This window comes from Aythya ferina (genome assembly GCF_964211825.1).
Source record: "Aythya ferina genome assembly, chromosome: W".
NCBI lineage: Eukaryota > Metazoa > Chordata > Aves > Anseriformes > Anatidae > Aythya > Aythya ferina.
Window position 1 is genome coordinate 17,386,893 of NC_140313.1, and position 576,716 is coordinate 17,963,608.

Consider the following 576,716-nt stretch of genomic DNA (forward strand, 5'->3'; position numbering starts at 1 on the left):
AGCCGCAGGAATTAGCTGTGCTGGAGATGCTTTATAGTGATTTAAACAATGCCCAGACACCTAAAGACCCTGATGAAGTCCAATGCACAACATCCATGTGGCGGAAGTTTGTACGGGCTGCACCCTCATCACCTGCCAGCACACTGGCAGCAATGGATTGGGAGGAGGGGATGTGGATAACGTGTCCAACCAACACTGTATTGAACCTAGAAATAGTGAAAGAATTTACTAACTTTTTAGAAAAGGGGGGACTGAGAGAGGGAGTGAGGAGAATCTTATCAAGTAGAGATAGAGCACCGATGGCATTAAACTAGGCTGCTACTTAGTGCCTTTGCATTGTCTATGGTGCATTGTGCAAATTAACTAAAGCAAGAAGCCTTGGGCCCCTTACCAAGGTCAGCCTCCTAATAAGAGTGTGAGCCTATCTTAAGAAACTGGCAGAAACTGGTCCTGCAGATGGACAAGAGCCAAGGAGCAACTGAGTCTGCGCAAAGACAAGAGGTCAACCATCAGTGATGAGGAAGAGTCATCAATCTTCATCCCCACGACCCCCGAGGGCCACCACCAGGAGACACTGCACAAGTGCAGATGGGAGGAGTTTATGGAATTGACTCCTTGGAACTAACTTTAATACGAAGCGGGGACAGGTTATGAATATGTACAGCCGTATTGTGAAACTTCATGCATATGTAACTCTTTACTGCATAGAACCAAGGCAAGTTGCCGCGTCAGGTGCGCACGACTTTGGCGGGACTGCCCCCCCAAAGCTGGGACTACCCAGCCCAGCACTGAATAAACATACCTACTTTACAATCTTACTGATTGTGGAGTCCGTTTTTCGCAAGTCGGTTTCCTCTGCCTTGCACCACTCGCTGGAAGGGACCTCTGTGGAGTCACGCTCTGCTTCCCACTGCACCCAAGGCTGGGCATCACCGGCCTTTAGGAGCAAAAATAAACAATCAACAGAAACCAACCATAAAGCACAGAAAAGCCCCAGACAGCCAAGATGTTCGGTGTCCCAGGAGATGACCTGAGATGGAGATGACCTCTCATCCAAGGTTTCCTGATGAGGTTTTCCATTTTGTGACTCCTCACTCAGAGTCCTGGTTGCTCTAAGTCAGGCCGAAGCGGGAATTTGGGCAGGAGTGACATTTCTTGGCCCTTCCGCCTGCCCCCTGGTGGGACTCAGCTGGGGCTTTGGTTTTACTTGTCCTTTCCTGGAGCTCCAGGAACCCCAAGACGTGTGGGATGATGGAGGGGTCAAGCCCCTCACCAAGCCTGCGTGAGTCTTGGGAATAACCGCAGGCTTATCCAGGTGGGAGCACAGCACCCAGCCTGGTGCTAGCAGAGCAAGAGAGACAAGGAAGGAAAAAGGGGTGAAAGAGAAGGAAATCGCTCCCAAGCTGTCTCTGGAGGAAAGAAATTCACAGGTTGCACCGTGCAGCTCTGCACAGGGTCAGTCCCTCCTATGTCTGCCCTGCTCATCCCCAAATGTGTAAGGGTTGTGAGCAGCGGGACCAAAAATACGCAGTCCTATTGCTGGGGGATGGTGCTGTGCTCTGTCTCCTTGTAGCTCATCTCCCCACTGCCTTGGCAGGGAAGGCTTCTCATGCCCTCCTGTTTTTGTGTTTTCCTGGGGTTTTGTGTTTTCCACTCCTGTTGGTGTGGTGGCATTTCATACCGAAGTATGAAACCTGCCTCACTGCTTGCTTTATGTTTGTCTGTGCTCAGAGAATTAAAAATGTCCCTGCAGGCAGTCTGCATGATTTAGAGAAAGCCATTTTAAACCTTCTGATGTTTTCTTAGTGACTCCTTGTGCATCCTGACACTGTTTGCCTTTAAACATCACTACACACTAAGCAAAGCCAATTCAGGCTGTTTCCAGTGGCACTCAGCTCTGTTGTTCTTTGACAGGCAGGCCAGCCACAGATAGCCCATCTCTAAATGTTCATTCCCATCACAATGTTTGTCAACACTGGCTCAGTTGCTGAGCTGCCACCCAAAAAGTTTGAGTCATTTCTGTAGCACTTCAGAAAATCATCGTCCCAGTTTGGAATTTGTTCTGTTTCCATCGCGTAGCTCGTTTCTGAAGTGTTGCTTCATACCCAGCAATTACTTGTTCTTTTATCTTCTGGTAAAGGCCTGTGAGCAGATGTAGGCAATCTTTTTAATATTATTTTGGCGGATGCTTTTCTAAAGTCCAAATAAACTCACTTGGTTCTCTGTCATGCAGAGAATAGTAGTATATTAAAAAGGTAAGGGTTTCCTTTGCAGAAACATTGATCTCTTGTTACCGTTGCGTTCATTAAGATGTTTAACAGTTTGTGGTATATTGTTTCAAGCAATAGAATCTGAAATGAAGCTAATTGGTTTGTAGTTTGCTTTTCTAATGTTAGTGATAAACTCAACCATACTCAAGGTAGATCACTCGTTAATATCGCTGATAGCGTTTGTTGAATGGCTTCGTTTTTTTGTTGTTGTTAACATGGCTGCCTATTTTCATGTGACACAGTTGGCTGGGCAAGTGATCAAGGGATTGGAGGATTTGGAGACGCACCAGGAATTAAAGCACAGCTAATGAACCTCGTTCAATCTGTACGAACCGTTATGAGAGGTAAGATGATGATGATCGTTTGTTTAAACTCTCATCTGTGAAGTTTTGTTTCTGTGCTTTAATGACATAATGCCGGCATGTGTCTCTTTCTTTTACCAAACAGCTGCTCTCTCTGCTTGTCATCCAGTCTGTCCTTCTTTTTTCTCCACTTCCAGAAAAAATCCCAGTTTCCTTCTTTTTCTAATACTGGTGTGGTACGAGTTCACAGTCCAAAGCTATGGTGGTGGAAGGGAAGTGGGGCACATCCGTCCATCACACACCAGCATACACCCCTGAGCCCTTTGTGTACTTTTCTCTCCAGAAGAAAGCTGCTGACGAGACAAGCTGGGGGCTGTCACTGCTCTGGTGGTGAATCCAGGGGTGTTATCGAGACAGAGAAGGAGAAGAACAGTAACACAAAAATGGAAATTGTCTCTTCAGAGTTGGCGAACTCTGTGGATACAGTGTGCCTGTCAGAAATGTAACTTACACACACCGGGCCAGTCAAATCCACTGTTGAAATCTTATCAGAGCTTTTGTTCATCACTGCAGTATTTTCCAGGACCACTGCATGTGTACCAAGGTCTTTGGAGGAGTAATGTGAGGTGCAGTGCCTGGTGCGACAGAAATGGGATGAAACAAATCATTAGGTATTAGATTAAGCATGAAGAGCTGAAGGGATGAAAGACACGGACTCCTGATGGCTCTTGAACAGAAGACCTTTATTGCCATTTTCCTCCACTACATATACTTTCCCCGTAGCCCCATGCGCTGCCCACACGCCCGAATCTGTCATACAATTGGTTAGAGACCCTCAGACATGCGCCTCAAGCCAGCCAGCAATTGGCCATCTTTAACACTGTAGCCAGGTTAATTTATCTCGACCTTGCTCATGTTTTTGTTTCTACCACTTATTTCCTCATTATCTCTAATTCAGGGACGTGTGAAACAGTGCAAAGCCATCTGTGAATTCCTTTCCTGCAAAGAGCCATTTGTATTTGAAGCCAAACCAATTAATAACAGGATATAGCTAACAGCAGTACAGAACTGATAGCTGGGGTGCTGGTGATAGAGCTGATTTAATTAATTATGGAGGTGTCCTTTTACACTGCCTCTTCTCTTTTCGTCCTTTAACATTAAAAGGGTCTTATCCTCTTCTCCATTTGGCTAGTTGCATTCAAACTAAAGCTGAACAAAATTTTTATTTGAAGGGATTTCTCAAAATATATTACCTATTTCCTCATTATAGAAATACACATCTCAAGGAATGTCTCTTATCTTGTGATTTCTGGTTGTTCTTCCAAAAATGAAAATGTTGTCAGTAGTGAGAAATTAGGGGCTTGGGTCTCTTAATATTCCTTAATAAATTTTCAATATACATATACATATATAAAATCTGGGGAGAGGTCAAAGAATTTGGTTCAGATATAAAACAAAACCAAATGTCATTTCCCTAAAATGGTGTTACCCAAACAAGTGCCCTAGCAGTTCTCTAGCCACCGTTAATGCACCCCACTGTAAGGCTGATGGAGAAAGAATTTGTGTAACCGAGGACCCCAAGACGCAATGGGTTTTGGCAGGCTCTTTCCATGGGCTCCCCTGATTATACTTGGCTCCTGCAGGAATTCCTCACTGCACACATTTCCTTGGTGACCCTGGGTCCTCCCCTGCTGCCACTCACCTCAGGAGAACTTTCACTGCTATGCTGATCACAACCAACAGTAACAGACTGCCACTGAGAGACACTATGATAATGTTATAAGTAATCAGTGATGAACCTTGAAAAGCAGATGGAAACCACAGGTGAGTTTTGCCAACAAGCAGCTTTAGGAAATGCAACCTTTTGCAAAAGGACCCCAGGTTGTCACAGGTTGCACACAGGTCCTTCTGCTGCAAACCATGGACTGAGAGGGGTGACTGACCATCTGTGAGTTAGGAGGGCATTCCTGTCAACTAGTTTTTCTTCAAAAATCTTGCAGCTCAGTTAATTAACTCATGGGTGTTTATCTACCAAAGGACAATCCCAAACTGCTTCACAGAGCTGATGCTGAAACCCAGCCCTATGGATCTAAGGATGGAATAGTGTAGCCCCACACTGCTAGACCACAGCACTGTCATTTCAGATATTATTCACTTTTTTGCAGTAAAGTCATTGCAGGATCCCATATCTTACTGCTTCTCTTGCCAGCACTCTCCATCCACTTCCACCCTTTTCAATTTCAGTTTCCATCCTTTTTGGCTCTTGGGTTTATTTCAAAAATTAATGGTCTGAAATCTGGCTTAGATTTCCCCTTCTACATCCATTTTCGAGTTCCCCACTCCTCTCTTCTGCCACAACAGCTCCTTTCATTTCCATCGTTCTGCCCTCTCTAAAATCCCAACAGCAACAGATCTATGGCTAATTCCTTCCTTCCTTTTGAGCTCATTCACAAAGCTGTATCTGTTAAATCTTGTACATTTGCTAACATTTGATAACATTGCTATTACCTAGAGCCTCTCACTGCTGTTGTCACACAAATAAACACTGCAAAACTGATTTTAAATGCTAATGAAAACAAACAGGAAAGTAAAGCACCTTCTTCCTTGGAAACTAAGGTGGTGTGAAAGCCTTCTTCAGCATCATGGAACATACTGAAAAGGAAAGCCAAAAGACATTCAGATCACAGTTCAAAATAATGTTTATTTTAGATCCGTTTATGACCTCTGAATATTTCACCATCTCTAATGTGAATGATCTTTACAACTTCCTAGTGATATTGGAACTTTATGCTATTAGACATTTTGCAGATTGGGAATCAAAGCATAGAGGGGACAAGTCCTAGAGACAGAATTTAATCTGACATCAAAAAACTGAATGTTTCTCTTAAGGTAATAAACCTCCCCAGCTGCCTTGAGTTTGACTGCATGTTTCCCTACATCATCTAATCTTGGCACGGCCAAAGGCCAGGCATCACACTCTAGCCCAACCCTAGCTGCGACATTGTTCGTCTATACCCCTCAAATGGATGCAGTCAGGTAGGCTCCTAATAAAGCACACTGACAGCTCCAACACTTCTAAAATGATGGTGGACCAATGTGCAGAACTTCTTCCCCCTCCACCCAGTGAGCACGGGCTTGGCACACATGGCCAGGATGTGAGAAGCTCGGGCTGAGGCCACACAAACATCTCCACCTGCGACAAAGCCAGATGGGAAGCTTTGCCCTTCTCTTCTGTGCTGCCCCTACAATTTGCTAGTGAGCCTTCAGTGCTGCTAGTGGAGTGATTTATGGGGTCAGGGCTGGAAACAAGACTGCATGAAGCAGACAGACCCCAAACATGCAAAAGCCATAGAATACAATACACAAGCAGTGCTGCAAACAGACATCACAACTTCAGCTCACTTTTACCTAATCCCAGCCAATTTGCCCCAGGATACAGAGGGAGACTTTAGGAGAAAAGGTAACTGAGTCCAGGTTTCTCAAGCTCAGGTTTATACATTTTCCTTTACTGTCTCTAGAGGTTTTACTGCCTAACTCCTCTAAAAAAGCTTCAGCCATCACATAGGAAAGTAAGAAGGAATGAACAGCAACTAGACAGAAAGATAATGGGGGCTCAACATGCAATTTCTTGCTCTCTGTCAAACAATAACATTATTTTACCACAGCCACATTGCCTATTACCAACCCCTCGCCCAAACACTGAATTTCTCAGAATGGTGAGTGAAGTTCTCTTCACAGCAAGTCTGGGAGGTAGGGATGTGTTATTAACCCTACTGTCGAGGTGGGAAAACTGAGCCTAACAATTGGTCTTGTATCCGTCAGAGATACCTTTCTCAAGTCGGATTCAGGTGTCACTTTGTATTCATATTGCCACACTAACACATAGACACAGACATGCTGTTGTGGTTTAACCCGGCCGGTTAAACACCAGCTAAACACCACACAGGTGTTCGCTCACCCTCCCCCCTCCCTATCTGGGATGGGGGAGAGAAATAGGAAAGTGAAGCCTGTGAGTTGAGATAAAAACAGTTTATTAAGACAGGAAAATAATAATAACAATAATAATGATAATAGCACTACTACTAATAATGTGTAAAAAACAAGTGATGCACAGTGCAATTGCTCACCACCTGCTGACCGATGCCCAGCCTAACCCCAAGCAGTCCGGCCCCCTCCCCCGGCTAGCCACCCCTATATATTGTTTAGCATGACGTCAGATGGGATGGAATACCCCTTTGGCTAGTTCGGGTCACCTGTCCTGGGTCTGTCCCCTCCCAGCTCCTGCTGCACCCCCAGCCTGCCCGTTGGCAGGACAGAGCAAGAAGCTGAGACGTCCTTGGCTTGGTATAAGCACTGCTCTGCAACAATTAAAACATCAGGGTGTTATCAGCACTCTTCTCATCCTAAGCCAAAACATAGCACCCTACCAGCTACTAGGAGGAAAATTAACTCTGTCCTAACTGAAACCAGGACACATGCGCACGCTATTTCCACTTGCATGTGTGATGTACAGACTTCCGTTCATTATTTCATTCTATTCTAGCCCCTTTTCTGAATAGAAATGGGGAACCACAGGTTGTTTGTATCCTGATGACATCCAGTTAATAAATACATTAATAAATTGTCTGCCACTGTGTTCTTAGGTATCAAAAGAACTTGTATCTAAAGTCTTATATCTTGCACTTTCAATTCTACTCTCTTTAATAACTGCTCTCAATAAACTTGCATTAAAATATAATTGTTGTGAAAAATCTGTGTAGCCACAGGTTGCGTAAGAAAATGTAGATGCCTGAATAAAATACAACCCCATAGGAAAAAATATCCAAGCCAAAGCCATGCTCACATTTATATGAGGAATGATATCACCTCTGAAATGATGCTTAGACTTGAATTACTGCATATGACAAGCATCAGCATATGACAAGCAGCAACTCCTTTCGTAAAGCTTGGACAACAAAACCAAGCAGCGTAATTTTGCAGCTAAAGAGACTGTCCAGGCTTTGCCTCTTCTCAGTTCATGTATGTGTGCATGTCTGTGAACAAGATGAAATGTCGTCTGAGGAGCTGTTTCAGGATGTCAGGTGAAATTTCCCCTGTGTGGTGGTTTTACTTGGGTGGGCGGCCGAGCTCCACCACAACCGCTCTCTCACTCTCCCTCCTCAAAGAGGAATGGGGAGAAAATATGATGAAAAGGGCTCAAGGGTTGAGATAAGGGCAGGGAGATCACACAGTAATTATCGTGATGGGCAAAACAGACTCGGCATAGGGAGATAGTAAGATTTATTGCCTATTACTAACAAGCTAGAGAAGTGAGAAACAAAGTAAAGAAAACAAAAGCACCTTCCCCCCATCCGCCCTCTTCCACCTCCTCCCCCCGAGCGGCACAGGGGAACAGGGGTTTATGGTCAGTCTATAGCGCTTCTTCTCCTCCGCTCTTTCTCAGTCACTCTCATCCCCTGTGCTGTGGGGTCCCTCCCACGGGATGCAGTCCTTTCCAAACAGATCCAGCGTGGGCTTCCCACAGGCAGCAGCTCTTCAAGAACTGCTCCAGATATGGGTCCATACCACGGGGTCCATCCCTCAGGAGCAAACTGCTCCAACCTGGGTCCCCCACAGGCAGCAGCTCCTGCCAGGTCACCTGCTCCTGCGTGGTCTCCTCTCCATGGGCTACAGGTCCGGCCCAGAATCTGCTCCAGCAGGGGTCCTCCACAGGCCGCAGCCTCCGTCAGTGCAGGTCCACCTGCTCCACTGTGGTCCTCACCACAGGCCGCAGGGGACTTTTGCTCCGGCACCTGGAGCACCTCTCCCCCTCCTTCTTCACTGACCTTGGCGCCTGCAAGGCTGTTCCTCACTCCTCTCACTCTCCCAGCTGCTGTGTGGTGCAGCGTTTTTTTCCCTGTCTTAAATATGCTCTCTCAGAGGTGCAAACAACATCACTTATTGTCTTGGCTCTGGTGATATAGTATAAACTCATTTTAGGATAGAATAAAGCTTGTGGTTTGATATTGTATAAACTTACTTTAGGATAGAATAAAACTTGTGATTAAAAGTTAGCAAGGACAAAGTAAACAACATCTTGTTATCCGTAGACCTTCTGTTACGTTTAAGCATTTTGTTATTTGAAAACACCCCATTATCCGTTAACACTCAGTCAGGCTGAGACTTGAGATAACTTGAGTCAACTGTCTGTTATGTCCTGTTAACTGAGACATCCTGTTATCTGCCGACCCCCAGTTAAACCGAAAGACAACTCAGCATTTTTACAGCCTGGAAAACAACTGATTAAGAAAGTGCATTACGAGGAAGACCTACGGCCTTCCTCCCAAAGACCACTGCCCACATCCTGGAGACCCTGGCCCACAATTCTTGGAAGGCTTTGGGCAAGCGCAAGGACTGATAAGCTAATTAGCATACGAAGCGAGGGTAGGCGGGGTTAGGTAATGAATATATATAGGTGCTAATTGAATATTCATTGTTTCGCTGTATAAATACGAGATAGTTTGTCACTTCGAACATGCACGATAGGCGGAAGGATCCCCTATGCATCCAGCGCTGCAATAAAGAATATACCACTTAAGGAAATTCGGCTTTGATCTATAAATCAATTTGGCACCCCAGATGGGACAACCTCTCTGCAGGACCCGCTGGTCTGCAGGACCCTCCACAGGACCCGCTGGGGACAGGACTCCCTAGGGTACCCCCGGGATTTCCCGGAGGGACTCCTCACTGCGGAGGCAGACAAGGACCCCATCATTGTAAGTGAGTATATTCTTTATTCTGGTTTGGTTTTCTGGTAGACCAGTCATCTGGAACTGTCCGTTAAGTCGGAAGGTGATCTTCTGCAGGACAGTATTTGGTATATACTTTGTGGTTAGTACCACAAGTATATCTGGGGACCTTAAGGTCCATCTGGATCTGGAACTGTCTGTAAGTCGGAAGGTGATCTTCTGCAAGGCAGTATTTGGTATATACTTTGTGGTAAGAACCATAAGTATATTTGGGGACCTTAAGGAAAGAGCTCGCTTTAAGGTCCATCTGGAATTGTGTTGCCTATTTTGGTTTTCTGTCTCATGGAGTATGGTATTTAACTATGGTTATTGTTACTGCGATTTTGGCTGCATTCTTGGTGATAATAATAAGTTTCGTGACGTTGTTATAAGAAAGATATCGTTACAGTGTTACATATTTCGGTTTTCTGACCTATCGCATGTGGAATTTGACTCTGATTATTGTTATTGTGACTTTGGCGATATCTCCTGGTAATAATAGTAGTTTTGTGACATCGCTATTGAAAGATACCTGCGTGCCCACATTTCTGTAAGTGATACATATATTCTGAAATTGTGAATTAGAAAATGGGGGGGCAAGAAAGCAGTGAAATTCCGAAGAAAAGTACGTTGGGCTGTATTTTGAGTCATTGGAAGGATATAGGAGGGGTCCCGGGTGTAGGTGAAAATAAGAATACTCTGATAAAATATTGTAATCAATGGTGGCTGCTTTATAAGTTGTAATATGGGAAATAAAAAAGAAAAAAAAAGTGGCCTTTTAATGGAGCTTTAAACTATAATACTTTGCTACAGTCAATGTTGTCTTTGAGAAAGAAAATAGGATGGAATGTTGTATACTGATGTTGTTTCAGCATCTGGGAGGGAAAAGGTACGGAATTAAGTTGGTCCCTGACTGAGCCTTTGATGTTGGCATTAGAAAAGTACAGGCTGGAGAAAGATAAAGGAAGTGTTAAAAGTGTTGTTGAAGGTGGTAAAGGTTGTGTGGCATGTAGTATTTGACAGAGCTGTTTGAAGTTGAATGAGCAGGGAAAGAGGATGTAGAAATGTTAACAGTTCTGCCTCAGCCCAGGGCTGAGTGTTGGTGTTGGTGGAGCGTAGACTCCCCGCACACCCAGCACTGTTTACTTGCTTTTTATATACCTTTTAGAAATATTTGTTTTACAGATATTACAAAATTCAGATTGAATTCAGACCTCATTTATAACAGGAAACAAATGGGGATACATAGGTTTTTATATCCACCTGGATCTCCAAAATCTCTATTAGGTCGAGATTTGTTAGAACAATTAGAAGCAGAAATTATCTTTGAAAAAGGGAAAATGGAATTAAGGATAGGAGAAGAACAACTAATAAATGTGTTAAGCCTGGTACTAATATAAACAGACCCTAAAAGTGAAATACCCTTAGAGATCATAAATCAAGTATATCCAGGAGTTTGGGCCACTGAAGTTCCTGGAAGAGCTAAAAATGTGACCCCAATAATTGTTAAATTAAAGCCAGGAGAGAAACCCGTTAAGGTTAAGCAATATCCTTTGAGGATAGAAGATAGGAAAGGAATTAAAGAGATAATTGATAGATTTATACAGTATGGATTATTGATTGAATGCGAATCAGAATACAAAACACCCATATTGCCAATTAAAAAGGCAGATGGAAAAAGCTATAGGCTAGTTCAGGATCTGAGGGCCATAAATAAGATCACTGAGGATATACATCCAGTAGTGGCAAACCCTTATACTTTGCTGACTAAATTAAAGAATAGTCAAGTCTGGTTTACCGTACTGGATTTAAAAGATGCCTTCTTCTTCCTACCTTTAGCCACTGAAAGCCAAAAGCTATTTGCCTTTGAATGGGAAAACCCTGACTCAGGCAGAAAGACACAGCTTACGTGGACAGTGCTACCTCAAGGATTCAAGAATAGCCCCACCATTTTTGGAAACCAATTAGCAAAGGAACTTAAAACTTGGATACCTCCAGACACTGAAGGGGCTTTGTTACAATACGTAGATGATCTCTTAATAGCTACCAAGACTAAAGAGAGTTGTATTCAATGGACTATAAGTCTCCTTAATTTTCTGGGTTTAAATGGATATCGAGTCTCTCAACAGAAAGTCCAGCTGGTTCAACAACACGTGACCTACTTGGGATTTGAAATTTCGGGAGGTCAGCGAGAACTAGGAACTGAACGTAAGGAAGTCATTTGCCGGTCTCCAGAACCCCAAACGGTAAAGGAGCTACGAACCTTTTTAGGAATGACAGGTTGGTGTCGCCTTTGGATTTATAATTATGGACTAATGGTAAAGCCTCTATATGAATTGATAAAGAGTAACCAGTCAAAGTTAGTCTGGACTGGAGAAGCACGAAACGCCTTTAAACAACTTAAACGAGAATTGATGCAAGCTCCGGCTTTGGGATTACCAGATCTCTCGAAACCCTTTTGGTTGTTTTCTCATGAGAGACAAGGGATAGCTTTGGGAGTACTAGCACAAAGATTGGGTCCCTATAAACGAGCAGTAGCTTACTTCTCTAAACAATTAGATGAAGTAAGTAAAGGATGGCCTGGATGCCTTTGAGCTGTTGCAGCTGTTGTTATCAATATACAAGAAGCTCGGAAGTTTACAATGGGACAGAAAATGACAGTGTTAGTCTCCCATACGGTCTCAACAGTTTTGGAACAAAAAGGAAACCATTGGCTTTCACCACAAAGATTTTTAAAATATCAAGCAATATTAGTAGAACAAGATGATGTGGAAATTGTGGTCACTAATGTCGTAAATCCAGCTTCTTTCCTTAGCGGAACTCTGGATGAACCTATAACTCATGATTGTATAGAAACAATGGAGACTCTGTATTCTAGTTGACCCTATCTTAAGGAAGAACCTTTAGAAGATGCTGATGAATCTTGGTATACTGATGGGAGCAGCTTTGTAAAACAAGGACAACGTAAGGCAGGATACGCTGTTACAACTGCTCAACAGGTAATCGAGTCCAAACCATTACTCCCTGGGACGTCCGCCCAGAAAGCAGAGGTAATTGCACTTACATGAGCACTGGAACTAGCAGCAGGAAGGAAAATAAATATTTGGACAGATTCTAAATATGCATTCGGCGTGGTACATGCTCATGGAGCGATTTGGAAAGAATGTGGATTGCTGACTGCTCAGGGAGAACAGATAAAACATGCTGAAGAAATTTTAAAATTGTTAGAGGCTGTAAAACAAACAGAAAAGGTAGCTATCATGCATTGTCAAGGACACCAAAAGGGGAACGCTGATTTTGAAATTGGAAAGCGATTGGCAGATCAGGAGGCTAAACAGGCAGCTGAAATAACTGAGGTGAAGGCATCGTCTTTAATACCAGACGGTAAAATCCAAACTATATACATGAACCAAAAAGCCAAATTATACAAAAGAAGACTTAAAATTAATTGAAGATTTGAAAGGTAAAATGAAACCAGATAGATGGGCATATTTGAAAGATAACTGCGTAATAATACCCTCTAATTTGACATGGCCCATAGTTCTTACAGAACACAATAAAACACATTGGGGAGCTGACACATTGCATAAGAGCATGAGTCGGACATTAGCGGGACGAAATTTATACATAACAATAAAACGAGTAACTCAACAATGTAGCATCTGTTTACGTAACAACCCCAATACTAAGAATAGAATAAAATTTGGAATAATTGGTAAAGGAAATTATCCAGGACAACAGTGGCAAATTGATTTTTCAGAACTCCCTAGAAAAGGGGGGTATCGTTATTTACTGGTTCTGACTGACACTTTTTCAGGATGGCCCGAAGCTTTTCCCTGTCGAACAAAGCAAGAGAAGTGGTTAAATTCTTGTTAAATGAAATAATACCACGCTTTGGGATTCCGGTAGCAATGTCTTCTGAGAGGTTCACATTTTTGTGCACAAGTGGTACAACAGATAAGTAAGATCCTAAAGATAGATTGGCAACTACATACTACTTATAGACTGCAGGCAAGTGGACAGGTAGAAAAAATGAACCATTTAATTAAAAAACAAATAGCTAAAATTGGACAAGGGGCTAATTTGTCATGGCCTCAATCCCTTCCTTTAGCATTACTTGGAATCAGAGTTAAACCTAGAGTAAAAGAGAATTTGAGCCCCTTTGAAATCTTATATGGAAGGCCATATCAATTTCTATTTAGTGGAGAGGATCTAATGCAGTTGGGATCAGAATATTTATATGCTTATATGACTAAACTTCAGAAACAATTAAATAAAGTACATAAATTTGTGTTAGGGACCAGGGCTAGAGGGTTGGATCAACCCATCCACCCCTTTAAGCCTGGGGAATATATATATAGAATAAAGACTTTTTCAAGACAACCCCTCGAGGAAAAATGGAACGGACTGTATCAAGTGTTGCTGACTACTCACACTGCTATCAAGATTAGAGAACAAGCCACTTGGATCCACTGTTCCCGAGTGAAGAAGGCTCCAGGAGCTCCTTTTAAAGTAACACTAGGTGATGATGAACTGAAACTAAAGCTTAGTCGAACAAAATGAGGACATTATGGTCGGGAGTATTTGGTAATACGGTTGGCAGAAAATTTGTTCATAGAATTGTTTTGTTTTTATGGCTTATAGTTGTAATTGTGATTCAAGAAGGTGCCTCTGTGATAATAGAGAATGGAGGGTGGCCTTGAACTAAAGCCGTAACAACAGAGGATAAGAACTTTAATGGAAAGTTAGCAGTTATGGTCATCTGGCGAACAAATGGTAACTATTTATATAAACCATCAGAATGGCGAAAATTAGGAGAAGAGTGGACACAAGATAATGTATCCTTAGCTCTTAGTTGTATGCAAGCACAGTTATGGTTACAGGCAACGGCTGCCTTGATCATTAGGGAAGGAAGTGAAGGCATTTTTCTGGCTAAAGTCCGAAAGGCTGTTTGGGACAATGCCAATGATTTTGAGAAGTTCCAGTCCTTGTGGACCTTGGTAAATTGTACTTATGATCCCATTGTTAACATGGCTACTGCCTTCGTGCTTACTATACGTAATGCCACAGTTTATGTTATCCATCTGATCATTGCACTAGGATTAAACCATGAGAAGACAGTGCTCTATCCTTCGGAGCATAGAACATGGGCACGGATGGAGAATGGGAAATGGCAGTCTGTAAATCTAGAATCATGTGCTACCCAGGAACAACAAGGATTTATTTGTGAAAGCAATACAATTGAGGCTCAGGATGCATGTTTTGACATGGAGCAAGGTATCTGTCACTTTGAAATTCATCCAAATACTAGTCAAAAGACTGTGCTTGTATATGTTGGTCAAGGGGGTGTGTGTTTAAGAACTGCTTGTGATTTTGTAAAAGTAGATAAGGAGAACATAACTCTCCATAAAAGAAATCATTCTAATTTCTGTATTTGTAACTTTGTTAGAATCGTCGGGTGTGATATTCTATATCTGGCACCAGTGGTATCCCATCAGCTGATCAAGTCTAACAACACAATGTATCGTAAGTTATTCACACTAGTGAAGCAACTAGTTAAAAAACAAGACACAAGTCACAACTGGTGGGATACACTCTTTGGATGGTCACCAACTGCAACTGGGATTTTGAACACACTGTGTCACCCGATTATTGTTTTATTGATATTAGTTGGTATAAGTTTAATAGTAGTCTTTTGTATTACTTGTTTGGAATTGGAAATTGTTACAACGAATGTCCATGTTAGCCTCCTTGACAATTGTGCATGGCAAGGTATTGAGGGGTACATATCATAAGACTGGGAAGAAAATTTTCGTATTAAGTAAAAGAATTTACTAGATTTTCCAGAAAAGGGGGGAATGATATTGTATAAACTCACTTTAGGATAGAATAAAACTTGTGATTAAAATTTAGCGAGAACAAAGTAAACGACATCTTGTTATCTGTTGACCTTCTGTTATGTTGAAGCATCTTTTTATTTGAAAACATCCCGTTATCTGTTAACCCTCTGTTGAGGGATTTCTTGAAACAGCAAAAATCCCATGGCTTGCTGCAGCTGAGCAAACCAAGCTACCAGGGCAACTATGAGAAGTTCCCATGACAGTGTTCCCACATCGCCCAATTGAGGAATTCAGAAAAATATTGTTACCAGTAGCTGGCTTCAAGGACAAGGTCTATGTGACTGCTAATCACAAGGGGGTTGTTTTCTTGCAGGTGGGGTTGTTTTCTTGCAGGTGGGGTTGTTTTCTTGTAGTTGTTTGTCTGAGTGCTTTTGACCAATAATCTTGTGTGAGACACTATCCGCCCCTGTTAAGTTCACTATAAAAGTTAGGCTATTCGGGCAATAAAATGGAGCATGATCTGACTCTACTGGTGTCTGTCGTGCTTTCAGCCGTGCTTCCTGCAACATATGGCGCCCGAACAGGCTGAGACCCGAACAGGCTGAGACCCGAACAGGCTGAGGCCGGGACATCGGAGCGGCGCCGGGACATCGGAGCGGCGCCGGGAGACCCGAGGCACACGGCAAGCCTACCACCGCACGGACAGAGCACTGACTGACGCTGCAGGGCTACGGCCAACTACGAGAGACAAGGACAGACCTGGCGGACGCCGGAACACCTGAGAGACGTTGAAACACTCTACACACCGACCTGTGAGAAACACTCCGTAGCCAATAACTTAGGCTCAGGCGAGGATCTCAGTGAAGTAGTAATTTATTCGCGATTGCAATGGCGGGCGCCCCACAAGCAGGAGAGAGCGCATCTACTAGTTCCAAAACACAGTTTATATACCTTTTGATGGCAGGACCCTCCCCTGTTTCCCCACTGAGTGGGTAATCCAGATTCACAATCTATCTGATGCTTCACAAACAATGCATGGCCTTCAGTCGCTGGCCTGTTAAATTTCAAATTTCTTTTGACATTTTTACTGCTTGAAGTGGTAATGTTTCTTCACTTATCTGACTTGACTTGACACCGTGATTTTCACCTAATTGTCCTAAGGAGTCTGGTTGTCTGCATTTTACAAGGTCGCCTGCTAAACTTTCTTATCACTGTAAGCATATCTCAGTACCACATTCCCTCCTTCTAAACAATGTAACTCTGCAAAAACAACATTTCTATTCCCACAATTCCCCCCTTTTCTTTTTTTTATAAACTGTTGATTTTTGCAAAAACTCTTTTTATTTTTATTTATTTATTTATTTTAAGTGTAATTTGGTAAATATCTTCCTCTTCTTCACTTTCTTTGCTCTCCATTTCCTCTAATATCATTTTATCTGAGTAGGGTGGTGGATCTATGGTCATTTGTTTCAATAATGTGGTTTCAATTAACCGCTGGACAAGTCCCCTTACACAGGGGATAACGCAACAGCCAATAGCTGTCAAAACTCCTGCTACTATAATCAAGGATGTAAATATGGACATTACCATCCCTTTCCATTTACCAAACCAAGATTTCAACCATCCTGTGATGGAAGTGTCTGCTCCCGAATTTTCTGCCAATTCATTGGCAAGGGTGGTAAGCCCTTGCAATGCTCTTGTTACTGTGCCATCCGGGGCAGTATTGTTACGGATAAAAGTACAATGGTTGCCCAGCATCACGCATACACCACCCTTCTCCACGAGCATCATATCTAATGCTATCCTGTTTTCCCAAGCCATTTTGCTGATGGCATCTAGTTGTTCAGCGATTCCTCTCATCGCATCCTTGGTATAATTGATGAATCTCTGCTGATTATAATAGAAATAATTAATCCAATCCACATTTTTATTGATTGTTACCCACCAGAACAGTAACTCAAACCCTGCAGCAATTTAATTTCTGGCTTTATATTCATCCCGAACTCCTCTAGGTACCCCAACAGAATCTATGTATACTCTATCATCAAATGATATTCCTAAGCCTCCTTTACTTCTTCTGGGTATTTGTGATGTTTCTCTTTCAAATGCCAGGGTGAAGGGTATAGCTGATTGAACAAGTGCACAAGTGCCTTCCCAATTAGATGGTAGGGTGGACCGTAAGATCTTCCCTCCACTGTACCACCAGAGATCTGCCCTGGGGATCTCTAGTCTTGAGCAGTTTCCCATCAAGTCCTTGGTAGCACAAGGCAAATTCTCCCAGATGCCAGGTAGCACTCACACCCTGCCGTGAGAGGCAAGCTGTATGGTTACCTATAGCTGTAGAGAATGCAGGGGGAACTGTGATATTGTTATCATGCAAGAAACAGCAAAGAGAGACTTACAGGCCTCATTTCCCCAGGCAGTCTTTTCTTGGTACAATGCAATCATACATCGCATCCCTTGGGAGTCTTTGGTCCACCCCCATGGGAAGGGCACTATCTGGGCAATCGGTCATCCCGAGGCACAAGCATAGCAGTAGCTACAGTTGAGACTCTGGACGGTATATTTGACCCATTCTATCCAGGCATTCACGTCCCCATACCCTGTTTGAATCTCAAATGTTTGAACTGCCACATTTCAGAGGGCCTCCTGTTTACTCTCCTGTTTTCTCCTTGAGTTTCTCCCTTTCTCTGATGGCAATAAAGGATTGTTTCCATACAGCTATTCTCAATCTGGCTGTTGTGTCTCTCCCAGTTATTTGTTCTTTCTGCTCAATTGTAATTGGGCATTTAAATCTCCACAAGCTAACACCTCACAAGCATCAAATGTGACGGCTTGTGGTACATAACCCTCTGTCACAGTCACCCATATTTTGATGGGGTATCCCGTTTTTGCTATTATCTGGTCATGCCTTTTCCAAGTTGCCAATGGAACGAGGCCTTCTCTGAGGCCTAGAATCACTAAAAACAAAATTAGTAATCGATTTTTCCCTGTCATTATTTTTAAACCTTAGGTTTCCAAATAATTATCGATACAAAAAAAAAATAAGATGTACACTACTACTATAACAACCCCCCCCCTTGGGAGCACTGCAGTTCGCTATAGGTCTGTCCTTTCTCTCAATCACAAGTCACACTTGTTAGTTACCTGTGAAAATAAAAGGTTAGTTTACAATTGTAAGCTCTTATCCTGCTCAGAGTCCACTATGAGATTTTTCTCTTCAATTTCAACTTCCAACAAGTCTTTTGTAGGAACAGCTTCCCAGGTACTAGCGTCGACAGATGCCTTCACTCGAGTATAGTGAGTCCAACCTTTTTCCGCAGTTCTTACGGCTGTTTCAGTGGTCAGTAATTGTCCTTCCCATTCAGGCCGGAGTTGACTCTTTCCAGGTCCGAATCAGGACCCAGTTTCCTGGATGATGGTGGTGAATGGGGAATTCCAAAGGTGGGGTTTGAGCCAACAACCCACAGGTCCTGAGAGATGACAAAGAAGAGGACAACCCCAGAATGCAGTTCTTAAGGAAACTCTCTTATTTTGAATTGTGGTATCTCATCCCTTCTGCCCAGATAGGGCAATCTGAACAGCATCTCATATGGTGAAATTCCTATATCCTTTCTTGGTGCTGTTTAAACCTGTAGGAGTAAGCATTTTACCAGAGGAAGTTGGGTTTCTAACACTAGTTTAGTTAATTGCTTCTTTAATGTCTGATTCATTCGCTCCACCTTCCCAGAAGAGGAGGGGTGCCAGGGGCTGTGAAAATCCCACTCAATCTCTAAGGCCTGCTTTAACCCTTGCAGTAAAGCTTACACCCATCTAGTCACGTGGTCAATTAGGACAAACAAGTAACTCAGTAAAGTTTACCTGTATACTTTGGAAAGGTCAAACCCCTGGCTCCCGTCCCCCTCTAGATGGGTTACAGAACACCTTTTTATTTACCTTTTGACATATGGTACATCCTCTACATATGTGCTTCCCTAAAGTGTATATTCCTACACAGACATACTTTCTTAGCACAACATCACACATTGCTTGCACCTCCTAATGACTCTTCTGATGTAAAACAGTTAATATTTGCCTCATTATCACTTTATTCAGCATTTCTCTCCCATCAGGGAGTATCGATTTTCCTTCAGACTTCATGGCTCCTGATTCCTTAAAAAAATCTTTCTTTTAAAACTTTTTAGTTCTTTCTTAATTTTCAACAATTCCCTGAATCCTCTCTGCATTTATTCTGTTTTCCTTCAGACATTAGATGCCTTAAATACCTGACTTCTCTTTCTCCATATTGTAATTTATTTATTTATTTATTTATTAATACTCCCAAGCCCTGCTTTCCCAGAAAGTTGAATAGCTTGTTAGTAGCTTTCTTCACAACTCTTTTCTCCTGTCCTGACAATAGAAAATGATCCACATATCTGTAACATTAATACCTCCTTGGGAGGTTATAATTGCTCCAAAATCTTTTGTTATTTAAACTGACCCAAATAGATAGGTGTCCCTGTAAACCCCTGAGGTAAAATTGACCACCTATATTGTTGCTTCCGCCCCCATTTAAGGGTCTTTCCAGTCAGAGGTGAATATACATGTATGTTTGCTCTCAGGGCCAGAGAGCACTCCATTCATAACACTGTTATTCCAGTCTAACAATTTACTATTTGAATGCCCAATTTAATCATCAAATCCCTTCCCAACAAATTAGTCCTTGCCTTGGGTACATACAATAATTACCCAGTGATCATTTTATCCCCTAGTCTCAGCTTGGTATCCCCCCCAAAGTGGCACTGTTATCCCAGCCCCATCACTTTTTAGGGTTTCATTAGTTAATTTAATCCCTGATACTTTACAAGTCAGTAATGACCTATCTGTTCCCCAGTGTATTGGGTTTGATGGCAAGGTTCGGGGGCTGTGAGTAGGGGGGTGGGAAACTGCAGTGGCAGCCCCCGTGAGAAAAAAAAAAAACAGAAACCTCCCCGTGGCAGATAAGGGACAATTTCATCTGGCCCTAAGGGGCCCACTGCTGCCCAGAGCCAAGCCATGAGCAATACAGTCCGTGGCTCTGTGAGAGCACATCCACGAAAACAAACAAACAAAGAAACAAACAAAAACCTGCTGCTCAACAGCAGTTGGGAGAGCGAGAAACCCCCCCGCAGACACCAAAGTCAGTGCAGGAGGGGGAGGAGGCGCTCCAGGCGCTGGAGCCGAAGCCCCCCTGCGGCCGCTGGAGAGGCCCCTGGTGGAGCAGGCTGTTCCCCCCCACCGTCCCCCTCCCCGATGCTTGGGAAACTGACCAAACACCACAGCAAATATGCAAATATACCAAAACTTCTAGACTGTTACTTAGATAATGCCTACATCCTCTTTCCCTGCTCATTCAACTTCAGACAGCTCTGTTAAATATTACATGCCACACCTTTAACACCTTCAGCAACCCTTTTAACACTTCCTTCATCTTTCTCCAGCCTGTACTTTTCTAATACCAGCACCAAAGGCTCAATCAGGGTCCAACTTAATTCCATACCTTTTCCCTCCAAGATACTGAAACAACATATCAATATAGCATATTTCATCCCATTTTCCTTCTTTCCTCCTTCTTCCACTCCAGATATTCCTATTCGAAGTGGCCAGCCTGGCCACACTTAAAACATCTTATCAAAGCCTGTCTCTGCTAGGACTCGGGCCACAACATAGGCAGCCTTCTTTGCCTGCCATTCCTTCATCTCTCTTCCTCTCCTTTCCATCCTGGCCCTGACTCCCCCTGAAGATTTTCTTCATCTTTCTCCAACCCTCTGCCTCACTACCCGCTGCACTGTCAATACCATTAGTTTCGCTCTCTGCTTTTCCTTCTCATCTCCCCTCCGGACACACCCCTCCAGGGCCTCCCGCAGGAGGGTCCCCCAGTGACTGTTCACTACATCCCCCCACCTTCTGAAGCATTTTCTGCATATTTTTCCAGGCTTTAATCACACAATGAACTTTCAAGAGCCCTTGTGTCCTGGTTGTGCCGGGTTAAACCACGACACCTTGGGATACTGGGTCCTCAGGTCTCATCCCCAAGTACTTTCTCATTCTGACCCCAAGTCTCTCATATGATTTCTGTGTTGCACACTATTATTATTCCAGCCAGGATTGGCAAGTGGGTATTTCTGCCCTGCCGGTATTACCCCTGGTCCTGGAGGATGAGCTCTTTCCCATTCTTGTATAGCAGCTCTCCTCCTGATCATTCCCATTTCTTTCCCTGTAAACAACATACTTATAGACATAATTCCCTCCCCCAAGAGTATAAATCAGGTCGTAGGAACTGGTCTAATTGTTCAGCTAGGCTGTTGGGGTCCTTGAATAAAGACTTCCTCTCCTTCTTAAAAAGTCCTAACCTCTCTGCTGGTAAGGAGGAGGGGGTAGTTCACCTAAGAGGATACACAGTTAGTGTTAGTACTGTTAGTATCAGGGAAGGCAAAATTCTCAACATATCTTCTACCTTGTTCTAATTCTTGCCAGAGCCTAGAGTACAATACTTCTTTAGGGACAGTGTTAATTCCAGTCCCTGTCTCCCTTCCTGGAGTGACTGCTGCTGCCACCAGTTCAATATTAAGATTATAGGGAGCATAACTTGGCTCCTTCTCTGAAAAAGGAATCTTATTGTTTACACATAAATTTAAAGCCTGAATTTTCATCAGACCCGTATTTTGGCCAAAATACTGCTGTTTCCTTAATTGATTCTTTTGTCCAGACTGATACACAATGTTTAACCTGTGGTGTTTTTTTTTTTTTAATTACTTTTCTTTTACAATCCCTCTAATTTTGGGATTATGTTTCCAATTTCTTATCATTTTTCAGGAAGAACTATTAGTAGGCACTCCCCCAGGGATATCTCCCTGTCCCCTGGAACTCATATTTTCCCATTTTTCCTAACCCTCGCCAGTATGTGCTACAGAAATTTCCCTTCTGCAGTGTACCACACACCAACGTACTGAAAAATGGGGGTGTACCGCCAAGCACTTCCCCGTGCCAGCGTTACCGCACACCTATGAGTTTACCAGATTCCCTGGAACTCGTACTTCCCATCTTTCCTAACCCTCGCCAGTATGTGCTACAGAATTTTCCCTTCTGCAGTGTACCACACACCAACGTACTGAAAGATGGGGGTGTACCGCCAAGCACTTCCCCGTGCCAGCGTTACCGCACACCTGAGTTTACCAGATTCCCTGGTATACTTCCAAGCACTTCCCCGTGCAAGGATTACCGTACACCAGATTCCCCTGGTGTAGTGCCAGCACTTCCCCGTGCAAGGGCTTACCATACACCAGATCACCCGACCCCCAAGGCAATACTCAATATTTCTTACCTTGGTCTGTGCACAGAGTTACCGGATCGATTCTTAAAAACCCGGAGTGCCTACCTTCTTCCTTTCCCCACTACTTCACGGATCCTGCCTCTTTAACCAGTCTCGGGCCCTCTGTCAGCTTTCCGCAGAACCGCCACCGTCGATGCACAGGACCGCTGAAATCAGCGGGGCATGCCTTCCTGCTGCTGCAGCGGTGGGGCTCCCCAGTAGGTGACTGGATCCCGGACGAGCCCCCAAATTGTGAGAAACACTCCGTAGCCAATAACTTAGGCTCAGGCGAGGATCTCAGTGAAGTAGTAATTTATTCGCGATTGCAATGGCGGGCGCCCCACAAGCAGGAGAGAGCGCATCTACTAGTTCCAAAACACAGTTTATATACCTTTTGATGGCAGGACCCTCCCCTGTTTCCCCACTGAGTGGGTAATCCAGGTTCACAATCTATCTGATGCTTCACAAACAATGCATGGCCTTCAGTCGCCGGCCTGTTACATTTCAAATTTCTTTTGACATTTTTACTGCTTGAAGTGGTAATGTTTCTTCACTTATCTGACTTGACTTGACACCATGATTTTCACCTAATTGTCCTAAGGAGTCTGATTGTCTGCATTTTACAAGGTCGCCTGCTAAACTTTCTTATCACTGTAAGCATATCTCAGTACCACATTCCCTCCTTCTAAACAATGTAACTCTGCAAAAACAACATTTCTATTCCCACAGACCTGAACAAAGGAACCGCGAGGGGAACGCGGGAAAAGGAACCACGCGGGGACGCGGGAAATTGACGTAATCGCGGTGCGATGCGGGACATCCGAGATCGAGTTGCTACGGGAGACCAGAGGCGTCAGTGGACAACGGCAGCCGACCCTCACCGTGTGGCGAGTCGGCACATAGCAGAGGGGCAGACATCAGGACCCTGCAGCCTGTCTGACGTAACCATGGAGGCAGCGGCAGCGGCGGCTGTGCTGCTTCTCTCTGGCATTCTTTTTATAAGAGGTTTATCTTGCAATGCAAAAAAGACTATTCGTCCCCAGATCGGTGTTATAACTATGTTTCTGGATAACATTCCGTGGGGTGCCACATTAGGTGCGTGTGTCAATCTGCTTGAGGGTAGGAAAGCTCTGCAGGAGGATCTGGATAGGCTGCACCGATGGGCTGAGGTCACCTGCATGAAGTTCAACAAGGCCAAGTGCCAGGTCCTGCACCTGGGGCACAATAACCCCAAGCAGAGCTACAGGCTGGGAGAGGAATGGTTGGAGAGCTGCCAGGCAGAGAAGGACCTGGGAGTGATGGTGGATAGTCGGCTGAATATGAGCCAGCAGTGTGCTCAGGTGGCCAAGAAGGCCAACAGCATCCTGGCTTGTATCAGGAACAGTGTGGCCAGCAGGGCTAGGGAGGTGATCGTCCCCCTGTACTCGGCTCTGGTGAGGCCGCACCTCGAGTACTGTGTTCAGTTTTGGGCCCCTCGCTACAAGAAGGACATCGAGGTGCTTGAGCGGGTGCAGAGAAGGGCGACGAAGCTGGTGAGGGGCCTGGAGAACAAGTCCTACGAGGAGCGGCTGAGGGAGCTGGGCTTGTTCAGCCTGGAGAAGAGGAGGCTCAGGGGCGACCTTATCGCTCTCTATAGGTACCTCAAGGGAGGCTGTAGAGAGGTGGGGGTTGGTCTGTTCTCCCACGTGCCTGGTGACAGGACGAGGGGGAATGGGCTTAAGTTGAGCCAGGGGAGTTTTAGGTTAGATGTTAGGAAGAACTTCTTTACTGAAAGGGTTGTTAGACATTGGAACAGGCTGCCCAGGGAAGTGGTGGAGTCACCATCCCTGGAAGTCTTTAAAAGACGTTTAGATGTAGAGCTTAGGGATATGGTTTAGTGGGGACTGCTAGCGTTAGGTCAGAGGTTGGACTCAATGATCTTGAGGTCTCTTCCAACCTAGAAATTCTGTGATTCTGTGATTCTACGGATTACTAATGACGACTTAGCTCTATTGCGGGGTGGGAGTGCAGAGCCGCAGATTACACTGCCAAATGACCACCAGCAGGCTCTGTCACAAACCGCTTCTAAGGTTGCAGCTGGCACTGCCTGCAGCCGTATAGCAGACGTTACACTCTCTTTCCTAACTAGTAATCATGTGTCTCATCCATTTGTGGTGAATGGTCAGTGGCAAAAAGAAAAGGGGGAGAGTAAGGGGCGACAAAGACAGAAACGGTACCAGGAGGATGCCACTGACACTAACAGCATGGGTAATAGGAGTAGTATAAGTGACACAGGTGACGGTGCGGGGCGGTGGCGGGCGCTGCTGCGCTGGGGGGCACTCTGCCTGCTGCTCCCCCTCGCCTGCCTGTGCACTGCTGCCGACGGTGCTAGAGCAAAATGTGAAGACTACTCAGATGGCAGTGATGAGAGTGCTTGTGTGAAGAAGACGTGTGCTGAATCTGACTTTGTGTGCAACAGTGGTCAGTGTGTGCCAAACAGATGGCAGTGTGATGGGGATCCGGACTGTGAAGATGGGTCTGACGAGAGTGCTGAGCTGTGTCATGAGAACATGCCAGGTAAATGAAATCAGCTGTGGTCCTCAGTCAACCCAGTGTATCCCAGTGTCCTGGAAATGTGATGGTCAAAAAGACTGTGACAGAGATCCTGATTGCAAGGATGGAAGTGATGAAATTAACTGCCCTTCTCGGACCTGCAGGCCAGACCAGTTCAGATGTGAAAATGGCAACTGTGTCCATGGGAGTAGGCAGTGCAGTGGTGTGAGAGACTGTCTGGATGGCACTGATGAAGCAAACTATAACAATGTAATTCAGTGCTCTGGACCTGGCATATTCAAGTGCAGAAGTGGAGAATGCATAGATATCAATAAAGTGTGTAACCAGCAGAGAGACTGCAAGGACTGGGGTGATGAGCCCCTGAAGGAATGCAACATAAATGAATGTGACTGTCCAGCTGAGTTTGAGTTTGTAGACAAGAGAACCTGTGGAGATACTGATGAATGCCAAAACCCTGGTATCTGTAGTCAAATCTGTATCAACCTGAAAGGTGGCTACAAATGTGAATGTAGCCGTGGCTATCAGATGATTCCTGCTACAGGAACCTGGAAAGGGCTATACGGGTATAGAAATACAAATAACACCCGTGTTTACAATGACACTGCTAAGCAGGGTTTAGGGGTTTATGGCACGGAGACAAGGGGTAACAACTACAGTGTTTGGAACAATTGTACAGCTTTGGCCTTACCTCCTGATGTTTTTCTGATTTGTGGGGATAGGGCCTGGCAAGGTATCCCTGCAAATGCTATCAGATGTCCATGTTACTTAGATAAACTCATTGTATTTGCTCCTAGCTTGTCACAGTTGAATGAGATCACCAGACATAAATGGGCATTGCTCGCACCGGATTGCAATGATAATGTTGAATTGCTTGGTGTTGCAGCTAGAGCGGCATTGGCAATTTTAGTGCCAGGAGTGGCATCTGCGGCCGCACTTAACAACTTAGAAAAATTGGTATGCTGGGACGAGAATCAAGCCTATGCCATGACAGAGATACTTGAGGAGATGTTACCAGATCAAAATAGTCTGCGACATCTGCTTTTACAGGATCAAGCTGCTATTGACATCTTGCTTTTGGCTCAAAGGCATGGGTGTGAGGACTTTAAGGGAATGTACTGTTTAAACCTTTTTGATCATAATGAGTCAATTCACAAATCCATTACTTTCCTGAAAGAGCTCATGAGAAAGATTCAATATGGTATCAATCGTTTCAATCAATGGTTCACTGATTTGTTTGAAACAATGCATAGATGGTTACTGGGATTAGTCAAAGAGGGATTAAGGATTCTGTTTGCTGTGGTGTCAATCATCATTGCATGTGGTATTGTGATAAATGTGGTTAAAGGGTTACTTGCAAAACTGTTACATTGGGTGTGGTTTGCTCAAAAAAGAAAAAAAAAGGGGGGGGGGAATTGTTGAGGGATTTTTTGAAAAAGCAAAAATCCCATGGCTTGCTGCAGCTGAGCAAACCAAGCTACCAGGGCAACTATGAGAAGTTCCCATGACAGTGTTCCCACATCGCCCAATTGAGGAATTCAGAAAAATATTGTTACCAGCAGCTGGCTTCAAGGACAAGGTCTATGTGACTGCTAATCACAAGGGGGTTGTTTTCTTGCAGGTGGGGTTGTTTTCTTGTAGTTGTTTGTCTGAGTGCTTTTGACCAATAATCTTGTGTGAGACACTATCCGCCCCTGTTAAGTTCACTATAAAAGTTAGGCTATTCGGGCAATAAAATGGAGCATGATCTGACTCTACTGGTGTCTGTCGTGCTTTCAACCGTGCTTCCTGCAACAACACTCAGTCAGGCTGAGACTTGAGATAACTTGAGTCAACTGTCTGTTATGTCTTGTTAACTGAGACATCCTGTTGTCTGCTGACCCCCAGTTAAACCGAAAGACAACTCAGCATTTTTACAGCTTGGAAAACAACTGATTAAGCAAAAGGTGAAAAGTGCATCACGAGGAAGACCTACGGCCTTCCTCCCAAAGACCACTGCCCACATTCCGAAGACCCTGGCCCACAATTCTTGGAAGGCTTTGGGCAAGCGCAAGGACTGATAAGCTAATTAGCATACGAAGCGAGAGTAGGCGGGGTTAGGTAATGAATATGTATAGGCACTAATAGAATATTCATTGTTTCACTGTATAAATATGATATAGTTTGTCACTTCAAACATGCACGATAGGCGGAAAGATCCCCCGTGCATCCAGTGCTGCAATAAAGAATATACCACTTAAGGAAATTTCGGCTTTGATCTTTAAATCACAGGAATGACAGGGACCTGGGAATTCTACCCTAGCAGGTCCACTGGTACTCTGACCAGGGGACGCACTTCACATCTAAGGTGTTACAGGATTTAACCACAGCCTTAGGCATTAAATGGGAATACCATACTCCATGGCATCCACAAAGTTCAGGTCGAGTTGAGAGAATGAATCAAACGATTAAACAACAATTGGTAAATTAATGATTGAAACCCAACTATCTTGGATAAAATGTTTGCCATTGGCATTACTGAATATTAGGACTATGCCACATAGTGAAACGGTTATCCTATGAGATGTTATATGGAATGCCATATTCCCAAGGAATGCCATGGGATTATTCTTTGATAGAGAATTATGAAAGCCAGAAATATGTGATCATGACAGGGAAACAACTACAACAATTAAGGGAGAAGGGAATTTTAGCACAAAACACCCCACTGGGGTTTGCTATTCATAAGATACAACCAAGAGACAAGGTCTTAATAAAAAAACCTGGAGGGAAGAATCATTGAACCCCCAATGGGAGGGACTGTACCTTGTTTTACTACTGAAACAGCTGTGAGAACAGCAGAAAGGGGTTGGACCCACACATCCAGAGTAAAGGGACCAGTAACTACCAAAGCTTGGAGGGTTGAGTCCATTCCTGGGGAACTGAAACTAAGGCTAAAGAGGGACTAATATCCTGGCAACGAGGCTCTGCAGGAATTAAGGATGCCAAATAAAGGGGACAAGCCTGAAGGGAGGAAAGGGAGAAGGCAAGACCGGGGCAGGACCCCCCACTGCGGTGTGTATGGTCTACCGAGGGAGGCAACCCCTATGGGTATTGACTGCTGAGTGAGAGGGCCTCGACCGGACTTCTCCCGCACTAAGGTCAGGTTGTTTTAAACCCATATAAAATTGTGATTCGTTTTCCAGGAGCTGGATCACCCCGAAAGGCTGAACGGTAACACAAGCCCAAATCAACCCTGAAAGCGGGCCCAACCCCTTGATTGAAAGCATTTGCGTATTATAATCCAGCTACATGGGCAGAAGACGGATCCTGGGGCTATAGGACCCCAATATATATGCTTAATAGAATAATTAGGTTAGAAGCTGTAGTAGAAATAGTTGTAAATAAAACCGGAGATGCACTTATGTTAATTGCAAAGCAAAATACCAAGATGAGAACAGCTTTGTATCAAAATCGCTTAGCTTTGGATTATTTACTAGCACAAGAAGGAGAAGTCTGTGGAAAATTTAACTTTAGTAATTGCTGTTTAGAGATTGATGATGAAGGAAAAGCTGTAAATGAGCTTGTAAAAGAAATTAAGGAAATTGCACATGTCCCAGTTCAAACCTGGAATGGAATTGATCTAGGAGGATTATGGGGTGAACTTTATGGGCGGTGATTGGCTTGATAAAATAGGGATGGTTGTATTGGGGATATGTGGAGGATTGTTAATAATTCCATGTTTAATACCTTGTATTACCAGATTAATACACTCGGTTATACAAGGAATGCAAATATCTGCGGTACCTGTTGACCCAGAACCAGGGAAAGAGAAAACCCATTCCTTGATGATAATAAAAACAAACAAAGATCCAAAATTGGTATCGATTCGGCAAGTATTAACTCGACTGGAAAGGAAAACACGGATCAATACCATGAAAAAGGAGATGGGGGATTGTGAAATGTGTTGATCTGATTCGTGTCGATATGGAACAATGCTAGGGCCACATGATGAAATATGACCTTCTGTCTTACATACCCTTGTATAAGCACAAGTCTAAGAAGAACAGAGTGGTTAATGTATATAGTTCTTGTATCTTGCAAAGGAACGGTCCAGCAATTTGTGTCAATAGAAGGTTTGAAGGATAAACCTTGAGACTTGGGTCTAGAAGATAAGAGAACAAAAGGGTTTCAAAATAACTGCTGATTATTGCAGGAGACGCTGCGCAAGTCTGACATCTGGCCCAGAGACTACCAAATAAGGAGAGAAGGGAAGCTGAAGGACAACTGAAGGACAAAGCCTGGGAAGAAGACTACGAGCCTTCAGCACAAGCGACCCCCAGAGGGACCACCAGAGACTAATACGCATGCACCAGTGGGAGGGTTCAGATTCCGGGAACTAATTATAATAACCCTGCCTTTTCTAGAAGTATTAATGAATATGTATTATCCTAGGAGCATAAAAACCAGCCGCCTGATGTAATACATGTGCGTCTTGGTGGAGCAGAGACTCCCGGCGCACCCAACACTGTTTGCTTGCCTCTATTCGTTTAATAAATTGTGAAATTTGATTGCAATCCTATTTGGGACTCAGTCATTTATTACAGCATAGACTGACGTTATGATATTTTCTCATACTTTCTGTGAAGAATGAACTCTTCTGTAGTGTTGTGGTAAAATATCTTACCGCTACAGATCAAAAATTTTGCCCAGACATGAAGTAATCATGCTGCTCAATAAGAAATTACTGCTCTAATGGCTTTAGAGTGCCAAAGCTCCTGGATGTGGTCAGGCAAGCACAGCAATCCCTTGTCCCTCACCATTTGAGAGCCAGCCTGTTGATTAAGGAGGTATTGGGGAGGCATTGGGGAGGCAAGGACAATCCCCAGACATGGACTGTATATCTCGAAACAAGACACTGAAACTCATGATAAGGAAGCGGCAGACGGACAGAGAAACAAACGTAAGGACTATAAATCTCAAAACTGGACATTGGAATTCATTATAAAGATACAACAAACGGAAGAATTGGCAACAACCAGCTCTCGCAATTAAGAAACATGCCAATTCAGCAGATTCCTGACCAAAGGTGAAAAGTACACTGTGAGGAAGACTCGGGGTCTTCCTCCCAAAGACCCCTGCCCACGTCCCAAAGACCCCTGCCCACAATTCTTGGGAGGCTCTACGCAGGCGCAAGGTGCCAAAAGGCTAATTAGCATGAGAAGCGAGGGAAGGCGGGGATAGGTAATGAATATGTATAGGCACTTGTAGAATATTGATAGATTGATTGTATAAATTCAAGACTGCTTTCCGCTTTAGGTATGCACGATAGGTGGAGAGATCCCCCGTGCATCCAGCGCTGCAATAAAGAATATACCACTTAAAGGAATTTCGGCTTCGATCTTTGAATCAATCTGGCACCCCAGATGGGACGACCTCTCTGCCGGACCGCAGGACCCGCTGGGGACAGGACTCCCTAGGGTACCCCCGGGATTTCCCGGAGGGACTCCTCGACTCACCGGATCACTGCGGAGGCAGACAAGGACCCCATCATTGTAAGTGAGTATATTCTTTATTCTGGTTTGGTTTTCTGGTAGACCGGTCATCTGGGACTGTCCAGTAAGTCGGAAGGTGATCTTCTGCAGGACAGTATTTGGTATATACTTTGTGGTTAGTACCACAAGTATATCTGGGGACCTTGGGGTCCATCTGTATCTGGAACTGTCTGTAAGTCAGAAGGTGATCTTCTGCGAGGCAGTGTTTGGTATATACTTTGTGGTAAGCACCATAAGTATATTTGGGGACCTTAAGGAAAGAGCTCGCTTTAAGGTCCATCTGGAATTGTGTTGTCTATTTCGGTTTTCTGACTCATGGAGTATGGTATTTAACTTTGGTTATTGTTACTGTGATTTTGGCTATTTTTCTGGTGGTAATAGTAGGTTCGTGGCATTGTTATAAGAGAGATATCGTTACGGTGTTACACAGTTCGGTTTTCTGACTTATCGCATGTGGAATTTGACTCTGACTATTGTTATTGTGATTTTAGCAATATTGCTGGTAATAGTAGCTTTGTGACATCGCTACTGAAAGATATTGCGTGCCTGTAATTTTGTGAGTGATACGTTTTGTGATACGCTTTTGTAAGTAACATGTGTATTCTGAAAGTGTAAACTGGAAAATGGGGGGGCAAACAAGCAGTGAAATTTTAAAGAAAAGTGTGTTAGGATGTGTTTTAAGTCACTGGAAGGATATTGGAGGATCTGCCGGTGGAAGTGTGAACAGGAAAACATTTATAAAATATCGTAATCAGTGGTGGCCACTTTATAAGCTGGAATGTGGAGAAAAGTGGCCCCTAAATGGAACTTTAAACTATAATATTTTGCTACAGTTAGTGTTGTTTTTTGAGAAGCAGAACAGGATGAAATGTTGTATACTGATGTTTCAGCATCTTGGTGGGAAAAGGTACAGAATTAAGTTGGCCCCTGACTGAGCCTTTGATGATGGCATTAGAGAAGTACAGGCTGGAGAAAGATAAAGGAAGTGTTGAAAGGGTTGTTGAAAGTGTTAAAGGTGTTTGAAGTTGAATGAGCAGGGAAAGAGGATGTAGGAATGATAATAGTTCTGCCTCTGCCCGAGGCAGAGATCTTAAAATCAGGGGTGTTAGCCCTTTGGGGCAAAGGGACCATGATGGGTCCGAGAGAGTTGTCACAGAAACAGAAAACCAGTTAACTCTTAAAACAACCTGAGTTCATGTGCGAGCTCAGATTGCCGATGGGACCGCTCAGGGAACTGTGGACAATTGCATTCCCCTGACCGACCCCCACTAAGACCCGAATCATCCTGAAAATTATGAACGGTTAAGTAAATACTAAAACCTGGATGAATTGGGAACTGAGAATATGCTTCCAACAAGGTCTAAAAGAAACCCCTATGGAATTTTTGGACCAACTCTGAAATGTAATGAAAATAAACAAATAAATAAATAAATAAAACAAAACGGTTTGGACCTGGCTTCGGAGGACAAATTGACTAGCCTTTTCCTAGGGTAATCGACCCCTGATTTCAACAGGAATAACGGGGACGTGGGGAATCTACACTAGCAGATCCTCCACTGGTTATAATGAAGCTAGGGGAGGAATGGAAGTGAAATTTCTTATTGATATGGGGCAACGTATTCAGTTCTAAATCAAGCATTAATGCCTTCACAGAATTATTATGTTAGGGTAAAAGGTGTGTCGTGGTTTAACCCGGCCGGCAGCTAAACACCACGCAGCTGTTCGCTCCCCCTCCCCCTCCCTCTCTGGGACGGGGGAGAGAAATGGAAAGTGAAGCCCGTGAGTTGAGATAAAGACAGTTTAATAAGACAAAATAATAATAATAATAATAATAATAATAATAATAATAATAATAATACAATGATGATAATAGTACCACTACTAATAATGTGTACAAACAAGTGATGCACAATGCAATTGCTCACCACCTGCTGACCGATGCCCAGCCTAACCCCGAGCAGTCCGGCCCCCTCCCCCTGGCTAGCCACCCCTATGTATTGTTTAGCCTGACATCAGATGGTATGGAATACCCCTTTGGCTAGTTCGGGTCACCTGTCCTGGGTCTGTCCCCTCCCAGCTCTTGCTGCACCCCCAGCCTGCCTGTTGGCAGGACAGAGCAAAAGGCTGAGGTGTCCTTGGCTTGGTATAAGCACTGCTCTGCAACAATTAAAACATCGGGGTGTTATCAGCACTCTTCTCATCCTAAGCCAAAACATAGCATTCTACCAGCTACTAGGAAGAAAATTAACTCTGTTCTAACTGAAACCAGGACAAGGTGTAACCGAAAAGGCTTATTTTTGTGAACCTTTGAAGTACAAGTTACGGAAAAAATGGGGCATACACAGATTTTTATATATGCCTAGCTCCTCATGGGCACTCTTAGGTAGAGATTTATTAGAGCAAGTAGGAGCAGAAATTGTCTTTGAAAAAGGGAAAATGGAATTAAGTATAGGAGAAGAACAACTAACAAATGTGTTAAGCTTGGCACTAATACAAACTGACCCTAAAAGTGAAATACCTTTAGAGACCACAGATCAAGTATGTCCAGGAGTTTGGGCTACTGAAACCCCTGAAAGAGGTAAAAATGTGACCTTAATAATTATTAAATTAAAGCCAGGAGAGAAACCCATTAAGGTTAAGTAATATCCTTTGAGGATAGAAGATAGGAAAGGAATTAAAGAGATAATTAATAAATTTTTACAGTATAGATTATTGAATGCGAATCAGAATACAATGCACCCATATTGCCAATTAAAAAGGCAGATGAAAAAGCTATAGGCTAGTTCAGGATTTGAGGGCCATAAATAAAATCACTGAGGATATACATCCAGTAGTGGCAAACCCTTATACTTTGCTGACTAAATTAAAGAATAGTCAAGTCTGGTTTACCGTACTGGATTTAAAAGATGCCTTCTTCTGCCTAGGCTTAGCCACAGAAAGCCAAAACCTATTCGCCTTTGAATGGGAAAATCCCGACTCAGGCAGAAAGACACAGCTTACGTGGACATTACTACCTCAAGGATTCAAGAATAGCCCCACTATTTTTGGAAACCAATTAGCAAGGGAACTCGAAACATGGATGCCTCCGGACACTGAAGGTGCTTTGTTACAATATGTAGATGATCTCTTAATAGCTACCGAGACTAAAGGGAGTTGTATTCAATGGACTATAAGTCGTCTTAATTTTCTGGGTTTAAATGGATATCAAGTCTCTTGACAGAAAGTCCAGCTGGCTCAACAAAGTGTGACCTATCTGGGATTTGAAATTTCGGAAGGACAACGAGAACTAGGAACTGAACATAAGGAAGTCATTTGCCAGACTCCAGAACCTCAAATGGTAAAGGAGCTACAAACCTTTTTAGGAATGACAGGTTGGTGTCGCCTTTGGATTTATAATTATGGACTATTGGTAAAGCCTCTATGTGAATTGATAAAGATTAACCAGTCAAAGTTAGTCTGGACTGGAGAAGCACAAAAAGTCTTTAAACAACTTAAACAAGAATTGATGATTTTGAAATATCAAGCAATATTGGTAGAACAGGACAACGTGGAAATTGTGATAACTAATATTGTGAATCTAGCCTCTTTTCTTAGTGATGCTCCGGCACAAGCTGTGATTCACGATTGTTTAGAAACTATAGAGACTGTGTATTCCAGCCGACCAGACCTTAAGGAGGAGCCTATGGAAGATGCGGAAGAAACTTGGTTCACGGATGGGAGCAGTTTTGTTATGCAAAGACAACGTAAAGCTGGATATGCTATAACAACTACTCAGCAGGTAATCGAGTCTAAGCCTTTACCCCCTGGAACATCAGCTCAAAAGGTGGAGATAGTTGCTCTCACGAGAGCATTGGAACTGGCAGCGGGAAAAAGGGTAAATATTTGGACAGATTCTAAATATACATTCGGCGTGGTACATGCTCATGGAGCAATTTGGAAAGAACATGGATTGCTGACCGCTCAGTGAAAACACAAAGTATGCTGAAGAAATTTTAAAATTGTTAGAGGCTGTAAAACAACCAGAAAAGGTAGCTATCATGCATTGTCAGGGACACCAAAAGGGGAACACCGATTTTGAAATTGGAAATCGATTGGCAGAGGCTAAGCAGGCAGCTGAAATAACTGAGGTGAAGGCATTGTCTTTGATACCAGACGGTAAAATCCAAACTATATCCAAATTATACAAAAGAAGACTTAAAATTAATTGAAGATTTGAAAGGTAAAATGAAACCAGATGGATGAGTATATTTAAAAGATAACCACATAGTAATACCCTCTGGTTTGACATGGCCCATAGTTCTTACAGAACACAATAAAACGCATTGAGGAGCTGGCACACTGCATAAGAGCCTGAGTCAGACATTAGTGGGACGATATGATAAAACAAGTAACTCAACAATGTAGCATTTGCTTACACAATAACCCCAATACCAAGAATAGAATAAAATTTGGAATAATCGGTAAAGGAAATTATTCGGGGCAACAGTGGCAAATTGATTTTTCAGAACTCCCTAGAAAAGGGGGGTATCATTATTACTGGTTCTGACTGACACGTTTTCAGGAAGGCCTGAAGCCTTTCCCTGTCGAACAAACAAAGCAAGAGAAGTGGTTAAAGTCTTGTTAAATGAAATAATACCATGCTTTGGGATTCTAGTAGCAATGTCTTCTGATAGAGTTTCACATTTTTGTGCACAAGTGGTAGAACAGATAAGTAAGATTCTAAAGATAGATTGGCAACTGCATACTCCTTATAGACCACAGGCAAGTGGACAGGTAGAAAAAATGAACCATTTAATTAAACAATAAATAGCTAAAATTGGATAAGAAGCTAATTTGTCATGGCCTCAATCCCTCCCTTTAGCATTACTTGGAATTAGAGTTAAACCTAGAATAAAAGGGAATTTGAGTCCCTTCAAAATCTTATATGGAAGGCCATAGCAATTTCTATTTAGTGGAGAGGACCTAACGCAGTTAGGATCAGAATATTTATATGCTTATATAACTGAACTTCAGAAACAATTAAATAAAGTACATAAATTTGTTTTAGGGACCAGGGCTAGAGGGTTGGATCAACCAATCCACCCCTTTAAGCTCGGGAATTATATATATATATAAAGACTTTTTCAGGACAACCCCTACAGGAAAAATGGAAGGAAAGTGGATGGGACCATACCAAGTATTACTGACAACACACACCGCCATTAAGATTAAGAAGCAAGCAGCTTGGATCCACAATTCAAGGGTGAAGAAGGTCCCGGCGAGGATATAGACTTAAAGGAATTTCGGCTTCGATCTTTGAATCACTGTGCAGCCCCAGGAGCAGACATGAGGGATCTGCAGCAGATTTGTTTTCTATGTTCTGTTCTGTAGAGCTCAGACCATCAGGTTTCCAAGTGACTTTCCAAAGCAAGTTGTGCATCCACATATTGTTTTTGTGAGCTGCAGAAGTGACGAGCTGTGCACTAACTATACAGTTCACACAGATAAAGGATTGGATGTATAACCTGCGTGATTCTAATTGAACATTCAAACCTCAGATGTTCAGTTTGCACTCTTACTTAGTTACTTAGGCTAAACTCCCCAATCAGGAAATGGAAACACCACTTGTCTGGTTTGTAACTAACGTGCAGACCACAACTGCAACAGTTAAGGTGGAACATAGGTCTCAGAATGAAGCATGAAAGAAGTTTCTCAAATTAAAAAATCATCCCTCACACTGATAAAGCTCAAGAACATGATCCTAGAAAACAAACACAGAACAGCCACCGTCTAACCAAATCTACTTCAGTAAACAGCCAAGGAAGCTTCGTATCAGCTGTTGGTTCTTGTTTGCTCTCCTCTTGTGCCAAAGTTTGTCCGTGTTAAAGCGATGAGGACCCCACTGTAGTGTTAAACTGTGTTATAAGTTAGACCACACAATTTACTGGTCTATTGAAATTATTTTATTAATCAAGTAAGCAGACACAAGCAAAACAGCGCTGGGCGGCTGGGGAGTCTCCGCTCCACCATGGCACGCAACTTCCCCTTTCCAGTGTCGCTGTTTTATAGCATTGAAGTTCCGGCTTGTTGAGACCTGTCGAGACCTGTCGACTTGTCGAGACTTGTCGAGGCCTGTCGACTTGTCGAGACCTGTCGACTTGTCGAGACCTGTCGAGACCTGTCCTGAGACTGCGCAGTCTGTTGTTGGGGGTCGTTATTCTTCCTCCAGTGATCATGCGTTGTGCTTGTGTTCAGGTGGGGGCAAAACAGGATGTCTTGCGGTGGGTGGGTGGTATCTTACAAAATCTTTGTTTTAACAAGGATGTTCACCCAACCCCCCTTCCCCATTTGTCCCCATGTTACAATGCCGTGAGTTGTGAAACCTTATCTCCTCAGTAGATTCTTTAAATTCTCAAGGACAATGAACAAACCCCTACTAATTCATCACAATCCCTCCTTTTTCTTTTTCTAACATATTTTGTTCATTGAATTTTTGCAATATCTGCTTGCTGAGCATCAAAGTTTCTGCGTTGTCCTCCTCCTGCTCAAGAGATTCATACTTAGCACGCACAAGCATAAGATGAGCAGCTTCTAATCAACTTTTCACAATTGCGATTACTTGCTTGAATATACATGGTCCAAAAGTCAGTGCTAATGTAAGTAACAACAAGGGGGCCCTGCTATGGTTGATAGCAGGGTAGTAAGCCAAGGTGAGTAATTAAACCAGGATTCATACCAATTCTGACGAGCCTCATTTTCCCTTTTGTGTTTTTCTAATCCTTCCCGCAATTTAGTCATTGTATCTCTTACCACCCCAGTATGATCTTTACTAGATGGTATTCAGCCACTGTGTGATGGGTATACATATACTCTTCAGTATGGTATAGAATCCTTGGTACAATGACCACCTGTACACAAAAATCATGAGATGTGTTAAACAATTTTAAAAATAGGCAAGGAGTGACTCCCAACAATGAACATACCCACCTAGTGTTATTTGCAGGAATTAACCATTTGTGTGTTTGGTACATTTTTTTTTTTTTTCAGTGGCATGGCACAGATCATTTTTATCTCTTGGAACTGTGCCGATACATCTACCTTTTCCCGTAACTTGGGTCAAAGTTATCCCGATTTCCTGACCCCAACTGCACTTGGAAGAATTTGAATATGGGGGCTTAACACTTACACATAGCCAGCACCCTTCAGTTATCTCCTCGGGTACAACCCCTGTCTTTTTTCACAATGCTTGGAAGCAGTGTGGGAAAGGATAACTCTGTCAACTTATTAGAAAACACTGTAGTAGGTTGGGCAGTCCCAGGTATCTTTATAGTCTGGACAACCAAACCTTCCCCTATTAACTCTTTATTAGGGCCTGACTACCTTGGAAGTCTCGGGTTTTTCCTTCTTTATTAGTATGAGTCCTCCCCTATCTGTTCCATGTTCGTAAAATCTGACATGTTTCCTAGTACCCAGCTAGTATCGTCCAAGTTTGTTATATTTATATATAGAACCTTGCATATTTCTTTATTTCCGTGGAAGGTTCCTGTATATCCTATACCATGCCCTCGCCACCTGTAACAGGGATCCAATTATCGGTTACAACCTTGCAGCCCATATCCTACTTGTAAGAATTTATCCCGACCAGCCCCGAGTGTCCAGTCTGTAGCAATGGTTTCACACCCCCGGTATGCACAATAATACACGTTCAGGCATTTACAGTACCCCTTTCCCAGGTTAGAACTTGGGCAGAAATAAAATCCCATATATTCCCAGCATCGGGGCCTCGAGATCAGCTGACATAGTGTAGAAGTAAAGCTTGCCCCCCCCAATGTTATCTGGGTTGCAATAACCTGTTGATCTTCGAATCGACTTAAAGTCCATTTAAAATGTTGGTGGGGGTGGTGTTGAGTCGCTATGCAGGATGAAATCAGTGCGAGAACCCCCAAATACCGATAGGAATGGCTGAGGCCCATTTCTTTCCCCACTTATTCACTCCTCTGCCTCACTCGTCAGTTGGGTTGCAGCCAACTACGAGGTTTTAGTTCTTCTCGGCAGCAGTAGTGTTCTTCAGGGGAGAGCCTCTACCTTAACCCACGGTACCTATCGAGTTCGTCGCAATGTGAGCTTCAGGTCTTTGTTTCCTGGAGCGATCTCCCACTTCTCGTCACAGATGGGTCCTTTAACACGGCTGGCATGTGTCCATCCTTTCTCCGCAGTCCGAACAACTGTTTCTGTAGTAAGCAAAACAACATAGGGGCCTTCCCCATCGTGGTGTTAAAAAAAAAGTCTCTTTCCAAGTCTTAATAAGAATTGAGGGTGATCAAGTGGCAATTCCAAGTCATAGGGCATACCATATAGCATTTCAAAAGGAGAAATTCCTACATCAGTTCTGGGCTGCATCCATATGTTTAACAGTGCAAGGGGTAAGCATTTTACCCAAGAAGCCTTAGTTTCCAGCATAAGTTTTGTTAGTTGTTTCTTAATTTCACCATTCATTCGCTCTACCTTCCCAGAAGAGGAGGGGTGGCAGGGGCTGTGAAAATCCCACTCAATCTCTAAGGCCTGCTTTAATCCTTGCAGTAAAGCTTTACACCCATTCAGTCACGTGGTCAATTAGGACAAACAAGTAACTCAGTAAAGTCTACCTGTATACTTTGGAAAGGTCAAAGCCCTGGCTCCTGTCCCCCTCTAGATAGGTTACAGAAGACCTTTTTATTTACCCTTTGACATATAGTACATCCTCTGCATGTGTGCTTTCCTAAAGTGTATATTCCTACATAGACATGCTTTCTTAGAACAACATCACACATTGCTTGCACCTCCCAATGACTCTTCTGATGTAAAACAGTTAATATTTGCCTCATTATCACTTTATTCAGCATTTCTCTCCCATCAGGGAGTATCGATTTTCCTTAAAATGATCCACATATTTGTAACATTAATACCTTCTTGGGAGGTTGTAATTGCTCCAAAATCTTTTTTAGAATTTACCCAAATAGATAGGTGGCCCTGTAAACCCCTGAGGTAAAATTGTCCACCTATATTGTTGCTTCCGCCCCCATTTCAGGGTCTTTCCAGTCAGAGGTGAATATACATGTATGTTTGCTCTCAGGGCCAGAGAGCACTCCATTCATAACACTGTTATTCCAGTCTAACAATTTACTATTTGAATGCCCAATTTAATCATCAAATCCCTTCCCAACAAGTTAGTCCCTGCCTTGGGTACATACAATAATTGCCCAGTGATCATTTTATCCCCTAGTCTCAGCTTGGTATTCCCCAAAAGTGGCACTGTTATCTCAGTCCCTTCTACCCCTATCACATTTAGGGTTTCATTAGTTAATTTAATCCCTGATACTTTACAAGTCAGTAATGATTTAGCTGCCCCAGTGTATTGGGTTTGATGGCAAGGTTCGGGGGGGTGTGAGGGGTGTAGGGGTGAGAAACTGCAGTGGCAGCCCCCGTGAGAAAAACCCAGAAACCTCCCCGTGGCAGATAAGGGACAATTTCATCTGGCCCCAAAGGGGCCCACTGCTGCCCAGAGCCAAGCCATGAGCAATACAGTCCGTGCCTCTGTGAGAGCACATCCACGAAAACAAACAAACAAAGAAACAAACAAAAACCTGCTGCTCAACAGCAGTTGGGAGAGCGAGAAACCCCCCCGCAGACACCAAAGTCAGTGCAGAAGGAGGGGGAGGAGGCGCTCCAGGCGCTGGAGCCGAAGCCCCCCTGCGGCCGCTGGAGAGGCCCCTGGTGGAGCAGGCTGTTCCCCCCTCCCCGATGCTTGGGAAACTGAACAAACACCACAGCAAATATGCAAATATCCCAAAACTTCTAGACTGTTACTTAGATAATGCCTACATCACCTTTCCCTGCTCGTTCAATTTCAAACAGCTCTGTTAAATACTACATGCCACACCTTTAACACCTTCAGCAACCCTTTTAACACTTCCTTTATCTTTCTCCAGCCTGTACTTTTCTAATACCAGCACCAAAGGCTCAATCAGGGTCCAACTTAATTCCATACCTTTTCCCTCCAAGATACTGAAACAACATATCAATCAATATACCATATTTCATCCCATTTTCCTTCTTTCCACAAAAACAACATTGACTGTAATATGGTGTTATAATTAATAGTTCCATTTAGGGGCCACTCCGCTCCATCCTCTAGTTTATAAAGTGGCCACCATTGATTACAATATTTGATAAGAGTTCTTTTACTTTCTGTACCCTCTCACCCCACTATATCCCTCCAATGTGTTAGTATACATCCTAGAGGGCTTTTCCTCTGGATTTCTTTGTTTTGAACTTTCCTATTGTAATCTACAGTGGTTAATATTCTACTGTTTTCCTAGAAGCTCTTTACTAGTCAATCCCAATCCCTCCAAAATCCACAATATATAGATACACAAGTAAAATCAGACCACTGTAAATTAACTGCCTGTTGACAATTATACTGAGGACATTTAAACCTGATGAGCCGATAATATGCCTGGGCAAATTTTGTTCCCTTAGACATACACCTCAATGGCAGTTCTTATATTTACATATTTACATATTAACATATGTATAAAAGAATACTTTAACAAAAATGCCCGGGCTTTTATACATGCAATTGTCGTGGTTTAACCCGGCCGGCAGCCAAACACCACGCAGCCGTTCGCTCACCTTCCCCCCTCCCTCTCTGGGACGGGGGAGAGAAATGGAAAATGAAGCCCGTGAGTTGAGATAAAGACAGTTTAATAAGACAGGAAAATAATACTAACAAAATAATAATAACAATAATAATAATAATAATACAATGGTGATAATAGAAAAATAATAATAATATGTACAAACAAGTGATGCACAATGCAATTGCTCACCACCCGCTGACCGATGCCCAGCCTAACCCCAAGCAGTCCGGCCCCCTCCCTCCAGCTAGCCACCCCTATATATTGTTTAGCATGACGTCAGATGGGATGGAATACCCCTTTGGCTAGTTTGGGTCACGTGTCCTGGGTCTGTCCCCTCCCAGCTCTTACTGCACCCCCAGCCTGCCTGTTGGCAGGACAGAGCAAAAGGCTGAGATGTCCTTGGCTTGGTATAAGCACTGCTCTGCAACAATTAAAACATCGGGGTGTTATCAGCACTCTTCTCATCCTAAGCCAAAACACAGCATTCCACCAGCTACTAGGAAGAAAATTAATTCTGTTCTAACTGAAACCAGGACAGCAATATACAATGTACAGTTATTATTCCAGTTAGAATTATTCTTCAGCAGCTGCAAACATTATGCCAGTTGCCATTAAAGCTTGCTTACCCTCCTCCTGTCCTTTTCTTAAAATCTCAGACATCCCCGGAGTTAATGGGGATGGCCACATATTCCATTCCTGACTGGGGTCTCCCCATCGCTATTTCTCGTAGGGGATATAATCCCTCCCATAAAGCAGATTTCTGATTTCTTGCCCTGCTTCTGGTTACCGGCCCCTGTGTTTCATGATCCGATTCCAATTCTCCTGGATTAGCTAATTCGGGGAGTCCATTAAGGACGGGAGCCGTTGGTGCGGGCGGTGGAATATAGGGCGGGGGCGGTGTCGGGACTTCTAAGTCCTTTCTCTTTTTATCCCGCCCTCCTTTTTCTTTTAGAGGATATAGATGTGTCTTCGTATCTGAATTTATCCAGAGGTGTGCATACTTACTTTCTTCCAGACTAAAGGGTTACTTTGAGTTTACATAAATATTTAGACCTGACAAACCCAATCTTCAAAAGACCCAAATACAGGTCAGTAAAGGTGGTCTCCTCGAATCTGTTTACCACCCCAAACTTCAACACAATAATGTATCATTTTTACTTTATTCCTTCCCCGCCTAAAAGGGGAATCCTCCCAATTTTTAATCATTAATGCCAGGGTAACCTAACATCAGACGTTACCCCACCCATGGGACCAGAAGGCTTACTCTTCTTCTGTCCCATCTTCCGGAACACCTTCACACACACACACATGGATCGCTTCCCCCTTTTCGTGGCCCAGTCCCTCGCGGGATGTGGGAACCGCACTACCGAGGGGTCCACACTCGCTTCGTCCGCAATTGGACGTCTCGTTTGTTGTGTTCCGGGATACCCAACCCCAACCGAACGGATCACCGGCCTATACTTACCCACCCCGTGGGTCTTTGTTCGGGCTTCGTGCACAAAGGTTGCCTGGGGTTTACCGGTTTTATTTGCTTGTGTCTAATTTTGGGTTCGTCGGTGAAGAATTTGAATGAAAATAGTCCTAGCGAAGGCCGCTGAAATCAGCGGGGCGCCCCCTCCGAAGGTCTTTCAATCAGATTGCCTTCATCCGAGTCACGGCACCAAATTGTTATAAGTTAGACCACACAATTTACTGGTCTATTGAAATTATTTTATTAATCAAGTAAGCAGACACAAGCAAAACAGCGCTGGGCGGCTGGGGAGTCTCCGCTCCACCATGGCACGCAACTTCCCCTTTCCAGTGTCGCTGTTTTATAGCATTGAAGTTCCGGCTTGTTGAGACCTGTCGAGACCTGTCGACTTGTCGAGACTTGTCGAGGCCTGTCGACTTGTCGAGACCTGTCGACTTGTCGAGACCTGTCGAGACCTGTCCTGAGACTGCGCAGTCTGTTGTTGGGGGTCGTTATTCTTCCTCCGGTGATCATGCGTTGTGCTTGTGTTCAGGTGGGGGCAAAACAGGATGTCTTGCGGTGGGTGGGTGGTATCTTACAAAATCTTTGTTTTAACAAGGATGTTCACCCAACCCCCCTTCCCCATTTGTCCCCATGTTACAATGCCGTGAGTTGTGAAACCTTATCTCCTCAGTAGATTCTTTAAATTCTCAAGGACAATGAACAAACCCCTACTAATTCATCACAAACTGTCATGTTCTGCAGACTCAACCCTCAACATTTTCTTCCACCAACTGGCATCATAAAGAAAACAAAAAGAGTACCAGAAAATTTACCTAGTAGTCGATATGGTTGTGTATGCCTATCCTAATGTTGCCCTGTACTTGAAATCAATTCTGTAGATAAGTTGTGGTAGTGTCTCTGACAGGGCTGTGTGTGAGCCCACTGATTCCCTGGGGAGCAGTTCCTGGCACGGATGGCAAGTCGGCCAAGACCTGCAGCCTTTCCCCACTGGCAGCCTGGATGTGGCCACCTTGAGCTGAAAGGTGAGTGCTTCGTGGTGTGGGCACAGCTCTTTTGCACCGTGTGGCCGTGGGGAATGGTCCAGCCACAGTTAATTTACGGGTGCAGAGTAGCCTGTATTGTTGCTGTCTGTTGCAGGAAGCACGGCCGAAAGCACAACAAACACCAGTATGGTCAGATCATGCTCCATCTTATTGCCCGAATAGCCTAACTTTTATAGTGAATTTAACAGGGGCGGATCGTGTCTCACACAAGATTATTGGTCAAAAGCACTCAGACAAACAACTACAAGAAAACAACCCCACCTGCAAGAAAACAACCCCCTTGTGATTAGCAGTCACGCAGACTTTGTCCTTGAAGCCAGCTGCTGGCAACAATATTTTTCTGAATTCCTCAATTGGGCGATGTGGGAACACTGTCATGGGAACTTCTCATAGTTGCCCTGGTAGCTTGGTTTGCTCAGCTACAGCAAGCCATGGGATCTTTGCTGTTTCAAAAAATCCCTCAACAGCTGTCCTTAATATAAAATGAATTCTATATTAGAGTGGAAAGTACACATTCAGCTTTTGTTATGTGCAGCCTGTCAATGCCTTTAAGAAATCTATATAGTTAACCAAATGTCAACTTCTACAGCCACTACCATGAGAGGCAAAAAGTATAGTAGTATTACAGATCTTAGTTTTAGCCTTTCTATTGTCAAAATCCCCTCAGAATGGAAAAAAAAAAAAAAACACATAGCACAGACTATGCACTGACCTGTGATTTGATTTTTTCTGGGTGTTTGGATGAAAAATAAATAGGTGCAGAAAGCTTGGTAGCAATTGACTGTCCATTTTTCTTCCACAGAGTTGGTCTTCCCTGTACCACGCACATGTTCAAACCATTTTGAGCTCTGTCCTTCAGATGTAGTACTACTTCTCCAGGACTTACGCCTCAACCATTTGTCTCTGTGATACTTTAGCACAATTATTTTTGTTGATAAGGAAGTGCACCAAGCAAAAGCATGGAGGTATGTCCCTTACTCAGGGACATAGGAACAAACCTTCTCCAGGAACAGTAATTTTAGGTCCCTTCAAACCATATCTCTCCAAGACCTTTTTTACCTTTTGTTGATCCTGTTCTGAAATGGCTGAAAAGTGAGTTAGAGGAAGGTAGTTGAAAAGGACGGTTTATCTGAGCGTTTACTGCACTTGAGATCAATCTTACTGACAAACAATACCTGGATAATTAAAAAAAAAAAAAAAAAAAAGTTATCTCAGCATGAATAGGGCCAATTAAATTAACAAATGTGTTACAGTTGAGAGAGAGGTGGAAGTTTTGTCTGAACTGGGTCTGGCAAACAGGCTAAGGCGCAGCTAATGAACTATCAGGCTTGTGTTTTTTGTTTGTTTTTTTTTTCTTATCCTGAAAGTTAGACAGCATCTGGGGTTACAGTGCTGGCCTGCCATCAAGTCTCTTTTAGTTTATAATCTCATAAGAAATTTATTGCTGGGTATTTTTGATTTCTTAATGACTGGTGAGGAATCTGTTCAAAATCAAGCCAGATGTCCTAGAATTCTGAGCATCAAATATTAGAAAAGCCCAGGGAAGAATGAGATACTACCACTGTATTTTTTTGCAGGTGGTAATAAATAAAATCTCTGCATAATTTTTCACTGCCAATCAACTCCCAACTGTTCCTGTGTCTTTTGTCTTCTGTGAGGGATTAAAGTTACAATTTCCTCAAAATGTATTCTTAATTTACCATATTTTTAATGTAAAACTTCAAGGTAGTTGTGCCAAAAGTTTTGGATAAATGTTGTAGTGTACAAAAAATAGCAAATCTGGATGTTTTAGGCTTTATCAACAAGGAATCAACAAAAACAAAGACCAGCATTTGCTCTAATAGACTGTTTTAGACAGCTGCTTCTGCCCCACTGGCTTTCAAAGCAGAATGACTCTACTAAAGTAAAACTGTAGGGAGTGCTCTTTTAGGATGAAGTCTCATAATTTTCTAATTATCTTTTGTAACTTTTATTTCTTATAAGGAGTTTATCACTGCAGTTTATGCTCAGATGAGCAAATGTATTTTGACACAATGTTAACTGGCTTGGATTATAGAGAACATTTTTGAGAGGGCTCTGTTATCCAGCTCAGGAAGAGGCTTTTTTTTTTTTTTTCTAACTATAGTAAGATTATACTTGATACACCCCCTAATATGATATCTTTCATCTCCAAACTACTAGGCAAGCATTCACTAATAAATCTCAGTGCTGGTAAATAGCCTACAGTCATGCTAAGAATCTCAGATCTTGCTTCTGGCTCAGGTCCTTGAGTCCTGCAGTGTACGGTGTATCTTTGGGGCCACATCCATGCTTGGCTGGTCGCTCTGGTCTCATTGGCTTTGTTTTTTCTATGCCAGCAATTCGCAGAGGTGCTTTGCATCCAGACCCACAAGGTAAGATGTTCCTGCAGAAAGGAGCTCCACACTGTGATCTCAAGCTTCTCCACAAAACTGAGTGTAGAGTGAGACAGACACCACTAAAAAAAAAAATAAAAAAAAATTGAAAAAAAAAACACTTTGAATTATAATGTAATAGATCCCTGTAAGGGATATTCAAAACCTTCAAAGCCTCCTGTTACTTTGTTTTGCAATGTCTCTGAAAGTTCATTCAAAGTGAATTTCTGTTCACAAGAAATGTTTGCAGAGAAGAATCACAGAATTTCTAGGTTGGAAGAGACCTCAAGATCATCGAGTCCAACCTCTGACCTAACGCTAACAGTCCCCACTAAACCATATCCCTAAGCTCTACATCTAAACGTCTTTTAAAGACTTCCAGGGATGGTGACTCCACCACTTCCCTGGGCAGCCTGTTCCAATGTCTAACAACCCTTTCGGTAAAGAAGTTCTTCCTAACATCTAACCTAAAACTCCCCTGGCACAACGTTAGCCCATTCCCCCTCGTCCTGTCACCAGGCACGTGGGAGAACAGACCAACCCCCACCTCGCTACAGCCTCCTTTAAGGTATCTGTAAAGAGCAATAAGGTGGCCCCTGAGCCTCCTTTTCTCCAGGCTGAACAAGCCCAGCTCCCTCAGCCGCTCCTCGTAGGACTTGTTCTCCAGGCCCCTCACCAGCTTTGTCGCCCTTCTCTGCACCCCCTCAAGCACCTCGATGTCCTTCTTGTAGCGAGGGGCCCAAAACTGAACACAGTACTCGAGGTGCGGCCTCACCAGAGCCGAGTACAGGGGGACGATCACCTCCCTAGCCCTGCTGGCCACACTGTTTCTTATGCAAGCCAGGATGCTGTTGGCCTTCTTGGCCACCTGAGCACACTGCTGGCTCATATACAGCCGACTATCCACCATCACTCCCAGGTCCTTCTCTGCCCTCATCCAGATCATCAATGAAGATATTAAAGAGGACCGGCCCCAGCACCGAGCCCTGGGGAAAGCCACTAGTGACTGGCCTCCAACTGGACTTGACTCCATTCACCACGACTCTTTGGGCCCGGCTATCCAGCCAGTTTCTAACCCAACGAAGTGTGCGCCAGTCCAAGCCAAAAAACCTCCACGCTCTCCAGAAACCTCCTAGACAGGGACAAGGCTAGTGTCCTGGTCGGGGTCTGCTATAGACCGCCGAACCAGGATGAGGAGATGGATGAGGAGTTCTATAGGCAGCTGACAGAAGTTGCGAAATCTTCAGTGCTTGTTCTTGTGGGGGACTTCAACTTCCCTGACATATCCTGGAAGGACAACACAGCCCTGAGAAAGCAGTCTAGGAGGTTTCTGGAGAGCGTGGAAGATAGCTTCCTGATGCAGCTGGTTAGTGAACCTACCAGGGGTGGTGCCCCGCTAGACCTTCTCTTCACAAACAGAAGGACTGGTGGAGGATGTGATTGTCGGGAGCTGTCTTGGGCAGAGTGACCACGCAATGGTGGAGTTCACTATTCTTGGCGAGGCCAGGAAGGGGACCAGTAAAACCGCTGTATTGGACTTTCGGAGGGCTGACTTTGAGCTGCTCAGGACACTAGTTGGCAGAGTCCCTTGGGAGGCGGTTCTGAAGGGCAGAGGGGTCCAGGAAGGCTGGGCGCTCTTCAAGAGGGAAATCTTAATGGCGCAGGGACGGTCTGTCCCCACGTGCCCAAAGACGAGCTGGCGGGTGAGGTGGAGAGGTTGAGGGCCATCAGGGAGTGTGAGTGAGAGATAGACTTGTGGAGTAACTCCCTGCAGGGCCTCAAGGAGAGGTACCGAGGTGAGACACCCCAAATGGGGGTGGACCCCCTGCCCTGTAGCCGTCGGGCAGAGGGAGGGAATCTGGGAGTTGAGGAGGAATGGAAACAGGTCCCTGCTCGACATCGCAGGCGATGCCCTCCCCTTCCGGCCCCGCCTTCCCAGGTGCCCTTACACAACAGGTTTGAGGCCCTGGAGCTCGACAGACCAGTAGCTGAGGAAGAGGTAGCAAGTGTTCCCAGGAGGATGCCTAGGGAGAGGAGGTCGACTCCACGCCTCAGGACTGCCTCCATCAAGAAAGACAGGAGAGTTATTGTTGTGGGAGACTCTCTTCTTAGGGGAACAGAGGGCCCTATTTGTCGGCCTGACCCTACCCGTAGGGAAGTCTGCTGTCTCCCTGGGGCCAGGGTCAGGGACGTTGCCAGGAAGCTTCCCAACCTGGTACGCCCCTCTGATTATTATCCTCTTTTGATAGTCCAGGCGGGCAGTGACAACATTGAAGAGAGAAGCATGAAGGCTATCAAACGAGACTTTAGGGGGCTGGGTCGGTTAGTGGATGGAGCGGGAGTGCAGGTGGTGTTTTCATCCATCCCTACGGTGGCAGGGAGGGGTACAGAGAGGACACGGAAAACCCACCTGTTAAACACATGGCTCCGGGGCTGGTGCCAACGCAGAAATCTTGTTTTTTTTTGATCATGGGGCACTTTACTCAACACCTGTCCTGATGGCCGCAGATGGGTCCCTATCTTTTAGGGGAAAAAGGATCCTGGGCCAGGAGCTGGCAGGGCTCATTGAGAGGGCTTTAAACTAGGTAGGAAGGGGGATGGGGCTGAAGCAAGGATTGTTGGGGCTGTGCCAGGGGGAACAATGGCAAGGCTGGGGGATAAGGCAATGGCCCAGCTGAAGTGCATCTACACTAATGCACACAGCATGGGTAACAAACAGGAGGAGCTGGAAGCCATCGTGCAGCAGGCAGGCTACGACTTGGTTGCCATCACGGAGACGTGGTGGGACCAGTCTCACGACTGGAGTGCTGCAATGCCTGGCTATAAGCTCTTCAGAAGGGACAGGCAGCACAGAAGGGGTGGTGGTGTGGCTCTCTATATTAGAGAGTCTTTCGATGTTGTAGAACTTGAGGCTGGGAATGACAAGGTCGAGTCCCTTTGGGTTAGGATCGGCAGGGACAACAAGGCTAGTGTCCTGGTCGGGGTCTGCTATAGACCGCCGAACCAGGATGAGGAGACGGATGAGGAGTTCTATAGGCAGCTGACAGAAGTTGCTTCAGAACAGTTGCAGAAGAATCTTCAGCGCTTGTTCTCGTGGGGGACTTCAACTTCCCTGACATATCCTGGAAGCACAACACAGCCCTGAGAAAGCAGTCTAGGAGGTTTCTGGAGAGAAGAGCGCGTCCTAGACATTTCCATAATATCTTCACATCTGTGAAGGACAGAGGGCTTTCAGTACCACACAGGAGATGTTCAACAGCTTGCAAGATGGAGTTCTGCTGCATATTTAGCATCTTTCCCCACAGAGTGAAGTCTGAATGCTAGATAACGTAGTAAAGAAACTCCCATTGACTTCGGTGAGCTTTGGTTCAGATTCAAAATCACAGACTGGTTACAAAGCAGTTTAGGTTTTAGTTAGCAGTGAGCTTTCTGTTTGTCTGATAAAGAAGAAAAGCACTTCCCAAGTACAAAATCCTCACTTCTCAGGAAGTCTTTTACATCATATGCAACACGGAATCCATTTTTAACACCATGAATCTGGCTCAAAGCCAAATAAAAGGCCACCGATATCCTGTAGGAGAGAGAGGAGGTGCTTATATACATACTTGTTATGTGGATGGTGCAGAACAGAAAATTGGTGTGTGGCTTAACCAAGCCCTGCCCGTGTGTATGCAGACCTGCTCTCCTCTCCACTGTTCACCTCTGTAAAGTCTATTTAATATAGTACCTTCAGTGGTTTCTTACGCTGCAGAGAAAAATACACAGCTATGGTCATAATCTAAATGTGCTCAGTGATTGGACTGTGTATATTGAAACCCTGCCAAACAATCTCCAGGGGATTTGGAGAGGTGCTTTGGCATTGTTTGATACTAGAAAGAGGAGCTGTAAATGCTTTGCAGCTATTTATCTACCTACAGCAGAAAAAATGTGTCAATCCCCTGTTAGTTGCTTACCTGCCAGTCTAGAGTGTGTAAATGTACTGATGGAAAAAGGAGTCTCCACCCTAGAACGCCCCACCCTCTCTGATCACAGAGCACAATTTGAGCAGCAGTTGCAGTTTTTTGCAAGTTAACTCAGTGCAGTTACCAGCTCAGCTCCAGCCTAGTAGTAAGGACAAGGGTTTTGTTTGTTTGTTTGTTTGTGTTTTTTTTTCAGAGAAAAACGAGGTCTCGATCTGCAGGGATGTCACTTCCTTACAGGAGGTGCGGTAAGAGATGGGTGCTACAGAGCAAGGTTCATGACGTGAATCCTGTCCTGCCCACTGAGCAATGCACTACACAATGTCCTACCCATGGTGCAATGAAGAATAAACTAAGCCAGGCTCCAAGAAACTCCAAAATGAAGTATGTTTGACACCCAGCCCCTCTCCTGCAGCCCTAAACTTGGCCATTGTGGATTAACAGCACAACAAAGCAGGTTGTCACCTGCTCAGCAAGCAAGCTGGGAAAGGAATTGCTTAACAAGAGGATGGTGATTAAAGGCTCTGTTTGATCCACCTCCACGCTGTATTGACTGACCATGAAAGGAAGAGATTATTCTGCCATAATAAAAACCACTGAGAAAATAAAGTAATTGACAGAGGCAAATAAAGTGAGCAATTAGTCTGAAACCCTTCTGTTATAAATGAAGTCTCATCTCAATCTGAATTTAGTAATATTTATAAAAGGTATAAAAGGCAAGTAAACAGCTCTGGGTGTGCGGGGAGTCTACGCTCCACCAACACGCACACACAAACATCGAACTTTCTAAATATACAGAACATTGCTTTTACATACTAAACTCGAGTATGCCTATACAATCAGAAAAGGTAACAAACAATCCTTTAAGTTCCATGACTTACTAAACTTGACTACGCCTATACATATGTACAATCAGAAAAGGTAACAAACAATCCTTTAAGTTCCATAACTTAACAGTCTCCATTTTCCATGCCTTTTCTTGACTACAAACAAGTCTCCATTTTCCATTCCTTTTGAATAATATGTCTTGCTTTAAGTTGTCAAGCAACTTGGCCTTTGGGCCTTATGTATCCCGTTCTTCCCAGATCGAAGAAAAGCATATCCATCTCCTTTTCAAGGCCAATAGGGCCTGGGTCAAAAGGCACGTCCAGGTCAGCAGGGGGCGTAACAGCAAAAGCCTTCGATGGCTGTAGCAGCAGAGGGGCTGATGGCGTAGCAGTCGGATCAGTAAAGGAGCCCATAGCTCCCTCACTATCTGGCAAACCACACGTTTCTGACTGTGGTCCCACATAGCTCTTTAAGGCCTCAGAGACTGCTCGCCAGGTGCTGAGCAATCCCAATGCAACCTTGTCATTTTTAGCTGCAGAGTCCCACACCTTGACCTCAATTTGGTCCCATGTTTCAGGATCATAAACTGTCCGATTGTTAATAAGGAGAATAAGCTGTAAGGTTACCAGGACAGTCTTTGTTTCTTAGGACGTATGATTCCCCCTAATGCGCAACTGCTTACCAGCGAGAGGCAGTTGTGTGCGTGGGTCCGCTTCTCTCAGCTCAAGCTTCTCTCCAGCTCCAGTGCGCCCATTTCCAGCGACTTTCTGTATGAGCTTCTGTACTGGGTCTGGCTGGAATGTTAACTTTCCCGGCAGCAGCCCATACAGTGCCGTACTCTGTACTTGTAGCTGGAACAGCAGTGTTATCACACCAGTGTTGTGTCTACTGCTGAGCAGCAGTGGAACAGCATTGGGCCTTTCTCTAACCCTCCTAGGGGGTGGGCAAAAAGTGAGGAGAGAAACATCACTAGGGCAGCTGACCTAAACCAATCAAAGGGATATTCCATACCATGTGGTGTCACACTCAGCAATAAAAGGTGGAAACAGGAAGAAGAGGGGAGGGATGGGCTCTCGTGGAGAAGACGTCGGTCCGCGTGCGTTGAGGCCTTGCTTCAAGGACGTGGTCAATCATCGCTCATTTGTGGGAAGTAGAGAGTAATTTCTTTCCTCTGCACTTCCATATAGCTTTCATTTATTTTGTTTGTTTGTTTTCCTCCCTTTTTCCCCTTTTCCCTTTTACTTCCCCTTAGTTAAATTGTTTAGTTCATGGTAGTCTTTATTTAATTATTATAATTATTTCCCTTTAATTAAATTATCCTTATCTCAACCCGTGAGTTGTTCTTTGCTTTACTTCTCCCCCTCCTCATCTAAAGGAGGGGGAGTGAGAGAGCGGTTGTGGGGTTTAGCTGCCCAGCACGGTAAAACCACCACAGCTTCTCTGAGCAGTTTGCTGAGTTTGGCCGAACCTATCTTCATGAGGCAATCAAAGTGCCTGTTCCCGTCCTGGTCTCCATTCTGCCAGCCTGTTCCTCTTCACTTCTTTTTCCTGCTTCTTTATTGATGACGTAACTTCATTACATCGTGTTGCCTTGTTGTTTTTTTTTTAATCTTGAGGACAGGCTCCCCTCTTATACCCTTCTCCCCACAGCAGTTCTTTTCAAAAAACAACTTTTCACTGGTCAAACAACTTTGCAAATAACAGCAACGGCAAACACCCAGAAACATCCATGCCTTTCTTCAGCATGTTTTATCTGTTTTCCCTGAGCAGTCAGCAATCCACGTTCTTTCCAAATCACTCCATGAGCATGTACCACGCCGAATACATATTTAGAATCTGTCCAAATATTTATTTTCCTTCCTGCTGCTAGTTCCAGTGCTCATGTAAGTGCAATTACCTCTGCTTTCTGGGCAAACGTCCCAGGGAGTAATGGTTTGGACTCGATTACCTGTTGAGCAGTTGTAACAGCGTATCCTGCCTTACGTTGTCCTTGTTTTACAAAGCTGCTCCCATCAGTATACCAAGATTCATCAGCATCTTCTAAAGGTTCTTCCTTAAGATCGGGTCGACTAGAATACAGAGTCTCCATTGTTTCTATACAATCATGAATTATAGGTTCATCCAGAGTTCTGCTAAGCTGATTTACGACGTTAGTGACCACAATTTCCACATCATCTTGTTCCACTAATATTGCTTGATATTTTAAAAATCTTTGTGGTGAAAGCCAATGGTTTCCTTTTTGTTCCAAAACTGTTGAGACCGTATGGGAGACTAACACTGTCATTTTCTGTCCCATTGTAAACTTCCGAGCTTCTTGTATATTGATAACAACAGCTGCAACAGCTCGAAGGCATCCGGGCCATCCTTTACTTACTTCATCTAATTGTTTAGAGAAGTAAGCTACTGCTCGTTTATAGGGACCCAATCTTTGTGCTAGTACTCCCAAAGCTATCCCTTGTCTCTCATGAGAAAACAACCAAAAGGGTTTCGAGAGATCCGGTAATCCCAAAGTCGGAGCTTGCATCAATTCTCGTTTAAGTTGTTTAAAGGCGTTTCGTGCTTCTCCAGTCCAGACTAATTTTGACTGATTACTCTTTATCAATTCATATAGAGGCTTTACCATTAGTCCATAATTATAAATCCAAAGGCAACACCAACCTGTCATTCCTAGAAAGGTTCGTAGCTCCTTTACCGTTTGGGGTTCTGGAGTCCGGCAGATGACTTCCTTACGTTCAGTTCCTAGTTCTCGCTGACCTCCCGAAATTCCAAATCCCAAGTAGGTCACGTGTTGTTGAACCGGCTGGACTTTCTGTTGAGAGACTCGATATCCATTTAAACCCAGAAAATTAAGGAGACTTATAGTCCATTGAATACAACTCTCTTTAGTCTCGGTAGCTATTAAGAGATCATCTACGTATTGTAACAAAGCCCCTTCAGTGTCTGGAGGTATCCAAGTTTCAAGTTCCTTTGCTAATTGGTTTTCAAAAATAGTGGGGCTATTCTTGAATCCTTGAGGTAGCACTGTCCACGTAAGCTGTGTCTTTCTGCCTGAGTCAGGGTTTTCCCATTCAAAGGCAAATAGCTTTTGGCTTTCTGTGGCTAAAGGTAGGCAGAAGAAGGCATCTTTTAAATCCAGTACGGTAAACCAGACTTGACTATTCTTTAATTTAGTCAGCAAAGTATAAGGGTTTGCCACTACTGGATGTATATCCTCAGTGATCTTATTTATGGCCCTCAGATCCTGAACTAGCCTATATCTTTTTCCATCTGCCTTTTTAATTGGCAATATGGGTGTTTTGTATTCTGATTCACATTCAATCAATAATCCATACTGTATAAATCTATCAATTATCTCTTTAATTCCTTTCCTATCTTCTATCCTCAAAGGATATTGCTTAACCTTAACGGGTTTCTCTCCTGGCTTTAATTTAATAATTATTGGGGTCACATTTTTAGCTCTTCCAGGGACTTCAGTGGCCCAAACTCCTGGATATACTCGATTTATGATCTCTAAGGGTATTTCACTTTTAGGGTCCGTTTGCATTAGTGCCAGGCTTAACACATTTATTAGTTGTTCTTCTCCTATCCTTAATTCCATTTTCCTTTTTTTTTTTTTTTTTCAAAGATAATTTCTGCTTCTAATTGTTCTAACAAATCTCGACCTAATAGAGATTTTGGAGATCCAGGTAGATATAAAAACCTATGTATCCCCATTTGTTTCCTGTTATAAATGAGGTCTGAATTCAATCTGAATTTTGTAATATCTGTAAAACAAATATTTCTAAAAGGTATATAAAAAGCAAGTAAACAGTGCTGGGTGTGCGGGGAGTCTACGCTCCACCAACACGCACACACAAGCACCAAACGTTCTAAATACATGTATACAGAACATTGCTTTACATAATAACCCGAGTATGACTATACATACATAGAATCAGGATAGGTAACAAACAATCCTTTAAGTTCCATAACTTAACAGTCTCTATTCTCCCAGCCTGTTCCTCTTCACTTCTTTTTCCTGCTTCTTTACTGATGTAACTTCATAGTGTTGCTTTTTTTTTTTTTTTTTTTTTTTTTTTTTTTTCTCCCCTTGAGGGCAGGCTCCCCTCTTATACCCTTCTCTCCACAGCAGTTCTTTTCAAAACAGCTTTTTTATTGGTCAAACAACTTTGAATGTAACAACAACAACAAACACCCAGAAACATCCATGCCTTAACGGCTGGAGAACAAGAAACCACCTGGAGAACAAGAAACCCCAGACTGCATGGAGTCTCCTGAATCACCCTTCTTTGTTAGATAACAGGATGTCTCAGTTAACAAGACATAACATACAGTTGACTCAAGTTATCTCAAGTCTCAGCCTGACTGAGTGTTAACGGATAACGGGATGTTTTCAAATAACAAAATGCTTAAACATAACAGAAGGTCTACAGATAACAAGATGTTGTTTACTTTGTCCTTGCTAACTTTTAATGGTTCCAAAAAATGAACCAAATGAATCCCTCCCTTTAGCATTACTCAGAATTAGAGTTAAACCTAGAGTAAAAGAGAATTTGAGCCCCTTTGAAATTTTGTATGGAAGGCCATACAATTTCTATTTAGTGGAAATGATCTAATGCAGCTGGGATCAGAATATTTATATACTTATATAACTGAACTTCAAAAACAATTAAATAAAGTACATAAATTTGTGTTAGGGACCAGGGTTAGAGGGTTGGATCAACCCATCCACCCCTTTAAGCCTGAGGGAATATATATATAAAGACTTTTTCAGGACAACCCCTCAAGGAAAAATGGAATGGACTATATCAAGTGTTGCTGACAACTTACACTGCTATCAAGATTAAAGAACAAGCCACTTGGATCCACTATTCCCGAGTGAAGAAGGCTCCAGGAGCTCCTTGGAAAGTAACACTAGGTGACCATAAACTGAAACTAAAGCTTAGTCGAACAAAATGAGGACATTATGGTCGGGAGTATTTGGTAATACAGTTGGCAGAAAATTTGTTCATAGAATTGTTTTGTTTTTATGGCTTATAGTTGTAATTGTGATTCAAGAAGGTGCCTCTGTGATAATAGAGAATGGAGGGTGGCCTTGAACTAAAGCCGTAACAACAGAGGATAAGAACTTTAATGGAAAGTTAGCAGTTATGGTCATCTGGCGAACAAATGGTAACTATTTATGTAAACCATCAGAATGGCGAAAATTAGGAGCACAAGATAATGTATCCTTAGCTCTTAGTTGTATGCAAGCACAGTTATGGTTGCAGGCAACGGCTGCCTTGATCATTAGGGAAGGAAGTGAAGGCATTTTTCCAGCTGAAGTCCGAAAGGCAGTTTGGGGCAATACCAATGATTTTGAGAAGAAGTTCCAGTCTTGGTGGACCCTGGTGAATTTTACTTATGATCCCGTTGTTAACATGGCTACTGCCTTCGTGCTTACTATACGTAATGCTACAGTTCATGTTATTCACCCGATCCTTGCACTAGGATTAAACCATGAGAAGACAGTGCTCTATCCTTCGGAGCATAGAACATGGGCACGGATGGAGAATGGGAAATGGCAGTCTGCAAATCTAGAATCATGTGCTACCCAGGAACAACAAGGATTTATTTGTGAAAGCAATACAATTGAGGCTCAGGATGCATGTTTTGACATGGAGCAAGGTATCTGTCACTTTGAAATTCATCCAAATACTAGTCAAAAGACTGTGCTTGTATATGTTGGTCAAGGGTGCGTGTGTTTAAGAACTGCTTGTGATTTTGTAGAAATAGATAAGGAGAATATAACTCTCCATAAAAGAAATCATTCTAATTTTTGTATTTGTAACTTTGTTAGAATCGTCGGGTGTGATTTTCTATATTTGGCACCAGTGGTATCCCACCAGCTGATCAAGTCTAACAACACAATGTATCATAAGTTACTACCTACACCTATTGGGATGAACCTCACACTAGTGAAGCAACTAGTTAAACACCAAGACCTGATTAAAATTTTAAAAGTGTCCTGGTTTCAGTTAGAACAGAATTAATTTTCTTCCTGGTAGCTGGTGGAATGCTGTGTTTTGGCTTAGGATGAGAAGAGTGCTGATAACACCCCGATGTTTTAATTGTTGCAGAGCAGTGCTTATACCATGCCAAGGACACCTCAGACTTTTGCTCTGTCCTGCCAACAGGCAGGCTGGGGGTGCAGTAAGAGCTGGGAGGGGACAGACCCAGGACACGTGACCCAAACTAGCCAAAGGGGTATTCCATACCATCTGACGTCATGCTAAACAATATATAGGGGTGACTAGCCGGGGGAGGGGGCCGGACTGCTCGGGGTTAAGCTGGGCATCGGTCAGCGGGTGGTGAGCAATTGCATTGTGCATCACTTGTTTGTACATATTATTAGTAGTAGTACTATTATCATCATTGTATTATTATTATTATTATTATTATTATTATTATTATTATTATTATTTTCCTGTCTTATTAAACTGTCTTTATCTCAACTCACGGGCTTCATTTTCCATTTCTCTCCCCCGTCCCAGAGAGGGAGGGGGGAAGGTGAGCGAACGGCTGCGTGGTGTTTGGCTGCCGGCCGGATTAAACCACGACAGTCTTTTTGGCGCCCAACGTGGGGCTCGAAAGGTTGAGATAACGACAGATCTGACCAGAGTGTGTTAAACTAAAATTGGTTTAAGTATTAGACCTGCTTAATAGTCACTTGTCATAATGCTGATTGCTTTAATCTCAACTCTGCTGCGCCTGTTTTCCAAATTGAGTATTATAGCATGTTATTTTCCGTATGTGCTCTCTGTCATGTTGTTTATCCTTTCCGGGCCCTGGTTTCAGACCATTATGGTACTGTGTGTTGTATCAGTGGCTTATGAGATGATGAAATATCTGGCCATGACTCTAACCTGGTATTTGTACTCAGTAACATCTTCGATTCTATACTTTGGAAACTGTATTTTGGAATTAGCAATTATATCTGTTGCCTTTTTTCATTAGGGAGTCAATCTGTGGAGGGGAAAGGGGAAGATTTTTTTTCTTACTTGATCACTCACCCTTTCTCCTTCACCACCCCTGTATCCTCCTTGATCACTCTCCCTTCCTCCTTCACCACCCTCTTATCCTCCGAGTTTATTACAATAGCTCTCCAAGATATTGAATATCCTTGGGATACTCAGACCAGCATAGTCTTGTTGTTCTGCCTCCTGAATGCGCTTCAGGTTCTGCTTAAAGTTAAACAACTACTTAGGAAGCTCATCCGGAGATCTGTCCGGACGCAGTATAGTTGTGGGTGGCAGGGAGTATGGGAGGATATGGGCAGGCATCTAGAGCAGTTGGCACCCCCAGCCTAGAAAATTAAACCTAAAGAAAATTAATTCTGTTCTAACTGAAACCAGGACAAAAAGGCATTCAGGAAAATGGAGAGAAGACTCTAATTACTGTCCATCAAGATACAAAGGAAATAAGCAGAGTTTTGCAAAGAGTAAAACGAGACACAAGTTACAACTGGTGGGATACACTTTTTGGATGGTTGCCAACTGTAACTGGAATTTTGAACACATTGAGACACCCAATTATTGTTTTATTGATATTAGTTGGTATAAGTTTAATATTGTCTTTTGTATTACTTGTTTGGAATTGGAAATTGTTACAACGAATGTCCATGTTAACCTCCTTGACAAATGTGCATGGTAAGGTATTGAGGGATACATATCATAAAGACTGGAAAGAAAATTTTTGTATTAAGTAAAAGAATTTACTAGATTTTCCAGAAAAGGGGGGAATGATATAGTATAAACTCACTTTAGGATAGAATAAAGCTTGTGGTTTGATATTGTATAAACTTACTTTAGGATAGAATAGAATTTGTGATTAAAAGTTAGCAAGGACAAAGTAAACAACATCTTGTTATCTGTAGACCTTCTGTTACGTTTAAGCATTTTGTTATTTGAAAACACCCCGTTATCCGTTAACACTCAGTCAGGTTAAGACTTGAGATAACTTGAGTCAACTGTCTGTTATGTCCTGTTAACTGAGACATCCTGTTATCCGCCGACCCCCAGTTAAACCGAAAGACAACTCAGCATTTTTACAGCCTGGAAAACAACTGATTAAGAAAGTGCATTACGAGGAAGACCTACGGCCTTCCTCCCAAAGACCACTGCCCACATCCTGGAGACCCTGGCCCACAATTCTTGGAAGGCTTTGGGCAAGCGCAAGGACTGATAAGCTAATTAGCATACGAAGCGAGGGTAGGCGGGGTTAGGTAATGAATATGTATAGGTGCTAATTGAATATTCATTGTTTTGCTGTATAAATACGAGATAGTTTGTCACTTCGAACATGCACGATAGGCGGAAGGATCCCCCGTGCATCCAGCGCTGCAATAAAGAATATACCACTTAAGGAAATTCGGCTTTGATCTTTAAATCACTAAGAACATAGTGGCAGACAATTTATTAATGTATTTATTAACTGGATGCCATCAGGATACAAACAGCCTGTGGTTCCCCATTTCTATTCAGAAAAGGGGCTAGAATAGAATGAAATAATGAACAGAAGAACCAGCTGGAGAACAAGAAACCCTGAGACTGCATGGAGTCTCCTGAATCACCCTTCTTTGTTCCCTCTAAGCTCTTTTATATTCCTGATGGCCTCGTCGTAAAGAGTCTAATTTTATCTCAATCATGGGGTTTTCCAACCCCCACGGCCACATTCCCAAATCTCCCCCTTCTTTATTAATATCAACCATTTTCTCGACATGAATTACCACTCCATATATAACATTTCTCCAACATGTACTTAAAAGGTTCACAAAAATAAGCCTTTTCAGGTTGATCGGTTGCACCTTTTACCTTAACATAATCATTCCATAGAGGCATTAGTGCTTGATTTAAAACCGAATATGTTGCCCCATATCAATAAGAAATTTCACTTCTGTTTCTCCCCTAACTTCATTATAACCAGTAGAGGATCCGTTAGGGTAGATTCCCCAGGTCCCCGTGTCGTGGTTCCGCTCGAGTGGGCAGCCGAGCTCCACCACAGCCGCTCTCTCACTCCCACTCCTCAAAGAGGAATGGGGAGAAAATATGTGAAAAGGGCTCAAGGATTGAGATAAGGACGAGAAAATCACGCAATAATTATTGTAACGGGCAAAACAGACTCAGCATAAGAAGATAGTAAGATTTATTGCCTATTACTAACAAGCTAGAGAAGTGAGAAACAAAGGAAAGAAACCAAAAGCACCTTCCCCCCCCATCCACCCTCTTCCACCTCCTCCCCCCAAGCGGCGCAGGGGAACGGGGGAATGGGGGTTATGGTCAGTCTACAGCACTTCTCTGCCGCTCCTTCTCGGTCACTCTCGTCCCCTGTGCTGTGGGGTCCCACCCACGGGATGCAGTCCTTGATGAACTGATCCGGCGTGGGCTTCCCACAGGCAGCAGCTCTTCCAGAGCTGCTCCAGATATGGGTCCGTACCACGGGGTCCATCCCTCAGGAGAAAACTGCTCCAACCTGGCTCCCCTACGGGCAGCAGCTCCTGCCAGGTCACCTGCTCCTGCGTGGGCTCCTCTCCACGGGCTACAGGTCCGGCCTGGAATCCGCTCCGGCAGGGGTCTTCCACAGGCAGCAGCCTCCGTCGGTGCAGGGCCACCTGCTCCACCGTGGTCTCCTCCACGGGCTGCAGCATGGAACCCTGCTCCACCGTGGTACTCCATGGGCTGCAGGGGGACATCCTGCTTCACCATGGTCCTCACCACAGGCTGCAGGGGACTTCTGCTCCGGCGCCTGGAGCACCTCTCCCCCTCCTTCTACACTGACCTTGGCACCTGCAAGGCTGTTTCTCACTCCCTTCACTCTCCCAGATGCTGTGTGGCGCAGTGTTTTTTTCCCTGTCTTAAATATGCTCTCAGAGAGACGCAAAACAACATCACTTATTGGCTCAGCTCTGGAAAACAATGGGGCCCTTCCCAAACATGGGGCAGCTTCTAGATCTTTCTCACAGAAACCACCCCTATGGCCCCCTGCTACCAAAACCTTGCCACGAAAACCCACTACACCCCGTTAGATCTGTTGAAATCAGGGGCTGATGATTACCCTAGGAAAATGCTAGTCAATTTGTCCTCTGAAGCCAGGTCCAAACCGTTTTTTTTTTTCCCATTACATTTCGGGGTTGGTCCAAAAATTCCACAGGGTTTTCTTTTAGACCTTGTTGGAAGCATATTCTCAATTCCCGATTTGTCCAGATTTTAGTATTTACTTAACCGTTCATAATTTTCAGGATGATTAGGGTCTTAGTGGGGGTCGGTCAGGGAAATGCAATTGTCCACCGTTTCCTGAGCGATCCCATCGGCAATCTGAGCTCGCACATGAACTCAGGTTGTTTTAAGAGTTAACTGCTTTTCTGTTTCTGTGACAACTCTCTGGGACCCATCATGATCCCTTTGCCCCAGAGGGCTAACACCCAAGATTTTAAGGTCTCAGCCCCAGGCTGAGGCAGAACTGTTAACATTCCTACATCCTCATTCCCTGCTCACTCAACTTCAAACACCTTTAACGCTTTCAACAACCCTTTTACCACTTCCTTTATCTTTTTCCAGCCTGTACTTTTCTAATGCCAACATCAAAGGCTCAGTCAGGGACCAACTCAATTCCATACCTTTTCCCTCCCAGATGCTGAAACATCAGTATACAACATTCCATCCTATTTTCCTTCTCAAAAACAACATTGACTGTAGCAAAGTATTATAGTTTAACGCTCCATTAAAAGGCCACTTTTTCCACATTCCAGCTTATAAAGCAGCCACCATTGATTACAATATTTTATCAGAGTTTTCTTATCTTCACTTCCAACCGGAGCCCCCCCTATATCCTTCAAATGACTCAAAATATAACCCAGCGTACTTTTCTTAGGAATTTCACTGCTTACTCGCCCCCCCATTTTCCAGTTTACACTTTCAGAATACATGTATCACTTACAAAAATGCGGGCACGCAGGTATCTTTCAATAGCGATGTCATAAAACTACTATTATTACCAGGAGATATTGCCAAAGTCACAATAACAATAATCAGAGTCAAATTCCACATGCGATAGGTCAGAAAACCGAAATATGTAACACTGTACCGATATCTTTCTTATAACAACGTCATGAAACTACTATTATCACCAAGAAAATAGCCAAAATCGCAGCAACAATAACCAGAGTTAAATACCACACTCTATGAGTCAGAAAACCAAAATAGGCAACACAATTCCAGATGGACTTTAAAGCGAGCTCTTTCCTTAAGGTCCCCAAATATACTTGTGGTGCTAACCACAAAGTATATACCAAATACTGCCTTGCAGAAGATCACCTTCCAACTTACAGACAGTTCCAGATGACCGGTCTACCAGAAAACCAAACCAGAATAAAGAATATACTCACTTACAATGATGGGGTCCTTGTCTGCCTCCGCAGTGATCCAGTGAGTTGAGGAGTCCCTCCGGGAAATCCCGGGGGTACCCTAGGGAGTCCTGTCCCCAGCGGGTCCTGTGGTCCAGCAGAGAGGTTGTCCCATCTGGGTCGCCAAATTGATTTAAAGATCAAAGCCGAAATTTCCTTAAGTGGTATATTCTTTATTGCAGTGCTAGACGCACGGGGGATCTTTCCGCCTATCATGCATGTTCGAAATGACAAACTATCTCATATTTATACAGCGAAACAATGAATATTCCATTAACGCCTATACATATTCATTACCTAACCCCGCCTACTCTCGCTTCTATGCTAATTAGCTTATCAGTCCTTGCGCTTGCCCAAAGCCTTCCAAGAATTGTGGGCCGGGGTCTTCGGGATGTGGGCAGTGGTCTTTGGGAGGAAGGCCGTAGGTCTTCCTGGTGATGCAGTTTTCACCTTTTGCTTAATCAGTTGTTTTCCAAGCTGTAAAAATGCTGAGTTGGCTTTCGGTTTAATGCGGGTCAGCAGATAACAGGATGTCTCAATTAACAAGACATAACAGACAGTTGACTCACGTTATCTCAAGTCTCAGCCTGACTGAGGGTTAACAGATAACGGGATGTTTTCAAATAACAAGATGCTTCAACATAACAGAAGGTCAACAGACAACAAGATGTCGTTTACTTTGTTCTCGCTAACTTTTAACCACAAGTTTTATTCTATCCTAAAGTGAGTTTATACAATATCACCTGCCTGCAGCCCAAGACAATTTCTTTCTGATATCAGGGGCCATTTGCCCTAGAAAGAGGCTAGCCAATTGCCTCTGTTTGTATTCTGAAGCCAGGTCCAAATTCTTTTTGTTTTGTTTTGTTTTCCATTGCATTTTGAAGTTGGTCCAAAAATTCCATAGGGGTTTCTTTTGGACCTTGTTGGAGCAGATTCTCAATTCCCAATTTAACCAGATTTTGGTATTTACATAACCGTTCATTATTTCCGGGGTGATTAGGGTCTCAGTGGGGGGTCGGTCAGGGGAATGCAATCGTTAATAGTTCCCTGAGCGGTCCCACTGGCAATCTGAGCTCACACATGAACTCAAGGTTGTTTTAAGAGTTAACTGCTTTTCTGTTTCTGTGACAACTCTCTGGGACCCATCATGGTCCCTCTGCCCCAGAGGGCTCACACCCGTGATTTTGAGATTTCGGCCTCGGGTTGAGGCAGAACTATTAACATTCCTACATCCTCTTTCCCTGCTCATTCAACTTCAAACAGCTCTGTCAAATACTACATGCCACACCTTTAACACCTTCGACAACCCTTTTAACCCTTCCTTTATCTTTCTCCAGCCTGTGCTTTTGTCATGCCAACACCAAAGGCTCAGTCAGGGGCCAACTTAATTCCATTCCTTTTCCCTCTAAGATGCTGAAACAACATATCAGTATATTACATTTCATCCTATTTTCCTTCTCTCCTCAAAAACAACATTATTTGCAAGATAGTGTTATAGTCGATTACTCCATAAAGCAACCATTTAGTTTATATAGTGGCCACCATTGATTGCAATACTTAATTAAATTATATATACAAGCGGCGGGCGATTCCGTTAGTCCCAGCCAGGCTGCAGCATACATGTATTTGCTATCTTCCGGATCCACAGGTATTCTACTATTAACAGGAATGTTCAAAGCCTGACAGACCCAGTGCTCCGTGGACCCAAATGTTGAGGGATTTTTTGAAATAGCAAAAATCCCATGGCTTGCTGCAGCTGAGCAAACCAAGCTACCAGGGCAACTATGAGAAGTTCCCATGACAGTGTTCCCACATCGCCCAATTAAGGAATTCAGAAAAATATTGTTACCAGTAGCTGGCTTCAAGGACAAGGTCTACTTGACTGCTAATCACAAGGGGGTTGTTTTCTTGCAGGTGGGGTTGTTTTCTTGTAGTTGTTTGTCTGAGTGCTTTTGACCAATAATCTTGTGTGAGACACTATCCGCCCCTGTTAAATTCACTATAAAAGTTAGGCTATTCGGGCAATAAAATGGAGCATGATCTGACTCTACTGGTCTGTCGTGCTTTCGGCCGTGCTTCCTGCAACATATGGCGCCCGAACAGGCTGAGACCCGAACAGGCCGAGAGACCGGAGCGGCGCCGGGAGACCGGAGCGGCGCCGAGGGACCGGAGCGGCGCCGGGAGACCCGAGGCACACGGAGGGACTACCGCCGCACGGAGAGAGCCCTGAGAGATGCTGCAGAGCCACGGACGGCTCTGAGAGACACGGAGAGACCTGGCAGAAGCCGGAACACCTGAGAGACATTGAGAAACTCCAAGCACCGACCCGGAGAAAGCACCCGCGGTGAGATGCGGGGAAAAGAAACCGTGGGGGGACGCGGGGAAAAGATCCGCGGGGAGATGCAGGGAAGGAAGCCGCGGGGAGACGCGGGGAAAGGAAACCGCGGGAAACGCGGGAGCCGCAGGAAACGCGGGAGCCGCGGAAAACGCGGGAGCCCCGGAGGGACGTGGGAAATTGACGTAATCGCGGTGCGACGCGGGACATCCGAGATCGACTTGCTACGGGAGACCAGAGGTGTCAGTGGACAACGGCAGATGACCCTCACCGTGTGGCGAGTTGGCACATAGCAGAGGGGCGGAGATCAGGACCCTGCAGCCTGTCTGACGTAACCATGGAGGCAGCGGCGGCTGTGCTGCTTCTCTCTAGCATTCTTTTTATGAGAGGTTTATCTTGCAATGCAAAAAAGACTATTCGTCCCCAGATCGTTGTTATAACTATGCTGTTACATAATTTGATAAATGTACAAATGTTCCTGGATAACATTCCGTGGGGTTGCCACGTTGTACGGATTACTAATGATGACTTAGCTCTATTACTACTTTTATTGCAGGGCAGGAGTGCAGAGCCGTGGATCACACTACTGTGAGAAACACTCCGTAGCCAATAACTTAGGCTCAGGCGAGGATCTCAGTGAAGTAGTAATTTATTCGCGATTGCAATGGCGGGCGCCCCACAAGCAGGAGAGAGCGCATCTACTAGTTCCAAAACACAGTTTATATACCTTTTGATGGCAGGACCCTCCCCTGTTTCCCCACTGAGTGGGTAATCCAGATTCACAATCTATCTGATGCTTCACAAACAATGCATGGCCTTCAGTTGCCGGCCTGTTAAACTTCAAATTTCTTTTGACATTTTTACTGCTTGAAGTGGTAATGTTTCTTCACTTATCTGACTTGACTTGACACCGTGATTTTCACCTAATTGTCCTAAGGAGTCTGATTGTCTGCATTTTACAAGGTCGCCTGCTAAACTTTCTTATCACTGTAAGCATATCTCAGTACCACATTCCCTCCTTCTAAACAATGTAACTCTGCAAAAACAACATTTCTATTCCCACAATTCCCCCCTTTTCTTTTTTTTATAAACTGTTGATTTTTGCAAAAACTCTTTTTATTTTTATTTATTTATTTATTTTAAGTGTAATTTGGTAAATATCTTCCTCTTCTTCACTTTCTTTGCTCTCCATTTCCTCTAATATCATTTTATCTGAGTAGGGTGGTGGATCTATGGTCATTTGTTTCAATAATGTGGTTTCAATTAACCACTGGACAAGTCCCCTTACACAGGGGATAATGCAACAGCCAATAGCTGTCAAAACTCCTGCTACTACAATCAAGGATGTAAATATGGACATTACCATCCCTTTCCATTTACCAAACCAAGATTTCAACCATCCTGTGATGGAAGTGTCTGCTCCCAAATTTTCTGCCAATTCATTGGCAAGGGTGGTAAGCCCTTGCAATGCTCTTGTTACTGTGCCATCCGGGGCAGTATTGTTACGGATAAAAGTACGACAGTTGCCCAGCATCACGCATACACCACCCTTCTCCACGAGCATCATATCTAATGCTATCCTGTTTTCCCAAGCCATTTTGCTGATGGCATCTAGTTGTTCAGCGATTCCTCTCATCGCATCCTTGGTATAATTGATGAATCTCTGCTGATTATAATAGAAATAATTAACCCAATCCACATTTTTATTGATTGTTACCCACCAGAACAGTAACTCAAACCCTGCAGCAATTTAATTTCTGGCTTTATGTTCATCCGGAACTCCTCTAGGTACCCCAATAGAATCTATGTATACTCTATCATCAAATGATATTCCTAAGCCTCCTTTACTTCTGGGTATTTGTGATGTTTCTCTTTCAAATGCCAGGGTGAAGGGTATAGCTGATTGAACAAGTGCACAAGTGCCTTCCCAATTAGATGGTAGGGTGGACCGTAAGATCTTCCCTCCACCGTACCACCAGAGATCTGCCCTGGGGATCTCTAGTCTTGAGCAGTTTCCCATCAAGTCCTTGGTAGCACAAGGCAAATTCTCCCAGATGCCAGGTAGCACTCACACCCTGCCATGAGAGGCAAGCTGTATGGTTACCTATAGCTGTAGAGAATGCAGGGGGAACCGCGATATTGTTATCATGCAAGAAACAGCAAAGAGAGACTTACAGGCCTCATTTCCCCAGGCAGTCTTTTCTTGGTACAATGCAATCATACATCACATCCCTTGGGAGTCTTCGGTTCACCCCCATGGGAAGGGCACTATCTGGGCAATCGGTCATCCCGAGGCACAAGCATAGCAGTAGCTACAGTTGAGACTCTGGACAGTATATTTGACCCATTCTATCCAGGCATTCACATCCCCATACCCTGTTTGAATCTCAAATGTTTGAACTGCCACATTTCAGAGGGCCTCCTGTTTACTCTCCTGTTTTCTCCTTGAGTTTCTCCCTTTCTCTGTTGGCAATAGAGGATTGTTTCCATACAGCTATTCTCAATCTGGCTGTTGTGTCTCTCACAGTTATTTGTTCTTTCTGCTCAATTGTCATTGGGCATTTAAATCTCCACAAGCTAACACCTCACAAGCATCAAACGTGACGGCTTGTGGTACATAACCCTCTGTCACAGTCACCCATATTTTGAAGGGTTATCCCATTTTTGCTATTATCTGGTCATGCCTTTTCCAAGTTGCCAATGGAACGAGGCCTTCTCTGAGGCCTAGAATCACTAAAAACAGAATTAGTAATCGATTTTTCCCTGTCATTATTTTTAAACCTTAGGTTTCCAAATAATTATCGATACAAAAAAAAAATAAGATGTACACTACTACTATAACAACCCCCCCCCTTGGGAGCACTGCAGTTCGCTATAGGTCTGTCCTTTCTCTCAATCACAAGTCACACTTGTTAGTTACCTGTGAAAATAAAAGGTTAGTTTACAATTGTAAGCTCTTATCCTGCTCAGAGTCCACTATGAGATTTTTCTCTTCGATTTCAACTTCCAACAAGTCTTTTGTAGGAACAGCTTCCCAGGTACTAGTGTCGACAGATGCCTTCACTCGAGTATAGTGAGTCCAACCTTTTTCCGCAGTTCTTACGGCTGTTTCAGTGGTCAGTAATTGTCCTTCCTATTCAGGCCGGAGTTGACTCTTTCCAGATCCGAATCAGGACCCGGTTTCCTGGATGATGGTGGTGAATGGGGAATTCCAAAGGTGGGGTTTGAGCCAACAACCCACAGGTCCTGAGAGATGACAAAGAAGAGGACAACCCCAGAATACAGTTCTTAAGGAAACTCTCTTGTTTTGAATTGTGGTATCTCATCCCTTCTGCCCAGATAGGGCAATCTGAACAGCATCTCATATGGTGAAATTCCTATATCTTTTCTTGGTGCTGTTTAAACCTGTAGGAGTAAGCATTTTACCCAAGGAAGTTGGGTTTCTAACACTAGATTAGTTAATTGCTTCTTTAATGTCTGATTCATTCGCTCCACCTTCCCAGAAGAGGAGGGGTGCCAGGGGCTGTGAAAATCCCACTCAATCTCTAAGGCCTGCTTTAACCCTTACAGTAAAGCTTACACCCATCCAGACACGTGGTCAATTAGGACAAACAAGTAACTCAGTAAAGTTTACCTGTATACTTTGGAAAGGTCAAACCCCTGGCTCCCGTCCCCCTCTAGATGGGTTACAGAACACCTTTTTATTTACCTTTTGGCATATGGTACATCCTCTACATATGTGCTTCCCTAAAGTGTATATTCCTACACAGACATACTTTCTTAGCACAACATCACACATTGCTTGCACCTCCTAATGACTCTTCTGATGTAAACCAGTTAATATTTGCCTCATTATCACTTTATTCAGCATTTCTCGCCCATCAGGGAGTATCGATTTTCCTTCAGACTTCATGGCTCCTGATTCCTTAAAAAAAATCTTTCTTTTAAAACTTTTTAGTTCTTTCTTAATTTTCAACAATTCCCTGAATCCTCTCTGCATTTATTCTGTTTTCCCTCAGACATTAGATGCCTTAAATACCTGACTTCTCTTTCTCCATATTGTAATTTATTTATTTATTTATTTATTAATACTCCCAAGCCCTGCTTTCCCAGAAAGTTGAATAGCTTGTTAGTAGCTTTCTTCACAACTCTTTTCTCCTGTCCTGACAATAGAAAACGATCCACATATTTGTTAACATTAATACCTCCTTGGGAGGTTATAATTGCTCCAAAATTTTTTTTTTTTTTTTTTTTAGAACTTACCCAAATAGATAGGTGTCCCTGTAAACCCCTGAGGTAAAATTGTCCACCTATATTGTTGCTTCCGCCCCCATTTAAGGGTCTTTCCAGTCAGAGGTGAATATACATGTATGTTTGCTCTCAGGGCCAGAGAGCACTCCATTCATAACACTGTTATTCCAGTCTAACAATTTACTATTTGAATGCCCAATTTAATCATCAAATCCCTTCCCAACAAATTAGTCCTTGCCTTGGGTACATACAATAATTACCCAGTGATCATTTTATCCCCTAGTCTCAGCTTGGTATCCCCCCCAAAGTGGCACTGTTATCCCAGCCCCATCACTTTTTAGGGTTTCATTAGTTAATTTAATCCCTGATACTTTACAAGTCAGTAATGACCTATCTGTTCCCCAGTGTATTGGGTTTGATGGCAAGGTTCGGGGGCTGTGAGTAGGGGGGTGGGAAACTGCAGTGGCAGCCCCCGTGAGAAAAAAAAAAAACAGAAACCTCCCCGTGGCAGATAAGGGACAATTTCATCTGGCCCTAAGGGGCCCACTGCTGCCCAGAGCCAAGCCATGAGCAATACAGTCCGTGGCTCTGTGAGAGCACATCCACGAAAACAAACAAACAAAGAAACAAACAAAAACCTGCTGCTCAACAGCAGTTGGGAGAGCGAGAAACCCCCCCGCAGACACCAAAGTCAGTGCAGAAGGAGGGGGAGGAGGCGCTCCAGGCGCTGGAGCCGAAGCCCCCCTGCGGCCGCTGGAGAGGCCCCTGGTGGAGCAGGCTGTTCCCCCCTCCCCGATGCTTGGGAAACTGAACAAACACCACAGCAAATATGCAAATATACCATAACTTCTAGACTGTTACTTAGATAATGCCTACATCCTCTTTCCCTGCTCATTCAACTTCAAACAGCTCTGTTAAATATTACATGCCACACCTTTAACACCTTCAGCAACTCTTTTAACACTTCCTTTATCTTTTTCCAGCCTGTACTTTTCTAATACCAGCACCAAAGGCTCAGTCAGGGTCCAACTTAATTCCATACCTTTTCCCTCCAAGATACTGAAACAACATATCAATATAGCATATTTCATCTCATTTTCCTTCTTTCCTCCTTCTTCCACTCCAGATATTCCCATTCGAAGTGGCCAGCCTGGCCACACTTAAAACATCTTATCAAAGCCTGTTTCTGCTAGGACTCGGGCCACAACACAGGCAGCCTTCTTTGCCTGCCATTCCTTCATCTCTCTTCCTCTCCTTTCCATCCTGGCCCTGACTCCCCCTGAAGATTTTCTTCATCTTTCTCCAACCCTCTGCCTCACTACCCGCTGCACTGTCAATACCATTAGTTTCGATCTCTTTTTTTTTTTTTCCCCTTCTTATCTCCCCTCCAGACACACCCCTCCAGGGCCTCCCGCAGGAGGGTCCCCCAGTGACTGTTCACTACATTCCCCCCACCTTCTGAAGCATTTTCTGCGTATTTTGCCAGGCTTTAATCACACAATGAACTTTCAAGAGCCCTTGGGATACTGGGTCCTCAGGTCTCATCCCCAAGTACTTTCTCATTCTGACACTAAGTCTCTCATATAATTTCTGTGTTGCACACTATTATTATTCCAGCCAGGATTGGCAAGTGGGTATTTCTGCCCTGCCGGTATTACCCCTGGTCCTGGAGGGTGAGCTCTTTCCCATTCTTGTATAGCAGCTCTCCTCCTGATCATTCCCATTTCTTTCCCTGTAAACAACATACTTATAGACATAATTCCCTCCCCCAAGAGTATAAATCAGGTCGTAGGAACTGGTCTAATTGTTCAGCTAGGCTGTTGGGGTCCTTGAATAAAGACTTCCTCTCCTTCTTAAAAAGTCCTAACCTCTCTGCTGGTAAGGAGGAGGGGGTAGTTCACCTAAGAGGATACACAGTTAGTGTTAGTACTGTTAGTATCAGGGAAGGCAAAATTCTCAACATATCTTCTACCTTGTTCTAATTCTTGCCAGAGCCTAGAGTACAATACTTCTTTAGGGACAGTGTTAATTCCAGTCCCTGTCTCCCTTCCTGGAGTGACTGCTGCTGCCACCAGTTCAATGTTAAGATTATAGGGAGCATAACTTGGCTCCTTCTCTGAAAAAGGAATCTTATTGTTTACACATAAATTTAAAGCCTGAATTTTCATCAGACCCGTATTTTGGCCAAAATACTGCTGTTTCCTTAATTGGTTCTTTTGTCCAGACTGATACACAATGTTTAACCTTTTTTTTTTTTTTTTTTTAATTACTTTTCTTTTACAATCCCTCTAATTTTGGGATTATGTTTCCAATTTCTTATCATTTTTCAGGAAGAACTATTAGTAGGCACTCCCCCAGGGATATCTCCCTGTCCCCTGGAACTCATATTTTCCCATTTTTCCTAACCCTCGCCAGTATGTGCTACAGAAATTTCCCTTCTGCAGTGTACCACACACCAACGTACTGAAAAATGGGGGTGTACCGCCAAGCACTTCCCCGTGCAAGCGTTACCGCACACCTATGAGTTTACCAGATTCCCTGGAACTCGTACTTCCCATCTTTCCTAACCCTCGCCAGTATGTGCTACAGAATTTTCCCTTCTGCAGCGTACCACACACCAACGTACTGAAAGATGGGGGTGTACCGCCATGCACTTCCCCGTGCCAGCGTTACCGCACACCTGAGTTTACCAGATTCCCTGGTGTACTTCCAAGCACTTCCCCGTGCAAGGATTACCGTACACCCGATTCCCCTGGTGTAGTGCCAGCACTTCCCCGTGCAAGGGCTTACCATACACCAGATCACCCGACCCCCAAGGCAATACTTAATATTTCTTACCTTGGTCTGTGCACAGAGTTACCGGATCGATTCTTAAAAACCCGGAGTGCCTACCTTCTTCCTTTCCCCACTACTTCACGGATCCTGCCTCTGTAACCAGTCTCGGGCCCTCTGTCAGCTTTCCGCAGAACCACCACCGTCGATGCACAGGACCGCTGAAATCAGCGGGGCATGCCTTCCTGCTGCTGCAGCGGTGGGGCTCCCCAGTAGGTGACTGGATCCCGGACGAGCCCCCAAATTGTGAGAAACACTCCGTAGCCAATAACTTAGGCTCAGGCGAGGATCTCAGTGAAGTAGTAATTTATTCGCGATTGCAATGGCGGGCGCCCCACAAGCAGGAGAGAGCGCATCTACTAGTTCCAAAACACAGTTTATATACCTTTTGATGGCAGGACCCTCCCCTGTTTCCCCACTGAGTGGGTAATCCAGATTCACAATCTATCTGATGCTTCACAAACAATGCATGGCCTTCAGTTGCCGGCCTGTTAAACTTCAAATTTCTTTTGACATTTTTACTGCTTGAAGTGGTAATGTTTCTTCACTTATCTGACTTGACTTGACACCATGATTTTCACCTAATTGTCCTAAGGAGTCTGATTGTCTGCATTTTACAAGGTCGCCTGCTAAACTTTCTTATCACTGTAAGCATATCTCAGTACCACATTCCCTCCTTCTAAACAATGTAACTCTGCAAAAACAACATTTCTATTCCCACACTACCAAATGACCACCAGCAGGCTCTGTCACAAACCGCTTCTAAGGTTGCAGCTGGCACTGCCTGCAGCCGTATAGCAGATGTTACACTCTCTTTCCTAATTAGTAATCATGTGTCTCATCCATTTGTGGTGAATGGTCAGTGGCAAAAAGAAAAGGGGGAGAGTAAGGGGCGACAAAGACAGAAACGGTACCAGGAGGATGCCACTGACACTAACAGCATGGGTAATAGGAGTAGTATAAGTGACACAGGTGACGGTGCGGGGCGGCGGCGGGCGCTGATGTGCTGCGGGGCACTCTGCCTGCTGCTCGCCCTCGCCTGCCTGTGCACTGCTGCCGACGGTGCTAGAGCAAAATGTGAAGACTGCTCAGATGGCAGTGATGAGAGAGCTTGTGTGAAGAAGACGTGTGCTGAATCTGACTTTGTGTGCAACAGTGGTCAGTGTGTGCCAAACAGATGGCAGTGTGATGGGGATCCAGACTGTGAAGATGGGTCTGACAAGAGTGCTGAGCTGTGTCATGAGAACATGCCGGGTAAATGAAATCAGCTGTGGTCCTCAGTCAACCCAGTGTATCCCAATGTCCTGGAAATGTGATGGTCAAAAAGACTGTGACAGAGATCCTGATTGCAAGGATGGAAGTGATGAAATTAACTGCCCTTCTCGGACCTGCAGGCCAGACCAGTTCAGATGTGAAGATGGCAACTGTGTCCATGGGAGTAGGCAGTGCAGTGGTGTTAGAGACTGTCTGGATGGCACTGATGAAGCAAACTATAACAATGTAATTCAGTGTTCTGGACCTGGCATATTCAAGTGCAGAAGTGGAGAATGCATAGATATCAATAAAGTGTGTAACCAGCAGAGAGACTGCAAGGACTGGGGTGATGAGCCCCTGAAGGAATGCAACATAAATGAATGTGACTGTCCAGCTGAGTTTGAGTTTGTAGACAAGAGAACCTGTGGAGATACTGATGAATGCCAAAACCCTGGTATCTGTAGTCAAATCTGTATCAACCTGAAAGGTGGCTACAAATGTGAATGTAGCCGTGGCTATCAGATGATTCCTGCTACAGGAACCTGGAAAGGGCTATACGGGTATAGAAATACAAATAACACCCGTGATTACAATGACACTGCTAGGCAGGGTTTAGGGGTTTATGGCACGGAGACAAGGGGTAACAACTATAGTGTTTGGAACAATTATACAACTTTGGCCTTACCTCCTGATGTTTTTCTGATTTGCGGGGATAGGGCCTGGCAAGGTATCCCTGCAAATGCTATCAGATGTCCATGTTACTTAGATAAACTCATTGTATTTGCTCCTAGCTTGTCACGGTTGCGTGAGATCACCAGACATAAATGGGCATTGCTCGCACCGGACTGCAATGATAATGTTGAATTGCTTGGTGTTGCAGCTAGAGCGGCATTGGCAATTTTAGTGCCAGGAGTGGCATCTGCGGCCGCACGTAACAACTTAGAAAAATTGGTATGCTGGGACGAGAAGCAAGCCTATGCCACGACAGAGATACTTGAGGAGATGTTACCAGATCAAAATAGTCTGCGACATCTGCTTTTACAGGATCAAGCTGCTATTGACATCTTGCTTTTGGCTCAAAGGCATGGGTGTGAGGACTTTAAGGGAATGTACTGTTTAAACCTTTTTGATCATAATGAGTCAATTCACAAATCCATTACTTTCCTGAAAGAGCTCATGAGAAAGATTCAATATGGTATCAATCGTTTCAATCAATGGTTCACTGATTTGTTTGAAACAATGCATAGATGGTTACTGGGATTAGTCAAAGAGGGATTAAGGATTCTGTTTGCTGTGGTGTCAATCATCATTGCATGTGGTATTGTGATAAATGTGGTTAAAGGGTTACTTGCAAAACTGTTACATTGGGTGTGGTTTGCTCAAAAAAGAAAAAAAAAGGGGGGGGAATTGTTGAGGGATTTTTTGAAAAAGCAAAAATCCCATGGCTTGCTGCAGCTGAGCAAACCAAGCTACCAGGGCAACTATGAGAAGTTCGCATGACAGTGTTCCCACATCGCCCAATTGAGGAATTCAGAAAAATATTGTTACCAGTAGCTGGCTTCAAGGACAAGGTCTACTTGACTGCTAATCACAAGGGGGTTGTTTTCTTGCAGGTGGGGTTGTTTTCTTGTAGTTGTTTGTCTGAGTGCTTTTGACCAATAATCTTGTGTGAGACACTATCCGCCCCTGTTAAGTTCACTATAAAAGTTAGGCTATTCGGGCAATAAAATGAAGCATGATCTGACTCTGCTGGTGTCTGTCGTGCTTTTGGCCGTGCTTCCTGCAACACCCAAATATCGGCCAAAATACAAGGGGTCTTAAGGGTTCTTTTGGTCATTCTATAATATAATACTGGACCATTTTTAATTTACTCTTTCCTTTTCTGGGCCCCCTATCATTCCAATTTCTAATCATTATTCCTAATGGACTTTCTGGTGGTATGTCTGGTAATTTGCTCCCTTTCTTCTGGTCCCTGGTCTTCGATTTTGTCTGACCCATCTAGGAATATTACTATGGCAATTCCCACAGCCCTTGGTTACCTTAGTAAGAGTGTCTTGCAGGGGGTTTAGGACCTATCACCCACCCACGAATCCTATAGGAATCGCTTCGGTCTTTCACTGGCCAAGTCCCTCGTGGGAGATTGGAACCGCGGTTAGAAGACCTCCACACTTGCTTCGGAACTAAGTTCCGTCTCAGTCACACTCTTACACACACAGGCAACCAGATCCCACCCAACCGAACAGTATATGCCTTAAATACTTACGACTCCGTCGTCCTCATTCAGATCTTCGCCCACAGAATTACAGGCAAAATATAGTGCTGCAGCCGGCAAGGGAGCTCATAAAAAATCAAAATCTTTGCTTGCCTTTATTCAGGTTCAAGATGGCGTTAGTCCCGACCTGACTCGAACAGGAGCCACCAAATGGTGGGGTGCCTCTCCTAGATCAAGTCAGAATTCAGGAACCAAAGCCATCCCGGACGAGCCCCCAATTGTAATAAACAACTGAGTCCCAAATAGGATTGCAATCAAAGTTCACAATTTATTAAATTATTTATTAGATGAACACATTTCATATATGCTGTGACCTATATAGTATCCTGTATCCTGAATACTCTGCACTGCTATTTCCCCATCTCACAAAGGATATAGCTGATCAGGTAAAGGTACAGGAAAGCTACAAAACTATGGGACTGCTTCTGTTGGCAGAATGACTGCAACTCCTCAACCTGAAAGAAAGACAACCAAAGAAGCTCATGGGGTGCCTATGAACCCATTTTGGCATGGAGATGGTGGGCACGATCGACAGCAGTCAACTGCCAACTGGTCTCACTCACTACAAGAGGCAGGGGGCATAAAATGAGTCTAACAGGTGGCATCTCTGAACACCAGGAGCTGTTTTTCCTTGACACAACAGGTATTTCAGCTGTGGAACTTACTACCATTGGGTGTTGTAGTTGCCAAAGTGTACCTAGGTTTAAAATGTCACTGGACAAGTTCATGAAAGATAAAAATCCATTAAGGGCTATTAAAAACAAGACATCCTGTCTAGATCTGAAAACCCATGAGCTGTAAATCATTAGATGCTAAAACAATATTCTGGAAACATATGCCTAACTGCTTGCATGATTTTACAAAGTTATTTGATTTCATCTACGATTGGGAGCAGGGTATGGCACACATGAACTTTTGGTCTGACCTGGTCCAGCTCTTCTGTCACTTTCATTGCTTTTTCCATGCTACAGAAGGTATCGTGCAGCCAGTTCAGAGTCCTGTATTTGAGACTTGTAAGCTCACCTAGGACAGGAGCAAACTATGCAGGGCAGTGCGTGTAAATGGAAACAGGCTGCACACTTCTCCTGTGTTCCAGCTCTGTTGGGCTGCACCAAGGATCTGTAAAACCAGCTGATCTGACCTCCCAGGGATTTGCTGGGAATGAGAGGAATATTGAGAGAACAACTTGGTGACATATCCAAATGCCAAGGGTGGCTGAAACCGCTTTCAAATACTGGTGGCTCTGCAGTGGTGAGGAAGATCGATCTTCTATGCTGAGGGATGGCCTGGTGCTCGGGACTCAGATCATCTGAATGAAGACAACTCCAGCGGGGAAGCCCCAGCAATCAGGATGTTGCGCAGGATCAGGAAACGACCTAGAAGACTATGGCTGTGGTTTTTGAAAAGGTGACTGATTTTGGCTCAGACCTGTTCCCTTTATTTCTGTAGAAGCAGAGTTTAAACAAATGCACAAGGCACTTCCTGAAAGCCCACCAAATCTACTTCCACACTTTTTCTAATAACCAGAGGCAGAGGATTTCTTCCATAAAATACTTCAACACATTAATATATCTGTGAACTAAGATGCTTCTAAAAAGATATTATTGGGGATAAATTTCTCCATTCTTTTTTTTTCTTTTTTTTTTTTTCAGTGGAATAAGCATAGCATTGAAGTACAGGGAAGCTCAACTATTATCTCATGGTTTTATTTTTTTAATTATAGACTTTTAATCCACATGAATGATAAAGAAATTACAACAGAGTTAAATACCTTTTTTGATAACAGTGATTATATTCTTAATTACACTCAATATTAAATTGTAAAATATTTCCAGAGGAGTACAATCTTAATTCATACAGCAGGCAAAATACCAGAGGAGGAAGGGGCTGAGGGAGAGGGGTGTGAGAGTTTCCAGTCTGCTTTTAAAAAGCACTGTGTATGGCTAACACTTTTTTATCCATCCATCCATCTATCCGTTGTTCTGGCCCATCTGATAAGACGCTCATTTCTTTCCATAAAACAATCACTATCCGAAAGCAAAAGATGAACTAGCAGATGTCAAATGTTTGTGGCATTGAAAGGATCATCAGTTCCCTTCACAGCTTATCTGTATGATTCATCAAAAGTATTTTCTCTATCAAGTTCAGTAGTCCTAAAAACATAGACTTAAACTTTGGTACCACCAAAAAAGATCCATGACAGGCTTTTTTTTTTTAATTTTTGTTTTGTTTTTACTAATAAATGGATGCTACATTCTATTTTACCTGGTTGTCCATGATACTTTGAGGTCACTTGTCCTTGGGTTCAGAGGAACCTGATTTGTTTTGTTTGTTCTTTAAATTTCCAAGCCCTTTCATTGTCTCAGTCTTTATACAAGTCAGATTTCTGAGTGGTGGGTTATAACTTACAAGGTAACAGCTGCAAAAGATACTGCTCTTCTAAGAATAAGACCTGGTCCGCATGGTGGCAGAACTCAAGGAGGAGGTGGAGAGGTTGAGGGCTATCAGGGAGTGTGAGTGGGAGATAGACTTGTGGAGCAACTCCCTGCAGGGCCTCAAGGAGAGGTACCGGGGTGAGACACCCCAAATGGGGGTGGACCCCCTGCCCTGTTGCTGTTGGGCAGAGAGAGGGGACCTAGGAGTTGAGGAATGGAGACAGGTCCCTGGTCGACATTGCAGGTGAAGCCCCCCCTGCTGGACCCACCTTCCCAGGTGCCCTTACACAACAGGTTTGAGGCCCTGGAGCTTGAGAGACCAGTAGCTGAGGAAGAGGTAGCAAGTGTACCCAGGAGGATGCCTAGGGCGAGGAAGTCAACTCCCTGCCTCAGGACTGCTTCCACCAAGAAAGAAAGAAGGGTGATTGTTGTAGGTGACTCCCTTCTCAGGGGAACAGAGGGCCCTATTTGTCAGCCTGACCCTACCCGTAGGGAAGTCTGCTGCCTCCCTGGGGCCAGGGTCAGGGACATTGCCAGAAAGCTTCCCAACCTGGTTCGCCCCTCTGACTATTACCCTCTTTTAATAGTCCAGGCTGGCAGTGATGACATTGAAGAGAGAAGCCTGAAGGCTATCAAACGGGACTTTAGGGGCTGGGACGATTAGTGGAGGGAGCAGGAGTACAGGTGGTGTTTTTGTCTATCCCTACGGTGGCAGGGAGGGGTACAGAGAGGACACAGAAAGCCCACTTGATAAACATGTGGCTCAGAGGCTGGTGCCAACACAGAAATTCTGTTTTTTTTTTGACCATGGGGCGCTTTACTTGGCACCCAGCCTGATGGCTGCAGACAGGTCCCTATCTCTAAGGGGAAAAAGGATACTAGGCCAGGAGCTGGCAGGGCTCATTGAGAGGGCTTTTAACTAGGTAGGAAGGGGGACAGGGCTGAAATGAGGCTTGTTAGAACTGTGCCAGGGGGAACAATGGCAAGGCTGGGAAAGAAGGCAATGGCCCAACTGAAGTGCATCTACACTAATGCATGCAGCATGGGTAACAAACAGGAGGAGCTGGAAGCCATCGTGCAGCAGGCAGGCTACGACTTGGTTGCCATCACAGACACGTGGTGGGACTGCTGTCATGACTGGAGTGCTGCAATGACTGGCTATAAGCTCTTCAGAAGGGACAGGCAGCACAGAAGGGGTGGTGGTGTGGCTCTCTATATTAGAGAGTGTTTTGATGTTGTGGAACTTGAGGCTGGGAATGATAAGGTTGAGTCCCTATGGGTTAGGATCAGCAGGAACGCCAACAAGGCAAGCATCCTGGTGGGGGTCTGTTATAGACTGCAAAACCAGGATGAGGAGACTGATGAGGAGTTGTATAGGCAGCTGGCAGAAGTTGCAAAATCGTCAGCGCTTGTTCTCGTGGGGGACTTCAACTTCCCTGACATATCCTGGAAGCACAACGCAGCCCAGAGAAAGCAGTCTAGGAGGTTTCTGGAGAGTGTGGAAGATAGCTTCCTGATGCAGCTGTTCTGAACCTTCTGTTCAGAACCTGCAGCTGTTTGTGAAGCTTCTGTTCACAAACAGAGAAGGACTGGTGGGAGATACTGTGGTTGGAAACTGTCTTGGGCAGAGTGACCGTGAAATGGTAGAGTTCTCCATTCTTGGAGAAGCCAGGAAGGGGACCAGTAAAACCGCTGTATTGGACTTCCGGAGGGCCAACTTTGAACTGTTCAGGACACTGGTTGGTAGAGTCCCTTCGGAGGCAGTTCTGAAGGGCAGAGGAGTCCAGGAAGGCTGGGCGCTCTTCAAGAAGGAAATCTTAATGACACAGGAACGGTCTGTCCCCACATACCCAAAGACAAGCCCGCGTGGAAGAAGACCAGCCTGGCTGAACAGAGAATTGTGGCTTGAGCTTAGGAGAAAAAAAGAGGGTTTATAATCTTTGGAAAAGAGGGCGGGCCACTCAGGAGGACTGTAAGGATGTTGCGAGGCTGTGCAGGGACAAAATTAGAAAGGCCAAAACTCATCTGGAGCTCAATCTGGCTACTGCCATTAAAGATAACAAAAAATCTTTTTACAAATACATCAGCGCAAAACGGAGGACTAAGGAGAATCTCCATCCTTTACTGGATGCGGGGGGAAACTTAGTTACAAGAGATGAGGAAAAGGCTGAGTTGCTTAATGCCTTCTTTGCCTCAGTCTTTAGCGGCAATACCGGTTGTTCTCTGGATACCCAGTACCCTGAACTGGCGGAAGGGGATGGGGAGCAGAATGTGGCCCTCACTATCCATGAGGAAATGGTTGGTGACCTGCTACAACGCTTGGATGTATGCAAGTCGATGGGGCCAGATGGGATCCACCCGAGGATACTGTGAGAACTGGTGGAGGAGCTGGCCAAGCTGCTTTCCATCAGTCCTGGCTACCGGGGGAGGTCCCAGTTGACTGGCGGCTAGCAAATGTGACGCTCATCTACAAGAAGGGCCGGAGGGTAGACCCGGGGAACTATAGGCCTGTCAGTTTGACCTCAGTGCCAGGGAAGCTCATGGAGCAGATTATCTTGAGTGTCATCACACGGCACTTGCAGGGCAAGCAGGCGATCAAGCCCAATCAGCATGGGTTTATGAAAGGCAGGTCCTGCTGGACAAACATGATCTCCTTCTATGACAAAGTGACGCACTTAGTGGATGAGGGAAAGGCTGTGGATGTGGTCCACCTTGACTTCAGCAAGGCTTTTGACACCATCTCCCACAGCATTCTCCTCAAGAAACTGGCTGCTCGTGGCTTGGACTGGCATACGCTTCGTTGGGTTAGAAACTGGCTGTATATCCGGGCCCAAAGAGTTGTGGTGAATGGAGTCAAATCCAGTTGGAGGCCGGTCACTAGTGGCGTTCCCCAGGGCTCAGTGCTGGGGCCGGTCCTCTTTAATATCTTCATCGATGATCTGGACAAGGGCATTGAGTGCACCCTCAGTAAGTTTGCAGATGACACCAAGCTAGGTGCGTGTGTCGATCTGCTTGAGGGTAGGAAGGCTCTGCAGGAGGATCTGGACAGGCTGCACATATGGGCCGAGGTCAACTGCATGAAGTTCAACAAGGCCAAGTGCTGGGTCCTGCACCTGGGGTGCAATAACCCCAAGCAGAGCTACAGGCTGGGAGATGAGTGGTTGGAAAGCTACCTGGCGGAGAAGGACCTGGGAGTATTGGTTGATAGTCTGAATATGAGCCAGCAGCGTGCTCAGGTGGCCAAGAAGGCCAACAGCATCCTGGCTTGTATAAGAAGCAGTGTGACCAGCAGGGCAAGGGAAGTGATCGTCCCCCTGTACTCGGCTCTGGTGAGGCCGCACCTCGAGTACTGTGTTCAGTTTTGGGCCCCTCGCTACAAGAAGGACATCGAGGTGCTCGAGTGAGTCCAGAGAAGGGCGACGAAGCTGGTGAGGGGCCTGGAGAACAAGTCTTACGAGGAGCGGCTGAGGGAGCTGGGATTGTTCAGCCTGGAGAAGAGGAGGCTCAGGGGTGACCTTATTGTGCTCTCTATAGGTATATTAAAGGAGGTTGTAGTGAGGTGGGGGTTGGTCTGTTCTCCCACATGCCTGGTGACAGGACGAGGGGGAATGGACTGAAGTTGCGCCAGGGGTGTTTTAGGTTGGATATTAGGAAGAACTTCTTTACTGAGAGGGTTGTGAGGCATTGGAATGGACTGCCCAGGGAAGTGGTGGAGTCACCATCCCTGGAGGTCTTTAAAAGACGTTTAGATGTAGAGCTTAGGGATACGGTTTAGTGGGGACTGTTTGTGTTAGGTCAGAGGTTGGACTTGATGATCTTGAGGTCTCTTCCAACCTAGAAATTCTGTGATTCTGTGAGCCAGGGGAGAGAGGGAAAATTTAAAAAAGAAGTTGATTTCAGGCAACAACGCAGCTGCTGTGACCCGGGCAAGGGTGGCGGTGCCGCGCTCCTCTCCCCAAATTGTAATTGTTAAAAAAAAAAAAAAAAAGACGGACCCGGTTCGAGGTTCTCGCTGAGGAGCCCACAAAGAGCAACATGGCGCAAATGGGATTTTTCTAATTGCGTTATGCCCCCAACGAGGGGCGGGGGGGAAAATCCCTGCAAATCGTCTGCAGTACGGCTGCCAGGTCTACCTCCTTCCCCCCCCCCCCCCCCAAATAGGTGAAACAGATATTTCACGGTCTTGCCGAACCCCTGCAGGGAGCAGGGTTAGGGAGCAGGGGGCTGCCAAAGGTCCCATCCCGGCGGCAGGAGAGAGCGAAGAGGCCAAATCCGCCCACTGCCATCTTTTGGGCAGAGGAAAACTGTGGAACCGGCTAAAAACCGCTTAACAAAAAAAAAACAAAACAAAAAAACAAACAACTCTCTTCTAGCTAAACCGGGGGGAAATATGGACTGTCAGGTGTTTTATAATACTCTTTTTTTTTTTTTTCCCCTTTTCACAAAAATTAATCCATCTCCGTCTTTCTCTTCATCTACACGAGCAACGCCAAACTATTTCTGCGCGTTTACCCACGAAAAAGTGATGTGTGTTTTCCCTTTTTCTTTCTCTTTTTCGCTTGGCCGTCCCAGAGCCAGGTGAAAATCCCAGCGCCGACCAGGACACCCGCGGGCATCTCCGGCTCTCTCCGCTCTTTGTGCTGGGCAGCAGAACAGCGGAGCCCCCCCCATCGCTCGGGTCCGCGCTAACATGGCAAAATCACACCTCTTCTTATTACTTCTGTCACTTCTTATTAAACTCCGCTCACCCCCGTTCTGCGACTGTCACACAGAGCGTGAGTCCCTTTCTCCCTCCCTCCTGCTTTCCCGAGCCTCTTCTGCACGGAGCCCGCTGCTTTCGTATGAGCAATAGCTGTAAGCCTCACATTGGTGACATTTTAATCGATGCTTCCTAGCCATACTTACATGAATTTTACACTTCAAAACTCTCCTCCGCCAGCTAACTGATTCAAATTGTTTTATTGGTTAAACCCGTGTAACAAATTGTATGATCTATTACCACGCCACAGAGGGGGGGAAAAAAAAAATAAATAATAATAATAAAAAAATTTCCCTTCCTTGTCTTCTCTCCCTCGGTGCCTAGCCGGCACCGGGAGGGACGGGGGGGATACCGGGAGAAGCCGCCGGCCCTTGCGGGAGCTCAGTGTGTGCATCCCTGCAGAGGCCGCCAGGCTGCCCGCTCCCCGGTGGTGGCGGGGCCCTGCCCTGACGGTTTCTGGGAGAAGCGGGTATGTGTAGCTTCGCTTTGGGCTCTGAGCCCTGCGATGGAGGAGGGTTACAAGCTGTTTTAAGGGGCGAAAGGGACGCGTGGGTCGTGCAACGTGCCTTCAACGAATGTCCCCCCTCAGATCGAGCCTCGCAATCCGAGAGAGGCTGAAAGCACAGGCTCGGTCCGGGGGAGTCATCAGCCAGTGCTTGCCTCTCATTTCATGGTCATTAAACAAAAAGCAAAAGTAAGCTTGTTCGTTCATCTGCTCAGCTCCATTGGTCTCTTCACAATCCATAGCAGAAATTGAAGGGCTTCCTTAATTTCTGCTGTAGGGAGAGCTGAACCCCATGGGGACTGTCCCCGTGGACAGGAGAGTGCCGGACAGTTCGTGTGACACAGCACAGCCACATCGAGGGGCCTCAGCTCGGCGGAGCTCTCCGAGGTGGGAGCAGACCGATCCGCTTCAGCGCCGGGGCGAGCAGATATACCTTTCTACTTTTTCTCCATGTAAACCTGTTGGGAATCCTCGCGGAGCAGCGCGACAAGGGCGCGGGATGAGGGTGATGGAGAAAGGTCAGACTGCCCAGGGGCCGGGCGGATCCCGCAGGTGGCCCCGAGGAGGGCGCGTCCCACGGGGCTGCGCCGGCCGCCAACGACCCCACAGACACTACCGGGGCCGGCCGGAGCCCAGCCCAGCCCGCACCCCACTGTGGGGGGGGGGAGGGGGGGCGGCCATCCCGACTTGGAAGGTGTGTCCGCACTCTTCCCTCACGCCCCCAAGTAGCTGCAAAGCCGGGCTCCCGTCCTGCAACTGCCTCCACCTAGTCCCCTTCGTCTCCCCCCCCCTTTCTCTCTTCTGTTGCCGTTTGCAACAGCTGGGTCGGAGCCACCTCCTTAGAGGAGAGAGGGGAAAGTGGACAAACTTCTCCCAGGAGCTTGAGAGGGATAAGTACAAGTCCTGGCTCCTTTTCCCTCTTCCCTTTCCTATCGCGATCCTGCCCTGGAGTGGCTGGAAGAGAGGCGAAAGCAGATCTCGTTGCAAATTGCTTCGTGCAAAAACGAGCAGCAGAGAAAAGTGGCCAAGTTTAAACCACCCCATCTTATCCTTACGGCCTTTATTTACTTCCATGGCACTTAAATATCGTAGCAGACAGGCCACAAGGAACGAGATAACCTCACTGCCTTTAAGAAACTACAAAGAAAACCACCCCCAACGCGGACCCATTCCCTCCTCATCCCATTGAAACTTACCTCGTATGCCTACTACTTTCACGGCTGTATTGTTATAAACCCGTTTTTCCTAACAAAATTTAGGCGGCAAAGGAGGCTTTAAAAAGAGTTTTGGGTACATTTTGCTGAGCTACTTGGTCTACAGCGAGGCCATTTTCAATATATATATATATATATTCCTTAATCGCGTTTTGTTATATTAAGCAGAAAGCAGAGGGGCAGTTGGAATAGAGGTGGTCCCATCTGGAAAATCCCAGAGCTCATTTAGATCACATCACTTCGGGCTTTTGTCTCTGCTCTTTTATAACCCAGCTAGGGACAACAAAAGGGCAGAGATCTACGCGGATTTTTTTTTTTTCCAGTGGCAAAAGGACACCTCGAAAAGATGCGGCTACAATCATTACAACAGGAAGGGAAAAAGACTCAAGCGATCTTCTCCCGGCGCTTTACAGGCACTAGGAGAGTTTAGGGCTCGGACACTTCGGGGGAGTTTGATACCCCTCCAACAGCTGAAAGCCAGCGAGGCAGCTGAAGGAAAGGAAGCGCGAACAGCATCATCTTTTGTCTGAGGGAGCCCTGTTAATTTCCCAATTTAATATGCTCCGAGTGATGAAAACCAAGTTGGCCATTGCTGAAGGTACGTGCAGACCCCCGCCAGCACATGCCAGGACCCCCGTCGGGGGAAGGGGCCCCACCGGCCCCCAGCACCTACCCACCCGAAACAGCACAAAAATCGCTGTTTGCAATCTTGCTTTCCTCGGAGAAGAAGCGACTCGCAGCCCACAAGCACTGTGACGCAGCCCATCCTCACCCTCCCCAGCGCCTAAAAGCGAAAAAAAAAAAACAAAACAATTTTTGTCCTGTCTGGGGATGCAGTGGCATGAGACAATATCTGCACCTTTAGAGGTGGGTTAATTAACCCCCAGGGTAGGGAAAGATCCCAAACGAAAGACACCTCAACTATTGATTTTGCTTTCCGATGCATAGATCAAAGCGCTCTGAACATCTTCCATTCTTTAAATATTTATACGCACATTCTTTAAATATTTAAATGAGCAACAAACTTCCACGACAGTAAACCGAGGCCCCGACCGGGCTTAGGACCGACGACCCCAAACTTCCGAGGGAAACGTGATGTTATGGGACGAAGACTCATCGCGTCAGTAAATAATTCAGTTTTGCCTCTTCCAGAACCCAGTAACCTTGGGTGTCTTAGAAAGCAGCTCATACAAACAGGCAATTAAGATGAACGCTGAGAGGAGATATAATGAACTAGCTTTAATTACTATCTTGAAATTAAAAATGTAATATACAGATTTAAATTTATTTTCACCTAAATTGTGTATATGGCTTTTTTTTTCCATGCTAAGAAACTAATTGCCACCAAGCTTGCCACTAAAAAGTCTGAAGTACTTTCCAAACCCCGTTTCCCAACACACAGTAATGATGATACATTTATCACTACTGATGAACACCCACTGGTTTATTATTACTTTGTTGCAACTATTGCAATCAAGAGGTTTATTTACTGTTAACATTCACTTAAAGCTGAATGTTAACAACTCTTCTGAATTCACTGAAGAGTTTAGTTATATTTCAGGAGTAGTTATGCTTCGCGTTTCAGAAATGGCATAAAAGGAGGAGAAATGCTGGGTGATTTTTTTTTTTTTTTTTTAAAAGCTGCTTCTTAAGAGTCTGTTTGAGAGTATTTGTCGGATTTTCAACAAAAAGTTGAAAAAGGCTTGGCACAATGCACGAACTTGACTGTAGCTAGTTACGTGAGTATTTTATTACAGGAGATTCATTCATTATTGATAAGTGTCTGCAGTAACTTCCTACTATGTGGAGTTGTAACTTCTGCGGAACACACCACAACTTCTGCGGAACACACCACAACTTCTGCGGAACACACCACAACTTCTGCGGAACACACCACAACTTCTGCGGAACACACCACAACTTCTGCGGAACACACCACAACTTCTGCGGAACACACCACAACTTCTGCGGATTGGGAGCATTTGGCTTTTACACTCCTGCTCTCCTTGACAGTTCACATTACCCACTTAGGGGTCTGGCTCATCACCTTCTACCTATCTCCAACCAAATGGAACATCTTTCCCCTTCTACCACCACATCACCCTCTCCCCCTTCTTCCTCGCCATGATTCCATCACTATGTTAAGTGACTCGTCAGGGAGGATGTTTTGCTACAAGTGCGCTTTCCCTACAGCCAGCTCTATATGGGTGGTTTTCAGAAGTTCGCATACACCGCAGTGAGCCCCTGCTCCGGGGCAGCTGACGGGCAGGAGCCGTGCAACAAGCATGCAGCCGTTGAGCAAGGGTTTGGGGGGAAGAGGGCTTTCCCCAGGGCTGCTCCCACCTGCATCTATCTGTTCCCCCCCCCCCCCGCTTTGGCCGCAGCTCTCCGGCCCCCAAAACCCTCCGGGCGCAGTCGGTAAAAATACTAATAAAAATGCATCGTCTTCTCTCCCCACAACGTTAAACCTCGGAGCTACTGGTAGAGGCTGTTGCCGTTTCCTATCCCACCTCTTGGTGTTTCCCAGCCCCTCCCCCCCAACATGAGCCCCCTCCCAGCGGGAGCGGTGGAGGCCGAGCCTCCCGAGGGGTCCCCGCTTTGGGGAGTACCCATGCCTGCACCTCCCGGCCGTTCCCTAAACCCAGCCCGAACTTCACGATCTCGAACAGAAATTTAGAAAAGACATAAGAATTATATACGTAGCTATGTGAGAGAGAAGACGACGCACATCCCCAATTAATTGCCCTTCCCCTCCACTACAGCCCAAATTTGCGGGAGACAAGGCAAGGGGTCCTCCTTGGGCCCCCTTGCCCCACCATCAGGTGCCGAACACTATCCTTCCCCTACCCCATGGCCGCACGACCCATCGCGACAAGCGACGATATCTCCTCGTTCTCAGCCCTAGGAGGTGGGTTCCCCACCTCTGTCCCTCCCAAGCTCCCCCCTCCAGTCCAAGCCCCACGGGCTTACCTGGACGCCCGAGCTCCATGGAGGCCCCCCCGGGCCACGCTCCGCGGAACTTTGGCTCTTGCCTCTGTCACGGCGGCTGTGCCACAGGTGGCTCAGGTCTCGGACGCCTTCTAGCAGGCAAGCAGTGCCCTGCAAGCGGCATGGGAAAGCCGCCCCCTCCCCCAGCCCCCCCTCCCTCGCCGGGGGGGGGCAGCAGTCGCCCCCACTCCGCCACCGTCGCCCCCAGGGCAAGTCCACCCCGACGGCTGCAGAGGATAGAGGGGGTGCCCCACACTTTATGAAGTGGGACTAGAGGGGGGCAAGAGGCACCCTGGTGTGGGGGCGGGGTGGGCTCTACTTTCCCAGATCCCCCCCCCTTCCCCTAAAAAAAAAAAATAAATAAAAAAAATCCCTGCACCCCTTCTCTGCCTCTCCCACTGAAAGCCGAGCACCTCTGCAACACAGGGTACCCTGTGGGACTGCAGGAGAGTGCACCCCCCCCCCCCCCCCCCCAAGCAGGGCCAGAAGGGAAAAGGAGAGATACAGCTACCTCCGCAGAGCCCCCAGCAAGCACCCCTTCCTCTTCTCACCCCCAATCACTCAACATACAAAACAAGGTGGCTGCTTAAAAACACAAAGCCAGAGCCCTAATGAGTTCAATTACAATGTGGTAAACACATTTTCTCTATGCTTTAATTAAGCCGGCTGTCCAATTTTAACTCATTAGTAATTCATTAAGAGAACAGCCTGTAGCTGGCTGCAAGGAGAGGAGCACCAGAGCTTATGCTGTTAGACTGCGTGCATACCCCAAGGTATTGGGGGACAGGAGAGTGTCATGTCCCAACCCCCCCCCCCCTTCCCCCACAACAAAGGGGGCTCCCGGCCTCCAGAGCGGAGTCACCAGTTGTCCCGCTGCTGTGTCCTTCACCCATCAAGGATAAAGACTCTGAAGGAGCTGGGCTGGGGAGGAGGAGAGGAGGCCTGGGGGGGTTTGTCCACATCCGTGCCCCCTTGATCTTCTTTGCTGGGAGAAGGGTGACAAGCTTATGGGGTGGGGGTGGGGCACAGCCAGGGCTCCTGCGGCCCCCTTGGGCCGGGATGGCCCCAAACCCAGCACCGGGAAAGCTTTGCACACCACATTGCGCTCCCAACAGAGGCACTTCAGTGCCCACAAAGCCTGTGTTGTTATTATTTTAATTTTAATAAACCTTTTTTCCTTTCTCTTTTTCTTCCTTTTTCATCTTTTATTTATTTTATATATATATATGTATATATATTAAACAGAAAAAGTCTTTGAAATGTATCTGGGCCAAGAAACAGGTCAAATTTACCTGGGCACCAAATTCGCTTTGGTGCATGCGTGAAGCCAGGGGTCCGCTGGGCAGGATCCTGCTCCCCACGGAGCTGGAGGGGTGCAAGGGGCTGAGGGGTCTTCAGGTGCTGGGGGGCTCCCCCAAGCCCTCCCTCAAGCCCTCGTGCCAAAGCCCTCCCTGCCAGGCTGCTGCTCGCCTTTGTGCTGCGCTTTGGCGCAAAACCAAAACGGTTTGTGTGTGTGTGTGTGTGTGTGAATTTCCCTGTGTTTTGCCCTGAAGGTCCCGAGGAGCTCGGGACCCTCACAGTCCCAGGTGGTCCCCGTGGATCTGTCCCTATCCCTGGGCTGGGGGCGGCGATGCCAGGATTTTGGATTTCCGTGGAGGTCTGAAGCACTTTTTCTCCGAAATACAATGCCTGGGGGTGGCTCTGAGGGGGTATGGGCTGGGCAAGCCCCCCCTTTCTCCCAAATTCCCAAACTAGTATTTTTATTATTTACATTAGTAGCGTTGTTACCATTTTATCAAAGCTCCATCACACCGGGGGTTGCAATTATTTCTTTGGACCGACTGAAAGTTTATTTATTTATTTGGCAACTATTTGACATTCTAAATCTGAAGATGCAAATAGGATTTAGCAGATTGGAGCCGGCTTGGTCCAGTCCCCCAGGCTTACTGTGAGTTCAGAGAAAAGCACCTCTAGGTGCTTCAGAGAATGCCACAGAAAAGTGCCAAAAACCTTTCAGAAATTTCAAGAAGTTATTTTCTGGCCATGGCCTGATTTTCCGTCCCCTCCAGTTTGGTTGAACCCCCCAGCCTGGCAGGGCTGCAGGTGGGCACACGCTGCCTCTGCTCTCTCCACACCCAAATTCAGGTGCAGTAAGAGGGGGCTTCAAACTCCAGACCTGAGTTGTAAACAACCAAATCCCTTCTGAAGAAGCCTCTAGGCAGATCTCTCAAGAAGAAACTCTTAATAAGGGTCTCCTTCTTTGAGTAGATTTTGAGCAGTTATCTAAGACATATTTTTTATATGTTTCCCAAATAGCAGGTCCTCTCCTGGAGTTTTAATTTTCTTTTGGCTTCAGGCTTATAAAATTGGATTGTCTGGAATTAGGATATTTGGATATTGTTTCTCTTGATGTCAAAGGATTTTATTTTATTTTATTTTATTTTATTTTATTTTATTCCCCCCCCCCCCCCCAAGAGAATATGACAAACTCAGGATCAGGTCCTAGGGGAAGGCAAGACTGTGGGCTCCCTACCCAGGGCTCACAAGCAGCATCATTTAACCTGTTGCCTTGTTGTTGTTGTTACCTCCTTTGTATTTCTTGATCATAAAAGTACTGTCCCAAAAGCTGAAAGAATATTTTTTAGCTATTTCCAGAAGCATCCCCGACTCCTTTGTCTTCACTAACAAAGACTTCTGGACACACAGGGGAGAGTTTCTCTCTAGAGTCTCCTGGTATAAATCTAAAAATCATCTTGAAGCCAGTGGGCTACAATTCATTTTATTACCCTAGTGTTAATCAAATATAGGTACATAAAGACTGTTGGGACAATTAATCTGAATTAATTTCTAAAGTGAATTAAATTAAATTGAATGAAGACCACCTGAATTCTGAATAGGAACACCCTTCACAGGGGTTTCACGGAGTTTAATCCACTTTTAAATTCTCACCTTCAGCTAATTTGGGTTATTTTCCTGCGTGTAGGTAAAATCTTAAAGGTAAACGTGGCTCATGGGAATTCTTCTGGATTTACCCAGATGTAATTTAGAACAAAACATATCCTCTAATACTCTTTGACCATGGTACAGAAATGATGCAGAAATAAAGGGGCTACACATTGTGCTGCTGCGTGAAGCCAAACTTTATAAAGGAAACCTTTTCCCAAAATGTTTTGGATGTTTTACCTTTTCCTCTCAGCCTGTACCTCTGTGTGTATAACTGCAGGTACATGTGTATGTACACCCACAGACATGCAGGCAGGCTGTAGATGTGCATACCCTACAACTGTTTTCTTTCACCTGAGGCTCCCATTGAAGTAAGTGAGGTTGGGAGCCGAAAGAACAGCGGGATCAGCCAGTCACAAGGAAGGTTAGCACTGCAGGTTCAGAGCTGAAATAGGATGACAAATCCTAAATTCACGGCCACTCAGGGCCCAGCAATCTAGGACAAATTTATAAAGGAAAGGCTTTCTTTCAAAGACCAAAGCCCCTTCTTCTGGATAAGGAAGCTTCACTGGTTTTATAAAGGTTGTAAGTGCAATTTTCAAGCAATGTTGTTAAATTATTGCTATACTGCTGCTCTCCTTTTAATGATGCCTGGTGAGTTAGGAAGAGGGACCGGAGATAACACAGGAACATTTTATTTCTCTCCTTTAAAGCCATTTCAAACAGTGTAATTTCTATCTCAGCATGTCAAGCAAGTGCACCATGCAATAGGTCTCTTTGAAAACTTATTTTAAAGAGAGTGGAAATTACTTTTCCTTCAGAAATCAGTAGGATGGGACACATGGGCTAAAGATCTCTATACAGCTTTTCTTAACCAACACTGCAAGTGACTTTTGGGGGTTCTGAAGTCAGGTTCTCCAGGTCAGCGATGATCAGATCAGTCTGCTCTAAGCATTTGTGCTAGAAGTCACAGGTTCTCATGCCAGGAGCCATGGACCAAGCAAATGGAAATGCTTTTGGGCAGTGGCTCAGGTTGCAGTGGAGAAATCTGCTGTTTTTTCTACCCGGAATTCTCTGTTTCGGTCTGAAATAGAATCTCTGAAATAATTCCTTAAATAACCATATTTGTAGGGTAAGGTATAATGGTGTGATCATGTCAGAGAACACCCAGCATCCTGGAATTTTAAGTCTTCAGTTCAATGAATTACTGCATGACCTTGCAGAGAGCCATTTATAGACCAACATTTTAAATCATAGAATCATAGAATGGCCTGGGTTGAAAAGAACCTTAAAGGTCATCTAGTTTCACCCCCCCTGCTCTGGGCAGGGTTGCCAACCACTAGAGCAGGCTGCCCAGAGCCGCATCCAGCCTGGCCTTGAATGCTTCCAGGGATGGGGCATCCACAACCTCTCTGAGCAACCTGTTCCAGTGCCTCACCACCCTCTGAGTGAAAAACTTTCTCCTAATTTCTAACCTAAATCTCCCCTGTCTTAGTTTAAAACCATTCCCCCTTGTCCTATCGCTACCAACACATGTAAACACAGACGCTCCCCCTCCTGTTTATACGCTCCCTTCAAGTACTGGAAGGCCGCAATGAGGTCTCCCTGGAGCCTTCTCTTCTCCAAGCTAAACAAACTCAGTTCCCTCAATCTTTCTGCATAGGAGAGGTGCTCCAGCCCTCTGATCATCTTTGTGGCCCTCCTCTGGACCTGTTCCAAGAGCTCCACATCCTTCTTGTGCTGGGGGCCCCAGGCCTGCACGCAGTATTCCAGGTGGGGTCTCACAAGAGCAGAGTAGAGGGAGACAATCACCTCCCTCTCCCTGCTGGCCACCCCTTTTTTAATGCAGCCCAGGACATAGTTGGCCTTCGGGGCTGCAAGCGTGCACTACTGGCTCATGTCCAGATTAATAAGGGTGCCCTGTGAGTAATCTGTTTTGCAGCCCATCTGTCCAGATTGAGTATTTCCAAAAATCAATCTACTTTGAATTGATAATTCTCAGCTGAGATACCTAAGTTTGAAAAATATGACCAGCTACTTATTAGTCAAAACCCAAGCCAAAAGCCCCTGTGACACTAGAAGTCAGTCAATAATATATATCTATCTCAGTCTCTACCGTTAACTCAGCCAAGTGGATCCTATGCACTTATCTATTGGAACAATCCAATTTCAGGGTTGTGGCTGTAAGATCAATCTACCTTCTGATCTGTTCCCTTCATAAATTTGGAAACATTTAAAGGAAAACACTCCTACCAATTTCTTTGTGAAATTTAGGCACCTATCATCTACCCATCAGAGAGTCAATCACCATAATGGACACAGGAGATTTTCAAAGCAGGCTGCAGCATATTTTATGGCACCTACACCTGTTTCTCCAACTCGACTTGAAATTTTCATTAAAAGAGAAATATTTTTGTCTTATGCTATCTTGTCCCTCCACTTCAGGCAGTTCACAAATGCTATATTGGTGATGAAATATGTGGTTGGATTATATATGGAATAACTTGACATACGTAATTTTAACAATACATTATTAACCGTAACTCAAGCACTTATCTGCCTTGCCATTCAGATGACATGGAGTTCATTTAGATTAGTCTAGCCACTGATTCACATTCAATATCACAATAAAGGCTATCTGAGAGCACTTGGAAATACTGAATTCATAGGAATGAAGATTTCTTTAAAGTCATACAATTTCCAAGTACAGTTGTCACTGTACACTCTTTTGGTATTACTGCTGTTACTCCTATGATCTGACTTGCTGCTATTATTTATTTTACTGTTGTTATTAACACTCCAGTCTTTAGATGGACTGTGCTGCCACATCCACCCAATTTACCACACTGCTGTAATCACTTTCAAGCAGCCCCCGTTCCTGCTCCCTCAGGAACCACTGTGTGGCTTTGAGCTCTTTCACTGTGGGATCCCTGTTTTCACCCTTCCTATATACTCAAGGTTTACATTTTTTTCCTAGAGGGAACTCTTGAGGAGCCTGGTGTGAAACAGAAAGATGGTTGCTCATGATACATCAGATATGCTGCTCCCATTTCTTGTAGTGATTACTAGCAAAAAAAAAAAAAAAAAGAACAAAGCTCCCCTTTCTACTGCCCAGGGCTGAGATCATCTACTTATTTGGTGTTAATAGTGAGTCCAATCAATGGAAGTCCACATTTCTCAACCTACCTGCAGTAATAACTTCTCTTTAGACCATATGAGAAAAGCCAACAGAGATAGCTTTTGATAGGTAAATGTGGAAGTGTCAACAGGAAGGTTTGCCCCCTCTCCTCCTGTCTATCAATTCAGATACATCTTAATGGATTTCCCCATGCGTGTGCTACAGATTCAGGACAACACTTATATCACAGCCCTCTAAACTGCAGTTAGATGTGACGTCTTTCAAGAAACAAAATAGGGAATGCGATGGGGTAGAAGGTGCGATGATATTCAACTGAAGTACTCCCAAATTAGGCTCCTGGTTAAATTTGCCTGGGTGAATGCCCAGTGGGGATGCCTGGGCACCTTACCTACAACCTCTGTCCTCTTGCATCTGCCCTTCCTGAGAATTCACGTTCCATATGTTAGAGCCCAGAGATTTCAACCCTTTCTCAGAGCCATCTCTGTTCCTCAGTGTCTCATTGCTACCCCTAAAATAGCCCCTGTTCCTCCATGTCTGAGACTTTCCCAGCTCCATGGATGTTCCTTCTGCCTGGTGTTCCCACCACCTCCCACCTGGGGTTAGGACCACTCACAGAAGCCTTGCTACCACCGTGCCAAATCACATCTATTTCCACCTTGCTGTTTCTTTTGTTGCTGTCAACCCAGTAATTATCATTTAGGCATTTCCAGAACCCAGGACTTTGGTGGCAAGGAGCCATGATCTTTCACCAGTGGTAGAACCAGTTTAATTCCCATCTTCATTTTCTCTTCTCTTGCTTCACCCCCTACCTCTTATTCCACTCCTCCACTACAGTTTAGCCTCCGTTTATCTGTGATAGCACATCTGCAGGTTCATCCTCCAATGCAGAATAGTGGAAAGCTCCAGAGCAAACAAAATTTTCTACTTTCATAAGTTGAGAGTTCCTCATCACAATAGAGAAATGAAGGGAAGTCTTAAAAATGCCTTCAGCTGCTCTTGACAGCAGATCCTGACAAGGATCTGTCCCTAACTTGTCCCCATGAGGAAGTTTGTGCCGTAAATAAAGCTGCCTATTTCACAGCAGTGCTAAGATACATTGTTGAGCTGATGTTTAGATATCAAGCAAGCACATAACTAATTTCAAAGGAGTACCATTACAGATAAGTTTGGCCCAGAAATTAGTGTTTCCCATCTGCTTTTGTTCCTGATTATTAATTAATTGGTATGTAATTAATTGATTTGGGTTGAGAACTGGCTGACTGGCCGAGCTCAGAGGGTGGTGATTGGCGGCGCAGAGTCCGGCTGGAGACCTGTGACTAGCGGTGTTCCCCAGGGCTCAGTGCTGGGTCCGGTCTTGTTCAACATCTTCATTGATGACCTTGATGAGGGAACAGTGTCTGCCCTCAGCAAGTACACCGGTGATACAAAGCTGGGAGGAGTGGCCGACACACCAGAAGGCTGTGCTGCCATTCAGCAAGACCTGGACTGGCTGGAGAGCTGGGCAGGAAGAAACCAAATGAGATTTAATAAGAGCAAGTGTAGAGTCCTGCACCTGGGAAGGAACAACCACATGTATCAGTACAGGCTGGGGGACGACCTGCTGGAGAGGAGCTCTGAGGAGAAGGACCTGGGGGTCCTGGTGGACGACAGGTTGACCATGAGCCATCACTGTGCCCTCATGGCCAAGAAGGCCAATGGGATCCTGGCGTGCATAAAAAAGGAGCGTGGCCAGCAGGTCAAGGGAGGTGATCCTCCCCCTCTACTCTGCCCTGGTCAGGCCTCACCTGGAGTACTGTGTCCAGTTCTGGGCTCCCCGGTACAAGAAAGACAGGGATCTCCTGGAAAGAGTCCAGCGGAGGGCCACAAAGATGATACAGGGCCTGGAGCATCTTCCCTATGAAGAAAGGCTGAGAGACCTGGGTCTGTTCAGCCTGGAGAAGAGAAGACTGAGAGGGGATCTCCTCAATGTATATAAATATCTGAGGGGTGGGGGACAGAAGGATGTAGCCAACCTCTTCTCAGTGGTTTGTGGGGATAGGACAAGGGGCAATGGCTGCAAGTTAGAGCACAGGAAGTTCCGCACTGACATGCGAAAGACCTTCTTCATGGTGAGAGTGACGGAGTACTGGAACAGGCTGCCCAGGGAGGTTGTGGAGTCTCCTTCTCTGGAGATATTCAAGGCCCGTCTGGACGCCTACCTGGGCAGCCTGCTCTAGGGAACCTGCTTTGGCAGGGGGGTTGTACCCCATGATCTCTTGAGGTCCCTTCCAATCCCTACAGTTCTGTGATTCTGTAATAAACACGGACACCAGCTTTGACAGCTCTGCAGCAATAGGAACATGAAGAGAGTACGGAATGAATTTCCTGGTGTTATTTTAAAACCACAGCCCAATTCCCAGGAAAACTCAATGGCAGCCACTCCAGAGAAGATGAAGAGATGGGTTTTGAAGAAGTACCTTCAAGCCATTTGTAGTCCTGCTGCTTTTTGTATCACAAGACATTTTCCTTTGAGCCTGGCCTTGGCTGGTTACTGTAGAGCTGTCTGTTTTCATAGTTCCAGCCCCAAACTGGTTGAAATCTTAGGCCAGAGTTGTGATATACACCAAACCTGCAAGACATCCCAATTCAAATCCTTTTGTTATTAGCAATCATGCATGATCTTGTGTAAGCTATGCAAGTAAATTCTTCTCTTCTAGTATTAAATGCCCAAGTTCTTCCCACAGTACACCTAAGTGCCATCATTTCATGACTGCATGGCAGGAGGAAGCAGCTCTGTAGTCTAGATCTCTGCTAGACTAGAAAGCTTGAACTTAAGGTGGCTAAATTTGGGAGATACAGATTCACCCATAGGACAAATTCTCATAGAAATCATTTAGAAATTGGATAAAAATATTTTGGAGGCTCAGTGCCTTAATTTCATTGTACTTCAGTTTGCGCTAAGTGCACTAACAAGTGGGTAAGTAAATAATCATGATCATGAATAAGTGGAAAAGTGCAATAAAAGTTGCCGGGATAAAAAGTTGCACTGGGATACAGTGAGGTTGCAGATGGCTGGACAATGGGCTCTGCTCTTATCCCATGAATTCCTGCCTCAGGAATTAAAATCAAAATAATACACAGCATTGTGAGACCCACCCTGCTGTTTCCTTTTCTCAAATCTGCCAAGTGCCACTTCTCCTGCACACAAGGCAGATGTTTGTGTGCTCTGGGGAGCCAAGACAGGCAAGTGCTGGTCCCATGGGGACAAACTCAGGATCACCTGGACATGCAATTGGCCTCTGCTTGCTTGAGGAGGAGGCACTTTCCCAGACCTCATTATCTGAAGAAACATTATAAAGGCATTCCTTTGGCCAAGGTTTAAGAAGGTCCAAGTTGGAGCATCTACTTGGCTTATTTATATTTCCTCCAGGCAAAGGAAAGGAAAGACCATTAGCAGCTCTTCTTGTCTTTTAACATTGGATCTAAACACCCATACCTCCAGAAGGTTTCACAGCAGTAGGAAAAGCCCCAAGTTTGTAAGGTCTCCAGCCATTTATTACTTTTTTCCATCATGATTACCTTGGCTCCAGAAAGTTTTAATACCATTCAAAATTCAATCCAGTTTTATTGACATCTCTAGTTTTGCCAAACAGTTAAACTGAAGCAGATGGCATGAATTTCAGTCAATCAATATTAATTTAAAACTGGACACCCATATGTAAGCATACTCTCATTGGCAATGAGTGAGGAGGCTGAACAATCAATCAACAGTTGTATTTAAACTCGGCAACTGTGTTTTCAAAAACCCATGCATAAGGTAAAATTGAATGGTTGAATAAGGCAATGTGATTTCTGTTATGTTACTATTAATAATCAGTAATTCACTTAATAACGCAGCAAGAACCTAATCCAAAGCCCACTGATGTCAATAGATTTCTTTGCAGTGCACTCGGTAGCACCAGAACAGACAAAGGCCCAGATTTTTCATGGTGTTTAAGCTCTGACCTCCTATACTGAACCTTTACGAAGCTGTGCTGCTGCTCATGGCCGCTCAGCTCTGTACTGGGTCTGGCTGGGATGTTAACTTTCCCTGCAGCAGCCCATACAGTGCTGTGCTCTGCACTTGTAGCTGGAACAGCAGTGGTATCACACCACTGTTGTGTCTGCTGCTGAGCAGTGCTGGCACAGCATCAGGACTCTTTCTAACCCTCCTAGGGGGTGGGCAAAAAGGTGAGAAGAGAAACATCACCAGGGCAGATGACCTAAACCAACCAAAGGGATATTCCATACCATATGATGTCACACTCAGCAATAAAAGGTGGAAAAAGGAAGAAGAGGGGAGGGGTGGGCTCTCATTGTGAAAATGTCGGTCCTCCTCCCGATCACCAGCTACGTGCATTGAGGCCCTGCTTCAAGGACGTGGTCAAGTATCGGTCATTTGTGTGAAATAGAGAGTAATTTCTTTCCTCTGCACTTCCACATAGCTTTTATTTATTTATTTATTTATTTATTTATTTTCCCTTTCCCCCCTCCCTTTTCTTTCCTTTTTTTTTCCCTTTAGTTAAATTGTTAATAATAGTTAATAATAATCTTTCCTTAATAATATTTTTTTTCCCTTTAATTAAATTATCCTTATCTCAGTCCGTGAGTTGTTCTTTACTTTACTTCTTCCCCTCCTCATCTAAGGAGGGAGAGTGAGAGAGCGGTTGTGGTGTTTAGCTGCCTAGCATGGTAAAACCACTACAAGCTCACAACAAGGCAACGAAGTGATGGCAGCAAAATATTTGGTGACTAACAGAGAGCAGGCTGAGAGTAGTCTCCATGTAAGAGACTCAGAGAGAGATTCAGTGCCACAGATTTAAATTTTGGATTTACAGCAACAGATTGAATATGCCTACCCATTCAAATATATATTTACACCCTATATGTATGAATTGTGTTTATTTTACTGTACTCCTACATAACATGCAGATCGTATGAATTATTTATAGCTATCATGCAGTGTCTGCATTCCCATTGTAGGCTCTGGCTGTGTGCTACCAGGGGCTGATGTGTAAAAGACAAGAAGATCCAGGAAATGCCAAGCTGATAAGTTTATTTAAAACTTTCTCTGGCCTTTTCCTGGCTGCTGTTAGCATCTTTAAGGTAGCTTCTGAGAAGTCCTGTGGCAGCCAGACACCCAGGACCAGGGCAGCTGGACCTTCAAGCAAATATTACTGTTATTATTACTGTTTTACCTCCCTAATTAACCAGTTGGGCACTTGCCAGCTCTTTATATCTATATTATAAGGGTTGTTTCCATTGAGTTTAGGCAGACAGTCTTACTTTAAGATTTCTATTGATCAGCTGCCATTCTCACGTGGTTAAAGCACTCCTCTAGGGGAACTCTCTCGTGTTTTAAGTGCACACAGTTACTCTCATGACTGGCTTGTAAACAGGTTTTAATGGGGCTATTAGTGTAAAAGGACAGGAAACTTTCAAAACCAGCCTTTTAAATATTAATGAAGATGTTTAATTTGGTGCTTAATCACCACTGTTTGCATATTGGGGGGACGGGATGCAGCAGTGCTTCACTGTTAGCTATCAACAGGGCATTAATAAAAACTTTTAGACCCATGTTTAATGCCTGAGTGACAGCCAAACTTTTAACAAAGCAATCCCCACTTTTTGCAGAAGAGCCCCCCAAAATGGGTGTCCAAGGAGGGCACTAGCTCCCAGGAGAGGAATTTGGGGACTGGGCTCTGCTCTTGCCTGTGCTCAGTGGGGCTGGGTCCATACCTCCTGCTCTACTGCAACAACCACATGCTCCTGAGCCTGACCGACCACACAGGGACATCAGGGTGGACATCCCCACCTGAACATGAGGTCCTGAATCCCAGAGGGATCACCTGAAGGTGAGGATGTGCTGTGTTCTGTGGCTGTCCCCTACCACAGCTGGATGGACCCTACTCATAGTGATGGGTTGGTTCATTCAATCCTTTTATTCTTTCCAGCAAAGCTCTGACCCAGACTATCAGCCAATTCACTGGCTGAATTGCTGCAGGAGCATCAGAGACCTTATGTTTAACTGATTTAACCTGTGCTTTTGTCCCAGTGTACCATTCTTCATGATGGCCTTTCCTGGCTGTGCATGTGGTTATACCCATTCCTTCTCTGTTATGATCTGCCCCAGGAGCTCTAGGACTGGGGTAAAGGAGGAGTGAGCTAAACAGAATTTCAGCCCAACCTCTGTGTTGCTTTGGGGGTGGATTTTAGCCATTTCTTTGGTAATTTTTTTAATATATGTTTTATTTTCATTTAAAAAGTAAAGGCAGAAAGGATAGCATTACCCCAGTGGGAGAGACTTCATGCAATTTAAAACATGTACATTATTTAATCCAATAGGCATTAAGATGTTTTGAGCTGTTAACATCTGTTATGGAAATCCATAATACACAGGCTTAAAAAAACAACAACCCTGAGAGACCCATAAAGGTTCCTGCAGAGCTGTCATCACCTCTTGTGTCAATGAGTATTTAAGGACCCTGAAATCTGTGGGTGAACTCACTTACTGAGCACGTGCTTTCTCTTCAGCTCAAAAAAAAATCCTTAGGATAATTTCATTGGAGAATAATTCAAGTGCTACTTGACAGGGAAGGTCTCCTCACAGACAATGACATAGGCAAGTGTAGTGGGTTTACGTGGCAAGGTTTTGGTAGCAGGGGGCCATAGGGGTGGTTTCTGTGAGAAAGATCTAGAAGCTGCCCCATGTTAGGGAAGGGCCCCATTGTTTTCCAGAGCTGAGCCAATAAGCGATGTTGTTTTGCGCCTCTGTGAGAGCAGATTTAAGACAGGGAAAAAAACGCTGCACCACACAGCAGCTGGGAGAGTGAAGGGAGTGAGGAACGGCACCAAGGTCAGTGTAGAAGGAGGGGGAGAGGTGCTCCAGGCGCCGGAGCAGAAGTCCCCTGCGGCCTGTGGTGAGGACCATGGTGAAGCAGGATGTCCCCCTGCAGCCCATGGAGTACCACGGTGGAGCAGGGTTCCACGCTGCAGCCCGTGGAGGAGACCACGGTAGAGCAGGTGGACCTGCACGCCTGTGGAAGACCCCTGCCGGAGCAGATTCCGGGCCGGACCTGTAGCCCGTGGAGAGGAGCCCACGCAGGAGCAGGTGACCTGGCAGGAGCTGCTGCCCGTAGGGGAGACAGGTTGGAGCAGTTTTCTCCTGAGGGATGGACCCCGTGGTACGGACCCATATCTGGAGCAGCTCTGGAAGAGCTGCTGCCTGTGGGAAGCCCACGCCGGATCAGTTCATCAAGGACTGCATCCCGTGGGTGGGACCCCACAGCACAGGGGACGAGAGTGACCGAGAAGGAGCGGCAGAGAAGAAGTGCTGTAGACTGACCATAACCCCCATTCCCCCATTCCCCTGCGCCGCTTGGGGGGAGGAGGTGGAAGAGGGTGGATGGGGGGGGGAAGGTGCTTTTGGTTTCTTTCCTTTGTTTCTCACTTCTCTAGCTTGTTAGTAATAGGCAATAAATCTTACTATCTTCTTATGCTGAGTCTGTTTTGCCCGTTACAATAATTATTGCGTGATTTTCTCGTCCTTATCTCAATCCTTGAGCCCTTTTCACATATTTTCTCCCCATTCCTCTTTGAGGAGTGGGAGTGAGAGAGCGGCTGTGGTGGAGCTCGGCTGCCCACTCGAGCGGAACCACGACAGCAAGGCAGAGACATTTAATGCCTTCTTCGCCTCTGTCTTCAACACTGATGATGGGCTTCGGGACCCGGGGTGCCCTGAGCAGGAGGACTGTGATGGTGGGAATGGCAAACTCCCAACTGACCCTGAACGTGTGTGGGATTTGCTGCTCCACCTGGATCCATACAAGTCCATAGGTCTAGATGGGATTCATCCCAGGGTGCTTAAAGAGCTGGCTGATGTCATCGTGGGACCTCTCTCAATTATTTTTCAATGATCTTGGGAATCTGGAGAGGTCCCAGTAGACTGGAAGCTGGCAAATGTTTTGGCAATTTTCAAGAAGGGTAAGAAAGAAGACCCTGGCGATTACAGGCCTGTTAGTCTCACGTCAGTGCCTGGTAAAATTATGGAGAAGATGATTCTTGAAGTTATTGAGGCACACCTGGGGGACAATGCAGTCATTGGTCCCATCCAACATGGGTTCATGAAGGGTAGGTCCTGCCTAAAAAATTTGATTTCCTTTTATGATAAGATCACCCATCTAGTCGATCAAGGGAAACCAGATGATGTGTTCTTTTTGGACTTCAGCAAGGCTTTTGACACTGTTTCCCATAGGATCTTACTGGACAAAATGTCCAGCATACAGCTAAACAAAAACATCATACGATGGGTGAGCAATTGGCTGACAGGCAGGGCTCAAAGTGTTGTGGTTAATGGGGCCACATCTGGCTGGCAGATGGTCACTAGTGGGGTCCCTCAAGGGTCCATTTTAGGGCCAGTCCTCTGCAATGCTTTTATAAACAATTTGAATGTAGGACTAGAAGTTGTTCTGAGCAAATTTGCCGACGACACCAAACTTGGAGGAGCTGTGGACTCGGATGAGGGTGGAAAGGCCTTGCAAAGAGATCTGGACAGATTGGAGAGCTGGGTGATCACCAACCACATGAAGTTTAACAAAAACATGTGCTGGGTCCTGCACCTGGGACCGGGCAACCCTGGCTATATGTACAGACTGGGCAACGAGACGCTGGAGAGAAGCCCCGCAGAGAGGGATCTGGGGTTTGTGGTTGACAGCAAGTTGAATATGAGCCAATAGTGTGCCCTGGAAGCCAGGAGGGCTAACCGTATCCTGGGATGCATCAAGCACAGCATCGCTAGTCGGTTGAGGGAGGTGACTGTCCCACTCTACTCTGCGCTGGTCCAGCCTCACCTCGAGTACTGTGTGCAGTTCTGGGCACCACAGTACAAAAAGGGCATTAACCTGCTGGAGAGTGTCCAGAGGAGGGCGACAAAGATGGTGAAGGGCCTAGAGGGGAAGACGTATGAGGAGTGGCTGAGGTCACTGGGCCTGTTCAGCCTGCAGAAGAGGAGGCTGAGGGGGGACCTCATCGCGGTCTACAGTTTCCTTGCGAGGGGGAGTGGAGAGGCAGGTGACCTATTCTCTGTAAACACCAGTGATAGGACCCACGGGAATGGTGTTAAGCTGAGGCAGGGGAAGTTTAGGCTGGACATCAGGAATAGGTTCTTCACCGAGAGGGTGGTCACACACTGGAACAGGCTCCCCAGGGATGTAGTCACTGCGCCAAGACTGTCTGAATTTAAAAAGCGATTGGAGTGTGCACTTAGTCACATGGTCTAAACTTTTGGGTAGACCTGCGTGGTGCCAGGAGTTGGACTTGATGATCGTTATGGGTCCCTTCCAATTTGGGATATTCTATGATTCTATGAAAAAAAAAAACACAAACAAACCAAAACTAGAGTAATGAATACAAAACACCAGTGAACTACATTTCTTACACAAACCTCTCATGTATATTTCATACATTTCCCCACCCAGATGCCTAAATGCACCAGCTTTCAGTCTATACTTATAGACTCTCTCTATATAGAGTCTATATATAGTAGTATATCTCCTTTTCGGTTGTAGTATAGCAGGTCTCAGATCCTCTGTATCTCCGACTCCAAAACCCCAGGGGTCGACCTCGAGTTTCCCCAGGTTCTTTCTGCCAGAGGCTCCAGGTGGGGCCATTCTCCCCAGCTGCGGTGTAGAGCACATTCTTTACATCTGGTCCTGTTCGGACTGGCCCAAGGGCTACTGCATGAACTATCTCCCGTTTAATCTGTTCAAAGGCTTGTCATTGCTTGGAACCCCATTCAAAATCATTCCTTTTTTATGGGTTACTTGGTAGAGTGGGTTTACAATCAGACTGTAATTTGGAATGTGCATTCTCCAAAACCCCATGACACCTAGGAAAGTTTGTGTTTCTTTTTTGCTAGTTGGTGGAGACATAGCTGTTATTTTGTTGATCACATCCATTGGGATTTGACGACGCCCATCTTGCCATTTTATTCCTAAAAGCTGGATCTCTCGTTCAGGTCCTTTGACTTTATTTTGTTTTATGGCAAAATTGGCCTTCAGAAGGATTTGGACTATTTTCTTCCCTTTCTCAAAAACTTCCTCTGCTGTGTCACTGCACGCAATGATGTCATCAATGTACTGCAGGTGTTCAGGAGCTTCCCCCTGCTCCAGTGCAGACTGGATCAGTCCATGGCAAATGGTAGGGCTGTGTTTCCACCCCTGGGGCAGCCGATTCCAAGTATATTGGACTCCCCTCCAAGTGAAAGCAAACTGTGGCCTGCACTCTGCTGCTAGAGGGATGGAGGAAAATGCATTAGCGATATCAATTGTGGCGTATCACTTGGCTGCCTTTGACTCTAGTTCGTACTGGAGTTCCAGCATGTCCAGCACTGCAGCACTCAGTGGTGGCGTCACTTCGTTCAGGCCATGATAGTCCACCGTTAGTCTCCACTCACCATTAGACTTTTGCACTGGCCATATGGGACTATTGAAAGGTGAATGAGTCTTGCTGATCACTCCTTGGCTTTCCAATTGACGAATTAGTTTATGGATGGGAATCAGGGAGTCTCGGTTGGTGCGATATTGCCACCAGTGCACAGTTGTGGTAGCAATTGGCACCTGTTGTTCTTCGACCCTCAGCAACCCCACAACAGAAGGATCCTCTGAGAGACCGGGCAAGGTAGACAACTGTTTAATGTCCTCTGTCTCTAAGGCAGCTATGTCAGAAGCTCACTAGAACCCTTTTGGGTCCTTGAAAAATCCTTTCTGGAGACAGTCTATGCCAAGGATGCACAGAGCATCCAGGCCAGTCACAATGCGGTGCTTTTGCCACTCATTCCCAGTCAGACTCACTTCAGCCTCCAGTACAGTCAACTGCTGGGATCTCCCTGTCATTCCATAAATACAGATGGGTTCTGGCCCTTTATAGCTTGATGGCATTACAGTACGCTGTGCACCATTGTCTACTAAAGCCTTATACTTCTGTGCGTCTGATGTGCCAGGCCATTGAATCCACACAGTCCAATAAACCTGATTGTCCCTTTTCTCCCCCTGGCTGGAGGCAGGGCCCCTCTAATCCTGGTCATAATATTAATCACTATGTCTGGGGGACTGCCTGATGGAAATAGAGAACCACTTTTTTGTGATTGTTTTTCCTTGCAACTCATGTACCCGTGCCTCTAGGGTCACAGTAGATTTTCCATCCCATTTTCTCATGTCGTCTCCATGGTCACGTAGGTAAAACCACAGGGTGGCACAGGGTGTGTCCCCACTATATCTTCTTCCTTGAACAGAAGGACACTTGCCCCTGATAGATGAGACACTGGTTTGTACAGCTGGGGAGGAATGTGAATTCTTTCTAAGTTGGTTGGAAACTTCAGAAAGTTTCTCCAGATTATTCTCTTTTAGTTGGTGAAACTCTTGAGAAAGTTTCTCCACAGCCGAGATACAGGCCTGTAGTGAAGAGGAGAGACTTTCTTCGTACCTCCGGAGTTGTTTAGCCAATTCATCCACCATGGTTCCTCATGGTCTTTCCAGGTCATTACTGCCAATGAGCTGGCATATGATGGTGCACTCTGTGCAAACTTCCGCCACATGTGTGGTGTACATTTGACTTCATCTGGATCTTTGGATAGCTGGTCATTGCCTAGGTCCTCGTAAATCACCTCCTGTACACATAATTCCCTCAGGTACTGGATTCCCTTCTCCATGGTGGCCCATTTGCCTGGTTGACTTACAAGATCTTCCTTGAAGGGATACCTTTCCTTCACACCTGACAGGAGATGCTTCCAGAGGGTGAAGACTTGTGGTCCATTTCCAATTACTTTGTCAATGCCTGCATCCCTAGCAAGGCATCCCAGCTGCTTGGCTTCCCTGCCCTCTAATTCCAGACTATTGGCTCCGGTGTCCCAGCACCGGAGCAGCCAGGTGACAAGGTGCTCACCTGGACAACGACCGAAATCCTTTAGCATATCTCGTAGCTCACGCTGGGATAGGTCTTGGGTAGTTATTGATGCTTTTATGGTATCTTCCTCTTTATCTTCCCGTTCGTATGATGGCCCAGTCACTGTGGAATAGCCCATCTCATCATCGTCTTCCTCCCCTGTCTGAGGAGGAATTCCTCTGCATTCTAAGTGACCTGACTTTCTCATCCATTGTTTCGTCTTCATCTCGAGTACTGCATTCAGTTTTGGGCCCCTCACTACAAGAAGGACATCGAGGTGCTCGAGAGAGTCCAGAGAAGGGTGACGAAGCTGGTGAGGGGCCTGGAGAACAAGTCTTATGAGGAGTGGCTGAGGGAACTGGGATTGTTCAGCCTGGAGAAAAGGAGGCTCAGAGGCGACCTTCTTGCTCTCTATAGGTACCTTAAAGGAGGCTGTAGTGAGGTGGGGGTTGGTCTATTCTCCCACGTGCCTTGTGACAGGACGAGGGGGAATGGGCTAAAGTTGCGCCAGGGGAGTTTTAGGTTGGATATTAGGAAAAACTTCTTTACCAAAAGAGTTGTTAGACATTGGAATGGACTGCCCAGGGAAGTGGTGGAGTCACCATCCCTGGTGACTCCTACTGAACAAGTAGGAAAAAATATCTCCCCCTGCCCCCTCCCTGTAGATTGTCTCCCTGAAGAAAAAAGGTAATAGGTGTAATTGTTAACAGTTTCTGAGATATGATTTCCAAAGTATAGAGTTGACGGCAGTGCTGAGTACAAATACCAGGTTAGCCTCATGACCATCAGTTTTATTATATCATAAGCCAGTGTTACACCATACAGTAAAATAATGAGCTTAAACCAGGCCCTGGAAAGGATAAACAGCATGACAGGGAACACATACAGTAAATAATGTGCTATATAACTTAATTTGGAAAACAGGCACAGCAGACCTGAGATCAAAGCAATTAACATTGTGACTAACAACTATTAAACAGGTACCAATTTTGGTTTAACACACTCTAGTCAGATCTGTCGTTATCTCAACCCTTCGAGCCCCACTATTATGGTTTAATCCGGCTGGCAGCTAAACACCACACAACCGCTCGCTCACCCTCCCCCCTCCCTCTCTGGGATGGGGGAAGAGAATTAGAAATAAATGAAAATCTGTGGGTTGAGATAAAGACAGTTTATTAGGACAGGAAAGAAATAATAATAATAATAATAATAATAATAATAATAATAATAATAATGTGTACGAAACAAGTGATGCACAATGCAATTGCTCACCACCCGCTGACCAATGCCCAGCCTAACCCCGAGCAGCTGGCCCCCCCAACCTGGCTAGCCACCCCTATATATTGTTTAGAATGACGTCAGATGGGATGGAATACCCCTTTAGCCAGTTTGGGTCAGCTGTCCTGGGTCTGTCCCGTCCCAGCTCCTGCTGCACCCACAGCCTGCCCACTTGCAGGACAGTGTGAGAAGCTGAAAAGTCCTTGGCTTGGTGTAAGCACTGCTCTGCAACAATTAAAACATCAATGTGATATCAACATTATTCTCATCCTAAAACCTAAACACAGCACCCTACCAGCTACTAGGAGGAAAATTAGCTCTATCCTATCGGAAACCAGGACAGGTACCTGGGGGCATCTCATAGGAAGAGGATGGGGGGGGGGGGATAATGTCTCTCTGGAGCAGGAGCTAAGGCCAGGTGAGATGACCAGGGTCATCTCCAATGATCTGGACACTTGAATGGAGGCAGCAGGATCAAGCCCAGCGTTTCTGCATGTGGAACTGAATCCCACCCACTGGGCTGATCCCACACAACCTGAGCTACACAAGATGGGTCCCACCTTGCTGCAGGGTAAGACAGATCTTGCAGCTGCACGTTGGGAAGATGTGAGAGTTTTATAACAGGAATAATTAGAAACTTTCCTACCTGCCTTTAATAACTAAATAATTTTATAATTATTTTGCAGCACTTGAGCCATTTCAGCAGCAGACATGGAGATCTCTAAGGAATGCAGAGAATAACAAGATTGTTTATTCATGGATTCTAGGAACTTTTTAACTGCAATTGTCTCCCTTGGCGGACTCCTTGGGGATGAATGACAGTTTCAGTCATTTTTTGAAACCTTACTTAACAATCTGCCAGCATTAAGATGAGGAGCGCAATAGGAAGGAGGATGGGGGACAGCAGCCAAAAGAAAGTCAAAGGTAAAGCTGTCTCTGACATGAGGAATGCCTTGGTCAGATTCACACTGGGAGCTTGTGCTGGTTATATATGCCCAGCACACAACCTAGGAAAACTGTAGTCCAGTTCAGTTTTCATGCTCTGCTGAATTAAATGGATTTTTTACATCAGAGTATGAGTTATATATTTTTCAATGTTATTCTTCATTTCTAGACAATGGTGTCTCAGTAATGCACAGATTATGTACTGCTTAGCTTTTGCTTGAGTTTTACAAGAGAAGAGAGAAGAGAAGAGAAGAGAAGAGAAGAGAAGAGAAGAGAAGAGAAGAGAAGAGAAGAGAAGAGAAGAGAAGAGAAGAGAAGAGAAGAGAAGAGAAGGGCAAAAGTGAATGTAAAGGATCAAAGAACAGACCATTTTTGGAAAGATCCCTAAATAGATTTTTATTGTTAACCCTCACACACAAGCCTGGAAGATACTGTTCTTTCTGCAGGAGTTGTGTATTAATGCTCCAGCTGAGGAATGTACATTAACAACTCTTAGGCTCTTGTACTGAGCGTTATGTCTCATCTTTGAAGTCAGATTAATAGAGATTAGTGGTACCACTTAAGAGTTTAAACATCACACTGACCCAAATTAGTTGTGCAAGCCCAATGTATAATGTTGCACATGCAGGGCTCTTAATATACAGAAAACGATTTCACTAATTGTTTCAGAGAAGAAAGATTGTGTTACTTTCTGTTCTAATCCTGAGGTACCCCCCATGCTTTTCACACCCACTGTCAAACACATCTGATAATCCATCTACATATAGATCCATTTAATAATCAAAGATCATTTTGCTTTAGCTCCAGTTGATCTGTTACCTTGCCTTCAACCAAGAGAAAGTGGAGTGATTTGATTTACGCCTCTGATTTGTGATCTGTCAGATGTCTGTTCCAGTTCCCACTGGGAGTGACATTGGACTTGAGAAATACACACACAAAAAAATGCACAGGCAAAGCACTACAGAAACTGCTTCACTGTATTAAAACAAATGGTTTTAATTATTTTAAATGAGATGTCTGGGCATAAGCCATGCAGAAACTAAAAACAGAGGAAGCAAAAATACTCTTGTTTAAGACTACAGAGATTGAATTGATCCTAATAATTCAAGTTTATTTTTGTGCAATAATTAAAGAAAACTTCTTGCATTTCTCTGGCTGTGTTACCAAAACCAATTTGGAAACATGCTGAACTTTTCAAGAAATCATTCACTTAGCTGGATTTGGTCTTGATTCAATAAAAAATATGAAAAAAATAAAAGAAAAACACTTTCCAAGTGTTGTTTTTATCAGTTCCTGTGAGACTTTCTACTGATGTCAGATGGTTTTGGATGGAGCTCTATGAAAACTCTCATTTCCTTGTTCTTGGGCCTGGCAGCCCTTGGCTGGCTTATAGGCTTTGTTCTTCTGCAAGGCTCTACACTGAAACATCTGGGATCAAGACTCAATTTATGCCCATGTTTCAATAAAGCTGCTGTTCTAATGCATGTGACCAACTTCTCAATCCACTCAATGGAACACATATATCTTTGCAAGAGATTGAGCACCTGAGTTAGGCAGACAGGTTCTCCCTTGGTTGGCTTTCAAGAGCACCTCCCCCTCTCCACTAAGCAGTAGAAGAATTTATGTACTTCTTTTAAGAGGACTTCCCTTGCCTAAATAATGAAGATGGAGGTACCCGAGTTAGGCAGACTAAATTACCAAAGTGGTATGTCTTCTGGCTTTGAAGAAGAGCAGCAAGTGTTGAGATGCCATGGTTTACTGTCTCCCCATGGTGACTAGTCAGATGTGTGCTCTACTTGAAATTAAATTAACCCAGGTCCAGGAGACAAATTCCCACCTCTCTCAAGAACTGCTCAGACAGCACTTTTAATAGCTTATGTCCAACATAAGCTATTATGTCCAACATAAGCTATTTAATAGCTTATCTCCAACAAGATGTTAGAAAGACTTTGCTTCCAACATAGCCTCAGCAAGGAGAACACTACCTATTAACCATCACCCCTTCCTGCAGCACCTGGGTTTCTCCCTTGGGATTTCTCATTGAAACACTGACCCATCCTGACCCTGCTTAGCTATCGAGATCTGACAAGATCACAGCCTGAGGTGGTATGGCTGAATTTACATGTGCTTAACAAATTGCTTGTTCATTCAATTACATTTTATTTAATCATCTGTAATTATATAAATTATGCATGATGGTAGTAAATGTTCATGTCAGTTCCTAATTGCAGATTGATTAATTGACTGTGGTGATTTGTATTACTTATGTAGGAATATATGAAGATGATGATAAATAATGATTAGTATGCAACTTTTCATATGACACATAGCCAGAATCAGGGGAAACTTTCCTCTCATTGACACTTATGTTCAGTGTATCAAAGACATTTTGCATTATTCCATGCCACAAACAGGGACACTTTGATTAACTTTAAAAAAAGTATGGTGTGCTCTGCTTTGTGACTTGGATGAAAATTCAAGCAAATAAAAAACTCTTGAAAGATTTCCAGCCCTCAGGAATTTGCCTGTGGCTTTCTACTCACTTCAGTACTGATCTGGATGTCTCATTAACTCTGGTTTTAGTATGAAAGTCTAAAGAAAGGGGGGTGCTGATTTACTTTTGAGGAGATAAACTCTCTTGCTGTATAGTTCAGGTTGGTCACACTGATGTTCTGAGAATTGCTTAAAGTTCAGAGGGCTGATGGTGTAAGCCCAGATTTGCCAGTAAAAAGGAACAGCATTTGCTAAAGAACATCTACATTTCCAGAGAAATCCTGGGCAAATTAATGACTTGTTCAGATCTCTGGCCTTTGTGAAGATCCTGTATGGTCCTAACCCTTCTCAGTTCACTTCTTAAGCAGGAAGAAAACCAAAACAGAAATTGTATCTCACCAACACCATGCTTATTTTTCTCCAATGACAACACACCTGAAGTTTAGATCAGATGAAGACCTGAGTTTTGCAACTTAATCCCGTGACTGTTTGCAGTCCTGGTTCAGAGAGATTGGCCATTTCTTTACTGAAAAGTGTCTTTTTATGTAAGTATTTATGTATGTATGTATTTAAATCAAAATGGAAACAATTCAAAGTTCTCTGAATTTGCAGAGTCTGGTAAGGGGAACCCAGCCTAGCTTCCCACATATTCATCCATGGGATTCATTGGCTCACTGTTTTGCTGTCAAGACAATACCATGAAATCCTCCCAGTCACAGGTGCTGGTCCTTTTCCTCATCATGGCCTCATAATTTTATAATGGGTTTCTTTCTGAGAGAGCTGTTACCCTATTGACTATCTCAGACCACTCCTGTTCTGAGGTGTTGCTCCCATGGAATCCCCTCTGTGACTGGGAGAGCCTGGGCACCAGCCTTTGGGACTGGCTTTGGCTGGGATGTGTAGTGGTGAAGGCTGGATGTTGCAATACTCACCACAGCAGGACTCCTCCATTATGGAAGGCTCTTGCAAGACTTTCTGGAAATGGTACCCAAGTCTTACAAACCTCATTTGGCTGAAGGTACTCACAAGCTTGCAGTAAACAGGTCAGAAATACTCTGATGGGACAGTTACCCATTAGTCATATTGCATTCATTTAATAAAGACACCAAGTTAGGTCTGAAAACAGCTCATTAGGTCTATTTTTGGCAGACATTTTGGCTATATGGCCCCTCTAAGCCATATGTAGCTCTATACAATAAATTATATCTTTGTACAATAAGCCTTTAGGCCATGAAGCACTCTAAACATATTCAATACCTTTTGCTACAAGAACTGGATTTATTTATATGATTTGTCAGGAAATCCCAATTCTGTTCAGGCAAATGCTAGGAACATGAGCCTGGGAATTGCTGCCTGTGTCGCTGAGTAGGGTCCTCTGCTGTGGCTGGCAACTGTACTGTACAGCCACTTTCAGCAGGTGACCACGTTCTTCCTTTATTAAGTTTTATGCTTTCAGGAGAAAGGCTCTAATATCCCCATTTTAGACAATAAATCCTGCAACATCAGTTTTAGTTTTAATAATCTAATGAAGAATGTTCAAAATGAGTGTTCCAGATGATCTAATCTCTCCCTTATATAAAGTAGTAACACTATTTTTGTTGCTCTCCTGAAAATCTCTCTTACATTGTAAATCTCATTTGCATTTTTCATGACCATATCAGTCCCAAGATCTGCTAACATGCCCGAGTATATTTTCTCAGTCATTCCCATAAAACAGCAGTTTTTAAACTTGTCTCTCAGCACTGTTGCTCCATTTCTGTTAATCCAGTTCTCAAGGTAACCTGATTCCTCCTGCACAGTATGTCAGTTCTCCCCAAAACAATGTCTTTTGCACTTTCAGCAAGCACCATTTAAAAATATCTACTTTTTGTACCAAGGTCACTCAGACATTTTGAATATGGCTACTGAAAAAATGATCCTTGATGAGCTCCACAAACAAACTGTTCCCAGTCCAGCACTTCTGTTACTAGAAGCTCTTCTTTTCCCCTCAGGTAAACCTTACAATTTATATTCTAATCCCCAGTTTCTTCAGTTTCACTAATCCAGATAATCCCTCTCTGAAGCAAGGATAAGTGACACCTATTCCATTTTCTTTTCTAAACTCAGCCTCTTATCAATGGGGTATGCTAAACACAAGTGACACTGTATCTTTGGAAAAGTCAAGCTATATTTAAGATGATAGCCCTGAGTTTTTCCAAATTTTGTTCTGATTTTGTCACCTCACTCAGATCAAAGCATTTTTTAAACTGTAGAATTAATGGTCCATAATTATTTTTCTGCCACTTGGTATCTGCGTGGAGATTGTCCAGTGCCTTCACCATGTTATGATCTTCATTATTTTCTTACATCTCAGGGGTGGTAATTTCCATTCTTCTGCTTTCTTCTGCAGTATCCTTCCTGCCTACACTGATACAATCCCTCCCTGAACTGTGAAGCTGGATACGTGGTTGAATGTTGAGAAGGAAAATCAGCTTTTGTCAGATAGTCATCTGGTAAGTAGCTTTTCTTTAAAAATGCCTCCACTACCCTGTGTCTTCCAGGAACCCATGTACACTGACTTGCAATGGTCTTTTCCAGTTCTGAGCCAAAGTGGGTATTTGTCCTCGTATCCACAGGATGAGCAAGGACAAACACATTTGGTTATGGCCCATTCAGGGAGCCTTCTCTGAGTTATTACTATTATCAGCTGGGAGACCTCAGCTCTTGGGAGAAAAAAAAAGATAATTCCCTTTCTATGGTCCTCTCCCAAGAGGAGACTCTGGTCTGTGAAGGTTAAGAGACAGATGCCACCCCAAGAGAGAGCAAGGACAGGTGCTCTCCTGCAGCGTGGATCCTTTCTCCCTCAAATCCCTGGCAGAGGCTGGGCAGGGCAGGGCAGAGGTATTATAGCAGATGGCACTATCATGCTTTCCTCCAAAAGCAGAAATTCTCTTTGTTTGCTATTTGCCATTTTCCTGTTATGACAGTGAAGGCCTTTTTTTTTCTCTTTTTTTTTTTTTTTTTTTTTTTTCCCCCCAGATGTGTGCATCTCACTGGGACCATTCACTGCGAGCTGAAACCTTCATTCTCTTGCCTAGGTGTATGCAACCTTGGCTAAATTACTTACCCATCAATGCCTTGGCTTCCTTACTAGAAAAATTAGTACAAAGCCAGTTATGCATTGATGTCTATTCAGCTAATGTTTATAAAGAGCCACAGGACCCAGGCATGGAACATGCAGTAGAAATATCTACCATATTGCTGTTGCTAATGTGGTCACTTACATTTCTGTGCATAAATAAATCTTGAAGGGAAAACACAAATGCTGGAAACGTCTCATTCATTTACAGTGATCTGAATTTCTAAGCTCTATCGTAAGTGGAGTTGCTCAGTTTTATTTTCACTTAGGCCTTTAGGCTTAAGGCTTTATTTTCAGGCTTGACTGTGCGCCCTTTGGGACAGAGACCATCTTGTTCCATGATTTTGCCCTGCTGACTGTGGCTGCCTGTCCCAGACATTGCTGCTAGTGAATGGGACACCATTCCATCCATTCACCTCTTCTTTTATCCACGCATGTGCAACATAGTGAACCAAGCTAAAAAACAAAACAAAACAAAACAAATTTCCCATTAGCTTTGAGCTTCCTCAGCTCAGGACCTGCCAACAGACTTGCCGCAATTGACTCCTGTTACAAGTTTAAGAGGATTTGACCCTCCTTTTTTGACAACCCTCTAATGTTTTCCATGAACAGGGTGGAAAATGCTACCTGGCAGCTCAGTAACCATTTCCATAACCAGTGGTTTAAATCATTATAATTGTTTTTACAAAACTAATCTGTGTGGGCAAACAACTAGATGAATTATGCTGGTGCCTTTTAAAAATGCAACAGATCTGTAGCTGATGCCTTAGTATCAGTTAATTCTCATAAAAGGTGTGTACAGTGAGCTGCAGACCTGTGCGAGCTGGGCAGAGGCAGTATCCCCATGACTGATGTGCAACACTCAGGGGTCAGCGCATTACAAAACGATTCTCTTCAATTATTTGCATCCATCTATTGTATGGTGGGCTCGGGCCTGCTGCAAGGAGCTTCTGCCATCCTTACGCTGCTCTGCAGGCTTTTTCTGTCTCCCTAGGAATGGCATTCACTTAAATAAAAACTGCAGTCCTTTCCTACTTTCTGTGCTTGACAAAAATATTTGGGAAGAGGGTGGGTGGTACCAGTGCAGCTGCTCAGCACTTGGGGAGCCCTGTGCTCCCCAGCATCCTAACCAGTGCCTGTGAGCCCTGCGAGTCTGTCCTGGATGAGCCCCTAGAGAGGGGATCCCATGGTGTGCTATAAAGATGAGGCTGGGAAGAAAGATGCCAATTTCATAACCGATTATCTGTCCTTGTTAGCAGCAGCAGAAGCAGCAATGAAGTTTAAATGTTTCACTCTCTCTCTCCCCCCACCTCCAAACCTTCAGCAAAAAATCCAACTTTTTTTTTCTTTTTTTTTTTTTTTTTTCTGATGGCAACATAGTATCAGGCGTGCCATATATCAGACATGATGTATAGCCTTACAAGCTGACTGTCGTCAATTTGTGGTCTTTTGTCTGGGTTTGCCTACTTGTTTAATTACGTGAAGTACCTGTTGTCTGCTGACATTCATACTAGCTGGAATTCGTGGATGATGCTGTTTACATTAGCCATCAAGATGATATTCAAACACATTATCATGACCATAGTGTAAAATATATGGTAGGTGGAGTTGCTATTGTGGTACTTTGGTACATCTACATGAGCTAAATTAGCCAGAAGAATATTTGCTAGAATAAAGTGTTTCTTTTCATGTTTTCAATACTTTCCTGTAACACCCCTCCTTCCATTTCTTTTTTACATTGATTAAATTTAAATTAATGACCATAGCAATTTCATTTTTGATGCAAATTGCAATTAATAGAGAGGACAGTAGAGAAGAGTCCTGATATTTTATAAGTATAGATTACTCTAAGGCTACATAATAAAACGAATAGATTGGACTAGGAGATATATTTCATGTTTCTGCTCTCTTTAATCTACACATGGTGCTTATGAAATTATATCAGCTGAGTGGACATCTTATCTGATGAAAAGCTGAATAAAGTGTCATCTCTTAGGCTTACTCAAATGAGCATATTTCCCTTTTTTTCTGTATATGAAACAGAATAAAATTTCTCTGTTTTGGCTTTGGGTCTTTGAATACTCTTTTAAAATGAAAGGTAGGCAACTGAAATGAAAATTGAAAAAAAAAATCATTTTGAAGCCTTTTAACTCCACCTGAATGTCCTGTTTCAGTTAGAACAGAGTTAATTTTCTTCCTAGTAGCTGGTAGAATGCTATGTTTTGGCTTAGGATGAGAAGAGTGCTGATAACACCCCGATGTTTTAATTGTTGCAGAGCAGTGCTTATACCAAGCCAAGGACATCTCAGCTTCTTTCTCTGTCCTGCCAGTGGGCAGGCTGGGGGTGCAGTAAGAGCTGAGAGGGGACAGACCCAGGACAGGTGACCCAAACTAGCCAAAGGGGTATTCCATCCCATCTGACGTCATGCTAAACAATATAATATTTCTCTCCCCCGTCCCAGAGAGGGAGGGGGGAGGGTGAGTGAACGGCTGCGTGGTGTTTAGCTGCCGGCCGGGTTAAACCACGACACTGAAAAATGAAAGTTTGTTTGTTTGTTTGTTTGTTTTGTTTTGTTTTGTTTCTTGAAATTTTGGGCTAGGTCTTGTGTTTGAAACAGTCACTCAAATCTACCATGAGTGCGCCAGTAGCACTGGTTGCCTTCCAGTGCTGCTATTTTGGTATCAGATCTTAAAAGAAACTCTTCCTGCTCCACCTGGGACCTAAATTGCCCCATCTCACTTCTACTTGAGATCTCCTGTTCCCTCTCATCTTTCATGTCCTCCCTTGTTTCCATGTGCTGCACCTATCCAGACCTCTCAGTCTGACAGAAGGTGGTAGCCTTTATTGACCATCCTCATGGTAGCACTTGGTGACTTTCTGGCAAGGGCAAAATGTGCCCCTCCACTCTGGACATTCCTATATTACCACACTAGTGCAGTTAAAAACACTGTTTCTATTAGCCTGTAATAGGACTTAGGCCCTTAAATCACTTAATCCTAGAAGGATTTAGGAGTAACTCTGCTGAACATTGCAAAACTCAAGTGATTTTCACTTTTGAAAGTCACATAGGTACTTATGGGTTTATCTTATGGAAGATGAATGGGATGCAAATCCCAACAGCCTCTCTCTTCCTCAAGAGTGGGGCTTGGTTCACCCCTTGCAATGATAAACAAAGTGATGCCCAAATGTCTTAAACTGTCAAAAAAATCCCACCTTACATTCTATTACATAGCCACAAACGCTCGTTTCCCATTTTAATCTCTGTCCTGAGGATGAGCAGGCATAAGGCATATAATTTCAATTAATCTGAGATCTGCCAGTATAAGAAGCTATAAAAGAGATTATTATTATTTATTTCTCCAGGCATTTTAGTCATATGCCATTAGAGATATATAGTTAAATGTACCTCCTATGTCAATGGTAGTACTGTGTGAAATAGCAAATATTAAAAACCCATAGGAGAGGTTATTTTGTTAATATCTGATGGAGGTCTAAATAAAATGCTCTGCTAGTGTTTCATCTGCATGCTGGAGGGCAGTTTATGGGCACACAGCTAGGCTGTCTTCCATAACATGGAGCACGATTGCGTTTCTGAGACCACACACAACTCTGTCCATCAATGTATTTGGCACCTATGGAACCTGTTGCCACACCACGGCCAGCCTGACTGCTGGAACAGGTGAATTTTTTTTTGTTGTTTTTTAAACTTTCAAATACTATAGCAGGTTAGACTGGAGCTTTTTAGGTCAGGGGAGCAAAAGTTCTTCCTCTAATTTTGTAGAAAATTAGGTAAGTGAAAAGAAGCAGATGTCTGCAGCTTTCCCCCTGCAACTCTATGTCCAAGAACTGATGGTATTTTACAGGCTCATGCTCCTTTCTCTGCTTTAGGCTTGCTCTCCATTTTGTGAGCTGTAGGTACCCTGCCCAAGCACCTGGTTGGCACTGACTGAAGCCTCCCTCATATCACTATCTGTCCATTATCTGTGTACCTACAAAATCCACATGCCATATCATCCTCATGCTTGGGCTTACGTGTGCAGCACCTTGATATCGTACAAGAGTGACAGTCAATTTCTGTGCTTCGTTCCTGGATGGAAACTCACTGCATGGATATTACATTAGCTGCTGCCACTCCTAATTGTTGTTGTTGTTGTTATTATTATTATTATTATTATTATTATTATTATTATTATTATTTTCTCACTCTCTCCTCTTTTTAATGATTAAATGACTGCATTTGGTAAAGGCACAATAGGAAAAAAATTAATAGAAGCTCCTTCCTCCCCTGCTGAGCAGGGCAACGGCACAGAGGCATCTCTGTGTGTGTTTAATGGGTTCAATTTCCTTTCCCTGCCATGGTTTGGTGGCTGGCAAGGGAATATAGCAAGATGGTGGTTACTGCTGCTTTATTGAACGGGACCCCACGAATGCTCACCTGGGGATACGGTGAGCAGTGCCCAGGCTTCCCATGCCTCAGCATCTGTGCACGTGGCCAAGGGCAAGTGCTTCTTTGGGAAGGATCTCCCCCCCTTTCCTCTCATCTTCCCCCCTCCCCCCTCCAAAGTATCCGAATTGGCACAAAGGATGCTGGCAAACTGGATGTGCTGGAAAAGCAGCACTCCTAGAATGCTCCTTGGAGCACCATAAATGTGTGTTGAAGAAAATTAATTGAATGCTGTGTATCAAAGGAAATAACAATAATAATGCACATCCCTAGAAACTGGAGAGGGAAGAGATTTATGTGGTTCTTTTGTCTCTTCCCTGACAAGGAATCATCATTCTCTTCTCCAGTTAATCCCACAGTGGTCAGGCAGATATTTTGAAGAAGGGAGGTGTTTATCCAAAGGAAGGTAGGTGCTAGCATCAGAATTAGAGGCCAAACCCTTCTGCATACTTCAGCAGAGATGCTGAAGGTCTCACAGTGGTGGCTGTCATTAGAGGTCGTGGTCCTGATTCCTGGTGGCACTGAGGACTGGAGCAAGGAGGGCACAGTGCTCACTGTCACATGTGGGCAGCACAGCTGATATGTTGCAGGGCTGAAGCAGCTCTGCCAGCATGGACTGAGGTCTTGTCAGGCTCTCTGCTTGGGGTGCTTTTGAGGCCAACATGACCGATTTTCATAAATGAACTGCACATCCCACATGCACAACATTTTTTTGCTCATTGGTTGAGCTGCTATCCTTAAATTTGTTCTCTGTCCCCAGCATTTAGCCAGGCCTTAGCATTCAGCTGCATACAGTTGTCCTTTCCTTCCCTTGCATGATGCCTCCTTCATTCAAGACCTCAGACCAGCCCTAGATGAGACATCCTCCCCACGTTCAGTATCTGATGAGCAGTCCTTCCTTTGGGGAAGGAGGCTTGGAAGAAACTGATGGCCAGTGTCATCACAGGAGACCATGGGACCTGCCTGGAAGAGCTGTGTTGACTGGGGATGGGATCTGATTTCCAGGATGGTCTTCAAGCTTCAGCAAGGAGCAGGAGGTCTCAGGCTGAACCAAGTGCCAGCGACTAGAGCGGACTAAAACCAGCTCTTACCTTGAAACCCTACAGCTTCTCTGCCTCTGCACCTTCATTCTGATGAGGATACACCTCTGCTCTCCCACACTGAGGTTTCATTCATTAATACTTGCAAAAGGTTTTGAGATCCTCAGATGGCCAGTGCAAGAGAAGTAATTATTTATTAACAGCCTCCATGAAGGTGTGGGCAGCCATATTACATCTCTCCTGTTTTTTTCTGGGTATTTAATTTAGGTACTGAGCATTTATTGTGGGTCTGAGAAAGTAATTGCTGATCTGGGCTGCTGGAGGTGGTAAGATTTTCTTTTTCTTTTTTTTTTTTTTTTTTTTTTTCTCTGTACCTGAATGAAATGCCTATAAACGCAGATAATGTTTCTTACAAATGAGATAAAAAGTGGGCACCTGGGGACTTCACCAGCAGTCCTTGAGACCTCGGCTGAGGCAGGGATATGTCTCTGTAAGACTCCCAGTGGGAAGAGGATGGGCTGGCAGAGCAGGGGCATGGCGCTGTGCTCCCCCCAGTGCCCCCCGCATGTTGAGGATGGTTTGCTCCCATCCAATGAGGTGATGGCTGGGCACGGGGAGCATCCCCTCCCCAAATTCCCCTGCTGCTCAGATCTGCTCCAACGTCCAGCATCTCCTGCTCTCCCTCCCATCCCACCGTGCCCTAGGGTGGGTCCCCAAAACCACCCTGTCCCCCTCGCCCCGTGTTCTCACCAGGAAAGGCAGCACAACGCCGGGCCCTTGCCATTAAGCATCTTCCATCTCCTTTCTTTTGTTAAAGCCAAATGGAACAATGTAATTAGCTTGTTACAATTAAAGTGACTCGACTGGATAGATTGTAATCACCCAGACTGAAGTTAGGCATCCCTGCAGGTCCTGGACAGAGCAACTGAGCTGCCTCATTTGCATAATTAAAATATACAAATTATAATGGATTTTGTACTCAGTTTCCAGCTGCTGTAAATTCGAGAAACTATGAAATTAGAATAACTGAGATGGAATCCGCCTTGAGGTAATGAGGATGACAAGTTCTGACAATAGGGGTGTTTATAACACTAGTTTCTCGCTACAAAATAAATAAGTACAAAAAAGATTAGACAGTGATATTAGTTAATAGTTCCACAGCAGTGGAGAGAGGAGATAGACTGGTGATTACCTCTGTAAATTTATGCTGCCTTTTCGACAAACTCTCTCCTAAACTTAGGGGACATCTTTCATCTGATTATGAAAAATTGAGAATGAATTAAATTGCATAAAAAAGGATTGTCACGGATAGACAAACTAAAGCAAAAGAAATGAAATTAGTCCTGCCATTTTAGCTGACTGCAGGAGGAGGAGGGAAAGGGAAGGGGAGAAGGCTGGGAGAGAGGTTTTAATGATCTGGGAAGGAGGAAATAAAGAGACTGAGGTGTCCTGAATTGAGGATAATTTCACAAAAAATGGGAAGTCCTCCAGGACGCAGGTAAAAATGAGAGAAAAAAATAACTGGGAGTCAGATAATATCCTGGCAAGGTCAACTCCAGGTTGTGCGTGGGAACAAGGTGTTGTTTTTCCACGACTAATATTCTTTCCTTTCCTTTCCATTGCCTGGCACTTCTTCCACCTCTCTTTGAGCATACAAACCTCAGAAATCACATCTGGTTTATGAACATACAAACATAAACTTGTTCACAACTATTTTGCAATGCCAGGTTAAAAAGAGGAGTTTCTGTTCGTGTTGACTTTTACCCTTGTCAGTAAGAATTCATTAACAATTGCACATGGTTACTAATTATCTTCTGCAACACTCCTCTATCTGGATTCAGGAGCATAAGGAAAGCTATACCTGGTGAGACTGAAGCAGAGAGCAGCGGATACCCCTGGAAAGGTATGAACAGGGAGAACAGAGGGTTGAAGGGTGGGCAGGATTTTCCCACCTCCAAATCCTGTGAACTGGCCCTTGGATGTGCCAATTTTACTCTTTTCCCCTTTTTGCTCTGATGGGAACCGTGGTGGCCAGCTCAGGTGGAAAACTCCATCAGCCAGCCGGGTTTTCCTAGGGTTAAAAAATTGAAATTTCCTTGCTGTAGGAGGAGGGTACAGAGGAGAGGGAGGAAGGGGTGGCAGAGGTGTACCTGGAAAGCAAAGGGAGCAGAGGTGCAGGGAGTGGGGGGCTGCATGGACCCCAGGGGTACCTACCACCACCTGCCCATAGCAGCAGGAGCCCTTTCACACACTGCCTAGGCATATTTTTGCAGCAACTGCATGTTCCCTTCTGCTCACCTGTAGCCTCAGGTCAAAACAGGCCAGTGCTCCATATTTATCCTTTGAAATGTCACCCAGATGAATCCTATGCTCCACCACAAGGTACTGCTGGTTTTCAGGCTATGGCTTCCTTTCCTCTCTCCCTTCTTTTTCTAGCCTCCAGTGTATTTTCAGTTCAGGTACAGCTGTTGTAGCAGGAAGAACAGCTGAAGTCATGACACACACCAATATGGTCAGATCATGCTCCTTTTATTACCCGAATAGCCTGATTCTTATAGCAATCTAGCAGGGGCAGATAGCGTCTCACACAAGATTATTGGTCGAAAGCACTCAGACAAACAACTGCAAGAAAACAACCCCCTTGTGGTAGCAGTCACGTAGACCTTGTCCTTGAAGAAATGCCGGCTGCTTGCAACAATATTTTTAATTCCTCAATTGGGCGATAAGGGAACATCATTATGGCAATTCCTCATAGTTGTCCTGGAAGCTTGGTTTGCTCAGCTGAAGAAAGTCATGGCCTCCTTGCTGTTTCAAAAATCCCTCTACAATTCCCCCTTTTTCTTTTTGAGCAATCCAAGCCTCATGTAACAGTTTTGCAAGTAACTTTTACATTTATCACAACACAACATGCAATGATGATTAACACCACAATAACGAGGAACGGAGCTTATAAGAAAGATAGTATGTGATAGCAGTAAATTGCCAACCTCTACAGCAACATGCTCTGAGGAACCTGCTTTGGCAGGGGGTTGTACCCGATGATCTTTTGAGGTCCCTTCCAACCCCTACAGTTCTGTGATTCTGTAATAAGCAGAAGCCTTAATCCCTCTTTGATTAATCCCAGTAACCATCTAGGCATCGTCCCAAACAAATCAGTGAGCCATTGATCGAAAGGACTAATATCGTGTTGAATCTTTCCCAGGTGCTCCTTCAGGAAAGTAATGGATTTGTGAATTGACTCACTGTGATCAGAGAGGTTCATACAGCACATTCCCTCAAAGTCCTCACACCCATGTCACCCACAGATTTTGTCGCGGCTCAATCTTGGTCACAAGTGCAAGCCCTGCTGGCAGTATTAGAATCACCATCAGCAACTTCCCTGTCCCTTGAGACATCTTGGGCAGCCTCCACAACTCGGCTTGGCACTCAAACTGGTCCTGCTCAGCATACTGCGAGTCTGATACAATATTGCATCCTGCGTCTCTTTGCGTCCCACGTCTCTCCGCGTCTCTCCGCGTCTGTTCCGCATCTCTCCACGTCCCGCGTCTCTCTGTGTCTCTGTTCCGCGGCCCACGTCTCTCCGCATCTCAGTTCCACGTCTCACTGCGTCCCTGTTCTGCATCTCACCGTATCCTGCGTCTCACTGCGTCCCTGTTCCACGTCTCACTGCATCCCGCATCTCACCGTGTCTCTGTCCCGTGTCTCACTGTGTCTCTCCTTTTTTTTTTTTTGTTGTCCATTATAATTGGCATCAATTATCCTCAGCAAAACAAACAATCTGGTCAAAGTTGTACTTGATCGTCCTAGCAGCAATACACTACAGTCATTCCCAATTGGTCCTTTGACATTCAATGGAATTTTATGAATGTGAATACCCCACAAAGTGGCGTCTGTTACTATGGAGACATCCACTCCAGCACTCCCTCTGGTTCTTGCTGAGAGGGTGTCCACAGTGGTAACCGTGGCAGCGAGCTGCAGCACGGAATCCTGCTCCACTGTGGTACTCCATGGGCTACAGGGGGACAGTGTGCTTCACCATGGTCCTCACCACAGGCTGCAGGGGACTTCTGCTCCAGCTCAAACAACGTCGCTTATTGGTTCAGCTCCGGTCAGTACCGGAACCCTTACCTCACATAGGGCAGCTTCTAGATTCTTCTCATAGAAGACACCCCTATGGCCCCCTGCTACCAAAAGCTTGCCAATGTAAACCCACTACATTCCACCCCTCGCCTTTCTGAAAAGCATATTTAAGAATAATCACAATATACTCTTTACAATTATCACAATCTTCACAAACTTCACTTCCATTAAAAAAGAAAAGGAATTCCCCACATGTGGTGGTTTTACTCAGGTGGGCAGCCAAGCTCCACCACAACCGCTCTCTCACTCCCCCTCTCCTCAAAGAGGAAGGGGGAGAAAATACAACACAGAGAACTCGAGATTTGAGATGAGAAAGGTTTAATTAAAGGGAAAGGGAATGGGGAGAAAAAAGAAACAAAAGAAACAAAAAGTCTGCGCGGAAGCACAGAGAGAGGGGAAAATTATTCTCTACTTCCCATCAATGAGCGATGTTCGGCCACGTCCTGGGAAGCAGGGCCTCAAAACGCATAGTGGTTGTTCAGGAGGAACAGCCCCCTCCCCCCCGAGAGCCCCCCTTTTTATTGCTGAGTGTGACATCAGGTGTTATGGAATATCCCTTTGGTTGGTTTAGGTCAGCTGCCCCAGCAATGTCCCCTCCCCATCACTTGCCCACCCCCAGCCTGCTGGCTCTTGGGGGCTTGGAAGGAGTCCTGATGCTGTGCCAGCACTATGCAGCAATAGACACAACACTGGAGTGATACCAGTGCTGTTCCAGCTATGAGTGCAGAGCACAGCACTGTGTGGGCTGCTGCAGGGAAAAGGTGACTCCAGCTCAGACAGACCCAACACACCACACCACAATAAACGTAACATCATCACAACACTGATGAGGTGGACAGTTTACACACACACCACCCCTCGTCCCTTCACCACACTAATATGAAACATATTCCTCACAATTGCTGCTTTCTTAAATTCTTCACAACTATTATATTCATGAAAAAAATCCAGTCCATGTTTTGCCCGTTACTTCTCTTGACTATCATCCTTATCTCAAATTCCTTGAGCCCCAGGTTGGGCTAGTAAAAAACAGTAAGTTATCATGGATTTGGGATAGGAGATTTCAAGAAAACAATCTTCCAGCAGTATCGGACAATAAATGGCACAGAAACTATAGTAATGCTGATTTGTACTGGAGCAAACAATTTGCGAATAGCATATGCCAACAGAAATGTGCCTGTACCAGCAGCCCTTTTAGATTGCAACGATTTATGGCTTAGTGGAGGACTTGTTAGTGTTAGGTCAGAGGTTGGACTAGGTGATCTTGGAGGTCTCCTCCAACATAGATGACTCTGCGATTCTATGATTCACTGAAACCAAGTTTGAAGAGAACTGCAGTCATATCCACACCACTTGACACAGCCAGGTAGAAGATTCCTAGAAATACTAATGAAATTCCAACATGGAATGAAACCCCTACAGCACCACACTCTTTGAAAACTTTTTTTCAGCTGCTGGGATTTATTGAGTTTCTTGTTTTCACTGCTGAGATCTGTGGCCGCCTTTTCAGGGGATCCACCCACATCCTTGGCCGAGCTGCCGGCGGCGGTCCGCAACGCCAGTAGAGGGGCCGGAGGGCTGAGTGGGGGGGGCAGCCCGAGGGTGGGGAGTGGTGAGGGGAAAGCAGCGGTGGTGGCGGCGAGCGGGGGCCCACGGGGCGGCAGGCCCGGTCGCAGCAGCAGGCGGAACATGGAAACGCCCGATGCGTGCAGGCGGGCGCTCAAACCGGAGAAACGCAGCAGCCGGCAGCGGGACTGGCGACGCTTTGTACCAGGCGTTCTGTCAGTCCCAGGCAGTACTGCTAGAGCTTGCGCTGCCGCCATCACCTCCTGCTGATCGGCTTTCATACTGCACAGCGCATTAATCACTGTCTGCCATGTCCACTCACTTCTTTATCCAGCTTTCCACTTGAGATGGCTTTATCCCATAAGCGATCTCCTACCTCCCGCCACTCTTCTGGGCTCACAGCGCTACTCGTCCTGATATTGTATAAACTCACTTTAGGATAGAATAAAACTTGTGATTAAAAGTTAGCGAGAACAAAGTAAACGACATCTTGTTATCTGTTGACCTTCTGTTATGTTGAAGCATCTTGTTATTTGAAAACATCCCGTTATCTGTTAACCCTCAGTCAGGCTGAGACTTGAGATAACTTGAGTCAACTGTCTGTTATGTCTTGTTAACTGAGACATCCTGTTATCTGCCGACCCTCAGTTAGGCCGAAAGCCAACTCAGCATTTTTACAGCTTGGAAAACAACTGATTAAGCAAAAGGTGAAAACTGCATCACGAGGAAGACCTACGGCCTTTCTCCCAAAGACCACTGCCCACATCCCGAAGACCCCGGCCCACAATTCTTGGAAGGCTTTGGGCAAACGCAAGGACTGATAAGCTAATTAGCATACGAAGCGAGAGTAGGCGGGGTTAGGTAATGAATATGTATAGGCACTAATAGAATATTCATTGTTTCGCTGTATAAATATGAGATAGTTTGTCACTTCAAACATGCACGATAGGTGGAAAGATCCCCCGTGCATCCAGCGCTGCAATAAAGAATATACCACTTAAGGAAATTTCGGCTTTGATCTTTAAATCAGTCCCCCAACTCCTCCGTTCTCCCGTAGAAGTTTTGAGGTCCGGCTCGATCACCGATGTCCTGGGTCCCACCGTGTTCAGGTGCCATTTGTCGCAGGAAGAACGGCCGAAAACATGACACACAACAATATGGTCAGATCATGCTCTCTCCTTTATTACCCAAATAGCCTGACTTTTATAGCAATCTAGCAGGGGCGGATGTGAAATATGTTCATCTGATTCGTGTCAATATGGAACAATGCTAGGGCCTCATAATGAAATGTGACCTTCTGTCTTACATTCCCTTGTATAAATAACCACAAGTCCAAGAGAAACAGAGTGGTTAGTGTATATAGTTCTTGTATCTTGCAAAAGAATGGTCTAGCAGTTTGCGTTGATAGAGGGTTTGAAGGGTAAACCTTGAGACTCGGGTCTGGGAGATAAGAGAATAGGGGGGAGTTTTTTGAGATAACTGCTGACTATTGCATGAGACACAACTTTCTGACATCTGGCCCAGAGACTACTAAATAAGGAGAAGGGGGGGAAGCTGAAGAATGACCGAAGGACAAAGCCTGGGGGGAAGACTAGAAGCCTTCAGTATGAGTGACCCCCAGAGGGACCACCGGAGACTGATACGCATGCGTCCGTGGGACGGTTCGGGTCCCGGGATACTAATTATAATAACCTTGCCTTTTCCAAAAGTGGCGATGAATATGTATTAGCCTAGGAGCATAAAAACCAGCCGCCTGATGTAACTGGTGTGCTTCTTGGTGGAGCAGAGACTCCTGGCGCACCCAGCACTGTTTGCTTACCTCTATTACTTTAATAAATTGTAAACTTTGATTATATTCCTATTTGGGACTCAATCATTTATAACAGCGGATAGTGTCTCACACAAGATTATTGGTCAAAAGCACTTAGACAAACAACTGCAAGAAAACAACCCTCTTGTGGTAGCAGTCACGTAGACCTTGTCCTTGAAGAAATGCTGGATGCTTGCAACAATATTGTTAATTCCTCAATCGGGCGATAGAAGAACATCGTTATGGCAACTCCTTGTAGTCATCCTGGTAGCTCGGTTTGCTCAGCTGCAGCAAGGCACGGCCTCCTTGCTGTTTCAAAAATTTCTCGACAAGCTGTCATTTACATTTTATAGTTTTACAACATCTTTTTATGCCATTATCTGTTAAATAATGTATTTTTAATGTGTTTAATAGCGTGCTTTATAAATAAGTTATTAAAGAATGTACCTGCAGCTAGTGATCACTTAATAAATATTAATAAAGCAATTCCAGATGAGGCCATCATTAAGAGTGTTGGAGCACACCCACGCTAGTTACCTAGAAAGAGTTTATGTGCTGGATCCAGAAAAGTTTGGGAGGGTTGTGATGGGAAAGTGATGGGAAAGGTGTTGGTAAGTAGTGGTAGGAAGGAAACAGTTTTGCAAAGCCCTTTTGGCCTTGAGCTCCAGACTGAGTAATTTATTTATTTATTTATTTTCCTCCATGAAATACCAGTGGAAGGTGGGGAAAGGGGGTTAAATAGGGTATAGTGACCCTGAAGATGTGCCCGGGTTATTGTCCATGGAAAAGGAGCAGACCAAGGGTGGCTTTGCAGGAAGGCAATGGTTAGTTCACCTCACTGGCTTTTCCTCTCATGACTAAAATATTAACTTAGCCTTGAGAAATGTGGAAATTTGGTCTGAAAATTTTGACTGAATCTATGTTTTTTGATGTTTTCATTTGGGAACTGGTGCAGCCAATAGACCTGCAGCTTTGGGGTAGGTACACTTGCTCTCCAACAAATGCATTTTTGTTCTAGCTAGGGAGTCTAAAAAGCACCCATGGGTGTGTGAGAAACACTCCGTAGCCAATAACTTAGGCTCAGGCGAGGATCTCAGTGAAGTAGTAATTTATTCGCGATTGCAATGGTGGGCGCCCCACAAGCAGGAGAGAGCGCATCTACTAGTTCCAAAACACAGTTTATATACCTTTTGATGGCAGGACCCTCCCCTGTTTCCCCACTGAGTGGGTAATCCAGGTTCACAATCTATCTGATGCTTCACAAACAATGCATGGCCTTCAGTCGCCAGCCTGTTACATTTCAAATTTCTTTTGACATTTTTACTGCTTGAAGTGGTAATGTTTCTTCACTTATCTGACTTGACTTGACACCATGATTTTCACCTAATTGTCCTAAGGAGTCTGATTGTCTGCATTTTACAAGGTCACCTGCTAAACTTTCTTATCACTGTAAGCATATCTCAGTACCACATTCCCTCCTTCTAAACAATGTAACTCTGCAAAAACAACATTTCTATTCCCACAATTCCCCCCTTTTCTTTTTTTATAAACTGTTGATTTTTGCAAAAACTCTTTTTATTTTTATTTATTTATTTATTTTAAGTGTAATTTGGTAAATATCTTCCTCTTCTTCACTTTCTTTGCTCTCCATTTCCTCTAATATCATCATTTTATCTGAGTAGGGTGGTGGATCTATGGTCATTTGTTTCAATAATGTGGTTTCAATTAACCACTGGACAAGTCCCCTTACACAGGGGATAATGCAACAGCCAATAGCTGTCAAAACTCCTGCTACTACAATCAAGGATGTAAATATGGACATTACCATCCCTTTCCATTTACCAAACCAAGATTTCAACCATCCTGTGATGGAAGTGTCTGCTCCTGAATTTTCTGCCAATTCATTGGCAAGGGTGGTAAGCCCTTGCAATGCTCTTGTTACTGTGCCATCCGGGGCAGTATTGTTAGGGATAAAAGTACAACAATGGTTGCCCAGCATCACGCATACACCACCCTTCTCCACGAGCATCATATCTAATGCTATCCTGTTTTCCCAAGTGATTCAAAGATCGAAGCCAAAATTCCTTTAAGTGGTATATTCTTTATTGCAGTGCTGGATGCACGGGGGATCTCTCCACCTATCGTGCATACCCAAAGCGGAAAGCAGTCTTGAATTTATACAATCAATCTATCAATATTCTACAAGCGCCTATACATATTCATTACCTATCCCCGCCTTCCCTCGCTTCTCATGCTAATTAGCCTTTTGGCACCTTGCGCCTGCGTAGAGCCTTCCAAGAATTGTGGGCAGGGGTCTTTGGGAGGAAGACCCCGAGTCTTCCTCACAGTGTACTTTTCACCTTTGGTCAAGAATCTGCTGAATTGGCATGTTTCTTAATTGCGAGAGCTGGTTGTTGCCAATTCTTCCGTTTGTTGTATCTTTATAATGAATTCCAATGTCCAGTTTTGAGATTTATAGTCCTTACGTTTGTTTCTCTGTCCGTCTGCCGCTTCCTTATCATGAGTTTCAGTGTCTTGTTTCGAGATATACAGTCCATGTCTGGAGATTGTCCTTGCCTCCCCAATACCTCCCCAATACCTCCTTAATCAATCCCCCCTTTTCTTTTCCCATGCAAATTCTTTTGCATCAGATACTTTCATTATTTACAGTAACACAACAAAGCAGGCATCTAAACAACATGCACACAAATATTCCTAATACTACTAATACGATTAGAGCAATGAACACTTGTTTCAACCATTGGAAATTGGGCAACCAGGAGGTTAACTTATTCCATATTTCACTAAAACTCCACGAAAGATCATCTTTACTGATATCATGTAGGATCCTTGTCTGCTTCCATATTTCTTCCAGGTCGGTAGAGATCCTTCCACTCTGATCTACATACATACAACAACTTGTGCTTATTACTGTACAGACTCCCCCTTGAGTGGCCAGTAACAAGTCTAGGGTCATCCGATTTTGTAATACTACCTGTGATAAACTAGATATCTCTTCTTGTTGAGCCTTTATAGCATCCAGAATTTTGTTTTCTAACTTCTCTATAATTGCAGAAATATTAACTATTGCCTTTTCCAATTCACTCACTCCTAACCATGTGATAAACCATCACACAAAACTATGAAAAGGGGTGTGTCTCTCTACCATTGTATTGTTAATTTTTCATCTGATTCTCCGGATATGATTTCTCAAGTAACCTCGAGGCACTACATCATGTACTGTCATATTGGGGACTACCGCTCCAAGAGTGCAAGTTCCCTTCCAATTCTCAGGCAAGACCTTACAGGCTGTATCATTGCATAGCCAATACCACCCTTTTCCTTCTGGAACCGTCCAGCTGGTTGAATTTGCCCAGCCGCTAGTCGTACTAATATCAATTGTTCAATTACAAGATGTCTGATTTCCCACATAAGTAGTATCTGTATTTATACAATCCTATTTCCCCATACCCCTAGGTGGGTTACACCTTTGTACACATACATAGTAAGATTCCAACAGCACAAAGCTATTCACTTCTAGTTCCAAAACTTCTTCATATTTTCGACCCCAAGATGTGTTTTCCCACAAATTAGTCCAAGATAAGTTTGCAGGCAAGGGAATCCCGATTAACGATACACCCTTATTCCCATGCTGTGGCAGATGGGTGCATACCCAACAGTTCGTCTTATTAGTTACTTGAGAAATTGTTTGTATTAAGGTCAGGTGTAAGTTCTCATCCCAAGTTGCCCACCCCGAATCCGAGAACCGCACCCCTGCAATCATTAGGATCTGGAAAACCGTAATTTTGTTGGTCCAATTGGAGTGGTGGTCTATATCCTCGCCGGGACCTTCTTCACCCTTGAATTGTGGATCCAAGCTGCTTGCTTCTTAATCTTAATGGCGGTGTGTGTTGTCAGTAATACTTGGTATGGTTCCGTCCACTTTCCTTCCATTTTTCCTGTAGGGGTTGTCCTGAAAAAGTCTTTATATATATATAATCCCCGAGCTTAAAGGGGTGGATTGGTTGATCCAACCCTCTAGCCCTGGTCCCTAAAACAAATTTATGTACTTTATTTAATTGTTTCTGAAGTTCAGTTATATAAGCATATAAATATTCTGATCCTAACTGCATTAGGTCCTCTCCACTAAATAGAAATTGCTATGGCCTTCCATATAAGATTTTGAAGGGACTCAAATTCCCTTTTATTCTAGGTTTAACTCTAATTCCAAGTAATGCTAAAGGGAGGGATTGAGGCCATGACAAATTAGCTTCTTATCCAATTTTAGCTATTTATTGTTTAATTAAATGGTTCATTTTTTCTACCTGTCCACTTGCCTGTGGTCTATAAGGAGTATGCAGTTGCCAATCTATCTTTAGAATCTTACTTATCTGTTCTACCACTTGTGCACAAAAATGTGAAACTCTATCAGAAGACATTGCTACTAGAATCCCAAAGCATGGTATTATTTCATTTAACAAGACTTTAACCACTTCTCTTGCTTTGTTTGTTCGACAGGGAAAGGCTTCAGGCCTTCCTGAAAACGTGTCAGTCAGAACCAGTAATAATGATATCCCCCTTTTCTAGGGAGTTCTGAAAAATCAATTTGCCACTGTTGCCCCGAATAATTTCCTTTACCGATTATTCCAAATTTTATTCTATTCTTGGTATTGGGGTTATTGTGTAAGCAAATGCTACATTGTTGAGTTACTTGTTTTATCATATCGTCCCACTAATGTCTGACTCAGGCTCTTATGCAGTGTGCCAGCTCCTCAATGCGTTTTATTGTGTTCTGTAAGAACTATGGGCCATGTCAAACCAGAGGGTATTACTATGTGGTTATCTTTTAAATATACTCATCCATCTGGTTTCATTTTACCTTTCAAATCTTCAATTAATTTTAAGTCTTCTTTTGTATAATTTGGATATAGTTTGGATTTTACCGTCTGGTATCAAAGACAATGCCTTCACCTCAGTTATTTCAGCTGCCTGCTTAGCCTCTGCCAATCGATTTCCAATTTCAAAATCGGTGTTCCCCTTTTGGTGTCCCTGACAATGCATGATAGCTACCTTTTCTGGTTGTTTTACAGCCTCTAACAATTTTAAAATTTCTTCAGCATACTTTGTGTTTTCACTGAGCGGTCAGCAATCCATGTTCTTTCCAAATTGCTCCATGAGCATGTACCACGCCGAATGTATATTTAGAATCTGTCCAAATATTTACCCTTTTTCCCGCTGCCAGTTCCAATGCTCTCGTGAGAGCAACTGTCTCCGCCTTTTGAGCTGATGTTCCAGGGGGTAAAGGCTTAGACTCGATTACCTGCTGAGTAGTTGTTATAGCATATCCAGCTTTACGTTGTCTTTGCGTAACAAAACTGCTCCCATCCGTGAACCAAGTTTCTTCCGCATCTTCCATAGGCTCCTCCTTAAGGTCTGGTCGGCTGGAATACACAGTCTCTATAGTTTCTAAACAATCGTGAATCACAGGTTGTGCCGGAGCATCACTAAGAAAAGAGGCTAGATTCACAATATTAGTTATCACAATTTCCACGTTGTCCTGTTCTACCAATATTGCTTGATATTTCAAAATCATCAATTCTTGTTTAAGTTGTTTAAAGACTTTTTGTGCTTCTCCAGTCCAGACTAACTTTGACTGGTTAATCTTTATCAATTCACATAGAGGCTTTACCAATAGTCCATAATTATAAATCCAAAGGCGACACCAACCTGTCATTCCTAAAAAGGTTTGTAGCTCCTTTACCATTTGAGGTTCTGGAGTCTGGCAAATGACTTCCTTATGTTCAGTTCCTAGTTCTCGTTGTCCTTCCGAAATTTCAAATCCCAGATAGGTCACACTTTGTTGAGCCAGCTGGACTTTCTGTCAAGAGACTTGATATCCATTTAAACCCAGAAAATTAAGACGACTTATAGTCCATTGAATACAACTCCCTTTAGTCTCAGTAGCTATTAAGAGATCATGTACATATTGTAACAAAACACCTTCAGTGTCCGGAGGCATCCGTGTTTCGAGTTTCCTTGCTAATTGGTTTCCAAAAATAGTGGGGCTATTCTTGAATCCTTGAGGTAGTAATGTCTACGTAAGCTGCGTCTTTCTGCCTGAATCGGGATTTTCCCATTCAAAGGCGAATAGGTTTTGGCTTTCTGTGGCTAAGCCTAGGCAGAAGAAGGCGTCTTTTAAATCCAGTACAGTAAACCAGACTTGACTATTCTTTAATTTAGTCAGCAAAGTATAAGGGTTTGCCACTACTGGATGTATATCCTCAGTGATTTTATTTATGGCCCTCAAATCCTGAACTAGCCTATAGCTTTTTCATCTGCCTTTTTAATTGGCAATATGGGTGTATTGTATTCTGATTCGCATTCAATCAATAATCCATACTGTAAAAATTTATTAATTATCTCTTTAATTCCTTTCCTATCTTCTATCCTCAAAGGATATTACTTAACCTTAACGGGTTTCTCTCCTGGCTTTAATTTAATAATTATTAAGGTCACATTTTTACCTCTTTCAGGGGTTTCAGTAGCCCAAACTCCTGGACATACTTGATCTGTGATCTCTAAAGGTATTTCACTTTTAGGGTCAGTTTGTATTAGTGCCAAGCTTAACACATTTGTTAGTTGTTCTTCTCCTATACTTAATTCCATTTTCCTTTTTTCAAAAACAATTTCTGCTCCTACTTGCTCTAATAAATCTCTACATAAGAGTGCCCATGAGGAGCTAGGCATATATAAAAATCTGTGTATGCCCCATTTTTTCCGTAACTTGTACTTCAAAGGTTCACAAAAATAAGCCTTTTCGGTTACACCTTGTCCTGGTTTCAGTTAGAACAGAGTTAATTTTCTTCCTTGTAGCTGGTAGAATGCTATGTTTTGGCTTAGGATGAGAAGAGTGCTGATAACACCCTGATGTTTTAATTGTTGCAGAGCAGTGCTTATACCAAGCCAAGGACATCTCAGCTTCTTTCTCTGTCCTGCCAGTGGGCAGGCTGGGGGTGCAGTAAGAGCTGGGAGGGGACAGACCCAGGACAGGTGACCCAAACTAGCCAAAGGGGTATTCCATACCATCTGATGTCAGGCTAATACCATCTGATGTCAGGCTAAACAATACATAGGGGTGGCTAGCCAGGGGGAGGGGGCCGGACTGCTCAGGGTTAGGCTGGGCATCGGTCAGCGGGTGGTGAGCAATTGCATTGTGCATCACTTGTTTGTACACATTATTAGTAGTGGTACTATTATCATCATTGTATTATTATTATTATTATTATTATTATTATTATTATTATTTTGTCTTATTAAACTGTCTTCATCTCAACTCACGGACTTCACTTTCCATTTCTCTCCCCCGTCCCAGAGAGGGAGGGGGAGGATGAGCAAACGGCTGTGTGGTGTTTAGCTGCCGGCCGGGTTAAACCACGACACATCTTTTACCCTAACATAATAATTCTGTGAAGGCATTAATGCTTGATTTAGAACTGAATATGTTGCCCCATATCAATAAGAAATTTCACTTCCATTCCTCCCCTAGCTTCATTATAACCAGTGGAGGATCCGCTAGGGTAGATTCCCCAAGTCCCCATTATTCCTGTTGAAATCAGGGGTCGATTACCCTAGGAAAAGGCTAGTCAATTTGTCCTCCGAAGCCAGGTCCAAACCGTTTTGTTTTATTTATTTATTTATTTATTTATTTATTTTCATTACATTTCAGAGTTGGTCCAAAAATTCCATAGGGGTTTCTTTTAGACCTTGTTGGAAGCATATTCTCAGTTCCCAATTCATCCAGGTTTTAGTATTTACTTAACCGTTCATAATTTTCAGGATGATTCGGGTCTTAGTGGGGGTCGGTCAGGGGAATGCAATTGTCCACAGTTCCCTGAGCGGTCCCATCGGCAATCTGAGCTCGCACATGAACTCAGGTTGTTTTAAGAGTTAACTGCTTTTCTGTTTCTGTGACAACTCTCTCAGACCCATTGTGGTCCCTTTGCCCTAAAGGGCTAACACCCGGGATTTTAAGATCTCTGCCTCGGGCAGAGGCAGAACTATTAACATTCCTACATCCTCTTTCCCTGCTCATTCAACTTCAAACACCTTTAACACTTTCAACAACCCTTTTAACACTTCCTTTATCTTTCTCCAGCCTGTACTTCTCTAATGCCAACATCAAAGGCTCAGTCAGGGGCCAACTTAATTCCGTACCTTTTCCCACCAAGATGCTGAAACATCAGTATACAACATTTCATCCTGTTCTGCTTCTCAAAAAACAACATTAACTGTAGCAAAATATTATAGTTTAAAGTTCCATTTAGGGGCCACTTTTCTCCACATTCCAGCTTATAAAGCGGCCACCACTGATTACGATATTTTATCAATGTTTTCCTGTTCACACTTCCACCGGCAGATCCTCCAATATCCTTCCAGTGACTTAAAACACATCCTAACACACTTTTCTTTAAAATTTCACTGCTTGTTTGCCCCCCCATTTTCCAGTTTACACTTTCAGAATACACGTTACTTACAAAAGCGTATCACAAAACGTATCACTCACAAAAATACGGGCACGCAATATCTTTCAGTAGAGATGTCACAAAACTACTATTGCCAGCAATATTGCTAAAATCACAATAACAATAGTCAGAGTCAAATTCCACATGCGATAAGTCAGAAAACCGAACTGTGTAACACCGTAACGATATCTCTCTTATAACAATGCCACGAACCTACTATTACCACCAGAAAAATAGCCAAAATCACAGTAACAATAACCAAAGTTAAATACCATACTCCATGAGTCAGAAAACCGAAATAGACAACACAATTCCAGATGGACCTTAAAGCGAGCTCCTTCCTTAAGGTCCCCAAATATACTTATGGTGCTTACCACAAAGTATATACCAAACACTGCCTCGCAGAAGATCACCTTCTGACTTACAGACAGTTCCAGATACAGATGGACCCCAAGGTCCCCAGATATACTTGTGGTACTAACCACAAAGTATATACCAAATACTGTCCTGCAGAAGTCACCTTCCGACTTACTGGACAGTCCGAGATGACCGGTCTACCAGAAAACCAAACCAGAATAAAGAATATACTCACTTACAATGATGGGGTCCTTGTCTGCCTCCGCAGTGATCCGGTGAGTCGAGGAGTCCCTCCGGGAAATCCCGGGGGTACCCTAGGGAGTCCTGTCCCCAGCGGGTCCTGCGGTCCGGCAGAGAGGTTGTCCCATCTGGGGTGCCAGATTGATTCAAAGATCGAAGCCGAAATTCCTTTAAGTGGTATATTCTTTATTGCAGCGCTGGATGCACGGGGGATCTCTCCACCTATCGTGCATACCCAAAGCGGAAAGCAGTCTTGAATTTATACAATCAATCTATCAATATTCTACAAGCGCCTATACATATTCATTACCTATCCCCGCCTTCCCTCGCTTCTCATGCTAATTAGCCTTTTGGCACCTTGCGCCTGCGTAGAGCCTTCCAAGAATTGTGGGCAGGGGTCTTTGGGACGTGGGCAGGGGTCTTTGGGAGGAAGACCCCGAGTCTTCCTCACAGTGTACTTTTCACCTTTGGTCAAGAATCTGCTGAATTGGCATGTTTCTTAATTGCGAGAGCTGGTTGTTGCCAATTCTTCCGTTTGTTGTATCTTTATAATGAATTCCAATGTCCAGTTTTGAGATTTATAGTCCTTACGTTTGTTTCTCTGTCCGTCTGCCGCTTCCTTATCATGAGTTTCAGTGTCTTGTTTCGAGATATACAGTCCATGTCTGGGGATTGTCCTTGCCTCCCCAATGCCTCCCCAATACCTCCTTAATCACAAGCCATTTTGCTGATGGCATCTAGTTGTTCAGCGATTCCTCTCATCGCATCCTTGGTATAATTGATGAATCTCTGCTGATTATAATAGAAATAATTAATCCAATCCACATTTTTATTGATTGTTACCCACCAGAACAGTAACTCAAACCCTGCAGCAATTTGATTTCTGGCTTTATGTTCATCCGGAACTCCTCTAGGTACCCCAATAGAATCTATGTATACTCTATCATCAAATGATATTCCTAAGCCTCTTTTACTTCTTCTGGGTATTTGTGATGTTTCTCTTTCAAATGCCAGGGTGAAGGGTATAGCTGATTGAACAAGTGCACAAGTGCCTCCCCAATTAGATGGTAGGGTGGACCATAAGATCTTCCCTCCACTGTACCACCAGAGATCTGCCCTGGGGATCTCTAGTCTTGAGCAGTTTCCCATCAAGTCCTTGGTAGCACAAGGCAAATTCTCCCAGATGCCAGGTAGCACTCACACCCTGCCGTGAGAGGCAAGCTGTATGGTTACCTATAGCTGTAGAGAATGCAGGGGGAACCGCGATATTGTTATCATGCAAGAAACAGCAAAGAGAGACTTACAGGCCTCATTTCCCCAGGCAGTCTTTTCTTGGTACAATGCAATCATACATCGCATCCCTTGGGAGTCTTCGGTTCACCCCCATGGGAAGGGCACTATCTGGGCAATCGGTCATCCCAAGGCACAAGCATAGCAGTAGCTACAGTTGAGACTCTGGACAGTATATTTGACTCATTCTATCCAGGCATTCACATCCCCATACCCTGTTTGAATCTCAAATGTTTGAACTGCCACATTTCAGAGGGCCTCCTGTTTACTCTCCTGTTTTCTCCTTGAGTTTCTCCCTTTCTCTGTTGGCAATAGAGGATTGTTTCCATACAGCTATTCTCAATCTGGCTGTTGTGTCTCTCCCAGTTATTTGTTCTTTCTGCTCAATTGTAATTGGGCATTTAAATCTCCACAAGCTAACACCTCACAAGCATCAAATGTGACGGCTTGTGGTACATAACCCTCTGTCACAGTCACCCATATTTTGATGGGGTATCCCGTTTTTGCTATTATCTGGTTATGCCTTTTCTAAGTTACCAATTGACCAAGGCCTTCTCTGAGGCCTAGAATCACTAAAAACAGAATTAGTAATCGATTTTTCCCTGTCATTATTTTTAAACCTTAGGTTTCCAAGTAATTATCGATACAAAAATAAGATGTACACTACTACTATAACAACCCCCCCTTGGGAGCACTGCAATTCGCTATAGGTCTGTCCTTTCCCTCAATCACAAGTCACACTCGTTAGTTACCTGTGAAAATAAAAGGTTAGTTTACAATTGTAAGCTCTTATCCTGCTCAGAGTCCACTATGAGATTTTTCTCTTCGATTTCAACTTCCAACAAGTCTGTTGTAGGAACAGCTTCCCAGGTACTAACGTCGACGGATGCCTTCACTCGAGTATAGTGAGTCCAACCTTTTTCCGCAGTTCTTACGGCTGTTTCAGTGGTCAGTAATTGTCCTTCCCATTCAGGCCGGAGTTGACTCTTTCCAGGTCCGATTCAGGACCCGGTTTCCTGGGTGATAGTGGTGAATGGGGAATTCCAAAGGTGGGGTTTGAGCCAACAACCCACAGGTCCTGAGAGATGACAAAGAAGAGGACAACCCCAGAATGCAGTTCTTAAGAAAACTCTCTTGTTTTGAATTGTGGTATCTCATCCCTTCTGCCCAGATAGGGCAATCTGAACAGCATCTCATATGGTGAAATTCCTATATCCTTTCTTGGTGCTGTTTAAACCTGTAGGAGTAAGCATTTTACCCAAGGAAGTTGGGTTTCTAACACTAGTTTAGTTAATTGCTTTTTTAATGTCTGATTCATTCGCTCCACCTTCCCAGAAGAGGAGGGGTGCCAGGGGCTGTGAAAATCCCACTCAATCTCTAAGGCCTGCTTTAACCCTTACAGTAAAGCTTACACCCATCCAGACACGTGGTCAATTAGGACAAACAAGTAACTCAGTAAAGTTTACCTGTATACTTTGGAAAGGTCAAACCCCTGGCTCCCGTCCCCCTCTAGATGGGTTACAGAACACCTTTTTATTTACCTTTTGGCATATGGTACATCCTCTACATATGTGCTTCCCTAAAGTGTATATTCTTACACAGACATACTTTCTTAGCACAACGTCACACATTGCTTGCACCTCCCAATGACTCTTCTGATGTAAAACAGTTAATATTTGCCTCATTATCACTTTATTCAGCATTTCTCTCCCATCAGGGAGTATCCCTTTTCCTTCAGACTTCATGGCTCCTGATTCCTTAAAAAAATCATTCTTTTAAAACTTTTTAGTTCTTTCTTAATTTTCAACAATTCCCTGAATCCTCTCTGCATTTATTCTTCATTTTCCCTCAGACATTAGATGCCTTAAATACCTGACTTCTCTTTCTCCATATTGTAATTTATTTATTTATTTATTTATTTATTAATACTCCCAAGCCCTGCTTTCCCAGAAAGTTGAATAGCTTGTTAGCAGCTTTCTTCACAACTCTTTTCTCCTGTCCTGACAATAGAAAATGATCCACATATTTGTAACATTAATACCTTCTTAGGAGGTTGTAATTGCTCCAAAATCTTTTTTTTTAAACTTACTGTCGTGGTTTAACCCGACCGGCAGCTAAACACCACGCAGCCGTTCGCTCACCCTCCCCCCTCCCTCTCTGGGACGGGGGAGAGAAATGGAAAGTGAAGCCCGTGAGTTGAGATAAAGACAGTTTAATAAGACAGGAAAAAAAAATAACAAAAATAATAATAACAATAATAATAATGATGATACAATGGTGATAATACGAAAGTAATAATAGTATGTACAAACAAGTGATGCACAATGCAATTGCTCACCACCCGCTGACCGATGCCCAGCCTAACCCCGAGCAGTCCGGCCCCCTCCCCCCGGCTAGCCACCCCTATATATTGTTTAGCATGATGTCAGATGGTATGGAATACCCCTTTGGCTAGTTTGGGTCACCTGTCCTGGGTCTGTCCCCTCCCAGCTCTTACTGCACCCCCCAGCCTGCCCGTTGGCAGGACAGAGCAAAGGCTGAGATGTCCTTGGCTTAGTATAAGCACTGCTCTGCAACAATTAAAGCATCGGGGTGTTATCAGCACTCTTCTCATTCTAAGCCAAAACACAGCATTCCACCAGCTACTAGGAAGAAAATTAATTCTGTGCTAACTGAAACCAGGACATCTATCCACCCCTTATTCCATACCATTTATGTCATGCTCAGGTTACACTCTTTTCCATACATTCTAATTAGTCACCTATAGTAATCATGGTAGTGATAACATACAGTATAATATACTATTTAACATGGTGCAATTCAGTTCATGGGCTATTCTCACCCAGTATTAAATCTCCTTGAGGTACACACCGGACCTCTCCGTTCTTTTGCATCACCCACCAAGTATATCCAGGTCCCTGAGCGAAAACAATTCCACGAATAGGTTTGCCTTTTCCTGAGGCAGGAGTAGCCCAGACTGTTTTACCCAGCATATTTTTTACATGCACTACAGGAACTTTATCCCCATCTACAGTACGTAACAGGTTTGATTGGGCAGGTCCAGCTCGGTTGGTAGATCCCCTAGTATTGACTAACCAGGTGGCCTTTGCCAAATGCGTATCCCAGTTTTTGAACGTCCCAGCGCCCATTGCTTTCAAGGTAGTCTTTAACAGGCCATTGTATCGTTCAACTTTCCCGGAGGCTGGTGCATGATAGGGGATGTGATACACCCATTCAATACCATGTTCTTTGGCCCAAGTGTCTATAAGGTTGTTTCGGAAGTGAGTCCCATTGTCTGATTCTATTCTTTCTGGGGTGCCATGTCGCCATAGGACTTGCTTTTCAAGGCCCAGGATGGTGTTCCGGGCGGTAGCATGAGGCACAGGATATGTTTCCAGCCATCCGGTGGTTGCTTCCACCATTGTAAGTATGTGGCGCTTGCCATTGCGAGTTTGAGGGAGTGTGATGTAATCAATCTGCCAGGCCTCTCCATATTTATATTTCAGCCATCGTCCTCCATACCAAAGAGGCTTTGACCGTTTGGCTTGCTTGATTGCAGCACATGTTTCACAGTCATGAATAACCTGTGCTATAGCGTCCATGGTCAAGTCCACCCCTCGATCACGAGCCCATCTGTATGTTGCATCTCTACCTTGATGGCCTGAGGTGTCATGGGCCCATCGGGCTATAAATAATTCACCTTTATGCTGCCAATCCAGGTCCACCTGAGCTACTTCAATCTTAGCAGCCTGATCCACCTGCTGGTTGTTTTGATGTTCTTCAGTAGCCCGATTCTTGGGCACATGAGCATCTACGTGGCGTACTTTCACAGCCAGGTTCTCTACCCGAGCAGCAATATCTTGCCACAATGCAGCAGCCCAGATAGGTTTGCCCCTACGCTGCCAGTTGTTTTGCTTCCATTGCTGTAACCATCCCCACAGGGCATTTGCTACCATCCATGAATCGGTGTAGAGATAGAGAACTGGCCATTTTTCTCGTTCAGCAATGTCTAAAGCCAGCTGAATGGCTTTCACTTCTGCAAACTGACTCGATTCACCTTCTCCCTCAGCAGCTTCTGCAACTCGTCGCGTAGGACTCCATACAGCAGCCTTCCATCTCCGATGCTTCCCCACAATACGACAGGACCCATCAGTGAACAGGGCATATTTCTTTTCATTCTCTGGCAACTGGTTGTACAGTGGGGCTTCTTCAGCACGACCCACCTCCTCCTCTGATGATATCCCAAAGTATTTGCCTTCTGGCCAGTCCATGATCACTTCCAATATTCCTGGGCGACTGGGGTTTCCTATTCGAGCCCGCTGAGTAATCAGTGCAACCCACTTGCTCCATGTAGCATCAGTTGCATGATGCGTAGAGGGGACCCTTCCCTTGAACATCCAGCCTAGTACCGGTAATCGGGGTGCTAGGAGGAGCTGCGCTTCAGTACCGACCACCTCCGAAGCAGATCGAACTCCTTCTTATGCTGCCAATATCTCCTTTTCAGTTGGAGTATAGCGGGCCTCAGATCCTCTGTATCCCCGACTCCAAAACCCCAGAGGCCGACCTCGAGTTTCCCCAGGTTCTTTCTGCCAGAGGCTCCAGGTGGGGCCGTTCTCCCCGGCTGCAGTGTAGAGCACATTCTTTACATCTGGTCCTGTTCGAACTGGCCCAAGGGCTACTGCATGGACTATTTCCTGCTTGATTTGTTCAAAGGCTTGTCGTTGTTCAGGGCCCCATTCAAACTCATTCTTCTTACGAGTTACTTGGTAGAGTGGGTTTACAATCAGACTGTAATTTGGGATGTGCATTCTCCAAAACCCCACAACACCTAGGAAAGTCTGTGTTTCTTTTTTGTTAGTTGGTGGAGACATAGCTGTTATTTTGTTGATCACATCCATTGGGATTTGACGACGTCCATCTTGCCATTTTATTCCTAAAAACTGGATCTCCCGTGCAGGTCCTTTGACTTTATTTTGTTTTATGGCAAAACCGGCTTTCAGAAGGATTTGGACTATTTTCTTCCCTTTCTCAAAAACTTCCTCTGCTGTGTCACCCCACACAATAATGTCATCGATGTACTGCAGGTGTTCAGGAGCTTCCCCCTGCTCTAGTGCAGACTGGATCAGCCCATGGCAAATGGTAGGGCTGTGTTTCCACCCCTGGGGCAGCCTATTCCAAGTATATTGGACTCCCCTCCAAGTGAAGGCAAATTGTGGCCTGCACTCTGCTGCTAGAGGGATGGAGAAAAATGCATTAGCGATATCAATTGTGGCGTACCACTTGGCTGCCTTCGATTCAAGTTCATACTGAAGTTCCAGCATGTCCGGCACTGCAGCACTCAGTGGTGGCGTGACTTCGTTCAGGCCGCGATAGTCCACTGTTAGTCTCCACTCGCCATTAGACTTTCGCACTGGCCATATGGGACTATTGAAAGGTGAATGAGTCTTGCTGATCACTCCTTGGCTCTCCAATTGACGAATTAGCTTATGGATGGGAATCAGGGAGTCTCGGTTGGTGCGATATTGCCGCCGGTGCACAGTTGTGGTAGCAATTGGCACTTGCTGTTCTTCGACCCTCAGCAACCCCACAACAGAGGGGTCCTCTGAGAGACCAGGCAAGGTAGATAATTGTTTAATGCCCTCTGTCTCTAAGGCAGCAATACCAAAAGCCCACCGGAACCCTTTTGGGTCCTTGCAGTATCCTCTTCTAAGATAGTCTATGCCAAGGATACATGGAGCATCCGGACCAGTCACAATGCGGTGCTTTTCCCACTCATTCCCAGTCAGACTCACTTCAGCCTCCAATACAGTCAACTGCTGAGATCCCCCTGTCACTCCACAAATATAGAGGGGCTCTGGTCCTTTATAGCTCGATGGCATTATAGTACATTGTGCACCGGTGTCTACTAAAGCCTTATACTTCTGTGCGCGTGATGTGCCAGGCCATCGAATCCACACAGTCCAATAAACTCGATTGTCCCTTTCCTCCCCCTGGCTGGAGGCAGGGCCCCCCTAATCCTGGTCAGAATCTTCCTCGTTTCTGTGTTTGAAGGACTGTCTGCTGGAAGTTGGAGCAGCAAACTTTTCGGAGAATCCCTTTTTCCTGATTGTTTTCTTTTGCAACTCACGTACCCGTGCCTCTAGGGTCGCGGTAGATTTTCCATCCCACTTTCTCATGTCCTCTCCATGGTCTCGTAAGTAAAACCACAGGGTGGCACGGGGTGAGTACCCACCATATCGTCTTCCTTGTGTGGGTGAACGCCTACCCCTGACAGCTGAGACACTGCTTTGTACAGGTGCGAAGGAGAATAATCTCTCTTCAAGTTGGTGAACCTTTTCAGAAAGTTTCTCCCAAGTGTTCTCCTTTGGTCGGTGGGCACTGGTTGGTTCAGGTGGGGAGGACAATAGATTCTCTTCAAGTTGGTGAACCTTTTCAGAAAGTTTCTCCACAGCTGAGACGCAGGCCTGTAAGGAAGAGGAGAGACTTTCTTCGTACTGCCGGAGTTGTTTAGCCGCTTCACCCACTGTGGGTTCCTCATCCTCTTTCCAGGCCATTATTGCCAATGAGCTGGCATATGATGATGGTGCACTCCGTACAAACTTCCGCCACATGGGTCGTGTACACTTGACTTCATCTGGATCTGTGGATGTTTGTTTGAGGTCTGGATCCTCATAAATCACTTCCCGTACGGCTAATTCCCTCAGGTACTGGATTCCCTTCTCCATAGTGGTCCACTTGCCTGGTAGACATAAAATATCTTCCTTGAAGGGATACCTTTCCCTCACAGCTGACAGGAGACGCCTCCAGAGGCTGGTGGGTCGTGCTCCATCTGCAATTGCTTTGTCAATGCCGGCGTCTCGAGCAAGGGATCCCAGCCGCTTGGCTTCCCTGCCGTCTAATTCCACACAATTGGCTCCAGAGTCCCAGCACCGGAGCAGCCAGGTGACAAGCTGCTCACCTATACAGCGACCAAAATCTTTTCGCACATCTCGTAGCTCGCGCTCGTTTAGGCTTCGGGTAGTTACTGTTGCTCTTTCGGCATCCTCATCTTCCTCCTCCTGAATCCTTGACGGCCCAGCGTCGTCATCATCTTCGTCATCTCTATACTTAGTTTTGGCAGAAGCCTTACCTGGATTGGCAGAAGACTCTCTGCGTTCTAAACGACTTGAATTTCTATACCATATTTTCACCTTCTCTACAGGGGCAGCTTGCACTGCTACTGCTCGTTTCTCTGACTTTGTTACAGGGTCTGCCACAGGGGTTGGAATGCCCTCTGCAGGGTCAACTTGCACTGCTACAGCTCGTTTCTCTGACACGGCCACAGGAGCTGGAGCGGCTACAGGAGCTGGAGCAGTTGCAGGAACCGGAGCTGTAGCGGCTTCAGGAGCTGGAGTTGGAGCTGGAGCAGTTGCAGGAGCTGGGACTGGAGCAGCAGTAGGAGCTGGAGCTGGAGTGGCTTCAGGAGCTGGAGCTGGAGCGGCTTCAGGAGCTGGGACTGGAGCAGTTGCAGGAACTGGGACTGGAGTAGCGGCCGGAGCTGGAACTGGAGCGACTGCAGGAACTGGGACTGGAGCAGCTGCAGGAGCTGGAGCTGGAGTGGCTTCAGGAGCTGGAGCTGGAGCAGCTTCAGGAGCTGGGACTGGAGCAGTTGCAGGAACTGGGACTGGAGTAGCGGCCGGAGCTGGAACTGGAGCGACTGCAGGAACTGGGACTGGAGCAGCTGCAGGAGCTGGGACTGGAGCGGCTGCAGGAGCTGGGACTGGAGCGGCTGCAGAATCCACCGTAGGGGTCACAGTGGCCGTTGGATCTGTCACAGGGTTTGGAGTGGCCGCAGGGTCTGTCACTAAGTTGACAGCAGTATCAATGGCAGCTCGATAGGCATGAGCCAGGCCCCAGCACGTTACAATGATTTGTGTTACTTTGGAACTGCCAGAATCATTACACCTTTTTTTCAAGCATTCTGCCAGTTTTTGAGGATTTTGCCATTGTTCAGGGGTGAATTTCCAACACACTGGGGGTGCCAACTGCTCTAGATGCCTGCCCATATCCACCCATACTCCCTGCCACCCACAACTATACTGCCTCCGGGCAGATCTCCGGATGAGCTTCATAAGTAGTTGTTTAACTTTAAGCAGAATCTGAAGTGCATTCATGAGGCAGAACAACAAGACTATGGTATTCTGAGTATTCCAGAAATATTCAATATCTTGGAGAGCTATTGTGACAAGCTCAGGGGATAAGAGGGTGGTGAAGGAGGAAGGCAGAGTGACCCAGGAGGATACAGGGGTGGTGAAGGAGAAAGGGAGAGTAAGCAAGTAAGGAAAAATATCCTCCCCTTTCCCCTCCACAGATTGACTCTCTAATGGAGAAAAACAATAGGTATAATTGCTAATAGTTCCCAAGATGCTGTTTCCAAAGTACAGAGTCCACGATGTTACTGAGTATAAATACCAAGTTAGAGTCATGACCAGATATCTTATCGTCTCATAAGCCATTGCTATAACACTTAGTACCATAATGGTCTGAAACCAGGGCCCGGAGAGGAGAAACAACACTACAGAGAGCAAATACGGAAAATAATGTACTATAATACTCAATTTGGAAAACAGGCGCAGCAGAGTTGTGATTAAAGCAATCAGCATCATGACAAGTGACTATTAAGCAGGTCTAATCCTTACACCAATTTTAGTTTAACACACTCTGATTAGATCTGCCGTTATCTCAACCTTTCGGGCCCCACGTTGGGCGCCAAAAAGACTGTCGTGGTTTAACCCGACCGGCAGCTAAACACCACGCAGCCGTTCGCTCACCCTCCCCCCTCCCTCTCTGGGACGGGGGAGAGAAATGGAAAGTGAAGCCCGTGAGTTGAGATAAAGACAGTTTAATAAGACAGGAAAAAAAAATAACAAAAATAATAATAACAATAATAATAATGATGATACAATGGTGATAATACGAAAGTAATAATAGTATGTACAAACAAGTGATGCACAATGCAATTGCTCACCACCCGCTGACCGATGCCCAGCCTAACCCCGAGCAGTCCGGCCCCCTCCCCCCGGCTAGCCACCCCTATATATTGTTTAGCATGACGTCAGATGGTATGGAATACCCCTTTGGCTAGTTTGGGTCACCTGTCCTGGGTCTGTCCCCTCCCAGCTCTTACTGCACCCCCCAGCCTGCCCGTTGGCAGGACAGAGCAAAGGCTGAGATGTCCTTGGCTTAGTATAAGCACTGCTCTGCAACAATTAAAGCATCGGGGTGTTATCAGCACTCTTCTCATTCTAAGCCAAAACACAGCATTCCACCAGCTACTAGGAAGAAAATTAATTCTGTGCTAACTGAAACCAGGACACTTACCCAAATAGATAGGTGGCCCTGTAAACCTCTGAAGTAAAATTGTCCACCTATATTGTTGCTTCCGCCCCCATTTCAGGGTCTTTCCAGTCAGAGGTGAATATACATGTATGTTTGCTCTCAGGGCCAGAGAGCACTCCATTCATAACACTGTTATTCCAGTCTAACAATTTACTATTTGAATGCCCAATTTAATCATCAAATCCCTTCCCAACAAGTTAGTATCCGCCTTGGATACATACAATAATTGCCCAGTGATCATTTTATCCCCTAGTCTCAGCTTGGTATCCCCCAAAACTGGCACTGTTATCCCAGCCCCTTCTGCCCCCATCACTTTTTAGGGTTTCATTAGTTAATTTAATCCCTGATACTTTACAAGTCAGTAATGACCTATCTGTTCCCCAGTGTATTGGGTTTGATGGCAAGGTTCGGGGGGGGTGTGAGGGGTGTGGGAGTGGGAAACTGCAGTGGCAGCCCCCGTGAGAAAAACCCAGAAACCTCCCCGTGGCAGATAAGGGACAATTTCATCTGGCCCCAAAGGGGCCCACTGCTGCCCAGAGCCAAGCCATGAGCAATACAGTCCGTGCCTCTGTGAGAGCACATCCACGAAAACAAACAAACAAAGAAACAAACAAAAACCTGCTGCTCAACAGCAGTTGGGAGAGCGAGAAACCCCCCCGCAGACACCTAAGTCAGTGCAGAAGGAGGGGGAGGAGGCGCTCCAGGCGCTGGAGCCGAAGCCCCCCTGCGGCCGCTGGAGAGGCCCCTGGTGGAGCAGGCTGTTCCCCCCTCCCCGATGCTTGGGAAACTGACCAAACACCACAGCAAATATGCAAATATACCAAAACTTCTAGACTGTTACTTAGATAATGCCTACATCACCTTTCCCTGCTCGTTCAACTTCAAACAGCTCTGTTAAATATTACATGCCACACCTTTAACACCTTCAGTAACCCTTTTAACACTTCCTTTATCTTTTTCCAGCCTGTACTTTTCTAATACCAGCACCAAAGGCTCAGTCAGGGTCCAACTTAATTCCATACCTTTTCCCTCCAAGATACTGAAAGAACATATCAATATAGCATATTTCATCCCATTTTCCTTCTTTCCTCCTTCTTCCACTCCAGATATTCCCATTCGAAGTGGCCAACCTGGCCACACTTAAAACATCTTATCAAAGCCTGTCCCTGCTAGGACTCAGGCCACAACACAGGCAACCTTCTTTGCCTGCCATTCCTTCATCTCTCTTCCTCCCCTTTCCATCCTGGCCCTGACTCCCCCTGAAGATTTTCTTCATCTTCCTCCAACCCTCTGCCTCACTACCTGCTGCACTGTCAATACCATTAGTTTCGCTCTCTCTTTTTTTTTTTTTTTTTTTTTTTTCCCCTTCTTATCTCCCCTCCGGACACACACCTCCAGGGCCTCCCGCAGGAGGGTCCCCCAGTGACTGTTCACTACATCCCCCCACCTTCTGAAGCATTTTCTGCGTATTTTGCCAGGCTTTAATCACACAATGAACTTTCAAGAGCCCTTGGGATACTGGGTCCTCAGGTCTCATCCCCAAGTACTTTCTCATTCTGACCCCCAAGTCTCTCATATGATTTCTGTGTTGCACACTATTATTATTCCAGCCAGGATTGGCAAGTGGGTATTTCTGCCCTGCCGGTATTACCCCTGGTCCTGGAGGATGAGCTCTTTCCCATTCTTGTATAGCAGCTCTCCTCCTGATCATTCCCATTTCTTTCCCTGTAAACAACATACTTATAGACATAATTCCCTCCCCCAAGAGTATAAATCAGGTCGTAGGAACTGGTCTAATTGTTCAACTAGGCTGTTGGGGTCCTCGAATAAAGACTTCCTCTCCTTCTTAAAAGTCCTAACCTCTCTGCTGGTAAGGAGGAGGGGGTAGTTCACCTAAGAGGATACACAGTTAGTGTTAGTACTGTTAGTATCAGGGAAGGCAAAATTCTCAACATATCTTCTACCTTGTTCTAATTCTTGCCAGAGCCTAGAGTACGATCCTTCTTAAGGGACAGTGTTAATTCCAGTCCGTCTCCCTTCCTGGAGTGACTGCTGCTGCCACCAGTTCAATGTTAAGATTATAGGGAGCATAACTTGGCTCCTTCTCTGAAAAAGGAATCTTATTGTTTACACATAAATTTAAAGCCTGAATTTTCATCAGACCCGTATTTTGGCCAAAATACTGCTGTTTCCTTAATTGGTTCTTTTGTCCAGACTGATACACAATGTTTAACCTTTTTTGTTTTTAATTATTTTTCTTTTACAATCCCTCTAATTTTGGGATTATGTTTCCAATTTCTTATCATTCTTCAGGAAGAACTATTAGTAGGCACTCCCCCAGGGATATCTCCCTGTCCCCTGGAACTCATATTTTCCCATTTTTCCTAACCCTCGCCAGTATGTGCTACAGAAATTTCCCTTCTGCAGTGTACCACACACCAATGTACTGAAAGATGGGGGTGTACCGCCAAGCACTTCCCCGTGCCAGCATTACCGCACACCTGAGTTTACCAGATTCCCTGGTGTACTTCCAAGCACTTCCCCGTGCAAGGATTACCGTACACCAGATTCCCCTGGTGTAGTGCCAGCACTTCCCCGTGCAAGGGCTTACCATACACCAGATCACCCGACCCCCAAGGCAATATTTAATATTTCTTACCTTGGTCTGTGCACAGAGTTACCGGATCGATTCTTAAAAACCCAGAGTGCCTACCTTCTTCCTTTCCCCACTACTTCACGGATCCTGCCTCTGTAACCAGTCTCGGGCCCTCTGTCAGCTTTCCGCAGAACCGCCACCGTCGATGCACAGGACCGCTGAAATCAGCGGGGCATGCCTTCCTGCTGCTGCGGCGGTGGGGCTCCCCAGTAGGTGACTGGATCCCGGACGAGCCCCCAAATTGTGAGAAACACTCCGTAACCAATAACTTAGGCTCAGGCGAGGATCTCAGTGAAGTAGTAATTTATTCGCGATTGCAATGGCGGGCGCCCTACAAGCAGGAGAGAGCGCATCTACTAGTTCCAAAACACAGTTTATATACCTTTTGATGGCAGGACCCTCCCCTGTTTCCCCACTGAGTGGGTAATCCAGGTTCACAATCTATCTGATGCTTCACAAACAATGCATGGCCTTCAGTCGCCGGCCTGTTACATTTCAAATTTCTTTTGACATTTTTACTGCTTGAAGTGGTAATGTTTCTTCACTTATCTGACTTGACTTGACACCGTGATTTTCACCTAATTGTCCTAAGGAGTCTGGTTGTCTGCATTTTACAAGGTCGCCTGCTAAACTTTCTTATCACTGTAAGCATATCTCAGTACCACATTCCCTCCTTCTAAACAATGTAACTCTGCAAAAACAACATTTCTATTCCCACAGGTGTCAAATCTGGGGAGAAGCATGGGGTTTTCCAGTGGAAAAAGCCACCCAAAACCAGTCAATTTATAAGCCTCCCTCCAAAAAACTCAGTTTGCCTACACCATGGGATTATGGGTGGCAGATGAGTTATCCACAACACCACTGGACATTGTGCAGGGGGTTGAGCAAAATTTTCCTTAGTGTTGGAGACTGGAGCAGACAGGTACGCAGTCACTTCTGGTCAGGTAGGCACTGGCAGAGAACACCAGCCCTCCTGGGTTACCTGTGTGGATATGGAGAGAAAGATGGTCCTTTAAAGCACTCTTCATAGCCCCTGTCCACGGTCACCTTCTGGAGCAACAAAACATTCTCAGCACTGTGTTTTCAGCAGAGTGGAGATGCTCTCCAAGGGGAGAAAGTTCCTCATGGAGGAAAAGGCAGAAAAAGCAGCTTTTTCTTTCCACCTCCCCTTTTCTGCTCTCATTACAGACCAGGTGCTCTCCCACAACACAGGAAGCAAAGGAAACATTTGAAAGATCCCTCCTCTTTCTGCAGCTCCCATAATTGTCTTTGACACTGTTTATCATCTGTGATAATACAGCTGTGCCCTGTTAGCTCCAGTTGCCCTAATTCATGTTATCAGTCTGGCACCAGGGAGAGGAAGGTGAGAGGTAGGGAGGAGAGGTGAAGCCATTACAGAGCTGACAGGACAGTGAGAATGGAGCGTGGTGATGGACTAGCCATCACTTGACCTGAATGCAAACATACATCTTATTGGATTGACCTTTCCCTGAGAGTAATGGATCACCTCATGTATCATTTTTGCTTCACTGCTGGCCATTCCAAGAAGATAGTTTCTGGTAATTAAGATAGATTCCTCATATAATCCACCCACAACAACAATCAATAGGTGCCTCTAGAGGGATATTTCCAGATTATTGCTATGTCAGCACAATTTTTGGAAGTTTTGTAGATCTTATCATGAGAGGCATAATCAGCAGAGCGACATGGGGGTGATTTCTGGGGAGGCAGAGTATTTGCAGGAGCCATGCATCTGTTTGTGTGTATAAACAGGTGACTGCCCTCTCTTGCTTAGGATGAGAAATATGTAAGACTTACAAACCCTAATACCACTGCAATGAAATATCATAGCAGAAACTTTGCAGTCCTGCATGACTGCAAGCCTATTGTGGCAGCAAAACACATCTGTGATTCTGATTTTAAGAATTACTGCAGCTACCTATACCAGACTCCTGCTCCCACTCTGCTCAGTGCAGCAGGCACTTATTCTCTCATGCTTCATCTTTTTTTAGTTGTGATGTTTGAGTTGCTGGAAATTATGGAGCAAAGGTCCACAGCACTGTAAACAGATAGCAGGTTGTACTTGCAAAGGTGGAACCAGGTGAAAATGTTTTGTCTTCATTTGCAAATTGAGCACGTTTGATGGAGATGTCCACCTGGAAGCCTGCATGCAAAAGATACAAGGGCCTCTTGCTTCTCTTCATCCAGTCACTTCTCTGGCTGATAGCCAGTCCCAGTGTCATGATGTCTCTGAAAACCAGGTTTGGATCTGGGAATGGAAAAGCCTGCACGGTACAGCTGCACAAAGCAAGAAGCTTCCCAATTTGTGCAGCCCTCTTTAGTGGAAGATACACTGTCAGTGAAAAGAGGAAATTCCAGATTTTCAGTGGGGGGCAATTCCTTGTCCACATGTATTTGACCTAGCTAAGTGAGGACGCTTTCTCTAAGTTTAAGTCTAATGTAATAATTTCAGAGAAGAGCTGAGAGCCAGAGTCCTTATTTCAACCTTGCATTCCTCCACCAATTCCTGACGTTAAGATCATTCCTTTCCATCTCTTAGACTCATTTTACAGGAGTTTTGGCTATATAATATGTGTTCATATCCCACCACAGAATTTGAAAGAGAAATACAAGCCCTAAGGAAATATTCTGAGACCTCAAAGTACCAAGGAAGACAACATGCAATGTATGTTATTGTAATAAATGGCTCAGTCTTCAAAAGTGGACTATAATCAAAGTTTACAATTTATTAAAGGAATAGAGGTAAGCAAACAGCGCTGGGTGCGCCGGGAGTCTCTGCTCCACCAAGATGCACACCCGTTACATCAAGCAGCTGATTTTTATGCTCCTAGGCTAATACATATTCAGTACTACTTCTAGAAAAAAAAACAGGGTTATTATTATAATTAGTTTCTGGAATCCAAACCCTCCTACTGGAGCATGCGTATCAGTCTCCGGTGGTCCCTCTGGGGGTCTCTCATGCTGAAGGCTCATAGTCTTCCTCCCTCTTGTCCTTCTCCTTTGTCCAACTTGGCTGTATGTCAGAGACTTGTGCAGCATCCCCTGCAAGCTTTGTCTTTTAGTTGTTCTTCAGCTCTCCCCGTCTCCTTAATCTCCTGGCCAGATATCAGAGACTTGCATAGTGTCCCATGCAATAGTCATAATAGTTAGCAGTTATTCTGAACCCCCCCAGATATCAGAGACTTCAAGGAAAAGCCTACAAATACATTTCCCTTCGAGCTCTCTATTGACACGAATTGCTAAAACATTCCTTTGCAAGATACAAGAATTATATACATTAACCACTCTGTTTTTCTTAGACTTGTGGTTATACAGGGGTATGTAAGACAGAAGGTCACATTCATCATACCATGCGGCCCTAGCACTGTTCCATACTGAGATGAATCAGATGAACATATATCACATTATGGCCTCCCAGCCTGTTTCTGGTTTGCTATAGGCAGCTAGAGAAAAAGCTGTGCTCTTGAATGACCAGGGCTGTTCCAGTGCTTGTTTGGGGAGTTCAGTAACTCACCTAATAAGTGGGATGGATGACAGCGTTGGTGTGTTAGAGCTTCAGAGTGAGGGTTGGCTTTGCAGTCTCTTGAAGTGGGTGGTAAAACCTGGGCCAATGTTGAGAGGATCTGAAATGTGTTCCCTTAGTCATATTGATCTATGAAAAGCAGCCAAATATGAGTTGGGATATGTGCTTTAAAAAATGTAAATTATTTCAAGCTGTGAATATAAATAAAGTTAATAACTTGACTCTTTCCATTTCCCTTTTTAGCTTTTACTCTGGTTTGGTGACCTGATTTTCCAGAAAGGGATATTTGGTAGGTCAGTGGTGGAGAGGGATGCAGATGAGTCCCTGTAAGGTTGAGGCACCATTACCATTTCTGCAACCCCAGTCTGGGTCTTCTTGCACAGACCTCTGAGGGATCACATACCAGATGACTTCTAGTCAGAGACAAAACCTCCAGAGAATGACATTTTTTTTCTTACTGAACATTTCACATTTACCTGATAAATATTTTCCATCAGAGTCATCTTCTAGTCTGTGTCTGCTCTGGAAATTATGTCACTGGATGTTGTGGTAAAAGGCAAATGCAGAAAAACCCTCTTGCAAGGGAAAATCTCTTACGGAGCTCCCCAAACTTTGAATTGCAAATTGCATTTCTAACATTGAGAGACAGTTACTCCCTTTTGTCTCCAGATTTTGTTGTTAAGATTTCCATGAACATGTGGAACATTTTTGTTCCAGCATCCTTCCTAATATTTTAAATCAGCTTTACATATCTTCTATGCCCCCTCTGATCTTCATGGCTTTTCAATTTTTTTTTCTTATTTTTTTTTCATTATAGCTTTCCATTTCACATTAGCACATAAAGAAAAGTGCATTTTATTGGAATAGCTATGTTACAGCTAAGATGATTCTTCTCCCTGTGGATGAAACCAGATAGTGTTGTGCCATGTGGCCTATGTTATAACAATCTCACTTTGGCTGTATGACCAAAACCTAATCATAGGATTTTGAGAGGAAATTATTATTATTCAAATGCAGTTTCACCCCTGATACATTTTAGAGCCATAAAAGAACATTAACTGGTTCTTCTTTTATTTGTTTCAAAATACTAAGGTTTTATAAAAATTGATCAAGCTTTTAAAAAATCAATTATATTTGTACTCCCCCACACTACTGCATGTAAAATTTTTAAAAACAAAAATAAAAAGAGATCTGTCCACAACTAAGCCAATGTAATAGCCTTATTAAAAGGTATGGGCTGCTTTTCTGGATGACTAGGAAAAGCATCTGATTGAGGATTTCTGTTAGCGCAGATCAGCATTGCCACTTTGGGTGTACAGAGGCAAATTCCAGAAGAGCAGAGGGACAAGGTTTTAAATATGAGTATCTCTAGCTGGGTTTGGTTTTCCGTTTAGGTGAAGATAAGTGATACAAAACCACACAGCTGTTTAGGGAAAGTACACCACCAAGGTTTTACTGAGAAATGCAAGAGCTGAGAAGAGTTTCTAAGTTTTTTAATGATTGTTTTTCCTTATTAATACAGTAAAAGAACTTTGAGAAACTTCTGCCAACTCACTTGACCATGGAATTAGTAGGTCTCCGTTGTTCAATGTATGTTACGGAGTCAATGAAGTGCCACCACAGGCTATTGCCAGCAGGTACAAGCCCATCAGATCAACAGTTGGCTGGAAATAAGGGAGAGCTTTGGAAAAAATCCCCAACCTCTTCCATGACTCACTCCTTTAATCTGATCTTGAAAATAGTAAATAAGAGATCTAAATCTGGTTTTCAGAGACATCATGACACTGGGACTGGCTAGTAGAGTAAATAAAAGAATACGAGTATCTTCTGGTCTTAAGGATCAATGCTTTTGTGTGTGTGTGATTGTGGATTAACATCTTTCTGAGCTCCATTGAAATGGCCCATTATAAAAAATGAGGTTGACTAAGATGATTAAACATTATTTACAGAAAGGACATGGGTCTGATTAAATCACCAGGAGGGAGGTCTCTTTTATGGTGACAGGAAAAAATACACATCATTCATCAGAGGTGCTTGCTTCATTTCAGTAATTTGGGACTAAAGTAACTTGGATGGTCTGTCAGCTTCAATACAGTGGAGCTAACTAGGAGATCATGTAAATAAAAGCTGATGATTAGATCAAAAATTAAAGGGCCATCATTTTTCTTGTTATGTTGCAATTTACTGATGAGGTCTTTATAATACTGTCACCAAGCACACGCCCCCAACAGTACTTACTTACTGGGCTACATTTTTTAAAAGTATTTTAATAGCTTCCCTCTAGAACCTGGATAACTGGCCAAATTTTGAGAAGTTCTGGCTAGACATCTCCACAAGGAGACCTGATTTTAGCAGGGCTCAGCATCTGAAATTCCTATTAACTGCTCTTTTCAAAATCAGATACTAAAAAAATTTGCTATAAACTTTTTTTTACCTAGTCTTGGGTCCAAGTTCATTTTATTAGTGAGGCCAAGAGAGAAACAGATTTTAGTGCCTGTTGCAGGAAGCACGGCCGAAAGCACGACAGACACCAGTAGAGTCAGATCATGCTCCATTTTATTGCCTGAATAGCCTAACTTTTATAGTGAACTTAACAGGGGCGGATAGTGTCTCACACAAGATTATTGGTCAAAAGCACTCAGACAAACAACTACAAGAAAACAACCCCACCTGCAAGAAAACAACCCCCTTGTGATTAGCAGTCAAGTAGACCTTGTCCTTGAAGCCAGCTACTGGTAACAATATTTTTCTGAATTCCTCAATTGGGCGATGTGGGAACACTGTCATGCGAACTTCTCATAGTTGCCCTGGTAGCTTGGTTTGCTCAGCTGCAGCAAGCCATGGGATTTTTGCTGTTTCAAAAAATCCCTCAACAATTCAGACCCCCTTTTTGTTTGTTTGTTTGTTTGTTTGTTTGAGAAAACCAAGCCCAATGTAACAGTTTTGCAAGTAACCCTTTAACCACATTTATCACAATACCACATGCAATGATGATTGACACCACAGCAAACAGAATCCTTAATCCCTCTTTGACTAATCCCAGTAACCATCTATGCATTGTTTCAAACAAATCAGTGAGCCATTGATTGAAAGGATGGATATCATATTGAATCTTTCTCATGAGCTCTTTCAGGAAAGTAATGGATTTGTGAATTGACTCATTATGATCAAAAAGGTTTAAACAGTACATTCCCTTAAAGTCCTCGCACCCATGCCTTTGAGCCAAAAGCAAATAGTCAATATCAGCTTGATCCTGTAAAAGCAGATGTCGCAGACTATTTGGATCTGGTAACATCTCCTCAAGTATCTGTCATGGCATAGGCTTGCTTCTCGTCCCAGCATACCAATTTTTCTAAGTTGTTAAGTGCGGCCGCAGATGCCACTCCTGGCACTAAAATTGCCAATGCCGCTCTAGCTGCAACACCAAGCAATTCAACATTATCATTGCAATCCGGTGCGAGCAATGCCCATTTATGTCTGGTGATCTCACGCAACTGTGACAAGCCAGGAGCAAATACAATGAGTTTATCTAAGTAACATGGTGTGGTGGTTTTACTCAGGTGGGCAGCTGAGCTCCACCACAACCGCTCTCTCACTCCCCCTCTCCTCAAAGAGGAAGGGGGAGAAAATACAACACAGAGAACTCGAGGTTTGAGATAAGAAAGGTTTAATTAAAGGGAAAGGGAATGGGAGGAAAAAACAGAGACAAAAGAAGCAATCAGTCCGCGCGGAAGCACAGAGAGAGGAAAAATTATTCTCTACTTCCCATCAGCGAGCGGTGTTCGGCCACGTCCTGGGAAGCAGGGCCTCAAACGCGTAGTGGTTGTTCAGGAGGAACAGCCCCCTCCCCCACGAGAGCCCCCCCTTTTATTGCTGAGTGTGACATCAGGTGTTATGGAATATCCCTTTGGTTGGTTTAGGTCAGCTGCCCCAGCAATGTCCCCTCCCCATCACTTGCCCACCCCCAGCCTGCTGGCTCTTGGGGGCTTGGAAGGAGTCCTGATGCTGTGCCAGCACTATGCAGCAATAGACACAACACTGGAGTGATATCAGTGCTGTTCCAGCTACGAGTGCAGAGTACAGCACTGTGTGGGCTGCTGCAGGGAAAAGGTGACTCCAGCTCAGACAGACCCAACACAACTTCCACCCCTTATTCCATAACATTTGTGTCACAATCAGGTACAGTTTAGTATATAGATGTTCTCATCACCATTGTTCTCTGTCCATTGAAGCATTTTTATGTCTGTACTTCTCTTTATTCTATAGGTCTTTTCCCAAAATGCTCATAAAAACTGTTGATGGTTTCGCCTTCATCTGTCAAAGTGGTCACTCAGGGCAGGCGACGTTGGTTTTCTTGACACCAGCACCAGCTTAGCTCACATCAGTGTTGCACTTGCCCGGTTCCTTGCAAAGTTGACCTGTCATTGGTTCTGCAGTGTCCTCCTACAACACATAACTTGGATGATAGATTAATTTTCTCCCACTGTTAAATCTCCTTGAGGCACACACTTGATATCCCCTTCTTTCTGCATTACCCACCAGGTATACCCTGGTCCTTTGGCAAAGACAATCCCATGAGTGGGTTTGCCTTTTCCCATGGCAGGGGCAACCCACACCGCCTTCCCCATCCACTTTCCCACACGCACTACAGGGACTTTAGCTTCTCCCACAGTGTGTAGGGGTTTTGTTTCAGCAGGACCAGGACGGCTTTCAGACCCCCTGTTGTTAACTAGCCAAGTGGCCTCTGGTAGATTTATATCCCAATGTTTCCATGTCCCAGCACCCAATGCTCGCAGCATAGTTTTTAACAGTCCATTGTACCTCTCAACCTTCCCAGAGGCTTGTGGGTGGTAAGGGATGTGATACACCCATTCAATGCCATGTCTCTTGGCCCAGGAAGTGACCAAATTGTTTCGGAAATGACTCCCATTGTCAGACTCAATTCTCTCCGGTGTACCATGTCGCCACAGCACTTGTCTTTCCAGGCCCAAGATAGTGTTTCGGGCCGTGGCATGGTTTACAGGGTATGTTTCCAGCCACCCAGTAGTTGCTTCTACCATGGTGAGTATGTACCGTTTGCCTTGGCGGGTTTGTGGAAGTGGTCCGATATAGTCAATCTGCCAGGCCTCACCATATCGAAATCCAAGCCATCTCCCCCTATTCCAGGGAGACTTTACCCTCATGGCTCGTTTGATTGCAGCACAGGTCTCACACTGATGGGTAACCTGTGTGATGGCCTCAATGGTCAGGTCCACCCCTCGATCACGAGCCCATCTATATGTGGCATCCCTCCCCAGATGTCCTGATGTTTCATGAGCCCAGCGAGCTACAAACAGTTCACCCTTACGTCCCCAGTCCAGGTCCACCTGAGCTATTTCAATTTTTGAAGTTCGATCTACTTCTTCGTTGTTCTGATGTTCTTCGGTAGCACGATTCTTAGGCATATAGGCATCTACATGATGTACCTTTACAGCCAGGTTTTCTACCCGGGCAGCAATATCTTGCCACAGGGTAGCAGCCCAGATAGGTTTACCTCTGCGCTGCCAGTTGTTCTGTTTCCATTGTTGCAGCCACCCCCATAGCGCATTTGCCACCATCCATGAGTCAGTGTAGAGATACAGTACCGGCCACTTTTCTCTTTCAGCAATTTCTAGGGCCAGTTGTATAGCTTTCACTTCTGCGTACTGACTTGACTCACCTTCCCCTTCCATGGCCTCCACAACTTGTCTTGTGGGACTCCACACAGCAGCTTTCCACTTCCGATGGCTCCCTACCACACGGCAGGATCTGTCAGTGAACAACACATACTGCTTTCTGTCTTCTGGCAACTCATTGTATGGTGGTGCCTCTTCAGCACGAGTTACTTCTTCTGTCGGTGCTCCGAAATCCCTGCCCTCTGGCCAGTCCATAATCTCTTCCAGGATTCCCGGGCGGTTGGGTTTCCCCATTCGAGCCCGCTGTGTAATTAACGCTACCCATTTACTCCATGTAGCATCGGTTGCATGATGTGTAGTGGGGATTTTCTCTTTGAACATCCAATGTAACACAGGTAGCTGTGGGGCCAAGAGGAGTTGTGCTTCTGTACCAACAACTTCTGAAGCTGCTCTAATCCCCTCATATGCTGTTAATATTTCCTTTTCAGTTGGGGTGTAATTGGCTTCTGATCCTCGATAGCCCCGGCTCCAGAACCCCAAAGGTCGGCCTCGAGTTTCTCCTGGGGTCTTCTGCCAGAGGCTCCAGGTGAGCCCATGCTCCCCAGCTGCAGTGTACAGTATGTTTTGCACAGCTGGTCCAGTACGGACAGGCCCAAGGGCTACTGCACGAGCTATTTCTTGTTTGAGTTGTTCAAAGGCCTGTTGTTGCTCGGGGCCCCACTCAAAAGAGTTCCTCTTTCGAGTCACTCGATATAGAGGACTCACAAGCTGACTATAGCCTGGCACATGCATTCTCCAAAATCCCACAAGACCTAGGAAAGCTTGTGTTTCTTTTTTGCTAGTTGGCGGAGACATAACTGTTATTTTGTTGATCACATCCGTCGGAATGTGGCGACGTCCATCCTGCCATTTTACCCCCAAGAACTGGATTTCCTGTGCAGGTCCCTTGACTTTATTCCGTTTAATGGCAAATCCAGCTTTCAGGAGAATTTGAATTATTTTCTTCCCTTTCCCAAAAACTTCTTCTGCTGTGTTACCCCATACGATGATATCATCAATATACTGCAGGTGTTCAGGAGCGTTCCCCTGTTCCAGTGTCATCTGGATCAGTCCATGGCAGATGGTAGGGCTATGTTTCCACCCCTGGGGCAGTCGATTCCAAGTATACTGAATGCCCCTCCAAGTGAAAGCAAATTGTGGCCTGCATGCTGCTGCTAGAGGGATAGAGAAAAATGCATTAGCAATATCGATTGTAGCATACCACTTGGCTGCCTTTGACTCTAGTTCGTACTGGAGTTCTAGCATGTCTGGCACTGCTGCACTTAGTGGTGGTGTGACTTCATTCAGGCCCCGATAGTCCACTGTTAGCCTCCACTCGCCATTGGACTTCCGCACTGGCCATATAGGACTGTTAAAAGGTGAATGAGTCTTGCTGATCACTCTTTGGCTCTCCAGATGGTGAACTAACTCATGGATAGGAATCAGGGAGTCTCGGTTGGTGCGATATTGCCGCCGGTGCACAGTTGTAGTCGCAATTGGCACTTGCTGTTCTTCAATCCTCAGCAATCCTACAGCAGAAGGGTCTTGTGAGAGACCAGGCAGGGTAGACAGCTGCTTAATCTTCTCTGTGCTCAAGGCAGCTATGCCAAAAGCCCACTGGTACCCTTTTGGATCCTTGAAGTACCCTTTCCTGAGGTAGTCTATGCCAAGGATGCACGGAGCCTCTGGGCCAGTCACGATGGGGTGCTTTTGCCACTCATTCCCAGTTAGACTCACTTCAGCTTCCAATATGGTTAGCTCTTGGGATCCCTCCATCACTCCGGAGATAGAGATGGGTTCTGCCCCTTGGTGGCCTGACGACATTAGGGTACACTGTGCGCCTGTGTCCACTAAAGCTTTATATTTTTGCGGTTCCGGTGTGCCAGGCCATCGAATTCACACAGTCCAGTAAATCCAGTTGTCCCTCTCCTCTACCTGGCCAGAGGCAGGGCCCCACTAGTCCTGGTCGGAGTATCTATCAATTATTTCTTCCAAACGTGAAGCAGAAATCTCTTCATCAGGGTCAGGAGTAATACTATTCCTTCTACTGCCTCTGGGGGACTGTTCAACAGAAACTGGGGCAGCAATCCTCCTAGGGGCCCTCTTTGTTGCTGTTGTATCTTTCCGTAGCTCATGTACCCGAGCAGCTAGGGCCGAGGTTGGTTCACCATCCCACTTCCTCATATCTTCCCCGTGGTCACGTAAATAAAACCACAAGGTACCTCGCGGTGTGCGTCCTGGATTCTCCCTTGTTTGAGCCGGGGACTGCTGGCGCTTGATGGCCGAAAGATTTTTCCGTTTAGGTGAGGACGAAGCTATGTGTTCATCTAACCGTTGGGACAGTTTCTCCACAGCTGAAATGCAGCCCCGTACTGGGGGAGAGAGATTTTCTTCATATTTATGAAGCTGGTTGGACACGGTATCCACAGTTGGCCCCATCCCCTCGTCCCAACCCATGACTGCCAGTGTGCTGGCATGTGTTGGGGGTGCAGCCCGTACAAACTTCCGCCACATGGACGCTGTGCATTGGACTTCATCGGGGTCTTTAGGTGCCTGGGCGTTGTTTAAATCACTATAAAGCATCTCCAGCACAGCTAATTCCCGCAGGTGCTGGAGGCCCTTATCCATAGTGGTCCATTTGTTTACTTGGTAGACAATATCCTCTTTGTGGGGATACCTTTCTTTCACAGCTGTAAGGATTCGCCTCCAGAGGCTGATAACTTGTGCCTCTCTTCCAATTACTCTATCAATGAGTCTTTCTCTAGAAAGGGATCCCAGCTGCTTGGCTTCATTGCCTTCTAGCTGTTGGGTATTGGCCCCACTATCCCAGCATCGAAGCAGCCAAGTGAGGATGTGCTCACCTGGATGGCGACTGAAGTCTTTACGTATTTCTCGCAGCTCACTCAGAGATAGAGACCGAGTAGTTTCTGATTCATCTATGATTTCAGTCTCTTCTTCATGATGTTGCCGTGATAACGCTGCTTTAGAGCCACTTGCCTTTTCCTCTTCTCCCTCATCCGTAGAAGGAGCTTCTTCCCTTACTAAACGACCTGATCTCCGTTTCCATTGTTTCGTCTTTACTACAGGGGCGACTGATACCATAGATGGTCGGTCCTCTAGGGTGGTCATAGTGTGTGCTGTCTCATCATCAAATTCAGGAACCTCCCTATTCCCTTGAGGGTGCTGGGCAATGTTAATTGACATCTGATAGGCATAAGCCAGACCCCAGCAGAGTGCAGCCAGCTGGTGGAGTTCTCTAGTATTGCCAGGGTCAGGGCATACATCTTTCAAACATTCCACCAGTTTTCTTGGATTTTGTACTTGTTCAGGGGTGAAATTTAGAACCATTGGAGGAGAAAACCGTGATAGGTACCTGCCCAAATCCCCCCACACACCTTGCCACCCACAACTTTGTCTGGGGACAGGTCCTTGAATAATATTCTTAATAAATTGCTTTACTTTGGGGAAGATGACAAACACTAGACCTAGTGATAGGAGGATAATATCTGACCAGGGGTATCCAAGATACTGAAAAGCTGCTGTAATTAGCCCACAGGGAGAAAAGTAGAAGGCACTGTAATTCTTAATATTTTCAATAAGATAATCTCCATGAGACCAGGAGGATAACAATGCCGGGTTTGAATACCAAACAAAACTGAAGGCCAGTATGTTACAGCACAACATGATAAAAAAAACAAGCACAGACTTCAACACTTTCTCCGATCGGATGTAAAGGAAAAAAGAAAACAGAGAGTGGGCTATATACAACATATCCACACAGAAAAGTATTACCAGAAGACCGAGCATTATGACTACCAATATGTTAGTTGTAAATACTTCAATCAATGCTATTGTTATCTCAACCCTCGAGCCCCACGTTGGGCGCCAAAAAGGACTGTGGTGGTTTTACTCAGGTGGGCAGCTGAGCTCCACCACAACCGCTCTCTCACTCCCCCTCTCCTCAAAGAGGAAGGGGGAGAAAATACAACACAGAGAACTCGAGGTTTGAGATGAGAAAGGTTTAATTAAAGGGAAAGGGAATGGGAGGAAAAAACAGAGACAAAAGAAGCAATCAGTCCGCGCGGAAGCACAGAGAGAGGAAAAATTATTCTCTACTTCCCATCAGCGAGCGGTATTCGGCCACGTCCTGGGAAGCAGGGCCTCAAACGCGTAGTGGTTGTTCAGGAGGAACAGCCCCCTCCCCCACGAGAGCCCCCCCTTTTATTGCTGAGTGTGACATCAGGTGTTATGGAATATCCCTTTGGTTGGTTTAGGTCAGCTGCCCCAGCAATGTCCCCTCCCCATCACTTGCCCACCCCCAGCCTGCTGGCTCTTGGGGGCTTGGAAGGAGTCCTGATGCTGTGCCAGCACTATGCAGCAATAGACACAACACTGGAGTGATATCAGTGCTGTTCCAGCTACGAGTGCAGAGTACAGCACTGTGTGGGCTGCTGCAGGGAAAAGGTGACTCCAGCTCAGACAGACCCAACACACATGGACATCTGATAGCATTTGCAGGGATACCTTACCAGGCCCTATCCCCGCAAATCAGAAAAACATCAGAAGGTAAGGCCAAAGCTGTATAATTGTTCCAAACACTATAGTTGTTACCCCTTGTCTCCGTGCCATAAACCCCTAAACCCTGCCTAGCAGTGTCATTGTAATCACGGGTGTTATTTGTATTTCTATACCCGTATAGCCCTTTCCAGGTTCCTGTAGCAGGAATCATCTGATAGCCACGGCTACATTCACATTTGTAGCCACCTTTCAGGTTGATACAGATTTGACTACAGATACCAGGGTTTTGGCATTCATCAGTATCTCCACAGGTTCTCTTGTCTACAAACTCAAACCCAGCTGGACCTTCATAGCCAGTAATGAAATCTCTGCAGATGCGGGAGCATCCACCGTTGTTCACCAAACATTCATTTATGTTGCATTCCTTCAGGGGCTCATCACCCCAGTCCTTGCAGTCTCTCTGCTGGTTACACACTTTATTGATATCTATGCATTCTCCACTTCTGCACTTGAATTTGCCAGGTCCAGAGCACTGAATAACATTGTTACAGTTTGCTTCATCAGTGCCATCCAGTCTCTCACACCATTGCACTGCCTACTCCCATGGACACAGTTCCCATCTTCACATCTGAACTGGTCTGGCCTGCAGGTCCGAGAAGGGCAGTTAATTTCATCACTTCCATCCTTGCAATCAGGATCTCCATCACATCGCCACTTCTTGTGGATACATTCACCTGAGCCGCACTGCACCTCACTCGCAGAACACTTCACCGGAGGTGCAGGCTGGCGGCCACACTGCTCCAAAGATTCATCCGAGTGGTCAGAGCAGTTAGCATCATCATCACATACCCAGCTGATAGGGATGCAGGCAGAACTCTTGCACTGGAACTCATGAACACCACAGGTAGGAGGTGCACACTCCAGCTCATCGCTACCATCACTGCAGTCACCTTGACCATTGCAGACAAAGCTTTTGGAAATACATTGCCCACTACTGCATGTGAACTCTGCTGCACTACAAGTCACATTGCCACAATTCTCTTCATCTTCTCCACTGACACAGTCTTTTTCACCATCACATTTCCAGGACACTGGGATACACTGGGTTGACTGAGGACCACAGCTGATTTCATTTACCCGGCATGTTCTCATATGACACAGCTCAGCACTCTCGTCAGACCCATCTTCACAGTCCGGATCCCCATCACACTGCCATCTGTTTGGCACACACTGACCACTGTTGCACACAAAGTCAGATTCAGCACACGTCTTCTTCACACAAGCACTCTCATCACTGCCATCTGAGCAGTCTTCATCGCCATCGCATTTCCAGAGTAAAGGAATACAGTGTCCATTACTACACGGGAACTGGGATTCTTCACATTTTGCTCTAGCACTGTCGGCAGCAGCGCACAGGCAGGCGAGGGCGAGCAGCAGGCAGAGCGCCCCGCAGCGCGGCAGCACCCACCGCCGCCCCGCACCGTCACCTGTGTCACTTATACTACTCCTATTACCCATGCTGTTAGTGTCAGTGGCATCCTCCTGGTACCGTTTCTGTCTTTGTCGCCCCTTACTCTCCCCCTTTTCTTTTTGCCACTGACCATTCACCACAAATGGATGAGACACATGATTGCTAGTTAGGAAAGAGAGTGCAACGTCTGCTATACGGCTGCAGGCAGTGCCAGCTGCAACCTTAGAAGCTATTTGTGAAAGAGCCTGCCGGTGGTCATTTGGTAGTGTGATCCGCGGCTCTGCACTCCTGCCCTGCAATAAAAGTAGTAATAGAGCTAAGTCATCATTAGTAATCTGTACAATGTGGCAACCCCACTGAATGTTATCCAGGAACATTTGTACATTTATCAAATTATGTAACAGCATAGTTATAACAACGATCTGGGGACTAATAGTCTTTTTTGCATTGCAAGATACGCCTCTCATAAAAAGAATGCTAGAGAGAAGCAGCACAGCCGCCGCTGCCTCCATGGTTACGTCAGACAGGCTGCAGGGTCCTGATCTCCGCCCCTCTGCTATGTGCCAACTCGCCACACGGTGAGGGTCATCTGCCGTTGTCCACTGACACCTCTGGTCTCCCGTAGCAACTCGATCTCGGATGTCCCGCGTCGCACCGCGATTACGTCAATTTCCCGCGTCCCTCCGGGGCTCCCGCGTTTCCCGCGGCTCAATAAAAGGATGCTGGAACTTATTTCTTGTAAATGCAAGTAGGTCATTATCAATGGCATGGAGAGCCTTGCACAGTGCTTCAGAGAGACATTTTCTCTCTTAGCTCAGTCATCAATTAAAAATCTGACAATGAATCTTGGAAAATGTGAACAAAGGCATTTTATGACTTACCTCAATAAAAGTCTAGCAGGCTGCAGTTCTTCCTTGCTGCTGTTAATTGTCTTCCTCACAGTGCCTGCTGCTGGCTTTTAATGTCCAACACCTGAGGGAGATAGAGTGAAATCTTGTCAGGTAAGTCAGGTGGCTGGTACTGTTAATCAAATTCTTCTTGCTTTATCTGTTGTTAATACCTATTTTATACATAGCATATGTGAAGAGCTCATGTATGCTAACAACAAATGCAGTTTTGGGAAGAGATGAAGGGTGAGTACAAATTTCAGTGCCCCAGCTTGTTTTGCTCTCCTAAATGAAAAGAAGTCAGACCCTTGGCTCAATCACACAGTCCATCATCTTCATCATCCTGCTCCTGTCAGTAGGTTTTTGTCTGGTATCCGTGTTTGAAAGATTGGTTGCAATCTGATGGACAACCAGAAAACAAAGCCTCTTTTTATTCTGAGGAACATGCAATATTAACTTGTCACCAAGTGCTGAAATGGTATAGCAAGAATGGGAATTGGGAAGGTCCATTAGGGGAAATTTGTACCCAGCTTGGTTTCATTAGCTCTTTTTCTTGTCAGGTGATTAAGAATCTTATTTTCCTGGTCATTTCTGATCTATGATATTCTCAATACTGTACTCATAAGTTTGTGTCTTGAATTCTTGCTCAATATTTACTCAAGACAGTTCCCACTGGAGATATCAAGCAGCTTTACTCCAGCAGCCCACAGAAATCAAAGCCACACTGAACAGCATTTGAGTGTGAAACTTAAACAGCAGTGGATAATTTTCTTCAGCATCTTTTCCTGTATAATAACGAAGGAGTGCCAGAAATTTCAGCATTCTCATGTGTTTCCTTACTTGAGTCAGCATGCCAAAGAGATCAGATAATCAGAATTGGATTGATGCACGATGAGGGAACTTTTCCCAGCCCTGCCAAATGACTCCTGACAAGTCTCTTAACCAGTTATTTGCTCTGTATGTAGTAAGGATGCTGCTGCCTCCTGATTTTAATGCAAGAGAAGTTAAAAAACTTCTTCCTTAGTGGCATCCTGAAGATTACAGCTCATGCTGAAACAAAATCCACCAACACTTGTGATTCAACTAGCACTAACAAATCTGTGCATTAATGACAAATAGTCAAGTCACTACAGATGCAAGTGATGCTTAAGGATCTATTCAAAATGTCATTTGCCTTTACTTACCTGTAATTTTTCAATTATCCTTTTTTTTTCCTAAAGAATTATCACTGATCTGCTATTCATACTCAATGGATAGCTTTATTTCAGTGCAAAAGCAACACCACTTTAGTAATATCTGTACATTTGTAAATTAGTAATATTTGTATATGTTTGTATACATTCTGGGGAGTATAAAGACATTTAAAGGGGATAAAGTCTCATATGAGGCATTTTGTTTAAATTAAACACACTCTTGTTTTACAAGGACAGAGATGGAGAAATGAAGTTCAGCGTGAAGTTGTCAAGCTTGTCTGGCAAGATGCAAACCCAAATTTCTCAACTGATTGCTCTTCTCTGCCTACAGGGTAAATGTTCCAAATGATGCACAGGAGGTGTGTGGACAAAACCTATTAATAAATAATTGTTTTTGTACCCCTGCCTCCTGCACACTTTCTTGAAAATTCCCTTTTCTTCCTTGTCTCCAGGAGTCATTCATGAGAGTCTACTGAAAATAAGACTGAAGAGTGAATGCAGAGTAGGAAGCCATGCTTAAGTGAAGAACTCTCAGCTGTCTTCCTCTCCATCTGAGGTTATGAAAGCAGACAGGATATTTCCTCACAGTGAAGGACATTTCTGTTGAACGCATATCCAACATCATGTAGAATTTTTCTTATCACGGCACAGTAACAATCCCTAGAAAGAGGAATATGCCCCCCAGGCCTCATAATATCATCTTTTATTAGAAATAAGAACAAAGGATGCAATTAAAACACAATTTTTTTACATCCCAATGGTCTGGAAGTTGCTTGGCAGCACCCTGGTGGTTCCCCCTTTGAAGAAACATCACAGATGCAGCAGCTTGGGAAGGGTAGCACCACCATAATGGGAATGGGAATGTGGCTAAAGAGGTACACGTACACAGCTGGGGAAAAGAGGAACAAATGTTTTAAGGAAATTATCTCTATTTGGAGCCTTTTAGGTTTTGCATTGGGCAGGAACAGGATAGATTTGCCTGTGTCTCTCCACTCTCTGGGCTGTAACCTTGCTGGAGCTGAGGCTCTGTGCAGCCCCTGGATGAACACAGTCCTGGACTTTAGAGTACTGATTAAAAATTATCTTCCCTTTGATTTGAAACCTTCACGTATAAGTCAATATGAACATTTTCTACTAGTTTTGCTTTTTAAAAATTATTTGTCAAGTTCTTAAGAGAAAAACAGCCACCTCCTGGGTTGTGCTTGCCCAAAAATATTCAGACAAAGAACCAAGCCATTTCTGGTACTTGCAACTCCAAGAGATCAGTAATACCATGGTCTGGAACACTACTGATAAATCATTACCCTGTAATGTTGCAAGTATTATTTTATTTCAAGTTTGTCAGGATTGGCAGCCTTCTGCCCTGCAGAAGCTGGTGTTCACTCCCAGGTGAAGAATGCTTTTTTACTCTAGGTATCTTTAAAGTGCTGGTTAAAAAAGCTCTAAAGCCTAAAGAAATGAAGTGCATTTCTGGAGGTTGTTATCCCAACAGATCTCCAAATATTTCTGTCCATGTCAGCCCAGGCTGGGGAAAGGCCTGGACCCCACTGCACTCTGTGATAGCCACACACCCTGATTTTGCCTGGCACGTGACAAACCTCACAAGGTTTGTTGTACTCAAAGGGAGAAAAAGTCTTAGATTTGGGGAGGACTCCCTTGGAGGAAAAAGGGAAGATGTGTGTATTTTTGCTCTGTGAAGGTATTCCTTACCTTAGGATCCTCTGTGCTGGCAGCCCATCCAGCCCTGGGAGGTCCCTGCACAAGCGTCCACCACTGCAGATCTGAGATTACCTCTGCCTATGTTTTTGTGTTCCTATAAAATTCAAGATTTATCATCCCTTGATGATTGATTGGCCATTCCTGGATCAATAGTGTCCTGTTTCAGTTAGGACAGAGTTGGTTTTCTTCCTAGTAGCTGGTGCAATGCTGTGTTTTGGCTTGGGATGAGAAGAGTGCTGATAACATGGTGATGTTTTAATTGTTGCAGAGCAGTGCTTACACCAAGCCAAGGACGTCTCAGCTTCTCACTCTATCCTGCCAACGGGCAGGCTGGGGATGCAGCAAGAGCTGGGAGGGGACAGACCCAGAGCAGCTGACCCAAACTAGCCAAAGGGGGTATTCCATACCATCTGACATCATGCTAAATAATATATAGGGGTGGCTAGCTGGGGGGGGGAGGGCCGGACTGCTCGGGGTTAGGCTGGGCATCGCGGGTGGTGAGCAATTGCATTGTGCATCACTTGTTTTGTACACATTATTATTAGTAGTACTATTATCATCATTATTATTATTATTATTTTTGTTATTATTATTTTCCTGTCTTAATAAACTCTCTTTATGTCAACTCACAGGCTTCACTTTCCCATTTCTCTTCCCCATCCCAGAGAGGGAGGGGGGAGGGTGAGCGAACGGCTGTGTGGTGTTTAGCTGCCGGCCAGGTTAAACCACGACAGTCCTTTTTGGTGCCCAATGTGGGGCTCGAAGGGTTGAGATAACGACAGATCTGACCAGAGTGTGTTAAACTAAAATTGGTATAAGTATTAGACCTTCTTAATAGTTGCTAGTCATAATGCTGATTGCTTTAATCTTAAGTCTGCTGCGCCTGTATTCCAAATTGAGTATTATAGCACGTTACTTTCTGTATGTGCTCTCTGTCGTGTTGTTTATCCTTTCCGGGCCCTGGTTTAAGATCATTATAGTATTGTGCAGTGTAACAGTGGCTTATGAGACAATGAAATTTCTGGTCATGACTCTAACTTGGTATTTGTACTCAGCACTGTCATTGACTCTATACTTTGGAAACTGTGTCTCGGAAACTTTTAACAATTACACTTATTGCCTTTTTTCATCAGGGAGCCAGTCTGTGGAGGGGAAAGGGGAAGATATTTTTTCCTCCTTGTTCACTCTCCCTTTCTCCTTCACCACTCTCTGATCCTCCGAGCTAGTTACAATCGTTCTCCAAGATGTTGAATATCCTTGGGATACTCAGACCAGCATGTTCTTGTTGTTATGTCTCCTGAATGTGCTTCAGGTTTTGTTTAAAGTTAAACAGCTACTTAGGAATCTCATCCAGAGATCTGTCCTGAGGCAGGATAGTTGTGAGTGGCAGGGACTGTGGGAGGATATGAGCAGGTTTCTAGAGCAGTGGACACCTCCAGTGTTTTGGAAATTCACCCCTGAACAACTGCAAAATCCTAAAAAACTGGTAGAATGTTTGAAAAAAGGGTGTCATGACTCTGGCAGTTCCAAAGTGACACAAATCACTGTAACGTGCTGGGGCCTGGCTCATGCCTATCGAGCTGCAATTGATACTACTATCAATTTAGTGACAGACCCTGTGGCCACTCCAAGTCCTGTGACAGGCCCAACAGCCACTCCAACCCCTACGATGGATCCTGCAGCCGCTCTAGCTCCTGCTACTGCAGCCGCTCCAGTTCCAGCTCCTGCAGCCATTCCAGCTCCTGCTCTTGCAGCCACTCCAGTTCCAACTCCTGCAGCCACTCCAGCTCCGGCTCCTGCAGCAGCTTTAGCTCCTGTTCCTGCAGCCGCTCCAGCTCCTGTTCCTGCAGCCGCTCCAGCTCCTGTGGCTGGGTCAGAGAAATGAGATGTAGCAGTGCAAGTTTCCTCTGCAGAGGGTATTCCAACCCCTGTGACAAACCCTGTAGCTGGGTCAGAGAAACGAGTTGCCCCTGTAGCGAAGGTGAAAAAATGGTATGGAGATTCAGGTCGTTTAGAATGCAAAGAGTCTTCTAAGTCTAGGTATAGAGATGATGATGCTGAGCCATCAGGGATTCAGGAGGAGGAAGATGAGGATGCTGAAAAATCAACAGTAAATACCCGAAACCTGTACCAGCGTGAGCTACGAGATGTGCGAAAAGATTTTGGTCGTTGTATAGGTGAGCAGCTTGTCACCTGGCTGCTCCAGTGCTGGGACACTGGAGCCAATTGTGTGGAATTAGACGGCAGGGAAGCCAGATGACTGGGATCCCTTGCTAGAGATGTAGGCATTGACAAAGCAATTGGAGATGGAGCATAATCTCACAGCCTCTGGAGGCGTCTCCTCTCAGCTGTGAGAGAAAGGTATCCCTTCAAGGAAGAACTTGTATGTCTAACCAGGCAAGTGGACCACTATGGAGAAGGGAATCCAGTACCTGAGGGAATTAGCCATACGGGAGGTGATTTATGAGGACCCAGACCACGAACGAACATCCACAGATCCAGATGAAGTCAGGTGTACACAACCCATGTGGCGGAAGTTTGTATGGAGTGCACCATCATCATATGCCAGCTCATTGGCAATAACGGCCTGAAAAGAGGATGAGGAACATAGACTGTCTCCAGAGAGGATATTTTAATATTTTAAGTCTAATGGTGAGTGGAGACTAACAGTGGACTATCGTGGCCTGAACGAAGTGACGCCACCACTGAGTGCTGCAGTGCCAGACATGCTGGAACTCCAGTACGAAAAGGTATCGAAGGCAGCCAAGTGGTATGCCACAATTGATATCACTAATGCATTTTTCTCCATCCCTCTAGCAGCAGAGTGCAGGCCACAATTTGCTTTCACTTGGAGGGGAGTCCAATATACTTGGAATCGACTGCCCCAGGGGTGGAAACACAGCCCTACCATTTGCCATGGACTGATCCAGTCTGCGCTGGAGCAGGGGGAAGCTCCTGAACACCTGCAGTACATCGATGACATCATTGTGTGGGGTGACAAAGCAGGGGAAGTTTTTGAGAAAGGGAAGAAAATAGTCCAAATCCTTCTGAAAGCCGGTTTTGCCATAAAACAAAATAAAGTCAAAGGACCTGCACGAGAGATCCAGTTTTTAGGAATAAAATGGCAAGATGGACGTCGTCAAATCCCAATGGATGTGATCAACAAAATAACAGCTATGTCTCCACCAACTAGCAAAAAAGAAACACAGAATTTCCTAGGGGTCATGGGGTTTTGGAGAATGCACATCCCAAATTACAGTCTGATTGTAAACCCGCTCTACCAAGTAACCTGTAAGAAGAATGAGTTTGAATGGGGCCCTGAGCAACGACAAGCCTTTGAACAAATCAAGCAGGAAATAGTTCATGCAGTAGCCCTTGGGCCAGTTCGAACAGGACCAGATGTAAAGAATGTGCTCTACACCGCAGCCGGGGAGAACGGCCCCACCTGGAGCCTCTGGCAGAAAGAACCTGGGGAAACTCGAGGTCGACCCCTGGGGTTTTGGAGTCAGGGATACAGAGGATCTGAGACCCGCTACACTCCAACTGAAAAGGAGATATTGGCAGCATATGAAGGAGTTCGATCTGCTTCGGAGGTGGTCGGTACTAAAGCGCAGCTCCTCCTAGCACCCCGATTGCTGGTACTAGGCTGGATGTTCAAGGGAAGGGTCCCCTCTACACATCATGCAACTGATGCTACATGGAGCAAGTGGGTTGCACTGATTACTCAGCGGGCTCGAATAGGAAACCCCAGTCGCTCAGGAATCTTGGAAGTGATTATGGACTGGCCAGAAGGCAAATACTTTGGGATATCATCAGAGGAGGAGGTGGTCCGTGCTGAAGAAGCCCCACTGTACAACAAGCTACCAGAGAATGAGAAGAAATATGCCCTGTTCACTGATGGGTCCTGTCGTATTGTGGGGAAGCATCGGAGATGGAAGGCTGCTGTATGGAGTCCTTCATGACGAGTTGCAGAAGCTGCTGAGGGAGAAGGTGAATCGAGTCAGTTTGCAGAAGTGAAAGCCATTCAGCTGGCTTTAGACATTGCTGAACGAGAAAAATGGCCAGTTCTCTATATCTCTACGGTTTCATGGATGGTAGCAAATGCCCTGTGGGGGTGATTACAGCAATGGAAGCAAAACAATTGGCAGCGTAGGGGCAAACCCATCTGGGCTGCCGCATTGTGGCAAGACATTGCTGCTCAGGTGGAGAACCTGGTTGTAAAGGTACGCCACGTAGATGCTCATGTGCCCAAGAATCGGGCTACTGAAGAACATCAGAACAACCAGCAGGTGGATCAGGCTGCTAAGATTGAAGTGGCTCAGGTGGACCTGGATTGGCAGCATAAAGGTGAATTATTTATAGCCCGATGGGCCCATGACACCTCAGGCCATCAAGGTAGAGATGCAACATACAGATGGGCTCGTGATCGAGGGGTGGACCTGACCATGGGCGCTATAGCACAGGTTATTCATGATTGTGAAACGTGCTGCAATCAAACAAGCCAAATGGTCAAAGCCTCTTTGGTATGGAGGACGATGGCTGAAATATAAATATGGAGAGGGCTGGCAGATTGATTACATCACACTCCCTCAAACTCGCAATGGCAAGTGCCACGTACTTACAATGGTGGAAGCAACCACCGGATGGCTGGAAACATATCCTGTGCCTCATGCCACCGCCCGGAACACTATCCTGGGCCTTGAAAAGCAAGTCCTATGGCGACATGGCACCCCAGAAAGAATAGAGTCAGACAATGGGACTCATTTCCAAAACAACCTTATAGACACTTGGGCCAAAGAACATGGTATTGAGTGGGTGTATCACATCCCCTATCATGCACCAGCCTCCGGGAAAGTTGAACGATACAACGGACTGTTAAAGACTACACTGAAAGCAATGGGTGCTGGGACATTCAAAAATTGGGATACGCATTTGGCAAAGGCCACCTGGTTAGTCAATACTAGGGGATCTGCCAACCGAGCTGGACCTGCCCAATCAAACCTGTTATGTGGATAAAGTTCCTGTAGTGCACATAAGAAATATGCTGGGTAAAACAGTCTGGGCTACTCCTGCCTCAGGAAAAGGCAAACCCATTCATGGAATTGCTTTTGCTCAGGGACCTGGATACACTTGGTGGGTAATGCAAAAGAACGGGGAGGTCCGGTGTGTACCTCAAGGGGATTTAATACTGGGTGAGAATAGCCCATGAGTTGAATAGTATCATTGTTAATTATTATATCACAGAATCACAGAATTGTCTAGGTTGGAAGAGACCTCCAAGATCATCGAGTCCAACCTCTGACCTAACACTAACAAGTCCTCCACTAAACCATATTGCTAAGTTCAACATCTAAACGTCTTTTAAAGACCTCCAGGGATGGTGACTCCACCACTTCCCTGGGCAGTCCATTCCAATGCCTAACAACCCTTTCGGTAAAGAAGTTCTTCCTAACATCCAACCTAAAACTCCCCTGGCGTAACTTTAGCCCATTCCCCCTCGTCCTGTCACCAGGCATGTGGGAGAACAGACCAACCCCCACCTCGCTACAGCCTCCTTTGAGGTACCTGTAGAGAGCAATAAGGTCGCCCCTGAGCCTCTTCTTCTCCAGGCTGAACAACCCCGGTTCCCTCATCTGCTCCTCGTAGGACTTTGTTAGGAATGTTTTAACAATTTGTGTCAATAAAGAACAGTCCTGTCTGCCTCTGGGTCCTGCACTGGCAATTTAATTCTTGAACCACAGATGCAGTGTGTCCCAGTCTCCCCCTCATTCTAGTCAATTTATCAAGTCTTCAGAAAATACTCCTCAAATTTATGAACCTGTTTGCCTTTGTTATTCCAGACTTCTATTTCTAACAGTTACAGCCTTTTGTTTTTGTCTTCTTCGAGATTAACTTAACACTGCTATAGGTGTGACTGTCCCTGTGAATGGCTGGTGAGGAATGTTTTAATTACTCGTGAAGTGTCAATAAGAAAGCTATTTGTGTTTGTATGAAGTCTTTGATGTCTGGGGGTTTCAGAACAACTGATAACAACTAGTGACCGTTATGGGATACTATGCAAGCCTCTGATATCTGGCCAGGTGGCCAAGAGATTAAGAAGAAGAAAAAAAAGAAGCTGAAAGACAGCTAGGAGACGAGACCTGCAGGGGATGCTGTATAAACTTGACACGGTGCCAAGGAGTACAAAGGGGAAGGACAAGAAAAAAACTTGGAGAGGAAGACTATGAGCCTTCAGCATGAAAGACCCCTAGAGACCCCCAGAGGGACCACCGGAGACTGATGCGCATGCTCCAGTAGGAGGGACTGGACCCCAGAAGCTAATTATAATAACCTATTTTTTTTAGAAGTAGTAATGAATATGTATTAGTCTAGGAGCATAAAAATCAGCTACTTGATGTAACTGGCGTGCGTCCTGGTGGAGCGGAGACTCCCGGTGCACCCAGCGCTGTTTGCTTACCTCTATTCTTTTAATAAATCCTATTTTTTTATTTAATCCTATTTTGAAGACTGAGCCATTTATAACAACTTGTTCTCCAGACCCCTCACCAGCTTGGTCGCCCTTCTCTGGACTCGCTCAAGCACCTCGATGTCCTTCTTGTAGCAAGGGGCCCAAAACTGAACACAGTACTCGAGTTGCGGCCTCACCAGAGCCGAGTACAGGGGGACGATCACTTCCCTAGTCCTGCTGGCCACACTGTTCCTGATACAAGCCAGGATGCTGTTGGCCTTCTTGGCCACCTGAGCATGCTGCTGGCTCATATTCAGCTGACTATCAACCAATACTCCCAGGTCCTTCTCTGCCAGGCAGCTTTCCAACCACTCATCTCCCAGCCTGTAGCTCTGCTTGGGGTTATTGTGCCCCAGGTGCATGACCCAGCACTTGGCCTTGTTGAACTTCATGCAGTTGGCCTCAGCCCATCGGTCCAGCCTGTTCAGATCCTCCTGCAGAGCCTTCCTACCCTCGAGCAGATTGACACACTCACCTAACTTGGTGTCATCTGCAAACTTACTGAGGGTGCACTCGATGCCCTCATCCAGATCATCGATGAAGATATTAAAGAGGACCAGCCCAAATACCGAGCCCTGGGGGACGCCACTAGTGACTGGCCTCCAACTGGATTTGACTCCATTCACCATGACTCTTTGGGCCCGGCTATCCAGCCAGTTTCTAACCCAACGAAGCGTATGTATATATAATACTGTATGTCATCACTACCATGATTACTATATACCCTAGATGAAAATGGTGATTCATTAGCATGTATGGGAAAGAGTGTAACCTTAGCACGACATAAATGGTATGGAATAAGGGGTGGATATATGTCCTGGTTTCAGTTAGGACAGAGTTGGTTTTCTTCCTAGTACCTGGTGCAATGCTGTGTTTTGGCTTGGGATGAGATGAGTGCTGATAACACCCCGATGTTTTAATTGTTGCAGAGCAGTGCTTACACCAAGCCAAGGACGTCTCAGCTTCTTGCTCTGTCCTGCCAACAGGCAGGCTGGGGATGCAGCAAGAGCTGGGAGGGGACAGACCCAGAGCAGCTGACCCAAACTAGCCAAAGGGGTATTCCATACCATCTGATGTCATGCTAAATAATATATGGGGTGGCTAGCCGGGGTGGGGAGGAGGGCCAGACTGCTCGGGGTTAGGCTGGGCATTGGTCAGCGGGTGGTGAGCAATTGCATCGTGCATCACTTGTTTCGTACACATTATTATTAGTAGTACTATTATCATCATTATTATTATTATTATTATTGTTATTATTATTTTCCTGTCTTAATAAACTGTCTTTATCTCAACTCACAGGCTTCACTTTCCCATTTCTCTTCCCCATCCCAGAGAGGGAGGGGGGAGGGTGAGCGAACGGCTGTGTGGTGTTTAGCTGCTGGCTGGGTTAAACCACGACAGGTTTTTTTTTCTCTCCCCTTGTGGTTGAATTGCAGGGATGAAGAGTCACAGCAAAACATCACCAGCAGCTTCAGCTGGCGAAAGATCACAGAATCACAGAATCACAGAATCACAGAATCACAGAATCACAGAATTTCTAGGTTGGAAGAGACCTCAAGGTCATCGAGTCCAACCTCCAACCTAACGCTAACAGCCCTCCACTAAACCATATCCCTAAGCTCTACATCTAAGCGTCTTTTGAAGACTTCCAGGGATGGTGACTCCACCACTTCCCTGGGTAGCCTGTTCCAATGCCTCACAACCCTTTCTGTAAAGAAGTTCTTCCTAACATCTAACCTAAAACTCCCCTGGCTCAACTTAAGCCCATTCCCCCTCGTCCTGTCACCAGGCACGTGGGAGAACAGGCCAACCCCCACCTCGCTACAGCCTCCCTTGAGGTACCTAAAAAGAGCGATAAGGTCACCCCTGAGCCTCCTCTTCTCCAGGCTGAACAAGCCCAGCTCCCTCAGCCGCTCCTCGTAGGACTTGTTCTCCAGGCCCCTCACCAGCTTCGTCGCCCTTCTCTGCACCCGCTCAAGCACCTCGATGTCCTTCTTGTAGCGAGGGGCCCAAAACTGAACACAGTACTCGAGGTGCGGCCTCACCAGAGCTGAGTACAGGGGGACAGAAATAAGCTGCAAAGGGTCTAAAAGGATTTCAAAAGTTTCAAAATAGGTCTTGTGTCTCTTCTTTGAAAAGTGTTTTGAGGTTGCTTTACTGCTTGAGCTGCCCCCCCCTTTTTTTTTCTGGTTTAACACATTTTTATTTGCTTTCTTACTGCAGGTATGTGGGTCAAAGCCAACTTGGGCTGTAGAGGGAATCCTAAGGGATAGCCTGAAAGCTGTGAAAGCAAAAACATGAGGATTTTTTAGTTAAGAATTTTTGGGAATCTTTTGGTTATGAAATTGTTGTTAACATAACTCTAGTGCTTTGTGTACTCTTGACAGAAAAGTTCCTCTTGGTACGGCTGAAAAACACACATTGCTCAGTTGTGGCACATCACCCAGCAATGTTGCATGAGAAAATGTGCTGTTTTCAAAGCACAAAAGAAACAAGTAAGTTCCACCAGTGCTACCAGAAACGTTTTAGATTTTTACACCTAAACTCATCATTTTGTATCTACCTCTATACCTTTTTCTCTTTTGTAGCACAACACACATCTGAAAAAGCACTTCTCCACCTGAGAGAGGATTCTGGGATGTTAATTTCCCATTAATTAAAGTGGGAATCAAATAGTCACTCTCTTGGACTGCTGTACAAACAACACCATGAGTGGGTCATGCTTTGCAGGCACAAATGCAGAGCTGAGGGACTCGAGCCACCCATGTCCATCAAGGGCAGGCTTAGGTCTGAATCATGTTGCCAACTGAAGCAAGCTGGAAAACCCCAACTCTCAGTAATTTGCATTAATTTTGCTGAATCTGTTATCCCTCAATCACACCCACCTGATTTTCTGTCTTTGAATTATATTGATTTCCACTGTTACTCTAATTTATTTCTCATCTTTGTTTACCTCTAATGATTATGGCATTGTTAATTGATATTTCTGTTGTGTTTCTTAAAAGCATGATTGAAAAACAATTCAAATTGATGGCAAAATTGCCATAAATTTACCTGCATTTTCAGGTTATAATAGAGTTTTTTTTTCCACCTCCTCTTTTTGTATATCAAAGGAAAAACAAAACAAAACGAAACAAAACTGTAGTCCTTTAAGTCGTGTATTTCTTTCTGGAAATATTCTGTACATATGGTACCTTCTCTAAATCCTAATCATTTTGATTGCCTTTGGGTTATCAGTCACACTGGTTATTTTATTTTCAGACTTAAGAGAATTATTGGGACTGGATTTTGTACTTTGTCAGTATTACAGAGCGACACCTCTGCGGTCAGGGCTCAGCTGCAGCCTGGCAGGGAGCCTGCGTGCCTTCCCTCTCACCGAAACCACCCCCAGCTCCCCCCAGCCTCCCAGATTGCCCAGATTACCACAGTGTCCAAGCAGAAAAGTCAATTAAAGCCCCTGGGAAACAGGGAAAAGGACAGATTTCAACCAGATGAGCAAGCGATAACACTTGGTTTTCCTTTTTGAGACCCTGGTCGAAAGCAGCTGCCTACAGCAAAGCAGCTTTGAGATCGCTGTAACTCATATGAATAGGATGAAAGCAAAAAGATATTTCACTGTGTGTCAAACTGATGAGTGAATGTGACCCCAGCAGTCCTCTATAGCAGAGCTTGTGGGGCTTTTTTCAAAGAAACGCATTATTATAAGATTTCTCTGCTATGGAGGTAAACCCACATTTCCTTTCCAGTTGTGTCTAGCCTTGTTTTATTTATCTGTATGGATGTACTCTGAATTTCTGTAGCTTTTTTCCCCAGCCTTTCCTGAGGCAGAGGCATCAACTGCACTTTGGCTCTTCTGTTTGGCCCCAGGTTATTTGTCTCCTAAGGACGCAGGAAGGGCTCTGGGGCTCTGGGAATATCTCTGTGGGACATCTTGCAGCTCCCTATATGGTAGGTAGGGAGAAGCAGTTTCTGTATATGCAGGGGAAATGCTCTTCCACATGGAACAGAGCTGGGCCAGGTTTGCACTCCAATCACATAAGTTGCCCAACTTGTCTACCTGAAATGCAAGAGCTGAAATATGTACTTAGATGTCCAAATCACCACAGAAGCAAGGACCTGTGTCTTAAGCTGTTGTGGGGTGAATTTATGACCAATTCCCATTGCTACTACAACCCTAAACGAGACCTAACTCACTATGGACAGGACTTTCAGGGGTGCACTGCTGTAATCCATTTAATCCCCCATATGTCCATGGTGATCCCCGGCATACAACACCTCCTTTCTCCTCCTGAAGGGATCAGCGCTGTTGCCAGGCCCCTGTAGAGCTCCACTCTGTTGGAGATAACTGTATCCATCAGGTGCTTTCACCAAGCATTCCTGCAGGTCTGGCCTGGGGACTCCTCTAAGCCAGGACAAATATTGCAGCTTTTGCCATTCAAAACCATCCTGCCATACCCAGGATTGCTGTGTTAATTGAGCTGCAATTGCCAGCCCGAAAGGATGCAGGATATAGATACATTTTGTTTAGGATTGCTATTAGTTTTTCTGAGTTGCAAAGAAGCCTTGCATGGAAATTGAGCCCATTATGTATTTAGGTCTTGCTTAATGAGGTGCAGTGCAAAAGACAGTCCATTACTTTGGAACTAGAGGCTTTGCCTCCTTTCCAAGATTGATTTTTATTTCACAAATTATTACTGTATGGATTAATGATCTCTCTGCATGCAAACGCTCTCAGCTGCTACCCAGGTACATTAACCTTTCATAGAACAAAGAATTCCTCCTCCTCAATGTTGCTTTGACCAAAGCATTTCTCTTCTAAACATGGAATATTAAATATACGGGCATCACTGCCTTGCCATTACCAACAAGAGAGGAACTGAATTCAGAAATCGCAAGCCTGTTTGTGAACCTGTGACCTCCTCCAGGTGTTTTTTGCACTGAAGCACTACAGGCTCACAATGCTCAAAGACATAGTTGTAGCCCCTAAGTTAATGAAATAATACTTTGCACTTATAGAGCATTTTTAGTGCATGAGTGCAGTAAGCACACATCTTAAACCAGGCAAAGTGCACTTTTATAAGTTTATAGGCAAGTAAAATGGGACTTAGAGGAGGAACAAAATGCATCCATGAAGTTCCCAGAGTGAAGACTCCAGATTCCTGAAGCTCATCTTCATTCTTGCAAAACAAGAAATACAGTTTTGTTAACAAAAACTGTTCTAGTGAGTCCTGATCTCCTACAGTCTGTGCAAGGATGTGCTGATCATGTAAACTCATAATAAAGGGCTCAGTCTTGTGACAGCTTCTGCAGAGAGGTACCACAGATATGTTTAAGCTGTTGCAGGGCCGGGGCCTCTACTATAATTTAGGTTGACCAACATCCTTAATCTAGTCCCCTCCTGGTCATTCTTTCCTGGCAAGCTGCTCATTGAGATGTGAAAAGTCTGCTCTGCTGGCGGGTTGCTGCCTGCACTCAGTAAATAGCATGAAATGTAGCTAGCTTTGCTGTATTTGTGAAAATTTCCCCACAGCTCTAATTATGCCTAGGCAGTACTAACATTTAGTCAGGTTAAATTATTAAACTCCTGCAGCCTCTGCAGGTAAAAAACTGTTTAATTAATGGCTAATTAGTTAAATCATTTTGTGTCCTGATATGAATCATAATAATTTTTATAGTCCATATTATCATTTTAAAGGGATGCTAATTTATTGAAGGATTTTTTTTTTTCTAAAAGGGACAGAAATGGGCATACCTTAGGTCTAGGGAGAAACCACCTCCTTTATAAGGACAAAACCTAACTGCATGAATCTGATGTAGAAAGATATTCCCTAGACAGTCCCAAATGCTCTTTAATCCATCTAGAAGCTGAAGCTGCTCATCCCCTAGAGAAAGTCTTTCAGGTTTGTATATTTATATGCTTAAACCTGTGGTTCTTGTTACTTGCATGTTTTGGGGCAAATGCTGGCACAACTGAATCATCTTCAGTAGATGTTTTCAGTGCTGCTACCAATAATAGAGTCCTTATCAACTTTATGTCATTGTCTTTCTGTCCTGTTGGTACCTTCTGCCCACCAGAACCATCTCTCTGGCAACAAAATCCCATGTTTAGAAGCAACGACTTTTGGTGCTGCTTTGGACTAAAATGGGGCATCGCTATTTGAATGGATTCAGCCAGGTAGCTTTTAGCTTTTTCCAAAACAGTAAATATTTTGGAACCATGCTGGCTGTTTTGACAAGCCTGGCAGCATTCTGTTAGTCCATGGCACCACAATATCTGCCAGGACATAAACTGACATGTCCATATGTTATCCTTTTCTAGCATATGACCCTGCCTGCCAAATGGCTGGCTAATGCGACCTTTGACTGTGGCCCCAAGGCAGAAATCTGGTCCTGGGCCAAATGCTAGTGCTTGCAGCTATGCCAGAAGAATAAAGAAATTTAAAGAAAACAAAACCAAACAAAAACCACATGCACAAGCCAAACCAAAAAAACAAACAAACCTGCCACTCCCCTAACAAAAAAGCCAATGAAACAAAAGCAAACAAATAAAAACAAACAAACAAACAAAAAAGAAAAAAAAAAGAAGAAAAAAAAAGAAAAAGAAAAAAAGAGCCACCAGAACTTATTCTAGTTCTGACACATCATTGACCCCAGATCCCCTGCAGGTGCTCAGACACTCAATCCCCCTGACTTGTTGCTAGAAGTAATAGCAGACTCCAGGAAGTTCTCCATACTGCCTGTGACAACAATAATTTCTGTAAGAAAGCTCCTCTTCCAGGAGCTGAAGGAAATGTCGTTTTCTTTTTGAATGGAAACAGTGGGCATAAACTGCAGACTTCCCCTACTAAGCCTTGGTTGGCAGTGAAGAGGAGTGGATTTGCAGAAGGTCCCTTTTTTCAGCTTGTTGCTCAGCAGAAGGCATCAGTGCTCTCCCAGCAGGAGCAGAGAGCTCCCCGGGGAGCCATTGGGAAGCATCAGCCCTTGCTGCCATGAGGGGTGACAGGCTGGGGGAACATTTTATTTAGTGACATAAATAATGTAGCACTGCCTCACTGCAGAGGTCTGTGTGAGAAACACTCCGTAGCCAATAACTTAGGCTCAGGCGAGGATCTCAGTGAAGTAGTAATTTATTCGCGATTGCAATGGCGGGCGCCCCACAAGCAGGAGAGAGCGCATCTACTAGTTCCAAAACACAGTTTATATACCTTTTGATGGCAGGACCCTCCCCTGTTTCCCCACTGAGTGGGTAATCCAGATTCACAATCTATCTGATGCTTCACAAACAATGCATGGCCTTCAGTTGCCGGCCTGTTAAATTTCAAATTTCTTTTGACATTTTTACTGCTTGAAGTGGTAATGTTTCTTCACTTATCTGACTTGACTTGACACTGTGATTTTCACCTAATTGTCCTAAGGAGTCTGATTGTCTGCATTTTACAAGGTCGCCTGCTAAACTTTCTTATCACTGTAAGCATATCTCAGTACCACATTCCCTCCTTCTAAACAATGTAACTCTGCAAAAACAACATTTCTATTCCCACAATTCCCCCCTTTTCTTTTTTTTATAAACTGTTGATTTTTGCAAAAACGCTTTTTATTTTTATTTATTTATTTATTTTAAGTGTAATTTGGTAAATATCTTCCTCTTCTTCACTTTCTTTGCTCTCCATTTCCTCTAATATCATCAGTTTATCTGAGTAGGGTGGTGGATCTATGGTCATTTGTTTCAATAATGCGGTTTCAATTAACCGCTGGACAAGTCCCCTTACACAGGGGATAATGCAACAGCCAATAGCTGTCAAAACTCCTGCTACTACAATCAAGGATGTAAATATGGACATTACCATCCCTTTCCATTTACCAAACCAAGATTTCAACCATCCTGTGATGGAAGTGTCTGCTCCCGAATTTTCTGCTAATTCATTGGCAAGGGTGGTAAGCCCTTGCAATGCTCTTGTTACTGTGCCATCCGGGGCAGTATTGTTACGGATAAAAGTACAATGGTTGCCCAGCATCACGCATACACCACCCTTCTCCACAAGCATCATATCTAATGCTATCCTGTTTTCCCAAGCCATTTTGCTGATGGCATCTAGTTGTTCAGCGATTCCTCTCATCACATCCTTGGTATAATTGATGAATCTCTGCTGATTATAATAGAAATAATTAATCCAATCCACATTTTTATTGATTGTTACCCACCAGAACAGTAACTCAAACCCTGCAGCAATTTAATTTCTGGCTTTATATTCATCCCGAACTCCTCTAGGTACCCCAACAGAATCTATGTATACTCTATCATCAAATGATATTCCTAAGCCTCCTTTACTTCTTCTGGGTATTTGTGATGTTTCTCTTTCAAATGCCAGGGTGAAGGGTATAACTGATTGAACAAGTGCACAAGTGCCTTCCCAATTAGATGGTAGGGTGGACCGTAAGATCTTCCCTCCACTGTACCACCAGAGATCTGCCCTGGGGATCTCTAGTCTTGAGCAGTTTCCCATCAAGTCCTTGGTAGCACAAGGCAAATTCTCCCAGATGCCAGGTAGCACTCACACCCTGCTGTGAGAGGCAAGCTGTATGGTTACCTATAGCTGTAGAGAATGCAGGGGGAACTGCGATATTGCTATCATGCAAGAAACAGCAAAGAGAGACTTACAGGCCTCATTTCCCCAGGCAGTCTTTTCTTGGTACAATGCAATCATACATCGCATCCCTTGGGAGTCTTTGGTCCACCCCCATGGGAAGGGCACTATCTGGGCAATCGGTCATCCCGAGGCACAAGCATAGCAGTAGCTACGATTGAGACTCTGGACAGTATATTTGACCCATTCTATCCAGGCATTCACGTCCCCATACCCTGTTTGAATCTCAAATGTTTGAACTGCCACATTTCAGAGGGCCTCCTGTTTACTCTCCTGTTTTCTCCTTGAGTTTCTCCCTTTCTCTGATGGCAATAGAGGATTGTTTCCATACAGCTATTCTCAATCTGGCTGTTGTGTCTCTCCCAGTTATTTGTTCTTTCTGTTCAATTGTCATTGGGCATTTAAATCTCCACAAGCTAACACCTCACAAGCATCAAACGTGACGGCTTGTGGTACATAACCCTCTGTCACAGTCACCCATATTTTGATGGGGTATCCCGTTTTTGCTATTATCTGGTCATGCCTTTTCCAAGTTACCAATTGACCGAGGCCTTCTCTGAGGCCTAGAATCACTAAAAACAAAATTAATAATCAATTTTCCCCTGTCATTATTTTTAAACCTTAGGTTTCCAAATAATTATCGATACAAAAATAAGATGTACACTACTACTATAACAACCCCCCCCTTGGGAGCACTGCAGTTCGCTATAGGTCTGTCCTTTCTCTCAATCACAAGTCACACTCGTTAGTTACCTGTGAAAATAAAAGGTTAGTTTACAATTGTAAGCTCTTATCCTGCTCAGAGTCCACTATGAGATTTTTCTCTTCAATTTCAACTTCCAACAAGTCTTTTGTAGGAACAGCTTCCCAGGTACTAGCGTCGACAGATGCTCGAGTATAGTGAGTCCAACCTTTTTCCGCAGTTCTTACGGCTGTTTCAGTGGTCAGTAATTGTCCTTCCCATTCAGGCCGGAGTTGACTCTTTCCAGGTCCGAATCAGGACCCAGTTTCCTGGATGATGGTGGTGAATGGGGAATTCCAAAGGTGGGGTTTGAGCCAACAACCCACAGGTCCTGAGAGATGACAAAGAAGAAGACAACCCCAGAATACAGTTCTTAAGGAAACTCTCTTATTTTGAATTGTGGTATCTCATCCCTTCTGCCCAGATAGGGCAATCTGAACAGCATCTCATATGGTGAAATTCCTATATCCTTTCTTGGTGCTGTTTAAACCTGTAGGAGTAAGCATTTTACCCAAGGAAGTTGGGTTTCTAACACTAGTTTAGTTAATTGCTTCTTTAATGTCTGATTCATTCGCTCCACCTTCCCAGAAGAGGAGGGGTGGCAGGGGCTGTGAAAATCCCACTCAATCTCTAAGGCCTGCTTTAACCCTTGCAGTAAAGCTTACACCCATCTAGTCACGTGGTCAATTAGGACAAACAAGTAACTCAGTAAAATTTACCTGTATACTTTGGAAAGGTCAAACCCCTGGCTCCCGTCCCCCTCTAGATGGGTTACAGAACACCTTTTTATTTACCTTTTGACATATGGTACATCCTCTACATATGTGCTTCCCTAAAGTGTATATTCCTACACAGACATACTTTCTTAGCACAACATCACACATTGCTTGCACCTCCTAATGACTCTTCTGATGTAAAACAGTTAATATTTGCCTCATTATCACTTTATTCAGCATTTCTCTCCCATCAGGGAGTATCGATTTTCCTTCAGACTTCATGGCTCCTGATTCCTTAAAAAAATATCTTTCTTTTAAAACTTTTTAGTTCTTTCTTAATTTTCAACAATTCCCTGAATCCTCTCTGCATTTATTCTGTTTTCCTTCAGACATTAGATGCCTTAAATACCTGACTTCTCTTTCTCCATATTGTAATTTATTTATTTATTTATTTATTAATACTCCCAAGCCCTGCTTTCCCAGAAAGTTGAATAGCTTGTTAGTAGCTTCCTTCACAACTCTTTTCTCCTGTCCTGACAATAGAAAACGATCCACATATTTGTTAACATTAATACCTCCTTGGGAGGTTGTAATTGCTCCAAAATCTTTTTTTTTTTTTTTTTTTTCTTTTTTTTTTTAGATCTTACCCAAATAGATAGGTGTCCCTGTAAACCCCTGAGGTAAAATTGTCCACCTATATTGTTGCTTCCGCCCCCATTTCAGGGTCTTTCCAGTCAGAGGTGAATATACATGTATGTTTGCTCTCAGGGCCAGAGAGCACTCCATTAATAACACTGTTATTCCAGTCTAACAATTTACTATTTGAATGCCCAATTTAATCATCAAATCCCTTCCCAACAAATTAGTCCTTGCCTTGGGTACATACAATAATTACCCAGTGATCATTTTATCCCCTAGTCTCAGCTTGGTATCCCCCCCAAAGTGGCACTGTTATCCCAGCCCCACTTTTTAGGGTTTCATTAGTTAATTTAATCCCTGATACTTTACAGGTCAGTAATGACCTAGCTGTTCCCCAGTGTATTGGGTTTGATGGCAAGGTTCGGGGGCTGTGAGCAGGGGGGTGGGAAACTGCAGTGGCAGCCCCCGTGAGAAAAAAAACCCGGAAGCCTCCCCGTGGCAGATAAGGGACAATTTCATCTGGCCCTAAGGGGCCCACTGCTGCCCAGAGCCAAGCCATGAGCAACACAGTCCGTGCCTCTGTGAGAACACATCCACGAAAACAAACAAACAAACAAACAAAAGCCTGCTGCTCAACAGCAGTTGGGAGAGCGAGAAACCCCCCCGCAGACACCAAAGTCAGTGCAGAAGGAGGGGGAGGAGGCGCTCCAGGCGCTGGAGCCGAAGCCCCCCCTGCGGCCGCTGGAGAGGCCCCTGGTGGAGCAGGCTGTTCCCCCCTCCCCGATGCTTGGGAAACTGAACAAACACCACAGCAAATATGCAAATATACCATAACTTCTAGACTGTTACTTAGATAATGCCTACATCCTCTTTCCCTGCTCATTCAACTTCAAACAGCTCTGTTAAATATTACATGCCACACCTTTAACACCTTCAGCAACTCTTTTAACACTTCCTTTATCTTTTTCCAGGCTGTACTTTTCTAATACCAGCACCAAAGGCTCAGTCAGGGTCCAACTTAATTCCATACCTTTTCCCTCCAAGATACTGAAACAACATATCAATATAGCATATTTCATCCCATTTTCCTTCTTTCCTCCTTCTTCCACTCCAGATATTCCCATTCGAAGTGGCCAGCCTGGCCACACTTAAAACATCTTATCAAAGCCTGTCTCTGCTAGGACTCGGGCCACAACACAGGCAGCCTTCTTTGCCTGCCATTCCTTCATCTCTCTTCTTCTCCTTTCCATCCTGGCCCTGACTCCCCCTGAAGATTTTCTTCATCTTTCTCCAACCCTCTGCCTCACTACCCGCTGCACTGTCAATACCATTAGTTTCGATCTTTTTTTTTTTTTTTTTTTTTTTTTTTTCCCTTCTTATCTCCCCTCCAGACACACCCCTCCAGGGCCTCCCGCAGGAGGGTCCCCCAGTGACTGTTGACTACATTCCCCCCACCTTCTGAAGCATTTTCTGCGTATTTTGCCAGGCTTTAATCACACAATGAACTTTCAAGAGCCCTTGGGATACTGGGTCCTCAGGTCTCATCCCCAAGTACTTTCTCATTCTGACACTAAGTCTCTCATATAATTTCTGTGTTGCACACTATTATTATTCCAGCCAGGATTGGCAAGTGGGTATTTCTGCCCTGCCGGTATTACCCCTGGTCCTGGAGGATGAGCTCTTTCCCATTCTTGTATAGCAGCTCTCCTCCTGATCATTCCCATTTCTTTCCCTGTAAACAACATACTTATAGACATAATTCCCTCCCCCAAGAGTATAAATCAGGTCGTAGGAACTGGTCTAATTGTTCAGCTAGGCTGTTGGGGTCCTTGAATAAAGACTTCCTCTCCTTCTTAAAAAGTCCTAACCTCTCTGCTGGTAAGGAGGAGGGGGTAGTTCACCTAAGAGGATACACAGTTAGTGTTAGTACTGTTAGTATCAGGGAAGGCAAAATTCTCAACATATCTTCTACCTTGTTCTAATTCTTGCCAGAGAGTAGAGTACGATCCTTCTTTAGGGACAGTGTTAATTACAGTCCCTGTCTCCCTTCCTGGAGTGACTGCTGCTGCCACCAGTTCAATATTAAGATTATAGGGAGCATAACTTGGCTCCTTCTCTGAAAAAGGAATCTTATTGTTTACACATAAATTTAAAGCCTGAATTTTCATCAGACCCGTATTTTGGCCAAAATACTGCTGTTTCCTTAATTGGTTCTTTTGTCCAGACTGATACACAATATTTAACCCCTTTTTTTTTTTTTTAAATTATTTTTCTTTTACAATCCCTCTAATTTTGGGATTATGTTTCCAATTTCTTATCATTCTTCAGGAAGAACTATTAGTAGGCACTCCCCCAGGGATATCTCCCTGTCCCCTGGAACTCATATTTTCCCATTTTTCCTAACCCTCGCCAGTATGTGCTACAGAATTTTCCCTTCTGCAGTGTACCACACACCAACGTACTGAAAAATGGGGGTGTACCGCAAAGCACTTCCCCGTGCCAGTGTTACCGCACACCTATGAGTTTACCAGATTCCCTGGAACTCGTACTTCCCATCTTTCCTAACCCTCGCCAGTATGTGCTACAGAATTTTCCCTTCTGCAGTGCACCACACACCAACGTACTGAAAGATGGGGGTGTACCGCCAAGCACTTCCCCGTGCCAGCGTTACCGCACACCTGAGTTTACCAGATTCCCTGGTGTACTTCCAAGCACTTCCCCGTGCAAGGATTACCGTACACCAGATTCCCCTGGTGTAGTGCCAGCACTTCCCCGTGCAAGGGCTTACCATACACCAGATCACCCGACCCCCAAGGCAATACTCAATATTTCTTACCTTGGTCTGTGCACAGAGTTACCGGATCGATTCTTAAAAACCCGGAGTGCCTACCTTCTTCCTTTCCCCACTACTTCACGGATCCTGCCTCTTTAACCAGTCTCGGGCCCTCTGTCAGCTTTCCGCAGAACCGCCACCGTCGATGCACAGGACCGCTGAAATCAGCGGGGCATGCCTTCCTGCTGCTGCGGCGGTGGGGCTCCCCAGTAGGTGACTGGATCCCGGACGAGCCCCCAAATTGTGAGAAACACTCCGTAGCCAATAACTTAGGCTCAGGCGAGGATCTCAGTGAAGTAGTAATTTATTCGCGATTGCAATGGCGGGCGCCCCACAAGCAGGAGAGAGCGCATCTACTAGTTCCAAAACACAGTTTATATACCTTTTGATGGCAGGACCCTCCCCTGTTTCCCCACTGAGTGGGTAATCCAGATTCACAATCTATCTGATGCTTCACAAACAATGCATGGCCTTCAGTCGCCGGCCTGTTAAATTTCAAATTTCTTTTGACATTTTTACTGCTTGAAGTGGTAATGTTTCTTCACTTATCTGACTTGACTTGACACTGTGATTTTCACCTAATTGTCCTAAGGAGTCTGATTGTCTGCATTTTACAAGGTCGCCTGCTAAACTTTCTTATCACTGTAAGCATATCTCAGTACCACATTCCCTCCTTCTAAACAATGTAACTCTGCAAAAACAACATTTCTATTCCCACATCTGGGAAAACACTTGAAAAAAGGAAAGGAAAAGGAACGAAGGGTCTTTTGAGCTAAATATTCACACCAGAGTGTAATTCACTGCAAACTATTGCTCACTTCCTCCGGTTTACATAAAAACTGCAGTCATGGTTTGTAACAAATACAAGGCAAAGAGAAGAGACTGCATTTTTTTTTTTTGCAGCTCTCCCTCTTTCTCTCCCTCTTTTCTATCATATTGAATTATCAGGGTGTGAAAAATAATAAAGCACTGTACCATTCAATCTGTCAGCTGTACCTTACAGGTGTACTCCAGGTAAATATCCCCTTGGCTGGTGAAAAATGAGCTTACCTGAAACAGATGACTTTGATGACTTTCAGTAGCTGGGCCTTTATCACTCTTTTCCAATTGGCTTTCCCAGCAAAGCATGGTTACCCAATGCAAATTTGTCTTACTGAAGGAAAGATATTCTCTAATTCACTTTGTTCCCAGTGTCTTGCCCCCATGCTGATGCCTTCACTTCATCTGGCATTTCATAAAAGTGTAAATGGCAGGGCCTGTCGTCTCTTCCACTTGGTGTCTCTGGGAAACAAATTAATTATTTACTAGCATATTGCATGCCCCATTGCTTTGATAAAACTGGGATATAAGTACAAATGGCTGTGTATTAAAAGGTGCCATTTCCTGGATGCAGCAGTGGCATGTAGGGGATCACAGCAGAGGCTGCTGCCCCCCAGCCTGCCCTCCCCAAGTGGTCCCTGCTCATTGCCCAGCAGGCAGGTGGTGCTCGTAGCAGAAGCAAGGTGGACAGGCATGCAGATGAGCTTCCTGTACCTGCGAGGGCTTTTACTTCTCACCTTTAGCATTTTAGATAAGTGCCAAATGCCTCTTTACTCTCAAATATGAAAAAATATAGGAGATTAAGTCCTGCCTGACTAGGAATAATCGAGGGCAGCTATTCTGGGGGGTTGAATGTTAGTTTGCTTCTCTCTTTTTTTGCTCATTTCTAATTTTATCCCTTTATTTTAGATTCCCTTTTATTCAGGACAGACCTCTGAAGAGGAGCAGGGAAAAGCCAGGAGATGATTTGGAGGGGCCTTGGGTCAGAGACAAGGCTGCGTGCAGCTGGATCCAGAGGAAAGGCCACACCCTGCTTCATCTGTAAGCAAGTGTGGGCCAGGGTGTCGAGTAATGCATTTCTCTCCCTCTTTCTTCCATCTGGGTGAAAGCCACGCTGTGACTGCCAAAGCAAGGCATTGATTTAGGGAATACAGGAGGTTGTTTTTTTTGTCCAAGGTCTTAAAAAATCTGTCTGAACAGTTCAAAAAAATGCACATTGCAAGAGGGATTGGCTTGTCAAATGGCAGGAAATGACCCTTCCACTGAAGAACCATTTTGTGCATCATTAATTGTCATTTGCAGTAGCATGTGCTGCTTTTCCTCTTTAAATGACTTATGAAAGTTAACTACTTCATCCTAAGAGGCCTTTAACAGGGATGTTTAGTGTTTCCTTTTCATGACTGGAGAAGGTGAAAGTGATGAAGAGACCTGTTTCCAGTCATGAAACCACGATTTTTAAACCCTTGAGTAATCACACCAAGCACAACACCCATCCTGATGCTGTGACAGCATTTCTCTCTGAACATCTTGTTGGTGCTGTGAGATCTCATCTCCCACAGAATAAATAGGATATATGGATTTTACCAATGCATCTCTCTCTCCCACATGGATACCAGAAGAAACTTTAAACTGTGAGTACCTGAGTTTGCTTCTTTCCCAGACTGGGACCTCTGGGACACTGGGGTGAATTTTCTCTTGTGATACACAGAACTGGATAGGCTGGATTAAAGCAAGAGGCTTTGGGGTGAAAGACCCCTTTTCTTTTTTTTTTTTTTATTTGTTTTGAATTTTCTACCCACCTAAGACTGTTTCACTAAGTGGTTGAAAAGGCAGAGCAATGAGGCTGTTGGGGGGGGGGGGAGGCTCCACATGAGTTTGTGCATGAAGATAGCAAGTTACTTTAGAAGATACAGAAAAAGCAGGATGCCAAAGGATGCCCAGAGGAGAACTTCCTAAAATCTTCAGAGCATAAGCAAGGTTATTATGTCTACTTAAAAGTTAAGTGATCTGTTGATCTGTAAGGTGGACAGATACCATATTTCCTCTCTTTTTATAAACTTCTACAAAGTCCCGGTAGACCCGAGCCATTAAACAGTACTTCCCCAGGACCAGCAAAGCCCTATTAATCACAGAAACCCTATGCTCAATCCAGTGCCATCAGAAGCATACCTCAACATCTCCTTCGTTTCCTTTTTTTTTTTTTTTTGTTGTTCTTCTTCAAGGCAATGGGCAGGTGTCCTGGTTTCAGTTAGAACAGAATTAATTCTGTTCTAACTGAAACCAGGACAGCAGGGAGAAGAAGCCCTTCACTAGCCACAAACTCTATTCAAACATGAATAATTACAGCAAACCTGAATATATATATATATATTTTTTTTTCCCCAACCATTAGGGAAAGTATTAATCTGCAACCACAGCCCAAACTGTGATATGTTTTAAAGTCTTCAGAGCTGAATTGCACTCATATTCTGTAGCTCAGGTTTTATTTGTGTCTTCCTCCTTCTTTCTCTCGTTTTTTTCTAAATGGTACCAAGTAATAAAAGCACCATCATGTTTCAGATGCATGCAAAATAAACTATAGAAGGAAAGTGGCAGGTAGATTTAACAAGCATTAAAGTTATATATAATTTAAATATGTATAAAATTATTTGGTATATCGATTAGAAAATGGGCTGTTGACCATTTAAAGGCAACAATCAATTTCATAGTTCACAGGTCAGGTCAAGTTTTGTTCTAATGATCTGAAAAAGCAAATAGCATTAAGAGATAATGAACTCCACAGGATTACAGATGTGATCTATAGCTCTGTTGTGGCACAAGACCCAGAAAATGAGAAAGGGCATCATCTGAAGTGCCCTAGCCTCCACAGACTAAAACCATGTTTTTCTATCTTGGTAAGGTGTCAATTTATGATGTAATCAAAGGTAGCCGGTGGGATTACTTTGCTCCTAAAATACTACATGGTTAGGCTCAATGTCATCAATGAGCAAGAGAGGTAGATCCCCATTAATATGGTCTACAAAGTTATCTTCCTTATTCTGGTAAGTGAATGTCAAGCATACCCACCCTGTTAATCAAAGGGAGATGATGATAGCTCTCTCTGCTCCCAGCAAGGGGTTGGCTTACATGAGGGAAATACTGCAGGGCTACCTTCAGGATCTTTTCTGGTGCACTGGTGAACAGAAAAGAAGGGGCTTCCCTAAATTTGAGTGCAGAAAAGAAGAAAAATAAATATGTGCCTATAGAGAAGATGAATTTGTACTTATATCCATGTAAATATATGAATGTTTGGATATGCATTTGTATGGGTAAACATATCTTCATTGTGACATGGAAAAGAGGCTATTTGAACTTCCAATAAGATATGTAATGGACAGTTACTTTTGAAAAACATTGTGTAAGTCTGATATACATCTTGAGGCTATTTAGGTGTTATTTTGTGAAAATTGATGCAACCTGTTTCTGAGGAACCATCAGCTTTTAGCTTGGGTGTTAAAAATTGACATCTTCAGTTCATGTTTTATGGACCATATATCTCAGTCTTTACTTCTTGCTTTGCTTCAAAATTTGAAATGAATATCAAATCCATTTAGATTTGGGGTTTGGGATGGGCTCAAGGACATCCTCATATGGTATTTATGCAAGGTTTATTTCTCAGTTCCCATTTTGGCTTGGATGCAGAAGAAATCTGGCAGTTTCTGAGTGGATGTCTGAAATGTGAGAGAATTTTGCAGATGGCAAGATGCCTCTGAGCATCTGTTAGAGGGGAAAAAGGGAGCAAACTCCAGTTTTGACAGTTTTTCACCTTTACTCACGAAGGTGCTTTGAGTACATCTGAGCACCACAAATGGCAGCGAGTACCTGCATTTCAACAGCCAAGTCCCAGTCTAATGTTTATGCAGAGCCTGTTGACTAGCCATATGATTCAGCTTGGCTGGGATTCATTACCCTAAAAGAGACACCCTGAGACATTTTGATCCAGTTTCTATCTCTCCTTGATGTCAGTGGCAACAGTGTGTAGGCTTTGGCTCGCAGATTTAGGGTCTAGTTCAGCAAGTCACGTAAGCCTAAGGATGGACATACATTAAGCAAGTACTTCACAACTGAATCTAATAGGGTCCAGCATCTTGTATACCCCACATTTCTACAAACTCTCAGATAAGCAAATGGATAAATGAAGAATCAGGCCCAAGGCTTTATGCTTTTGAAATTCAGCAATATAAAGGCAACAGCAATCCCAAAAGCAGAGAGCAAGCAAGAAAACTGAAGGTGATAAACCTAAAAGAAAAGGTACTTTTCAGGAGTGATCCTGCTATGAATGATCTTACTGAAAATCTTACATACAAAAATCTATTTTAGCTTATTACAGTACAATGGTAAAAATGGTTCTGTGAATCTGTGCTGTTCATTGCAGTCCTGGATCATTGCTTATCTATTTTAATAGGCAAGAAATATAACAGTTAAATTATAATTATATTCTGTACACAGCAGTGTTAACAAAATAACATGATATCTGGTACATTTCCCATCATCTTCTTAGGAGGTACAGTGAGCTGCAGGTTCATAACAATCTTCTGTTTCTTCACCTCATTAATCTCCCGAAGTGGAGAGAGAGCAATACAAGCAGGGGGAGCCCAGAAATGTACGTACATTACTGAATTAACCAGGTATGTAATTAGTGCTCAAGTGCTTAGTCAAGGAAGAAACATGCAGGATTATTTAGATTTGAATTTAACACCCCAAAGTTTTCATAGTGTTAGTATGTTGCATGATCTTTTCAATCAATCACTCTGGCTGCCTTTGAAATAGGGATTCCTGCTCTCCCACTTCTGTCTGTGGCACAGCATGTTTCCTATGCTCAGTACTATTTATGGGAGTTTATGGAAGTGTAAGCATGCAGTACATCATGATCCATCCTAGGAATGGGGAGAACAGAGTTGGTGCAATGCCAGGAGCACTCTTGTCCATCGAGGAATGTGTACAGTGCTGCTCACCATGATACAGGAGCCTGGCATAACCCAGGCTATACCTGCATCCTTCTTTTCTGATGGGTACCAGAAGGTAAGGATGGGGATCTACTTTCTCATTGTCTTAGGGGCTGCTGCTTTGCCAAAGTAAATCAATTCCTTTGTGGTGCTTTCTGCCTGATAGTGGCTACTACTACATCTAACATCTACTCTTTAAAGAGTATTTAGTGTCCACAGGGTCCCGAAGGCTGATGAGTCCTGCACAACCCACAAGACACCCACAACATTTGCAAGGTGTTCCCCAGAATACTGGTTGTTTGATCCAGCTTGAGCCTGGGCTTGCCCTACTGTGAAGTGTGTTTTGGGCTCTACAGCACCCTCTGCTTCTAGCTCACATCTGGTGAGCCTTTCACCATCTTCCTAATATGCCTAATCTGACCCACACTGGATAGAGCTGGCCAAAGTGCATGACTCAACCAACAGAAACCACCCAAACCAGGCAGTGAGCAGCTTCGCCCCAACACTCATCTCCAGCCCTTTTCAAGCCCAACTTTCTCTACTTCCCAACCATCCCCTCAATCCATCTCCTCAATCTCTGCATATCTACGCCATCCCATAGCAGGCACAGGGCTCTGCATGCATTTTCTTGCTGGCTTCGATAAGCACAGTGAGAATCTGTATTGCAATATAGTAGCCTTGAGTTACATTTATCTAAACACCACCAAGAAACAGAGATAAGGGAAAGAGGCACATTCATGTACATTGGCTCAGCAGGGTTATTTGCTGCTCATAGCTGGTAAATGAGAGACAGAGCTCCCTGGAACACCAGCATAATGATAAACTTGTGATGAAAATATTTTCTGTATTGCTTTTCATTGAAATATTGTCTTGGCAGGAAGCAGATTTGTAACACCAGTGAGCAGAAGGAGTGAGTGGGTTTTAACATCCTATAAGCTCATCACGGCAAACTCAGGCCATGATGTGTTAGGCAAATAGCCCTCGTGCTTAATTTTGAAAGCTGAGGAATATTTGGCTGGAATAGTATAGGAAATGTACATGCGTGAAATGTAGAATTGGTGGAAGCAGGCTTTTGTTATGTAGAAGACCTCCAAGATTGTCAGGACAATAAGGTAAAACCCACTAAAAAGAATAGCTTAAATATTTCCCTCACAAGATTAGCATTTTCCTAGAAGCATGCACAGAACACTTCTGGGGGTTGTTGTCACTCCACAGTTGGGATTTCAATTATGTAGATGGGAAAAAGTTCCTGTTAAAGCCAAATCTCAAAGCAAACTTTAATCCATGCAGAGTTTCTCTGGTGCAGTTGTTGTTACAGGGTTATGACTTCTACGTGCATCAGGTGATCTGCGCACACACACACGTGCCTGTAATGCATTCTCCCTAAAGACCTAATAAAATCCTTTAAATAAGCTAGATTAAATAAAGTCTAAAGGAAAGAATATTTTATGTACATATGGCTAAACTTCCGCAGTCTATAACTATGTTTACAATCAGAGAAAAGCTAATTTCCTTCAACAGTCTCATGTTAGAAATAATATTTCAGCTGAAATAAGGTTTTTTTCTTCCTTATGCAGGCATGAGACAGTGAAAGGGGTCACAGGGTGTAATTCCAGGGCAAAACCCCTGCCTCCTGCTTATGCTCTCAAATCTTGTCTCCTCTGCTGGTAAAACAAACAGGATTAGCACTCAATAAGACCAGCGGAGATAGTAATTACACCAGCTATGAGCAAACTGCAGAACCACTGAATAAATCCCCAAACAATTATTAAAACGGCTCAATGCATTACACAAATTGGAAAAGACTGGGACATTTTGGGGGGGGCGAAGGGAGGTAAGACACATTATTTAAGTGTTCTTGTAAGCCTTCTAAGATATTAATGTTGCAAAGCTTCTTATGAATATTTAAGAACATAAAAAGAATATTTAAGAACATAAAAAGAACATAAAATGGAGATATACTTCAGCCCAGCATTACCGCAGAAGCCTGTAATACAGTTGAGTCCACTTAAGAAGACAATATCTGACATCTGTGACAGATTTAAACATGATAAGGCAAGGGTTGTGTTTATAGCTGAAAAGTCCATGCAAACTAGTTAAATATTGCTGCAGTTAAATCTGTTATAGCTATTTGTCTGCTTTGGTGCATGCTTTTATATAATTTTCTTAAAGATGCAACTTTGCCTTGAGGGTCTTTTACTTTTGGAAGCATTATATATATATATATATATAATTATTATTGAATGATGCGATGCTTTCTGGAGGAAGAACAAGTACTTTAGTGTTAAGAAGGAAATGAGCTTTATTTCTTGCTCTCTAAGCAGGTGCATGGGAGCATGATTCCTTTAAGCTGTTAACTGACATGAATCAGTTTTTATAGGACTGGTTTCAACCAAATCTTCCATGGAAAACTGCTTTCTGTGGATAAAAGGAATGGATGTGGAAATGTTTTCTTCAGAGATGCTACAAAGTTCATAAGACAAAAGAGAAATGCTTTTCACCTTGGAATTAATTTTCCCTCCTCAGTTCTTAATGAAAATATTTTAATTACTCATTTTTATTTTTTTTGGCTAAGATTCTTCCATTTTTGTCAGCATCTTCCCTGAGAGAATAAGTTGTTAAGCAACTGTGATATTCACTGTGTCCATTCAAAATGTCTAAATCACTATGCCTATGTAAAATAACTACCAGGTTATTCTTGTTCTTACAGACATATTAAAATATTTGTGAATGCAGAGATTTTGGCTGTCCAAGGAAAATTGGATGGCTTGACTATACTTTTATCACCAAAAAATCCCCCAAAAAAACTAAAGGATCGAAATCAGAAGTGGCCTCTGAAAAAGAGCAAAAGGACCAATAAAGCTGTCGTATTTTACAGGAAACTTGACTGTAAGAGAGCTTTATAAACAGCAGATGGCTCCCATATAGAAGAGGCTGAGCAATCTGAGCAAACAATAATCAATATGAAAAAGAAATGCTGGGCTTGACACACAGGGAAATGTAAGACACGCTGAAATTAAAAGATATATTGGAACATACTGTAAAGAAAGAAATGTCTCTGTTTTGGTTGTTTGGATCTCGGTAGCTTATCAGATTAACAAAAGTATTTAAGTGGTGAAAATCTTGGTGATGGAGCTTATTTGATACCAGTACATGTTATGGGATCTCAAGGTACTGCTTTTATTTTTTTTTTTTAATTTTTTTATCACTCCATGTAAAGAAGAAAAATGATTACTAAGGGGACATGACAGCACAGCCCTGGTGCCCTCTCCAGGATACAGATGTGCTGTCATCAGAGATCTCTCTCATGCACAGCTATTCCATTCACAAGCACTTCTTTCTCTTTGGCTGTCAATTTCTCCCCATAGAAGGGTGTAGAAAAGAGAAACAGTTTTCTTTAGTATAAGTACCTACTGAAAATGTGATATAAAAGTGGGTAGTTTGAACAGGTTCAGATTTTACCCTTATTAAAGGATAGAAAGTGCAGAAAACTTGATCTTGTTTTTTCTCAGTAGTTCTCTACTGTACAGACCCAGTCAGCTACTGAACAGAAATATATTGATACATTTTATTTATTGATTTTTTCCCAGTGTTTTTCTAAGAATCCAAACAAATTCCAGGTGCCAGCAGGGGGATGACATGCACAATTATTGTACAGACAAAGCGAGAAAAGACCAAGATAGTTTCACAGTGCTCAGGTTCCCACATATTAAATGCAAGATTTCCAGCACATGGATTTTTATGGCACTTATCAAAATGACACATAGACAAATAAATAAAAAATAATTAAGGAAGGCAGAGATAGTAAGGAAGGGGAGAGGCAGAGAGGAGAAGGGAATGGGGATAGAGGTTGGTTTCTCCCCTTTTCAGGCTAACCTTCTGCAGAGATGTATAATGAAGCAGCTCCAGGAAAGTGTCCCAAGTAGACTCCAATTTTTCCAGAGTTTGCAGTGGATGTAATCCTTTCCTTCACACTTAGATGCACGGGGCTAATAGAGCAGCCTTTGTGCTGTTGAATGGAGGATCTATTTCCCCAACATAGCAAAAAAAAAAGGAGCATTTTGTAACCAGTAAAGCACCAAGGAAGCCTTCTTCTTTGGAATGTGAACTGGTTGCATTCACTGAAGATATGATGTGCCCCTCAAGTGACTACTGTAAAGCTGTAGTCTGTCCTGTGATTTGGTCTCTTCTAGCTTTATTATCACACCTAAAGCTGGAAATGACAGTGACTGAAATAAACGTGTGAGAATTGTTCCCTCTCTTTAAGCTCTGGCTCAGTTCAGTTGGAGCAGCGTTAATTTTGTAGGACTGAAAAAACTGAGATGGAAGGTCTCAGAGCTAAGTGTTTTCCATAGCCCCTCACACTGCATTGCTCCATTTTACTGTGTCTAAGATATATATATATATTCTGTTTTAGCTCCTATTATAACTTAAGTTTCCATCCCTCGGGAGAAATAGGAATCTGTGTTTTGTAGCTGCTATCTAGGAGAAATAATACATTTTTCCTCAAAACTTAGGGTATATTCCAACAAGAAGTTACAGGAATATTTTGACTGAATTACAATTCTAGTGTCCATTCTGTTAATTTATTAAAACATTCTGTAGTGGAGGAAAAAACATATTTGGCATTTCTCTGTAAAGTTGCCAGAGATTATCAGGCATTTTAACCCTCTGATTCCAGTGTTTTAAGTACCTTATGTCAGTACCACAGTAATAATGCATGAAAATACTACTTTATTTCTTGAGCCAGTTACAGACATAGGTCTTTGGTATGATACAGAGAAGACCAAATGAAGCCACCATATATATCTATATGTATTATGAACAGACATTTATTTTTGTTTCTACAGGAGAGGTACCCCTTGGCTGGGTCCTTGGATTCAGTTGGAGGCAGCTGAGTAAATGCACGTGAGGAGATGCAAAGTGGGAAATGAAGTTAAACATGCTCTCCCCCAGTCAAGCACCATATAGGGTGAACCAGAGGTGAGATGCTGCCCAGATAAAGGCCCCTGTATGTAGGTATCCAAATATGACCTGGGTGTCTGCACCTCCAATGTAGTCAATAAAAGGACACCTAGCTGAGATGTAGACACACAGGTATAGACACCTAAACCTGGATGCCTTGTTTTGAAGCTGACTCCAGCTTCATGTGCTTGCTATTTTAATTCTTTTATATATAGGGCTTCCTTGAGAAAAGGGTGATCTACAACTTTTGCTGGTTTCATAATTTTCATTTTGTGAAAAGCAAGAGCTAAAGAACAAGACCCAAAAAATTAATTTAACAAAGTATTTGCTTATAGTGCACTTTATGTCATACTGTCACAGGTTGGTATTGTGAGGGGCTAGTCTAGAGAAAATCAATTGATCTTGTATTCAATACCATCCTAGTCATCCCTTGACCTTTTAATCAGACACAGACAGTATTTTTTTTTCTGTTTGTTTGTGATGACCGGATAACTCATTGGCTGTCTGACAGTCTTTTACAATGAGGTTAGTTAACCTTTCCCACTGTCACTGTGTATTGAAACCTGTTGACAGATGAATTAGGGAACTGAAAATCTGTGTATTTACAAAGGATTAGCATAAAAACCTCCTTTGCAGACTGAAACATCTTCTTCTTCTGCTTAGAATAAGAAAACTAAATATTATTGGAGCTAGGGGCCATCACATAGTTTCAGTGAGAGACAGGAATAAATTCTATGAAGTGCAGGCTCACAACAATTTAATCATGAAGCTCTTTACTATTTTTTGCTCACACTAAACCAAGACATTTAATATCTAGGGCTTGGAGATCAACTGATTTAGTCATTCCACATTTTCCCAGTTGCAAATTAGCTGTGATTTACTTTCCAATTTGATTATCCTTGCATTGCCATCCTGGTGCCTTATCCAATCCACACTGAAGTAAATGGGAAACTTTCCATGGACTTTAATAGGTTTTGGATGAAGCCTTATCTGTCTCTGTAGCTATTAGGAGAGGCCCAAGTTGTGCAGTGATGTGTAGGTGTTTGTGCTGCTGGGAGGAAGACCTTATACTGTATTTAATGTTCCTTAATTAATTGAGCCCAGAGGTATAGAGTGGGCTTATATTCCCAGAAATTGCATTAAGGTAACACAGCACCTTCCATTTGCAGCAATCCAAATACAATATTAAAGTTTTATGTTTATTGAACAGGGTCCAGGAATCCGCATACAGGAACACTTCACCTTCCACTGGAAAGCAGCCACGTGTGGAGAGAAACACAACAATCATTTAACAAGGCTAGGTAAGCTGTAGGAAGGAAAAGGTGTTAAATTCCAGTGAAAGTATCAGGTAAGGGGCCAATGTAATGATCTTAACCAGAATTTTCTCAGTGGTTTGACCTTGCTGAAATAACATACTATGAGAGCTTTGTGCAGCAACCATGCTATAGGGTTGATCCAAGAGGATGTACTTCCAACAGCAGAGTGTCTTCACATTATGTTGGAAAACTTAGGCCATGTGCCCATGTTTCTAAAGTTAGATAGGCAAGGTTAAGGAGGCTGTGTGGAAATGGAAAGAAAGAGGTACTTCCAGTGGGAAGGTATTTTCTTTTTAAGATAGGTGGTTAAATTTGGTTGGGTAATTTTGCCTCTGGAGTTGCCTATTTCTCTTTGCTGACTGCAATAGAGCCCAGCTATCTGGTCTGGCTTGAGGTGCTATTCAGGTGTGAAAGTGAGATAAATCCCACCTTCAGCTAATGAAGTCTCAGGGGAAGCCTACCTCAAGCTCCTTTGATACCAACAGCTCTGAGGAAGGATGCCAGAGTGAAGGAGGATATCTGAAATGCTCTTGAAACTAAGACTGTGAGAAGAGGTTTGGCTTTAAAAACTGTAGAAAAAGAACAAATCTAAATGCTTTAAAAGGAAGAAGTGATCGCTGCAGTTTCCAAACTATTTTATAGACTCAGAAGAAGAGGTGGCAGAAGAAGATTGGCCTTGATAGATTCAATACATCTGGAAGGAAAAGTACAGACTGTATTTGTAGGAGAGGGCAGCTGGCATGAGGAGGAGAGTGATGGGGCAGGGGAACACTGGGTGCAGAGTGATGGGTGGCTAGCAGATGGCTGGGAAAGCAGCTGGAAAACCACACGGACTGAATTGCTAGGGCTTAGCCCCATGCAGGAGGAGGTCATGGGTCTGGGGTAAGCAGGGAGATAGAAAACGAAGTGCAATTGGGGAGTTTGTGGCAGGGAGAAGGCATTTACCAATGTGGTGAGGTGCTCCACGACCCAATGGATATGAACAAACCAGGTGTTGCAGAGCTGAGTAGCAGCAAGGAAAGGCTTCTGAAGCTGGCAATCCCTGTTAGAGGAATCCAGCCCCCATGGAGTGTTTCCACAGATATCAATAGTTGCATTGGGGGGGGGGGGGGGAAGAGCCCAGAGCACCACATTATTGGGGTTGTGGAAATATGTGCCAGAAGGCCTCTTAATTGGATTATAAATGTGCATTCCTCTGCAGAACAACCCAGCCATCCCTGCTCAGTGATATTTATTGCAAAGTCAGTAAGTTATTAGGTGGCAGAGTTCAGATTTCCAAGTGCATGTTTAGTATAGCAAGTCAATATGTTTTTGTGTTTTTTTTTTCTTAATTTAACTTATTGACTTATTATGTACATTGGCACTTTTAAGAGCTTCAAATAAAACACAGTGAGAGTTCAGAACAAATGTAAATGGCCTAAAAGAAAAGGAAAAAAATCCTATAATCTTTTTTAATGGCTATAAAACGTGGGAAGGATATATCATAAGCTCCCCTCATGGGGTCCTTGTCTGCGTTCAATCCAGTATTGTAATTTAGACATTACTTTTTATTTAATTTCTGACTGAGAAAGGGAAATTAGAAAACAACATTATCTCAGCTGTTCCATTATAATGAACAATATTTCACAGTTCCAGCATAAGTTACCTTAAGAACTTATTTTACGAGAGAAACATTGGCTGAATTCCATGAACTACTGGGTGTTCTGGTATCTTTTGTCTGCTAAGAAAGCTAAACTTAAGTTAGGTTTTTAATTTTAAATAACCCCTTCCTTACGGTGATCTGCATGTTAAGTGTGTGTATGTGTAACCTGTGGATCTCTGCAGCAATGGAAGTGGTGGCAGCAGGCTTCAGGTTGGCATCAGGGTATTATTTCCTGCTGAGGTGTAAGCAGAGGCTGCTTTGTTTCATGGTAGTCATTGGTTTCGTGCTTTCTTCTCTCACATGTACCAGTGTGCGTCTCTAGCTGTGCAAGATGGTATTCGTATGACAGAACCTCTTAGAAACATCTTTCCCTTTCTCTTAGAGAGAAAAAAAAAAACAAACAAAAAACACTACAAAAAAAAAAAAGTCAAGACCCATATTGTGTCAAAAAAGATGGAGAGAAGTCCACTGACAGCGGAGCAAAGTGGAGATATGAATGCCTCAGACAATCTCAGAGGTGGCCAGAGTGAGTGCACTCTTAACAAACTCCTCCAGATATTTCACCAGGTCCAGGCTATGAAACTGCCTCAGATGAGCAACCATCTCTTTTGTTTTGATTCTGTAAATCTTTTTGATGTGCAAAAAAACATTCTTCTCTCTTTAGCTATCATGTAAATGTTGATCATGGATATAAAATATTGAATCTAATATTTTTTTTCCTATAGGGAATTCCTAGATCAGGATTATGCAGCTGAGTGATTATTTAGTTGTAAATAACACATTAATGTTATTGTCCTGTTAATGTCCATATCTACGTTTTTTTGTTTGTTTGTTTGTTTGTTTGTTTGTCAAGGAGATTTTTCTAGTCTGTAATTAACCGTTTTGCATGACAAAATGCAGGATTGTCTCGTCTCCCCCAGCCACTAAATACATCATGTTCTGATAAATATTTAAACAGTAATGAGGGACGTAATGCATGGTAATCCATTAGTGCTGTGTTCACGGGAAGCGGCACGGTGCTAAAATGGATGCCATAAGTGCTAAAATCCCAGATTGAACAGAAGGCCTGCTGACCACTGTGGGATTTAGCTTTGAACTACACTACAGGTTGGGAAATCCATCTGAAGGTGCAGACATGCTTTATCAGCCTGCTACAAAAAAATTCCTTAAAAAAAAAAAGAAACAAAACCCAGCCATCTTTGGTTCATGCCCAGGCATGAAGGGTGCAGCCAAATATTTCCTGATCAAGACTTCTGAAGACCAAGAGTGGGAAGGCAGAGCCTGAACCAGAAATGCACTAAAGAAGGCTTTGAATTTATAAGCAGAACCACTCCCAGTAATGGCTAAAACCAGGCAAAATCATGGTCTATGAGAACATTTTCATTTGGGGTAGGTCAACTATCTTGTTTTGCATTTTTCCTCTCAGTCATTAAGCCTTAATGTCCAATTGCAATTACGCCTATGATAGATGTCTGCATAATGACAGTCCCCTAAAAGAGCAAATAGAGCAATAGACAGGGACTTTCTTCCTACTTTGTTTTTGCAGCAGGGTCTTGATTCACACCAAGGGCAGGGAAAGGTGAGGTTTGGTACCCATCTCTCTGTGCAGAGAGCAGCTGCAGATAATGTGTGTGCTCACTTCCATGCAGAAAAACAGCAATAGTCTCTCCAGTCATCTGTGTACAGCGAGTAACGGTAAGTGGCTCTGAAGCGATGTCCCGCTGGGGTACATGGCTGAGCAGGATGGTGACTTAGTGCCTTAGTAGAAGCTGATGGGAGTCAGTAGAAACCAGCAGTGTTTCTTTGAGGTCATGGCAAAGGAAGTTTTCTGCAATATCTGTGGATTTGCACCTGGATCAATAAACATTTTTTTTTATTGTTATTCATTTTACACCTCAATAAAGCTTAATTATAAGTAAGCAGTAAGAAATCCAGGAGACATGTTCCAATATTGCACTTCTCCAAATCATTCTTGTGGGGCTCTGTCAGTTTTGTTACCATGAAGCAGAATAAAACAAATTAAGAAAACTATTCAAAATTAATTTAAAAACATAATCCAAGGAGCATCATAATAAAAGCACAATGAAAGAGACACGCTCACTTGGCTAATTTCCTTCATGTGCAGTGTATGTTTATAGTGTGTCTCTTAGTATGTTTTAATTAGCATCACAATCATCAAACATTTTAGGTTGGAAGATGTAGGCCATCTATTAGGAGTAGAAAAGGGGCTGAAAATCTTATCTTGGCTTTGTGGACACTGTTTAAGGTCAACACAGACCACTGCTTTGTGGCAAAGCAGGGCTGCAAAGCCCCAAGTCTTGTCAAGAGAGAATATACTTGAGCATGGGACAGGCTTCTGAGACTCCCCATCCCCCGACCCAATTTCTACCCTTCTGCTTAATGCTGGACTCTGATGGGACAGATAGTCTTATGGATCACATTGCTTTCTGCCAGCCTGAAACTCATCTTCTTTTATTTCTCATGGATGTAACCCAACAATATGGTCTCCCCCCCCCGCATTTCTGCAGATGTGCACCTGTCTTTTCTTTTCTTTTCTTTTCTTTTCTTTTCTTTTCTTTTCTTTTCTTTTCTTTTCTTTTCTTTTCTTTTCTTTTCTTTTCTTTTCTTTTCTTTTCTTTTCTTTTCTTTTCTTTTCTTTTCTTTTCTTTTCTTTTCTTTCCTTTCCTTTCCTTTCCTTTCCTTTCCTTTCCTTTCCTTTCCTTTCCTTTCCTTTCCTTTCCTTTCCTTTCCTTTCCTTTCCTTTCCTTCCCTTCCCTTCCCTTCCCTTCCCTTCCCTTCCCTTCCCTTCCCTTCCCTTCCCTTCCCTTCCCTTCCCTTCCCTTCCCTTCCCTTCCCTTCCCTTCCCTTCCCTTCCCTTCCCTTCCCTTCCCTTCCCTTCCCTTCCCTTCCCTTTCCCTTTCCCTTTCCCTTTCCCTTTCCCTTTCCCTTTCCCTTTCCCTTTCCCTTTCCCTTTCCCTTTCCCTTTCCCTTTCCCTTTCCCTTTCCCTTTCCCTTTCCCTTTCCCTTTCCCTTTCCCTTTCCCTTTCCCTTTCCCTTTCCCTTTCCCTTTCCCTTTCCCTTTCCCTTTCCCTTTCCCTTTCCCTTTCCCTTTCCCTTTCCCTTTCCCTTTCCCTTTCCCTTTCTCTCTCTTTCTCTTCTTTTTTCTTTCTGAAAGCCCATGTATGGCCCTCACAGCTACATAAGGTGAGAATAACACCGCAACTTCCTGCTCCTTGTTTCTCTTGCCTTTTTTTGCTGTGAAACCTCTGCCTCCACTCAAGGCCTCCTGGCAGTGTGGGAAACACTTCAGATACCTGAGGTTGAGACCACAGCTGAGCAAGGTGACCTGCTCTCACAAGGGCGATTGAGGTGACATTGGTTGTGATTAATGGGATGGAGTCGAGTTGGAGTCCTGTATCTAGTGGAGTACCTCAAGGGTCAGTATTGGGACCAGTATTGTTTAATGTATTAATCAATGACTTGGATTAAGGAATGGAGTGCGCCATCAGCAAGTTTGCTGATGACACTAAACTGGGAGTAGTGGCTGACATGCTGGAAGGCTGTGCTGCCATCCAGTGGGACCTTGACAGGTTGGAGAATTAGTCGGGGAGAAACTTAATGAAATATAATGAGAGAAAACCCTGCATCTGGGCAAGAACAACCCCAGACACCAGTATAAGTTGGGGACTACCTTGCTGGAAAGCAGTGAAGGGGAGAGGGACCTGGGGGTCCTGGTGGACAGCCAGATGACCATGAGCCAGCACTGTGCCCTTGTGGTCAAGAAGGCCAATGGCATCCTGGGGTGTATCAGAAGGGGGGTGGTTAGTAGGTCGACAGAGGTTCTCCTCCCCCTCTACTCTGCCCTAGTGTCCTGGTTTCAGTCAGGACAGAGTTAATTTTCCTCCTAATAGCTGGTAGGGTGCTATGTTTTGGATGAGGATGAGAAGAGTGCTGATAACATGCTGATGTTTTAATTGTTGCAGAGCAGTGCTTACACCAAGCCAAGGACGTTTCAGCTTCTTGCTCTGTCCTGCCAACAGGCAGGCTGGGGGTGCAGTAAGAGCTGGGAGGGGACAGACCCAGGACAGCTGACCCAAACTAGCCAAAGGGGTATTCCATCCCATCTGACGTCATGCTAAACAATATATAGGGGTGGCTAGCCGGGGTGGGGGGGCTGGCTGCTCGGGGATAGGCATCCAGTTCTGGGTGCCTCAGTTCAAGAAGGACAAGGAACTGCTTGAAAGAGTCCAGCGCAGAGCCACAAGGATGATTAAGGGAGTGGAGCATCTCCCTTATGAGGAAAGGCTGAGGGAGCTGGGTCTGTTTAGCTTGAAGAAGAGGAGACTGAGGGGTGACATTATTAATGTTTATAAATATGTAAAGGGCGAGTGTCAGGAGGATGGAGCCAGTCTCAGTGACACCCAATGATAGGACAAGGGGCAATGGGTGCAAGCTGGAACATAGGAGGTTCTGCTTAAATATGAGACAAAACTTTTTTACAGTGATGGTGACAGAACGCAGGAACAGGCTGCCCAGGGGTGTTGTAAAGTCTCCTCTGGAGACTTTCAAAACACACCTGGACGCGTTCCTGTGTGACGTGATCTAGGTGTTCCTGCTCTGACAGGAGGATTGGACTAGATGATCTTTCAAGGTCCCTTCCAATCCCTAACATTCTGTGATTCTGTGTGATTTCTAAATGGGTTCCAGAGGAGCTCTGACCTGTCTTTCCCAAGACTGGGACCTGGTGTGAACTATTTGACCAAGTTTGGCAAGCTGTGAGATAGCAGCCACCTACAAAAGGGACGGAAGAGTTGAGATAATGACATGCTTAGTGACCTTGAAAGTCTTTAGGATCCTGCTGACTCTGCTTTCCTGCACTATCTCTGTCTGGAAAAGCAGGGCTCTTCACCTGGTCTCCTGCACAAGAGCATGCTTAAGTGTTTCTGCCTTGGTAGCCCCATTTAAAAGGAATTTCCACTCATAAGCTGCTTCAGATATAGTCACTAGAGTAGTGGACACTGCTGTGACAATATGTACTTGCAACATCCCATAGCTATCCTACAGGTCTCGTGGTTTGTACTCTGAAATGTTGACCTTTGCAGCAAGGGGCAAAGAAGCACATCCATCTAAGCAGGTTAGTAGAGGAAGAAAAGGTTTGGGCTTGTTTTCATCTTAAAGTACTTTTTTTTTTTTTTTTTTTTTTTTTTTCTGAAGGCTTTGCCCAACCCAATTCTGTTATTTTTAGAGTATCTTTTCTAATTATTTTTTTCTTAAAAAAAAAAACATTTCACTTCCCCTTAAGAATATGTTATGAACAGCACTTTAGCAGTGTGATAGTTCATAACAGAATCAAAAGGAGCACAAATTATGTCAGAACTACATTACTAATGTATAATCTGCAGCATTGGTTAATTTGTTTTGATATTAAAGTTTTAATAGGAAATATAATTTGATCACATTTTTAAATAAAAAATGATTTTATGTGTTATAGAAAAATATTATGAATAATAAGCAAAAAAGGGACTAATATAGTTAGGCATTTCTATTAACAAAATGAGTATGCTTCATATGCTCTTTGTGTACTAATTCAAGTCATCTGATGCCAGTTCAAGCTGATTTAACATAAACTATGTCCTTGTTCCTTTGCTCTGCATTTTGCAATACTGCTAACATTAACTTGAAGATGGGATCAAAGTTTTGCAATCTCAGCTCCTGATATACCAGTCGTAACTCAATTATTAGCAACACCTTGTAACTGCACTTCCAACACAGCAGCAGACTCTGGTCAGTATTTAGAGAAGTTTTCCAGTTGGACTCAGAATAATTAAAACACACAACTGTGCCAGTGATGGGTTCTCCACCTCTTAAATCAGCGTAAGTGGCTGATGCTGGTGGCAATATCCTAATGGATGTGTAACTAGGATTATTCCAGGGGAGAGATCTTCTCAAGAACAGCACAATATTAAGTGTGACGAGTGCAATGGGATGATATGACAATGTACAAGAAACCACTGTGGGTCAAATGAAAGGTCCATCTAGTCTGATTTCAGCAGTGGTGCCCATAGTGCTTCAGGAAGTCGGTAAGAACAAAGTGAGCATATAGGATTTTTTGACTGGGTGCTTTCTAGCCTCCAGCCACTGCCCATCCTGCCTGTTTTTCCAGTTTAGCAGCCTTCAGAGGATTTCCCTACTAGGCTGGAGCTGAGACTCTAGAGGGCAAACTGTTACTGTGGTATTTTGGCACCTCTGATGAGCTGTTTTGGTCCTTATTGCTCTGTCCTTATGCTGCAGTGACCTTGTTTACAGTGAATAAAAGCCTCAGGGCACTTTTAGTAAAGAATGTGAGTTTAAAGAAATGGAAGGGTAAAAGTGGCCCCATTGTGAACAGCTGAAGGAGCATGATCTATTCAGCTTATCAGAAAGATATAGAGGACAACTGATGAGAGTGCTTATTTCCTTCCTGGATATCTCAGTGGGTACCAAAGGACTCCTCTTCTAGTGGGGAAAGACATAACAAGAGCCAAGGACTGGAGACTAAAGCTGTAAGATTTCAAATTGGAAACAAAACACACATTTTTCTCAGTGAGGATAATTAACTATGGCTAATAATCATCAGGGGGAAAAATAGATTTCTGCCTTCTTGATGTTTTAAAGAAAAAAAAAAAAAAAAGCCTGGCTTCCTTCCTTGAAGAATGTTTTAGTCAAGCACAACATATTGACTAATATCTTCAGTCAAGCACAAGATATTCAAAAGTTTTACAGGTGAATACTCAGTTCAGCTTTCTTCCTTCTCTGTTTCTTGGCTTGAGCACCTTCCCAATTGACATGTAACTGTTCCCATCTTTCTGCTAATGTCTTTAATTGTCTACATAATGTTAACCTACACAATGTTAAGTGAGGTTTCTAAATTAGATAACCACCCATATTTCCTAAGAGAGAGATAAACAGATTCACCTCTGGCAGGGGATCAGATTTTGCTTGATAAATGCCAATTTCTGTGGGAAAAGGTAGGAAAATTAAGTACTTATTCAGGTCTCTCTGGTAAGATGAATCCCAGCCCTTGCCTTTACCTACTTATCACTTGCCCTCACCCTTCTTTGACACTAGTGAAAAAAGTCCTCTCTAGCTGGCTGCAAAATGTTGTCTTTGATTTTGCAACTTCTGGGGAGTCACTTTTGTCTGGAGCTTATTCCTTTCTCCATGGCATTTTCTATTATTTTCTGTCTCAGTACAGATCTGTTATAAATGAAGTCTCAACTCAATCTGAATTTTGTAATATTTATAAAACAAATATTTCTAAAAGGTATAAAAGGCAAGTAAACAGCGCTGGGTGTGTGGGGAGTCTACGCTCCACCAACATGCACACACGAACATATCACAGAATCACAGAATTTCTAGGTTGGAAGAGACCTCAAGATCATCGAGTCCAACCTCTGACCTAACACTAACAGTCCTCCACTAAACCATATCCCTAAGCTCTACATCTAAACGTCTTTTAAAGACCTCCAGGGATGGTGACTCCACCACTTCCCTGGGCAGCCTGTTCCAATGTCTAACAACCCTTTCGGTAAAGAAGTTCTTCCTAATATCCAACCTAAAACTCCCCTGGCGCAACTTTAGCCCATTCCCCCTCGTCCTGTCACCAGGTACGTGGGAGAACAGACCAACCCCCACCTCGCTACAGCCTCCTTTAAGGTACCTGTAACATCAAACATTCTAAATATAAAGAACATTGCTTTACATACTAAACCCGAGTATGCCTATACATACGTACAATCAGAAAAGGTAACAAACAATCCTTTAAGTTCCATGACTTAAAAGTCTCCATTTTCCATTCCTTTTCTTGATTACAAACAAGTCTCCATTTTCCATTCCTTTTGAACAATATGTCACGCTTTAAGTTGTCAAGCAACTCAGTCTTCGGGCCTTATGTATCCCGTTCTTCCCAGATCGAAGAAAAGCATATCCATCTCCTTTTCAAGGCCAATAAGGCCTGGGTCAAAAGGCACGTCCAGGTCACCAGGGGGCGTGACAGCAAAAGTCTTCGATGGCTGTAGCAGCAGAGGGGCCCATGGAGTAGCAGTCGGATCAGTAAAGGAGCCCGCAGCTCCCTCACTATCTGGCAAGCCACGCGTTTGTGATTGTGGCTCCACATGGCTCTTTAAGGCCTCAGAGACTGCTCGCCAGGTGCTGAGCAATCTCACTGCAACCTTGTCGTTTTTAGTTGCAGAGTCCCACACCTTGACCTCAATTTGGTCCCATGTTTCAGGATCATAAACTGTCCAATTGTTAATAAGGAGAACAAGCTGCAAGGTTACCAGGACAGTCTTTGTTCCTAAGGACGTATGATTCCCCATAATGCACAACTGCTTACCAGCGAGAGGCAGTTGTGTGCGTGGGTCCCCTTCTCTCAGCTCGAGCTTCTCTCCAGCTCCAGTGCGCCTGTTTCCAGTGACTTTCTGTACGAGCTTCTCTGAGCAGTTTGCTGAGTTTGGCCAAACCTATCTTCATGAGGCGATCAATGTGCCTGTTCCTGTCCTGGTCTCCATTCTGCCAGCCTGTTCCTCTTCACTTCTTTATCCTGCTTCTTTATTGATGACATAATTTCATTGTGTTGCCTTTTTTTTTTATCTTGAGGGCAGGCTCCCCTCTTATACCCTTCTCTCCACAGCAGTTCTTTTCAAAACAACTTTTCATTGGTCAAACAACTTTGAATATAACAAAAACAAACACCCAGAAACTTCCATGCCTTAATGGCTGGAGAACAAGAGACCAGCTGGAGAACAAGAAACCCTGAGACTGCATGGAGTCTCCTGAATCACCCTTCTTTGTTCCCTCTAAACTCTTTTATATTTCTGATGGCCTCATCGTTAAGAGTCTAATGTTATCTCAATCACGAGGCTTTCCAACCCCCATGGCCACACTCTCAAATCTCCCCCTTCTTTATTAATATCAACCATTTTCTCGAATTACCACTCCATATATAACAGATCTCAGTCTTCAGTGCCCTTTATCTCTGGGTCCCTGTTGCCCTATGGGGAAAAAACTGTTCAGCACTTCACATCATCCTGGACATTGATGTTCACAGAGAAAAAGCACTGGGTTTGGGGAATGGACAGCTGGAGGAATGGATATTTTATTAAGCCTGATTCATGCTTTGATAGTTTGACTTTCTATACCTAACAGAGATGCTTTAAATTTTGTGGTGTGAGACTAATACTGTCAAATCAAAACTAATAAATAAGAGCATATAAATTTAATGGCGAAGAAAGAATTATATCTTTGTTTGTCCTTGTGGTGCAGAAACAAGCATATCTTGTACAATAATCCTGCATGCATAAATTAAAAAAAAAAAAAGGTAAAATGAGAGGATTAAGGTTATGCAAAAAACTAAGACATGGTTAAAAGGTTGGAAACACAGTTTAAGGAACATATGACCAATTTTTGCCATGGAGAGGAGATACAGCAGTGTCCCAGAAGCATGGTGCTGGGATCTCTGTTAAAATATTCTTAAATGAGCCAAAAAGCAAGGGCACACTAAGGGTGTTTATAATATGAAATTACTCAAGTAGTTGTCGTGGTTTAACCCGGCTGGCAGCTAAATACCACGCAGCCGTTCGCTCACCCTCCCCCCTCCCTCTCTGGGACGGGGGAGAGAAATGGAAAGTGAAGCCCGTGAGTTGAGATAAAGACAGTTTAATAAGACAGGAAAATAATAATAACAAAATAATAATACAATGATGATAATAGTACTACTACTAATAATATGTACAAACAAGTGATGCACAATACAATTGCTCACCACCCACTGACCGATGCCCAGCCTAACCCCGAGCAGTCCGGCCCCCTCCCCCCGGCTAGCCACCCCTACATATTGTTTAGCATGACGTCAGATGGGATGGAATACCCCTTTGGCTAGTTTGGGTCAGCTGTCCTGGGTCTGTCCCCTCCCAGCTCTTACTGCACCCCCAGCCTGCCTGTTGGCAGGACAGAGCAAGAAGCTGAGATGTCCTTGGCTTGGTATAAGCACTGCTCTGCAACAATTAAAACATCGGGGTGTTATCAGCACTCTTCTCATCCTAAGCCAAAACACAGCATTCTACCAGCTACTAGGAAGAAAATTAACTCTGTTCTAACTGAAACCAGGACAGTAGTCAAAGTAACACTGATTACTGAGATTAGTAGAATTGTCCTGATGTTGAATGATAAGGTGATAAATAGCCAGCTGTCAATAAATGGGGAAAATCTATGGGGAAAAAAATCTATGGGGAAAAGCAGCTTTTGCCCCTATATAGAAATGGGCTTTAAAATTAATTGCTGCCACCTGGGAGTGGGAACTTGGAGCTATTCTCTGAAGAGTTGACTCGCTGCCCAGCCAACTATATTAAAGGTAAAGAGGGATGCTTGAAGTCTGAGAACAGACTAGAAAATATAATGCTGGCTCTATACAAATCTATGATGTACGTGCCTCTGGATGCAGTGGGGTTGCTGTGCACAACCTGATTGCGCTCTTTCTAAAAAGGATATTTTGGGAAGCAATAGTGAACATTTTAGGAGTTGCAATAAATTTTCCATATCACAGGCATTTTTCACCGAGATGTCTTACCATGTCAGTCATCCACATTGAGCTGGCAGATACTGGAGTGCAGTTAATTAAGATTTTCCATGACAGGTAATGAAAAACAAACAGTTATTAGAGGTGCATCATGGTGGCATGGGGAACTGGGGTTGCTTCCCACAGAGACAATGCTTTTAGCCAGCCAGTGCCAGGCAGTTTACTGAATTTATTTCAACTCTTTTGGAAAAAGCACTGACTCCCAGAGGGCAGGGTGGCTTCCTTGCATTTCTCCTGTGTTCTTTTAATCACGGCTCTTGTCCTCTTGGGAAATGCACTTCACACCATGGAACAAAGGGCAACCCACAGCCTGTTTCTCAGTGTTTCCTGAGATGGTAATGCATTATGGTGATTTCCAATAGCTCTCCACCAGCCTTGGGCAAGTGGAGGACCTCTTGGATCACTCTCAACCCCTCAGACTGCCCTGATGAAATCCTTACAATGCTGGGGCTTTTCAACATAAAAATTAAGTCTAATCACCCCACCCCACGCCTTTATTAGGCAGGGCTATTTTATGCAATTCATCTGTTTCTATGGTTGTGGATATTTTTATTTTTGCTTTGTTTCCTACTAATTTCTACCTTTTTGCTACCCATGAGTTAAAAATCAGCTATATCTGCTCTTGTTGCCAGATTTTTAAACTCTACTTTATCTATCAACTGTGTTGTGTTTCTTCTTTTATATACACCATTCTTGCAATAAAGATTGGGGAACCAGAGCTTGCTGCGCCTTTATCTCCGTCTATATCAGCTTTGAGGCTGTAAAATCTCCATTCCCTTTACTGAACTGGCAGGATTAGCTCTTGGGAAGTAAAAGCCCCCTCAGAAACAAGGGGATGTTTCATAGCAGCACCTCTCTGTTAACAGCTGCATTTTAAAAACTCTTACACCCCCCCCCCCCCCAGTTTCTTCAAAACTATAAAGTGGCATCAGTAGCAGATACAAGTAGCAGATTAACTATATATTTTGCACATCATCTTTCTGACCAGAGATACAGCATGTGTATGTTTGATTGTCTCTGAAGTACACTGGGATTCTTCAGAATGATGTAAAATTTGAATAATCAAAATATATATTAATTTTGTTAAACATCAGGTATGGAAACAAGGCACATTCGTAATACGGTTGCTGAAATCCTGACACAGAGGCTGAGGGAAGTCCCATGCAGTGGAAAGCTGAAGATCCCATATAACATCACTAGCATTAACCCCCCCAATCCTTATCCAGAAAAGCAAGCTGTGTCTCTGAACATGCTCCTGCTGCTCTGATTTCCAGCCTGTAAGCAGAGCTGTGGCAGAAGCCCTGTCCCAGGAGGTGGCCGGCATGTTCAAATGGCAGAGGGAGGCTGATCTTGCCGGTGCTGGCGCCTTGGGCAGCCGCTCTTTGTGCACATGTGGTTCAGTTCCACTAATCACACCGCCACTCTGACATGCCTCCCAATATTTAGCTTTCCTGGGACCTCTGATAGTTTATTAGCATTTTCAGGCTACAGGTATCGCTGTTTCTTCCTTCAATTACTCGGACGCTTTTGCTGCGTGAGAATTCCCTGCCCCAGGCTAAGCAGTGACCACGGTGATAGGAATGATCATTTGTGGGTGATGTTTCAGTAACATGCACAGGGAAGTGGAAGATGATCTGTGACAAACAAGATGAATAGTATCAAAAATCAATTGTACTCCTGCTGCAAGAACGAACGAACGACAGAGAAAAGGCAATTCAACATCCCTTTAGAGGGGGGAGGACTCAAAGAGAGAAGAACATTAAAAGGAATATTCACTTTGCTATTGTACAAAAAGACATGCCACTTGAAAATTTTTGATTTTTGATCTGGGTCCAGGTGTGTCTGAGCATTTCCAGCATCACCTTTGGCGCTGGCAAATCCATGCAGTGCTTGGTCTTGAGCCCAAACATGCTTAAGGACCCCGGTGGAAGCCAGACTGTCACACACGTCCTGTTCTTGTCTGTGTGTACAAACGTGGCATGTATGCACATGTGTTTGCATGCTCACACGTGCACACGTGTGTTTCTTTGCTCTTAACACTCTGGTGCCTTGTTATCACAGGGTCTGAGGGCTATTTAAACTCTTAGATCTCTATATGATGCCAAGAAGACTTGATCTAAAGCCATGGCCAAAGCAGCACACCAATACCTCCCACACCTATCAAGAGCAATTGTGTTTTTCTTTGGCTGAGGTATCTGCTTTGGCTATAAAAGCAGTTGATTTGTGTAGACCTGTGCCTGTAATAAGAGCAGGAGTTGAAATTACTCTGGCTTTTGGAGGTCTGAGCATTGCCATGAATTTTGCCAAAGCACTTTCTGTCATAATCTGAAACTGTTCCTTTGTGTAGGAACAGGGGAAAAAAGCAAATGAGAACAAAGGAGAGAAAATGAACACAGAGGGTGGCTTCCTCTTTACCCTCACATGCTCCCTCCATCTCAGTCTGAAACCATGGAAGTTAAAGGCCAAACATCCCAAATTCTACATTAACAGGAGATTTTACCCTGAAAAAAATAGCTTTGACAGAGGAGAGGATGTTGATTAGGGACTTTGTTATTGTTACAGAGTCAATCTGAAGGCATGTAAAAGAAGACGCATCGTTTCCACCACCAATAAATGGGATGGGAGGAGAATTTGGTGTGTGAGTTCTGGCATGTGGCATCCTCCTGCTCCTGCCACAATGCTCCAGTGCAGCCCCCAACACCATCATTGTGCTGGCTGGGGTCTTCACCTCCCTGACTTCTAAAAGGAGACTATTTCAGATATTCATGGCTCTGATAATTAGAAAACCTTCTTCTAATTTTCAGCCTAAATTTATTCATGGCTGATTTATATCTATTTGCACTTCAATAACTGACTCCCAGAAGGAGGGAGGGATTGCAGTGCTGCAGATGGAGGTGAGCAGTTTGACCCAGAGAGGAACCAGGCTCCTGCAGCCTCCACAAGAGTCCCTGTGATGGCATTGAGCAATGTGCATTTGCAGTCAGTGAACAGGGCTGAAAAGTTAACAGGATCAGGCCTACAGGCAGTGAAGTTCAGAGCTGGTCATCATTTCTTAGATTAATTATTTGGTGGTTCCAAAATGACTGCTGCAAACTCAGGCTGGGGCTCGGTACCATCTGTTCCCCCATTGCTCAGTGCCACCAACATCGCTCTGGAGTTACACCCCCACTACTCCAGAATCTGCCCATGCTGCTCCAGGCTCCACATGATGCTGCAGCCCTCCAGGACCACGCAGGAATGAGCAGCTTGCCCAGGCTGGGGGCATGGAGGTCTCTAACCAGTGAGGAAGGAGAACCCAGTGTGCCAGCACCCAACCCTGCGTGCATTTCCCATCTGCCAAAAAAGAGCCACTCAGCATAGCCACTGCATTAGCCATGCTTAACTGGTCTCTAAATAAACTTCAGAGCTCTTTAAATAAACATATGAAAATTATGAGTTTATTGCAGTTTTCTTTTAAATAAAGGCCTGTTGCTGCTAATACACAAATTCCACTAATGATTTGAAAACAATTAGTGCCTTTCTGGGTGATAGAAAGGGTTGATAGCTGTTGCCTTTGCCCACTTTTGGTTTTATTTATGGCCTTCCTCTCCCTTGTCTTGACATTTGCCACACGACAGTGGGAAAGGCTGAGGAGAGAGGAAGCAATACCTGATCATGTAAACAATTAGATCTTTATCCATCCTGCCCAGAGAGGTCCTTTATCTGATGACAACCTCTGCAGAACGGAAGAGTAGTTATCTACCTCTGGGACCATCCTAACTATTCAATCAATTCTCCTCAATTACTAACAAATCTAAATGTGATTTATCTGCCCAGGAATCATTCTAATATCAAGCAAGTATCTATCAATAAAACCCCCAAAGACAATCTTTTTCTTTTTCAGAGCTGTCAATAGAACCTTTAAACCACAAAGAGAGTGTTATAAATGATGAGAACTGATCTAAATGAGTTATAAAGATGAGGACTGCTTTGTATCAAAATTGCCTAGCTTTGGATTATTTACTAGCACAAGAAGGAGAAGTCTGTGGAAAATTTAGCTTTAGTAATTGCTGTTTAAAGATTGATAAAAAGGGTGTTTCTTCCTAGTAGCTGATAGAATGTTATGTTCTGGTTTAGGATGAGAAGAATGTTAATAATATGCTGATGTTTTAATTGTTTTTAATTGTTACAGAGCAGTGCTTACACCAAGCCAAGGACCAAGCCAAATTCAGCTTCTCACTGTCCTGCCAGCAGGCAGGCTGGGAGGAGGGCTGGACTGCTCGGGGTTAGGCTGGGCATCGGACAGCAGGTGGTGAGCAATTGCATTGTGCATCACTTGTTTCATACACATTATTAGTAGTAGTACTATTATCATCATTATTGTTATTATTATTATTGTTATTATTTTTATTGTTATTATCTTCTTGTTTTTATCTCAACTCACAGGCTTCACTTTCCCATTTCTCTCTCCCATCCCAGAGAAGGAGGGGGGGGAGGTGAGCAAGCAAACACAAACCTGGAAGGATATGGAATGGGATTTATTTTCATGGCTGCCTGGTGGACCATGGGTTAAAAGAGTGTTATTTTTATTGTTATGTGGTATAATGACGTTATTATTTGTACCTTGTATGATACCTTGTCTTACACTATTAATACGCCGGGTGATAAATAGTACATTGGTAATAACTTCATTAAAAAAGAAGGGAATATGTCAATTATGATGCTTAAGAATTGGACCCTCCAAGAACGGACTGATGAAATCCAATTATTAACAACAGAAGAGACACGAATTGGGGATATTAAAAAGAAGATAAGGGATTGTGAGGAATGTTTTAACAATTCGTGTCCATAAAGAACAATTCTGTTTGAATCCTGTCTGCCTCTGGGCCCTGCACTGGCAATTTAATTCTTGAACCACAGATGCAGTGTGTCTCAGTCTCCCCCTCATTCTAGTCAATTTATCAAGTCTTCAGAAAACACTCCTTAAATTTATGAACCTGTTTGCTTTTGTTATTCCGAACTTCTATTTCTAACAGTTACAGCCTTTTTTCCTGTCTTCTTCGAGATTAACTTAACACTGCTATAGATGTGTCTGTGAATGGCTGGGGAAGAATGTTTTAATTACTCGTGAAGCGTCAAATAAGAAAGCTGTTTGTGTTTGATGTCTGGGGGTTTCAGAACAACTGATAACAACTAGTGACTGTTATGGGATACTATGCGGATCTTTGGTATCTGGTTAGGGGGGCCGAGAGATTAAGAGGAAGGAAAAAGAAGCTGAAGGACGGCTGGGAGACAAGACCTGCAGAGAATGTTCTATAAACTTGGTATGGTGCCAAGTAAGTACAAAGGGGGAGAGGAAGACTACGAGCCTTCAGCATGAAAGACCCCTAGAGACCCCCAGAAGAGACCCCCAGAGGAGACTGCGCATGCTCCAGTAGGAGGGATTGGACCCCAGAAGCTAATTATAATAATCTATTTTTTTAGAAGTAGTAATGAATATGTATTAGTCTAGGAGCATAAAAATCAGCTGCTTGATGTAACTGGTGTGCGTCCGGGTGGAGCGGAGACTCCCGGTGCACCCAGCGCTGTTTGCTTACCTCTATTCCTTTATATTCTTTTAATAAATACTATTTTTTTATTTAATCCTAATTTGAATCCTGAGCCATTTATAACAAGAGTGAGCCAACAATTGAGATATTTTGCCATTTTTTTATTTTTTTTTCTTTTTTGAGCACTTAATTAAGTTGAAAAGAAGCTGTCAATGACAATTTTCAAAGCACACGGCCTCAGCATCTGACATTTGATAATACTACATTCCATGTTGATTGAAATTGATTTTTTTCTCCCCCCCCCCTTTTTTTTTTGGTGGAAAGCTGAAAAAAAGAGGGACATTTGTCGTGGTTTAACCCGGCTGGCAGCTAAATACCATGCAGCCGTTCGCTCACCCTCCCCCCTCCCTCTCTGGGACGGGGGAGAGAAATGGAAAGTGAAGCCCGTGAGTTGAGATAAAGACAGTTTAATAAGACAGGAAAATAATAATAACAAAATAATAATAACAATAATAACAATAATGTTACAATGGTGATAATAGGAAAGTAATAATAATGTGTACAAACAAGTGATGCACAATGCAATTGCTCACCACCCGCTGACCGATGCCCAGCCTAACCCTGAGCAGTCCGGCCCCCTCCCCCTGGCTAGCCACCCCTATATATTGTTTAGCATGACGTCAGATGGGATGGAATACCCCTTTGGCTAGTTTGGGTCACCTGTCCTGGGTCTGTCCCCTCCCAGCTCTTACTGCACCCCCAGCCTGCCTGTTGGCAGGACAGAGCAAGAAGCTGAGATGTCCTTGGCTTGGTATAAGCACTGCTCTGCAACAATTAAAACATCGGGGTGTTATCAGCACTCTTCTCATCCTAAGCCAAAACACAGCATTCCACCAGCTACTAGGAAGAAAATTAATTCTGTTCTAACTGAAACCAGGACATCTATCCACCCCTTATTCCATACCATTTATGTCATGCTCAGGTTACACTCTTTTCCATACATTCTAATTAGTCACCTACAGTAGTCATAGTAGTGATAACATACAGTATTATATAGTAATTAACATGGTACAATTCAGTTCATGGGCTATTCTCACCCAGTATTAAATCTCCTTGAGGTACACACCGGACCTCTCCGTTCTTTTGCATCACCCACCAAGTGTATCCAGGTCCCTGAGCGAAAACAATTCCACGAATAGGTTTGCCTTTTCCTGAGGCAGGAGTAGCCCAGACTGTTTTACCCAGCATATTTCTTACATGCACTACAGGAACTTTATCCCCATCTACAGTACGTAACAGGTTTGATTGGGCAGGTCCAGCTCGGTTGGCAGATCCCCTAGTATTGACTAACCAGGTGGCCTTTGCCAAATGCGTATCCCAATTTTTGAATGTTCCAGCGCCCATTGCTTTCAATGTAATCTTTAACAGTCCGTTGTATCGTTCAACTTTCCCGGAGGCTGGTGCATGATAGGGGATGTGATACACCCACTCAATACCATGTTCTTTGGCCCAAGTGTCTATAAGGTTGTTTCGGAAATGAGTCCCATTGTCTGACTCTATTCTTTCTGGGGTACCATGTCGCCATAGTACTTGCTTTTCAAGGCCCAGGATAGTGTTCCGGGCGGTGGCATGAGGCACAGGATATGTTTCCAGCCATCCGGTGGTTGCTTCCACCATTGTAAGTACGTGGCTCTTGCCATTGCGAGTTTGAGGGAGTGTGATGTAATCAATCTGCCAGGCCTCTCCATATTTATATTTCAGCCATCGTCCTCCATACCAAAGAGGCTTTGACCGTTTGGCTTGCTTGATTGCAGCACATGTTTCACAGTCATGAATAACCTGTGCTATAGCGCCCATGGTCAGGTCCACCCCTCGATCACGAGCCCATCTGTATGTTGCATCTCTACCTTGATGGCCTGAGGTGTCATGGGCCCATCGGGCTATAAATAATTCACCTTTATGCTGCCAATCCAGGTCCACCTGAGCTACTTCAATCTTAGCAGCCTGATCCACCTGCTGGTTGTTTTGATGTTCTTCAGTAGCCCGATTCTTGGGCACATGAGCATCTACGTGGCGTACTTTCACAGCCAGGTTCTCTACCCGAGCAGCAATGTCTTGCCACAAAGCAGCAGCCCAGATGGGTTTGCCCCTACGCTGCCAGTTGTTTTGCTTCCATTGCTGTAACCATCCCCACAGGGCATTTGCTACCATCCATGAATCGGTGTAGAGATAGAGAACTGGCCATTTTTCTCGTTCAGCAATGTCTAAAGCCAGCTGAATGGCTTTCACTTCTGCAAACTGACTCGATTCACCTTCTCCCTCAGCAGCTTCTGCAACTCGTCGTGTAGGGCTCCATACAGCAGCCTTCCATCTCCGATGCTTCCCCACAATACGACAGGACCCATCAGTGAACAGGGCATATTTCTTTTCATTCTCTGGTAACTGGTTGTACAGTGGGGCTTCTTCAGCACGACCCACCTCCTCCTCGGATGATATCCCAAAGCATTTGCCTTCTGGCCAGTCCATAATCACTTCCAATATTCCTGGGCGACTGGGGTTTCCTATTCGAGCCCGCTGAGTAATCAGTGCAACCCACTTGCTCCACGTAGCATCAGTTGCATGATGCGTAGAAGGGACCCTTCCCTTGAACATCCAGCCTAGTACTGGCAATCGGGGTGCTAGGAGGAGCTGCGCTTCAGTACCGACCACCTCCGAAGCAGATCGAACTCCTTCATATGCTGCCAATATCTCCTTTTCAGTTGGAGTATAGTGGGCCTCAGATCCTCTGTATCCCCGACTCCAAAACCCCAGGGGCCGACCTCGAGTTTCCCCAGGTTCTTTCTGCCAGAGGCTCCAGGTGGGGCCGTTCTCCCCGGCTGCAGTGTAGAGCACATTCTTTACATCTGGTCCTGTTCGAACTGGCCCAAGGGCTACTGCATGGACTATTTCCTGCTTGATTTGTTCAAAGGCTTGTCGTTGTTCAGGGCCCCATTCAAACTCATTCTTCTTACGGGTTACTTGGTAGAGCGGGTTTACAATCAGACTGTAATTTGGGATGTGCATTCTCCAAAACCCCACAACACCTAGGAAAGTCTGTGTTTCTTTTTTGCTAGTTGGTGGAGACATAGCTGTTATTTTGTTGATCACATCCATTGGGATTTGACGACGCCCATCTTGCCATTTTATTCCTAAAAGCTGGATCTCTTGTGCAGGTCCTTTGACTTTATTTTGTTTTATGGCAAAACCGGCTTTCAGAAGGATTTGGACTATTTTCTTCCCTTTCTCAAAAACTTCCTCTGCTGTGTCACCCCACACAATAATGTCATCGATGTACTGCAGGTGTTCAGGAGCTTCCCCCTGCTCCAGCGCAGACTGGATCAGCCCATGGCAAATGGTAGGGCTGTGTTTCCACCCCTGGGGCAGCCTATTCCAAGTATATTGGACTCCCCTCCAAGTGAAGGTAAATTGTGGCCTGCACTCTGCTGCTAGAGGGATAGAGAAAAATGCATTAGCGATATCAATTGTGGCGTACCACTTGGCTGCCTTCGATTCAAGTTCATACTGAAGTTCCAGCATGTCCGGCACTGCAGCACTCAGTGGTGGCGTGACTTCGTTCAGGCCCCGATAGTCCACTGTTAGTCTCCACTCGCCATTAGACTTTCGCACTGGCCATATGGGACTATTGAAAGGTGAATGAGTCTTGCTGATCACTCCTTGGTTCTCCAATTGACGAATTAGCTTATGGATGGGAATCAGGGAGTCTCGGTTAGTGCGATATTGCCGCCGGTGCACAGTTGTGGTAGCGATTGGCACTTGCTGTTCTTCGACCCTCAGCAACCCCACAACAGAGGGGTCCTCTGAGAGACCAGGCAAGGTAGATAATTGTTTAATGCCCTCTGTCTCTAAGGCAGCTATACCAAAAGCCCACCGGAACCCTTTTGGGTCCTTGCAATATCCTCTTCTAAGATAGTCTATGCCAAGGATACATGGAGCATCCGGGCCAGTCACAATGCGGTGCTTTTGCCACTCATTCCCAGTCAGACTCACTTCAGCCTCCAATACAGTCAACTGCTGAGATCCCCCTGTCACTCCACAAATATAGATGGGCTCTGGTCCTTTATAGCTCGATGGCATTACAGTACATTGTGCACCGGTGTCTACTAAAGCCTTATACTTCTGTGCGTCTGACGTGCCAGGCCATCGAATCCACACAGTCCAATAAACTTGATTGTCCCTTTCCTCCCCCTGGCTGGAGGCAGGGCTCCCCTAATCCTGGTCAGAATCTTCTTCATTTCTGTGTTTGAAGGACTGTCTGCTGGAAGTTGGAGCAGCAAACTTTTCAGAGAATCCCTTTTTCTTGATTGTTTTCTTTTGCAACTCACGTACCCGTGCCTCTAGGGTCGCAGTAGATTTTCCATCCCATTTTCTCATGTCCTCTCCATGGTCTCGTAAGTAAAACCACAGGGTGGCACGGGGTGAGTACCCACCATATCGTCTTCCTTGTGTGGATAAACGCCTACCCCTGATAGCTGAGACACTGCTTTGTGCAGGTGCGGAGGAGAATAATCTCTCTTCAAGTTGGTGAACCTTTTCAGAAAGTTTCTCCCAAGTGTTCTCTTTTGGTCGGTGGACACTGGTTGGTTCAGTTGGGGATGAAGATAGATTCTCTTTAAGTCGGTGGAACTCTTCAGAAAGTTTCTCCACAGCTGAGACGCAGGCCTGTAAGGAAGAGGAGAGACTTTCTTCGTACTGCCGGAGTTGTTTAGCCACTTCATCCACTGTGGGTTCCTCATCCTCTTTCCAGGCCATTATTGCCAATGAGCTGGCATATGATGATGGTGCACTCCGTACAAACTTCCGCCACATGGGTCGTGTACACCTGACTTCATCTGGATCTTTGGATGTTTGTCTGAGGTCTGGATCCTCATAAATCACTTCCCGTACGGCTAATTCCCTCAGGTACTGGATTCCCTTCTCCATAGTGGTCCACTTGCCTGGTAGACATAAAAGTTCTTCCTTGAAGGGATACCTTTCCCTCACAGCTGACAGGAGACGCCTCCAGAGGCTGTGAGATTGTGCTCCATCTGCAATTGCTTTGTCAATGCCTGCGTCTCTAGCAAGGGATCCCAGTCGCTTGGCTTCCCTGCCGTCTAATTCCACACAATTGGCTCCAGAGTCCCAGCATCGGAGCAGCCAGGTGACAAGCTGCTCACCTATACAGTGACCAAAATCTTTTCGCACATCTCGTAACTCACGCTCGTTTAGGCTTCGGGTAGTTACTGTTGATTTTTCGGCATCCTCATCTTCCTCCTCCTGAACCCTTGATGGCCCAGCGTCGTCGTCGTCTCCGTCGTCTCTATACCTAGATTTGGCAGAAGACTCTCTGCGTTCTAAACGACCTGAATCTCTATACCATTTTTTCACCTTCTCTACAGGGGCAGCTTGCACTGCTACTGCTCGTTTCTCTGACCTTGTTACAGGGTCTGCCACAGAGGTTGGAATACTCTCCGCAGGGTCAACTTGCACTGCTACTGCTTGTTTCTCTGACCTTGTTACAGGGTCTGCCACAGAGGTTGGAATACCCTCTGCAGGGTCGACTTGCACTGCTACAGCTCGTTTCTCTGACCCCGTTACAGGGTCTGCCACAGGGGTTGGAATACCCTCTGCAGGGTCAACTTGCACTGCTACAGCTCTTTTCTCTGACCCAGCCACAGGAGCTGGAGCGGCTGCAGGAGCTGGAGCAGCTGCAGGAACCGGAGCTGGAGTGGGTGCAGGAACTGGAGTTGGAGCAGTTGCAGGAGCTGGGACTGGAGTAGCAGCAGGAGCTGGAACTGGAGCGGCTGCAGGAGCTGGGACTGGAGCGGCTGCAGAGTCCACCGTAGGGGTCACAGTGGCCGTTGGATCTGTCACAGGGCTTGGAGTGGCCGCAGGGTCTGTCATTAAGTTGATAGCAGTATCAATGGCAGCTCGATAGGCATGAGCCAGGCCCCAGCATGTTACAATGATTTGTGTTACTTTGGAACTGCCAGAATCATGACACCTTTTTCTCAAGCATTCTGCCAGTTTTTGAGGATTTTGCAGTTGTTCAAGGGTGAATTTCCAAAACACTGGGGGTGCCAACTGCTCTAGATGCCTGCCCATATCCTCCCATACTCCCTGCCACCCACAACTATACTGCCTCCGGGCAGATCTCCGGATGAGCTTCCTAAGTAGTTGTTTAACTTTAAGCAGAACCTGAAGTGCATTCAGGAGGCAGAACAACAGGACTATGCTGGTCTGAGTATCCCAAGGATATTCAATATCTTGGAGAGCTATTGTAGCAAGCTCGGAGGGTAAGAGGGTGGTGAAGGAGGAAGGCATAGTGATCCAGGAGGATACAGGGGTGGTGAAGGAGAAAGGGAGAGTAATCAAGTAAGAAAAAATATCTTCCCCTTTCCCCTCCACAGATTGACTCCCTAATGGAAAAAAACAATAGGTACAATTGCTAATAGTTTCCAAGATACAGTTTCCAAAATACAGAGTCGACGATGTTACTGAGTACAAATACCAAGTTAGAGTCATGACCAGATATCTCATCGTCTCATAAGCCATTGCTACAACACTCAGTACCATAATGATCTGAAACCAGGGCCCGGAGAGGATAAACAACATGACAGAGAGCACATACGGAAAATAATGTACTATAATACTCAATTTGGAAAACAGGCGCAGCAGAGTTGAGATTAAAGCAATCAGCATTATGACAAGTGACTATTAAGCAGGTCTAATACTTACACCAATTTTAGTTTAACACACTCTGGTCAGATCTGCCGTTATCTCAACCTTTCGAGCCCCACGTTGGGCGCCAAAAAAGACTGTCGTGGTTTAACCCGGATGACAGCTAAATACCACGCAGCCGTTCGCTCACCCTCCCCCCTCCCTCTCTGGGACGGGGGAGAGAAATGGAAAGTGAAGCCCGTGAGTTGAGATAAAGACAGTTTAATAAGACAGGAAAATAATAATAACAAAATAATAATAACAATAATAACAATAATGTTACAATGGTGATAATAGGAAAGTAATAATAATATGTACAAACAAGTGATGCACAATGCAATTGCTCACCACCCGATGACCGATGCCCAGCCTAACCCCGAGCAGTCCGGCCCCCTCCCCCCGGCTAGCCACCCCTACATATTGTTTAGCATGACGTCAGATGGTATGGAATACCCCTTTGGCTAGTTTGGGTCACCTGTCCTGGGTCTGTCCCCTCCCAGCTCTTACTGCACCCCCAGCCTGCCTGTTGGCAGGACAGAGCAAAAAGCTGAGATGTCCTTGGCTTGGTATAAGCACTGCTCTGCAACAATTAAAACATCGGGGTGTTATCAGCACTCTTCTCATCCTAAGCCAAAACACAGCATTCCACCAGCTACTAGGAAGAAAATTAATTCTGTTCTAACTGAAACCAGGACAAGTGTCAATAAAGCAAGCTGTTCAGCAGTTAGCAAATATCTCAGCAAGATCAGAAGCACTGGGATTAGAAATAATAGTAAATTTATAGGGTTGGATTCTGATCTCAGTTAATACCACTGTAAATCCAGAGAGAACTTCATTGACTTCAATAGGTCTTGATCCAGAATAGTCCAGATGTGGTCATTTTCTGAACTTGTTACAGGAGATGACAATTGTATCATTGCCTGGGATTTATTTGTATTTAGTTTTCACCCTGTTGGGAGCTGGGTATTTCCTTTCCCTTTCACACTGTAAAAGGCGCTACTGTAAATCTCTCTGAATGATCATCTGTTTATATGCCTAAAACACTTTGTAAACCTATATAGGCAGTAGTTGCCACTTCCATGCCTTTGGAACAAGAACAAGTGCCACTCTACAAAAGTGGAGCAGAATTTGGGCCCTGTCATTGCTCAGACAACTCAGAAAAAAAAAAAAAGGCTGACAAAATTCAGGTTCCAGGTTTATCTTGCTGTTCAGATCTCCAAGCAGAGACTGTGATCAGTATTTAGTATTTGCTGGTTAGCACCCCACACAGAGAAACAACGCAGGCTCTTGGCAAATTTATTTGAAAGATAATATTTTATTAAAGTTCTGTACTTTGGTGCTCTTGCAGCTGCAGCTGAGCAATTACGGCTTTTCAAGAACAATTTATTGGTTATTGAAATCCAAGACATTACTTCTTTTGTCTTGGCTGCAGAAATAGACTCCATAGCAGGGCAATTGCATGAGAGGCCAGGAAAGCTGAAGATGTTCTCCCTGGCTTCTGGGCAGAACAGCAGCAACCTGCTGAAATTGGTGGGAGTCAGCAGGGGTGATTTGTGCTCAGGCACAGGGTACCATGTGCCTCGAAGAGGAGCTCCAGGAGCAGGTTAGACCCTGTCCCTCTTATTTGTTTTGAACTCTTGCACAGGATGAACTGGAGTTGCACCAACATCACGTTGCAGCAAACTTCAGAAGACCCAGTTCTGGAGGGACCAAGGCTCCAGCAGTGGTGATGGGGCCATCTCATCAGAAACCAGCTATAACATGGCACGTCTGCCTTAAACAGATAGATCATTCCTCAGGAGTGCGCAATTTAGACACCAGGCAGCTTTTACACATCAGAGAACCATAGCGAGACAGCAAGCTGAATTAATTTTTTGAATTGCCCAAGATCATTGAGGAAATCTGTAGCAGAAGCCAGCAGTGGGCACAAACACCCTTAGATCAGCATCTCCTTTGTCACTGGCACATTGTTTCAAGCACATGGGTTGAGAAGTGTTAAGCTGGGCTAGATTGAGCAGAGATAAAATTATCCCAGGTAAGAATTAACTAGGAGGAATTGGGAACAAAGTACCACCTGACTCGAGTGAAATGATCTAAATCTGTCTGTCCCACATCGATCCCCACATGGCTCTCCTGCAAGTGGTGCACCAGAATTAACCGAGCGCATGTTGCAGTAGGTACGTTTCACCCCTCGGAGGAATACTATAAATGTTGGTCTTGTGGATGCCACTTCTGCAGCACCCTGAGATGGAGAGAGAGAGAGGCTCAGATACAAATCTGTCAGTGCTGTCTCTGGAAAGCTCTCACAACCATTAGCTGACTGCTTCTTGTTTCACAAAGTGTTTTTTTTTTTTTTTCCTTTTCTTTTTCTTTTCCTTTTTTTTTTTTTTTTTTTTTTTTCCTGAAAAGCAGTTGTGTCACTGTCAGCCCCAAATATCACCATGGCCATGAGTGGATGAGGGTAGCTTCAAACCCTTGCCTGGGTGTGCAGGAGGGAACTGGCCTCCTGTCATCCAATCAATCATGATGCTTTGTCTGCCCATCTGTGCTGGTTTAAAACCCCGTGGTGGCCACTTTCCCATCTGGAAAGGCCAAATCTTGCCAGCAGTGGGATCCTCTAACACTTGGTGATCAGTTCCATTCAAACCCTCTTGTTCGTCATCATTTTCAGAAATGTTGCAGGGACCAAGCAGTGACAGATGAGAAACTGAGCACTATCTTCTGGCAACAGCCGTCTTACAAAGTGATAAGTATGGCTAATTCCCTTGGTTATTATTTGTACACAGTGCATAGATAGGGGTGAATTATTGCTGTTCCTGATTGTCTAATGATTTTTTTTTCCTTCTCATATGATCTCTTTTTTTCTTACCTGGTATTTTTGACATCTGAGAAATTCATATTGACAGGTTGCTCTATATTATCTAATATAACACAGAGTGTAATCAATCATGAATCCTGCCCATCTTTTTTCAGTAACTTGAGTTACAGTGAAATCTGTCTGAGGTCTGTCCCAAGGTAATGAAAATTGCATGACTAATTTCCACAAAAACTTGCCATATAGACCAAATACATTAAATAATAAAAATACTCAGCCCTTAACTTACTACTCAGCATTTACCACTGCAAGACCAGACCAGACCTGAGACGCAGGGATGTTATATTTCTTTCTCCATATGGTGTCTGTTCAGAGAAAGCCAAGCTTGGATGGACCTTCATCTGCCTCTCTTCAGCCATGGACAGTTTAGCTGACCATAGCCAACTGGGTATGATGAGGAGACATTTATTTTTCAGATGTTTTGGGTGGGATGGGGACTGTGCTGCCAGTGCAAGGATGCCACAGAAAAGCTCCTGAGGGCCTGTTTTTGGGGTGGGTCTGGTGTTGCAGCCCAGGAAGTGCCAATGGCATAGGATGATGTACTGGGTCTAGCTGGGATGTTAACTTTCCCTGCAGCAGCCCATACAGTGCTGTGCTCTGCACTTGTAGCTAGAACAGCAGTGGTATCACACCAGTGTTGTGTCTGCTGCTGAGCAGTGCTGGCACAGCATCGGGACTCTCTCTAACCCTCCTAGGGAGTGGGCAAAAAAGTGAGAAGAGAAACATCACCAGGGCAGCTGATCTAAACCAACCAAAGGGATATTCCATACCATATGATGTCACACTCAACAATAAAAGGTGAAAACAGGAAGAAGAGGGGAGGGGTGGGCTCTCGTTGCAAAAACGTCGGTCCTCCTCCCGAACACTGGCTATGTGCATTGAGGCCTTGCTTCAAGGACATGGTCAAACATTGCTCATTTGTGGGAAGTAGAGATTAATTTCTTTCCTCTGCACTTCCACATAGCCTTTACTTATTTTTTTTTTTTTCCCTTTCCCACTCCCTTTTCCCCTTTCCTCTTTTTTTTTTCCCTTTAGTTAAATTGTTTAGTTAATAATAATCTTTCCTTAGTAATTATTTTTCCCCTTTAATTAAATTATCCTTATCTCAACCCGTGAGTTGTTTTTTCCTTTACTTCTTCCTCTCCTCTTTTGAGGAGAGGGAGTGAGAGAGCGGTTGTGGTGTTTAGCTGCCTAGCATGGTAAAACATGGATGAGACATGCTGCTGTGGTGCTGCTTTCAGAGGAAAGGGGCACAGTCTCCATGAAAGCATAGAATCATAGAATATCCCAAGTTGGTATGGACCCACAAGGATCATTGAGTGCAACTCCTGGCTCCACACAGGGCTATCTAAAAACCAAACCCTGTGTCTGAGAGCACCGTCCATATGCTTCTTGAACTGTGGCAGTCTTGGCACCATGACAATTTCCCTGGGGAGCCTGTTCCAGGACCTGACCTCCCTCTTGGTGAAGAGTGTCTTCAGACTCATAATTAGGGGTTGAGAAAATAATGCACAAAGAGGAATTTTCAACAGAAACTGGGAAACTTTTGGAGAAGAAACAAGAAAGGCTTTGTCAAAGCCAGAGCACGACTCAGCCTTGCAATCCAAATGTTTATAGAAGAGTTTTCTACATTAAACTCAGGGAAAGCTGACAGAGGAGAAAAAATACATACTTCAGGATGAAGTATGTATTTTTATACATACACATGGCCCGATGGCTGCAGACGGGTCCCTATCTCTAAGGGGAAAATGGATCCTGGGCCAGGAGCTGGCAGAGCTCATTGAGAGGACTTTAAACTAGGTAAGAAGGGGGATGCGGCTGAAACAAGGCTTGTTGGAGCTGTGCCAGGAGGAACAATGGCAAGGCCGGGGGATAAGGCAATGGCCCAGCTGAAGTGCATCTACACTAATGCACACAGCATGGGCAACAAACAGGAGGAGCTGGAAGCCATCGTGCAGCAGGCAGGCTATGACTTGGTTGCCATCACAGAGACGTGTTGGGACCAGTCTCATGACTGGAGTGCTGCAATGACTGGCTATAAGCTCTTCAGAAGGGACAGGCAGCACGGAAGGGGTGGTGGTGTGGCTCTCTATATTAGAGAGTGTTTTGATGTTGTGGAACTCGAGGCTGAGACTGGGAATGATGAGGTTGAGTCCTTAGTGTCATCAGGGTATTATAGGGCTGATATATATATCAGTGCTAAATGGTCTTAACAAAAAAAAAGATTATATCTGGAAGAAGGAAATAAAGCTCAGGGCAGGGTTCATCTGTAAATCTATAAATATACAGTAGGGGAATCTGAGGGGGCAAAATAGTGATGATGGGAGATGGTGCTTTGCAAGGCAGAACTGTGCTTTTGGTCTTGACAGAACTTGCCCTGCCCTACTACTGACTTAGGGAAAGCTACATCAGCTTTGTGCCTTATTCTCGTCAGCAGGCAAACCAGCACGGCTGAGAGAAGCCTTGTAACTCTTGATCCGCAGTGCCTGGAAGTAGGCAGTATGGATGGAGGCCTGTTGGCTCCATCAAACTGAACTCAAGCTAGATGCCCTGCTGGAAGTCACTTTTCTGAAGATCTTGGGAGCTACACTGAAGAGGCTTGAGCTTTTCAAGCCTGCCCTGCCGAGCAGAGGGAGGGGACCTAGGAGATGAGGAGGAATGGAAACAGGTCCCTGCTCGACGTCGCAGGCAACCCCCCTCCCTACCGGCCCTGCCTCCCCAGGTGCCCATACACAACAGGTTTGAGGCCCTGGAGCTTGAGAGACCAGTGGGTGAGGATGAGGTGAACAGTTTACCCAGGAGGCTGCCTAGGGTGAGGAAGTCGACTCCATGCCTCAGGACTGCCTCCACTAAGAAAGAAAGAAGGGTGATGTAGGCAACTCCCTTCTCAGGGGAACGGAGGGCCCTATTTGTTGACTTGACCCTACCCGTAGGGAAGTCTACTGCCTCCCTGGGGCCAGGGTCAGGGACCAGAAAGCTTCCTAACCTGGTTTGCCCCTCTGACTACTATCCTCTTTTGATAGTCCAGGCTGGCAGAGACGATATTGAAGAGAGAAGCCTGAAGGCTATCAAACAGGACTTTAGGGGACTGGGACGATTAGTAGATGGAGCAGGAGCATAGGTTGTGCTTTCCTCCATCCCTACAGTGGCAGGGAGGGGTACAGAGAGGACTCGGAAAGCCCACCTGATAAACAGGTGGCTCAGAGGCTGGTGCCAACACAGAAATTTGGGGGTTTTTGACCACGGGGCGCTTTACTCGGCCTGATAACTGTAGATGGGTCCCACCTGTCTTGAAGGGGAAAACAGACACTAGCACAGGAGCTGGCAGGGCTCATTGAGAGGGCTTTAAACTAGGTAGAAAGGGGGACGGGGACAGGGACGGGGACGGGGAGGGAATAAGGCTCGTTAGAGGTGTGCCAGGGAGAACAATGTCAGGGCCAGGGGAGCAGGCAATGGACCAGCTGAAGTGCATCTACACTAATGCATGCAGCATGGGCAACAAACAGGCAGAGCTGGAAGCCATCGTGCAGCAGGCAAGCTATGACTTGGTTGCCATCACTGAAATGTGGTGGGACCACTCCCATGACTGGAGTGCTGCAATGACTGGATATAGGCTCTTCAGAAGGGACAGGCAGCACAGAAGGGGTGGTGGTGTGGCTCTCTATATTAGAGAGTGTTTTGATGTTGTGGAACTCGAGGCTGAGACTGGGAATGATAAAGTGGAGTCCCTATGGGTTAGGATCGGCAGGAAGGCCAACAAGGCATGCATCCTGGTGGGGGTCTGTTATAGACTGCCAAACCAGGATGAGGAGACTGATGAGGAATTCTACAGGCAGCTGGCAAAAGTTGCAAAATTGTCGGCCTTTGTCCTTCTGGGGGACTTCAACTTCCCTGACATATCCTGGAAATGCAATACAGCTCAGAGGAAGCAGTCTAGGAGGTTTCTGGAGAGTGTGGAAGATAGCTTCTTGATGCAGCTGGTTAGTGAGCCTACCAGGGGAGGTGCCCCGCTGGATCTTCTGTTCACAAACAGAGAAGGACTGGTGGGAGATGTGGTGGTCGGGAGCTGTCTTGTGCAGAGTGACCACGAAATGGTAGAGTTCTCTATTCTTGGCAAAGTCAGGAGGGGGACCAGTAAAACTGCTGTATTGGACTTAGAATCGTAGAGAGTAGAGTATCTCAAGTTGGAAGGGACCCACAAGGATCATCTAGTCCAACTCCTAGCACCACACAGGTCTACCCAAAAATTCAGACCATGTGACTAAGTGCACAGTCCAAATGCTTCCTAAACTCCAACAGGCTTGGTGCTGTGAATACTTCCCTGGAGAGCCTGTTCCAGTGTGCAACAACCCTCTCAGTGAAGAACCTCTTCCTGATATCCAGCCTAAACCTCCCCTGTCGCAGCGTGACACAATTCCCTCAGGTCCTTTCACTGGTGACTGAAGAGAACAGATCAGCACCTGCCCCTCCACTCCCCCTGGTGAGGAAGCTGTAGGCCGCAGTAAGGTCTCCCCTCAGCCTCCTCAAGGAGAAACGCTTTTGCTCTTCTGTCCTTTGGAAGAAATGCTTTTGCTGTTCTGGAGTTTCAAATTGTTACTCTAAGTGTGGCTGACAGATACAGAAATAAACTTGTTCTGATGGAAAGGATTTCACACACACAGAATCGCACACAGAATGGTTGAAGTTGGAAGGGATCTCTGGAGATCATCTGGCCTATCCCCACTGCCAAGCAGGGTCACCTAGCATATGTTGCACAGGATCTCATCTGGGTGGGTTTTGAATATCTCCAAAGAAGGAGACTCTGGGCAACCTGTTCCAGTGCTCTGTCACCCTTACAGTAAAGAATGTTTTCTCATATTCAGCCAGAACTTCCCATGTTTCAGTTTGTGCCTGCTGCCTTTTGTCCTGTCACTGGGTACCACTAAAAAGAGTCCAGCCCTATCCTTTTGTCACCCTCCCTTCAGATATTTGTACACATTGATAATATTCCCTCTCAGTTTTCTGTTCTCCACGCTAAACAGACCCAGCTCTCTCAGCCTCTCCTCATATGAGAGGTGCTCCAGTCCCCTCATCATCTTCACAGCCCTCTGCTGGACTCGCTCCAGGAACTCCATGTCCCTCTTGTACTGGGGAGCCCAGAACTGGACACAGTACTCCAGGTGAGGCCTCACTAGGGCTGAGAAGAGGGGCAGGATCACCTCCCTCGACCTGCTGGCAACACTCTTCCTAATACACCCCAGGATACCACTGGCCTTCTTGGCCACGAGGACACAGTGCTGGCTCGTGGTAAACCTGCTGTCCACCAGGACTCCCAGGTCCTTCTCCACAGGGCTGCTTTCCAGCAGGTCAGCTCCTAACCTGTACTGGTGCATGGGGTTATTCCTCCCTAGGTGCAGGACCCTGCAGTTGCCTTTGTTGAATTTCATCTCCAGCAAGAAAATATCAGGTTCATTGCTTGTAAAACCTGGATCTGGATCTCCTAAGCCAGAGCACCCTGGAGAGTGGGGCACACATGGAGTGTCAGCGAGTGCAGGTTTTGCTCCACCACCGTTTCTATATGTGCCAAGAACAGCTGCCAGCATTCAAATCAGTACTCAGGATCCCCAGCAACATCCCAGAGCCATGTACTGCTTCCTGCTGGCTGGGCGGGTGGTACATGTGCCACCAGCCGAGGATAAGGGCAGGGAATCGATCCAAGCAGTCCAAGCTAGCCAGGGTGCATTAGCAGAAAAATGCACAAGGAAACAGAATTTGCTATCTTGGTCTCCCTTTATTCCATTCAGTACCTATTGTCTCCCAGGGAGTCTCTGAGAAAGAAGCTAACTTCAGACAATGATGATGCCTACTAGATTTTGTGTATCAAAAAATGCAATCACCAAGGAGGTCACCAAGTTGTTCTTGCCTGCTCTGTCTTTTGCAACAAACAAACAACTCTTTGGATGGGATATTGATTTTGGTCACAACAGATTCTGGAAATGGTTTGAACTCCCAGGACCATTATATAAGTCCTAACAATTTTTCCTTATCATAAGCAGAAATCAAGGATCTTTAGCATAGCTTTACAAATATGACTTTGCTGCTTCAGAACTGCCTGAGGAAATGCTGAGCCAGGGACCCATGCTGCCCCAGCACCACACCTGGGGAGAACCAGGAAATTAAGCAATTTCTGGAAATGCCACAATGAGTGGATGTCCACCCACACCATCTAACAAAAACTTCTGATTGGACAGCTGAACCTGGACACGCTCCCCATTTAAGGGAGGGATATTTTTTACTCTAAGCTGCAGAGAGTAAATCTATATCCTACTTCAGATGCTGAACTTTGAACTTCTCTCCTGAAGTGGTACTTTCAAAGAAACAATGGTGATTCAGAGCTTTCCTAGAAGAACGAACAGTGTAAAACTTCTGTAGGACTTCTGGAGGGCAGACTTTGAACTGTTCAGGACACTGGTTGGCAGAGTTCCTTGGGAGGCAGTTCTGAAGGGCAGAGGAGTCCAGGAAGGCTGGGCACTCCTCAAGAAGGAAATCTTAAAGGCTCAGGAGCGGTCTGTCCCCACGTGCTCAAAGACCAGCCAGAGTGGAAGAAGACTGGCCTGGCTGAACAGAGAGTTGTGGCTAGAGATTAGGAAAAAAAGAGGGTTTATGATCTTTGGAAAAGAGGGCAGGCCACTCAGAAGGATTATAAGGATGTTGTAAGGATGTGCAGGGACAAAATTAGAAAGGCCAAAGCTCATCTGGAGCTCAATCTGGCTACTGCTGTTAAAGGTAACAGAAAATGTTTTTATAAATACATTAACATAAAAAGGAGGACTAAGGAGAATCTCCATTCTTTACTGGATGCGAGGGGGAACTTAGTGACGAGAGATGAGGAAAAGGCTGAGTTGCTTAATGCCTTCTTTGCCTCAGTCTTTACTGGCAAGACTAGTTGTTCTCTGGATACCCAGTACCCTGAGCTGGCGGAAGGGGATGGGGAGCAGGATGTGGCCCTCACTATCCACGAAGAACTGGTTGGTGACCTGCTACGGCACTTGGATGTGCACAAGTCGATGGGGCCAGATGGGATCCACCCAAGGGTACTGAGAGGACTGGCAGAGGAGCTGGCCAAGCCACTGTCCATCATTTATCAGCAGTCCTGGCTATCGGGGGAGGTCCCAGTTGACTGGCGGCTAGCAAATGTGACGCCCATCTACAAGAAGGGCCGGAGGGCAGATGCGGGATACTACAGGCCTGTCAGTTTGACCTCAGTGCCAGGGAAGCTCATGGAGCAGATTATCTTGAGAGTCATCACGCAGCACTTGCAGGGCAAGCAGGCGATCAGGCCCAGTCAGCATGGGTTTATGAAAGGCAGGTCCTGCTTGATGAACCTGATCTCCTTCTATGACAAAGAGATGCGCTGGGTGGATGAGGGAAAGGCTGTGGATGTGGTCTACCTTGACTTCAACAAGGCTTTTGACACCATTTCCCACAGCATTCTCCTCAAGAAACTGGCTGCTCTTGGCTTGGACTGGCGCACGCTTGGGTTAGAAACTGGCTGGATAGCCGGGCCCAAAGAGTCGTGGTAAATGGAGTCAAGTCCAGTTGGAGGCCAGTCACTAGTGGCGTTCCCCAGGGCTCGGTGCTGGGGCCGGTCCTCTTTAATATCTTCATCAATGATCTGGACGAGGGCATTGAGTGCACCCTCAGTAAGTTTGCAGATGACACCAAGCTAGGTGCGTGTGTCGATCTGCTCGAGGGTAGGAAAGCTCTGCAGGAGGATCTGGATAGGCTGCACCGATGGGCTGAGGTCAACTGCATGAAGTTCAACAAGGCCAAGTGCCGGGTCCTGCACCTGGGATGCAATAACCCCAAGCAGAGCTATAGGCTGGGAGATGAGTGGTTGGAGAGCTGCCAGGCAGAGAAGGACCTGGGAGTGATGGTGGATAGTCGGCTGAATATGAGCCAGCAGCATGCTCAGGTGGCCAAGAAGGCCAACGGCATCCTGGCTTGTATCAGGAACAGTGTGGCCAGCAGGGCTAGGGAGGTGATTGTCCCCCTGTACTCAGCTCTGGTGAGGCCGCACCTCGAGTACTGTGTTCAGTTTTGGGCCCCTCGCTACAAGAAGGACACCGAGGTGCTTGAGCAGGTCCAGAGAAGGGTGACGAAGCTGGCGAGGGGCCTGGAGAACAAGTCCTACGAGGAGCGGCTGAGGGAGCTGGGCTTGTTCAGCCTGGAGAAAAGGAGGCTCAGGGGCAGCCTTATTGCTCTCTACAGATACCTTAAAGGAGGCTGTAGTGAGGTGGGGGTTGGTCTTGAGGTCTCTTCCAACCTAGAAATTCTGTGAAATTCTGTGAAATAAATCTTACTATCTCCCTATGCTGAGTCTGTTTTGCCCATCACGCTAATTACTGTGTGATCTCCTCGTCCTTATCTCAACCCTTGAGCCCTTTTCATTATATTTTCTCCCCAGGAGAAATTATATTCATTATATTTTCTCCCCAGGAGGGGGAGTGAGAGAGCGGTTGTGGTGGAGCTCGGCTGCCTACCCGAGTAAAACCACCACAAGCTCCTCAAGAGCGAGAAGGTGTCCTGGCTGCAGGACATACCAAATGTTTTGTCCTACTGATTCAAAGATCGAAGCCGAAATTCCTTTAAGTGGTATATTCTTTATTGCAGCGCTGGATGCACGGGGGATCTCTCCACCTATCGTGCATACCCAAAGCGGAAAGCAGTCTTGAATTTATACAATCAATCTATCAATATTCTACAAGCGCCTATACATATTCATTACCTATCCACGCCTTCCATCGCTTCTCATGCTAATTAGCCTTTTGGCACCTTGCGCCTGCGTAGAGCCTCCCAAGAATTGTGGGCAGGGGTCTTTGGGACGTGGGCAGGGGTCTTTGGGAGGAAGACCCCGAGTCTTCCTCACAGTGTACTTTTCACCTTTGGTCAGGAATCTGCTGAATTGGCATGTTTCTTAATTGCAAGAGCTGGTTGTTGCTAATTCTTCCGTTTGTTGTATCTTTATAATGAATTCCAATGTCCAGTTTTGAGATTTATAGTCCTTACATTTGTTTCTCTGTCCGTCTGCCGCTTCCTTATCATGAGTTCCAGTGTCTTGTTTCGAGATATACAGTCCATGTCTGGGGATTGTCCTTGCCTCCCCAATACCTCCCCAATACCTCCTTAATCAATCCCCCCTTTTCTTTTCCCATGCAAATTCTTTTGCATCAGATACTTTCATTATTTACAGTAACACAACAAAGCAGGCATCTAAACAACATGCACACAAATATTCCTAACACTACTAATACGATTAGAGCAATGAACACTTGTTTCAACCATTGGAAATTGGGCAACCAGGAGGTTAACTTATTCCATATTTCACTAAAACTCCATGAAAGATCATCTTTACTGATCTCATGTAGGATCCTTGTCTGCTTCCATATTTCTTCCAGGTCGGTAGAGATCCTTCCACTCTGATCTACATACATACAACAACTTGTGTTTATTACTGTACAGACTCCCCCTTGAGTGGCCAGTAACAAGTCTAGGGTCATCCGATTTTGTAATACTACCTGCGATAAACTAGATATCTCTTCTTGTTGAGCCTTTATAGCATCCAGAATTTTGTTTTCTAACTTCTCTATAATTGCAGAAATATTAACTATTGCCTTTTCCAATTCACTCACTCCTAACCATGTGATAAACCATCACACAAAACTATGAAAAGGGGTGTGTCTCTCTACCATTGTATTGTTAATTTTTCATCTGATTCTCCGGATATGATTTCTCAAGTAACCTCGAGGCACTACATCATGTACTGTCATATTGGGGACTACCGCTCCAAGAGTGCAAGTTCCCTTCCAATTCTCAGGCAAGACCTTACGGGCTGTATCATTGCATAGCCAATACCACCCTTTTCCTTCTGGAACCGTCCAGCTGGTTGAATTTGCCCAGCCGCTAGTCGTACTAATATCAATTGTTCAATTACAAGATGTCTGATTTCCCACATAAGTAGTATCCGTATTTATACAATGCTGTTTTCCTATACCCTTAGGCGGGTTACACCTTTGTACACATACATAATAGGATTCTAACGGCATGAAGCTACTCACTTCTAGTTCCAAAACTTCTTAATATTTTCGACCCCAAGATGTGTTTTCCCACAAATTAGTCCAAGATAAGTTTGCAGGCAAGGGAATCCCGATTAACGATACACCCTTATTCCCATGCTGTGGCAGATGGGTGCATACCCAACAGTTCGTCTTATTAGTTAGTTGAGAAATTGTTTGTATTAAGGTCAGGTGTAAGTTCTCATCCCAAGTTGCCCACCCCGAATCCGAGAACCGCACCCCTGCAATCATTAGGATCTGGAAAACCGTAATTTTGTTGGTCCAATTGGAGTGGTGGTCTATATCCTCGCCGGGACCTTCTTCACCCTTGAATTGTGGATCCAAGCTGCTTGCTTCTTAATCTTAATGGCGGTGTGTGTTGTCAGTAATACTTGGTATGGTCCCATCCACTTTCCTTCCATTTTTCCTGTAGGGGTTGTCCTGAAAAAGTCTTTATATATATATAATTCCCAAGCTTAAAGGGGTGGATTGGTTGATCCAACCCTCTAGCCCTGGTCCCTAAAACAAATTTATGTACTTTATTTAATTGTTTCTGAAGTTCAGTTATATAAGCATATAAATATTCTGATCCTAACTGCGTTAGGTCCTCTCCACTAAATAGAAATTGCTATGGCCTTCCATATAAGATTTTGAAGGGACTCAAATTCCCTTTTATTCTAGGTTTAACTCTAATTCCAAGTAATGCTAAAGGGAGGGATTGAGGCCATGACAAATTAGCTTCTTATCCAATTTTAGCTATTTATTGTTTAATTAAATGGTTCATTTTTTCTACCTGTCCACTTGCCTGTGGTCTATAAGGAGTATGCAGTTGCCAATCTATCTTTAGAATCTTACTTATCTGTTCTACCACTTGTGCACAAAAATGTGAAACTCTATCAGAAGACATTGCTACTAGAATCCCAAAGCATGGTATTATTTCATTTAACAAGACTTTAACCACTTCTCTTGCTTTGTTTGTTCGACAGGGAAAGGCTTCAGGCCTTCCTGAAAACGTGTCAGTCAGAACCAGTAATAATGATACCCCCCTTTTCTAGGGAGTTCTGAAAAATCAATTTGCCACTGTTGCCCCGAATAATTTCCTTTACCGATTATTCCAAATTTTATTCTATTCTTGGTATTGGGGTTATTGTGTAAGCAAATGCTACATTGTTGAGTTACTTGTTTTATCATATCGTCCCACTAATGTCTGACTCAGGCTCTTATGCAGTGTGCCAGCTCCTCAATGCGTTTTATTGTGTTCTGTAAGAACTATGGGCCATGTCAAACCAGAGGGTATTACTATGTGGTTATCTTTTAAATATACTCATCCATCTGGTTTCATTTTACCTTTCAAATCTTCAATTAATTTTAAGTCTTCTTTTGTATAATTTGGATATAGTTTGGATTTTACCGTCTGGTATCAAAGACAATGCCTTCACCTCAGTTATTTCAGCTGCCTGCTTAGCCTCTGCCAATCGATTTCCAATTTCAAAATCGGTGTTCCCCTTTTGGTGTCCCTGACAATGCATGATAGCTACCTTTTCTGGTTGTTTTACAGCCTCTAACAATTTTAAAATTTCTTCAGCATACTTTGTGTTTTCACTGAGCGGTCAGCAATCCATGTTCTTTCCAAATTGCTCCATGAGCATGTACCACGCCGAATGTATATTTAGAATCTGTCCAAATATTTACCCTTTTTCCTGCTGCCAGTTCCAATGCTCTCGTGAGAGCAACTATCTCCGCCTTTTGAGCTGATGTTCCAGGGGGTAAAGGCTTAGACTCGATTACCTGCTGAGTAGTTGTTATAGCATATCCAGCTGTACGTTGTCTTTGCATAACAAAACTGCTCCCATCCGTGAACCAAGTTTCTTCCGCATCTTCCATGGGCTCCTCCTTAAGGTCTGGTCGGCTGGAATACACAGTCTCTATAGTTTCTAAACAATCGTGAATCACAGGTTGTGCTGGAGCATCACTAAGAAAAGAGGCTAGATTCACAATATTAGTTATCACAATTTCCACGTTGTCCTGTTCTACCAATATTGCTTGATATTTCAAAATCATCAATTCTTGTTTCAGTTGTTTAAAGACTTTTTGTGCTTCTCCAGTCCAGACTAACTTTGACTGGTTAATCTTTATCAATTCACATAGAGGCTTTACCAATAGTCCATAATTATAAATCCAAAGGCGACACCAACCTGTCATTCCTAAAAAGGTTTGTAGCTCCTTTACCATTTGAGGTTCTGGAGTCTGGCAAATGACTTCCTTATGTTCAGTTCCTAGTTCTCGTTGTCCTTCCGAAATTTCAAATCCCAGATAGGTCACACTTTGTTGAGCCAGCTGGACTTTCTGTCAAGAGACTTGATATCCATTTAAACCCAGAAAATTAAGACGACTTATAGTCCATTGAATACAACTCCCTTTAGTCTCAGTAGCTATTAAGAGATCATCTACATATTGTAACAAAGCACCTTCAGTGTCCGGAGGCATCCATGTTTCGAGTTCCCTTGCTAATTGGTTTCCAAAAATAGTGGGGCTATTCTTGAATCCTTGAGGTAGCACTGTCCACGTAAGCTGCGTCTTTCTGCCTGAATCGGGATTTTCCCATTCAAAGGCAAATAGGTTTTGGCTTTCTGTGGCTAAGCCTAGGCAGAAGAAGGCATCTTTTAAATCCAGTACAGTAAACCAGACTTGACTATTCTTTAATTTAGTCAGCAAAGTATAAGGGTTTGCCACTACTGGATGTATATCCTCAGTGATTTTATTTATGGCCCTCAAATCCTGAACTAGCCTATAGCTTTTTCATCTGCCTTTTTAATTGGCAATATGGGTGCATTGTATTCTGATTCGCATTCAATCAATAATCCATACTGTAAAAATTTATTAATTATCTCTTTAATTCCTTTCCTATCTTCTATCCTCAAAGGATATTACTTAACCTTAACGGGTTTCTCTCCTGGCTTTAATTTAATAATTATTAAGGTCACATTTTTAGCTCTTTCAGGGGTTTCAGTAGCCCAAACTCCTGGACATACTTGATCTGTGGTCTCTAAAGGTATTTCACTTTTAGGGTCAGTTTGTATTAGTGCCAAGCTTAACACATTTGTTAGTTGTTCTTCTCCTATTCTTAATTCCATTTTCCCTTTTTCAAAGACAATTTCTGCTCCTACTTGCTCTAATAAATCTCTACCTAAGAGTGCCCATGAGGAGCTAGGCATATATAAAAATCTGTGTATGCCCCATTGTTTCCCTAACTTGTACTTCAAAGGTTCACAAAAATAAGCCTTTTCGGTTACACCTTGTCCTGGTTTCAGTTAGAACAGAGTTAATTTTCTTCCTAGTAGCTGGTAGAATGCTATGTTTTGGCTTAGGATGAGAAGAGTGCTGATAACACCCCGATGTTTTAATTGTTGCAGAGCAGTGCTTATACCAAGCCAAGGACATCTCAGCTTCTTGCTCTGTCCTGCCAACAGGCAGGCTGGGGGTGCAGTAAGAGCTGGGAGGGGACAGACCCAGGACAGCTGACCCAAACTAGCCAAAGGGGTATTCCATGCCATCTGACGTCATGCTAAACAATATATAGGGGTGGCTAGCCGGGGGCCGGACTGCTCGGGGTTAGGCTGGGCATCGGTCAGCGGGTGGTGAGCAATTGCATTGTGCATCACTTGTTTGTACATATTATTAGTAGTAGTACTATTATCATCATCATCATCATCATATTATTATTATTATTATTATTATTATTATTTTGTCTTATTAAACTGTCTTTATCTCAACTCACAGGCTTCACTTTCCATTTCTCTCCCCCGTCCCAGAGAGGGAGGGGGAGGGTGAGCAAACGGCTGTGTGGTGTTTAGCTGCCGGCCGGGTTAAACCACGACACATCTTTTACCCTAACATAATAATTCTGTGAAGGCATTAATGCTTGATTTAGAACTGAATATGTTGCCCCATATCAATAAGAAATTTCACTTCCATTCCTCCCCTAGCTTCATTATAACCAGTGGAGGATCCGCTAGGGTAGATTCCCCAAGTCCCCATTATTCCTGTTGAAATCAGGGGTCGATTACCCTAGTAAAAGGCTAGTCAATTTGTCCTCCGAAGCCAGGTCCAAACCGTTTTGTTTTATTTATTTATTTATTTATTTATTTATTTTCATTACATTTCAGAGTTGATCCAAAAATTCCATAGGGGTTTCTTTTAGACCTTGTTGGAAGCATATTCTCAATTCCCAATTCATCCAGGTTTTAGTATTTACTTAACCGTTCATAATTTTCAGGATGATTCGGGTCTTAGTGGGGGTCGGTCAGGGGAATGCAATTGTCCACAGTTCCCTGAGCGGTCCCATCGGCAATCTGAGCTCGCACATGAACTCAGGTTGTTTTAAGAGTTAACTGCTTTTCTGTTTCTGTGACAACTCTCTCAGACCCATTGTGGTCCCTTTGCCCTAAAGGGCTAACACCCGGGATTTTAAGATCTCTGCCTCGGGCAGAGGCAGAACTATTAACATTCCTACATCCTCTTTCCCTGCTCATTCAACTTCAAACACCTTTAACACTTTCAACAACCCTTTTAACACTTCCTTTATCTTTCTCCAGCCTGTACTTCTCTAATGCCATCATCAAAGGCTCAGTCCGGGGCCAACTTAATTCCGTACCTTTTCCCACCAAGATGCTGAAACATCAGTATACAACATTTCATCCTGTTCTGCTTCTCAAAAAACAACATTAACTGTAGCAAAATATTATAGTTTAAAGTTCCATTTAGGGGCCACTTTTCTCCACATTCCAGCTTATAAAGCGGCCACCACTGATTACGATATTTTATCAATGTTTTCCTGTTCACACTTCCACCGGCAGATCCTCCAATATCCTTCCAGTGACTTAAAACACATCCTAACACACTTTTCTTTAAAATTTCACTGCTTGTTTGCCCCCCCATTTTCCAGTTTACACTTTCAGAATACACATGTTACCTGCAAAAGCGTATCACAAAACGTATCACTCACAAAAATACGGGCACGCATTATCTTTCAGTAGCGATGTCACAAAACTATTACTATTACCAGGAATATTGCCAAAATCACAATAACAATAATCAGAGTCAAATTCCACATGCGATAAGTCAGAAAACCGAACTGTGTAACACCGTAACGATATCTTTCTTATAACAATGCCACGAACCTACTATTACCACCAGGAAAATAGCCAAAATCGCAGTAACAATAACCAGAGTTAAATACCATACTCCATGAGTCAGAAAACCGAAATAGACAACACAATTACAGATGGACCTTAAAGCGAGCTCCTTCCTTAAGGTCCCCAAACATATACTTATGGTGCTAACCACAAAGTATATACCAAACACTGCCTCGCAGAAGATCACCTTCTGACTTACAGACAGTTCCAGATGACTGGTCTACCAGAAAACCAAACCAGAATAAAGAATATACTCACTTACAATGATGGGGTCCTTGTCTGCCTCCGCAGTGATCCGGTGAGTCGAGGAGTCCCTCCGGGAAATCCCGGGGGTACCCTAGGGAGTCCTGTTCCCAGCGGGTCCTGCGGTCCGGCAGAGAGGTCGTCCCATCTGGGGTGCCAGATTGATTCAAAGATCGAAGCCGAAATTCCTTTAAGTGGTATATTCTTTATTGCAGCGCTGGATGCACGGGGGATCTCTCCACCTATCGTGCATACCCAAAGCGGAAAGCAGTCTTGAATTTATACAATCAATCTATCAATATTCTACAAGCGCCTATACATATTCATTACCTATCCACGCCTTCCATCGCTTCTCATGCTAATTAGCCTTTTGGCACCTTGCGCCTGCGTAGAGCCTCCCAAGAATTGTGGGCAGGGGTCTTTGGGACGTGGGCAGGGGTCTTTGGGAGGAAGACCCCGAGTCTTCCTCACAGTGTACTTTTCACCTTTGGTCAGGAATCTGCTGAATTGGCATGTTTCTTAATTGCAAGAGCTGGTTGTTGCTAATTCTTCCGTTTGTTGTATCTTTATAATGAATTCCAATGTCCAGTTTTGAGATTTATAGTCCTTACATTTGTTTCTCTGTCCGTCTGCCGCTTCCTTATCATGAGTTCCAGTGTCTTGTTTCGAGATATACAGTCCATGTCTGGGGATTGTCCTTGCCTCCCCAATACCTCCCCAATACCTCCTTAATCACTACAAGCAAACTTTAACCAGTGATCCTCAGTGATCCTCAGAGAAACAATATCCAGGAGAAAGGAAATAAAATGCAAAATTTTCTAACAGAGGGAGGAGGATTTGGGATTCTGGTTGAGGCCTTAGTTCCATGTCAGCAGACATGGTGAAAATTGCGAACTCCAAGTTCCTCCTGGAGTTTTCATATCACTGCTTTGTCTTTTGTTTCCAAGGATGGGTCCAGGATACATGGGTGGCACAGGTAAGCAAAAAAGCACAGGGAGCCCAACACTATGATTGCTTTCTGCTGTTAACAAAGGAATAAGCAGGAAAACCCCTCTACTCTAATGTATGTGACATTTACGTGCTTATCCTGCCAGTACCACATTTCTCAGCATTCCTAGGCAAAAATTGTACATGAATTTTAATTGTGGCTTCATCTGCTGAAGGTTATTTAACAGACATAACTTGTCCTGTCTAATCAAAATCAAACCTGTTTTATTTAGAGGAACCTCGTTTGCCCCCTGACTGGGTTTTCTTGACATTTTCAGCACTGTTACCACTTCCAGACATATGTAAACACCAGCAGTGAGTTTTGTATGGATGGTTTTCCCTAGGGAATAACGTTTGGGACAGCAGGAGCAGTTTTTTCTCTATGCAGGGGGATTTCTTACTGCTTGCTGAAAGACAAGCCGCAGAAGCACTTAAAAAAGAAAAAAAAAAAAAAAAAGCAAAGCAATGCTGAGCAGCACATTAGCCATGTGGTTTCACCTCCTGTTGCAACTGTTTTCATCATCATGTTCTGCTCCATTGACCAATGGATTTTTTTTTCAGCTTTGTACTTTTATATATATTGTCCATATGCATACACACCACTATTATTTTTATCTTCATAGTGCTGCTTTTCATGCCATTTAGACATGAACCTCATTTGAACCCTAAAGCCCCATTTGTGACACACAAAAATACTGTCATTTACATTCTGTGTCAAAGTATTATATAAAGGCATTAAATGGGAGGAGAGGCAGGAAGCTGGGAGTAAAGATATATAGTCAGCAAAGTATATAACTTCTGGCATATTACTGCTGAATCCTAACATAATTATTCTCATGCTTTTATTTGATTAACTTCTAATGGTTCCTCTTGGTGTTAAAGGTCCCAGCCTGATCATTTGATTTTAGTGTCTGCTATAATTACCGATAATGTTCTTTGCAAGACAATTTAATGATAACCGTATAATGGCCTATATGAAGAAAGCTGCAGGGTTTCAATGCTTTTGAGTAATATAAAATATATTAGACTAACACAAGCTATCAACATGACAGGGAATATTTGATTTACACCAAGGACTACGTTATAAAGTCGTGGAATTTTTTTTTGCCCTTCTTCTTCTTCCTTTTTTTTTTTTTTCCCAAACCGCTTACAATAAATGACAGAACAGTTGGACAATCTGCAACTTTCTGCGAGCAATAAAGCATATCACAAAGTTAGAAGTGACATGGAGCTGGGCTTGAAGAGCAGCACTGAAGCATCTACCAGGCTGGCGTGGCAGCAGAGGATGTTGCCTCCAGTTTTTCAAAAACAAACCTAGGCAAAGTTTCCAACCTCCCTTGTCTTTCCTGGGTAACTAAGTAGTTCATATTTCCAGCCTGTCTTTTTCATTGTATTTAATACTGCTGAACAGCAAACAAGTCACCCCAATATTTATTGTCAGGTCTTTACACCCTTTTCCCAAACCTGACATAAAAATAAATTTGATTTTAGTCCAGTCAGCCTGCCGTTCACATACGCATTTTGCTTCACACTGTCATATTTTCACAGCTAAATATTGCATTGATCTAAGTGGTTCAAGCTTAGAAAACAGACCTTCTCTTGAAATTAAGCAATTACTCATGGTTCTGGCAAAATGCAGCATAATTTATGGTGTGCACGTAGGAGAGAAAATTTCCTGTCAAAAAAGGTTATCGGTGGACATATTACATTTGCTGTTCTCTTTTATTCCAGGATAATGGCATTTGGAAAAAAAGTAGACCTGTCCTGTTTATAGTGCTTTATGCCCCATTAGTATTATTGCAAGTCTGTGGACTCACATGTTAAAGCACTTAATCAAAAGCAATGGGTTGAAAATCATGTCCCAGCACTTCTCACATTTGATGCGTACCTCCCAGACAGAAAGAAGTAAAAAAAACATTACTGGCATCAAAACAGCACATGCATTATCTGCTAAGCAGTTGAGAAGTTATCATTGGGTTTTATCCTTTTGGGTACTAGGATAGACAGGAATTTTCCCCACTCATCCATTCAGAGATCCGAGACCACTATTTTTAATTTTTCACCCTTTGACAGACAATCCTTTCGTTTTCCATAGATCTCTATTTTAAAGACACCTTCATGTCTTCATGTCACTTATTTTAATTGCAGGCTGCAGGCACCAAGCCTTAAAAAAAAAAAAAAAAAAAAAAAAAAAAGGAAAAGCTGACAAAAAAGGAAAAAGTGACAAATGCTAGATCCATGTCCAGTGAATTTACAAGCACAAAAGAGGGCAATAGTGTGATGTGGGAAGGAGGCAGCCAGTGGAGGGAGGTGGGCTGGATGCATGCAAGGTGGCAGGCAGCAAAATTCTGCCAGATCCCAGGGGACTGGGAGGTGACAACAATTATGGCACCTTTTCTGCTCTTTCCATGCCATGCATTTGGTTTCATTTAGGCATTGCTTAGCCAGAATGACTGAACTGTGCCTGGATGCTCTGCAGAAGCAGGGTGAGGCTGGGGCTGTAACTCTGCTGATGTCAGTGGAAGTGTTCCTCATCTGCAGCAGGATGAAACGGGAAAATGATCCTAGGGGAAAAGGAGGAAGAAATAAAACAAAATTAATTATTTATGACAAACTGTGATTATATGAAGTGCAATAAAGGATACGATCCATTACAAACCTACATTTTAGTATTCTGGTCTGATAATATTTTGTTCTAAGCACTTGACATTTGGACCAAAGTGCCAGCTTCTGGCCTTTATTTTTCACTTCTGTAAATTTTTCTAAACTATCCAACTAAGAGGAATAGTCTTCAAAATGAATTCACTAAACCACCACCTCCTCATTCAAATGTTTCCTTTCAGCTCCAGAGAAGTGTCAAAGAAAAGAGGCAACAGAGTCATTTCTATACCTTTATACCTCCACAAAAGCTAGGGATGCTCCCTGCCTGTTGTTTGACACAGAGCAATTTTTAGGTTGAAAAGCCAAAATAATTTGATAGCTACTGCTTACATCTGTCTTTGGATTTCCCAGTGCACTGTGTTTTCTGGATGGCCCCAGCCCTGCAGTCTTCTTTTCAGCATTGTTTCTTTCATGCAGAACCAAAATCCTGGGTGAAGGGACTTTCCTTACAAACGTTTTGGTTCCTGTACAGCTCCAAGCACATTTTGCTTTGTAAATAAAATACAAGTGGCTAGATGTCCTGGTTTCAGTTAGGATACAGTTAATTTTCTTCCTCCTAGTAGCTGGTAGAATGCTATGTTTTAGCTTAGGATGAGAAGAGTGCTGATAACATGGTGATGTTTTAATTGTTGCAGAGCAGTGCTTACACCAAGCCAAGGACGTCTCAGCTTCTCGCTCTGTCCTGCCAACGGGCAGGCTGGGGGTGCAGCAAAATCTGGGAGGGGATAGACCCAGGACAGCTGACCCAAACTGGCCAAAGGGGTATTCCATACCATCTGATGTCATGCTAAAAAATATATAGGGGTGGCTAGCCGGGGGGAGGACGGCTGGACTGCTTGGTGATAGGCTGGGCATCGGTCAGCGGGTGGTGAGCAATTGCATTGTGCATCACTTGTTTGTACACATTATTAGTAGTAGTACTATTATCATAATTAATGTTATTATTATTATTATTGTTATAATTTTCCTGTCCTAATAAACTGTCTTTATCTCAACTCACAGGCTTCACTTTCCCGTTTCTCTCCCCCATCCCAGAGAGGGAGGGGGGAGGGTGAGCAAACGGCTGTGTGGGGTTTAGCTGCCGGCCAGGTTAAACCACAACAGTCCTTTTTGGTGCCCAACGTGGGGCTCGAAGGGTTGAGATAACGACAGATCTGACTAGAATATGTTAAACTAAAATTGGTATAAGTATTAGACCCGCTTAATAGTTGCTAGTCATAATGCTTATTGCTTTAATATCAAGTCTGCTGTGCCTGTTTTCCAAATTGAGTTTTATAACTTGTTACTTTCTGTATATGCTCTCTGTCGTGTTGTTTATTCTTTCCGGGCCCTGGTTTAAGATCATTATGGTACTGTGTGTTGTAACAGTGGCTTATGATATGATGAAATTTCTGGTCATGACTCCAACCTGGTATTTGTACTCAGCACTGTTGTCGACTCTGCTTTGGAAACCATATCTCGGAAACTATTAACAATTACACTTATTGCCTTTTTTCATCAGGGAGCCAGTCTGTGGAGGGGAAAGGGGAAGATATCTTTTCCTCCTTGTTCACTCTCCCTTTCTCCTTCACCACCCTCTTATCCTCCAAGTTAGTTACAATCGTTCTCCAAGATGTTGAATATCCTTGGGATACTCAGACCAGCATGTTCTTGTTGTTATGTCTCCTGAATGTGCTTCAGGTTTTGTTTAAAGTTAAACAGCTACTTAGGAATCTCATCCAGAGATCTGTCCTGAGGCAGGATAGTTGTGAGTGGCAGGGACTGTGGGAGGATATGGGCAGGTTTCTAAAGCAGTGGGAACCTCCAGTGTTTTGGAAATTTACCCCTGAACAACTGCAAAATCCTAAAAAACTGGTAGAATGCTTGAAAAAAGGGTGTCATGACTCTGGCAGTTCCAAAGTGACACAAATCACTGTAGCATGCTGGGGTCTGGCCCATGCCTATCGAGCTGCAACTGATGCTACTATCAACTTAGTGACAGACGCTGCAGCCACTCCAACCCCTACGATGGATCCTGCAGCCGCTCCAGCTCCTGTGATGGGCCCAGCATGTATTCCAAGCCCTGTGGCAGGCCCTGTAGCTGGGTCAGAGAAATTAACTGTAGCAGTGCAAGTTGCCCCTGTAGAGAAGGTGAAAAAATGGTATAGAGATTCAGGTTGTTTAGAACGCAGAGAGTCTTCTGCTAGGTCTAGGTATAAAGACAACAATGCTGGGCCATCAGGGATTCAGGAGGAGGAAGATGAGGATGTCAAAAAATCCCAGAGAGGGAGGGGGGAGTGTGAGCGAATGGCTGTGTGGTGCTTAGCTGCCGACCGGGTTAAACCACAACACCTAAGCAGCAGTTATTGCCCACTGGAAGAGAGAAAATACTGAAATAACTGGATTTCTTGGCCTTACCAGACATGCCCTGGGCACATCTTCTGAAAATTGCTACTTCAAAAGTCAGTATCTGTCAGGTTAATGAGTAAGTGCAAACTGGATCTGAGCAAGCTCTCTCCACCTGTTGCGTGATATAAAAACTTCTGTTTATTCACATAAAATGGATGTAAAAAAGGAAAAAAATCTGATGATTGCTTCTAGTGAGCCAGGCAATCACCTCAGTGGTCAATAGATAATTTGACATCTGGTAAATCATTGCTCTTTTCCAAGGCATATCCCTTGTAAACTCATAGAGGCAGTTGGGTAAGTTGGCTTTTATTAGCAGTTCCAGCCCTTGACATATAGGGTTGTCTTTCCTTTGTCAGCTATAGTGTCTGACACTGCACTTCGTGGTCAGTAATAAAAAATATAAAAATCCATCAAAATTTGAAGTCAAACATCTTTGACTTCAGCCATATTATCCCTACGTAGGACATGGAAATGGAACTGTATTTTGTCCTGAGACCATCCTTATGTGACAAGCCTGTAGGTCTATGCAAAAAGGTGCTCTGAATTAGACCAATCAAGAAATAGTCACAGCAGATTTTACTTTTCATCTGGAGAAAATAAATAGCTGGAATGACTCCAGCTTCACCCACCTGCAACCACTGTCCACTTTGAATAGATATTCAGGCAAAGAAGCTTCAGAAAATATCAGCTTTTCTTGCCAGTGTGCACATGCTTCTTGGCAGCCCATATCCATTTAAATAGTCATGGATCAAACCAGAAGGTGATCTGATGGTGCTTAGGACTCTTCATGTTTCCTGCTGCTGCTATCAAAGTGAGGAGAATGATCCAAAGACAAAAATACTCAATGTGAGATGCAATTTTAAGCTATATCAAGACTTGTACGGACTTTTCTATAAATCCAAAATAATTAAAATAGATAATCCCAACAGCAGAGCTTTATAAACAAGAATTATTACATCCAGTTCCCATTTTCCCAACAGGATGAGGGTCCTATCTACTCACATTATGTGGCTTGGATTCATCCAGGTTATGATTTAGCCATGTTTTTCTGAGGTCTGGAGATCTGCCCATGCCCATGGGTGGTCTGTGCTCACTCAGCCCCCTGCAGTGGGCATGTGGGGCTGCCCTCGCAGTTCCCTTGCAGGCACATGATGTTCTGCCTGGTGCTCAGGAATTGCACCGGAGGAAGTTGGTTATTGCTGATGCTCAGAGCAAAACCTGAAAGTTAAGCAAACTGCAGAAGATAAATATTACATTGCAAGACGGCTTCATAAGTCTGACCATTCAGCAACCAGTTGGGGTTAAAAGAGGACCTAGGAAATGAATGGAGAAGGATAGAAGGATTTTATGACAACTTGAATTGCAGGAGTTGTCCTTGTCAGCCATGCAACAGAGCAATGATCTGTCACCCTTGGGCTTCATATTTAGCAGAGAAATCAAGCTGCTGGCCACTGCTGCATGGCTCTAGAAGAGAAAATTTCAATATCAAAACAGCCTGATTTTTCTGTTTCCTGATGACCCTCTCAGAGAAAAACAAAACAAAACAAAACAACAAAATACACATATTGCATTTGTATTGAATTTAATCAAATGTATGCAGTAGAGGGTGGGTTTGTTTGTTTCATTTCCTACTTTCGTACTTCATACTACGTATCTCTCTTCAAGTTGGTGGAACTTTTCAGAAAGTTTCTCCACAGCCGAGATGCAGGCCTGTAAGGAAGAGGAGAGACTTTCTTCATACTGCCGGAGTTGTTTAGCCACTTCATCCCCTGTGGGTTCCTCATCTTCTTTCCAGGCCATTATTGCCAATGAGCTGGCATATGATGATGGTGTACTCCGTACAAACTTCTGCCACATGGGTTGCGTACACTTGACTTCATCTGGATCTGTAGATGTTTGTCCGAGGTCTGGGTCCTCATATATTACCTCCCTTACAGCTAATTCCCTCAGGTACTGGATTCCCTTCTCCATAGTGGTCCACTTGCCTGGTAGACATACAAGTTCTTCCTTGAAGAGATACCTTTCCCTCACAGCTGACAGGAGACGCCTCCAGAGGCTGTAAGATTGTGCTCCATCTCCAATTGCTTTGTCAATGCCTGCGTCCCTAGCAAGGGATCCCAGCCGTCTGGCTTCCCTGCCCTCTAATTCCACACAATTGGCTCTGGTGTCCCAACACTGGAGCAGCCAGGTGACAAGCTGCTCACCTATGCAACGACCAAAATCTTTTTGCACATCTCGTAGCTCACACTGGTATACGTTTCGGGTAGTTGTCTACTTGTCTACCAAAAAGCTAACCACAGACCTGCAAGGCTCACTGGGATACCCAGGATTTAAAAAAGAAAGAATCCACAACCAGCTCAAAAATGATGTGAAAAAAAACTGGGAGATTGTCCCGTGATTGCTCAGAAACCCGTAGGGTGACATAAGTCTGACTCATTATCCCCAGTCAAAAGCACATTCCAAGTTTCAACTAACCACAGATCTCCATGGTGTACACTTCATTTTAAAACAATTAAAACATCTGGTTGGGAAGTTGAACAGCAGTAGAGTGCATAGAAACTGTAAGATCATTATTTATTTTTTAAAAAACAAACAAACAACAACTATCAGTTCTGTCAGAGGGAAGTTCTGTTTGCAACGGCGTGGGCTGTTGTGATAAAAATGAGAACATATGGGAAGCCAATATTTTATGTTTTAACAGCTTTGCCCTTTCAACAGGGACTTCTGCTGAGGCCCCATCCTCCGCAGCCAGGGAATAATAAATGACCAATAAAGCTTTCCTTGCTCTGTGGACCACAGGGATGGATTTACTGGATGGAATGTGGTCCATATGGCTAGTAACCCTCTCCCCATCAGGGAGAGCAGGCCTGTAAGGAAGAGGAGAGACTTTCTTCATACTGCCGGAGTTGTTTAGCCACTTCATCCCCTGTGGGTTCCTCATCTTCTTTCCAGGCCATTATTGCCAATGAGCTGGCATATGATGCCTTTATGAAAGGCAGGTCCTGCTTGACGCACTTGATCTCCTTCTATGACAAAGTGACGCGCTTGGTGGACGAGGGAAAGGCTGTGGTCTACCTTGACTTCAGCAAGGCTTTTGACACCATTTCCCACAGCATTCTCCTCAAGAAACTGGCTGCTCTTGGCTTGGACTGGTGTACGCTTCATTGGGTTAGAAACTGGCTGGATATCCGGGCCCAAAGAGTCGTGGTGAATGGAGTCAAATCCAGTTGGAGGCCAGTCACTAGTGGCCTCCCCCAGGGCTCGGTACTGGGGCTGGTCCTCTTTAATATCTTTATCGATGATCTGGATGAGGGCATCGAGTTCACCCTCAGTGAGATTGCAGATGACACCAAGTTCGGTGAGTGTGTCGATCTGCTCGAGGGTAGGAAGGCTCTGCAGGAGGATCTGGATAGGCTGGACCGAACAGGTAAACTGTATTGTTGAGGGAATCTGGAAACAGCATAGATCCCATGTCCTGCTGCAGCTGAGCAAACCAAGATACCAGGATAACTGTGAGAAGCTTCTATGACAGTGTTCCCACATCGCCCAACTGAGGAATGCAGGAAAATATTGTTACCAGCAGCGGATACCAAGGATAAGGTCTACGTGACTACTAATCACAAGGAGGTTGTTTTCTTGCAGGTGGGGTTGTTTTCTTCTAGTTGTTTTTCTGAGTGCTTTGACCAATAATCTTGTGTGAAACACTGTCCACCCCTGTTAAGTTCTCTATAAAAGTTAGGCTATTCGGGCAATAAAATGGAGCATGATCTGACTCTACTGGTGTCTGTCGTGCTTTTGGCCGTGCTTCCTGCAACACTGTATGAAGTTCAACAAGGCCAAGTGCCGGGTCCAGCACATGGGGCGCAATAACCCCAAGCAGCGCTATAGGCTGGGAGATGAGTGGTTGGAAAGCTGTCTGGCAGAGAAGGACCTGGGAACATTGGTTGATAGTCAGCTGAATATGAGCCAGCAGTGTGCTCAGGTGGCCAAGAAGGCCAACAGCATCCTGGCTTGTATAAGAAGCAGTGTGGCCAGCAGGGCTAGGGAAATGATCGTCCCCCTGTACTCGGCTCTGATGAGGCCGCACCTCGAGTACTGTGTTCAGTTTTGGGCCCCTCGCTACAAGAAGGACATCGAGGTGCTTGAGCAGGTCCAGAGAAGGGTGACGAAGCTGGTGAGGTGCCTGGAGAACAAGTCCTACGAGGAGCGGCTGAGGGAGCTGGGCTTGTTCAGCCTGGAGAAAAGGAGGCTCAGGGGCGACCTTATTGCTCTCTATAGATACCTTAAAGGAGGCTGTAGTGAGGTGGGGGTTGGTCTGTTCTCCCACGTGCCTGGTGACAGGACGAGGGGGAATGGGTTAAAGCTGCGCCAGGGGTGTTTTAGGTTGGATATTAGGAAGAACTTCTTTACCGAAAGGTTTGTTAGGCATTGGAACGGGCTGCCCAGGGAAGTGGTGGAGTCACCATCCCTGGAAGTCTTTAAAAGACGTTTAGATGTAGAGCTTAGGGATATGGTTTAGTGGAGGACTTGTTAGTGTTAAGTCAGAGGTTGGACTCAGTGATCTTGGAGGTCTCTTCCAACCTAGATGTTTCCGTGTTTCTGTGAAGCAAAATGGGTGACATTGTTTCTGGAAAGAGCTGGTGAGTGGTTTTTGCATGCAGATTTTCCCATCAGTGCCAAAATAACAAGGGCAGGAGGGACTCTCAGCAGGTCTAGCCTGACTTCACACAGGCAATTTTCCTATAGGAACTAAAGATTCCCTATAGGAATCTCCATCAGACTGGAGATTGCATACAGTGTATGCACGGTGGCAAGGCTGGATGCCCACCTTGAACACAGAGTTGCAGTAGTCCAATACCAAGACAGGGCAGCTGGTTGTGGATTCTTTCTTTTTTAAATCCTGGGTATCCCAGTGAGCCTTGCAGGTCTGTGGTTAGCTTTTTGGTAGACAAGTAGACAACTACCCGAAACGTATACCAGTGTGAGCTACGAGATGTGCAAAAAGATTTTGGTCGTTGCATAGGTGAGCAGCTTGTCACCTGGCTGCTCCAGTGTTGGGACACCAGAGCCAATTGTGTGGAATTAGAGGGCAGGGAAGCCAGACGGCTGGGATCCCTTGCTAGGGACGCAGGCATTGACAAAGCAATTGGAGATGGAGCACAATCTTACAGCCTCTGGAGGCGTCTCCTGTCAGCTGTGAGGGAAAGGTATCTCTTCAAGGAAGAACTTGTATGTCTACCAGGCAAGTGGACCACTATGGAGAAGGGAATCCAGTACCTGAGGGAATTAGCTGTAAGGGAGGTAATATATGAGGACCCAGACCTCGGACAAACATCTACAGATCCAGATGAAGTCAAGTGTACGCAACCCATGTGGCAGAAGTTTGTACGGAGTACACCATCATCATATGCCAGCTCATTGGCAATAATGGCCTGGAAAGAAGATGAGGAACCCACAGGGGATGAAGTGGCTAAACAACTCCGGCAGTATGAAGAAAGTCTCTCCTCTTCCTTACAGGCCTGCATCTCGGCTGTGGAGAAACTTTCTGAAAAGTTCCACCAACTTGAAGAGAGATACGTAGTATGAAGTACGAAAGTAGGAAATGAAACAAACAAACCCACCCTCTACTGCATACATTTGATTAAATTCAATACAAATGCAATATGTGTATTTTGTTGTTTTGTTTTGTTTTGTTTTTCTCTGAGAGGGTCATCAGGAAACAGAAAAATCAGGCTGTTTTGATATTGAAATTTTCTCTTCTAGAGCCATGCAGCAGTGGCCAGCAGCTTGATTTCTCTGCTAAATATGAAGCCCAAGGGTGACAGATCATTGCTCTGTTGCATGGCTGACAAGGACAACTCCTGCAATTCAAGTTGTCATAAAATCCTTCTATCCTTCTCCATTCATTTCCTAGGTCCTCTTTTAACCCCAACTGGTTGCTGAATGGTCAGACTTATGAAGCCGTCTTGCAATGTAATATTTATCTTCTGCAGTTTGCTTAACTTTCAGGTTTTGCTCTGAGCATCAGCAATAACCAACTTCCTCCGGTGCAATTCCTGAGCACCAGGCAGAACATCATGTGCCTGCAAGGGAACTGCGAGGGCAGCCCCACATGCCCACTGCAGGGGGCTGAGTGAGCACAGACCACCCATGGGCATGGGCAGATCTCCAGACCTCAGAAAAACATGGCTAAATCATAACCTGGATGAATCCAAGCCACATAATGTGAGTAGATAGGACCCTCATCCTGTTGGGAAAATGGGAACTGGATGTAATAATTCTTGTTTATAAAGCTCTGCTGTTGGGATTATCTATTTTAATTATTTTGGATTTATAGAAAAGTCCGTACAAGTCTTGATATAGCTTAAAATTGCATCTCACATTGAGTATTTTTGTCTTTGGATCATTCTCCTCACTTTGATAGCAGCAGCAGGAAACATGAAGAGTCCTAAGCACCATCAGATCACCTTCTGGTTTGATCCATGACTATTTAAATGGATATGGGCTGCCAAGAAGCATGTGCACACTGGCAAGAAAAGCTGATATTTTCTGAAGCTTCTTTGCCTGAATATCTATTCAAAGTGGACAGTGGTTGCAGGTGGGTGAAGCTGGAGTCATTCCAGCTATTTATTTTCTCCAGATGAAAAGTAAAATCTGCTGTGACTATTTCTTGATTGGTCTAATTCAGAGCACCTTTTTGCATAGACCTACAGGCTTGTCACATAAGGATGGTCTCAGGACAAAATACAGTTCCATTTCCATGTCCTACGTAGGGATAATATGGCTGAAGTCAAAGATGTTTGACTTCAAATTTTGATGGATTTTTATATTTTTTATTACTGACCACGAAGTGCAGTGTCAGACACTATAGCTGACAAAGGAAAGACAACCCTATATGTCAAGGGCTGGAACTGCTAATAAAAGCCAACTTACCCAACTGCCTCTATGAGTTTACAAGGGATATGCCTTGGAAAAGAGCAATGATTTACCAGATGTCAAATTATCTATTGACCACTGAGGTGATTGCCTGGCTCACTAGAAGCAATCATCAGATTTTTTTCCTTTTTTACATCCATTTTATGTGAATAAACAGAAGTTTTTATATCACGCAACAGGTGGAGAGAGCTTGCTCAGATCCAGTTTGCACTTACTCATTAACCTGACAGATACTGACTTTTGAAGTAGCAATTTTCAGAAGATGTGCCCAGGGCATGTCTGGTAAGGCCAAGAAATCCAGTTATTTCAGTATTTTCTCTCTTCCAGTGGGCAATAACTGCTGCTTAGGTGTTGTGGTTTAACCCGGTCGGCAGCTAAGCACCACACAGCCATTCGCTCACACTCCCCCCTCCCTCTCTGGGATTTTTTGACATCCTCATCTTCCTCCTCCTGAATCCCTGATGGCCCAGCATTGTTGTCTTTATACCTAGACCTAGCAGAAGACTCTCTGCGTTCTAAACAACCTGAATCTCTATACCATTTTTTCACCTTCTCTACAGGGGCAACTTGCACTGCTACAGTTAATTTCTCTGACCCAGCTACAGGGCCTGCCACAGGGCTTGGAATACATGCTGGGCCCATCACAGGAGCTGGAGCGGCTGCAGGATCCATCGTAGGGGTTGGAGTGGCTGCAGCGTCTGTCACTAAGTTGATAGTAGCATCAGTTGCAGCTCGATAGGCATGGGCCAGACCCCAGCATGCTACAGTGATTTGTGTCACTTTGGAACTGCCAGAGTCATGACACCCTTTTTTCAAGCATTCTACCAGTTTTTTAGGATTTTGCAGTTGTTCAGGGGTAAATTTCCAAAACACTGGAGGTTCCCACTGCTTTAGAAACCTGCCCATATCCTCCCACAGTCCCTGCCACTCACAACTATCCTGCCTCAGGACAGATCTCTGGATGAGATTCCTAAGTAGCTGTTTAACTTTAAACAAAACCTGAAGCACATTCAGGAGACATAACAACAAGAACATGCTGGTCTGAGTATCCCAAGGATATTCAACATCTTGGAGAACGATTGTAACTAACTTGGAGGATAAGAGGGTGGTGAAGGAGAAAGGGAGAGTGAACAAGGAGGAAAAGATATCTTCCCCTTTCCCCTCCACAGACTGGCTCCCTGATGAAAAAAGGCAATAAGTGTAATTGTTAATAGTTTCCGAGATATGGTTTCCAAAGCAGAGTCGACAACAGTGCTGAGTACAAATACCAGGTTGGAGTCATGACCAGAAATTTCATCATATCATAAGCCACTGTTACAACACACAGTACCATAATGATCTTAAACCAGGGCCCGGAAAGAATAAACAACACGACAGAGAGCATATACAGAAAGTAACAAGTTATAAAACTCAATTTGGAAAACAGGCACAGCAGACTTGATATTAAAGCAATAAGCATTATGACTAGCAACTATTAAGCGGGTCTAATACTTATACCAATTTTAGTTTAACATATTCTAGTCAGATCTGTCGTTATCTCAACCCTTCGAGCCCCACGTTGGGCACCAAAAAGGACTGTTGTGGTTTAACCTGGCCGGCAGCTAAACCCCACACAGCCGTTCGCTCACCCTCCCCCCTCCCTCTCTGGGATGGGGGAGAGAAACGGGAAAGTGAAGCCTGTGAGTTGAGATAAAGACAGTTTATTAGGACAGGAAAATTATAACAATAATAATAATAATAACATTAATTATGATAATAGTACTACTACTAATAATGTGTACAAACAAGTGATGCACAATGCAATTGCTCACCACCCGCTGACCGATGCCCAGCCTATCACCAAGCAGTCCAGCCGTCCTCCCCCCGGCTAGCCACCCCTATATATTTTTTAGCATGACATCAGATGGTATGGAATACCCCTTTGGCCAGTTTGGGTCAGCTGTCCTGGGTCTATCCCCTCCCAGATTTTGCTGCACCCCCAGCCTGCCCGTTGGCAGGACAGAGCGAGAAGCTGAGACGTCCTTGGCTTGGTGTAAGCACTGCTCTGCAACAATTAAAACATCACCATGTTATCAGCACTCTTCTCATCCTAAGCTAAAACATAGCATTCTACCAGCTACTAGGAGGAAGAAAATTAACTGTATCCTAACTGAAACCAGGACATCTAGCCACTTGTATTTTATTTACAAAGCAAAATGTGCTTGGAGCTGTACAGGAACCAAAACGTTTGTAAGGAAAGTCCCTTCACCCAGGATTTTGGTTCTGCATGAAAGAAACAATGCTGAAAAGAAGACTGCAGGGCTGGGGCCATCCAGAAAACACAGTGCACTGGGAAATCCAAAGACAGATGTAAGCAGTAGCTATCAAATTATTTTGGCTTTTCAACCTAAAAATTGCTCTGTGTCAAACAACAGGCAGGGAGCATCCCTAGCTTTTGTGGAGGTATAAAGGTATAGAAATGACTCTGTTGCCTCTTTTCTTTGACACTTCTCTGGAGCTGAAAGGAAACATTTGAATGAGGAGGTGGTGGTTTAGTGAATTCATTTTGAAGACTATTCCTCTTAGTTGGATAGTTTAGAAAAATTTACAGAAGTGAAAAATAAAGGCCAGAAGCTGGCACTTTGGTCCAAATGTCAAGTGCTTAGAACAAAATATTATCAGACCAGAATACTAAAATGTAGGTTTGTAATGGATCGTATCCTTTATTGCACTTCATATAATCACAGTTTGTCATAAATAATTAATTTTGTTTTATTTCTTCCTCCTTTTCCCCTAGGATCATTTTCCCGTTTCATCCTGCTGCAGATGAGGAACACTTCCACTGACATCAGCAGAGTTACAGCCCCAGCCTCACCCTGCTTCTGCAGAGCATCCAGGCACAGTTCAGTCATTCTGGCTAAGCAATGCCTAAATGAAACCAAATGCATGGCATGGAAAGAGCAGAAAAGGTGCCATAATTGTTGTCACCTCCCAGTCCCCTGGGATCTGGCAGAATTTTGCTGCCTGCCACCTTGCATGCATCCAGCCCACCTCCCTCCACTGGCTGCCTCCTTCCCACATCACACTATTGCCCTCTTTTGTGCTTGTAAATTCACTGGACATGGATCTAGCATTTGTCACTTTTTCCTTTTTTGTCAGCTTTTCCTTTTTTTTTTTTTTTTTTTTTTTTTTTTAAGGCTTGGTGCCTGCAGCCTGCAATTAAAATAAGTGACATGAAGACATGAAGGTGTCTTTAAAATAGAGATCTATGGAAAACGAAAGGATTGTCTGTCAAAGGGTGAAAAATTAAAAATAGTGGTCTCGGATCTCTGAATGGATGAGTGGGGAAAATTCCTGTCTATCCTAGTACCCAAAAGGATAAAACCCAATGATAACTTCTCAACTGCTTAGCAGATAATGCATGTGCTGTTTTGATGCCAGTAATGTTTTTTTTACTTCTTTCTGTCTGGGAGGTACGCATCAAATGTGAGAAGTGCTGGGACATGATTTTCAACCCATTGCTTTTGATTAAGTGCTTTAACATGTGAGTCCACAGACTTGCAATAATACTAATGGGGCATAAAGCACTATAAACAGGACAGGTCTACTTTTTTTCCAAATGCCATTATCCTGGAATAAAAGAGAACAGCAAATGTAATATGTCCACCGATAACCTTTTTTGACAGGAAATTTTCTCTCCTACGTGCACACCATAAATTATGCTGCATTTTGCCAGAACCATGAGTAATTGCTTAATTTCAAGAGAAGGTCTGTTTTCTAAGCTTGAACCACTTAGATCAATGCAATATTTAGCTGTGAAAATATGACAGTGTGAAGCAAAATGCGTATGTGAACGGCAGGCTGACTGGACTAAAATCAAATTTATTTTTATGTCAGGTTTGGGAAAAGGGTGTAAAGACCTGACAATAAATATTGGGGTGACTTGTTTGCTGTTCAGCAGTATTAAATACAATGAAAAAGACAGGCTGGAAATATGAACTACTTAGTTACCCAGGAAAGACAAGGGAGGTTGGAAACTTTGCCTAGGTTTGTTTTTGAAAAACTGGAGGCAACATCCTCTGCTGCCACGCCAGCCTGGTAGATGCTTCAGTGCTGCTCTTCAAGCCCAGCTCCATGTCACTTCTAACTTTGTGATATGCTTTATTGCTCGCAGAAAGTTGCAGATTGTCCAACTGTTCTGTCATTTATTGTAAGCGGTTTGGGAAAAAAAAAAAAAAGGAAGAAGAAGAAGGGCAAAAAAAAATTCCACGACTTTATAACGTAGTCCTTGGTGTAAATCAAATATTCCCTGTCATGTTGATAGCTTGTGTTAGTCTAATATATTTTATATTACTCAAAAGCATTGAAACCCTGCAGCTTTCTTCATATAGGCCATTATACGGTTATCATTAAATTGTCTTGCAAAGAACATTATCGGTAATTATAGCAGACACTAAAATCAAATGATCAGGCTGGGACCTTTAACACCAAGAGGAACCATTAGAAGTTAATCAAATAAAAGCATGAGAATAATTATGTTAGGATTCAGCAGTAATATGCCAGAAGTTATATACTTTGCTGACTATATATCTTTACTCCCAGCTTCCTGCCTCTCCTCCCATTTAATGCCTTTATATAATACTTTGACACAGAATGTAAATGACAGTATTTTTGTGTGTCACAAATGGGGCTTTAGGGTTCAAATGAGGTTCATGTCTAAATGGCATGAAAAGCAGCACTATGAAGATAAAAATAATAGTGGTGTGTATGCATATGGACAATATATATAAAAGTACAAAGCTGAAAAAAAAATCCATTGGTCAATGGAGCAGAACATGATGATGAAAACAGTTGCAACAGGAGGTGAAACCACATGGCTAATGTGCTGCTCAGCATTGCTTTGCTTTTTTTTTTTTTTTTTCTTTTTTAAGTGCTTCTGCGGCTTGTCTTTCAGCAAGCAGTAAGAAATCCCCCTGCATAGAGAAAAAACTGCTCCTGCTGTCCCAAACGTTATTCCCTAGGGAAAACCATCCATACAAAACTCACTGCTGGTGTTTACATATGTCTGGAAGTGGTAACAGTGCTGAAAATGTCAAGAAAACCCAGTCAGGGGGCAAACGAGGTTCCTCTAAATAAAACAGGTTTGATTTTGATTAGACAGGACAAGTTATGTCTGTTAAATAACCTTCAGCAGATGAAGCCACAATTAAAATTCATGTACAATTTTTGCCTAGGAATGCTGAGAAATGTGGTACTGGCAGGATAAGCACGTAAATGTCACATACATTAGAGTAGAGGGGTTTTCCTGCTTATTCCTTTGTTAACAGCAGAAAGCAATCATAGTGTTGGGCTCCCTGTGCTTTTTTGCTTACCTGTGCCACCCATGTATCCTGGACCCATCCTTGGAAACAAAAGACAAAGCAGTGATATGAAAACTCCAGGAGGAACTTGGAGTTCGCAATTTTCACCATGTCTGCTGACATGGAACTAAGGCCTCAACCAGAATCCCAAATCCTCCTCCCTCTGTTAGAAAATTTTGCATTTTATTTCCTTTCTCCTGGATATTGTTTCTCTGAGGATCACTGAGGATCACTGGTTAAAGTTTGCTTGTAGTGATTAAGGAGGTATTGGGGAGGTATTGGGGAGGCAAGGACAATCCCCAGACATGGACTGTATATCTCGAAACAAGACACTGGAACTCATGATAAGGAAGCGGCAGACGGACAGAGAAACAAATGTAAGGACTATAAATCTCAAAACTGGACATTGGAATTCATTATAAAGATACAACAAACGGAAGAATTAGCAACAACCAGCTCTTGCAATTAAGAAACATGCCAATTCAGCAGATTCCTGACCAAAGGTGAAAAGTACACTGTGAGGAAGACTCGGGGTCTTCCTCCCAAAGACCCCTGCCCACGTCCCAAAGACCCCTGCCCACAATTCTTGGGAGGCTCTACGCAGGCGCAAGGTGCCAAAAGGCTAATTAGCATGAGAAGCGATGGAAGGCGTGGATAGGTAATGAATATGTATAGGCGCTTGTAGAATATTGATAGATTGATTGTATAAATTCAAGACTGCTTTCCGCTTTGGGTATGCACGATAGGTGGAGAGATCCCCCGTGCATCCAGCGCTGCAATAAAGAATATACCACTTAAAGGAATTTCGGCTTCGATCTTTGAATCAATCTGGCACCCCAGATGGGACGACCTCTCTGCCGGACCGCAGGACCCGCTGGGAACAGGACTCCCTAGGGTACCCCCGGGATTTCCCGGAGGGACTCCTCGACTCACCGGATCACTGCGGAGGCAGACAAGGACCCCATCATTGTAAGTGAGTATATTCTTTATTCTGGTTTGGTTTTCTGGTAGACCGGTCATCTGGAACTGTCTGTAAGTCAGAAGGTGATCTTCTGCGAGGCAGTGTTTGGTATATACTTTGTGGTTAGCACCATAAGTATATGTTTGGGGACCTTAAGGAAGGAGCTCGCTTTAAGGTCCATCTGGAATTGTGTTGTCTATTTCGGTTTTCTGACTCATGGAGTATGGTATTTAACTCTGGTTATTGTTACTGCGATTTTGGCTATTTTCCTGGTGGTAATAGTAGGTTCGTGGCATTGTTATAAGAAAGATATCGTTACGGTGTTACACAGTTCGGTTTTCTGACTTATCGCATGTGGAATTTGACTCTGATTATTGTTATTGTGATTTTGGCAATATTCCTGGTAATAGTAATAGTTTTGTGACATCGCTACTGAAAGATAATGCGTGCCCGTATTTTTGTGAGTGATACGTTTTGTGATACGCTTTTGCAAGTAACATGTGTATTCTGAAAGTGTAAACTGGAAAATGGGGGGGCAAACAAGCAGTGAAATTTTAAAGAAAAGTGTGTTAGGATGTGTTTTAAGTCACTGGAAGGATATTGGAGGATCTGCCGGTGGAAGTGTGAACAGGAAAACATTGATAAAATATCGTAATCAGTGGTGGCCACTTTATAAGCTGGAATGTGGAGAAAAGTGGCCCCTAAATGGAACTTTAAACTATAATATTTTGCTACAGTTAATGTTGTTTTTTGAGAAGCAGAACAGGATGAAATGTTGTATACTGATGTTTCAGCATCTTGGTGGGAAAAGGTACGGAATTAAGTTGGCCCCGGACTGAGCCTTTGATGATGGCATTAGAGAAGTACAGGCTGGAGAAAGATAAAGGAAGTGTTAAAAGGGTTGTTGAAAGTGTTAAAGGTGTTTGAAGTTGAATGAGCAGGGAAAGAGGATGTAGGAATGTTAATAGTTCTGCCTCTGCCCGAGGCAGAGATCTTAAAATCCCGGGTGTTAGCCCTTTAGGGCAAAGGGACCACAATGGGTCTGAGAGAGTTGTCACAGAAACAGAAAAGCAGTTAACTCTTAAAACAACCTGAGTTCATGTGCGAGCTCAGATTGCCGATGGGACCGCTCAGGGAACTGTGGACAATTGCATTCCCCTGACCGACCCCCACTAAGACCTGAATCATCCTGAAAATTATGAACGGTTAAGTAAATACTAAAACCTGGATGAATTGGGAATTGAGAATATGCTTCCAACAAGGTCTAAAAGAAACCCCTATGGAATTTTTGGATCAACTCTGAAATGTAATGAAAATAAATAAATAAATAAATAAATAAATAAAACAAAACGGTTTGGACCTGGCTTCGGAGGACAAATTGACTAGCCTTTTACTAGGGTAATCGACCCCTGATTTCAACAGGAATAATGGGGACTTGGGGAATCTACCCTAGCGGATCCTCCACTGGTTATAATGAAGCTAGGGGAGGAATGGAAGTGAAATTTCTTATTGATATGGGGCAACATATTCAGTTCTAAATCAAGCATTAATGCCTTCACAGAATTATTATGTTAGGGTAAAAGATGTGTCGTGGTTTAACCCGGCCGGCAGCTAAACACCACACAGCCGTTTGCTCACCCTCCCCCTCCCTCTCTGGGACGGGGGAGAGAAATGGAAAGTGAAGCCTGTGAGTTGAGATAAAGACAGTTTAATAAGACAAAATAATAATAATAATAATAATAATAATAATATGATGATGATGATGATGATAATAGTACTACTACTAATAATATGTACAAACAAGTGATGCACAATGCAATTGCTCACCACCCGCTGACCGATGCCCAGCCTAACCCCGAGCAGTCCGGCCCCCGGCTAGCCACCCCTATATATTGTTTAGCATGACGTCAGATGGCATGGAATACCCCTTTGGCTAGTTTGGGTCAGCTGTCCTGGGTCTGTCCCCTCCCAGCTCTTACTGCACCCCCAGCCTGCCTGTTGGCAGGACAGAGCAAGAAGCTGAGATGTCCTTGGCTTGGTATAAGCACTGCTCTGCAACAATTAAAACATCGGGGTGTTATCAGCACTCTTCTCATCCTAAGCCAAAACATAGCATTCTACCAGCTACTAGGAAGAAAATTAACTCTGTTCTAACTGAAACCAGGACAAGGTGTAACCGAAAAGGCTTATTTTTGTGAACCTTTGAAGTACAAGTTAGGGAAACAATGGGGCATACACAGATTTTTATATATGCCTAGCTCCTCATGGGCACTCTTAGGTAGAGATTTATTAGAGCAAGTAGGAGCAGAAATTGTCTTTGAAAAAGGGAAAATGGAATTAAGAATAGGAGAAGAACAACTAACAAATGTGTTAAGCTTGGCACTAATACAAACTGACCCTAAAAGTGAAATACCTTTAGAGACCACAGATCAAGTATGTCCAGGAGTTTGGGCTACTGAAACCCCTGAAAGAGCTAAAAATGTGACCTTAATAATTAATAAATTAAAGCCAGGAGAGAAACCCGTTAAGGTTAAGTAATATCCTTTGAGGATAGAAGATAGGAAAGGAATTAAAGAGATAATTAATAAATTTTTACAGTATGGATTATTGATTGAATGCGAATCAGAATACAATGCACCCATATTGCCAATTAAAAAGGCAGATGAAAAAGCTATAGGCTAGTTCAGGATTTGAGGGCCATAAATAAAATCACTGAGGATATACATCCAGTAGTGGCAAACCCTTATACTTTGCTGACTAAATTAAAGAATAGTCAAGTCTGGTTTACTGTACTGGATTTAAAAGATGCCTTCTTCTGCCTAGGCTTAGCCACTGAAAGCCAAAACCTATTTGCCTTTGAATGGGAAAATCCCGATTCAGGCAGAAAGACGCAGCTTACGTGGACAGTGCTACCTCAAGGATTCAAGAATAGCCCCACTATTTTTGGAAACCAATTAGCAAGGGAACTCGAAACATGGATGCCTCCGGACACTGAAGGTGCTTTGTTACAATATGTAGATGATCTCTTAATAGCTACTGAGACTAAAGGGAGTTGTATTCAATGGACTATAAGTCGTCTTAATTTTCTGGGTTTAAATGGATATCAAGTCTCTTGACAGAAAGTCCAGCTGGCTCAACAAAGTGTGACCTATCTGGGATTTGAAATTTCGGAAGGACAACGAGAACTAGGAACTGAACATAAGGAAGTCATTTGCCAGACTCCAGAACCTCAAATGGTAAAGGAGCTACAAACCTTTTTAGGAATGACAGGTTGGTGTCGCCTTTGGATTTATAATTATGGACTATTGGTAAAGCCTCTATGTGAATTGATAAAGATTAACCAGTCAAAGTTAGTCTGGACTGGAGAAGCACAAAAAGTCTTTAAACAACTGAAACAAGAATTGATGATTTTGAAATATCAAGCAATATTGGTAGAACAGGACAACGTGGAAATTGTGATAACTAATATTGTGAATCTAGCCTCTTTTCTTAGTGATGCTCCAGCACAACCTGTGATTCACGATTGTTTAGAAACTATAGAGACTGTGTATTCCAGCCGACCAGACCTTAAGGAGGAGCCCATGGAAGATGCGGAAGAAACTTGGTTCACGGATGGGAGCAGTTTTGTTATGCAAAGACAACGTACAGCTGGATATGCTATAACAACTACTCAGCAGGTAATCGAGTCTAAGCCTTTACCCCCTGGAACATCAGCTCAAAAGGCGGAGATAGTTGCTCTCACGAGAGCATTGGAACTGGCAGCAGGAAAAAGGGTAAATATTTGGACAGATTCTAAATATACATTCGGCGTGGTACATGCTCATGGAGCAATTTGGAAAGAACATGGATTGCTGACCGCTCAGTGAAAACACAAAGTATGCTGAAGAAATTTTAAAATTGTTAGAGGCTGTAAAACAACCAGAAAAGGTAGCTATCATGCATTGTCAGGGACACCAAAAGGGGAACACCGATTTTGAAATTGGAAATCGATTGGCAGAGGCTAAGCAGGCAGCTGAAATAACTGAGGTGAAGGCATTGTCTTTGATACCAGACGGTAAAATCCAAACTATATCCAAATTATACAAAAGAAGACTTAAAATTAATTGAAGATTTGAAAGGTAAAATGAAACCAGATGGATGAGTATATTTAAAAGATAACCACATAGTAATACCCTCTGGTTTGACATGGCCCATAGTTCTTACAGAACACAATAAAACGCATTGAGGAGCTGGCACACTGCATAAGAGCCTGAGTCAGACATTAGTGGGACGATATGATAAAACAAGTAACTCAACAATGTAGCATTTGCTTACACAATAACCCCAATACCAAGAATAGAATAAAATTTGGAATAATCGGTAAAGGAAATTATTCGGGGCAACAGTGGCAAATTGATTTTTCAGAACTCCCTAGAAAAGGGGGGTATCATTATTACTGGTTCTGACTGACACGTTTTCAGGAAGGCCTGAAGCCTTTCCCTGTCGAACAAACAAAGCAAGAGAAGTGGTTAAAGTCTTGTTAAATGAAATAATACCATGCTTTGGGATTCTAGTAGCAATGTCTTCTGATAGAGTTTCACATTTTTGTGCACAAGTGGTAGAACAGATAAGTAAGATTCTAAAGATAGATTGGCAACTGCATACTCCTTATAGACCACAGGCAAGTGGACAGGTAGAAAAAATGAACCATTTAATTAAACAATAAATAGCTAAAATTGGATAAGAAGCTAATTTGTCATGGCCTCAATCCCTCCCTTTAGCATTACTTGGAATTAGAGTTAAACCTAGAATAAAAGGGAATTTGAGTCCCTTCAAAATCTTATATGGAAGGCCATAGCAATTTCTATTTAGTGGAGAGGACCTAACGCAGTTAGGATCAGAATATTTATATGCTTATATAACTGAACTTCAGAAACAATTAAATAAAGTACATAAATTTGTTTTAGGGACCAGGGCTAGAGGGTTGGATCAACCAATCCACCCCTTTAAGCTTGGGAATTATATATATATAAAGACTTTTTCAGGACAACCCCTACAGGAAAAATGGAAGGAAAGTGGATGGGACCATACCAAGTATTACTGACAACACACACCGCCATTAAGATTAAGAAGCAAGCAGCTTGGATCCACAATTCAAGGGTGAAGAAGGTCCCGGCGAGGATATAGACCACCACTCCAATTGGACCAACAAAATTACGGTTTTCCAGATCCTAATGATTGCAGGGGTGCGATTCTCGGATTCGGGGTGGGCAACTTGGGATGAGAACTTACACCTGACCTTAATACAAACAATTTCTCAACTAACTAATAAGACGAACTGTTGGGTATGCACCCATCTGCCACAGCATGGGAATAAGGGTGTATCGTTAATCGGGATTCCCTCGCCTGCAAACTTATCTTGGACTAATTTGTGGGAAAACACATCTTGGGGTCGAAAATATTAAGAAGTTTTGGAACTAGAAGTGAGTAGCTTCATGCCGTTAGAATCCTATTATGTATGTGTACAAAGGTGTAACCCGCCTAAGGGTATAGGAAAACAGCATTGTATAAATACGGATACTACTTATGTGGGAAATCAGACATCTTGTAATTGAACAATTGATATTAGTACGACTAGCGGCTGGGCAAATTCAACCAGCTGGACGGTTCCAGAAGGAAAAGGGTGGTATTGGCTATGCAATGATACAGCCCGTAAGGTCTTGCCTGAGAATTGGAAGGGAACTTGCACTCTTGGAGCGGTAGTCCCCAATATGACAGTACATGATGTAGTGCCTCGAGGTTACTTGAGAAATCATATCCGGAGAATCAGATGAAAAATTAACAATACAATGGTAGAGAGACACACCCCTTTTCATAGTTTTGTGTGATGGTTTATCACATGGTTAGGAGTGAGTGAATTGGAAAAGGCAATAGTTAATATTTCTGCAATTATAGAGAAGTTAGAAAACAAAATTCTGGATGCTATAAAGGCTCAACAAGAAGAGATATCTAGTTTATCGCAGGTAGTATTACAAAATCGGATGACCCTAGACTTGTTACTGGCCACTCAAGGGGGAGTCTGTACAGTAATAAACACAAGTTGTTGTATGTATGTAGATCAGAGTGGAAGGATCTCTACCGACCTGGAAGAAATATGGAAGCAGACAAGGATCCTACATGAGATCAGTAAAGATGATCTTTCATGGAGTTTTAGTGAAATATGGAATAAGTTAACCTCCTGGTTGCCCAATTTCCAATGGTTGAAACAAGTGTTCATTGCTCTAATCGTATTAGTAGTGTTAGGAATATTTGTGTGCATGTTGTTTAGATGCCTGCTTTGTTGTGTTACTGTAAATAATGAAAGTATCTGATGCAAAAGAATTTGCATGGGAAAAGGGGGGATTGATTAAGGAGGTATTGGGGAGGTATTGGGGAGGCAAGGACAATCCCCAGACATGGACTGTATATCTCGAAACAAGACACTGGAACTCATGATAAGGAAGCGGCAGACGGACAGAGAAACAAATGTAAGGACTATAAATCTCAAAACTGGACATTGGAATTCATTATAAAGATACAACAAACGGAAGAATTAGCAACAACCAGCTCTTGCAATTAAGAAACATGCCAATTCAGCAGATTCCTGACCAAAGGTGAAAAGTACACTGTGAGGAAGACTCGGGGTCTTCCTCCCAAAGACCCCTGCCCACGTCCCAAAGACCCCTGCCCACAATTCTTGGGAGGCTCTACGCAGGCGCAAGGTGCCAAAAGGCTAATTAGCATGAGAAGCGATGGAAGGCGTGGATAGGTAATGAATATGTATAGGCGTTTGTAGAATATTGATAGATTGATTGTATAAATTCAAGACTGCTTTCCGCTTTGGGTATGCACGATAGGTGGAGAGATCCCCCGTGCATCCAGCGCTGCAATAAAGAATATACCACTTAAAGGAATTTCGGCTTCGATCTTTGAATCAGTAGGACAAAACATTTGGTATGTCCTGCAGCCAGGACACCTTCTCGCTCTTGAGGAGCTTGTGGTGGTTTTACTCAGGTAGGCAGCCGAGCTCCACCACAACCGCTCTCTCACTCCCCCTCCTGGGGAGAAAATATAATGAATATAATTTCTCCTGGGGAGAAAATATAATGAAAAGGGCTCAAGGGTTGAGATAAGGACGAGGAGATCACACAGTAATTAGCGTGATGGGCAAAACAGACTCAGCATAGGGAGATAGTAAGATTTATTTCACAGAATTTCACAGAATTTCTAGGTTGGAAGAGACCTCAAGACCAACCCCCACCTCACTACAGCCTCCTTTAAGGTATCTGTAGAGAGCAATAAGGCTGCCCCTGAGCCTCCTTTTCTCCAGGCTGAACAAGCCCAGCTCCCTCAGCCGCTCCTCGTAGGACTTGTTCTCCAGGCCCCTCGCCAGCTTCGTCACCCTTCTCTGGACCTGCTCAAGCACCTCGGTGTCCTTCTTGTAGCGAGGGGCCCAAAACTGAACACAGTACTCGAGGTGCGGCCTCACCAGAGCTGAGTACAGGGGGACGATCACCTCCCTAGCCCTGCTGGCCACACTGTTCCTGATACAAGCCAGGATGCCGTTGGCCTTCTTGGCCACCTGAGCATGCTGCTGGCTCATATTCAGCCGACTATCCACCATCACTCCCAGGTCCTTCTCTGCCTGGCAGCTCTCCAACCACTCATCTCCCAGCCTATAGCTCTGCTTGGGGTTATTGCATCCCAGGTGCAGGACCCGGCACTTGGCCTTGTTGAACTTCATGCAGTTGACCTCAGCCCATCGGTGCAGCCTATCCAGATCCTCCTGCAGAGCTTTCCTACCCTCGAGCAGATCGACACACGCACCTAGCTTGGTGTCATCTGCAAACTTACTGAGGGTGCACTCAATGCCCTCGTCCAGATCATTGATGAAGATATTAAAGAGGACCGGCCCCAGCACCGAGCCCTGGGGAACGCCACTAGTGACTGGCCTCCAACTGGACTTGACTCCATTTACCACGACTCTTTGGGCCCGGCTATCCAGCCAGTTTCTAACCCAAGCGTGCGCCAGTCCAAGCCAAGAGCAGCCAGTTTCTTGAGGAGAATGCTGTGGGAAATGGTGTCAAAAGCCTTGTTGAAGTCAAGGTAGACCACATCCACAGCCTTTCCCTCATCCACCCAGCGCATCTCTTTGTCATAGAAGGAGATCAGGTTCATCAAGCAGGACCTGCCTTTCATAAACCCATGCTGACTGGGCCTGATCGCCTGCTTGCCCTGCAAGTGCTGCGTGATGACTCTCAAGATAATCTGCTCCATGAGCTTCCCTGGCACTGAGGTCAAACTGACAGGCCTGTAGTATCCCGCATCTGCCCTCCGGCCCTTCTTGTAGATGGGCGTCACATTTGCTAGCCGCCAGTCAACTGGGACCTCCCCCGATAGCCAGGACTGCTGATAAATGATGGACAGTGGCTTGGCCAGCTCCTCTGCCAGTCCTCTCAGTACCCTTGGGTGGATCCCATCTGGCCCCATCGACTTGTGCACATCCAAGTGCCGTAGCAGGTCACCAACCAGTTCTTCGTGGATAGTGAGGGCCACATCCTGCTCCCCATCCCCTTCCGCCAGCTCAGGGTACTGGGTATCCAGAGAACAACTAGTCTTGCCAGTAAAGACTGAGGCAAAGAAGGCATTAAGCAACTCAGCCTTTTCCTCATCTCTCGTCACTAAGTTCCCCCTCGCATCCAGTAAAGAATGGAGATTCTCCTTAGTCCTCCTTTTTATGTTAATGTATTTATAAAAACATTTTCTGTTACCTTTAACAGCAGTAGCCAGATTGAGCTCCAGATGAGCTTTGGCCTTTCTAATTTTGTCCCTGCACATCCTTACAACATCCTTATAATCCTTCTGAGTGGCCTGCCCTCTTTTCCAAAGATCATAAACCCTCTTTTTTTCCTAATCTCTAGCCACAACTCTCTGTTCAGCCAGGCCAGTCTTCTTCCACTCTGGCTGGTCTTTGAGCACGTGGGGACAGACCGCTCCTGAGCCTTTAAGATTTCCTTCTTGAGGAGTGCCCAGCCTTCCTGGACTCCTCTGCCCTTCAGAACTGCCTCCCAAGGAACTCTGCCAACCAGTGTCCTGAACAGTTCAAAGTCTGCCCTCCAGAAGTCCTACAGAAGTTTTACACTGTTCGTTCTTCTAGGAAAGCTCTGAATCACCATTGTTTCTTTGAAAGTACCACTTCAGGAGAGAAGTTCAAAGTTCAGCATCTGAAGTAGGATATAGATTTACTCTCTGCAGCTTAGAGTAAAAAATATCCCTCCCTTAAATGGGGAGCGTGTCCAGGTTCAGCTGTCCAATCAGAAGTTTTTGTTAGATGGTGTGGGTGGACATCCACTCATTGTGGCATTTCCAGAAATTGCTTAATTTCCTGGTTCTCCCCAGGTGTGGTGCTGGGGCAGCATGGGTCCCTGGCTCAGCATTTCCTCAGGCAGTTCTGAAGCAGCAAAGTCATATTTGTAAAGCTATGCTAAAGATCCTTGATTTCTGCTTATGATAAGGAAAAATTGTTAGGACTTATATAATGGTCCTGGGAGTTCAAACCATTTCCAGAATCTGTTGTGACCAAAATCAATATCCCATCCAAAGAGTTGTTTGTTTGTTGCAAAAGACAGAGCAGGCAAGAACAACTTGGTGACCTCCTTGGTGATTGCATTTTTTGATACACAAAATCTAGTAGGCATCATCATTGTCTGAAGTTAGCTTCTTTCTCAGAGACTCCCTGGGAGACAATAGGTACTGAATGGAATAAAGGGAGACCAAGATAGCAAATTCTGTTTCCTTGTGCATTTTTCTGCTAATGCACCCTGGCTAGCTTGGACTGCTTGGATCGATTCCCTGCCCTTATCCTCGGCTGGTGGCACATGTACCACCCGCCCAGCCAGCAGGAAGCAGTACATGGCTCTGGGATGTTGCTGGGGATCCTGAGTACTGATTTGAATGCTGGCAGCTGTTCTTGGCACATATAGAAACGGTGGTGGAGCAAAACCTGCACTCGCTGACACTCCATGTGTGCCCCACTCTCCAGGGTGCTCTGGCTTAGGAGATCCAGATCCAGGTTTTACAAGCAATGAACCTGATATTTTCTTGCTGGAGATGAAATTCAACAAAGGCAACTGCAGGGTCCTGCACCTAGGGAGGAATAACCCCATGCACCAGTACAGGTTAGGAGCTGACCTGCTGGAAAGCAGCCCTGTGGAGAAGGACCTGGGAGTCCTGGTGGACAGCAGGTTTACCACGAGCCAGCACTGTGTCCTCGTGGCCAAGAAGGCCAGTGGTATCCTGGGGTGTATTAGGAAGAGTGTTGCCAGCAGGTCGAGGGAGGTGATCCTGCCCCTCTTCTCAGCCCTAGTGAGGCCTCACCTGGAGTACTGTGTCCAGTTCTGGGCTCCCCAGTACAAGAGGGACATGGAGTTCCTGGAGCGAGTCCAGCAGAGGGCTGTGAAGATGATGAGGGGACTGGAGCACCTCTCATATGAGGAGAGGCTGAGAGAGCTGGGTCTGTTTAGCGTGGAGAACAGAAAACTGAGAGGGAATATTATCAATGTGTACAAATATCTGAAGGGAGGGTGACAAAAGGATAGGGCTGGACTCTTTTTAGTGGTACCCAGTGACAGGACAAAAGGCAGCAGGCACAAACTGAAACATGGGAAGTTCTGGCTGAATATGAGAAAACATTCTTTACTGTAAGGGTGACAGAGCACTGGAACAGGTTGCCCAGAGTCTCCTTCTTTGGAGATATTCAAAACCCACCCAGATGAGATCCTGTGCAACATATGCTAGGTGACCCTGCTTGGCAGTGGGGATAGGCCAGATGATCTCCAGAGATCCCTTCCAACTTCAACCATTCTGTGTGCGATTCTGTGTGTGTGAAATCCTTTCCATCAGAACAAGTTTATTTCTGTATCTGTCAGCCACACTTAGAGTAACAATTTGAAACTCCAGAACAGCAAAAGCATTTCTTCCAAAGGACAGAAGAGCAAAAGCGTTTCTCCTTGAGGAGGCTGAGGGGAGACCTTACTGCGGCCTACAGCTTCCTCACCAGGGGGAGTGGAGGGGCAGGTGCTGATCTGTTCTCTTCAGTCACCAGTGAAAGGACCTGAGGGAATTGTGTCACGCTGTGACAGGGGAGGTTTAGGCTGGATATCAGGAAGAGGTTCTTCACTGAGAGGGTTGTTGCACACTGGAACAGGCTCTCCAGGGAAGTATTCACAGCACCAAGCCTGTTGGAGTTTAGGAAGCATTTGGACTGTGCACTTAGTCACATGGTCTGAATTTTTGGGTAGACCTGTGTGGTGCTAGGAGTTGGACTAGATGATCCTTGTGGGTCCCTTCCAACTTGAGATACTCTACTCTCTACGATTCTAAGTCCAATACAGCAGTTTTACTGGTCCCCCTCCTGACTTTGCCAAGAATAGAGAACTCTACCATTTCGTGGTCACTCTGCACAAGACAGCTCCCGACCACCACATCTCCCACCAGTCCTTCTCTGTTTGTGAACAGAAGATCCAGCGGGGCACCTCCCCTGGTAGGCTCACTAACCAGCTGCATCAAGAAGCTATCTTCCACACTCTCCAGAAACCTCCTAGACTGCTTCCTCTGAGCTGTATTGCATTTCCAGGATATGTCAGGGAAGTTGAAGTCCCCCAGAAGGACAAAGGCCGACAATTTTGCAACTTTTGCCAGCTGCCTGTAGAATTCCTCATCAGTCTCCTCATCCTGGTTTGGCAGTCTATAACAGACCCCCACCAGGATGCATGCCTTGTTGGCCTTCCTGCCGATCCTAACCCATAGGGACTCCACTTTATCATTCCCAGTCTCAGCCTCGAGTTCCACAACATCAAAACACTCTCTAATATAGAGAGCCACACCACCACCCCTTCTGTGCTGCCTGTCCCTTCTGAAGAGCCTATATCCAGTCATTGCAGCACTCCAGTCATGGGAGTGGTCCCACCACATTTCAGTGATGGCAACCAAGTCATAGCTTGCCTGCTGCACGATGGCTTCCAGCTCTGCCTGTTTGTTGCCCATGCTGCATGCATTAGTGTAGATGCACTTCAGCTGGTCCATTGCCTGCTCCCCTGGCCCTGACATTGTTCTCCCTGGCACACCTCTAACGAGCCTTATTCCCTCCCCGTCCCCGTCCCTGTCCCCGTCCCCCTTTCTACCTAGTTTAAAGCCCTCTCAATGAGCCCTGCCAGCTCCTGTGCTAGTGTCTGTTTTCCCCTTCAAGACAGGTGGGACCCATCTACAGTTATCAGGCCGAGTAAAGCGCCCCGTGGTCAAAAACCCCCAAATTTCTGTGTTGGCACCAGCCTCTGAGCCACCTGTTTATCAGGTGGGCTTTCCGAGTCCTCTCTGTACCCCTCCCTGCCACTGTAGGGATGGAGGAAAGCACAACCTATGCTCCTGCTCCATCTACTAATCGTCCCAGTCCCCTAAAGTCCTGTTTGATAGCCTTCAGGCTTCTCTCTTCAATATCGTCTCTGCCAGCCTGGACTATCAAAAGAGGATAGTAGTCAGAGGGGCAAACCAGGTTAGGAAGCTTTCTGGTCCCTGACCCTGGCCCCAGGGAGGCAGTAGACTTCCCTACGGGTAGGGTCAAGTCAACAAATAGGGCCCTCCGTTCCCCTGAGAAGGGAGTTGCCTACATCACCCTTCTTTCTTTCTTAGTGGAGGCAGTCCTGAGGCATGGAGTCGACTTCCTCACCCTAGGCAGCCTCCTGGGTAAACTGTTCACCTCATCCTCACCCACTGGTCTCTCAAGCTCCAGGGCCTCAAACCTGTTGTGTATGGGCACCTGGGGAGGCAGGGCCGGTAGGGAGGGGGGTTGCCTGCGACGTCGAGCAGGGACCTGTTTCCATTCCTCCTCATCTCCTAGGTCCCCTCCCTCTGCTCGGCAGGGCAGGCTTGAAAAGCTCAAGCCTCTTCAGTGTAGCTCCCAAGATCTTCAGAAAAGTGACTTCCAGCAGGGCATCTAGCTTGAGTTCAGTTTGATGGAGCCAACAGGCCTCCATCCATACTGCCTACTTCCAGGCACTGCGGATCAAGAGTTACAAGGCTTCTCTCAGCCGTGCTGGTTTGCCTGCTGACGAGAATAAGGCACAAAGCTGATGTAGCTTTCCCTAAGTCAGTAGTAGGGCAGGGCAAGTTCTGTCAAGACCAAAAGCACAGTTCTGCCTTGCAAAGCACCATCTCCCATCATCACTATTTTGCCCCCTCAGATTCCCCTACTGTATATTTATAGATTTACAGATGAACCCTGCCCTGAGCTTTATTTCCTTCTTCCAGATATAATCTTTTTTTTTGTTAAGACCATTTAGCACTGATATATATATCAGCCCTATAATACCCTGATGACACTAAAAATGTTGACACATCAAGTTGAAGTGCTGGAGCCCCCATTTTCCAGTGCCTTTTTGAAATGAAAACAAACCACACTTATCATTTGCCAACCAATCCACTTGTGCAATAAGCAAAAAGCCAAGCAAACTGCTTTTCCCCTGCACAAAGCAGTAATTTGTGTGGCACGGGCAGACTGACTTGGGCTGCACAGGGAATGAAGATCAAAGGGGAAATTCACCTGCCTGTCTTGTTTGCTATTGATCTGAATTGTAGCTACTTTATCAGTAGCACTTTGCCATCACCCCTCAGAGATCAGAGCCTCCTATATCTTCCTACTCTTTTATTTGTAGAACCATTTAATAAATACATTTTCTTTCTCTGGACTCCTTTTAGTTATTTTCTTTTTTTTTATTTGACCAGCAGAAACAAAGGGTTTCCTGCAGTGTCAAGGAAAAAGAAGGGCATATGGCCCCAATTCAGCAAAGCATGTAAATATGTGCTCAGTTTTGAACAGGGCAACAAACACATGCCCTTCTTCTTAGAGGCATGTAAATACATGCTGGGTTTTGAAATGCAGCTGTGTGACACAGGAGCAAATGCCATGGAGTGAAGGAACTGGTTGGCTGAATATCTGCTTTCCATCTTTCCTTGCTCCCTCCTACTCTAGTTCATTACTACTAATTACTGGGGTGTTTGGAGCAAACAACTGCCAGATGAAAGCAAAGGAACTAAAGAACCCTCATGCATTTTGTACTCCCCTCAGAATGGTAAAAGTGACAAGGAAGACTGTAAAAACAGAGAGGGAAAATGAAATCCCAAACTATGCAGCTAAGAAATGAATAAATTACTCTGCTCCTCACGTTGCCAGTGTTACACAGCCTGCCTGCATCGGATTGAGACCTACGTGATCCTCTTCTACTTGAAATCACTTTACCTTGACTTCCAACAGTAAACTGAAAGCTTGTTGCTCTTGCTGTCAGCAAAGCATCATCAGTAGGTTGTAGAAAATCCCAGCTGGGGACATGAGCTGCATTCACATGGCATTAATCTCATGCTAAGTGGCACTAAGTCAGGAGGTACCAGTATGTCTATAATAAACAGCCATTGTGCCCGTCTGATGCTGCTGGCTGTGTCTCTGCCCAGCTTGATACCTCCTCTGGCTGCCGTCTTGTCTCTCCTGCTTGAAGCTATGGAAGTGCAGCAAACAAGGCTGGAAGGGACCCTTGAAAGTCACTTAATGCATGCTCTTGACCTAAGGTGAGATGAGCTAGACCCAAGCCATGCCTGTGAGGTATTTGTTAAACAGTGGGGGAGATCCTTCAGCTCTCTGGACAACCTGCTTCAGGGCTTTGATAGTCTTTTCAGTGGAGACCCTTTCAGTCCTCCTCTGTAAGGGGAGTCTCAGGATGGCATGGGCACCTGGTTAGTGCACTTGGGACTTCCCAGCCCCACCACTACCCACCCAGTTCTGCTTTTTCCTGATATGGCTTTGGGAAAAGAAGTAGTATTTGCATGTGTGGTTCCAAATATAGACCTGCAGAGTATTCTGCAGGGTTTTTATAGTATTGTGACACTAGTGATAAACAAATGCTGACCTACAGGGAAGAGCAGGGACAGAGGAGTAGCTTATAGCTCTATGGAAAATAGGTTATTTTATTTTTAACACTGCCAGTTCAGGTCCCCACTCTGTGCATGAAGTGCTCTCTTTTCAAAGGCACTTCCTTTCCCTTTCCCTTTCCCTTTCCCTTTCCCTTTCCCTTTCCCTTTCCCTTTCCCTTTCCCTTTCCCTTTCCCTTTCCCTTTCCCTTTCCCTTTCCCTTTCCCTTTCCCTTTCCCCGTCCCCTAAAACTAAACTCAATTGGAAACATTGAAAACAACTTCCAAAACAAAAGATAAATGAAACAATGTTTTAGTATTTTTAATACTTGCTTTGGTGTTTTCTGTTTCATTTTTGTTTTGTTTTGTTTTTCTAGCTGAGATTGTCCAGAAAATTTAACAGCTATTTAAGGATGGATTTGTTACAAACAAGATGCTATGGAAGGAGAAGAAGGAAGATTTACCATTCCTTGATGAAGTTCAGTCAGTTTTTACTAAATGGGCTTATCTTCAAGCATTTGTTTTTATGAGGCAAGAATAACTTAAAATAAATATAGGTGAGTATTTAAATAAATTGTTATCCACATGCAATTTACTTAAAGACAGCCAGGTGGTATTTACTGGCTTTGTGCAGAATAAGTGTATCAAGAGCATTTCAAAGAAATGAGATCAGATCTACAAAATAAAAGCACAACCAACAAATGTAAGGAAAGCTCCACAGTGTTTTACTCACACGTCTAAGTTCCTGGTGCTGCAGTGTAGGAGCATTGAGATGAATTCCTGAAAAAAGCCTTTTTTCTTTTTTCTATAATCAGCCATTTGAGAACTTTTAGATAATTTATTACAGCATATTGGACCAAATCAATCCAATCGAAGTTAGGGGTAGAAATACTCCATGGCCAGAGGAGAGGAGCCTTACTGGGGTCCTCATCTCTGTGTAGAGACACAGGCAGAGAGCTGCCCTACCCCTCCGCAAAGGAGAGAAAAATTTCAAGGCATTGCATTGGTCTGCAAGGCTTGTACTTCAGGCAAAGTGAGAGAAAAGTGGAGAAAACAGATTAAGAGGTGGATGGGCTAGGACTGAAGTTTCTCAGAAGATTAAGTTAAGAGCTGGGACCAATAGAAGTCGGTGGAGAAACTCCCAGTGGATTTCTGATGATCCCTGGCAGCAGGCATAGGCTTACCAGAACCTCTCCATTTTTGCCTGTCCTAATTACTTTATAGGATATTATCATACTAATATATGAGCATCAGATCAGTGTTTTTTTGTTTGTTTGGTTGGTTGTTTTTTTTAATCTAAACTTGTGAAAACAGTGCAGCATTAGGAGTGTGGTAATAAACAAAAAGCATTAACATGCAATTCCCTTATGCTTTTGAAAAATTACTTCATAAATGCAAAGTAAAATATTTTCCTTTTTATTACCTGACAATTACATATTAAGAATTTCTTTTTATGTTTAAAAACATATGCAATACGGGCAGGCAGGCTCCAAAATTTAATTGCTTTCTTTCTATAAGAATCAGATGTCATTTTCTCCAAACTAAACTCTGAAAAGAGATAAGGGAAGGAAATTGTTGTGTACATTAAATTTTGAAACATCTGATAGCATTCCTCAATTAAACTATTTAAATGAAAAAAGATTGCTTTACAGCTCTATCATATCCACTGAATAAAACCTCTGTTGAGGCAAATTGGCAGTGGCAGGTACCAAATGCATTGGCCTTAATGAGACTGGACAACCTAATAGAGGTCATTGGTAATTGTTATTATATACAATATTGCACTGTCAAAAAAATCACTACACAAATTGCTCAAGACATCTGAGTTTATTTGCTGTAAATTAAAGTTCTTATCTTCTTATGTAAAGCAATATTGTTGTTGCTTTTCATCGTGAATTACAGGCTACTCTCTAAAGGTGCTATAGGAAAGGGAAACAGTGTTAGGCACCATTGCCATCTTGTGAAAGACTTTCTTTAGGAGATAGGAAGCCCACTTTGAGCATTTTTTTCTGTTGAATTCAGTGGAAGCTGGTTTGAAGCTATAACTATATCTCTTTTCCACACCTTGGTAACTCACTTGAGCTGTCCCAGGATCAGGCTCTTTTTGTTTGTTTGTTTTCATTTTTGATGTTCAGCATCTGCAGAAGCTGAAGGACCAGAATTCATTTCTACAATGATTCTGATTCTCTGCCACTTGACAAAAATGACAGCTCTTAAGATTTAATTTGTTGGAAGGAAGAATTAACTCTTGTTGACTTTTTGACCCTTTGTGCTAATATTAAAATAAGGTCTTGTAAATAAGACACTTGTACACTCAGTCTTGCATTTTTTTTTCTGTTCCCAAGATCCACCCAATACCTACATGCATTTCCTTCTTTCCAATGGCTAATGGGTCAAATTTTCTGTGCTGACAGAATGCTGGAGTTTATCTGAGCAGCGCCATGGATGACAATATGGTTCACTGACAATCTGTTTTCTCCCACTATAACCAGTGTTCTTTGACCAAAAAAGAAAAAAACACCTTTTGATTACTGGGAGCATCCTGCAGTTCGTAAAATCTTGATACAAGTGTCTTGTGATATTTTAATGTTTGCTGTTTAACAGAAGCAAGATTTTTATGGCAGTGAAAATTGATGCAAGGAAAAGCAAAAAAGGCTATGCAGACACCTAGCAGACAGTTGTAATAAAAAATCAAACAAAACTTTGGGTAAGACAAGTGTCTTTATGCAATTAATGCTTTAGCTCATACTGACAAACTGAATGAAATAAATTCCTTTTTCATTTCAGTGTGTGGGATTTCCAGGGAAGGACAGTACAAAGGTTCTCTCTGTACCTGAAAGAAACAGCATTATCTTACATTTCTTTCCATACCATGCACGCAGATGATGCACAAAAAGGTGTAATTACAATCTGCCATGGAAGTGATTGTCCGAGCCTGAAAATCAGTAATGTTAATTCTTCTCAAAATAAATTTCAATTTGATCCTGTGAATTCTACATTGAAATTAGTTTTTTTCTTTAAAACCCTGGAGAAAACAGCTCTGTATGTGTGCATTAACAAATAGCTTTGCAAATCTAGGCTAAAGTGAATATTCAATTTCAGAAGGTCAAAATGAGATTTGCTCTCAACAATGAAATGACTAAGCCACATGAGCCAAAGTTAACTCTCTTGTAGACATGGCAGAGATTTTACCTGTTACTAAGGTGGTCATTTGCCCCCAAGCCTCCTCTTTGTAGTTTCAGTGACTTTTATACCCAAAGCCACATCCATTTGCATCTGGTTAAATACCTAACATCCTACAGTGGATATCCTGAAGAGGGTGGTTTTGCTGTTTGCCTCAAAGACTAGGGGAGACTTTTCACGTGGATTCAGGATACCAAACAGCAGCTTTAAGGTGTCTCCTTCTTCCCTACTAATTCCTCCATCTCTGCATTTCAATGGCCCTGGAGAGGTGTGTGTTGAAAGATGGGGGTTTCTAGGAGATACCCATTCAGATGGACCTTAAAAAAATCTCAACCCTGTATGGTTCCCATAAAGGTCTGCGGTCTGCAGACTTGTACTGGGTCTGGCTGGAATGTTAACTTTCCCGGCAGCAGCCCATACAGTGTCGTACTCTGTACTTGTAGCTGGAACAGCAGTGTTATCACACCACTGTTGTGTCTACTGCTGAGCAGCAGTGGCACAGCATTGGGCCTTTCTCTAACCCTCCTAGGGGGTGGGCAAAAAGTGAGGAGAGAAACATCACTAGGGCAGCTGACCTAAACCAATCAAAGGGATATTCCATACCATGTGATGTCACACTCAGCAATAAAAGGTGGAAACAGGAAGAAGAGGAGAGGGGTGGGCTCTCGTTGGGAAAACGTCGGTCCTCCTCTCGAACACCGGCTGCGTGCGTTGAGGCCTTGCTTCAAGGACGTGGTCAATCATCGCTCATTTGTGGGAAGTAGAGAGTAATTTCTTTCCTCTGCACTTCCATATAGCTTTCATTTATTTTGTTTGTTTGTTTTCCTCCCTTCTTTTTATTTTCCCTTTCCCCTCCCTTTTCCCCTTTCCCTTTTTATTTCCCCTTAGTTAAATTGTTTAGTTCATGGTAGTCTTTATTTAATTATTATAATTATTTCCCTTTAATTAAATTATCCTTATCTCAACCCGTGAGTTGTTCTTTGCTTTACTTCTCCCCCTCATCTAAAGGAGGGGGAGTGAGAGAGCGGTTGTGGGGTTTAGCTGCCCAGCACGGTAAAACCACCACAGGACTCCTCTCCAAGTCCAATAGCTTTGGTGCTCTTCTGTGCACTGTACTCAGGGGGCAGTAGTCCATGGTTAGGAAGAGATTTGCTGCTTTGGGACAACTCTCAGTCCAGATGATCTCAGGCTGGTGCCTGAGTCTTGTTTTCTTTATTAATATAGGCATAACCTGAGAACTGAAACCCCTCTGAACCTCTCCCTCCTTAGACAGAAAAGTATGTTCATAAGGTGAAAGGCAGCCCCTTATCTTTTCTAATTTTGAGTCCCATTTTGGCAACAATAGTTACAGTTTCTGGGGTTCTTGCAAAGATGCTCACCATTTGAAAATCTTCCAGAAAAGTGCAAAGTGCAGCTGGAGACACTGTAAATTTATCTGTCCTCTTTCTTCAGCATCTTCCCATCAGGACCACAAGGAAAACTTTAATAAAACTCTCTATTCCTACATGTGAAAATTAAAAAAAAAAAAAAGAGAGAGAGAGAGAGGAATTTACCTTCTCTTCCTTTCCTTTCCCCGCTTTGCAGAGAACAAATCCTCTTCTGCAGCAGGGTCATTAGCTGTATAATGATGGGTCATATACCAGCACTGCATTAATACCATGAGTATGAGTGCACCTGATACCAAACCACAATAATCACATGCTGCTACCAGTATCCACACAGTGGCTTTGAGCTTTGACTTTTGCTGTCTGACTCTGTGTGTAGCCTTCTTGTAGTGGTAGCACATCCTTCTGCTCTCTTTCACCCTGTTTTGCCTCCAGGGAGTCTACACTGTGCCATTGCATGGTCTCTCTGCTCCATCCCTTAGGAGGGGTAGGGATATGGGCAGGGTCACCTTGACATTGGCAGCATTTTTTTCCTCTTTCCAATAAAATGTAGTATATGAGGGGGTTAGCAGATCCCGAGAGCTGTCCATAAAAAACACAATATCCAATATCCCAAAACCACAATGTCCACTGCTGTGGACAGTGCACAACATGTGGTACAATGATGCTTCTCTGAGACAGCGTTCATATGGCACAAGTGCTAATCCTGGACCTTTGTTTCTTATGGCAACTGACAGATGCATTCAAAGAACAAAGAAATTTGCTCTTCCCTTTCAGTCTAGCAATTAATAACATCTGTTTTCATGTATAAAGAGAGCAAGACTGGAACTGGAAGCCTCGACATATTTAATGAACTAGCAGAAAAATCTCTAATACGAATGCTATAAAAACAGAAGTAAGGATTGGTGGTTCAGTGTCGAAGGGTGACACACACCTCTGAGGTGCTACTGGAGAAGATCTGGTCTTATGAAAAGAGGCTGAAACTACAAATCTGTGTGCAAAATGTTTGTGACCTAATAAGCAGTGTGACTTGTGCACTAGAGGGAGCATTGAAGGAGGTTGGAAATTTTCTTTTAGGTGTATTTCTTGTGGATAACCCTAGCTTTAATATCCATTAATGAAATTTTTGCTAAAAGTGATGGGATGAAATTTGCAAAACAATTGATTTTATCTTTAAATTGTTGATAAAAAATGTATATATTGCAAATATTTAAGTCAGTCCTACATTAAGTGTGAGCATGGTGATTTGTTTACCTTCACATACACTTTGTCCTGTGCAGAGCAACAGAAGCTCATGTTCACAGATCCTAAGCCAATTGGTGACTTTACTTTGGAAGACATGACATGCAGATACCTGGTATGTGTTTTGGGATTGATGGGACCCTGCATCTACTCAGGTATGTCCCTTCCCCAAAAGACAGTAATATTCAGGGGTACTGATAAAATAAAACCAGTGACTGAGGTGGCAGTTTTACATCCCTCTTTGGTAAGCAGCCAAAGGTCAGGGCTTATAGACCCCTTCAATGAGCACAGAAAACTTCTCCTCTGGAGCTCCTTTTGGACAGAAACCACTGTGGCCACCATCTACTCCCTCCAAGGAGTGCAGGACATTGATCAGTGATGGACTTCAGGTGTGGAGAGAAGCCAAGCGAGGTCAGCAGGAGCATACCTGTGTTTCCCTGCCTCATAGTACTGCAGCAGCCATCTGTGCAAGGGAGGACACAGCACCATGCACTCACCACTACGGCACAAGGTGAGAGCTGAAGCTGCTGTTCATGGCACTCACAGCACGATGCTTCAAAGTACAATAGCGAACAAAGCCCCCATGAGTGAGCTGTGCTACAGTCCAGCAAAAGACTGCAGGACAAGTTCTCAATTTGGCTTTAAATGAATTTGTTGAATTGGCATGTCTGACGTCAATTGGAAGTGAATTCCACAAATCTTAATTTATTTTATAGGGAAGCACTATTGATTTTTTTATCGTCTTTGTTGTTAGTTTGTGTTTTTTTTCAAGCTCTCCCCTCTCAATTCCCACCTTCAGTGGGACTGAATGCTTTGATTTAAGAGAGGCTGTTTAGCGCAAGAGATCCTCTTGGTGGTGAATTAAGAGGATCGCTTGCCTCGTACATCCCAGCAGTCAGGCTGCAGAGACGTGCTTATCCATCACCAACACACACAGCATTTACAATAAAATTAAATCCTTTGAGCTGGTAGCTGGGGCTCCTGACGGCCCCCAGTGCCACTCCAATGCCAGTTAATATGGCCCCTAAGAAGCTGAATCCATCAGTGCCATCACATGTACAATGTGCCACCTACAAAGCAGGGTGAGCTGTGCCTTAGTTCTGCTGCATTTTAGAGTGCTGTGACTAGATGAAATCACTGGGGTTTGAAGGGCAATGGCTAACTTTGTGCTTGCTTGCACAAAGCAAGCACACTTATTTTCTTTTTTGATATGAAACAGGACTGGGCTGCTCTTGAAGAAATGATTTACACTTTCTCTTAAAGCATCCTCTAGCTACAGAAGTCACTTCTGACTTGGAAGTAGCATCTGTGCTCCTCTAATGTCTTCCCTGTCTTACAGAACCACAGAATCACAGAATTGAAGGGGTTGGAAGGGACCTCGAAAGATCATCGGGTCCAACGCCCTGCCAAAGCAGGTTCCTTAGAGCAGGCTGCCCAGGTAGGCGGCCAGACGGGCCTTGAATATCTCCAGAGAAGGAGACTCCACAACCTCCCTGGGCAGCCTGTTCCAGTGCTCCATCACTCTCACTGTGAAGAAGTTCTTTTGCATGTTGGTGCAGAACTTCCTCTATCTTGTGACCACTACTCCTTGTCCTGTCTCCACAAACCACTGAAAAGAGGTTGGCCAAATTCCTCTGTCTCCCACACTTAAAATATTTGTAAACATTGATAAGATCCCCTCTCAGTCTTCTTTTCTCCAGGCTGAACAAACCAAGGTCTTTCAACCTTTCTTCATAGGGATGATGCTCCAGGCCCCGTATCATCTTCGTGGCCCTCCGCTGGACTCTTTCCAGGAGATCCCTGTCTTTTTTGTACCCGGGAGCCCAGAACTGGACACAGTACTCCAGGTGAGGCCTGACCAGGGCAGAGTAGAGGGGGAGGATCACCTCCCTTGACCTGCTGGCCATGCTCCTTTTAATGCACACCAGGATCCCATTGGCCCTCTTGGCCATGAGGGCACAGTGATGGCTCATGGTCAACCTGTCGTCCACCAGGACCCCCAGGTCCTTCTCCTCAGAGCTCCTCTCCAGCAGGTCGTTCCCCAGCCTGTACTGATACGCGCAGTTGTTCCTTCCCAGGTGCAGGACTCTACACTTGCTCTTGTTAAACCTCATTTGGTTTCTTCCTACCCATTTTTCCGGCCGGTCCAGGTCTTGCTAAATGGCAGCACAGCCTTCTGGCATGTCAGCCACTCCTATATAGACAGGCCTTTAAACTAGAGTCAAAGGGGGAAAGGGACAAAACCAGGCCTGCCGGTGATAAGCTAAGAGATGGTGCACTAGAATCAGAGGGACTGTGTGTGAATGAGGTCCTTCGGTCTTCTCCACAAGGTGCTGCGTGCAGGGAGGCGCATTTGAAGTGCTTCTACACAAACGCACACAGTATGAGGAATAAAATGGATGAACTAGAAGTCTTGGCCCAGTCCCACAGCTACGACATCATTGGCATAAGCGAAACCTGGTGGGATGAGTCCTGTAGCTGGTGTGCTGCAATAGATGGTTACAGGCTCTTCAGGAGGGACAGGCAGGGTAGACGAGGTGGGGGGGTGGCGATGTACTTCAAGCAGGGGCTGGACTGCGTGGAACTTCAAGTTGGCGATGGCAAAGTTGAGAGCCTCTGGGTAAGGATTAAGGGATGAACAAATAAAGGGGATGTCGTTGTGGGAGTCTATTACAGACTACCTGGCCAGGATGACAACGCCGATGAATTATTCTTTGTGGAACAAAGAGATACCTCGAGATCAACTCCCCTTGTCCTTATGGGAGGTTTCAACTTGCCAGACATCAACTGGGATCACCACACGGACGACATGAGCAAGTCCAGAAGGTTCATAAAGCACCTAGATGATAATTTCTTGGTACAGGTGCTAAGAGAGCCAACTAGGAAAGGTGCCCTCCTTGATCTGTTGCTGGAGAACAGAGAGGGTCTTGTGGGGGATGTGGCAATTGGCGGCCGTCTCGGTCATAGTGACCATAAGTCCAGTTGGAGGCCAGTCACTAGTGGCGTTCCCCAGGGCTCGGTGCTGGGGCCGGTCCTCTTTAATATCTTCATCAATGATCTGGACGAGGGCATTGAGTGCACCCTCAGTAAGTTTGCAGATGACACCAAGCTAGGTGCGTGTGTCGATCTGCTTGAGGGTAGGAAGGCTCTGCAGGAGGATCTGGATAGGCTGCACCAATGGGCTGAGGTCAACTGCATGAAGTTCAACAAGGCCAAGTGCCGGGTCCTCCACCTGGGGCGCAATAACCCCAAGCAGAGCTATAGGCTGGGAGAGGAGTGGTTGGAGAGCTGCCAGGCAGAGAAGGACCTGGGAGTGATGGTGGATAGTCGGCTGAATGTGAGCCAGCAGTGTGCTCAGGTGGCCAAGAAGGCCAACGGCATCCTGGCTTGTATCAGAAACAGTGTGGCCAGCAGGGCTAGGGAGGTGATCGTCCCCCTGTACTCAGCTCTGGTGAGGCCTCACCTCGAGTACTGTGTTCAGTTTTGGGCCCCTCGCTACAAGAAGGACATCGAGGTGCTTGAGCGGGTGCAGAGAAGGGCGATGAAGCTGGTGAGGGGGCTGGAGAACAAGTCCTACGAGGAGTGGCTGAGGGAGCTGGGCTTGTCCAGCCTGGAGAAGAGGAGGCTCAGGGGCGACCTTATTGCTCTCTACAGATACCTTAAAGGAGGCTGTAGTGAGGTGGGGGTTGGCCTGTTCTCCCACGTGCCTGGTGACAGGACGAGGGGGAATGGGCTAAAGTTGAGCCAGGGGAGTTTTAGGTTGGATATTTGAAAGAACTTCTTTACCGAAAGGGTTGTTAGACATCGGAACAGGCTGCCCAGGGAAGTGGTGGAGTCACCATCCCTGGAAGTCTTTAAAAGACGTTTAGATGTAGAGCTTAGGGATATGGTTTAGTGGGGACTGTTAGCGTTAGGTCAGAGGTTGGACTCGATGATCTTGAGGTCTCTTCCAACCTAGAAATTCTGTGAAATTCTGTGAAATAAAGTGGCTGAGTTTAAAATTTTCAGTGACAGAAGGAAAACTGCCACCAAAACTTTAGCCCTGGATATGGGGAGAGCAGGCTTCAGGCTGCTCAGGGAACTAGTCAGCAAGGTCCCCTGGGAAGCTGCTTTTGAAGGCATTGGTGTCCATCAGTGCTGGTCAATCTTTATGCTCTGCCTCCTAAAAGCACAGGATCAGGCAATTCCAAAATACTGGAAATCAAGCAGGCAGGGCAGAAGGCCGGCCTGGCTGACCAGGGATCTTCTACTGGAGCTTAGGCATAAAAAGAAAATGTACAGCTGCTGGAAGCAGGGTCTGGCAACCTGGAAGGAATACAGGGACACTGTTCATGTTTGCAGGAAAAAAAGTCATGTGACCAAAGCCCAATTGGAGTTGAAACTGGCCAAGTCTGTGGGAGACAATATAAAGGCTTTTTTAGATATGTGAACAGAAAAAGGAGAACCAAAGAAAACATGTCTTCTACTTCATGGGGAAGGTCACCTCACAGAAAAGGACATAGGCAAAGCAGAGACGTTTAATACCTTCTTTGCCTCCGTCTTCAACAGTGATGGTGGGCTTCGGGACCCTGGGTGCCCTGAGCTGGAGGACCGTGATGGTGGGAATGACAGACTCCCAACTGACCCTGAATGTGTGCGGGATTTGCTGTTCCACCTGGATCCATACAAGTCCATGGGTCCGGATGGGCTTCATCCCAGGGTGCTTAGAGAGCTGGCCGACATCATCACAGGACCTCTCTCAATTATTTTTAAATGGTCTTGGGAATCTGGAGAGGTCCCAGTAGACTGGAAGATGGCAAATGTTGTACGAATTTTCAAGAAGGGCAAGAAAGAAGACCCTGGCAATTACAGACCTGTCAGTCTCACATCAGTGCCTGGTAAAATGATGGAAAAGATTATCCTTGAAGTTACTGAAGCGCACCTGGGGGGACAATGCAGTCATTGATCCCAGCCAACATGGGTTCACGAGGGGTAGGTCCTGTTTAACAAATTTGATTTCCTTTTATGATAAGATCACCCATCTAGCCGATCAAGGGAAACCAGCTGATGTGATCTTTTTGGACTTCAGCAAAGCTTTTGACATGGTTTCCCATAGGATTCTTGTCCTGGTTTTATCTAGGATAGAGTTGGTTTTCCTCCTAGTAGCTGGTAGAGTGCTATGTTTTGGATTTAGGATGAGAAGAATGTTGATAACACATTGATGTTTTGGTTGTTGCAGAGCAGTGCTTACACTGAGCCAAGGACTTTTTGGCTTCTTGCTCTGTCCTGCTAGCGGGCAGGCTAGGGGTGCAGCAGGAGCTGGGAGGGGACAGACCCAGGACAGCTGACCCAAACTGGCCAAAGGGACATTCCATACCATCTGATGTCATGCTAAAAAATATATAGGGGTGGCTAGCCGGGGTGGGGGGCCGGCTGTTCGGGGATAGGCTGGGCATCGGTCATCGGGTGGTGAGCAATTGTATTGTGCATCACTTGTTTTGTACATATCATTATTATTATTATTATTATTATTATTGTTATTGTTATTATTATTATTATTATTTTATTTTCTGTCCTAATAAACTGTCTCTATCTCAATCCACAGGCTTCAGTTTTCTTGTTTCTCTCCCCCTTCCCAGAGAGGGAGGGGGGAGGGTGAGCAAACGGCTGTGTGGTGTTTAGCTGCCGGCCGGGTTAAACCACAACAGTCCTTTTTGGTGCCCAACGTGGGTTGCGACAACAATAGATCTGACTGGAGTGTGTTAAAACAAGATTCTGATAAGCATTACGTCAGTTTAATAGTTACTAATCACAATGCCAATTTTTGTGATCTCAAGTCTGCTGTGCCTGTTTTCCAAAGTGAGTTATATAGTACTTTACTTAGTGTATCTGTTCCCTGTCATGTTGATTATCACTTCTGGGGGTTGGTACAGGGTTATTATTTTGCTGTACTGTGTAACACTGTCTTATGATATGATAAAATTACTGGCCATGGGACTTATCTGGTATTTGTACTCAGCATTGTCATCAACTCCATACTTTGCCAATCCTACCTCAGAATCTATTAATAATTACACCTTTCATGCTTTTTCTTCAGGGAGCCATTCTGTGGAGGGGTCAGGGGAACATCGTTGAGGGATTTTTTGAAACAGCAAAAATCCCATGGCTTGCTGCAGCTGAGCAAACCAAGCTACCAGGGCAACTATGAGAAGTTCCCATGACAGTGTTCCCACATTGCCCAGTTGAGGAATTTAGAAAAATATTGTTACCAGCAGCTGGCTTCAAGGACAAGGTCTACGTGACTGCTAATCACAAGGGGGTTGTTTTCTTGCAGGTGGGGGTGTTTTCTTGTAGTTGTTTGTCTGAGTGCTTTTGACCAATAATCTCGTGTGAGACACTATCCACCCCTGTTAAGTTCTCTATAAAAGTTAGGCTATTTGGGCAATAAAATGTAGCATGATCTGACTCTACTGGTGTCTGTCGTGCTTTCGGCCATGCTTCCTGCAACAGAACATGTTTTTTCCCATTTGTTCACTCTCCCTTTCTTTTCCTCCAGGTGAGTTATGGTAGCTTTCCATCACTTTGAGTATCCTTGGGATGTTTAGACCAGCATGTTCTCATTTTTATGTCTCCTGAATGCACTTCAGGTTTTGTCTAAGGTTAAACAAATACTTAAGAGTGTCATTCAGAGATCTGTCCTGAGGCAGGATAGTTGTGAGTGGGAGGATATGGGCAGGCATCTACAGCAATGGGCACCTCCAGTGATTTGGAAATTTACCCCTGAACAACTGCAAAATCCTAAAAAAATGGTAGAGTGCTTGAAAAAGGTGTCATCACCCTGACAGTACCAGATATACAGAAATCACTGCAACATGCTGGGGCTTGGCCTATGCTTACCGAGCTGCACTCAATGCCAATAAAACCCCAGGGACAGACCTGGCAGCCACTTCAACCTCTGAGACAGACCCAGTGGCCACTCCAAGCCCTAAAACGGGCCCCAAGGCTGAGCCAGGGAAAAAACTGTACCATTGTTGGTTGCACCCATAACCGAGGTGAAAAAATGGTATAGAAAGTCAGGTTGCATAGAACGCAGAGAGTCTTCTGCTAGGAATAGGTATAGAGAAGACGAGTCCGGGCCATCAGAGGAGCAAGAGGATGAAGATGAAGATGTCGAAAAATCAACAGTAATTACCAGAAACCTATACCAGCGTAAGCTACAAGATGTGCAAAAGGATTTTGGTCGCTGCATAGGTGAGCAGCTTTGTCACCTGGCTGCTCCAGTGCTGAGACACCGGAGCCAATTGTGTGGAATTAGAGGGCAGGGAAGCCAGGCGGCTGGGATCCCTTGCTAGGGACGCAGGCATTGACAAAGCAATTGGAGATGGAGCATCTTACAGCCTCTGGAGGCGTCTCCTGTTAGCTGTGAGGGAAAGGTATCCCTTCAAGGAAGAACTTTTATGTCTACCAGGCAAGTGGACCACTATGGAGAAGGGAATCCAGTACCTGAGGGAATTAGCCGTACGGGAAGTGATTTATGAGGACCTAGACAATGGACATGCATACACAGATCCAGATGAAGTCAAGTGTACACAACCCATGTGGCGGAAGTTTGTACGGAGTGCACCATCATCATATGCCAGCTCATTGGCAATAATGGCCTGGAAAGAAGATAAGGAACCCACAGTGGATGAAGTGGCTAAACAACTCCGGCAGTATGAAGAAAGTCTCTCCTCTTCCTTACAGGCCTGCATCTTGGTGTCATGGTTCCACTCGAGTGGGCAGCCGAGCTCCACCACAGCGGCTCTCTCACTCCCCCTCCTCAAAGAGGAATGGGGAGAAAATATGTGAAAAGGGCTCAAGGGTTGAGATAAGGACGAGAAAATCACGCAATAATTATTGTAATGGGCAAAACAGACTCAGCATATGAAGATAGTAAGATTTATTGCTCATTACTAACAAGCTAGAGAAGTGAGAAACAAAGGAAAGAAACCAAAAGCACCTTCCCCCCCCATCCACCCTCTTCCACCTCCTCCCCCCGAGCGGCATAGGGGAATGGGGGAATGGGGGTTATGGTCAGTCTATAGCACTTCTTCTCTGCCGCTCCTTCTCGGTCACTCTCGTCCCCTGTGCTGTGGGATCCCACCCACGGGATGCAGTCCTTGATGAACTGATCCGGCGTGGGCTTCCCACAGGCAGCAGCTCTTCCAGAACTGCTCCAGATATGGGTCCGTACCACGGGGTCCATCCCTCAGGAGAAAACTGCTCCAACCTGGGTCCCCTACGGGCAGCAGCTCCTGCCAGGTCACCTGCTCCTGCGTGGGCTCCTCTCCACGGGCTACAGGTCCGGCCTGGAATCTGCTCCGGCAGGGGTCTTCCACAGGTAGCAGCCTCCATTGGTGCAGGGCCACCTGCTCCACCGTGGTCTCCTCCATGGGCTGCAGCGTGGAACCCTGCTCCACCGTGGTACTCCATGGGCTGCAGGGGGACATCCTGCTTCACCATGGTCCTCACCACAGGCCGCAGGGGACTTCTGCTCCGGCGCCTGGAGCACCTCTCCCCCTCCTTCTTCACTGACCTTGGCACCTGCAAGGCTGTTTCTCACTCCCTTCACTCTCCCAGATGCTGTGTGGCGCAGCTTTTTTTTCCCTGTCTTAAATATGCTCTCTCAGAGGCGCAAAACAACATCACTTATTGGCTCAGCTCTGGTCAGCAGTGGGGCCCTTCCCAAACATGGGGCAGCTTCTAGATCTTTCTCACAGAAACCACCCCTATGGCCCCCTGCTACCAAAACCTTGCCACGTAAACCCACTACACTCGGCTGTGTAGAAACTTTCTGAAGAGTTCCACCAACTTAAAGAGAATTTATCTTCCTCCCCATCTGTACAAACCAGTGTTTCAACTATCAGGGGTAAGTGTTCATCCATGCAAGGAAGACGATATGGTGGGTACACACCCCATGCCACCCTGTGGTTTTTCCTACGTAACCATGGAGAGGACATGAGAAAATGGGATGGAAAATCTACTGTGACCCTAGAGGCACCGGTACGTGAATTGCAATGAAAAACAATCAGAAAAAAAAAGGGGTTCTCTGAGAAACTTGCTGCTACCACTTCCAACGGGCAGTTCTCCAGACAAAGAAATGAAGATTCTGACCAGGATTAGGGGAGCCCTGCCTCCAGCCAGGGGGAGGAAAGGGACAATCAAGTTTATTGGGCTGGGTGGATTCTATGGCCTGGCACATCACGCGCACAGAAGTATAAGGCTTTAGTAGACACCGGTGCACAGCGTACTGTAATGCCATCGAGCTATAAAGGGCCAGAGCCCATCTGTATTTATGGAGTGACGGGGGGATCTCAGCAGTTAACTGTATTGGAGGCTGAAGTGAGTCTGACTGGGAATGAGTGGCAAAAGCACCGCATTGTGACTGGCCCAGATGCTCCGTGCATCCTTGGCATAGACTGTCTCTAGAAAGAATATTTTAAGGACCCAAAAGGGTTCCGGTGGGCTTTTGGCATAGCTGCCTTAGAGACAGAGGGCATTAAACAGTTGTCTACCTTGCCCAGTCTCTCAGAGGACCCTTCTGTTGTGGGGTTGCTGAGGGTCAAAGAACAGCAAGTGCCAATCACTAGCACAACTGTGCACTGGCGGCAATATCGCACCAACCGAGACTCCCTGATTCCCAAGCCAAGGAGTGATCAGCAAGACTCATTCACCTTTCAATAGTCCCATATGGCCAGTGCAAAAGTCTAATGGTGAGTGGAGACTAACAGTGGACTATCATGGCCTGAACGAAGTCAAACCACCACTGAGTGCTGCAGTGCCGGACATGCTGGAACTCCAGTAAGAAATGGAATCAAAGACAGCCAAGTGGTATGACACAACTGATATCACTAATGCATTTTTCTCCATCCCTCTAGCAGCAGAGTGCAGGCCACAGTTTGCTTTCACTTGGAGGAGTGTCCAATACACCTGGAATCGGCTGCCCCAGGGGTGGAAACACAGCCCTACCATTTGCCATGGACTGATCCAGTCTGCATTGGAGCAGGGGGAAGCTCCTGAACACCTGCAGTACATCGATGACATTATTGTGTGGGGTGACACAGCAGAGGAAGTTTTCGAGAAAGGGAAGAAAACAGTCCAAATCATTCTGAAAGGCCGGTTTTGCCATAAAGCAAAATAAAGTCAAAGGACCTGAACAAGAGATCCAGTTTTTAGGAATAAAATGGCAAGATGGACGTCGTCAAATCCCAATGGATGCGATCAACAAAATAACAGCTATGTCTCCACCAACTAGCAAAAAAGAAACACAAACTTTCCTAGGTGTCATGGGTTTTGGAGAATGCACATTCCAAATTACAGTCTGATTGTAAACCCACTCTACCAAGTAACCCGTAAGAAGAATGAGTTTGAATGGGGCCCTGAGCAACGACAAGCCTTTGAACAAATTAAGCAGGAAATAGTTCATGCAGTAGCCCTTGGGCCAGTTCGAACAGGACCAGATGTAAAGAATGTGCTCTACACTGCAGCCCAGCCGGGGAGAATGGCCCCACCTGGAGCCTCTGGCAGAAAGAACCTGGGGAAACTCGAGGTCGACCCCTGGGGTTTTGGAGTCGGGGATACAGAGGATCTGAGGCCCGCTACACTCCAACCGAAAAGGAGATATTGGCAGCATATGAGGGAGCTTGTTCTACTTCGGAATTGCTTGGAACTGAAGCACAGCTCCTCCTAGCACCCCGACTGCCAGTACTGGGCTGGATGTTCAATGAAGGGTCCCCTCTACACATCATGCAACTGATGCTACGTGGAGCAAGTGGGTTGCACTGATTACTCAGCGGGCTCGAATAGGAAACCCCAGTCGCTCAGGAATATTGGAAGTGATTATGGACTGGCCAGAAGGCAAATACTTTGGGATATCATCAGAGGAGGAGGTGGGTTGTGCTGAAGAAGCCCCGCTTTACAACAAGCTACCAGAGAATGAGAAGAAATATGCCCTGTTCACTGATGGGTCCTGTCTTATTGTGGGAAAGCATTGGAGATGGAAGGCTGCTGTTTGGAGTCCTACACCATGAGTTGCAGAAGCTGCTGAGGGAGGTGAATCGAGTCAGTTTGCAGAAGTGAAGGCCATTCAGCCGGCTTTAGATATTGCTGAACGAGATAGGTGGCCAGTTCTCTATCTCTACACTGACTCATGGATGGCAGCAAATGCCCTGTGGGGGTGATTACAGCAATGGAAGCAGAACAACTGGCAGCGCAGGGGCAAACCCATCTGGGCTGCTGCATTGTGGCAAGGTACTGCTGCCCTTGTAGAGAACCTCGTTGTAAAGGTACGCCACGTAGATGCTCATGTGCCCAAGAATCGGGCTACTGAAGAACATCAAAACAACCAGCAGGTGGATCAGGCTGCTAAGATTGAAGTAGCTCAGGTGGACCTGGATTGGCAGCATAAAGGTGAATTATTTATAGCCCGATGGGCCCATGACACCTCAGGCCAGCAAGGTAGAGATGCAACATACAGATGGGCTCGCGATTGAGGGGTGGACCTGACCATGGACACTATAGCACAGGTTATTCATGACTGTGAAACATGTGCTGCAATCAAGCAAGCCAAACGGTCAAAGCCTCTGGTACAGAGGACGACGGCTGAAATATAAATATGGAGAGGCCTGGCAGATTGATTACATCACACTCCCTCAAACCTGTAACGGCAAGCGCCACGTACTTACAATGGTGGAAGCAACCACCGGATGGCTGGAAACATATCCTGTGCCCCATGCCACCGCCCGGAACACTATCCTGGGCCTTGAAAAGCAAGTCCTATGATGACATGGCGCCCCAGAAAGAATAGAGTCAGACAATGGGACTCGTTTCCGAAACAACCTTATAGACACTTGGGCCAAAGAACATGGTATTGAGTGGGTGTATCACATCCCCTATCATGCACCAGCCTCCGGGAAAGTTGAACGATACAATGGACTGTTAAAGACTACACTGAAAGCAGTGGGTGCCTGGACATTCAAAAATTGGGACACACATTTGGCAAAGGCCACCTCATTAATCAATACTAGGGGATCTGCCAACCAAACTGGACCTGCCCAATCAAACCTGTTATGTGCTGTAGAAGGGGATAAAGTTCCTGTAGTGCATGTAAGAAATATGCTGGGTAAAACAGTCTGGGCTACTCCTGCCTCAGGAAAACGAAACCCATTAGTGGGATTGCTTTTGCTCAGGGACCTGGATGCACTTGGTGGGTAATGCAAAAGAACGGAGAGGTCCGGTGTGTATCTCAAGGGGATTTAATACCGGTTGAGAATAGCCCATGAGTTGAATTGTATTATGTTAATTATTATATAGTACTGTATGTCATCATTACTATGATTTATTACTATGATTTCTATGTCGATGTCCTATTAATGGTATCACAGTAACAACCACGCAGATACTGATGAATGAATTTTGATAGAATTGGAAAAGCAAAGCAATGTGATGGAACAAGAACGGGCTTCAATGTGTGACAATCCAACATCACACGCCATCTCTTCTGCCTTGAAAGACTGCGATGACAGATGGAGCCTGAAGTCAGTCATGGACTATGCAAACTCAGTGGACATTCTATATATTATAAATGAAAATGGTGGTCAATTGGAATGTATTGGAACGGGTGTAACCTGAGCATGACATAAATGGTATGGAATAAGGGGTGGCTAGATGTCCTGGTTTTATCTAGGATAGAGTTGATTTTCCTCCTAGTAGCTGGTAGGGTGCTATGTTTTGGATTTAGGATGAGAAGAATGTTGATAACACATTGATGTTTTGGTTGTTGCAGAGCAGTGCTTACACTGAGCCAAGGACTTTTTGGCTTCTTGCTCTGTCCTGCTAGCGGGCAGGCTGGGGGTGCAGCAGGAGCTGGGAGGGGACAGACCCAGGACAGCTGACCCAAACTAGCCAAAGGGGTATTCCATCCCATCTGACGTCATGCTGAACAATATATAGGGGTGGCTAGCCGGGGTGGGGGACCGGCTGCTCGAGGATAGGCTGGGCATCGGTCATCGGGTGGTGAGCAATTGTATTGTGCATCACTTGTTTTGTACATATCATTATTATTATTATTTTCTGTCCTAATAAACTGTCTCTATCTCAATCCACAGGCTTCAGTTTTCTTATTTCTCTCCCCCTTCCCAGAGAGGGAGGGGGGAGGGAGAGCGAACGGCTGTGTGGTGTTTAGCTGCCGGCCAGGTTAAACCACAACAATCCTACTGGACAAAATGTTCAGCATACATCTAAACAAAACCATCATAGCATGGATGAGAATATGGCTGACAGGCAGGGCTCAAAGGGTTGTGGTAAATGGGGCCACATCAGACTGGCGGACAGTCACCAGTGGGGTCCACAAGGATCATGAAATCCAACTCTTGGCACCACACAGATCCACCCAAAAATTCAGACCATGTGACTAAGTGCACAGTGCCAATGCTTCTTAAAGCATTCTTCAGGCTTGGTGCAGTGACTGCTTCCCTGGGGAGCCTGTTCCAGTGCATGACAACCCTCTCAGTGAAGAATCTCTTCCTGATGTCTAGCCTAAACCTCCCCTACCTCAGCTTGACACCATTTCCATGGGTCCTATCACTGGTGACTAAAGAGAATAGATCAGCGCCTTCCCCTCCACTCCCCCTCGTGAGGAAGCTGTAGATCGCAATGAGGTCCCCACTCAGCCTCCTCTTCTCCAGGCTGAACAGGCCAAGTGACCTCAGCCGCTCCTCATATATCTTCCCCTCTAGGCCCTTCACCATCTTCGTCGCCCTTCTCTGGACACTCTCCAACAGTTTTACGTCCTTTTAGTACTGTGGTGCCCAGAACTGCATACAGTACTCGAGGTGAGGCTGCACCAGCACAGAGTAGAGCGGGACAGTCACCTCCCTCGACTGACTAGTAATGCCATGCTTGATGCACCCCAGGATACGGTTGGCCCTCCTGGCTTCCAGGGCACACTATTGGCTCATATTCAACTTGCTGTCAACCACAAACCCCAGATCCCTCTCTGCGGGGCTGCTCTCCAGTGTCTCGTTGCCCAGTCTGTACGTATAGCCAGGGTTGCCCGGTCCCAGGTGCAGGACCTGGCACTTGCTTTTGTTAAACTTCATGTGGTTGGTGATCACCCAGCTCTCCAATCTGTCCAGATCTCTCTGCAAGGCCTTTCCACCCTCATCCGAGTCCACAACTCCTCCAAGTTTAGAGTCATCGGCAAATTTGCTCAAAACACCTTCTAGTCCTATATCCAAATCATTTATAAAAATATTGCAGAGGATTGGCCCTAAAATGGACCCTTGAGGGACCCCACTAGTGACCATCTGCCAGCCAGATGTGGCCCCATTAATCACAACCCCTTAAGCCCTGCCCGTCAGCCAATTGCTCACTCATCGTATGATGTTTTTGTTAAGTTGTATGTAAGATCCTATGGGAAACCATGTCAAAATCTTTACTGAAATCCAAAAAGATCACATCAGCTGGTTTCCCTTGATCGACTAGATGGGTGATCTTATCATAAAAGGAAATCAAATTTGTTAGGCAGGACCTACCCCTCATGAACCCGTGTTGGCTGGGACCAATTATATTGGACCAAAAGATTATATTTAGGATCGTGCTGATGAGTGTCCAGAGCTAGAAAATCTCTCTACCCAGTGCTGGAATTTTCGCTATGCATGTAATAATAATACCAGTGCTGCTTTACAGATACATGGCTCACACAAAACACATGAATGTTTCATTAGCTTTCACTTGACAACTAGTTTGAACACAGTTTCTCAAGAGATGAGCCCTCACTAAGCCATGCAGATAAAAAGGTGGACAGGAGATGCTAAGGGTCTCCCCTCACTCATTGTACGGCCCATCTCATGGGGTAGACTGTGGGAAAAACTAGTTGCTTTGAATAATACAAATGGCTTTTTGTACATCAAAGAGAGAGATTAAAGACTGTAGTGATGTTCTGGCTCCTCTGATGTCAGTGGCAAATTTTCCATGGGCTTCACAGGAGATAAGATTTCAACCCCAGGCTTCAACTTGTTATAGCTAAACAGGGAGTGTGACCCACTGTCTGTCACACACGCATCTTTCTGGTTTGGATGATGGGCTTAGAGTTGTTGAATAGTACAGATTTATGAGAAACTTCTGTTCAGGTCAAATCCAATGATATTTTTCCCTATTTTTTTGATTAAAGGAAAAAAAAAGAACTGTTTTAGGTTAAGTCAAGACAGAATATTTTAGTCAACCCAAAACGAGGTGTTTATTTAAGAATTTATTTAATCCTTGTGAAATCTCTAGGGCTTTGTTAAGAAATAGTTTTAAAACTGTTTTTAAAATGAAAAAAATGTGTTTTTTTTTTTCAAAATGTTTATTTGTTTGTTTGTTTTCTTTGTCTGTATGTGTAGTGCAACTTTGCCTGACAGTTTCAGTCCCTTCAGTAATTTTTTTTCAATCAAATATATCTGTCCTGGCTATATATCTGATTTATTTCCAAGTAGCAAATGTTCATTTTTTTAGGTCTAGAAGATGAAACTTCATTCTCGTGGCTGCTTTAGTGAGGATAACTCGACTGAAAACCCCGGGACAAACGGACACAACGACCAGCGTTCTGTGCCGTAAGCCAATTTATTGCTGCGTGACAGTATCTTATATAGTGTCAAAGTGTCCCACCCAGGAACCCAGGACCCCACCCACTGTTCTCGCAGGCACCCCCAAACCCCTCCCTTCATGCGCGCAGGCACAACCCAGAATAATCCCACATCTCCCCCCTCTTTATGCAGTAACGTACCCCCTTTAACCCGTTACGCTAAGTGTGATTCAATCATAACTACTTAGGGATGAGTATCCGTCCCAGGGACAGGTGGTGACAATGGGAACTCCTCATGATTTTTGGTGAGAATGGTCAGCAGGCTGTGTTTCATTATACTGCTTTTAGCTATTTTTGCTTTTATACATGCATATACTAGCCCTATCACAATGAATACTATTACTAGTAGCAATATTGTTTGCAAAAGCGATTTAAGCCATCCTTCTAGGTGAAGGCCTAGCCCCTCGAGAGTTGCCCCCAGCCAATTCTGTTCTGCGTCACGCTGCTCTTCTTTTATTTTGTCTTCCGCGCAATCGCGCCCCCAGCAGAACGGCTTCTTTTCTGTCCTCCGTCGCATGCGTGGTGCCATCCGATGACAAGTGTGTTTCATGTGTCAGATTGATACCTGCCTGCACAGTGGCATTGGTACGGATGGTAGTCATCTTCCTTCCCGGGCAAGCAGCAGGCGGGAACAGCCCACGAGGTATCCCGTTGGGTACTGGCTCAGCAGACCATAGGTTGTAAGCATATGGCGTTGGAAACAGCGGAGCGGTCTGGTAGCCCACAGCATACTCCTACCAGTAGCCCCCGTACGCTGCAGGGCACAAGGCGAGGACAAGCAGGAGTCGCTTCGTTCGAGCCCACTCTATAGCGAGGGCAAGGAGTTCATCCCATTGTGGAAACGCAACATGGGGCACAGACACGTAGCCAAAAAGCAGTAGGCGCTGCAGCTGGCCCTGATGTAGAATAATAATAGCTCCCTGTACCAATTGTTTTCTGGCCCGAGACTGGACAGTGGACTTGTCCACCCCTGCTCTATGGGGGTTGGGACCCATGCTTGCGGCCGAGACGGCGGGTCCCTTTTCGTCCCGGCGTTGGCGTTTCCCGACTGCCCCCCCCTTTTTTCCTCTTTCACTTCCCCTTTGCGTTGTGAGCACTCCCGAGTGCAGTGGCCAGACCGCCCACACACCCAACAATGAACACGGCTGTCTTCAACCACAGGTTCCCTTTTCTTGGGACATTCACGAGCTACGTGACCACGCTGTCCGCAGCGAAAACAACCACCAGGATACATCTGGAGGGCAAACGCCTGGAGGGCAGACGTGACTCCCATCATCTGCTCACTGAGGGCAGCAGCAAGAGGTTGCATTTCCTGAGCCTTGCCAAATGCACAGCCACGAGCGATAAGCTCGCCCGCGCTTGCTGAAGCTGGAAGTGCTGCAAGAGCGGCCTTGAATTCAGGCAGAGCTCCCGTTCTTAAGCATTCCCTCAAAACAACATCTTGCACTTCTGGTGGTAAATTACTGCTTGCCACAGCTGTCTACACCCTGTCTGCAAAGTGCCCAAAATGTTCCTCAGGTTTTTGCTGAATATGCAGATAACTGGGAGTCGGGCTGACTACAGCATTCATCCGCTCTAATGCTCTGCGGCTCAAATCGGCGGCAGCAATAAGCACAGGTTGCGGCAGCAATAATTGTTCCTGCGGAGTATTCCACCACCCTCGTCCCAACAACGCTTCCCCAGGCAAACCATGTAAAGGATCCTGGGGGTTCGCCCATGCACGAGCCATTAAGGCTTCGCCTTCCTCTTCCAGCAAAGACTCAAATATGGGTACCTGCGCTGCCGTCAGGCAGGCTCGGGCAACCTGCCGCCAGTCAAACATCAGGGGCCCTTGCAAAGCCACCGCATCCAACAAAACCTGTGTCTGTGGGCTAGAGAATCCACCCTCCTGTACAGCCTTTTTTAACTGTAGCAGCATCTTATAGTCTACCGGCTGCCACTGATGTCCCTGAGACCCCGCGAAAACAGGAAAGCACCCTATCCGCACAGGACTTGGTGTTATTTCACAACCCGAGAGAAGACATTCTCGTGCACTGATAATCCATTTTTCCCTTGCCTTCTGCACCTCCTCACGGATGTGCATCAGCTGTCGCGAAGTAGCCTGTCTAGAATCCTGAAACTCCTCATCTGTTGAACTCTCACTATCTGCTCGTTCTCTCTCTTGGGGCGCAGCACCCGAAGGAACGGGAACGCGACACACGGACGATGGTAGGGGCTTCTCCGAAAAAGACTCCACCTGCGCTTGCCCCCCCTCCCACTTTCCAGGGTCAAACGCCGGAGGGGCATACAGCGGCGGCCGGAGGGAGCCCAAAAATGCCGGCGCCTGCCCGGATGCCACCCCTACCCCTTCAGGACCCCCGACAGGGAATAGGATAAGAGAGCCCTTCTTATTTACCCCCCAAAAGGACCCATCTGATGAAGTATGTACCGCGTTCCCTTCTGCCGGGGGAGCACTAGGCACTGCTATTTTTTCATGATCTAACCAAACTCACAGGGGGGCCACAAGGGGGTTCCCACCTTCTTCTTTCTCCTGCTCCACATTATTTTCATCTCCCGATCGAGCCTCCTCCTTCACCTGCCCTGACCCCTCCTTTAGATTGTTATTTACTGGCAGCTCCATAGGAGCCCGCTTATCCTCACCATCCCCATCAGACAAAAGCGTGCGGTGCACAGCAGCCCACAGGCATGTCACGTTGGCTACCTTTTCCAAAACCGCTCGCACCGACCCATAGGTCGGAAATAAAGTCAGCACCTCTGTTCCCGATGCAGGCGCTATCAAATAAATCCCGTCCCACTGTTTCTAAAACAGTCTGTCTCAAGCAATGGACAGGAGACTCTGCCAGATTCCGGCGTGTCACCCAGAACAAGAGGGACTGTACGTCCTTCTTTCGTAGTGTTATCCCTACTTCCTTGGCCAAGGATTTAACAGTACTCATCACCTCATCGACTCCAGGCCCCATGGCCACCCGCGTACCTAGCACGTACGCACCACGCCTAACTCGCGCCGCGCCTAACTCGCGCCAACCGGTTTCACGTTGAGAATTGTATCACGTCGGGGTCACCAAATGTCAGATAACCCGACCGAAAACCCCGGGACAAACGGACACAACGACCAGCGTTCTGTGCCGTAAGCCAGTTTATTGCTGCATGACAGTATCTTATATAGTGTCAAAGCGTCCCACCCAGGAACCCAGGACCCCACCCACTGTGCTCGCAGGCACCCCCAAACACCTCCCTTCATGCGCACAGGCACAACCCAGAATAATCCCACACTTTAGCAAGAGGAAGGCTTTAAAAAGGTAGTTGGTTCCAGGAGGGTTAAAGGTGGGAATTACCTTTCTTTATTAGATCTCAAAGGAGTGTATAAGAATTTCCAGTAACAAAGAGATTGTCAGATTACTTGGCTTTTAAGAAATGGATTTGCAATTCTATAACAATACACATTTATTTTAAGTTCTTTGTCCTTGGCATATATCTTCATCTTACCTGTGGGTTTCTATTGTTCAGTTACATATTGACCCTTGGAAAAGGTTGGTGTTTTAGTCAAACATAAAGCATGCAGAGCCTGAGTGCAGTGACATTATCAGCACTGTTGTCTGAAGCCACACAAGTAAAGGGCTCTTCCCCTAGAGGAACAGATGTGGTTTACTGGGGTAAAGGTGATGCATGTCTGTGCATCTGCAGATGCTGCATCTCCATCAGAGAGTGTGGTTGTGTTGAAGAAAGACACAGAATGGACAGAGATGTCACTGTGAACCTCCAAATTACATCCTAGGCTACTGGAGAGGGGAGGAGAACCAAGGGTAACTTTATGCTTCTGCACAAAAGACACTGTCCTTTGGTGTAACATCCTTTGGTGTTCTCTCCTGGAGAACAGGAGAGGTGCCTGAAGACTGGAGGATAACCAATGTCACTCCGGTCTTCAAGAAGGGCAAGAAGGAGGATCCGGGAAACTACAGGCCAGTCAGTCTCATCTCTGTCCCTGGAAAGGTGTTGGAGCAGCTTGTTCTGGAGGCCATCTCCCAGTGATTGGAAGAGAAGAAGGTTATGAGGAGTAGTCAGCATGGATTCACCAAGGGGAAGTCGTGCTCGACCAACCTCATTGCCTTCTATGATGGCATCACCAGCTGGGTAGATGAGGAGAGAGCAGTGGATGTCATCTACCTTGACTTTAGCAAGGCTTTTGATACTGCCTCCCACGACATCCTGCTACCAAAGCTGAGAAAGGGTGGGATAGAGGAGTGGACAGTAAGGTGGGTTGAGAACTGGCCGACTGGCCGAGCTCAGAGGGTGGTGATCGGTGACGCAGAGTCCGGCTGTGACTAGTGATGTTCCCCAGGGGTCGGTGTTGGGTCCGGTCTTGTTCAACATCTTCATCGACGACCTTGATGAGGGAATAGTGTCTGCCCTCAGCAAGTACACTGATGACACAAAGCTGGGAGGAGTGGCTGACATGCCAGAAGGCTGTGCTGCCATTTAGCAAGACCTGGACCGGCCGGAAAAATGGGTAGGAAGAAACCAAATGAGGTTTAACAAGAGCAAGTGTAGAGTCCTGCACCTGGGAAGGAACAACTGCGCGTATCAGTACAGGCTGGGGAACGACCTGCTGGAGAGGAGCTCTGAGGAGAAGGACCTGGGGGTCCTGGTGGACGACAGGTTGACCATGAGCCATCACTGTGCCCTCATGGCCAAGAGGGCCAATGGGATCCTGGTGTGCATTAAAAGGAGCATGGCCAGCAGGTCAAGGGAGGTGATCCTCCCCCTCTACTCTGCCCTGGTCAGGCCTCACCTGGAGTACTGTGTCCAGTTCTGGGCTCCCGGGTACAAAAAAGACAGGGATCTCCTGGAAAGAGTCCAGCGGAGGGCCACGAAGATGATACGGGGCCTGGAGCATCATCCCTATGAAGAAAGGTTGAAAGACCTTGGTTTGTTCAGCCTGGAGAAAAGAAGACTGAGAGGGGATCTTATCAATGTTTACAAATATTTTAAGTGTGGGAGACAGAGGAATTTGGCCAACCTCTTTTCAGTGGTTTGTGGAGACAGGACAAGGAGTAGTGGTCACAAGATAGAGGAAGTTCTGCACCAACATGCAAAAGAACTTCTTCACAGTGAGAGTGATGGAGCACTGGAACAGGCTGCCCAGGGAGGTTGTGGAGTCTCCTTCTCTGGAGATATTCAAGGCCCGTCTGGCCGCCTACCTGGGCAGCCTGCTCTAAGGAACCTGCTTTGGCAGGGCGTTGGACCCGATGATCTTTCGAGGTCCCTTCCAACCCCTTCAATTCTGTGATTCTGTGGTTCTGTAAGACAGGGAAGACATTAGAGGAGCACAGATGCTACTTCCAAGTCAGAAGTGACTTCTGTAGCTAGAGGATGCTTTAAGAGAAAGTGTAAATCATTTCTTCAAGAGCAGCCCAGTCCTGTTTCATATCAAAAAAGAAAATAAGTGTGCTTGCTTTGTGCAAGCAAGCACAAAGTTAGCCATTGCCCTTCAAACCCCAGTGATTTCATCTAGTCACAGCACTCTAAAATGCAGCAGAACTAAGGCACAGCTCACCCTGCTTTGTAGGTGGCACATTGTACACGTGATGGCACTGATGGATTCAGCTTCTTACCCGATGAACTTTTGAGGTCCCTTCCAATCCCTACAGTTCTGTGATTCTGTTATAAGGGTAGATGGGAAGGTGAGGTGGGCAGGGACAGGGCTCGCCTTCCACCCTGAGCAGAAACCTGCTTCCATTCCCCCCCTTAGCCTAGGTCCCCTCCTACTGCCTGGCGGGATGGGAGAACTTTTGTCTTCTGTGTAGCAGGAGACACTTGTGTTATGGCAGGCTTGTGAATCTGTCTCAGAGAGGGTAGAATATGCTTCCACCAATCAATTTCCCTCTCTGACTCCCTTATGCTCCTGAGCCTACTCACCTCCTCCCAAAGCTCCGCTACCTGACTGAGCAACTCCTCAACCTGGGCACACCTCCCACAGGCATACCCATCACTGCTGCTGTCAGATACCAACAGAAGACTTGGGCACACCCTGCAGACCAAGGCCTGGATGGCTGCGTGTTTCCCTGAGAGGACGGCCACATGTTTCCCTGAGAAAAACAATAAAAATCACAAGCTAATAAGGATTCTTATGGTGGGGATTTATTGCAGGAAGAACAGCCAAAATCATGACACACACCAATATGGTCAGATCATGCTCCCTTTATTACCCAAATAGCCTGATTCTTATAGCAATCTAGCAGGGGCGAACAGCATCTCACACAAGATTATTGATCAAAAGCACTCAGACAACTGCGAGAAAACAACCCCCTTGTGATTAGCAGTCACATAGATCTTGTCCTTGATCCAGCTGCTGGCAACAATATTTTTAATTCCTCAATCAGGCAATAAGGGAACATCATCATGGGAACTCCTCGTAGTCGTCCTGGTAGCTTGGTTTGCTCAGCTGAAGCAAGTGATGGCCTCCTTGCTGTTTCAAAAATCCCTCAACAATTCCCCCTTTTTCTTTTTGAGCAAACCAAGCCCAATGGAACAGTTTTGCAAGCAACCCTTTAACCACATGTATTACAATACAACATGCAATGATGATTGACACCACAACAAACAGAATCCTTAATCCCTCTTTGACTAATCCCAGTAACCATCTAGGCATCGTCCCAAACAAATCAGTGAGCCATTGATCGAAAGGATTAATATCATATTGAATCTTTCCCGTGTGCTCCTTCAGGAAAGTAATGGATTTGTGAATTGACTCATTATGATCAGAAAGGTTTAAACAGCACATTCCCTCAAAGTCCTCACACCCATGCCCTTGAGCCAAGAGCAAGAAGTCAATAGCAGCTCGATGCTGTAAAAGTGCAGACTATTTTGATCTAGTAACACTTCCTACAAGTATTTCTTTCGTGGCATTGGCTTGCTTCTTGGCCCAGCATGCCAATTTCTCTAAATTATTAAGTGCAGCCGCAGCTGCTGCTCCTGGCATGAAAATTGCCAATGCTGCTCTAGCTGCAACACCAAGCAATTCAACATTATCATTGCAATCTGGTGTGAGCAATGCCTGTTTATGTCTGGTGATCTTACGCAACTGTGACAAGCTTGGTCTCGTGGTTCCGCTCGAGTGGGTAGCCGAGCTCCACCACAGCCGCTCTCTCACTCCCCCTCCTCAAAGAGGAATGGGGAGAAAATATGTGAAAAGGGCTCAAGGATTGAGATAAGGACAAGAAAATCACGCAATAATTATTGTAATGGGCAAAACAGACTCAGCATATGAAGATAGTAAGATTTATTGCTCATTACTAACAAGCTAGAGAAGTGAGAAACACCTCTCCCCCTCCTTCTACACTGACCTTGGCACCTGCAGGCTGTTTCTCACTCCCAGCTGCTGTGTGGCGCAGCGTTTTTTCCCTGTCTTAAATATGCTCTCACAGAGGCGCAAACAACATCGCTTATTGGCTCAGATCTGGAAAACAATGGGGCCCTTCCCAAACATGGGGCAGCTTCTAGATCTTTCTCACAGAAACCACCCCTATAGCCCCCTGCTACCAAAACCTTGCCACGTAAACCCACTACACTTGGAGCAAATATAATGAGTTTATCTAAGTAACATGGACCTCCGATAGCATTTGCAGGGATACCTTGCCAGGCCCTATCCCTGCAAATCAGAAAAACATCAGGAGGTAGGGCCATAGCTGTACAATTATTCCAAACACTATAGTTGTTAACCCTTGCCTCCGCAACCCTTGCCCCCAAAACCTGCCTAGCAGTGTCATTGCAACCACAGGTGTTATTTGTATTTCTGTACCCATATGGCCCTTCTGAAGTTACATTTGTCCATCCTGTTGGATTGTGGTTTTTTGAAAGGATTTAAACTTAAAATTTAAAATTTTACCGAACACAAAACATGTTTGAGTCCAATTCTGTGACGTGTTCCCGATCCTCTGAGACCCAAGTGACTGTAACTCTTGTGGATCCCAGGGCAGCTGGACAGTAAGCGATTTTATCAATTTCACTGAGCCCACAGCTACAGATGAGGCACTGCGGCAATTGTTGGTATCATACTGGCCAAACTCAGAAGGGTCATACACAGGTATGCCTATGAAGCAAGTCCTGAATGGGTCCGTGGATGATGCCATGGACAGACAAAATTCTGATATACCAGTCTGATTAGCCCATGCCACCCACAGATTTCGTCGCAGCTCCATCTTGGTCACTAGCGCAAGCCCTGCTGGCAGTATTAGAATCACCATCAACAACTTCCCTGTCCCTTGAGACATCTTGGGCAGCCTTCACAACTCGGCTTGGCACCCAAACTGGTCCTGCTCAGCATACTGCAAGTCTGATACCATATTGCATCCCGCGTCTCTCCGCGTCTCTGTTCCACATCTTTCTACATCCCGCGTCTCACTGCGTCCTGCGTCTCACCGTGTCTCTCCATGTCTCACCACATCCCGCATCTCACCGCGTCTCTCTGCATCTCACTGCGTCTCTGTTCCATGTCTCTCCACGTCCTGCGTCTCACTGCGTCTCTGTTCCGCATCTCACTGCATCTCTGTTCCGTGTCTCTCTGTGTCCCGTGTCTCACTACATTTCTGTTCCGCGTCTCACTGCGTAGCACAATCACACAGTCACACAAAAAGGCCTCTTGCACTTCTCATTCATACCACAAGAAAATATCACTTAAAATAATTTGTCCATGGCTTCAGGAAGTCCTTGTCTACTCCTGCGGTGAGTGGCTGAGAGTGGAGACCCCTCCGAGGAAAATGCTCGGGGTGCACCTAGGGGCGTCCGCTCCACAGTCGATCCCAGAGTTGAGCAGAGGGGCTCCTGGCACAAGGAATGATGCTATTATAGTTTTGTATAATTACACCAAAGAGATGCATTGCGATAGGGAGCAAGTGTGGTGTTGACGATTTGTTTCATGGTTTGTTTGTTTTTTCACGAGCAATTGAACCTTACACATGCTGTTGCTGTTACACTTCCCAGGATACCTAATTCCTGTGGCTCTGCATGTGAATAATACAATACAGGTTCACTCGCTGCTCTACCAAAAATAACAGCTCCTTGAATTTTAGAAACAAGTTTTCCTTTGGGATATGTCTCAAATGTTCCCTCTCAATGTGCTGAGTGACACCTATAGCATACTGCGAGTCTGATACAATATTCAAAGGTACTAGGTTTTTCATTTTCTTTTGGCGCATCTCTCTCTTTTTTTTTTTTTTTTTTTTTTTTTGTCCATTATAATCGGCATCAATTATCCTCAGCAAAACAAACAATCCGGTCAAAGATGTACTTGATCGTCCTAACAGCAATACATTACGGTCATTCCCACACCACTTGATACAGCCAGGTAGAAGATTCCTAGAAATACTAATGAAATTCCAACATGGAATGAAACCCCTACAGCACCACACTCTTTGAAAACTTTTTTCAGCTGCTAGGATTTATTGAGTTTCTTGTTTTCGCTGCTGAGATCTGTGGCCGCCTTTTCAGGGGATCCACCCACATCCTTGGCCGAGTTGCCGGTGGCGGTCCGTAACACCAGCAGAAGGGCCGGCAGGCTGAGTGGGGGACCGGCCTGAGGGAGGGGGGTGGCGGGGGGAAAGCGTCAGTGGCGGCGGCGAGCAGGGGCCCGTGGGGCGGCGGGCCTGGTCGCAGCAGCAGGTGGAACATGGCAGCGCCCGATGCGTGCAGGCAGGCGCTCAAATGGGAGAAACGCAGCAGCTAGCGGCAGGGCAGGTGGGCGGGTGCCCGGAGCTGACAGCAGGGCGGGCGGTGGGGCTTCAGGCGCTTTGCAACAGGGATTTAATACCACCCCCTTGTTTTTCTCCCACTTCCAGGGAGTGTTCCCTGGAAACACTCTAATTCTGTGAAATTCAATCCCTTGTACTCATTAATTCATTAAGAGTCCTTCGAAGGAGAAGTTAAAGGTCTACAACAGATAAATTTAACAGTTTTAACCTTAAAAGTCTTTGTTAATGCAGTCTCTCAGGTATCAGGGTTAACTGATGCTTTTACCCAGGTATGAGTCCACCCTTTCTCAGCCGTTCTTACTGTTGTCTCAGTAGTCAGGAGCACTTGGAACAGTCCGTCCCACTCAGGTTGCAGTTTCGATTCTCTCAATGTTCACATCAGAACCCAATCTCCTTCTCGGAATGGATGGATCAGGGCTACCGAGGGTGGGTTTGAGCTAACGGTCCACGGGTCCTGAGAGATGACAAAGAGGACGACAGCCTGAGTATATAGTTCTTAAGAAAAGCATCTTTTGTCTCAAATTGAGGTAATTCATTCCCTTTGTACAGCAATCCAAATAATATTTCACATGGTGAAACTCCCACATCGTTTCTTGGTGCAGTTTGAATTCAGAGAAGTGCCAAAGGTAAGCGCTTTGTTTGGGGAAGCCGAGTTTCCAGAACTTAGTCAATTGCTTCCTTACTGTCTGATCCTCTCCACCCTTGCAGAAGAGGAAGGATGCCAAGGAGTGTGAAGTTTCCACTTGATTCCTAGAGTCCATATTAGCCCTTGCAATATTTCTGACATAAAGTGATTTCCTCGATCAGAGTTGGTATTTTCAACAATTCCATACCTGGTAGTTATTTGTTCTAGAATTATTTTAGTTACCATGTTCGCAGCAGCAGATACTGAAGGGAAAGCTTCCACCCACCCTGACAAATGATCTACTGAGACTAATAAATATTTAAATCTACCTGTACATTTTGGAAGCGTTGAATTCCTGGTTCTCGCCCCCTTTGGGCTGACTGTGGATAATTTTCCTATTTACCTTTTGACATACTACACAACTCCTGCGTACTCGTTCAGCCAGAGCATATATATATATTCCTACACATACATATTTCCATAACACAGTGTCACACATTGCTTGAATTCCCCAATGACCTTCTTCATGTAAAACAGCTAATATTTGCCTCATTAGCACTTTCTTCAGCATTTCTCTCCCTTCAGGGAGTATCTATTTTACTTTGGACTTTGTGACTCCTAATTCCTTAAAAACCTCTCTCTTAAATCTTTTTAGTTCTTTTTAGTTTTGGGTAAGGGTAGCTCAACAATTCCCTGAATCCCCTCTGTATTTATTCTTCATTCCCCCTCAGACACTAGATACCCTAAATACCTGACTTCTCTTTCTATGAATTTTAATTTATTTTCCAATACTTTCAATCCCTGTTTTCCCAGAAAGTCAAATGGCTTGTTAATGGCTTCCTTCACAGATGTTTTCTCCTGTCCTGACAATAAAAGATCATCCACATATTGTGACAGTAACACCTCCTTGGGAGGTTGGAATTGCTCCAAAATTTGTTCTAGAACTTGCCCAAATAAATTGGTGGCCCTGTAAAGCCCTGAGGTAAAATTGTTTATCTATATTGTTGCTTCCACCCCATTTCAGGTTCTTTCCACTCAAAGGCAAATATATCTTTGCTCTCAGGGTCTGAGAGCACTCCATTAAGAACACCGTTATTCCAGCCTAACAATTTACTATTTGAATGCCCAATTTCATTATCAAATCCTTTCCTAACAAGTTAGTCCCTGTTAGGATTCAGGCTGCAACACAGGTAGCTTTCCTTGCTTGCCATTCCTTCATCTCTCTTCCTCTCCTTTCTGTCCTGGGCCCAACTCCTCCTGAAAGTCCCTCTATCTCCAGCCCTCTGCCTCACTACCCAGTATGCCATGAATACCATTTGTTTCACTCTCTCCTTTTCATCTCCCCTCCTGGCATACACCTTCATACTACCTATACCATTCACTCCACCTTCTGGAGCTTTTTTTGTGTATTTGGCCAGGCTTTAATCATAAGATGAACTTTCAAGAGCCCTTGGGCTACCAGGTCCTCACGATTCATCCCCGAGTACTTTCTCATTCTGGCCCCAAGTCTCTCATATGATTTCTGTGTTGTGGGTTGTTATTATCCCAGTTAGATAAGCAAATATTTCTGCTCTATTGGAATTACTCTTGGTCTGGAAGGGGGGTGTTAGTTCTTTCCCATTCTTGCATAGCTGCCCGCTGAATCATTCCCTGCTGACTCTTGAAACCCTTAATCCCCATCTCTTCCTAATGTGCTGCTGTGGACTTTACCACCCACAGGGTACCACACGCCTTCACCTAGGAATAGGACAGAGGTGGGTTGTACTGCCGAGCACCTCACCGTGCTCGGGGTACCATACACCTAAGGGCCCAAACCCCTGAGCCTCTCTTTCGCTCGTCTATCTTTCGCTTCGTAAGTCTCCGGCCGCGCCCCCCACGAGACTATGGTACTGCGGATCGGGACTCTACACTCGCTTCACACTAAAAGTGTGTCTCACTCACACTCCACGTAAGAGTCTCCCTGAACCCACACCGAGGCAATATACAGTAAAGTTTCCCTTACCTAGGTCCGTGCACAGAATTCCAGGTCCGGGTTATCAGCAGTTATCCCTGTGCCTGTACTGTGTCTGGGCTGTCTGTGCTGTGTCGGTGCTGTGTCAGTGCTGGCATCCCTTCTCCCCACTGCTTCGCAGAGCCTGTCTTCAGATTAACAGTCTCGGTCCTTTGCCAGCCATACCAAGACAACCCACCACCCACAGGGACCGCTGAAATCAGTGGGGTGCACCTTCCTGTCTGTGGTGGAAAGAACTCTCTGGTAGGTGACAAGATCCCAGACGAGCCCCCAAACTGTGAGAAAAATCTCAATAATTTTCTTCAGACAGGACCTTCTGTGAAGCTATTTTATTTGCGATTGCAATGGTGGGCATCCTGCAACCAGGAGCACACAGTAAAAGTTTATCATAACCTTATATTCCCTATTACCTGTGTTATAAATGAAGTCTCAACTCAATCTGAATTTAGTAATATTTATAAAAGGAATATTTATAAAAGGTATAAAAGGCAAGTAAACAGCGCTGGGTGCGCGGGGAGTCTACGCTCCATCAACAGGCACACACAAACATCAAACATTCTAAACATACAGAACACTGCTTTTACATACTAAACCTGAGTATGCCTATACATATGTACAATCAGGAAAGGTAACAAACAATCCTTTAAGTTCCATGACTTAACAGTCTCCATTTTCCATTCCTCCTTAACAATATGTCTTGCTTTAAGTTGTCAAACAACTTGGTCTTCAGGCCTTACATATCCTAATATTCCCGGATCGAAGAAAAACATATCAGTGTCCTTTTCAAGGCCAATAGGGCCTGGGTCATAAGGCACGTCCAGGTCACCAGGGGGCGTAACAGCAAAAGCCTTTGATGGCTGTAGCAGCAGAGGGGCCGATGGCGTAGCAGTCGGATCAGTAAAGGAGCCCGCAGCTCCCTCACTGTCTGGCAAACCACATGTTTGTGATTGTGGCCCCACATGGCTCTTTAAGGCCTCAGAGACTGCTCGTCACGTGCCGAGCAATCTGTCACTTTAAGGGGTGTAGCTGATTAACCGTTATGGGCCCGGTCTGATTCAGGGTACTGAACTATCACAATCACAGATTTCACCAATAACGCATTAACCGTTAGGGGTTGTGTTGGGTCTGTCTAAGCTGGAGTCAACTTTCCCTGCAGCAGCCCACACAGTGCTGTGCTCTGTACTCGTAGCTGGAACAGCACTGATATCACTCCAGTGTTGTGTCTATTGCTGCAGAGTGCTGGCACAGCATCAGGACTCCTTCCAAGCCCCCAAGAGCCAGCAGGCTGGGGGTGGGCAAGTGATGGGGAGGGGACATTGCTGGGGCAGCTGACCTAAACCAACCAAAGGGATGTTCCATAACACCTGATGTCACACTCAGCAATAAAAAGGGGGGCTCTCGTGGGGGGAGGGGGCTGTTCCTCCTGAACAATCACTACGCGTTTTGAGGCCCTGCTTCCCAGGACGTGGCTGAACATCGCTCGTTGATGGGAAGTAGAGAATAATTTTTTCCCTCTCTCTGTGCTTCCGCGCGGACTTATTGTTTCTTTTGTTTCTTTTTTTCTCCTCATTCCCTTTCCCTTTAATTAAACCTTTCTCATCTCAAACCTCGAGTTCTCTGTGTTGTATTTTCTCCCCCTTCCTCTTTGAGGAGAGGGGGAGTGAGAGAGCGGTTGTGGTGGAGCTCGGCTGCCCACCTGAGTAAAACCACCACAGTCGTCCAGTCGGATTCAGCAATAACGCATTAACCATTAGGGGTCTGGTTGGATTCAGAACACTGAACTATCACGGTCACGGATTCACCAATAACGTATAACCACCCTTACCCTAGTCGCACTTAATGAGAGCTATGACAATGCAACCAAGTGTGATTTATTACAACAACAGGTACACAGGTTCTTTGGATTGCTGACAATAGTGACTGTCTGCAAAAGCAAGCTAGCATACATGAAATACACAGGTGTTGCAGGTGCGCAGCCTAGAAACTAACACATTAAAAGGATCAAAGACTCTAGAAAGATTTATAACCAAGTGTTCTAATCTCACCCAAAGGCATCCCAATGGGGGGGGGGGGGGGAAGAGAGGCTCAGCCCGTCGACTGGTCCCAGGAGTCAGGAAGTCCTAAGGATGTTGTATTCCCTCAGGATGGTATCTTCCCTAACATCCCCTCTCTCTTAGGCCAATTTATATTATTTTCTATCTTTTAGGTGGAGCTTGAGTGGCTCTAGTCAAGCATATCTTAGTTGTGATTGGTGAAAAGTTCTCCCGTCTTTGTTTAAAGTAATAGGCTCCGAGAAATTCAGAGAGCATGCTCAGTGAGGGGTGGTCGCACCTTGGAGGCGGGTAGCTTTTGGGATGGAGGTGTGTTTTGGTATTATAATGATATTATAATGAGCAAAAGTACACTAGGGTACAGCATCTGTCAAAACGTGACAGGTCCTTGGCTCAGGGTAGCAAAAAGTGCAGCTTATCGGTCTCAGTGTGCACAAGAACAATAGAGTCCCCACCTGGTTACAGAGCCTAGCCGTGGTGTCTCCACTCCACTCTACGCTCCATACTGTTCCTTAGAGCTAGCACACCAGGTTTCCCCAGCACGATAGCATCTAAGGTTGGAAGCCTAGGGAACGCTCAGGTAATGCAGCTATGCCCTACCCTGAAAGCCTCTTCAATGCTGTACATTTTCCATAAAATGTGAATGTTAGTTTAATTTTCCTAGTTACTTCAGGCAATTACACCACACAATCCCACTGCAACCTTGTCGTTTTTAGTTGCAGAGTACCACACCTTGACCTCAATTTGGTCCCATGTTTCAGGATCATAAACTGTCCGATTGTTAATAAGGAGAACAAGCTGCAAGGTTACCAGGACAGTCTTTGTTTCTAAGGACATATGATTCCCCATAATGCACAACTGCTTACCAGCGAGGGGCAGTTGTGTGCGTGGGTCTGCTTCTCTCAGCTCGAGCTTCTCTCCAGCTCCAGTGTGCCATTTCCAGCGACTTTCTGTACGAGCTTCTCTGAGCAGTTTGCTGAGTTTGGCCAAACCTATCTTCATGAGGCAATCAAAGTGCCTGTTCCCATCCTGGTCTCCGTCCTGCTAGCCTGTTCCTTTTCATTCCTTTTTCCTGCTTCTTTATTGATGACATAACTTCATTGTGTTGCTTTTTTTTTTTTTTTTTTATCTTGAGGGCAGGCTCCCCTCTTATACCCTTCTCTCCACAGCAGTTCTTTTCAAAACAACTTTTCATTGGTCAAACAACTTTGAATATAACAAAAACAAACACCCAGAAACTTCCATGCCTTAATGGCTGGAGAACAAGAAACTGGAGACTGCATGGAGTCTCCTGAATCACCCTTCTTTGTTCCCTCTAAACTCTTTTATATTCCTGATGGCCTCGTCGTTAAGAGTCTAATGTTATCATCAACCATGGGGCTTTCCGATCCCCATGGCCACACTCCCACATTTCTCCCTTCTTTATTAATATCAACCGTTTTCTCGACACGAATTACCACTCCATATATAACACCCGACTCCTCTCCCCCAGTTCTTCATTGGCTGAGTACTACAGGTTCACAACCTACTTGACGCACTTCTATATCATATATGTACAATTTGATTTGACCAACTGTTAATTTCCCCTTTTCCTTCTTCTCTCATGACTAGAGGGCCTGTGATTTTTGTTTTTACTGATTTCGTACTGCTCATCCTGTTTTCCTTAGCTATCCTCCATATTTTGGGACAGTGGGACCTTCCCCTTATCTGCTTAACATACTCCCCACTGCTATGCTGCACAATCACTTTTGAATATGCAAGGTTAGTGGAATTTTCCACTGCAAAAACACCTTCTATTGCAAAAACACAACTTTGTTTCTCACAGTGGTGATTGGACTTTGCTGAAATTAATATTTGTTGAAGGAGAGTAGATATGGAAAGCAACGGTGCACCAGGTAAGCCAGGCTCTTAGGTGCTCTTTCCTGACTTTGCTTTACAACCAGCGCAGGTCATGGAATCAGCCCAGTCTAGTTGGCTTTCCTGCCTGAAACCCCATTAGAACTACTCAGGGGATTGCTACTGCAATTGGCCTTTTTGCATTTTTGTACACAATAATTTACCTTTGGAAATGTGTTTTATAAATCACTGCTGGTGAACTGCTTTCTTTTGTACTCATGGAACCAATATTACCAAAGATACCGTCTAACTCTAATTTCATTCCATCCACCATGGAATATGCTCCTCTATAAAATTAGTGGTGTTATTAGTTTCTTTAATGACACCAACAGCTGTTATCCTTTGGGTGACTAGCAGTAGGGACCATTCAAACTCTCCTCCCAAAAGATGACCTTGTGGGAAACACCAAGGGTGGGGCGCAGCCTGCACACCCAAGTCATCTAACATAAGCTTGGAATCCAAGCAAGGCAGGGAGCAGCAAAGGTTTTGGTTTCCTGTTTGTATCATAGACGTAGGAAATGATGAAGGTCTCTAGAGGGAAATTCTGGCTGTGACCGAGTTAGTCAAAGCTTCAGTCTCTGGACCTCAGGGATTTCCACCTGGCAGCTGTTATAAGTTAGACCACACAATTTACTGGTCTATTGAAATTATTTTATTAATCAAGTAAGCAGACACAAGCAAAACAGCGCTGGGCGGCTGGGGAGTCTCCGCTCCACCACGGCACGCAACTTCTCCTTTCCAGTGTCGCTGTTTTATAGCATTGAAGTTCCGGCTTGTCGAGACTTGTCGAGACCTGTTGAGACCTGTTGACTTGTCCCCATTTGTCCCCATGTTACAATGCCGTGAGTTGTGAAACCTTATCTCATCAGTAGATTCTTTAAATTCTCAAGGACAATGAACAAACCCCTACTAATTCATCACAATCCCTCCTTTTTCTTTTTCTAACATATTTTGTTCATTGAATTTTTGCAATATCTGCTTGCTGAGCATCAAAGTTTCTGCGTCGTCCTCCTCCTGCTCAAGAGATTCATACTTAGCACGCACAAGCATAAAATGAGCAGCTTCTAATCGACTTTTCACAATTGCGATTACTTGATTGAATATACATGGTCCAAAAGTCAGTGCTAATATAAGTAACAACAAGGGGGGGCCCTGCTATGGTTGATAGCAGGGTAGTAAGCCAAGGTGAGTAATTAAACCAGGATTCATACCAATTCTGACGAGCCTCATTTTCCCTTTTGCGTTTTTCTAATCCTTCCCGCAATTTAGTCATTGTATCTCTTACCACCCCAGTATGATCTTTACCAGATGGTATTCAGCCACTGTGTGATGGGTATACATATACTCTTCAGTGTGGTATAGAATCCTTGGTACAATGACCACCTGTACACAAAAATCATGAGATGTGTTAAACAATTTTAAAGATAGGCAAGGAGTGACTCCCAACAATGAACATACCCACCTAGTGTTATTTGCAGGAATTAACCATTTGTGTGTTTGGTACATTTTTTATTTATTTATTTATTTATTTTCAGTGGCATGGCACAGATCATTTTTATCTCTTGGAACTGTGCCGATACATCTACCTTTTCCCGTAACTTGGGTCAAAGTTATCCCGATTTCCTGACCCCAACTGCACTTGGAAGAATTTGAATATGGGGGCTTAACACTTACACATAGCCAGCACCCTTCAGTTATCTCCTCGGGTACAACCCCTGTCTTTTTTCACAATGCTTGGAAGCAGTGTGGGAAAGGATAACTCTGTCAACTTATTAGAAAACACTGTAGTAGGTTGGGCAGTCCCAGGTATCTTTACAGTCTGGACAACCAAACCTTCCCCTATTAACTCTTTATTAGGCCTGACTACCTTGGAAGTCTCGGGTTTTTCCTTCTTTATTAGTATGAGTCCTCCCTTATCTGTTCCGTGTTCGTAAAATCTGACATGTTTCCTAGTACCCAGCTAGTATAGTCCGAGTTTGTTATATTTATATATAGAACCTTGCAAATTTCTTTATTTCCGTGGAAGGTTCCTGTATACCCTATACCATGCCCTCGCCACCTGTAACAAGGATCCAATTGTTGGTTACAACCTTGCAGCCCATATTCCACTTGTAAGAATTTATCCCGACCAGCCCCGAGTGTCCAGTCTGTAGCAATGGTTTCACACCCCTGGTATGCACAATAATACACGTTCAGGCATTTACAGTACCCCTTTCCCGGGTTAGAACTTGGGCAGAAATAAAATCCCATATATTCCCAGCATCGGGGCCTCGAGATCAGCTGACATAGTTGTCGTGGTTCCGCTCGAGTGGGCAGCCGAGCTCCACCACAGCCGCTCTCTCACTCCCCCTCCTCAAAGAGGAATGGGGAGAAAATATGTGAAAAGGGCTCAAGGATTGAGATAAGGACGAGAAAATCACGCAATAATTATTGTAACAGGCAAAACAGACTCGGCATAAGGAGATAGTAAGATTTATTGCCTACAACTAACAAGCGAGAGAAGTGAGAAAAAGGAAAAAATCAAACCAAAAGCACCTTCCCCCCCATCCACCCTCTTCCACCTCCTCCCCCCGAGCGGCGCAGGGGAACGGGGGAATGGGGGTTATGGTCAGTCTACAGCACTTCTTCTCTGCCGCTCCTTCTCGGTCACTCTCGTCCCCTGTGCTGTGGGGTCCCACCCACGGGATGCAGTCCTTGATGAACTGATCCAGCATGGGCTTCCCACAGGCAGCAGCTCTTCCAGAACTGCTCCAGATATGGGTCCGTACCACGGGGTCCATCCCTCAGGAGAAAACTGCTCCAACCTGGGTCCCCTACGGGCAGCAGCTCCTGCCAGATCACCTGCTCCTGCGTGGGCTCCTCTCCACGGGCTACAGGTCCGGCCCGGAATCTGCTCTGGCAGGGGTCTTCCACAGGTGGCAGCCTCCGTCGGTGCAGGGCCACCTGCTCCACCGTGGTCTCCTCCATGGGCTGCAGCATGGAACCCTGCTCCACCGTGGTACTCCATGGGCTGCAGGGGGACATCCTGCTTCACCATGGTCCTCACCACAGGCCGCAGGGGACTTCTGCTCCGGCGCCTGGAGCACCTCTCCCCCTCCTTCTACACTGACCTTGGCACCTGCAGGCTGTTTCACACTCCCGGATGCTGTGTGTCGCAGCGTTTTTTTCCCTGTCTTAAATATGCTCTCACAGAGGCGCAAACAACATCGCTTATTGGCTCAGATCTGGAAAACAACGGGGCCCTTCCCAAACACGGGGCAGCTTCTAGGTCTTTCTCATAGAAACCACCCCTATGTCCCCCTGCTACCAAAACCTTGCCACGTAAACCCACTACAATAGTGTAGAAGTAAAGCTTGGCCCCCCCGATGTTATCTGGGTTGCAATAACCTGTTGATCTTCGAATCGACTTAAAGTCCATTTAAAAGGTTGGTGGGGGTGGTGTTGAGTCGCTATGCAGGATGAAATCACTGTGAGAACCCCCAAATACCGATAGGAATGGCTGAGGCCCATTTCTTTCCCCACTTATTCACTCCTCTGCCTCACTCGTCAGTTGGGTTGCAGCCAACTATGAGGTTTTAGTTCTTCTCGGCAGCAGTAGTGTTCTTCAGGGGAGAGCCTCTACCTTAACCCACGGTACCTATCGAGTTCGTCGCAATGTGAGCTCCAGGTCTTTGTTTCCTGGAGTGATCTCCCACTTCTCATCACAGATGGGTCCTTTAACATGGCTGGCATGTGTCCATCCTTTCTCCGCAGTGCGGACGGCTGTTTCTGTAGTAAGCAAAACAACATAGGGGCCTTCCCCATCGTGGTGTTAAAAAAAAAAAAAAAAGTCTTTTTCCAAGTCTTAATTAGAATTGAGGGTGATCAAGTGGCAATTCCAAATCATAGGGCATACCATATAGCATTTCAAAAGGAGAAATTCCTACATCAGTTCTGGGCTGCGTCCATATGTTTAACAGTGCAAGGGGTAAGCATTTTACCCAAGAAGCCTTAGTTTCCAGCATAAGTTTTGTTAGTTGTTTCTTAATTTCACCATTCATTCGCTCTACCTTCCCAGAAGAGGAGGGGTGGCAGGGGCTGTGAAAATCCCACTCAATCTCTAAGGCCTGCTTTAATCCTTGCAGTAAAGCTTTACACCCATTCAGTCACGTGGTCAATTAGGACAAACAAGTAACTCAGTAAAGTCTACCTGTATACTTTGGAAAGGTCAAAGCCCTGGCTCCTGTCCCCCTCTAGATAGGTTACAGAAGACCTTTTTATTTACCCTTTGACATATAGTACATCCTCTGCATGTGTGCTTTCCTAAAGTGTATATTCCTACATAGACATGCTTTCTTAGAACAACATCACACATTGCTTGCACCTCCCAATGACTCTTCTGATGTAAAACAGATAATATTTGCCTCATTATCACTTTATTCAGCATTTCTCTCCCATCAGGGAGTATTGATTTTCCTTAAAATGATCCACATATTTGTAACATTAATACCTTCTTGGGAGGTTGTAATTGCTTCAAAATCTTTTTTTTTTTTTTTTTTAGAATTTACCCAAATAGATAGGTGGCCCTGTAAACCCCTGAGGTAAAATTGTCCACCTATATTGTTGCTTCCGCCCCCATTTCAGGGTCTTTCCAGTCAGAGGTGAATATACACGTATGTTTGCTCTCAGGGCCAGAGAGCACTCCATTCATAACACTGTTATTCCAGTCTAACAATTTACTATTTGAATGCCCAATTTAATCATCAAATCCCTTCCCAACAAGTTAGTATCTGCCTTGGATACATACAATAATTGCCCAGTGATCATTTTATCCCCTGGTCTCAGCTTAGTATTCCCCAAAAGTGGCACTGTTATCCCAGCCCCTTCTACCCCCATCACATTTAGGGTTTCATTAGTTCATTTAATCCCTGATGCTTTACAAGTCAGTAATGACTTAACTGCCCCAGTGTATTGGGTTTGATGGCAAGGTTCGGGGGGTGTGAGGGGTGTGGGAGTGGGAAACTGCAGTGGCAGCCCCCGTGAGAAAAACCCAGAAACCTCCCTGTGGTAGATAAGAGACAATTTCATCTGGCCCCAAAGGGGCCCACTGCTGCCCAGAGCCAAGCCATGAGCAATACAGTCCGTGCCTCTGTGAGAGCACATCCACGAAAACAAACAAACAAAGAAACAAACAAAAACCTGCTGCTCAACAGCAGTTGGGAGAGCGAGAAACCTCCCCGCAGACACCAAAGTCAGTGCAGAAGGAGGGGGAGGAGGCGCTCCAGGCGCTGGAGCCGAAGCCCCCCTGTGGCCGCTGGAGAGGCCCCTGGTGGAGCAGGCTGTTCCCCCCTCCCCGATGCTTGGGAAACTGACCAAACACGACAGCAAATATGCAAATATCCCAAAACTTCTAGACTGTTACTTAGATAATGCCTACATCACCTTTCCCTGCTCGTTCAATTTCAAACAGCTCTGTTAAATATTACATGCCACACCTTTAACACCTTCAGCAACTCTTTTAACACTTCATTTATCTTTCTCCAGCCCGTACTTTTCTAATACCAGCACCAAAGGCTCAGTCAGGGTCCAACTTAATTCCATACCTTTTCCCTCCAAGATACTGAAACATATCAATCAATATACCATATTTCATCCCATTTTCCTTCTTTCCACAAAAACAACATTGACTGTAATATGGTGTTATAATTAATAGTTCCATTTAGGGGCCACTCCGCTCCATCCTCTAGTTTATAAAGTGGCCACCATTGATTACAATATTTGATAAGAGTTCTTTTACTTTCTGTACCCTCTCACCCCACTATATCCCTCCAATGTGTTAGTATACATCCTAGAGGGCTTTTCCTCGGGATTTCTTTGCTTTGAACTTTCCTATTGTAATCTACAGTGGTTAATATTCTACTGTTTTCCTAGAAGCTCTTTACTAGTCAATCCCAATCCCTCCAAAATCCACAATATATAGATACACAAGTAAAATCAGACCACTGTAAATTAACTGCCTGTTGACAATTACACTGAGGACATTTAAACCTGATGAGCCGATAATATGCCTGGGCAAATTTTGTTCCCTTAGACATACACCTCAATGGCAGTTCTTATATTTACATATTTACATATTAACATATGTATAAAAGAATACTTTAACAAAAATGCCCGGGCTTTTATATATACAATATACAATGTACAGTTATTATTCCAGTTAGAATTATTCCTCAGCAGCTGCAAATATTATGCCAGTTGCCATTAAAGCTCACTTACCCTCCTCCTGTCCTTTTCTTAAAATCTCGGACATCCCCGGAGTTAATGGGGATGGCCACATATTCCATTCCTGACTGGGGTCTCCCCATCGCTATTTCTCGTAGGGGATATAATCCCTCCCATAAAGCAGATTTCTGATTTCTTGCCCTGCTTCTGGTTACCGGCCCCTGTGTTTAAAGATCCGATTCCAATTCTCCTGGATTAGCTAATTCGGGGAGTCCATTAAGGACGGGAGCCGTTGGTGCGGGCGGTGGAATATAGGGCGGGGGCGGTGTCGGGACTTCTAAGTCCTTTCTCTTTTTATCCCGCCCTCCTTTTTCTTTTAGAGGATATAGATGCGTCTTCGTATCTGAATTTATCCAGAGGTGTGCATACTTACTTTCTTCCAGACTAAAGGGTTACTTTGAGTTTACATAAATATTTAGACCTGACAAACCCAATCTTCAAAAGACCCAAATACAGGTCAGTAAAGGTGGTCTCCTCGAATCTGTTTACCACCCCAAACTTCAACACAATAATGTATTATTTTTACTTTATTCCTTCCCAGCCTAAAAGGGGAATCCTCCCAATTTTTAATCATTAATGCCAGGGTAACCTAACATCAGACGTTACCCCACCCATGGGACCAGAAGGCTTACTCTTCTTCTGTCCCATCTTCCAGAACACCTTCACACACACACACGGATCGCTTCCCCCTTTTCGTGGCCCAGTCCCTCGCGGGATGTGGGAACCGCACTACCGAGGGGTCCACACTCGCTTCGTCCGCAATTGGACGTCTCGTTTGTTGTGTTCCGGGATACCCAACCCCAACCGAACGGATCACCGGCCTATACTTACCCACCCCGTGGGTCTTCGTTCGGGCTTCGTGCACAAAGGTTGCCTGGGGTTTACCGGTTTTATTTGCTTGTGTCTAATTTTGGGTTCGTCGGTGAAGAATTTGAATGAAAATAGTCCTAGCGAAGGCCGCTGAAATCAGCGGGGCGCCCCCTCCGAAGGTCTTTCAATCAGATTGCCTTCATCCGAGTCACGGCACCAAATTGTTATAAGTTAGACCACACAATTTACTGGTCTATTGAAATTATTTTATTAATCAAGTAAGCAGACACAAGCAAAACAGCGCTGGGCGGCTGGGGAGTCTCCGCTCCACCACGGCACGCAACTTCCCCTTTCCAGTGTCGCTGTTTTATAGCATTGAAGTTCCGGCTTGTCGAGACTTGTCGAGACCTGTTGAGACCTGTTGACTTGTCGAGACTTGTCGATTTGTCGACTTGTCGAGACCTGTCCTGAGACTGCGCAGTCTGTTGTTGGGGGTCGTTATTCTTCCTCCGGTGATCATGCGTTGTGCTTGTGTTCAGGTGGGGGCAAAACAGGATGTCTTGCGGTGGGTGGGTGGTATCTTACAAAATCTTTGTTTTAACAAGGATGTTCACCCAACCCCCCTTCCCCATTTGTCCCCATGTTACAATGCCGTGAGTTGTGAAACCTTATCTCATCAGTAGATTCTTTAAATTCTCAAGGACAATGAACAAACCCCTACTAATTTATCACAGCAGCCTACAGGGGGGTGCAGAGACACACAAGCCAATATGAGGAAAGATAACTCAGATACAAAAAACAGTGCAGTTTTAGTTTTGTGGGAGCTGACCTGGCTTCCCAAGGTGCTTGTGTACTGTGATGCATTGCTGTAAACTGTTCAGAGATACCTTCAGATGGAAATGCCAAATGTCTTTCCCTTTTCCCGCCAACACCCTTGCTATTCGGTTGTTCTAGCTTGAGCCCTGGACCTAGCTGAAGTTCTGAAGTATGGCAAAGCTGCAGATAAGAACACAGTGATTCCCTTTAATCAACTGTGAGGGAAAGAGGAATGACAGAAGAACTGAACCCCAAAGTTGATAGCCTTCATAAAGTCATCCTTTCTACAAACGGCATCAATAGGACACTTGGCCACCAGCAAACTCATACAAGATACAGCTCCAGACTCTGCTGGGCACCAGGGAGTGGTTGCATGGTTCAGAAGACCAATCCAAGTGTTTTCCAGATCAGCCCTTCTCCTCTAGTTCTGCACTGCTGTAGTTAATGCAAGTTTTGCCAGTTATTTCAGCAGGGAAAAACACAGACCTTTTTGTTGGCTGACATTTCTGGCAGTAGCTACAAATTGTCTTCTTGTTATATATTGTTATAAATGATGATACAACTCAATCTGAATTTAGTAATATTCATAAAAGTAATATTCATAAAAAGTATAAAAGGCAAGTAAACAGCACTGGGTGTGTGGGGAGTCTACACTCCACGAACACGCACACATGAACATCGAACATTCTAAATATACAGAACATTGCTTTACATACTAAACCCAAATACACCTATACATATGTACAATCAGAAAAGGTAACAATTTCTGCTTCTTAATTGATGACATAACTTCATTGTGTTGCTTTTTTTTTTTTTTTTTTTTTTTTTTATCTTGAGGGCAGGCTCCCCTCTTATACCCTTCACCCCATAGCAGTACTTTTCAAAACAACTTTTCATTGGTCAAACAACTTTGAATGTAACAACAGCAAACACCCAGAAACTTCCATGCCTTAATGGCTGGAGAACAAGAGACCAGCTGGAGAACAAGAAACCCCAGACTGCATGGAGTCTCCTGAATCACCCTTCTTTGTTTCCTCTAAACTCTTTTATATTCCTGATGGCCTCGTCGTTAAGAATCTAATGTTATCTCAACCACGGGGCTTTCCAATCCCCATGGCCACATTCCCAAATCTCCCCCTTCTTTATTAATATCAACCATTTTCTCAACACGAATTACCACTCCATATATAACACCTAGATATGGGATAATCCAGTACATTTATTCTGATCAGGGCACACACTTTACTTCTAAAATAATTGTACTGGGTCTGGCTGGAATGTTAACTTTCCCGGCAGCAGCCCATTCAGTGCCGTACTCTGTACTTGTAGCTGGAACAGCAGTGTTATCACACCAGTGTTGTGTCTACTGCTGAGCAGCAGTGGCACAGCATTGGGCCTTTCTCTAACCCTCCTATGGGGGTGGGCAAAAAAGTGAGGAGAGAAACATCACTAGGGCAGCTGACCTAAACCAATCAAAGGGATATTCCATACCATGTGGTGTCACACTCAGCAATAAAAGGTGGAAACAGGAAGAAGAGGGGAGGGGTGGGCTCTCGTTGAGAAGACGTCGGTCCTCCTCTCGAACACCGGCTGCGTGCGTTGAGGCCTTGCTTCAAGGACGTGGTCAATCATCGCTCATTTGTGGGAAGTAGAGAGTAATTTCTTTCCTCTGCACTTCCATATAGCTTTCATTTATTTTGTTTGTTTGTTTTCCTCCCTTTTTCCCCTTTCCCTTTTATTTCCCCTTAGTTAAATTGTTTAGTTCATGGTAGTCTTTATTTAATTATTATAATTATTTCCCTTTAATTAAATTATCCTTATCTCAACCCGTGAGTTGTTCTTTGCTTTACTTCTCCCCCTCCTTATCTAAAGGAGGGGGAGTGAGAGAGCGGTTGTGGGGTTTAGCTGCCCAGCACGGTAAAACCACCACAATAATAAAATTATTATGTTAATCATTAGGTATTCAGTGGGAATACCATACTCTATGGCACCCACAAAGCTCAGTGAAAGTAGAAAGACTTAATCAAACAATAAGACAACAATTGGCTAAATTAACGATCAAGACACAAATGCCCTGAACGAAATGCTTACCATTGGCACTTTTAAACATAAGAACTAAACCACACAGTGAGACTGGATTATCACCATATGAAATGTTATATGGTATGCCATAATGTTAATATAGTATGCCAGGGATGCCTCCAGGGAACGATGTAGTTGAGGATCGTAGCATCCAGAAATATAATTACTATTGGAAGGAGATTACAAGAGCTAAGAGAAATTGGAATGATGGCTCAAACACCACCTTTAGGATTTGCTATTCATAAGATAGAACCAAGAGACAAGGTCTTAATAAACACCTGGAGGGAAGAATCACTGAACCCCCGATGGGAGGGACTGTACCTTGTTTTACTTACTACTGAAACAGCTGTGAGAACAGCAGAAAGGGGTTGGACCCACGCATCCAGAATAAAAGGACCAGTAAGTACTAAAACTTGGAGGGTTGAGTCTGCTCCTGAGGAACTGAAACTCAAGCTAAAGAAGAACTAATATTCTGGCAACAAGGCTCTGCGTGAATTAAGGATACCAAATAAAGGGGACAAGCCTGAAGAGAAGAAAGGGAGAAGGCAAGACCGGGGCAGGACCCTCCACTGCGGTGTGTATGGTCTACCGAGGGAGGCAACCCCTATGGGTTTGACTGCCGAGTGAGAGGGCCTCGACCGGACTTCTCCCACACTAAGGTCAGGTTGTCCCGAGAAAATAACATAAGAACCTCTTTTTTTAAACCCATATAAAATTGTGATTCGTTTTCCAGGAGCTGGATCACCCCAACAGGCTGAATGGTAACACAAGCCCAAATCGATCCTGAAAGCGGGCCCAACCCCTTGATTGAAGGTGTCTTGCCTATTATGATCCAGCTACGTGGGCAGAAAACGGATCCTGGGGCTATAGGACCCCAATATATATGCTTAATAGAATAATTAGGATACAAGCTGTAATAGAAATAGTTGTAAATAAAACCAGAGATGCACTTGGATTAATTGCAAAGCAAAATACCAAGATGAGGACTGCTTTGTATCAAAATCGCTTAGCTTTGGATTATTTACTAGCACAAGAAGGAGAAGTCTGTGGAAAATTTAACCTTAGTAATTGCTGTTTAGAGACTGATGATGAAGGTGTTTCTTCCTAGTAGCTGGTAGAATGCTATGTTTTGGCTTAGGATGAGAAGAGTGCTGATGCTGATGTTTTAATTGTTGCAGAGCAGTGCTTACACCAAGCCAAGGACCTTTCAGCTTCTCACTCTGTCCTGCCAATGGGCAGGCTGGGGTGCAGCAAGAGCTGGGAGGAGGGCCGGACTGCTCAGGGTTAGGCTGGGCATCAGACAGCGGGTGGTGAGCAATTGCATTGTGCATCACTTATTTCGTACACGTTATTAGTAGTAGTACTATTATCGTCATTGTCATTATTATTATTGTTGTTATTATTTTCTTGTCTTTATCTCAACTCATAGGCTTCACTTTCCCGTTTCTCCCCCATCCGAGAGAGGGAGGGGGGGAGGTGAGCGAACGGCCGTGTGGTGTTTAGTTGCCACCTGGGTTAAGCCACAACAGAAAGAAAAGCTGTAAATGAACTTGTAAAAGAAATGAAGAAAATTGCACATGTCCCAGTTCAAACTTGGAATGGAATCGATCTAAGGGGATTATGGAAGGGGGCTTTATGGGTGATGATTGGTTTGCTAAAATAAGGATGGTTGTATTGGAGATATGTGGAGGATTGTTAATAATTCCATGTTTAATACCTTGTATTACCAGACTAATACACTCGTTTATACAAGGAATGCAAATATCTGCGGTATCTGTTGACCCAGAACCAGGGAAAGAGAAAACCCATTCCCTGATGATAATAAAAACAAACAAAGATCCAAAATTGATATCAATTGATACCAATTCGGCAAGTATTGACTTGATTAGAAAGGAAAACACGAATCAATGCCATGAAAAAGGAGATGGGGGATTGTGAAATATGTTCATCTGATTCGTCTCAGTATGGAACAATGCATGGTATGATGAATGTAACCTTCTGTCTTACATACCCTTATATAACCACAAGTCTAAGAAAAACAGAGTGGTTAATGTATATAGTTCTTGCATCTTGCAAAGGAATGTTTTAGCTGTTGAGGGATTTTTGAAACAGCAAAGATCCCGTGGCTTGCTGCAGCTGAGCAAACCAAGTTACCAGGATGACTATGAGAAGTTCCCATGACAGTGTTCCCACATTGCCCAATTGAGGAATTCAGAAAAATATTGTTGCCAGTAGTTGGCTTCAAGGACAAGGTCTACTTGACTGCTAATCACAAGGGGGTTGTTTTCTTGCAGGTGGGGTTGTTTTCTTGTAGTTGTTTGTCTGAGTGCTTTTGACCAATAATCTTGTATGAAACACTATCCGCCCCTGTTAAGTTCACTATAAAAGCTAGGCTATTCGGGTAATAAAATGGAGCATGGTCTGACCATACTGGTGTCTGTCATGTTTTCGGCCATTCTTCCTGCAATATTTAGCAATTCGTGTCAATAGAGAGCTCGAAGGGAAATGTTTTTGTAGGCTTTTCCTTGAAGTCTCTGATATCTGGGGGGGTTCAGAATAACTGCTAACTATTATGACTATTGCATGGGACACTATGCAAGTCTCTGATATCTGGCCAGGAGATTAAGGAGACAGGGAGAGCTGAAGAACGACTAAAAGACAAAGCTTGCAGGGGACGCTGCACAAGTCTCTGACATACAGCCAAGTTGGACAAAGGAGAAGGACAAGAGGGAGGAAGACTATGAGCCTTCAGCACGAGAGACCCCCAGAGGGACCACTGGAGACTGATACGCATGCTCCAGTAGGAGGGTTTGGATTCCAGAAACTAATTATAATAACCCTGTGGGTTTTTTTAGAAGTAGTAATGAATATGTATTAGCCTAGGAGCATAAAAATCAGCTGCTTGATGTAACTGGTGTGCATCTTGGTGGAGCAGAGACTCCCAGCACACCCAGTACTGTTTGCTTACCTCTATTCCTTTAATAAATTGTAAACTTTGATTATAGTCCTATTTTGAAGACTGAGCCATTTATTACATCTACTTGTCGATATGCTGCTAGGACATAAAGCAAGACAAGGACAGCAGAGAGATGATGGTTGAGGAGCACTCAGGAATCAGGCTCCTCTGGTCTCATACCTAGTGCTGACCTTCAGACTGCTCCTTTAATTTGGGGAGAGCATTTGGACTGCAAGCAGAACCCCAACAGCTAGGATCTGTGCCGTACAGAATGCCTCATTCTTCAGAACCATTTATCCTTCCCCTCCGCCCCCCATTAGCCAGGCAAGATGGGCTCCATCTACGTGGTTGACTTGCTAAAGTACCCATTGTCCCCAAACTTGCTGGGGACCCTTGTGCACAACTCACGGACAAGTCTGTGAACTCACAGAGGACATGGTCCTCCCAGCAAACACCGTGCTGCCAAGACAAGGACCATAGCATGCTCCAGCCATGCCAGCAGCAAAGCAATGGGGTTACTGCCTAACCCCACGAGCCACGTCTCCAACCAGTACTATCCAGCCACAGCCCGAGCCCTCATTTGTTTCAATTGGGTGGGCTGTTGCATTGAAAGCTTTTGATTTGATTTCTCCAGCCAGCCTGGTGCTTTTATGGGAAACAGTGGGAGATCATTCCATGCATGGGAAAGTGTCTTTGCTCAGGGCAAAACGTACTGTTGGGTGAACCGAGCTTTGTGTCAGGATGATTTGAGGGCAATGTTGAAGCTTTAACAACACAGAAAATAAATTCATATCTCTGTGTGTCTTCCCATGCACGCATGTGTGAAAGGGGGAAACTGCCAAACTTGAAACACAGAAGAGCAGGGGAGGTTTTATACAAAACTTCTGTCTGGGTGGAGAAGCATGGTTGCTCTAACCCTCAGATAAGGCAGAGAAAATCGTGGATCCTTATACCACGCATTGGCAGTACTAACCAAAATGGAAAAAAAAAAAAAACAAAAAAAAACAAACACAACTCTTGTTGTAGGCAGGGAGCAAAACCACAGAGCCTGAACCTTGAGCAGGAGCAGGGGTGGGAGGTGGGCAGCCCCCTGCAAACAGCACAGGGATAATGGCAGGACCAGCCCTCCCTGTCCACTTCTGGAGCATCACCAGGGACTGCAGCCCTTCACCTCTGTGGCTTGGTGAGGACCAGCCTTGGGGTGGTCAGCAAGGACTCCATGATTGCTTTTAGGAAAACATCACAGCCTACATCTACACCCTCAGCATCATCAGGAAGTCACCAGGACCATGGTGCAGCCTGCACTGTTTTTGGAGTGGGGGGAAAATGGGACCAACTTAACTTATTGATAAGGACATAGCTGTAAGCATCGGTGATGCTAAAATCATTTACACCCTCTGTCTATGCAGCCTCTACTCCTGGGAGATAAGAAGAATCTCCTGAGATACACAGTTAAGTTTTTCTTTCTGTCTTCTTTTCTATTTTTTTTTTTCCAAACCTAAACTGAATATCCTCTGTAATGATTTTTTTTTTTTTTTTTAAATATCCTAGTTGAGCAGTAAGGAGAGAAACAGGGGGAGTGGTGCCTGTGTTTTCCTTCAGCATGAGCTCCTAATTCCCATCCATGCTAATGGGACTGGCACGCATGTATCAAGGGGAGAAGAGACCCCTGAGTGTTCACAAAATACGCAGATGACTGGTTTTTAATGAATGCAAAACATAAAAGAAGTATCACAGTCAAGCCTCTCATGCATAAAGTCATAGTGAAAAGGGAGCAAATAAACAGAAAAGTCTTCTTGGCTATAACCATTCTTAATATGCAATGGACAACTGGGAACAGCAGGCCTTCCAAAGCCCACATCATCAAATAGCAAATACACTGCCTTAGATGTTTTCATGTTGCTGAAATGTATCTTAAGCTCTGTCCCACCAAGTTATGGGAAAAATATTCAGGCCTCTCCCAATATACATTTTTAAGGGGAGTAGGGAAGACTTCCTGAGGAGGCAGGAGGATAATGCAGCAAGGCTGTGGATTTGAAGTCCATGGAGGGGGTGGCTGCTCATTTTTCCTTGTTTCAGAAGCAGTTTCACTGGGAACCCAGAGAGGCAGAGCCATAGACAGAGCAGTCGCTGCAAGGCAGCAAGGTTCTAGGATGAAGCACAGGAGTTGTCCCACCAAACTCAATGCAATTTGTTCAGTTGCCAATTTGATGACATTCTGGGCAGCAGACATAATTCGAGAAGTCCAGCATGGGAAGCTGCTCAGAAGCCTGCTGCTCCCTCCTCCTCCTGCCACCAAGTGCATCCCCTTCTTCATATCATGTTGCACGGTACGAAGGCCCTTCTGAAATGGGACTTCATGACACCACTGCGACTAAACACACACCTAACATGGTAATTCAACCAGGGCCAGAAATCCAAGTCATACCTCCCCCTCTTTTTGCACCAGCTTCCAGTTGTTGCATCCTTATTCCCCAGTCAGACCTACTTTCTCCATTGGTACAACCCCAAAAACAAAGTCCTGCTCCAAGTGAACCCAGCTGAGAGAATTCATTCTTCGGTGTGGGTACAGCATCTATATCCAAGAATGGGAACAGCTTAGTCTTTGGTCTTAGCTTTGACTTATGGCAGGGATATGAATTTTTAAATCCAGGCCCCGACTTGGATGTGGCTGCTGGAGGGTTGCTCTGTGTCCATGTCTGCTCCGGGCTTTGCCTTGCCCTTATTTGAAAGGGTGCACAACCGTCTATGAGCCCTGCCCTCAGGAGTTTCCTAGGGAGCTCCAAATAAAAAATGAAGCACTAAAATAAAACCCCTAATCATACCGTTTTCAGCACTTAGAAAAATCAGAGAAACGTTCATATCTGTGCTCTGTACCAGGCAACTAGGAGAGAGATTAAGGAGAACATGTATAAATGTAATTAGCATGCTAGGAGTGATATAAAAACCTCCAACTTTTAAAATAAATGAGCTGCTACAAAATAAACTACAGAATCACAGAATTTCTAGGTTGGAAGAGACCTCAAGATCATCGAGTCCAACCTCTACCTAACGCTAACAATCCCCACTAAACCATATCCCTAAGCTCTACGTCTAAACGTCTTTTAAAGACTTACCTTACAACAAAATGTACATATACAAAGTAAATTAAAAAACAGATTAAAGCAACATCTGTATATTAATATCGTCATAAAGCAGCATAGTAATAATAGCAGTGGCATGCAAAGGTATTATAAAGTTAGAATCTATCCAAGATGTTATGTCATCTTAATGAAACTATACAGCCTATACATTTCAAGTATTATTCTGTTATGGTTCAAAGAAAAAAAAAAAAAAAAATCCTATGCTGCAGCTATACAGAAACAGGCCACCCTCAATCCTAGTGCAAGGGGCATGTCTCCTTGTAGGCATCCACGAGTGATCCTGATTATCAACACAGCCCACAGTGATGTGCCTTTGATGCAATTTTTTGGCCTTACAAATCCGATTTTCCACTTTCCTTATGCTTCTAATGTGAGAGACGGAGCATGAAAATGCCTATTTCTTTCTGAGTTTGTATCAGGACTTCCCTGTGATATGCAGGACGGCAGCAGTCCCACTCCACAGGTGGGATTTGGAGAGGAATTGTGCATAATTCCATCTCTTGGCAGAAAAAGGTTTTCTACCGTTCCATGTCAGGATGCACCTTCCCATTTATAAGCACACACATGACGTCAATGAACTGGAGACTTGTGTTCAATTGTAAGAACTCACCATTCTCAACCTTTTTGTGTCCCTTTCCTTGACTTTCCCTGATTGCTCTGAAGAAAGCTGCGGTTCTGGACTGAGTCACAGTTTTGCTTTATAAAATTGTCACCACTGTTTGTTGTAAAAGTCTATTTCTCAGCACTATGAAACATCCACGTGAACGCTCAGCAAGCTTATGAAATTCCCCCCCCCCCTTTTTTTTTTTCTTTCCCCAGAATCTGCTAAAACTGCATAGAATTTGAGTGGATTTTACTACTTTCCAAGTGGGTTTTTGCTATCCCAGGTTTCCTACCATTTCACTGAATACCTAATCAGATCTTTCCAACAAACAAGATCTTTTCAATCAACCAAGTTAAGTCAAGTTCCCCAGGATCTTATTTAATGTCTTGGTTACACATATCCATTAAAGTGGCAAGGCTAAAAGCTTTGCCATTGACCTGCAGATCTTTGCGCAAGGACCATGACTTTGTACCATGCCAGACCAAGGAGGCTTGCTTTGCCTTGCTTCCCTGCTTAGAGTTCAGACAACTAAAAATCTTGCATTTCCCCTTTTGAGGGGAGGTCACCATAGGAAGAAGAGATGGGAAACATAGCATGGTGTAAGTGGGAATCCCTGATTCTCAGGGAGGAAAAGGGACAAAGTGAGCCCATGTGTGCATGACTGACCTGGCCTCTGTATGGGAAGCAGTCTCGCCTGGATTCATCCCACCTCCAACAGGAGGTGTTTACAGGAGGCAGCCCACTTCAGAGCATGGCTGCCCCATCTCCATGTCTCATCGACAGCTGCAGGGAGCAACTGGGGCTCCCTAAGGTCAGTGCTGCCCCAAAGTGCCTCCACCAAGTGCTTAACAGTAACAGGATTTATTGGCACAGATTTATGAAAAAACCTAAAGATCTCAGCATTCCCATTTACTTAACAGTTATCCAGCTTAAAGCCAAGTGAGCCATGGGAGGGCAATGGACAGTTACTACCTGTTTCTATTATTTTCCAGCTGAGACCCTGAAATAGAAGTTTATGAGAGCTCAGAAAAGCCCAGAAAAAAATAAAGAGAAAAACATCAGTGAGACCTATTGAACACAAAGACTGGACCTGCAGCATGGGAGGTTCTGGAGCCATGGCTGGAGAGGCTGGGAGAGATGCTGTGTGCTCACTCTGTTCCTCTCTTCCTCAAGGCTTTGACTGTTGTTCACTGGTGGATAGTAGTCTGAATTAATCTTTAGTCAGTGCTCTTTTGTTTTGCCACTACACCCTTACAAGCAGCACAGCTAGCCAGCAAGACAACTACATATGCTCATTCTGCACTTGCAACTTCCCATTAGTTTTCCATTACATGATACTATAGCAGTAGAGAACTGAAAATATCTCACTAGATTAGGGTTAAAATCTTATAGATATTATTAGCATCACATAGCACAGGAGCCTACATTTGCTACTTTCACTATCTTAGCACATTAATGACTTATGTAGTAAGGCTATAAGAATTATGCAATATAAACCACAATTGCTGAAGCAACCATGCAAGTCTAATGAGAAAGAGGAGAGCCTGCCTGTGTAATGTAAGGACAGAAACTTCTGATACCATATGCCCATTAAGCTTTACTTACCTTGTTCCCTTTCCAGGTGCTTTCTCTCTGGCTCTAGAAGGAGGGTTAGAGAAACAGGAGTAAGCAAAGAAGACAGCACAGCAGTAGGATAAGAACAAGGGGTTGTGTATCCACTCCAAATACATTCCCATAAGGCTTTCTGAAAGCCATGGGTATCAGGGTATGCACATCAGTTTTAAGTGCTACAGCTGCCTCTACCTAGGGCAATATATTGAACCCACCTGAACACCATGGCTGCAAACCTTGGTGAGGAGCAATTGGTGACACTCTACTAACAACAGGAAGTCTCTCCCTGCCAACCAGAGCAGAAGGGCCACCTCCATTACAAGACCTGGTATGTCAGACAGCCACAGGTACCTTATGGTACAGCTCTCTGCTGGCTAAAGGACTTGAAGCTCACCCAGCCTAGCTTCCAGTTCTTCCTTTAACTGCTGGGCTGTGCCACCTGCTCATGCTCCATGCACTGTGTGGCTGTGTGCCTGAAGCAAACCTCTCTGCTCATCTCTGTTTTGTTGTGGTGGTTTTGTGTTTTGATTAATGCAGTGGAATGCAGAAGTCTTAATAAGAGAAGAATGATCATTCTGTGGATTTCACTGCAGTGGGAAGAAACCAAAAAGAAGGGGTAAAAAATGGGAACATTCAAGGCTTATGACAAGGGAAATGAAATATTTAACAAGCTGTCCTGGTTTCAGTTAGCACAGAATTAATTTTCTTCCTAGTAGCTGGTGGAATGCTGTGTTTTGGCTTAGAATGAGAAGAGTGCTGATAACACCCCGATGCTTTAATTGTTGCAGAGCAGTGCTTATACTAAGCCAAGGACATCTCAGCCTTTGCTCTGTCCTGCCAACGGGCAGGCTGGGGGGTGCAGTAAGAGCTGGGAGGGGACAGACCCAGGACAGGTGACCCAAACTAGCCAAAGGGGTATTCCATACCATCTGACGTCATGCTAAACAATATATAGGGGTGGCTAGCCGGGGGGAGGGGGCCGGACTGCTCGGGGTTAGGCTGGGCATCGGTCAGCGGGTGGTGAGCAATTGCATTGTGCATCACTTGTTTGTACATACTATTATTACTTTCGTATTATCACCATTGTATCATCATTATTATTATTGTTATTATTATTTTGTTATTTTTTTTTCCTGTCTTATTAAACTGTCTTTATCTCAACTCACGGGCTTCACTTTCCATTTCTCTCCCCCGTCCCAGAGAGGGAGGGGGGAGGGTGAGCGAACGGCTGCGTGGTGTTTAGCTGCCGGTCGGGTTAAACCACGACAGTCTTTTTGGCGCCCAACGTGGGGCCCGAAAGGTTGAGATAACGGCAGATCTGATCAGAGTGTGTTAAACTAAAATTGGTGTAAGGATTAGACCTGCTTAATAGTCACTTGTCATGATGCTGATTGCTTTAATCACAACTCTGCTGCGCCTGTTTTCCAAATTGAGTATTATAGTACATTATTTTCCGTATTTGCTCTCTGTAGTGTTGTTTCTCCTCTCCGGGCCCTGGTTTCAGACCATTATGGTACTAAGTGTTATAGCAATGGCTTATGAGACGATAAGATATCTGGTCATGACTCTAACTTGGTATTTATACTCAGTAACATCGTGGACTCTGTACTTTGGAAACAGCATCTTGGGAACTATTAGCAATTATACCTATTGTTTTTCTCCATTAGAGAGTCAATCTGTGGAGGGGAAAGGGGAGGATATTTTTCCTTACTTGCTTACTCTCCCTTTCTCCTTCACCACCCCTGTATCCTCCTGGGTCACTCTGCCTTCCTCCTTCACCACCCTCTTATCCCCTGAGCTTGTCACAATAGCTCTCCAAGATATTGAATATTTCTGGAATACTCAGAATACCATAGTCTTGTTGTTCTGCCTCATGAATGCACTTCAGATTCTGCTTAAAGTTAAACAACTACTTATGAAGCTCATCCGGAGATCTGCCCGGAGGCAGTATAGTTGTGGGTGGCAGGGAGTATGGGTGGATATGGGCAGGCATCTAGAGCAGTTGGCACCCCCAGTGTGTTGGAAATTCACCCCTGAACAATGGCAAAATCCTCAAAAACTGGCAGAATGCTTGAGAAAAAGGTGTCATGATTCTGGCAGTTCCAAAGTAACACAAATCATTGTAACGTGCTGGGGCCTGGCTCATGCCTATCGAGCTGCCATTGATACTGCTGTCAACTTAGTGACAGACCCTGCGGCCACTCCAAACCCTGTGACAGATCCAACGGCCACTGTGACCCCTACGGTGGATTCTGCAGCCGCTCCAGTCCCAGCTCCTGCAGCCGCTCCAGTCCCAGCTCCTGCAGCCGCTCCAGTCCCAGCTCCTGCAGCCGCTCCAGTCCCAGCTCCTGCAGCCGCTCCAGTCCCAGCTCCTGCAGCCGCTCCAGTCCCAGCTCCTGCAGCCGCTCCAGTCCCAGCTCCTGCAGCCGCTCCAGTCCCAGCTCCTGCAGCCGCTCCAGTCCCAGCTCCTGCAGCCGCTCCAGTCCCAGCTCCTGCAGCCGCTCCAGTCCCAGCTCCTGCAGCCGCTCCAGTCCCAGCTCCTGCAGCCGCTCCAGTCCCAGCTCCTGCAGCCGCTCCAGTCCCAGCTCCTGCAGCCGCTCCAGTCCCAGCTCCTGCAGCCGCTCCAGTCCCAGCTCCTGCAGCCGCTCCAGTCCCAGCTCCTGCAGCCGCTCCAGTCCCAGCTCCTGCAGCCGCTCCAGTCCCAGCTCCTGCAGCCGCTCCAGTCCCAGCTCCTGCAGCCGCTCCAGTCCCAGCTCCTGCAGCCGCTCCAGTCCCAGCTCCTGCAGCCGCTCCAGTCCCAGCTCCTGCAGCCGCTCCAGTCCCAGCTCCTGCAGCCGCTCCAGTCCCAGCTCCTGCAGCCGCTCCAGTCCCAGCTCCTGCAGCCGCTCCAGTCCCAGCTCCTGCAGCCGCTCCAGTCCCAGCTCCTGCAGCCGCTCCAGTCCCAGCTCCTGCAGCCGCTCCAGTCCCAGCTCCTGCAGCCGCTCCAGTCCCAGCTCCTGCAGCCGCTCCAGTCCCAGCTCCTGCAGCCGCTCCAGTCCCAGCTCCTGCAGCCGCTCCAGTCCCAGCTCCTGCAGCCGCTCCAGTCCCAGCTCCTGCAGCCGCTCCAGTCCCAGCTCCTGCAGCCGCTCCAGTCCCAGCTCCTGCAGCCGCTCCAGTCCCAGCTCCTGCAGCCGCTCCAGTCCCAGCTCCTGCAGCCGCTCCAGTCCCAGCTCCTGCAGCCGCTCCAGTCCCAGCTCCTGCAGCCGCTCCAGTCCCAGCTCCTGCAGCCGCTCCAGTCCCAGCTCCTGCAGCCGCTCCAGTCCCAGCTCCTGCAGCCGCTCCAGTCCCAGCTCCTGCAGCCGCTCCAGTCCCAGCTCCTGCAGCCGCTCCAGTCCCAGCTCCTGCAGCCGCTCCAGTCCCAGCTCCTGCAGCCGCTCCAGTCCCAGCTCCTGCAGCCGCTCCAGTCCCAGCTCCTGCAGCCGCTCCAGTCCCAGCTCCTGCAGCCGCTCCAGTCCCAGCTCCTGCAGCCGCTCCAGTCCCAGCTCCTGCAGCCGCTCCAGTCCCAGCTCCTGCAGCCGCTCCAGTCCCAGCTCCTGCAGCCGCTCCAGTCCCAGCTCCTGCAGCCGCTCCAGTCCCAGCTCCTGCAGCCGCTCCAGTCCCAGCTCCTGCAGCCGCTCCAGTCCCAGCTCCTGCAGCCGCTCCAGTCCCAGCTCCTGCAGCCGCTCCAGTCCCAGCTCCTGCAGCCGCTCCAGTCCCAGCTCCTGCAGCCGCTCCAGTCCCAGCTCCTGCAGCCGCTCCAGTCCCAGCTCCTGCAGCCGCTCCAGTCCCAGCTCCTGCAGCCGCTCCAGTCCCAGCTCCTGCAGCCGCTCCAGTCCCAGCTCCTGCAGCCGCTCCAGTCCCAGCTCCTGCAGCCGCTCCAGTCCCAGCTCCTGCAGCCGCTCCAGTCCCAGCTCCTGCAGCCGCTCCAGTCCCAGCTCCTGCAGCCGCTCCAGTCCCAGCTCCTGCAGCCGCTCCAGTCCCAGCTCCTGCAGCCGCTCCAGTCCCAGCTCCTGCAGCCGCTCCAGTCCCAGCTCCTGCAGCCGCTCCAGTCCCAGCTCCTGCAGCCGCTCCAGTCCCAGCTCCTGCAGCCGCTCCAGTCCCAGCTCCTGCAGCCGCTCCAGTCCCAGCTCCTGCAGCCGCTCCAGTCCCAGCTCCTGCAGCCGCTCCAGTCCCAGCTCCTGCAGCCGCTCCAGTCCCAGCTCCTGCAGCCGCTCCAGTCCCAGCTCCTGCAGCCGCTCCAGTCCCAGCTCCTGCAGCCGCTCCAGTCCCAGCTCCTGCAGCCGCTCCAGTCCCAGCTCCTGCAGCCGCTCCAGTCCCAGCTCCTGCAGCCGCTCCAGTCCCAGCTCCTGCAGCCGCTCCAGTCCCAGCTCCTGCAGCCGCTCCAGTCCCAGCTCCTGCAGCCGCTCCAGTCCCAGCTCCTGCAGCCGCTCCAGTCCCAGCTCCTGCAGCCGCTCCAGTCCCAGCTCCTGCAGCCGCTCCAGTCCCAGCTCCTGCAGCCGCTCCAGTCCCAGCTCCTGCAGCCGCTCCAGTCCCAGCTCCTGCAGCCGCTCCAGTCCCAGCTCCTGCAGCCGCTCCAGTCCCAGCTCCTGCAGCCGCTCCAGTCCCAGCTCCTGCAGCCGCTCCAGTCCCAGCTCCTGCAGCCGCTCCAGTCCCAGCTCCTGCAGCCGCTCCAGTCCCAGCTCCTGCAGCCGCTCCAGTCCCAGCTCCTGCAGCCGCTCCAGTCCCAGCTCCTGCAGCCGCTCCAGTCCCAGCTCCTGCAGCCGCTCCAGTCCCAGCTCCTGCAGCCGCTCCAGTCCCAGCTCCTGCAGCCGCTCCAGTCCCAGCTCCTGCAGCCGCTCCAGTCCCAGCTCCTGCAGCCGCTCCAGTCCCAGCTCCTGCAGCCGCTCCAGTCCCAGCTCCTGCAGCCGCTCCAGTCCCAGCTCCTGCAGCCGCTCCAGTCCCAGCTCCTGCAGCCGCTCCAGTCCCAGCTCCTGCAGCCGCTCCAGTCCCAGCTCCTGCAGCCGCTCCAGTCCCAGCTCCTGCAGCCGCTCCAGTCCCAGCTCCAGCTCCTGTAGCCGCTCCAGCTCCTGTGGCCGTGTCAGAGAAACGAGCTGTAGCAGTGCAAGTTGACCCTGCAGAGGGCATTCCAACCCCTGTGGCAGACCCTGTAACAAAGTCAGAGAAACGAGCAGTAGCAGTGCAAGCTGCCCCTGTAGAGAAGGTGAAAATATGGTATAGAAATTCAAGTCGTTTAGAACGCAGAGAGTCTTCTGCCAATCCAGGTAAGGCTTCTGCCAAAACTAAGTATAGAGATGACGAAGATGATGACGACGCTGGGCCGTCAAGGATTCAGGAGGAGGAAGATGAGGATGCCGAAAGAGCAACAGTAACTACCCGAAGCCTAAACGAGCGCGAGCTACGAGATGTGCGAAAAGATTTTGGTCGCTGTATAGGTGAGCAGCTTGTCACCTGGCTGCTCCGGTGCTGGGACTCTGGAGCCAATTGTGTGGAATTAGACGGCAGGGAAGCCAAGCGGCTGGGATCCCTTGCTCGAGACGCCGGCATTGACAAAGCAATTGCAGATGGAGCACGACCCACCAGCCTCTGGAGGCGTCTCCTCTCAGCTGTGAGGGAAAGGTATCCCTTCAAGGAAGATATTTTATGTCTACCAGGCAAGTGGACCACTATGGAGAAGGGAATCCAGTACCTGAGGGAATTAGCCGTACGGGAAGTGATTTATGAGGATCCAGACCTCAAACAAACATCCACAGATCCAGATGAAGTCAAGTGTACACGACCCATGTGGCGGAAGTTTGTACGGAGTGCACCATCATCATATGCCAGCTCATTGGCAATAATGGCCTGGAAAGAGGATGAGGAACCCACAGTGGGTGAAGCGGCTAAACAACTCCGGCAGTACGAAGAAAGTCTCTCCTCTTCCTTACAGGCCTGCGTCTCAGCTGTGGAGAAACTTTCTGAAAAGGTTCACCAACTTGAAGAGAATCTATTGTCCTCCCCACCTGAACCAACCAGTGCCCACCGACCAAAGGAGAACACTTGGGAGAAACTTTCTGAAAAGGTTCACCAACTTGAAGAGAGATTATTCTCCTTCGCACCTGTACAAAGCAGTGTCTCAGCTGTCAGGGGTAGGCGTTCACCCACACAAGGAAGACGATATGGTGGGTACTCACCCCGTGCCACCCTGTGGTTTTACTTACGAGACCATGGAGAGGACATGAGAAAGTGGGATGGAAAATCTACCGCGACCCTAGAGGCACGGGTACGTGAGTTGCAAAAGAAAACAATCAGGAAAAAGGGATTCTCCGAAAAGTTTGCTGCTCCAACTTCCAGCAGACAGTCCTTCAAACACAGAAACGAGGAAGATTCTGACCAGGATTAGGGGGGCCCTGCCTCCAGCCAGGGGGAGGAAAGGGACAATCGAGTTTATTGGACTGTGTGGATTCGATGGCCTGGCACATCACGCGCACAGAAGTATAAGGCTTTAGTAGACACCGGTGCACAATGTACTATAATGCCATCGAGCTATAAAGGACCAGAGCCCATCTGTATTTGTGGAGTGACAGGGGGATCTCAGCAGTTGACTGTATTGGAGGCTGAAGTGAGTCTGACTGGGAATGAGTGGGAAAAGCACCGCATTGTGACTGGTCCGGATGCTCCATGTATCCTTGGCATAGACTATCTTAGAAGAGGATACTGCAAGGACCCAAAAGGGTTCCGGTGGGCTTTTGGTATTGCTGCCTTAGAGACAGAGGGCATTAAACAATTATCTACCTTGCCTGGTCTCTCAGAGGACCCCTCTGTTGTGGGGTTGCTGAGGGTCGAAGAACAGCAAGTGCCAATTGCTACCACAACTGTGCACCGGCGGCAATATCGCACCAACCGAGACTCCCTGATTCCCATCCATAAGCTAATTCGTCAATTGGAGAGCCAAGGAGTGATCAGCAAGACTCATTCACCTTTCAATAGTCCCATATGGCCAGTGCGAAAGTCTAATGGCGAGTGGAGACTAACAGTGGACTATCGCGGCCTGAACGAAGTCACGCCACCACTGAGTGCTGCAGTGCCGGACATGCTGGAACTTCAGTATGAACTTGAATCGAAGGCAGCCAAGTGGTACGCCACAATTGATATCGCTAATGCATTTTTCTCCATCCCTCTAGCAGCAGAGTGCAGGCCACAACTTGCCTTCACTTGGAGGGGAGTCCAATATACTTGGAATAGGCTGCCCCAGGGGTGGAAACACAGCCCTACCATTTGCCATGGGCTGATCCAGTCTGCACTAGAGCAGGGGGAAGCTCCTGAACACCTGCAGTACATCGATGACATTATTGTGTGGGGTGACACAGCAGAGGAAGTTTTCGAGAAAGGGAAGAAAATAGTCCAAATCCTTCTGAAAGCCGGTTTTGCCATAAAACAAAATAAAGTCAAAGGACCTGCACGGGAGATCCAGTTTTTAGGAATAAAATGGCAAGATGGACGTCGTCAAATCCCAATGGATGTGATCAACAAAATAACAGCTATGTCTCCACCAACTAACAAAAAAGAAACACAGACTTTCCTAGGTGTTGTGGGGTTTTGGAGAATGCACATCCCAAATTACAGTCTGATTGTAAACCCGCTCTACCAAGTAACTCGTAAGAAGAATGAGTTTGAATGGGGCCCTGAACAACGACAAGCCTTTGAACAAATCAAGCAGGAAATAGTCCATGCAGTAGCCCTTGGGCCAGTTCGAACAGGACCAGATGTAAAGAATGTGCTCTACACTGCAGCCGGGGAGAACGGCCCCACCTGGAGCCTCTGGCAGAAAGAACCTGGGGAAACTCGAGGTCGGCCTCTGGGGTTTTGGAGTCGGGGATACAGAGGATCTGAGGCCCGCTATACTCCAACTGAAAAGGAGATATTGGCAGCATATGAAGGAGTTCGATCTGCTTCGGAGGTGGTCGGTACTGAAGCGCAGCTCCTCCTAGCACCCCGATTACCGGTACTAGGCTGGATGTTCAAGGGAAGGGTCCCCTCTACGCATCATGCAACTGATGCTACATGGAGCAAGTGGGTTGCACTGATTACTCAGCGGGCTCGAATAGGAAACCCCAGTCGCCCAGGAATATTGGAAGTGATCATGGACTGGCCAGAAGGCAAATACTTTGGGATATCATCAGAGGAGGAGGTGGGTCGTGCTGAAGAAGCCCCACTGTACAACCAGTTGCCAGAGAATGAAAAAGAAATATGCCCTGTTCACTGATGGGTCCTGTCGTATTGTGGGGAAGCATCGGAGATGGAAGGCTGCTGTATGGAGTCCTACGCGACGAGTTGCAGAAGCTGCTGAGGGAGAAGGTGAATCGAGTCAGTTTGCAGAAGTGAAAGCCATTCAGCTGGCTTTAGACATTGCTGAACGAGAAAAATGGCCAGTTCTCTATCTCTACACCGATTCATGGATGGTAGCAAATGCCCTGTGGGGATGGTTACAGCAATGGAAGCAAAACAACTGGCAGCGTAGGGGCAAACCTATCTGGGCTGCTGCATTGTGGCAAGATATTGCTGCTCGGGTAGAGAACCTGGCTGTGAAAGTACGCCACGTAGATGCTCATGTGCCCAAGAATCGGGCTACTGAAGAACATCAAAACAACCAGCAGGTGGATCAGGCTGCTAAGATTGAAGTAGCTCAGGTGGACCTGGATTGGCAGCATAAAGGTGAATTATTTATAGCCCGATGGGCCCATGACACCTCAGGCCATCAAGGTAGAGATGCAACATACAGATGGGCTCGTGATCGAGGGGTGGACTTGACCATGGACGCTATAGCACAGGTTATTCATGACTGTGAAACATGTGCTGCAATCAAGCAAGCCAAACGGTCAAAGCCTCTTTGGTATGGAGGACGATGGCTGAAATATAAATATGGAGAGGCCTGGCAGATTGATTACATCACACTCCCTCAAACTCGCAATGGCAAGCGCCACGTACTTACAATGGTGGAAGCAACCACCGGATGGCTGGAAACATATCCTGTGCCTCATGCTACCGCCCGGAACACCATCCTGGGCCTTGAAAAGCAAGTCCTATGGCGACATGGCACCCCAGAAAGAATAGAATCAGACAATGGGACTCACTTCCGAAACAACCTTATAGACACTTGGGCCAAAGAACATGGTATTGAATGGGTGTATCACATCCCCTATCATGCACCAGCCTCCGGGAAAGTTGAACGATACAATGGCCTGTTAAAGACTACCTTGAAAGCAATGGGCGCTGGGACGTTCAAAAACTGGGATACGCATTTGGCAAAGGCCACCTGGTTAGTCAATACTAGGGGATCTACCAACCGAGCTGGACCTGCCCAATCAAACCTGTTACGTACTGTAGATGGGGATAAAGTTCCTGTAGTGCATGTAAAAAATATGCTGGGTAAAACAGTCTGGGCTACTCCTGCCTCAGGAAAAGGCAAACCTATTCGTGGAATTGTTTTCGCTCAGGGACCTGGATATACTTGGTGGGTGATGCAAAAGAACGGAGAGGTCCGGTGTGTACCTCAAGGAGATTTAATACTGGGTGAGAATAGCCCATGAACTGAATTGCACCATGTTAAATAGTATATTATACTGTATGTTATCACTACCATGATTACTATAGGTGACTAATTAGAATGTATGGAAAAGAGTGTAACCTGAGCATGACATAAATGGTATGGAATAAGGGGTGGATAGATGTCCTGGTTTCAGTTAGCACAGAATTAATTTTCTTCCTAGTAGCTGGTGGAATGCTGTGTTTTGGCTTAGAATGAGAAGAGTGCTGATAACACCCCGATGCTTTAATTGTTGCAGAGCAGTGCTTATACTAAGCCAAGGACATCTCAGCCTTTGCTCTGTCCTGCCAACGGGCAGGCTGGGGGGTGCAGTAAGAGCTGGGAGGGGACAGACCCAGGACAGGTGACCCAAACTAGCCAAAGGGGTATTCCATACCATCTGACGTCATGCTAAACAATATATAGGGGTGGCTAGCCGGGGGGAGGGGGCCGGACTGCTCGGGGTTAGGCTGGGCATCGGTCAGCGGGTGGTGAGCAATTGCATTGTGCATCACTTGTTTGTACATACTATTATTACTTTCGTATTATCACCATTGTATCATCATTATTATTATTGTTATTATTATTTTGTTATTTTTTTTTCCTGTCTTATTAAACTGTCTTTATCTCAACTCACGGGCTTCACTTTCCATTTCTCTCCCCCGTCCCAGAGAGGGAGGGGGGAGGGTGAGCGAACGGCTGTGTGGTGTTTAGCTGCCGGTCGGGTTAAACCACGACACAAGCAAAATACTGTATGTCCAAGGAGGGCTCCCCCAGCCCCCTGCTTTCTTCCTTGGCATAAAATAAACAACTTTTACACACCATGTAGTCCTTGGTACAGTATATTAATGATGTCCCTGATGCCCTCTTCATCTGATCAAACTTAATTGTCTGTGTCAGGCTGCCAATTAACAAAAGGATCTTCTAGAGTACTAACTTCTAGAGCTACCTTAAAGGTTAATTGAATCATGTAAGTCCAATGCTCTGGCGGACTCAACTTCAGAATCCTATTCTAACCAGGGGTCTGTAGGGGTAACAAATAAAGGAAAAGTTTAATTGCTAAAACAGCCAAATCTAACAGTCGCATTAGTCACAAATGATCTTTCACAGCTCCTCCCCCTCTGGCCCCCCTTTTTTTTTCCCCAAAGCTTTGAAATAATCTTGGGCTTTTTATATACATGAGGTGGTTTCCTGATTTCACTAGCAGGGGGTAAATAGAAGAACCAAATTTTCCTCTTCAATGCATATGCAAACTGGGTCAAAGTAGATACTCAGGTAAATCCAAGTTTTTTGAAACGTTCCCCTACTGAATGCCACACTGTAGCAGGTGGAGGGTCAGGGAGTGTGTGAGCACAGGGATATGGAAGCAACAAGCACTGCTGGTGCTCGAGGCACCGAAAGTGAGCTAAAGGATATCCCTGCTTCCCCTCCATTTGCCTCATTTCCAGGATACCCATTATTACCTACTTCTGAGGGTTTAACATTTTTTGTAAATGCATTTTTAAAGAGCCTTTCTTGTCATGAAAGACTGTTATTACTGTTTCAGCAGGGGTGAACTGAAAAAACAGAGTGCACGTATGAAGGGTTCAATTAAAAAAAAAAAAAAAGCTGTGCCTAGGAAATAGCCTGGGTTGAGAGTAGGGACCCCAAAGTCACAGGCTGGAGCTGGATTGCTTGTTCATTTGGGAACATTTACTTCTAGGAGGAACCCCATCATGTTTGAACCAAATGCAGCATCACTCCTATTTGCTTTGGTAACCCAAAGCTTGGGTTTGAGCTGGGGGGGACTCCTGAACATCATGTCTTATTTGTCTGGTCCCAAAAGGATGCTATGATGCCTTTTAAGGCCATGAAAGGAACAAAGTCTCTAAAAATGTACAAAATTTGATGATCTTAAAAGTCTTTTCCAAGCTAAATTATTCTATGATTCTATGAAATGGCTGAGGAATAAAGGAAAATATTATTTTTGAAGGATCTGAAGGGCATCACTTACAAGGAAATATGGAAAAAAAAATAAAAAGAAATATGTTGGTGACGTAGTGACCAAACCACAGCCCCACAGATAAGACGAGCAGGAGGTTGGAAAAGCGGAAATCTGAGCTGTGTGCAATTTCAAATTAAATTCCACGAGTAAGTGAAAGGTTTGAGGAGCAAGCAAAAAAAGGCATCACTGTTGCCTTCAGGGGGCAGTGGCGACCAACCCCAGGCCGCTCGGTCCATCAGCTCACAGACACCAATGTGGTGGATGGCAAATGGCGTTTATTGCTGAGTTACACGCTGTTATATAGCCTAGGCCCACAACATCACTTCCGCTTGCTTACATCACAGACCACACGCTACTGCCCATCAAGGGAGGGGCTCTATCTTTCCGTACAGTGCAATATCTTCCGGCTGCCAGACCCTAACTACCTACACATCACCAAGAAATAATATGAGAAAAAAACACGAAATATCAAACAAAACTATCTTACTGGCAGGATTTTATGAAGGCATCCGACAACAGTGCTTGAAGGAGTTGGCTTGCCTGGCATCCCTGCCAACCTGCTGGGTCTCTGCCTGCTTCTCTGTTCTTCCACAGCCAGAAAACCAAGGTGCAGAAGCTGGCAGTGCCGGGGCAGCAGACGGTTGATGAGAGGGGGAGAGGGAGCAGTGCCCCTGCCCTCCATCCCTCCACCCATCCCACATGAGGGGCTGATTTCACCGCTTCCCATGCAGATGGTGTGATTTGGGAAAGGATGTGAGGATGCTCATGGACCACACTGACTGATAGCTTGGCTAAGGAGGGAGCTCCTACGCTGCTTTGGGGCAATTCCCCTATTTTCCCCCAAGCAGCTACAGTGGCATGTCTCAGCCATCTCTTGCATGTGCCGGGGTCCCTTCACATCCCAAACCACGAGAGAATAAAGGCAAGTAAAACCCACTGCAGCCACCAGAAAAGAAATGCTCTACTTGGCAGGAGCAGACAGAATACCACATCCAAGAGGTGTGGAATACATTTTGAACTGCATAGTCTAGGAAAAAAGGGCTGTACAGATAACAGAGCTAACCCATACCCACGGATGATATGGTACTGGAGGTATTTATCCAGAGTTTACTCCAAAAACTGTTTTATTCACAATTTGACCTGCCACCCATTTTTAATTTAAATATATATCACATATTTAGGCTTGGCAAAATTTTCCCTTGCTTAAATAAATATAATGCTTTTCTTCCAGGGTAACACTGCCTTTTCTCTCTCCAAAAAAAATACAGGATGACCGTGTTCTTCTCATTATTTTGCTCTGCCTTTTCCAAGGGTATGCCGGCAGCACGTGCTCCCCAGCTCCCTCCCCTCCCGCGGATGTGACTGGCGGTGATGAAGGTGGTTCATGCGTAGCTGACATTGTCTGCGTGTGAGCAAACAGAAGCAGCCACGACCACCCCTCTAACAAACTCCTGCAAACTGATCTATTATCAATGGCAGGGGCCTGCTGTATCGCTGGCGGGCACAGTAATAAAATTCCATGCATATCATTGCCAGGATCGCTTACTGATCCAGGGAGCAAGATCAGAGATGTCACACCATAAACTGAGTCAGAGCCTTCACCTCCGTGTTCAGCATGCAATTTTACACACACTTGACAAAGTAACAAACGGGGTAAAAAAGGTAACAGTTCCCCAGGGTGATGGGGGGGGGAAATGTCCCAATAAATTGTTCCCTGTAAAAAGCAAAGTTTTCCTCATTAAAAGGCAGTGAATTCTTTATTGTTTTTCATTAGTTGTGGCCTTGCTAGACTTGAGGTTTAATTGGCAGTGTGTTTACAGGATGCCGACCCCAGAGGTGAAGGAGACAAAGAGGCTGAAAAGAGATTCTTATTTATTAAGGAGAGGTGGCAGGCAGCCGCTTAATAAGTTTTTGTGTGGGTCCTGGAAGAAGTTGCACCATGAAGAATGGCTGTGAAGGTGTAACCCCTTCTGTGCCACTGCTTTCTCTATTTTCACCATCAGAATTTTAAGCCTTTGTCCTTCCCCTTCTCATAAGAATACAGATAATTAAAGACAATCTTACATCAGTTTCAAAGCTTCTGGCTGACTGCCAGATTCATCCGAAATATTGAAGCATCCTCCCCCTGGTGGTGCTTGTAAGAGAGGAGGTATTGGGACTATCCCACTGCTTCTTATTCACAGGAGGGTAGAGATGCAGGGTCTATCCTCATACATACTGGTAGAGTAGAGAGGCACAGGAGAAGCCCAGGGAAGCTGAAAGACATCCATGTGTGGAAGGATGGGACTTCTGTGGCTGTCCTCTCTGGGCAGAAGGGTCTGGAGAAAGGCCCTCAGCACCTAGCCATGGCACAAACCCAGCAATATTAAAAATAATAAAATTATACATATAGCAATGCAAGGATTTAATTAGCTCAAGTAGAAAAAGTGAGAGGAGAGGAGAGGAGAGGAGAGGAGAGGAGAGGAGAGGAGAGGAGAGGAGAGGAGAGGAGAGGAGAGGAGAGGAGAGGAGAGGAGAGGAGAGGGGAGAGGAGAGGAGAGGAGAGGAGAGGAGAGGAGAGGAGAGGAGAGGAGAGGAGAGGAGAGGAGAGGAGAGGAGAGGAGAGGAGAGGAGAGGAGAGGAGAGGAGAGGAGAGGAGAGGAGAGGAGAGGAGAGGAGAGGAGAGGAGAGGAGAGGAGAGGAGAGGAGAGGAGAGGAGAGGAGAGGAGAGGAGAGGAGTTTTCAGTGAACTGAAAACTACAAATAACTGTTCCAAACAATATTGCAAATCAGTGCTCCAACACTTATCCCCATTTTTTGCGTTCCCCAGGGCTTGGTGCTGGGGCCGGTCCTTTTTATTATCTTCATCGATGATCTGGACGAGGGCATTGAGTGCACCCTCAGTAAGTTTGCAGGTGACACCAAGTTAGGTGTGTGTCGATCTGCTCGAGGGTAGGAAGGCCCTGCAGGAGGATCTGGATAGGCTGGATCGATGGGCTGAGGTCAACTGCATGAAATTCAACAAGGCCAAGTGCCAGGTCCTGCACCTGGGGCACAATAACCCCAAGCAGAGCTATAGGCTGGGAGAGGAGTGGTTGGAAAGCTGCCAGGCGGAGAAGGACCTGGGAGTGATGGTGGATAGTCAGCTGAATATGAGCCAGCAGTGTGCTCAGGTGGCCAAGAAGGCCAACAGCATCCTGGCTTACATAAGAAGCAGTGTGGCCAGCAGGACTAGGGAAGTGATCGTCCCCCTGTACTCGGCTCTGGTGAGGCCACACCTCGAGTACTGTGTTCAGTTTTGGGCCCCTCACTACAAGAAGGACATCGAGGTGCTCGAGTGAGTCCAGAGAAGGGCGACAAAGCTGGTGAGGGGCCTGGAGAACAAGTCCTACGAGGAGCGGCTGAGGGAGCTGGGCTTGTCCAGCCTGGAGAAGAGGAGGCTCAGGGGTGACCTTATCGCTCTCTACAGATACCTCAAAGGAGGCTGTAGTGAGGTGGGGGTTGGCCTGTTCTCCCACGTGCCTGGTGACAGGACGAGGGGGAATGGGCTTAAGTTGCACCAGGGGAGTTTTAGGTTCGATGTTAGGAAGAACTTATTTACTGAAAGGGTTGTGAGGCATTGGAACAGGCTGCCCAGGGAAGTGGTGGAGTCACCATCCCTGGAAGTCTTTAAAAGACGTTTAGATGTAGAGCTTAGGGATATGGTTTAGTGGGGACTGTTAGCGTTAGGTCAGAGGTTGGACTCGATGATCTTGAGGTCTCTTCCAACCTAGAAATTCTGTGATTCTGTGATTTTATATTTGTCTCTAATCAACATATTTAAGAGCAATACAGCCATCCTGACACTCCAAGGTGCTTACAAGAAAGGTGGAAGGGGAGCCTTAAAAATAAATAGCATGGAGTGGTCAGTAATTAATTTGATTTTTACATCAATTCTTAATTTAATTAACCTTTAAACTACATTAGAAGATGGAAATAAGCAGTGTAGCATGAAAATGAACTGTCCAGGTTCCAAGTGAGGCAGGGATTAGCACGTTAAATGTTGATGATCGCCCTCATCACTGAGCTTGGGTGGGAGGATCCGGTGGCAGGAAAGACCATCATCATCACAAAGCAAATTCAAGAACTTTCAGGCCCATTTCTACTGTCTTTAGTAAAAAACTTAAAACAGGATACGTTTCAGTCCCTAAACAGATATTTGGAGCTTGAAGGAAATGAAAATAAACATTCTGCACTACAGTAACTGAGCAAGAAGTGTAGAATCACAAAATTTCAAACTCAAGGAAGTTTTGCTAAATTATGCCATCAGGGTATCCTGACTCAGTGGCAATGATGGGAATGGGGCTGCCACTGCCTGGGCTTTACAGAAATGGCTGGGAACCAGGGCTGGATACATGGAAAACTGGCCTTGGGCATTATCATGCACAGCCCTTCAAACCATCAGTCCCAGCCTGGATTCAAGCAACTAGAAAGGGATGCAACTTCCCACACACAGCAGCAAAAATGTTTATTGCTCACAGCTGCTGCCCTCAAGAGGGACATGATGGCTCAGGCTCACATGCAGGCTCAGGAGCCAAAGGGTTTAGGGATGCCTGTGCTTGAGCCTCCACACCTACAGTGTAGGAGACAAATATTGCCAGAATGAAGACAGGAGTTACAAAAATAATAGAACATTTTAGTAACCCTCCCACCCTGAGTTTGTGTTGTTTCTTTAAGATAAATGTGTATGATAAATCCCAGCTCTCTGCTATTGTGGGTGTTCCTGTTCTGAAACTGTGTGGTGGTTGTTTTTTTTTTGCAAAGAGCTGACCCTGGTGCAAAGCCTGTGTTAGGAATGTTTTAACAATTCGTGTCAATAAAGAACAGTCCTGTCTGCCTCTGGGCCCTGCACTGGTAATTTAATTCTTGAACCACAGATGCAGTGTGTCCCAGTCTCCCCCTCATCCTAGTCAATTTATCAAGTCTTCAGAAAATACTCCTCAAATTTATGAACCTGTTTGCCTTTGTTATTCCGGACTTCTATTTCTAACAGTTACAGCCTTTTGTTTTTGTCTTCTTCGAGATTAACTTAACACTGCTATAGGTGTGACTGTCCCTGTGAATGGCTGGTGAGGAATGTTTTAATTATTTGTGAAGTGGGATGAGGGGAAGCAGCACTTCTTAAAGCACCAGCAGCTAAACTGCCTCTATCTTGGGGTTTTCCCATTCCAGCACCACCTTGGCCTCAGTAGTGTCCTGTTTGCTAGTGTGATATCTGCACACATGCCCACCATGCTGCAGGACAGCAGCAGGTTAGCATCAAGGCAAGGATGAACTTAAGGGGCTTTTCCAACTTAATGATTCTGTGGCAAACTTTTGTAGACAAAACATCCCAGGAAGGGAGAAAAATGCAGGTTTAGGGCATGATTTGCAACAAGAATATTCCAGCAAAGTTTCACTGTTCCACTCATAGGCATCTGCTGCTGGCCCGCTTGGAGACATGACCGTGGCAAGAAGAGAGCTTTGGCCAGGTCCCTGTGACCATTTTCACCCAGGTGTGGTTCAGTCCAAGGAGTTACCAACCAGCACAACATATGGCAGGGAGAAAGGAGCACCCAAAAATCAGTGCTGTAAAAGGCTGGGGATCTGGCCTCTCAAAATCAGTACTAATGAAGCAGTTTAGGAGAGCAAAAAAAGGCACAAGCAAAGCATGGCAAAGAAAACCAGAGAGAAAGGGGCAGCCACAGAAGCTGTATGGCCAGAAAGCAGGAGCCCAAGTGCCCAAATGCCCTCTCTAGGCTCCTGCTTTTCCTCTGCTTCTAGAGTAAAATTGGATGCTCAGGCATTGACAAAAGACTGTCAGCAGAAAAGCAAGGTTAAAAAAGCAATAATTCAGCCAGTTAACTGCCATTGTTTTTCCTTCCTATCTCTGCATTCTTGATAAATTCAAGATTTTACTGCCCTGTTCCCTGGAGCAGTCAATATACACTACCAGTTGAAGCCAAGCTCCCACAATATCCCTTAATACCATCTCTTTTGCATTCACTATGATGTAATTATGCTAATTAGCCAGCCCGCTTTGATATCCTCATATTTTCCAGATTTATGATCAAACCTGTTCCTTTAATTTCCTTTGGCTATCATCAGAGCCAGCACATTTTTATGGGCTGTGCCACACACACGCCTCTCTGTGGGCTGTTACGGCTTGTCAAGGCCACAGGGAGTTCAGACATAACTTTGTCCCAGCTGACAAGAATTTTAAAAATCACTTCTAACTAGCATTTAGCCATGCTGGATGGCTCCCCCTGCCTATAACGTTACACCAATAATGCCCGTGCATTTCAAGGTTTCATCTTTTTGCAGCATAGTAAGTTTCCCAGGAAACCTTCACATATTTACCCTTCCACTTGCAATGAAAGCCCTGCCTGTTAGATTAACATTTATCTGTGCAAAAAAAAATTTGGAGGCCAGATCCTCACAGCTCATATAAAACTAATGCAGCACCCGTGAGGAAGAAGCTGGTTTTGATGTCTGGAAGGATTTTTTGTATGTATTACTTAAAGCAATTTGTTTAATATAAAACTCTCATTACCTTCCTGACAGCTTGAAATATAGCATGGTTCAAACCATATCAGAGTGGATGATAGAAAGTCTTTCTCCTTCAATGAGTATTAGCTTACTTAGGAATATTTTCTCTTGTGTTTATAAGGTTTCAGTACAATGGGCTGCAGAAGATGGGTTACATTAGCTTTTTAATTTAAAGTTCTGCCATATGCTTTCTTTTGAAAAAGAAATTCTGAAGTTTCATGGTTTGGGGCTACCACTAGTTTTTCTCCCCATTAAATGTGATTTAAATACCAAGAACAATTGGTTATACTCACAATAAAATAACCAAACATGACCCAGATCCCTCTTATAGAAGGTTCTTTTTGGGGTGCATCATTTCTTTTTGTGAAGTGCCATTTAGTATTTTGAAAGCATTTTCTCAAACTATTTCCTTTCCCCCCAGTTACCATTGGGTGGAATTGCCTCATGTTATGTGAGTAAATGCTGTGCTTTATAATGGTTTATGGATTTACACACTGGCTGTGCACTGCTGGAGCATTTCCTGCCTTGCACAGGGCTGTGTTGCAAACTGCATCTCCTTTGAAAAAGACAATGTGCAGCTCACCAGGGCCAGGTCAGCACCAGAGCTGCCACATGCATCCATGGGTGGATGGAGGCTGATCACACTTCATTCCCCCCCCCCCAGAAATACAGCTCCAGCAGGTGGGACTGTGAGAAACACTCCGTAGCCAAAAACTTAGGCTCAGGCAAGAATCTCCCTGAAGTAGTAATTTATTCACGATTGCAATGGCGGGCGCCCCACAAGCAGGAGAGCGCCTCTACTAGCTCCAAAACACATTTTATATACCTTTTGATGACAGGACCCTCCCCTGTTTCCCCACTGAGTGGGTTATCCAGGTTCACAACCTATTTGATGCTTCACAGACAATGCATGGCCTTCAGTTTGTTTGCTTTTGTTATTCCGAACTTCTATTTCTAACAGTTACAGCCTTTTTTCTGTCTTCTTCGAGATTAACTTAACACTGCTATAGGTGTGACTGTCCCTGTGAATGCCTGGTGAAGAATGTTTTAATTACTCGTGAAGTGTCAATAAGAAAGCTATTTGTGTTTGTATGAAGTCTTTGATGTCTGGAGGTTTCAGAACAACTGATAAAAACTAGTGACTGTTATGGGATACTATGCAGGCCTCTGATATCTGGCCAGGTGGCCAAGAGATTAAGAAGAATTAAAAAAAGAAGCTGAAGGACGGCTGGGAGACAAGACCTGCAGGAGATGTTCAATAAACTTGATACGGTGCCAAAGGAGTACAAAGGGGAAGGACGAGAAAAAAACTTGGAGAGGAAGACTACGAGCCTTCAGCATGAAAGACCCCTAGAGACCCCCAGAGGAGACTGATGTGCATGCTCCAGTAGGAGGGACTGGACCCCGGAAGCTAATTATAATAATCTATTTTTTTTAGAAGTAGTAATGAATATGTATTAGTCTAGGAGCATAAAAATCAGCTACTTGATGTAACTGGTGTGCGTCCTGGCGGAGCGGAGTCTCCCGGTGCACCCAGCGCTGTTTGCTTACCTCTATTCTTTTAATAAATCCTATTTTTTTTATTTAATCCTATTTTGAAGAATGAGCCATTTCTAACAATTTGGGGGCTCGTCCGGGAGGGCTATGGTTCCTGAATTCTGATTTGATCTAGGAGAGGTGCCCCACCATTTGGTGGCTCCTGTTTGACTCTGGTCGGGACTAATGCCATCCTGAACCTGAATAAAGGTAAGCAAAGAATTTTATTATTTTGATTTTTTTGAGCTCCCTTGTCGGCTGTTTTTTTTTGCCCATAATTCTGTGCGCAAAGATCCGGACGAAGACGACAGGGTCGTTTGAATCCCGTTCGGTTGGATTCCAGTGTCCGGGATCGAACCGGACGAAGACGACAGTCGTTTGTGGATACCGTCTGGTTCGATCCCGGACGAAGATGGCAGAGATGCTTGTGAATACCATCCGGTTGTGTCCTGATTTCAGTTAGAAGAGAATTAATTTTCTTCCTAGTAGCTGGTGGAATGCTGTGTTTTGGCTTAGGATGAGAAGAGTGCTGATAACACCCCGATGTTTTAATTGTTGCAGAGCAGTGCTTATACCAAGCCAAGGACATCTCAGCCTTTTGCTCTGTCCTGCCAACAGGCAGGCTGGGGGTGCAGTAAGAGCTGGGAGGGGACAGACCCAGGACAGGTGACCCAAACTAGCCAAAGGGGTATTCCATCCCATCTGACGTCATGCTAAACAATATATAGGGGTGGCTAGCTGGGGGGAGGGGGCCGGACTGCTCGGGGTTAGGCTGAGCATTGGTCAGTGGGTGGTGAGCAATTGCATTGTGCATCACTTGTTTGTACATATTATTAGTAGTAGTACTATTATCATCACTGTATTATTATTATTATTATTATTGTTATTATTATTTTCCTGTCTTATTAAACTGTCTTTATCTCAACTCACGGGCTTCACTTTCCATTTCTCTCCCCCATCCCAGAGAGGGAGGGGGGAGGGTGAGCAAACGGCTGCGTGGTGTTTAGCTGCCGGCCGGGTTAAACCACGACAGGTTGGATTCTGGACGAAGACGACTGAGTCGTAAGTGGATACCGTCCGGTTGGGTAAAGGTGCGGTTGCCAGTGTTTGTGTGTGTGAGAGTGTAATTGAGACTTCTAAAGTCAGCGTGGAGGTCTTTTTGTTTTCTCACCAGTTCTAATCTCCTGTGGGGGAGCTGGGCCGGTGAAGGGAGTGATTCCATAGAATTCAGGGATACGTGGGTGGGTGATAGGTCCTAAACCCCCTGCAAGACACTCTCACTGGGGGCAACCAAGGGCTGTGGGAATTGCCACTAGTAAAATTCCCGGATGGGTCAGATAAAATCGAAGACCAAGGACCAGAAAGGGAGCAAATTACCAGATATATGACCAAAAAGTCCATTATGAATGATTAGAAATTGGAACAATAGGGGCCCCAGAAAATTAAAATACTGGATCATTTTCAATTTACTCTTTATGATAGAATGACCAAAAGAACCCTTAAGACCCCATGTATTTTGATCCACGGAGGACGGGGTCTGTCAGGCTTTGAACATTAATAGTAGAATACCCGTGGATCCGGAAAAGAGCAAGCTGAAACATTGGAATTAGAAATTAGAGAGCAATTGATTAAGAATGAATATGTGCTACATTTGTGCCTGTGCTGCACTTATACCTCCAGATAACAGGAGCCTCTCGGACCCCGAGAACCAGATCAAAAACAACCTCATGGTTCAGACTTTAATCAAGGGGTCTGAGATAAGGAGGACTGTTCACAAAGGGACAGGTTATGCATATGTATAGGAATGTTCATGTATATGTAACTCTTTACTAAAGCAATTTGCCACATTAGGAGTGCATGACTTTGGTGGGACTACCTGCCCCGTGCTGCATGGAACTGAGTAAACATACCTACTTTACAATCTTACTGATTGTGGAGTCAGCTTTCTGTGAGTCATTTTGGTGAGCCAGGCAGGAGACACTCTGCTCGGCTGTGGGATCGGCTGCAGCGTGGACACCCCTAGGTGCACCCTGAGTGTTTTGCTCGCAGGGGACTCCACACTCAGCTGCTCACCGCAGGAGCAGACAAAGATCTCCTGAAACTGCAGACAAACGGTATGTTTTCGGCTGCTGGAGGGATACTAACTGGAGTGTTAATAATTGTATGTGTTTTTATGTATGTATTTTGTGTTGACATTTTGTATATTGTAATATTTGCATATTGTATGTATTTTCACAGAATCACAGAATCACAGAATTTCTAGGTTGGAAGAGACCTCAAGATCATCGAGTCCAACCTCTGACCTAACGCTAGCAGTCCCCACTAAACCATATCCCTAAGCTCTACATCTAAACGTCTTTTGAAGACTTCCAGGGATGGGGACTCCACCACTTCCCTGGGCAGCCTGTTCCAATGCCTCACAACCCTTTCAGTAAAGAAGTTCTTCCTAACATCGAACCTAAAACTCCCCTGGTGCAACTTAAGCCCATTCCCCCTCGTCCTGTCACCAGGCACGTGGGAGAACAAACCAACCCCCACCTCGCTACAGCCTCCCTTGAGGTACCTATAGAGAGCGATAAGGTCGCCCCTGAGCCTCCTTTTCTCCAGGCTGGACAAGCCCAGCTCCCTCAGCCGCTCCTCGTAGGACTTGTTCTCCAGCCCCCTCACCAGCTTTGTCGCCCTTCTCTGCACCCGCTCAAGCACCTCCATGTCCTTCTTGTAGCGAGGGGCCCAAAACTGAACACAGTACTCAAGGTGCGGCCTCACCAGAGCCGAGTACAGGGGGACGATCACCTCCCTAGCCCTGCTGGCCACACTGTTCCTGATACAAGCCAGGATGCCGTTGGCCTTCTTGGCCACCTGAGCATGCTGCTGGCTCATATTCAGCCGACTATCCACCATCACTCCCAGGTCCTTCTCTGCCTGGCAGCTCTCCAACCATTCCTCTCCCAGCCTATAGCTCTGCTTGGGGTTATTGCACCCCAGGTGCAGGACCTGGCACTTGGCCTTGTTGAACTTCATGCAGTTGACCTCAGCCCATCGGTGCAGCCTATCCAGATCCTCCTGCAGAGCTTTCCTACCCTCAAGCAGATCGACACACGCACCTAACTTGGTGTCATCTGCGAACTTACTGAGGGTGCACTCAATGCCCTCGTCCAGATCATCGATGAAGATATTAAAGAGGACCGGCCCCAGCACCGAGCCCTGGGGGACGCCACTAGTGACTGGCCTCCAACTGGACTTGGCTCCATTCACCACGACTCTTTGGGCCCGGCTATCCAGCCAGTTTCTAACCCAACGAAGCATGCGCCAGTCCAAGCCAAGAGCAGCCAGTTTCTTGAGGAGAATGCTGTGGGAGACGGTGTCAAAAGCCTTGCTGAAGTCAAGGTAGACCACATCCACAGCCTTTCCCTCGTCCACCCAGTGCGTCACTTTGTCATAGAAGGAGATCAGGTTCCTCAAGCAGGACCTGCCTTTCATAAACCCATGCTGACTGGGCCTGATCGCCTGCTTGCCCTGCAAGTGCTGCGTGATGACTCTCAAGAGGATCTGCTCCATGAGCTTCCCTGGCACTGAGGTCAAACTGACATTTTGTGTTGAAAGTATTTGTGTAAGTGTAAGGGTTTGAAACAAAGTGTTACAAGTCACTTCACGAAGAACACAGTCAGAGACAATACTTGTTTGGTTGGTTATCATTCTATTCCTGTGGTATGAATGAGATGTGCTGGAGGCCTCCGTGTGCGATTGTGTTGTGTGAGTGAGACGCAGCGTTGCTGCAAAGCAAGTGTAGAGTTCCGATCCATGGTTCCGTACTCTCTGCAAGGGGAGTGGGCAGAGACGAATGAAGTGCTTGACAGACTGAAAAGAAGTGCTGTTTTATCCAAGTTTTGAGTGGTGGTGCCTAATATATGGGCCCGGTGTATCTTGTGTATCCTATTTTTGCTCTTAAATGTTTTGACTGTGACAAGAAAAAGGCAGGAGCATGATCTGACTCTACTGGTGCTTTCGGCTGTGCTTCCTGCAACATATGAGGCCCGCACAGGCTGAGACCTGAACAGGCCGAGAGACCGGAGAGGCGCCGAGAGACTGGAGCGGCGCTGGGAGACCAGAGAAACTACGGAGGGACTACCGCTGGACGGAGAGAGCCCTGAGAGACGCTGCAGAGCCACGGACGGCTCTGAGAGCCACAGAATAGACCTGACAGAAGCTGCAAAACGCGGGGAAATTGAAGTAATTGCGGGACATCCGAGATCGAGTTGCTACGGGAGACCAGAGGCGTCAGTGGACACCGGCAGTCGACTCTCACCGTGAGGCGAGTCGGCACATAGCAGAGGGGCGGACATCAGGACCCTGCAGCCTGTCTGACGTAACCATGGAGGCAGCGGCAGCAGCGGCTGTGCTGCTTCACTCTAGCATTCTTTTTATAAAAGGTTTATCTTGCAATGCAAAAAAGACTATTAGTCCCCAGATCAGTGTTATAACTATTACTAATGACGACTTAGCTCTATTGCAGGGCAGGAGTGCAGAGACGCAGATTACACTGCCAAATGACCACCGGCAGGCTCTTTCACAAACCTAAGGTTGCAGCTGGCACTGCCTGCAGCCGTATAGCAGACGTTACACTCTTTCCTAACTAGTAATCATGTGTCTCATCCAGTTGTGGTGAATGGTCAGTGGCAAAAAGAAAAGGAGGATGCCACTGACACTAACAGCATGGGTAATAGGAGTAGTATAAGTGACACAGGTGACGGTGCGGGGCGCTCTGCCTGCTGCTCGCCTTCGCCTGACTGTGCACTGCTGCCAACGGTGCTAGAGTAAAATGTGAAGACTGCTCAGATGGCAGTGATGAGAGTGCTTGTGTGAAGAAGATGTGTGCTGAATCTGACTTTGTGTGCAACAGTGGTCAGTGTGTGCTAAACAGATGGCAGTGTGATGGGGATCCGGATTGTGAAGATGACGAAAAGTGCTGAGCTGTGTCATATGAGAACAGTGTCATGGAAATGTGATGGTGAAAAAGACTGTGACAGTGGAGAAGATGAAGAGAATTGTGGCGATGTGACAGAGATCCTTATTGTAAGGATGGAAATGATGAAATTAACTGCCCTTCCTGGACCTGCAGGTCAGACCAGTTCAGATGTGAAGATGGGAACTGTGTCCATAGGAGAAGGCAGTGCAGTGGTGTGAGAGACTGTCTGGATGGCACTGATGAAGCAAACTGTATTCAGTGCTCTGGACCTGGCAAATTCAAGTGCAGAAGTGGAGAATGCATAGATATCAATAAAGTGTGTAACCAGCAGAGAGACTGCAAGGACTGGGGTGATGAGCCCCTGAAGGAATGCAACATAAATGAATGTGCCTGTCCAGCTGGGAAACTGTGGAGATAGTGATGAATGCCAAAACCCTGCTATCTGTAGTCAAATCTGTATCAACCTGAAAGGCTATCAGATGAATCCTGCTACAGGAACCTGGAAAGGGCCATACGGCAAAGCAAATTAAATAACTGTTATTTAACTTGTCAGAAGATTAAAAAAAAAAAGTGTTTCAACAAGCAGCCACGAGAGGGAAGAATCACTGAACCCTCGATGTGAGGGACTGTACTTTGTTTTACTGACTACTGAAACAGCTGTGAGAACCGCAGAAAGGGACCCACGCATCCAGAATAAAAGGACCAGTAACTACTGAAACTTGGAGGGTTGAGTCCGCTCCTGGGAAACTGAAACTCAAACTAAGGAAGAACTAATGTTCTGGCAACGAGGCTCTGCATGAATTAAGGATGCCAAATAAAGGGGACAAGCCTAAAGGGAGAAAAGGGAGAAGGCAAGACCGGGGCAGGACCCTCCACTGTGGTGTGTATGGTCTACCAAGGGAGGCAACCCCTATGGGTATTGACTGCCGAGTGAGAGGGCCTCGACTGGACTTCTCCCACACTAAGGTCAGGTTGTCCTGAGAAAATAACATAAGATCCTTTTTAAACCCATATAAAATTGTGATTCGTTTTGCAGGAGCTGGATCACCCTGACAGGCCGAACGGTAACACAAGCCTGAAGTGACCCTGAAAGCGGGCCTAACTCCTTGACTGAAGGCGTTTGCCTATTATGATCCAGATACGTGGGCAGAAGACAGATCCTGGGACTATAGGACCCCAGTATATATACTTAATAGAATAATTAGGTTATTAGCTGTAATAGAAATAGTTATAAATGATGAGAACTGATCTAAATGAGTTATAAAGATTAGAACTGCTTTGTATCAAAATTGCCTAGCTTTGGATTATTTACTAGCACAAGAAGAAGTCTGTGGAAAAGTTAGCTTTAGTAATTGCTGTTTAAAGATTGATGAAAAGGGTGTTTCTTCCTAGTAGCTGATAGAATGTTATGTTCTGGTTTAGGATGAGAAGAATGCTAATAATATGCTGATGTTTTAATTGATACAGAGCAGTGCTTACACCAAGCCAAGGATGTTTCAGTTTCTCACTGTCCTGCCAGCAGGCAGGCTGGGAGGAGGGCTGGACTGCTCGGGGTTAGGCTGGGCATCGGACAGCAGGTGGTGAGCAATTGCATTGTGCATCACTTGTTTCATACACATTATTATTAGTAGTACTATTATCATCATTATTGTTATTATTATTATTGTTATTATTATTATTATTTTCTTGTTTTTATCTCAACTCACAGGCTTCACTTTCCCATTTCTCTCTCCCATCCCAGAGAAGGAGGGGGGGAGGTGAGCGAGCGAGCACAAACCTGGAAGGATATGGAATGGGATTTATTTTCATGGCTGCCTGGTGGACCATGGGTTAAAAGAGTGTTATTTTTATTGTTATGTGATGTAATGATGTTATTGTTTATACCTTGTATGATACTTTGTCTTACATTATTAATACACCGGGTGATAAATAGTACATTGGTAATAACTTCATTAAAAAAGGAAGGGGATATGACAATCATGATGCTTAAGATTTGGACCCTCCAAGACGAAACTGATGAAATCCAGTTATTAACGACAGAAGAGACACGAATTGTTGATATTAAAAAGAAGATAAGGGATTGTGAGGAATGTTTTAACAATTCGTGTCCATAAAGTACAGTCCTGTCTGCCTCTGGGCCCTGCACTGGCAATTTAATTCTTGAACCACAGATGCAGTGTGTCTCAGTCTCCCCCTCATTCTAGTCAATTTATCAAGTCTTCAGAAAATACTCCTCAAATTTATGAACCTGTTTGCCTTTGTTATTCCGGACTTCTATTTCTAACAGTTACAGCCTTTTTTCTGTCTTCTTCGAGATTAACTTAACACTGCTATAGGTGTGACTGTCCCTGTGAATGGCTGATGAAGAATGTTTTAATTACTCGTGAAGTGTCAATAAGAAAGCTATTTGTGTTTGTATGAAGTCTTTGATGTCTGGAGGTTTCAGAACAACTGATAAAAACTAGTGACTGTTATGGGATACTATGCAGGCCTCTGATATCTGGCCAGGTGGCCAAGAGATTAAGAAGAATTAAAAAAAGAAGCTGAAGGACGGCTGGGAGACAAGACCTGCAGGAGATGTTCAATAAACTTGATACGGTGCCAAAGGAGTACAAAGGGGAAGGACGAGAAAAAAACTTGGAGAGGAAGACTACGAGCCTTCAGCATGAAAGACCCCTAGAGACCCCCAGAGGAGACTGATGTGCATGCTCCAGTAGGAGGGACTGGACCCCGGAAGCTAATTATAATAATCTATTTTTTTTAGAAGTAGTAATGAATATGTATTAGTCTAGGAGCATAAAAATCAGCTACTTGATGTAACTGGTGTGCGTCCTGGCGGAGCGGAGTCTCCTGGTGCACCCAGCGCTGTTTGCTTACCTCTATTCTTTTAATAAATCCTATTTTTTTTATTTAATCCTATTTTGAAGAATGAGCCATTTCTAACACTTTCCATCTCCTCTAATATCATCATCTTATCTGAGTAAGGTGGTGTCTCCATGGTCATTTGTTTCCGTAGTGCAGTTTCAATTAACCGCTTGACAAGTCCCCTTACACAGGGGACAATGCAACAACCAATGGCTGTCAAAACTCCTGCTGCTACGATCAAGGATGTTAATATGCACAATACCATCCCTTTCCATTTACCAATCCAAGTTTCCAACCATCTGGTGATGGAAGTGTCTGCGCCTGAGTTTTCTGCCAATTCGTTGGCGAGGGTGGTAAGCCCTTGCAATGCTCTAGTTACTGTGCCATCTGGTGCAGTACTGTTAGGGATAAAAGTACAACAACGGTTGCCCAGCATCACGCACACACCGCCTTTCTCCACAAGCATCATTTCTAATGCTATTCTGTTTTCCCAAGTGTCGTGGTTTAACCCGGCCGGCAGCTAAACCCCACACAGCAGTTCGCTCACCCTCCCCCCTCCCTCTCTGGGATGGGGGAGAGAAACGGAAAGTGAAGCCCGTGAGTTGAGATAAAGACAGTTTAATAAGACAGGAAAATAATAATAACAATAATAGCAATAACAATAATAATAATAATAACAATAATGATAATAGTACTACTACTAATAATGTGTACAAACAAGTGATGCACAATGCAATTGCTCACCACCCACTGACCGATGCTCAGCCTAACCCCGAGCAGTCCGGCCTCCTCCCCCGGCTAGCCACCCCTATCTATTGTTTAGCATGACGTCAGATGGTATGGAATACCCCTTTGGCTAGTTTGGGTCAGCTGTCCTGGGTCTGTCCCCTCCCAGCTCCTGCTGCACCCCTAGCCTGCCCATTGGCAGGACAGAGCAAAAGGCTGAGATGTCCTTAGCTTGGTATAAGCACTGCTCTGCAACAATTAAAACATCGGGGTGTTATCAGCACTCTTCTCATCCTAAGCCAAAACATAGCATTCCACCAGCTACTAGGAAGAAAATTACCTCTGTTCTAACTGAAACCAGGACACCAAGACATTTTGCTGGTGGCATCTAGTTGTTCAGTGATTCCTCTTATTGCATCCCTTGTATAATTCATGAATCTCTGCTGATTATAATAAATATAATGAATCCAATCCACATTCTTATTGATTGTTACCCACCAGAACAGTGACTCAAACCCTGCAGCAATTTGATTCCTGGCTTTATGTTCATCCGGAACTCCTCTAGGCACCCCAATAGAATCTATGTATACTCTGTTATCGAATGATACTGCTAAGCTTCTTTTACTTCTCCTGGGTGTTTGTGATGTTTCTCTTTCAAATGCCAGGGTGAAGGGTATAGCTAATTGAACAAGTGCCTCCCCAATTAGATGGTAGGGTGGACCGTAAGATCCTCCCTCCACAGTACCACCAGAGATCTGCCTGGGATCTCAAGTCTTGAGCAGTTTCCCATCAAGTCCTCGGCAGCACAAGACAGATTCTCCCAGATGCTGGGTAGCACTCACACCCTGCCGTGAGAGGCAAGCTATATGATTACCTATAGCTGTAGAGAATGCAGGGGGAACCGCGCTATTGCTATTACGCAAGGAACAGCAAAGAGAGACTTACAGGCCTCATTTCCCCAGGCAGTCTTTTCTTGGTACAATGCAATCACACATCGCATCTCCTGAGAATCCTTGGTCCACCCCCATGGGAAGGGCACTATCTGGGCAATTGGTCGTCCCGACGCACAAGCATAGCAATTGCTATGGTTGAGACTCTGGACAGCATATTTGACCTATTCTATCCAGGCATTCATATCCCCATACCCTGTTTCAATCTCAAATGTTTGAACTGCTGTATTTCAAAGAGGGCCTTCTGTTTTCTCTCCTGTTTTCTCCTTGAGTTTCTCCCTTTCTCTGATGGCAATAGAGGATTGTTTCCATACAGCCATTCTCAATCTGGCTGTTGGGTCTATCCCAGTTATTTGTTCTCTCTGCTCAGTTGTCATTGGGCATTTAAGTCTCCACAAGCTAACACCTCACAAGCATCAAACATGACAGATTGTGGTACATAACCCTCTGTCACAGTTACCCATATTTTAATGGGGTATCCCGTCTTACTATTATCTGGTCATGCCTTTTCCAAGTTGCCAATTGACCAAGGCCTTCTCTGAGGCCTAGAATCACTAAAAACAAAATTAGTAATTGATTTTTCCCTGTCATTATTTTTAAACCTTAGGTTTCCAAATAATTATCAATACAAAGAATAAGATGTACACTACTACTAAAACAAACCCCCCTTGGGAGCACTTCCCTATAGGCCAGTCCTTTCTCTCACTCGCAAGCCACACTCATTAGTTACCTGTGAAAATAAAGGGTTAGTTTGCAATTGTAAGCTTTTATCCTGCTCAGAGTCCACTATGAGATTTTTCTCTTCGATTTCAAACCCCAACAAGTCTTCTGTAGGAACAGCTTCCCAGGTACTAGGGTTGACGGATGCCTTCACTCGAGTATAGTGAGTCCAACCTTTTTCCGCAGTTCTTACAGCTGTTTCAGTGGTTAGTAATGGTCCTTCCCATTCAGGCCAGAGTTTATCCTTTCCAGGTCCAAATCAGGACCCAATTTCCTGGGTGATGGTGGTGAATGGAGAATTCAAAAGGTAGGGTTTGAGCCAACAGTCCACAGGTCCTGAGAGATGACAAAGAAGAGGACAACCCCAGAATACAGTTCTTAAGAAAACTCTCTTGTTTCGAATTGTGGTATCTCATCCCTTCTGCCCAGATAGGGCAATCTGAACATCATCTCATATGGTGAAATTCCTATATCCTTTCTTGGTGCTGTTTGAACCTCTAGGAGTAAGCAAGGAAGTTGGGTTTCTAGCACTAATGTAGTTAATTGCTTCTTTAATGTCTGGTTCATTCGCTCCACCTTCCCAGAAGGGGAGGGGTGCCAGGGGGTGTGAAAATCCCACTCAATCTCTAGGGCCTGCTTTAACCCTTGCAGTAAAGCTTTATACCCATCCAGTCACGTGGTCAGTTAGGACAAACAAGTAACTCAGTAAAGTCTACCTGTATATTTTGGAAAGGTCAAATCTCTGGCTCCCGTCCCCCTCTAGATGGGTTACAGAAAACCTTTTTATTTACCTTTTGACATATGGTACATCCTCTGCATATTTGCTTCGCTACAGTGTATATTCGTACACAGACATACTTTCTTAGCACAACATCACACATTGCTTGCACATCCCAATGACTCTTTTGATGTAAAACAGTTAATATTTGCCTCATTATCACTTTATTCAACATTTCTCTCCCATCAAGGAGTATCCATTTTCCTTCAGACTTCATGGCTCCTGATTCCTTAAAAAAAAAATCGTTCTCTTAAAACTTTTTAGTTCTTTCTTAGTTTTCAACAATTCCCTGAATCCTCTCTGGATTTATTCTTCATTATCCCTCAGACATTAGATGCCTTATATACTTGACTTCTCTTTCTACATATTGTAATTTTTCAGTACTCCCGAGCCCTGCTTTCCCAGAAAGTTGAATAGCTTGTTAGTAGCTTCCTTCACAACTGTTTTCTCCTGTCCTGACAATAAAAGATCATCCACATATTTGTAACAGTAACACCTGCTCAGGAGGTTGTAAATGCTCCAAAATCTGTTCTAGAACTTGCCCAAATAAATTGGTGGCCTTGTAAACCCCTGAGGTAAAACTGTCCACCTATATTGTTGCTTCCGCCCCCATTTCAGGGTCTTTCCAGTCAGAAGTGAATATATCTTTGCTCCCAGGGACTGAGAGCACTCCATTAATAACACTGTTATTCCAATTTAACAGTTTACTATTTGAATGCCCGATTTCATCATCAAATCCCTTCCCAACAAGTTAGTCCCTGCCTTGGGTACATGCAATAATTGTCCAGTGATCATTTTATCCCCTAGTCTCAGCTTGGTATTGTTATACATGGAGTGGTAATTCATGTTGAGAAGATAGTTGATATTAATAAAGAAGGGGGAGATATGGGAGTGTGGCCATGGGGGTCGGCACGGCCCCATGGTTGATGATAACATCAGACTCTTAACGATGAGGCCATCAGGAATGTAAAAGTTTAAAGGGAACAAAGAAGGGTGATTCAGGAGACAGCCATGCAGTCTCTGCAGTCTGGGGTTGCTTGTTCTCCAGCCATTAAGGCATGGAAGTTGTGTGTTTGCTGATGTTGTTATATTCAATGTTGTTTGACCAATGAAAAGTTGTTTTTGAAAGGGACTGCTGTGGGGAGAAGGGTATAAGAGGGGAGCCTGCCCTCAAGATAAAAAAAGGCAACACGATGAAGTTACATCAATAAAGAAGCAGGAAAAAGAAGTGAAAAGGAACAGGCTGGCAGAATGGAGACCAGGACGGGAAGAAGCACTTTGATTGCCTCATGAAGATAGGTTCGGCCAAACTCAGCAAACTGCTCAGAGAAGCTTGTACTGAAAGTCGCTGGAAATAGGCACACTGGAGCTGGAAAGAAGCTCAAGCTGAGAGAAGGGGACCCGCACACACAACTGCCCCTTGCTGGTAAGCAGTTGCACATTATGGGGAATCATATGTCCTTAGAAACAAAGACTGTCCTGGTAACCTTACAGCTTATTCTCCTTATTAACAATCGGACAGTTTATGAGCCTGAAATATGGGACCAAACTGAGGTCAAGGTGTGGGACTCTGCAACTAAAAACGACAAGGTTGCAGTGGGATTGCTCGGCACCTGGCGAGCAGTCTCTGAGACCTTAAAGAGCCATGTGGGACCACAGTCGGAAACGTGGTTTGCCAGATAGTGAGGGAGCTGCGGGCTCCTTTACTGATCCGACTGCTACTCCATCGGCCCCTCTGCTGCTACAGCCATCGAAGGCTTTTGCTGTTACGCCCCCTGGTGACCTGGACGTGCCTTTTGACCCAGGCCCTATTGGCCTTGAAAAGGAGATGGATATGTTTTTCTTCGATCCGGGAAGAACGGGATACATAAGGCCCGAAGGCCGAGTTGCTTGATAATTTAAAGCAAGACATATTGTTCAAAAGGAATGGAAAATGGAGACTTGTTTGTAATCAAGAAAAGGCATGGAAAATGGAGACTGTTAAGTCATGGAACTTAAAGGATTGTTTGTTACCTTTTCTGATTGTACATATGTATAGGCATACTCGGGTTTAGTATGTAAAGCAATGTTCTGTATATTTAGAATGTTTGATGTTTGTGTGTGCATGTTGGTGGAGCGTAGACTCCCCACACACCCAGCGCTGTTTACTTGCCTTTTATACCTTTTATAAATATTCCTTTTATAAATATTACTAAATTTAGATTGAGATGAGACTTCATTTATAACAAATTGGTGACCCCGACGTGATTTTCTTGGAGTTTGGGTCTGCAACCGGTAAAGGGAGGTGCCCCACATAGTGGCCCTTGCTGATAGCGGTGTTAGAGTCCAACAAGATTTCAAACATAAGAGGCAAGTAAAGAACCAAGAGCTCTTATTTTGTGACCCGTAATTCTGTGCGCAAAGACCCGAACGAAGATACCGTTCGGTTGTGTGGGATTCGGCTGTGTGACTATGTGTAAGGGTGTGACTGAGACAGCACTTAGTTCCAAAGCGAGTGCCGAGGTCTTCTAACTGTGCTTCCGATCTCCTGTGAGGGACTCGGCCAGTGAAGGACCAAAGCAATTGGTCTAGGAATTCGTGGGTGGGTTAACCACTTGCAAGACACCTCCAGACACAGGCACAGCCAGGGATTTGGAATCTCTTTGAGGGTTCCAGGGATTTGGAGCCTCTTTAAGGAGGGTTCCAGGGATTCGGAACTTATTTGAAGGTTCCAGGATGGGTCAGGTAAAAATGGACCCATAACAGGAACTTTGAAGATTGAGTCTACTCCTGGAGATTTGTATGTTAGGCTTAAAAGAACTTGAAGTATATCGGGGCATAGCTACCCCCATTGGATGCTAATTGTAGTTTTCAAAATAATTGGTGGGAAATATACCTAGAGGATTGGTTATCTACTTTGATCAATCGACTTAGATGTATGTGATGCTGCTAGTGACGATTATTATTCATCCTGTGGAACAATGAGTTGGGTGAAATATTATTCCAACCATTGCTAAAAACTTATTTATAAATCTTGCAGAGAATATTGTGAAGGCATTCTCTTGTGGTTCAATTGGCCTTGGCCAAATTCGAAGCCAAGACACAAATTAATGACATTCAAAAGAAGAGGAGGGATTGTTATATATGGAGTGGTAATTCGTGTCAAGATGATGGTTGATATTAATAAAGAAGGGGGAGATGTGGGAGTGTGGCCATGGGGGTCAGCAAGCCCCATAGTTGATGATAACATCAGACTCTTAAGATGAGGCCATCAGGAATGTAAAAGAGTTTAGAGGGAACAAAGAAGGGTGATTCAGGAGATGGCTGTTGTCTCTCTCCGTGCTACCCCAGCCTGAGAGACAACATCGATTGGCTGCCTGGATGTCTGCTCCCTGAGCAGGGACACCAGAGATGGACACACTGTGTCTAGCTCAAGTGCCAATTTATTGCTGCGTAGCATAGCTTCTTATACCTGTACACGCAACCGCCCCGGATCCCTGTGACCCTCTGTTCCACCCACGGTCCCGCCCAATCCTCTCCCATCTCCCCCCACATCTCCTCCCTTTTTATGCTATATATCACGCCCCTTTTTGTTGCACCCCCTTTTCCCATTACAAAAGATATTAGCATAGTACAGCGTTAGCTAAAGACGATCGTTCTCTTCTTCTTGTGGCAGGCACTGCCATCCATTATTAAGAAGCAGGTTAATATTCACTGTTCGCAGGACTAGCTTTTCAAGCATCTGTCACTAGTCGAAAGAGCAGGGGCAAGGCACACTGACACCCAATAATATCACCACCGACAAAACTGCCGATAAAAGAGAGGTTATCCACGAATCTGGTGTTCCCATCCAATCTAGCCAGCCCTTCTCCCACCAGTCTCGGTAAATTTGATCTCCATATGAGCTCTTCAACAACTCCTCAACCGCACCCTTGGCTCACTCAATTGCCGTTGTCGCGTTCTTTGTTCAATCAATACAACAAAAACCTTTGACACCAGCATCCTCCAACTCAGAGCAACTGATGCCAGTTCGGGCAAGTAAGTAGTCCACAGCCAGCCTTGTTGAGGACAATCCTTCTTTAAGAGCTTCCATGCCACTGATGAGGTTTGTCAAAGCCTTTGCTGTGTGATTAGCATTCTTCAGCGCCCAACAAGCTAACCGCTCAATCGTCTTAGTATTTCGGACGAACTGCGGGAATATAAAAAGCGTCTCAACAATTGTTTGTGCTCGGATAGTCAAATACCATCCATCATCGCAGTCCGGATCTAGAGTGGGGTCTTTCAAAGAGTGCCTGTGACGGCTCCCCGCCTCCCCTGTAGCATTCCTGATGTCATCGGGTGCGAGGGGGCTAACTACCAAAGTACCAAGCGCGCAAGGTCCGCCATAAGCATTAGGGGGAATAGTCAGGTAAGCCTGACCACCCCCACTAAGCAAGAAGATTCCCTGCGGCAAACACAAAGGTATCAAGGGACCATCAAATGCCACGATTGTCACCCACCTCTTATCATCATATTCTGCATCGGGCAGATGCATTGAAGGGAACGTCTCTGCCATGGTAGCATCCAGCCACCTACATGGAGGGAGAAAACGCCTTTTCAACTCCGTCGTGTTGAAAAAGATTAACCCACTCCTGTGTGTGTCATTGTGCATAATTGTACCCAAACTTAGCCAGGGAGAGAGTTCTTGAAGCGCCGGGGTGCTATAATTCGCAGCTAATATTGCAGCCCAGAGACTGAACCCTCAGTTCTGTGTCTCGTTGTTGTTCGGACCATTAGACAACACCGCTGATACCTGCAAATTGCAGATGTCATTGACATTGCTTTCTCTAAGTCCGTCACATGTTGCAGGAAGCACGGCCGAAAGCACGACAGACACCAGCAGAGTCAGATCATGCTCCATCTTATTGCACGAATAGCCTAACTTTTATAGTGAACTTAACAGGGGCGGATAGTGTCTCACACGAGATTATTGGTCAAAAGCACTCAGACAAACAACTACAAGAAAACAACCCCACCTGCAAGAAAACAACCCCCTTGCGATTAGCAGTCACATAGACCTTGTCCTTGAAGCCAGCTGCTGGCAACAACATTTTTCTAAATTCCTCAATTGGGTGATGTGGGAACACTGTCATGGGAACTTCTCATAGTTGCCCTGGTAGCTTGGTTTGCTCAGCTGCAGCAAGCCATGGGATTTTTGCTGTTTCAAAAAATCCCTCAACAATTCCCCCCTTTTTTTTTTTTTCTTTGAGCAAACCAAGCCCGATGGAACAGTTTTGCAAGTAACCCTTTAACCACATTTATTACAATACAACACGCAATGATGATTAACACCACAACAAACAGAATCCTTAATCCCTCTTTGACTAATCCCAGTAACCATCTAGGCATCGTCCCAAACAAATCAGTGAACCACTGATTGAAAGGATTGATATAATATTGAATCTTTCTCATGTGCTCTTTCAGGAAAGTAATGGATTTGTGAATTGACTCATTATGATCAGAAAGGTTTAAACAGCACATTCCCTCAAAGTCCTCACACCCATGCCTTTGAGCCAAAAGCAAGAAGTCAATAGCAGCTCAATCCTGTAAAAGCGCATGTCGCAGACTATTTTGATCTGGTAACATCTCCTCAAGTATCTCTGTCGTGGCATGGGCTTGCTTCTCGTCCCAGCATACCAGTTTTTTTAAGTTATTAAGTGTGGCTGCAGATGCCACTCCTGGCACTAAAATTGCCAATGCCTCTAGCTGCAACACCAAGCAATTCAACATTATCATTGCAATCCGGTGCGAGCAATGCCCATTTATGTCTGGTGATCTCATTCAACTGTGACAAGCTAGGAGCAAATATAGTAAGTTTATCTAAGTAACATGGACATCCGATAGCATTTGCAGGGATACCTTGCCAGGCCCTATCCTCACAAATCAGGAAAACATCAGGAGGTAAGGCCATAGCTGTACGATTGTTCCAAATGCTATAGTTGTTGCCCCTTGTCTCCATGCCATAAGCCCCTAAACCCTGCCTAGCAGTGTCATTGTAATCACAGGTGTTATTTGTATTTCTGTACCCATATGGCCCTTTCCAAGTTCCTGTAGCAGGATCTCGGTAATTCACAGAATCACAGAATTTCTAGGTTGGAAGAGACCTCAAGATCATCGAGTCCAACCTCTGTCCTAACACTAACAGTCCCCACTAAACCATATCCCTAAGCTCTACATCTAAACGTCTTTTAAAGACTTCCAGGGATGGTGACTCCACCACTTCCCTGGGCAGCCCATTCCAATGCCTCACAACCCTTTCGGTAAAGAAGTTCTTCCTAACATCCAACCTAAAACTCCCCTGGCGCAACATTAGCACATTCCCCCTCGTCCTGTCACCAGGCACGTGGGAGAACAGGCCAACCCCCACCTCACTACAGCCTCCTTTAAGGTATCTGTAGAGAGCAATAAGGTCGCCCCTGAGCCTCCTCTTCTCCAATTCATGCTTATTTGTGGTAACACATTTGGTGCTGCTATATTTATTGTTTGAAAATGAATACTCGCAGGAGGGTCTTCTCGGTCCCTAGTCAAACATAAGTGATTCAAGACAACCAATGCCTTGGACAATCGCTCATCGATGTCCTTGATCTCTTTTAATCTCACTACTTGTTCCTTTAAAACCTGATGTGATCGTCTCCCATCGCTTGGCCCGTGGGAGAATATGGAACACCTGTGATATGCTTTACTCCCCACATTTTCATAAATTTCCTAACCCTTTTACTGAAATACACTGGAACATCGTCCATCTTGATCTGCTGTGGCACTCTCATAATGGCAACACACACCATCAGATGTCTATAGACAAGGCGTGCTTTTTCTCCCCCCTGCGCCATTGCCCATATGAATCTTGAAAAAGTATCAATACTCACCAATTTGTCTGCTTGTGAATTACCTTCTGCTAACCCAATCGAGAACTGATGACTATGTATATGGATAACACATTAAGGTGCAGTTCTCCCCTGAATAGCATCTCGCAGCTGCCGAAATAATAACAATCTGTCCCTCTTAGTTTGCTGTATCAAGGCATCCTCTATCCATTTTACCACGTTGACAACATACAGAGAGCCTGGGGCGATATTAATCGGCTCATGCATCCAGAACTGACTAGCCCAAACAACTGCAGACAATGCCAATGTTTGTAACGAATCCCCTGTCTCCTCCGGAATTATGTATTTCTCCCAATTTCCGTTCTCGTACCACACACACACAGCCTTCCTACTTGCCGCACCTGCATCAGTGTATACAGTGCGACCCACCACTGGTCAGGACGAAAGCCGTGGTACTACCTGCCATTTATATGATCTTATAACTTGCCAGAGAGGCCCCTTTGGAGTTCAGGAATGTACCAATCCTGGGAAACCTAACACAGCTTCTTGTAGTGGTATGGATTGCTGTAAACACCATTCCAAATGATCCTGAGTAGATCTTGACAGACTAATATCTCCTGGTTCCAGCCCGCTGATCTCAATACTCCAAGAGCAACCCTCACGTACTAACACTGCAATAGCTTCTGCCTGTCTCTGAAAACTCGTTTTTGGCTGAATCGGTAGGAAAATCCATTCTAGAACTCGAAAATGCTGCCCTATCATTCCACCCTTGCCATCACTTGTGTCACTTATACTACTCCTATTACCCATGCTGTTAGTGTCAGTGGCATCCTCCTGGTACTGTTTCTGTCTTTGTCACTCCGTACTCTCCCCCTTTTCTTTTTGCCACTGACCAATCACCGCAAATGGATGAGACACATGATTGCTAATTAGAAAGGAGAGTGCAACGTCTGCTATACTTCTGCAAGCAGTGCTGGCTGCAACCTTAGAAGCTATTTATGAAAGAGCCTGCCGGTGGTCATTTGTTAGTGTAATCTGTGGCTCTGCACTCCTGCACCACAATAAAGGTAGTAATAGAGCTAAGTCGTCATTAGTAATCCATACAATGTGGCAACGCCACTGAATATTATCCAGGAACATTTGTACATTTATCAATTTATTGTAACACCATAGTTATATCACCTTTCTGTGGACGAATAGTAGAATCTGATATTTTCCATCCCAAGTATAGCCATGGCTGTTTCTGTTGAACCTTCTCTGGGGCTATCTTCAACCCTTTTGCTTCCAAAGTATCCCAAATAAACTTTAAATCTGAATCCTGGAAGCATTCTGGCCTACCAAACCGAATGTTACCCATATAATGGTAAATAATTACGTCACACCATGCTGTCCGAATTGGTTGTAATACCCAGGCCACATATAATGGACGTAATGTAGGGGAATTCCTCATCCCCTGTAGAAGCACTAGCTATTCATAGTGCTTTGCCAGAGCCTGTTTGTTAATGGAGGGTACCATAAAAGCAAATCTCTGGCAGTCCTGTGCCACCACATCTGGTTGCCTGGACTGATCAATAAACTTAGCATATGGTTCCCCAGGGGCGTGTTCTACAGATGCGAATGGAGGTGCTTTCTTTTCCCCTGGGAGACTAAGAAGAGCCCTCAGTGCGAGCTGCACAGCTGATTGGTGAATAATCGCAGCGAACTGCAAGTGAATCTTGGTATTGAGATAAGGAGCCGTTCCCTTTAACATCTCTGCAGTAATCCCATACAGAGGGTCCCCCGGTTGATGTAGTTGACCCGCTTCCCCCTGTGGTAACTGCAACCATTCCCCTTCAAACAATAACAATGGGGAAGGAGTTAACAATAAGCGCGCCAAGTTTCGACAGTCACGTGGACACATTGGTTTTGCCTGAAAAATCCATTGAATTTTCAGTCAAGCCGCCTGGGATTGTAATCCATAGTCCAAAACCATTTTTCGAGCTTGTTGTAAAAGCTTGCAGTCATGTGGCTGCCACAACCTGGTGCCTTGCATAGGGTCAATAATAATAGGGCAGGCCAAGGATGTAGCATGCCTATGCCCCTCTATGATGGCATCACGTATGCCATCAGAGCACCTGTCCCTCCTTGGTGCTGACGGTGTTGTAGCGATGGATAATGAGGGAGTCGGCTCCGGTGGGGCAGACGAGAGAGGAAGCTCCTCTGAATCCGTAATTTTTAAGTTCTCAAATTTCACTAGCAGTTCTTGGAACAACTCCTCCAGTGAAGGTCGATTTTTGCAAGCTGCTGCTGCACCTCTCATTGGCGAAGCATCCCGAGTGGATTTATTGCTGCCTGGCAGCGGCACAGATTCTGGCAGCACAGCTTTATCAAGATTTTCCGGCACGGGGGGTGGGGAGGGCAGCCCCCACTCCCCATCAGCACTCTGCTCCGATAGTCCCTCAGTTATTTCTGCTGCTGATTGCTTTATTGGAGAGGACATACCCCGAACTGGGGTGGGTGCAGGAACCGACGATAAAGATCGTGTCAGCCGCATTCCCGAGGTTTCAGGTTTCGTACTCGGTGGTCTGTCAGTCCCAGACGGTACTGACAAAGCTTGTTCTGCCACCATAGCCAGTTGCCGTTTCCATGGACGCCTCCGATCTCCTGTAGCAACTCAAATCCGGATGTCCTGCATCTCACCGCAATGCGTCACTTTTCCGCGTCTCACTGCGATTCCTCTGTTCCCGTGTCTCACTGCAATCTGTATCAATCAATCAATTTCCACGTCTCACTGCGATCTCTGTATCAATCAATCAATCTCCGCGTCTCACTGCGATTTCTCTATAAATCAATTTCCGCTTCTCACCGTGATCTCTGTATCAATCTCCGCGTCTCACCGCGATCTCTATCAATCAATCTCCGCGTCTCACCGCGATCTCGGTATCAATTTCCACGTCTCACTGCGATCTCTGTATCAAGCAAACTCTGCGTCTCACCGCGATCTGTATCAATCAATCTCTGCATCTCACCGCGATCTATATATTCGGGTCTGTGCTCGGAGTCTCTCAGCGTCTCTCAGGTCTCTCAGCGTGTCCAGGTCTCAGCCTGTTTGGGCACCATTTGTTGCAGGAAGAACGGCCAAAAACACGACAGACACCAGTATGGTCAGATCATGCTCTCCCTTTATTACCCAAATAGCCTGACTTTTATAGCAAACTTAACAGGGGTGGATAGTGTCTCACACAAGATTATTGGTCAAAAGCACTCAGACAAACAACTATAAGAAAACAACCCTACCTGCAAGAAAACAACCCCCTTGTGATTAGCAGTCATGTAGATCCCATCCTTGAAGTCAGCTGTTGGCAACAATATTTTTCTAAATTCCTCAATTGGGCGATGTGGGAACACTGTCATGGGAACTTCTCATAGTCATCCTGGTAGCTTGGTTTGCTCAGCTGCAGCAAGTCATGGGATCTTTGCTGTTTCAAAAATCCCTCAACAAGTTCTAACAATATCCTTCGAATGTGCCAATATGCACCCAAGGAGGCTTTTTTTAAAACGTCTTTGTTTTGGATATTACCCATTTCCTTGATTTCCCATTCCCTTTTATTTATTTATATTAGTTACTGTCCCTTCTTTCAATTTCCACACAAACCTTTTTACTGCAGGTTTTTACTATCTTTTCCTAATCTTCTTCCCAAATGTCCCAGTTCTCTGGGATTAAACTCTTCTTCCCACATACAAATTTTACTATTTCAGATGAGTCCCGTTCCAATCACAAATCCAAGGGACTTCGGGAAAACATCCGAAGCACTCAGCCTTCTGTCTTCTAGACAAACATTACCACCTTTTCCACAAAATTTACATTTCAACAGGACTGAATTTCAAACCGAATGCCAATTTTTCTCATGCACTTTGTTAGTAAGCCCATACAAAGCAAGGATTTACTCCTGTGTATCCGTCAATATGGGGGTTTAAAAAGGTATTGAGGCCTAAATAAATTCGCTCTCCCCCTTCTTAACAAATTCCCAGGGCTCAAGCCCAAACCACCAAAGAAATGACTCTCTCCGTTCTACTGCTTTGATAATCAGTCAGCCCCCTCCCCCTCTCCAGTACTTGGGAAACTGACCAAACACCACAGCAAATACACCAACACTTGTAAATTGTTAGTTACTTAGATAATGCTCCCGCCTTTTTTCTTGTCACACTCAAAGCATTTAAGAGCAAAAATAGGATCACAAGATACACCGCCAGGCCCATATATTTGGCACCACCAATCAAAACTTGGATAAAACAGCACTTCTTTTCGGTCTGTCTCACACTTCGTTCGTCTCTGGCCGCTCCCCTCACAGAGAATACGGAACCGCAGATCGGAACTCCGCACTCGCTTCGCAGAGACACTGCGTCTCACTCACACAGCACAATCATGCAATCACACAAAGAGGCCTCTAGCACATCTCATTCATACCACAAGAATATAATTTAGAATGATAACCAACCAAACAAGTATTGTCTCTGACTGCGTTCTTCGTGGAGTGACTCATTCCACTTTGTTTCAAACCCTTACACTTACACAAATACTTTCAACACAAAATACCTGGACATTTAAGAATAACACATACAATTATTAACACTCCAGTTAGTATCCCTCCAGCAGCTGGAAACAAACCGTTTGTCCGCAGCTTCAGGAGGTCTTTGTCTGCTCCTGCGGTGAGCAGCTGAGTGTGGAGTCCCCTGCGAGCAAAACACTCAGGGTGTACCTAGGGGCGTCCGCTCCGCAGCCAATCCCGCAGCCGAGCAGAGTGTCTCCTGCCTGGCTCACCAAAATGACTCACAGAAAGCTGACTCCACAATCAGTAAGATTGTAAAGTAGGTATGTTTACTCAGTTCTGGGCGGCACGGGGCGGGTAGTCCCACCAAAGTCGTACACGCCTAACGTGGCAACTTACTTTGGTTATATCCAGCAAATTTCTAATTCCATGTTTCAGCTGCAGCATACTTGCTCTCTTCTGGATCCACAGGTATTCTACCATTAACATTAATGTTCAAAGCCTGACAGACCCAGTCTTCCGTGGACCCAAATATTGGCCAAAATACATGGGGTCTTAAGGGTTCTTTTGGGCATTCTATCATATAATACTGGACTCTTTCATTTTCTGGGGCCCCTATCATTCCAATTTCTAATCATTATTCCTAATGGACTTTCTGGTGGTATGTCTGGTAATTTGCTCCCTTTCTTCTGCTCCTTGGTCTTCGATTCTGTCTGACCCATCTAGGAATTTTACTATGGCAATTCCCACAGCCCTTGGTTACCTTAGTAAGAGTGTCTTGCAGGGGGTTTAGGACCTATCACCCACCCACGAATCCTATAGGAATTGCTTCGGTCCTTCACTGGCCAAGTCCCTAGCGGGAGATTGGAACCACGGTTAGAAGACCTCCACACTTGCTTCGGAACTAAGTTCCATCTCAGTCACACTCTTACACACGCAGGCAACCGAATCCCACCCAACCGAATGGTATGCTCCTTAAACACTTAAACACTTACGACTCCGTCGTTTTCGTTCGGGGTCTGCTATAGACCGCCGAACCAGGATGAGGAGACGGATGAGGAATTCTACAGGCAGCTGACAGAGGTTGCAAAATCATCAGCTCTTGTACTCATGGGGGACTTCAACTTCCCTGACATATCCTGGAAGCACAACACAGCCCTGAGAAAGCAGTCTAGGAGGTTTCTGGAGACCGTGGAAGATAGCTTCCTGACGCAGCTGGTTAGTGAACCTACCAGGGGTGGTGCCCCGCTAGACCTTCTCTTCATAAACAGAGAAGGACTGGTGGAGGACGTGATCGTCGGGAGCTGTCTTGGGCAGAGTGACCACGCAATGGTGGAGTTCACTATTCTTGGCGAGGCCAGGAAGGGGACCAGTAAAACCGCTGTATTGGACTTCCGGAGGGCTGACTTTGAGCTGCTCAGGACACTAGTTGGTGGAGTCCCTTGGGAGGTGGTTCTGAAGGGCAGAGGGGTCCAGGAAGGCTGGGCGCTCTTCAAGAGGGAAGTCTTAATGGCGCAGGAACGGTCTGTCCCCACGTGCCCAAAGACGAGCTGGCGGGGAAGAAGACCGGCCTGGCTCAACAGAGAATTGTGGCTTGATCTTAGGAGGAAAAAGAGGGTTTATAAGCTTTGGAAAAGTGGGCAGGCCACTAAGGAGGACTTTAAAGAAGTAGCGAGGCTGTGCAGGGACAAAATTAGGAAGGCCAAAGCTCATCTGGAGCTCAATCTGGCTACTGCCGTTAAAGATAACAAAAAACGTTTCTATAAATACATCAACACAAAAAGGAGGACTAAGGAGAATCTCCATCCTTTACTGGATGTGGGGGGAAACTTAGTTACAAGAGATGAGGAAAAGGCGGAGGTGCTCAATGCCTTCTTTGCCTCAGTCTTTAGCGGCAATACCGGATGTTCTCTGGATACTCAGTACCCTGAGCTGGTGGAAGGGGATGGGGAACAGGATGTGGCCCTCATTATCCATGAAGAACTGGTTGGTGACCTGCTACGGCACTTGGATGTGCACAAGTCGATGGGGCCAGATGGGATCCACCCAAGGGTACTGAGGGAACTGACAGAGGAGCTGGCCAAGCCACTGTCCATCATTTATCAACAGTCCTGGCTATCAGGGGAGGTCCCAATCGACTGGCGGCTAGCAAACGTGATGCCCATCTACAAGAAGGGCCAGAGGGCAGACCCGGGAAACTACAGGCCTGTCAGTTTGACCTCAGTGCCAGGAAAGCTCATGAAGCAGATCCTCCTGAGAGTCATCACGCAACACTTGCAGGGGAAGCAGGCGATCAGGCCCAGTCAGCATGGCTTTATGAAAGGCAGGTCATGCCTGATGAACCTGATCTCCTTCTATGACAGAGTGACGCGCTGGGTGGATGAGGGAAAGGCTGTGGATGTGGTCTACCTTGACTTCAGCAAGGCTTTTGACACCGTCTCCCACAGCATTCTCCTCAAGAAACCGGCTGCTCTTGGCTTGGACTGGCGCATGCTTCGTTGGGTTAGAAACTGGCTGGATAGCCGGGCCCAAAGAGTCGTGGTGAATGGAGCCAAGTCCAGTTGGAGGCCAGTCACTAGTGGCGTCCCCCAGGGCTCGGTGCTGGGGCCGGTCCTCTTTAATATTTTCATCGATGATCTGGACGAGGGCATTGAGTGCACCCTCAGTAAGTTCGCAGATGACACCAAGTTAGGTGCGTGTGTCGATCTGCTTGAGGGTAGGAAAGCTCTGCAGGAGGATCTGGATAGGCTGCACCGATGGGCTGAGGTCAACTGCATGAAGTTTAACAAGGCCAAGTGCCGGGTCCTGCACCTGGGGCGCAATAACCCCAAGCAGAGGTACAGGCTGGGAGAGGAATGGTTGGAAAGCTGCCAGGCAGAGAAGGACCTGGGAGTGATGGTGGATAGTCGGCTGAATATGAGCCAGCAGTGTGCTCAGGTGGCCAAGAAGGCCAACGGCATCCTGGCTTGTATCAGGAACAGTGTGGCCAGCAGGGCTAGGGAGGTGATCGTCCCCCTGTACTCGGCTCTGGTGAGGCCGCACCTTGAGTACTGTGTTCAGTTTTGGGCCCCTCGCTACAAGAAGGACATGGAGGTGCTTGAGCGGGTGCAGAGAAGGGCGACAAAGCTGGTGAGGGGCCTGTAGAACAAGTCCTACGAGGAGCGGCTGAGGGAGCTGGGCTTGTCCAGCCTGGAGAAAAGGAGGCTCAGGGGTGACCTTATCGCTCTCTATAGGTACCTCAAGGGAGGCTGTAGCGAGGTGGGGGTTGGTTTGTTCTCCCACGTGCCTGGTGACAGGACGAGGGGGAATGGGCTTAAGTTGCACCAGGGGAGTTTTAGGTTCGATGTTAGGAAGAACTTCTTTACTGAAAGGGTTGTGAGGCATTGGAACAGGCTGCCCAGGGAAGTGGTGGAGTCCCCATCCCTGGAAGTCTTCAAAAGACGTTTAGATGTAGAGCTTAGGGATATGGTTTAGTGGGGACTGCTAGCGTTAGGTCAGAGGTTGGACTCGATGATCTTGAGGTCTCTTCCAACCTAGAAATTCTGTGATTCTGTGAAAATACATACAATATGCAAATATTACAATATACAAAATGTCAACACAAAATACATACATAAAAACACATACAATTATTAACACTCCAGTTAGTATCCCTCCAGCAGCCGAAAACATACCGTTTGTCTGCAGTTTCAGGAGATCTTTGTCTGCTCCTGCGGTGAGCAGCTGAGTGTGGAGTCCCCTGCGAGCAAAACACTCAGGGTGCACCTAGGGGTGTCCACGCTGCAGCCGATCCCACAGCCGAGCAGAGTGTCTCCTGCCTGGCTCACCAAAATGACTCACAGAAAGCTGACTCCACAATCAGTAAGATTGTAAAGTAGGTATGTTTACTCAGTTCCATGCAGCACGGGGCAGGTAGTCCCACCAAAGTCATGCACTCCTAATGTGGCAAATTGCTTTAGTAAAGAGTTACATATACATGAACATTCCTATACATATGCATAACCTGTCCCTTTGTGAACAGTCCTCCTTATCTCAGACCCCTTGATTAAAGTCTGAACCATGAGGTTGTTTTTGATCTGGTTCTCGGGGTCCGAGAGGCTCCTGTTATCTGGAGGTATAAGTGCAGCACAGGCACAAATGTAGCACATATTCATTCTTAATCAATTGCTCTCTAATTTCTAATTCCAATGTTTCAGCTTGCTCTTTTCCGGATCCACGGGTATTCTACTATTAATGTTCAAAGCCTGACAGACCCCGTCCTCCGTGGATCAAAATACATGGGGTCTTAAGGGTTCTTTTGGTCATTCTATCATAAAGAGTAAATTGAAAATGATCCAGTATTTTAATTTTCTGGGGCCCCTATTGTTCCAATTTCTAATCATTCATAATGGACTTTTTGGTCATATATCTGGTAATTTGCTCCCTTTCTGGTCCTTGGTCTTCGATTTTATCTGACCCATCCGGGAATTTTACTAGTGGCAATTCCCACAGCCCTTGGTTGCCCCCAGTGAGAGTGTCTTGCAGGGGGTTTAGGACCTATCACCCACCCACGTATCCCTCTCTTCACCAGCCCAGCCCCCCCCGACAGGAGATTAGAACCGGTGAGAAAACAAAAAGACCTCCACGCTGACTTTAGAAGTCTCAGTTACACTCTCACACACAAAAACTGGCAACTGCACCTTTACCCAACCGGACGGTATCTTACGAATCAGTCGTCTTCATCCAGAATCCAACTGGACAGTATCCACAAGCATCTCTGCTGTCTTCGTCTGGGATCGAACCAGACGGTATCCACAAACGACTGTCGTCTTCATCCGGTTCGATTCCGGACACCGGAATCCAACCGAACGGTATCCAAACGACCCTGTCGTCTTCGTCCGGATCTTCGCGCGCAGAATTACGGGCAAAAAACAGCCGGCAAGGGAGCTCAAAAAAAATCAAATTCTTTGCTTACCTTTATTCAGGTTCAGGATGGCATTAGTCCCGATCCAACTCAAACAGGAGCCACCAAATGGTGGGGCGCCTCTCCTAGATCAAATCAGAATTCAGGAACTATAGCCATCCCGGACGAGCCCCCAAATTGTTATAAATGGCTCAGGATTCAAATTAGGATTAAATAAAAAAATAGTATTAAAAGAATATAAAGGAATAGAGGTAAGCAAACAGCGCTGGGTGCACCGGGAGTCTCCGCTCCACCAGGACGCACACCAGTTACATCAAGCAGCTGATTTTTATGCTCCTAGACTAATACATATTCATTACTACTTCTAAAAAAAATAGATTATTAAAATTAGCTTCCGGGGTCCAGTCCCTCCTACTGGAGCATGCGCAGTCTCCTCTGGGGTCTCTTCTGGGGGTCTCTAGGGGTCTTTCATGCTGAAGGCTCGTAGTCTTCCTCTCCCCCTTTGTACTTACTGGGCACCATACCAAGTTTATAGAACATCCTCTTCAAGTCTTGTCTCCCAGCTGTCCTTCAGCTTCTTTCTCCTTCCTCTTTATCTCTCGGCTCCCCCTAACCAGATACCAAAGATCCACATAGTATCCCATAACAGTCACTAGTTGTTATCAGTTGTTCTTAAAATCCCAGACACACGAGTAATTAAAACATTATTCCCCAGCCATTCATAAAGAATTGTTCTTTATGGACACGAATTGTTAAAACATTCCTCACAGGACCCTCCCCTGTTTCCCCATTGACTGGGTAATCTAGGTTCACAATCTATCTGATGCTTCACAAACAATGCATGGCCTTCTATTGCCAGCCTGTTACATTTCAAATTTCTGTTGACATTTTTACTGCTTGAAGTGGTAATGTTTCTTCACTTATCTGACTTGACACCATGATTTTCACCTAATTGCTCTAAGGAGTCTGGTTGTCTGCATTTTACAAGGTTGTCTACTAAGTTTTCTTATCACTGCAAGCATATCTCAATACCACATTCCTTACCTTTAAGCAATGTAACCCTGCAAAAACAACATTTTTATTCCCACAGGACAGGCCACCCAGCACACACATTCCCTGCCTACAGTTGCTTCTCACCCACACTGGCTCTTACCTTCCAGCAAGGATCCCTGCTTGTTCTAAACCATTTCCCTACCGCCATTAATTCAAAGGGCAAAGGGCCATCCCTTCCTATCGATAGCCCCCCCCAGAACTGCTGCATCAGCCCTTGGGGCTTCAGGGACAGGGCACTGCCTGGAGGTGTGGAAGATGACCCACCATGCTGCACAACACATGCGAGAGAAGGCAGCACCTCAGCTCCTTTGGCTCAGAGGAGACAACCCGGCATGGCAATAGGGGGCTGGCAAAATTGCCAAGTTCTTATCTTCTAGCAACAGTTCCTAACGACCTGGTAGAAAGCCCTTTAAATGGGAGAGCTTGCCTGATACGAAGTGGGGGGGAGAGAGCCTCCCAGGTATGAGGCTTGGGGACAAAAACAAGACTAATCTGGCTGAATCAGACCATCTGAGAGAAACATGGGTACACTCTGAAGGAATACTCTTCCCTCTAAAAGCTATATCAGCCATGAGGAGGTAAGCAGATGTAGGAAACAGATGCCCAACTCACCTGCAAGCATGGGGACAAACACACCTTAACAGAGCCAAGGGGATACCCAGGCTCCTGGGCTTCCCTGGGTATCCCCAAATACTCAGAATCAGTAACAGAGTGAAAGCTTCAATTAGCTATTCCAAGGAGACCTCTTTCTGCTGTCTGACCTCTTAGTACAGTAGAAAATGAGTTGGTGAGCAAGGAGATCTATAGGACAAGCCCAGGTGTGAGGAGCAGCAGGAAGAATCGAGTGGGAAAATCTGTCTCAGGAGGTCAGGGAACAGCCCAGAGATTTTGGGGGCCTCAACAGATTTTAACCAGAGTGTTATGAAAATTGCCTCTAACTTGCTTCAGTGACCAGAACTGTCAGAACCTTGTCCTGTCTTCTTTGGGAGCTTCCCAGAGAAATACTGAAGCCAAGGAGAGCAACTTCAAGAGAGTTCAGCCATGCAACCTGAAGCATCTGAGAAAGACCCTGTGTACGCACAGCTACTTAAAAGCAGAAGCTTCAGTGTTCCTTGGCCACATGGGAAATAGGCAGGCTCAGTTCATTTACATTGGGTTAACCCCCACATCACATGTCCTCAAAATAATTTCAAAACAAATCTCCTACCTGGGGGAAAAAGCAAAACTCCATTCAATTCATCTAGAGCGTACAAGGACAACCAGGATTCAATTCTAGAGCGTACAAGGACAACCAGGAGGAGAGCTGCTGAGACAAGCAAATCCTGTTGTCTTTACCCCAAACTCACAGGGTAATTGGGACTGTCTAACAGAGGAAAAGGTAATCTTTTCGATATAGTAAACAGTGGTTGACAGACCAGAAAGCTTTGCATGAACGCCTTTTAAAAACAGCCCTGAGCTTTAGGGCATGAATGTCAAATTTCTGTGTCTACTAGGAGTATACACAGAGTAGTGAAGTTGCCTACGTGAGCTGCTCCAACCAGAAGAGATGGTGTTTGCTGACACCAACCTGGGAGGAGACAGGCTTTCCTTCCCAACCACCAAGCAAGTCTTGCCACAGCACAGACGGTGACTAGGTTGCTGTGGGAAAGTCTGGCAGGAGAGTAAAGAGAGCACAGCTCCATCTGGGAACACCTGAAGCAGCAAAGCTTATATATGAAGCCTTCTGTGAAGAGCAACGACGGTGTGCCCAAGAGGGATAGACACCACTTGACCATGGTAGTTGTCTGGGACATCAACTGCAGGATTAAGTTTAGCAAAATGGAAACCTTGCCCACAGGAAGTCAGGGTCATCTTGCTAGGGAATCACAAGATGCCCTAACAAACTCTACACTCACAATAACATCATTCAGATCAAGCTTGAAACCTACCTAAGATCACAAGGTCTTACCTGCACCCAGCATCAGATGTCTTCAAGACATGGTCTTGTGGGACTTTTCCCAATTCTAGCTGTCCTAGGCTCTCAGACCTAGGGTTCTGCACAAACCATCTTGAGTGCAATACAGGGGACAGTGACACCTCTTAGCGCCCCCAGTCAGAAGGCTGCTTCCCCAGATTGCAAGATGAGGATGGAGAGATAAATGATGGCAGAGCACAGAAATTTCAGAAGATAAGACAGTTCTGTTGCTACAACTTCATGGTTTGTGGGAAAAGAAAATTCAAAGTGAGAAATATCCTGCAGAAGACTTGTCAGAAAAGTTTAATTTTGAAATAACTGGAGATACATGGGGTGACATAAGCTCAGGGAGACTGCCTGGCTGGAAAGATGACCAAGGGACTGACTTGTCTGCTTTGCTTTTATTCAACAGTCCCATGTAACAAGCACTTTTCGTCTTTTCGTGTAACATTTCAACTCTCATGTGCCTGGCTTTTTTTTTTTTTTTTTTTTTTGAACTGCAAAGCAACATGTGCCCATGGTCATTCTCACCTCACAGAGCAGGTAGGCGAGAAGTGTGCAGACTGTTTTATCAGCTTGCTCTGGAAACGTGTTCTGGGGTTGATGCCTGAGCTCAAATGAGCTTGTCTTACACCAGGAATTGAGGTCGGCGAGGGTCCTCTGTCCTTGTGCTAACTAGCTTTACCCTTAACAAAGAGCAAGAAGCGCACAAACCAGTGTCACTGTGTTGGGTCTGTCTGGGCTGGAGTCACCTTTCCCTGCAGCAGCCCACACAGTGCTGTGCTCTGCACTCATAGCTGGAACAGCACTGATATCACTCCAGTGTTGTGTCTATTGCTACATAGTGCTGGCACAGCATCAGGACTCCCTCCAAGCCCCCAAGAGCCAGCAGGCTGGGGGTGGGTGAGTGATGGGGAGGAGACATCGCCAGGGCAGCTGACCTAACCCAACCAAAGGGATGTTCCATAACACGCGATGTCACACTCAGCAATAAAAAGGGAGGCTCTCATGGGGGAAAGGGCTGTTCCTCCTGAACAATCACTACATGTTTTGAGGCCCTGCTTCCCAGGACGTGGCCGAACACCACTCATTGATGGGAAGTAGAGAATAATTTTTTCCCTTCTCTCTGTGCTTCCGCGCAGACTTTTTGTTTCTTTTGTTTCTTTTTTCTCCCCATTCCCTTTCCCTTTAATTAAACCTTTCTCATCTCAAACCTCGAGTTCTCTGTGTTGTATTTTCTCCCCCTTCCTCTTTGAGGAGAGGGGGAGCGAGAGAGCGGTTGTGGTGGAGCTCGGCTGCCCACCTGAGTAAAACCACCACAGTCTTTTTTGGCGCCCAACTTGACACTCGAGGGTTGAGATAACAACAGAAATGGTTGAAGTATTTACAGCTAACATACTGGTAGTCACAACGTTTGGTTTTCTGTTAATATTTTTCTGCATGACTATGTTGTATGTAGTCCGTTCTCTGTTCTCTTTTTTCCTTTACATCCGATCGGAGAAAGTGTTGAAGTCTGTGCTTGGTTTCTTTATCATGTTGTGCTGTAACATGCTGGCCTTCAGTTTTGTCTGGTACTCAGGCCCTGCATTGTTATCTTCCTGGTCTCCTGGAGATTATCTTTTTGGAAATATTAAGAATTACAGCACCTTCTTTTTTTCCCCTAGCAGTCAATCTGTGAATAATATCAGGGGTGGTGCCTTCTTCTTTTCTCCCTGTGGGCTAATTACAGCAGCCTTTGAGTATTTTGGATACCCTTGGTCGGATATTATCCTCCTATTACTAGTTCTAGTGTTTGTCTTCCTCCCTAAGGTAAAACAATTTATTAAGAATATCATCCAAGGACCTGTCCCCAGACAAAGTAGTTGTGGGGGGCAAGGTGTGTGGGGGGATTTGGGCAGGTACCTGTCATGGTTTTCTCCTCCGATGGTTCTTAACTTCACCCCTGAACAAGAACAAAATCCAAGAAAACTGGTAGAATGTTTGAAAGACACATGCCCTGACCCTGGCAATACTAGAGAACTCCACCAGCTTTCTGCACTCTGCTGGGGTCTGGCTTACGCCTATCAAATGTCAATTAACATTGCCCAGCACCCTCAAGGGGATAGGGAAATTCCTGAATTCGATGATGAGATAGCACACACTATGACCACCCCAGAGGACCAACTATCCATGGTATCAGTCGCCCCTATAGTAAAGGCAAAACAATGGAAATGGAAATCAGGTCATTTAGTAAGGGAAGAAGCTCCTCCTAAGGATGAGGGAAAGGCAGGCAGCTCTAAAGCAGCATCATCACGGCAACATCAGGGAGAAGAGACCGAAATCATAGATGAATCAGAAACTACTCGATCTCTGTCCTTGAGTGAGCTGCGAGAAATATGAAAGGATTTCAGTCATCATCCAGGTGAGCACATCCCCACCTGGCTGCTTCGATGCTGGGACACTGGGGCCAATAGCCAACAGCTAGAAGGCAATGAAGCCAAGCAGCTGGGATCCCTCTCTAGAGAAAGGCTGATTGATAGAGTAATTGGGAGAGAGGCACAAGTTCTCATCCTCTGGAGGTGACTCCTAACAGCTGTGAAAGAAAGGTATCCCCACAAGGAAGATGTTGTATACCAAGTAGGCAAGTGGACCACTATGGATAAGGGTCTCCAGCACCTGCGGGAATTAGCTGTGCCAGAGATGATTTATAGTGATTTGAACAATGCCCAGACACCTAAAGACCCTGATGAAGTCCAACGCACAACATCCATGTGGCAGAAGTTTGTACAGGCTGCACCCTCATCACATGCCAGCACACTGTAAGCAATGGATTGGGAGGAGGGGATGTGGATAACGTGTCCAACCAACTTCATAAATATGAAGAAAATCTCTCTGCCCCAATACAGTACTGCATTTCAGCTGTGGAGAGACTGTCCCAACGGTTAGAAGAATACATAGCTTCCTCCTCATCTAGATGGAAGAATCTTTCGGCCATCAAGCGCCAGCATTCTCCAGCTCAAGCAAGGGAGAATCCGGGACGCACACCGCGGGGTACCATGTGGTTTTATTTACGTGACCATGGGGAAGATATGAGGAAGTGGGACGGTGAACCGACCTTGGCCCTAGCTGCTCGGGTACATGAGCTGCGGAAAGACACAGCAGCAACAAAAGGGGTCCCTAGGAGGATTGCTGCCCCAGTTTCTGTTGGGCAGTCCCCCAGAGGCAGTAGAAGGGCTAGTATTACTCCTGACCCTGATGAAGAGACCTCTGCTTCACATTTGGAAGAATTAATTGATAGATACTACAACCAGGACTAGTGGGGCCCTGCCTCTGGCCAGGTAGAGGAGAGGGACAACCGGATTTATTGGACTGGGTGGATTCGATGGCCTGGCACACCGGAACCGCAGAACTATAAAGCTTTAGTGGACACAGGCGCACAGTGTACCCTAATGCCGTCAGACCACCAAAGGGCAGAACTCATCTCTATCTCTGGAGTGACGGGGGGATCCCAAGAGTTAACTGTATTGGAAGCTGAAGTGAGTCTAACTGGGAATGAGTGGCAAAAACACCCCATAGTGACTGGCCCAGAGGCTCCGTGCATCCTTGGCACAGACTACCTCAAGAAAGGGTACTTCAAGGATACAAAAGGGTACCGATGGGCTTTTGGCATAGCTGCCTTGAGCACAGAGAAGATTAAGCAGCTGTCTACCCTGCCTGGTCTCTCACAAGACCCTTCTGCTGTAGGATTGCTGAGGATTGAAGAACAACTGTGCACCGGCGGCAATATTGCACCGAGACTCCCTGACTCCTATCCATGAGTTAGTTCATCATCTGGAGAGCCAAGGAGCGATCGGCAAGACTCATTCACCTTTTAACCGTCCTATATGGCCAGCGCGAAAGTCTAATGGCGAGTGGAGGCTAACGGTGGACTATCGGGGCATGAATGAAGTCATGCCACCACCAAGTGCTGCATTGCCAGACATGCTAGAACTCCAGTACGAACATTTAAAGGTATAGGCTCCGAGAAATTCAGAGCACATGCTCAGTGAGTGGTGGTTGCACCTTGGAGGCGGGTAGCTTTTGGGATGGAGGTGTGTTTTGGTATTATAACGAGTAAGACTTCACTAGAGTACAGCATTTTGTCAAAAACATGACAGGTCTTTGGCTTAGGGTATCAAAAGTGCAGCTTATTGGTCTTGGTGTGCACAAGAACAATCGAGTCCCCCCCCCCCTCTTGTCACAGAGCCTAGCTGTTTTTCAATGATTAGGACTAATATTAAAGAAATACAAATATTAAAGAAATACAAATGCATTTCAATACCTAGCTAATTCATTAAACTGTTTTTGTCAAGATCCTAGCAAATTTACGCTACCAGCAGCCTTTGCAAGCAGACTGGTGCTTCTCAAGCCAGTTTCTGAACAACAATTAAAAACATCAGTTAATCCATTGCCATCTGTCTTTAGCTACCATTAGCCATGAAGATGGACCTAACAGTCAATTAGTGTACTAATTGACTGTTGAATGTTCTAATTGACTAATAGCGCCACATAACTGGCAATTAGTGTGGCCAGGGCTATATACTGCCGTGCTAATTAACAGATCACTAGCTCTCCCACGTGTACACAGACCTTTTCAGTCTCTTTAAACTTAAGTTCAAGTAGGCTTTGGACCATCAACCAGGCAAGTTTTAACCCAGCGCTCTCAATCCAAATACAATTAAAATACTTAGACTGTTCCTTGCACACTAATTGCTTCCCACTCCCCACCCCCATTCCCTTTAACAAGTACCTTAGAAGATTTTTTTTTTTATTCCTCTCCCCCTCCTAAGACAACTTACTGCTATTAACACATGCACATTTCGGAAAAAAAATCTACTCAATACTCTTCCACAGGACATCAGAATAACAATGTCTTTTCTCCACAATTAACAAGCATGGCTGCTGTCTGTCCACTAATTTTGGTTTTAAGCATATTTACAAAAAACAGGAGACAAAAGAAGTCTTGCAACTTCACTAAGTCAGACTCTAAGCCCTTTAAAACAAAACAAAAAAACCCCACCACCCTCACTTCATAGGATGAAACATACTATATGCTGAGGAGCACTTGAACATTCAACAAAGACTGTTTCGGCACTCTGATTAAAGAAAAGGCAAAATTCTCATCTCCAAAATCAAAGTTTGTTTAGGTACTCTGTCAAATCTCTTCCCACAGAAGTTGTAGGCTTTCTATTATCAATTCATTTATTTTTAAGTCTGCTTCTCCTTGTGGGCAAGTAACAGTCTCTTCCATGCAGTGGCAGGCTACAGGCCAAGTTGTGTCAGTTCTTCAGTCTTGACCTCAAGTTACTTCTAAAGGGACTACACCAAGTCCCAGCTTTGAGAATAACAGAGGTGCAAAACCAGACTTGTATTCCCACTAGCTCAATTTCCCTGCACTCCAATCATTCTTTCAGTACTGTAACAAAGATAAAAACTGGTTTTCTTCTTAACTAGCAGATACGTATCAAGAGTGCTCGTACACTGGTGAGAGTGCTTTTAAGACCACTTATCTCTGCTGAAACTGAGCATCACCCACTTCCATTTTTTCAGTTCCACCGCTTTTCCAGTTCTACTAAACATCAGTGTTTCTCAGCCCTGGCTCTTTGCCCATTTTAATTTCATGCATCCTCATGCAAACCTCAAAGTCTGAGCATTGCTAACAGCTGTGGTTTTTCCTCCAATTGGAGGCTCAGACTTCTGAAGCTGTAAAAGAAGAGATAGCATACTGGTCTAGAAGGGGATTATTGCTCTTAAATTAGCATTATCATTTCCAAGGCTCAACTACAAAAAGATGAGATAAAGCTTATATTGGCTATGGATGTACACCTCAGTGTTGTACGTGCATCTTTTTTTGCAGATTTGGATCCTGTTAGGTACATCCAGTCTGGAGGGCGGATGCTTTGCAGAACAACCACAGCCCTCAGGCCCAGCTTCCTCTGCTCTCAGCCTGCCACAGTGCTCTGCAGTCCTCCCGCACTTCTGCAGCTGCTTCACTCCTCAAACGCATGGCAGTGCTCTCCCGCAGTCCTCATGAAAAACTGTTTTGTTTGTTCCCCACTGCAAATCTAGTAGTTTTGGATCCTCTGCTACTGAAGGCAATGCTATTTGCTATGCAGACTGCTTACCAAAAGATATTGCAACTAATTCTCAAGTCCTTTCTCCACTCTTAGGCATCAGTCTGGGTAGTAGAACTCCGTGGAGCCCTTACCCTACTACACTGGCAGCAAAGCCCAGCCTGAGCTTCACCTGCCTTTATTAACTCTGGAACCAAACAAGCAAGGAAGCACAATACAGGCACACAACACAATTAAATCCTCAGGTACACATCTTGACTCAGGTCTGTAAGAAACTTCACTAGAACCTGTACCCAAGCTAACATCTCTAATAGTGCAATCTTTCTCTGCATGGGCTTACTCAAATTGTTAGCAGCTCTCAAATCTTGACGCTGCCCGCTGTTTTATGGCAAGATACATTTTGCCCTTCTCAGGGCTTCAGCAGGACAGAGTCCTGCTTTTCCCCTGAAAAGCCTGCCTCTCCTGCCTGAGGCTCACATCCCCCCCCATCCTTTTAACCACAGCCTCCAGTGATTTCACTGGAAAAGTACAAACACCCAGCTGTTAAAGCCCTGGGGAGTCTATGCAGAATGTCCCCCACCCATATATCTCAATAGGTTAAACACCTATTTTCTCCCCTCATTTTCACTCTGTGAATCCTACAGATCAACTTTTCAAGGACAAGCAACACAGAGACAGGACTTCTGAAGTGTTTCCAAATTCATTATGCATTAGTTTTGTTTCAAACGAATTAATGAATCTAGACAACCTAAGCTTAGCTACAATACTACTCCCTGTCAAACTGTCTTGTGTATTTGAGGACTTTGGAGCATAAGAAGCAACCCTGAGGAGCCTGGGATTCCCTGCTCCAGAACACAGCTCTGAAACTTGAAGTGCCTCTACTCCACCTTCCTTGTTTGAGATCCTCCCGTTTCCCTGCCTAGTTACTCCTTGTCCAAAGGTGACCAACTACCTAGACAACTCCTCTCGAGGATTAAATAAGAACTGATAGACAGCACCCACCCTGTCATCCACAGATAGAACTACAACTACTGCTGACAACTGAAGTTCAATAGTCTATGCTTGGTGCCACAATAGTTGCTCTTGGAATTTTACTTCAAAATGAAAAGGCAAATAAGCGAGACTTTAAAGCAAAGATAAGTTTTAAAATCATATGGAATTTTCAGCCTCAGGTACACATTGCTTATAAGCTCAATTAATTCATGAGGTGATTTTAATACCTTACTGCAGCTTTAGATGAGCAAATAGCTAGATACTGTTAACACAGAAAAATCAGTGTCAGCTTTGTTTCACCTTTTATTGTTGCAAATTAAAAGAAAAACAGTAGTGCAGGAGCATGCATGTCCATTGCCACTTTGGATCCTATTCCAAGAGGAAAAGCACAAGCAACTGGGCTTTCCTATAATCCATTCTGGCTAGATCTTCTGCATGGGGGAAGAGGATCAAGAGCATCAGGGCCTGACATCTTTACATACCCATTATTCATCCATTTTTCTTCTGCCAGCTGACTAGATTTAATCCTGACTATAGTTAATGAAACAAGTAATGTAACATCAAAGATTGTTCTTAGCTTTGAAGCCTTGATTCTAGTTTTTGTAGCTGTGACAATTCTATTACTAGAAATTTATTCCATAAACAGTGCTGTTTCTTCTCTTGGGAAAACAATCTTATTTAGAAAAGTTTTTACACAAGAGGCATGGAAAAGATGACTAAGATGACTAAAGGCTATTTTTAAATGGCCTTCTTTAATAATATAGTTTGTGATGGTTACATACCAGCCAAGCTTACGGGGTCAAGAAAATACACAATTCATTAGTATTTTCTCACTAGTAACAAACTTTCAGACTGGCTGCAATTTAATTCCCTGAGGTTCTCCTAGAAATACTTTCTAGTATAGCTGTCACATTACTTAGGATGTGTGTAATTCTTCTAATGAGTACAGTACTTCATCAACTCTTCGGAGCTAGTGTTGAAGCTTGAGCATTCCCAAAATTAGGCTACAGTCAGACTTGTTTTGGGAAAAGGAACACCACTTTATACTCAAGTAAAACACTGCGTGGGTAGAGTATAGTGAAATCCTGTATTTCACAATATTTTAACTCAAAAACCCAGCTGCAGGAAAATTTCAGTTTGCAATACTAAAAAAAGCCGTAACCACAATGAAGTATGACAAGTTTGAAGGTAAAAACAAAACACTTTCAGCTCACTGTGCCAACAATTTAGAGGCAGATGATTATCAACCCCCCCCAAACATCACACCCACCCACTTCAACATGAAAAGTTGAACACGTGAAAATAAGAAGCTTAGCATAGTACAGTAATTGTGATTTCTAGTTTTACAGTGTAAATTAGTTTAAAGCTATATTACTACATATCTAAGCAGACTCTTTTGATATCATCCAAGTACCTTTTAAAGCAGATATTCATACTTTATGTATTTAAATTAGGCACCTCCATCAACAGACTTTGCCCTCTACTGGAAAGCCAACTCAGAGTCCCAAACACATTTAGAGTTTACCTCTCCCTGTTTATTATACACAGAGTTTGAAGTTAAGCTGTTCAGTTTGCCTGCAATCAGTCTCAAAGAGGTTAAGTACCGATTAAGCACAGCACCCTGAGTAAGAACAAGAAAACACCACAGCTTTCACCACATTCTAGAGTTGTATAATAGCACCTGGAAGCCAAAGGAGGTGGGAGGATTCTGCGCAAAACACTAAAACAGCAGTGGAGAAATCCTGTCACAGAAAGCTGACCACCTAAATAAGCACCATGCACAAAAGCAACGGGAAAATACAGAGGTAACATTCAGCTATCAATTCTCACAGTTTAAAGGTGCAAAACTCCAGGCATTTGACATTGTTCTCAAAGACACGGGCCTGGAACTGGAAGAACTGTTAAATTAAATTGGCTTTTTCTTCAGAGGTGTTCTGAGAGGGGTTCTGCAAAGTTTTCTCAGCTTGGATGTACTGAGATGAGGCAACTCAAACTGTTTTATGGCTCAGGTGTTTACATCAATTACCTGATTTTTGATTACTTTGCTTTGGCAGTACTACGAAAATCAAGCTCAGACAGGGCTAGTGACAAGGGAGAGATTAGCACCCAGGCACATGGAATCCCAGTCCAAAATTAGAGCACGTCATTACATACAGCACTTTTCCAGCTTCATTATACAGATAACTAGCTGGCTAACCACACCTGGAATACTTCAGCTGATTACTCCCTGCTCAGTGTTTTATTAACAAAACACTTACTGAAAAAAATAATTCACTTTTCATTTGTACTTTGGAAGTCATTATACTTTGCCTGGCAAAAGAGGGATGAAGTCACATTCCTTACATACCACAGGTATTCTGCATTGAGATGTTTGAGCAGGCACTGGTCAGGTTTTGAGGAAGAACAGAACATCAGTGGGATTAAGTCAGAAAGGCACTGGATTAAGAAACAGGAGTAGGTTAAAGTTACTCAAGGACTGCCAAAAACATTTTAATTAAATACAGGTAAGCATACTCCAAATGAAGATTTGTTCCCTTGTTCCACCAAGCTGTGGCAGAAACAGTAACAATGGGAGAGTATTTTAGTGATACTGACAAGCCAAAAAGTGACTTCTACAAAATCTGAGATGGCCTTGTCCACAGGCAGCATCACAGGTCCACAGATAATGCCTGCAGCATCCTTGCACACTACTTGGAAGCACATACCCAAAAATGGCTTCCATAAAGGCTATTACTGTGTTCAAGACAAAGCAAGGAATATCGCCCCAGCTGAAAGAGAACACATACAGAAACCCACAGTAAGGAGACTATACAATTGGTCACCCAACTGATTCAAGTTGCAACCTGTTCATAAATGCAATGGAGTCTTTCACCCAGACAAGTTGCTCTTATCTGTTTCACAGGTGAAAGCAAACATCTGAACCAGTAGGATGTAATTCAGTTGTGGCAGGAAAAAAGCAACTGCTTTAATAAACTTGATCTGAAGTAGAAACCTGTGTTGTTAAATACACAGAACCAGAACCTCCACAATAGCTGTCTAGGAAGCGATTTTAACATCTAAGCTATACACTTTTCTGGCCACAGCATGCATGCAACTCATGCCTTTTTTTTTTTTTTTTTTTAAGGTTGGTTAGAATAATTCCTAACCTTCAACAGAAAATATATACAGCAATTAATAAAAAAGCAACAAACATGAGAATTAAAACTTTTATTAGTGTATTCACATATTAGGCAAATGCAACACACATGAAGCTTATTTCTTAGGTTCACAAGTTCTACCAATACATTAATCTACTGGTAAAACTAGCACAAACTGGTAACTGCTTTGCCAATTTTTAAAAGGTGTCTGTCACACTTTTTCAAGGCTTGATTTTTGGTATTGCTTCTATGCCCTAGTCATTATGGCATAAAAATATCCATCGCTATCATCAATTCAGTCAACTGATTAAAAGCTGCAACACCGGCCACATTTTTGTTCTCAAAGCTCAGTTATCACTAGCTGTACTTACGAAGTACAAGACTAGTGTAATGGATGAAACAATGGGAAAAAAACAAAGGCAATCCTGCTACTGCCACAATAACGAAAGAATGACAGACAGCTAGATCACAAGACTGTTAGTAAGATGTATATTTTTCAAGTCAGAATAACCCTTCTATACAGTTTCCCAACCCTTCCCCCAACCCAAACTTATTTGTAGAATACATTTCAGAATATTTTTAATATGATGCAGCTGTAGTGTCCAAGGGTTCACAATAACATGCACTGTCATGAAGAACCTAGAAGTCCTCCTTTGCTGCTCATACCTCAGCAACCACTATCCTAGAGGTTTTGCAGAAGCAACTACTTTTATTAACAAGGCCCATTATGACATAATGGATGTATATGATCTGGTATGTAAGCTATACAAAGCCACTCAGATCAGAAATTTAAGTTGTGTTACTGAAATATGTTAAGAAACTGCATCTATATAAAACCTATATGGAAGTCTAGTTTACCCTGGAAGAGGATTTTAAGGTATTTGCTCTAAAAACTAAAACCAAGATTTTTTTTCAGTGATATCTGTTTAATGAAAACATACAGATGTAAGGGGTAAACCACTAACTTTGTGTATTTTAATCCAGTATCCAACAATATGGCAAATTCTCACTCCATGAGAAAAATATTTCAATGATTCAACATACAAGAGTCCCAGATAAATCAGTGCCAGCAATATTGCTGGCAACAGATGCATCAACACAGATGGGTAGGGAAAAGTAAACTCCTAGTGTGATGGATACTTGGAATTTGTAGTATGAATTTATTTTAGGCCCCATTAAGCATATCAAGTGTCTTAAGATTTCACAGATGAATCTCAGACATTTCTTTCCCTTCTAATGGAGGGATTTCCTTTCTTTAAGAAAACAGCAAAAAAGTTAAGCTTTTCTACAAGTAGAGTTTGCTTTTTATGTTAAAGACAACTCAAAAACCTGCTTGTATAAAAAATACAAAATAATAAAGGAGTAGTCTTGGAATTTTGAGAGACTTGCCCCAATCAAAAAACAAACCAAACATCTATTTATGGGAAATAAAATGTAGAACAGCACAATGCTGTCATATCTGAGATCACGATACATTACCTGTACATATACTTAGCTATTCATGTTATTGATAAACCATTAGGACACTCAATTACATACCAATAAAAACACCATTAAGAGTCTTTAGAATTGTCCCTTCTTTCTGAAAAAGGCATTTCTATACATTAAGTTTTCATCTAGTATCAGAGTATAGGAAACAGAATCCACAAGGTGCTTCAATTGATGAGACCTCAAGTGCTGTTTTGCTGTAATTTAAAAAAAAAAAAAAAAAAAAAAAAAAAAAAACTTTTTGTATAGTAAACAGCTCATGGGGACCACACAGAAATACTATGACAGAGGAGCTGATACATTAAGTTTGTTGATTGGACTCGGTATTTAGCCCACTGGTAATGGAGAAAGGAATTTTATGACATGCTGGAACAGCGTACTGAAGGGGAGCCCATCTGAGTCAATACTTTGTCCAACCATTGTAGAGGTCCGTTCAGATGAAGTTCAATCCAGCAAGGAGTGCTTGTTACTGTTTGCCGCCTGAAAAATTAAGTGGAATGGGAAAGTCAGAAAGGAGCTTTGGCTACCATAAAGTTCTCCATCATACGATCCATATGATGGGATGTTTCCATCCATCTCTACTACAAAGAAAGATGAAAGTTTGCAACTATTACTATAACTGTACTAATGATTTACCAAACAGTCTTTGGAAAAAAATACCCACCCCACATCTATGAAAAACATCAATAATCACATTTGTATCAACAATTTATCAAGAACGTTCTGTTCTGGAGAACAGAATAAGAACAGAAGCAAATGGTCCAAGCACCACACCAAATGCCTCACGTCCTGGTTCCAGTTAAGATAATTTTCCTCTTAGTAGCTGGTAGAGTGCTATGTTTTGGCTTAGGATGAGAAGAGTGCTGATAACATGCTGATATTTTAATTGTTGCAGAGCAGTGCTTACACCAAGCCAAGGACCTTTCAGCTTCTCACTCTGTCCTGACAGCAGGCAGGCTAGGGGTGCAGCAGGAGCTGGGAGGGGACAGACCCAGGACAGCTGACCCAAACTGGCCAAAGGGGTATTCCATCCCATCTGACGTAATGCTGAACAACAGATAGGGGTGGCTAGCTGGGGGGGGGGGGGGGGGGGGGGTCAGCTGCTCGGGGTTAGGCTGGACATTGGTCAGTGGGTGGTGAGCAATTGCATTGTGCATTACTTGTTTCGTACACATTATTATTAGTAGTACTATTATAATAATAATTATTTTCCTGTCTTAATAAACTGTCTTTATCTCAATCCACAGGCTTCATTTTCCTGATTCTCTCCCCCATCCCACAGAGGGAGGTGGGAGGTTGAGCAAACGGCTGTGTGGTGTTTAACTGCTGACTGGGTTAAACCACAACACCTTACTACAAAAAAAACAACTCAAAAGTGAAGACTGTCCAACCAATCTGGTGTTTGCATCACAGTCAGCTGCATACAGCTACTATCTTCACCATCAAAAAGTTTGCATGCATAACTACATTTGAATTTCATAGACAAATACTGAAAAAATAAGGAACAGAAATGCTTGGCTCTGCACAGGTAAGGTGGCCAAACAATATAACGCATAGGAAATCTTAAGATCTATCTTTATAGACCAATCATCAAGAAAAATGTACAATGAAGCAAGAAATGCTGCATCGTAACACAGTGTGGTTATACTGTGCTGACTGATGTTATCTCAAACGGAACTCCAAACTTCATCTGATTTCCTGTAATCTTATTTATACTTCTACTTTGTTTTGTAGATCTTCACACAAGCAGTTTAAGTAAAAATTGTTTCTGTTCTCTACAAACTTGCCTTATTTTTCCACAACAGCAGCTTTTATTTTTTTCTTAGTACACTATTTAGGAAGTGTCAGTAAAAGCCAAAAACTTGATATCCATAAAGTTCCATTCACTCTCCCATACATCCTTGGGAGAGAAACCTGTTATTCAGAAGTCTTCCTTTTCATCTGCAGAGAAGCAAATATTGGACATACTCTGCCTGAGAGATCCTGTTATTCCATTGTACCCACTACAGACATGGGAGTTTTCTCAAACTAGAATGGCAAGACTACCTACTGTTGCTAAGCCAGTTTTTCCTAATAATTCTACCTATTCCAAAATCAGAGCAAGGAGGCATTAAGATTCAAAGAAAGCAGATTAGTCACATACAAACCCAGTCCCTTCATTTTTACAGTCAGCATCGGAACTCTTTGCTTTAAGAAAATATGTTTATATAAATGGGGGGAACTGAAAAGGCAGAAAAATTAAACCAGCGAGAAGATGGATTTCAAGAGCTGTCTGTGGTATTACATTTTCTAGGAGAAGAAAGCAGTTGGGGTCTGTTCTCTCTCCACACTCCAAAAAACATTAACTTAGCCCTGAATGCCTATGCCAAAATAAAGCGATCCAATAAAAAGAACAATCTAAACCACAGGAAATGTAATTCCATTTAGTCTTGAATCCTCTCCCAAAGAAGGAAGTTCATTATTCCACCGCTGTCAACTCCCCTACAATCTGTTACACAACACACTTCCAGAATATTCCTGAATATTTTATAACTGGTTCTGTTCAACAGCCCTGGCAAAAGATAAAATAGTGAGCCACTTAGCAGCCCTCTCAAAGCTAGAACTCAGTTTCTTCTATCCATGGAGTTCCCATCTATGTATCAAATAAATCTTTGCTGTGATTACACCTCAACTTTCTTCAGAAGATTATTTTAGCCCTGGTTAGTTCCTGTGTTAATGTGAATGCTTAACTGCTGATCTGAACTTCTACCACAATCCTCAACTTAAGCCAACATGCAACAAGCGAAAAGCTATGAACTATTTTGTCTACTAAGCCTATAAAATCTACCACCTTGACATCATGCTTATGAACATAAGCCACATGCCTGAAATGTAGATAATGGTTTGGCTTCGCCAAAACCTAGTCTGAGAAACATTTCTGACATAATGAAGCATGGAAGTTTTAACAATGACTGGTTTTTAGTGTGATTCTGTGATACCCTGCTTCACCATCTATTTTGACAATTTAGACTACCTTAATTTAAATTCAAGGTTGTACATGTAGGAGCAACCCCTTCTTACTTTAATCATAACTTACAAGTTTTGCACCTCAATAATTTATTAGCACTATCTTCAACAGAGATGCAAATAAACTAGTTCAGCATTACATTGGTACTCAGACTGTGCTGTTCTGGCAGTTTCCACTGGGCTTTTTCAACCCTATGATCTCTGAAGGGTTTATAGACTGCTAAAAATCATTCTCCCTCCTTAGCAATAACTTCACCAAAAACCTCTCTGCTGTTTTAACCCAACATTTACACTCCATTCACTTCAAGTTGTCTTCACATAATCTGACTGATTAAGCCTTTCTTCTATTCCGACTTGAATGTTGTATTTAATTATGCGTAAGTGTATACATACTCCTTTTGAGCTAAATCCAACAGTTCTTTAAACTTGAGCCGGATTTTTTTCTTGCATACCTCTTGCTAACAAAGAGGTACCAATTTATTTCATTACTCAAATTTTTTATTTAATCTAATTAGGCTTTTATAAAATTGGCTTAATTTAGCCAAGAATCCTCCCCCACATACCAATGGCTCACATTTGCATGGATATATTGCAAGAGCAGATAAAAGAAACAAAACTCCAGGATCTAAAGTACAACCTGGTATTATTTAACTTCAGAATTAAGGATTTAAAGAAAATAATTGTTCTGTACTGCAATATGGTATTGATGTGTCAGACTTTATTCTTTCAGTATATAATTTATAGAGACTTCTAAGGTTTTTTTTGTTATTGTTTAAAACCACATCTGTAGCTCTCTAAAATAATGAAATCTCAGCTTGAGAAATAATGAAAACTGCTCAGTTTCAAGTTAGCTCCTTTTCCTTCCAAATTCCCATACTACATTAAGAAGATGCACCATCTGAACTATAGGTTTTAGTTTGTTCTATAGAGAATATAATTAGACTATTCAAAAGCAGATAAAAGACTACTTTTCCACTCAATGATTTTTAGCAGTTTTTTCTACATAAACACACATCTTACTCCTGCAAAGTTTTTTCCACTCCAAGTTCCAATATATTTGCCATCCCTTAAATGCATGTTTATCAGCTGTTTTAGTCTGCATAATGAACTCAGTCACTTCAGTACTTTCCCTTGGGTCCCAAACTGTATCCCCACACCAACCTAACAAACTCATTATACTATACATTATACTCATAGAAAAGCACAGAGACCAAAATGACTATAGGTCTAACACAGCAAATAATTGTATAACAAGTTCTGAAACTTCCAGATGTTGTCAGTGTTTTCACCACAATAAGCAAGTAAGACTAAGTGAGGAAGTGAACTCTGATGAAACTCCTTGCTCAATGAACTTTAGTGCAATACTAAAATCAGTTTACCTGTCTTTATGACTTAGGAGTTCCATAGCTGAAGGAGAGAAAAAGAAAATATGGGGTTCAACTTGAAGACAACATAGCTACAGTAGCTATATATAACTTTCAAGCCAGAGAGAAATAGTGCACATTAGCAAAAGGAAAAAAACGTAAAGGCTTTTTTCTTACCTGTATTCAGCTCCCCATCCTTTAACAAAACTCATTCTTATAGTACACATTCTAGTAAGCTGATAAACTGCTTCAAAACCCTGATTCACAGATTGAGCCAGAAGAGCAGCAAATTCTTGATTATTGAAGATTTTTAGATTGCATCCTACAAAGAAAAAAAGTCAAGAAGTACACTTAAATACTTGTGTTTGCTACACAGAAGACCAGAACTATGAAGAAACCCTTTCTAGGCATCAAAAGGAAAGTAAATGACATCCGACAAAAAAAAAAGTTGGATTTTTTTTTTTTTGTACAAGACCTTTGGTAGGCTACTAACCTGGTGGAATTTTGCACACAGTTGCAGGATGCCAGCCATATCTTTGATTACAGTTTGGGCTCTGAACAAAAATTGCGCTATCACTTAGGCACTCAGCAAAAACTTCTCCACCAATGTAATAGAGGCGTACTCCCCTTCCTGTAAGGAAATTCAAAGGAACTCTAGTTATGATATGACCCAGGCAGATTAACAAACAAGGGAGTATTTTGTTTTAGAGAAGGCCAATTATTTATTTATTTTTTCAACAAAAATAGAAGTCAATTATCTAGATAACCATACTGCTGGTCTGACAGCTGTAGCAGGGACAGAACACAACTAGCTTGCATTTTTAATCACACAATATTCGAAGGCAAAATAATTTTTGGTCCAGTGATCTAGAATTTTCTAGATACACAATGGCTAGTAACCAAAGCCAAGTTAAGAAGTAAAGAATTTTTTCACTTGAAGTGCCACAATTGAAAGAAAAAGATTAGATTCAGCATAATTAAAACGTGCCAATATCAAGTGCTGTATGTGAAGTGGCACATGCTGCTAAGATGATGGGAAAAAACAGAACAAATATACCATTTCCACAGACTCTCCTCTTACATGCACCCACACAATTTCACAACCCACTGCATACCCCTTTTTCTGTACTACTTTGACAAAAACAGTGGGACTTCATTTAGTCCTATTGTAAAAAAAAAAATCAGTAAGAAATCCTATTGTTCACTTCTGAAATATGATCTCGCTTTTTCTCAGAGGAAAAAAAAATCCATATGGGTTATTTCTGGCACAAGTAAGAAGTAACATACAATTGATTTCCCCCCAAAAAGATAATTATAATGAACAGGTCCTTTAAAGGCCATAGTTTCTATTCCCATTTTTCTTCAAAAGCATTTTTCAAATAAAATATGAGCTATTCAAAAAAAAAAAAAAAACACCAAAAAAAACAGGGAGAATGCCTTACAGGTTTACTTTTCCTCATCACTGACCACTGATCAGTCATCACAGGCATATCTTGGGCTTCTCCACCTCTAAAATTTTATGACAAGCATTTGGATTTGGGGCAGAAGTAGTCAGAAGGTTCTACTGAAGGCCATAAAATCATAAAGATTGGAAAAGACCTCCAAGATCATCTGGTCCAACCATTCCCCTTCTGCCAATATCAGTAACAAAAGAACTCTGGACTTGAAAGCAGTGACCTCTGTCTTACCAATTCTGTCCTTAGCAAGAGACACCACACTCTCCTTAGAAAGCCTCGAAGACAGTTCGGTGGCTGGTTGTATAATGGTGAAACAACCCTAAACAACAGATCTGCCCTTCCTACCTGGACCACTACTGATAATTTCAGAGCTAAAATACTGAAATAGTTAAAAGATTAGATTTTTACCTATGTGTCGCCTTGTCATTTCCACTGTAGCATTTCTGTTTACATTGGAAAGCAGACCTAGACAAAATCGTTCTGAATTTGATGGATCTGTAAAACCATCTACAGTCAGGGAAGGCTGTGATGCATGGAAGGTTTCTCCAACTCTTTGATTCAATTCATAATATGCGATTGAACACCAGAACGCAGGCTCTGAATAAGTAACCGGTTGCAAGTCTAAAAAAAAAAAAAAGTTAAATAAAAAAGAATAGCACAGAACTGAAGCTGAAATGAAATTGATCTGCCTTGCTATTTTTTTCCTCCAGAAACAAGTCTCAAGTCTCCTCAAACTATTCAAATTTAATTTTGCTTGCCATCGTTTTTACCTACCACAGTAAAGAGAATAGAATTCAATATTCCACCAAAGGGAAGGGGTGATCTAAAGTGATCACAGCTCACATACTTTACTTGTGCTTGCTCAGCAAAATGATTAAACCAATGTTACTGTAAGTACCAGACATTGACACACTTCTATTACCATTCTATAACTTAAAAACACTCTTGCAACATTAAAGAGATCAAACTATCAAACACTGAACCAAACAAAGGAAAAAGTTAAATATGAAAATTATGTTCCCTCATATTACAATATATTCACCTTATACCCATCCATTTGAAGGCACTCTCCCTACTAAAGCTTCATATCTTCCCTGTGCATCTTCAGCTTCTCCTGTATTGCTTCCTCTTTTTACGGAGGCTAACTAACTACTTAGCCCAGCTCTCTAGACAGCATTTTCCTTTCACACCAACTCCCCACTCTTAAACAAAGTCAAAGGAATCTGATCTTCCTGAGGGATTTACACAGAAACCCAGCAATAGAACCTGATCAAAGCAGGTGGGCAACTAATGGAGGAGCAACAATTGTCTTGTGGCCACAGGTGAAACAGTACATGAGAAGAGCAGAACAGACAGGGGGAGACTGCAAGTCTGGGCAGCACTACAGACAGGCTAATATCCTTTAAAATATTTTATGAATTCAGTTCCTGAACACACATGCAACCATATTACTCTTTGCTAGCAGCTCACCAGTTAGAGAAATAGGATAGTAATTAACTAGTCATTAGCCCAGCTCTTATATTTATTATCAGGAAGTCAACCCAATAGTTTCCTCCTAATATAGCTCTTGCTTTAAGGTACATTTTTATTTTTAGTGTAATTATATACATAAAGAGGATCCATCACACACACTGAAACAAAAGTACTTCCAACTTACCCAGGCTATGATTAACTGGGGAGAGAGTACTAGGAGACAGCTCTGCTGGAGATCCTGTTGAAGCAACACAGATTAAGAGCAAATTATTCTCATCATTTCAGATGGATACATACAACTCTTACTTAGGAACCATCTTTATCTTAAAATTCTTTGGACTAAGAAACCTCAGAAAGCCTATAACCAGTTTTCCAACATGTTCCAACATGTCACATCTTTATTCTGAATTAAAATTACATTTAATTTTCCAGACTCCTGGGAACCTACCCCTCCTTGTGAAGACACTAACAACATCCATTATTAAACATTATATATATATTATATATATAACGTTTCCATTATTCTTTAAATATAGCTTTCTAAACAAGAATTAATTTGAAACTCAGCAGAAGCAATAAAGTTATCAGAGTTAAGAGAGGTTCTCAAAATGCAGCATTTCTTTAACCTATTTAGGCCAACAGACAGTTTGCTTCATTGAACCTGTTTTCAGAAGGGAAAGCTACTAATAAGTTGAAACTAGTCAGCTATTAAAATCTATTTCAAGATTTTCTGATGAAGCCTTAATTAGACTTTGTGCCATGTTAAGTACATTTCATTTGTTTCATAACAAAAGCATAAGTGTTTTAAAAGCATTACCCTGGCAAAAAAAAAATATCTTGCTCACAAAAAAAAAAAAAAAAAACACTTGTATTTTCAACACAAAACAACAGGTTGTACAGAGGGCTACTGCCAGTATCATTTGGGCTTAAGTCATACCACTACATAAAGGGATCACAACTAGTAATCCCAAGTCTTGAAAGTGGTGAAAATGTTACCTGTATCCATGCTTTGGTTCAACTGCTGGTCACTTGTTTCTCCATCTTCACTGATGTATCCGGGAGGTGGGGTTTCTGTTTAAAAATAAAATATCCATCTATTGGTTGAATAATAGGGAAACTTGTAAGATTTAACATTTGGGGGTTTAGTCCTCAAGTCTTCATAAACTCTATATTATACCTGAATACTGAATTAGAATTTCCTTTTGCTGGACTTTCTTTCTACCACAGGAATTTAAATCCATTACCTGGCTTATTGCCTACATAAAACGTATTATCTTTTGTATGCCTGCCAATTCCTCAAACATACATGTATTATATAATTAATGGACAATCCTTGTTTGTTCCATGTAATACAAGATACTTTCACTACAATGATTAACAATTTTGCAATTGCGATTAACAGCTTTCACATTTAGTAGAATTACAAATGAAAAACCATCAGGTGACTTCTACAAAAAAAAAAAAGAGCTGTCTTTATGTAGTACAACCATCAGATCAGACACCCTCTTACGCCCTAGAAGTTAAGATTTAATTGTGAAATTAAATCTTAACTTCTTAACTGAGTGAAATCAACTCAACAGTTGATTTCACTCATTAACAACTACATTATCTAACATTATGATGCACAAGCTATTGTTGTTATAAATTCCATACTATCAAAAAAAAGCTACTCTTTTAACTAGCTGTCTAAAGCCAGGAATTTTACAGACCAAAGTAAACTCAATAACAAATATAAAGTATTTTGATACTAGATATTTTGTTTAATTTCACAAAAATATCTTCAAATCCCATGAGAGTATGGTTGTTCCTTTTCCCCATTCAAAATGTACTTTGTAATCCAGATAATGAGTTAACCAACTGCCTTTCAGGAAGTAATCTTGTCTGAACTGGGCAAGTGTCTTCTCCTATATATTAGTGACAAAACTTCAGTTTCTTTAGTGAAAGAAGGTCAAAGCTAACTGATCTCTATAATCACCTTAGTTTAATCTCTCACATGTTTGAAATAATTCTAATTATGCATTATCAAAGAGCAGAAACAAAGCCTTTTGCCTAAGAATTAAAATCAAGTTACATCTAATGTCTATTGCTGTAAGTCTCTGACATAAGGAAGATCAGAAGGAAAATTAAATCAGTTGATTAAATAAAAATGAACCAAATGAACTGCATCTTTGGTTCAGTCTGTAAAACTACACACTAAATATAGATGTGACAAAATTCAAGCGAGAATTTAGAAGGAAGATTAAAGGAAATCTTTACTAACAAGAACTATGATGACAAAACCACATGGTTTTGAACATTTTTATAGAATTCATTGTGATAAACCAGACTCCAACCATCTTTAAATTATTTGTTATACTTAAGCCCACAGATATGGTAAAAGGTCAATAACCATTTCCAATCCAACCCACACCTCCTGTTTCCAGTTGCTAACATAGGCTGTTTGGCACAGGTTATTTTCCATATCTAGTCTGTCTGAACACAGAAGATCCCCTCCAATCTAGTACTATTAATACTGTTTTAGGGTCAGAGGTGAGCATCAACACAGCTGGAAAGAAGTGTTGAAGTGCAGCATTAAAAATTCCTAGCAGAGCATGAATGCTGCCACAAGTTTGGACAAAACAGCTCAGCACATCCCAGATTTGGAAGGGCCCTGAAGGCCACCCTGCACCTCCACAATCACCATCTGCCCAGCAAACATACAAGAGCTACACTGTAGGTGAAACAGATCTCTTCGTAGACATACTGAGACAGTATTGTGGTACAATACTACCACAGTTAGTCTGGTTTACTGCTAAAGTTCTCTGAAGCAGGCTGTCAAGACACACAAGGCTTATCAGAACCTAGCTAAGTAGTCAAGATTAGTTAAGGTGGTCAAAATAAGATACAATTCTTGAATACAAGGAGGGTGTCAGTGGCAAAGAGGAGGCAAGGTATGGTGAGTTGCATAAACATTTGAAGATCATGTGAGTACCTGCAATCACCTTGAACAGACTTCTTCCAAATAACTACCTAGAGTTCCTTGAGCTCATTTCCTGTATTTTCAAATGGTGGCTTTCCAGTAAGTTGTCTGCAAACACTATCAAAAGCCCTCTGATGGAGTCAATGAAGTATACATAAGCAAAGAAAGCAACATCAAGTTCTAGCATCTTAAATAGCTCTTTAAATATCTCACCCTTAAGTGGCAACAAATTTGGCACCAATTAAACAGAGGAGATCAAGTTCATGGAAATTTTCTTGGTGCCATTTCAATTCTCAGATACATTTAAAGAAAATGCAAGAAACATCCTGTGTAAGACACGTAGATACAGTTTGAAACTCAGATGTGTGTAGTATACAATGCAGTCATTCTTCTAGAGAGCCAGGACCTGAATTTTCAGCTTATTCATCAGTTCTTGGATGCTGTAACACAATTGCATTTGAGGTAGGAAACAGCAAATTGGGACAGGAAACAAAGGTTACTTATCTTACATTTCTGTAAGGACACAGGCTTGTGTGTGCACTGTAGCAGCTCAGTCTTGAATTTTGTTTTGGGGTAGGGAAGAAACATTCTTTAGAAGTTCAGTACAGTTACATTATTCCTTTCCTGAACACTAACAAAAATTGTATGCACACAATTGTAACAAGTACACAAAGCAGACCTTGATCAATTGCAAGCTACATTACTTTGCAACTTAGTTTTCTCTGCATACTGCACATGGTGGAATTGAGCAGTTTACTACTCAATCTCCAATATACAGCATTTGGCAACACCTACATGTTTATAGAAGTCTTAAACCATAACATGAAGGTCTACTTTGTACTCATCAGCATTTTGAACCTTAAGCTACTGAAACCAAGTAAGCTACTCTGAAACCGCAGCAATACCTTTTTCATACAGGATCATGTTCTACAAGTAAATGTTCAGGCCTTCCATTGGAGTTAATGCAGAAAAATCAACAAGATTTAATTGGTATGTTTTTCGATTCATTTAATCACTTCGTGAAATCACCAACAATGCAGCAGCAATGGAACAAAGATAAGTGTACTGCTAGCATTAGGAGTTCAGCAAATACCTGGTATGTAATTGCTCTGCGGTTCAATTCCAGCTGGAAAGTTAGTGTTTTCAGGAATGGAATGGGTATAGTCATCAAGAGGCGGAAGCTCTGTTAGAATCTCAGTGTGCCGTGGCACTAGTACAGGAGGCAAGACTGGAAAAGCAAAATTCAAAGTATTAGTAAGACCCACAAATACACACTTCTATGAACCATAAGGGAAAAAAATAAAACATCTAACAATTTCTTCAGATGTTTCTCAGTACCGCTAATACTGCAATCATACCACTAGTTACCAGAACAGATTCCTGAGGTGTTTTTGAGTAAGACCACTCTATATTAGTAAGACAACTCTTTCATTTCCATGCTGGACCATACCATTGCTAGCAGTACTGGAAGCATTTATCATTGTTATTCAACACGTGTAAAAGTTTTTCAGCATCTTTATTACTAAAAACTTTCAATGGATGGTATTCTCAAAACCTGTAGCTTTAATCATCTTGTAGTTTTGGCAAGAGAGCACATCATCCTTCTATTTTTTTATTTAAAATATTATGCTGAACAAGTGTGTACATACAGATGCTGCTATAAAATCAGAAACAGTCTTCCTACCTGGTGTCTCTACTCTCTGGTAGTGGTAAGGGTTTACACATACTTCATCCTTTTTAAGATTAAAAGCATATTCGCAGTTTTCAATTGCTTTAAGTTCATGGTGACTGTGAAGATCTGGCCAGCGCCACAAACGACAGTAAATAACATGTGGTAATCCTTTACGATGAGATACCTGTAGTCGGCCATCGAGAGATCTACATGGGAAAGATGTTGAGAAGTATTTACAGACTGCATGCTGTCTCTTAATCGCTCAAACAACAGTGTACGCACATGGGAAAGGCAGTTTGTTCATTTTCAGAGTTCACTCAATTGACACTATTAGTGACATTTGTACTCTTGTTAAAAGACTTCAGATGAGACAAGTGATGATATCAAACAGCATTTTTACTTTTTTGAAGATGTTCAAATTATTGCCAGTGAACTTATGGTTCAATAAAAGCCACTTTTACCTCCAACCAAGTATTTAGGATAATTGCTTCACGTACATTTTTAAAAGTCAAAAGACAATTGTTGAAAGAAAAACACACATTTAATAGTCCCTCCAGTTTCTAAACCGCAAGGCTTTGTTGTGGCACAGATGCTTTATTACTTTAAGCATAAGAATTCCCACAGGACTGCAAATAAGCCTCTAAACAGTCAGCTGCCCACGTGATCCACATGGCAGTATAACTGTAATGCAAAAAGCATGAACACACATCTCGTAAGGGCTGTACAGCTTATCTTCTTGACTTCATCTGCCTTGCTACCAGCTGAAAATGTTTTAAGACTGACTGCATATGCTTACACAAATGCAGATGTTTATGATCGTTATGGAATGGGAGACAAACGTCAATACACAAATCAAGTAATGTGACATGAAAAAAAATAAAGACCCTGTTTAGAATTTGCCCACCATTAACTACTGAAGAATTTACAAACAGTTCTTTAGTAGCTCGTATCTGAGCCAATTAGCAAGGCTTAACTGAAAGCTTGTGGCATACAAAGCAGTTTAAACACTATGTAAAGATTAGGTCTAAAGAATTGAGTAGCCCAACTTTGTTGATATAAATACTAAATCACATTAGAGCTTGCATTTAACAAGTCTTCCCATTCTTTCAACTGCACTGGCATGAAAAAGGAATATTCTGGAATTAGATTTTAATTGGTCAAAACATCAGCTGAGAACACTTGGATTTCTACACTGGCAAGCAAATATTTTAAAATGCTGTACCATGAGAGGCCTAGGAAGCATTTTAGTCTATTTTAAAGCTAAAGCATCCCATTACAGACCCTCCAAATCCAATCCCTCCCACAAGATTTCTATGATGTGATAGAGGGCAGAATATTCACCTGGTTTGTTCAGAGAAGCTGTAAAGGCCTGTTGTATCCCACTGATCTATCGTGTTTGGTGTACTCAATCCCCAAATTTCAGAGCAAATGCTGTGCATAAATTGAAAACAAAAACAAAAAATTGATATGAATATGGAACATGGTTATTCAAAACACCATGATGTCAAACATGGAAAAATGTACAGAATACTTCCATTCACATAGAAGATAGAGCATTATTAGACTTGCATTTAAACAGACATCTCATGCTATATTTTCTATATGAAGGAGGCTATCAAAATGGAACACGATTCAAGGTAAATGATAATGTTTTTAAAAGGTGAACAAGTTTTCTGACCAAGTAGTCAATACAGCTGCAATGTTCCTTAAAACAGGCAGAACTTTAGCCTAGCTCTTAAAATTCAGTTATCAAGGGTAGTTTCAGGTCTGTTTTGTTTTTAAATATAAGCTGCCCTAAAATTACTAAGGCCATGTGTATCTGAATCATCACAGCCTAACTTTAAGGTACCATCACTTCAGCAGTTTCATTCTCCATGCACATACTAGTTTACTGCTTTTCCCAAAACAGGAACACTCACTGAAGAAAACCATGTTGCAGTTGATATTTCACACTATTTTACGTACTCCCCTTGATTAAATAACTGAAAACTATTTTCTACCACATATAAAACATAAAATACAACTCCGTAACACTGTAGTAAATATTTTAAGTCTTAATGATAGAACAACAAACTTAATTGTTAAACCAAGCAGGAGGAAATGAGAGAAATATTTCTTCACCAAACTGGTTCAATAACAGTCAGAAGTAAAGAAAAAGGAGCCTCCCCAGGCACAGACTAAAAGCACCAGATTTAAGCAAAGCAAGAAAACAGCACAGGCTTATAAATGGGCAGCACATTTTCAGAGACGTAGCTTTATCTTGGGTGATCACATATGTGCTCTGTGACCACTGGAAACTGATGGTTTATTTCACTTAAGTAACACACAAGTAGACTTGACACCTCAGAAACAAAGAGAATTTGGACAACAAGCAACTTACAACTCCACTAGCACAAACCTTGAAATTTGACTGGCTGCTACGTTACCTCTGAAGTTAAGAACCTCTGAAAAGTTGCAGCAGAAAGAAGAGAATACAAGTTCACCAAACTCCTGGTTTTAAATATAGGCTTTGCTAAATATAGCGTTTTGTTTTTTTGTTTTTTTTTTTGTTTTTTTTTCATTTAAGCTACTAATCTTAGCTGATACACTCATAAGTTTGGATTGGGTGCTCAAGGGAATAGAAGTCAGGTAGGTATTTTTATTTCTCCTTCCTACACAGGGAAAATTCATTAGTGTTATGAAACAAAAGAGCAGACAGCACAGCATTATATTTAAAATCATCTTTAGGACAGACAACCACTTCAATTCCACGGTCACTTCAATAAAACTTAAGTGCGGACTACTGGCAAAGGGAAGGAATGGTTCTGGTCCCCTTCGTGCTCATCCCACATGCCTCACTTCTAATACCACCCCAGGGATGCTGAAATGTTCATGCAATTGAGCAGTGAATCAAAGCAATGAACATAACAGACATGGCTGAAAATTCAAGTTTTTTGATTTGCTTTTCAGCCAGATCAGTTCTTCTACTCACTGTGGAGCTACACAAGCACTGCAGAGGAAGAATGAGATTGTGACTTGTGACAGCAGCTTGCACTTAATGACAAAAAGAAACGTCCAACAAAACATGGCCTTTCACATTTTACTGCCAACGGATACAAGTGGAAGTCCTATGCTAGATGAACTTCTGTCTTTTTGCAGACAGCCACATGCAAAGCCCCATTCTCCAACACCCAGCCCTCCAATAAGAGCTAACTGCCCTGAACTAGTTACATCTACCTAAAACACCAGCAGAAAGGACAGCTCTCTGGCCAGAATCAGAGCAGGCAGAAGAGGGACGCTGACCACTGGCAGAGCCTATAACCTCTCTCATTCAAGTTCCTAAGCTGCCTCCAGGACAGCAAGCTGCCAGAAGCTGTACAAGGACAAAATGGTTGCCTTGCAGACACATAAGCAGCCCGTGGGACATCAGTACAGTGCAGGGATGCTCCCTGTGTCCTTAAATGTGCACCACTGCTGCTTGTAAGACAGATTATCATGCACATGAAATGAGAAGAGCAATCAGCAGAGTGTGCTGCATATTAACTGACACAGCCAGCCCTGACAGCTTACTACCTTTGAGCAACAGATCCTTTACACAAAGTAATGCTCCAAAGCTGATGCTATCACATAATTTACGTTCCTAAAATTGAGGGGTGCATCACTGGTATAAGTGCAACATGCCACACAGTTGCTTCACAAGACTCAAGTCAACACATTCAAAAGTAAAATTTTATAGCCCTTAGAGCATGATGAACAATACCTTATGTTGTTAATTTTTCTCTATAAATATTTGAACTATCAAAGTTGATAGCATATTCCAAGCCCTATGAAAAGAAACAGTATTCAGAAGTGACTGCATGATGGATCCATAACTTGCACTGAAACCCAGGACACCCCAGAAAAAGAAGATGGCAAGGAAACAGGTGGGAGTGTTGGAAAAGGGGGCGCAGGAAAAGCAATCAGTTCAGAGCAAAAATTGTTCCATCACTCAGCGTCTTATGAAATATACTGTCTTCCAGGACCTGTGTCTACTTCGAGCTGGAATCAATATCAATGGGTTACTGGCTTATCTACACTAGGACTACATCCCAGGTCAAAAATGCACAAGCATGTGGAGCAATTGCCTAAAGTTACTAGGAAAATTAAACTAATATTCACATTTTAAAGAAAACGTACAGCATTGAAGAGGCTTTCAGGGTAGGGCGTAGCTGTATTACCTGAGCGTTCCCTAGGCTGCCAACCTTAGATGATATCGCGCTGGGGGAACCTGGTGTGCTGGCTCTAAGGAACAGTACGGGGCGTAGAGTGGAGTGGAGACACCACGGCTAGGCTCTGTGACAAGAGGGGGGGACTCGATTGTTCTTGTGCGCGCCAAGACCAATAAACTGCACTTTTTGCTACCCTGAGTCAAGGACCTGTCGTGTTCTGACAAATGCTGTACTCTAGTGTACTTTTGCTCATTATAATATCATTACAATACCAAAACACACCTCCATCCCAAAAGCTACCCACCTCCAAGGTGCGACCACCCCTCACTGAGCATGCGCTCTGAATTTCTCAGAGCCTATTCCTTTAAACAAAAGCAAGAAAACTTTTCAATCATAACTAAGAAATGCTTGACTAGAGTTACTCAAGCTCCACCTAAAAGATAGAAAATAATATAAATTGGCCTAAGAGAGAGGGGATGTTAGGGAAGATACCATCCCGAGGGAATACACCATCCTGAGGACTTCCTGACTCCTGGGATCAGCTGATGGGCTGAGCCTCCCCCCTCATTGGGATGCCTTTGGGTGAGATTTGAACATCTGGCTATACTGGGTGTCTCTGTGGAAACTTAGAAATCTCTATAGAGTCTTTGCGTTTTAACGCGTTAATTTCCAGGCTGCACACCTGCGTATTTCATGCATGCTAGCTTGCTTTTGCAGACAGTCACTATCACCGGCAATCCAAAGAACCTGTGTACCTGTTGCTGTAATAAATTGCACTGAACTGCATCGCTCCTAGCTGTGATAGTTCTCATTGAGCGGGAAAAGAGTGAGGGCATGTTACATTGTAGGAAAATTCGGGATAGTTCAGTACCCTGAATCCAACCAGACCTGTATTGGTTAATCAGCTACACACCTTAACACAACAAAGCACTACAGAGTCTACAGGAAACGTATGATCTGTATGAGCAAATGTAGTTAATTTTACCATTCATTGGGAGAAACATCCAAGGAAATTAAGTGGTTTCTCCACTCTCCTCAAACAAGATCCACTATCCAAGAGGTGCAAGACTTCCTCCTACTACGTCACCCAGCTTAAGGACTCTTAATATTCATACACATATATTCAGAATGAGATTTCTGACCACCATCAAAACATTCTTCACACACAGCACCTCCATTAGCCTGCAGTTACTGCTCCTAATAGTGCTCATTCACACACAAGCAATAGACTGGTGGAAGGCTGAGACTCCTATTCATTCCAGATTGCTGGTAACTGTAAAGAAGGTAACTAAAGAAAGTAACTGCATTCTGAAAGCTGCTTGAGCAGCCACTAAAACCATCTAATAAAACAGGAAGCTGTCCTGGTTTCAGTTAGGACAGAGATAATTTTCTTGCTGGGACATTCAAAAATTGGGATACGCATTTGGCAAAGGCCACCTGGTTAGTCAATACTAGGGGGATCTGCCAACCGAGCTGGACCTGTGTCGTGGTTTAACCCGGCTGGCAGCTAAATACCACGCAGCCGTTCGCTCACCCTCCCCCCTCTCTGGGACGGGGGAGAGAAATGGAAAGTGAAGCCCGTGAGTTGAGATAAAGACAGTTTAATAAGACAGGAAAATAATAATAACGATAATAATAATAATAATACAATGGTGATAATAGGAAAATAATAATAATATGCACAAACAAGTGATGCACAATGCAATTGCTCACCACCCGCTGACCGATGCCCAGCCTAACCCCGAGCAGTCCGGCCTCCTCCCCCCGGCTAGCCACCCCTATATATTGTTTAGCATGATGTCAGATGGTATGGAATACCCCTTTGGCTAGTTTGGGTCACCTGTCCTGGGTCTGTCCCCTCCCAGCTCTTACTGCACCCCCAGCCTGCCCGTTGGCAGGACAGAGCAAAAGGCTGAGATGTCCTTGGCTTGGTATAAGCACTGCTCTGCAACAATTAAAACATCGGGGTGTTATCAGCACTCTTCTCATCCTAAGCCAAAACACAGCATTCCACCAGCTACTAGGAAGAAAATTAATTCTGTTCTAACTGAAACCAGGACAACCTGCAAAATCAAACCTCTTACGTACTGTAGATGGGGATAAAGTTCCTATAGTGCACATAAGAAATATGCTGGGTAAAACAGTCTGGGCTACTCCTGCCTCAGGAAAAGGCAAACCCATTCATCGAATGGGTTTTACTCAGGGATCTTGATGGACTTGGTGGGTAACGCAAAAGAATGGAGAGGTCTGGTGTATACCCCAAGGGGATTTAATACTAGGTAAGAATAGCCCATGAATTGAATTGTATCACGGTAATTACTATGTACTACTGTATGTCATCACTACCATGATTACTATACATCCTAGATGAAAATGGTGATTAATTAGAATGTATGGAAAAGAGCGTAACCTGAGCATAACATAAATGGTATGGAATAAGGGGTGGATAGATGTCCTGGTTTCAATTAGGACAGTTAATTTTCTTCCTAGTAGCTGGTAGAATGCTATGCTCTGGCTTAGGATAAGAAGAGTGCTGATAACACCCCGATGTTTTAATTGTTGCAGAGCAGTGCCTACACCAAACCAAGGACGTTTCAACTTCTCACTCTGTTCTGCCAGCGGGCAGGCTGGGGCTGCAGCAGGAGCTGGGAGGGGACACACCCAGGACAGCTGACCCAAACCGGCCAAAGGGGTATTCCATCCCATCTGACATCATGCTGAACAACAGATAGGGGTGGCTACCTGGGGGGAGGGGGCCAGACTGCTCGGGGATAGGCTGGGCATCAGTCAGCAGGTGGTGAGCAATTGCATTGTGCATCACTTGTTTTGTATACGTTATTAGTAGTACTATTATTATCATCATTATTGTTATTATTATTTTCCTGTCTTATTAAACTGTCTTTATCTCCACTCACGGGCTTCACTTTCCCCTTTCTCTCCCCCATCCCAGAGAGGGAGGGGGGAGAGTGAGCAAACAGCTGTGTGGTGTTTAGCTGCCAACTGGGTTAAACCACAACAGAAGCAGAGATTTAGTGCCCCAGAATAAATAGGAAACATTACCTCCTAAGCTTACCTTTCTGAAGTGTCCCAAACCCCTTAGGGGGAGAAGGCTCCTTCTTCGCTTTACTCCATTAAGATTCCAGAAGAATCAAGGACTAACATCTGTACTCTTAAGTTAAATCTCATCTGGAAGTGTTCCCAGACCATGGAACCCCTGGAACACGATCATGTATGCTAGAAAGCAGCTAGGACATTCCCCAGCACTGCACTGTGCCAATTAGTGCTCTCCCACTCAATTCCCAGGTCTGAGGGTCAGAACACAGTTGGGACAGCTTGCACTGGGCAGTTCAGCTGCAGCCACCCTGCCCTGGAAGGAAAGGGCATAAAAGCATGGACACAGGCAGTCCCAAGCCAGTTGGCCTCAGTGCCTGGGAACATTCCCAGGCACATTTAATTTATTAGGAGTGAAGTAGCCAACAGGTATCACCATTTTACCTTTAGTGAGCAGACTGCCCTCAGGCTGAAGCCTTGAAGCACACTTCAGGCTTCATGTTTTATAGAACAGTTTTCTTTTTTTTTTCCTTCTTGGTTTTGAACCCATTGTATATTGCAGCAGTGGTAAACCATCATTGTTTCCAAAATATATTTTGACCCCTGCAGCCAAGCAGGACTTAAATCTTTCCTGTGTAGACAGGGCTTAAATATACTCCAAAATACAAGCTCAGCCCTAATACACCTCCCAGCAGAGTGGACATGTTCATTCCAAGAAGCATTTTATAGCTGGTCTCAATACGATTTAACTGTTGACATAAACAAGGTCACCTATTCAAAAACTAGTTTTGCTGATGATTTTTATTTACTCATTTTAAATCATTTCAATACAGATTTAGATTAGCAAGTCATCATATTCTGTGGCCTCCTGCACTTCAAACGAGCTTGCTTTGTGATACTAGCATTGCTGCTTTTGCAGACCCTACAGAATTAGAGTTTATTTTAAGAGACTTTAAGAATTAAAACAATCAATTTGGCTTAATTTTTCATGTATTCTGAAGTTCTAGCACAAGAAGATGAAGGAGAAATGCTCTAAAGATACTTGCACTAACAAACTGCTAAACCCAGGGATTTTCAGGGAAAAGTTAGTGTTCTAGCAAACATTTGCTACACTCTCAACCTGGGAAAACTCAGCCCTGTGATTCCAATGTCAGGACTGACCAGAACACAAATGTAGTGAAGAAAAAGTCAGACAAGTTATAACTGGGTGGAACCAACACTACTTCTGTTTAAGCCTTTCCCTAAATGGGAAGGGCTGTAAGAGTTGGAGTTTCAACCTTTTTATCTGCTTATAAGGAGCAGCATCTCAGATGATATTACGCAATTCTAATAAGAAGAATCTTTAATGTGGCTATCAGCATGCAACAGCACAAGGTATGCCTTCAATTCTTCCATTTCATCATTTCCTTTAACAGGAAAATCCAAGCTCCAAAAATCCGTACTCTGGGCAAGAAATTACCTAAACAGCAGAGAGCTGTAGCAACACTTCACAATTTTGAGACAAAGTGCCCAAACCACTTCTCTTTAGTAAGACACACAATACTGACACATAGGAAAAACATAGGTGCAGGAAGAACATAAAGAAGAACATAACCAAAATGTCTTTGTATTATGTAAGTCTACATGGTAGAGATAATGATCCCAATCAGCATGAACAGTACAAGCTATCTTACTTATATCAAGTAAACCTACTATTCAAGCCTACTACAGAAGTAGGCATCTACTTCAAATATGAGTTTTTAAACCTGCCCATAAAGAATGAACATGGACAAAAGCAGTTTGAACCACGCTTAAGCAAGCTGTTTGCCTTTTTTTTAAACTCATATACTTACTAGAAGAATCAATGCCTGTATCAGAATCCATAATAATGAGATATACACTGTAAAGGATGAAGTAGTCTAGAGTAGATGGAGTGCATCAACGGGAAAACAGACTGAAGACAGATTTTTTTTATTTGCAGTATGATTAGTGGCAAAGGACACTGCCCATTGAGGTGGAAAAAGGAACAGAATAACGTACTGCTTTCAATTTCCTGAAAGATGTATTGCCAACCATCATATTAATATTAGTCTGTGACAGTACGATCTCATCTTAGCAAATTCAGGAAGCCATTTGCATTCTGATTTGCAGTGGCACTAATTCTGAATTAGAAACCCCCATGACTGGAGATGCATCAACACAGAACAGTCCACAGCCTTTGCAGATATCCAGATGCCAACTAATAAAGCCTCCTCAGCTTGGTGTTTGCCTAATCAGGTTCAGTTCCTCAGCACAGCTAAAAGCCAGAGGTACTAATTTGCAAGATCCAAGTGCTGTTTGATGCTGTGGTCACAGCTATTTGGACAAGCTGACACTGCACTGCATACACTCCAAGATATCCCTGTACTTTCCCCAAGTGCATTTGCAAAATAGATGATACGCATACGGACAAAGGTGGTAGGTCTTGTCAATGATATCCAGTTGTGCAGAGATGTTTATTGAAGGTTATAGCTGAAAGAACCTGAAGTCAGCACAATTTTAAACAGTACTGTGTGTGCATCAGAATAGTTACACATGTAATATACAGACATCAGCTTGAACAGGTAACTACTATTGTGAATTTAAGCTTTTTCCTGAGTGACAGATTGAACAAAGCAACCCTCTTACCACTAAAACTGTTCACAGTATTGGAAACACTGCATGCTTTAGGTACTTTCTGTGTACTAAATGAAGTACTTGCAACAAACACTACATCAGATGCAAGTTTGGTGGAACCACTTCAAAGACATTTACATATCAAGTAGTAGAAGCTCTCTATAAAAATTGGTAAATATTGTCACAGCTCAAGCATAACTGCAATTCCATGTTACTCTTCAGTCCTGCAAAGAAACAGGATGACTGTACAGGAGCTGGAAGGCATGGAGTTGACAGTCTCTTCCTTAACTGAAGTGGTAGCACTAGAAAGATGAAAAATGAAATTTGAAAAGCAAATTTCATCACATTAGCCGAAGTCTGTATTACTCAGGAATCATCACATAAAGGTCTTGGACACTGACCTCCCCTATTTGTTAGGCACTACACTTGAACTCCTGATTTTTTTCCTGGACCATACTCTTCAGAGTCCACAGCCAGTAACAGGTTTGCAAGTTCACTTTCAAGGTAATCTTTTCCATTCATCTTTCTCCTACACCTTAACCTCAACAGGCCTTTCTACCACCAAAGGTAGTTGCCCCTACCTTTTCCTGAGGCATTTGTAGTGCTGGAGCTGCCACTGAAAGAAAAACAATTTCAGCAAATTGTGACAGTACTCCTTTTATTCACTTTTACATGGGAGACAAGAATAAGTTCATTTCCTAAATTCAAAATTCCCATTCAAAGCTTTTCTAGAGTTGTGAGCCTGACACTTATGTTTTCACTCAATTTTACTCAAAGTGAGAAAAATGCAAATAAAGATGAAGTGTTCACTTGCAGTAAAGAAGTTACTTAGTACAGGCACACAAACGTTTCCATAGCAGCCTACCAGTTACAGGACTTACTACCTTCACTGAGATTTTGTCACGGGGGCAGGAAGGAGGTACAGAATTGGTTATAACAAGAATTCGTTCTTGAAGTAAAACTATCCAAAATTCAGTTAGAACACAAAAAAAAAAAAAAAAGTTACCAGACTTACAGAATCCAATTTTCTCATAAGAAAGGAGCAAGTTACATTGCCTTAACATTACTCGTGGCTGCTTCTGTAAAATTTGCCTCAGAAAACAGGTTAATGTCTATAGACTGAAGACCTGTATCTTTTATTTAATTATGTAAGATCTTAAGTCTAAGACCTTATACACAACACAGAGAACTGGAAAACAAGAACACAGTTATATTAACTTAAGCTCCAGTTCAGCACTGGTATAGCTGGATCGAAGTTGCACTCCTGTGAGGACACTGTCCTTTACTCCACTGATACTAAGAAAAAGATCAACTGGTAGATGAAAGAACTGAATCCTTCTTCCTCTTCTGCTGGTTTCTTCCTGATGACCACTGGGGTTCAAAAACCCATAAAGCTCAGAGGGATGCATACAAAGGGGTATACCAAACCTTTGGAACATGGGTCTTGAAGATAACAGGAAAGATGGATTTGAAATGCTGAGAGATAATACAGATTAATCAAGATCAGCAATCAAAAAGATTCATGAATTACGTAGATTATATTCAGCACAGTTAACCTCCTATGAAATCTGCCTGATCATGGTTTCCTTAATTCCAGGTTTCAAAGGAAAGTATGTAGCTACTTTTATATTCCAACTTGACAGTCCTTCCTTTATACTGGCAGCTAGCATTTCTCCATATTACAGGCTAAAACATCTGCATCATCCAGCAGCAATGCCAATTACACTGCCTGTATTTGCAAACAGCATCTCAGCTAGCTGTACAGCCAGTTGTCTGAACAAAAGCTTCCTGTAAAGTATACTTTGGCTCACTTAAATGCCTCAGCTACTGAATTACATGTTGCTCGTAGTTTATTTTCCCCATGCTGGGGTGGCAGGGAAAAGATCATCTGCACTCAGATCTGTTCTCAGTTAGAAAACATTAAACAGATCTGCAATAGCAACGCAAATTTTAAGTTGCTTTCATGAGATCTAGCCTACTCCTCTTTGGATCCCGCATCATTTTGCATTCCAGCAGAACTGACCAGTACATTTCCATCAGCCTACATTATAGTGACACAGTATCATCTGCTCACTTAAATATAAATAAGCAGACACACACATTCATCAACTGGCACGACTCAAAGCTATAGCAGTACATTTCTGTTTGTGAATATTGTGAAGTAACACAGAAATACTAATCAAATTTTCTTGTGTAAAGACTTGGGAATTTAGTATGAAATTATTTTTCTAAGCACCAGCTAGAGTGATGAGCTAATATCTTGACCAATGCTGAATAAAAGCACAAGCCTGAATTCCTCTTAAAAATCACTTAGACAAATCTGCAGTGGCACTCATTAAAAGGAGCTGGACACAACTCTTCCAATGAGACTGTTCTGTGATAGACACAAGTAGAGAAACAGACCACTAGGAAAAAAAAAGAAATTCAGTTAAAGGATAGTATTAGCAACCAGAGTAAACAGGTACTTAGACAGAAGTATAGGTGGGCAGTTAGACAGCTACCAGATTCTCCCATTCTTCAAAGGAAGCAACAGAGCCTGTTAAGGATAGGAAAAGGATATTAAGTAATGTCTAAAGGAGACCTGGACTGCAGAAGAGAAAGCTCTTACAGAACTGAGAGCACAATTTTCTCTCTCAGCACAAACTCAACAAAACAATAGCAATACTGGCAGCTGGGCACTCAGCTCCCACAATTATGAGTGCTTCCTCAAGTACCTCCAACCCTTTCAATTTACTTTTATTTGTAAGTAGCCCTCAATACATTTAAAAAAAAAAAAAAAAAAGCTTTGCTCCACCTCTCTCCCAGAATCCAAAATCCAGACTTTTCTTCCAGCATATGCAACACAGATTATTTGTTCAGAACAGTAACTGTACCTTTTCTCCCTGCCTCCTTCCTTCCCACACAAACGCTGAAGACATACTATAGCCAAGAAATGTTTACAGATGTGCATACTGAGTGGAATATAAGTCAGGAACCATTACACAACTCTCCTCTTAATCAGAGCCCTTTCAAGGAAAAGAAGTTGACATTGAATTTTATGTAACACATTAAAAAAGTTGCATCAAATACAAAATTCATCATTTGAACTGTGGAAAATGACTCAAGTAACCTTCCTTATAAGTAGAAGTGTGCTAAAAAATAAACACATCAAAATAACCAGAAAAGCAGGAGCTGCGGGATACAGTTAACCTCTCTAACACTATGTGAAAGAGGGGAAAAAAGGTCCTTGAACAATGCCATTTACTTTAGCTTAAACTCCACAGATGTCCACATGGGACACAGAAGTGGAAGGCGAGGTACAAAAGACTCTGTTAGAGGCCAACAGCAGGGCCACCCATTGCCCAGAGGAGGGCCAGCAGCTGTTTTCTCCCAGCCCTGCATAGTGCCAGGCCAGCCACTCAACTCAATGAACAGCATCTGCTTCTCCTGCCTTTTCTCAAGGCAGGCTTCTTCCTGGTCACATGTTCAACAAACTGCCAACAAAGGCAAAAGTACAGATATAAGGCCCCTTTTCAAAGCACTTTATTCTCCCTTCTCCCAAATCTCAACGTGCTAGCCCACTGCTGTCAGACAAAATAAAGCAGCCATCAACAATGAGCATTACCTTTATTTTTTTCCCCTCAGTACCAGATGCTTGGATAGATAGCACCACACGGTTCAAGAACTATTTTTCCAGGGTACCACGGAAACCAAGCAGAAGAAAACCATTTATTTTTCTTGCTGTCCACATTGCCTGTTTAGATGCACATCTTATCAAGGGGTCTTCACTCCCCGTTCAAAGCCAGGCAGAGAGCAACCTGCAAACTTGTAAGCTTCCAAAGAGCAAGGTCAGGCAGCACAGAGATGGTGCTCGGGACCAAGAAACAGACAGCATGCAGCACAGATCAGTCTCTCTTAAGAGTCAGCAGAGAGCTGGCCACAAGTCTAAGCCTTGTGCTAGAGAGTAAATGCAGGGAGCACGCAGAAGCAGCCTATGGAAATCATAAGCTAACAGCTCTGCTGGGAAACTTGCCCTGCAGTTCCCCACTCCAAAGTAACTGCTTTGAGCAGCTGTAACTTATCTCATTAACTCTGAGCAAACTTGCTGGCAATAAGACAAACCACAACATAGGTTTAGCCTTCCTAATGAAATATTCAAAAAAGCCATCAAAAAGTGACTTTAAGAAGCCCCACGTCCAGTGAGGGTTACAAATGCACAACAACATTCACAACAGCAACTCCCTGAGACTAACCAGGCAGAAAAAAATAGACCAATACATAGCCCCACAAACTCTAAGAACGCAGGTTTGTACTTTGAGATGTCATTTCTGAAATGCTAACTCTGAATTCTTATGCTGCTTTCATTTGTTCAACTATTGTATCCAATAAAAGCTTTCTGACTGCTAAATTACTTGGCAGTTTCTCCTGCTACCCTCAGAAATGTAAATACAGCACTTCAACTGGGACAGAAGCATGTAATTTTGAAATTCCCACAACTAAAAGTACTGTGTTCATTATGTGTCTGAGTGAGCTAATATTAATATATCTGTATTTCATCTGAGAACATCATACTGAAATCTTCTGTCAGGAAGTCCAAAGACATTTAAGGTATCAGAAGGCCACCACACATCCTGAAAGAAATACAGGATCACAGCTTTATTATTGGAGTAAAGGAAGACAGAGAGACATGTTCTGAAAATGTCTGTTTCGGAAATAACCTTTCAGAGCTCTGGACAGCTGTTGAGACATTGCATGCAGCTATGAAGCAAGTATGCTCAGCAACTCAGCCTGAGAAATCGCTATCTGTCCTCCACTCTCATACCACCTCTATTAAAACAGGATTGAGCAATTCCTTTCTAATAATTAAATTACCGCTGAGTTGTTTCGACTAAAGAGAGATGACTAGTGCAATCTTCTAGAAAATGAACAAGTGTTTTTTTTCTTTTTTTAATAGATTGACAAGTTACGTAAGGAATGAACAATCTAATTTCATACCACATGTATGTGTATGTTCATATCACACCTTTGCTTTCTAATAGGAAACAGAAAAATGAAATGTCATGCCGTGAGTTAAGATGACACCCAATGCAGCTTCACAGACTGACACACTGCATCATCCTTAACAGGGACTAAGGTCAAGGCAAACCTGAACAGAATCAGGAGTACCAAAGAACAACGGATCTTTACAGAAAGCCATATCCATCACAACACTAGCTGAGCTGTCCACAACAAATGGCTCTGCTAACAGTTGATGGCAATCTCAGAGGTCATATTTTCAAAAGACAGAGCTCAGCACACGCATTTCAGGACTAGCTCTGCACAAATATTCAAAGATGACCTTTGTCTCAAATTCTCCAACCACTATTAGTCAGAGTAGGTGAAAGCTTTTCCCACAAGCTACCAGGTACAGCTACCAAGGGCAAAGTCAAATAATTTCTCTCAAACAGCTTGTCCTCCTCCAAGTGGGTAAGCACTATGAGTGGACCCTTTTACAACTGGTAGACAGCAGAAAAACTGAAGATGTGACATTGTGATTAACTACCTCAAACTAGTGGGTATTTGGGGTGGTGAGGAGGAGGGATTAGCTGTGCAAGACATTTATCTTAGCCACACTGCCTGAAAAACATGCTAACTTGGCAAAAGATTGCTGTTAGAACAACAGTTACAGGAATCTTTTAATACTTCATTTCAAACCAAAGCTGCTTCTGGACAGCTTCCCCTATGGATTAAAAACCCACCTTGTGAAACCCAGGAAGACAAGTGACCACAGGACATATATTAAAGTGCTCAATGCAGCAAAGCCACCATAGCAGAAGGAACTCCTATTGCAGCCTACACCAGATGTGGGCACACCTAGCAGAAAACTGGTGAAACTTAGAGAAGATGCTGACCTTAATACATGTCCAAACAAGTATCTTTAGAGATGAGGAATAAAAAAGAAATCAAAGAAATTCAAGTATTACATAACTAAGGTCCCCAGTACATGCAGAATTCCCTGCAACTAAGAGGAGTTGAATGAAGGTAAGGTTTGAGCCATAGAGAAAGCTTCCCCAAGCAACATACTGGGGAGAAGAACTGAATGGTACCTGTGCTATGACTGTTACAGCAAATTGATATATGCAAATATAAAAATGACTGGCTTCGGTTAAATCACACTGCCTTCACTCACAGCAATGCCTGTATTTTATTAGAAATATTAAAGAAAATTCATAATCATCAAGGAAGCCATAAAAAGGCTTGAAGTATCAGTGTTCAGGTACAAGAAAGCAATTTTTTTTAATTTTAATTTTTATTTTTTTTTAAATGTACTTGGCTTGTTTGCTGAGATACTGCATGGCCTTACACATTGAGTAAAAGCAAAAATTAGTCAGACAAGGTGCCTGGCTACAGGCCTCTATTCTCCTCAGGCCAGAACAGAATATGGGACCCCATATCAGACATTAATGACAGAAAACCTCAGTATGCATGGGACAAGATCCCTTAGAATACAAATCAAAGCCTATTTCTTGAGCTTCACTGCCTAGAGCTAGGCAAAAGGAAACATTAAGATGACAGACAAATCCTGAAGTACTTGGCATCTTGTTCATGATCCATACCCAGAACACACAACTGCAGACAATGCCTACAAGCACTCTTGCCTCACATGCAGTTACTTAACAGCTGAAGTACTTTCTAAAGACATCCAATAGTTTTCCTCTTCCTCACTCTACTTGTCAGGTGTCAACCCTGATCTACCAGCACCTGCCCTGTGCTGATGTGGCAGTTACCCTGCTCTCTCCCTGTACTACTGCAGCCAAAGATCAGAATTTCAAAAGCTTGAGAATATCAGCATTCAAGTAGACAGCTTCTCAGTGCAAAGGGAACTGGTGAAATCCTTCTGGGAAAGGCTGGTTACTGGAGAAAACACCAAAGGGTCTCCACTTGAGGAGCACATATTCCAGCTCTGGGCCACGGTAAAAATGTCTCATCACTGAGCAGGATATTACAACATTTTTTAAATGACTGTCACCAATGCAATTTGCCACAGGCACAATCCCATTGGCAGTAGGCCTTCTGTTCTCCACCTATATTCATCTCACTGAAAGACATGGGAAACAGCAAAACACTGAGCTCTAAACACTTAGCAGACTAATGTCTTGTTAAAGCAGTAAGATAGATACATTGGACATAAGCAAAACAGACAAAAGTTAGATAAATGAACAAAGAGGCATTTTCATTATTAGCTGTGTGAAATTCACCAGAATGGATACAGCTAAAGGTCATAGCAAGGACAGAACTTAAGTTTATATTCAAGCTCCCCTCACTGTTACAGAAGGGGACGTGTTTATTACAGAAAGATAGGAAAGAACTACCAGTAAGTTTTGGTGAGCAGATGCTGTGCTGCTGCAGACTTCCACAAATACATCTAGGTTCAGAAGGTGCTCTTAAAAAGTGTACTTAAGAGTCCATGAAATTAACATTTGAGTGACCTATTAAAGAGAAAACTCTTTCAACCAAACACCTGAAAGTCAAGCAGTACTTCAAACACAGCTTTCCACAACAGAGCTGAAAGACTCCATATCAGTTGATACTAGATTTTCTTCATGTTCAAGGTTTCAGAACTACAGCATGAGTTAAAAAGTTACTTAAAATATCAACATAAGAACTTGACCTGAAGCTTCCCACAAAACTAAGAGGAAGTGAAGACCAGTTCTGGAATGTAACTCACCAATTCAACTCAACAGTAACCTTAAAAATACACATTTAAGCAACACTGAGTTTACTTCTTTTGTATCTGGCTTCTACCTATCCAGTAGGTAAGAAACTGAGCGCACAAAGAAATGCTCAGTTTACCTCCAATTACAGACAAAGACTCCAAGTGAAAGTTTTTAATTCCTGACTTATCAAAAACTTGCTTGCACATTTCAGAATGCAAAGCCACAATTTGGGGAATCTTTTTTCTGAACAAATGCTGAAGTCAGATTACTGTGCAGCACTCGTCCAATGGGATTTCCCTGATCTCACTGTTCTTCTGCCAATTTTGAAGCACATGCAGTGAGATGTGAACCTACTCCAGCTTCTGATTGTTCTCTTGTATCCCGCTGGTCTGCTTCAAACAATGCAGCATGACACAGGCCAACAAAAGCTGTTCATGATGAGACTATAGCATTGTATACAGTAAATTTCAGAAGTTTTCCACCAACCAGCACAGCAACCAAATCAGAGTAAGCAAGTAGTAACAAGCAGTAAACAAGACACAGGAAATTGCTTTTATTAAATTGGCAGGTGTAGATTACAAGTAGGATTAAATCAGTAGGGAACCCATTAACTGGCTATTTGTGTTCAAAGCTGCAACAGTAAGAGAACTGCAGCATGTTGTTTATCCTATAAATTCTTCCTAGACTAACTGCCTGATCTACACAATTTGGAAGTTTTTCCTATGAAACTGTTTGTCGTAAAACATTCATATTAGCAAACAGCGCTCAGGTGCTCTGTTACAATAACAAGAAAACTAAACTGGCTGACTTCTACAAAGCAGGAATATAACGAGCAGAGGAATCTTTACCACACTGAATAGCTGGCCTGATAAAGACATTAATTACCACAGCAAGCCAGTGGTTTAGCACTGACTTGGGCTGACTGAAGCCTGTTTCTTTACTGAAGAAAAATAAGTACTATTTATGAGGTTATTTGAGGCTTAACATTGACTGTGCTTTATTGTCAATATATTCTTCTTGAATGATCAAGATGTCGTCTTAATGATAACATAAGGTGTCATATACAGATATTATTCCTGCTAGTCATAGCTTGTTACTAGGATCTACTGAGTGATAAGTTGCTAAAGTAATCACAAATCACCATTTTTCGTTTGCCTAAAATTCCACAACCCCAGCATCCCTTCTTAATCTGGCACAAATACTTAACAGAATATAAAATCAAGCTAATTTAAACACTTTTTTATTCCAACTCCTGACCATCTCTTCCTGCTTCTTACCACTAAAGCCATCTTAATGAGGAGCAACAGTTACTTGAAGATAAAGAACTTCCACAGATTCCAACAGCTTTTCACCCCTAAATTTGCTTTCCATATCAGTAATGCTCCAGTAGGAACAATGCCTTAAGCTCACTCCCTAACCAAATAATTCAGTTTATGCTGGTGCGAAGGTAGCATTATCGCACACCTTAGAACAAAAAAAAGAAAATCATCTCCACTTATACTGAAAAATGACAAGTTAGAAGTTGGTACAGTCACCCAAGAAAGGGCAGCAGAGCCAGGACTAGAACCCACATCTCCCTAAGACTGCACCCAGTGCTCCAATTAGTACTAACAAGGTCTTCAAATTCAGCAATTTTTCCTCCTGACTCAAAAGGCAAGCTCTTTTTAACTATGCAGCATTTTGCTATTGGCTAGTATCTGGCACATTTACAGTTTTACATGTTGCTCTGCCTCAAATGACATGCCAACACTTTCTGGTTGGCATACCAACTCTAAAAAAATTATAGGGGTAAGTCATGTGACTTCCTGAACCACATGACTTTAAATTTGGCAGCCCTAAGTTTCTTTGTTTAATGCTCTAAGACTTCCTTTTTAGGATGACATCAATATTATAAGATGTAGTAATTTGAACTACGTCTACAGTGAAGTTTCATCTTAGTTAACAGCAATTCAGTCCTCAACATCACAGCTATGCAAGAATCAAGAGTAATATTTTAGTATATTTAATAAATCTTTACTCAATTACATTATAACAAGCCATCACTCTTAATTTCAATTAATGCTACTTTAGAAGGCTAGAAAACTTCAATTTTCAAATTTATCTTCTAAAGAGCGACTTACCTACACTACAACAAGGCTCCTGAATGACATAATATACACTGCCTAGACAGCTCCCTACTGATATTCTTCTGCATCAAGACACTAGGAATAAGGTCTTGCTGCAAAGCAGACAGTTGAGAAGAGCTGGTAAAGGAATAAGTTATTAGAAAATAAATACTTCTGTTCATGAGTCCTGCATACTACCCTACATAACAAAGACAACAATGCTATGAATCAAAGCAAACAAAACTTAACTTCTACATTGTAGCCTGAAGTTAAGTAAAAAGGGCTAGAGAAAGAGGAGTGGCAGTACTCAACTTCTTGCCTTGCTCTGCTTTGAGCATTTGCTATACTCTGTCACAGCCCAATCATCCCAATCCATAATAGTTCTTTAAAAAACAGTACCACAAGACAATGTTGACTGGTTCACAAAAGCAGATTTTCAGTAACGAACGCTCAAAGCGCTGTTTTCACAATCAAGCTTCAAAGAGGTATTCATTTAAAGCTAGTTTCTGAAGACAAGAACATTAAGTTGTGCAGTTATTCAGCTCCCTTGAGTAAAGGTTTTAAAATATACAGAGCATGAATATTAATGCCAGACAAATTGGTACTTCCACAGTTAGGTGTTGTTAAACCATAGTTAACTGATCTGAACCAACTTAAATTATTTTTCATTCAGCAGCCTAAAAGAAACTGAGAAAGCTGTGAATGGCCACTAGCAGATACTTGGTTTTAATTTCCAAGTTTAGTTTTGTGAAGACACCAATTAAACTGACATAAGATAGTTTTGAAGTTCAAGGAAATGCATAAGAGTTTTCAAGTAGACATAGGTAGCATCACCAATACTGTCTTATTAATTGCTCACCTCAGGTTTACAACTTCAGCTTCATGGAGACCGGAAATCAAACTCAATATGAATTTTATTTCTCATTATATGCCCACACAGCACCTAATGGTTCTGCAATCCAGAGCTTACACACGTCATTTTAAATATATATATAATTATGGCCATTGTACTTCTATCTACAGCCATAAACCTACCAACCTGGGTCTCTGGAAACTAAAAAGGACTGGGCACATTTCTTCTGGGGAGGAGATGGTCTTCGAACACCAGGCTCCAGCTTCTGCCACCTGGTTCTGAGGAAGACCCCAAGGAAATCTATGAGCACTGTTGTTTTCTGTGTGCTAACCCAGGCTGCACAACAGAGCACTACAGAGCACGCACCAGGTGAAAGTTGTCACCATGAAATTACAAAAAACAATTATTAGAAAACACTGCAAAATATCAGAAAGTATCCCCAAAATCAACTGCTTTGCACTTGCCACTTTCAGCAACAGCTATTTTTTTCCTACACAATTATCTGCGTGTTGTCTGAGCAATGCAGGCAGGCTTTTACCTGACTAGCAGCCAGCAAAGAGGTATCTCACACCACAGGAAGCCACTGCAAAGCAGTGTCAGTCCATCCTTACTACCCTACAGAGGTCAGAAACCAGCCCCATGCATTTAGAAAGCACTGAGAACTTTCTTTAGTCTTCCATGGAGAACATGGAGACAACGTTCAAGTCCCACCATAATTACAGAACTGATAAGAGCAGAGGCAAATTGATCCTCCTGCTACACCTCTCCAGCGCATGCATTTTACACGTAAATGAATGTGTAGACTGAAATAAAGGATATGGTTTGAGAATGTTCCTTATACACAGCAGTTCTCAGCTTGTGAGCTATGATTAAGAATTAATGTCCATCCCCAACTCAAATATAGTATTATTAAAACTCTACTACAAACTAACGGAGTATGCCAAGTTCTGTTGCTGGGAAAACAGACTTCACCTCTGTCTGGTTAGCAATGTTATTTTAGGATCCATTGTGCCAATCCAACTGCCTGCTGTTGTCCTCGTAGCTAAGGTGCTCACAGCTTCGCAGCAGATGTTGGAACTCTCACAGAATCACAGAATTTCTAGGTTGGAAGAGACCTCAAGATCATCGAGTCCAACCTCTGACCTAACGCTAACAGTCCCCACTAAACCATATCCCTAAGCTCTACATCTAAACGTCTTTTAAAGACTTCCAGGGATGGTGACTCCACCACTTCCCTGGGCAGCCTGTTCCGATGCCTAACAACCCTTTCAGTAAAGAAGTTCTTCCTAACATCCAACCTAAAGCTCCCCTGGCGCAACTTAAGCCCATTCCCCCTCATCCTGTCACCAGGCATGCGGGAGAATAGACCAACCCCCACCTCGCTACAGCCTCCTTTGAGGTACCTGTAGAGAGCGATAAGGTCGCCCCTGAGCTTCCTCTTCTCCAGGCTGGACAAGCCCAGCTCCCTCAGCCACTCCTCGTAGGACTTGTTCTCCAGGCCCCTCACCATCTTGGTTGCCCTTCTCTGGACCCGCTCAAGCACCTCGATGTCCTTCTTGTAGCGAGGGGCCCAAAACTGAACACAGTACTTGAGGTGTGGCCTCACCAGAGCCGAGTACAGGGGGACGATCACCTCCCTAGTCCTGCTGGCCACACTGTTTCTGATACAAGCCAGGATGCTGTTGGCCTTCTTGGCCACCTGAGCACGCTGCTGGCTCATATTCAGCCGACTATCCACCATCACTCCCAGGTCCTTCTCTGCCTGGCAGCTCTCCAACCACTCATCTCCCAGCCTGTAACTCTGCTTGGGGTTATTGCGCCCCAGGTGCAGGACCTGGCACTTGGCCTTGTTGAACTTCATGCAGTTGACCTCAGCCCATCGGTGCAGCCTATCCAGATCCTCCTGCAGAGCCTTCCTACCCTCAAGCAGATCGACACACGCACCTAGCTTGGTGTCATCTGCAAACTTACTGAGGGTGCACTCAATGCCCTCATCCAGATCATCGATGAAGATATTAAAGAGGACCGGCCCCAGCACCGAGCCCTGGGGAACGCCACTAGTGACTGGCCTCCAACTGGACTTGGCTCCATTCACCACGACTCTTTGGGCCCGGCTATCCAGCCAGTTTCTAACCCAACGAAGCGTGCACCAGTCCAAACCAAGAACAGCATTCTCCTCAAGAAACTGGCTGCGGGAGACGGTGTCAAAAGCCTTGCTGAAGTCAAGGTAGACCACATCCACAGCCTTTCCCTCATCCACCCAGCGTGTCACTTTGTCATAGAAGGAGATCAGGTTCCTCAAGCAGGACCTGCCTTTCATAAACCCATGCTGACTGGGCCTGATCGCCTGCTTGCCCTGCAAGTGCTGCGTGATGACTCTCAAGAGGATCTGCTCCATGAGCTTCCCTGGCACTGAGGTCAAACTGACAGGCCTGTAGTTTCCCAGGTCTGCCCTCCGGCCCTTCTTGTAGATGAGCATCACATTTGCTAGCCGCCAGTCAACTGGGACCTCCCCCGATCGCCAGGACTGCTGATAAATGATGGACAGTGGCTTGGCCAGCTCCTCTGCCAGTTCTCTCAGTACCCTTGGGTGGATCCCATCCGGCCCCATCGACTTGTGCACATCCAAGTGCCGTAGCAGGTCACCAACCATTTCCTCATGGATAGTGAGGGCCACATCCTGCTCCCCATCCCCTTCCGCCAGCTCAGGGTACTGGGTATCCAGAGAACAACCGGTATTGCCGCTAAAGACTGAGGCAAAGAAGGCATTAAGCACCTCCGCCTTTTCCTCATCTCTTGTAACTAAGTTTCCCCCCACATCCAGTAAAGGATGGAGATTCTCCTTAGTCCTCCTTTTTGTGTTGATGTATTTATAGAAACGTTTTTTGTTATCTTTAACAGCAGTAGCCAGATTGAGCTCCAGATGAGCTTTGGCCTTCCTAATTTTGTCCCTGCACAGCCTCGCAACATCCTTATAGTCCTCCCTAGTGGCCTGCCCACTTTTCCAAAGCTTATAAACCCTCTTTTTCCTCCTAAGCTCAAGCCACAATTCTCTGTTCAGCCAGGCCGGTCTTCTTCCCCGCCAGCTCGTCTTTGGGCACGTGGGGACAGACTGTTCCTGCGACATTAAGATTTTCCTCTTGAAGAACGCCCAGCCTTCCTGGACCCCTCTGCCCTTCAGAACCGCCTCCCAAGGGACTCTACCAACCAGTGTCCTGAGCAGCTCAAAGTCAGCCCTCCGGAAGTCCAATACAGCGGTTTTACTGGTCCCCTTCCTGGCCTTGCCAAGAATAGTGAACTCCACCATTTGGTGGTCACTCTGCCCAAGACAGCTCCCGACAATCACATCCTCCACCAGTCCTTCTCTGCTTGTGAAGAGAAGGTCTAGTGGGGCACCTCCCCAGGTAGGCTCACTAACCAGCTGCGTCAGGAAGCTATCTTCCACGCTCTCCAGAAACCTCCTAGACTGCTTTCTCTGGGCTGTGTTGTGCTTCCAGGATATGTCAGGGAAGTTGAAGTCCCCCATGAGAACAAGTGCTGAAGATTTCGCAACTTCTGTCAGCTGCCTATAGAACTCCTCTTCCGTCTCCTCATCCTGGTTCGGCGGTCTATAACAGACCCCGACCAGGACGCTAGCCTTGTTGTCCCTGCCAATCCTAACCCAAAGGGACTCGACCTTGTCATTCCCAGCCTCGAGTTCCACAACATCAAAACACTCTCTAATATAGAGAGCCACACCACCACCCCTTCTGTGCTGCCTGTCCCTTCTGAAAAGGGTTCTCTCCTAACACTGTTTCCAGAGGAACCACTCCCCTGTTCCCCAGCATAATTGGGGAAGTCACCCATATTCTACAGCCTTAACATGAGAAGCAGCAAAGGAATTTCTATGTTGCTGTTGCTGAAGTACCCCATTTTGGGGAAAGATCTTAACAGCTTGAGACCAATCTATTCTAGAAGCCAGGTTAACTTGACAGCTCTGCTGTAGCAGTGATCAAAAGCATCCTTAAGACTAGGTTATTGCATACAATCACTTCCCAAACAAACATGAAACTTAAAAAAACAGAGCCTGTACTACCAGTTAGTATACTGAATAAAGCCAGTCAGCTTTTGTCCTGGTTTCACTTAGGACAGAGTTAATTTTCCTCCTAGTAGCTGGTAGAATGCTATGTTTTGGCTTAGGATAAGAAGAGTGCTGATATCACACTGATGTTTTAATTGTTGCAGAGCAGTGCCTACACCAAACCAAGGATGCTTCAGCTTCTCGCTCTGTCCTACCAGTGGGCAGGCTGGGGGTGCAGCAGGAGCTGGGAGGGGACAGACCCAGGACAGCTGACCCAAACTAGCCAAAGGGGTATTCCATACCATCTGATGTCATGCTGAACAACAGATAGGGGTGGCTAGCCAGGGTAGGGGGGCCAGCTGCTCGGGGATAGGCTGGGCATCGGTCAGCGGGTGGTGAGCAATTGCATTGTGCATCACTTGTTTCATACACATTATTATTAGTACTACTATCACCATTGTTATTAGGACAGGAAAGAAAGGAAAACAATAATAATGTCTTTATCTCAATCCACAGGCTTTAATTTCTTTCTAATTCTCTCCCCCATCCCAGAGAGGGAGGGGGGAGGCTGAGCAAACAGCTGCGTGGTACTTAGCTGTCAGGCAGGTTAAACCACAGCAGCATTACACCTAAATTATAGATGATTTTTTATTCAGTTATCTGAAGAAAAAGGTACCAGAATCTCAATTTAAACCATTTGCTTGCTCTCAACCAACAGTTCCAAGCTACCTGTCCATCTTTAAGGTCTTCTCTTTGCCTAATTTATTTCCACCGTTACCTCCTTTGTAAATACTTGTAATCAACATTATTTAGCTCCATCTATGGAGGCCAACATCACGTAATACAAGAACCAACTTTCAGAAAACAATTTTAACACACAATAAGCTATGCTTAAGTATAAGAACAAAAGAAATCTTGTGTCAGAGATCAATAGCATTAATCACTTTTACATCAAGAGTAGGCTTTTAGGCTCAGAAGTCACACAAAAGAAACTCCTGGATATGCAGATTTTTGCTTCATAAAAAAAATACAGCCTTCAGAAGTAGCCTACGTATATACACACAGACATTGCCACTTAAGGAAAAAATGGTATTAAAATCATCTTCTATCTGCAATGCTTGGAATGAATACCACCACCATAGTATTTCCTCAGGATAACTTGGGTGTGATCAGTTCCATGACAGCAGTTTAAAGAGTTACCACCATTCACTGTTGGTGGAACTGAAAAGTATGTAACAGGTACACCTTTAAAATATTTCATCCTAACAAGCTCAGCAGGCAGCTTGTAATCTCAACGCCAACCAGCCACTTCACTTGCAATTGTCTGCTTTGCATTTTATCCAATACTCCCTTGAAGTCTTCTATATTCCCAAAACCACAGAGTCCACTCGGGGGTGGGGGGTCTTCTCTGCCTGAGTGGTAAAGACACAGAATTCACCTCATATTTGAAGCAGAAGCCAGGTGCTTTAGAAGTTTACTTGTTGGCTATAAATCAGCCACACTCTTCAAAACAACTGCAAGATTTTGGAGGCTGCTGAAAAAAGCCAAAGCAAGCTTCTGAAAAATCAGGAACCATAACAGAGGGATGCTATCCCTTATATTGAGCAAGAAGGGCAGAAAACACAGATAAGACTACGTTTTTCACATTCATATCAAACTTAAGCAAGAACAACTATTTTGCAGATAGCACCTTCTAAAAACTCTAATGGCAGAGCAGGATGGAAAGCAAGGGTCTGACAGGAATATCAACCTTCCCTCTGCACTGGGAGCAAGTGCTTCATTTCACTTAAGACTCTAAAGCACCCTAGAAAAGAATCCTTGAATGGGGATTTAAAGAAGTTGGTCTTAAAACCTTACTTCAGCCAGTATACTGCCACATCACTTTTCCATCGATATTCAACATCATTTTTCTCTTGTACCAGAGATTCCTCTACTATCAAGCAGTAGTAAGATTTACCTCCTCCGCAGAAACTCAAGATCTCTCATTAAAACCAAGATTCAAGTGTTAAGTACTGTTTCATACACAGTATCAAAAGCAAGCTTTCATATTAACTGTAATATAACCATTAACATCAACACAAATTTATCTGTTCAAGAAGAACGTTTGTTCTTTTAACTTAGAACCAGGAAGTTCTTTGATGCTGTATTAAACTCTTTTAGAGTACTGAGTGAGCACACTGTCGTGGTTTAACCCGACATTCTACCAGCTACTAGGAAGAAAATTAACTCTGTCCTAACTGAAACCAGGACACACGCAAACATCTGGAAAGAAGAAACAGAGGTATACTGTTATAGATGCATCTTTCAGTGCCTCCTCCTCCCAGTCAGCAACAGCCGTGTCAGGGCACGCACAAAAGCTCCACTCACTACACAGAACTAAAATGAAGACTACAGATGCTGAGATTGATGGGAGGCACCTGTTTCTTCTTTATCCTCCTCCATATAGGACAAAAATAAAAGTGCAGCTCTGCACTGAGCTATATCAGGGTCTGCCCCTGTTCAGCACTGCACCATGCAGACTGTGCCAGCAACACAACTGCCAGCAATGTGAGGAGATGCAGCAGCACTCTGTGGGTCCAGCAAGGGGGTAAGCAGGCACAACACAAGGTGGGACCTGCTGGGGGACAGCGAATGGATTACAACATAAAACAAAGAAGGAACACAGGTGTGCCTGGGGAGTGCTCAATACTGACAGGTCATCTTTTATTACACAACCTTCATATAAAACCTTATTAGAGCTGTCACAATAGCCAAGTGTTGGCATAGCAGCAGAATTTAGCATGCACCTATGTAACACTCAGGAAGGACTTAGTTCTGCATTAGTTTTCAGAAACATATGCTCTAGAGAACGAGGCATCACAAAGCAATATAGTAATAAAGCAATTACCCTTCCCCTAGTCCTCCCCCTTGTCTTTAACTAAAAAAATCTACAGAACCCCAGTCATCACTACCCAAAACCTGTTCCACCTAATCTCTGTTGACATTACTTATATTATTCGGTATTTTACAGAAATCATTTTAGCAAGTCTAAAACAACCAAAAAAAATAAAAGCCCCCAAGCATAAAGAACATCTGTAGTTTTTAAGACAGAAGAGACAAGTGATCCCATGAAAATACTGCAACACCAAAGCCAGTGATTTGTTTCCCTACTTTGAATTGCAATGTTGCATACTGTCACCACTGAAATGACTTTTTAAACAATGAATATAAACTATAAATATCAGTTGATTATTCACTGCATGGCATAGTTTTGTTTGTGAATAGCAGTAACTAAAATCCAAGCCCTTAACAAAGTACTTATTTCAGCAGAATAATCCATGCTAATGAGAAACAAACTGCTCCGGTAGAAGAAATCTTACAAATTAGTACTCATGTTGTTTCTTCACTGACTGCTTCTGGTGCTCCATTTGTATGAAAACTGCAAGGGAGAGCATGAAGACATAATCTTAAATGAAACCGAATTCATTACATACCTTAGAAAAGTGAACTCAAGAACCAACATTTAGTTTGAGGATACGCAGGGATTATGAGATTAGAATCCTACTGGCTCACTGGGAAGATTCAGCAAGATAACTACAAATTAGAGGGCTAGTGTCAAAAGGACCTCTACTTATTTAGCCTCTGCTCTAGATTACTGACCCACTTATGAAGAGCTAAGCATCCCTGCTGTGTGATGCCAACACCCACCCCATCTGTTTGCTTCTGCTTTCTCACAATCTCTATTAGTCTGTGTAAGAAGCTGTGTTAATTACCACACAAGCAGCTTGAATAGTTCACACAGCATCAGCTTCAGTGTGTGGTCACCTTGACCAACAGCACAGAAACAGAGCCAATCTAATCACAGCAGATTATCAAAAGCAAAGTATATGCAGATCTTTGCAGAGTTTTATCAATTTCATTCAAGCTACTTTCAGTTTTGAGAAAAGCTTGTACATGTTTATCTATTCCAGGTTTCAGCAATGAAAATACAAACAAGTTAAGTATTGTATTAGCCTTGATGGATATTTCCAATGGGACCAGAAACTTGTGAAACCACAAGGGAAACTTCTCTTGAGGGAATAACACAACAGTTGCAGAAAGAGGTATCTCACAACACTTGTTAATAAACTGAGTTAAACAGTATCAAGAATTAAATCTAAAGCTAGTTAAAAAAAACACCCAAAGCCCTCTCACTCATGTCAGAACTGCATCACAGCAACTTCACACCAAACTTCTTGCTAACAAGGAAGGAAAAAGAGTTTGCAAGTCAGTCATTTATTGTTCATCCCTGTTGATGTACAGATTAAGATATTCATTAAAGCGAGTCTCAAGCAGCAGTTTTATTAACTTACTAAATCCAAGAACAAAAATCTCCAGAAATCATTACAGTACTCAGTTGACATTTGTTCTTTCTTGGGAACCCAGACTACTGCTGTCAAAATGAAAATATCAATAGTCCAAAAGCCAACTTCAAAACTCAATTCTGTACAGCACTGTTTGCAACCCTGATATCATCTTGCCCATTAATTTTAAACTAACAAATGGCTTTTATGTTAAACCTTGTGAAATAGGCAGCGCTCGAAGAGCTCTCTAGCTCCCATCTTACTCATAAGGTAGCCAAGAAAAGTAAAATTTCAGTGAGCCCTTTTTCAACTGAATAACAACAGTAACAGCACATCTGAGCAAGAACTGCTCATCACAACACTGAGACTATATGGAGTGTAACTGAGCTTCACATTCTGTTTTAAGGAATTATTTACTACTTCAAAGGCCATGCAACCAGGAGGAGCCACCCAAATACAGACAGCAAGAAGACCAGGAAAACAATGATATACTGGCATCTTATTTGTGCCTTTGAATACTGTCATCACAAGCATACTTGTTTAAATATCCTGAAGTAGCAATGTTTACTGCCCAGTACCCTTGCAGGAAAGCTCTATGAGCTTGCTCCAAGAACTCTATAAATTAGATACATGTTTTGTATAAATCTATATCCTCTGTAACATGAAAAACCTTCCAACTAAGCATTTTGTCTTTGCCATTACTTTGACTTGGATACATTTCTGTGAAATGGCTTTATGTATTTAGCCTAATAGGCTCCAATCCTAGTCTACTGATACACAAACTCCAACAAATATTTCACTTCTTAGCTGACAAAAGAAAGCAGAAGGGAAACCCAACAAACTGGGTTTGTTGGACTGCTCCAAAGAAGAAGATACAAGCAGAATGCAACATTAATTCTTCTCTTTCTTTTGTTTCTAAAGTAGTCATTGATCCAGAACACATGTATGGTTTTCCCAGAAAGTTATGTCAAATCTAAAGGAGAATGCTAAAACCATTATCAGATAACAGCCATAACACATTTGATAGGTAGCAGTCATTACTGCCACCGGTCAAATGTAGCACGCACCAAGATTAATATAAAGTTTAAAACTCACTGGGACCAATGTGCTAATAATACAGAAATTAAGGTCATAAACACATGCAGTTTCTCTCCCTTACAAACTACGACATATGTCAAGGGACTGAGTGCCCAGAATATTCCTGTGTCACCAGATCCTCCAGCAATTTCATAGAGAGACAAAACATCTGTAGAATGATTTGATATTTACAGAGTACACTTGATGAGCACCTTTAGTGGGAATTCTGTACAACATGAATCTAGAGCACGTTGCATTATACTTACAAACACAACCCTTGCCTCTCACACAGCAGTTGCTATGAATTAAGTTGAGAAAGTCAAAGGGGCAGAATGCAAGCCATTCATCTAAATATATATATACACACGTAAGGAGCAGAAGAGAAGTTCTAGAAATGCTTCAAGTTAAATGAAAAGCACTTCCATTAACCAATGACATAATAATTACAGTAAATAAACAAATCTTCAGACAACCTGCCTCCAAAGCTAAAGTTCCCCTTCAAAAGGGAAAACAGATGCAACTTGTAGAACTTAAACAGAACTAGCATATAGAACTGAAAATAATAATTAGTTGACTGAAGTGTTGACCAAGGAAAAACTAGTCTTTTTTTTTCCCCTGAAGCAGAAGCATAGCTTCAAACAAGCCCCTCCAATTACAGTGTTATCCAATAAAAGCATAAGGCAGTGTTATGAACTAAGAGCTATGTGAGTCACCACCAGAACACATACAAATTGGAATCTAGTTAGTAACAAACGAAATGTCAAGTTATTACTAAAAATTGTGACTTGACAAAGCATGTGGTTCAGTTCTAAGAAATGAATCAAGGGATACATAAAACCAAAACAGGCTTTAAAGAATTTTTAAATGAATCAAAAGCATACAACTGATTATTTGTTCACATGACAGCCTAGACATCTGTTTAGTTTAAGAGGTTATAAAAGCTTCAAACACAACAGCACTTACCTTGGTATCGTCACACATTTTGTATTGCAATTCTGAGTGGTAATTGCCTTCTCAAGCTCATCCAGCTGTCCTGTTTTTTTTAGCTTCTTGACCAAGCTTTTCACTGCTTTTTCACACCACTTTTCCTCCTGACCATTCTGCTCACCACCACCAGCCCCTCCAGAGCCACCAGCAGATTTTTTCCACCCCAGAAGTCTCTTCACAACTGGTGGAGTGAATGGCAATATGGATGACATGACTTTCACCAGACAGAACACTCAGCACGCAATAAATTAGTGATTCCCGTCTGATCCCTAAAAACACAAACCAAAACAGACATTAGCACTGAGGTTTCACGAGACACATACCTTGCTTAGGACCTTTCACTACCAAATGCCGTAGGACATGGCATCTCAAAACAAGTCAGGTAACAGTTCAGTACTAGTCTGCGCATTTGTTACTATGTCAATGAAATTAAAGGACAAACTTTCTACAGTCACTCCAGCAGTTAGCTACAGACACCTAGTTTTTCCCTCACATCTTTCCTGGCTAAAGTTTACTTCAGAAATTACAAAACATTAACTTACTTGAATCTAGCTTTGCACCTGGGCTGAGCTGGTTTTAATCATTTGCTAGTGTTCCACAAATGACCGACAAATTGCATACCCAGATTTGCACATGCTGCCCATCTCCAAATTAACTTAACAAGCAGAACTGTGTTTGGAGTGCCATTTAATCATTATGAGTGTTGACAGAAGTCTTTCAGCAGCCAACCATTTGGCAAGCCTTTCTTTCATCTTGTTACAATTTAAATAACTACCACTTTTTGTGCCACTGGGAACACAGATTTGAAATTCACTCAAGTTTGGCGATGAGCTTATTCCCCTGTTCCAGGTATGAGAATTCCAAAAAGTTACCTTACTTCAAAACCTCAGCACACTTAACTACATGAGTTAGTTTAGTCAGCTGAAAATACCTTGCTCTAGTGAAGCACTAAGGCTACCTTCAGGCTACTTGATCAGAGTTTTCAAGGCAGCTCATGTGCATCCCCATCCTGAGCAGGCACGCTCCTCACTTCTATTCAAAACATACAGCCTCACCTAACTGATGTTTCCTACCTGCAAAACAGCATGGTTCATTTGGGATACTTCAGGCTACATTATTTCTGGGTAATTCATGCTTTATCACGTTGGTTCTTGCTGAAACTGTGAAGACAAGTCACCAAAAGCTAAATTATATTCCACAGGTAGCTTTAAATCTTAACTTTTTGACTTCCATGGAACAGAGTATTCAGTAGGAAGGACATTAGAGTTTCAACTAAGTTACACCTCAGTGAAGCGGCTTTTGAGATCACCTGAAAATATGACCAAAGCAAGGATTGTAGTGGTTCAGGCTCATGGAGATTGAGGTTCTGATTAACAGGGACTTGAGAATAAAAACAGTCACTTTATGGAAGTGATTCAAATAACCTATCCTAAATCAAGGCATTCGTTTTCATGCAAAACTATAACACAAAAAGAGCTTTAATTCTTTCAAAAGCGTTAAATTATTAGGGAATTGTGGCCAATACATCAGACTATAAAAGCATTACATTGTAGCCCTGACTACAGAAAACAAGACTAATAAACCCAATATCCAACATTTTCAGATTAAACACTGAATAGGATACTCAGGCTACAGTTTCTTAAAGAGTCTCCAGCCACAAGCAGCCCAGGTCTCCTTCCTTTTTTCTCCGTGGTCCCACCTATGCACTAACAGCAATACCTCTCCCCAAAGACTCAGGTAGCTGAACAAAAACCATCATGTTTTCTTCCTGAGTTAACATCCTTCCCCACTACCAAGTTGCGCCAGCTCATACCCAGTACTGTAAGGACCCATGCTAATGTTGGCTGAGATACAGAGCGTAGATGGAGACTCTCCTCCAGCCCCGGCCTTCAACACTAGCATTAGCATCCCCTCTAGCTCTTTAAATGCAACCCAGACATGTACTGTAATGACAATTTGTTCTGGTGGCACAGCCACATTAAGCAGTCTTGCTCCCCTTTCCACATGTTCTGAACTGTTCACAGGGCCAGGAGTAAACCCCTTAGAGCCCTAATCCAGTACCCCGAGTGGCTCCAGAGGTGAAGTGGGAGGCTCACACAGCCTCTGCCGCATTAAGAAACACTTGCACATGGTTTTCAAAAGAGGGAAGGGGACCAGCTGCACAAGGCGTAACCTGGGACAGCAGTTACTCTGAACTTCATCACTGAGACTTCAGCTTCCGAGCACGGCCAACACTGAATGCTTCAGATGCAAGAAATTCAAAGGGAGCAAACCAAAGGATGATAGCCTATTTTGCTGCAAAGCCCACACTTTCAAACACTGGCAGTTGATGGTTTAATATCTGAATACTACATTCAGTGCTGACAGATACAGGCAATGGAGTACCAATATTATTGCTTATCCACATGCTAATTCTCCTCAAGTTTACGGAGCTCACTGACACACAAGATAAGCATTTCCTGTTCTTTTGCTTCAAATTTGACCTTTCAGTGTCCCAGAATACTCCCTTGATTATCAGCCTCATGAAGCACAAGCTTCAGAAGGGTCATACTTACCACCACAGTAAATTGCCTATTCTTCCAGGCCCTTGAGGCATTCTCAATGTTTTTATCTGATTTTCAGCTTTACAACACCCCTTAAGGTGAGGTATCCAGTCTTGCAGTATTCTTTCCCTTAAAAGATATCACTGAACTATGTATAATTTCCTGTATTCGCTTTCTTAAAAGAAAGACTACAACTTGCATTTCTGCTTAACTGCGCATTGACTAAGATTTAAGTGTTGCAGCAGGAAAAGTTTAGAAAGCCTATACGTTTCAAAAGCCTATTACATTTCAACTCACATTTTTCTGCCACGCTCTGAGGCAAAAATCTCCCTTTATCCATTTTCAGAAGTCTGTCAGTTCAGACCTAACTGATCAAAACTTTCCAGATATTTTACTTAGTTTTAACCAGCTCCCTCACATCAATGTTTACTAGTTTCTGTACATGTTTCCACAAAGCACAGGTTTATCTGCTACCCCATGGCTGTTTCTACAGGAAAGTTTTGTTTGTTTGATAATGGGATATCCGCACCAAGTCCTTTATTACACTGATTCTCACACCTTACCAGCTGATTTTAAAAGAACATACACCACAGCTGCAGACAGATTCTGGGAGGCTTTAACTTCTGCCTTTTAACTATGGCTACACCACATCAAGGATTTGCCAGGAGCACAGTAAGAATTTCATTAAGTTATTCCAGTTACAGCCCTGCTATCTTTCAAAGGCCAAGCAGAGAAAACATGACCCAAGTAGGGCAAGACTTGATTCATCTCAGTACTTCAGCCAACTGTGAGGAATACTACTCATAGGAGACTATTTCAACCAGTTTAACTTATGCAAAAAGTTGCACCCATCTCCATGCCTAGAGGAGGCACTAGGAAGCACACTGCACAATTAGGTTGAAGGTCAGATGAATCTAAATTATGCAAGGAAAAAGCAACAATGAAGTAAAGAAATACCCTAATGGGTCCAAAGAATGGTGCATCTAGCCTGATGTCCTATCTCCACCAGTGGCAAAAGGATATGCTATCCAAGGCCAGCACATGAGCCTTGCTGGTTTACAGAGTCTGTTCCCTCCATAACACTTCATCTAAAATTGCTGTAGCAGCTATTTATGGACCTGTTGTCCATGAATTCATCTAACCACTTCCTGAACCTGCCCCTTGTGGCAGACAGCACCAGAATTTAACATCCAGTTTTTAAAGAAGTATTTTTGGATGTTTTGATCTCTTCTGAGTTTCAGACTGTGCCCCTTGTTCTTGTGCAAGCTTTGCTGAAGAACTGTTTGCATTCATCTTGTCCACAAGCTTTGTGATTCTGTACATTTGAATCACGTCCCTCCCACATAGTACTGTCAGCCTTTTGTGGCAAATAAAATATCTGAACACTGCTCACATAGTTTGGAAAGCTCCCCTGGACAGATGCCAAGCCTGAAGTTTTCCTTCTCCAATTAAGTTACAAGCACTTGAAAAGCATAGCAGAGGGAGTGATCTAAAGACCACAGAGAAGTTACACGAAACTACAGCTAACATCTTTTCAGTAACAGTACACTAAAGCTCTCCACATCAGCATTACAAGAAAAAGCACAAAGATTTATACCTCGAGCAATTTGCAGACAGAAGACAGACAGCACATGTGCTGCTGAACATCTGGCAGCAGCTCAAAAATCTGCCCCTGGGCTGCTCTGCAGCCCTATATCTGCACTGGGTTCTTTCTCTGTCCACCAGGAGAAACCCAGACATCAGACTTGCACCAACAGGCTCAGCAGTCACTACTACAGCTCTTTTTTGACCAGAAAACCCTATTTCGATTTACCACCTGTAACTTCTGCTTTCAAACTGACATAGGAATATAAGGAGTTTTGATCTTTGTTGCCAAAGCATCACTCGCACACTGTCACTGCTGACACCAGCCTCTTGGTAAAAACCCTCCTGTAGTCTTTTTCCTTGCACACTTCCTTCATTCACAAAATATGTTTTCTCCAAACGGACCCAGAAAACATTTGCCAACACCACAAGCAATATTCCCACGTTGCTATAACAGCTGCAGATTAAATACAGGCTAAACACATAATAATGCTTTTTCCTTATTATTTCCTTGTAGTCCACAGGCAGCCACCTCCAAACACTGACAACTTATTTAGGGCCTTTGCTTTTTAAGGACCTTACACATGCTTCCCACCACTCGTTCTTTGTGTTGCCTCTCCACTGCTTGTTCTGTTCCACTGATGCCCAACACCATAGCCCAAATGTTATATTTTACCTGTCCACATACTATTTCTACTACAACATATCAATGTAGTGGGACTCTAATTACATGGAAATTTCCAAGACCCCTTTGAGTTCAATTGTAGTTGAGCTATCAGTATGATGGCAGAAACGTGACAGCAGAAAGCTATCACTATGTCATCCCTTTCCACATTCCCTGGGTTGTGCCTTAAAACCACAGCTTTGAGTACTCAAGGAGCTTAAAAGAGAGGTACAAGTGTCAGACTGCTGGCACACAAGGAGCACACACTGTTATACCCAACAGATTAAAACTGGAAAATGTACAGATTGCCTAACTTCTGTGGTATGTTTCATCTCTGCCCCCATAGTATATTCTGCTTCCTCTCACACGTTTCTATAGCAGGTCAACACAACAGTTGGCAACTTGTGAAATCACAGTTTGAGTGATGTCTGTTATTATTCCATTCTGCTGTGGTTCTCTGGAACACGGATTAAATATTAAGCCCACAATCCCAGAAATAACTAAGCATAAAAGAGGAGGAAAACCTTAAGGGCAGTACATTTGCAGACTAAAGTCTTCAAGGGAAGTTTTCCTTTCCTGAGTGTCTGGAACTTATTATAAACACACTGGTACTACCAAAAATATCAAGTGATTTCTGGCTAATTTATTCTAAAGCCTTATGCAACATATTTCATATCAGTCTGCTTATTTATCTTAAACTTGAAATAAAGAAATGGGATCTCTCCTGGTTTTACTGGAAGTATTCTGGCTTAGAAGAATCTCATTTTCAAGTGCTCTTCTGGAATAAAGAGGACAGAAGTTAAACTCCTGAGGAAAGAAGATTGAGGAAAATCCTTTGTAGCATTTGAAAAAGTCTACAAGTTCATTTCCTTCCAGTTTTAGTCCCATTTTTGAAGTATTTTTAAGATACATTTTTTTTTTTCCATTAAACCTGGAATTTGGAGATTCTATACCAATTTCATCAAGTGTACAGTGCCTCACATATCTCAGAGGAGGGAATATCCACCTTTTTCCTTCACGTCTCCCTGTGGCATTAGTTCTTCCAGAGTAAGCACATTAATTGAGGCAGTCTATTTAAAGCAGCATCAACACCCTATGTTAGGCTAACCAGTACTGAGATGTGACGCTTTAGAGTGCATTGGTTAGGCAGTACTGTATGTCACCCACATTAATGCAAGGTCATCAACAGTGAAAAACTTTGAGAAACAATAAAGCAAGTATTTCATCTCACAATGAACAGAAGCAAAACAAAATTAATTTACGATCTGCTTCTGAATTCTTGAAACAGTGTTATTCCAAACAATGAGGCAGCTTATTCTCAGCAGAACCTGAGAAAGTTTTCCTCAATGCTAATGATGTCAACTTGCAGGAAACCTGAATTCTGTATAGTGTTCAAACTAAAATTCAACATCACTTTTTCCCATTCAGACAGAATGCATTCTAGTTAAAGAACTTGGCAAAACAGACAGGAGAAGACACTTTACTGCTGCCACTATACCCACAACCCCTACAAAACCTGTCTTTTGAGACTCCAGGGGGTTCATGCCTTCTTCTTCTCCCTCAAACATGTATTAAAGACACCTGGTTTCATCATACTGGAGAGGCTTGAGCCTGCTGTGCATACATACATTTCCAAAGAACAACCACACATGGAAGTTAGACAACACAAGCTTCTCTCCCTGTATTCAGGCCAGAGTGGGACAGCTTTAAGTACTTCCTTCCCAGCTGTTGGGCATTGAGGTGTTTTTTTTTTTTTTTTTTTTTTTTTTTGCCTCGGTGCAGGCAAAGAGCTGGGGGAAGGGGAATGCAGCCCTGCTGAGCATTGCCCCCAGATCCACCCCCCAGCCGAGCTTCCCAGCCAATTAGGCCAGCAGGGGAGAGTGGCTCCAGAGCACTCCCTCCAGAGGGGCTCGAGATGGCCCAGGCTCCCAAAAGCAAAACCAAGGTCCAGGTTCAGCTTTGACAAGAATTGAAGTTCAAGGCAGGCTGTTTGTGGCAGCAGCAAAGGAAGTTCTCCCTTCAGGACAGCTTCAGAATTAGGATTTTGCAGTGTGCCAATCTACAGCCTCAATTTGCACATTAATTTTTAAGTTTCTTATGGTCTAGTATTGCAATGCATCTTGAAACTCTGTAGAACTTTTGTCTTTATATAGCTCATTAAGGAGAGAATTACTTTCAAAGTAGACTTTTTCCTTTTACTCATTTCATAAAGTTTGATTATGAATCAAACAAGAAAATTCTTGTTTCTCATATGCAGAACTAAAATAAGCACTGTCCTGGTTTCAGTTCGGACAGAGTTAGTTTTCCTCCTAGTAGCTGGTGGGGTGCTATGCTTTGGCTTAGGATGAGAAGAGTGCTGATATCACACTGATATTTTAATTGTTGCAGAGCAGTGCCTACACCAAACCAAGGACCTTTCAGCTTCTCGCTCTGTCCTGCCAGTGGGCAGGCTGGGGGTGCAGCAGGAGCTGGGAGGGGACAGACCCAGGACAGCTGACCCAAACTAGCCAAAGGGGTATTCCATCCCATCTGATGTCATGCTGAACAACAGACAGGGGTGGCAGCTGCTCAGGGTTAGGCTGGGCATCAGTCAGCGGGTGGTGAGCAATTGCATTGTGCATCACTTGTTTCATACACATTATTAGTAAGAGTACTATTACCATCTTTTTTTTTCCTGTCTTAATCTCAACCCACAAGCTCCATTTTCCTGATTCTCTCCCCCATCCCAAAGAGGGAGGGGAGAGGGTGAGCAAACAGCTGTGTGGAGCTTAGCTGCCAGCCGGGTTAAAGCACAGCAAGCAACAAAATGATAGAAAAGTTTCAGGAGCTAAATTTTTCTTCAATTACTAAGGACTACTGCAAGCTACAGCCAGATAAGATAACAAAAAGCTTTACTGCTATTAGAAAATTAGCACATTGGAAGCAACACATGCATTCACATAACACACTAAAATTGCATATAACTAGCTGAGATGCTAACTTCACTGACTTTGAATTAAACTAATAGGACTGACATATTTTAGCAACTCTCCTAGAATTACCTGAGAGGAATATTGCCAAAACTACAGTCAGCCGATTCACTTGTCCCTGCAAAGCAGCAAACGTTTTCCACATCCTTCCTAGTTATGAACTCACAGCATTGCTCCTCAAAACTGGAAAACCTCAGTAGTGCCACAAAAGCACCAAAAGGAACATTCCAAACCACAATAGTTTAACCTCTTCTCACCTTATTTGCTTTGATTAAAATGGCCCAGGTGCAACAAAGGTCAGTTTCATTATTTTGGAAAGTAAATACTGCTGGGGTAAAGCTGACAGGTAGTCCCCAAACCAAAAAGCAGGTACCTGGTTCAGCTTCTAGCCATATAACTTAGCACGTCCCCCCCTCCATTAAACAACACACAAGCACATTTAGTAATTAACTAATGCAAGTTGACTTTCCAAACCAGCCTAACATCAACAAGTGTTTCTCCAACAGGCCAGGCTCCCCTTCATGTTCACTGCACACTGAAGTGTCTTACATTATGCTCATCTCACTCCAGCTTAATTAAATCAAACTCAAGCCCTAGACTACGCTGATAGGAGATCCGGGAGCTGCTCTTGCAGTCTCTTTCTTGGTCTTACTTCACACTATGGCTGTCAAACACACAATGACAATAAGAAGTCATCTGGAACAATACCTTTCTCTTTATAAGACGGTTACTCTACTGGAAGTTGAAAGCATCGTTTAGTAAGAATTTTTGCAGTGGCTAATTTCTTCTAGCCCAGAGCACTGAGCACAGGGCTGCCTGTGCTCTCCATTCTGTTTAATAAATAAATAAATAATCCCATTGCATGACCTGCAGCAATTCTGTTTAACAAATCAACAATTACAAGTATTTTGGCAAAGTAAGCTTAGGTATTGTTTGCCTCTCAGTACAATTCACAACCAGTTTGGATTGAATGACTTTTATCATTAAGCCACAATCTGAAAAGCAGAATTTACAGCTCACTTAACAAGGTAGGCCCATAAATGGATGCTTTCAATTACAGGGCATTTACATGCAGTCATTAAGGCAGTGCTGAATACATTTGAAAACTACAGAATACCTTTAATAATAATTAAAATTCTGCACACTGTTCTTTATATAATCAAAACCTAGGAATTTTCTTCAGTCTCAAACAGAGCTTGGATTCATTGCTATCCAGAACCTACTACAAAGTCTGTTCTCCCAGTACTTTTCTGGGAAAGGGATCAGAAATGGAAAAAAGTTTTGTTTTTTAAATTTTCGTTCACTAGCACAGATTTTTAAGCTCCAATGAACTCAATTATATCAACTGGTGCTCAACACTTCTGAAAGATCAAGTAGAACAGGATCAAGTAAGAACACCTAGGAGGGCCTTTCATTTGGAGATTCCCTGTGCAACTCAAGCTCATTTGATTTTGCTCACACACCTAGCTTCTAGGTGGAGGGAAAAAAAGATCAGTTAAGAGACCAATGTGTTGGTTTTTTTTTAAGCTCATTTTTTCAATTGTGTTTTTATTATTATTATGGTCAAACAGAATCTCAGGAAAGCTAACTATTCTCCAAGATTATACTACCCATGACCAGATTCCTCCATAAAGAGAACTGAATCCTCCCTCTTGCTCATTTTAATGTCTGTTGGCATAGTCCAAGTCTAAACCACACAACTACCAAGTTATCCTATTAAATATCTTAATAGGAAACATCCCAACGAAGATAACCCAAAGAACACACTTAAGCGAAGCTTAAGCCACCTCAACTAAGAACCTCCCCTTTCCTCTTTTTCAAGGGGACTTACAGTTAATGCTATCTTTTATCATGACAGTGCTAAGCAAATGAAGCAGGGTGGGGAGGGTCTGGCAACTTCAGCTACCCCCATTTAGTTACATTCTCATGCCCCTTTAAGACACAGGAGTTTGTAAACCCTTACATTTTAAAGCTATCCCTTTGAATAAACATGGCAAAAGATGGACTCATATACCACACAAGTGAAGCTCTAACACTATGATAAAGTATAGGAAAGTCTAAACAGTAACCTTGTTTGTTAAAAAAAAACAAAAAGCACCTTAACAACAGGTTTTTTTCCTCAGTCTGGAGAGCAGAACAAAGCCTAACCAGCCTCTCATTACAGAGGTCAGCCTCATAGATGTAACACCACAAAGTAGTTTGAAAGCACAGCTCTCCAGGCAAAAAGTATCACACCTGCGATCAGCCAAACCTGCAGTTATGTGCAGCCTCCTTCCTAATAAGCTGTCATTACCACCTCCTTGCTATCGATGGAAGCTCACGCATCTCTGACCACGATAACAGGAGCCCGACATGCAACAACAACAGGCTGAAGCACTTCCAGAAACCCCCGTTTGGAAAACCCGGCGAGAACTTTTCCTCCAGCCCACCCGTTGGTGCGTTAAGGTGAGCAGAACACACAGGGCTTCTGGCAGCCAAGCACCGCAACGAGCGGCCGAGAAGCCTCAAACTAGCCTGGCCCCCAGCTAGCAAGGGCTCCTTACACACCCGATTTTTTCCCCTTTTACCACCCGGAGCCCGCAGGACAGCACCCGGCTCCCCTCCCCGCTCCACCCCCGCAGCAGCACGCCACGGCCCCGCTGTAGGAGCTCCCCACGCTCCCCTCCCGGCTCCCCGCGGACCCAGCTCAGCTCCGCGCCGGGGGGGGTAGAAAAACCCCAGGCCAGGGAGTAAGGCCCTACCCGATCCCCTCACACCGCAACAAAACGGAAACCCCAGCAGCTCCAACCCCCCACGACGAACCCAGGCCAAACCTCCTATTCCCCGGCTGGCTGCGCGACCACCCTCCTCCCTCAGCACCGCCCCCCTGCTCCCATTGGTCGTAGCCTCGATCCGCCCGCCCCCAATGGTCGCAGCCTCGGCCCGCCCACCCCAGCGGCTGGGAGAGGAGGTGGCGCGATGGCCCGCAAATACGTCGTTCAAGGGAAAAGGGAGAGGAGATTGGGGGGCGGTGGAAAGACCCCGCCCCCTACCCCCTTCCCGCAAGCGATTGGCGGGTCGAGAAAGCGAATCAAAGGAAGGGCGGGGGGACAAAAGCAGGGAGAGAACGGGAGATGGGGAGGGGTGAGAGGGCGCGAGACTCGGCCCCTCTGGTGGTGTGACGCCGCTCATTGGCTCCGTTCCTTGTCACTTTTCACTCGATGTGCCCGCTAGGAGAGCTTGACCGGAACGGCGCAACGGCGTTTGCGTGACCTGCAGGCGCGCAGGCGCACTGGAAGTGTGATGTGGGAGTTACTTCGCTCGAATCTGTAACCTTCCGCACATGGGAACGGGTGGGAGCTGAGAAAAAGTAGTGCCCTCCTTCCCGACAGAAATTATCTCAGGGCCTGAGACCGGCCCAGCATAGGGCAGTCCCTGGCCACCTGCCTTCGAGTGGCAGAGCCAAATCGATGTTCCTTGGGTGAGGGAAGGCGAAACACCATCCTTTGGAGGATGGGAGGAGGGCAGATGCCAGCCATGGCAGCCCATCAGGAGGCTGAGGCAGGAGGGGGATGCAATCCTGCACCCATAGCACCTGCTTCATACTCAAATGGATGTAAACCACATATAAAACGTGTTAAACTACCCATAAAACCCATAAACCATAACACCACTTCGTCTGCTGTTATGGTGTAAAGTTGCAGGCAACTTGATCTTAGCAGTCCCCAGACCTACGGTCTTCCTCCCAAAGATCACTGCCCACGTCCTGAAGACCCCAGCCCACAATTCTTGGGAGGCTTTGCGCAAGCGCAAGGACTGATAAGCTAATTAGCATACGAAGCAAGAGTAGGCGGGTTTAGGTAATGAATATGTATAAGCATTAATTGAATATTCATTGTTTTGCTGTATAAGTATGAGATAGTTTGTTACTTCGAACATGCATGTTAGGTGGAAGGATCCCCCGTGCATCCAGCGCTGACAATAAAGGATACTTCGTCACTTAGAAATTTCAGCTTCGATCTTTGAATCAATCTGGCACCCCAGATGGGACAGCCTCTCTGCTGGACTGCAGGACCCGCTGGGAATAGGACTCCCTAGGGTACCCCCGGGATTTCCCAGAGGGACTCCTTGACTCAACGGATCACTGCAGAGGCAGACAAGGATCCCATCTCTGTAAGTGACAGTATTCTTTATTTTGGTTTTGGTTTGTTTGTTTGGTAGACCGGTCATTTGAAACTGCCCATAAGTCGGAAGATAAAAGTTCTGCAGGGTGGTGTATACTTTTGTGGCTAGCACCTTAAGTATACGTTTGATTTTGTTGGCATTCAATTGCCGTTTGGAACCTGGCAAGTTTGCTAATAAGGTTCATTTGTTACAGAGTTACTTATTTCAGTTTTCTGACTTATTGCATGTGGAATTTGACTCTGATTATTGTTATTGTGATTTTGGCTATATTATTGGTAATAATAGTAGGTTCGTGGCGTTGCTATAGAAAGATACCTGCGTGCTGCATTTTGTAAGTGATAAGTGTATTCTGAAAGTGTGAACTGGGAAAATGGGAGAAAGGCAAACTGGTGGGATTTTAAAGAACAGCCCTTTAGGATGCGTTTTGAGTCATTGGAAGGATATTGGAGGATCTGCTGGTGGAAGTATGAACAGGAAAACATTGATAAAATATTGTAATTGGTGGTGGCCGCTTTATAAGCTGGAATGTGGAGAAAAGTGGCCTTTTAATGGAACTTGAAACTTTAATACTTTGCTACAGTCAATGTTGTTTTCGAGAAAGAAAATAGGATGGAATGTTGTATACTGATGTTGTTTCAGCATCTTGGAGGGAAAAGGTACGGAATTAAGTTGGCCCCTGACTGAGCCTTTGGTGCTGGCATGAGAAAAGTACAGGCTGGAGAAAGATAAAGGAAGTGTTAAAAGGGTTGTTGAAGGTGTTAAAGGTGTTTGAAGTTGAATGAGCAGGGAAAGAGGATGTAGGAATGTTAATAGTTCTGCCTCAGCCCGGGGCTGAGACCTTAAAATCTTGGGTGTTAGCCCTCTGGGGCAAAGGGATCATGATGGGTCCCAGAGAGTTGTCATGGAAACAGAAAAGCAGTTAACTCTTAAAACAACCTGAGTTCATGTGTGAGCTCAGATTGCCGATGGGATTGCTCAGGGAACTGTGGACAATTACATTCCCCTGACCAACCCCCACTGAGACCCTAATTATTACGAAAATTATGAACAGTTAAGTAAATACTAAAATCTGAATGAATTGGGAATTGAGAATATGCTTCCAACAAGGTCCAAGAGAAACCCCTATGGAATTTCTGGACCAACTCTGAAATGTAATGGAAAAAAAAAAAAAGAGAAAAAAACCAAAAACGATTTGGACCTGGCTTGGGAGGACAAATTGACTAGCCTTTTCCTAGGGTAATCATAGGCCTCTGATTTCAACAGGAATAATGGGGACCTGGGGAATCTACCTAGTGGATCCTCCACTGGTTATAATGAAGCTAGGGGAGGAACAGAAGTGAAATTTCTTATTGATACGGGGGCAACATATTCGGTTCTAAATCAAGCATTAATGCCTTTATGGAATGATTATGTTAGGGTAAAAGGTGCAACCAATCAACCTGAAAAGGCTTATTTTTGTGAACCTTTGAAGTACAAGTTAGGGAAACAAATGGGGACACATAGGTTTTTATACCTACCTGGATCTCTAAAATCTATATTTGGTTAAGATTTGTTGGAACAATTAGAAGCAGAAATTGTCTTTGAAAAAGGGAAAATGGAATTAAGGATAGGAGAAGAACAACTAAGAAATGTGTTGAGCTTGGCACTAATACAAACTGACCTTAAAAGTGAAATACCCTTAGAGATCACAGATCAAGTATATCCAGGAGTTTGGGCCACTGAAGTCCATGGAAGAGCTAAAAATGTGACCTCAATAATTATTAAATTAAAGCCAGGACAGAAACCCGTTAAGGTTAAGTAATATCCTTTGAGGATAGAAGATAGGAAAGGAATTAAAGAGATAATTGATAAATTTCTACAGTATGGATTATTGGTTGAATGTGAATCAGAATACAATACACCCATATTGCCAATTAAAAAGGCAGATGGAAAAAGATATAGGCTAGTTCAGGATCTGAGGGCCATAAATAAGATCACCGAGGATATACATCCAGTAGTGGCAAACCCTTATACTTTGACTAAATTAAAGAATAGTCAAGTCTGGTTTACCGTACTGGATTTAAAAGATGCCTTCTTCTGCCTACCTTTAGCCACTGAAAGCCAAAACCTATTTGCCTTTGAATGGGAAAACCCTGACTCAGGCAGAAAGACACAGCTTACGTGGACAGTGCTACCTCAAGGATTCAAGAATAGCCCCACTATTTTTGGAAACCAATTAGCAAAGGAACTTGAAACTTGGATACCTCCGGACACTGAAGGGGCTTTGTTACAATACGTAGATGATCTCTTAATAGCTACCGAGACTAAAGAGAGTTGTATTCAATGGACTATAAGTCTCCTTAATTTTCTGGGTTTAAATGGATATCGAGTCTCTCAACAGAAAGTCTAGCTGGTTCAACAACGCGTGACCTACTTGGGATTTGGAATTTCGGGAGGACAACGAGAACTAGGAACTGAACGTAAGGAGGTCATTTGCCGGCCTCCAGAACCCCAAACGGTAAAGGAGCTACGAACCTTTTTAGGAATGACTGGTTGGTGTCGCCTTTGGATTTATAATTATGGACTAATGGTAAAGCCTCTATATGAATTGATAAAGAGTAATCAGTCAAAGTTAGTCTGGACTGGAGAAGCACGAAAAGCCTTTAAACAACTTAAATGAGAACTGATGCAAGCTCCAGCTTTGGGATTACCGGATCTCTCGAAACCCTTTTGGTTGTTCTCTCATGAGAGACAAGGGATAGCTTTGGGAGCACTAGCACAAAGACTGGGTCCCTATAAACGAGACAATGGGACAGAGAATGACAGTGTTAGTTTCCCATACGGTCTCAGCAGTTTTGGAACAAAAAGGAAACCATTGGCTTTCACCACAGAGATTTTTAAAATATCAAGCAATATTAGTAGAACAAGATGATGTGGAAATTGTGGTCACTAACGTCGTAAATCCAATTTCTTTCCTTAGCGGAACTCTGGATGAACCCATAACCCATGATTGTATAGAAACAATGGAGACTGTGTATTCTAGTCGACCCGATCTTAAGGAAGAACCTTTAGAAGATGCTGATGAATCTTGGTATACTGATGGAAGCAGCTTTGTGAAACAAGGACAACATAAGGCAGGGTACGCCATTACAACCACTCAATAGGTAATCGAGTCCAAACCATTACCCCCTGGAACGTCCGCCCAGAAGGCAGAGATAATTACTCTTACGCGAGCACTGGAACTAGCAGCAGGAAGGAAAATAAATATTTGGACAGATTCTAAATATGCATTCGGCATGGTACATGCTCATGGAGCGATTTGGAAAGAACGTGGACTGCTGACCACTCAGGGAAAACAGATAAAACATGCTGAAGAAATTTTAAAATTGTTAGAGGCTGTAAAACAACCAGAAAAGGTAGCTATCATGCATTGTCGGGGACACCAAAAGGGGAACGCCGATTTTGAAATTGGAAATCGATTGGCAAATCAGGAGGCTAAACGGGCAGCTGAAATAATTGAGGTGAAGGCATTGTCTTTGATACCAGATGGTAAAATCCAAACTATATACATGAACCAAAAGCCAAATTATACAAAAGAAGACTTAAAATTAATTGAAGATTTGAAAGGTAAAATGAAACCAGATGGATTGGTATATTTAAAAGATAACCGCATAATAATACCCTCTAATTTGACATGGCTCATAGTTCTTACAGAACACAATAAAACACACTGGGGAGCTGTAGTGGGTTTACATGGCAAGGTTTTGGTAGCAGGGGGCCATAGGGGTGGTTTCTATGAGAAGGATCTAGAAGCTGCCCCATGTTTGGTAAGGGCCCCACTGCTGATCAGAGCTGAGCCAATAAGCGATGTCGTTTTGTGCCTCTGTGAGAGCAGATTTAAGACAGGGGAAAAAAACACTGCGCCACACAGCAACTGGGAGAGTGAGAGGAGTGAGGAACAGCCTTGCAGGCGCCAAGGGCAGTGAAGAAGGAGGGGGAGAGGTGCTTCAGGCACCGGAGCAGAAGTCCCCTGCGGCCTGTGGTGAGGACCATGGTGAAGCAGGACGTCCCCCTGCAGCCCATGGAGTACCATGGTGGTGCAGGGTTCCACGCTGCAGCCCATGGAGGAGACCACGGTGGAGCAGGTGGCCCTGCACCGACGGAGGCTGCGGCCTGTGGAAGACCCCTGCCGGAGCAGATTCCGGGCCGGACCTGTAGCCCGTGGAGAGGAGCCCACGCAGGAGCAGGTGACCTGGCAGGAGCTGCTGCCCGTAGGGGAGACAGGTTGGAGCAGTTTTCTCCTGAGGGATGGACCCTGTGGTACGGACCCATATCTGGAGCAGTTCTGGAAGAGCTGCTGCCTGTGGGAAGCCCATGCTGGATCAGTTCATCAAGGACTGTATCCCGTGAGATGGACCCCACAGCACAGGGGATGAGAGTGACCGAGAAGGAGCGGCAGAGAAGAAGCGCTGTAGACTGACCATAACCCCCATTCCCCTGTGCCTCTCAGGGGGAGGAGGTGGAAGAGGGTGGATGGGGAGGGAAGGTGCTTTTGGTTTCTTTCCTTTGTTTCTCACTTCTCTAGCTTGTTAGTAATGAGCAATAAATCTTACTATATCCCTATGCAGAGTCTGTTTTGCCCGTTACAATAATTACTGCGTGATCTTCTCGTCCTTATCTCAACCTTTGAGCCCTTTTCATCGTATTTTCTCCCCATTCCTCTTTGAGGAGGGGGAGTGACAGAGTGGCTGTGGTGGAGCTCGGATGCCCACTCGAGCAGAACCACGACAGGAGCTAACACATTGCATAAGAGCCTGAGTCAGACATTAGTGGGACGAAATTTATATACAACGATAAAACAAGTAACTCAACAACATAGCATTTGTTTACACAATAACCCCAATACCAAGAATATAATAAAATTTAGAATAATCGGTAAAGGATGTGCACAAGTCGATGGGGCCGGATGGGATCCACCCAAGGGTACTGAGAGAACTGGCAGAGGAGCTGGCCAAGCCGCTTACCATCATTTATCAGCAGTCCTGGCTATCGGGGGAGGTCCCAGTTGACTGGCGGCTAGCAAATGCGACGCCCATCTACAAGAAGGGCCAGAGGGCAGACCCGGGAAACTACAGGCCTGTCAGTTTGACCTCAGTGCCAGGGAAGCTCATGGAGCAGATTATCTTGAGAGTCATCACGCAACACTTGCAGGGCAAGCAGGCGATCGGGCCCAGTCAGCATGGGTTTATGAAAGGCAGGTCCTGCTTGACGCACCTGATCTCCTTCTATGACAAAGTGACGCGCTGGGTGGATTAGGGAAAGGCTGTGGATGTGGTCTACCTTGACTTCAGCAAGGCTTTTGACACCGTTTCCCACAGCATTCTCCTCAAGAAACTGGCTGCTCTTGGCTTGGACTGGCGCACGCTTCGTTGGGTTAGAAACTGGCTGGATAGCCGGGCCCAAAGAGTCGTGGTGAATGGAGTCAAGTCCAGTTGGAGGCGAGTCACTAGTGGCGTCCCCCAGGGCTCGGTGCTGGGGCCGGTCCTCTTTAATATCTTCATCAATGATCTGGATGAGGGCATTGAGTGCACCCTCAGTAAGTTTGCAGATGACACCAAGCTAGGTGCATGTGTCGATCTGCTTGAGGGTAGGAAGGCTCTGGAGGAGGATCTGGATAGGCTGCACCGATGGGCTGAGGTCAACTGCATGAAGTTTAACAAGGCCAAGTGCATGGTCCTGCACCTGGGGCGCAATAACCCCAAGCAGAGTTACAGGCTGGGAGATGAGTGGTTGGAGAGCTGCCAGGCAGAGAAGGACCTGGGAGTGATGGTGGATAGTCAGCTGAATATGAGCCAGCAGTGTGCTCAGGTGGCCAAGAAGGCCAACAGCATCCTGGCTTGTATCAGGAACAGTGTGGCCAGCAGGGCTAGGGAGGTGATCGTCCCCCTGTACTCGGCTCTGGTGAGGCCGCACCTCGAGTACTGTGTTCAGTTTTGGGCCCCTCGCTACAAGAAGGACATGGAGGTGCTTGAGCGGGTCCAGAGAAGGTCGACGAAGCTGGTGAGGGGCCTGTAGAACAAGTCCTACGAGGAGTGGCTGAGGGAGCTGGGCTTGTCCAGCCTGGAGAAAAGGAGGCTCAGGGGCGACCTTATCGCTCTCTACAGGTACCTTAAAGGAGGCTGTAGCGAGGTGGGGGTTGGTCTATTCTCCCACGTGCCTGGTGACAGGACGAGGGGGAATGGGCTTAAGTTGCGCCAGGGGAGCTTTAGGTTGGATGTTAGGAAGAACTTCTTTACCGAAAGGGTTGTGAGGCATCGGAACAGGCTGCCCAGGGAAGTGGTGGAGTCCCCATCCCTGGAAGTCTTTAAAAGACGTTTAGATGTAGAGCTTAGGGATATGGTTTAGTGGGGACTGTTAGTGTTAGGTCAGAGGTTGGACTCGATGATCTTGAGGTCTCTTCCAACCTAGAAATTCTGTGATTCTGTGAAATTATCCGGGGCAACAGTGGCAAATTGATTTTTCAGAACTCCCTAGAAAAGGGGGTATCGTTATTTACTGGTTCTGACTTACACGTTTTCAGGATGGCCCGAAGCCATTCCCTGTCGAACAAACAAAGCAAGAGAAGTGGTTAAAGTCTTGTTAAATGAAATAATACCACGCTTTGGGATTCCAGTAGCAATGTCTTCTGAGAGAGGTTCACATTTTTGTGCGCAAGAAGTACAACAGATAAGAAAGATTCTAAAGATAGATTGGCAACTGCATACTCCTTATAGACCGCAGGCAAGTGGACAAGTAGAAAAAATGAACAATTTAATTAAACAACAAATAGCTGAAATCGGACAAGAAGCTAATTTGTTATGGCCTCAATCCCTCCCTTTAGCATTACTTAGAATCAGAGTTAAACCTAGAACAAAAGAGAATTTGAGTCCCTTTGAAATCTTATATGGAAGGATGTATCAATTTCTATTTAGTGGAGAGGATCTAACACAGTTGGGATCAGAATATTTATATGCTTATATAACTGAACGTCAGAAACAATTAAATAAAGTACCTTAATTTGTGTTAGGGACCAGGGCTAGAGGGTTGGATCAACCAATCCACCCCTTTAAGCCCGGGGATTATATATGTAAAGACGTTTTCAGGACAACACCTAGAAGAAAAATGGAATGGACCGTATCAAGTGTTGCTGACAACTCATACTGCTATCAAGATTAGAGAACAAGCCGCTTGGATCCACTATTCCCGAGTAAAGAAAGCTCCAGAAGCCTGCTGGAAAGTAACGCCAGGTGACGATGAACTGAAACTAAAGCTTAGTCGAACAAAATGAGGACATTAAGGTTGGGAGTATTTGGTAATATGGTTGGCAGAAATTTTGTTGATAGAATTGTTTTGTTTCTATGGCTTATAGTTGTAATTGTGATTCAAGAAGGTGCCTCTACGATAATAGAGAATGGGGAGTGGCCTTGGACCGAAGCCGTAACAACAGATGATAAGAGCATTAATGGAAGTTAGCAGTTATGATCATCTGGCGAACAAATGGTAACCATTTATATACACTATCAGAATGGCGAAAATTAGGGGAAGAGTGGACACACCAAAGAACCACAGGGGAAGAAATTAAAATAGGGTGCCAAATGATTAATGGAACGACCCACGAGAAAATAACGGGGATTTTAGTTAAACCGATTTCCAAAAATGGCCAACGAGAAGGTTGTATCCGCCCAGGTAATTTAGATTGTTGGTATAATTTTACATTAACACAGAATGTAGTAATCAGCCAAAAGTTCAAAATCAAGGAGGGTGAGGGCCTCATATTAAATTTTACAATATATGCTGCACTTCCTACAGCAGTGGGACCCTTTACAACCTATGCCCCACCCCCAACCAAACTGGAACCCAAAATTTATGAAACAGGCCCATATGTAGTAAGGAACACGGGCCAACAACAATTGTTATTTAATCCAGAATGGTCTCTCAAGCATGTTGAATTGCTAATACAAATTAACGTCTCGGCAGTTCAAACAGCCTGCTCTCCTTTCCTAAAGACATCATTTGAAGACTGGACAATATGGTCACAAAAGCAAGCACACCTCAGGGGCAGGACACGAAGAGACTTAACTGGAATGCTAGGAACAGGGTTAGGAGTTTTAAATGGAATTGATTCAGAAATATTAATGAATAAGCTAGCCACAGCAACAAGTGATTTGACAAAACTAAAACAACCCTTACAATCATCCTTATTGGCATTGGGAACTAGCCAATGGCAAGTTTCAAAGGTGTTACCGAGATGGGAAAAGGCTGAAGACTAAGACCACAAACTAATAATAGATGCACTTAGTATGGTTCAAGATAATGTATCTTTAGCTCTTGGTTGTATGCAAGCATAGTTATGGTTGCAGGCAACGGCTGCCCTGATTATTAGGGAAGGAAGTGAAGGCATTTTTCCGGCTGAAGTCCGAAAGATTGTTTGGGACAATGCCAATGATTTTGAGAAGAAGTTCCAGTCTTGGAGGACCCTGGTAAATTTTACCTATGATCCCATTGTTTGCATGGCTACTGCCTTCATGCTTACTATATGTAATGCCACAGTTTATGTTATCCACCCGATCATTGCACTAGGATTAAACCATGAGAAGACAGTGCTTTATCCTTCAGAGCATAGAACATGGGCACGGATGGAGAATGGGAAATGGCAGTCTGTAAATCTAGAATCATGTGTTACTTGGGAACAACAAGGATTTATTTGTGAAAGTAATACAATTGATGCTCAGGATGTATGTCTTGACACGGAGCAAGGTGTTTGCCACTTTGAAATTCATCTGTGTGTGTTTAAGAACTGCTTGTGATTTTCTAGAAGTAGATCAAGAGAACATAACTCTCCATAGCAAAAGTCATTCTAATTTTTGTATTTGTAACTTTGTTAGAATCGTCGGGTGTGATTTTCTATATTTGGCACCAGTGGTATCCCATCAGTTGATCAAGACTAACACCACAATGTATCATAAGTTATTACCTACACCTATTGGGATACACTCTTTGGATGGTCACCAACTGCTCCTGGGATTTTGAGCACATTGAGTCACCCAATTATTGTTTTATTGATATTAGTTGGTATAAGTTTAATATTGTCTTTTGTATTACTTGTTTGGAATTGGAAATTGTTACAATGAATATCCATGTTAGTCTCCTTGACAAACGTGCATGGCAAGGTATTGAGGGGTACATATCATAAAGACTGGGAAGAAAAATTTTCATATTAAGTAAAAGAATTTACTAGATTTTCCAGAAAAGGGGGGAATTATATTGTATAAACTCACTTTAAGTTAGAATAAATCTTGTAGTTAAAATATAATGAGAAAAAAATATACAACATCTTGTTATCTGTCAACTTTCAGTTATGCTGAAACTTGAGATAACTTGAGCCAACTCGGCATTCCTGCAGCTTGGAAAACAACTGATTCAGCCAACTTGGCATTCTTTAGCAAAAGGTGAAAAGTACATCATGAGGAAGACCTACGGTCTTCCTCCCAAAGACCACTGCCCACGTCCTGAAGACCCCAGCCCACAATTCTTGGGAGGCTTTGCGCAAGCGCAAGGACTGATAAGCTAATTAGCATACGAAGCAAGAGTAGGCGGGTTTAGGTAATGAATATGTATAAGCATTAATTGAATATTCATTGTTTTGCTGTATAAGTATGAGATAGTTTGTTACTTCGAACATGCATGTTAGGTGGAAGGATCCCCCGTGCATCCAGCGCTGACAATAAAGGATACTTCGTCACTTAGAAATTTCGGCTTCGATCTTTGAATCAGTAATGAAGAGGAGAATGAGACTCTGCCTGCCCACAGGAGTGGCCACGCCACGGACATCCTAGTGCGTGCCAGCCACAATTCCCTGGAGGAACTCTGCTTCTCAGCCGCTCACTGCAGGGGCAGACAACGGCCTGCTGGACTGTGGACAAATGGTATGTGTAACAGTACAGGAAGAGCCTGTAAGTCGTACGTGTGGCTGGGACAGCTGGTAAATGGCGCAGAGACATTTGGCCTGCAGCGTAGCCCCCGTAAGGGAGGAGGGTACCCTACAGGCTGACCAATGGAGTGGTCAAGGGGGATTTGCTGACTGATGTAACAGCCGCTAGCAATCTTGGGAGCAGATTGAGCAAATCCGAGGTTACAGCTGCATCCCAGTTTTGGGAGCCAGGACGGACCTGCTAATGACTGTATAAGAAGCAGGAGAAGGGTAAGCGGGCCTCTCACAATTGTGACAAGGTTATCTGGGTAATATTTTCATCTGCTGCAGGGATATTAATTGGAGTTGTTATAAATGAAGTCTCAACTCAATCTGAATTTAGTAATATTTATAAAAGGAATATTTATAAAAGGCAAGTAAACAGCGCTGGGTGCGCGGGGAGTCTACACTCTACCAACACACACACACAAACATCAAACTTTCTAAATATACAGAACATTGCTTTTACATACCAAACCCGAGTATGCCTATACATATTGTTATAAATGGCTCAGGATTCAAATTAGGATTAAATAAAAAAATAGGATTTATTGAAAGAATATAAAGGAATAGAGGTAAGCAAACAGCGCTGGGTGCACCGGGAGTCTCCACTCCACCAGTTACATCAAGCAGCTGATTTTTATGCTCCTAGACTAATACATATTCATTACTACTTCTAAAAAAATTGATTATTAAAATTAGCTTCCGGGGTGCAGTCCCTCCTACTGGAGCATGCGCAGTCTCCTCTGGGGGTCTCTTCTGGGGGTCTCTAGGGGTCTTTCATGCTGAAGGCTCGTAGTCTTCCTCTCCCCCTTTGTACTTACTTGGCACCATACCAAGTTTATAGAACATTCTCTTCAAATCTTGTCTCCCAGCCGTCCTTCAGCTTCTTTCTCCTTCCTCTTTATCTCTCGGCCCCCCTAACCAGATACCAAAGATCCACATAGTATCCCATAACAGTCACTAGTTGTTATCAGTTGTTCTGAAACTCCCAGACATCAAACACAAACAGCTTCACGAGTAATTAAAACATTCTTCCCCAGCCATTCACAGACACATCTATAGCAGTGTTAGAAATAGAAGTCCGGAATAACAAAAGCAAACAGGTTCATAAATTTAAGGAGTGATAAATTGACTAGAATGAGGGGGAGACTGGGACACACTGCAGCTGTGGTTCAAGAATTGAATTGCCAGTGCAGGGCCCAGAGGCAGACAGGATTCAAACAGAATTGTTCTTTATGGACACGAACTGTTAAAACATTCCTCACAATCCCTTATCTTCTTTTTAATATCCCCAATTCGTGTCTCTTCTGTTATTAATAATTGGATTTCATCAGTTTGTTCTTGGAGGGTCCAATTCTTAAGCATCATAATTGACATATTCCCTTCTTTTTTTAATGAAGTTATTACCAATGTACTATTTATCACCCGGTGTATTAATAATGTAAGACAAGGTATCATACAAGGTATAAACAATAACATCATTACACCACATAACAATAAAAATAACACTCTTTTAACCCATGGTCCACCAGGCAGCCATGAAAATAAATCCCATTCCATATCCTTCCAGGTTTGTGTTTGCTCGCTCACCTCCCCCCCCTCCTTCTCTGGGATGGGAGAGAGAAATGGGAAAGTGAAGCCTGTGAGTTGAGATAAAAACAAGAAGATAATAACAATAATGATGATAATAGTACTACTAGTAATAATGTGTACGAAACAAGTGATGCACAATTGCAATTGCTCACCACCTGCTGTCCGATGCCCAACCTAACCCTGAGCAGTCCGGCCCTCCTCCCAGCCTGCCTGCTGACAGGACAGTGAGAAGCTGAATTTGGCTTGGTCCTTGGCTTGGTGTAAGCACTTCTCTGTAACAATTAAAAACAATTAAAACATCAGCATATTATTAACATTCTTCTCATCCTAAACCAGAACATAATATTCTATCAGCTACTAGGAAGAAACACCCTTTTTATCAATCTTTAAACAGCAATTACTAAAGCTAAATTTTCCACAGACTTCTCCTTCTTGTGCTAGTAAATAATCCAAAGCTAGGCAATTTTGATACAAAGAAGTTCTCATCTTTATAACTATTTCTATTACAGCTAATAACCTAATTATTCTATTAAGTATATATACTGAGGTCCTATAGCCCCAGGATCTATCTTCTGCCCACGTAGCTGGATCATAATAGGCAAACGCCTTTAGGGTCGATTCAGGCTTGTGTTACCGTTCGGCCTGTCAGGGTGATCCAGCTCCTGTAAAACGAATCACAATTTTATATAGGTTTAAAAAGGTTCTTATGTTATTTTCTTGGGACAACCTGATCTTAGTGTGGGAGAAGTCCGGTCGAGGCCCTCTCACTCGGCAGTCAATACCCATAGGGGTTGCCTCCCTCAGTAGACCATACACACCGCAGTGGAGGGTCCTGCCCCGGTCTTGCCTTCTCCCTTTTCTCCCTTTAGGCTTGTCCCCTTTATTTGGCATCCTTAATTCATGCAGAGCCTCGTTGCCAGAACATTAGTTCTTCCTTAGTTTGAGTTTCAGTTTCCCAGGAGCGGACTCAACCCTCCAAGTTTCAGTAGTTACTGGTCCTTTTATTCTGAATGCATGGGTCCCTTTCTGCGGTTCTCACAGGGGCTCATCACCCCAGTCCTTGCAGTCTCTCTGCTGGTTACACACTTTATTGATATCTATGCATTCTCCACTTCTGCACTTGAATTTGCCAGGTCCAGAGCACTGAATAACATTGTTACAGTTTGCTTCATCAGTGCCATCCAGTCTCTCACACCATTGCACTGCCTACTCCCATGGACACAGTTCCCATCTTCACATCTGAACTGGTCTGGCCTGCAGGTCCGAGAAGGGCAGTTAATTTCATCACTTCCATCCTTGCAATCAGGATCTCCATCACATCGCCACTTCTTGTGGATACATTCACCTGAGCCGCACTGCACCTCACTCGTAGAACACTTCACTGGAGGTGCAGGCTGGCGGCCACACTGCTCCAAAGATTCATCCGAGTGGTCAGAGCAGTCAGCATCATCATCACACACCCAGCTGATAGGGATGCAGGTAGAACTCTTGCACTGAAACTCATGAACACCACAGGTAGGAGGTGCACACTCCAGCTCATTGCTACCATCACTGCAGTCATCTTGAACATTGCAGACAAAGCTTTTGGAAATACATTGCCCACTACTGCATGTGAATTCTGCTGCACTACAAGTCACAATGCCACAATTCTCTTCATCTTCTCCACTGTCACAGTCCTTTTCACCATCACATTTCCAGGACACTGGGATACACTGAGTTGACTGAGGACCACAGCTGATTTCATTTACCCGGCATGCTCTCATATGACACAGCTCAGCACTTTCGTCAGACCCATCTTCACAGTCCAGATCCCCATCACACTGCCATCTGTTTGGCACACACTGACCACTGTTGCACACAAAGTCAGATTCAGCACACATCTTCTTCACACATCTTCTTCACACAAGCACTCTCATCACTGCCATCTGAGTAGTCTTCACATTTTGCTCTAGCACCGTTGGCAGCAGTGCACAGGCCGGCGAGGGCGAGCAGCAGGCAGAGCGCCCCGCAGCGCGGCAGCGCCCACCACCGCCCCACACCGTCACCTGTGTCACTTATACTACTCCTATTACCCATGCTGTTAGTGTCAGTGGCATCCTCCTGGTACCGTTTCTGTCTTTGTCTCCCCCCCCTTTTCTTTTTGCGACTGGCCATTCACCACAAATGGATGACACATGATTACTAGTTAGGAAAGAGAGTGTAACGTCTGCCATACGGCTGCAGGCAGTGCCAGCTGCAACCTTAGAAGCGGTTTGTGAAAGAGCCTGCCGGTGGTCATTTGGCAGTGTAATCTGCGTCTCTGCACTCCTGCCCCTCAATAGAGCTAAGTCGTCATTAGTAATAGTTATAACACCGATCTGGGGACTAATAGTCTTTTTTGCATTGCAAGATAAACCTTTTATAAAAAGAATGCTAGAGTGAAGCAGCACAGCCGCTGCTGCCGCTGCCTCCATGGTTACGTCAGACAGGCTGCAGGGTCCTGATGTCCGCCCCTCTGCTATGTGCCGACTCGCCTCACGGTGAGAGTCGACTGCCGGTGTCCACTGACGCCTCTGGTCTCCCGTAGCAACTCGATCTCGGATGTCCCGCAATTACTTCAATTTCCCCGCGTTTTGCAGCTTCTGTCAGGTCTATTCTGTGTCTCTCAGAGCCGTCCGTGGCTCTGCAGCGTCTCTCAGGGCTCTCTCCGTCCAGCGGTAGTCCCTCCGTAGTTTCTCTGGTCTCCCAGCGCCGCTCCAGTCTCTCGGCGCCGCTCCGGTCTCTCGGCCTGTTCAGGTCTCAGTGAGTCCAGGTCTCAGCCTGTGCGGGCCTCATATGTTGCAGGAAGCACAGCCGAAAGCACCAGTAGAGTCAGATCATGCTCCTGCCTTTTTCTTGTCACAGTCAAAACATTTAAGAGCAAAAATAGGATACACAAGATAAACAAGATACACCGGGCCCATATATTAGGCACCACCACTCAAACTTGGATAAAACAGCACTTCTTTTCAGTCTGTCAAGCACTTCATTTGTCTCTGCCCACTCCCCTTGCGGAGAGTACGGAACAACGGATTGGAACTCTGCACTCGCTTTGCAGCAACGCTGCGTCTCACTCACACAGCACAGTCGCACACAGAGGCCTCCAGCACATCTCATTCATACCACAGGAATATAATTTAGAATGATAACCAACCAAACAAGTATTGTCTCTGGCTGTGTTCTTCGTGAAGTGACTTGTAACACTTTGTTTCAAACCCTTACACTTACACAAATACTTTCAACACAAAATACATACAATATGCAAATATTACAATATACAAAATGTCAACACAAAATACATACATAAAAACACATACAATTATTAACACTCCAGTTAGTATCCCTCCAGCAGCCGAAAACATACCGTTTGTCTGCAGTTTCAGGAGATCTCTGCTCCTGCGGTGAGCAGCTGAGAGTAGAGTCCCCTCCGAGCAAAACGCTCAGGGTGCACCTAGGGGTGTCCACGCTGCAGCCGATCCCACAGCCGAGCAGAGTGTCTCCTGCCTGGCTCACCAAAATGACTCACAGAAAGCTGACTCCACAATCAGTAAGATTGTAAAGTAGGTATGTTTACTCAGTTCCATGCAGCACGGGGCGGGTAGTCCCACCAGAGTCGTGCACGCCTAACGTGGCAAATTGCTCTAGTAAAGAGTTACATATACATGAACATTCCTATACATATACATATTCCTAACCTGTCCCTTTGTGAACAGTCCTCCTTATCTCAGACCCCTTGATTAAAGTCCGAACCGTGAGGTTGTTTTTGATCTGGTTCTCGGGGTCCGAGAGGCTCCTGTTATCTGGAGGTATAAGTGCAGCACAGGCACAAATGTAGCACATATTCATTCTTAATCAATTGCTCTCTAATTTCTAATTCCAATGTTTCAGCTTGCTCTTTTCCGGATCCACGGGTATTCTACTATTAATGTTCAAAGCCTGACAGACCCCGTCCTCCGTGGATCAAAATACATGGGGTCTTAAGGGTTCTTTTGGTCATTCTATCATAAAATACTGGATCATTTTCAATTTGCTCTTTAATTTTCTGGGGCCCCTATTGTTCCAATTTCTAATCATTATTCATAATGGACTTTTTGGTCATATATCTGGTAATTTGCTCCCTTTCTGGTCCTTGGTCTTCGATTTTATCTGACCCATCCGGGAATTTTACTAGTGGCAATTCCCACAGCCCTTGGTTGCCCCCAGTGAGAGTGTCTTGCAGGGGGTTTAGGACCTATCACCCACCCACGTATCACTCCATTCACCGGCCCAGCCCCCCCGACAGGAGATTAGAACCGGTGAGAAAACAAAAAGACCTCCACGCTGACTTTAGAAGTCTCAGTTACACTCTCACACACAAACACTGGCAACCGCACCTTTACCCAACCGGACGGTATCTTACGAATCAGTCATCTTCATCCAGAATCCAACTGGACGGTATCCAAAAGCATCTCTGCTGTCTTCGTCTGGGATCGAACCAGACGGTATCCACAAACGACTGTCGTCTTCATCCGGTTCGATTCTGGACACCGGAATCCAACCGAACGGTATCCAAACGACCCTGTCGTCTTCGTCCGGATCTTCGCGCGCAGAATTACGGGCAAAAAACAGCCGGCAAGGGAGCTCAAAAAAAATCAAATTCTTTGCTTACCTTTATTCAGGTTCAGGATGGCATTAGTCCCGATCTGACTCAAACAGGAGCCACCAAATGGTGGGGCGCCTCTCCTAGATCAAATCAGAATTCAGGAACTATAGCCATCCCGGACGAGCCCCCAAATTGTTATAAATGGCTCAGGATTCAAATTAGGATTAAATAAAAAAATAGGATTTATTGAAAGAATATAAAGGAATAGAGGTAAGCAAACAGCGCTGGGTGCACCGGGAGTCTCCGCTCCACCAGGACGCACACCAGTTACATCAAGCAGCTGATTTTTATGCTCCTAGACTAATACATATTCATTACTACTTCTAAAAAAATTGATTATTAAAATTAGCTTCCGGGGTGCAGTCCCTCCTACTGGAGCATGCGCAGTCTCCTCTGGGGGTCTCTTCTGGGGGTCTCTAGGGGTCTTTCATGCTGAAGGCTCGTAGTCTTCCTCTCCCCCTTTGTACTTACTTGGCACCATACCAAGTTTATAGAACATTCTCTTCAAGTCTTGTCTCCCAGCCGTCCTTCAGCTTCTTTCTCCTTCCTCTTTATCTCTCGGCCCCCCTAACCAGATACCAAAGATCCACATAGTATCCCATAACAGTCACTAGTTGTTATCAGTTGTTCTGAAACTCCCAGACATCAAACACAAACAGCTTCACGAGTAATTAAAACATTCTTCCCCAGCCATTCACAGACACATCTATAGCAGTGTTAGAAATAGAAGTCCGGAATAACAAAAGCAAACAGGTTCATAAATTTAAGGAGTGATAAATTGACTAGAATGAGGGGGAGACTGGGACACACTGCAGCTGTGGTTCAAGAATTGAATTGCCAGTGCAGGGCCCAGAGGCAGACAGGATTCAAACAGAATTGTTCTTTATGGACACGAACTGTTAAAACATTCCTCACAATATGTACAATCAGGAAAGGTAACAAACAATCCTTTAAGTCTGTTACTATCAATGTCCATGACTGGGGGAGCATAGCTGGCCTGGTTGAAGTGCTCCCATATCTTCCATGACTTATAACAGCCTCCATTTTCCATTCCTTTTCTTGAATACAAACACCAGAGAATTCCAGGGCTAGTCATGGGAACAATATGTCTCACTTTATGTTGTTAAGCAACTCAGCCTTCAGGCACATTGATCGCCTCATGAAGATAGGTTTGGCCAAACTCAGCAAACCACTCAAAGAAGCTCGTACAGAAAGTCACTGGAAACAGGCGCACTGGAGCTGGAGAGAAGCTCAAGCTGAGAGAAGCAGACCCGCGCACACAACTGCCTCTCGCTGGTAAGCAGCTGCGCATTATGGGGAATCATACGTCCTTAGAAACAAAGACTGTCCTGTTAACCTTACAGCTTATTCTCCTTATTAACAATCGGACATTTTATGATCTTGAGATATGGGACCAAATTGAGGTCAAGGTGTGGGACTCTGCAACTAAAAACGACAAGGTTGCAGTGGGATTGCTCGGCACCTGGCGAGCAGTCTCTGAGGCTTTAAAGAGCCATGTGGGACTACAATCACAAATGTGTGGTTTGCCAGATAGTGAGGGAGCTGCGGGCTCCTTTACTGATCCGACTGCTACTCCATCGGCCCCTCTGCTGCTACAGCCATCGAAGGCTTTTGCTGTTACGCCCCCTGGTGACCTGGACGTGCCTTTTGACCCAGGCCCTATTGGCCTTGAAAAGGAGATGGATATGTTTTTTCTTCGATAAGAATAGGATACATAAGGCCCGAAGGCTGAGTTGCTTAACAACCTAAAGCGAGACATATTGTTCCCTTGACTAGCCCTGGAATTCTTCGGTGTTTGTAATCAAGAAAAGGAATGGAAAATGGAGGCTATTATATGAGCTGAGAAAAATTAATGACGATATGGGGAGCACTTCAACCAGGATTACAAACTCCAACTATGCTCCCCCAAGTCCTTAGTAATAGACTTAAAGGATTGTTTGTTAAACACCTGACAGAATTCAGAAAACTTTCCCATGTTTATGTTTCAATTGATACCTTTTCTGATTGTACATATTTATCGGTGTACTTGGGTTTCTTGTGAATATGTAAAAGCAATGTTCTATATATATTTAGAAAGTTCGACAGTTGTCTGTGCACGTGTGGTGGTTTTACTCGGGTGGGCAGCCAATCTCCACCACGACCGCTCTCTCACTCCCCCTCTCCTCAAAGAGGAAGGGGGAGAAAATATAACAGAGAACTCGAGGTTTGAGATGAGAAAGGTTTAATTAAAGGGTGTCCTGGTTTCAGTTAGAACAGAATTAATTTTCTTCCTAGTAGCTGGTGGAATGCTGTGTTTTGGCTTAGGATGAGAAGAGTGCTGATAACACCCCGATGTTTTAATTGTTGCAGAGCAGTGCTTATACCAAGCCAAGGACACCTCAGCCTTTTGCTCTGTCCTGCCAACAGGCAGGCTGGGGGTGCAGTAAGAGCTGGGAGGGGACAGACCCAGGACAGGTGACCCGAACTAGCCAAAGGGGTATCCCATACCATCTGACGTCATGCTAAACAATATATAGGGGTGGCTAGCCGGGGGGAGGGGGCCGGACTGCTCGGGGTTAAGCTGGGCATCGGTCAGCGGGTGGTGAGCAATTGCATTGTGCATCACTTGTTTGTACATATTATTATTAGTAGTACTATTATCATCATTGTATTATTATTATTATTATTATTTTCCTGTCTTATTAAACTGTCTTTATCTCAAAAAAAAAAAAAAAAAAAAAAAAAAAATAGACTGTCGTGGTTTAACCCGGCTGGCAGCTAAACACCACGCAGCCGTTCGCTCACCCTCCCCCCTCCCTCTCTGGGACGGGGGAGAGAAATGGAAAGTGAAGCCCGTGAGTTGAGATAAAGACAGTTTAATAAGACAGGAAAATAATAATAATAATAATAATAATAATACAATGATGATAATAGTACTACTAATAATAATATGTACAAACAAGTGATGCACAATGCAATTGCTCACCACCCGCTGACCGATGCCCAGCCTAACCCCGAGCAGTCCGGCCCCCTCCCCCCGGCTAGCCACCCCTATATATTGTTTAGCATGACGTCAGATGGTATGGGATACCCCTTTGGCTAGTTCGGGTCACCTGTCCTGGGTCTGTCCCCTCCCAGCTCTTACTGCACCCCCAGCCTGCCTGTTGGCAGGACAGAGCAAAAGGCTGAGGTGTCCTTGGCTTGGTATAAGCACTGCTCTGCAACAATTAAAACATCGGGGTGTTATCAGCACTCTTCTCATCCTAAGCCAAAACACAGCATTCCACCAGCTACTAGGAAGAAAATTAATTCTGTTCTAACTGAAACCAGGACAAAGGGAAAGGGAATGGGGAGAAAAAGAAACAAAAGAAACAATAAGGCCGTGCGGAAGCACAGAGAGAAGGGAAAAAAAATAAAATTATTCTCTTCTTCCCATCAATGAGCGATGTTCGGCTACGTCCTGGGAAGCAGGGCCTCAAAACGCATAGCGGTTGTTCAAGAGGAACAGCCCCCTCCCCCACGAGAGCCCTCCTTTTTATTGCTGAGTGTGACATCAGGTGTTATGGAATATCCCTTTGGTTGGTTTAGGTCAGCTGCCCTGGTGATGTCCCCTCCCCATCACTTGCCCACCCCCAGCCTGCTGGCTCTTGGGGGCTTGGAAGGAGTCCTGATGCTGTGCCAGCACTATGCAGCAATAGACATGACACTTGAGTAATATCAGTACTGTTCCAGCTATGAGTGCAGAGCACAGCACTGTGTGAGCTGCTGCAGGGAAAAGTGACTTCATCCCAGACAGACCCAACACAACATCCACCCCTTATTCCATAACATTTTTGTCTTAGACTGAGGTCCCACACAGTTTAGTATATAGATATTCTTATCACCATTGTTCTCTGTCCATTGAAGTATTTATACATCTGTACTTCCTTTCATTCTATAGGTCTTTTCCCAAAATTTTCTTAAAACTGTTGATGGTTTCAGCTTCATCTGTCAAAGTGGTCACTCAGGGCAGGCGAAGTTGGTTTTCTTGACACCAGCACCAGCTTAGCTCACATCACTGTTGCATTTGCCTGGTTCCTTGAAAGGTTGACCTGTCATTGGTTCTGCAGTGTCCTCCTACAACACATAACTTGGATTACAGATTAATTTTCTGCCAGTGTTAAATCTCCTTGAGGCACACACCTGATATCCCCATCTTTCTGTATAACCCACCAGGTTATTACCCACCTGGTCCTTGGACGAAGACAATCCCGTGAGTGGGTTTGCCTTTTCCCATGGCAGGGGCAACCCGCACCGTCTTCCCCCTCCACTTCCCTACATGCACTACAGGGACTTTAGCTTCTCCCACAGAGTGTAGGGGTTTTGTTTCAGCAGGACCAGGACGGCTGTCAGACCCCCTGTTGTTAACTAGCCAAGTGGCCTCTGGTAGATTTATATCCCAGTGTTTCCATGTCCTAGCACCCAATGCTCGTAGCATAGTCTTTCACAGTCCATTGTACCTCTCAACCTTCCCAGAGGCTTGTGGGTGATAAGGGATGTGATACACACACTCAATGCCATGTCTCTTGGCCTGAGAGAGGGAGTTAGGAGAATACAATAACTCACTAATCTTTTAGAAAATAATTTACTAACTTTTAGAAAAGGGGGAACTGAGAGAGGGAGTTAGGGGCAAGTAGAGATAGAGTGCTGACAGCATGAAACTAGGATGGTGCAAATTAATTAAAGCAAGAAGCCTTGGGCCTCTTTACCAAGGTCAGCCTCCTAATAAGAGTGTGAGCCTATCTTAAGAAACTGGTAGAAACTGGTCCTGCGGATGGACAAGAGCCAAGGAGCAACTGAGTCTGCGCAAAGACAAGATGTCAACCATCAGTGATGAGGAAGAGTCATCAATCTTCATCCCCACGACCCCCGACAACCACCACCAGGAGACACTGCGCAAGCGCAGATGGAAGGAGTTTATGGAAATGACTCCTTGGAACTAATTTTAATATGAAGCGGGGACAGGTTATGAATATGTATAGGTGTATTGTGAAACTTCATGCATATGTAACTCTTTACTGCATAGAACCAAGGCAAGTTGCCGCGTCAGGTGCGCACAACATTGGTGGGACTTGATTTAAAGATCAAAGCTGAAATTTCCTTAAGTGGTATATTCTTTATTGCAGCGCTGGATGCACGGGGGATCCTTCCGCCTATCGTGCATGTTCGAAATGACAAACTATCTCGTATTTATACAGCGAAACAATGAATATCCATTTAGCAGCTATACATATTCATTACCTAACCCCGCCTACCCTCGCTTAGTATGCTAATTAGCTTATCAGTCCTTGCGCTTGCGCAAAGCCTTCCAAGAATTGTGGGGCAGGGTCTCCAGGATGTGGGCAGTGGTCTTTGGGAGGAAGGCCATAGGTCTTCCTCGTAATGCACTTTCTTAATCAGTTGTTTTCCAAGCTGTAAAAATGCTGAGTTGTCTTTCGGTTTAACTGAGGGTTGGCAGACAACAGGATGTCTCAGTTAACAAGACATAACAGACAGTTGACTCAAGTTATCTCAAGTCTCAGCCTGACTGAGTGTTAATGGATAACGGGATGTTTTCAAATAACAAAATGCTTAAACGTAACAGAAGGTCTACAGATAACAAGATGTTGTTTACTTTGTCCTTGCTAACTTTTAATCACAAGTTCTATTCTATCCTAAAGTAAGTTTATACAATATCATTCCACAAGTTTTATTCTATCCTAAAGTGAGTTTATACTCTATCATTCCCCCCTTTTCTGGAAAATCTAGTAAATTCTTTTACTTAATACGAAAATTTTCTTCCCAGTCTTTATGATATGTACCCCTCAATACCTTACCATGCACATTTGTCAAGGAGGTTAACATGGACATTCGTTGTAACAATTTCCAATTCCAAACAAGTAATACAAAAGACAATATTAAACTTATACCAACTAATATCAATAAATCAATAATTGGGTGACTCAATGTGTTCAAAATTCCAGTTACAGTTGGCGACCATCCAAAAAGTGTATCCCACCAGTTGTGACTTGTGTCTCGTTTTACTCTTTGCAAAACTCTGCTTATTTCCTTTGTATCATGATGGACAGTAATTAGAGTCTTCTCTCCATTTTCCTGAATGCCTTTTAAAATTTTAATCAGGTCTAGTTGCTTCACTAGTGTGAGGTTCATCCCAATAGGTGTAGGTAGTAACTTATGATACGTTGTGTTGTTAGACTTGATCAGCTGGTGGGATACCACTGGTGCCAAATATAGAATATCACACCCGACGATTCTAACAAAGTTACAAATACAAAAATTAGAATGACTTTTGCTATGGAGAGTTATATTCTCCTTGTCTATTTCTACAAAATCACAAGCAGTTCTTAAACACACGCACCCTTGACCAACATATACAAGCACAGTCTTTTGACTAGTATTTGGATGAATTTCAAAGTGGCAGATACCTTGCTTGGTGTCAAAACATACATCCTGAGCATCAATTGTATTACTTTCACAAATAAATCCTTGTTGTTCCCGGGTAGCACATGATTCTAGATTTACAGACTGCCATTTCCCATTCTCCATCCGTGCCCATGTTCTATGCTCCGAAGGATAAAGCACTGTCTTCTCATGGTTTAATCCTAGTGCAAGGATCGGGTGAATAACATGAACTCTAGCATTACGTATAGTAAGCACGAAGGCAGTAGCCCCGTTAACAATGGGATCATAAGTAAAATTCACCAGGGTCCACCAAGACTGGAACTTCTTCTCAAAATCATTGGCATTGTCCCAAACTGCCTTTCGGATTTCAGCTGGAAAAATGCCTTCACTTCCTTCCCTAATAATCAGGGCAGCCATTGCCTGCAACCATAACTATGCTTGCATACAACCAAGAGCTAAAGATACATTATCTTGAACCATACTAAGTGCATCTATTATTAGTTTGTGGTCTTAGTCTTCAGCCTTTTCCCATCTCGGTAACACCTTTGAAACTTGCCATTGGCTAGTTCCCAATGCCAATAAGGATGATTGTAAGGGTTGTTTTAGTTTTGTCAAATCACTTGTTGCTGTGGCTAGCTTATTCATTAATATTTCTGAATCAATTCCATTTAAAACTCCTAACCCTGTTCCTAGCATTCCAGTTAAGTCTCTTCATGTCCTGCCCCTGAAGTGTACTTGCTTCTGTGACCATATTGTCCAGTCTTCAAATGATGTTCTTAAGAAAGGAGAACAGGCTGGGTGAACTGCCGAGATGTTGATTTGTATTAGTAATTCAATACGCTTGAGTGACCATTCTGGATTAAATAACAATTGTTGTTGGCCTGTGTTCCTTACTACATAAGGGCCTGTTTCATAAATTTTGGGTTCCAGTTTGATTAGAGGTGGGGCATGGGTTATAGAGGGTCCCACTCTTGTAGGAAGTGCCACATATATTGTAAAATTTAACATGATGCCCTCACCATTATTGACTTTGAACTGTTGGCCATTATTATTATTCCAAAACCAGCTGATTTCTACATTCTCTGTTAATATAAAATTATACCAGCAATCCAATTTACCTGGGCGAATACAACCCTCTTGTTGTTCATTTTTGGAAATCGGTTTAACTAAAATCCCCGTTGCTTTCTCGTCAGTCGTTCCATTAAACATTCAACACCCTATTTTAATTTCATCCCCTATGGTTCTTTGGTGTGTCCACCCTTCCCCTAATTTTCGCCATTCTGATGGTTTATATAGTTACCATTTGTTCGCCAGATGACCATGATTGATAACTTTCCATTAAGATTCTTATCCTCTGTTGTTACGGCTTCATTCCAAGGCCACTCCCCATTCTCTATTATCGTAGAGGCACCTTCTTGAATCACAATTACAACTATAAGCCATAAAAACAAAACAATTCTATGAACGAATCTTCTGCCAACCATATTACCAAATACTCCCAACCTTAATGTCCTCATTTTGTTCGACTAAGCTTTAGTTTCAGTTCGTCGTCACCTGGTGTTACTTTCCAAGGAGCTCCTGGAGCCTTCTTCACTCGGGAATAGTGGATCCAAGCGGCTTGTTCTCTAATCTTGATAGCAGTATGAGTTGTCAGCAACACTTGATACGGTCCATTCCATTTTTCTTCTAGGTGTTGTCCTGAAAACGTCTTTACATATATAATCCCCGGGCTTAAAGGGGTGGATTGGTTGATCCAACCCTCTAGCCCTGGTCCCTAACACAAATTAAGGTACTTTATTTAATTGTTTCTGAAGTTCAGTTATATAAGCATATAAATATTCTGATCCCAGCTGCATTAGATCCTCTCCACTAAATAGAAATTGCTATGGCCTTCCATATAAAATTTCAAAGCGGCTCAAATTATCTTTTACTCTAGGTTTAACTCTGATTCTATGTAATGCTAAAGGAAGGGATTTTAGCCATGACAAATTAGCTTCTTGTCCGATTTCAGCTATTTGTTGTTTAATTAAATGGTTCATTTTTCTACCTGTCCACTTGCCTGCAGTCTATAAGGAGTATGCAGTTGCCAATCTATCTTTAGAATCTTACTTATCTGTTGTACCACTTGCACACAAAAATGTGAACCTCTCTCAGAAGACATTGCTACTGGAATCCCAAAGCATGGTATTATTTCATTTAACAAGACTTTAACCACTTCTCTTGCTTTGTTTGTTTGATAAGGAAAAGCTTCAGGCCATTCTGAAAGCCTGTCAGTCAGAACCAGTAAAAAAACAATACCCCCCTTTTCTAGGGAGTTCTGAAAAAATCAATTTACCACTGTTGTCCCAGATAATTTCCTTTACCAATTATTCCAAATTTTATTCTATTCTTAGTATTGGGGTTGTTACATAAACAGATGCTACATTGTTGAGTTACTCGTTTTATTGTTGTGTATAAATTTCGTCCCGCTAATATCTGACTCATGCTCTTATGCAATGTGTCAGCTCCCCAATGTGTTTTATTGTGTTCTGTAAGAACTATGGGCCATATCAAATTAGAGGGTATTATTACACAGTTATCTTTTAAATATACTCATCTATCTGGTTTCATTTTACCTTTCAAATCTTCAATTAATTTTAAGTCTTCTTTTGTATAATTTGGCTTTTTGGTTCATGTATATAGTTTGGATTTTACCGTCTGGTATCAAAGACAATGCCTTCACCTCAGTTATTTCAGCTGCCTGTTTAGCCTCCTGATCTGCCAATCGATTTCCAATTTCAAAATCGGCTTTCCCCTTTTGGTATCCCCGACAATGCATGATAGCTACCTTTTCTGGTTGTTTTACAGCCTCTAACAATTTTAAAATTTCTTCAGAATGTTTTATCTGTTTTCCCTGAGCGGTCAACAATCCACGTTCTTTCCAAATCGCTCCATGAGCATGTACCATGCCGAATGCATATTTAGAATCTGTCCAAATACTTATTTTCCTTCCTGCTGCTAGTTCCAGTGCTCGCGTAAGTGCAATTTCCTCTGCTTTCTGGGCGGACGTCCCAGGGAGTAATGGTTTGGACTCGATTACCTGTTGAGCAGTTGTAACAGCGTATCCTGCCTTATGTTGTCCTTGTTTCACAAAGCTGCTTCCATCAGTATACCAAGATTCATCAGCATCTTCTAAAGGTTCTTCCTTAAGATCGGGTCGATTAGAATACACAGTCTCCATTGTTTTATAGGTTCATCCAGAGTTCCGCTAAGGAAAGAAGCTGGATTTGCGACATTAGTGACCACAATTTCCACATCATCTTGTTCCACTAATATTGCTTGATATTTTAAAAATCTTTGTGGTGAAAGCCAATGGTTTCCTTTTTGTTCCAAAACTGTTGAGACCGTATGGGAGACTAACACTGTCATTTTCTGTCCCATTGTAAACTTCCGAGCTTCTTGTATATTGATAACAACAGCTGCAACAGCTCGAAGGCATCCGGGCCATCCTTTACTTACTTCATCTAATTGTTTAGAGAAGTAAGCTACTGCTCGTTTATAGGGACCCAATCTTTGTGCTAGTACTCCCAAAGCTATCCCTTGTCTCTCATAAGAAAACAACCAAAAGGGTTTTGAGAGATCTGGTAATCCCAAAGCCGGAGCTTGCATTAAGTTGTTTAAAGGCGTTTCGTGCTTCTCCAGTCCAGACTAACTCTGACTGATTACTCTTTATCAATTCATATAGAGGCTTTACCATTAGTCCATAATTATAAATCCAAAGGCGACACCAACCAGTCATTCCTAGAAAGGTTCGTAGCTCCTTTACCGTTTGGGGTTCTGGAGTCCAGCAAATGACCTCCTTACGTTCAGTTCCTAGTTCTCGCTGACCTCCCGAAATTCCAAATCCCAAGTAGGTCACGTGTTGTTGAACCAGCTGGACTTTCTGTTGAGAGACTCGATATCCATTTAAACCCAGAAAATTAAGGAGACTTATAGTCCATTGAATACAACTCTCTTTAGTCTCGGTAGCTATTAAGAGATCATCTACGTATTGTAACAAAGCCCCTTCAGTGTCCGGAGGTATCCAAGTTTCAAGTTCCTTTGCTAATTGGTTTTCAAAAATAGTGGGACTATTCTTGAATCCTTGAGGTAGCACTGTCCACGTAAGCTGTGTCTTTCTGCCTGAGTCAGGGTTTTCCCATTCAAAGGCAAATAGGTTTTGGCTTTCAGTGGCTAAAGGTAGGCAGAAGAAGGCATCTTTTAAATCCAGTACGGTAAACCAGACTTGACTATTCCTTAATTTAGTCAGCAAAGTATAAGGGTTTGCCACTACTGGATGTATATCCTCGGTGATCTTATTTATGGCCCTCAGATCCTGAACTAGCCTATATCTTTTTCCATCTGCCTTTTTAATTGGCAATATGGGTGTATTGTATTCTGATTCGCATTCAATCAATAATCCATACTGTATAAATCTATCAATTATCTCTTTAATTCCTTTCCTATCTTCTATCCTCAAAGGATATTGCTTAACCTTAACGGGTTTCTCTCCTGGCTTTAATTTAATAATTATTGAGGTCACATTTTTAGCTCTTCCAGGGACCTCAGTGGCCCAAACTCCTGGATATACTTGATTTATGATCTCTAAGGGTATTTGACTTTTAGGGTCCGTTTGCATTAGTGCAAGGCTTAACACATTTATTAGTTGTTCTTCTCCTATCCTTAATTCCATTTTCCTTTTTTCAAAGATAATTTCTGCTTCTAATTGTTCTAGCAAATCTCAACCTAATAGAGATTTTGGAGATCCAGGTAGATATAAAAACCTATGTATTCCCATTTGTTTCCTGTTATAAATGAGGTCTGAATTTTGTAATATTTATAAAACAAATATTTCTAAAAGGTATATAAAAAGCAAGTAAACAGTGCTGGGCGCGCAGGGAGTCTATGCTCTACCGACACGCACATCCAACCATCAAACTTTCCAAATATATATATGACATTGCTGTTACATATTTACAAGAAACCCGAGTACGCCTATACATATGGATATCCTATCCCCGCTTCATATTATAATTCTCTTTGTGGTGGTCGTTGTGGGTGAAAGGCTCACAGTTTCCCCATCACCATTAGCAACCTTTTGTTCCAGACTGCAGGAGCGGCTTCGACTGTCTCCCTCTTCTTCTACACATGCTCTGCCCACCACAAGGTTCCCAAAAGCAACAAAATGTGATTGCTTTTCCCGCGTTTTGTTAACACTGGAAACCACACTAAACAATAAATGTTAACAGTTCTAACCAGCAACCCCCCCCCCCCCCCCCCCCCCCCCCCCCCCCGCAACTTCTGTGCCTTAACAGAGGGGAAAACAAGCAATCCCAAATGGCAGGGCGTCGCCTCAATCACCCTTCTTTATTTCCTCTAAACTCTTTACATTCCTGATGACCTCATCGTTAAAGAGTTTGATGTTATCACCAACCAGGAGGCTTTCCGACCCCCATTGCCACATTCCCAAATCTCCCCCTTCTTTATTAATATCAACCATTTTTCTGACACGAATTACCACTCCATATATAACATGATGGTATGAGCAGGAATTGCAAGGGGCCTCTCTGTGTGATTGCGTAATTGTGCTGTGTGAGTGAGATGCAGTGTCGCTGCGAAGCGAGTGCGGAGTTCCGATCCACAATTCCATATTCTCCGCGAGGGGATCGGCCGGAGACGAACAAAACGCGTGACAGACCTAAAAGAAGTGCTGTTTTATCCAAGTGTTGGTGATGCCAAATATATGGGCCCAGCGGTGTATCTTGTGATCCTATTTTTTGCTCTTAAATGTTTTGAGTGTGACAAGGAGGAAGGCAGGAGCATTATCTAAGTAACAGTTTAAAAGTTTAGCGGTGGTATTTGTTCAGTTTCCCAAGTATTGGAGAGGGGGAGGGGGCTGACTGATTATCAAAGCAGTAGAATGGAGAGAGTCATTTCTTTGGTGGTTCGGGCTTGAGCCCTGGGAATTTGTTAAGAAGGGGGAGAGCGAATTTATTTAGGCCTCAATACCCTTTTAAACCCCCATATTGACAGATACACAGGAGTGATTCCTTGTTTTGTATGGGCTTACTAACAAAGTGCATGAGAAAAATTGGCATTCGGTTTGAAATTCAGTCCTGTTGAAATGTAAATTTTGTGGAAAAGGTGGTAATGTTTGTCTAGAAGACAGAAGGCTGAGTGCTTCGGATGTTTTCCCGAAGTCCCTTGGATTTGTGATTGGAACGGGGCTCATTAATAATCTGAAATAGTAAAATTTGTATGTGGGAAGAAGAGTTTAATCCCAGAGAACTGGGACATTTGGGAAGAAGATTAGGAAAAGATAGTAAAAACCTGCAGTAAAAAGGTTTGTGTGGAAATTGAAACAAGGGGCAGTAACTAATATAAATAAATAAAAGGCAATGGGAAATCAAGGAAATGGGTATTATGCAAAACAAAGACGTTTTAAAGAAAGCCTCCTTGGGTGCATATTGGCGCATTTGAAGGATATTGTTAGAACTGGGGGGCACAAAGCAAGAGGACTTTCACTAAGTATTGCAATCAATGGTGGCCACTATATAAGATAAATGGCCACTTTATGGATCAATCAACTGTAACATTATCTTGCAATTAATGTTGTTTTTGAGGAGAGAAGGAAAATAGGATGAAATGTAGTATACTGATATGTTGTTTCAGCATCTTAGAGGGAAAAGGAATGGAATTAAGTTGGCCCCTGACTGAGCCTTTGGTGCTGGCATGAGAAAAGTACAGGCTGGAGAAAGATAAAGGAAGTGTTAAAAGGGTTGTTGAAGGTGTTAAAGGTTGTGTGGCATGTAGTATTTGACAGAGCTGTTTGAAGTTGAATGAGCAGGGAAAGGGGATGTAGGAATGTTAATGTTCTGCCTCAACCCGAGGCTGAGATCTCAAAATCACAGGTGTGAGCCCTCTGGGGCAGAGGGACCATGATGGGTCCGAGAGAATTGTCATGGAAACAGAAAAGCAGCTAAATTTTAAAACAACCTGAGTTTATGTGTGAGCTCAGATTGTCAGTGGAGCCACTCAGGGAACTGTAGACAATTGCATTCCCCTGACCGACCCCCCACTGAGACCCTAATCACCCCGGAAATTATGAACAGTTATGTAAATACCAAAATCTGGTTAAATTGGGAATTGAGAATCTGTTCCAACAAGGTCCAAAATAAACCCCTATGGAATTTCTGGACCAACTTTGAAATGCAATGGGAAAAAAAAAATAAAAAAAAAGAAAAAAAAAATTGGGACCTGGCTTCATAAAACAGAAGCAAGTGGCTAGCCTCTTTCTAGGGCAACCAGACCCTGATATCAGAAAGAAATTGTCTTAGGTTTCAGGATAAACTTACAACAGTCAGGAATGACGGGGACCTGGGGCATCTAACCTAGCAGGTCCACTAGTTGAAATAAAGCTAGGAAACGAAGAGAGAGGCTTGAAATTTTTGTTGGTTAAGGGAGCTTCTTTCTCTGCGTTAATTAGTCTGTAAATGTAATAGGAGCAACTGGCCAACAGGAAAAGGTGTGGGTTTTTTTTTTCAATGCTTGAAATTTAAATTGGGAAAAATGATTGGAATTACAAACTGAGAAAAACAGTCAAGTTTGGTTCATGGTACTAGATTTAAAGGATGCCTTTTTCTGCCTGCCCGTGGCAACTGAAAACCAGAAACTCTTTGCCTTTGAGTGGGAAAATAATAATAGAGGATGGAAAACTCAGCTTACTTGGACAGTGTTACCACAGGGGTTCAAGAATAGCCCCACCATATTCGGGAACTGTGATCTTGAAGCCTGAAAGACCCCTTTGGGAAAAGGAGATGTTGTTGCAACATGCAAATGATTGCTACTGAAGAAGAAAAGGAATATGTATAATGGACTATTAGTTTACTAATTTTTTCTGCACTAATACTCTGAACCCAGCCTCTTTCCTGAGTAACAGAGTTTCCAGATTACCCATTCATGATTGCATCAAGACCGCGGACACGGTATACTCCAGCTGACCAAGCTTAAAGGATATACCACTAGAAGATATGGAGGATTGGTATATAGATGGCAGCAGCTTCGTATGCCAGGGACTTCGCCTCACAGGATATGAGGTAACAAACATCAGCCCAAAAGGTGGAAATCATTGCCTTGATAAGAGCTTTTGAGCTGGCAAACATTTGGACAGATTTGAAATATGCCTTTGGTGTGGTGCATGCACACAGGGCAATTTGGAAGGAGAGAGGACTTTTATCTTCCTCAATTAAACATGCAGAAGAGATACTGCTGTATACCTGCCTACATCAAGCAGAAGATACTGATATTGAAAGGGGAAATAGATTGGCTGATGCAGGAGCCAAAGGGGTGGCAGAACGGGCATCTGATTGTGGAGTCCGTTTTCTGCAAGTCAGGCCCAGGAGGTGACCAAATTGTTTCGGAAGTGACTCCCATTTTTGGACTCAATTCTCTCTGTTATACCATGTTGCCACAGCACTTGTCTTTCCAGGCCCAAGATAGTGTTTCAGGTTGTGGCATGGTTTACTGGATATGTTTCCAGCCACCCAGTAGTTGCTTCTACCATGGTAAGCATGTACCGTTTGCCTTGGCAGGTTTGTGGGAGTGGTCCAATGTAGTCAATCTGCCAAGCCTCACCATATAGAAATCCAAACCACCTCTCCCTATTCCAGGGAGACTTTACCCTCATAGCTCATTTGACTGCAGCACAGGTGTCACACTCATGGGTAACCTGTGTAATTGTTGAGGGATTTTTGAAACAGCAAGGAGGCCATGACTTGCTGCAGCTGAGCAAACCAAGCTACCAGAACGACTATGAGAAGTTCCCATGACAGTGTTCCCACATCACCCGATCGAGGAATTTAAAAAAATATTGTTGCCAGCAGCTGGCTTCAGGGACGGGATCTACGTGACTGCTAATCACAAGGGAGTTGTTTTCTTGCAGGTGGGGTTGTTTTCTTGCAGTTGTTTGTCTGAGTGCTTTTGACCAATAATCTTGTGTGAGACACTATCCGCCCCTGTTAAGTTTGCTATAAAAGTTAGGCTATTCGGGTAATAAAGAGAGAGCATGATCTGACCATACTAGTGTCTGTCGTGTTTTCGGCCGTTCTTCCTGCAACATGTAATGGCCTCAGTGGTCAGGTCCACGCCTCGATCATGAGCCCATCTGTATGTGGCATCCCTCCCTAGATGTCCTGACATTTCATGGGCCCATTGAGCAACAAACAGCTCACTCTTACGTCCCCAGTTCAGGTCCACCTGAGCTACTTCAATTTTCAAAGCTAGATCCACTTCTTCGTTCTGATGTTCTTCAGTGGCACAATTCTTAGACATGTGGGCATCTACATGACGTATCTTTACAGACAGGTTTTCTACCCGGGCAGCAATATCTTGCCACAGGGTAGTAGCCCAGATAGGTTTACCTCTGCGCTGCCAGTTGTTCTGTTTCCATTGCTGCAGCCACCCCCACAGAGCATTTGCCACCATCCATGAGTCAGTGTATAGATACAGTACTGGCCATTTTTCTCTTTCAGCAATCTCTAGGGCCAGTTACACGGTTTTCACTTCTGCATACTGACTTGACTCACCTTTCCCTTCCATGGCCTCCACAACTTGTCGTGTGGGACTCCACACAGCAGCTTTCCACTTCCGATGGCCCCCTACCACACGGCAGGATCTGTCAGTGAACAACGCATACTGCTTTCTATCTTCTGGCAATTCATTGTATGGTGGTGCCTCTTCAGCATGGGTTACCTCTTCTGTTGGCACTCCAAAATCTCTGCCTTCTGGCCAGATCATGATCTCTTCCAGGATTCCCAGGCGGTTGGGTTTCCCCATTCAAGCCCGCTGTGTAATTAACGCTACCCATTTACTTCACGTAGCGTCGGTTACATGGTGTGTAGCGGGGATTTTCCCTTTGAACATCCAATGTAACACAGGTAGCCGTGGGGCCAAGAGGAGTTGTGCTTCTGTACCAACAACTTCTGAAGCAGCTCAAATCCCCTCATATGCTGTTAATATTTCCTTTTCAGTTGGGGTGTAATTGTCTTCTGATCCTCAATAGCCCCGGCTATTTAAAAGGGTTGCTGAAGGTGTTAAAGGTGTGGCATGTAGTATTTGACAGAGCTGTTTGAAGTTGAATGAGCAGGGAGAGAGCATGTAGGAATGTTAATAGTTCTGCCTCAACCTGAGGCTGAGATCTCAAAATCACAGGTGTGAGCCCTCTGGGGCAGAGGGACCATGATGGGTCCGAGAGAGTTGTCATGGAAACAGGAAAAGGCATTTTTATTTGCAATGCTTTAAATTTAAATTGGGAAAAATTATTGGAATTCATCAATTTTTATACTTGAACTGTTTTTACAAAGGGATTCAAGAATAGCCGTATTCGGGAAACAACTAGCCTGTGATCTTGAAGCTTGAAAGACCCCTTCGGGAAAAGGGGACACTGTTGCAGTACACAAATGATAGTTACTGAAGAAGAAAAGGAATGGGTATAATGGATTTACTAAAGTTTGTCAGCACTAATTCTGTGAACCCAGCCTTTTTACTTAGTCATGTTTGCATCAAGACCACGGTCACAGTATACTCCAGCTGACCAGACTTAAAGAAACACCCCTAGAAGATGCGGAGGATTGGTATATAGATGGTGTCAGCTTTGTCATCCAGGGATTTCGCCTCACAGGATATGCGGTAACCAAAAGGTGTGGAAATCATTGCCTTGATAAGAGCTTTTGAGCTGGCAAACATTTGGACAGATTTGAAATATGCCTTTGGTGTGGTGCATGCACACAGGGCAATTTGGAAGGAGAGAGGACTTTTATCTTCCTCAATTAAACATGCAGAAGAGGCTGATAGCAGTTATTAGGGAAGAAGAAAAAAGGAGGCCTAGACATGAACAGCCCTGTCTAGGCAAGGATCAATGTGCCTTATGTAAGAAATTTGGGCATTGGAAAAATGAATGCCCGGAACAGAAAAAAAATGAAAAAGGGAACTGGAGAAGGGAGGTGGTGTTTGCGTGTGCAAAAGACTGGAGAAGACCAGGGAAATCTACCCCAGCAGGTCCACTGGTTATAAAAATGAAGGAGGGAAAGAAGGTGGAACTTATGGTAGATACAGGGGCAACTTGTTCATTTTAAATAAAGCACTAGTACCTGTAGGAAATGATTATGTCATAGTAAAAGGAGCAACTGGCCAATCTGAAATGGCATACTTTTGTAAACCTTTAAAGTATAAACTTAGGAAACAGTGGGGCATTCCTAAATTTTATATATGCCCAACTCTCCAGAATCACTCCTGGGAAACGACCTATTGGAAAAATTACAAGCAACCATATCATTTTAAAATGGGGAGATTATTCTGGAGGTAGATGACCAGAGGTATGTGGAGGTACTAAGCCTAATGATATCAACAAACCCCAAAACAAAGGAAGAGGTTAATTAATATATCTTGAGTCAGGTATTCCCGGGAATATGGGCCACTGAAGTACCAGGGAAGGCAAAAAATTCTCCTCCAACACAAATCAAACTTAAGGAGGGGAGACAGCCACTACCTTTACCCTGTGGTGGCGAACCCATATACTTTACTAACATGCTTAACTCCAGAGCTAACCTGGTTTATCATTTTAGATCTGAAGGATGCCTTCTTTTGCTTCCCTCTCCGTGAAGCCAGACAGAAAATCTTTGCATTTGAGTGGGAAAGCCCTAAGAGTGGGTGCAAAACACAGCTCACATGGACAAGGTTGCCTCAGGACTTTAAGAACTCGCCCACCTTGTTCGGAGAATTTGCAAAGGACTTGGAGACCTGGGAAGACCCACCAGAAGAAGGAAGGCTGTTGCAGTACGTAGATGACCTCCTAAAAGCCACCCAGACAGAAGAAGCACGTGTGGCCTGGATGGTAAGCCTCCTAAACTTTCTGGGACTCCAGGGGTACAGGGTATCAAAGAAGGCTCAAGTGGTAAAGCAGAAGGTGACCTACCTGAGTTATGAGGTTAGTGCCAGACAAAAGACCTTGGGGCAAGATCGTAAAGAAGCAATATGTCAAACCCCGAAACCTGAGACAATAAAAGAACTGTGAACCTTTTTGGGAATGAAGCGGTGGTGCAGACTGTGGATCTATAATTATGGATTGCTTGTAAAACCACTGTATGCACTCATTGCAAATGGAAACAGGGACCTCCAGTGGACAAAGGAGGCCACGTGAGCCTTTAACCAACTAAAGAAGGCTCTCATGTCAGCTCCAGCTCTGGGACTTCCAGATGTGAATAAACCATTCTTCCTCTTCTCCCCTGAGAAACAGGGGACTGCCCTGGGAATACTAGCACAGGACCTGGGCCCAAATGCTTATTTTTCTAAGCAGCTGGATGCTGCCGCCAAGGGATGGCCAGGATGCCTCAGAGCTGTTGCAGTAGTGGCGCTAAATATCCAGGAAGCATGCAAGTTCACCTTGGGCCAGAAAATAACTGTGCTAGTGTCTCACACAGTGTCCACGGTGCTGGAAGTGAAAGGTGGTCACTGGCTTTCCCCACAAAGTTTCCTGAAATACCAAGCTATCTCAGTAGATGATGTAGAAATAGTGGTAACTAACATTGTCAACCCAGCTTCTTTCCTCAGCGGAAACCAAGGGGAGCCAGTACACCACGACTGCCTGGAGACCATCGAAGCTGCCTACTCCAGCCGTAAACTCCTTCTGATGATGTGGAAATCTGGTTTACTGATGGGATCAACTATGTCATCAGTGGAAAATGACATGCTGGGTATGCAGTTACCACTTGCAAAGAGGTAATAGAATCTGGACCTTTGCCAACAGATACCTCTGCACAAAAGGCTGAGATAATTGCTCTGAGCCGTGCCTTACAAAAATAGCAAAAGGAAAAAAAATAAACATCTATATGGACTCAAGATATGCATTTAGGGTTGTACATGCACATGGAGCCATCTGGAAAGAAAGAGGACTGTTAAATTCACAAGGGAAAAATATCAAATATGGGAAAGAGATAATGCACTTATTGGAAGCGGTCCAGCTACCTGAAAAGGTAGCAGTCATGCATATTAAGGCACACCAGAAGATGAGCTCAGAATTGGAGGAAGGAAATGATCTGGTGGACAGAGAGGCAAAAGAAGCAGCAGAAGGTGAGGTAGCAACTGAGGGAGCCCTAATCCCAGAGGGGCAGATAACCCTTGAAGCCAGTATATAACAAAAAGGACAGAAAATTAATCGAAAGTCAAAAGGGAGAGCATAACCAAGAGGGATGGGCTATTACTGAAGAAGGGAAAGGGAAATTAGTAATCCCCTCTAATTTTCTATGGTCAATAGTAAGGGAAGAACACTGGAAAACTCATTGGGGAATAAATTCCCTATATAACTATCTGGTTGGGAAAATTATGGCTAGGAATTTGTATGCTACTGTCACACAATTAACCCAACAATGTGACCTCTGCCTCCAGACCAACCCCAAAAATACCCCCAAACCGAAATTGGGCCAACTTGGGAAAGGCCATGGGCCTGGACAACAATGGCAGATTCACTTTTCTGAACTTCCAAGAAAAGGGGGGTATCGATATTTGTTGGTATTAACGGATACCTTTTCATATTGGCCAGAGGCAGTACCCACTAGAACTGCTAAAGCATGAGAAGTAAATAAGGTATTGCTACAAGAAATAATACCATGCTTCGGAGTTCCAGCCACCATGTCCTCAGACTGGGCACCACACTTTATTTCAAAAGCAGTACAGCAAATTGGTTGGCATTTGGGCAATAGATTGGGAACTCCACACTTCATACCACCCTTAATCAAGTGGTCAAGTGGAGAAAATGAACCATTTGATCAAACAACAAATTGTAAGGTTAGGTGTCGTGGTTTAACCCGGCCGGCAGCTAAATACCACGCAGCCGTTCGCTCACCCTCCCCCCTCCCTCTCTGGGACGGGGGAGAGAAATGGAAAGTGAAGCCCGTGAGTTGAGATAAAGACAGTTTAATAAGACAGGAAAATAATAATAACAAAAATAATAATAACAATAATAATAATAATACTACAATGGTGATAATAGGAAAGTAATAATAATATGTACAAACAAGTGATGCACAATGCAATTGCTCACCACCCGCTGACCGATGCCCAGCCTAACCCCGAGCAGTCCGGCCCCCTCCCCCCGGCTAGCCACCCCTATATATTGTTTAGCATGACGTCAGATGGTATGGGATACCCCTTTGGCTAGTTCGGGTCACCTGTCCTGGGTCTGTCCCCTCCCAGCTCTTACTGCACCCCCAGCCTGCCTGTTGGCAGGACAGAGCGAAAGGCTGAGATGTCCTTGGCTTGGTATAAGCACTGCTCTGCAACAATTAAAACATCGGGGTGTTATCAGCACTCTTCTCATCCTAAGCCAAAACACAGCATTCCACCAGCTACTAGGAAGAAAATTAATTCTGTTCTAACTGAAACCAGGACATCTATCCACCCCTTATTCCATACCATTTATGTCATGCTCAGGTTACACTCTTTTCCATACATTCTAATTAGTCACCTATAGTAGTCATGGTAGTGATAACATACAGTATTATATAGTAATTAACATGGTACAATTCAGTTCATGGGCTATTCTCACCCAGTAATAAATCTCCTTGAGGTACACACCGGACCTCTCCGTTCTTTTGCATCACCCACCAAGTGTATCCAGGTCCCTGAGCGAAAACAATTCCACGAATAGGTTTGCCTTTTCCTGAGGCAGGAGTAGCCCAGATTGTTTTACCCAGCATATTTCTTACATGCACTACAGGAACTTTATCCCCATCTACAGTACGTAACAGGTTTGATTGGGCAGGTCCAGCTCGGTTGGCAGATCCCCTAGTATTGACTAACCAGGTGGCCTTTGCCAAATGTGTATCCCAATTTTTGAATGTCCCAGCGCCCATTGCTTTCAATGTAGTCTTTAACAGTCCATTGTATCGTTCAACTTTCCCGGAGGCTGGTGCATGATAGGGGATGTGATACACCCACTCAATACCATGTTCTTTGGCCCAAGTGTCTATAAGGTTGTTTCGGAAATGAGTTCCACTGTCTGACTCCATTCTTTCTGGGGTGCCATGTCGCCATAGGACTTGCTTTTCAAGGCCCAGGATAGTGTTCCGGGCGGTGGCATGAGGCACAGGATATGTTTCCAGCCATCCGGTGGTTGCTTCCACCATTGTAAGTACGTGGCGCTTGCCATTGCGAGTTTGAGGGAGTGTGATGTAATCAATCTGCCAGGCCTCTCCATATTTATATTTCAGCCATCGTCCTCCATACCAAAGAGGCTTTGACCGTTTGGCTTGCTTGATTGCAGCACATGTTTCACAGCCATGAATAACCTGTGCTATAGCGTCCATGGTCAGGTCCACCCCTCGATCACGAGCCCATCTGTATGTTGCATCTCTACCTTGATGGCCTGAGGTGTCATGGGCCCATCAGGCTATAAATAATTCACCTTTATGCTGCCAATCCAGGTCCACCTGAGCTACTTCAATCTTAGCAGCCTGATCCACCTGCTGGTTGTTTTGATGTTCTTCAGTAGCCCGATTCTTGGGCACATGAGCATCTACGTGACGTACTTTCACAGCCAGGTTCTCTACCTGGGCAGCAATGTCTTGCCACAAAGCAGCAGCCCAGATGGGTTTGCCCCTGCGCTGCCAGTTGTTTTGCTTCCATTGCTGTAACCATCCCCACAGGGCATTTGCTACCATCCATGAATCGGTGTAGAGATAGAGAACTGGCCATTTTTCTCGTTCAGCAATGTCTAAAGCCAGCTGAATGGCTTTCAGTTCTGCAAACTGACTCGATTCACCTTCTCCCTCAGCAGCTTCTGCAACTCGTCGCGTAGGACTCCATACAGCAGCCTTCCATCTCTGATGCTTCCCCACAATACGACAGGACCCATCAGTGAACAGGGCATATTTCTTTTCATTCTCTGGTAACTGGTTGTACAGTGGGGCTTCTTCAGCACGACCCACCTCCTCCTCTGATGATATCCCAAAATATTTGCCTTCTGGCCAGTCCATAATCACTTCCAATATTCCTGGGCAACTGGGGTTTCCTATTCGAGCCCGCTGAGTGATCAGTGCAACCCACTTGCTCCACGTAGCATCAGTTGCATGATGCGTAGAAGAGACCCTTCCCTTGAACATCCAGCCTAGTACCGGCAATCGGGGTGCTAGGAGAAGCTGCGTTTCAGTACCGACCACCTTCGAAGCAGATCGAACTCCTTCATATGCTGCCAATATCTCCTTTTCAGTTGGAGTATAGCGGGTCTCAGATCCTCTGTATCCCCGACTCCAAAACCCCAGGGGCCGACCTCGAGTTTCCCCAGGTTCTTTCTGCCAGAGGCTCCAGGTGGGGCCGTTCTCCCCATCTGTAGTGTAGAGCACATTCTTTACATCTGGTCCTGTTCGAACTGGCCCAAGGGCTACTGCATGGACTATTTCCTGCTTGATTTGTTCAAAGGCTTGTCGTTGTTCAGGGCCCCATTCAAACTCATTCTTCTTACGGGTTACTTGGTAGAGTGGGTTTACAATCAGACTGCAATTTGGGATGTGCATTCTCCAAAACCCCACAACACCTAGGAAAGTCTGTGTTTCTTTTTTGTTAGTTGGTGGAGACATAGCTGTTATTTTGTTGATCACATCCATTGGGATTTGACAACGTCCATCTTGCCATTTTATTCCTAAAAACTGGATCTCTCGTGCAGGTCCTTTGACTTTATTTTGTTTTATGGCAAAACCGGCTTTCAGAAGGATTTGGACTATTTTCTTCCCTTTCTCGAAAACTTCCTCTGCTGTGTCACCCCACACAATAATGTCATCGATGTACTGCAGGTGTTCAGGAGCTTCCCCCTGCTCTAGCGCAGACTGGATCAGCCCATGGCTAATGGTAGGGCTGTGTTTCCACCCCTGGGGCAGCCGATTCCAAGTATATTGGACTCCCCTCCAAGTGAAGGCAAATTGTGGCCTGCACTCTGCTGCTAGAGGGATGGAGAAAAATGCATTAGCGATATCAATTGTGGCGTACCACTTGGCTGCCTGTGGTGGTTTTACCGTGCTGGGCAGCTAAACCCCACAACCGCTCTCTCACTCCCCCTCCTTTAGATAAGGAGGGGGAGAAGTAAAGCAAAGAACAACTCACGGGTTGAGATAAGGATAATTTAATTAAAGGGAAATAATTATAATAATTAAATAAAGACTACCATGAACTAAACAATTTAACTAAGGGGAAAATAAAAGGGAAAGGGAAAAAAGGGAGGAAAACAAACAAACAAAATAAATGAAAGCTATATGGAAGTGCAGAGGAAAGAAATTACTCTCTACTTCCCACAAATGAGCGATGATTGACCACGTCCTTGAAGCAAGGCCTCAACGCACGCAGCCGGTGTTCGAGAGGAGGACCGACGTCTTCTCAACGAGAGCCCACCCCTCCCCTCTTCTTCCTGTTTCCACCTTTTATTGCTGAGTGTGACACCACATGGTATGGAATATCCCTTTGATTGGTTTAGGTCAGCTGCCCTAGTGATGTTTCTCTCCTCACTTTTTGCCCACCCCCTAGGAGGGTTAGAGAAAGGCCCAATGCTGTGCCACTGCTGCTCAGCAGTAGACACAACACTGGTGTGATAACACTGCTGTTCCAGCTACAAGTACAGAGTACGGCACTGAATGGGCTGCTGCCGGGAAAGTTAACATTCCAGCCAGACCCAGTACAACCTCCACCCCTTATTCCATAACATTTGTGTCACACTCAGATCCCCATACTTTAGCATACAAGCATTCTCATCATTATCCCTTGTCCTTTAACAGGACAAGGATTTAACAGGACAGGATTAATAGGCAGATGTATCTTTTCATTCCATAGGTCTTTCTTGGAAAATGTTCATAAGAACTGTTGATGATTAGGTCTTCATCTGCCAAAGTGGCCACTCAAGGCAGGCGGAGTTGGATGTCTGGACACCAGCACCAGCTTAGCTCAAGTCCTTGTTGCACTGCCCGGCTCCTTGCAAAGTTGACCTGTCGTTGATCCTACAGCATCTTCCTACAACATATAACTTAGATTATAGATTAGTTTTCTCTCAATGTCAAATCTCCTTGAGGCACACACTTGATATCCCCATTCTTTTGCATGACCCACCAGGTATACCCTGGTCCTTGGGCGAAGACAATCCCACGAGTGGGTTTGCCTTTTCCCGAGGCAGGAGCAACCCACACTGCCTTCCCCATCCACCTTCCTATATGCACTACGGGAACCTTAGCTCCTTTCACAGTGTGTAGGGGTTTTGTTTCGGCAGGACCAGCACGGCTGTCAGACCCCCTATTGTTAACTAGCCAAGTGGCTTCTGGTAGATTTGTGTCCCATTGTTTCCACGTCCCAGCACCTAATGCTCGTAACATAGTCTTTAACAGTCCATTGTACCTCTCAACCTTCCCAGAGGCTTGTGGGTGGTAAGGGATGTGGTACACCCACTCAATACCATGCCTCTTTGCCCAGGAGGTAACAAGATTGTTTCGGAAATGACTCCCATTGTCAGACTCAATTCTCTCTGGTGTACCATGACGCCACAATACTTGTCTTTCCAGGCCCAAGATAGTGTTTCGGGCCGTGGCATGGTTTACAGGGTATGTTTCCAGCCACCCAGTAGTTGCTTCTACCATGGTGAGTATGTACCGTTTGCCTTGGCGAGTTTTTGGGAGTGGTCCGATATAGTCAATTTGCCAGGCCTCACCATATTGAAACCCTAGCCATCTCCCCCTGTTCCAGGGAGATTTTACCTTCATGGCTTTCTTGATTGCAGCACAGGTCTCACACTCATGGGTAACCTGTGTGATGGCCTCAATGGTCAAGTCCACCCCTCGATCACGAGCCCATCTGTAAGTGGCATCTCTCCCCAGATGTCCTGATGTTTCATGGGCCCATCGAGCTACAAACAGCTCACCCTTACGTTCCCAGTCTAGGTCCACCTGAGCCACTTCAATTTTCGAAGCTCGATCCACTTCTTTGTTGTTCTGATGTTCTTCAGTAGTGCGACTCTTGGGCATGTGGGCATCTACATGACGTACTTTAACATCCAGGTTTTCTACCCGGGCAGCAATATCTTGCCACAGGGTAGCAGCCCAGATAGGCTTACCTCTGCGCTGCCAGTTGCTCTCTTTCCATTGCTGCAGCCACCCCCACAGAGCATTTGCCACCATCCATGAGTCAGTGTAGAGATACAGTACTGGCCAATTTTCTCTTTCGGCGATATCTAGGGCTAGTTGTATGGCTTTTACTTCTGCATACTGACTCGACTCACCTTCCCCTTCCATGGCTTCCACAACTCGTCGTATGGGATTCCACACAGCAGCTTTCCATTTCCGATGGCTCCCTATCACATGGCAGGATCCGTCAGTAAACAACGCATACTGCTTTCTGTCTTCTGGCAACTCATTGTATGGTGGTGCCTCTTCAGCACGGGTTACCTCTTCTGTTGGCACTCCGAAATCTCTGCCTTCCGGCCAGTCCATAATCTCTTCCAGGATTCCTGGGCGATTGGGTTTTCCCATTCGAGCCCGCTGTGTAATTAACGCTATCCACTTACTCCATGTAGCATCAGTCGCATGGTGTGTAGTGGGAATTTTCTCTTTGAACATCCAATGTAACACAGGTAGCCGCGGTGCCAAGAGGAGCTGTGCCTCTGTACCCACAACTTCTGAAGCAGCTCGAACACCCTCATATGCTGTGATTATTTCCTTTTCAGTTGGGGTGTAATTGGCTTCTGATCCTCGATAGCCCCGACTCCAGAAGCCCAGAGGTCGACCTCGAGTTTCTTCTGGGGTTTTCTGCCAAAGGCTCCAGGTGAGCCCATGCTCCCCAGCTGCAGTGTACAGTATATTTTGCACAGCTGGTCCAGTACGGACAGGCCCAAGGGCTACTGAAAATTAAGAAAATAGAAGAAAAAAAGAAAATTAAGAAAATAGAAGAAAATTAATTCTGTTCTAACTGAAACCAGGACAGAAGGACAGAAGGAAGGAAGGAAGAAAGGAAGGAAGGAATCACAGAATCACAGAATTTCTAGGTTGGAAGAGACCTCAAGATCATCGAATCCAACCTCTGACCTAATGCTAGCAGTCCCCTCTAAACCATATCCCTAAGCTCTACATCTAAACGTCTTTTGAAGACTTCCAGGGATGGTGACTCCACCACTTCCCTGGGCAGCCTGTTCCAATGCCTCACAACCCTTTCAGTAAAGAAGTTCTTCCTAACATCTAACCTAAATCTCGCCTGGCTCAACTTAAGCCCATTCCCCCTCGTCCTGTCACCAGGCACGTGGGAGAACAAACCAACCCCCACCTCGCTACAGCCTCCCTTGAGGTACCTATAGAGAGCAATAAGGTCGCCCCTGAGCCTCCTCTTCTCCAGGCTGAACAAGCCCAGCTCCCTCAGCCACTCCTCGTAAGACTTGTTCTCCAGGCCCCTCACCAGCTTCGTCGCCCTTCTCTGCACCTGCTCAAGCACCTCCATGTCCTTCTTGTAGCAAGGGGCCCAAAACTGAACACAGTACTCGAGGTGCGGCCTCACCAGAGCTGAGTACAGGGGGACGATCACCTCCCTAGCCCTGCTGGCCACACTGTTTCTGATACAAGCCAGGATGCTGTTGGCCTTCTTGGCCACCTGAGCACACTGCTGGCTCATATTCAGCTGACTATCCACCATCACTCCCAGGTCCTTCTCTGCCTGGCAGCTCTCCAACCATTCCTCTCCTAGCCTGTAGCTCTGCTTGGGGTTATTGCACCCCAGGTGCAGGACCCGGCACTTGGCCTTATTAAACTTCATGCAGTTGACCTCAGCCCATCGGTGCAGCCTATCCAGATCCTCCTGCAGAGCTTTCCTACCCTCAAGCAGATCGACACATGCACCTAGCTTGGTGTCATCTGCAAACTTACTGAGGGTGCACTCAATGCCCTCGTCCAGATCATCGATGAAGATATTAAAGAGGACCGGCCCCAGCACCGAGCCCTGGGGGACGCCACTAGTGACTCGCCTCCAACTGGACTTGGCTCCATTCACCACGACTCTTTGGGCCCGGCTATCCAGCCAGTTTCTAACCCAACGAAGCGTGCGCCAGTCCAAGCCAAGAGCAGCCAGTTTCTTGAGGAGAATGCTGTGGGAGACGGTGTCAAAAGCCTTGCTGAAGTCAAGGTAGACCACATCCACAGCCTTTCCCTCATCCACCCAGCGCGTCACTTTGTCATAGAAGGAGATCAGGTGCGTCAAGCAGGACCTGCCTTTCATAAACCCATGCTGACTGGGCCTGATCACCTGCTTGCCCTGCAAGTGCTGTGTGATGACTCTCAAGAGGATCTGCTCCATGAGCTTCCCTGGCACTGAGGTCAAACTGACAGGCCTGTAGTTTCCCGGGTCTGCCCTCCGGCCCTTCTTGTAGATGGGCGTCACATTTGCTAGCCGCCAGTCAACTGGGACCTCCCCCGATAGCCAGGACTGCTGATAAATGATGGATAGTTGCTTGGCCAGCTCCTCTGCCAGTTCTCTCAGTACCCTCGGGTGGATCCCATCCGGCCCCATCGACTTGTGCACATCCAAGTGCCGTAGCAGGTCACCAACCAGTTCTTCATGGATAGTGAGGGCCACATCCTGCTCCCCATCCCCTTCCACCAGCTCAGGGTACTGAGTATCCAGAGAACAACCGGTATTGCCGCTAAAGACTGAGGCAAAGAAGGCATTGAGCACCTCCGCCTTTTCCTCATCTCTTGTAAATAAGTTTCCCCCCGCATACAAAAAAATAAAAAAAATACTCTGTACTTGTAGCTGGAACAGCAGTGTTATCACACCAGTGTTGAGTCTACTGCTGAGCAGCAGTGGAACAGCATTGGGCCTTTCTCTAACCCTCCTAGGGGGTGGGCAAAAAAGTGAGGAGAGAAACATCACTAGGGCAGCTGACCTAAACCAATCAAAGGGATATTCCATACCATGTGGTGTCACACTCAGCAATAAAAGGTGGAAACAGGAAGAAGAGGGGAGGGGTGGGCTCTCGTTGAGAAGACGTCGGTCCTCCTCTCGAACACCGGCTGCGTGCGTTGAGGCCTTGCTTCAAGGACGTGGTCAATCATCGCTCATTTGTGGGAAGTAGAGAGTAATTTCTTTCCTCTGCACTTCCATATAGCTTTCATTTATTTTGTTTGTTTGTTTTCCTCCCTTTTTCCCCTTTCCCTTTTATTTTCCCCTTAGTTAAATTGTTTAGTTCATGGTAGTCTTTATTTAATTATTATAATTATTTCCCTTTAATTAAATTATCCTTATCTCAACCCGTGAGTTGTTCTTTGCTTTACTTCTCCCCCTCCTCATCTAAAGGAGGGGGAGTGAGAGAGCGGTTGTGGGGTTTAGCTGCCCAGCACGGTAAAACCACCACAGTCCTTTTTGGCGCCCAACGTGGGGCTCGAATGGGAAAACCCAATCGCCCAGGAATCCTGGAAGAGATTATGGACTGGCCGGAAGGCAGAGATTTCGGAGTGCCAACAGAAGAGGTAACCCGTGCTGAAGAGGCATCACCATACAATGAGTTGCCAGAAGACAGAAAGCAGTATGCGTTGTTTACTGACGGATCCTGCCATGTGATAGGGAGCCATCGGAAATGGAAAGCTGCTGTGTGGAATCCCATACGACGAGTTGTGGAAGCCATGGAAGGGGAAGGTGAGTCGAGTCAGTATGCAGAAGTAAAAGCCATACAACTAGCCCTAGATATCGCCGAAAGAGAAAATTGGCCAGTACTGTATCTCTACACTGACTCATGGATGGTGGCAAATGCTCTGTGGGGGTGGCTGCAGCTATGGAAAGAGAGCAACCGGCAGCGCAGAGGTAAGCCTATCTGGGCTGCTACCCTGTGGCAAGATATTGCTGCCCGGGTAGAAAACCTGGATGTTAAAGTACGTCATGTAGATGCCCACATGCCCAAGAGTCGCACTACTGAAGAACATCAGAACAACAAAGAAGTGGATCGAGCTTCGAAAATTGAAGTGGCTCAGGTGGACCTAGACTGGGAACGTAAGGGTGAGCTGTTTGTAGCTCGATGGGCCCATGAAACATCAGGACATCTAGGGAGGGATGCCACTTACAGATGGGCTCGTGATCGAGGGGTGGACTTGACCATTAAGGCCATCACGCAGGTTACCCATGAGTGTGAGACCTGTGCTGCAATCAAGAAAGCCATGAAGGTAAAATCTCCCTGGAACAGGGGGAGATGGCTAGGGTTTCAATATGGTGAGGCCTGGCAAATTGACTATATCGGACCACTCCCAAAAACTCGCCAAGGCAAACGGTACATACTCACCATGGTAGAAGCAACTACTGGGTGGCTGGAAACATACCCTGTAAACCATGCCACGGCCTGAAACACTATCTTGGGCCTGGAAAGACAAGTATTGTGGCGTCATGGTACACCAGAGAGAATTGAGTCTGACAATGGGAGTCATTTCCGAAACAATCTTGTTACCTCCTGGGCAAAGAGGCATGGTATTGAGTGGGTGTACCACATCCCTTATCACCCACAAGCCTCTGGGAAGGTTGAGAGGTACAATGGACTGTTAAAGACTATGTTATGAGCATTAGGTGCTGGGACGTGGAAACAATGGGACACAAATCTACCAGAGGCCACTTGGCTAGTTAACAATAGGGGGTCTGACAGCCGTGCTGGTCCTGCCGAAACAAAACCCCTACACACTGTGAAAGGAGCTAAGGTTCCCGTAGTGCATATAGGAAGGTGGATGGGGAAGGCAGTGTGGGTTGCTCCTGCCTCGGGAAAAGGCAAACCCACTCGTGGGATTGTCTTCGCCCAAGGACCAGGGTATACCTGGTGGGTCATGCAAAAGAATGGGGATATCAAGTGTGTGCCTCAAGGAGATTTGACATTGAGAGAAAACTAATCTATAATCTAAGTTATATGTTGTAGGAAGATGCTGTAGGATCAACGACAGGTCAACTTTGCAAGGAGCCGGGCAGTGCAACAAGGACTTGAGCTAAGCTGGTGCTGGTGTCCAGACATCCAACTCCGCCTGCCTTGAGTGGCCACTTTGGCAGATGAAGACCTAATCATCAACAGTTCTTATGAACATTTTCCAAGAAAGACCTATGGAATGAAAAGATACATCTGCCTATTAATCCTGTCCTGTTAAATCCTTGTCCTGTTAAAGGACAAGGGATAATGATGAGAATGCTTGTATGCTAAAGTATGGGGATCTGAGTGTGACACAAATGTTATGGAATAAGGGGTGGAGGTTGTACTGGGTCTGGCTGGAATGTTAACTTTCCCGGCAGCAGCCCATTCAGTGCCGTACTCTGTACTTGTAGCTGGAACAGCAGTGTTATCACACCAGTGTTGTGTCTACTGCTGAGCAGCAGTGGCACAGCATTGGGCCTTTCTCTAACCCTCCTAGGGGGTGGGCAAAAAGTGAGGAGAGAAACATCACTAGGGCAGCTGACCTAAACCAATCAAAGGGATATTCCATACCATGTGGTGTCACACTCAGCAATAAAAGGTGGAAACAGGAAGAAGAGGGGAGGGGTGGGCTCTCGTTGAGAAGACGTCGGTCCTCCTCTCGAACACCGGCTGCGTGCGTTGAGGCCTTGCTTCAAGGACGTGGTCAATCATCGCTCATTTGTGGGAAGTAGAGAGTAATTTCTTTCCTCTGCACTTCCATATAGCTTTCATTTATTTTGTTTGTTTGTTTTCCTCCCTTTTTCCCCTTTCCCTTTTATTTTCCCCTTAGTTAAATTGTTTAGTTCATGGTAGTCTTTATTTAATTATTATAATTATTTCCCTTTAATTAAATTATCCTTATCTCAACCCGTGAGTTGTTCTTTGCTTTACTTCTCCCCCTCCTCATCTAAAGGAGGGGGAGTGAGAGAGCGGTTGTGGGGTTTAGCTGCCCAGCACGGTAAAACCACCACAGTCCTTTTTGGCGCCCAACGTGGGGCTCGAATGGGAAAACCCAATCGCCCAGGAATCCTGGAAGAGATTATGGACTGGCCGGAAGGCAGAGATTTCGGAGTGCCAACAGAAGAGGTAACCCGTGCTGCAGAGGCACCACCATACAATGAGTTGCCAGAAGACAGAAAGCAGTATGCGTTGTTTACTGACGGATCCTGCCGTGTGATAGGGAGCCATCGGAAATGGAAAGCTGCTGTGTGGAATCCCATACGACGAGTTGTGGAAGCCATGGAAGGGGAAGGTGAGTCGAGTCAGTATGCAGAAGTAAAAGCCATACAACTAGCCCTAGATATCGCCGAAAGAGAAAATTGGCCAGTACTGTATCTCTACACTGACTCATGGATGGTGGCAAATGCTCTGTGGGGGTGGCTGCAGCTATGGAAAGAGAGCAACCGGCAGCGCAGAGGTAAGCCTATCTGGGCTGCTACCCTGTGGCAAGATATTGCTGCCCGGGTAGAAAACCTGGATGTTAAAGTACGTCATGTAGATGCCCACATGCCCAAGAGTCGCACTACTGAAGAACATCAGAACAACAAAGAAGTGGATCGAGCTTCGAAAATTGAAGTGGCTCAGGTGGACCTAGACTGGGAACGTAAGGGTGAGCTGTTTGTAGCTCGATGGGCCCATGAAACATCAGGACATCTAGGGAGGGATGCCACTTACAGATGGGCTCGTGATCGAGGGGTGGACTTGACCATTAAGGCCATCACGCAGGTTACCCATGAGTGTGAGACCTGTGCTGCAATCAAGAAAGCCATGAAGGTAAAATCTCCCTGGAACAGGGGGAGATGGCTAGGGTTTCAATATGGTGAGGCCTGGCAAATTGACTATATCGGACCACTCCCAAAAACTCGCCAAGGCAAACGGTACATACTCACCATGGTAGAAGCAACTACTGGGTGGCTGGAAACATACCCTGTAAACCATGCCACGGCCTGAAACACTATCTTGGGCCTGGAAAGACAAGTATTGTGGCGTCATGGTACACCAGAGAGAATTGAGTCTGACAATGGGAGTCATTTCCGAAACAATCTTGTTACCTCCTGGGCAAAGAGGCATGGTATTGAGTGGGTGTACCACATCCCTTATCACCCACAAGCCTCTGGGAAGGTTGAGAGGTACAATGGACTGTTAAAGACTATGTTATGAGCATTAGGTGCTGGGACGTGGAAACAATGGGACACAAATCTACCAGAGGCCACTTGGCTAGTTAACAATAGGGGGTCTGACAGCCGTGCTGGTCCTGCCGAAACAAAACCCCTACACACTGTGAAAGGAGCTAAGGTTCCCGTAGTGCATATAGGAAGGTGGATGGGGAAGGCAGTGTGGGTTGCTCCTGCCTCGGGAAAAGGCAAACCCACTCGTGGGATTGTCTTCGCCCAAGGACCAGGGTATACCTGGTGGGTCATGCAAAAGAATGGGGATATCAAGTGTGTGCCTCAAGGAGATTTGACATTGAGAGAAAACTAATCTATAATCTAAGTTATATGTTGTAGGAAGATGCTGTAGGATCAACGACAGGTCAACTTTGCAAGGAGCCGGGCAGTGCAACAAGGACTTGAACTAAGCTGGTGCTGGTGTCCAGACATCCAACTCCGCCTGCCTTGAGTGGCCACTTTGGCAGATGAAGACCTAATCATCAACAGTTCTTATGAACATTTTCCAAGAAAGACCTATGGAATGAAAAGATACATCTGCCTATTAATCCTGTCCTGTTAAATCCTTGTCCTGTTAAAGGACAAGGGATAATGATGAGAATGCTTGTATGCTAAAGTATGGGGATCTGAGTGTGACACAAATGTTATGGAATAAGGGGTGGAGGTTGTACTGGGTCTGGCTGGAATGTTAACTTTCCCGGCAGCAGCCCATTCAGTGCCGTACTCTGTACTTGTAGCTGGAACAGCAGTGGTATCACACCAGTGTTGTGTCTACTGCTGAGCAGCAGTGGCACAGCATTGGGCCTTTCTCTAACCCTCCTAGGGGGTGGGCAAAAAGTGAGGAGAGAAACATCACTAGGGCAGCTGACCTAAACCAATCAAAGGGATATTCCATACCATGTGGTGTCACACTCAGCAATAAAAGGTGGAAACAGGAAGAAGAGGGGAGGGGTGGGCTCTCGTTGAGAAGACGTCGGTCCTCCTCTCGAACACCGGCTGCGTGCGTTGAGGCCTTGCTTCAAGGACGTGGTCAATCATCGCTCATTTGTGGGAAGTAGAGAGTAATTTCTTTCCTCTGCACTTCCATATAGCTTTCATTTATTTTGTTTGTTTGTTTTCCTCCCTTTTTCCCCTTTTCCCTTTTACTTCCCCTTAGTTAAATTGTTTAGTTCATGGTAGTCTTTATTTAATTATTATAATTATTTCCCTTTAATTAAATTATCCTTATCTCAACCCGTGAGTTGTTCTTTGCTTTACTTCTCCCTCTCCTCATCTAAAGGAGGGGGAGTGAGAGAGCAGTTGTGGGGTTTAGCTGCCCAGCACGGTAAAACCACCACAGATGGTGGTAAGCCCTTGCAATGCTCTAGTTACTGTGCCATCTGGTGCAGTACTGTTAGGGATAAAAGTACAACTACAGTTGCCCAGCATCACGCACACACCGCCTTTCTCCGCAAGCACCATTTCTAATGCTATTCTGTTTTCCCAAGACATTTTGCTGCTGGCATCTAGTTGTTCAGTGATTCCTCTTATTGCATCCCTTGTATAATTCATGAATCTCTTCTGATTATAATAAATATAATGAATCCAATCCACATTCTTATTGATTGTTACCCACCAGAACAGTGACTCAAACCCTGCAGCAATTTGATTCCTGGCTTTATGTTCATCCGGAACTCCTCTAGGCACCCCAATAGAATCTATGTATACTCTGTTATCGAATGATACTGCTAAGCTTCTTTTACTTCTCCTGGGTGTTTGTGATGTTTCTCTTTCAAATGCCAGGGTGAAGGGTATAGCTAATTGAACAAGTGCCTCCCCAATTAGATGGTAGGGTGGACCGTAAGATCCTCCCTCCACAGTACCACCAGAGATCTGCCTGGGATCTCAAGTCTTGAGCAGTTTCCCATCAAGTCCTCGGCAGCACAAGGCAAATTCTCCCAGATGCTGGGTAGCACTCACACCCTGCCGTGAGAGGCAAGCTGTATGGTTACCGATAGCTGTAGAGAATGCAGGGGGAACCGCGCTATTGCTATTACGCAAGGAACAGCAAAGAGAGACTTACAGGCCTCATTTCCCCAGGCAGTCTTTTCTTGGTACAATGCAATCACACATCGCATCTCCTGAGAATCCTTGGTCCACCCCCATGGGAAGGGCACTATCTGGGCAATCGGTCGTCCCGACGCACAAGCATAGCAATTGCTATGGTTGAGACTCTGGACAGCATATTTGACCTATTCTATCCAGGCATTCATATCCCCATACCCTGTTTCAATCTCAAATGTTTGAACTGCTGTATTTCAAAGAGGGCCTTCTGTTTTCTCTCCTGTTTTCTCCTTGAGTTTCTCCCTTTCTCTGATGGCAATAGAGGATTGTTTCCATACAGCCATTCTCAATCTGGCTGTTGGGTCTCTCCCAGTTATTTGTTCTCTCTGCTCAATTGTCATTGGGCATTTAAATCTCCACAAGCTAACACCTCACAAGCATCAAACATGACAGATTGTGGTACATAACCCTCTGTCACAGTTACCCATATTTTGACGGGGTATCCCGTTTTTGCTATTATCTGGTCATGCCTTTTCCAAGTTGCCAATTGACCAAGGCCTTCTCTGAGGCCTAGAATCACTAAAAACAAAATTAGTAATTGATTTTTCCCTGTCATTATTTTTAAACCTTAGGTTTCCAAATAATTATCAATACAAAGAATAAGATGTACACTACTACTAAAACAAACCCCCCTTGGGAGCACTTCCCTATAGGCCAGTCCTTTCTCTCACTCGCAAGCCACACTCATTAGTTACCTGTGAAAATAAAGGGTTAGTTTGCAATTGTAAGCTTTTATCCTGCTCAGAGTCCACTATGAGATTTTTCTCTTCGATTTCAACCCCCAACAAGTCTTCTGTAGGAACAGCTTCCCAGGTACTAGGGTTGACGGATGCCTTCACTCGAGTATAGTGAGTCCAACCTTTTTCCGCAGTTCTTACAGCTGTTTCAGTGGTTAGTAATGGTCCTTCCCATTCAGGCCAGAGTTGATTCTTTCCAGGTCTGAATCAGGACCCAATTTCCTGGGTGATGGTGGTGAGTGGGGTTTGTGGGGTTTGAGGCAACAGCCCACGGGTCCTGAGAGATGACAAAGAAGAGGACAACCCCAGAATGCAGTTCTTAAGAAAACTCTTGTTTCGAATTGTGGTATCTCATCCCTTCTGCCCAGATAGGGCAATCTGAACAGCATCTCATATGGTGAAATTCCTATATCCTTTCTTGGTGCTGTTTGAACCTGTAGGAGTAAGCATTTTACCCAAGGAAGTTGGGTTTCTAGCACTAATGTAGTTAATTGCTTCTTTAATGTCTGGTTCATTCGCTCCACCTTCCAGGGGTGCCAGGGGGTGTGAAAATCCCACTCAATCTCTAAGGCCTGCTTTAACCCTTGCACTAAAGCTTTATACCCATCCAGTCACGTGGTCAGTTAGGACAAACAAGTAACTCAGTAAAGTCTACCTGTATACTTTGGAAAGGTCAAACCCCGGGCTCCCGTCCCCCTCTAGATGGGTTACAAAAGACCTTTTTATTTACCTTTTGACATATGGTACATCCTCTGCATATGTGCTTCGCTACAGTGTATATTCCTACACAGACATACTTTCTTAGCACAACGTCACGCATTGCTTGCACATCCCAATGACTCTTCTGATGTAAAACAGTTAATATTTGCCTCATTATCACTTTATTCAGCATTTCTCTCCCATCAGGGAGTATCCATGGCTCCTCATTCCTTAAAAGAAAATCTTTCTTTTAAAACTTTTTAGTTCTTTCTTAATTTTCAACAATTCCCTGAATCCTCTCTGCATTTATTCTTTGTTTTCCTTCAGACATTAGATGCCTTAAATACCTGACTTCTCTTTCTCCATATTGCAATTTATTTTTTAATACTCCCAAGCCCTGCTTTCCCAGAAAGTTGAATAGCTTTTTAGTAGCTTTCTTCACAACTGTTTTCTCCTGTCCTGACAATAGAAAACGATCGACATATTTGTAACATTAATACCTCTTTGGGAGGTTGTAATTGCTCCAAAATCTTTTTTAGAACTTACCCAAATAGATAGGTGGCCCTATAAACCCCTGAGGTAAAATTGTCCACCTATATTGTTGCTTCCGCCCCCATTTCAGGGTCTTTCCAGTCAGAGGTGAATATATGTTTGCTCCCAGGGCCTGAGAGCACTCCATTAATAACACTGTTATTCCAGTCTAACAATTTACTATTGGAATGCTCAATTTCATCATCAAATCCCTTCCCAACAAGTTAGTCCCTGCCTTGGATACATACAATAATTACCCAGTGATCGTTTTATCCCCTAGTCTCAGCTTGGTAACCCCCAAAAGTGGCACTGTTATCCCAGCCCCTTCTGCCCCCATCACTTTTTAGGGTTTCATTACTTAATTTCATCCCTGATACTTTACAAGTCAGTAATGACCTAGCTGCCCCAGTGTATTGGGTTTGATGGCAAGGTTCGGGGGGGTGTGGGGGTGGGAAACTGCAGTGGCAGCCCCCGTGAGAAAAACCCAGAAGCCTCCCTGTGGCAAATAAGGGACAATTTCATCTATCGCCAAAGGGGCCCACTGCTGCCCAAAGATAAGCCATGAGCAACACAGTCCGTGCCTCTGTGAGAGCACAGCCATAAAAACAAAGAAAGAAACAAACAAAAACCTGCTGCTCAACAGCAGCTGGGAGAGCGAGGAGCGAGAAACCTCCCTGTAGACATCAAAGTCAGCGCAGAAGGAGAGGGAGGAGGTGCTCCAGGCACTGTAGTCAAAGCCCCCCTGAGGCCTGTGGCTCCTGGTGGAGCAGGCTGTCCCCCCCCCATCCCCCTCCCCGATACTTGGGAAACTGACCAAACACCACAGCAAATATACCAAAACTTCTAGACTGTTACTTAGATAATGCCTACATCCCCTTTCCCTGCTCATTCAACTTCAAACAGCTCTGTCAAATACTACATGCCACACCTTTAACACCTTCAGCAACCCTTTTAACACTTCCTTTATCTTTCTCCAGCCTGTACTTTTCTAATACCAGCACCAAAGGCTCAGTCAGGATCCAACTTAATTCCATACCTTTTCCCTCCAGGATGCTGAAACAACATATCAATATAGCATATTTCATCCCATTTTCCTTCTTTCCTCCTTCTTCCACCCCAGATATTCCTATTTGAAGGGGCCAGCCTGGCCACACTTACAACATCTTATCAAAGCCTGTCCCTGCTAGGATTCAGGCCACAATACAGGCAGCATTCTTTGCCTGCCATTCCTCCATTTCTCTTCCCCTCCTTTCCATCCTGGCCCTGGCTCCCCCTGAAGATTTTCTTCCTCTTTCTCCAACCCTCTGCCTCACTACCTGCTGCACTGTCAATACCAGTAGTTTCGCTCTCTGCTTTTCCTTCTCATCTCCCCTCCTGACACACACCTTCAGGGCCTCCCGCAGGAGGTGATTCAAAGATCGAAGCCGAAATTCCTTTAAGTGGTATATTCTTTATTGCAGCGCTGGATGCACGGGGGATCTCTCCACCTATCGTGCATACCCAAAGCGGAAAGCAGTCTTGAATTTATACAATCAATCTATCAATATTCTACAAGCGCCTATACATATTCATTACCTATCCCCGCCTTCCCTCGCTTCTCATGCTAATTAGCCTTTTGGCACCTTGCGCCTGCGTAGAGCCTCCCAAGAATTGTGGGCAGGGGTCTTTGGGACGTGGGCAGGGGTCTTTGGGAGGAAGACCCCGAGTCTTCCTCACAGTGTACTTTTCACCTTTGGTCAGGAATCTGCTGAATTGGCAGGTTTCTTAATTGCAAGAGCTGGTTGTTGCTAATTCTTCCGTTTGTTGTATCTTTATAATGAATTCCAATGTCCAGTTTCGAGATTTATAGTCCTTACATTCGTTTCTCTGTCCGTCTGCCGCTTCCTTATCATGAGTTCCAGTGTCTTGTTTCGAGATATACAGTCCATGTCTGGGGATTGTCCTTGCCTCCCCAATACCTCCTTAATCAATCCCCCCTTTTCTTTTCCCATGCAAATTCTTTTGCATCAGATACTTTCATTATTTACAGTAACACAACAAAGCAGGCATCTAAACAACATGCACACAAATATTCCTAACACTACTAATACGATTAGAGCAATGAATACTTGTTTCAACCATTGGAAATTGGGCAACCAGGAGGTTAACTTATTCCATATTTCACTAAAACTCCATGAAAGATCATCTTTACTGATATCATGTAGGATCCTTGTCTGCTTCCATATTTCTTCCAGGTCGGTAGAGATCCTTCCACTCTGATCTACATACATACAACAGCTTGTGTTTATTACTGTACAGATTCCCCCTTGAGTGGCCAGTAACAAGTCTAGGGTCATCTGCTTTTGTAATACTACCTGTGATAAACTAGATATCTCTTCTTGTTGAGCCTTCATAGCATCCAGAATTTTGTTTTCTAACTTCTCTATAATTGCAGAAATATTAACTATTGCCTTTTCCAATTCACTCACTCCTAACCATGTGATAAACCATCACACAAAACTATGAAAAGGGGTGTGTCTCTCTACCAATGTATTGTTAATTTTTCATCTGATTCTCCGGATATGATTTCTCAAGTAACCTCGAGGCACTACATCATGTACTGTCATATTGGGGACTACCGCTCCAAGAGTGCAAGTTCCCTTCCAATTCTCAGGCAAGACCTTACGGGCTGTGTCATTGCATAGCCAATACCACCCTTTTCCTTCTGGAACTGTCCAGCTGGTTGAATTTGCCCAGCCGCTAGTCGTACTAATATCAATTGTTCAATTACAAGATGTCTGATTTCCCACATAAGTAGTATCCGTATTTATACAATGCTGTTTTCCTATACCCTTAGGCGGGTTACACCTTTGTACACATACATAATAGGATTCTAACGGCATGAAGCTACTCACTTCTAGTTCCAAAACTTCTTAATATTTTCGACCCCAAGATGTGTTTTCCCACAAATTAGTCCAAGATAAGTTTGCAGGCAAGGGAATCCCGATTAACGATACACCCTTATTCCCATGCTGTGGCAGATGGGTGCATACCCAACAGTTCGTCTTATTAGTTAGTTGAGAAATTGTTTGTATTAAGGTCAGGTGTAAGTTCTCATCCCAAGTTGCCCACCCCGAATCCGAGAACCGCACCCCTGCAATCATTAGGATCTGGAAAACCGTAATTTTGTTGGTCCAATTGGAGTGGTGGTCTATATCCTCGCCGGGACCTTCTTCACCCTTGAATTGTGGATCCAAGCTGCTTGCTTCTTAATCTTAATGGCGGTGTGTGTTGTCAGTAATACTTGGTATGGTCCCATCCACTTTCCTTCCATTTTTCCTGTAGGGGTTGTCCTGAAAAAGTCTTTATATATATATAATTCCCAAGCTTAAAGGGGTGGATTGGTTGATCCAACCCTCTAGCCCTGGTCCCTAAAACAAATTTATGTACTTTATTTAATTGTTTCTGAAGTTCAGTTATATAAGCATATAAATATTCTGATCCTAACTGCGTTAGGTCCTCTCCACTAAATAGAAATTGCTATGGCCTTCCATATAAGATTTTGAAGGGACTCAAATTCCCTTTTATTCTAGGTTTAACTCTAATTCCAAGTAATGCTAAAGGGAGGGATTGAGGCCATGACAAATTAGCTTCTTATCCAATTTTAGCTATTTATTGTTTAATTAAATGGTTCATTTTTTTCTACCTGTCCACTTGCCTGTGGTCTACAAGGAGTATGCAGTTGCCAATCTATCTTTAGAATCTTACTTATCTGTTCTACCACTTGTGCACAAAAATGTGAAACTCTATCAGAAGACATTGCTACTAGAATCCCAAAGCATGGTATTATTTCATTTAACAAGACTTTAACCACTTCTCTTGCTTTGTTTGTTCGACAGGGAAAGGCTTCAGGCCTTCCTGAAAACGTGTCAGTCAGAACCAGTAAATAACGATACCCCCCTTTTCTAGGGAGTTCTGAAAAATCAATTTGCCACTGTTGCCCCGAATAATTTCCTTTACCGATTATTCCAAATTTTATTCTATTCTTGGTATTGGGGTTATTGTGTAAGCAAATGCTACATTGTTGAGTTACTTGTTTTATCATATCGTCCCACTAATGTCTGACTCAGGCTCTTATGCAGTGTGCCAGCTCCTCAATGCGTTTTATTGTGTTCTGTAAGAACTATGGGCCATGTCAAACCAGAGGGTATTACTATGTGGTTATCTTTTAAATATACTCATCCATCTGGCTTCATTTTACCTTTCAAATCTTCAATTAATTTTAAGTCTTCTTTTGTATAATTTGGATATAGTTTGGATTTTACCGTCTGGTATCAAAGACAATGCCTTCACCTCAGTTATTTCAGCTGCCTGCTTAGCCTCTGCCAATCGATTTCCAATTTCAAAATCGGTGTTCCCCTTTTGGTATCCCCGACAATGCATGATAGCTACCTTTTCTGGTTGTTTTACAGCCTCTAACAATTTTAAAATTTCTTCAGCATACTTTGTGTTTTCACTGAGCGGTCAGCAATCCATGTTCTTTCCAAATTGCTCCATGAGCATGTACCACGCCGAATGTATATTTAGAATCTGTCCAAATATTTACCCTTTTTCCCGCTGCCAGTTCCAATGCTCTCGTGAGAGCAACTATCTCCGCCTTTTGAGCTGATGTTCCAGGGGGTAAAGGCTTAGACTTGATTACCTGCTGAGTAGTTGTTATAGCATATCCAGCTGTACGTTGTCTTTGCATAACAAAACTGCTCCCATCCGTGAACCAAGTTTCTTCCGCATCTTCCATGGGCTCCTCCTTAAGGTCTGGTCGGCTGGAATACACAGTCTCTATAGTTTCTAAACAATCGTGAATCACAGGTTGTGCCGGAGCATTACTAAGAAAAGAGGCTAGATTCACAATATTAGTTATCACAATTTCCACGTTGTCCTGTTCTACCAATATTGCTTGATATTTCAAAATCATCAATTCTTGTTTAAGTTGTTTAAAGACTTTTTGTGCTTCTCCAGTCCAGACTAACTTTGACTGATTACTCTTTATCAATTCACATAGAGGCTTTACCAATAGTCCATAATTATAAATCCAAAGGCGACACCAACCTGTCATTCCTAAAAAGGTTTGTAGCTCCTTTACCATTTGAGGTTCTGGAGTCTGGCAAATGACTTCCTTATGTTCAGTTCCTAGTTCTCGTTGTCCTTCCGAAATTTCAAATCCCAGATAGGTCACACTTTGTTGAGCCAGCTGGACTTTCTGTCAAGAGACTTGATATCCATTTAAACCCAGAAAATTAAGACGACTTATAGTCCATTGAATACAACTCCCTTTAGTCTCAGTAGCTATTAAGAGATCATCTACATATTGTAACAAAGCACCTTCAGTGTCCGGAGGCATCCATGTTTCGAGTTTCCTTGCTAATTGGTTTCCAAACATAATGGGGCTATTCTTGAATCCTTGAGGTAGTAATGTCCACGTAAGCTGCGTCTTTCTGCCTGAATCGGGATTTTCCCATTCAAAGGCGAATAGGTTTTGGCTTTCTGTGGCTAAGCCTAGGCAGAAGAAGGTGTCTTTTAAATCCAGTATGGTAAACCAGACTTGACTATTCTTTAATTTAGTCAGCAAAGTATAAGGGTTTGCCACTACTGGATGTATATCCTCAGTGATTTTATTTATGGCCCTCAAATCCTGAACTAGCCTATAGCTTTTTCATCTGCCTTTTTAATTGGCAATATGGGTGTATTGTATTCTGATTCGCATTCAATCAATAATCCATACTGTAAAAATTTATTAATTATCTCTTTAATCCCTTTCCTATCTTCTATCCTCAAAGGATATTACTTAACCTTAACGGGTTTCTGTCCTGGCTTTAATTTAATAATTATTAAGGTCACATTTTTAGCTCTTTCAGGGGTTTCAGTAGCCCAAACTCCTGGACATACTTTATCTGTGATCTCTAAAGGTATTTCACTTTTAGGGTCAGTTTGTATTAGTGCCAAGCTTAACACATTTGTTAGTTGTTCTTCTCCTATACTTAATTCCATTTTCCCTTTTTCAAAGACAATTTCTGCTCCTACTTGCTCTAATAAATCTCTACCTAAGAGTGCCCATGAGGAGCTAGGCATATATAAAAATCTGTGTATGCCCCATTGTTTCCCTAACTTGTACTTCAAAGGTTCACAAAAATAAGCCTTTTCGGTTACACCTTGTCCTGGTTTCAGTTAGAACAGAGTTAATTTTCTTCCTAGTAGCTGGTGGAATGCTGTGTTTTGGCTTAGGATGAGAAGAGTGCTGATAACACCCCGATGTTTTAATTGTTAAAGAGCAGTGCTTATACCAAGCCAAGGACATCTCAGCCTTTTGCCCTGTCCTGCCAACAGGCAGGCTGGGGGTGCAGTAAGAGCTGGGAGGGGACAGACCCAGGACAGGTGACCCAAACTAGCCAAAGGGGTATTCCATACCATCTGACGTCAGGCTAAACAATATATAGGGGTGGCTAGCCGGGGGGAGGGGGCCGGACTGCTCGGGGTTAGGCTGGGCATCGGTCAGCGGGTGGTGAGCAATTGCATTGTGCATCACTTGTTTGTACACATTATTAGTAGTGGTACTATTATCATCATTGTATTATTATTATTATTATTATTATTATTTTGTCTTATTAAACTGTCTTTATCTCAACTCACGGGCTTCACTTTCCATTTCTCTCCCCCGTCCCAGAGAGGGAGGGGGAGGGTGAGCGAACAGCTGCATGGTGTTTAGCTGCCGGCCGGGTTAAACCACAACACACCTTTTACCCTAACATAATAATTCTGTGAAGGCATTAATGCTTGATTTAGAACTGAATACGTTGCCCCATATCAATAAGAAATTTCACTTCCATTCCTCCCCTAGCTTCATTATAACCAGTGGAGGATCCGCTAGGGTAGATTCCCCAGGTCCCCATTATTCCTGTTGAAATCAGGGGTCAATTACCCTAGGAAAAGGCTAGTCAATTTGTCCTCCGAAGCCAGGTCCAAACCGTTTTGTTGTATTTATTTATTTATTTATTTTCATTACATTTCAGAGTTGGTCTAAAAATTCCATAGGGGTTTCTTTTAGACCTTGTTGGAAGCATATTCTCAATTCCCAGTTCATCCAGGTTTTAGTATTTACTTAACTGTTCATAATTTTCAGGATGATTTGGGTCTTAGCGGGGGTCGGTCAGGGGAATGCAATTGTCCACAGTTCCCTGAGCGGTCCCATCGGCAATCTGAGCTCGCACATGAACTCAGGTTGTTTTAAGAGTTAACTGCTTTTCTGTTTCCATGACAACTCTCTCGGACCCATCATGGTCCCTTTGCCCTAAAGGGCTAACACCCGTGATTTTAAGATCTCTGCCTCGGGCAGAGGCAGAACTATTAACATTCCTACATCCTCTTTCCCTGCTCATTCAACTTCAAACACCTTTAACACTTTCAACAACCCTTTTAACACTTCCTTTATCTTTCTCCAGCCTGTACTTCTCTAATGCCAACATCAAAGGTTCAGTCAGGGGCCAACTTAATTCCGTACCTTTTCCCACCAAGATGCTGAAACATCAGTATACAACATTTCATCCTGTTCTGCTTCTCAAAAAACAACATTAACTGTAGCAAAATATTATAGTTTAAAGTTCCATTTAGGGGCCACTTTTCTCCACATTCCAGCTTATAAAGCGGCCACCACTGATTACGATATTTTATCAATGTTTTCCTGTTCACACTTCCACCGACAGATCCTCCAATATCCTTCCAGTGACTTAAAACACATCCTAACACACTTTTCTTTAAAATTTCACTGCTTGTTTGCCCCCCCTTTTTCCAGTTTACACTTTCAGAATACACATGTTACTTGCAAAAGCGTATCACAAAACGTATCACTCACAAAAATACGGGCACGCAATATCTTTCAGTAGCGATGTCACAAAGCTACTATTACCAGCAATATTGCCAAAATCACAATAACAATAGTCAGAGTCAAATTCCACATGCGATAAGTCAGAAAACCGAACTGTGTAACACCGTAACGATATCTTTCTTATAACAATGCCACGAACCTACTATTACCACCAGGAAAATAGCCAAAATCGCAGTAACAACAACCAGTTAAATACCATACTCCATGAGTCAGAAAACCGAAATAGACAACACAATTCCAGATGGACCTTAAAGCGAGCTCCTTCCTTAAGGTCCCCAAACATATACTTATGGTGCTAACCACAAAGTATATACCAAACACTGCCTCGCAGAAGATCACCTTCTGACTTACAGACAGTTCCAGATGACCGGTCTACCAGAAAACCAAACCAGAATAAAGAATATACTCACTTACAATGATGGGGTCCTTGTCTGCCTCCGCAGTGATCCGGTGAGTCGAGGAGTCCCTCCGGGAAATCCCGGGGGTACCCTAGGGAGTCCTGTTCCCAGCGGGTCCTGCGGTCCGGCAGAGAGGTTGTCCCATCTGGGGTGCCAGATTGATTCAAAGATCGAAGCCGAAATTCCTTTAAGTGGTATATTCTTTATTGCAGCGCTGGATGCACGGGGGATCTCTCCACCTATCGTGCATACCTAAAGCGGAAAGCAGTCTTGAATTTATACAATCAATCTATCAATATTCTACAAGCGCCTATACATATTCATTACCTATCCCCGCCTTCCCTCGCTTCTCATGCTAATTAGCCTTTTGGCACCTTGCGCCTGCGTAGAGCCTCCCAAGAATTGTGGGCAGGGGTCTTTGGGACGTGGGCAGGGGTCTTTGGGAGGAAGACCCCGAGTCTTCCTCACAGTGTACTTTTCACCTTTGGTCAGGAATCTGCTGAATTGGCAGGTTTCTTAATTGCAAGAGCTGGTTGTTGCTAATTCTTCCGTTTGTTGTATCTTTATAATGAATTCCAATGTCCAGTTTCGAGATTTATAGTCCTTACATTCGTTTCTCTGTCCGTCTGCCGCTTCCTTATCATGAGTTCCAGTGTCTTGTTTCGAGATATACAGTCCATGTCTGGGGATTGCCCTTGCCTCCCCAATACCTCCCCAATACCTCCTTAATCAGAGGGCCCCCTGGTGACTGTTCACAACATCCCCCGCACCTTCTGGAGCATTTTCTGTGTATCTTGCCAGGCTTTAATCACACAATGAACTTTCAAGTGCCCTTGGGATACCAGGTCCTCGGGACCCATCCCCGAGTACCCTCTCACTCTGACCCCAAGTCTCTCATATGATTTCTCTGTTGCACACTATTATTATTCCAGCCAGGATTGGCAAGTGGGTATTTCTGCCCTGCTGGTATTACCCCTGGTCCTGGAGGATGAGCTCTTTCCCATTCTTGTATAGCAGCTCTCCTCCTGATCATTCCCATTTCTTTCCCTGTAAACAACATACTTATAGACATAATTCCCTTCCCCAAGAGTATAAGTCAGGTCGTAGGAACTGGTCTAATAGTTCAGCTAGCCTGATGGGGTCCTTGAATAAAGACTTCATCTCCTTAAAACTCCTAACCTCTCTGCTGGTAAGGGCGGGGGGGGGGAGTTCACCTAAGAGAATACACAGTTAGTGTTAGTACTGTTAGTACCAGGGAAAGCAAAATTCTCAATATATCTTCTACCTTGTTCTAATTCTTGCCAGAGCCTAGAGTACGCTCCTTCTTTAGAGAGAGTGTTAATTGCTGTGCCTGTCTCCCTTCCTGGAGTGACTGCTGCTGCCACCGGTGCAATATTAGGATTATAGGGAGCATAACTTGGCTCCTTCTCTGAAAAAGGAATCTTATTGTTTACACATAAATTTAAAGCCTGAGTTTTCATCAGACCCGTATTTTGGCCAAAATACTGCTGTTTCCTTAATTGGTTCTTTTGTCCAAACTGATACACAATATTTAACCTTTTTTTTTTTTTTTAATTATTTTTCTTTTACAATCCCTCTAATTTTGGGATTATGTTTCCAATTTCTTATCATTCTTCAGGAAGAACTATTGGTAGGCACTCCCCCAGGGATATCTCCCTGTACCCTGGAACTCATATTTCCCATTTTTCCTAGCCCTCATCAGTATGTTGCTACAGAAATTTCCCTTCTGCAGTGTACCACACACTATCGTTCCAATTCTGGAAAATGGGGGTGCACTGCCAAGCACTTCCCCTGCAAGGGGTACCGCACACCTATGAGTTTATCAGATTCCCTGGTGTACTGCCAAGCACTTACCTGTGCAAGGGCTTACCGTACACCAAATTTCCCTGGTGTAGTGCCAGCGCTTCCCTGTGCAAGGGCTTACCATACACCAAATTTCCCGAGACTCTTCACACAGAGTCTCACCCGACCCCCAAGGCAATAATTAATACTTCTTACCTTGGTCTGTGCACAGAGTTACCGGATCGATTCTTAAAAACCCGGAGTGCCTACCTTCTTCCTTTCCCCACTACTTCACAGATCCTGCCTCTTTAACCAGTCTCGGGCCCTCTGTCAGCTCTCCACAGAACCACCACCGTCGATGCACAGGACCGCTGAAATCAGCGGGGCACGCCTTCCTGCTGCTGCGGTGGTGGAGCTCCCCAGTAGGTGACTGGATCCCGGACAAGCCCCCAAATTGTGAGAAACACTCCATAGCCAGTAACTTAGGCTCAGGCGAGGATCTCAGTGAAGTAGTAATTTATTCGCGATTGCAATGGCAGGTGCCCCACAAGCAGGAGAGCACCTCTACTAGCTCCAAAACACAGTTTATATACCTTTTGATGGCAGGACCCTCCCCTGTTTCCCCACTGAGTGGGTAATCCAGGTTCACAATCTATCTGATGCTTCACAGACAATTCATGGCCTTCAGTAGCAGGCCTGTTAAATTTCAGTTTCCTTTTGACATTTTTACTGTTTGAATTGGTAATGTTTCTTCACTTATCTGACTTGACACCGTGATTTTCACCTAATTGTTCTAAGGAATCCAGTTGTCTGCATTTTACAAGGTTGTCTGTTAAGCCTTCTTATCACTGCAAGCATATCTCAATACCACATTCCTTAGCTCTAAACAATGTAACTCTGCAAAAACAACATTTCTATTCCCACACTGCTGAACAGAAAAGCCTCTCGCTTCCCAAAGTGCAGGTTTGTTCTTTCCTTTTTTTTTTTTTTTGTTTTGTTTTGTTTTGTTTTGTTTTGTTTTTTGTTTGTTATTTCTTTTCTCCTGCACAACTTGAGGAAGAGGCTTTTGCATCACCCTCCCCAGGGTTTCGAGGCCGGGGCAGGCATCTGCCCATCCTGCCTGATGCTCCTTTTGCAGCGGCACCTGGCACCAGCTCGCCCTGTGAGCAGCATTTCCCCAGCACCATTCCCCCCATCGATGCTCCAGCAGATAACAGCAGCTGTTCAGGAGCAAGAGTGTAGCCATATGTTGCTGCTAACAAGCATTTACCAAAGCTGGTTTTCTTTCCGTGATTCCCATGTGCCTGATTAGCACGCAGCTCCTCCGATCAATTTTCAGATTTTCACCCTCCCTGCAAATCTTTTTTAAATTTTTTATTTATTTTGACATTATAAGTAAATCAGAATATAAAATTGGGCTAAAAGCCACAAGATTTGTAACAAACATTAAAAACATATTGAAATAGCTAAATTGTAATTTAGTTGGTTTTCTTTTCTTTTTTTTTTTTTTTTTTCTCTTTTTGCTCAGAAACATGCTGATGGTAGGGAACACATGGGAGCACAGGTGAGATGCTCACAGCTGCTTGCCTACTCTGGAAGGTGGGGTGGTGTTTCCATCTTCTCACACCAGTTTTGGACTGTGCCCATGGGTCCAGACCCTGCCCCAGCACCCGATGATGGCTGAGCAGAAGGGAGGGAGCTGTGGTGCTGGTGAAACATGAGATTAGAAATTAGAGAGCGATTGATTAAGCATGAATATGTAGGCAACACTCATTGCTTAATATGTGCTACATTTGCGATGTGCCTGTGCTGCGCATCAGGCACATCTGGCTGCCTCCAGATAACAGGAGCCCCTGGGACCCCAAGAACTAGATCAAACCAACCTTATGGTTCGGACTGTGACCAAGGGCTCAGAGATAAAGAGGACTGTTCTTAAAAGGACAAAATAAAGAATGTCAAACTTGCAAGGCCTCGAGATAACAGAAGCCCCTCAGACCTGGAGAACCAGACCAAACCAACCTTATGGCCCAGATTGTGACCAAGGGCTCAGAGAGCATGCACAAGGAGATGAGGTGAAAAGTTCAACCCTGATAAAGACATCTTACTTCATCCCCACGACCCTCAGTGCCCACCACCACAAGGCACTGAGCAAGCGCAGAGGGGAGAAGTTTATGGAAATGACTTCTTGGAGCTAATTTTAATACTAAGCAGGGACAGGTTATGAATATGCATAGGCATACTGGGAAACCTCATGCATATGTAAATCTTTACTGCATATAACCGAAGCAAGTTGCTGTGTTAGGGGCGCATGACTTTGGTGGGCACGACCGTGAGTCACTGGGAACATTGGTCCCTGTGGTGGTGAAGGCACCAGCACATCGACAGGGTGCTCAGCACCTTGCAGAGCTACCCCACTGTTGGCTGCAGGGCCCAATTTTGGGGAGCAGAACCCTCTTAGAGCTTCACCCCTGTTTAAGGAGGTGTTGGGTTAGTCTGGCCTGCCTCAGGTGGACTGGTGAACATCTGGCCTGCCCAAACATCAGGAATATCAATATACTGGGGGGAGAAGAGCTTCACCTTATCTCACAGTAGCTACAGGAATGGAGAGCAGTCCAAGCGAGTTTTCCAATCCACATGGGTAGATAGTGGATAGATAGGTGCTGCCAAAGGAGACTCATCCCACCCTTGGGAGGTCCCGTGTGGATTCACCCTCCAGGGGCACCTGCACCCCTCCAGAGCAGGGGCAATGGGTGGAAAGCATTTTGCAGCTTCTGACACCCAAAGCCGAGGTGTCAGCATCTCAGAGTACATGAGGGGCTTGTTCCTTAATTTGGTAACAGCTTAACGACATGGGATGGGTCCCACAACTCATACCTGGAACCTATTCTCCAGGCTTTTGCACCTCTTTCAAAAAGTAGCATTAAAATAACAAGGGAATTTTGCAGCTCCTTGGCTGCAACATGAATTACAGGCCTTTCAACAGTGTCAGCTGGTGGTACCTGCCACAGCTGGACCATGGGAGCCAGCAGGAGAAGATGACCAAGAAGCCACCACAGGTCAAGCTGGAGAGCCTTGTATCCTCCCAGCCTGAGGCTGGGTGCTCAGCATGCCCGTGAGGCTGCCTCCACACCAAGCCAGGCTCCCACAAGGATACCTGTGGCCTGGAGTCACCGCACACCACAGAAATAGGGTTTGCTATAGTCCTCCCTCCCTGCCCCAAAACATGCTTGATACCAGCAGTCTCCGTACAACCCAAACCAGCGCAACGCAGGAAAATCAACCTTAACTGGGACACAACCATCATCACAGCCATACAGCCACAGCTCATGCCAGCTGGCTGCCTCGTAATTAGTCTGGATTTCCAAAAGGTGCCTCTGGAAAATGCTGAATTTGTACATCTGGTGAGCACAGGTGGAGCCAAGGCTGTCCTTGGGGGGTAGCTCAGCTTTCTCAGCTTGGACACAGGCAAGAGAACCAAGTCCCACTAATAATTTAAGAGCATCAGTTAATACAGTTTATTAAATACATAAAAGGATCTACTCTTTCTTCTCTTTCCATTCACTTTCTAGCTTCAATGAAAGTTAAGGGTGATTGTCCCATGAGTAACTAAGGAAAATTTGTGTGCGCGCTTCTCTCTCCTTTGTTTTTTTTTTTTTCTTTTTTTCTATTGTTTTGCACGTAAAACAATCACATAAAAATAGTTATAATTAGAAAAATTGGAAATGTTTTCCCCTATAGACAAATAGAAAAAAAACACCAACAAACAAATTGAGACAAAAAAAACACCTTGCTTCAAATTCTTGTAGGTTATACATGTACAGTACTGAGCATCTTTGGATACTTTACAATGACTCCAAATCGTAGACAAAAAAAAAACTGAAGTAACCAGTCATCTACAAAATGTTGCTTGTGTAAGAAGTCGATAAGGACTTTAAAAAAAAAAAAAAAAAAAAAAAAGAGTTTGATGCAGTTTTTGGAAGTTCTCTTTTTTTTTTCTTCTATTTTCTTTTCCACCAATTTGTTGCGCACACAGTCTGTGTGGATTCCTTCCCAGGAGTGAGCAGCAGGCAGTTTGTGGCAGTGCTCGTCTGCGTGTGGTCACAGCATGAGCATCCCTTGTGGGGGCACAGGAGGGGGCACAGGAGGGTACATGGGGAGACACAGGAGGGCTCCTGTGGGGAGACCCTCGTCCAGTCACCATTTCAGAGCAACACTGTCAGCGGGCAAGCAGAGAACCTACAGAAAATGGACCTGCAGTCCTCTCGTTCCCTTTGTTATATATGGAGTGGTAATTGGTGTCGAGAAAATGGTTGATATTAATAAAGAAGGGGGAGATTTGGGAATGTGGCCATGGGGGTTGGAAAGCCCCATGGTTGAGATAACATTAGACTCTTAACGACGAGGCCATCAGGAATATAAAAGAGTCTAGAGGGAACAAAGAAGGGTGATTCAGGAGACTCCATGCAGTCTGGGGTTTCTTGTTCTCCAGCTGGTTCTCTTGTTCTCCAGCCATTAAGGCATGGATGTTTCTGTGTGTTTGCTGTTGTTGTTACATTCAAAGTTGTCTGACCAATGAAAAGTTGTTTTGAAAAGAACTGCTGTGGAGAGAAGGGTATAAGAGGGGAGCCTGCCCTCAAGATAAAAAAAAGGCAACACGATGAAGTTACATCAATAAAGAAGCAAGAAAAAGAAGTGAAGAGGAACAGGCTGGGAGAATGGAGACCAGGACAGGAACAGGCACATTGATTGCCTCATGAAGATAGGTTCGGCCAAACTCAGCAAACTGCTCAGAGAAGCTCGTCGCTGGAAACAGGCGCACTGGAGCTGGAGAGAAGCGGACCTGCGCACACAACTGCCTCTCACTGGTAAGCAGCTGCGCATTATGGGGAATCATACGTCCTTAGGAACAAAGACCGTCCTGGTAACCTTACAGCTTATTCTCCTTATTAACAATTGGACAGTTTATGAGCCTGAAATATGGGACCAAATTGAGGTCAAGGTGTGGGACTCTGCAACTAAAAATGACAAGGTTGCAGTGGGATTGCTCGGCACCTGGCGAACTATCTCTGAGGCCTTAAAGAGCCATGTGGAGCCACAATCACAAACGTGTGGCTTGCCAGATAGTGAGGGAGCTGCGGGCTCCTTTACTGATCCGACTGCTACGCCATGGGCCCCTCTGCTGCTACAGCCATCGAAGGCTTTTGCTGTTACTCCCCCTGCTGACCTGAACGTGCCTTTTGACCCAGGCCTCTTGGCCTTCACAAGGAGATGGACATGATCTGGGAAGAACAGGATGCATAAGGCCCAAAGAATGGAAAATGGAGACTGTTAAGTCATGGAACTTAAAGGATTGTTTGTTACCTTCTATGTATAGGCATACTCGGGTTATTATGTAAAGCAATGTTCTATATACATGTATTTAGAATGTTTGATGTTCGCGTGTGCGTGTTGATGGAGTGTAGACTCCCCGCACACCCAGCGCTGTTTACTTGCCTTTTATAAATATTCTTTAATGTTACTAAATTCAGAGTTGAGACTTCATTTATAACACCTTTCATCCTGCTGATGTTGAAAGGTAATAGTAAAGAAAGAAAGAGAAAGACATAATTTATAACATTTACACTTTTGAGCACTGGTTTCATGTAAGACCACCGGGCACCCGCAGGAAGCCAACTTCTCATCGGATGGTGAAATGGGGGTCCCACCACGTCTGAGAGGCAGGCCGCCAGCAAAAGCCTTCATTCTCAAATGCAGTTCATATTTTTAGGAGCTACCTGGCCAAAGGAGGCTCATGGGGCAATTCCAGCCAACTGCTACTTTTTGGCCTCGAAGGTAAGAGGGAAGAAATATCAGGCAGGGGTGGCTGAAGCAGGGTCTGCAGGGAGGCTGGGGGGACCCCAGACCCAGCAGCCACCATGGACATCCTTAAGCTTGGAGCAGCCCATTGGACACTACTGCCTCATCTTTTGAAGCAACAAATGGTGAATAAAGATTTCTGCTTGCTTGCAAGTAGACAACCTTGTGTGCAATAAATCTTTAATGGCCTCCTTTCCCCTAAAGATCCCTTGAGACCAGTAGCAGGGAAATTTGCGCACTAAATTTTTTTCTGATCAGCATTGCACATTCAGGGACACCCAAGTGTTTTGTAAAATTTTTTGTCATCAAAATATATATAGGAATTAGGGGCAGGGGGGAATTAAGGACAAAAATCCAGACACGGTCAGTGACAGCAAATTCTCACTGAGCTCTCCTGACTCTGGTTTGAAGTGACTTTCTCATTTCAACATTCCTTCATGGTTTCTTTTCCCAAAGCAAGGGTTTAAAAAAGCTCTAGATCGAAACATTTCTGATCCTTCCAAAAAACTTTCTTTACCTTTTTAAGCAACTGAAGTTAAAATGCTCAAAACAGGGTTTGTCTGATCTTTAGAAATAGCCAAAAAAACAAAGTAACAAAATTCCCCTTTTCCATCCAGGTTTTGTCTGGGTGATATCCAAAATCTTTTTTGATTGTTTAGGGTCCCAACACATCCCACACAGCCCCACAAATCTGACTCCTTCCCTTCTCCAGGCTGTGGCAGCGCGGAGCTACCCTGCCCACCCCACTCTTCCACCAGGACCCCTCTTGGAACAAATTTTGTTGGCAGACATGGGAATTTAACTAAAAAACAAAACAAAACAAACAAACAAACAAAAACCCTTAGGTCCCTTTTGACCTAAAGGGACAAGGAATGTAACATATCAAAACCAAGTCTGGATGGCTTGTGGGCATCCAGTACACCCCATGGGTTTCCCAGCAGAGCTGTCCCAGGGGGGTGGCCGTGCCCCAGACTAAGGCAAGTGACATTTTCGGGAGTGCTGAGGAGTGCAGCAGCCCTGGCCTGGCCTTCCTGGATGGGGCCACCGAAGCCAAGTGTATCGCTGAGTCTAAAGTGCCGGGGGCAGCGGACTGCAGCCAGTGCGTGGTCAGTTCGCTTGGCAGGCCTGTGGCAGTGTCGTGGTTCCACTCAAGTGGGCATCCGAGCTCCACCACAGCCACTCTCTCACTCCCCCTCCTCAAAGAGGAATGGGGAGAAAATATGATGAAAAGGGCTCAAAGGTTGAGATAAGGAAAAGAAGATCACGCAGTAATTATTGTAACAGGCAAAACAGACTCTGCATAGGGATATAGTAAGATTTATTGCTTATTACTAACAAGCTAGAGAAGTGAGAAACAAAGGAAAGAAACCAAAAGCACCTTCCCCCCCCATCCACCCTCTTCCACCTCCTCCCCCCGAGCAGCACAGGGGAACAGGGGAATGGGGGTTATGGTCAGTCTACAGCGCTTCTTCTCTGCCGCTCCTTCTCGGTCACTCTCATCCCCTGTGCTGTGGGGTCCCACCCATGGGATGCAGTCCTTGATGAACTGTTCCGGTGTGGGCTTCCCACAGGCAGCAGCTCTCCCAGAACTGCTCCAGATATGGGTCCATACCACGGGGTCCATCCCTCAGGAGAAAACTGCTCCAACCCGGGTCCCCCACGGGCAGCAGCTCCTGCCAGGTCACCTGCTCCTGCGTGGGCTCCTCTCCACAGGCTACAGGTCCGGCCCGGAATCTGCTCCAGCAGGGGTCTTCCACAGGCCGCAGATTCTGTCGGTGAAGGACCACCTGCTCCACCATGGTCTCCTCCATGGGCTGCAGCATGGAACCCTGCTCCACCGTGGTACTCCATGGGCTGCAGGGGGCTGCTTCACCATGGTCCTCACCACAGACTACAGGGGACTTCTGCTCTGGCGCCTGGAGCACCTCTCCCCCTCCTTCTTCACTGCCCTTGGCGCCTGCAAGGCTGTTCCTCACTCCTCTCACTCTCCCAGCTGCTGTGTGGCGCAGCATTTTTTTCCCTGTCTTAAATCTGCTCTCACAGAGGCACAAAACGACATCGCTTATTGGCTCGGCTCTGGTCAGCAGTGGGGCCCTTACCAAACACGGGGCAGCTTCTAGATCCTTCTCACAGAAACCACCCCTATGGCCCCCTGATACCGAAACCTTGCCACGTAAACGCACTACATTCCACCCCTCACCTCCGTTAAAAGCATATTTAAGATTACTCACAATATACTCTTACTTTACAATTATCACAACAACCTTCACAAACTTCACTTACATCAAAAGGAAAAAGAATTCACCACACCAAAATAAACATAACATCATCACAGCACCGACAAGATAGACATTTTACACACATACCACCCCTCGTCCCTTCACCATACTAACATCTCGCAGTTACTGCTTTCTTAAATTCTTCACAACTTGTACATTCATAACAATCATCCTGTCCATATTTTTCCCGTTACTTCTATCAACTATCATGGGGCCGATGCTGCAGGAAGCATGCGATTCCCTGTGAGAGCACAAGCAGCGGCATGCAGGATATCCTGGCAGAAATCTCTTGCTACGTCTCAATCACTCCACTGCGCTTAAATACATGTCACCCTAAAGAAGAGGTCTCACACTCGAGTAATGCTGAAAATAGCTTAAGCAAGTAAGTAAAAATAAAAACAGCAGCATGCTATTCAAAGTGCTTCCAAATGCATTTAAGAATAAACCAGTGTTTTGGAATGTCCACTTTGCTTAGTGCATTAAAGAAGGAAAAAACCCTCCAGCCCTCCACTGCGTGTGAATGGCTTCATTCTCCTGAGCGATGGGGCATGAGGGATGGCACTGTTGTGCTAGTCCTGACCTTTTGGGGATTTATTTTCTACAAAACCCTTATGCTTTGTATTCAGAAGCTACTGAGCATATGGGGGGATGTAAAGAAGCCCTTATGTTTATACCCACATTAGTAATGGTCCACGCTAGACCAAAACAGAGATGTATTTCCCTAACAGAGATGAGGTTTCCTTCTCTGTTCTGCCCAGATCAGGATCTGTGGTGCAGAAAACAGCTGTGGCCATGGAACTGGTCACCAGCTCTGTTAAAGCACTGCCCTGATTTTGTGTGGGACAGGCAATAAGACATCCCAAGGGCTGGAGGCACACAGCTCCTGGGAGCTGATGTCCAAAACTGAAAGGAGAGCTGCTTTCACAGTGCTCAGCACTCAGCTGGTCCTCCTCCTTCCAAAAACAACTGCAAAAACCCCGCAAGTAGGAGCAGCTCCTCCTGTTGGAAAGGAATGGCTCACTGCGGGGACAGGTTTCATCAGCTGCGGGCTCGCCCCCTGACCCTCTGGGGGGCGAGCAGCCATGAGCTAAGAGGGCTGGTAAGGTTTTAACCTCCAAGGTGCTGATTCAACCTCCCTATCAAAGCCTGGACCAGGGGTCAGGATAGCTCAACTCTCACCCAAGCCCTCCTACTTATTTATGCAGTGGCTGTGAGCCAGTGCCAACATCGCCTTGTGCCTCAGTGTAGACTGAATCCCTCTGGAAGGCTCTACTCTGTTATTGCCATGATGGGAAAGGTGTCGGTGATGGGTCAAGCCGAGTTGCTTCCTTTTTGGCTATTAGCACCTGCAGCATCACATTCAGAACGAGCTCACACATCCGGAGATGACAACCGTGGGGACAGCACCAGCAGGAGCCAGATCCCATCACCTGCAGATGGGAATTAGCAGCGGGCACAGACTTTCCCCTGCAAGTACCAGGGTGAGCCGACTGGCACTGCGAACACCCACCCCAGGCACAATACTCTGCACATAGTAATACAGGGGCTGTTGCGCTAATGGAGCAGAGCATGGAAATTTATTTTCAGGTCAAATCCTCATCATCTGCATAAAATCCACTGCCCTGGTTTCAGCTAGAATAGAGTTAATTTTCCTCCTAGTAGCTGGTAGGGTTCTGTGTTTGGGATTTAGGATGAGAAGACTGCTGATAACATGCTGATGTTTTAATTGTTGCAGAGCAGTGCTTACACCAAGCCAAGGACCTTTCAGCTTCTTGCTCTGTCCTGCCAGTGGGCAGGCTGGGGGTGCAGCAAGAGCTGGGAGGGGACAGACCCAGGACAGCTGACCCAAACTAGCCAAAGGGGTATTCCATCCCATCTGATGTCATGCTGAACAATATATAGGGGTGATTAGCCGGGGTGGGGGGCCAGCTGCTCGGGGATGGGATGGGCATCGGTCAGCAGGTGGTGAGCAATTGCATTGTGCATCACTTGTTTTGTACACATTATTAGTAGTAGTACTGTTATCATCATTATTAGTATTTTCCTTTCTATTCTGTCCTAATAAACTGTCTTTATCTCAACACACAGGTTTTCATTTCTTTCTAATTCTCTCCCCCCATCTCAGAGAGGGAGGGGGGGAGGGTGGGCGAACAGCTGTGTGGTGCTTAGCTGCCCGCCAGGTTAAACCATAACATCCACTCAAATTGGGATGGGAACACCTCACTCATCCCCATTCCTCATCTAGCTATGTGTGGGCCAAGCTGAGGGTGCCCATGTCCCTCCTCTGGCCATGGAGGGGTGGAGGTGCCAGGCTCTCAGGTTAACGATGTTAGGGATGATGAATCCACCCTTTCAGACCAAAATCTAGCAATTAGGACTGCTCTGGCCCCCGAAAGTGCAGACACTGTCATGTTTAAGCATGTGAAACTTGGCTGATGCCAAAACGATGTGCAAAACCGAACTAATTACATCCCTCAACTAAATAATCCTCCCAACTCAACGCATCCCCCAGCGCATTAGGGATGAAGTTTCCTTGGCTATCTGACCAAAAGCAACCATCTGTTTTCCAGTTCCCTCTCATTCGACCATGGCAGACAATAACGGGGTTGAAAATACCCTATTACTTATTTATGCTTTTGTCCAGAGAGCGGCTGTGATCCCACCAAAATCAGTGGGTTCCTTTTCTTTCTTTCCCTCTTGTCTTTTCCTCTTTCTCAAAGGCACCGCTTATCTCTGCTATGTTTTTGGAGACAAAAGAGATAAATAGCTTGGGAACAATCCACCACCCCCCAGTCCATTGCCACAGCAGAGGTACAGGATGCACACCTGGTAAAGCAGACTTCACAGATAGTGCACGTATACGGCTTCTCCCCTGTGTGGGACCTCATGTGCTGGGGCAGCTTTCCAGCCCCCATGATGAACTTGTTAAAGATGGGACACTGCTGGGATGCCTTGGGCTTTATCTTCCTCTCTTCCTCCAGGGGCCAGGGAGGAAAAACTCCTCTGAACTGGGTAGCACTGAGGAAATTGAGATAAGCACTATAGTTGGTCTCTGCCTTAATATGCCCTTAAGGGAGCTGCTGGAGTGTTGATAAACATGTCCTTGAAGAAATCATTAGGGAAAGGAAGTGGAGGTAGGTCTTCCTTCTCCTCCTCTTCCTTAATCTTTCTCTTTTTGATTACCAGATCCAAGGGGCCATTGTCTACTTGTGGCTCTTCGAGCTGGGAAAAGGAGCTAAAATCGCCATTCCACAGGTGGGGGAAGAAGCTGGGGGTGAAAGGAGAGAGATCTGGCCTCCTTTCTGGGATGTTCACCTTAGGGTACAAGTTTTCCCTTAGCAAAGATTCAATGGAGAAGTCTCGTATCACACCCAAATATCCAGAGGAGTTATTGGCTGGGTAGTGATTTGGAAAGTCTTTAGGTTCTTCTGTGTATGCTTCTTTGGTAAGACCAGACTTAGAAGGGCTTTGGTGACAGCTTACTTCTTGGACATCAGTTAGGTTCTCCTGATTGACAAAATCTTCTACTTCTTCTTCCTCCTCTTCCTTCTCCTCCTCATCTTCATCTTCATCCTCCTCATCATCGTCATCCTCTTTGTCATTTTCCTTTTCCACTTCTCTGTCAGGCTCCATGATCTCAAGGCATATGTTGATAATGCACTGGATCTCCAGCATCTTGGTGGTGCTGAGGATGTGCTTGACATTTGAGGTGGTGATGGTGAGGGTTGAGGTGTAGGCAAACTCGATGATGGCAGAAAGTGCTTCAGGCTTGACAAAGTCAATCTCGTAAACATAGGGCTGGTCTGTTAAAGTGCCAGTAGTGAAGAGTTTTTTGAAGTACTTGCTGCAGGCAGCAAGGACAGACCGATGGGTCCAGTATTCCTGGTCCTGTACAATGAGGATGACATTGCAGAGGAGACCGTCATGCTGCTGCTCATTTAAACCACATACACTTCACTGTTGTGGTTTGGGAATGGGATCCCGATAAGATCTTCAATGCTATTGGCTATATTCCCATTTAGTGCCCTAGGACAAAACACAGACGGGGACATCAGCAGGGGGGGTCCCAATCAACAGCACCAAAACAGCCCTGCCGTCTCTCTGTCCTCCTCTCCACTGCCCCACATGCACCTCCATAATCACTTGCTACTACTGCATCTCCATGTTACCTTTAACTCCTCCCCTGTTCTCTGTGATTTAACCTCTGCATCCCTCTGCATCACTTTGTCTCCTTCCTTCTCTTCTCAGTTCCCACACCCCCTACCTTTTCATAACCACCACATGCTCCTCTTCTCTTTCACATCTCTCCCCTGGGATCCTTTTGAAACAATTCCCTCCCCCTCACGTTTCTTCCACGCCCTCCCAGAGCCAACATCTTTCTAGGCACATGTACAATTTGCCCTGTCAGGAGCTATGTGGGAAAAGGGTGATACTGCATTGCTTCATGCTGCTGGGCACCAGTACCCACACTGCTGGCACAAGACTACCCAGGAAGTGTCCTCTTATCTGCATGGCTGTTTGGGGGACTGGTGCAACTGGGCTTCCCCAAAAGGAGGTGCAGTTGGTCTCGGCTGACTGCTGCCTCAGAGTTCTCTAGTTCTGTGCCCCTATGCTATTATCTCATGCCTGGCAGCTGTCCTGTGTCACCTCAGCACATGGAGTTGTCTTGCTGAGGGATGTGGGACAGGGGGAGGCAAACAAGCTGTTTCACAATGTACCTAAATACTCAGAGAACAACGACCAGGTACCCAGCCATGGAGCAAGGGCTGGAGGCAGATGCCTGAACGCTAACTTCATCCATGAGCTGAGCTTGCTCCGGTCCCATGTCTGTTTGGACTTGTTAGCACACTATCAGATGTCCTGTGCATCTGGTGGACACCTTCCCCTGCCAGAGCAGCTCCAGCTTCAAAGGGGAGATTGGAAGTGAGAAGCCCATGCCCAAAAGGGAAACATCTCACAGATAAAAAATAGCAAAAATCATGTTTCCTCTTTCACATGGCTCCAGCAGCCCTTGACATGAGAAATCCCAGGGAAGAAGCACAGCTTCCTCCAGCGGGCTTGGAACACATTGCTGCTGGAACATGCTGAATACATCCAATGGCCAGAATAACTCTGAAGACACAAACCCTTCGTAAGCTCCCAGGACACAGGAAGCATCCCCTCTGCAAGCCCTGCTCCTACCCCTTCTGCAAGGCTGGGACCACCAGGTTCCCCATCCCATGCCATACCACCTCAGCTTCTCTCAATCAGTGCCTGAACACCGAGGAGCCACAGAGGGACTTATTTGTGCCGCTACGAGCATGTCCTGGTGCCACCCTGCTCCACCAGCCAGCCCAGCAGGGACAGGACCCACTCCCATCGTGAGAGCCTCAGGGGCTGTGCCTGGCTCCAGCCACTGGGCTGGCATTTTTGGCTGAGGACCACAGATCCAGCCCTGCATCCCTCAGCATGAGCATTAGCTCCATGCTAATTACAGCTCTTGTCTGAAACAAATTGATTCATTGCATTGTGCTGTGCTTAACCATGTTAACTAGCTACATTTCAGTCACAGCCCGACTGTCTCTGTATAAAAACCTCTTATAAAATTGCTGATAAATGAAAGCAAGTCTGATGTGTTCTTTAAGGTGGGTGTAAGGTAATAAACAGCAACTGAGCTGGGGAGGAGACACCTTCCTTTTTAGGGCCTTGTATCCTAAAAATAAGTATGAGAAATTACATTTCTGTTGCTATATTTGCCTTTTTCATTTTTGTTTGGAAGGAGAATTAGCATTAAAGGAGTGTTACATGAAGGAATGCATCTTCATGTGAATATGTTTTGATCTTTTATTGCCAGATCACACCGTAAGTGCAAAAGATCAGAAAAAACAGGACATCATACCGCCCTGCCAATTGTTTTCAGAAGTTTCCTTGCTTCTGGACACTTAGCTATGTCCCCCCTGATTCACAGAATCACAGAATTGAAGGGGTTGGAAGGGACCTCGAGAGATCATCGGGTCCAACCCCCCTGCCAAAGCAGGTTTCTTAGAGCAGGCTGCCCAGGTAGGTGGCCAGACGGGCCTTGAATATCTCCAGAGAAGGAGACTCCACAACCTCCCTGGGCAGCCTGTTCCAGTGCTCCATCACCCTCACTGTGAAGAAGTTCTTTTGCATGTTGGTGCAGAACTTCCTGTGTTCTATCTTGTGGCCATTACCCCTTGTCCTGTCCCCAGAAACCACTGAAAAGAGGTTGGCCAAATCCCTCTGCCTCCCACACCTCAGGAGTACAAATGTGTATTTATACACATTGATGAGATCCCCTCTCAGTCTTCTTTTCTCCAGGCTGAACAGACCCAGGTCTCTCAGCCTTTCCTCATAGGGAAGATGCTCCAGGCCCCGTATCATCTTTGTGGCCCTCCGCTGGACCCTTTCCAGGAGATCCCTGTCTTTTTTGTATCGGGGAGCCCAGAACTGGACACAGTACTCCAGGTGAGGCCTGACCAGGGCAGAGTAGAGGGGGAGGATCACCTCCCTTGACCTGCTGGCCACGCTCCTTTTTTATACACGCCAGGATCCCATTGGCCTTTGTGGCTACCAGGGCACACTGCTGGCTCATGGTCAACCCGTTGTCCACCAGGACCCCCAGGTCCTTCTCCTCAGAGCTCCTCTCCAGCAGGTCATCCCCCAGCCTGTACTGATACGCGCAGTTGTTCCTTCCCAGGTGCAGGACTCTACACTTGCTCTTATTAAACCTCATTTGGTTTCTTCCTGCCCATCTCTCCAGCCTGTCCAGGTCTTGCTGAATGGCAGCACAGACTTCTGGCGTGTCGACCATTCCTCCCAGCTTTGTGTCATCGACGTACTTGCTGAGGGCAGACCCTATTCCCTCATCAAGGTCGTCGATGAAGATGTTGAACAAGACCAGACCCAGAACTGACCCCTGGGGAATACAGGTCTCCAGCCGGACACTGCGCCGCTGAACACCACCCTCTGAGCTCGGCCAATTCATGCAGCATTCACTCAGCAGCAAGAGAGAAAGAAAAGTGGAATTATAAGATGGGGGAGAAGATGATTATAATCCCCCCAGTTTAGCAGGAATGGAAAAGGACAGCTGTTGTGTCTAAAATTATGCCCAGCTCCCTCCGGTGGAAATGGACTTATTTCCCTTCATCTTCCCCTCCTGGTCCTCTGGAGGTGCAGTTCTGTTAACTGAAGCCCTTAGGAAAGCTGATAACTTCACAGGATGCTGGCAAACCTGGAGGTGATTCATGTCATGTCAGTGGTTGGGGAGTGATTGGGAAGAGAAACAACCCAGTGACCCACTTCTATACGATTGCAAAAAGGCCATTTTTTACTCATGAGGCACTTTGACAGCTCAGCGCTGACACACTAGGCACCCATCCTGAGAAATGACCTCATGCTCCCATGCCCCAGGAGGGACGGCTGGGGGCTGGATGTGCTGCAAGGCTGGTGCTGCCCTTCCTCCAGCTCCCTCCTCTGCCTCTTCCACGCCTCCCCCTCCCCAAGCCAAGGGTGGGGTCCGTAGGAATAACAGGAACAGTAATAGCATCTGCAGCCCCAGTGGCTGAGGACAAATGTCCCCCCCAGAAAAACTCACATGCACAAATGCTGAACTGCACAGAGTTAAACAGAAAATCCCAAATTTTAATAGCAAATGACAGTATTGTTAAAATAAAGGGGGAGGGGGGTGGAGGGCACCTAAAATAACCTCATTCTGACCAGACTGACCAGGCTGCAGATGATGTCTTGAAACAGTGCATTTATGGCAATGTTTATGTCCTGGTTTCAGATAGGATAATTTTCCTCCTAGTAGCTGGTAGGGTGCTGTGTTTGGGATTTAGGATGAGAAGACTGCTGATAACACGCTGATGTTTTAATTGTTGCAGAGCAGTGCTTACACCAAGCCAAGGACTTTTCAGCTTCTCGCTCTGTCCTGACAGCGGGCAGGCTGGGGATGCAGCAAGAACTGGGAGGGGACAGACCCAGGACAGCTGACCCAAACTGGCCAAAGGGGTATTCCATACCATCTGAGGTCATGCTGAACAATTAATATGGGGGGGCTGGCCGGGGTGGGGGGGCCAGACTGCTCGGGGATAGGCTGGGCATTGGTCAGTGGGTGGTGAGCAATTGCATTGTGCATCACGTTTTTGTACACATTAGTAGTAGGAGTACTATCATCATCATCATCATCATCATCATCATCATCATCATCATCTCCTAATAAACTTTCTCTATCTAAACCCACAGGCTTCATTTTCCTGATTCTCTCCCCCATCCCAGAGAGGGAGGGGGGAGGGTGGGCTGGCCGGGTTAAACCACAATAGCTTAAAACTCATTCACCACTGCTTTGCAATGAAAAGCCCCATTTCTAAAATAAGGATCCTGCGAGATGCCATCCTATACAGGCAGCCTGGGCTGTGATGCCAGTCTGTACCTGAACATGGGCTGTACAACTCTTTTACAAGCCGGGCACCTTCGCCAGAATCCCATGGCAAGCAGCAGGGATTGAGCTCTTCATGTGAGGCATGGGACCATCCTGCAAAGCATCCCAGTGGGGTTTGGACCTGGGTTCAGGGTGCTGAGCGTCCCCTGCCACGCCCCGGGGAGGGTGTCAAGCAGGAGGTCCCAAGAGCTTTGCCCATCTGTGTTTATTTTCTATGCCAACTCCTTCCCTCCTGTGCCTGGGGTGCTCGGCACCCCGAGGGACGGATGCTTTGGCTCCTCTGCACCCACTGGCCATGGCGTCTACCTGCCAGCCCCAAAATATACATGTGGGCTTTCCTTTTTTTTTTTTTTTTTTTTTTTTTTTTTCCAGGTTTGTTTGTGCCTCATCGTAATGAGGCAATTAAGATGTGCATGCAAGATTACCCTAATCCATCAGAATATAACAGCTCCTTTCTGTGGGATATGCTGACCTTCACAGCTCCCGCTCCCTCCACACACCCCAGCCCTGTGGCTGTTCTGTGGGAACGGGGATGCTCCGACACCTGGGGACAGGCCCTTTTCCCTTTCCTCCTTTGCCATGACCTTCCCACCTGCAGGGAAGGGGGGCACCAGGACGGGGGGGCTCGCAGCAGAGCCATGCTTGTCCCCTCCTTGGAGGCACAGGAAGCCAAGATGGCTTTGGATCCATAAATCCCATTCTGAAAGGCTGGTGGAGTGTTGTGTTTGTTTGTTTGTTTGTTTGTTTGTTTTTGTTGTGTGTTTTTTTTTTCCCTTGTATTAAAAGAAATTATTTTTTTTTAATGTAAATAACAAATTGGCAAATATTTCCTTAAGTACACCTCCCCCCCAAACATCTTGTCTCCAGCAGAACATGTTATTAAACCACCCACCCTCGAGTGTTTCTCCCCTCAGGCCATAAGGTGGGGCAGCATGCTGCTTACCTCTCAATCACTCCCCTGCCCTGCCACCGAGATGGTGAGGAAAACACGGTGACAACAGCTGCTGCCTCCCTCGCAGGGAAATAATCATTTTTTTCATGGAGATGATTTACTGCAGGCCCCAAGATGCTGTGGGAAGGGAGTGGCTCGCTAGTAATATTGCCAGCGTTTTACTGCCTGGCTGGGCACCCTCCCCAGCCTCTAATAACTGGGAGCAGCCTTCCCCTTGGGAGCCTGGGGACAGCAGGGTTGAGCCAGGAAAGGTGGGGGTGTTTGTTTTTTAAGTGGTACATAATTTGTTCCTTCACCCTAAACTGACCTCTACCCCCCCCTCCCCCCCAAAAAAAAAAACAAAACAAAACAAAAAAAAAAAAAAGCACACACAAACAAAAAAACACTGTGATTTTGCTTAGATCTGGACAAGATAAGTAAGGGCTGAGGCTTCCAAGGTGATGTTTCAGTGAGGAAGGATGCAAAGAGGGTCACACTTGCAGCAAGGATGGGGAGAAAGAGCTGCAGGAGGCTGTGGAGGTGCAGGACAGTGAGCGGAGCAGGCCAGCACCTTGTAAGAGGATGCTCCATAGGCATCTGTGCAGAGGCTGACTATGGATGTCATCCAGAGCCCTGGTGCCACTGGTGACCTCCATCCACGCTGGGAGGAGAGGGATGGCCAAGGAGCCCTGGGAGTAGCCCAGCCCAGGGTTTTGGCCAAGCTCCAGGGAGCCAAGGATGCAAGAGATGGCTCCTGCTTGCAGGAAGAGCCCTGGCAGTGGAGTAGGATTTGATCATGTAATTAATGTGGTTATGCTTTGGGGACTGAGTGAATGGGTGACCTTTAGTTTGGTAGTTCTCCATTGCCATCTGGATTTGCCAATATTAACACAAATCTCTGAACAAAATCCTTGGGCACACAAGGATTTGTCTTTATCAACATCTACTGTCTCCCTGGCAAGTTGAGCCCAAGTGAACCATATACATTTCACATACTATACAGAACTGCCATTTTGGGGCTGGCACTATTAGTTTCCTATAAGGCCATCAGATGGCCATCTTCATGTGAAGTCCCATCAAAGAATCCAAAATCAAAGGTGTTGGAGAACTTCTCCAGTCCAACAATCCCGGCAATGCCATATTTAACCTCTTTCGCATTTTAATGACATTTAAATGACAGCCATTCTTTTCAGTTTCCAAAATTCATATGGAAATTAGGATTTGAACTCCGTAATCCTTGTAGGTCCCCTCTGTATTTTGTTTCTACGATTCTATAAAATTTTGCCCACCAAGCACACCCGAGGAATATCAGAATTGGAGATCAGTTATGTTCTCAACTATGACATCACTTGGGAAATGCCACGAGGACTGTTTGTTTAAGGAGCTAAATGTGGTTGTGGATGCCACTGATTTGCTTGCCAAGGTGTGGAAGCACAAGTGTCTGCTGTGCCCTTGCTGAATTCATCCTTGGGAATTCATCCTGGTAAGGGCTAGGCACAAAGTTCAGCAAATATTACACATCTCCAAACAAATCTATTCCTGCAGGTTAGCTGTAGCTACAGAGAGCCTACGCCCAACACCTTGTGCTTCAGCAGCTTTGCTTGTGTGCAGATAAGATATGGCGAAACTGCAAACTATTAATCAAAACCTGTCCTCCTGAGGATCTGGCCTGGCTCGCAGCACACTGGGTGCTCGGATGCTACTGGCAGTAGTGGGAATTCACCACTGCGCCGGCCCTGCCAGGATCCACCCTTAGCCCAGGGGGTGTTTTGTTGCAGGAAGAACGGCCAAAAACACAACAGACACTAGTATGGTCAGATCATGCTCTCCCTTTATTACCCTGTGGTGGTTTTACCGTGCTGGGCAGCTAAACCCCACAACCGCTCTCTCACTCCCCCTCTTTTAGATGAGGAGGGGGAGAAGTAAAGCAAAGAACAACTCACGGGTTGAGATAAGGATAATTTAATTAAAGGGAAATAATTATAATAATTAAATAAAGACTACCATGAACTAAACAATTTAACTAAAGGGAAATAAAAAGGGAAAGGGGAAAAGGGAGGGGGAAAGGGAAAAAATAAAAAGAAGGGAGGAAAACAAACAAATAAAATAAATGAAGGCTATATGGAAGTGCAGAGGAAAGAAATTACTCTCTACTTCCCACAAATGAGCGATGATTGACCACATCCTTGAAGCAGGGCCTCAATGCACGCAGCCGGTGTTCGAGAGGAGGACCGACGTTTTCCCAATGAGAGCCCACCCCTCCCCTCTTCTTCCTGTTTCCACCTTTTATTGCTGAGTGTGACACCACATGGTATGGAATATCCCTTTGATTGGTTTAGGTCATCTGCCCTGGTGATGTTTCTTTTCTCACTTTTTTTGCCCACCCCTTAGGAGGGTTAGAGAGCGTCCTGATGCAGTGCCAGCACTGCTCAGCAGCAGACACAACACTGGTGTGATACCACTGCTGTTCCAGCTACAAGTGCAGAGCACAGCACTGTATGGGCTGCTGCCGGGAAAGTTAACATTCCAGCCAGACCCAGTACATACCCAAAGAGCCTGACAATTAATAGCAAACATAAAAGGGGCGGATAGTGTCTCACACAAGATTATTGGTCAAAAGCACTCAGACAAACAACTGCACAAAAACAACCCCATCACCAACCCCATTGTTAGTGTAATCTGCGGCTCTGCACTATGCCACGCAATAAAGGTAGTAATATAGCTAACTCGTCATTAGTAATCCGTACAATGTGGCAACGCCACTGAATATTATCCAGGAACATTTGTACAGCTCTCAAATTGTGTAACACTGTAGTTATATCACCTTTCTGTGGACGAATAGTAGAGTCTGATATTTTCCATTCCAAGTATAGCCATAGCTGTTTCTGCTGAACCTTCTCTGGGGCTATCTTCAACCCTTTTGCTTCCAAAGTATCCTGAATAAACTTTAAATCTGAATCCTGGAAGCATTCTGGCCTACCAAACTGAATGTCATCCATATAATGGTAAATAATTATGTCACACCACGCTGTCCGAATTGGTTGTAAAGCACAGGCCACATATAATTGACATAATGTAGGGGAAGTCCTCATCCCCTGCGGAAGCACTAGCCATTCATAGCGCTTTGCCGGGGCCTGTTTGTTAATGGAGGGTACCGTAAAAGCAAATCTCTGACAGTCCTGTGCCACCACATCTGGTTGCCTGGGCTGATCAGCTCTCTGTACCCTTTCCAACATGTCCTCTACTTGTGCGGTTCTCGGCAGTGTAACTAAGATGTTTTGAGGTTTTGGGTTTGCATCATCAAATGCAAGCATTTTAAAAACACTGCTTCTAGACTCTGCTGTTAGATCAGGATGATCAGGAATTGCTGCCCACAACCGATCGATAAATTTAGCATATGGTTCCCCAGGGGCCTGTTCTACAGATGCAAATGGAGGTGCTTTCTTTTCCCCTGGGAGACTAAGAAGAGCCCTCAGTGCGAGCTGTGCAGCTGTTTGGCGAATAATCGCAGGGAACTGCAACTGAATCTGGATATTGAGATAAGGACTCGTCCCCGTTAACATGTCTGCAGTAATCCCATACAGAGGGTCCCCCTGTGTAGTGGTTCCGCTCAAGTGGGCAGCCGAGCTCCACCACAGCCGCTCTCTCACTCCCACTCCTCAAAGAGGAATGGGGAGAAAATACGATTAAAAGGGCTCAAAGGTTGAGATAAGGACAAGAAAATTATGCAGTAATTATTGCAACGGGCAAAACAGACTTGGCATAGGGATATAGTAAGATTTATTGCTTATTACTAACAAGCTAGAGAAGTGAGAAACAAAGGAAAGAAACCAAAAGCACCTTCCCCCCCATTCACCCTCTTCCACCTCCTCCCCCCGAGTGGCACAGGGGAATGGGGATTATGGTCAGTCTACAGCACTTCTTCTCTGCCACTCCTTCTCGGTCACTCTCATCCCCTGTGCTATGGGGTTCATCCCACGGGATGCAGTCCTTGATGAACTGATCCGACAACTGATCCGACGTGGGCTTCCCACAGGCAGCAGCTCTTCCAGAACTGCTCCAGATATGGGTCTGTACCACGGGGTCCATCCCTCAGGAGCAAACTGCTCCAACCTGGGTCCCCCATGGGCAGCAGCTCCTGCCAGGTCACCTGCTCCTGCGTGGGCTCCTCTCCACGGGCTACAGGTCCGGCCCGGAATCTGCTCCGGCAGGGGTCTTCCACAGGCCGCAGCCTCCGTCGGTGCAGGGCCACCTGCTCCACCGTGGTCTCCTCCACGGGCTGCAGCGTGGAACCCTGCTCCACCGTGGTACTCCATGGGCTGCAGGGGGACATCCTGCTTCACCATGGTCCTCACCACAGGCCACAGGGGACTTCTGCTCCGGAGCCTGGAGCACCTCTCCCCCTCCTTCTTCACTGCCCTTGGCGCCTGCAAGGCTGTTCCTCACTCCTCTCACTCTCCCAGCTGCTGTGTGGCGCAGCGTTTTTTTCCCTGTCTTAAATCTGCTCTCACAGAGGCGCAAACAGCATCGCTTATTGGCTCGGCTCTGGCCAGCAGTGGGGCCTTACCTAACATGGGGCAGCTTCTAGATCCTTCTCACAGAAACCACCCCTATGGCTCCCTGCTACCAAAACCTTGCCAAGTAAACCCACTATACCCGGTTGATGCAGTTGACCCGCTTCCCCCTGTGGTAACTGCAACCATTCCCCTTCAAACAATAACAATGGGGAAGGAGTTAACAATAAGTGCGCCAAGTTTCAACAGTCAAGTGGACACATTGGTTTTGTCTGGAAAATCCATTGAATTATTTGTCGAGCACCTGGGACTGTAAACCATAGGCCGTAACTGTTTTTCAAGCTTGTTATAAAAGCTTGCAATCCTGCGGCTGCCACAACCCGGTGCATTGCACAGGGTCGATAATAATAGGGCAGGCCAAGGATGTAGCATGCCAATGCCCTTCTATGATGGCATCACATATGCTGTTGGAGCACCTGTCCCTCCTTGGTGCCGATGGTGGTGTAACGATGGATAATGAGGGAGTCGGCTCCGGTGGGGCAGACAAGAGAGGAAGCTCCTCCGAATCCGTAATTTTTAAGTTCTCCAGTTTCTCTAGCAGTTCTTGGAACAACTCCTCCAGTGAAGGTTGATTTTCGCAAGCTGCTGCTGCACCTCTCATTGGCGAAGCATCCCGAGTGGATTTATTGCTGCCTGGCAGCGGCACAGATGCTGGCAGCACAGCTTTATCAAGATTTTCCGGCACGGGGGGTGGGGAGGGCAGCCCCCACTCCCCATCAGCACTCTGCTCCAGGATCGTGCCAGCCGTGTTCTTGGGGTCTCAGGTTTTGTACTCAGCGTTCTGTCAGTCCCAGACGGTACTGACAAAGCTTGCGCCATTGCCATAGCCAGCTGCTGTTCGGTTTTCATACCACACAGCACATTAATCACTGTATTCCACGTCCCACTTACTTTATCTAGCTTTCCACTTGAGACGGCTTTATCCCATAAGTGATCTCCTATGTGCCGCCATTCATCTGGGCTAAACATTAGAGGTATTTCCTTCAGAAAACCCTCCTTCTGAGCCCAGTGCACCAAGGATGTGATATTTTTTACACTGCAAGATGTCCTGCGTCTCACCACGATACCACTGTGCGTCTCACCATGATACTTCACTATTCCGCATCTCACCGTGACTCCACTCTGCGTCTCACCACAATACCTCTCCGCTTCTCACCACGACTCCACTTCCCTTTCACCGTGACTCTACTCCACGTCTCACTGCGTCTGTCCGGTTCTGTGCTCCGTCTCTCTGCGTCCCGTGTATTACTGCATCTCTGTTCCTAGTGTCTCTGCATCTCAGGTGTCTCACCGGGTCTCAGCCTGTTTGGGCGCCATATGTTGCAGGAAGAACGGCTGAAAACATGACAGACACTAGTATGGTCAGATCATGCTCTCTCTTTATTACCCGAATAGCCTGACTTTTATAGTGAACTTAACAGGGGCAGATAGTGTCTCACATAAGATTATTGGTCAAAAGCACTCAGACATACAACTACAAGAAAACAACCCCACCTGCAAGAAAACAACCCCCTTGTGATTAGCAGTCACGTAGACCTTGTCCTTGAAGCCAGCTGCTGGCAACAATATTTTTCTAAATTCCTCGATCGGGCGATGTGGGAACACTGTCATGGGAACTTCTCATAGTCGTCCTGGTAGCTTGGTTTGCTCAGCTGCAGCAAGTCATGGCCTCCTTGCTGTTTCAAAAATCCCTCAACAGTGTTTAAGTTAAGGCTGTGCACCTGTAGCGAGATGGGAGATTTCTTTTTATTTGTACTGTCATCGGCTACTCTGTTGGCTTGCTGCTTGAGCTGTCCCCTCCATCAGCACGATGACTACTGGGTTCAGCTCTTTTCCTCTCTCCTTTATTGCTCCTCACCTTGGCAGGCACTGGGCATCCCCAGCATCCCCTTTGTTCTGTGCCAAGGTCCCATCCCAAGCCAAACATCATTTTGCAGTGAGCTCACAGACCTGGCAGGAGGTCTGGGGGTCCGACACGTGTCAGCGCTGCACACGGTGGGACCGAGCCCTAGTGCTCTCTGACTTCCTTGACACAATTTCTGGGGCCCTGGATAAATGCAAACAGGAGTTCTGGCAAGAGCAGAGCACAGCTCAATGCCTCCTATAATTGAAGGGCCATCTTTTCACTTAGGTTTCTTCTTTCTGGCTTCTTTAAATTACCCAGCACACTTCCCAGTTCCAGAGCTTATATGAATCTCCAGAGTCAGGAGCTGTGGGTAACTTCTTGGAGCAGCTTGATTAAGCCTGAATGCTACATTATAAGGCCCATCTGATGTGCTCAGCAGGTTTTGGCAAAGGGGGATCCCAGTGATAAATGATCCCGAGCAGGCAACTAAGCACAAACAATTAGTGGAGCTAGACAGAAGGCACAGCCCGGCTCCAGATGGTGTTTCAAGGGCTGCATCTACTCACAGAGCTGGGTCAAATGCCTAAAGTGGGTGCAGGAACATCTCCCACCAGACCAGGTCGCTCAAAGCCCTGCCCAACCCAACTTTGAACACCTCCAGTGATGGGGCACCCACAACTTATCCGGGCAACTGGTTCTAGTGCCTCACCACCCTCATCACAAAAAATTTCTTCCTTGCAACCAAGCAGATCCTTGGATAACGAGTCTGGGGGCATGACTGGAGGGGACGATGGTCTGGGCACCAGGTCCCTGCTGCTCCTCTCCGCTGGGGCTTTGGGAGATGCTGCAGTGCTGGAGGTGGTCATCGTCCAGCAAGTTCTGGGGGCCGGGTCCCTTTCTACAAGGCTCTGTGAGAGCCCTGGTACTCTCCTGGTCATTCTTTAGTGTTCTGGACAGTTTTGTGTGCGATGTCACTGAGCAGGAAATGATACTGCTGCCTGCACATCTCCACTTCCTATGCAAACAGTGAGTAAATATAAATGCACACAGATAGGTATGCATTATATCTATGTGTTTGTATGTGCATAAATCCTGTGAGAGGGGGAGCGTATCAAGCTCCCGAGTTTCCATTCATCCTGTGCAACCACTCCACTTGCATGGAAACTCACTCATACTTCAAGTGACGCGAATCCCCTCCCATGTGGTGCTCTGAAAAAAAAGTCCAGAAAAAGAGAAAAAAAGAGACAGCAAGAGGAAAATCCCTGCATGTCTCATGAAGATCAGCCCCAAGCCATTCCCCAGGGTCCTCCAGCATCTCCAGCACGGCCTGGATGATGCCCAAGAGGGCCCAGGAGTTGGGTGACATTGTTGGTGGTGTTTATCCCATGTGCTTCTGGCCACTCTTCCCCACCATCACCTTGCTGTTGGTGTGAGCTGCCCAGCCCCTGACACATCTTCAGCTATATGGGATATATATATCAAATAAATTCCTACAGGCACACAACATTACCACTCTGTGAGCCCGGCAGGGATGGGTACCTCCTTTCAGCATGGCCTTAAAAATAGCAAAAAGCCATTTCCTCCCATTCTGAGATCTCCTGGGCTCACCCTCCTGGGCTCCTGGGAGAAAAGGCAGCCCCTCCGCTCCCCCTCACCCCACTTCTTTCCGCAGACAGAGAGAGGAAAAAGGAATTAAAAAAAAAGGCTTCTATTGAGCAGCACATGCACTGGGTGGGTTTGCTTCCTGACAAAAAACACGACGGAAAATGTGCCCAGCTTAACCATGGAAAACTGGCTTGGCTCCCGTCTCTCCAGAGTGGACAAGATTGTGAGGGACTTGGACACGGCTCCCGGCACGGCTGTCACCAGCCTGCTGGGGCTCCAAAATATGCCCCAGAAAAGCCGGGAGTCTTCAAGCCGGCTGTCCCAGACAAGCAGGGGGTGAAGGATGGGGAAGCCTCAGCCCCACTCCCCCTTTTCTCTCCATCCAGAGATGCTAAAGGAAGGTCTTGGGGAGTAAAATGAAAAGGGTTGGAGTGCACTAAATGAGAAGCAGATGTGCGCACCACAGTGCCTGCTCACGGCCACCCGCCTGAGTCACCCAGCAGGGTGGAGGGAGGGTTATCGCTGTTCTGGTGCTGGGTGTGGGGTACAGAAAACAAAGCTAGGAGAAGGCAGTGCAGTGTTTGAGCAGGCTTAATATTGGCTTTGGAGCAGGTATGGGCAGGCTCCAGAAATGCTGGGGTGTGAGGTATTTGCAGCGGTCCTGCTCCACCCCCTGCTCCATCCAGCAGCCCATCTCCCAGCTTCATCCCTGCAGGAGGAATCCCCTTTCTGGTGCGTGGCCAGAGATGTGCCCACTGTTGGATGCACCATGAGGCCATCCCATCCAGAGCATCACTGTCACGGCAGCCTCATTGCACCTTACACAAGGGCAACACCCCAGTGCATGACTTCAGCCCTGGCACCCACGTCTATAAAACCCAGATAGCTTTGGGCCAAACCCCGTCATGCAAGATCAGCCTCACCTCTCACCCTCCACGGCTTACACAGCATTGGCTTTAGGCTCCCACCGTTTTTTAGGAGCATTAGCACAGCTTCACCTCGTGTTGGAGGATTTTCCTCCAAAAATGTTATTTGTCTGCTTAGTTCTCATTCGTTTTTATTTGCCATTTAAGTCCTTGAGCTCTAAGGACACAAGCTCTCCTGCTAGGGCTGGTCCAGAATGGCTCCCATGTGGACATGCAGCTCAAAGCAGAAATGACTTTGCAAGACATGTTCACGCAAGGTGCCTCTGTAGCCTGCAGGGACATGGCCCCCCAGCAGCACTGCCCTGTTATCTGTACCATGAGCAGAAGGAGAGGCCTGGCCTCAGACCACGCTGCCCCAATACAGGGCAAAAATTCAGTCCCTGCCTTCAGAGAGCTTTCAGCCTTACGTGCCCGACCCTGTAAGAGATGCCAGTGGCATGCCACGAACCAAGGAGCACGAGGAGATGACAGGACAACTTTGGTCAATTTGACAGCTACAGCACTGCCTCTAACTGAAACATTTAGCACAATGGCTTTGTTAATGTAGTCCTACCTTTGGGGTTATTTCTGTCTCTGGTCAAGGAGTGGCATAGTGCCCTGGCTGGGAGCTGGCTCAATCCCCTGCACAACCAGGCAGGTAGGGGCAGATGTCAGGCTCCCAAACCAACCACTGAGTCCTACTGTCACTTTTCCAAAACAGCATGCCTGCAAAGACAATGCAAAAGCCCAAAGCAGAGAGAAGAGAACATCATTTGGACCAAATCCACCCAGTTCCTGCCCTTATGAGTGTTTCCTCAGAGCCACATACAGCCCCAGCTCCATCACAGCTGAGCGTTAGTCTGAAGGGCAAATACCACATCTCCTTCTCCTTCCCTGACCTAGGGAGAAGCATTTTTCTGCAAAGCCACACTTCTCTGAATCACTCTTCCTGACCACGCTGAAACCCCACCAAGGTACATAGATCTCTAACCCCTGAGCTGGATGTGTCTAGAGGAACAACTGGCAGTTTGCAACAGAGGACAGCTGGGGAGAGGAGATGACAATTTCATCCAGACTTCTTGTATGTAAACCAACCAACTAATTGAGCTCTCTGAAGACCACAGGTAATATATGAGCATAACCTTAGTGTGTGGCCCCAGCACTGAATATCCAAAGGCAACTCCCTACGTTCGGGGGACAATTTAATCCACTTCTCAAGGTTATGGAGCAATTTAACTAAAGATCAGGGGTCAGATTCAGATCTCATTTGTATCTCAACTCCTTGTCTTGGTTTCAGTTAGGAAAGAGTTAATTTTCTTCCTAGTAGCTAGTAGAAAGCTATGTTTTAGCTTAGGATGAGAAGAGTGCTGATAACACGACGATGTTTTAATTGTTGCAGAGCAGTGCTTACACCAAGCCAAAGACGTTTCAGCTTCTTGCTCTGTCCTGCCAACAGGCAGGCTGGGGGTGCAGCAGGAGCTGGGAGGGGACAGACCCAGGACAGCTGACCCAAACTAGCCAAAGGGGTATTCCATACCATCTGACATCATGCTGAACAATATATAGGGGTGGCTAGCCAGGGGTGGGGGGCCGGACTGCTCGGGGTTAGGCTGGGCATCGGTCAGCGGGTGGTGAGCAATTGCATTGTGCATCACTTGTTTTGTACACATTATTAGTAGTAGTACTATTATCATTATTATTGTTGTTATTATTATTGTTATTATTTTTTTCCTGTCTTAATAAACTGTCTTTATCTCAACTCACGGGCTTCACTTTCCCATTTCTCTCCCCCATCCCAGAGAGGGAGGGGGGAGGGTGAGCGAACAGCTGTGTGGTGTTTAGCTGCCGGCTGGGTTAAACGACAACAGTCCTTCTGCGAGCAAAGCCCTTGGTGTCTCTACCAACCTGCTAGAAAGCTGAAAAGCAGCCAAATTGTCAGATCAGCCCTGATCCTGCAAAGCCTCACCCACCTGAGTAATCCATGCGATTCAGTGGGGCCCACCCATGCCCAGCTCAGCAAATACAGCCAGAGCTTGGGAAGGCCAGCAGAAAAAAAAATCAACAAGATTTCACCTGGAAGAAGCAAAAGAAAAATATCTACTGGTTAGATGTTTCAGCTCAAACACATGAGAAAAAAAAAAAAGTCAATAGAGTCAATAGGATTAATTGTTCAGCTGATTCTTCTGCAAGCAAGCAGGGGGGTGCAGGACTGAGCCCCTAAGCAAGGCAAGTCCTACATCCCAACTGATGACGTGCATCCGTCAGCTTACAGTCTGATTTGATTTAAAACAGCTGAGTTGTAAATGAGGCTTATAATGGAATTGGCAAATGACCCTTAAATATAGCATTACAAACTGACAGCACTCAAAAATAATCAGGATTCAGCTCTCAGCCGGGAGAGAGCGCAGGATCAAGGGTGCTCTGTGCCACCAGGTAGGAAGGCAGCCCAAGCCAGCAGCAAGGAAATCTCAGCCTATTCCCTATTTTGAGGGGTGACCCTTCAAAATGAAATAAATAAATAAATAAAGGAGGGGAAATAAGGAGAAAACGCAGTCCTGCTGTGTAAAGAAAGATGGTCTTGCGTGTTTGTTTTGGCCTGTCCTGAACTCCAGGCAGTTTCCAACTGGAACCCAGAAATGCTTATGATGTTTGGATTCTGTCTGCATCCCTCCCATGACATGAAGAGGCATTCAGGATGATGGGCTGGGATATTTTTTGTTTTCCCTAACAACTATATTTACTGCTACATTTTGAACTCACTGTGCTGTCATTACATTTCCCTAGTCAATGCTATGATCCGTACAGGCCATTTGCAGAGGCAATCAGAGGATAACACTATGCATCCCTAGGACCCCACGCCCCAAGCCCAGACCCACCTAAAACAAGACCAAGTACCTTTGGAGGCAACGGGGATGGATGAAAACATAGAAAGTGGGTGCCCCCACAGTGCTGCTGCCAGACAAGTTTTTAATCTCTCTTTATTGCCAATTCTTGCTGGTCATTGCTGCGCTTGCTGGTCAGGCAGTGTCTGTCCTGTCCACAGAGCACTAACTCTGAAATCCTAAGTGATCTTCCTCTCTCCTTGACCTACATCAAGGGCTGGTTACACCTCTGCTCTCGAGGGGCATGTGAGTTTGAAGGCATATGACAAACCCCGTGAGAGAATTAAAGAGGCTGATCATGAGAATGCAAGATGCAAGGAGAAAATGAAATGAATGGCCGGTCCTTGTACTGGGTCTAGCTGGGATGTTATCTTTCCCTGCAGCAGCCCATACAGTGCTGTGCTCTGCAGCTTGTAGCTAGAACAGCAGTGGTATCACACCAGTGTTGTGTCTGCTGCTGAGCAGTGCTGGCACTGCATCAGGACGCTCTCTAACCCTCCTAGGGGGTGGGCAAAAAAGTGAGAAGAGAAACATCACCAGGGCAGCTGACCTAAACCAATCAAAGGGATATTCCATACCATATGATGTCACACTCAGCAATAAAAGGTGGAAACAGGAAGAAGAGGGGAGGGGTGGGCTCTCATTGTGAAAATGTCGGTCCTTCTCTCGAACACCGGCTATGTGCGTTGAGGCCCTGCTTCTAGGACGTGGTCAAGCACTCATTTGTGGGAAGTAGAGATTAATTTCTTTCCTCTGCACTTCCACATAGCCTTTACTTGTTTTGTTTTGTGTTTTTTTTTTTTTTCCTTTCCCCCTCTCTTTTCCCCTTTCCCTTTTTTTTTCCCTTTAGTTAAATTGTTTAGTTAATAATAATCTTTCCTTAATATTTATTTTTTTCCCTTTAATTAAATTATCCTTATCTCAACCCGTGAGTTGTTCTTTGCTTTACTTCTTCCCCTCCTCATCTAAGGAGGGGGAGTGAGAGAGCAGTTGTGGTGTTTAACTGCCTAGCACAGTAAACCACCACAGTCCTTTTTGGCACCCAACGTGGGGCTCGAAGGGTTGAAATAACAATAGGATTGATTAAAACTCTTACAACTAACACACTTACTTGCTAGTCACCATGTTCAGTGTCCTGTTAATATTGGCTTGTTTGATCATATGTCATGCAATCCGTGTCATGTTCTCCTTTCTCCTCTATATCCGATCCGAGAATGTGCTACAATCTGTGTTCGTTTTTTTGAATTCTCTGTGCTGCCAAGCACTGACCTTGAGTTTAATCTGGCATTCAGGCTCTGCACTGTTATCATTTGGGTCTCATGGAAACTATCTTTTAGAGAATATTCAGAACTACACTGCCTTCCTTTCCTCATCTGGATGTCAGTTTATGAATAATATCAGGAATGGTACCTCTTCCTTCTTTCACAGTGGGCTAATTACAACAGTTTGGGAGTATTTTGAAGATCCATCTGTAACCCATGTATTGCTATTTCTAATTCTGAATAACGGGTTTCCTCTTCTCTCTAAGATTAGTCGATTGTTTAGAAAGCTTACTTGGGAATCTGTCTTGAAACAGTCTTGTGGCGGGTGGCAAGGTGTGTGGGAGGATATAGGCAGGTACCTGTCACAGTTGTCTCCTCCAACAGTTTTGAACTTCACCCCTGAGCAAGTGCAAAATCCTAAAAACCTGGTTGAATGTTTGAGAGTCGTATGTCATGACCCTGACAATGCCAGAGAACGACAGCTTGCAGCATTGTGCTGGGTCCTGGCTTATTCCTATCAAACACTGTTTAACATCATCCAGCAACTTGAAGAGAGGGAGGAAGTCTCTGAGTCTGATGTAGTACTATTATCATCATTATTGTTATTATTATTATTGTTATTATTTTTTTCCTGTCTTAATAAACTGTTTTTATCTCAACTCAGGGGCTTCACTTTCCCATTTCTTTCCCCCATCCCAGAGAGGGAGGGGGGAGGGTGAGCAAACGGCTGTGTGGTGTTTAGCTGCCGGCCGGATTAAACCACAACAGTCCTTTTTGGCGCCCAACGTGGGGCTTGAAGGGTTGAGATAATGACAGATCTGACCAGAGTGTGTTAAACTAAAATTGGTATAAGTATTAGACCTGCTTAATAGTTGCTAGTCATAGTGCTGATTGCTTTAATCTCAAATCTGCTGCGCCTGTTTTCCAAATTGAGTATTAAAGCATGTTACTTTCTGTATGTGCTCTCTGCCATGTTGTTTATCCTCTCCAGGCCCTGGTTTAAGATCATTATGGTACTGTGTGTTGTAACAGTGGCTTATGATACGATGAAATATCTGGTCATGACTCTAACTTGGTATTTGTACTCAGCACTGTCGTCGACTCTATACTTTGGAAACCGTATCCTGGAAACTATTAGCAATTACACCTATTGCCTTTTTTCATCAGGGAGCCAGTCTGTGGAGGGGAAAGGGGAAGATATTTTTTCCTCCTTGTTCACTCTCCCTTTCTCCTTCACCACCCTCTTATCCTCTGAGCTTGTTGCAATAGTTCTCCAAGATATTGAATATCCTTGGGATACTCAGACCAGCATGGTCTTATTGTTATGTCTCCTGAATGTGCTTCAGGTTTTGCTTAAAGTTAAACAACTACTTGGGAATCTCATCCAGAAATCTGCCCAGAGGCAGGATAGTTGTGAGTGGCAGGGAGTGTGGGAGGATATGGGCAGGTTTCTAGAGCAGTGGGCACCTCCAGTGTTTTGGAAATTCACCCCTGAACAACTGCAAAATCCTCAAAAAACTGGTAGAATGCTTGAAAAAAGGTGTCACGATTCTGGCAGTTCCAAAGTAACACAAATCATTGTAACATGCTGGGGCCTGGCTCATGCCTATTGAGCTGCCATTGATACTGCTATCAACTTAGTGACAGACCCTGTGGCCACTCCAAGTCCTGTGACAGACCCAACAGCCACTCCAACCCCTTCGATGGACTCTGCAGCCGCTCCAGTTCCAGCTCCAGCTCCAGCTCCAGCTCCAGCTCCAGCTCCTGTGTCTGGGTCATAGAAACGAGCTGTAGCAGTGCAAGTTGTCCCTGCAGTGGGTATTCCAACCCCTGTGGAAGACCCTGTGGCTGGGTCAGAGAAACGAGCTGTAGCAGTGCAAGTTGCCCCTCTAGAGAAGGTGAAAAAATGGTATAGAGACTGAGGTCGTTTAGAACACAGAGAGTCTTCTGCCAAATCTAGGTATAGAGACGACGATGCTGGGCCATCAGGGATTCAGGTGGAGAAAGATGAGGATGCCGAAAAATCAACAATAACTACCCGAAACCTATACGAGTGTGAGCTACGAGATGTGCGAAAAGATTTTGGTCATTGAATAGGTGAGCAGCTTGTCTTGTGCTGGGACAGCACCAGAGCAGCAATTGCAGATGGAGCACAATCTCACAGCCTCTGGAGGCGTCTCCTGTCAGCTGTGAGGGAAAGGTATCCCTTCAAGGAAGAACTTGTATGTCTATCAGGCAAGTGGATAACTATCACACACAGAATTTCTAGGTTGGAAGAGACCTCAAGATCATCGAGTCCAACCTCTGACCTAACACTAACAGTCTCCACTTAGCCATATCCCTAAGCTCTACATCTAAACGTCTTTTAAAGACAAAAGGTACTGGATTCCCTTCTCCCTATGGAAAAGGGAATCCAGTACCTGAGGGAATTAGCCATACAGGAGGTGATTTATGAGGACCCAGACCTCGGACAAACATCCACCGATTCAGATGAAGTCAGGTGTACACAACCCATGTGGCGGAAGTTTGTACAGAGTGCACCATCATCGTATGCCAGCTCATTGGCAGTAATGGCCTGGAAAGAGGAGGAGGAACCCACAGGGGATGAAGTGGCTAAACAACTCTGGCAGTGTGAAGAAAGTCTCTCCTCTTCCTTACAGGCCTGAGTATCGGCTGTGGAGAAACTTTATGACAAGGTCCACCAACTTGAAGAGAATTTACCTTCCTCCCCACCCGAACAAACCAGTGTCCACCAATGTCCTGGTTTCAGTTAGAACAGAGTTAATTTTCCTCCTAGTAGCTGGTAGAATGCTATGTTTTGGATGAGGATGAGAAGAGTGCTGATAACACCCCGATGTTTTAATTGTTGCAGAGCAGTGCTTATACCAAGCCAGGGACATCTCAGCTTCTTGCTCTGTCCTGCCAACAGGCAGGCTGGGGGTGCAGTAAGAGCTGGGAGGGGACAGACCCAGGACAGGTGACCCAAAGGGGTATTTCATACCATCTGACGTCATGCTAAACAATAATAGGGGTGGCTAGCTGGGGGAGGGGGCTGGACATCGGGGTTAGGCTGGGCATCGGTCAGCGGGTGGTGAGCAATTGCATTGTGCATCACTTGTTTGTACACATTATTAGTAGTAGTACTATTATCATCATTGTATTATTATTATTGTTATTATTATTGTTGTTATTATTATTATTATTGTTATTATTATTATTATTATTATTATTATGTCTTATTAAACTGTCTTTATCTCAACTCACAGGCTTCACTTTCCATTTCTCTCCCCCGTCCCAGAGAGGGAGTGGAGAGGGTGAGCAAACGGCTGCGTGGTGTTTAGCTGCCGGCCAGGTTAAACCACGACAACCAACTAAAAGAGAACACTTGGGAGAAACTTTCTGAAAAATTCCACCAACTTGAAGAGAGATTATTTTCCTCCCCACCTGTACAAAGCAGTGTCTCAGCTATCAGGGGTAGGTGTTCATCCACACAAGGAAGACGATATGGTGGGTACTCACCCCATGCCACCCTGTGGTTTTACTTACGAGACCATGGAGAGGACATGAGAAAATGGGATGGAAAATCTACCGCGACCCTAGAGGCACGGGTACGTGAGTTGCAAAAGGAAACAATCGGGAAAAAGGGAATCTCTGAAAAGTTTGCTGCTCCAACTTCCAGCAGACAGTCCTTCAAACACAGAAACGAAGAAGATTCTGACCAGGATTAGGGGGGCCCTGCCTCCAGCCAGGGGGAGGAAAGGGACAATCAAGTTTATTGGACTGAGTGGATTCGATGGCCTGGCACGTCAGATGCACAGAAGTATAAGGCTTTAGTAGACACTGGTGCACAATGTACTGTAATGCCATCGAGCTATAAAGGGCCAGAGCCCATCTATATTTGTGGAGTGACAGGGGGATCTCAGCAGTTGACTGTATTGGAGGCTGAAGTGAGTCTGACTGGGAATGAGTGGCAAAAGCACCATATTGTGACTGGCCCGGATGCTCCGTGTATTCTTGGCATAGACTATCTTAGAAGAGGATATTTAAAGGACCCAAAAGGGTTCTGGTGGGCTTTTGGCATAGCTGCCTTAGAGACAGAGGGCATTAAACTGTTGAGGGATTTTTGAAACAGAAAGGAGGACATGACTTGCTGCAGCTGAGCAAACCAAGCTACTAGGATGACTTTGAGAAGTTCCCATGACAGTGTTCCCACATCACCCGATCGAGGAATTAAAAAAAATATTGTTGCCAGCAGCTGGCTTCAGGGACGGGATCTACGTGACTGCTAATCACAAGGGGGTTGTTTTCTTGCAGGTGGGGTTGTTTTCTTGCAGTTGTTTGAGTGCTTTTGACCATACTAGTGTCTGTTGTGTATTCGGCCGTTCTTCCTGCAACATATGGCGCCCGAACAGGCTGAGATCCGCAGACGCTGAGAGATGCTGAGACACCTGAGAGACGCTGAGAGACTCCGAGCAAAAGCTCGAACAGAGGGATCGTGGTAAGACGCGGAGATAGATAGAGAGATCATGGTGAGACATATGGACAGATACAGAAATTGCGGTGAGATGCGGAGATAGATACAGAGATCGCGGTGAGATGCGGGAACAGAGGAATCGAGGTGAGACGCAGAAAAGTGACATATTGCAATGAAACGCAGGATATCCACGGTTGAATTGCTATGTGAGATCAGAGGCGTCCGTGGAAAGGGCAGACGACCGCCACCATGTGGAGAGTTGGCACATAGCAGAGGGGTGGAGATCACGACCCTGCGGCTCGTCTGACATAACCACGGAGGAGGAAGCAGCTATCCAGCTTCTCTCTAGTATTCTCTCTAAGACAGGTGTATCTTGTAATGTAAAAAAAAGATCAAATCCTTGGTGCACTGGGCTCAGAAGGAGGGTTTTCTGAAGGAAATCCCTCTAATATTTAGCCTAGATGTGTGGCGGCATGTAGGAGATCACTTATGGGATAAAGCCATCTCAAGTGGAAAGCTAGATAACGATGTAAGTGGGACATGGCACACAATGATTAATGTGCTGTGTGGTATGAAAACCGAACAGCAGCTCGCTATGGCAGCGGTGCAAGCCTTGTCAGTACCGTCTGGGACTGACAGACTGCCGAGTACAAAACCTGAGACCTCAGGAATGAGGCTGACACGATCTTTATCATCGGTTCCTGCACCCACCCCATTTCGGGGTATGTCCTCTCCAATAAAGCAATCAGCGGAAGATATAACTGAGGGACTATCGGAGCAGAGTGCTGATGGGGAGTGGGGGCTGCCCTCCCCACCCCCCGTGCCAGAAAATCTTGATAAAGCTGTGCTGCCAGCATCTGTGCCGCTGCCAGGCAGCAATAAATCCACTCGGGATGCTTCGCCAATGAGAGGTGCAGCAGCAGCTTGCGAAAATCAACCTTCACTGGAGGAGTTGTTCCAAGAACTGCTAGAGAAACTGGAGAACTTAAAAATTACAGATTCGGAGGAGCTTCCTCTCTTGTCTGCCCCACCGGAGCCGACTCCCTCATTATCCATCGTTACACCACCATCGGCACCAAGGAGGGACAGGTGCTCCAACAGCATATGTGATGCCATCATAGAAGGGCATTGGCATGCTACATCCTTGGCCTGCCCTATTATTATCGACCCTGTGCAATGCACCGGGTTGTGGCAGCCGCAGGATTGCAAGCTTTTATAACAAGCTTGAAAAACAGTTATGGCCTATGGTTTACAGTCCCAGGTGCTCGACAAATAATTCAATGGATTTTCCAGACAAAACCAATGTGTCCACTTGACTGTTGAAACTTGGCGCACTTATTGTTAACTCCTTCCCCATTGTTATTGTTTGAAGGGGAATGGTTGCAGTTACCACAGGGGGAAGCGGGTCAACTGCATCAACCGGGGGACCCTCTGTATGGGATTACTGCAGACGTTAATGGGGACGGGTCCTTATCTCAATATCCAGATTCAGTTGCAGTTCCCTGCGATTATTCGTCAAACAGCTGCACAGCTCGCACTGAGGGCTCTTCTTAGTCTCCCAGGGGAAAAGAAAGCACCTCCATTTGCATCTGTAGAACAGGCCCCTGGGGAACCATATGCTAAATTTATCGATCGGTTGTGGGCAGCAATTCCTGATCATCCTGATCTAACAGCAGAGTCTAGAAGCAGTGTTTTTAAAATGCTTGCATTTGATGATGCAAACCCAAAACCTCAAAACATCTTAGTTACACTGCCGAGAACCGCACAAGTAGAGGACATGTTGGAAAGGGTACAGAGAGCTTATCAGCCCAGGCAACCAGATGTGGTGGCACAGGACTGTCAGAGATTTGCTTTTACGGTACCCTCCATTAACAAACAGGCCCCGGCAAAGCGCTATGAATGGCTAGTGCTTCCGCAGGGGATGAGGACTTCCCCTACATTATGTCAATTATATGTGGCCTGTGCTTTACAACCAATTCGGACAGCGTGGTGTGACATAATTATTTACCATTATATGGATGACATTCAGTTTGGTAGGCCAGAATGCTTCCAGGATTCAGATTTAAAGTTTATTCAGGATACTTTGGAAGCAAAAGGGTTGAAGATAGCCCCAGAGAAGGTTCAGCAGAAACAGCTATGGCTATACTTGGAATGGAAAATATCAGACTCTACTATTCGTCCACAGAAAGGTGATATAACTACAGTGTTACACAATTTGAGAGCTGTACAAATGTTCCTGGATAATATTCAGTGGCGTTGCCACATTGTACGGATTACTAATGACGAGTTAGCTCTATTACTACCTTTATTGCAGGGCAGGAGTGTAGATCCACAGATTACACTACCAAATGACCACCGACAGGCTCTTTCACAAATAGCTTCTAAGGTTGCAACTGGCACTGCTTGCAGACGTATAGCAGACGTTGCACTCTCTTTCCTAATTAGCAATCATATGTCTCATCCATTTGCGGTGATTGGTCAGTGGCAAAAAGAAAAGGGGGAGAGTACGGAGTGACAAAGTCAGAAACGATACCAGGAGGATGCCACTGACATTAACAGCAAAGGTAATAGGAATAGCATAAGTGAAACAGGTTATGGCAAGGGTGGAATGATAGGGCAGCATTTTCGAGTTCTGGAATGGATTTTCCTACCGATTCAGCCAAAAACGAGTGTTCAGACACGGGCAGAAGCTATTGCAGAGTTAGTACGTGAGGGTTGCTCTTGGAGTATTGAGATCAGCGGGCTGGAACCAGGAGATATTAGTCTGCCAGGATCTACTCAGGATCATTTGGAATGGTGTTTACAGCAATCCATACCACTACAAGAAGCTGTGTTAGATTACCCGGGATTGGTACACTCCCGAACTCCAAAGAGGCCTCTCTGGCAAGTTATAAGATCATATAAATGGCAGGTAGTACCACGGCTTTCGTCCTGACCAGTGGTGGGTCGCACTGTATACACTGATGCAGGTGCGGCAAGTAGGAAGGCTGTGTGTGTGTGGTACGAGAACAGAAATTGGGAGAAATACATAATTCCGGAGGGGACAGGGGATTCATTACAAACACTGGCATTGTCTGCAGTTGTTTGGACTTGTCAGTGCTGGATGCATGAGCCGATTAATATCGCCCCAGGCTCTCTGTATGTTGTCAACGTGGTAAAACGGATAGAGGATGCCTTGATACGGCAAACTAAGAAGGACAGATTGTTGTCATTATTTCTGCAGCTGCAAGATGCCATTCAGGGGAGAACTGCACCTTACTGTGTTATCCATATATGTAGTCATCAGTTCTCGATTGGGTTAGCAGAAGGTAATTCACAAGCAGACAAGTTGGTGAGTATAGTCACAGAGAGGCCTGAGAGTGTTTTTGCACATGCGCGAGTGTCGCACGAAATGTTCTATCAGAATGCAAAGGGTCTTCGGAGAATGCTTGGATTTACTTGGACAGAGGCAAAAGGAATAGTAAGAGTGTACCCTTCCTGTAGTTATCATGGACCAGGGTTAGGTTTGGGTATTAATCCACGGGGTGTTAAGGCACTCGAGGTATGGCAAATGGATGTAACACGTGTGCCAGAATTTGATACTAAAAGATATATGGAGATTATCTTTTTGGAAATATTAAGAATTACAGCACCTTCTTTTTTTCCCCTAGCAGCCAATCTGTGAATAATATCGGGGGTGGTGCCTTCTTCTTTTCTTCCTGTGGGCTAATTACAGCAGCCTTTGAGTATTTTGGATACCCTTGGTCAGATATTATCCTCCTATTACTAGTTCTAGTGTTTGTCTTCCTCCCTAAGGTAAAACAATTTATTAAGAATATTATCCAAGGACCTGTCCTGAGACAAAGTAGTTGTGGGGGGCAAGGTGTGTGGGGGGATTTGGGCAGGTACCTGTTACGGTTTTCTCCTCCGATGGTTCTTAACTTCACCCCTGAACAAGTGTAAAATCCAAGAAAACTGGTAGAATGTTTGAAAGTCGATGGGGCCAGATGGGATCCACCCAAGGGTACTGAGAGAACTGGCAGAGGAGCTGGCCAAGCCACTATCCATCATTTATCAGCAGTCCTGGCTATCGGGGGAGGTCCCAGTTGACTGGCGGCTAGCAAACGTGATGCCCATCTACAAGAAGGGCTGGAGGGCAGACCTGGGAAACTACAGGCCTGTCAGTTTGACCTCAGTGCCAGGGAAGCTCATGGAGCAGATCCTCTTGAGAGTCATCACGCAGCACTTGTAGGGCAAGCAGGTGATCAGGCCCAGTCAGCATGGGTTTATGAAAGGCAGGTCCTGCTTGACGCACCTGATCTCCTATGACAAAGTGACGCGCTGGGTGGATGAGGGAAAGGCTGTGGATGTGGTCTACCTTGACTTCAGCAAGGCTTTTGACACTGTTTCCCACAGCATTCTCCTCAAGAAACTGGCTGCTCTTGGCTTGGACTGGCGCACGCTTCGTTGGGTTAGAAACTGGCTGGATAGCCGGGCCCAAAGAGTCGTGGTGAATGGAGCCAAGTCTAGTTGGAGGCCAGTCACTAGTGGCGTCCCCCAGGGCTCGGTGCTGGGGCCGGTCCTCTTTAATATCTTCATCGATGATCTGGATGAGGGCATCGAGTGCACCCTCAGTAAGTTTGCAGATGACACCAAGCTATGCGCGTGTGTCGATCTGCTTGAGGGTAGGAAGGCTCTGCAGGAGGATCTGGATAGGCTGCACCGATGGGCTGAGGTCAACTGCATGAAGTTCAACAAGGCCAAGTGCCAGGTCCTGCACCTGGGGATGCAATAACCCCAAGCAGAGCTACAGGCTGGGAGATGAGTGGTTGGAGAGCTGCCAGGCAGAGAAGGACCTGGGAGTGATGGTGGATAGTCGGCTGAATATGAGCCAGCAGTGTGCTCAGGTGGCCAAGAAGGCCAACAGCATCCTGGCTTGTATTAGAAACAGTGTGACCAGCAGGGCTAGGGAGGTGATTGCCCCCCTGTACTCGGCTCTGGTGAGGCCGCACCTCGAGTACTGTGTTCAGTTTTGGGCCCCTCGCTACAAGAAGGACATCGAGGTGCTTGAGTGAGTCCAGAGAAGGGCGACGAAGCTGGTGAGCGGCCTGGAGAACAAGTCCTACGAGGAGCGGCTGAGGGAGCTGGGCTTGTTCAGCCTGGAGAAAAGGAGGCTCAGGGGTGACCTTATCGCTCTCTACTGATACCTTAAAGGAGGCTGTAGTGAGGTGGGGGTTGGCCTGTTCTCCCACATGCCTGGTGACAGGACGAGGGGGAATGGGCTTAAGTTGCACCAGGGGAGTTTTAGGTTAGATGTTAGGAAGAACTTCTTTACCGAGAGGGTTGTTAGACACTGGAACGGGCCGCCCAGGGAGGTGGTGGAGTCACCATCCCCTGGAGGTCTTTAAAAGACGTTTAGACGTGGAGCTTGGGGATATGGTTTAGTGGGGATTGTTAGCGTTAGGTAGAGGTTGGACTCGATGATCTTGAGGTCTCTTCCAACCTAGAAATTTTCTGATTCTGTGATTCTGTAAAGACATATGCCCTGACCCTGGCAATACTAGAGAACTCCACCAGCTTGCTGCACTCTGCTGGGGTCTGGCTTACGCCTATCAAATGTCAATTAACATTGCCCAGCACCCTCAAGGGGATAGGGAAATTCCTGAATTCGATGATGAGATAGCACACACTATGACCACCCCAGAGGACCAACCATCTATGGTATCAGTCGCCCCAATAGTAAAGACAAAACAATGGAAACGGAAATCAAGTCATTTAATAAGGGAAGAAGCTCCTCCTAAGGATGAGGGAGAAGAGGAAAAGGCAGGCAGCTCTAAAGCAGCGTCATCACGGCAACATCAGGGAGAAGAGACCGAAATCATAGATGAATCAGAAACTACTCGATCTCTGTCCTTGAGTGAGCTGTGAGAAATATGAAAGGATTTCAGTCGTCATCCAGGTGAGCACATCCTCACCTGGCTGCTTCGATGCTGGGACACTGGGGCCAATAGCCAACAGCTAGAAGGCAATGAAGCCAAGCAGCTGGGATCCCTCTCTAGAGAAAGGCTGATTGATAGAGTAATTGGGAGAGAGGCACAAGTTCTCATCCTCTGGAGGTGACTCCTAACAGCTGTGAAAGAAAGGTATCCCCACAAGGAAGATATTGTATACCAAGTAGGCAAGTGGACCACTATGGATAAGGGTCTCCAGCACCTGCGGGAATTAGCTGTGCTGGAGATGCTTTATAGTGATTTGAACAATGCCCAGACACCTGATGAAGACCCTGATGAAATCCAACGCACAACATCCATGTGGCGGAAGTTTGTACGGGCTGCACCCTCATCACATGCCAGCACACTGGAAGCAATGGATTAGGAGGAGGGGATGGGGCCAACTGTGGATAACGTGTCCAACCAACTTCATAAATATGAAGAAAATCTCTCTGCCCCAGTACGGGACTGCATTTCAGCTGTGGAAAGACTGTCCCAACGGTTAAAAGAACACATAGCTTCCTCCTCATCTAGATGGAAGAATCTTTCGGCCATCAAGCGCCAGCATTCTCCAGCTCAAGCAAGGAAGAATCCGGGACACACACCGCGGGGTACCATGTGGTTTTATTTACGTGACCATGGGGAAGATATGAGGAAGTGGGACGGTGAACCGACCTCGGCCCTAGCTGCTCGGGTATGTGAGCTGCGGAAAGACACAGCAGCAACAAAAGGGGTCCCTAGGAGGATTGCTGCCCCAGTTTCTGTTGGGCAGTCCCCCAGAGGCAGTAGAAGGGCTAGTATTACTCCTGACCCTGACGAAGAGACCTCTGCTTCACATTTGGAAGAATTAATTGATAGATACTACAACCAGGACTAGTGGGGCCCTGCCTCTGGCCAGGTAGAGGAGAGGGACAACCGGATTTATTGGACTGGGTGGATTTGATGGCCTGGCACACCGGAACCGCAGAACTATAAAGCTTTAGTGGACACAGGCGCACAGTGTACCCTAATGCCATCAGACCACCAAAGGGCAGAACTCATCTCTATCTCTGGAGTGACGGGGGGATCCCAAGAGTTAACTGTATTGGAAGCTGAAGTGAGTCTAACTGGGAATGAGTGGCAAAAGCACCCCATAGTGACTGGCCCAGAGGCTCCGTGCATCCTTGGCACAGACTACCTCAAGAAAGGGTACTTCAAGGATACAAAAGGGTACCGATGGGCTTTTGGCATAGCTGCCTTGAGCACAGAGAAGATTAAGCAGCTGTCTACCCTGCCTGGTCTCTCACAAGACCCTTCTGCTGTAGGATTGCTGAGGATTGAAGAACAACTGTGCACCGGCGGCAATATTGCACCGAGACTCCCTGACTCCTATCCATGAGTTAGTTCATCATCTGGAGAGCCAAGGAGTGATCGGCAAGACTCATTCACCTTTTAACAGTCCTATATGGCCAGTGCGAAAGTCTAATGGCGAGTGGAGGCTAATGGTGGACTATCAGGGCCTGAATGAAGTCATGCCACCACTGAGTGCTGCAGTGCCAGACATGTTAGAACTCCAGAACGAACTAGAGTCAAAGGCAGCCAAGTGGTCTGCTACAATCGATATCACTAATGCATTTTTCTCCATCCCTCTGGCAGCAGCATGCAGGCCACAGTTTGCTTTCACTTGGAGGGCATTCAGTATACTTGGAATCAACTGCCCCAGGGGTGGAAACACAGCCCTACCATTTGCCATGCACTGATCCAGACGACAGTGGAACAGGGGAACGCTACTGAACACCTGCAGTACATCGATGACATCATCGTATGGGGTAACACAGAAGAAGAAGTTTTTGAGAAAGGGAAGAAAGTAATCCAAATTCTCCTGAAAGCTGGCTTTGCTAATAAACAGAATAAGGTCAAGGGACCAGTGTGGTGGTTTTACCGTGCTGGGCAGCTAAACCCCACAACCGCTCTCTCACTCCCCCTCCTTTAGATAAGGAGGGGGAGAAGTAAAGCAAAGAACAACTCACGGGTTGAGATAAGGATAATTTAATTAAAGGGAAATAATTATAATAATTAAATAAAGACTACCATGAACTAAACAATTTAACTAAGGGGAAAATAAAAGGGAAAGGGGAAAAAGGGAGGAAAACAAACAAACAAAATAAATGAAAGCTATATGGAAGTGCAGAGGAAAGAAATTACTCTCTACTTCCCACAAATGAGCGATGATTGACCACGTCCTTGAAGCAAGGCCTCAACGCACGCAGCCGGTGTTCGAGAGGAGGACCGACGTCTTCTCAACGAGAGCCCACCCCTCCCCTCTTCTTCCTGTTTCCACCTTTTATTGCTGAGTGTGACACCACATGGTATGGAATATCCCTTTGATTGGTTTAGGTCAGCTGCCCTAGTGATGTTTCTCTCCTCACTTTTTTGCCCACCCCCTAGGAGGGTTAGAGAAAGGCCCAATGCTGTGCCACTGCTGCTCAGCAGTAGACACAACACTGGTGTGATAACACTGCTGTTCCAGCTACAAGTACAGAGTACGGCACTGAATGGGCTGCTGCTGGGAAAGTTAACATTCCAGCCAGACCCAGTACAACCTCCACCCCTTATTCCATAACATTTGTGTCACACTCAGATCCCCATACTTTAGCATACAAGCATTCTCATCATTATCCCTTATCCTTTAACAGGACAAGGATTTAACAGGACAGGATTAATAGGCAGATGTATCTTTTCATTCCATAGGTCTTTCTTGGAAAATGTTCATAAGAACTGTTGATGATTAGGTCTTCATCTGCCAAAGTGGCCACTCAAGGCAGGCGGAGTTGGATGTCTGGACACCAGCACCAGCTTAGTTCAAGTCCTTGTTGCACTGCCCGGCTCCTTGCAAAGTTGACCTGTCGTTGATCCTACAGCATCTTCCTACAACATATAACTTAGATTATAGATTAGTTTTCTCTCAATGTCAAATCTCCTTGAGGCACACACTTGATATCCCCATTCTTTTGCATGACCCACCAGGTATACCCTGGCCCTTGGGCGAAGACAATCCCACGAGTGGGTTTGCCTTTTCCCGAGGCAGGAGCAACCCACACTGCCTTCCCCATCCACCTTCCTATATGCACTACGGGAACCTTAGCTCCTTTCACAGTGTGTAGGGGTTTTGTTTCGGCAGGACCAGCACGGCTGTCAGACCCCCTATTGTTAACTAGCCAAGTGGCTTCTGGTAGATTTGTGTCCCATTGTTTCCACGTCCCAGCACCTAATGCTCGTAACATAGTCTTTAACAGTCCATTGTACCTCTCAACCTTCCCAGAGGCTTGTGGGTGGTAAGGGATGTGGTACACCCACTCAATACCATGCCTCTTTGCCCAGGAGGTAACAAGATTGTTTCGGAAATGACTCCCATTGTCAGACTCAATTCTCTCTGGTGTACCATGACGCCACAATACTTGTCTTTCCAGGCCCAAGATAGTGTTTCGGGCTGTGGCATGGTTTACAGGGTATGTTTCCAGCCACCCAGTAGTTGCTTCTACCATGGTGAGTATGTACCGTTTGCCTTGGCGAGTTTTTGGGAGTGGTCCGATATAGTCAATTTGCCAGGCCTCACCATATTGAAACCCTAACCATCTCCCCCTGTTCCAGGGAGATTTTACCTTCATGGCTTTCTTGATTGCAGCACAGGTCTCACACTCATGGGTAACCTGTGTGATGGCCTCAATGGTCAAGTCCACCCCTCGATCACGAGCCCATCTGTAAGTGGCATCTCTCCCCAGATGTCCTGATGTTTCATGGGCCCATCGAGCTACAAACAGCTCACCCTTACGTTCCCAGTCTAGGTCCACCTGAGCCACTTCAATTTTCGAAGCTCGATCCACTTCTTTGTTGTTCTGATGTTCTTCAGTAGTGTGACTCTTGGGCATGTGGGCATCTACATGACGTACTTTAACATCCAGGTTTTCTACCCGGGCAGCAATATCTTGCCACAGGGTAGCAGCCCAGATAGGCTTACCTCTGCGCTGCCAGTTGCTCTCTTTCCATTGCTGCAGCCACCCCCACAGAGCATTTGCCACCATCCATGAGTCAGTATAAAGATACAATACTGGCCAATTTTCTCTTTCGGCGATATCTAGGGCTAGTTGTATGGCTTTTACTTCTGCATACTGACTCGACTCACCTTCCCCTTCCATGGCTTCCACAACTCGTCGTATGGGATTCCACACAGCAGCTTTCCATTTCCGATGGCTCCCTATCACACGGCAGGATCCGTCAGTAAACAACGCATACTGCTTTCTGTCTTCTGGCAACTCATTGTATGGTGGTGCCTCTTCAGCACGGGTTACCTCTTCTGTTGGCACTCCGAAATCTCTGCCTTCTGGCCAGTCCATAATCTCTTCCAGAATTCCTGGGCGATTGGGTTTTCCCATTCGAGCCCGCTGTGTAATTAACGCTATCCACTTACTCCATGTAGCATCAGTTGCATGGTGTGTAGTGGGAATTTTCTCTTTGAACATCCAATGTAACACAGGTAGCCGCGGTGCCAAGAGGAGCTGTGCCTCTGTACCCACAACTTCTGAAGCAGCTCGAACACCCTCATATGCTGTGAGTATTTCCTTTTCAGTTGGGGTGTAATTGGCTTCTGATCCTCGATAGCCCCGACTCCAGAAGCCCAGAGGTCGACCTCGAGTTTCTTCTGGGGTTTTCTGCCAAAGGCTCCAGGTGAGCCCATGCTCCCCAGCTGCAGTGTACAGTATATTTTGCACAGCTGGTCCAGTACGGACAGGCCCAAGGGCTACTGCACGAGCTATTTCTTGTTTGATTTGTTCAAATGCCTGTTGTTGCTCAGGGCCCCACTCAAAATAGTTTCTCTTTCGAGTCACTCGATATAGAGGACTCACAAGCTGACTATAGCCTGGCACATGCATTCTCCAGAATCCCACGAGGCCTAGGAAAGCTTGCGTTTCCTTTTTGCTAGTTGGCGGAGACATTGCTGTTATTTTATTGATCACATCCATTGGAATATGGCGACGTCCATCCTGCCATTTTACCCCCAAGAACTGGATTTCCTGTGTAGGCCCCTTGACCTTGCTCTTTTTAATGGCAAAACCAGCTTTCAGGAGAATTTGGATTATTTTCTTCCCTTTCTCAAAAACTTCTGCTGTGTTGCCCCACACGAGGATGTCGTCAATGTACTGAAGATGCTCAGGAGCTCCCCCTTGCTCCAGTGCAGACTGGATCAGTCCATGGCAAATGGTAGGGCTGTGTTTCCACCCCTGGGGCAGCCGATTCCAGGTGTATTGGATGCCCCTCCAAGTGAAAGCAAACTGCGGCCTGCATGCTGCTGCTAAAGGGATGGAGAAAAATGCATTAGCAATATCAATTGTGGCATACCACTTGGCTGCCTTTGACTCTAGTTCGTACTGAAGTTCTAGCATGTCTGGCACTGCAGCACTCAGTGGTGGCGTGACTTCATTCAGGCCACGATAGTCCACTGTTAGCCTCCACTCGCCATTAGACTTTCGTACTGGCCATATAGGACTATTAAAGGGTGAGCGAGTCTTGCTGATTACTCCCTGATTCTCCAGTCGGTGAACCAACTCATGGATGGGAATCAGGGAGTCTCGGTTGGTGCGATATTGCCGTCGGTGCACCGTTGTGGTAGCAATTGGTACCTGTTGTTCTTCAACCTTCAGCAATCCTACAACAGAAGGGTCTTCTGAAAGGCCAGGCAGGGTAGACAGCTGCCTAATCTTCTCTGTGCTCAAAGCAGCTATGCCAAAAGCCCACCGGTATCCTTTTGGATCCTTGAAGTACCCTCTCTTGAGATAGTCTATGCCAAGGATGCACGGAGCCTCTGGGCCAGTCACAATGGGATGCTTTTGCCACTCATTCCCAGTTAGACTCACTTCAGCTTCCAGTACAGATAGTTGTTGGGATCCCCCTGTCACTCCAGAGATACAGGTGAGTTCTGTCCCTTGGTAGCCTGATGGCATTATGGTACATTGTGCGCCAGTGTCCACTAAAGCTTTGTATTCCTGTGGTTCTGATGTTCCAGGCCATCGGATCCACACAGTCCAATAAATCCGGTTATCCCTCTCCTCTACCTGGCCAGAGGCAGGGCCCCTCTAGTCCTGGCTGGAGCGTCTGCCACTTAATTCTTGCAAATGCACAAATTCTGGCAAATGAGAGGTAGAGGTCCCTTCATCGTGGTCAAGAATAACATCAGCTCTTCTACTGCCTCTGGGGTACTGCCCAATAGAAACTGGAGCAGCATTTCTCTTAGGAGCCCCTCTTCTTGCTGCTGTATTTCCTTTTAGTTCACGTACCCGAGCAGCTAGGGTTGAAGTAGGTACACCATCCCATTTCCTCATATCTTCCCCATGGTCACGCAGATAAAACCACAAGGTGCCACGTGGTGTACGTCTTGGGTACTCTCTCTCTTGAGCAGGCGAATGCTGATTCTTAGTGGCTGAAGTATCACTCTGTCTAGATGAGGGGGAATATACTTTCTCCACAAGCTTGTCAAGTCCTTTAGACAATTTCTCCACAGCTGAGACACAGGACTGTAGCGGAGCAGAGAGATTGTCTTCATATTTTTGAAGTTGGCAGGAGACATCATACATTGTTGGTCCCATCCCCTCATCCCAGTGAATTGCTGCCAGGGTACTGGCATGTGCTGATGGTGCACTCCGCACAAATTTACGCCACATGGATGTTGTGCACTGGACTTCATCGGGGTCTTGAGGTGTCTGGGCATTGTCCAAATCACTATAAATCATCTCCCGCACAGCTAATTCCCGCAGATGTTGGAGACCTTTATCCACAGTGGTCCACTTGCCTATGTGATATACAATATCTTCCTTATGGGGATATCTTTCTTTGATAGCTGCCAGGAGTCGTCTCCAGAGGCTGAGGGCCTGTGCTCCTCTCCCGATTACTTTGTCGATTACCCTTTCTCTAGAGAGGGATCCCAGCTGCTTGGCTTCATTGCCTTCTAATTGTAGGCTACTGGCCCCAGCATCCCAGCATCGGAGCAGCCAAGTGAGGATGTGTTCACCTGGGCGTCGACCATAATCCTTTCGTATTTCTCGCATCTCACTCAGGGATATGGATCGAGTGATTTCTGATTCCTTTATGATTTCCGTCTCGTCTTCCTGCTGTTTTTGTGATGGCTCTGCTTTAGAGGTGCCTGCCAATTCCCCTTCTCCCTCCTTCTTAGGAGAGCCTTCTTCCCTTACTAAACGAGCTGACCTCCGTTTCCATTGTTTTGACTTGACTATGGGGGCGACTGATACCATAGTTGGTTGGTCCTCTGGGTCAGCCACAGCATGTGTTACTTGGTCATCAGATTCAGAGACTTCCTCCCTCTCTTCAAGTTGCTGGATGATGTTAAACAGTGTTTGATAGGAATAAACCAGGACCCAGCACAATGCTGCAGCTGTTGTTCTCCGGCATTATCAGGATCAGGACATACAACTCTCAAACATTCTACCAAGTTTTTAGGATTTAGCACTTGCTCAGGGGTGAAGTTCAAAACTATTGGAGGAGACACTCGTGACAGGTATCTGCTAACATCATCCCACACACCGTGCCACTCACCACGAGACTGTTTCGGGACAGATTCCCAAATAAGTTTTCTAAACAATCGACTAATCTTAGAGAGAAAATGAAACCTGTTATTCAGAATTAGAAATAGTAATACATGGGTTACAGATGGATCTTCAAAATACTCCCAAACTGTTGTAATTAGCCCACTGTGAAAGAAGGGAAAGGTACCATTCCTGATATTATTAATAAACTGGTGTCCAGATGAGAAAAGGAAGGCAGTGTAGTTCTGAATATTCTCTGAAAGATAGTTTCCATGGGACCCAAATGATAAAAGCGCAGAGCCTGAATTCCAGAGTAAAACCAAGGTCAGTGCTTGGCAGCACAACGAATTAAAAAAAGTGAACACAGATTGTAGCACTTGGTCGGATCGGATATATAGGAGAAAGGAGAATATGACACGAATTGCATGACATATGAACAAAGCCATTATTATTAACAGGGCAAGGAACATGGTTACTAGCAAGCAAGTGTGTTAGTTGTATGCGTTTAATCAATTCTATTGTTATCTCAACCCTTCGAGCCCCACGTTGGGCGCCAAAAAGGACTGTGGTGGTTTTACCGTGCTGGGCAGCTAAACCCCACAACCGCTCTCTCACTCCCCCTCCTTTAGATAAGGAGGGGGAGAAGTAAAGCAAAGAACAACTCACGGGTTGAGATAAGGATAATTTAATTAAAGGGAAATATTTATAATAATTAAATAAAGACTACCATGAACTAAACAATTTAACTAAGGGGAAAATAAAAGGGAAAGGGGAAAAAGGGAGGAAAACAAACAAACAAAATAAATGAAAGCTATATGGAAGTGCAGAGGAAAGAAATTACTCTCTACTTCCCACAAATGAGCGATGATTGACCACGTCCTTGAAGCAAGGCCTCAACGCACGCAGCCGGTGTTCGAGAGGAGGACCGACGTCTTCTCAACGAGAGCCCACCCCTCCCCTCTTCTTCCTGTTTCCACCTTTTATTGCTGAGTGTGACACCACATGGTATGGAATATCCCTTTGATTGGTTTAGGTCAGCTGCCCTAGTGATGTTTCTCTCCTCACTTTTTTGCCCACCCCCTAGGAGGGTTAGAGAAAGGCCCAATGCTGTGCCACTGCTGCTCAGCAGTAGACACAACACTGGTGTGATAACACTGCTGTTCCAGCTACAAGTACAGAGTACGGCACTGTATGGGCTGCTGCCGGGAAAGTTAACATTCCAGCCAGACCCAGTACAACCAGCACAGGAAATCCAGTTCTTAGGGGTAAAATGGCAGGATGGACGTCGTCACATTCCAACGGATGTGATCAACAAAATAATGGTTATGTCTCTGCCAACTAGCAAAAAAAAACCCACAAGCTTTCCTAGGCCTTGTGGGATTCTGGAGAATGCATGTTCCAGGCTATAGTCAGCTTGTGAGTCCTCTATATCGAGTGACTCGAAAGAGGAACTCTTTTGAGTGGGGCCCCAAGCAACAACAGGCCTTTGAACAACTCAAACAAGAAATAGCTCGTGCAGTAGCCCTTGGGCCTGTCCGTACTGGACCAGCTGTGCAAAATATACTGTACACTGCAGCTGGGGAGCATGGGCTCACCTGGAGCCTCTGGCAGAAGACCCCAGGAGAAAGTCGAGGTCGACCTCTGGGCTTCTGGAGCCGGGGCTATTGAGGATCAGAAGCCAATTACACCCCAACTGAAAAGGAAATATTAACAGCATATGAGGGTGTTCGAGCCGCTTCAGAAGTTGTTGGTACAGAAGCACAACTCCTCTTGGCCCCACGGCTACCTGTGTTATATTGGATGTTCAAAGGGAAAATCCCTGCTACACACCATGTAACCGACGCTACGTGGAGTAAATGGGTAGCGTTAATTACACAGCGGGCTTGAATGGGGAAACCCAACCACCTGGGAATCCTGGAAGAGATCATGGACTGGCCGGAGGGCAGCGATTTTGGAGTGCCGACAGAAGAGGTAAGTCGTGCTGATGAAGCACCACCATACAATGAGTTGCCAGAAGACAGAAAGCAGTATGTGTTGTTCACTGACAGATCCTGCCGTGTGGTAGGGAGCCATCGGAAGTGGAAAGCTGCTGTGTGGAGTCCCACAAGACAAGTTGTGGAGGCCATGGAAGGGGAAGGTGAGTCAAGTCAGTATGCAGAAGTGAAAGCTATACAACTGGCCCTAGAAATTGCTGAAAGAGGAAAATGGCCAGTACTGTATCTATACACTGACTCATGGATGGTGGCAAATGCGCTGTGGGGGTGGCTGCAGCAATGGAAAGAGAACAACTGGCAGCGCAGAGGTAAACCTATCTGGGCTACTACCCTGTGGCAAGATATTGCTGCCCAGGTAGAAAACCTAGCTGTAAAGGTACATCATGTAGATGCCCACATGCCCAAGAATCGTGCCACCGAAGAACATCAGAACAACGAAGAAGTGGATCAAGCTTCTAAAATTGAAGTAGCTCAGGTGGACCTGGACTGAGGACGTAAGGGTGAGCTGTTTGTAGCTCGATGGGCCCATGAAACAACAGGACATCTAGGGAGGGATGCCACTTACAGATGGGCTCGTGATCGAGGGGTGGACCTGACCATTGAGGCCATCACACAGGTTACCCATGAGTGTGAGACCTGTGCTGCAATCAAGAGAGCCATGAAGGTAAAGTCTCCCTGGAATAGGGGGAGGTGGTTTGCATTTCTATATGGTGAGGCCTGGCAGATTGACTACATTGGACCACTCCCACAAACCCACCAAGGTAAACGTTACATACTCACCATGGTAGAAGCAACTACTCGGTGGTTGGAAACATATCCAGTAAAACATGCCACGGCCCAAAACGCTATCTTGGGCCTGGAAAGACAAGTGCTGTGGCGACATGGTACACCAGAAAGAATTGAGTCTGACAATGGGAGTCACTTACGAAACAATTTGGTCACTTCCTGGGCCAAGAGACATGTCATTGAGTGGGTGCATTGTTGCAGGGAGAATGGCCGAAAACATGACAGTCACTAGTATGGTCAGATCATGCTCTCTCTTTGTTACCCGAATAGCCTGACTTTTATAGTGAACTTAAAAGGGCCGGATAGTGTCTCACACAAGATTATTGGTCAAAAGCACTCAGACAAACAACTGCAAGAAAACAACCCCACCTGCAAGAAAACAACCCCCTTGTGATTAGCAGTCACGTAGACCTTGTCCTTGAAGCCAGCTGCTGGCAACAATATTTTTCTAAATTCCTCGATCGGGCGATGTGGGAACACTGTCATGGGAACTTCTCATAGTCGTACTGGTAGCTTGGTTTGCTCAGCTGCAGCAAGCCATGGGATCTTTGCTGTTTCAAAAATCCTTCAACAATTCCCCCTTTTTCTGTTTGAGCAAACCAAGCCCGATGTAACAGCTTTGCAAGCAACCCTTTAACTACATTTATTACAATACAACATGCAACGATGATTGACACCACAACAAACAGAATCCTTAATCCCTCTTTGACTAATCCCAGTAACCATCTAGGCATCGTTTCAAACAAATCTATGAGCCACTGATTGAAAGGATTGATATAATATTGAATCTTTCTCATGTGCTCTTTCAGGAAAGTAATGGATTTGTGAATTGACTCATTATGATCAGAAAGGTTTAAACAGCACATTCCCTCAAAGTCCTCACACCCATGCCTTTGAGCCAAAAGCAAGAAGTCAATAGTAGCTCGATCCTGTAAGAGTGCATGTCGCAGACTATTTTGATCTGGTAACCTCTCCTCAAGTATCTCTGTCGTGGCATGGGCTTGCTTCTTGGCCCAGCACACCAATTTTTCTAAGTTGTTAAGTGAGGCCACAGATGCCACTCCTGGCACTAAAATTGCCAATGCTGCTCTAGCTGCAACACCAAGCAATTCAACATTATCATTGCAATCCGGTGCGAGCAATACCCATTTATGTCTGGTGATCTCACGCAACTGTGACAAGCTTGGAGCAAATATAATGAGTTTATCTAAGTAACATGGACCTCCAATAGCATTTGCAGGGATACCTTGCCAGGCCCTATCCCCACAAATCAGAAAAACATCAGGAGGTAAGGCCAAAGCTGTACAATTGTTCCAAACCCTATAGTTGTTGCCCCTTGTCTCCGTGCCATAAGCCCCTAAACCCTGCCTAGCAGTGTCATTGTAACCATAGGTGTTATTTGTATTTCTGTACCTGTATGGCCCTTTCCAGGTTCCTGTAGCAGGATCTCGGTAATTCATTCTTATTTGTGGTAACACATTTGGTGCTGCTATATTTATTATTTGAAAATGAATGCTTGCAGGAGGGTCTTCTCGGTCCCTAGTCAAACATAAGTGATTCAAGACAGCCAATGCCTCAGACAATTTCTCATCGATGTTCTTGATCTCTTTTAATCTCACTAATTGTTCCTTTAAAACCTGATGTGATCATTCAACCATCACTTGACCCGTGGGAGAATATGGAACACTCGTTTTAGGCTGAATCTGTAGGAAAATCCATTCCAGAACTCGAAAATGCTGCCCTATCATTCCACCCTTGCCATCACCTGTGTCACTTATACTACTCCTATTACCCTTGCTGTTAGTGTCAGTGGCATCCTCCTGGTACCGTTTCTGTCTTTGTCACCCCTTACTCTCCCCCTTTTCTTTTTGCCACTGACCATTCACCACAAATGGATGAGACACATGATTGCTAATTAGGAAAGAGAGTGCAACATCTGCTATACGGCTGCAGGCAGTGCCGGCTGCAACCTTAGAAGCTATTTGTGAAAGAGCCTGCCGGTGGTCATTTGGTAGTGTAATCCGCGGCTCTGCACTCCTGCCCTTCAATAAAGGTAGTAATAGAGCTAAGTCGTCATTAGTAATCCATACAATGTGGCAACCCCACGGAATGTTATCCAGGAACATTTGTACATTTATCAAATTATGTAACAGCATAGTTATAACAGTGATCTGGGGACGAATAGTCTTTTTTGCATTGCAAGATACGCCTCTGTCGTGCTTCAGCTCGAGTGGGCAGCCGAGCTCCACCAAAGCCGCTCTGTCACTCCCCCTCCTCAAAGAGGAACAGGGAGAAAATACGATGAAAAGGGCTCAAAGGTTGAGATAAGGACGAGAAGATCACACAGTAATTATTGTAACTGGCAAAACAGACTCTGCATAGGGACATAGTAAGATTTATTGCTTATTACTAACATCTAGAGAAGTGAGAAACAAAGGAAAGAAACCAAAAGCACCTTCCCTCCCCATCCACCCTCTTCCACCTCTTTCCCCACCAGAGCAGGGCAGTGGAACGGGGGAATGGGGGTTATGGTCAGTCTACAGCACTTCTTCTCTGCCGCTCCTTCTCGGTCACTCTCATCCCCTGTGCTGTGGGGTCCCACCCACGGGATGCAGTCCTTGATGAACTGATCCGACAACTGATCCGACGTGGGCTTCCCACAGGCAGCAGCTCTTCCAGAACTGCTCCAGATATGGGTCTGTACCACGGGGTCCATCCCTCAGGAGCAAACTGCTCCAACCTGGGTCCCCCACGGGCAGCAGCTCCTGCCAGGTCACCTGCTCCTGCGTGGGCTCCTCTCCACGGGCTACAGGTCTGGCCCAGAATCTGCTCCGGCAGGGGTCTTCCACAGGCGGCAGCCTCCGTTGGTGCAGGGCTACCTGCTCCACCGTGGTCTCCTCCACGGGCTGCAGCGTGGAACCCTGCTCCACCGTGGTACTCCATGGGCTGCAGGGGGACATCCTGCTTCACCATGGTCCTCACCACAGGCCGCAGGGGACTTCTGCTCCGGTGCCTGGAGCACCTCTCCCCCTCCTTCTTCACTGCCCTTGGCGCCTGCAAGGCTGTTCCTCACTCCTCTCACTCTCCCGGATGCTGTGTGGCGCAGCGTTTTTTCCCCTGTCTTAAATCTGCTCTCACAGAGGCACAAAACAACATTGCTTATTGGCTCGGCTCTGGTCAGCAGTGGGGCCCTTACCAAACATGGGGCAGCTTCTAGATCCTTCTCACAGAAACCACCCCTATGGCTCCCTGCTACCAAAACCTTGCCACGTAAACCCACTACAGCCTGTCATAGAATGAGAGAGAGAAGCTGCACAGCCGCCTCCGCCTGCATGGTTACGTTAGAAGGGCTGCAGGGTCGTGATCTCCACCCCTCTGCTATATGCCAACTCGTCACATGGTGAGGGTCGTCTGCCGTTGTTCACTGACGCCTGATCTCCCGTAGCAACTTGATCCCGGATGTCCCGCGTCTCACCGCGATGACATTAATTTCCCGCCTCCCACCGCAATTCCTTTCTTCCCGCGTCTAACCGCAAGTGCTTTTTTTCCCGCGTCTCACTGTGATGACGTCACTTTCCTGCGTCTCACCGCAAGTCCTTTGTCTGGGTCGGTGCTTGGAGTTTCTCAATGTCTCTCTGGTGTGTCGGCTTTTGTCAGGTCCCTCTGTGTCTCTCAGGGCTGTCCGTGTCTCTGAAGCGTCTCTCAGGGCTCTCCGTGCCTCTGAAGTCTCTCCATGTGTCTCAGGTCTCTCAGTGTGTCCGGGTCTCAGGTTGTTCAGGTGCCATATGTTGCAGGAAGCATGGCCGAAAGTACGACAGACACCAATATGGTCAGATCATGCTCCATTTTATTACCCGAATAGCCTGACTTTTATAGTGAACTTAACAGGGGCGGATAGTGTCTCACACAAGATTATTGGTCAAAAGCACTCAGACAAACAACTGCAAGAAAACAACCCCACCTGCAAGAAAACAACCCCCTTGTGATTAGCAGTCACGTAGACCTTGTCCTTGAAGCCAGCTGCTGGTAACAATATTTTTCTAAATTCCTCGATCGGGTGATGTGGGAACACTGTCATGGGAACTTCTCATAGTCGTCCTGGTAGCTTGGTTTGCTCAGCTGCAGCAAGCCACGGGATCTTTGCTGTTTCAAAAATCCCTCAACAAGGGCAAGCTCCCCTCTTATACCCTTCTCTCCACAGCAGTTCTTTTCAAAACAACTTTTCATTGGTCAGACAACTTTGAATGTAACAACAACAGCAAACACACAGAAACATCCATGCCTTAACAGCTGGAGAACAAGAGAACCATCTGGAGAACAAGAAACCAGAGACTGCATGGAGTCTCCTGAATCACCCTTCTTTGTTCCCTCTAAACTCTTTAGATTCCTGATGGCCTCATCGTTAAGAGTCTAATGTTATCTCAACCATGGGGCTTTCCAACCCCCATGGCCAGACTCTCAAATCTCCCCCTTCTTTATTAATATTGTTATAAATGAAGTCTCAACTCACTCTGAATTTAGTAACATAAAAGAATATTTATAAAAGGCAAGTTAACAGCGCTGGGCGCGCAGGGAGTCTATGCTCTACCGACACGCACATCCAACCATCAAACTTTCCAAATATATATAGGACATTGCTGTTACATATTTACAAGAAACCCGAGTACGCCTATACATATGGATATCCTATCCCCGCTTCATATTATAATTCTCTTTGTGGTGGTCATTGTGGGTGAAGGGCTCACAGTTTCCCCATCACCATTAGTAACCTTTTGTTCCAGACTGCAGGAGCGTCTTCGACTGTCTCCCTCTTCTTCTACACATGCTCTGCCCACCACAAGGTTCCCAAAAGCAACAAAACGTGATTGCTTTTCATGCATTTCGTTAACCCTTGAAATCACACTAATAATATGATTATCATATAACATTAAACAATAAATGTTAACAGTTCTAACCAGCAACCCCCCCAGCAACTTCCGTGTCTTAACAGAGGGGAAAACAAGGAACCCCAGACGCGGGGCATCGCCTCAGTCACCCTTCTTTGTTTCCTCTAAACTCTTTACATTCCTGATGACCTCATCGTTAAGAGTCTGATGTTATCACCAACCACAAGGCTTTCTGACCCCCATTGCCACATTCCCAAATCTCCCCCTTCTTTATTAATATCAACCATTTTTCTGACACGAATTACCACTTCATATATAACACTAGGTGCTGCACAAAGCTGCAACAGAGCCAAAGCCTGCACTAAAGAGACTGTGGTCTGAGACAAGGGGTGGCAGGTGTGTAGCTAGCTGGAGGAGATCATTTATGTCATTCCAGTAAAATAAGTACTAAGTAACCCAGTCTGCATTTTGGGATGAGGGCTGCGGTGCTTCAGGAGTCTCATCACAAATAGAGCTGGAAATGTTGTGATGCTCAGCAGAGAATGTTTTTTTGGCAGATTTTTGCATTTGCCACCAACACGGTGTGGCGTGCAGGTACCTTTCTCTATCTGAAGGGGTGGCACATGCAATCTGAGCTCTCCACTTTGGGTAAAGAAAGCTCAGTTTAGGGTATCCCCTTCTATTCAGTACCCCTGAGGAGGACCATGCCTTGCCCTCACCTACAACACTGCTGGAACATAGTAGTGAGTTTGTTAAAATTTCCTGCCTCTTTGCATTATAGTAAGACGTTTTTCTATTAAACCTCAGGGAAATTACCGTCCTTATTAACTAGTGCAGAAGTAATGAACCACAGCAGGGTTACTTGAGATTTGTGCCATCGCTTTGTAAGACTGCATCGTTTCTTTAAATTAGAGAAATAATTTAAGCAAACAAACGAACAAAGATTTTCTAGAAATTAAAGCACAGTACAAATGGGATGACTTGCTCATCTTCTATTGAATAGGAGCAGTGCCTTGAAAACCTCAGAAATCTATCCATGGTAACTAGTCACAGGAGAGAAAAATAGACAGTCTGCCACCAACTTGGTATTAAAGTTATATTTTCCATTTTTCCATGGTTGTGGGCTAGTCAGTGACTTTCCATGAGCAGTCATGACAGAAATCCCATTCTGCTTTGTCGCAGCCAACACCACTGAACAATGAAAGGTCTGAACCTGGTTTTGTGCTGGGTTTGGCTTTAGTGGGTTTGGTCCCCATTCTGGTGGGATCTGGACTGGGCTGGAACCTGAAGGGCAGGCCATGGGGACCTTCTGCTGAATCCACCTGGCTGGAGAGGGGCTGCAGATGGGCATGCAGAGAACTTGGGCAAACGTAGGAGATGGTGTAAAGGACACCTATGGCCTTCGACAGCTCTATCCGCACAGCTAGCCAAGTCCATGCCTGCTGTCAGGTGCCTCCACGGCCACTGGATCACTCCTGGATTAGGTATGGGGTCTGTCTAAGACCTGTGTAGCAATGTCGCACTGTCCATGCAGCTCTGAGCAAGTCCTGCAAGAGCCTGGAGGAAGGACAGAACAACACTGTCAGGCTGGAGCTCGTCCAGAAATAAACAAACAGAAATACTGAGGGCTTGGTCGTATGTTCCTCAAGACATTTTTGGAAGGGATCACTGTGTTTTTGTTCTTCCATTAGGCAAGTGAGGAGAGAGCATTGTTTTCTTCCCCTCATTCTCCTTGCCTGTGGGTTGGGGAGCACCTACCATGGCCACGGGCTGCGTGACTCTTGTATTGGCTCTTCATGCAGGAATATTGGGCTAGCACATGGAGCTGGGATGGGTTTTTTAATTACAGTATAACATTTTTTAATATATTTTTTTTTCTAACAGAAGACTTTACTAAGCCCAACCTGTCTTGTTTTGTCCAGGCTCCAAGGCTGATCCTGCTGAAAGCCCCTAAGATACTGACCTCTATGGGAACTGAGACCACTTGACTGCACTCAGTACCTTTCAGGATCAGGTCCTCGGTCATTATTCTAATTCTCTACATGGATTATGGGTGAAATTTGATGTTCTGTGAGTTATGCAGATAGTCTGCAATGATACTCCTAATTGTCCGTTCCATTAATCCATTAACCTGTTCTGGTCAGGTCCTGTAACTTGCTGTACTCTGACAAATGAATACATGGTCTGTTCTGAAAGTAGTAGGACTCATTTAAAAAAAAATATATATACATGAGAATAGAACAAACGATTAGAATTTTTCAAAGTAGCACCCTTCCACATCTACACACTGCTGCCAACGAGTTTTCCAGTTTTCGTATGCCTCCAGGAACGCCTGGACTGGAATGCTGTTTAGCTCCCTCATCACGGCCTCTTGAAGCGCCTCTACCGATGCATGATGCTTCCCCTTGAGTGTCGATTTTATTCTTGGGAATAGAAAAAAGTCTGGCGGGGCCAAGTCGGGGCTGTAGGGGGGCTGAGGCAGTGTTGCCACCTTGTGCTGGGCAAGATACTCCACTACGCAGAACGCTGTGTGGCTCAGCGCGTTGTCATGGTGCAGCCGCCAATTGTTGATGATGGCTGAGCGGAAACAAGCAATGCGTTTTCACAGTCTTGTGAGGACTTCCACGTAATAAACTGCATTAACTGTTTGTCCGGGTGTGTCGTGGTTTAACCCGACCGGCAGCTAAACACCACGCAGCCGTTCGCTCACCCTCCCCCCTCCCTCTCTGGGACGGGGGAGAGAAATGGAAAGTGAAGCCCGTGAGTTGAGATAAAGACAGTTTAATAAGACAGGGAAAAAAAATAACAAAATAATAATAACAATAATAATAATGATGATACAATGGTGATAATACGAAAGTAATAATAGTATGTACAAACAAGTGATGCACAATGCAATTGCTCACCACCCGCTGACCGATGCCCAGCCTAACCCCGAGCAGTCCGGCCCCCTCCCCCCGGCTAGCCACCCCTATATATTGTTTAGCATGACGTCAGATGGTATGGAATACCCCTTTGGCTAGTTTGGGTCACCTGTCCTGGGTCTGTCCCCTCCCAGCTCTTACTGCACCCCCCAGCCTGCCCGTTGGCAGGACAGAGCAAAGGCTGAGATGTCCTTGGCTTAGTATAAGCACTGCTCTGCAACAATTAAAGCATCGGGGTGTTATCAGCACTCTTCTCATTCTAAGCCAAAACACAGCATTCCACCAGCTACTAGGAAGAAAATTAATTCTGTGCTAACTGAAACCAGGACATCTATCCACCCCTTATTCCATACCATTTATGTCATGCTCAGGTTACACTCTTTTCCATACATTCTAATTAGTCACCTATAGTAATCATGGTAGTGATAACATACAGTATAATATACTATTTAACATGGTGCAATTCAGTTCATGGGCTATTCTCGCCCAGTATTAAATCTCCTTGAGGTACACACCGGACCTCTCCGTTCTTTTGCATCACCCACCAAGTATATCCAGGTCCCTGAGCGAAAACAATTCCACGAATAGGTTTGCCTTTTCCTGAGGCAGGAGTAGCCCAGACTGTTTTACCCAGCATATTTTTTACATGCACTACAGGAACTTTATCCCCATCTACAGTACGTAACAGGTTTGATTGGGCAGGTCCAGCTCGGTTGGTAGATCCCCTAGTATTGACTAACCAGGTGGCCTTTGCCAAATGCGTATCCCAGTTTTTGAACGTCCCAGCGCCCATTGCTTTCAAGGTAGTCTTTAACAGGCCATTGTATCGTTCAACTTTCCCGGAGGCTGGTGCATGATAGGGGATGTGATACACCCATTCAATACCATGTTCTTTGGCCCAAGTGTCTATAAGGTTGTTTCGGAAGTGAGTCCCATTGTCTGATTCTATTCTTTCTGGGGTGCCATGTCGCCATAGGACTTGCTTTTCAAGGCCCAGGATGGTGTTCCGGGCGGTAGCATGAGGCACAGGATATGTTTCCAGCCATCCGGTGGTTGCTTCCACCATTGTAAGTACGTGGCGCTTGCCATTGCGAGTTTGAGGGAGTGTGATGTAATCAATCTGCCAGGCCTCTCCATACTTATATTTCAGCCATCGTCCTCCATACCAAAGAGGCTTTGACCGTTTGGCTTGCTTGATTGCAGCACATGTTTCACAGTCATGAATAACCTGTGCTATAGCGTCCATGGTCAAGTCCACCCCTCGATCACGAGCCCATCTGTATGTTGCATCTCTACCTTGATGGCCTGAGGTGTCATGGGCCCATCGGGCTATAAATAATTCACCTTTATGCTGCCAATCCAGGTCCACCTGAGCTACTTCAATCTTAGCAGCCTGATCCACCTGCTGGTTGTTTTGATGTTCTTCAGTAGCCCGATTCTTGGGCACATGAGCATCTACGTGGCGTACTTTCACAGCCAGGTTCTCTACCCGAGCAGCAATATCTTGCCACAATGCAGCAGCCCAGATAGGTTTGCCCCTACGCTGCCAGTTGTTTTGCTTCCATTGCTGTAACCATCCCCACAGGGCATTTGCTACCATCCATGAATCGGTGTAGAGATAGAGAACTGGCCATTTTTCTCGTTCAGCAATGTCTAAAGCCAGCTGAATGGCTTTCACTTCTGCAAACTGACTCGATTCACCTTCTCCCTCAGCAGCTTCTGCAACTCGTCGCGTAGGACTCCATACAGCAGCCTTCCATCTCCGATGCTTCCCCACAATACGACAGGACCCATCAGTGAACAGGGCATATTTCTTTTCATTCTCTGGCAACTGGTTGTACAGTGGGGCTTCTTCAGCACGACCCACCTCTTCCTCTGATGATATCCCAAAGTATTTGCCTTCTGGCCAGTCCATGATCACTTCCAATATTCCTGGGCGACTGGGGTTTCCTATTCGAGCCCGCTGAGTAATCAGTGCAACCCACTTGCTCCATGTAGCATCAGTTGCATGATGCGTAGAGGGGACCCTTCCCTTGAACATCCAGCCTAGTACCGGTAATCGGGGTGCTAGGAGGAGCTGCGCTTCAGTACCGACCACCTCCGAAGCAGATCGAACTCCTTCATATGCTGCCAATATCTCCTTTTCAGTTGGAGTATAGCGGGCCTCAGATCCTCTGTATCCCCGACTCCAAAACCCCAGAGGCCGACCTCGAGTTTCCCCAGGTTCTTTCTGCCAGAGGCTCCAGGTGGGGCCGTTCTCCCCGGCTGCAGTGTAGAGCACATTCTTTACATCTGGTCCTGTTCGAACTGGCCCAAGGGCTACTGCATGGACTATTTCCTGCTTGATTTGTTCAAAGGCTTGTCGTTGTTCAGGGCCCCATTCAAACTCATTCTTCTTACGAGTTACTTGGTAGAGTGGGTTTACAATCAGACTGTAATTTGGGATGTGCATTCTCCAAAACCCCACAACACCTAGGAAAGTCTGTGTTTCTTTTTTGTTAGTTGGTGGAGACATAGCTGTTATTTTGTTGATCACATCCATTGGGATTTGACGACGTCCATCTTGCCATTTTATTCCTAAAAACTGGATCTCCCGTGCAGGTCCTTTGACTTTATTTTGTTTTATGGCAAAACCGGCTTTCAGAAGGATTTGGACTATTTTCTTCCCTTTCTCGAAAACTTCCTCTGCTGTGTCACCCCACACAATAATGTCATCGATGTACTGCAGGTGTTCAGGAGCTTCCCCCTGCTCTAGTGCAGACTGGATCAGCCCATGGCAAATGGTAGGGCTGTGTTTCCACCCCTGGGGCAGCCTATTCCAAGTATATTGGACTCCCCTCCAAGTGAAGGCAAATTGTGGCCTGCACTCTGCTGCTAGAGGGATGGAGAAAAATGCATTAGCGATATCAATTGTGGCGTACCACTTGGCTGCCTTCGATTCAAGTTCATACTGAAGTTCCAGCATGTCCGGCACTGCAGCACTCAGTGGTGGCGTGACTTCGTTCAGGCCGCGATAGTCCACTGTTAGTCTCCACTCGCCATTAGACTTTCGCACTGGCCATATGGGACTATTGAAAGGTGAATGAGTCTTGCTGATCACTCCTTGGCTCTCCAATTGACGAATTAGCTTATGGATGGGAATCAGGGAGTCTCGGTTGGTGCGATATTGCCGCCGGTGCACAGTTGTGGTAGCAATTGGCACTTGCTGTTCTTCGACCCTCAGCAACCCCACAACAGAGGGGTCCTCTGAGAGACCAGGCAAGGTAGATAATTGTTTAATGCCCTCTGTCTCTAAGGCAGCAATACCAAAAGCCCACCGGAACCCTTTTGGGTCCTTGCAGTATCCTCTTCTAAGATAGTCTATGCCAAGGATACATGGAGCATCCGGACCAGTCACAATGCGGTGCTTTTCCCACTCATTCCCAGTCAGACTCACTTCAGCCTCCAATACAGTCAACTGCTGAGATCCCCCTGTCACTCCACAAATATAGATGGGCTCTGGTCCTTTATAGCTCGATGGCATTATAGTACATTGTGCACCGGTGTCTACTAAAGCCTTATACTTCTGTGCGCGTGATGTGCCATGCCATCGAATCCACACAGTCCAATAAACTCGATTGTCCCTTTCCTCCCCCTGGCTGGAGGCAGGGCCCCCCTAATCCTGGTCAGAATCTTCCTCGTTTCTGTGTTTGAAGGACTGTCTGCTGGAAGTTGGAGCAGCAAACTTTTCGGAGAATCCCTTTTTCCTGATTGTTTTCTTTTGCAACTCACGTACCCGTGCCTCTAGGGTCGCGGTAGATTTTCCATCCCACTTTCTCATGTCCTCTCCATGGTCTCGTAAGTAAAACCACAGGGTGGCACGGGGTGAGTACCCACCATATCGTCTTCCTTGTGTGGGTGAACGCCTACCCCTGACAGCTGAGACACTGCTTTGTACAGGTGCGAAGGAGAATAATCTCTCTTCAAGTTGGTGAACCTTTTCAGAAAGTTTCTCCCAAGTGTTCTCCTTTGGTCGGTGGGCACTGGTTGGTTCAGGTGGGGAGGACAATAGATTCTCTTCAAGTTGGTGAACCTTTTCAGAAAGTTTCTCCACAGCTGAGACGCAGGCCTGTAAGGAAGAGGAGAGACTTTCTTCGTACTGCCGGAGTTGTTTAGCCGCTTCACCCACTGTGGGTTCCTCATCCTCTTTCCAGGCCATTATTGCCAATGAGCTGGCATATGATGATGGTGCACTCCGTACAAACTTCCGCCACATGGGTCGTGTACACTTGACTTCATCTGGATCTGTGGATGTTTGTTTGAGGTCTGGATCCTCATAAATCACTTCCCGTACGGCTAATTCCCTCAGGTACTGGATTCCCTTCTCCATAGTGGTCCACTTGCCTGGTAGACATAAAATATCTTCCTTGAAGGGATACCTTTCCCTCACAGCTGAGAGGAGACGCCTCCAGAGGCTGGTGGGTCGTGCTCCATCTGCAATTGCTTTGTCAATGCCGGCGTCTCGAGCAAGGGATCCCAGCCGCTTGGCTTCCCTGCCGTCTAATTCCACACAATTGGCTCCAGAGTCCCAGCACCGGAGCAGCCAGGTGACAAGCTGCTCACCTATACAGCGACCAAAATCTTTTCGCACATCTCGTAGCTCGCGCTCGTTTAGGCTTCGGGTAGTTACTGTTGCTCTTTCGGCATCCTCATCTTCCTCCTCCTGAATCCTTGACGGCCCAGCGTCGTCATCATCTTCGTCATCTCTATACTTAGTTTTGGCAGAAGCCTTACCTGGATTGGCAGAAGACTCTCTGCGTTCTAAACGACTTGAATTTCTATACCATATTTTCACCTTCTCTACAGGGGCAGCTTGCACTGCTACTGCTCGTTTCTCTGACTTTGTTACAGGGTCTGCCACAGGGGTTGGAATGCCCTCTGCAGGGTCAACTTGCACTGCTACAGCTCGTTTCTCTGACACGGCCACAGGAGCTGGAGCGGCTACAGGAGCTGGAGTTGGAGCTGGAGCAGTTGCAGGAGCTGGGACTGGAGCAGCAGTAGG

At 44.9% G+C, this 576,716-nt stretch overlaps 4 protein-coding genes, 1 long non-coding RNA gene and 1 pseudogene across 15 annotated transcripts in view; all 6 read right to left on the minus strand.

Annotated features, from left to right (window-relative positions):
- Window positions 1-36,512: 36,512 nt before the first annotated feature.
- LOC311426382 lies at window positions 36,513-318,296 on the minus strand. The gene is made up of 5 exons (XR_014686690.1): window positions 315,630-318,296; window positions 43,140-43,435; window positions 42,717-43,103; window positions 36,723-38,871; window positions 36,513-36,676 (listed from the first exon to the last, which is right to left on the minus strand). It is a non-coding gene; the product is annotated as an uncharacterized lncRNA (long non-coding RNA).
- LOC311426489 (uncharacterized protein) lies at window positions 137,035-461,870 on the minus strand (the record flags this gene model as incomplete). The annotated part of the gene is made up of 3 exons (XM_084502857.1): window positions 461,714-461,870; window positions 143,292-145,872; window positions 137,035-137,080 (listed from the first exon to the last, which is right to left on the minus strand). The coding sequence occupies exons 2-3, from the start codon at window positions 145,160-145,162 to the stop codon at window positions 137,035-137,037; spliced, it is 1,917 nt and encodes a 638-aa protein (XP_084358983.1). The 5' UTR covers window positions 145,163-145,872; window positions 461,714-461,870.
- LOC311426490 (very low-density lipoprotein receptor-like) lies at window positions 150,588-163,991 on the minus strand (the record flags this gene model as incomplete). The annotated part of the gene is given in 5 exon segments (XM_084502858.1): window positions 150,588-150,820; window positions 157,443-157,577; window positions 160,011-160,160; window positions 162,457-162,879; window positions 162,882-163,991. Coding segments are annotated over 5 exon segments (1,884 nt in total). The 5' UTR covers window positions 163,825-163,991.
- LOC311426558 (mothers against decapentaplegic homolog 2-like) lies at window positions 393,212-448,242 on the minus strand. 10 transcript variants are annotated; one of them, XM_084502982.1, is made up of 13 exons: window positions 448,029-448,045; window positions 440,083-440,199; window positions 438,601-438,687; window positions 437,504-437,796; window positions 407,917-408,006; window positions 406,588-406,781; window positions 405,997-406,131; window positions 402,941-403,015; window positions 402,129-402,182; window positions 400,880-401,092; window positions 399,508-399,645; window positions 399,192-399,336; window positions 393,212-395,124 (listed from the first exon to the last, which is right to left on the minus strand). In XM_084502982.1, exons 4-13 carry the CDS (start codon window positions 437,737-437,739, stop codon window positions 395,001-395,003), a joined length of 1,404 nt encoding a protein of 467 aa, XP_084359108.1. In that variant the 5' UTR covers window positions 437,740-437,796; window positions 438,601-438,687; window positions 440,083-440,199; window positions 448,029-448,045; the 3' UTR covers window positions 393,212-395,000. The 10 variants fall into 10 exon arrangements, with proteins under 10 accessions (XP_084359108.1, XP_084359112.1, XP_084359113.1 ...); XM_084502986.1 differs by lacking the exon at window positions 440,083-440,199 and having other exon boundaries at window positions 448,029-448,062; XM_084502987.1 differs by lacking the exons at window positions 438,601-438,687; window positions 440,083-440,199; window positions 448,029-448,045 and adding an exon at window positions 448,218-448,242.
- A 58,876-nt stretch (window positions 461,871-520,746) lies between the features above and the next one.
- On the minus strand, window positions 520,747-525,839 carry LOC311426499 (zinc finger and BTB domain-containing protein 7C pseudogene; annotated as a pseudogene). Its single transcript has 3 exons — window positions 525,805-525,839; window positions 523,450-524,649; window positions 520,747-520,864 (listed from the first exon to the last, which is right to left on the minus strand). The product of its transcript is annotated as a zinc finger and BTB domain-containing protein 7C pseudogene (transcript).
- Window positions 525,840-571,573: 45,734 nt separating this feature from the next.
- Window positions 571,574-576,716, minus strand: part of LOC311426270 (uncharacterized protein) — a 448,189-nt gene continuing 443,046 nt past the window's right edge. The window contains exon 2 of the mRNA XM_084502511.1: window positions 571,574-575,187. Within this exon, the coding sequence (XP_084358637.1) occupies window positions 572,145-574,640 (2,496 nt within the window). The 5' untranslated portion in view covers window positions 574,641-575,187 and the 3' untranslated portion in view covers window positions 571,574-572,144. The remainder of the gene's footprint in view (window positions 575,188-576,716) is intronic.

Coding starts and splice junctions, on each gene's coding strand:
- LOC311426558 (XM_084502987.1), bottom strand. CDS start 437,739: ATGTCATCCATATTGCCATTCACTCCACCAGTTGTGAAGAGACTTCTG. Junction 408,007..437,503: donor AAATGTGTGACGATACCAAG/GTAAGTGCTGTT, acceptor ATTTATGCACAG/CATTTGCTCTGAAATTTGGG. Junction 399,646..400,879: donor AATGACAAGGCGACACATAG/GTAAAAATCTAA, acceptor ATTTCCTTACAG/GAAGGGGAGTACGCCTCTAT.